Source organism: Phyllobates terribilis, unplaced genomic scaffold (assembly GCF_046119375.1).
Source record: "Phyllobates terribilis strain yellow unplaced genomic scaffold, ASM4611937v1 Scaffold_3__8_contigs__length_932513732, whole genome shotgun sequence".
NCBI lineage: Eukaryota > Metazoa > Chordata > Amphibia > Anura > Dendrobatidae > Phyllobates > Phyllobates terribilis.
In genome coordinates this window covers 152,825,172-153,401,887 of record NW_027362763.1, presented here as the reverse complement: position 1 = coordinate 153,401,887, position 576,716 = coordinate 152,825,172, and positions in this window count along the sequence as shown.

Below are 576,716 nucleotides of genomic sequence, written 5' to 3'. Positions count from 1 at the left end.
GGGCCGAGCTCACCGTGATACTCGGGTGCTTGACCCGAGCAACGAGCCCAATGTTAGTCTATGGGAGAGCCGAGCATTTTTGCGGCGGCACCCCCGGCAGTCTGTAGAAAGCCTAAAAAGTGCCCAAAACTATAGTGACAGTGTTCAAATGACATGTTGACAGTATGGGGATCGCCCCAGGAAGCATTTCTGACCCCCAGGTCACTGCTGTCAACAACGTGGTCAGAGGTATTAAGCCACTTTCACTGGCTCACAATAAAACATTCAAAAACGAAACTGAAACTGTTTTCCTGTGAAATATGTTAAGGAACATCCTTTCCAGTTTAAAGACTTGTGTATAAGGTAAAATAAATAACCAAAAGCAAAAATACTCCTCCACACTTTGGGCTATGTTCACAAGTAGCATTTTTTATGCATTTTTGTACTTTTGTATTGCTTTCAACCGTGACAAATGCATTCACCGGGAAATGTCATTTTAACATTTTACAACCTTATCTGGTGTTTTTGGGGAAAAAATACCAAAAGGTTAATAAGATGGGTATTTGTACAGTCTGACTGAGGAAAAAAAAAATAAGAGGATTTAGATGAAAAATAAAGGATTTTTCTTGGCTCCTGAGACCTGGGGCTAAGTCTAGCAATTTGAGCAGCAGCAGCACACAGGACTGTAATGCAGTGTTTGTTGGTATAACCACTGTGTCTCCTATACAGCCTGCCTGCCTGCCTGATATCTGTGATGGATATTAGTCCTCAGAAGGAATGTTTGTTTGATTTTGCAGGCTTTAGAGACCCTTCACTACCTGTTTCGCAGTATAAATCTCTCCTTAGCTCAGTAGCACTCTCCCTACACTGTCTGATCCGGAGCGACTGTGTCCAAGATGGCGGTGCCCGGTTTTAAATACTCGAGGTGACGCTGTGCGGCCAGCCGATCACTGTAATGCCCACGACCAACGTGGATGCGGCATTACAGTGACTGGCTGGCAATCCCTGCATGTTCATTGGCTCTGTAAAGAGCGCCAAACATGCAGGGCAGAGACCCGAGCTCCCGCCCGAGTAACCCGAAAATGCTCGGTGCTCGCCGAACATCCTGAGTAATGAGATGCTCGGGCGAGTATCGAGTAGTGTCGAGCATGCTCGCTCAACACTAGTGCCCTTTCAGGTTTAATAAGGACTGCCCCAGGAAAGGAAGACCAAGAGTCACCTTTGCTTCTGAGGATAAGTTTATCCGCGTCACCAGCCTCAGAAATTGCAGGTTAACAGCAGCTCAGAATAGAGACCAGGTCAATGCCACACAGCGTTCTAGCAGCAGACACATCTCTTCAACAACTGTTAAGAGGAGACTTTGTGCAGCAGGCCTTCATGGTAAAATATCTGCTAGGAAACCACTGCAAAGGACAGGCAACAAGCAGAAGAGACTTGTTTGGGCTAAAGAACGCAAGGAATGGACATTAGACCAGTGGAAGTCTGTGCTTTGGTCTGATGAGTCCAAATTTGAGATCTTTGGTTCCAACCAATGTGTCTTTGTGTGACGCAGAAAAGGTGAACGGATGGACTCTACATGCCTGGTTCCCACTGTGAAGCATGGAGGAGGAGGTGTGATGGTGTGGGGGTGCTTTGCTGGTGACACTGTTGGGGATTTATTCAAAATTGAAGGCATACTGAACCAGCATGGCTACCACAGCATCTTGCAGCGGCATGCTATTCCATCCGGTTTGCGTTTAGTTGGACCATCATTAATTTTTCAACAGGACAATGACCCAAAACACACCTCCAGGCTGTGTAAGGGCTATTTGACCAAGAAGGAGAGTGATGGGGTGCTACGCCAGATGACCTGGCCTCCACAGTCACCAGACCTGAACCCAATCGAGATGGTTTGGGGTGAACTGGACCGCAGAGTGAAGGAAAAAGGGCCAACAAGTGCTAAGCATCTCTGGGAACTCCTTCAAGATGGTTGGAAGACCATTTCTGGTGACTACCTCTGGAAGCTCATCAAGGGAATGCCAAGAGTGTGCAAAGCAGTCATCGAAGCAAAAGGTGGCTACTTTGAAGAACCTAGAATATAAGACATATTTTCAGTTGTTTCACACTTTTTGTTAAGTATATAATTCCACATGTGTTAATTCATAGTTTTGATGCCTTCAGTGTGAATGTATAATTTTCATAGTCATGAAAATACAGAAAAATCTTTAAATGAGAAGGTGTATCCAAACTTTTGGTCTGTACTGTATATATAAAACATTTCATTATATATATAGTGGCATTTATTTTACATTTATTACAGCATAATATAAAGAATTATAACACAAACAATTCATTCACAATTATTATACAATAATATGAAGGCATTAAGGTCGCACAGCAGTTACATCGTCAGCCACATGGATTCTAAAACTGGTAAACGGCTTTTTTTAGGCCATTGCCTGCATAATCACATCCCAACCCTGGGGCACATTTCAGCTGGTTAAAGCATGACTCTGCGTTGTGTTACGTACCAAGTCCATCATGCTAGACCCTGGAATTACAGACCCTTTGAAAATAAATTCACCTTTATTGTTCCATGATGTAATATTTTTGTTCTGTAACAATCTGTCTAACAAAAATTTAGCATTCTTTTTATTTCGTGGATTTACATGGCTCACAATTTCACTGACAGCCCCACTTTTATCGAAGTCTGAATTTGACAATTGTTGGTGATCAGTTTTCAGGAGTGCTAACGAGATTTAGCATTGATTGCTCTTTGGCATTGTGTCTAGCATGGACCAAATATCTTTGTAGTATTTCACTATAAGTTTTAATTTTCCATCATCTGGTATGTCCCGGCGTTGTAAAATCTCGCTAATCTCGCCATCAAGACGTTGGATAACACTCTGGCGTATATTGTCTGTATTAGGGGGTCTTAGTTTGATTAGGTCCTGTTTAGGGATCAGATACATTTTCTCTGTATGTTCCATTATTTGCCCGCTAGTAGGTGCTTCTTTTTCTTTATGGAGTGAGATTTATCACTGAGAGCTCTTATAGCTTTACGCCACTTCTTTAGTATATTTTTTTGACGTTCTTTCAGGGGTATTCGGCCTTTTAAGATGTTTAAAGCAATCTCCCCTATGGCTGTGATTAAATCGCTGCTCGCACTGCGTAAAATAGATTTTCTGACAGTAGGAGTTGCCTTCACCAGCGTTTTTAAGACCGCCCATTTACGACGTATTCTCTCAGACATCTTTACAACACTGTGTATACAGCGTAGAATGCCCGGTTTAGTGTGAAATTCTCTTTTTAGACGTATTTTTCTTTTGAACATACACAGCGGGCAATGCTGGTGGAAACAACCCCGTCCTTAAGCGCAGATCCTCAGGGGTATTAGCTCTTAAATCTGACAGCAAATACCCATAAGGCGTCCGCGTGGCATCCTCAAAAGCCTCTAAGAAGCGCGTCTTTCCGGGGTACATCTAACGGCTAGTGTCACAATTTGTAATTTATCTCGTAGATTATTAAAAAGCACCATGTACTTTGTGTCCAAATTTATCGTCCTGCTTTTCTTACCTTGACAAAATATGTTTTGTACCAGGTAGAAAATGCTGAGATTTCTGTGGTGAACATACTTGGTAAATGCTTTTTCTATCTTGCAGTTATCTCTAGCACTCTCCATGAGATCATCAACAATAGTCAAATTAACCTTTCTCACAATGCCGGGCTGTTGTACGACAATACTTTTCTGTATTTCAGAACCTGAATTACGTGGGTGGTCCAGAACCAGATCTTTTAGACTGTTAAAATGAATAGACTGTGTGTTTGGCGCTACTTTCAGACTGCCAATACAGCTAATGCTAAAACCGTGTTCATATTGTTCCATGATTGCCACTACTACGGTATCAAAATAGGAAAGGTTTTATTGGTGCGTCTTACTTTTGTGAAAGCTACAATTCGGTGTTTCATCACAAGAACAATCATGCTTGCCAGTATTTTTTGTAAAGCCTGTCAAAGAGAGAATTGTGTGGAGGGCACTGGCGAGCAAGAACCCTGCTGCCTAATTTGCCGGGTGTATTTTCGCTCGAGCGAGTGCTTAGATTATCACACACAATTATCTGTAGAAGACCCGGCATTCTGTCGGCTTAAAATATTTTGTGATGACTGCAACCGTTTTGTCTTCAGAAATAGTGAGACTGAGCATAAATGTAATGGTTTACGGTGCCCTGTATGCCATGGTCATATAAATAAATTTGATGACCATCTTTGCTACATGAGGCAGTATGTACCAAAGGTAGAGTCAGATCGCTATTAGTGTTGAGCGAGTATGTACTGTCCGAGTATGCTCAGGCCGAGCTCCGAGTATTTACAGCTGCTCGGTGATATGGTTGAATCGCTCCCGTGTGCATGATTTGCGACTGTGTGACAGCTTTATTACTTGTAAGGAATGTGTAAGAAATAGACATTCCTCACATGTAATAAAACTGTCAAACAGTTGCAAATCATGCACACGGAGAGATTCAACCATATCACCGAGCAGCTGTAACTACTCGGAGCTCGGCCCAAGCATACTCGGCGAAAGGGTTAACAGAACATACTCGCTTAACACTAATCGCTATATCTTTTACGACTTTGAATGCATGCAGGAAATGGGCACACACATATCGAATTACATTTATGCCACAACGCTATATGGCCACCCATTCTGGGAGTTTGAAGGTAATACTTGCACGCATGACTTTGTACAGTTCTTTACAGGTGGGAAATTTTCAGGCTATACCTTCATAGCCCACAATGCAGGGCGCTAAGATTCTTATTTTATTGTTAAGGAGCTGATTTTTGAAAAGCTGCGGGTGAAGTTGGTAACCCAAGGTGGCCGTCTCTTGTGTGTGACGCTGACCGATTTAAATAGGAGATTCAAAGACTCTCTAAATTTCATCCCCATGAAGCTTAGTAAGTTACCGCAGGCTATGAGTTTTTCAGGCGCCAAAGGTCAATTTCCACACATTTTTAACACCATAGAAAACCAAAACTATGTAGGCCCCCTACCTAATGTAAAATATTATGGGGTTTCTCGTTTGACGAGAAAGCAGAGTTCATGGAGTGGTATGAGAGCCAGAAACATGCAATTTTTGACTTCTTATTGCCAGCAAGATGTTGAGATTTTGAGGCGTTCCTGCGAGATCTATAGAGAGCGTATTATGGATATGACACAGAAAAATGTTAAAATATTCTGTAAGCGCCAAAAGCAAACTACAGCAGTGTCCAAATGTGTTGATCCTTTTCAGCTCATCACCCTGGCCTCTGTATGTATGACAATGTACCGGTTTAAATTTCTTCCAAAAAAGACCATCGCCATTTTACCCGGTGATAATTATCACAAGACAAAAAAGCGCTACTCATCACCCGCTATACAGTGGCTCATGTATGTAGCACACTCCGAGAACATTGTCATTCAGCATGCTTTGAGAGGTGGCGAAAACAAGTTGGGAAATATTTTCTAGACGGGTATGCCTATGTTAACAAACAACACGTAGCATTTGAATTTCAGGGGTGTTTTTACCACAGCTGCCCCGTGTGTTATAATGAAAATGACACAAATAAGGTAACAAATACATCCTATGGCCAGTTATATTATGCGTTTTTAGCTAAAAAGCGTTACTTACAGTGCTGCGGGTACACAGTAAGAGTGATGAGGGAGCATGACTGGAATGAAATGGTTGAAAAAGATTCTAACCTTCAAACATTTCTTCTCCAAATGGAATTCCCCAACACCTTTAGACCCATGAGATGCTCTTTAGGGCGGCCGAACAAACGCCATTAAACTCTATCACCGCTTGGAGGATGGAGAGACATTGCATTACTACGATTTCACCAGTCTGTATCCCTTTGTAAACAAAACTAAAACATACCCTGTAGGCCACCCAGATATCATCTATGACAATTTCAGCTTCATTAAAAAATACTTTGGTATTGCTAAAGTCAAGGTCTACCCGCCAAGAGATTTGTTTTTCCCTGTGCTGCCTGTAAAACTCAACAAAAAATTAATGTTTCTCCTTTGCTACACATGCGCTGTAAGTTCACAGACCAAGGTTTGTGCTCATAGTGATGAAGAACGCGCCCTGACCAGTACATGGTGCACTATAGAGCTTGAGATGGTTGTAGAAAAGGGGTACAGGATTGCCCACATCTATGAAATATGGCATTTTCCTAACACAACTGATGATCTGTTTGCTTCCTACATTAAATTACATCTTCGTGATAAGCAGGAGGGTTCGGGTTATCCCAGCTGGTGCACTGATGAAGTCAAGAAAAAGCAGTACATTGACGCCTTTCTTGAAAAAGAAGATGTACAATTACGGCCTGAAAATATAGGTGTGAATCCGGCTAAGAGATTGATCTCTAAACTTTTCTAAATTCTTTATGGGGAAAGTTTGGTCAGCTATCTAATTTATCATGTAGCAGAATTGTTAGTGACCCCGATGAGCTTTTTAAGTATGAGTTTCTACCTTACCATGACATTTCAATGTTACATTTCATTGATGATGAAACTGCAACCATTAACTGGAAATATGCAAAAGGCCATCACACCGTCAACAAAAACACAAACATTTTTATAGCGTGTTTTACAGCTGCGTATGCCCGGCTAGAGCTCTATTCTCTGCTGGACCGGCTGCAGGAGGAGTGTCTTTATCACGACACAATTCAGTTATTTTTGTGCAGAGGGATGGTGCGTGGAACCCGACTTTAGGTGATTACCTGGGGGAACTGACCAGTGAGATACCCGATGACACTCACATCACAGAATTTGTATCTGCGGGTCCCAAAACTTACGGGTACAAACTCAACATTGGTAAAACTGTCTTAAAAGTTAAGGGTATAACACTAAATGTTGGTAACACACAGTCTATTAATGTGAACAGTCTAAAAGATCTGGTTCTGGACTACCCACGTAATTCAGGTTCTGAAACACAGAAAAGTATTGTCGTACAACAGCCCGGCATTGTGAGAAATAAAAAGTACTGGGACATTGAAACAAGACCACTGCGCAAAACACAAAAGTGCGTTTACACAAAGCGGCGGCTATTAGACGGGTTTATCATCCTGCCATATGGCTATTAGGAGCGCTGTGATGGATCTGCGGCTACAACACCCATTCTCCTGTATTCTGGCCGGCCCGTCTAATTCTGGGAAAAGTTATTCTGCAAAGCAGCTGTTACATAATATTGATACGCATTTTTCTCACAAACCCGATAATATTGTTTGGTTTTATTTGTGCTGGCAAAAACTATATGATGAAATCTCTCCCTCTTTCCCCAACATCAGATTTTTGGAGGGTCTGCCGCATACGTTTGTAGCACCCCGAGGGTTCGGTTGCTACAGAGGTATTGCATCTCACCCAGATGTGCGATATCTCACTTCCGGGTAAGGATGGAGTGTGGCTCAGGACCCTAACACCCACATGCACTACACCACATTTCCGGGGGACAGCTCGACGGTGCTCCCATTAGTTATGCAGGCACGAGTGAGCATGTCCCTGGCTGGAGTGGGGGGAGGGAACACCTAGAGAAGGGAACCCGGTAGTGTGTGCTTAGGGGAAGCAGATCCTGGGTGCACTTTGTACAGGAGTATAAGAGGGAGGGGCACGATCTTAAGAGAGTTCAGAGTGGAGAGAGGAGAAGCCAGTGAGCAGAGCTGCTTTATGGGCTCTGCTCCACAGGCAAGGGGAAGCCAGAGAGCAGAGCTGCTTTATAAGCTCTGCTCCACAGGCAGGCCCTGTGAGGAGGCCTGAGTCTGGAGGAGGAAAGAAAGAGGAAGAGAAGCAGACTGGGCTCCAAGAAGGACAGAGGGGACCCCAGGGGTGTGGACTGGCTGGTAGCCACCACACGCCCGCCGCTACCCGAGTAGGGGGGTCAGGTCAAGAAGAAGGGAACCGGATCCCAAATTAGTGGAGGAGAGAAACTACCCTCAACTAAGAACCGGAGGCTGCGACATTACATGTGGAGCAGCCCCTCGCCACACCCGCTAGAAAGGCACCACATAGGACCTGGGAAACGCAGGCCAACGTTTGCCCACCAAGAAGGTCCGAGGCAGCTGGACATAAGCGTGGTCACTAGTGGGGTTGAAGACCAGAAACAGGGGACAAAAAGGGGGTCCTGCAAAGCACTCCAGAAAGACCTGGGAGTTAACCGAGCCCCTCACCTGGTGAGCACAGCGCGACACGGGCGGCCACCTCTGCAGCGGTGGCCTGGAGCAGTAACCGAGTAACCGTGAGTAAAGACCCTGAACTGCACCATCAGGACTCCGAGTTGTCTTTGCTGCGCTCGTGCACCACCATCACCCCCATCATCCGCACAAGCTGCCCTGAGGCCATACCCCTCCCGTTGGGGGTTATACCATCCCTGCTGCGCACATACCACCGGCCTCAGCGGACTGTTCTGCAGCGGCGGCCTTGTGACCGCAAATAAACGGGTGGCGTAGTCGACACACTCAAATAACATCTATCAAGACTGCCACACACTGAGTTTGACTCCCTGGGCACGGACCGGGTCCCCGCCACTCGGAGACTACAACCCTCATCTGATCCGGTTCCGGGTAAGCCCCCGTGCGCGAGACGCTGCGCGACAGAGCAGGCCCAGGGGCGCGTCAACTTTTGGCGTAGTCGGCAGGATTTCGTGCCCGCAACCACCGGGTACTGCGTGCCTGAACAAGAGACTTTCAAACTCACCTGTGGTGAAGATTCCCGCCATCCGACGCCATCTTCAGCCTTCTTCCCGCCATCCGTGAAGATTCCCGCCATCCGGCGCCATCTTCGGCCTTCTTCCCGCCATCTGTGGAGTTTTCCCGCCATTGGACGCCATCTTGAGGACGCCGCGCGGGAAGAAGAGGGGCGTGGACTCCGAAAGCGCGCGAGAACTGAAGCCCTGCCTCACGTCCGGACGTCGCGTCAGGTCCTGGAAGGAGCCCAGCAGACGCTGACGTCACAGGAGCGCGACGGAAGGTCCTCAACCCTACGATCCACTGCGGAGCCGCGGCCTACGGAAAAGGATCATCGCCGGGTAGGCCACGGTCCGCCAGGGGGGAAGAGGACACCAGGAACGGACAGCAAAATGGCGGACCGGCAGCAGACTAAGCTGCCCAGCATCGGCAGCGCCCCAGCCGTCGCGGGCCCCGACCAGCACCAGGAGAAGACGCGTGACGCAGGAGCGGTCGCGGGAGCAGGTAAGAGGAGTCTCCCTGTCCCGGACGCTGCCAGCGTCAGCCTGCTCCCGGGCCCCCTGGTGGAGCCGCTGACCCCGGGCGCTGTAGTCACCGATCTGCTCCAGCCCCCGCAACAAGCCCTGCGGCCGAGCCCTCCAGCCCTGGGCACTGTCACCACCAGCCCGCGCCCAGGCCCAAAGTCGCACCCTCTGACCCTGGGCGTCATAAACGGCGACCCTCTCCACGCCCGGTCGCAGGGCCTGAACTCCCCAGGTGCAAAAGGACTGTACGCCCTCCACGTTCATCGGCTAACTGAGGAGGAGCTGCAGTACTACCAGTACGAGGAAAGCCAAGAGGACCCGGACGGGTCTGAAGACTACCCTCAGGAGGGAGCACAGAGAGGATACCGCTACTGAAGGGAAGTAGCATGAACAAAGAACTGTATATAGTTGCCCGATAGGGTGCTTAAGCTGCTAATTGGAGTGTGGTCCCCGTTGGGACAGAAAGAGAACTATTTCCCTTATCCCCTACCTGGCTGGGGACTGAGAACAGCCACCCCTACCTGGCCGAGGACTGAGAGCGGCCAACTCTTGTATATAGTTGCACTCCTTTAAGTGCCCCATATTGGTTTTATAACAAGCCTAAACTACCTCAGAAAAGTTTAAGAGAGAGCCGTTCCCATAAAGGGAAACTGAATGTTGATACCTGTTGTACTTGTTGTTTATGAAAAATTTGCATGTTCTAATGTATAACCTGTCTTTTGCTCAGTTCCAGCCCGCGGACGTGCTGGGTTTTGCCAGGGGGGAATGTAGCACCCCGAGGGTTCGGTTGCTACAGAGGTATTGCATCTCACCCAGATGTGCGATATCTCACTTCCGGGTAAGGATGGAGTGTGGCTCAGGACCCTAACACCCACATGCACTACACCACATTTCCGGGGGACAGCTCGACGGTGCTCCCATTAGTTATGCAGGCACGAGTGAGCATGTCCCTGGCTGGAGTGGGGGGAGGGAACACCTAGAGAAGGGAACCCGGTAGTGTGTGCTTAGGGGAAGCAGATCCTGGGTGCACTTTGTACAGGAGTATAAGAGGGAGGGGCACGATCTTAAGAGAGTTCAGAGTGGAGAGAGGAGAAGCCAGTGAGCAGAGCTGCTTTATGGGCTCTGCTCCACAGGCAAGGGGAAGCCAGAGAGCAGAGCTGCTTTATGGGCTCTGCTCCACAGGCAGGCCCTGTGAGGAGGCCTGAGTCTGGAGGAGGAAAGAAAGAGGAAGAGAAGCAGACTGGGCTCCAAGAAGGACAGAGGGGACCCCAGGGGTGTGGACTGGCTGGTAGCCACCACACGCCCGCCGCTACCCGAGTAGGGGGGTCAGGTCAAGAAGAAGGGAACCGGATCCCAAATTAGTGGAGGAGAGAAACTACCCTCAACTAAGAACCGGAGGCTGCGACATTACATGTGGAGCAGCCCCTCGCCACACCCGCTAGAAAGGCACCACATAGGACCTGGGAAACGCAGGCCAACGTTTGCCCACCAAGAAGGTCCGAGGCAGCTGGACATAAGCGTGGTCACTAGTGGGGTTGAAGACCAGAAACAGGGGACATAAAGGGGGTCCTGCAAAGCACTCCAGAAAGACCTGGGAGTTAACCGAGCCCCTCACCTGGTGAGCACAGCGCGACACGGGCGGCCACCTCTGCAGCGGTGGCCTGGAGCAGTAACCGAGTAACCATGAGTAAAGACCCTGAACTGCACCATCAGGACTCCGAGTTGTCTTTGCTGCGCTCGTGCACCACCATCACCCCCATCATCCGCACAAGCTGCCCTGAGGCCATACCCCTCCCGTTGGGGGTTATACCATCCCTGCTGCGCACATACCACCGGCCTCAGCGGACTGTTCTGCAGCGGCGGCCTTGTGACCGCAAATAAACGGGTGGCGTAGTCGACACACTCAAATAACATCTATCAAGACTGCCACACACTGAGTTTGACTCCCTGGGCACGGACCGGGTCCCCGCCACTCGGAGACTACAACCCTCATCTGATCCGGTTCCGGGTAAGCCCCCGTGCGCGAGACGCTGCGCGACAGAGCAGGCCCAGGGGCGCGTCACGTTCGTAGATGATGATTTATTCCCGCCTGACAAGGTTAATTTGACTATTGTTGATGATCTCATGGAGAGTGCTAGTGATAACTGCGAGATAGAAAAGCATTTACCAGGTATGTTCACCACAGAAATCTCAGCATTTTCTACCTGGTACAAAACATATTTTGTCAAGGTAAGAAAAGCAGGACGATAAATTTGAACACAAAGTACATGGTGCTTTTTAATAATCCACGAGATAAATTACAAATTGTGACACTAGCCCCGTGAGATGTACCCCGGAAAGACGCGCTTCTTCTTAGAGACTTTTGAGGATGCCACGCGGACGCCTTATGGGTATTTGCTGTTATATTTAAGAGCTAAAACCTCTGAGGATCTGCGCTTAAGGACGGGGTTGTTGCCACCAGCATGTGTATGTTCAAAAGAAAAATACGTCTAAAAAGTGAATTTCACACTAAACCGGGCATTCTACGCTGTATACACAGTGTTGTAAAGATGTCTGAGAGAATACGTCGCAACTGGGCGGTCTTAAAAACGCTGGTGAAGGCAACTACTACTGTCAGAAAATCTATTTTACGCAGTGCGAGCAGCGATTTAATCACGGCCATAGGGGAGATTGATTTAAACATCTTAAAAGGCCGAATACCCCTGAAAGAACGTCAAAAAAATATACTAAAGAAGTGGCGTAAAGCTATAAGAGCTCTCAGTGATAAATCTCACTCCATAAAGAAAAAGAAGCGCCTACTAGCGGGCAAATAATGGAACATACAGAGAAAATGTATCTGATCCCTAAACAGGACCTAATCAAACTAAGACCCCCTAACACAGACAATATACGCCAGAGTGTTATCCAACGTCTTGATGGCGAGATTAGCGAGATTTTACAACGCTGGGACATACCAGATGATGTGAAAATTAAAACTTATAGTGAAATCCTACAAAGATATTTGGTCCATACTAGACACAATGCCAAAGAGCAATCAATGCTAAATCTCGTTAGCACTCCTGAAATTGATCACCAACAATTGTCAAATTCATACCAGATAAAAGCGGGGCTGTCAGTGAAATTATGAGCCATGTAAATCCACGATATAAAAAGAATGCTGAATTTTTGTTAAACAGGTTGTTACAGAACAAAAATATTACATCATGGAACGATAAAGGTGAATTTATTTTCAAAGGGTCTGTAATTCCGGGGTCTATCATGCTGGACTTGATACGTAACACAACGCAGAGTCATGCTTTAACCAGCAGAAATGTGCCCCGGGGTTGGGATGTGATTATGCAGGCAATGGCCTAAAAAAAGCCGTTTACCATTTTTAGAATCCATGTGGCTGACGATGTAACTGCTGTGTGACCTTAATGCTTTCATATTATTGTATAATAATTGTTTGTGTTGTAATTCTTTATATTATGCTGTAATAAATGTAAAATAAATGCCACTATATATATTATGAATAGTGATGAGCTAATGCGCTCGCCACTACTCGGTACTCGCCCGAGTATCATGGTGCTCAACAAGCTCGGCGAGTATTTCCGGGTTGCTCGGGCGGGAACTCGTGTCCCCTTCCTGCATGTTTGGCACTCTTTAGAGAGCCAATGAACATGCAGGGATTGCCTGCATGCACTGTAATGCTGTAGCCATGTTGGTTGTGGGCATTACAGTGATTGGTTGGCCGCACAGCGTCATCAGGTATATATCAGACCTGGCGCTGCCATGCTCGTCACAGTCACTCCGGATCAGACAGTGTAGGGAGAGCTGCTGCTGCGCCAGGGAGAGATTTACTTGTGTATTAGGTAGTATAGGGAGAAAAAACGTACATTACACGTATCAATCTTAACAAACAGTCCTTTTGAGGATGAACTAATCCATCTGCAGAGATATCAGGCAGGCAGTGTATATAGGCAGGCAGGCAGTGTATATAGGCAGGCAGGCAGGGTATATAGCAGACTGCAGTGCACATAGCACAAGAGGCTCCATTCCAATTCTGCCTTCTGCTGCTGTTAGATATTTCTGGAAATAGGCCCAGGTCTCAGGGGCCAGGAATAATTTTTTTTGCATCTTAATCCTCATTATTTGCTTAAAAATCAATCCAGAGAACACGGTTTTTCTGCGCCATTTGCTTGTTGGCACTGCAGAATACAGCCAGGTCCTTTCCATATTACAGCGCTGGAAATCCAGCTATTTAAAACTGTGTTTTCTCCGTCACACGGATCACATATACGTTGCCTTAAAATACTGCCATCTCTGGCCTACATTAATTTTTTTTTTCAGTGTGTCAGCAAAGTTATTGACACTGGTTTGCTGTTCAAAACAGTTACCTACAGGACAGGTATTTAAAACTGTGTTTTCTCCGTCACACGGATCACATGTACATTTTCACAAAAACTGCCATTTCTGGCCTCCATTAAAAATTTTTTTCAGTGTCTCAGTGAAGCAATTCACAGCAGTTTGCTGTTCAAACTGCTTACCTACAGGCCAGGTATTTAAAACTGTGTTTTCTCTGTCAAACGGCTCACATATAAGTTCGCTCCAAACTCAGTCATTTGTAGTGAGCGTGGAAGATACTGTCCTCCATTTAAAATGGGCAAGGCACGTGGCAAGGGACGGGGAACTGGACGTGATGGTAATGGTGCATGCAGAGGCCGAGGACAAGGCCGTGGGCAAGCCGAAATTGTGCCAAAACAAACTCCCACATCTTCTCGCCTGACCTTCCTGTCCCAATTTCTAGGGGACCGCAGCACACCACTATTGAACCCAGAGCAGTGTCAAAAGGTTGTTGGTTGGATAGCGGATAATGCTTCCAGTCACTTATCCACCACCACCACCACCACCCTGTCTTACACATGGTCAAGTCTCAGTAGCTGTGAGTTTGGACCGCATATTCCTCACCCTGATGCTCCTTCCTCCCACCATGCCGAGTATCCAGAGACAACTGATCCCACACTTGGACACTCTGAAGAGCTGTTCACTTTTCCATTTAAAGATTCGGGCCTCTCGCCCGGTCCACTTGAAGCGGGGCAAGAGGAGATCGCGTGTAACAATGCCCAAATATATGAGCAGCCACGGTCACACGAAGGCGATGGTGGGAACGTGTCAAGAGAGGTGGACGATAATGAGACACAAGACACAATTGCTATAAAGTCAGGAAGTCAGGAGGAGGACCAGGGTGCGGAAGTGGAAGACGAGGTGGTGGATGATATAGTAACTGACCGAACCTGGCAGGAGGACATGCAGAGCGAGGACAGCAGCACACAGGGAGAGGGATGCAGAGCACCCCAACAGGCAGGAATAAGCAGTGTGGTGGCCACAGACAGAAGGCAGGCAACCGTTCCCCGTAACACTAACATGAAGGAAGTTGCCAGTACAACTGTTAGGTCTTCCCGAGTCTGGTTGTTTTTTAAAGACTCTGCCGATAACCCCAAAAAGGCCATTTGCACCACCTGCCAGGCCAGCATTAGCAGGGGTGGCCAAACGACCAGCCATACCACCACCTGCATGATCAGGCACATGGCAGCAAAGCACCCGACTTTGTGGGATGAACCCCATGGTCCAGGAATAGTGTCTGCGGGTGGCATCATTGCTTCTTCCGCTGTTGTGCATGCAAGCCAATCCCCTGTCCATTGTGCATGCAAAGATGCGTCCTGCTCTGCACCTGTCGTTCGTTGCACACGCTCAAGTAGCAGCATCAGGAAGCACGTCTTTGTCCTTGTCCCAGCGCAGCATTCAGTTGTCCATACCCCAGTCCTTGGAACGCAAGCGCAAATATGCAGCCAACGCCCCACAGGCCACAATACTAAATTCTCACATTTCACGACTGCTTGCGCTCAAAATGTTGCCTTTTAGGCTCGTGGAGACGGAAGCATTCCGCAACCTGATGTCGGCGGCCATCCCTCGGTACTCGGTCCTCAGCCGCCACTATTTCTCCCGGTGTGCCATCCCCGCATTACACAAGCAGGTGTCCCAAAACATTAGCCGTGCTCTCAACAATGCAGTTACCGGTAAAGTCCACTTAACCACGGACACGTGGACAATTGCTTGTGGGCAGGGACGGTACATCTCACTGACGGCACACTGGGTTAACATAGTGGAAGCTGGGACCCAGTCAGACCTTGGGACAGAACACGTTCTCCTGAAGCCAAGGATTGCGGGCCCTAGGTCAATCAGGGTTGCCCCCACTGTCTACAGCTCCTGCACCTCATTCTCCTCAGCCTTCTCCTCCTCTTCAGCCTCCATCTCCGAAATGACCACATCAGTCACAAGCTGCAAGCACTGCAGCACTGACTCGGCCAAGCGGCAACAGGCTGTGCTGAAGCTAATATGCTTAGCTGAAAAACTGCACAATGCTGAAGAGTTGTGGACAGCTCTGAAAGAGCAGGCAGATCTGTGGATCACACCGCTGAACCTACAGCCAGGCATGGTCGTGTGTGACAATGGCCGGAACCTGGTGGTGGCTCTAAGGCGAGGCGAGCTCACACACGTACCATGCCTAGCCCATGTGCTTAACCTCGTGGTACAGCGGTTTCTCAAATCCTACCCAGAGCTGCCGGATCTGCATGTTAAAGTACGCCGCCTGCTCACAATCAAAGAGGATGCATTGCAAGCGGAGCACGAAGAGATGGAGCTAGGGACCATACAGGGAGATTACACACAGCCAAGCCTCAACTCATCCCAACGTGGATTGGGAGACAATGAGGAAGAGGAGGAGGAGGAGGAAAGACAGGAGCTAGTTTCATGCACTATAGACGGTACGACCTGCATAACTTTCATACCGTCTGTTCAGCGTGGATGGCCAGAGGACAGAGAGGAGGAGGAGGAGGAGGAGAGCATGGTCAGTCATCCTCTTGGTGAGGGCACGGAAGTCTTGCCTGTTAGTAGTCTGGCACGCATGGCCGAGTTTATGTTACACTGCCTTTCCCATGACCCACGCGTTCTCAAAATTTTGGGTGACAGTCATTACTGGTTGGTTACACTTCTAGGCCCATACTACAAGGAGAACTTTATATCTCTTATTCCTGAGGCGGACAGGTCTACAAAAATGGGGCTGTACCAGAAGGCCCTTGTTGCGGGACTATTAAAAAAATTCCCATCTGAAAATGCTGGTGGCAGAGGGCACACTTTGTTGGACAACCAAGGAGTACAGGCGAGAGAGACACAACTTCAATCCAGCAGAGGCAGGGGAACACTGTCAAAGTTCTGGGAGAGTTTTCTCAGACCCTCCCATCACATAGGCCCTGAGGCGTGGAGTACTCTCACAAGGAGTGCAAGGTTTGGGAAGATGCTGAGGGAGTCCCTTACCGTACCAACGTCCTCCGTGATTCCGCTGTGCCTTATAACTATTGGGTATCCAAGCTGGATACGTGGAATGAACTGGCTCTCTATGCCTTGGAGGTCCTGGCCTGCCCTGCCGCCAGCGTTTTATCAGAGCGGGTTGTTAGTGCCGCTGGTGGAATTATAACTGATAAGCGCATCCGCCTGTCAACTGAAAATGCTGACAGGCTGACTCTTATAAAAATGAACAAGGGCTGGATTGGGCCAGACTTCTCAATACCACCGAATGATAGCAGCGTAACATAATCTCCAATCCAGTGTCTTCTTGGGAGGTGTATCCCCATGCACCTTTTCACACCCACACATGGGTATAAGCTTCCTGATTTTGTCTATTTACACTTGTCCTCCTCCTTCTCCTCATCCTCCACCACCATATCACCAGGGTGACCGTGGTCCGTGATGCAACACCCACCTAATTTTTTTAAACGGTGTTTATGATGCCCGTAAACAATTTTTTTTATACAGTATGTTCATGTATACCCCCCAGGGGTAAATGTTTGTCAGCCCATATACTTAGTGCATGGGCATTACAAGTATAGGAGGCCCGCTCCTTTCTAATGGGAACATTTTTTTATGAGGCCCTCCTCTATGTCTCTTCCAAGGGGCACTGAAGTGCCTCCAAATTTTTGGCAGCCCTTGCATTCTCTGCATAGGCTAACACTATGGGAGATTCTCTCCTTTCTAATGGGAATTTGTCATTACTGTGGCTCTGCTCTGTGTGTCTTTAAATTCTTAGTGGAGTTTTTCCTAAAATTGTCAGCCGTTGGACTCACTGCATAACCTATAACTGTATAGCAGACCCTCTCCTTTCTAATGGGAACATGTCGTACCTTGTTACTGTGGCCCTGCTCCGTGTGTCTTTAAATTTTTAGTGGGGTTTTTCTTAAAATTGTCAGCCCTTGGACTCACTGAATATCCTATAACTGTATAGCAGACCCTCTCCTTTCTAATGGGACCATGTCGTACCTTGTTACTGTGGCCCTGCTCTATGTGTCTTTAAATTCTTAGTAGGGTTTTTCCCAAATTTTGGCAGCCCTTGCTGTCACAGCATGGGCATTACCACTCTAGGAGACCCGCTCCTTTATAATGGGAACATTTTTTTTTACAGAGACCCTCCTCTAAGTCCCTTCAAAGGGGTATTGGGTTGCGTCCAAATTTTTGGCAGCCCTTGCTGTCACTGGATACGCAATAACAGTATAGGAGACCCACTTGTTAATAATGGGAACAACAAAGCATAGCCGGCTGATGGCTCTCTAATAATAGCTAGGGCCGACTGCTGGCCTTTTAAGAATAGTAAAGGCGGTCTGATGTCCCTATAAAAATAGTCTTTATGACTTTCAGAGTCCCTCCATCATAAATAAAACAGGATGTGTCTGATGATGTGTCACACACCACATTGCCAGATAAGGTTGTAAAATGTTAAAATGTCATTTCCCGGTGAATGCATTTGTCTTTAAAAAAAAAAACGTAGAAAAAAACAAAACAATAGGATCTTTCTTTAGTATAAAAAACAGCCACCAATTTAACAACAATGTAATCACATTGTTCAGCTCATGCACCTCCTCCTCCATCTCCAAAATGACAACATCAGTTACAAGCTGACAGCACGGCAGCACTGCCTTGGCCAAGCGACAACAGGCTGTGCTGAAGATAACATGCTTAATGCTTAATTGACAAACCACCCAGCGCTGCAGAGTTGTTGAAAGCTGTTACACAGCAGCATGATCTGTGGCTCTCACGGCTGAACATACAGCCAGGCATGGTCGTGTGTGACAATGGGCAGAACCTGGTGATGGAGAAATGACAGCCGGGGTACATACGGTTTCCCTCTATGCCAGTCCTTTCACCGAGCTAAAGAATATGGCGGTGAAATTCAACTCCCACTGAGAAGCTGTTTTAGATTGAAAAACATTGTGCCCACCAGAGGATTTGATTCTGAGGGCTAACCTTTCTCCCTCGCTCAAGAGCCCCATAGCTGCTGCAAAGTTAGCGCTATCATGAACTCTCCTGAGGTAGAAGCCAAGGCACACCAGAGGATTCTCTGGTGGTACCGTCCAACCCTGCCAAGAAGCAGTCCTGGCTAAGAAAAGTGTGTGGAAAGGTTCCCGGACACTCTATGGCTGCTTTTTTACTGAGGAGGATACACACGCAAACACGGGGAGAACATACAAAGTCCTTACAGATGTTGTCCTTGCTGGGATTTGAACGCAGGATCCCAGTGCTGCAAGTCTTCAGTGCTAACCACTGATCCAATGTTCTGCCGTTCACCCTCTAATATCTAACAGGCTGGAGAAACTTGCACCTACTGCCACTCTATCTTCAGCTCCTTTGTGAGAAAATGTATTTGGGCAGCCACTCAGTCTACCAAATAAAATTCCTGAGAAGGAAATTCTGGATGGCTTTGCTACTGGTACTGGGGGCAGTGCTAATACCATGGCGTTGTACCATAGTTTGCTGGAAATATTCCAGGCTGGTAGGAGGCAAGCAAATTCCCACAGAAAAGTACCAGCAGTAATGTTCAGGGACCCGCTCTTGTAGAAGACGGGGACAACACCGGGAGAAATTGTGGCGGCTGGGGACCGAGTATGGACACGAGGCATGATGCATGTGGTTGTGAAAAGCTTCCACCTCCACAAGCATAAAAGGCCACATTTCAAGTGACAGCAGCTTTACAGGACTTCCTGTGAGAAATGACATGCAGGATAGATAGGGTTTCCCTCTATGCCAGTCCTTTCACCGAGCTAAATACAACTCTCAGCAAAAATAGTTGTGGACTGGCTCCGTACCATCCCTGGCCACATTCACCTGTCCATGTGTTTGTGGTTAGGCGGTCCTTCCCAGTAAGTGCACTGGGGAGGGCACGGGTAATGTTATGGTACCCGTGCTTGTGGAAGGCGGAGGCGATACCGGAAAATATAGTGTCGGCTGGTGATCGAGTATGGACACCCGGCCGCTGCCGGCATGAGGTTGTGAAAAGCTTTCGCCTCCACGAGCTTAAGATGCCATATTTCAAGAGCAAGCAGCTGCCCAGAAATCTGGCAGTTTAGTATTGCCACCTGTGGGTGGATGGCTGGCTGCATACTTACACTTGCATTCCAAGTAACAGAAAACTAAGCAGATGGTGGCCTCTATCATCATCATGGCCTCACCTCGGCACTATGAACTTGTGTCACCCAGGGGGAATATAGGGGACTCGTTACCCGGGCCTTTTACCTTGTTTAGGAGGTCACGGCATTCAGCTCCCGGGCCCGTACTCTGGGTCTCTCTTTAAAAGGGGATTTTAGTGTACAGTTTGTCTCGTGACGCCACCTGTGGTTTCCGGTAATGGTTACCGGTGCTGCTGCAGACCTCCGGGGGGTGATGGGATGGCAGCTGGGATGTTTCTGCTCCCCACAGGTGGAGTGGGCCCCCGGGGCAGTGTAGGTGCAAATGGTGGTGATGCTGGGGCTTGCAGTGCACGAGAGATGGCGCAGCAGGAGTAACTGACAGAGACAGGGGATTCACTTCAGTACCTTTACTGGTGCGGATGTCAGGTACGGTCCAGGGTACTCGGTAGGAAGGGTGGACTTCAGGACTTCTCCCCAGTGAGTGGGTATAAGGCCTCCTTGTCCGTGTCTCCCTCTCTCTAAGCTCCTGGCCAGTCTGCAACTGGGCCTAGCTTCTGTGTCGTGCTGTTCCTTCACTTGTCGCTTGGTGGTAGGACCTTTTTCTGGCAACCACTATCCCTGGACGCTGGGGCCTTCGTGGTTCCTAGTCCTGTCAAGGGTTTAGCTTCAGGTCGACCAGGGACTTGTAGTCCTCCTGGTATGCCGGTGATCCCTACTGGGTATAAAGGACCCTGTAGGCGCGGACCCGGTGCTCCGGTTCACGTCTTCGGGTGAGTCTATGATGCTCCTCTGCCCCCTCAACTCCTTTCTCTTCTCCTCTTTGCCTCTGGCCACACTCGGGGCCCTCAATACAGCAGCAGACGTGCTGCGTCTTCACTGCTCTCAGTGGCAGCACACTCTCTGACTAAACTGACTGCCTAACTCCACCCTCCAGTATATATGTCCCTATCCCGGCTCACTCTGGTGGTATGAGGTGGAAGGGTGGAGGTGTTTGTTTGTAATGAGGGCCTCTTGTGGAGAAGTCCGTCCATGCACCCTTTTGGGTCCTGTGGTACCTGTGAACAGCAGGGTGCCACATTCCCCCTAGTACAATTCAGTACTCCTGTACTGAAGCATTTTGTAACAGGTTACAACAATAACAATAATAATTCTATTAACAATAACAACAATTAAGTTACAGTATGTCCCGTAGCCAGGTGTCCATTTCACAGAAGATGGTATAACATGAGTAACATGAGGGACCCACCTGAAATCCCTCAACGTAGGCCCTGGGCGTGGCTACAGGGCATAAGTGATCCAGCTGCTGGACCACGTCTTCGGCCACGCCAAACGGGTTTTTGTTCAGTGGTCAAATAAGGGGGCACTTTTGATGAGTGCAACTATTTACAGCGACAGTTTTTGGCTGCTCACAGTCCTAAGCCTACAAGTCTCTGTACTTTGACGGGTAACTACAGGCACACATTAATTTCAGTTTACACAATAAACAATAGGCAATACCCAACTGGGTAACTATTTATAATGTAGGCACTTTGTGCTTATTCCCTAAACCTGGCAGGGATTTGTCCTTGTGTGCTGCGTGTGGACCTTCGTAGCACTGGGGTTATACTGGTGTCTGTGCATGCACTCTCTGCTAACCTATCAGGTGTATGTGCTGGTAGATTATAGAACTGCCTCAATCTCTCTAAGGGACTGGCAAGTTCACTGATTACTGGGCCTTCAGGCTCTGCCTCAACGGGTGATCCTCCTCTGACTGGGGACTCTTCCTGTTCCTGAGCAGGTTCTTCTAGAGCGCTCACAGGTTCTTCTTGTGGTTGATAGAAGTGTATTACTGGTATAATAACTGCTCCATCAAGTTGAGGCCAGTCTGCAGGGAAATCTCCTAGAACTGTGTGAAGCACATCTTCCTTGGGTTCTTCCGGTGCTATAAAAGGTACTTCTTCCTCCGTTGTCTTCAGTAGAACTGGGCACACTTTCAAGTGGTCTCTTGAGACTGTTGCGGTTGTCTTACCTCCTTCCTTACTAATCAGGCAGGTTTTACTGTTTTCAAATCTGGAGTTTAGCACAGTGTAGGGCTCTCTTTCCCACTGGTCATCGAGCTTGTGACCTCTTCTTTTCCGCTTCAGCACTATCTCTCCAAGCGCCAAGGGTACTGCTGGTGCATGTTTATTGTACTGCTCTTCCTGTCTTTCCCTCACTTCGTTTAGACTGTCTTCGACACAGGCCTGTACCTTCCTGTACTGCTCTTGCCGACTTGTGTCCCAATCTTCAGTGGACGTATCTGCAGCAGGTTCTACCACTCCGAGTTCCAGGTCCATGGGCAATTTTCCAGGACTTGCTCTTATGAGGTACACTGGGGTACAATTTCTAGAACTCACGGGTATGTCGTTATACAGGTCCACTAGGTCAGGTAGCTTTTCTGGCCACTGGTTTCTTTCTTCCAAGGGTAGGGTTTTCAACAGGTCTATAACGATGTTGTTCATTTTCTCGCACATACCGTTGTCTGCGGATGATATGGCGTAGTCCGGATCTTCTTGCATCCATACAGGTGGCAGAATTCCTTGAATAACTCAGCTTCGAAAGCAGGGCCTTGATCTGTGAGCACCTTTTCTGGATATCCATGGGGTCTGCAGAAGTAGGCTTGGAACGTTCTTGCTGCAGTTTCTGCTGTCAGGTCCTTGACAGGGGCTACCACCAGGACCCGGGAATAGTGATCCACCATGGTCAGGGCATAGGAGTAACCTGATCAGCTGGGTGACAGTTTGACGTGATCCAGAGTGACAATCTCCAGGGGTTGGGTTGTTTTAATGGACTGCAAGGGTGGTTTCTGGCTGCCATAGTCTTTCCTTCTGAGGCTACAGGGTCCACAATTCCGGCACCACCTTTCTATGGAACTCCGCTTTCCAACCCAATAGAACCGGTCCTTCAGCAGGGTTTCCAGCTTCTTCCGGCAAAAGTGACCTGCTTGGTCGTGGTAGGCCTCTAACACCATCTGGATATCTGTCCTAGGTACAACAATCTGCCACACCATTTCATGGGTCTTGGGGTTGACATACCTTCTGCACAGCTTCTCTCTGTAGATGAACAGCCAGCTTCTCTCATTCCATAGGTGCTTGGCTTGTGGGGGAGCATCCTTCTCCAGGTGAGAACCTTCTTGGGTTATCAGTCTTTTGATGAGGCTGACAACCGGGTCACTGTCCTGGGTCTCCTTCCAGCAGTGATGAGGTAGAAGGTTTGGCGTCCTACCATGACATCTTCTGGAGGCGTGCTGCTCGTGGACCATTCCATTTCTGTGGAAAGCAGGTAGTTCAATTTCTTCGAGATCATCCACTTCATCCTCGGTGTCCAACTGGTGGGGCATTCTTGACAAGGCATCAGCATTGGTATTCATGTGACCCGCCCGGTACTTGATTGTGAACTGATAATTCTACAGTCTGGCCACCCAATGCTGTTCCAGGGCTCCCAACCTGGCTGTCTCCAGGTGTGTCAAGGGATTATTGTCAGTAAAGGCTGTGAATTTAGTTGAGGCTAGGTAATGCTTGAATCTTTCAGTGATAGCCCAGACCAAGGCCAGGAACTCCAGCTTGAAGGAACTGTAATTCTCCGGGTTCCTCTCAGTAGGGCGAAGCTTCCGACTGGCATAAGCAATTACCCTTTCTCTTCCATTTTGCTTCTGGGACAACACAGCTCCCAGTCCCTCGTTGCTGGCATCGGTATACAAGAGGAAAGGCTGGCTGTAGTCAAGGTAAGCCAGGATTTCTTCACCAGTTAGAACTTCCTTCATTTCTGCAAAGGATTCAGCCTGTTCCTTACCCCACTGGAATGGGGGATTTTTACCTCTCTTGGACTGTCCTACAAGAGATCTTGTAAAGGTGCTGCCTTTTTGGTGTAATCCTTTATGAACCTCCTGTAGTACCTGACCAGTCCCAGAAACTGACGTACTTCCTTGATGTTTCTCGGTTCAGGCCACTTCTGGATGGCAGTGACCTTCTCCGGGTCTGGTGCTACTCCCTCTGAGCTGACCACGTGTCCCAGGTACTGAACCTTCTGCTTGAGCAGGTGGCACTTAGAAGGTTTTAATTTCATCCCATACCGGGACAATGCTTCAAATACCTCCGCCAGGTGCTTCAGATGGTCTTCATACGTCCTCGAGTACACGATAACGTCATCCAGGTACAGCAGCACTGTCTCAAAGTTCCGGTGTCCTAAGCAACATTCCATCAACCTCTGGAACGTCCCGGGGGCATTGCAGAGCCCAAATGGCATACTGTTGAACTCGCATAATCCTATCGGGGTGGTGAAGGCTGTATTCTCCCGGTCTTCCTCAGCAACAGCGACTTGCCAGTACCCGCTAGTGAGATCCAATGTAGAGAAGTAAGTGGCAGATTTTAGTGCAGCCAGGGATTCCTCTATATGGGGCAAAGGGTATGCATCTTTATGTGTTATTCAATTAATTTGTCTATAATCTACACACATCCTCATGCTACCGTCCTTCTTTCTGACCAGGACCAGGGGAGCTGCCCAGGGGCTACCGCTATCCCTTACTACCCCTGCCTTTTTTATATCATGCAACATTTCTTTGGCTTTTTGGTAATGTGCTGGTGGTACGGGTCTGTAACGCTCTTTAATGAGTGAATGGTTACCGGTGGGTATGTGGTGTTGTACCCCTTTATCCCTTCCAAAATCAAGTGGGTGTTTACTAAACACTTGTTCATATTCCCCAACCACTCTGTAAACACCGTGTTTCTGATGGACAGCGGTGGCGTCAGTCCCAACATGGAGCTGTTGACACCAATCCTCCAGCTGTGCTTCGGAGTCATTGTCCTCCACTGTATCTGATGGGGTCAAGGATTCCACTGTGTGTATGGCATCATTATTCACAGTATACAATCTGGCAACAGTGGCGTATCTTGGCAATTTAACTTCCTTCTCCCCACAATTTAGGAGACGTACAGGTACCCTTCCATTGCGTACATCAACTACCCCTCTAGCAGTTAGTAGTGCGGGTCTGTGCTCTGAGCTAATGGGCTCCAATACTGCCTGTTAGTTCTGTCCCTTGAGACCTATTGCTGCCCTACATCAAATCAGCATTTCACTCATTGGGGGAATCACAATGGGTATCGGGTCTGTCACCCATACATTACCAATCTCACCACCTGTTAGCTTTACCTATTGCTGGTACACCAGGGCTCGAATTTCTTTCTGGAGCACCTTCCTCTGCCCTGGTTTGGTGGTGTCATCAATCTGTTGGAGTAAAAATAACACTTCTCCCAAACAGCGGGTGGAGTTCATGTATGGACCAGTACCTTTTGTAGAGGACATCAGGTATGATGGTTACATGTGAGCCGGTATCCAGTAATGCAGGTGTTGCTATGCCGTCCAGCATGATGGACAGGAAAGGCCTTCCTCCTACAAAACGGTGGTACCAGCTTGATGGGCCTGGTTGGTCTACTCCTGGGTGTCGGCCCTCGGCCCCAGGGTTTGTCTGTTTAAAGGACAGTTCCCCGCGGTGTGGCCTGCCTTGTGGCAACGGTAGCAGATGAAGTCTCCTGGAGAGCGACGTTGGTCGTTGGTCCTTCCAATGGGGTGGCGCTGTGCTCCTCCTTCTCCTCATCCAGGGGACATCCTCAGGACTGTCGGCGAGTAGGATCCTTCCTTCCGGCTCAGGCTCCGTCCGTAGCTGCAGGGTGCTCAGGACAGTGGTCAGGGTTTTACTTAGCTGATGCACTTCAGAGCGCAGGCTGTCCAGCTCGCTAGGGGGCACTGTTTGCATCTTTGCTTCAGCCGTTAATGAAGGAACAGTGGGTGCTGCGCGCACTGGGGTGGCCCCACCCTGGTAACGCTGGATATCCGTATCTGATGGTTCCAGGGGCTGCAGACCCTTAATAGCCATGTCCTTCAGGGTATCAAAGGTGGCATTTGGATGATCTAAGGCCTACCACTGTACGGTTCTGCTCTCCTCCTGGGATCTCAACCCCCGGATGAACTGTTCTGTCAGCATTTTGTCCTCACCATGTATGCTGGCTGGACTAACCTGTTTCAGGGCCCGCAGGGCTTCCTGTAAGTGCCAGGCATAGCCCCGGAAACTGTCCTCAGGTTTCTGGGTACAGTGGTAGAACCTCATCCGGAGATCTGTCTCAGTGCGGTTTTCAAACACAGTTTGCAGTCTCTTAAAGATAATGGATACTGATTCCTGGTCTGCGGCTGGCCAGGTTTCAACTTCCCGCTCTGCGGAACCAGTCAGTTGTCCCAGCACAACAGCGGCTCTCTGTTTACCAGCCATTGAATACATGTCCGATACACCGCATATTTTCCTTTTGAATCCAGACAGGGTGTCTGGTTTGTCGTCATACTGGGGAAGCCATTTTGCTCCAGGGATATAGGGCAGGGCCATGGGTATCAACGGAGTCGTGACCCCTGCTGGTGGGGCGGCCGCTCCGGCCTGAGCAGCGCCGGGCGCAAGTTGAGCATCAGGAGCGTTAACCGGTGCTCCGGCGTTTTGCTGGTCATCGGCCATGGTTGCACCCCCCTAGTGAACCGTAGCCTACCTCCTTTACTTTTGATCTGGAAGGCCGCAGCTCCGCAGGCGACGGTCTCCTTCCAGAACCTGACGCTTCCTGGTGCTGCGTCAGAGCGTGAGGCGGGGCTTAAGCTTTGTGCGCTTCCTATGGTCACGATTCTTTAGTTCCCGCGGTTACGTGCCTCTTCTTCCCGCGCCGCAGCGCGGTAATGGCGGCGATGTTCACCAGAGTTAAAACACAGTTCAATTACGGCACACAGTACCCGGTGGAAACGGGCACGAAATCCTGTTCGTGACGCCAGGAAAGAGAGCTGTGTCACCCAGGGGGAGTATAGGGGACTCGGTACCTGGGCCTTTTACCTTGTTTAGGAGGTCACGGCAGTCGGCTCCCGGGCCCGTACTCTGGGTCTCTCTTTAAAAAGGGGTTTTAGTGTAAAGTTTGTCTCGTGACGCCACCTGTGGTTTCTGTTAATGGTTACCGGCGCTGCTGCAGACCTCCGGGGGGTGATGGGACGGCAGCTGGGATGTTTCTGCTCCCCACAGGCCGAGCGAGCCCCCGGGGCTGTGTAGGGGCTTGCAGTGCAGGAGAGATGGCGCAGCAGGAGTAACTGACAGAGACAGGGGATTCACTTCAGTACCTTTACTGGTGCGGATGTCAGGTACGGTCCAAGGTACTCGGTAGGAACGGTGCACTTCAATACTTCTCCCCAGTGAGCGGGTATAAGGCCTCCTGGTCCGTGTCTCCCTCTCTCTAAGCTCCTGGCCAGCCTGCAACAGGGCCTAGCTTCTGTGTCGTGCTGTTCCTTCGCCTGTCGCTTGGTAGTAGGACCTTTTTCTGGCAACCACTATCCCTGGACGCCGGGGCCTTCATGGTTCCTAGTCCTGTCAAGGGTTTAGCTTCAGGTCAACCAGGGACTTGTAGTCCTCCTGGTATGCCGGTGAACCCTGCTGGGTATAAAGGACCCTGTAGGCGAGTACCGAGCATTAACAAGCACGTTCGCTCATCACTAACTCTAACCTTTTCAGGTGAACTTTTGAATGCACATGTCCAACTGTTCAATGTTTCAGGACTTTTTGCACAACTTGCTATTCTCTAACATGGAGCTTATTGGTAAAATTCACAACAGGTGTTTGATTCATGAATCGGCCAACATATTTTGGGGGTTCAATTAGGATTGGTATTTAAATTGTCCTCCTCATCGTGCTGTTCACATTTTGACATTATGAGACCAAGACAACACCTAACAATTGATCAACAGTACCTTGCCATTGCGAGGCTTCAAGCAGGATGTTCACAGTGGCCACTGAGCTTAGAGCATCAAAGAGTGTCATCAGCAGGTTGCAACAGAGATACAGAAAGACTGAAAGAGTTACAGAAAGGCAGAGAAGTGGAAGTCCGTTGGCCACATCCCACATTGATGACTGTTTCATTGTGTACAATGCTCTTCGGAACCGAATGATGAATGCCACACAACACATTTAAAGAAGGTGAGAGGCACCTAAGTGTCACGTTAGACTCTCGAAACTGTTTACATCAGTGTGATCTGCGAGCTAGATGACCTGCAAGTGTACCTGACCACACTATCAAGTGCCAGTGAGCATTTATGATGGACATGAAACCAGTGGGCCTAAGTGCTGTTCACTAATGAAAGTCGATTCACGCTGAGCTGAATACTTTGTGAATGTTACAGTGAGAAGCCCCTGCGGACACAGACAGCTTGGGGCCCCTGTGCAAGAAATATGTTTGGACCTCCCTCCTTTTATGGCGACCAAGCTGACCAGGAACCGGAGCCGCCAGCAGACTTCGGTGTCCTCACGATCACGCATGACGTCATTGCCCCCAGTCATGGGCATGCCGAGGTCAGCAGCTGGCCGTAAATTGGAGTGCAGGGAGCGGGTGGATCCCCTGCACTGCACTATATTTCAGCTGAATGCGCGTCCGAGTATACACATATAGCTGAAATATTCGCTGGTGTCAGTGGGCCACCCTCCACCTCGATACAGCTGCACTGGTAATTTGTCTGCCCCCAGGAAACCTCCTTAAGTGATATTTACATTTACACATACTGTCTACAGCAGGGGTCCTCAAAGTATGGCCCGAGGATTTTTATCCGGCCCGCCGGGCTGTGGGCGGAGGAGAGCGGCGTTAGCGCCCGCTCCCTCCCGCTTGCTCAGGGTCCAGGCAGCCGGATACTTACCTCTCCACGTGCCTCTGCTGATCCGCTGTCTTCCTGCTGTGCGCTCCCTGTGACGTCTCAGGTAAGAGGGTGCGGTGACGTCTTTCCACCGCGCCCTCCCCTGAGCCGTCACAGGCAGCGCAGAGCGGGAAGACGCCAGCGACGCTGGAGTCCAGACCCGAGCAGCGGCAGCAGGTGAGAATTGAGGTGAGTATTTTATTATTTTTTTTAAATGTATGGAGGCATGGGGCATAATATTAGGGGTGACATCCTGCATGGGGCAAAATATGGGGGGTGACATCCTGCATGGGGCATTAAATGGGGGAAGTGACATGCTGCATGGGGCATTATAAAGAGAGGGGAGTGATATCCTGCATGGTGCATTATAACGACAGGGGAGTGATATCCTGGTGGGGCATTATATGGGGGGGTGACATCCTGAATGGGGCATTATATGGGGGGGTGACATGCTGCATGGGGCATTATATGGGGGGTGACATCCAGCATGGGGCATTATAAAGACAGGGGAGTGATATCCTGCATGGGGCAACAGCCTGCCTATTGAGGACCTATGCTGCCTATTGGGGACATTTACCTGCCTATTGGGGACATTTACCTGCCTATTGGGGATCTATGCTGCCTATTGGGGACATTTACCTGCCCATTGAGGACCTATGCTGCCTATTGGGGACATTTACCTGCCTATTGGGGACCTATGCTGCCTATTGGGGACATGTACCTGCCCTTTGAGGACCTATGCTGCCTATTGAGGACCTATGCTGCCTATTGGGGACCTTTACCTGCCTATTGAGGACCTATGCTGCCTATTGGGGACATTTACCTGCCTATTGGGAACATTTACCTGCCTATTGGGGACCTATGCTGCCTATTGAAATACCGGTTGATTTAACTTTACTTGTTCTTCATTTTAAATATTGTATTTGTTCTTGTATTGTTTTTTACTTCATAATATGTGCAGTGTGCAGAGGAATTTGTTCATAGTTTTTTTTAAAAATTATATTCTGGCCCTCCAATGGTCTGAGGGACAGTGAACGGGCCCCTGTTTAAAAAGTTAGAGGACTCCTGGTCTACAGATATATATACACATAGATAGCTACTGTACACTCAGATACTACCATATATACAGTATATTGTACTGTGGTTATCTTTGGGTGAATACACACATACTATACATACACAGATAATCTCAGTACATCAGTGCACAGAGATACATATAAACACTACATAGGTACATACAGTACACATACTTACATATGATGTCCCTCTGGGAGGTGCATTCTCCCATCTTCGGCAGCTCCTTCCCGTTGGTCTTCTGTCCTCCATCAGCACTACTGGCCAGATCTCCAGCTGTCAGCCAGTCCTGTCTTCTCAATACCTCCATGCAGTTAGTAAATCTGACACTAGCCTCCTGAGAAGTTCTGAGCTGCCTGACCCATAGTACCATCGGCCATCACATCAACCTCCTCTCCCTCCTGCAGCCACTTACCACCCCCTGTACTAAGTGGGATTTATTGGGGAACTGAGCCACTCAGGCAGCATTCACACTGCAGCTACTGCTTGTGAATGGGCCAGTGCAGCAGTTGTCCAATAAAGCCCCCTCAGGAGGGCATGGGGGATTAATGTAATAGCTCATGAGAATATTGATCAGGCAGATCAGTTATAAGAACTGCTCAGAAGGAAGGAAAGTTATCAGGTGTACTGACTGCTTGGAGGCTGTTCAGAGCTGCAGTCAGAGGCAGTGAAGAAGCAGGAGACAGGATTGGCTGAGAACAGCAGCCATACTTACCAGGCCTGCTTCCTCCTGCCTGTGCCTGAATGCTAATAGGCCGGGCGAGTCCATGGGTGTCCAGGAATCTCGAGCTCCTGCAGCATAGAACCAGCAGCACCAACTAAGAGGAGAGAAAAGGGCCCATTCTGACATATTTTGCGGAGTGCAGGCCCCTGTGTGACCGGAAATGAATCAGGTACGGGCCTCTTCCTCTCCTCTTAGTGGAGATGTTGCCGCTGGCTCTATGTGACAACCAGACATTGCAGCAGCTGATCGGGCCCCCTCTCCTTTGGGGCCCCTGTACGCTTCTACTTAAATGCCCTACTTTCATGATAAAATATCACTGTAGCGTGAACTTTTTACATTTTACATAAATTTCGCCCGAAAATCAAATATCCCTAACTTTTTGTGAGTAATGTATATTTAACACTGTGTATCTATAATTACTCCATCACAAGTACTGATCTACTGGATTTATCCTGACTTGATTAACTGTTAATGTCTTAAATCTTCTTGAGGATAATAGGTCAACGACATGCTCTGTTGATTGGTTTTTAAGTATTGACTGGTTCTGGTTGGTGGTGGTCTGAGTTGGATAGGCCCTACTAGGGGACACCAGGGCCAGCCATCGTTGAGCGGGGGCGCTATTTGCAAACTTAGAGTGGACGAAACGCATTGTGACCTAATACGCACTATTACTGTACTGGAGGAACGTTATACTCCAATGCACTTTAATACTGGATTATATTTAAAGACAAAATACCACTAGAGTATATTAAGACCTGGTAAACCTGGACACAAATCTTATTGGGGCATATAAGGACGCCCTTTATCTCTGCCTGGGTTTATAATTGTGATATTGTAATCCAGCAAGTAGTTAGAGGAGTTATACAGAGGCAGGCAGACTCCTTATTTCAGTAGATATCTTATTGGGAGACCTTTCTATAATGCAGTAATGCTGGTGCTGTACAGAGGATGGAGGATTCATATATCCAGGCAGATCAGGGGGAGAGAGAGAAATAGACACAATATATTCATCCTCCCACAGACAACCTGGACTTGATAGTTGCAACTTTGTCTCCACCCATGGAAGATTTCCACTGACACCATGAATCCTCACAGAGGCTGTGTGCCCACGATGCGCTTTTTAAGCGTTTCCGCAGCAGCAAAAATGCCGCAGAAAAACTTAAAAAATGCATGGTAGAAGGCCTGCCATGTCCCCAATGATAATCCACATGTGCTGTGCACATGCTGCGGAAATTTATCATTGCGGAAAAAAATGCAGCACTACCAATTGTTTTGTGGAAGCGCTGTGTTTTCGCCGCCATTGACTTGCATTGGAACGCATGGATTACGCATTACTGTATATGTAGATGCGCATTCCATGCGTTCTAATGTGCGGATGACACCCAGGTCTAGAGGAGAGGAGAATCTCCTCCGGACCCGGGTACCATAGAACCTGTGAAAAACAGAATAAAATAAAAAATAAATGTTATATTTACCTTCTGACGGCCCCCGCTCTCCTTGTCTTCGCTTGCCGGCAGCTCGCGATGGACTGGAGGACCTGCGCTGACGCCATAGTCATGTGACGGGTCACGCGACGCTGACGTCAGCAGGTCGTTCAGTGTACCGCGATCTGCCGTCAAGGGAGAACGGAGGGAAGCAAGACACCGGGGGCCACCGGAAGGTAAGTATATATTTATTTTTAAATTTTTAAACATTCTTTACGGTCACACTATATAAATCCACGCTGTTTGCATAGATTTATATAGTGTGACCAAGCTGACAAGCACTTTCCAAGTGATGCTAAAATCGCTTGGAAAGTGCTTGTCAACCCGCATTCGGAAATGCATGTGAAGAACGCTTCACATCCGCATGTCCCTGGCAGGAAAAACGCATGTACAATCCGCATGTACAATCCGCATGTACAATCCACATGTATAATCCGCATGTACAATCCGCATGTACAATCTGCATGTACAATCCACATGTACAATCCACATGTATAATCCGCATGTACAATCCGCATGTACAATCCACATGTATAATCCGCATGTACAATCCGCATGTACAATCCGCATGTACAATCCACATGTACAATCCGCATGTACAATCCGCATGTACAATCCACATGTAGAATCCGCATGTACAATCCGCATGTACAATCCGCATGTACAATCCACATGTACAATCCACATGTATAATCCGCATGTACAATCCGCATGTACAATCCACATGTATAATCCGCATGTACAATCCGCATGTACAATCCGCATGTACAATCCACATGTACAATCCGCATGTACAATCCGCATGTACAATCCACATGTAGAATCCGCATGTACAATCCGCATGTACAGTCCGCATGTACAATCCGCATGTACAATCCGCATGTACAATCCGCATGTACAGTCCGCATGTACAATCCGCATGTACAATCCACATGTACAATCCACATGTATAATCCGCATGTACAATCTGCATGTACAATCCGCATGTACAATCCACATGTACAATCCACATTTACAATCCGCATGTACAATCCACATGTAGAATCCGCATGTACAATCCGCATGTACAATCCACATGTAGAATCCGCATGTACAATCCACATGTACAATCTGCATGTACAATCCGCATGTACAATCCGCATGTACAATCCACATGTACAATCCACATGTAGAATCCGCATGTACAATCCTCATGTACAATCTGCATGTACAATCCGCATGTACAATCCGCATGTACAATCCGCATGTACAATCCACATGTAGAATCCACATGTACAATCCACATGTACAATCCGCATGTACAATCCGCATGTACAATCCGCATGTACAGTCCGCATGTACAATCCGCATGTACAATCCGCATGTACAATCCGCATGTACAATCCACATGTACAATCCACATGTACAATCCACATGTACAATCCACATGTACAATCCGCATGTACAATCCACATGTACAATCCGCATGCGTTTTTTCTGCCAGGGGAGATGCAGAAACGCTCAGAAAAAAATCCGGAGTATTTCTGCATCGTGGGCACATAGCCTTACAGTGTAATTGTGAGCTGTAATATTCTGCTCATAGATAAGGATGGGACTGATATAATAATATACAGAGCGGCACAATAAGTGGTATATACAGCCAGCAGTAATATCACTAGCCGTGTATAATATCCACACTGCACCTATGACGTAGTATTGGTATCATTGCCATATATTATTATCCAGCAGACAGTATGGCACTATGGGTGATTAATAGCTGGATAGACTTTCACATAGCACGGTGGAATTGAATAAAAACTATTTTAATATTGTAAATAAAAGTTATATTTTATCTTAATAGTTCACCTAATTCAGTGATATATTTTAATATTTCTGAGTTTAATAAGTCTTCTTTCGGTGATAACTATTTCTTGGACACTTACACAAAGCATTAATATTTTCTAGACGGTAATTCTACTATCTAGATAGCACAAAGGAGGCATTATTACTATGTAAGGGGCACAGTGGTGGGCATAAGTATGTGGGGCAGTAACAGGAGCACTGCTATCATACCACACAGCAGGTGCAGTATAGTAACACATACGCATCAGCGGCTCAGCATTGTGGTATCAGCAGGGTGAGGAGATTGTGCAGGTCATTAATAGATGGGGACGGTGCTGGAAATTTGAGAAGTCAAATAGTTCTTTGTAGACAAGTCATGTCTGGAAGAAGCTGTCATATCGGTCTGGGCCAGATGGAAAAGATGGGAACAGTGAATCTATATATACTTATATACCCTATACACAATCTATAACTGTAGTGTAATCTTTTAATGTATTCCGCAGGCCTGTTATCTACCACTATATGGTCACCATGTGGCAGTAATATTGCTTTGGTTTTTGTAGAGATTTATTTTCAGTAACAGCCGGTCATCTGCTGAGATTCCCCTATACACACAGTTAGGGTGTGCAACCGTAGTTGCAACAAGGTTACCTAGTTAGGACCCATTCAGATGTGTCACCTCCCCTATGCTGAACCCTTGGCTTCACCTCTGGTGGGGTGTGACTGCTGGGACCCCCATAATCTGCAGCACAGAATCCAGCTTGTGCTTGTGCATAGAACTGAAATTGAGATCCACTAAGGAAAAAGCATCTGAGTCCTTCTTCTGAGTTCTTCTGGTGGATTCCGCATGGATCCCTAATAAAAAGCACTCAATAAAAATTTAAATGATCGCATGTGTTCAATGTAAAAACAATTTGCTTGTCATACTGTATGTTTGAGTCTTTTTCAACATTTTCTTTCCACTTTCGGCTTTAAAATTTATGAAATGGATAATGGAAGTGACTTGTTCATTCTGCTGGTGGCTTCTGTTTAGAAGACCCTCACTACTTTATACATAGTTAACAAAAAAAGATGCCAACTGCAAAAATTACAAATAAAGATTACTGAGGAAAAACACCGTCTACATTTTCCTGAAACATCTTCCTATAGAAAAACCTCAGTGGGCATGCTGGTGTCTATAAAGTAATATGTGCACGCACCCTTAGGAATAACAGAACCTCTGGTCATCTCCTCCACTCTTGGCCGGGGGTTTAGAGGATTACTGGGAGATATAGAACCAATCTTCACCTGTTTGGTGTCCAACCCATCAGACATTTATGACAAGTATGATATTGATATGCCACTAATGGCACTATTATTCAATTAGATTCAAAAGGACATTATTCAATTTTATATTTTGATTTATAGATAATTTTTAATTAAGCATTGATGGAAAGGATGAAGAGATGTTCATGGAGAGGCCTTCAGCTTTTGAAAATGTTTCTTGAAGGCCACAGGTAGATGTACAAGTCCTTCCATACAGGTACAGCATTGATGGAGGATGTGCTGCACGTTCTTCAGGGAGCTAGATGTTGGGGTTTTCTGTCCTTGAGATGTCTATAGTGCCCTGTTTACAGCAGGCAAAAATGTAGCTTTCTCCGACAGCGCGAGCAGCCCGGGACAATCCACGCCGGCAGGATGATATCATCCGGCGGAAGAGAGAACCTATGAGAAAAGATGTAAAACTGATGTAAGTAATGGAAGTCCATATTACAGGATACTACTGTGGTGTCACTGTGGGAGGACGGGAGAGGAATCTTCTCCATACAGAGGTACGGGATCAGTGTCAGTCATCATACATGTGACAATCCCACCACTGACAGATAACATCTGCTCCACATGAATCCTTCTCACTGACATCATACAACATGGAGCGTATTGTCACACTTACCTCGCCTACGTTCCCCCTCTTCTACTTTCTCAGTTTTGTCTTGTTTTCTCAGCTTTAGAAAAAATGTTCTTCTCTTCTGAACAGGAGATTCTAATGAAAAAGTCAGAAACAGATGTTGATTATAAACTTCTAAAAGATTAGCTTTGTGTCTATATAGAGTTATGTAAACTGACTAATATGCACATTACACTTTTGCATTATAGTCTATAATAGGATTTCCTATAAATCTGTACATACCTGACACTGAGGACGAGGACGATGATGACTCGCTGGTTTTAGCAGGAAAACACTGATTGTCATCATCAGTTTTGGAAGAAGAAATCTCTCTCTGCCTGATTAGAAGAAGAAAGACAAGTCAATTACAAGGAAAAACAATAGAAAAATGGAAAAGCAGCTGTCTGTAAGGCCAATTAGGACACCATGAAGGGGGCATCCTGCTCAGGACCCCATTCTACCAGCAAGAATGGAGTCTAACTAGTAATATTGGCCGAAGTGAACTGGAAATGAATAGTGGGTCACATTGATCAGTTGTTACTGCAGTGTTATCACAATCCAGATCCGCAGAGATCAGCAATCATGGGGTGGTGGATGCTGGATTTAGATTTATGTTACTTGTGTCTTTTATTTGGATGTGACATATATCAGAACTGAATCTCATAATAATGATAATAATCTACTTACATGTCTGAGCGTTTTTTGCTGTTCTCTGGGGAACACTCTGAAGATGACATAGGCTTCTCTTCATTGTTCATTATCCCGGTATTGGTGGGATATAGCTAAAATGAACGGAGAAATATAAAATAGATTTATTTTTAAACTTTTTTCTAATTATAGGTTTTAGGCCATATGCACACATTGAGTATTGGTGAGTTTTTTATCTCAGTATATGTAAGCCAAAACCAGGAGTGGGTGAAAAATACAGAAGTGGTGACGTGTTTCTAATAAACTTTTCCTCTCCCTGTCCCACTTAATATTTTGGCTTACAAATACTGAGGTAAAAAACTCATCAAACACTCATTGTGTGCACATGGCCTTATACATTTTATTCGTGACATACTTACTTTAGAAAATCTTTCAGAAGATGATACAAAATTCTGGACTTCTGTCCAGTCATTGTCCCCACTTGTGTCGCCCTCATCTGAATCAGTATGTTTGTATGTTCTAGAGCGAGCTGCAAAATACAATTATTATCAGAGATAATTAGTATAAGACCAGTCACGAGGTTATGACTAATTGTCACATAAAATGAATGACAAGACACACAGCAGTTTCCTGTAGATGATGTCTCATTTTACTTACTGGTAAAGTAGCGAGTGTCCTCATCTGACTTTAGATCAGGAACAAACAGGGGCTTCTGACTTAGAATGTTGTCAAAGTCTAAGTAACGCAGAAATTGATGAAATTTGACCTCATTTGCTCCTTCTGGAAATGGAAGACAAGAAAGAAAGTGATACAGTAATTGTCAGAGAAATTGCTCCACATCTATATAGTTTATGCTAATCTAAACTGAAGATGTACTGAACGTAGGTATAGAGGTCATAGAGGTGTAATAAGTCAAAAATAATACTATTATAATATTACCTGTCCCAAGTCTATGTGTTGGATTTTTTCTCAGCAGCTCAGTTATGATGCCCCGAGCATCGCGGGGAGGAGAGTATTTATCATATGTCCAAGTTATATCATCTGTTATATAAAAAACAAATATTAGAAGAAATAGAACCTCTTTATTTTCAGAAACATCAGTTTCCTTAACAAAGCTGGGAACTAAACCACAGAATCAAGCAAACCAAATAACTGTGAGATCACATAGCATTCAGATGATTTTACTTACCCCTGAGGATACTGTGATAAATCTCCCTTTTGGAAGCTCCATTAAATGGTGTAAATCCATAAAGAAATTCATATAGGATGATCCCTATTGACCACCAGTCAACAGGTCTTCCATATCCTTTCATTAAGATGACTTCTGGAGCTACGTATATAGGGGTGCCAACAGCCTGGAAACCAACAGAACAATGAGATGATGATCAATAAATATAATTGTTACAAATGATATCATAGAAAACATTTTCTAGATGAGAAATTATCAGAGAAGGAGAAAGAGGTGAGATTTGTGAAGTACAAGATCCTGTAAGTAAAGCTGACCTCACTATCAAGGAACTCGCTGGTGATGTCCTCAAATGGAGCCTGGTAGATGTCTGATGTTGGTCTCATGAGGCCGAGTTTGGAAAGCCCAAAATCAGTAACTTTAATATGTCCTGTTGATGTTATCAGGAGGCTGTGAAAAAAAGATGGTGTCAGCCCCAAGTAATAACTCATAACTATGTAATAAACTCAAACTTTCTTCCCCTATATTATATTACAGGGGTCACTTACTTCTCAGGCTTAAGGTCTCTGTGCACCACACCATAGTTGTGCAGGTATTCAACAGCAAGAATTGTTTCCGCAATGTACATACGGGCCAGGGGGACAGGTAAAGCACCCCTGTACTTTAAAAGCTTGCCACAGTCTCCTCCTACAGGAGAAAGCAGATATGACAGGTGAGGGTGTGTTACAATGTAAATTACACATCATGAGGGTGAATATATATAAGGTGCTAGGATTAAGCCGATGTGGGCTGGATATAGATACAATGAATGTGTCCTACCTGGTACATACTCCATAACCATACAGAGATGAAGCTTAGTAGGAAAGGAGCAGAACATGGAGGCCACAAAGGGACAATCAGCAAAGATTGAGATGTCCCTTTCCAGAAAGGCCCGTTCCAGTTCCTCTGGGTCTTTCAGATTCTGCTTGTCCATTTTCTTCATAGCGCATACTTGTTTTGTGTCTTTATGGCGCACTAAGTGGACGGCTCTGAAGTGGAGGAAAATCCAAGATTTATTATGAATTCTTACTAACAATAAGTCTATAGACCTCATCAAGTGATCTCCTGTACTAATGGTCAATACTAGATGTGCGTCCGTCACTAGAAATCCATGTCTAGAATTACATAAAATAACGTCCCATAAATGATCACCAATGGGGGATCCTCATCCACGTCACATCCTACCTGACCTGAATAGTGACTGATGTGGACAGTGATGTGGACTCATATAATTTGTCTATGGGAACATTACATGGGCAGGTCACAGAGACATAGGCATTGTCATAAGGAGCCCTGGGAAATAAATATTACAGCAAAATAAAGCTCACCCAAAAGATCCAAAGCTGATCAGTTTGATCAGTTTATAGTCGTTCTTACAAGGAAGTCTCAAAGGGTTTAATGATCCAATCAAGGCCTTAAAAGGAAAAAGAAATGACAATAAGACATTGAATCTGCAGGAGAATAAAAGCCCCAGATGCAGGAAGGTCTCACTTCTATATGGTGTCCTCACTGATTACACTGCAGCAGAAGTAGAGGATGTGATACAAGCCGGACCCTCCACAGACACTATTATTTTATAGGGGGATATCCCCTATACACATATATCGTTGTACTGGAGGGGAGGATAAGGGACATCACCCAGAGGGGGCAGAATAATAATAATGCTATCATCACACACAATAGGTCTGATCTACATGAAGAACCGCGCTATCCCATTATCATATGGGATATAATATGGGATGTGTAACTCACACCCGTCATCTGATAATCTACAGACGTCCCTCTGATACTTACACTGGCAGATTCCTGGATGATCTCTGGTGTCTCACATATTCCACCATCAGAATCTTCCTGCTCAGTTATTCCTAAAATAATGATAAAATAATGAAGAGACGTCAAGTATTAGTCTATATCAGCACTTACTATATAACACATCCATGTAATAAAGGAAATGACGAGACCCCTGTACATGGAATAATACTGGGTATATGGATATTCTACACACTGTATATAATTATGGCATATCTATATATACTGTACTATAAATGTGATCCAGTCACAACAATGACATGAGAAGAGCCCAGAGGAGAGGAGCAGAATTACATGAGCCCCTCCATTATAGTCTATAGGGGGCTCATGAGCCATCAGCGGCCTCAAACAGAGGATGAAGAGTAAATCTGCATATTCTCTGCCGTTCTCTATAACTTGATATTAGAATGTAGAATATTAGATGATCGGCTTACCTTCCATCAGATCAGGGTTTAGCCCCGGCTGACAGGTATCAGGTTCAGCAATATTTAGGTTTTGCCCCTGTCCGGAGTCGCCTTCTGATGTTTCCTGATGGATATAATATATACAAGTAATATAACAGACGGACTATACGCAGGCGTTCCCTCCAGTAAACCCACATTCATATATAAGGGACTTGTATCTACCACTGTTCTCTAATATCTTCTATCAGAACTGGAGCATTTACCGGAAGGAAGATTGTGATGATCGAGCGAGACAGAGGTGGAAATACAAACTCTGCACCGCTGAGTACAGACTGCCATCACAGGTGATGGAGCCGCAGAGACAGGCGGCCATAAAATGTTCTGTGTCTGCCTGGAGCGGACAGGGAGGCCTCTAATATCACACATCTGACCTTCTACTATGTGACGGTAATCTGGAGAAGATCAGACAACAAGGACATGAGATATAGAAGATTGTGGATCCTTACCAGACGCTCCAGTGAGTAGGTCGGATACTCTAGTACAAGCAAGACATTTTGGGCCAGTTGTTTAATAAAGGCCAATTCTCCACTATGGGATTTTTCTTCGGCCTATAGAAATGAGAATAAAAAAGAAAGGAAAATCTTGAGAGAACGTGCAGAATGGAGGAGGCCATTTATATCACCTAACATGTTATTCCTGCCATCTGTACAGCAAATACTAGTAAGTATCTGCACAGCAACTAATGTAGCCTGTACACCCTATTACAGCTCCCCGGGTATTCTTATCTGGGTATTTGGTAAAGGTTAAACTTAAACTTGTATTCCATTAATATTGTCTATTATTATTATTTTTCTATGATTTGTGCAGATTGTCTGCTACTTACCTGCTGTACTAATGTCCAGATGTTCTGCTCTAAATGCTCAAGATATTCTGAGCTTATTCGACCTTGGTGGTATTTGGTCAGGCAATCTCTCACTTGCTCCATAACCAGCCGGTAAGTGAAGCTGAGGACGCCATCGGGTAGTGGTAGCACAAAGTCAGGGTCATAGGTGGTAAGAATGCCCTGGAGTAGTGCTAACACCTGAAGTCTGTCTGGAGGAATTCCAGACATTTCAACAATCCAAAATAAATCCAAGCGCAGTCAATATGTGAATAGCTATGCAGCTGATCACTGACAACAATGACACCAGGGTATCAAAGTGACGATGGGAGTGTAAACACTTGTGTAAGTTCTGATGTTTAATTGTGATGTCATAATGATGTCAGAATGGAATCTTGTGTTCTTACCTTAAAGGGGCATATGACCTTATAAGGAAATTGCCTAGCTTCCCTTAAGAAGGCAACAATATAGGCTGAGCATCAGTAACATGCAGATATGGAGGAGAGAGGCATGGGTGCTGCAAGTTTTTATCCGAAGTTCAGGACAATTACCTCTCTCAGCTGGTAGATGAAACAACCAGGAGAGGTAATCTGCTGGATCTGGTGCTGTCAGATAGATCAGATACAATTTCAGATATACAGGTCAGGAATAGTGTTGAGCGAGCATGTTCTATTAACCCTTTTGCTGAGTACGCTCGGGTCGAGCTCCGAGTATTTATAGCTGCTCGGTGATATGGTTGAATTGCTCCCGTGTGCATGATTTGCGACTGTTTGACAGTTTTATTACATGTGAGGAATGTCTATTTCTTACACATTCCTCGCATGTAATAAAACACGTCATGGTAATTTGGGATATCGAACATAAATAGGGCATGTTTAAGGATATACTACTAGAATCCTGTAGAAAACTTATACCCTCTGGTAATAAAATGTCCAGGAATAAAAATAAACCATTATGGATAAAAAAGACAGTTCAAAGTGTAATAAGACAAAAACAAAGGGCATTCAAAATCTTGAAGGCCGAGAATACAGAAATAGCATTTCAGGAGTATGAAGATTTCAACAAGAAATGTAAGAAAGAAATCAAGCTAGAAAAGTTATCTACTGAAACACAATCGCCCCAAAATTCATAAATATATTAATGCCAAAAGGAAAAAAACGGACCATACAAAAGACGATAATAACAAGATAATTGAGCTCAGTAATTGACAGACGGCTGAATCTCATATTCTTAGACTCTCTTGTAATGGGGTTGATGCCACAAGATTGGAGGATAGCTGAAGTGGTACCGATATTTAGCAAAGGTAAGAAGGTGGATCCAGGTAACTACCGTCCAGTATGTCTGACATCGGTAGTGTGCAAAGTTTTTGAGGGCATCATAAGAAGTGGCCTGCAGAAATATGTTGCAGAGAATAATACATGGTGGGCCATTTCTATGGATACACCTAAATTAAATGGGAATGGTTTGTGATATCAACTTCTTGTTTGTGGCACATTAGTATATGGGAGGAAGAAAACTTTTTCAGATGGGTGGTGACCATATCTTCAAAGTATAGACAATTGCCTTCAGATGACCCCAAAGATAAAAGTCAGGGGGTCAGATCGGGAGACCTTGGTGGCCATTCAACTGGCCCACGACGACCAATCCACTTTCCAGGAAACTGTTTAAGTAGGAATGCTCGGACCTGACACCCATAATGTGGTGGTGCACCATCTTGTTGGAAAAACTCAGGGAACGTGCAGTTTTCAGTACATAAAGAGGGCGACACATCATCTTGTAGCAAATTCAGATATCCAGTGGCATTGAGGTTTCCATTGATGAAGAATGGCCCCACTATCTTTGTACCTTAAGTGGTCATAAACTTGTAAAAAACTCATGAAAGAATAAAGTTACGTTAAAACCAAGCACACCATTGTTTTTCTTATGCAATTCTCAATAAGTTTGATCTGTCACATGACCCTCTTCCCATTGAAAAAAATAAAATTGGATCCAAAATGGCAGACTTGAAAATGGCCGCCATGGTCACCACCCATCTTGAAAAGATTTCCCCCTCCCATATACTAATGTGCCACAAACAGGAAGTTGATATCAACAACCATTCCATATAAATGGCCCACCCTGTATAATAACTCACAACCAGCATGGATTCATGAAAGATACATTGTGTCTAACTAACATGTTGGGTTTCTATGAGGAGGTAAGTGCAAATCTGGATGTTGATAATGCGGCTGATGTGATTTATCTGGACTTTGCAAAGGCATTTGATACTGTACCACATAACAGCCTTATACTGAAGCTACAGAAGCAAGGAATTGCGGGAAACTATATGCAGATGGGTAAGGAACTGGTTAAGGCCACGTGCACACACTGAGTATTTGTTGAGTTTTTTACCTCAGTATTTGTAAGCCAAAACCAGGAGTGGGTGATAAATATAAAAGTGGTGACGTGTTTCTATGATACTTTTCATTTCATTGTTCCACTTTTGATTTTGGCTTACAAATACTGAGGTTAAAAATATACCAAATACTCAATGTGTGCACGTGGCCTAAAAGACAGGAAACGAAGAGTCTTTGTAAATGGTACTTTTTCTAAATGGGACATAGTCAGCAAGGTGGACCGCAGGGATCTGTCCTAGGACCGATTCTTTTTAATTTTTTGATTAATGACCTTGGAGATGGGATTGAGAGTAAAGTGTCAGTTTTTGCTGACAACACCAAACTATGTAGGATATTAAAAACTGATCTTGACATTACGATATTGCAGAATGATCTTGATAAGATGACTGAATGGGCAAACACTTGGCAAATGAGGTTTAATGTAAATAAATGTAGAGTAATGCACCTAGAACGGAGTAATCCTATTGCTGCATACACATTAAATGGGAGTATACTCAGGACTACAGAACAGGAGAAGGACTTGGGTGTTCTGGTTACAAGTAAGCTGAGCAGCAGTACTCAAGGTCAAGCAGCAGCCGCAAAAGCAAACTAGATTTTATGGTATTTAAAAAGAGAGAAAAAATCCTGCGATACCAATGTTTTGTTACCCCTTTATAAATCACTGGTGAGGCCACATCTAGAATATGGGATCCAGATTTTTACTCTATATTTTAAAAATAATATTCAGAAGTTAGAGTCATTTCAAAGGTGGAGAATTAGATTGTTAAACGGGATGGAAGGCCTCTCATATGATGAGAGGTTGGAAAAGTTGGGCTTGTTTAACTTAGAAAAAAGACGTCTCAGAGGAGATATCATTTATATGCAGAAATCCATGTGTGGTCAGTACAGGGGACTAGCACATGACTTATTGCTTCTAGAACCCATACTAAGGACCAGGGGGCACTCATTACAGGTGGAAGAAAGGCGATTCTGGCAGCTAAACAGGAAAGGGTTCTTTACAGTCAGAGCAGTCAGACTGTGAAATGCCGACCACAAGAAGTAGTAATGGTCGACACTATAACAGCTTTTATACAAGGGCTGGATGACTTCCTCAGCAGAAATGACATTGTGGGATATAGATAATTTAGTGACAGAGAATGTAAATTGGTGGAGAAAGGCAGAACTTGATGAATACGAGTCTTTTTTTAACCTATGTAACTATGTACCGTGAGAACAGGGTTAGACTGGGACTGCATCTAGCCCTGGCATATGAAGCACAGACCCATGCTGCTCTACCGCACCCACTTCCAAAGATGGGGATCTCTATTACAAATATGACCCTGCCGACCATTGGAGAAAACCAAAATGTTCTATTCCCAATAGCATATACTAGGATGGGGGAGCATATATCATGATGGGGGCACATATGCCAGGATGGGGGAGTATATATCAGTAACTGCGTTGTTGAGGGCACGGCTAATGTTCTGGGACATGTGCTTGTGTAATGCGGGAATGGGACACCAGAAGAAATAGTGGTGGCTGGGGACGAAGTACCGAGGGATGGCCGCTGCCAGAAAGCTTCCATCTCCATGAGCCTAAAAGGCAACATTTTGAGAGAAAGCATTCACAAAATGTGAGAGTTTAATGGTGTGGCCAGTGGGGCGTTGGTTGCATATTTGCGCTTGCATTCCAAGGACTGGGGTAGGGACAACTGAACGCTGCGCTGAAACGTGGTTGCTGATGGTGCTAGTTGCGAGTGTGCAATGACAGGTGCAGGGTGGGCGGCATCTTCGCATTCGCAATGGACAGGGGATTGGCTTGCACACACAACAGAGGAACAAGCAGTGATGTCACCCGCAGACACTATTTCTGGACCCTGGGATTTGGCCCACCTAGTCGGTTGCTTTGCTGTCATGTGCCTGAGCATGCTGGTGGTGGTCAGGCTGCTAGTTTTGCTACCCCTGCTGATACTGGCCTGGCAGATGTTGCAAATGGCCTTTTTGGGGTATCTAAACAGTCTATTAAAAAACAACCAGACTCGGAAAGACCTAACAGTTGTACTGGCAACTTCCTTCGTGTTGGTGTTCCGGGGAACGGTTGCCTGCCTTGTGTCTGTGGCCACCACATAGCTTGTTCCTGCCTGTTGTGGTGCTATGCCTCCCTCCCCCTGTGTGCTGCTCTCCTCGCTCTGCATGTCACCTTGCCTGGTTGGGTCAGTGACTTCATCGCTCACCACCTCGTCTTCCACTACCGCACCCTGGTCCTCCTCTTGACTTTCTGGCAATTGTGTCTCATCATCATCCACCTCTTGTGACAGTAATTGCACTTTCCCACCGACGCCTTTGTGTGACCGTGGCTGCTCAAATATTTGAGCATCGCTACATGCGATCTCCTCCTGCCCCGCTTGAAGCTAGCAGGGCAAGAGGCCCGAATCTATAAATGGAAAAGTGAACAGCTCTTCGCAGTATCCAAGTGTGGGATCAGTTGTCTCCAGGCACGGTGGGAGGAAGAGGGATCAGGGTGAGGAATATGCGGTCCAGACTCACGGCTACTGATATTTGACCGTGTGGGAGAAAGGGTGGTGGTGGCAAATTGACTGGAAGCATTATCGACTATCCAACCAACAACCTTTTAACACTGATCTGGGTTCAATAGTGGTGTGCTGTGGTCCCCTAGTTATTGGGACAGGAATGTCAGGAGTAGTATAGAATTCATATAATCCATCAAACTAAATCTGACAGGTGCCCCGCCCCTATCAAAGTGTATCAAACTGACTAAACCCTCCCCTTTTTTGCAGAGCGTGACCCCGTCCCTATGCCCTAATGAAATTCATAGTGTTATATTAGTGTATCAATTAAAATTGATAGGGTGCATTATCAAATCATTTAATTTTGATTCATTGATTTGATAATGTTACTATCAATTAATTGCCCGATTATTATTAACATGTTGTTGTACTGCACAATAAATTTGATTTGATAGTGACATATTATGTATGACATTATCAAATTTGGTGTGTTACTATCACAATTAATTGATCCATATTATACGGTGATGTGATTCACAATATTATATGGCAGTGTGATTCTCCAATTTTACATTCAAATGAAATTGGTCGGGCATATTATATATATGGCCAAGTTATAACTACTCCCAAGTATTAAAAGTATGCACTTTATACAGTTTGTGAAAAAAATGAAAGACGCTTTATAAGTTTTAATGATTTTATTAAAAAATAGAATGTATCAGACACATCACATTTCAGCCAAATTACAGAGGGATATAAGGCATTACAATAACATGAGGTAGCAAGTGTTCATAATATACAGTACAGACCTAAAGTTTGGACACACCTCATTTAAAGATTTTTCTGTCTTTTCATGACTTTGAAAACTGTACATTCACACTGAAGGCATCAAAACTATGAATTAACACATGTGGAATTATATACTTAACAAAAAAGTGTGAAACAACTGAAAATATGTCTTATATTCTACGTGCTTCAAAGTAGCCACCTTTTCCTTTGATGACTGCTTTGCACACTCTTGGCATTCTCTTGATGAGCTTCAAGAGGTAGTCAGCGGAAATGGTTTTCACTTCACAAGTGTGCCCTGTAGTGTTGAGCGAGCACTAAAATTCTCGGGTGCTCGAAGCTCGGGCCGAGCTCACCGTGATACTCGGGTGCTTGACCCGAGCAACGAGCCCATTGTTAGTCTATGGGAGAGCCGAGCATTTTTGCGGCGGCACCCCCGGCAGTCTGTAGAAAGCCTAAAAAGTGCCCAAAACTGTAGTGACAGTGTTCAAATGACATGGGGACAGTATGGGGATCGCCCCAGGAAGCATTTCTGACCCCCAGGTCACTGCTGTCAACAACGTGGTCCGAGGTATTAAGCCACTTTCACTGGCTCACAATAAAACGTTCAAAAACGAAACTGAAACTGTTTTCCTGTGAAATATGTTAAGGAACATCCTTTCCAGGGTAAAGACTTGTGTATAAGGTAAAATAAATAACCAAAAGCAAAAATACTCCTCCACACTTTGGGCTATGTTCACAAGTAGCATTTTTTATGCGTTTTTGTACTTTTGTATTGCTTTGAACCGTGACAAATGCATTCACCGGGAAATGTCATTTTAACATTTTACAACCTTATCTGGTGTTTTTTGGGAAAAAATACCAAAAGGTTAATAAGACGGGTATTTGTACAGTCTGACTGAGGAAAAAAAAAATAAGAGGATTTTGATGAAAAATAAAGGATTTTTCTTGGCTCCTGAGACCTGGGGCTAAGTCTAGCAATTTGAGCAGCAGCAGCACACAGGACTGTAATGCAGTGTTTGTTGGTATAACCACTGTGTCTCCTATACAGCCTGCCTGCCTGCCTGATATCTGTGATGGATATTAGTCCTCAGAAGGACTGTTTGTTTGATTTTGCAGGCTTTAGAGACCCTACACTACCTGTTTCGCAGTATAAATCTCTCCTTAGCTCAGTAGCACTCTCCCTACACTGTCTGATCCGGAGCGACTGTGTCCAAGATGGCGGTGCCCGGTTTTAAATACTCGAGGTGACGCTGTGCGGCCAGCCGATCACTGTAATGCCCACGACCAACGTGGCTGCGGCATTACAGTGACTGGCTGGCAATCCCTGCATGTTCATTGGCTCTGTAAAGAGCGCCAAACATGCAGGGCGGAGACCCGAGCTCCCGCCCGAGTAACCCGAAAATGCTCGGTGCTCGCCGAACATCCTGAGTAATGAGATGCTCGGGCGAGTACCGAGTAGTGTCGAGCATGCTCGCTCAACACTAGTGCCCTTTCAGGTTTAATAAGTGGGATTTCTTGCCTTATAAATGGGGTTGGGACCATCAGTTGTGTTGTGCAGAAGTCAGGTGGATACACAGCTGATAGTCCTACTGAATAGACTGTTAGAATTTGTATCATGGCAAGAAAAAAGCAGCTAAGTAAAGAAAAACGAGTGGCCATCATTACTTTAAGAAATGAAGGTCAATCAGTCTGAAAAAATGGGAAAACTTTGAAAGTGTCCCCAAGTGCAGTTGCAAAAACCATCAAGCGCTACAAAGAAACTGACTCACATGAGGACCGCCCCAGGAAAGGAAGACCAAGAGTGACCTTTGCTTCTGAGGATAAGTTTATCCGCGTCACCAGCCTCAGAAATTGCAGGTTAACAGCAGCTCAGAATAGAGACCAGGTCAATGCCACACAGAGTTCTAGCAGCAGACACATCTCTTCAACAACTGTTAAGAGGAGACTTTGTGCAGCAGGGCTTCATGGTAAAATATCTGCTAGGAAACCACTGCTAAGGACAGGCAACAAGCAGAAGAGACTTGTTTGGGCTAAAGAACACAAGGAATGGACATTAGACCAGTGGAAGTCTGTGCTTTGGTCTGATGAGTCCAAATTTGAGATCTTTGGTTCCAACCAACGTGTCTTTGTGTGACGCAGAAAAGGTGAACGGATGGACTCTACATGCCTGGTTCCCACTGTGAAGCATGGAGGAGGAGGTGTGATGGTGTGGGGGTGCTTTTCTGGTGACACTGTTGGGGATTTATTCAAAATTGAAGGCATACTGAACCAGCATGGCTACCACAGCATCTTGCAGTGGCATGCTATTCCATCCAATTTGCGTTTAGTTGGACCATCATTAATTTTTCAACAGGACAATGACCCCAAACACACCTCCAGGCTGTGTAAGGGCTATTTGACCAAGAGGGAGAGTGATGGGGTGCTACACCAGATGACCTGGCCTCCACAGTCACCAGACCTGAACCCAATCGAGATGGTTTGGGGTGAACTGGACCGCAGAGTGAAGGAAAAAGGGCCAACAAGTGCTAAGCATCTCTGGGAACTCCTTCAAGATGGTTGGAAGACCATTTCTGGTGACTACCTCTGGAAGCTCATCAAGAGAATGCCAAGAGTGTGCAAAGCAGTCATCGAAGCAAAAGGTGGCTACTTTGAAGAACCTAGAATATAGGACATATTTTCAGTTGTTTCACACTTTTTTGTTAAGTATATAATTCCACATGTGTTAATTCATAGTTTTGATGCCTTCAGTGTGAATGTATAATTTTCATAGTCATGAAAATACAGAAAAATCTTTAAATGAGAAGGTGTGTCCAAACTTTTGGTCTGTACTGTATATATAAAACATTTCATAATATATATTGTGGCATTTATTTTACATTTATTACAGCATAATATAAAGAATTATAACACAAACAATTCATTCACAATTATTATACAATAATATGAAGGCATTAAGGTCGCACAGCAGTTACATCGTCAGCCACATGGATTCTAAAAATGGTAAACGCCTTTTTTTAGGCAGCAGTGTCTCCCGCGTGACACCTAATGATGAGGTCTATAAAGATTGGCTTTTGCAGAGCGACGGTGAAAGGTCTCCTGATGTAGATGATTCTGCAGGAGCATTGATTGATATTTTCAAGCCATCTAAAATCCCACTAGTAGCGGGGTTACCTACAACAGTGGTCGGTACATTTGACTCGGCCATTGCCTGCATAAACACATCCCAACCCCGGGGCATATTTCTGCTGGTTAAAGCATGACTCTGCGTTGTGTTACGTACCAAGTCCAGCATGCTAGACCCTGGAATTACAGACCCTTTGAAAATAAATTCACCTTTATTGTTCCATGATGTAATATTTTTGTTCTGTAACAATCTGTCTTACAAAAATTCAGCATTCTTTTTATATCGTGGATTTACATGGCTCATAATTTCACTGACAGCCCCACTTTTATCTGGTATGAATTTGACAATTGTTGGTGATCAATTTCAGGAGTGCTAACGAGATTTGGCGATGATAGCTCTTTGGCATTGTGTCTAGTATGGACCAAATATCTTTGTAGGATTTCACTATAAGTTTTAATTTTCACATCATCTGGTATGTCCCGGCGTTGTAAAATCTCGCTAATCTCGCCATCAAGACGTTGGATAACACTCTGGCGTATATTGTCTGTGTTAGGGGGTCTTAGTTTGATTAGGTCCTGTTTAGGGATCAGATACATTTTCTCTGTATGTTCCATTATTTGCCCGCTAGTAGGCGCTTCTTTTTCTTTATGGAGTGAGATTTATCACTGAGAGCTCTTATAGCTTTACGCCACTTCTTTAGTATATTTTTTTGACGTTCTTTCAGGGGTATTCGGCCTTTTAAGATGTTTAAAGCAATCTCCCCTATGGCCGTGATTAAATCGCTGCTCGCACTGCGTAAAATAGATTTTCTGACAGTAGGAGTTGCCTTCACCAGCGTTTTTAAGACCGCCCAGTTACGACGTATTCTCTCAGACATCTTTACAACACTGTGTATACAGCGTAGAATGCCCGGTTTAGTGTGAAATTCTCTTTTTAGACGTATTTTTCTTTTGAACATACACAGCGGGCAATGCTGGTGGAAACAACCCCGTCCTTAAGCGCAGATCCTCAGGGGTATTAGCTCTTAAATCTAACAGCAAGTACCCATAAGGCGTCCGTGTGGCATCCTCAAAAGCCTCTAAGAAGAAGCGCGTCTTTCCGGGTACATCTGACGGCTAGTGTCACAATTTGTAATTTATCTCGTGGATTATTAAAAAGCACCATGTACTTTGTGTCCAAATTTATCGTCCTGCTTTTCTTACCTTGACAAAATATGTTTTGTACCAGGTAGAAAATGCTGAGATTTCTGGGGTGAACATACTTGGTAAATGCTTTTTCTATCTTGCAGTTATCACTAGCACTCTCCATGAGATCATCAACAATAGTCAAATTAACCTTTCTCACAATGCCGGGCTGTTGTACGACAATACTTTTCTGTGTTTCAGAACCTGAATTACGTGGGTAGTCCAGAACCAGATCTTTTAGACTGTTAAAATGAATAGACTGTGTGTTTGGCGCTACTTTCAGACTGCCAATACAGCTAATGCTAAAACCGTGTTCATATTGTTCCATGATTGCCACTACTACGGTATCAAAAATAGGAAAGGTTTTATTGGTGAGTCTTACTTTTGTGAAAGCTACAATTCGGTGTTTCATCACAAGAACAATCATGCTTGCCAGTATTTTTTGTAAAGCCTGTCAAAGAGAGAATTGTGTGGAGGGCACTGGCGAGCAAGAACCCTGCTGCCTAATTTGCCGGGTGTATTTTCGCTCGAGCGAGTGCTTAGATTATCACACACAATTAGCTGTAGAAGACCCGGCATTCTGTCGGCTTAATATATTTTGTGATGACTGCAACCATTTTGTCTTCAGAAATAGTGAGACTGAGCATAAATGTAATGGTTTACGGTGCCCTGTATGCCATGGTCATATAAATAAATTTGATGACCATCTTTGCTACATGAGGCAGTATGTACGAAAGGTAGAGTCAGATCGCTATTAGTGTTGAGCGAGTATGTACTGTCCGAGTATGCTCAGGCCAAGCTCCGAGTATTTACAGCTGCTCGGTGTTATGTTTGATTCGCTCCCGTGTGCATGATTTGCGACTGTGTGACAGCTTTATTACATGTAAGGAATGTGTAAGAAATATACATTCCTCACATGTAATAAAACTGTCAAACAGTTGCAAATCATGCACACGGAGAGATTCAACCATATCACCGAGCAGCTGTAACTACTCGGAGCTTGGCCCGAGCATACTCGGCGAAAGGGTTAACAGAACATACTCGCTTATCACTAATCGCTATATCTTTTACGACTTTGAATGCATGCAGGAAATGGGCACACACATATCGAATTACATTTATGCCACAATGCTGTATGGCCACCCATACTGGGAGTTTGAAGGTGATACTTGCACGCATGACTTTGTACAGTTCTTTACAAGTGGGAAATTTTCAGGCTATACGTTCATAGCCCACAATGCAGGGCGCTAAGATTCTTATTTTATTGTTAAGGAGCTGATTTTTGAAAAGCTGCGGGTGAAGTTGGTAACCCAAGGTGGCCGTCTCTTGTGTGTGACGCTGACCGATTTAAATATGAGATTCAAAGACTCTCTAAATTTCATCCCCATGAAGCTTAGTAAATTACCGCAGGCTATGAGTTTTTCAGGCGCCAAAGGTCAATTTCCACACATTTTTAACACCATAGAAAACCAAAACTATGTAGGCCCCCTACCTAAAGTAAAATATTATGGGGTTTCTCGTTTGACGAGAAAGCAGAGTTCATGGAGTGGTATGAGAGCCAGAAACATGCAATTTTTGACTTCTTATTGCCAGCAAGATGTTGAGATTTTGAGGCGTTCCTGCGAGATCTATAGAGAGCGTATTATGGATATGACACAGAAAAATGTTAAAACATTCTGTAAGCGCCAAAAGCAAACTACAGCAGTGTCCAAATATGTTGATCCTTTTCAGCTCATCACCCTGGCCTCTGTATGTATGACAATGTACCGGTTTAAATTTCTTCCAAAAAAGACCATCGCCATTTTACCCGGTGATAATTATCACAAGACAAAAAAGCGCTACTCATCACCCGCTATACAGTGGCTCATGTATGTAGCACACTCCGAGAACATTGTCATTCAGCATGCTTTGAGAGGTGGCGAAAACAAGTTGGGAAATATTTTCTAGACGGGTACGCCTATGTTAACAAACAACAAGTAGCATTTGAATTTCAGGGGTGTTTTTACCACAGCTGCCCCGTGTGTTATAATGAAAATGACACAAATAAGGTAACAAATACATCCTATGGCCAGTTATATTATGCGTTTTTAGCTAAAAAGCGTTACTTACAGTGCTGCGGGTACACAGTAAGAGTGATGAGGGAGCATGACTGGAATGAAATGGTTGAAAAAGATTCTAACCTTCAAACATTTCTTCTCCAAATGGAATTCCACAACACCTGTAGACCCATGAGATGCTCTTTATGGCGGCCGAACAAACGCCATTAAACTCTATCACCACTTGGAGGATGGAGAGACATTGCATTACTACGATTTCACCAGTCTGTATCCCTTTGTAAACAAAACTAAAACATACCCTGTAGGCCACCCAGATATCATCTATGACAATTTCAGCTTCATTAAAAAATACTTTGGTATTGCTAAAGTCAAGGTCTACCCGCCAAGACATTTGTTTTCCCCTGTGCTGCCTGTAAAACTCAACAAAAAATTAATGTTTCCCCTTTGCTACACATGCGCTGTAAGTTCACAGACCGAGGTTTGTGCTCATAGTGATGAAGAACTCGCCCTGACCGGTACATGGTGCACTATATAGCTTGAGATGGTTGTAGAAAAGGGGTACAGGATTGCCCACATCTATGAAACATGGCATTTTCCTAACACAACTGATGATCTGTTTGTTTCCTACATTAAATTACATCTTCGTGATAAGCAGGAGGCTTCGGGTTATTCCAGCTGGTGCACTGATGAAGTCAAGAAAAAGCAGTACATTGACGCCTTTCTTGAAAAAGAAGGTGTACAATTACGGCCTGAAAATATAGGTGTGAATCCGGCTAAGAGACAGATCTCTAAACTTTTCTTAAATTCTTTATGGGGAAAGTTTGGTCAGCGATCTAATTTATCATGTAGCAGAATTGTTAGTGACCCCGATGAGCTTTTTAAGTATGTGTTTCTACCTTACTACAACATTTCAATGTTACATTTCATTGATGATGAAACTGCAACCATTAACTGCAAATATGTAAAAGGCCATCACACCGTCAACAAAAACACAAACATTTTTATAGCGTGTTTTACAACCGCGTATGCCCGGCTAGAGCTCTATTCTCTGCTGGACCGGCTGCAGGAGGGGTGTCTTTATCACGACACAATTCAGTTATTTTTGTGCAGAAGGGATGGTGCGTAGAACCCGACTTTAGGTAATTACCTGTGGGAACTGACCAGTGAGATACCCGATGACACTCACATCACAGAATTTGTATCTGCGGGTCCCAAAACTTACGGGTACAAACTCAACATTGGTAAAACTGTCTTAAAAGTTAAGGGTATAACACTAAATGTTGGTAACACACAGTCTATTAATGTTAACAGTCTAAAAGTTCTGGTTCTGGACTACCCACGTAATTCAGGTTCTGAAACACAGAAAAGTATTGTCGTACAACAGCCCGGCATTGTGACAAATAAAAAGTACTGGGACATTGAAACAAGACCACTGCGCAAAACACAAAAGTGCGTTTACACAAAGCGGCGGCTATTAGACGGGTTTATCATCCTGCCATATGGCTATTAGGAGCGCTGTGATGGATCCGCGGCTACAACACCTATTCTCCTGTATTCTGGCGGGCCCGTCTAATTCTGGGAAAAGTTATTTTGTAAAGCAGCTGTTACATAATATTGATACGCATTTTTCTCACAAACCCGATAATATTTTTGGTTTTATTCGTGCTGGCAAAAACTATATGATGAAATCTCTCTCTCTTTCCCCAACATCAGGTTTGTGGAGGGTCTGCCGCATACGTTCGTAGATGATGATTTATTCCCGCCTGACAAGGTTAATTTGACTATTGTTGCTGATCTCATGGAGAGTGCTAGTGATAACTGAGAGATAGAAAAAGCATTTACCAAGTATGTTCACCACAGAAATCTCAGCATTTTCTACCTGGTACAAAACATATTTTGTCAAGGTAAGAAAAGCAGGACGATAAATTTGAACACAAAGTACATGGTGCTTTTTAATAATCCACGAGATAAATTACAAATTGTGACACTAGCCCCGTGAGATGTACCCCGGAAAGACGCGCTTCTTCTTAGAGGCTTTTGAGGATGCCACGCGGACGCCTTATGGGTATTTGCTGTCAGATTTAAGAGCTAATACCCCTGAGGATCTGCGCTTAAGGACGGGGTTGTTTCCACCAGCATTGCCCGCTGTGTATGTTCAAAAGAAAAATACGTCTAAAAAGTGAATTTCACACTAAACCGGGCATTCTACGCTGTATACACAGTGTTGTAAAGATGTCTGAGAGAATACGTCGTAACTGGGCGGTCTTAAAAACGCTGGTGAAGGCAACTCCTACTGTCAGAAAATCTATTTTACGCAGTGCGAGCAGCGATTTAATCACGGCCATAGGGGAGATTGCTTTAAACATCTTAAAAGGCCGAATACCCCTGAAAGAACGTCAAAAAAATATACTAAAGAAGTGGCGTAAAGCTATAAGAGCTCTCGGTGATAAATCTCACTCCATAAAGAAAAAGAAGCGCCTACTAGCGGGCAAATAATGGAACATACAGAGAAAATGTATCTGATCCCTAAACAGGACCTAATCAAACTAAGACCCCCTAACACAGACAATATACGCCAGAGTGTTATCCAACGTCTTGATGGCGAGATTAGCGAGATTTTACAACGCCGGGACATACCAGATGATGTGAAAATTAAAACTTATAGTGAAATCCTACAAAGATATTTGGTCCATACTAGACACAATGCCAAAGAGCTATCATCGCCAAATCTCGTTAGCACTCCTGAAATTGATCACCAACAATTGTCAAATTCAGACCAGATAAAAGTGGGGCTGTCAGTGAAATTATGAGCCATGTAAATCCACGATATAAAAAGAATGCTGAATTTTTGTTAAACAGGTTGTTACAGAACAAAAATATTACATCATGGAACGATAAAGGTGAAGTTATTTTCAAAGGGTCTGTAATTCCGGGGTCTATCATGCTGGACTTGGTACGTAACACAACGCAGAGTCATGCTTTAACCAGCAGAAATGTGCCCCGGGGTTGGGATGTGTTTATGCAGGCAATGGCCTTAAAAAAGCCGTTTACCATTTTTAGAATCCATGTGGCTGACGATGTAACTGCTGTGTGACCTTAATGCTTTCATATTATTGTATAATAATTGTTTGTGTTGTAATTGTTTATATTATGCTGTAATAAATGTAAAATAAATGCCACTATATATATTATGAATAGTGATGAGCTAACGCGCTCGCCACTACTCGGTACTCGCCCGAGCATCATGGTGCTCAACAAGCTCGGCGCTCGGCGAGTATTTCCGGGTTGCTCGGGCGGGAACTCGGGTCCCCTCCCTGCATGTTTGGCACTCTTTAGAGAGCCAATGAACATGCAGGGATTGCCTGCCATGCACTGTAATGCCATAGCCATGTTGGTTGTGGGCATTACAGTGATTGGTTGGCCGCACAGCGTCATCAGGTATATATCAGACCTGGCGCCACCATGCTCGTCACAGTCACTCCGTATCAGATAGTGTAGGGAGAGCTGCTGCTGCGTCAGGGAGAGATTTGCTTGTGTATTAGGTAGTGTAGGGAGAAAAAACGTAAATTACACATATCCATCTTAACAAACAGTCATTTTGAGGATGAACTAATCCATCTGCAGAGATATCAGGCAGGCAGTGTATATAGGCTGGCAGGCAGGGTATATAGCAGACTGTAGTGCACATAGAACAAGAGGCTCCATTCCAATTCTGCCTTCTGCTGCTGTTAGATATTTCTGGAAATAGGCCCAGGTCTCAGGGGCCAGGAATAATTTTTTTTGCATCTTAATCCTCATTATTTGCTTAAAAAGCAATCCAGAGAACACGGTTTTTCTGCGCCATTTGCTTGTTGGCACTGCAGAATACAGCCAGGTCCTTTCCATATTACAGCACTAGAAATCCAGCTATTTAAAACTGTGTTTTCTCCATCACACGGATCACATATACGTTGCCTTAAAATACTGCCATCTCTGGCCTACATTAATTTTTTTTTTCAGTGTGTCAGCAAAATTTTTGACACTGGTTTGCTGTTCAAAACAGTTACCTACAGGACAGGTATTTAAAACTGTGTTTTCTCCGTCACACGGATCACATATACGTTTTCACAAAAACTGCCATTTCTGGCCTCCATTAAAAAAAAATTTCAGTGTGTCAGTGAAGCAATTCACAGCAGTTTGCTGTTCAAACTACTTACCTACAGGCCAGGTATTTAAAACTGTGTTTTCTCTGTCAAACGGCTCACATATAAGTTCGCTCCAAACTCAGTCATTTGTAGTGAGCGTGGAAGATACTGTCCTCCATTTAAAATGGGCAAGGCACGTGGCAAGGGACGGGGAACTGGACGTGATGGTAATGGTGCATGCAGAGGCCGAAGACAAGGCCGTGGGCAAGCCGAAATTGTGCCACAACAAACACCCACATCTTCTCGCCTGACCTTCCTGTCCCAGAGCAGTGTCAAAAGGTTGTTGGTTGGATAGCGGATAATGCTTCCAGTCACTTAACCACCACCACCACCACCACCCTGTCTTCCACATGGTCAAGTCTCAGTAGCTGTGAGTTTGGACCGCATATTCCTCACCCTGATCCTCCTTCCTCCCACCATGCCGAGTACCCAGAGACAACTGATCCCACACTTGGACACTCTGAAGAGCTGTTCATTTTTCCATTTAAAGATTCGGGCCTCTCGCCCGGTCCACTTGAAGCGGGGCAAGAGGAGATCGCGTGTAGCAATGCCCAAATATATGAGCAGCCACGGTCACATGAAGGCGACGGTGGGAACGTGTCAAGAGAGGTGGACGATAATGAGACACAAGACACAATTGCTATAAAGTCAGGAGGAGGACAAGGGTGCGGAAGTGGAAGACGAGGTGGTGGATGATATAGTAACTGACCCAACCTGGCAGGAGGACATGCAGAGCGAGGACAGCAGCACACAGGGGGAGAGATGCAGAGCACCCCAACAGGCAGGAAGAAGCAGTGTGGTGGCCACAGACAGAAGGCAGGCAACCTTTCCCCGTAACACCAACATGAAGGAAGTTGCCAGTACAACTGTTAGGTCTTCCCGAGTCTGGTTGTTTTTTAAAGACTCTGCCGATAACCCCAAAAAGGCCATTTTCACCACCTGCCAGGCCAGCATTAGCAGGGGTGGCCAAACGACCAGCCTTACCACCACCAGCATGATCAGGCACATGGCAGCAAAGCACCCGACTTTGTGGGATGAACCCCAGGGTCCAGGAATAGTGTCTGCGGGTGGCACCATTGCTTCTTCCGCTGTTGTGCATGCAAGCCAATCCCCTGTCCATTGTGCATGCAAAGATGCCTCCTGCTCTGCACCTGTCGTTCGTTGCACACGCTCAAGTAGCAGCGTCAGGAAGCATGTCTTTGTCCTTGTCCCAGCGCAGCATTCAGTTGTCCATACCCCAGTCCTTGGAACGCAAGCGCAAATATGCAGCCAACGCCCCACAGGCCACAATACTAAATTCTCACATTTCACGACTGCTTGCGCTCAAAATGTTGCCTTTTAAGCTCGTGGAGATGGAAGCATTCTGCAACCTGATGTCGGCGGCCATCCCTCAGTACTCGGTCCCCAGCCGCCACTATTTCTCCCGGTGTGCCATCCCCGCATTACACAAGCAGGTGTCCCAAAACATTAGCCGTGCTCTCAACAATGCAGTTACCGGTAAAGTCCACTTAACCACGGACACGTGGACAAGTGCTTGTGGGCAGGGGCAGTACATCTCACTGACGGCACACTGGGTTAACATAGTGGAAGCTGGGACCCAGTCAGACCTTGGGACAGAACACGTCCTCCTGAAGCCAAGAATTGCGGGCCCTAGGTCAATCAGGGTTGCCCCCACGGTCTACAGCTCCTGCACCTCATCCTCCTCAGCCTTCTCCTCCTCTTCAGCATCCATCTCCGAAATGACCACATCAGTCACAAGCTGCAAGCACTGCAGCACTGACTCGGCCAAGCGGCAACAGGCTGTGCTGAAGCTAATATGCTTAGCTGAAAAACTGCACGATGCTGAAGAGTTGTGGACAGCTCTGAAAGAGCAGGCAGATCTGTGGCTCACACCACTGAACCTACAGCCAGGATGGTCGTGTGTGACAATGGCCGGAACCTGGTGGTGGCTCTAAGGCAAGGCGAGCTCACACACGTACCATGCCTGGCCCATGTGCTTAACCTCGTGGTACAGCAGTTTCTCAAATCCTACCCAGAGCTGCCGGATCTGCTTGTTAAAGTGCGCCGCCTGCTCACAATCAAAGAGGATGCATTGCAAGCGTAGCACGATGAGATCATAGAATCATAGAATCATAGAATGGTAGAGTTGGAAGGGACCTCCTGGGTCATCTGGTCCAACCCCCTGCTCAAAGCAGGATTCACTAAATCATCTCAGGCAGATGTCTGTCCAGCCTCTGTTTGAAGACGTCCATTGAAGGGAAACTCACCACCTCTCGTGGCAGCCTGTTCCACTCATTAATCACCCTAACTGTCAAAAAGTTTTTTCTAATATCTAATCTGTGTCTCCTCCCATTTAGTTTCATCCCATTGCTTCTAGTCTTTCCTTGTGCAAATGAGAATAAAGATGATCCTTCTACAATGTGACAGCCCTTGACATATTTGTAGACCGCTTTTAAGTCTCCTCTCAGTCTTCTTTTTTGCAAGCTAAACATTCCCAAATCCTGCAACCGTTCCTCATAGGACATGGTTTGCAGACCAGTCAACATTCTGGTCGCTCTTCTCTGAACTTGCTCCAGTTTGTCTATGTCTTTTTTAAAATGTGGTGCCCAAAACTGTACACAGTATTCCAGATGAGGTCTGACCAAAGAGGAGTAAAGACCGATAATGACTTCACGTGATCTAGACTGTATGCTTCTGTTAATACATCCCAGAATTGTATTTGCCTTTTTTGCTGCTGCATCACACTGTTGACTCATGTTCAGTCTATGATCTATTAGTATACCTAAGTCTTTTTCACATGTACTGCTGCTTAGATCTATTCCTTCAATTCTGTATATGCTTTTTTCATTTCTATTGCTCAGATGTAGTACTTTGCATTTTTCCCTGTTAAAAACCATTCTGTTGGTTGCTGCCCACTGCTCCAGTTTATTTAGGTCTTTTTGAATCCTCTCTCTCTCTTCTCTAGTATTAGCTATCCCTCCTAGCTTTGTGTCATCAGCAAATTTAATCAGTTTACCCTCAATTCCTTCATCTAAATCATTGATAAAGATGTTGAACAATACAGGTCCCAGGACAGAGCCCTGTGGTACCCCACTTGAGACATTCATCCAGCTGGATGTGAAGCCATTTACAACCACCCTTTGAGTCCGATCACTAAGCCAGTTATGAATCCACCTAACAGTTGCCTGGTCCATTGCATACTTGGTCATTTTTTCAATAAGGATGGTGTGAGATACTTTGTCAAATGCTTTGCTGAAGTCAAGATATACTATATCTACAGCATTTCCCTGATCCACCCAGTCAGTGATTCTGTCATAATAGGAAATTAAGTTAGTCTGACATGACTTGTTAGTTACAAACCCATGCTGACTCTGGTTAATCACTTCATTCTTATCCATGTACTTACATACATGTTGTTTAATAATTTGTTCAAAGATCTTTCCTGGTATAGAAGTTAGACTCACCGGCCTATAGTTCCCTGGGTCCACCTTCTTCCCCTTTTTGAAGATAGGAACAACATTTGCTCTTCTCCAGTCTTCTGGGACTTCTCCTGTTTTCCAAGAATTTTCAAAGATTATGGAGAGTGGTTCTAAAATTTCTTCTACGATCTCCTTCAGTACTCTGGGGTGAAGCAAGGGACCATGCAGGGTGATTACACACAGCCAAGCCTCAACTCATCCCAACGTGGATTGGGTGACAATGAGGAAGAGGAGGAGGAGGAGGAAAGACAGGAGCTAGTTTCATGCACTATAGACGGTACGACCTGCACAACTTTCATACCGTCTGTTCAGCGTGGATGGCCAGAGGACAGAGAGGAGGAGGAGGAGGAGAGCACGGTCAGTCATCCTCTTGGTGAGGACACGGAATTCTTGCCTGTTAGTAGTCTGGCACGCATGGCCGAGTTTATGTTACACTGCCTTTCCCATGACCCACGCGTTCTCAAAATTTTGGGTGACAGTCATTACTGGTTGGTTACACTTCTAGGCCCACGCTACAAGGAGAACTTTATATCTCTTATTCCTGAGGCGGACAGGTCTACAAAAATGGGGCTGTACCAGAAGGCCCTTGTTGCGGAACTATTAAAAAAATTCCCATCTGAAAACGCTGGCGGCAGAGGGCACACTTTGTTGGACAACCAAGGAGTACAGGCGAGAGAGACACAACTTCAATCCAGCAGAGGCAGGGGAACACTGTCAAAGTTCTGGGAGAGTTTTCTCAGACCCTCCCATCACACAGGCCCTGAGGCGTGGAGTACTCTCACAAGGAGTGCAAAGTTTGGGAAGATGCTGAGGGAGTCCCTTACCGTACCAACGTCCTCCGTGATTCCGCTGTGCCCTATAACTATTGGGTATCCAAGCTGGATACGTGGAATGAACTGGCTCTCTATGCCTTTGAGGTCCTGGCCTGCCCTGCCGCCAGCGTTTTATCAGAGTGGGTTTTTAGTGCCGCTGGTGGAATTATAACTGATAAGCGCATCCGCCTGTCAACTGAAAATGCTGACAGGCTGACTCTTATAAAAATGAACAAGGGCTGGATTGGGCCAGACTTCTCAACACCACCGAATGATAGCAGCGTAACATAAACTCCAATCCAGTGTCTTCTTAGGAGGTGTATTCCCATGCACCTTTTCACACCCACACATGGGTATAAGTTTCCTGATTTTGTCTATTTACACTTGTCCTCCTCCTTCTCCTCATCCTCCACCACCATATCACCAGGGTGACCGTGGTCCGTGAGGCAACACCAACCTAATTTTTTTAAACGGTGTTTATAATGCCCGTAAACAATTTTTTTTATACAGTATGTTCATGTATACCCCCCAGGGGTAAGTGTTTGTCAGCCCATACACTTAGTGCATAGGCATTACAAGTATAGGAGGCCCGCTCCTTTCTAATGGGAACATTTTTTTATGAGGCCCTCCTCTATGTCTCTTCCAAGGGGCACTGAAGTGCGTCCAAATTTTTGACAGCCCTTGCATTCTCTGCATAGGCTAACACTATGGGAGATTCTCTCCTTTCTAATGGGAATTTGTCGTTACTGTGGCTCTGCTTTGTGTGTCTTTAAATTCTTAGTGGGGTTTTTCCTAAAATTGGTCAGCCGTTGGACTCACTGCATACCCTATAACTGTATAGCAGACCCTCTCCTTTCTAATGGGAATTTGTCGTTACTGTGGCCCTGCTCTGTGTGTCTTTAAATTCTTAGTGGGGTTTTTCCTAAAATTGGTCAGCCGTTGGACTCACTGCATACCCTATAACTGTATAGCAGACTCTCTCCTTTCTAATGGGAACATGTCGTACCTTGTTACTGTGGTCCTGCTCTATGTGTCTTTAAATTCTTAGAGGAGTTTTTCCTAAAATTGTCAGCCGTTGTACTCACTGCATAACCTATAACTGTATAGCAGACCCTCTCCTTTCTAATGGGAACATGTCGTACCTTGTTACTCTGGCCCTGCTCCGTGTGTCTTTAAATTTTTAGTGGGGTTTTTCCTAAAATTGTCAGCCGTTGGACTCACTGCATATCCTATAACTGTATAGCAGACCCTCTCCTTTCTAATGGGAACATGTCGTACCTTGTTACTGTGGCCCTGCTCTATGTGTCTTTAAATTCTTAGTGGGGTTTTTCCCAAATTTTGGCAGCCCTTGCTGTCACAGCATGGGCATTACCACTATAGGAGACCCGCTCCTTTATAATGGGAACTTTTTTTTTTTTTACTGAGACCCTCCTCTAAGTCCCTTCAAAGGGGTATTGCGTTGCGTCCAAATTTTTGGCAGCCCTTGCAGTCACTGGATATGCAATAACAGTATAGGAGACCCACTTGTTAATAATGGGAACAACAAAGCATAGCCGGTTGATGGCTCTCTCTAACAATAGCTACGGCCGACTGCTGTCCTTTTAAGAATAGTAAGGGCCGTCTGATGTCCCTATAAAAATAGGCTTTATGACTTTCAGAGTCCCTCCATCATAAATAAAACAGGATGTGTCTGATGATGTGTCACACACCACATTGCCAGATAAGGTTGTAAAATGTTAAAATGTCATTTCCCGGTGAAAAAACGTAGAAAAAAACAAAACAATAGGATCTTTCTTTAGTATAAAAAACAGCGTCACCAATTTAATAACAATGTAATCACATTGTTCAGCTCATGCACCTCCTCCTCCATCTCCAAAATGACCACATCAGTTACAAGCTGACAGCACGGCAGCACTGCCTTGGCCAAGCGACAACAGGCTGTGCTGAAGATAACATGCTTAATGCTTAATTGACAAACCGCCCAGCGCTGCAGAGTTGTTGAAAGTTGTTACACAGCAGCCTGATCTGTGGCTCTCACGGCTGAACATACAGCCAGGCATGGTCTTGTGTGACAATGGGCGGAACCTGGTGATGGAGAAATGACTGCCGGGGTAGATACGGTTTCCCTCTATGCCAGTCCTTTCACCGAGCTAAAGAATATGGCTGTGGTGAAATTCAACTCCCACTGAGAAGCTGTTTTAGATTGAAAAACATTGTGCCCACCAGAGGATTTGATTCTGAGGGCTAACCTTTCTCCCCCACTCAATAGCCCCATAGCAGCTGCAAAGTTAGCGCTGTCATGAACTCTCCTGAGGTAGAAGCCAACGCACACCAGAGGATTCTCTGGTGGTACCGTCCAACCCTGCCAAGAAGCAGTCCTGGCTAAGAAAAGTGTGTGGAAAGGTTCCCGGACACTCTATGGCTGCTTTTTTACTGAGGAGGATACACACGCAAACACGGGGAGAACATACAAAGTCCTTGCAGATGTTGTCCTTGCTGGGATTTGAACGCAGGATCCCAGTGCTGCAAGTCTTCAGTGCTAACCACTGATCCAATGTTCTGCCGTTCACCCTCTAATATCTAACAGGCTGGAGAAACTTGCACCTACTGCCACTCTATCTTCAGCTCCTTTGTGAGAAAATGTATTTGGGCAGCCACTCAGTCTACCAAATAAAATTCCTGAGAAGGAAATTCTGGATGGCTTCGCTACTGGTACTGGGGGCAGTGCTAATACCATGGCGTCGTACCATAGTTTGCTGGAAATATTCCAGGCTGGTAGGAGGCAAGCAAATTCCCACAGAAAAGTACCAGCAGTAATGTTCAGGGACCCGCTCTTGTAGAAGACGGGGACAACACCGGGAGAAATTGTGGCGGCTGGGGACCGAGTATGGACACGAGGCATGATGCATGTGGTTGTGAAAAGCTTCCACCTCCACGAGCATAAAAGGCCACATTTCAAGTGAAAGCAGCTTTCCAGGACTTCCTGTGAGAAATGACATGCAGGGTAGATAGGGTTTCCCTCTATGCCAGTCCTTTCACCGAGCTAAATACAACTCTCAGCAAAAAAAGTTGTGGACTGGCTCCGTACCGTCCCTGGCCACATTCACCTGTCCATGTGTTTGTGGTTAGGTGGTCCTTCCCAGTAAGTGCACTGGGGAGGGCACGGGTAATGTTGTGGTACCCGTGCTTCTGGAAGGCGGAGGCGATACCGGAAAATATAGTGGCGGCTGGTGACCGAGTATGGACACCCGGCTACTGCCGGCATGAAGTTGTGAAAAGCTTCCGCCTCCACGAGCTTAAAATGCCATATTTCAAGTGCAAGTAGCTGCCCAGAAATCAGGCAGTTTAGTATTGCCGCCTGTGGGTGGATGGCTGGCTGCATACTTACACTTGCATTCCAAGTAACAGAAAACTAAGCAGATGGTGGCCTCTATCATCATCATGGCCTCACCTCGGCACTATGAACTTTTGTCACCCAGGGGGAATATAGGGGACTCGGTACCCGGGCCTTTTACCTTGTTTAGGAGGTCACGGCAGTCAGCTACCGGGCCCGTACTCTGGGTCTCTCTTTAAAAAGGGGTTTTAGTGTACAGTTTGTCTCGTGATGCCACCTGTGGTTTCCGGTAATGGTTACCGGCGCTGCTGCAGACCTCCGGGGGGTGATGGGATGGCAGCTGGGATGTTTCTGCTCCCCACAGGCGGAGTGGGCCCCCGGGGCAGCGTAGGTGCAAATGGTGGTGATGCTGGGGCTTGCAGTGCACGAGAGATGGCGCAGCAGGAGTAACTGACAGAGACAGGGGATTCACTTCAGTACCTTTACTGGTGCGGATGTCAGGTACTCTCCAGGGTACTCGATAGGAAGGGTGGACTTCAGGACTTCTCCCCAGTGAGTGGGTATAAGGCCTCCTTGTCCAAGTCTCCCTCTCTCTAAGCTCCTGGCCAGTCTGCAACTGGGCCTAGCTTCTGTGTCGTGCTGTTCCTTCACCTGTCGCTTGGTAGTAGGTCCTTTTTCTGGCAACAACTATCCCTGGACGCTGGGGCCTTCGTGGTTCCTAGTCCTGTCAAGGGTTTAGCTTCAGGTCGACCAGGGACTTGTAGTCCTCCTGGTATGCCGGTGATCCCTACTGGGTATAAAGGACCCTGTAGGCGCGGACCCGGTACTCCGGTTGGTGTCTTGGGGTGAGCCTATGATGCTCCTCTGCCCCCTCAACTCCTTTCTCATCTCCTCTTTGCCTCCGGCCACACTCGGGGCCCTCAATACAGCAGCAGACGTGCTGCGTCTTCACTGCTCTCAGTGGCAGCACACTCTCTGACTAAACTGACTGCCTAAATCCACCCTCCAGTATATATATCCCTATCCCGGCTCCCTCTGGTGGTATGAGGTGGAAGGATGGAGGTGTTTGTTTGTAATGAGGGCCTCTTGTAGAGAAGTCCGTCCATGCACCCTTTTGGGTCCTGTGGTACCTGTGAACAGCAGGGTGCCACATTCCCCCCTAGTACAATTCAGTACTCCTGTACTGAAGCATTTTATAACAGGTTACAACAATAACAATAATAATTATAATAACAATAACAATTAAGTTACAGTATGTCCCGTAACCAGGTGTCCATTTCACCGAAGATGGTATAACATGAGTAACATGAGGGACCCACCTGAAAACCCTCAACGTAGGCCCTGGGCGTGGCTACAGGGCATAAGTGATCCAGCTGCTGGACCACGTCTTTGGTTTTTGTTCAGTGGTCAAATAAGGGGGCACTTTTGATGAGTGCAACTATTTACAGGGACAGTTTTTGGCTGCTCACAGTCCTCAGCCTACAAGTCTCTGTACTCTGACGGGTAACTACAGGCACACATTAATTTCAGTTTACACAATAAACAATAGGCAATACCCAACTGGGTAACTATTTATAATGTAGGCACTTTGTGCTTATTCCCTAAACCTGGCAGGGATTTGTCCTTGTGTGCTGCGTGTGGACCTTCATAGCACTGGGGTGTTACTAGTGTCTGTGCATGCACTCTCTGCTAACCTATCAGGTGTACGTGCTGGTAGATTATAGAACTGCCTCAATCTCTCTCCCACATTGATGACGGTTTCATTGTGAACATTGCTCTTTGGAACCGAATGATGAATGCCACACAACACATTTAAAGAAGGTGAGAGGCACCTAAGTGTCACGTTAGACTCTCAAAACTGTTTACATCAGTGTGATCTGCTTGCTAGATGACCTGCAAGTGTACCTGACCACACTATCAAGTGCCAGTGAGCATTTATAATGGACGTGAGACCAGTGGGCCTCAGTGCTGTTCACTGATGAAAGTCTATTCACGCTGAGCTTATATGATTGCTGCCAACAATGTTGGAGACGTCAAGGAGAGCGCTCTGCATCAGCCAATACAGTCAAGTCAATACAGAACTGCTGAATACTTTGTGAATGTTACAGTGAGAAGCCCCTGCGGACACAGACAGCTTGGGGCCCCTGTGCAAGAAATATGTTTGGGCCTCCCTCCTTTTATGGCGACCCAGCTGACTAGGAACCGGAGCCGCCAGCTGACTTCGGTGTTCCCACGATCACGCATGACGTCATTGTCCCCAGTCATGGGCATGCCGAGGTCAGCAGCTGGCCGTAAATTGGAGTGCAGGGAGCGGGTGGATCCCCTGCACTGCATTATATTTCAGCTGAATGCGCGTCCGAGTATACACATATAGCTGAAATATTCGCTGGTGTCAGTGGGCCACCCTCCACCTCGATACAGCTGCACTGGTAATTTGTCTTCCCCCAGGAAACCTCCTTAAGTGATATTTACCTTTACGCATACTGTCTACAGCAGGGGTCCTCAAACTATGGCCCGAGGATTTTTATCCGGCCCGCCGGGCTGTGGGCGGAGGAGAGCGGCGTCAGCGCCCGCTCCCTCCCGCTTGCTCAGGGTCCAGGCAGCCGGATACTTACCTCTCCCCATGCCTCTGCAGATCCGCTGTCTTCCTGCTGTGCGCTCCCTGTGACTTCTCAGGTCAGAGGGTGCGGTGACGTCTTTCCACCGCGCCCTCCCCTGAGCCGTCACAGGCAGCACAGAGCAGGAAGACGCCGGCGATGCTGGAGTCCAGACCCGAGCAGCAGCAGCAGGTGAGAAGTGAGGTGAGTATTTATTTATTTATTTTTTAAATGTATGGAGGCATGGGGCATAATATTAGGGGTGACATCCTGCATGGGGCATAATATGGGGGGTGACATCCTGCATGGGGCATTATATGGGGGGAGTGACATGCTGCATGGGGCATTATAAAGAGAGGGGAGTGATATCCTGCATGGTGCATTATAACGACAGGGGAGTGATATCCTGGTGGGGCATTATATGGGGGGGGTGACATCCTGAATGGGGCATTATATGGGGGGGTGACATGCTGCATGGGGCATTATATGGGGGGTGACATCCAGCATGGGGCATTATATGGGGAGTGACATCCTGAATGGGGCATTATAAAGACAGGGGAGTGATATCCTGCATGGGGCATTATATTGGGGGGTGACATCCTGCATGGGGCATTATATGGGGGGTGACATCCTGCATGGGGCATTATATGGGGGGGTGACATCCTGCATGGGGCATTATAAAGACAGGGGAGTGATATCTTGCATGGGACATTATATGGTGGGAGAAAGGGACATCCTGCATGGGGCATTATATGGAGGGTGACATCCTGCATGGGGCATTATAAGGGGGGAACAGCCTGCATGGGGCATTATAAGGGGGAAACAGCCTGCTTATTGAGGACCTATGCTGCCTATTGGGGACATTAACCTGCCCATTGAGGACCTATACTGCCTATTGGGGACATTTACCTGCCTATTGGGGACATTTACCTGCCTATTGGGGATCTATGCTGCCTATTGGGGACATTTACCTGCCCATTGAGGACCTATGCTGCCTATTGGGGACATTTACCTGCCTATTGGGGACCTATGCTGCCTATTGGGGACATTTACCTGCCTATTGGGGACATATGCTGCCTATTGGGGACATTTACCTGCCCATTGAGGACCTATGCTGCCTATTGAGGACATTTACCTGACTATTGGGGACCTATGCTGCCTATTGGGGACATTTACCTGCCTATTGAGGACCTATGCTGCCTATTGGGGACCTTTACCTGCCTATTGAGGACCTATGCTGCCTATTGGGGACATTTGCCTGCCTATTGGGGACATTTACCTGCCTATTGGGGACCTATGCTGCCTATTAAAATACCGGTTGATTTAACTTTACTTGTTCTTCATTTTAAATATTGTATTTGTTCTTGTATTGTTTTTTACTTCATAATATGTGCAGTGTGCATAGGAATTTGTTCATAGTTTTTTAAAAAAAATTATATTCCGGCCCTCCAATGGTCTGAGGGACAGTGAACTGGCCCCGTGTTTAAAAAGTTTGAGGACTCCTGGTCTACAGATATATATACACATAGATAGCTACTGTACACTCAGATACTAACATATATACAGTATATTGTACTGTGGTTATCTTTGGGTGAATACACACATACTGTACATCAGGGGCGGAACTACCGCCCGTGCAGCCGGTTCATTGAACGGGGGCCCCGAGGGAGAGGGGGCCCCTCCAGCCTTCAGCAGGGCCGCCATCAGGGCATGACTGCCCTGACTCCAGTATGGGGCCCGGCCGGTAGGGGCCCCCTCGGGGGCCCCCCTCTTGTGCGTCTCTCTCCTCATGGGGCCCCCGGCCCCATGCTATGCGCCGGGTCCGGGACATTTCAGCGCTGAGCTGCGCTGCTGCGGCAGCGCCTTTATGATTCCCCTGACTTCCGGTCATGTGACCGCGCCGTCGCATGGCCGGAAGTCAGGAGAACCTGCTGTCAGCGATTTGGACGAGCGCCAGGATTCTGCAGGGATCGCATGGGGGTAAGTATAACAAGTTTTATTTTTTTTAAAATACAATTAACTAGGAGTGGAGAGATGGGAGATGCACATGTGTGTGTGTGTGTGTGGGGGGGGGGGGGGGGGAGATGGGAGATGCACATGTGTGTGTGTGGGGGGGAGATGGGAGATGCACATGTGTGTGTGTGGGGGGGGGATGGGAGATGCACATGTGTGTGGGGGGGAGATGGGAGATGCACATGTGTGTGGGGGGGAGATGGGAGATGCACATGTGTGTGTGGGGGGAGATGGGAGATGCACATGTGTGGGGGGGGAGATGGGAGATGCACATGTGTGGGGGGGGAGATGGGAGATGCACATGTGTGGGGGGGGATGGGAGATGCACATGTGGTGGGGGGGGAGATGCACATGTGTGGGGGGGAGATGGGAGATGCACATGTGTGGGGGGGAGATGGGAGATGCACATGTGTGGGGGGGGGATGGGAGATGCACATGTGTGGAGGGGGATGGGAGATGCACATGTGGTGGGGGGGAGATGGGAGATGCACATGTGTGGGGGGGGAGATGGGAGATGCACATGTGGGGGGGGTGAGAGAGGTGCACATGTGGTGGAGGGGGATGAGAGAGGGGCACATGTGGTGGAGGGGGATAAGAGAGGGGCACATGTGGGGGAGGGGGATGAGAGAGGGGCACATGTGGGGGAGGGGGACGAGAGGGGCACATGTGGGGGAGGGGGATGAGAGAGGGGCACATGTGGGGGAGGGGGTGAGAGATGTGCACATGGGGGGGTTTGAGAGCTGCACATGGGGGAATTGGGAGTAGGGGGATAATGAGCTGCACATAACGAATGTGGGGTGGGGGAGAGTAAATGATAAATGATGATGGGGTGGGGAGAGCACGGACATGATATAATGAATTGGGGCAGGGGGTGCATGTAAATATTGAATGCGGGGAGCAGGAAGTATAGAGTAGGGGGCGTTGCGGATGCAGGAGTATGTCTGGTAACAAATTGGCGGAAAGAGTAGAGGTTCTAATTAAATTATATATTAAGTGCCTATTTACAATTAATGGGGGCACCGTGGTGGATTACAATTTATATTTGGAATGGTAGGTTGCATAATAACTAACCATATATTGATGGTGGATGCACGTCTGTATTCAGCTGCGTAATGTAGAAGTTGGGGAATGTGCTCTAGATAACTGTGTTATTTTATGCAGAGACGAGTCCTGGCTGGAAGACGTGATGGCGGTCTGTGCTGGATGAAGGAGAAAAGCGAAGATGAAGGACTTCACCTAGAGACGTCACCGGTGAGTCAGTCTATTACATGTACACTGTGTATAATGTCACTGGTGATCACTGTATTACCTGTACACTGACACTATATACAGAGCTCCTGTGTATAATGTCACTGGTGATCACTGTATTACCTGTACACTGACACTATATACAGAGCTCCTGTGTATAATTTCACTGGTGATCACTGTATTACCTGTACACTGACACTATATACAGAGCTCCTGTGTATAATGTCACTGGTGATCCCTGTATTACCTGTACACTGACACTATATACAGTGCTCCTGTGTATAATGTCACTGATGATCACTGTATTACCTGTACACTATATACAGAGCTCCTGTGTATAATGTCACTGGTGATCACTGTATTACCTGTACACTGACACTATATACAGAGCTCCTGTGTATAATTTCACTGGTGATCACTAGATTACCTGGACACTTACGTTATACATACCATGTATAGAGCTCCCGTGTATAATGACACTTATGGTAATATTAGTAATGTGGTGGTAATATTAGTAATGTAGTGGTAATATGTGGTCTGGTCATGGTGTGGCAGTTTTTCTCCCTTCTGTGTGGTATTATTCGGTCACTAAGTTGTGGTAATATGTGGTCTGGTCATGGTGTGGCGGTATTCCCTGTATGTGGTATTATTGGTCATTTAAAAAAAAAATGTATATGACACATTCCCTTAAAGAAAACTAAATAAAAATATATCTAAAAAGAGTATTGGATATTTTAAGAAAATTTTAATAGGTTAGAGTAGGGACCGCCCAGAAGAGTCTACCTTATCGTGGTGGCGGCTTTAAAAATCTTTTGGCCAAAACAAAAGCTGATGGCTATGTATGTGGCGCCGTCACATGGCCGAACGTCAGGAGAACCTGGTGGCAGCGACGTGGACGAGCGCCAGGATTCTGCAGGGATTGCATGGGGGTAAGTATAACAAATTTTATTTTTTTTAAATACAATTAATTAACTAGGAGTGGGGGGAATCAAAGATGAGAGATGAGAGATGCACATAGGGGGGTGAGAGATGCACATGGGGGGGATGAGAGATGCACATGGGGGGATGAGAGATGCACATGGGGGGGATGAGAGATGCACGGGGGGTGAGAGCTGCACATGGGTGGGATGAGAGCTGCACATGGGGGGGTGAGAGATGCACATGGGGGGTTATGTTTACATAACTTTGTTGCCTTATGAAGGGCAGGGGGGGCCCCCCAAAATTTCTTGCACAGGGGCCCACTACAGTCTGTGTCCGCCCCTGCTGTACATACACAGATAATCTCAGTACATCAGTGCACAGAGATATATATAAACACTACATAGGTACATACAGTACACATACTTACATATGATGTCCCTCTGGCAGGTGCATTTGACGCGCCCCCTGGGCCAGTGTTGTTTGGGGGATACCCGGAGCCGGATCAGATGGGGGTTGTAGTCTCCGAGTGGCGGTGACCCGGTCCGTGCCCAGGGTGTCAAGCTCAGTGTGTGGCAGTCCTTATAGATGTTACTAGATGTTCTTTTATGTCGACTACGCCACCCGTTGATTTGCGGTCAATACGGCCGCCGCTGCAGCAGGGTCCGCTGAGGCTGGTGGTGCTTGTGCAGCTCTGGTAGTATAACCCCCAACGGGAGGGGTATAGCCTCAGGGGGTCAGGTGTAGAGGATGGTGGTAGTGGTGGTGCAGTGTGGATGTTAAGAAGACTCCGAGCCGGGCTGTGCAGTTCAGGGTTTTTACTTACTGCTGTTCTTGTGGTCACTCTGGCCTTAAGTGACCGCCCGAGCCGTGCTGCGTCCACCAGGTCTTGGACTCGGCCAACCCCCAGGTGATTCTGGAGCGTGGTCCTGAGCTCCCTTTCTGACTTGTCCTTCTCTCTGGCCTTCCTCACCAGGGATCCACCTAAGTCCGGCTCCCTCGGGCCTCTTGTTGGTAAACCCTTGTCTCTGGGTTCCCTGACCCTATTCTTGGTTTGCCTTCCGGGTGGATTTAGTGGTTGGTCGTGGCAGATCCTGCCCACGACCTCCGGTCTCTGGCTAAGGTGTGCTGTAGCCTCCACCAGCTTGGGATCCGGTACCCTGTTGCCAACTCTTCACCCTCTGATCTAATTTTGGGTTCTTGGAGTTCCCTCTTCTCCCCCTTCTGGGTCCTTCTTTCTCCTCTCTCTCTGCTTCTCAGGCTCTCTCAGACTGACCAAACCTCTACAAAAGACTGACGTCTCACAGACTGACCCTGATCTAAGATGGTTCCCACCTTATATACTCCCTCTATGTGTGAGCTCAGGTGACCAGCACCCAATGAGCTCCTAGCTTTACCCAGGCTGCTCCCCCTATCTGCCCCTACACTACTGGGATGTTCCACCCCCCTCCCACTCCAGCCAGGAACAGACACTGTCGTACCTGCACATTTCTCTAGTGGGAGTACCATCGGTCTGTCCCTCGGAAATGGGATGTGTGTAGTGCATGCAGCTTACTGAGCTCAGTTCCACACTCCATCCTCACCCGGGAGTGGAATACCACACCTCTGGCTTGAGGTGTAATACCCCTGTAGCAGCCGAATCCTCAGGGTGCTACATTCTCCCCTGGTAAATCACAGCACGTCCTCGGGCTGTAAGATACAAAAACATCCAAAACATACAATTTTTTTTTTTCATAAACATCAACATATAAAACATCATATATATTATCAGCTATCAAACTTATCATATAAAACTTTTCTTAAATAACATTCTTGTTCCTCCGGCCACGGTGCAACTTGTGACCGGGTAAAGTGCGACAGTCTCTCTTGGAAGAAAACAGTTTCCTATAAAACCGGTAGGGGGCGCCTTAAGAAGCGCAACTATATACAAGGGAATATGGCCGCTCTCAGTCTTCGGCCAGGTATTAGGGAGGATTGACCGCTCTCAGTCCTCGGTCAGTGGGAATAGGGACACACGGGATTCAGTTCAATTGGCTGGTCCCAACGGGGACTATATTTTAACCAGAACAGTTCTTATACCCTGACGGGTAACTATGTACAGTCTCTCTCTACCGTACTTCAACGACGGCGTCCTCCTGCTCCTTCTTTAGATTCTTCAGACCCGTCCGGGTCCTCTTGCTCCTCCTCACACCGCAGCTCCTCCTCCGTCAGGCGATGCACATGGAGGGCGTAGGGTCCTTTGGCACACTTGTGCCGGGTGAAGCTGACCTCGTCCCCTACGTACAGGTAATGACCTCTGTGTCCCTCCGGCAGATGGCTTTCTACGTCTCTGCGGGTTACAAAGACGTCGCCGGGGGTCTGATGGTCTCTGATAAAGCCCCATCCGTGCTGCATATTGAATTTTATCACAGTCCCGGTGGCACGGGGACCATGAGCTGCACGGGGTTTCCTCCTGGTCCGGCTCTTCTGCTCCGCGCTCCTTATCTGCATTTGCTGTTCCCGGACCCGCCTCTCTCTCCGCTCCCTCTCGAAGACCTCGAGCTGCTGCCGGCAGCACTCTGCACGCTCCGCTGCGGCCGCCCGAGTCTCCTGAGTGAACCCCATGAGGTCTTCTCCGGTGGAGTCCCACTCGAACTGGATCTCCTCCAGTGGGGGCGAGGTCCTCCTTACGGGCTTCGGAGCCGGAATCAGGGGCTCGCACATGGGCCTTGCTCTCTGGAGTTCCAGCTGAATATACTCCTGGGGCCATACAAAGGGCTGCCCATCCGGGCACGTATGCTGGGCAAATAGATTTTCACCCAGGTGCGGCACTCTAGATGTTGAGGGCGCGTTGATGGTAGCGGCGCCCGGGTCGACCAGGCCTTGCGATCAGGCTTGGGGCACCCTAAAGGCAAAGGGCACCGTAAGAACGGCGGCGCCCTGGGTTACTCGGCCCTGCGACCAGGCCGGTGGCTCCGTGGAGGTAGGGGGCGCTGTTGGTATTGCGGCGCCCGGAGGTACTAGGCCTTGCGACCAGGCCGATGGTATTTCCTGCTTTGCCGCGCTCAGGGTCGAGGCGTGTGACGTCACAGGGGTCGCGGCCGCGGCTTCTGCTTGAGGCCTAGTCTGGCACGGTGACGATGCAGCGACGGGCACGGCAGGGGGAATTTCGGGCTCTGCGACGGGGAGCTGGGGCAGGTACACGGTTTCTCGGCTCGGGGTAGAGACGTCCCCTTTACCTGCCTCCGTCCGTTCAGCTCCCTTCTCGGCGCCGTCTCCTGCCTTCATTCCTCCTGCGCCATCCTCAAAGGCGGTCTGTCTCCTCGTCTCGGGCGGCGTGCTCCGCTGACGGGTTCCGGTCTGCTGGGCCATCTCTCGGCTCCACTCCGCCAACGTCTCCCGCTGCACCCGGGCCATCCTCCGTGCGAGGCCCTCCAGCGCGGTCTGTGCACACTCCCGGTCTCGGGGGAGCTGTGCCAGGATCTCCACTAAGCCTAGTGGGGTTGTTGCTTGCAGCAGGCTCCTGACCACTGGGTCGGTGCTGCCTGTCTCTCCCTCCATCTCCGGGTACGCTCTCTCTGGACTCTCCTCCAGACGTCTTGTCTCCGGGTGCGCTCTCTCCAGACTCCTCCAGGCTGCACCCATCTTCGTTCTCTTGTTCTGTCTCCGCCCACATTGAGGGTGGTCCCGGGGCAACTTCAGTTCCAGGGGCAGTTCTTTCACGCTGATGGACACTTACAGCATCACAGTCTCTGTTGGTGGGCGCGGTTTCCGCTTTTGGCGCCATTCTTCGACCTGGCCCACGATGGGAGGTGGCCTTTTGCCACCCTCTGGCACGCCCATAATGGCGTCCGCTCCCCCAAGGCGGGAAATCCTTGGAAATGGCGGGAATCGTCTCCCAGTGGCGGGAAACTCCATGGATGGCGGGAAAAAGCTGCAAATGGCGGACAACCGGCGGGAAACGACCTGTGATGGGGTCCGTTGGCGGGGACCCTCCGGAACCGGCGGGAGACTTCTTTTTGAGGTAACGGTGAACTTTTCTTCAGGCACGCAGTACCCGGTTGTTGCGGGCACGTTATCCTGCCGACTACGCCAAAGTTGACGCGCCCCCTGGGCCAGTGTTGTTTGGGGGATACCCGGAGCCGGATCACATGGGGGTTGTAGTCTCCGAGTGGCGGTGACCCGGTCCGTGCCCAGGGTGTCAAGCTCAGTGTGTGGCAGTCCTTATAGATGTTACTAGATGTTCTTTTATGTCGACTACGCCACCCGTTGATTTGCGGTCAATACGGCCGCCACTGCAGCAGGGTCCGCTGAGGCTGGTGGTGCTTGTGCAGCTCTGGTAGTATAACCCCCAACGGGAGGGGTATAGCCTCAGGGGGTCAGGTGTAGAGGATGGTGGTAGTGGTGGTGCAGTGTGGATGTTAAGAAGACTCCGAGCCGGGCTGTGCAGTTCAGGGTTTTTACTTACTGCTGTTCTTGTGGTCACTCTGGCCTTAAGTGACCGCCCGAGCCGTGCTGCGTCCACCAGGTCTTGGACTCGGCCAACCCCCAGGTGATTCTGGAGCGTGGTCCTGAGCTCCCTTTCTGACTTGTCCTTCTCTCTGGCCTTCCCCACCAGGGATCCACCTAAGTCCGGCTCCCTCGGGCCTCTTGTTGGTAAACCCTTGTCTCTGGGTTCCCTGACCCTATTCTTGGTTTGCCTTCCGGGTGGATTTAGTGGGTGGTCGTGGCAGATCCTGCCCACGACCTCCGGTCTCTGGCTAAGGTGTGCTGTAGCCTCCACCAGCTTGGGATCCGGTACCCTGTTGCCAACTCTTCACCCTCTGATCTAATTTTGGGTTCTTGGAGTTCCCTCTTCTCCTCCTTCTGGGTCCTTCTTTCTCCTCTCTCTCTGCTTCTCAGGCTCTCTCAGACTGACCAAACCTCTACAAAAGACTGACGTCTCACAGACTGACCCTGATCTAAGATGGTTCCCACCTTATATACTCCCTCTATGTGTGAGCTCAGGTGACCAGCACTCAATGAGCTCCTAGCTTTACCCAGGCTGCTCCCCCTATCTGCCCCTACACTACTGGGATGTTCCACCCCCCTCCCACTCCAGCCAGGAACAGACACTGTCGTACCTGCACATTTCTCTAGTGGGAGTACCATCGGTCTGTCCCTCGGAAATGGGATGTGTGTAGTGCATGCAGCTTACTGAGCTCAGTTCCACACTCCATCCTCACCCGGGAGTGGAATACCACACCTCTGGCTTGAGGTGTAATACCCCTGTAGCAGCCGAATCCTCAGGGTGCTACACATTCTCCCATCTTCGGCAGCTCCTTCCCGTTGGTCTTCTGTCCTCCATCAGCACTACTGGCCAGATCTCCAGCTGTCAGCCAGTCCTGTCTTCTCAATACATCCATGCAGTTAGTAAATCTGACACTAGCCTCCTGAGAAGTTCTGAGCTGCCTGACCCATAGTACCATCGGCCATCACATCAACCTCCTCTCCCTTCTGCAGCCACTTACCACCCCCTGTACTAAGTGGGATTTATTGGGGAACTGAGCCACTCAGGCAGCATTCACACTGTAGCTACTGCTTGTGAATGGGCCAGTGCAGCAGTTTTCCAATAAAGCCCCCTCAGGAGGGCAGGGGAGATTAATGTAATGGCTCATGAGAACATTGATCAGGCAGATCAGTTATAAGAACTGCTCACAAGGAAGGAGAGTTATCAGGTGTACTGACTGCTTGGAGGCTGTTCAGAGCTGCAGTCAGAGGCAGTGAAGAAGCAGGAGACAGGATTGGCTGAGAACAGCAGCCATACTTACCAGGCCTGCTTCCTCCTGCCTGTGCCTGAATGCTAATAGGCCGGGCGAGTCCATGGGTGTCCAGGAATCTCGAGCTCCTGCAGCATAGAACCAGCAGCACCAACTAAGAGGAGAGAAAAGGGCCCATTCTGACATATTTTGCGGAGTGCAGGCCCCTGTGTGACCGGAAATGAATCAGGTACGGGCCTCTTCCTCTCCTCTTAGTGGAGATGTTGCCGCTGGCTCTATGTGAGAACCAGACATTGCAGCAGCTGATCGGGCCCCCTCTCCTTTGGGGCCCCTGTACGCTTCTACTTAAATGCCCTAATTTCATGATAAAATATCACTGTAGCGTGAACTTTTTACATTTTACATAAATTTTGGCCGAAAATCAAATATCCCTAACTTTTTGTGAGTAATGTATATTTAACACTGTGTATCTATAATTACTCCATCACAAGTACTGATCTACTGGATTTATCCTGACTTGATTAACTGTTAATGTCTTAAATCTTCTTGAGGATAATAGGTCAACGACATGCTCTGTTGATTGGTTTTTAAGTATTGACTGGTTCTGGTTGGTGGTGGTCTGAGTTGGATAGGCCCTACTAGGGGACACCAGGGCCAGCCATCGTTGAGCGGGGGCGCTATTTGCAAACTTAGAGTGGACGAAACGCATTGTGACCTAATACGCACTATTACTGTACTGGAGGAACGTTATACTCCAATGCACTTTAATACTGGGTTATATTTAAAGGCAAAATACCACTAGAGTATATTAAGACCTGGTAAACCTGGACACAAATCTTATTGGGGCATATAAGGACGCCCTTTATCTCTGCCTGGGTTTATAATTGTGATATTGTAATCCAGCAAGTAGTTAGAGGAGTTATACAGAGGCAGGCAGACTCCTTATTTCAGTAGATATCTTATTGGGAGACCTTTCTATAATGCAGTAATGCTGCTGCTGTACAGAGGATGGAGGATTCATATATCCAGGCAGATCAGGGGAAGAGAGAAATATAGACACAATATATTCATCCTCCCTCAGGCTGGGTGCCCACGTAGCGTTTTTCAAGCATTTATGCTGTGGATTTTCCATGGTCCCCAAGGGGATTCCGCATGTTCTATGCACATGCTGCGGATTTTTCCGCAGCGTTTATGCTGCATACAAAAATCCGCAGCATGTCATTTAATTTTGCGGAAGCGCAGCGGAATGGCCGCCATTGACTTGCATTGAGACGCATATAATGCGCGTCTGTACATTTGACAAGCGGACTCTATATGCGTTTCAATGTGCGGATGGTACCCAAGTCTGGAGGAGAGGAGACTCTCATCCAGACCTGGGTACCATTGTACCTGTAAAAAAAAGAATAAAATAATAAATAAAGTTTATACTCACCTTTCCGAAGGCTTCTCTGCATGCCGGCATCACTGAAGGACCTTCGGTGACGTCACAGTCATGTGACCGCAGGCCCTTCACCGCTCTGTCTCGCGATATGCCGGCAGCCGGGAACCAGACAGGAACGAGCGCTGCAGCCACGCCGGGGCATCGGGTGTGAGTATAGCTTTATTTTATTTTATTTTTACGGTTCACACTGTTTATATCCATGCTGTTTGCATGGATTTATACAGTGTGACCTAGTTGTCAAGCACTTTCCAAGTGATGCTATCGCCTGGAAAGCGCTTGTCAATCTGCATGCGGAAACGCATGTGAATCCGCATGTGGATCCGCATGTATTCTGCAGGAAAAACACATACACAATCTGCATGCGTTTTTTCTGCCAGGGAGATGCAGAAATGCTGCAGAAATTTTCTGCTTCATTTCTGCATCGTGGGCACATAGCCTTAGACAACCTGGGCTTGATAGTTGCAACTTTGTCTCCACCCATGGGAGATTTACACTGACACCATGAATCCTCACAGAGGCTGTGTGCCCACGATGCGATTTTAAGCGTTTCCGCAGCAGCAAAAACGCCGCAGAAACGCTTAAAAAACGCATGGTAGAAGGCCTGCCATGTCCCCCAATGATAATCCGCATGTGCTGTGCACATGCTGCGGAAATTTCCGCTGCGGATTATCATTGCGGAAAAAAACGCAGCACTACCAATTATTTTGTGGAAGCGCTGTGTTTTCGCCGCCATTGACTTGCATTGGAACGCATGGATTACGCATCGCTGCATATGTAGATGCGCATTCCATGTGTTCCAATGTGCGGATGGTACCCAGGTCTAGAGGAGAGGAGACTCTCCTCCGGACCCGGGTACCATAGAAACTGAGAAAAAAAGAATAAAATAAAAAATAAATGTTATATATACCTTCTGACGGCCCACGCTCTCCTTGTCTTCGCTTGCCGGTAGCTCGCGATGGACTGGAAGACCTGCGCTGACGTCATAGTCATGTGACGGGTCATGCGACGCTGACGTGGGCAGGTCCTTCAGTCTACCACGTTCTGCCGGGAAGGGAGAACGGAGGGAAGCAAGACACCGGGGGCCACCGGAAGGTAAGTATATATTTGTTTTTTTATTTTTAAACATTCTTTACGGTCACACTATATAAATCCACGCTGTTTGCATCAATTTATATAGTGTGACCAAGTTGACAAGCACTTTCCAAATGATGCTAAAATCGCTTGTTAACCTGCATGCGGAAATGCAAGTGAAGAACGCTTCACATCCGCATGTCCCTGGCAGGAAAACGCATGTACAATCCGCATGTACAATCCGCATGCGTTTTTTCTGCCAGGGGAGATGCAGAAACGCTCAGAAAAAAATCCGGAGTATTTCTGCATCGTGGGCACATAGCCTTACAGTGTAATTGTGAGCTGTAATATTCTGCTCATAGATAAGGATGGGACTGATATAATAAAATACAGAGCGGCACAATAAGTGGTATATACAGCCAGCAGTAATATCACTAGCCGTGTATAATATCCACACTGCACCTATGACGTAGTATTGGTATCATTGCCATATATTATTATCCAACAGACAGTATGGCACTATGGGTGATTAATAGCTGGATAGACTTTCTTATAGCACGGTGGAATTGAATAAAAACTATTTTAATATTGTAAAAAAAAGTTATATTTTATCTTAATAGTTCACCTAATTCAGTGATATATTTTAATATTTCTGAGTTTAATAAGTCTTCTTATATACCCTATACACAATCTATAACTGTAGTGTAATCTTTTAATGTATTCCGCAGGCCTATTATCTACCACTATATGGTCACCATGTGGCAGTAATATTGCTTTGGTTTTTGTAGAGATTTATTTTCAGTAACAGCCGGTCATCTGCTGAGATTCCCCTATACACACAGTTAGGGTGTGCAACCGTAGTTGCAACAAGGTTACCTAGTTAGGACCCATTCAGATGTGTCACCTCCCCTATGCTGAACCCTTGGCTTCACCTCTGGTGGGGTGTGACTCCTGGGACCCCCATAATCTACAGCACAGAATCCAGCTTGTTCTTGTGCATAGAACTGAAATTGAGATCCACTAAGGAAAAAGCATCTGAGTCCTTCTTCTGAGTTCTTCTTCTGGTGGATTCCGCATGGATCCCTCATAAAAAGCACTCAATAAAAATTTAAATGATCGCATGTGTTCAATGTAAAAACAATTTGCTTGTCATACTGTATGTTTGAGTCTTTTTCAACATTTTCTTTCCACTTTCGGCTTTAAAATTTATGAAATGGATAATGGAAGTGACTTGTTCATTCTGCTGGTGGCTTCTGTTTAGAAGACCCTCACTACTTTATACATAGTTAACAAAAAAAGATGCCAACTGCAAAAATTACAAATAAAGATTACTGAGGAAAAACACCGTCTACATTTTCCTGAAACATCTTCATATAGAAAAAACTCAGTGGGCATGCTGGTGTCTATAAAGTGCTATGTGAACGCACCCTTAGGAATAACAGAACCTCTGGTCATCTCCTCCACTCTTGGCCGGGGATTTAGAGGATTACTGGGAGATATAGAACCAATCTTCACCTGTTTGGTGTCCAACCCATCAGACATTTATGACAAGTATGATATTGATATGCCACTAATGGCACTATTATTCAATTAGATTCAAAAGGACATTATTCAATTTTATATTTTGATTTATAGATATTTTTTAATTAAGCATTGATGGAAAGGATGAAGAGATGTTCATGGAGAGGCCTTCAGCTTTTGAAGATGTTTCTTGAAGGCCACAGGTAGATGTACAAGTCCTTCCATACAGGTACAGCATTGATGGAGGATGTGCTGCACGTTCTTCAGGGAGCTAGATGTCGGGGTTTTCTGTCCTTGAGATGTCTATGGTGCCCTGTTGACAGCATGCAAAAATGTAGCTTTCTCTGACAGCGCGAGCAGCCCTAGACAATCCACGCCGGCAGGATGATATCATCCGGCGGAAGAGAGAACCTATGAGAAAAGATGTAAAACTGATGTAAGTAATGGAAGTCCATATTACAGGATACTACTGTGGTGTCACTGTGGGAGGACGGGAGGGGAATCTTCTCCATACAGAGGTACGGGATCAGTGTCAGTCATCATACATGTGACAATCCCACCACTGACAGATAACATCTGCTCCACATGAATCCTTCTCACTGACATCATACAACATGGAGCTTATTGTCACACTTACCTCGCCTACGTTCCCCCTCTTCTACTTTCTCAGTTTTGTCTTGTTTTCTCAGATTCAGAAAACATTTTCTTCTCTTCTGAACAGGAGATTCTAATGAAAAAGTCAGAAACAGATGTTGATCATAAACTTCTAAAAGATTAGCTTTGTGTCTATATAGAGTTATGTAAACTGACTAATATGCACATTACACTTTTGCATTATAGTCTATAATAGGATTTCCTATAAATCTGTACATACCTGACGCTGAGGACGAGGATGAGGATGACTCGCTGGTTTTAGCAGGAAAACACTGATTGTCATCATCAGTTTTGGAAGAAGAAATCTCTCTCTGCCTGATTAGAAGAAGAAAGACAAGTAAATTACAAGGAAAAACAATAGAAAAATGGAAGAGCAGCTGTCTGTAAGGCCAATTAGGACACCATGAAGGGGGCACCCTGCTCAGGACCCCATTCTACCAGCAAGAATGGAGTCTAACTAGTAATATTGGCCGTAGTGAACTGGAAATGAATAGTGGATCACATTGATCAGTTGTTACTGCAGTGTTATCACAAGCCAGATCCACAGAGATGAGCAATCATGGGGTGGTGGATGCTGGATTTAGATTTATGTTACTTGTGTCTTTTATTTGGATCTGACATATATCAGAACTGAATCTCATAATAATGATAATAATAATCTACTTACATGTCTGAGCGTTTTTTGCTGTTCTCTGGGGAACACTCTGAAGATGACATAGGCTTCTCTTCATTGTTCATTATCCCGGTATTGGTGGGATATAGCTAAAATGAACGGAGAAATATAAAATAGATTTATTTTTAAACTTTTTTCTAATTATAGGTTTTAGGCCATATGCACACATTGAGTATTGGTGAGTTTTTTATCTCAGTATATGTAAGCCAAAACCAGGAGTGGGTGAAAAATACAGAAGTGGTGACGTGTTTCTAATAAACTTTTCCTCTCCCTGTCCCACTTAATATTTTGGCTTACAAATACTGAGGTAAAAAACTCATCAAACACTCATTGTGTGCACATGGCCTTATACATTTTATTCGTGACATACTTACTTTAGAAAATCTTTCAGAAGATGATACAAAATTCTGGACTTCTGTCCAGTCATTGTCCCCACTTGTGTCGCCCTCATCTGAATCAGTATGTTTGTATGTTCTAGAGCGAGCTGCAAAATACAATTATTATCAGAGATAATTAGTATAAGACCAGTCACGAGGTTATGACTAATTGTCACATAAAATGAATGACAAGACACACAGCAGTTTCCTGTAGATGATGTCTCATTTTACTTACTGGTAAAGTAGCGAGTGTCCTCATCTGACTTTAGATCAGGAACAAACAGAGGCTTCTGACTTAGAATGTTGTCAAAGTCTAAGTAACGCAGAAATTGATGAAATTTAACCTCATTTGCTCCTTCTGGAAATGGAAGACAAGAAAGAAAGTGATACAGTAATTGTCAGAGAAATTGCTCCACATCTATATAGTTTATGTTAATCTAAACTGAAGATGTAACGGAAATGTACTGAACGTAGGTATAGAGGTCATAGAGGTGTAATAAGTCAAAAATAATACTATTATAATATTACCTGTCCCAAGTCTATGTGTTGGATTTTTTCTCAGCAGCTCAGTTATGATGCCCTGAGCATCGCGGGGAGGAGAGTATTTATCATATGTCCAAGTTATATCATCTGTTATATAAAAAACAAATATTAGAAGAAATAGAACCTCTTTATTTTCAGAAACATCAGTTTCCTTAACAAAGCTGGGAACAAAACCACAGAATCAAGCAAACCAAATAACTGTGAGATCACATAGCATTCAGATGATTTTACTTACCCCTGAGGATACTGTGATAAATCTCCCTTTTGGAAGCTCCATTAAATGGTGTAAATCCATAAAGAAATTCATATAGGATGATCCCTATTGACCACCAGTCAACAGGTCTTCCATATCCTTTCATTAAGATGACTTCTGGAGCTACGTATATAGGGGTGCCAACAGCCTGGAAACCAACAGAACAATGAGATGATGATCAATAAATATAATTGCGACAAACGACATCATAGAAAACATTTTCTAGATGAGAAATTATCAGAGAAGGAGAAACAGGTGAGATTTGTGAAGTACAAGATCCTGTAAGTAAAGCTGACCTCACTATCAAGGAACTCGCTGGTGATGTCCTCAAATGGAGCCTGGTAGATGTCTGATGTTGGTCTCATGAGGCCGAGTTTGGAAAGCCCAAAATCAGTGACTTTAATATGTCCTGTTGATGTTATCAGGAGGCTGTGAAAAAAAGATGGTGTCAGCCCCAAGTAATAACTCATAGACTATGTAATAAACTCAAACTTTCTTCCCCTATATTATATTACAGGGGTCACTTACTTCTCAGGCTTAAGGTCTCTGTGCACCACACCATAGTTGTGCAGGTATTCAACAGCAAGAATTGTTTCCGCAATGTACATACGGGCCAGGGGGACAGGTAAAGCACCCCTGTACTTTAAAAGCTTGCCACAGTCTCCTCCTACAGGAGAAAGCAGATATGACAGGTGAGGGTGTGTTACAATGTAAATGACACATCATGAGGGTGAATATATATAAGGTGCTAGGATTAAGCCGATGTGGGCTGGATATAGATACAATGAATGTGTCCTACCTGGTACATACTCCATAACCATACAGAGATGAAGCTTAGTAGGAAAGGAGCAGAACATGGAGGCCACAAAGGGACAATCAGCAAAGATTGAGATGTCCCTTTCCAGAAAGGCCCGTTCCAGTTCCTCTGGGTCTTTCAGATTCTGCTTGTCCATTTTCTTCATAGCGCATACTTGTTTTGTGTCTTTATGGCGCACTAAGTGGACGGCTCTGAAGTGGAGGAAAATCCAAGATTTATTATGAATTCTTACTAACAATAAGTCTATAGACCTCATCAAGTGATCTCCTGTACTAATGGTCAATACTAGATGTGCGTCCGTCACTAGAAATCCATGTCTAGAATTACATAAAATAACGCCCCATAAATGATCACCAATGGGGGATCCTCATCCACGTCACATCCTACCTGACCTGAATAGTGACAGATGTGGACAGTGATGTGGACTCATATAATTTGTCTATGGGAATATTACATGGGCAGGTCACAGAGACATAGGCATTGTCATAAGGAGCCCTGGGAAATAAATATTACAGCAAAATAAAGCTCACCCAAAAGATCCAAAGCTGATCAGTTTGATCAGTTTATAGTCGTTCTTACAAGGAAGTCTCAAAGGGTTTAATGATCCAATCAAGGCCTTAAAAGGAAAAAGAAATGACAATAAGACATTGAATCTGCAAGAGAATGAAAGCCCCAGATGCAGGAAGGTCTCACTTCTATATGGTGTCCTCACTGATTACACTGCAGCAGAAGTAGAGGATGTGATACAAGCCGGACCCTCCACAGACACTATTATTTTATAGGGGGATATCCCCCATACACATATATCGTTGTACTGGAGGGGAGGATAAGGTACATCACCCAGAGGGGGCAGAATAATAATAATGCTATCATCACATACAATAGGTCTGATCTACATGAAGAACCGCGCTATCCCATTATCATATGGGGTATAATATGGGATGTGTAACTCACACCCGTCATCTGATAATCTACAGACGTCCCTCTGATACTTACACTGGCAGATTCCTGGATGATCTCTGGTGTCTCACATATTCCACCATCAGAATCTTCCTGCTCAGTTATTCCTGAAATAATGATAAAATAATGAAGAGACGTCATGTATTAGTCTATATCAGCACTTACTATATAACACATCCATGTAATAAAGGAAATGACGAGACCCCTGTACATGGAATAATACTGGGTATATGGATATTCTACACACTGTATATAATTATGGCATATCTATATATACTGTACTATAAATGTGATCCAGTCACAACAATGACATGAGAAAAGCCCAGAGGAGAGGAGCAGAATTACATGAGCCCCTCCATTATAGTCTATAGGGGGCTCATGAGCCATCAGCGGCCTCAAACAGAGGATGAAGAGTAAATCTCCATATTCTCTGCCGTTCTCTATAACTTGATATTAGAATGTAGAATATTAGATGATCGGCTTACCTTCCATCAGGTCAGGGTTTAGCCCCGGCTGACAGGTATCAGGTTCAGCAATATTTAGGTTTTGCCCCTCTTCGGAGTCGCCTTCTGATGTTTCCTGATGGATATAATATATACAAGTAATATAACAGATGGACTATACGCAGGCGCTCCCTCCAGTAAACCCACATTCATATATAAGGGACTTGTATCTACCACTGTTCTCTAACATCTTCTATCAGAACTGGAGCATTTACCGGAAGGAAGATTGTGATGATCGAGCGAGACAGAGGTGGAAATACAAACTCTGCACCGCTGAGTACAGACTGCCATCACAGGTGATGGAGCCGCAGAGACAGGCGGCCATAAAATGTTCTGTGTCTGCCTGGAGTGGACAGGGAGGCCTCTAATATCACACATCTGACCTTCTTCTATATGACGGTAATCTGGAGAAGATCAGACAACAAGGACATGAGATATAGTAGATGGTGGATCCTTACCAGACGCTCCAGTGAGTAGGTCGGATACTCCAGTACAAGCAGGACATTTTGGGCCAGTTGTTTAATAAAGGCCAATTCTCCACTGTGGGATTTTTCTTCGGCCTATAGAAATGAGAACAACAAAGAAAGGAAAATCTTGAGAGAACGTGCAGAATGGAGGAGGCCATTTATGTCACCAAATATGTTACTCCTGCCATATGTACAGCAAATACTAGTAAGTATCTGCACAGCAACTAATGTAGCCTGTACACCCTATTACAGCTCCCGGGTATTCTTATCTGGGTATTTGGTACAGGTTAAACTTAAACTTGTATTCCATTAATATTGTCTATTATTATTATTTTTCTATGATTTTTGCAGATTGTCTGCTACTTACCTGCTGTACTAATGTCCAGATGTTCTGCTGTAAATGCTCAAGATATTCTGAGCTTATTCGACCTTGGTGGTATTTGGTCAGGCAATCTCTCACTTGCTCCATAACCAGCCGGTAAGTGAAGCTGAGGACGCCATCGGGTAGTGGTAGCACAAAGTCAGGGTCATAGGTGGTAAGAATGCCCTGGAGTAGTGCTAACACCTGAAGTCTGTCTGGAGGAATTCCAGACATTTGAACAATCCAAAATAAATCCAAGCGCAGTCAATATGTGAATAGCTATGCAGCTGATCACTGACAACAATGACACCAGGGTATCAAAGTGACGATGGGAGTGTAAACACTTGTGTAAGTTCTGATGTTTAATTGTGATGTCATAATGATGTTAGAATGGAATCTTGTGTTCTTACCTTAAAGGGGCATATGACCTTATAAGGAAATTGCCTAGCTTCCCTTAAGAAGGCAACAATATAGGCTGAGCATCAGTAACATGCAGATATGGAGGAGAGAGGCATGGGTGCTGCAAGTTTTTATCCGAAGTTCAGGACAATTACCTCTCTCAGCTGGTAGATGAAACAACCAGGAGAGGTAATCTGCTGGATCTGGTGCTGTCAGATAGATCAGATACAATTTCAGATATACAGGTCAGGAATAGTGTTGAGCGAGCATGTTCTATTAACCCTTTCGCTGAGTACGCTCGGGTCGAGCTCCGAGTATTTATAGCTGCTCGGTGATATGGTTGAATTGCTCCCGTGTGCATGATTTGCAACTGTTTGACAGTTTTATTACATGTGAGGAATGTCTATTTCTTACACATTCCTCGCATGTAATAAAACACGTCATGGTAATTTGGGATATCGAACATAAATAGGGCATGTTTAAGGATATACTACTAGAATCCTGTAGAAAACTTATACCCTCTGGTAATAAAATGTCCAGGAATAAAAATAAACCATTATGGATAAAAAAAGACAGTTGAAAGTGTAATAAGACAAAAACAAAGGGCATTCAAAATCTTGAAGGCCGAGAATACAGAAATAGCATTTCAGGAGTATGAAGATTTCAACAAGAAATGTAAAAAAGAAATCAAGCTAGAAAAGTTATCTACTGAAACACAATCGCCCCAAAATTCATAAATATATTAATGCCAAAAGGAAAAAAACGGACCATACAAAAGACGATAATAACAAGATAATTGAGCTCAGTAATTGACAGACGGCTGAATCTCATATTCTTAGACTCTCTTGTAATGGGGTTGATGCCACAAGATTGGAGGATAGCTGAAGTGGTACCGATATTTAGCAAAGGTAAGAAGGTGGATCCAGGTAACTACCGTCCAGTATGTCTGACATCGGTAGTGTGCAAAGTTTTTGAGGGCATCATAAGAAGTGGCCTGCAGAAATATATTGCAGATAATAATACATGGTGGGCCATTTCTATGGATACACCTAAATTAAATGGGAATGGTTTGTGATATCAACTTCTTGTTTGTGGCACATTAGTATATGGGAGGAAGAAAACTTTTCCAGATGGGTGGTAACCATATCTTCACAGTATAGACAATTGCCTTCAGATGACCCCAAAGATAAAAGTCAGGGGGTCAGATCGGGAGACCTTGGTGGCCATTCAACTGGCCCACGACGACCAATCCACTTTCCAGGAAACTGTTTAAGTAGGACTGCTCGGACCTGACACCCATAATGTGGTGGTACACCATCTTGTTGGAAAAACTCAGGGAACGTGCCGTCTTCAGTGCATAAAGAGGGCGACACATCATCTTGTAGCAAATTCAGATATCCAGTGGCATTGAGGTTTCCATTGATGAAGAATGGCCCCACTATCTTTGTACCTTAAGTGGTCATAAACTGGGAAAAAACTAATGAAAGAATAAAGTTACGTTAAAACCAAGCACACCATTGTTTTTCTTATGCAATTCTCAATAAGTTTGATCTGTCACATGACCCTCTTCCCATTGAAAAAAATAAAATTGGATCCAAAATGGCAGACTTGAAAATGGCCGCCATGGTCACCACCCATCTTGAAAAGATTTCCCCCTCCCATATACTAATGTGCCACAAACAGGAAGTTGATATCACCAACCATTCCATATAAATGGCCCACCCTGTATAATAACTCACAACCAGCATGGATTCATGAAAGATAAACTGTGTCTAACTAACATGTTGGGTTTCTATGAGGAGGTAAGTGCAAATCTGGATGTTGATAATGCGGCTGATGTGATTTATCTGGACTTTGCAAAGGCATTTGATACTGTACCACATAACAGCCTTATACTGAAGCTACAGAAGCAAGGAATTGCGGGAAACTATATGCAGATGGGTAAGGAACTGGTTAAGGCCACGTGCACACACTGAGAATTTGTTGAGTTTTTTACCTCAGTATTTTTAAGCCAAAACCAGGAGTGGGTGATAAATATAAAAGTGGTGACGTGTTTCTATGATACTTTTCATCTCATTGTTCCACTTTTGATTTTGGCTTACAAATACTGAGGTTAAAAATATACCAAATACTCAACGTGTGCACGTGGCCTAAAAGACAGGAAACGAAGAGTCTTTGTAAATGGTACTTTTTCTAAATGGGACATAGCAAGGTGGACCGCAGGGATCTGTCCTAGGACCGATTCTTTTTAATTTTTTGATTAATGACCTTGGAGATGGGATTGAGAGTAAAGTGTCAGTTTTTGCTGACAACACCAAACTATGTAGGATATTAAAAACTGATCTTGACATTACGATATTGCAGAATGATCTTGATAAGATGACTGAATGGGCAAACACTTGGCAAATGAGGTTTAATGTAAATAAATGTAGAGTAATGCACCTAGAACGGAGTAATCCTATTGCTGCATACACATTAAATGGGAGTATACTCGGGACTACAGAACAGGAGAAGGACTTGGGTGTTCTGGTTACAAGTAAGCTGAGCAGCAGTACTCAAGGTCAAGCAGCAGCCGCAAAAGCAAACTAGATTTTATGGTATTTAAAAAGAGAGAAAAAATCCTGCGATACCAATGTTTTGTTACCCCTTTATAAATCACTGGTGAGGCCACATCTAGAATATGGGATCCAGATTTTTACTCTATATTTTAAAAATAATATTCAGAAGTTAGAGTCATTTCAAAGGTGGAGAATTAGATTGTTAAACGGGATGGAAGGCCTCTCATATGATGAGAGGTTGGAAAAGTTGGGCTTGTTTAACTTAGAAAAAAGACGTCTCAGAGCAGATATCATTTATATGCATAAATCCATGTGTGGTCAGTAGAGGGGGCTAGCACATGACTTATTGCTTCTAGAACCCATACTAAGGACCAGGGGGCACTCATTACAGGTGGAAGAAAGGCGATTCTGGCGGCTAAACAGGAAAGGGTTCTTTACAGTCAGAGCAGTCAGACTGTGGAATGCCGACCACAAGAAGTAGTAATGGTCGACACTATAACAGCTTTTATACAAGGGCTGGATGACTTCCTCAGCAGAAATGACATTGTGGAATATAGATAATTTAGTGACAAAGAATGTAAATTGGTGGAGAAAGGCAGAACTTGATGAATACGAGTCTTTTTTTAACCTATGTAACTATGTAATAATAAGAAATTCTGATTTTGGTGATAAAAGAAGCATTTTTACCGTGAGAACAGGGTTAGACTGGGACTGCATCTAGCCCTGGCATATGAAGCACAGACCCATGCTGCTCTCCCACACCCACTTCCAAAGATGGGGATCTCTATTACAAATATGACCCTGCCGACCATTGGAGAAAACCAAAATTTTCTATTCCCAATAGCATATACTAGGATGGGGGAGCATATATCATGATGGGGGCGCATATGCCAGGATGGGGGAGTATATATCAGTAACTGCGTTGTTGAGGGCACGGCTAATGTTCTGGGACATGTGCTTGTGTAATGCGGGAATGGGACACCAGGAGAAATAGTGGTGGCTGGGGACGAAGTACCGAGGGATGGCCGCTGCCAGAAAGCTTCCATCTCCATGAGCCTAAAAGGCAACATTTTGAGAGAAAGCATTCACAAAATGTGAGAGTTTAGTGGTGTGGCCAGTGGGGCGTTGGTTGCATATTTGCGCTTGCATTTCAAGGACTTGGGTAGGGACAACTGAACGCTGCGCTGGGACGTGGTTGCTGATGGTGCTAGTTGCGAGTGTGCAATGACAGGTGCAGGGTGGGCGGCATCTTCGCATTCGCAATGGACAGGGGATTGGCTTGCACACACAACAGAGGAACAAGCAGTGATGTCACCCGCAGACACTATTTCTGGACCCTGGGATTTGGCCCACCTAGTCGGTTGCTTTGCTGTCATGTGCCTGAGCATGCTGGTGGTGGTCAGGCTGCTAGTTTTGCTACCCCTGCTGATACTGGCCTGGCAGATGTTGCAAATGGCCTTTTTGGGGTATTTAAACAGTCTATTAAAAAACAACCAGACTCGGAAAGACCTAACAGTTGTACTGGCAACTTCCTTCGTGTTGGTGTTCCGGGGAACGGTTGCCTGCCTTGTGTCTGTGGCCACCACATAGCTTGTTCCTGCCTGTTGTGGTACTACGCCTGCCTCCCCCTGTGTGCTGCTCTCCTCGCTCTGCATGTCACCTTGCCTGGTTGGGTCAGTGACTTCATCGCTCACCACTTCGTCTTCCACTACCGCACCCTGGTCCTCCTCTTGACTTTCTGGCAATTGTGTCTCATCATCATCCACCTCTTGTGACAGTAATTGCACTTTCCCACCGACGCCTTTGTGTGACCGTGGCTGCTCAAATATTTGAGCATCGCTACATGCGATCTCCTCCTGCCCCGCTTGAAGCTAGCAGGGCAAGAGGCCCGAATCTATAAATGGAAAAGTGAACAGCTCTTCGCAGTATCCAAGTGTGGGATCAGTTGTCTCCAGGCACGGTGGGAGGAAGAGGGATCAGGGTGAGGAATATGCGGTCCAGACTCACGGCTACTGATATTTGACCGTGCGGGAGAAAGGGTGGTGGTGGCAAATTGACTGGAAGCATTATAGACTATCCAACCAACAACCTTTTAACACTGATCTGGTTTCAATAGTGGTATGCTGTGGTCCCCTAGTTATTGGGACAGGAATGTCAGGAGTAGTATAGAATTCATATAATCCATCAAACTAAATCTGACAGGTGACCCGCCCCTATCAAAGTGTATCAAACTGACTAACCCCTCCCCTTTTTTGCAGAGCGTGACCCCGTCCCTATGCCCTAATGAAATTCATAGTGTTATATTAGTGTATCAATTAAAATTGATAGGGTGCATTATCAAATCATTTAATTTTGATTCATTGATTTGATAATGATACTATCAATTAATTGCCCGATTATTATTAACATGTTGTTGTACTGCACAATGAATTTGATTTGATAGTGACATATTATGTATGACACTATCAAATTTGGTGTGTTACTATCACAATTAATTGATCCATATTATACGGTGATGTGATTCACAATATGATATGGCAGTGTGATTCTCCAATTTTACATTCAAATGAAATTGGTCGGGCATATTATATATATGGCCAAGTTATAACTACTCCCAAGTATTAAAAGTATGCACTTTATACAGTTTGTGAAAAAAATGAAAGACGCTTTATAAGTTTTAATGATTTTATTAAAAAATAGAATGTATCAGACACATCAGATTTCAGCCAAATTACAGAGGGATATAAGGCATTACAATAACATGAGGTAGCAAGTGTTCATAATATACAGTACAGACCAAAAGTTTGGACACACCTCATTTAAAGATTTTTCTGTCTTTTCATGACTTTGAAAACTGTACATTCACACTGAAGGCATCAAAACTATGAATTAACACATGTGGAATTATATACTTAACAAAAAAGTGTGAAACAACTGAAAATATGTCTTATATTCTAGGTGCTTCAAAGTAGCCACCTTTTGCTTTGATGACTGCTTTGCATGCTCTTGGCATTCTCTTGATGAGCTTCAAGAGGTAGTCACCGGAAATGGTTTTCACTTCACAAGTGTGCCCTGTAGTGTTGAGCGAGCACTAAAATTCTCGGGTGCTCGAAGCTCGGGCCGAGCTCACCGTGATACTCGGGTGCTTGACCCGAGCAACGAGCCCAATGTTAGTCTATGGGAGAGCCGAGCATTTTTGCGGCGGCACCCCCGGCAGTCTGTAGAAAGCCTAAAAACTGCCCAAAACTATAGTGACAGTGTTCAAATGACATGGGGACAGTATGGAGATCGCCCCCCAGGTCACTGCTATCAACAACGTGGTCAGAGGTATTAAGCCACTTTTACGGGCTCACAATAAAACGTTCAAAAACGAAACTGAAACTGTTTTCCTGTGAAATATGTTAAGGAACATCCTTTCCAGGGTAAAGACTTGTGTATAAGGTAAAATAAATAACCAAAAGCAAAAATACTCCTCCACATTTTGGGCTATGTTCACAAGTAGCATTTTTTATGCATTTTTGTACTTTTGTATTGCTTTCAACCGTGACAAATGCATTCACTGGGAAATGTCATTTTAACATTTTACAACCTTATCTGGTGTTTTTGGGGAAAAAATACCAAAATGTTAATAAGATGGGTATTTGTATAGTCTGACTGAGGGAAAAAAAAAAAAGAGGATTTAGATGAAAAATAAAGGATTTTTCTTGTCTCCTGAGACCGGGGGCTAAGTCTAGCAATTTGAGCAGCAGCAGCACACAGGACTGTAATGCAGTGTTAGTTGGTATAACCACTGTGTCTCCTATACAGCCTGCCTGCCTGCCTGATATCTGTGATGGATATTAGTTCTCAGAAGGAATGTTTGTTTGATTTTGCAGGCTTTAGAGACCCTACACTACCTGTTTCGCAGTATAAATCTCTCCTTAGCTCAGTAGCACTCTCCCTACACTGTCTGATCCGGAGCGACTGTGTCCAAGATTGCGGTGCCCGGTTTTAAATACTCGAGGTGACGCTGTGCGGCCAGCCGATCACTGTAATGCTCACGACCAACGTGGCTGCGGCATTACAGTGACTGGCTGGCAATCCCTGCATGTTCATTGGCTCTGTAAAGAGCGCCAAACATGCAGGGCGGAGACCCGAGCTCCCGCCCGAGTAACCCGAAAATGCTCGGTGCTCGCCGAACATCCTGAGTAATGAGATGCTCGGGCGAGTACCGAGTAGTGTCGAGCATGCTCGCTCAACACTAGTGCCCTTTCAGGTTTAATAAGTGGGATTTCTTGCCTTATAAATGGGGTTGGGACCATCAGTTGTGTTGTGCAGAAGTCAGGTGGATACACAGCTGATATTCCTACTGAATAGACTGTTGGAATTTGTATCACGGCAAGAAAAAAGCAGCTAAGTAAAGAAAAACGAGTGGCCATCATTACTTTAAGAAATGAAGGTCAATCAGTCTGAAAAAATGGGAAAACTTTGAAAGTGTCCCCAAGTGCAGTTGCAAAAACTATCAAGCGCTACAAAGAAACTGACTCACATGAGGACCGCCCCAGGAAAGGAAGACCAAGAGTCACCTTTGCTTCTGAGGATAAGTTTATCCGCGTCACCAGCCTCAGAAATTGCAGGTTAACAGCAGCTCAGAATAGAGACCAGGTCAATGCCACACAGAGTTCTAGCAGCAGACACATTTCTTCAACAACTATTAAGAGGAGACTTTGTGCAGCAGGCCTTCATGGTAAAATATCTGCTAGGAAACCACTGCTAAGGACAGGCAACAAGCAGAAGAGACTTGTTTGGGCTAAAGAACACAAGGAATGGACATTAGACCAGTGGAAGTCTGTGCTTTGGTCTGATGAGTCCAAATTTGAGATCTTTGGTTCCAACCAACGTGTCTTTGTGTGACGCAGAAAAGGTGAACGGATGGACTCTACATGCCTGGTTCCCACTGTGAAGCATGGAGGAGGAGGTGTGATGGTGTGGGGGTGCTTTGCTGGTGACACTGTTGGGGATTTATTCAAAATTGAAGGCATACTGAACCAGCATGGCTACCACAGCATCTTGCAGCGGCATGCTATTCCATCCGGTTTGCGTTTAGTTGGACCATCATTAATTTTTCAACAGGACAATAACCCCAAACACACCTCCAGGCTGTGTAAGGGCTATTTGACCAAGAAGGAGAGTGATGGGGTGCTACGCCTGGCCTCCACAGTCACCAGACCTGAACCCAATCGAGATGGTTTGGGGTGAACTGGACCGTAGAGTGAAGGAAAAAGGGCCAACAAGTGCTAAGCATCTCTGGGAACTCCTTCAAGATGGTTGGAAGACCATTTCTGGTGACTACCTCTGGAAGCTCATCAAGAGAATGCCAAGAGTGTGCAAAGCAGTCATCGAAGCAAAAGGTGGCTACTTTGAAGAACCTAGAATATAAGACATATTTTCAGTTGTTTCACACTTTTTTGTTAAGTATATAATTCCACATGTGTTAATTCATAGTTTTGATGCCTTCAGTGTGAATGTATAATTTTCATAGTCATGAAAATACAGAAAAATCTTTAAATGAGAAGGTGTGTCCAAACTTTTGGTCTGTACTGTATATATAAAACATTTCATAATATATATAGTGGCATTTATTTTACATTTATTACAGCATAATATAAAGAATTATAACACAAACAATTCATTCACAATTATTATACAATAATATGAAGGCATTAAGGTCACACAGCAGTTACATCGTCAGCCACATGGATTCTAAAAATGGTAAACGCCTTTTTTTAGGCAGCAGTGTCTCCCGCGTGACACCTAATGATGAGGCCTATAAAGATTGGCTTTTGCAGAGCGACGGTGAAAGGTCTCCTGATGTAGATGATTCTGCAGGAGCATTGATTGATATTTTCAAGCCATCTAAAATCCCTCTAGTAGCGGGGTTACCTACAACAGTGGTCGGTACATTTGACTCGGCCATTGCCTGCATAAACACATCCCAACCCCGGGGCATATTTCTGCTGGTTAAAGCATGACTCTGCGTTGTGTTACGTACCAAGTCCAGCATGCTAGACCCTGGAATTACAGACCCTTTGAAAATAAATTCACCTTTATTGTTCCATGATGTAATATTTTTGTTCTGTAACAATCTGTCTAACAAAAATTCAGCATTCTTTTTATTTCGTGGATTTACATGGCTCACAATTTCACTGACAGCCCCACTTTTATCGAAGTCTGACTTTGACAATTGTTGGTGATCAGTTTTCAGGAGTGCTAACGAGATTTAGCATTGATTGCTCTTTGGCATTGTGTCTAGTATGGACCAAATATCTTTGTAGTATTTCACTATAAGTTTTAATTTTCCATCATCTGGTATGTCCCAGCGTTGTAAAATCTCGCTAATCTCGCCATCAAGACGTTGGATAACACTCTGGCGTATATTGTCTGTGTTAGGGGGTCTTAGTTTGATTAGGTCCTGTTTAGGGATCAGATACATTTTCTCTGTATGTTCCATTATTTGCCCGCTAGTAGGTTCTTCTTTTTCTTTATGGAGTGAGATTTATCACCGACAGCTCTTATAGCTTTACGCCACTTCTTTAGTATATTTTTTTGACGTTCTTTCAGGGGTATTCGGCCTTTTAAGATGTTTAAAGCAATCTCCCCTATGGCTGTGATTAAATCGCTGCTCGCACTGCGTAAAATAGATTTTCTGACAGTAGGAGTTGCCTTCATCAGCGTTTTTAAGACCGCCCAGTTACGACGTATTCTCTCAGACATCTTTACAACACTGTGTATACAGCGTAGAATGCCCGGTTTAGTGTGAAATTCTCTTTTTAGACGTATTTTTCTTTTGAACATACACAGCGGGCAATGCTGGTGGAAACAACCCCGTCCTTAAGCGCAGATCCTCAGGGGTATTAGCTCTTAAATCTAACAGCAAATACCCATAAGGCGTCCGCGTGGCATCCTCAAAAGCCTCTAAGAAGAAGCGCGTCTTTCCGGGGTACATCTGACGGCTAGTGTCACAATTTGTAATTTATCTCGTGGATTATTAAAAAGCACCATGTACTTTGTGTCCAAATTTATCGTCCTGCTTTTCTTACCTTGACAAAATATGTTTTGTACCAGGTAGAAAATGCTGAGATTTCTGGGGTGAACATACTTGGTAAATGCTTTTTCTATCTTGCAGTTATCACTAGCACTCTCCATGAGATCATCAACAATAGTCAAATTAACCTTTCTCACAATGCCGGGCTGTTGTACGACAATACTTTTCTGTGTTTCAGATCCTGAATTACGTGGGTGGTCCAGAACCAGATCTTTTAGACTGTTAAAATGAATAGACTGTGTGTTTGGCGCTACTTTCAGACTGCCAATACAGCTAATGCTAAAACCGTGTTCATATTGTTCCATGATTGCCACTACTACGGTATCAAAAATAGGAAAGGTTTTATTGGTGCGTCTTACTTTTGTGAAAGCTACAATTCGGTGTTTCATCACAAGAACAATCATGCTTGCCAGTATTTTTTGTAAAGCCTGTCAAAGAGAGAATTGTGTGGAGGGCACTGGCGAGCAAGAACCCTGCTGCCTAATTTGCCGGGTGTATTTTCGCTCGAGCGAGTGCTTAGATTATCACACACAATTATCTGTAGAAGACCCGGCATTCTGTCGGCTTAATATATTTTGTGATGACTGCAACCATTTTGTCTTCAGAAATAGTGAGACTGAGCATAAATGTAATGGTTTACGGTGCCCTATATGCCATGGTCATATAAATAAATTTGATGACCATCTTTGCTACATGAGGCAGTATGTACCAAAGGTAGAGTCAAATCGTTATTAGTGTTGAGCGAGTATGTACTGTCCGAGTATGCTCAGGCCGAGCTCCGAGTATTTATAGCTGCTCGGTAATATGTTTGAATCGCTCCCGTGTGCATGATTTGCGACTGTGTGACAGCTTTATTACTTGTAAGGAATGTGTAAGAAATAGACATTCTTCACATGTAATAAAACTGTCAAACAGTTGCAAATCATGCACACGGAGAGATTCAACCATATCACCGAGCAGCTGTAACTACTCGGAGCTTGGCCCGAGCATACTCGGCGAAAGGGTTAACAGAACATACTCGCTTAACACTAATCGCTATATCTTTTACGACTTTGAATGCATGCAGGAAATGGGCACACACATATCGAATTACATTTATGCCACAACGCTATATGGCCACCCATTCTGGGAGTTTGAAGGTAATACTTGCACGCATGACTTTGTACAGTTCTTTACAGGTGGGAAATTTTCAGGCTATACGTTCATAGCCCACAATGCAGGGCGCTAAGATTCTTATTTTATTCTTAAGGAGCTGATTTTTGAAAAGCTGCGGGTGAAGTTGGTAACCCAAGGTGGCCGTCTCTTGTGTGTGACGCTGACCGATTTAAATATGAGATTCAAAGACTCTCTAAATTTCATCCCCATGAAGCTTAGTAAATTACCGCAGGCTATGGGTTTTTCAGGCGCCAAAGGTCAATTTCCACACTTTTTTAACACCATAGAAAACCAAAACTATGTAGACCCCCTACCTAATGTAAAATATTATGGGGTTTCTCGTTTGACGAGAAAGCAGAGTTCATGGAGTGGTATGAGAGCCAGAAACATGCAATTTTTGACTTCTTATTGCCAGCAAGATGTTGAGATTTTGAGGCGTTCCTGCGAGATCTGTAGAGAGCGTATTATGGATATGACACAGAAAAATGTTAAAACATTCTGTAAGCGCCAAAAGCAAACTACAGCAGTGTCCAAATGTGTTGATCCTTTTCAGCTCATCACCCTGGCCTCTGTATGTATGACAATGTACCGGTTTAAATTTCTTCCAAAAAAGACCATCGCCATTTTACCCGGTGATAATTATCACAAGACAAAAAAGCGCTACTCATCACCCGCTATACAGTGGCTCATGTATGTAGCACACTCCGAGAACATTGTCATTCAGCATGCTTTGAGAGGTGGCGAAAACAAGTTGGGAAATATTTTCTAGACGGGTACGCCTATGTTAACAAACAACAACTAGCATTTGAATTTCAGGGGTGTTTTTACCACAGCTGCCCCGTGTGTTATAATGAAAATGACACAAATAAGGTAACAAATACATCCTATGGCCAGTTATATTTTGCGTTTTTAGCTGAAAAGCGTTACTTACAGTGCTGCGGGTACACAGTAAGAGTGATGAGGGAGCATGACTGGAATGAAATGGTTGAAAAAGATTCTAACCTTCAAACATTTCTTCTCCAAATGGAATTCCCAACACCTTTAGACCCACAAGATGCTCTTTAGGGCGGCCGAACAAACGCCATTAAACTCTATCACCACTTGGAGGATGGAGAGACATTGCATTACTACGATTTCACCAGTCTGTATCCCTTTGTAAACAAAACTAAAACATACCCTGTAGGCCACCCAGATATCATCTATGACAATTTCAGCTTCATTAAAAAATACTTTGGTATTGCTAAAGTCAAGGTCTATCCGCCAAGAGATTTGTTTTTCACTGTGCTGCCTGTAAAACTCAACAAAAAATTAATGTTTCCCCTTTGCTACACATGTGCTGTAAGTTCACAGACCGAGGTTTGTGCTCATAGTGATGAAGAACGCGCCCTGACCAGTACATGGTGCACTATATAGCTTGAGATGGTTGTAGAAAAGGGGTGCAGGATTTCCCACATCTATGAAATATGGCATTTTCCTAACACAACTGATGATCTGTTTACTTCCTACATTAAATTACATCTTCGTGATAAGCAGGAGGCTTCGGGTTATTCCAGCTGGTGCACTGATGAAGTCAAGAAAAAGCAGTACATTGACGCCTTTCTTGAAAAAGAAGGTGTACAATTATGGCCTGAAAATATAGGTGTGAATCCGGCTAAGAGACAGATCTCTAAACTTTTCTTAAATTCTTTATGGGGAAAGTTTGGTCAGCGATCTAATTTATCATGTAGCAGAATTGTTAGTGACCCCGATGAGCTTTTTAAGTATGAGTTTCTACCTTACTACAACATTTCAAAGTTACATTTCATTGATGATGAAACTGCAACCATTAACTGGAAATATGTAAAAGGCCATCACACGGTCAACAAAAACACAAACATTTTTATAGCGTGTTTTACAACCGCATATGCCCGGCAAGAGCTCTATTCTCTGCTGGACCGGCTGCAGGAGGGGTGTCTTTATCATGACACAATTCAGTTATTTTTGTGCAGAGGGATGATGCGTAGAACCCGACTTTAGGTGATTACCTGTGGGAACTGACCAGTGAGATACCCGATGACACTCACATCACAGAATTTGTATCTGCGGGTCCCAAAAACTTACGGGTACAAACTCAACATTGGTAAAACTGTCTTAAAAGTTAAGGGTATAACACTAAATGTTGGTAACACACAGTCTATTAATGTTAACAGTCTAAAAGATCTGGTTCTGGACTACCCACGTAATTCAGGTCCTGAAACACAGAAAAGTATTGTCGTACAACAGCCCGGCATTGTGAGAAATAAAAAGTACTGGGACATTGAAACAAGACCGCTGCGCAAAACACAAAAGTGCGTTTACTCAAAGCGGCGGCTATTAGACGGGTTTATCATCCTGCCGTATGGCTATTAGGAGCGCTGTGATGGATTGTTGATGATCTCATGGAGAGTGCTAGTGATAACTGCGAGATAGTAAAGCATTTACCAAGTATGTTCACCACAGAAATCTCAGCATTTTCTACCTGGTACAAAACATATTTTGTCAAGGTAAGAAAAGCAGGACGATAAATTTGGACACAAAGTACATGGTGCTTTTTAATAATCCACGAGACAAATTACAAATTGTGACACTAGCCGTCAGATGTACCCCGGAAAGACGCGCTTCTTAGAGGCTTTTGAGGATGCCACGCGGACGCCTTATGGGTATTTGCTGTTAGATTTAAGAGCTAAAACCCGTGAGTATCCGCGCTTAAGGACGGGGTTGTTTCCACCAGCATGTGTATGTTCAAAAGAAAAATACGTCTAAAAAGTGAATTTCACACTAAACCGGGCATTCTACGCTGTATACACAGTGTTGTAAAGATGTCTGAGAGAATACGTCGTAACTGGGCGGTCTTAAAAACGCTGGTGAAGGCAACTCCTACTGTCAGAAAATCTATTTTACGCAGTGCGAGCCATAGGGGAAATTCCTTTAAACATCTTAAAAGGCCGAATACCCCTGAAAGAACGTCAAAAAAATATACTAAAGAAGTGGCGTAAAGCTATAAGAGCTCTCGGTGATAAATCTCACTCCATAAAGAAAAAGAAGCACCTACTAGCGGGCAAATAATGGAACATACAGAGAAAATGTATCTGATCCCTAAACAGGACCTAATCAAACTAAGACCCCCTAATACAGACAATATACGCCAGAGTGTTATCCAACGTCTTGATGGCGAGATTAGCGAGATTTTACAACGCCGGGACATACCAGATGATGTGAAAATTAAAACTTATAGTGAAATCCTACAAAGATATTTGGTCCATACTAGACACAATGCCAAAGAGCAATCAATGCTAAATCTCGTTAGCACTCCTGAAATTGATCACCAACAATTGTCAAATTCAGACCCAGATAAAAGTGGGGCTGTCAGTGAAATTATGAGCCATGTAAATCCACGATATAAAAAGAATGCTGAATTTTTGTTAAACAGATTGTTACAGAACAAAAATATTACATCATGGAACGATAAAGGTGAATTTATTTTCAAAGGGTCTGTAATTCCAGGGTCTAGCATGCTGGACTTGGTACGTAACACAACGCAGAGTCATGCTTTAACCAGCTGAAATGTGCCCCGGGGTTGGGATGTGATTATGCAGGCAATGGCCTAAAAAAAGCCGTTTACCAGTTTTAGAATCCATGTGGCTGACGATGTAACTGCTGTGTGACCTTAACCCTCCGTCACATACAATATCGGTTCTAACGAGTTCACATACAATGTGACTGTCAGGCGCAGGCTAGAAAAATACCTATAATATCTAATGTTAGCAATTTCAGTGCTCTAAAAGTGATCAGTGACCTTCATAGGGATGTAATAAAAGAGACTACACATAATCAGGTGCAAAAAAACCCCATTTACTTAACATAAAACTAATAACTCTGAAATACAAACATTTCAAAACTCCCGCCAAATAGTCCCCAGTTCGACTCTGTCAAAAAACTCTACAAAGAAAATTTATGGAAACAAACTTAATTTTAAGGTACCTTAAGTACTATTAAACACATATTCAATCAGAATTAGATCCTGAAGTTTCCCCAGAAAAATTACACTTGCAGAGCAAAGAGCAAGAATTACACATCATTTTTGCATGTGTCAGGCAGATTGCATTATGCCATTTGTGACATTCATAATTAGAAAGCCTTCTGATTCCGCTTTCCGTGGTGCAGGTGGTGCATCTCCTTCTTTTGGGAGGTGGTGCAGGTGGTGAATTTTCACTATCATCTTCTGGGCGGAATCTTTTGAGCTGAACTGGAAGGCGAGAGGGGATACCGATTATTTTCATACTTCTCCTGCGTAGCTCCCAAAGCACTAGTTCATGGGCCAATTTTTTCAGATAGAATCGTCTACGGAGTGGTTCAAGCTTGTTTTCAAGGTAAATGACTTGTGAATTTATACCACCCAAATTCAACATAGCAAAAAATATGACCATTGGCCAGCGTTTGGTGTTTCTGCTGACGTTGAAAGTTGAGCACATCTGATCAGCTGTATCAACACCCCCTTTGGTTGCATTATAAAATGTAATTATCTCCGGGTTTTTTTGTGCCTCAGTCCCAGGATCGATGGCATCATCATCATGAAGTGTTGATAGAAGAAGTACAATTTATTTTGCTTGTGGTACATAGGAAACCAAAACCTTTCCATTATGGAATGCAAACATACTGCTGTACTGTTGTCTCCCTTTCACACTTACAAACTGTGTAGGCAATTCTTTTTTAGTTTTTCTTACAGTTCCGACATATGAAAGCTTCTGCATTTTCAGATAATCAATCAGATCACAATTTGAAAACCAATTGTCAGCTGTTATATTGCGACCCGATCCAAATAAGGGCTCAGCCAGTCTTTTTACAACATCAGTGGGTTTGTTGCTGACACAGTAAGGACCTTCTGGTTGTTTTCCTGCATAAACTTCCAGGTTGTAAGTGTAGGTCTTACTGGCATCAACAAGGGCATACATTTTTATTCCATATTTGTTAGGCTTTGATGGAATATATTGACGAAAGGCACATTTACCACGAAAACCAGGGCAATAGCTTTTTTTACAGTTTTCAACAAATTTTTGGAATATATCACGAATTGGAGCAAGTCGGTCATGTGTTTTACGTTCGGTTCGGGTAGTTCTGTCGTCAAACCGAAGGCAACGAATTAGAAGCTTGAATCTGTTTATGGACATAACAAGGCCAAATTTTTCAACTCCATCCCCATCTTTACTCCAAAGTTCCTCCAAACTTTGTCTATTTGCCCTATAAGCTCCTGCAAGGTATAATAATCCAAAAAAAGCACGCAGTTCTATTTCATCTGTGGCCTTGATGGTTCTGTTGCTGATGAACTTGTCCTTTATAATGTCTATATATTGGTTGGTATATGTGACAATAGAGTCCAGAATGTCCTCTGTGAATAAACTATTCCAGCATTCAACTGCAGTTTTTGCATTACTTGCAGTTCCTATAACTGCAGGAAGGTGAGTAATAATGTTTTGAGGTTCCCTATGTTTTTTCTGTAGTGGCTTCTTGTTCCATTGTTTTTTTTTATCTTTTCCCATATAATAAGATTCTACATCTTCATCCTCATCACTGTCACCTTTTTACTCTGTTTCAGAATCCACTTCACATACTTCCACCTCATCATGAGAATCAATCTCACTTTCCTCTCCTAAATCCTCATTCAGTGTGGGGTCTGCATCATCAAACAGCATGTTTGTTACTTCCTCAACATCAAGGTTTTTTGATAAATTGTACATTTTCCTCTCCATTTCAGCAGATAATCTGAAGCAAGAGAAGGAATATGTGTTAGGGAACTACTGTATATGCCTGAGCAGCACACTTTCTTTTTTAATCTGCCTTATTTCTATGAAATATCCTCACACTTTGTGCTATACATTCATAAAACAAGCTAAATAAACAATTGTGATGAATAAAAACATAAAATACCAACCTTATTGAGTGTGACGTGTTCACATACAATGAGCCTGAGAGATTAGCGCAGTTATATCTGTCCTCCTGAAGCTCTGCAATCCAACTGTGGTATGAGGTTTCACAGAGCTGCTAGAGACAGGAGACTACCTGGAGGGAGGGGATTTCCTCACAATCTGGTGAGGAAGGAGAAATGAAAGTAAAAGAGATGTGCCTGTCAGGCCTATTGTATGTGACGGAGGGTTAATGCTTTCATATTATTGTATAATAATTGTTTGTGTTGTAATTGTTTATATTATGCTGTAATAAATGTAAAATAAATGCCGCCATATATATTATGAATAGTGATGAGCTAACGCGCTGGCCACTACTTGGTACTCGCCCGAGCATCATGGTGCTCAACAAGCTCGGCGAGTATTTCCGGGTTGCTCGGGCGGGAACTCGGGTCCCCTCCGTGCATGTTTGGCACTCTTTAGAGAGCCAATGAACATGCAGGGATTGCCTGCCATGCACTGTAATGTCGTAACCATGTTGGTTGTGGGCATTACAGTGATTGGTTGGCTGCACAGCGTCATCAGGTATATATCAGACCTGGCGCCGCAATGCTCGTCACAGTCACTCCGGATCAGACAGTGTAGGGAGAGCTGCTGCTGCATCAGGGAGAGATTTGCTTGTGTATTAGGTAGTGTAGGGAGAAAAAACGTACATTACACATATCCATCTTAACAAACAGTCCTTTTGAGTATGAACTATTCCATCTGCAGAGATATCAGGCAGGCAGTGTATATAGGCAGGCAGGCAGGGTATATAACAGACTGCAGTGCACATAGCACAAGAGGCTCCATTCTAATTCTGCCTTCTGCTGCTGTTAGATATTTCTGGAAATAGGCTCAGGTCTCAGGGGCCAGGAATAATTTTTTTTGCATCTTAATCCTCATTATTTGCTTAAAAAGCAATACAGAGAACACGGTTTTTCTGCGCCATTTGCTTGTTGGCACTGCAGAATACAGCCAGGTCCTTTCCATATTACAGCACTAGAAATCCAGCTATTTAAAACTGTGTTTTCTCGGTCACACGGATCACATATACGTTGCCTTAAAATACTGCCATCTCTGGCCTACATTAATTTTTTTTTCAGTGAGTCAGCAAAGTTTTTGACACTGGTTTGCTGTTCAAAACAGTTACCTACAGGACAGGTATTTAAAACTGTGTTTACTCCGTCACACAGATCACATATACGTTTTCACAAAAGCTGCCATTTCTGGCCTCCATTAAAAAAAATTTTCAGTGTGTCAGTGAAGCAATTCACAGCAGTATGCTGTTCAAACTACTTACCTACAGGCCAGGTATTTAAAACTGTGTTTTCTCTGTCAAACGGCTCACATATAAGTTAGCTCCAAACTCAGTCATTTGTAGTGAGCGTGGAAGATACTGTCCTCCATTTAAAATGGGCAAGGCACGTGGCAAGGGACGGGGAACTGGACGTGATGGTAATGGTGCATGCAGAGGCCGAGAACAAGGCCGTGGCCAAGCCGAAATTGTGCCACAACAAACACCTACATCTTCCCGCCTAACCTTCCTGTCCCAGAGCAGTGTCAAAAGGTTGTTGGTTGGATAGCGGATAATGCTTCCAGTCACTTATCCACCACCACCACCACCCTGTCTTCCACATGGTCAAGTCTCAGTAGCTGTGAGTTTGGACTGCATATTCCTCACCCTGATCCTCCTTCCTCCCACCATGCCGAGTACCCAGAGACAACTGATCCCACACTTGGACACTCTGAAGAGCTGTTCACTTTTCCATTTAAAGATTCGGGCCTCTCGCCCGGTCCACTTGAAGCGGGGCAAGAGGAGATCGCGTGTAGCAATGCCCAAATATATGAGCAGCCACGGTCACACGAAGGTGATGGTGGGAATGTGTCAAGAGAGGTGGACGATGATGAGACACAAGACACAATTGCTATAAAGTCAGGAGGAAGACCAGGGTGCGGAAGTGGAAGACGAGGTGGTGGATGATATAGTAACTGACCCAATCTGGCAGGAGGACATGCAGAGCGAGGACAGCAGCACACAGGGGGAGGGATGCAGAGCACCCCAACAGGCAGGAAGAAGCAGTGTGGTGGCCACAGACAGAAGGCAGCCAACCGTTCCCCATAACACCAACATGAAGGAAGTTGCCACTACAACTGTTAGGTCTTCCCGAGTCTGGTTATTTTTTAAAGACTCTGCCGATAACCCCAAAAAGGCCATTTGCACCACCTGCCAGGCCAGCATTAGCAGGGGTGGCCAAACGACCAGCCTTACCACCACCATCATGATCAGGCACATGGCAGCAAAGCACCCGACTTTGTGGGATGAACCCCAGGGTCCAGGAATAGTGTCTGCGGGTGGCAGCATTGCTTCTTCCGCTGTTGTGCATGCAAGCCAATCCCCTGTCGACATGCAAAGATGCCTCCTGCTCTGCACCTGTCGTTCGTTGCACACGCTCAAGTAGCAGCATCAGGAAGCACGTCTTTGTCCTTGTCCCAGTGCAGCATTCAGTTGTCCATACCCCAGTCCTTGGAATGCAAGCGCAAATATGCAGCCAACGCCCCACAGGCCGCAATACTAAATTCTCACATTTCACGACTGCTTGCGCTCAAAATTTTGCCTTTTAGGCTCAAGGAGACGGAAGCATTCCGCAACCTGATGTCGGCGCCATCCCTCGGTACTCGGTCCCCAGCCGCCACTATTTCACCCGGTGTGCCATCCCCGCATTACACAAGCAGGTGTACCAAAACATTAGCCGTGCTCTCAACAATGCAGTTACCGGTAAAGTCCACTTAACCACGGACACGTGGACAAGTGCTTGTGGGCAGGGACGGTACATCTCACTGACGGCACACTGGGTTAACATAGTGGAAGCTGGGACCCAGTCAGACCTTGGGACAGAACACGTCCTCCTGAAGCCAAGGATTGCGGGCCCTAGGTCAATCAGGGTTGCCCCCACGGTCTACAGCTCGTACACCTCATCCTCCTCAGCCTTCTCCTCCTCTTCAGCCTCCATCTCCGAAATGACCACATCAGTCACAAGCTGCAAGCACTGCAGCACTGACTCGGCCAAGCAGCAACAGGCTGTGCTGAAGCTAATATGCTTAGCTGAAAAACTGCACGATGCTGAAGCGTTGTCGACAGCTCTGAAAGAGCAGGTAGATCTGTGGCTCACACCGCTGAACCTACAGCCAGGCATGGTCGTGTGTGACAATGGCTGGAACCTGGTGGTGGCTCTAAGGCGAGGCGAGCTCACACACGTACCATGCCTGGCCCAAGTGCTTAACCTCGTGGTACAGCGGTTTCTCAAATCCTACCCAGAGTTGCCGGATCTGCTTGTTAAAGTACGACGCCTGCTCACAATCAAAGAGGATGCATTGCAAGCGGAGCACGATGAGATGGAGGAAGGGACCATACAGGGTGATTACACACAGCCAAGCCTCAACTCATCCCAACATGGATTGGGTGACAATGAAGAAGAGGAGGAGGAGGAGGAAAGACAGGAGCTAGTTTCATGCACTATAGACGGTACGACCTGCACAACTTTCATACCGTCTGTTCAGCGTGGATGGCCAGACAGGAGGAGGAGGAGGAGGAGAGCATGGTCAGTCATCCTCTTGGTGAGGACACGGAAGTCTTGCCTGTTAGTAGTCTGGCACGCATGGCCGAGTTTTTGTTACACTCCCTTTCCCATGACCCAAGCGTTCTCAAAATTTTGGGTGACAGTCATTACTGGTTGTTTACACTTCTAGGCCCATACTACAAGGAGAACTTTATATCTCTTATTCCTGAGGCGGACAGGTCTAAAAAAATGGGGCTGTACCAGAAGGCCCTTATTGCGGAACTATTAAAAAAATTCCCATCTGGAAACGCTGACGGCAGAGGGCACACTTTGTTGGACAACCAAGGAGTACAGGCGAGAGGGACACAACTTCAATCCAGCAGAGGCAGGGGAACACTGTCAAAGTTCTGGGAGAGTTTTCTCAGACCCTCCCATCACACAGGCCCTGAGGCGTGGAGTACTCTCACAAGGAGTGCAAAGTTTAGGAAGATGCTGAGGGAGTCCCTTACCGTACCAACATCCTCCGTGATTTCGCTGTGCCTTATAACTATTGGGTATCCAAGCTGGATACGTGGAATGAACTGGCTCTCTATGCCTTGGAGGTCCTGGCCTGCCCTGCCGCCAGCGTTTTATCAGAGCGGGTTTTTAGTGCCGCTGGTGGAATTATAACTGATAAGCGCATCCGCCTGTCAACTGAAAATGCTGACAGGCTGACTCTTATAAAAATGAACAAGGGCTGGATTGGGCCAGACTTCTCAACACCACCGAATGATAGCAGCATAACACAAACTCCAATCCAGTGTCTTCTTGGGAGGTGTATTTGACGCGCCCCCTGGGACATATTCCTTTTTGAGGGGAATACCCGGCACCGGATCAGATGGGGGGTTGTAGTCTCCGAGCGGCTGTGACCCGGCCCGTGCCCAGGGCGTCAAGCTCAGTGTTATGTGGCAGTCCTACAGATGTTATTAAGAGTTCTTTTGTGTCGACTACGCCACCCGTTGTGATGCGGTCACTGTGGCCGCCGCTGCAGCAGGGTCCGCTGAGGCTGATGGTGGGTGCGCAGCTTGGTGGGATAACCCCCAACGGGAGGGGTATAGCCTCAGGGGGGACAGGTGCAGAGGATGGGGGTTGTGGTGGTGCAGTGCAGACGGCAATGAAGACAGAGTCGGGTTGTGCAGTTAAGGGTGTTTACTTACTGCAGATGTTGTACTGGTCACTCCAGCTTCGAGTGACCACCCGAGCCGTGCTGCGTCCACCAGGTCCTGGATCCAGCCAACCCCCAAACAAGTCCGGAGCGTGGCCCTGAGCTCTCCTTCTGTCCCGTTCTCTGGCCGTCCCCACCAGTGATCCACCTAGGTCCAGCTCCCTCGGGCCTTCTGTTGGGACACCCTTGGCCTTGGGTTCCCTGACCCTTCATGTGGTGTGCCTTCGGGGTGGATGTGATGGGTGGCCGTGGCAGATGCTGCCCACGGCCTCCGGTCTCTGGCTAGGGTGTGTTTTCTGCCCCCGCCAGTTTGGGATCCGGTACCCTGTGCCGACTCTTCACCCGGGGATTTAATTTGGGTTCTTGGAGTCCTCTTTTCTGTTTCCCCCTCTGGGTCTCTCTTCTCCTCTCTCACTCTGGGTCTCTCTTCTCCTCTGCTTGCTGACTTGTTCTCTGCATCTGACCCTGTTCTTTGATGGTGCCCACCTTATATACACCCTCTATGTGTGAGCTCAGGTGACCAGCACCCAATGAGCTCCTATCTTTACCCAGGCTGCTCCCCCTATCTGCCCCTACACTACTTGGGATGTACCACCCCCCTTCCACTCCAGCCAGGAACAGACTCGGTCGTACCTGCACATTTCTAAGTGGGAGTACCGTTGGTCTGTTCCCCGGAAATGGGATGTGTGTAGTGCATGCAGCCTACCGAGCTCAGTTCCACACTCCTTCCTTACCCGGGAGTGGAATATCACACCTCTGGGTTGAGGTGCAATACCCCTGTAGCAGCCGAATCCTCAGGGTGCTACATTCCCCCCTGGTAAATCACAGCACGTCCTCGGGCTGTAAGACATAAATAACACCAAAAACATACATTTTTTTTTTTTTTTTTTCATAAACATATAAAACAACATATATTAGCAAATAAAACATTCTCGTCGCCTCTGGCTCCTCCTCCGGTCACTGTGCAACGTGTGACCGGGTAAAGTGCGACAGTCTTTCTAGAAAACATGGTTTTCCTATAAAACCAGTAGGGGGCGCTTTAGGAAGCGCAACTATATACAGGGGAAGTTGGCCGCTCTCAGTCCTCGGCCAGGTAAAGGGAAGGGAATGGCTGCTCACAGTCCTCAGCCTGGTATGGATTACGGAATAACGGGTAAAAAGTTCACTCATGCTGGTCCCAACGGGGACTATATATATGTAGCAACAGTTTCTTTGGTACCCGGTCGGGTAACTATTTACATCTACTGCTCTGCCGCACTCAACGGCGTCTTCCTCCTGCTCTTTGCTTGTAGCTGGTTGTAACTTCAGACCCGTCCGGGTCCTCTTGCTCCTCCTCCTCGCACCGCAGCTCCTCCTCCGTCAGGCGGTGTACGTGGAGGGCATAAGGTCCTTTGGCACACTTGTGCCGGGTAAAGGTGACCTCGTCTCCGATGTAGAGGTCACGACCTCTGTGCCCCTCCGGCAGATGGGACTCCACGTCTCTGCGCGTGACAAAGACGTCGCCGGGGGTGTTGTTGTCTCGGATGAAGCCCCACCCATGCTGCTGGTTGAACTTGATCACTGTCCCGATGGTGCGGGGACAATGCGCTGCACGGGGGTCCCTCCTGGTCCGGCTCTTCTGCTCGGCGCTCCTTATTTGGGCCTGTTGTTCCCGGACCCCCCTCTCTCTCCGCTCCCTCGCAAACTCTTCGAGCTGCTGTCGGCAACACTCAGCACGCTCCGCTGCAGCTGCCCTGGTTTCCTGAGTGAACCCCATCAGGTCTTCTCCGGTGGGGTCCCACTCAAACTGTGCTTCCGCTAGCGGGGGCGAGATCCGTGCCACGGGCTTCGGAGCCGGAATCAGGGGTTCATCCAGGGGTCTTAGTCTCTGCTGCCGTTCCAGCTCATGGTATTCTTCGGGCCAGATGAAGGGCCGCCCGTCCGGCCATGTGAGCTGGCTGAACAAGTCCTCCCCCAGGTGTGGCACCCTTGGTTTTACGGGTGCGGGCGCGGTGGTGGTGGCGCCCGGGTTGCCCAGGCCTTGCGGCCAGGCCTGGGGCACCTGGAAGGTGAAGGGCACCGTTAGGACGGCGGCGCCCTGGGCTACCTGGCCTTGCGGCCAGGCCGGAGGCTCCGCGGAGGTAGGGGGCGCTGTTGGTGATGCGGCGCCCGGGGGTACTAGGCCTTGCGACCAGGCTGGTGGTATTTCCTGCTTTGTCACGCTCCGGGTCGAGGCGCGTGACGTCACAGGGGTCGCTGCGGCGGCTTCCGGTCGGGGCCTAGTCCATAGCGGTGACATGGCGGCTACGGGCACAGCAGGGGGACTTTCGGGCTCTGCGACGGGGAGCTGGGGCAGGTGGGCGGTTTCCCGGCTTGCGGTATAGGCGTCCCCTTTACCTGCCTCCATGCGTTCGGCTCCCTTCTCGGCGCCGTCTTCAGCCTTTGGTCCTCCCGCGCCATCCTCAGAGGCGGTCTGCTTCCTCTTCCAGGGTAGCGTGCTCCGTTGACTGGTCTCAGCTTGCTGGGCCATCTCCCGGCTCCATTCCGCCAATATCTCGCGCTGTACCCGGGCCATCCTCCGTGCGAGGCCCTACAGGGCAGTCTGTGCACACTCCCGGTCTCGGGGGAGCTGTGCTAGGACCTCCACTAGGCCTAGTGGGGTCGTGGTGTCTAGCAGGCTCCTGACCAACGGGTCGGTGCTGCTCTGCTCTTCTTCCAGCAGGCTGCTGGCCAGCGGGCCGGTGCTGCTCTGCTCTCCTTCCTCGGTCTCTAGCAGACTCCTGGCCAGCGGGCCGGTGCTGTTCTGCTTTCTCTCCATATCCGGGTAAGCTCCTCCGCTACTCCTCGTTAGACTTCTTGCCTCCGGGTGCGCTCGCTCCAGACTGCTCCAGGCGGCACCCATCTTCGTTCTTTTCTTTCGTCTCCTCCCACTTCGAGGGTGGTCCCGGGGCAACTCGGTGACTGTCAGCTCCAGGGGTAGTTCTTTCACGCTGACAGACACCTCCAGCATCACAGTCTCTGTTGGTGGGGGCGGTTTCCACTTTTGGCGCCATTTTCTGTCCTGGCCCACGATGGGAGGCGGCCTCTTGCCCTCCTTTGGCACGCCCATAATGGCGTCCGCTGCTCTTCCAAGGCGGGAAATCTGCGGATTTGGCGGGAAGCGTCGCCCAGTGGCGGGAAACTCTGCAGATGGCGGGAACAAGCTGGAAATGGCGGACAATCGGCGGGAAACGACCTGTGATGGGGTCCGATGGCGTGGACCCTCCGGAACCGGCGGGAGACTTCTTTCTGAGGTAAACTTGCACTTTTCTTCAGGCACGCAGTACCCGGTTGTTGCGGGCACGTAATCCTGCCGACTACGCCAAAGTTGACGCGCCCCCTGGGACATATTCCTTTTTGAGGGGAATACCCGGCACCGGATCAGATGGGGGGTTGTAGTCTCCGAGCGGCTGTGACCCGGCCCGTGCCCAGGGCGTCAAGCTCAGTGTTATGTGGCAGTCCTACAGATGTTATTAAGAGTTCTTTTGTGTCGACTACGCCACCCGTTGTGATGCGGTCACTGTGGCCGCCGCTGCAGCAGGGTCCGCTGAGGCTGATGGTGGGTGCGCAGCTTGGTGGGATAACCCCCAACGGGAGGGGTATAGCCTCAGGGGGGACAGGTGCAGAGGATGGGGGTTGTGGTGGTGCAGTGCAGACGGCAATGAAGACAGAGTCGGGTTGTGCAGTTAAGGGTGTTTACTTACTGCAGATGTTGTACTGGTCACTCCAGCTTCGAGTGACCACCCGAGCCGTGCTGCGTCCACCAGGTCCTGGATCCAGCCAACCCCCAAACAAGTCCGGAGCGTGGCCCTGAGCTCTCCTTCTGTCCCGTTCTCTGGCCGTCCCCACCAGTGATCCACCTAGGTCCAGCTCCCTCGGGCCTTCTGTTGGGACACCCTTGGCCTTGGGTTCCCTGACCCTTCATGTGGTGTGCCTTCGGGGTGGATGTGATGGGTGGCCGTGGCAGATGCTGCCCACGGCCTCCGGTCTCTGGCTAGGGTGTGTTTTCTGCCCCCGCCAGTTTGGGATCCGGTACCCTGTGCCGACTCTTCACCCGGGGATTTAATTTGGGTTCTTGGAGTCCTCTTTTCTGTTTCCCCCTCTGGGTCTCTCTTCTCCTCTCTCACTCTGGGTCTCTCTTCTCCTCTGCTTGCTGACTTGTTCTCTGCATCTGACCCTGTTCTTTGATGGTGCCCACCTTATATACACCCTCTATGTGTGAGCTCAGGTGACCAGCACCCAATGAGCTCCTATCTTTACCCAGGCTGCTCCCCCTATCTGCCCCTACACTACTTGGGATGTACCACCCCCCTTCCACTCCAGCCAGGAACAGACTCGGTCGTACCTGCACATTTCTAAGTGGGAGTACCGTTGGTCTGTTCCCCGGAAATGGGATGTGTGTAGTGCATGCAGCCTACCGAGCTCAGTTCCACACTCCTTCCTTACCCGGGAGTGGAATATCACACCTCTGGGTTGAGGTGCAATACCCCTGTAGCAGCCGAATCCTCAGGGTGCTACATATTCCCATGCACCTTTTCATACCCACACATGGGTATAAGCTTCCTGATTTTGTCTATTTACACTTGTCCTCCTCCTTCTCCTCATCCTCCACCACCATATCACCAGGGTGACCATGGTCCGTGATGCAACACCCACGTAATTTTTTTAAACGGTTTTTATGATGCCCGTAAACAATTTTTTTTATACAGTTTGTTCATGTATACCGCCCAGGGGTAAATGTTTGTCAGCCCATACACTTAGTGCATAGGCATTACAAGTATAGGAGGCCCTCTCCTTTCTAATGGGAACATTTTTTAATGAGGCCCTCCTCTATGTCTCTTCCAAGGGGCACTGAAGTGCCTCCAAATTTTTGGCAGCCCTTGCATTCTCTGCATAGGCTAACACTATGGGAGATTCTCTCCTTTCTAATGGGAATTTGTCGTTACTGTGGCTCTGCTCTGTGTGTCTTTAAATTCTTAGTGGGGTTTTTCCTAAAATTGGTCAGCCGTTGGACTCACTGCATACCCTATAACTGTATAGCAGACCCTCTCCTTTCTAATGGGAACATGTCGTACCTTGTTACTGTGGCCATGCTCCGTGTGTCTTTAAATTTTTAGTGGGGTTTTTCCTAAAATTGTCAGCCGTTGGACTCACTGCATATCCTATAACTGTATAGCAGACCCTCTCCTTTCTAATGGGAACATGTCGTACCTTGTTACTGTGGCTCTGCTCTGTGTGTCTTTAAATTCTTAGTGGAGTTTTTCCTAAAATTGTCAGCCTTTGGACTCACTGCATAACCTATAACTGTATAGCAGACCCTCTCCTTTCTAATGGGAACATGTCGTACCTTGTTACTGTGGCCATGCTCCGTGTGTCTTTAAATTTTTAGTGGGGTTTTTCCTAAAATTGGCCAGCTGTTGGACTCACTGCATATCCTATAACTGTATAGCAGCCCCTCTCCTTTCCAATGGGAACATGTCGTACCTTGTTACTGTGGCCCTGCTCTATGTGTCTTTAAATTCTTAGTGGGGTTTTTCCCAAATTTTGGCAGCCCTTGCTGTCACAGCATGGGCATTACCACTATAGGAGGCCCGCTCCTTTATAATGGGAACATTTTTTTTTACTGAGACCCTCCTCTAAGTCCCTTCAAAGGGGTATTGGGTTGCGTCCAAATATTGTGAACATGCTCCTATTTCTTGCATGTGTACCATCTTAGACCTCAGTTCACATTGCTTGGTTTTTTGTCTTGTTTGTATTCTGTGCAAATTAAGGGTGTGGCATCCCCTTTGTTGAGCTGATTAGTATATATGTAGCTTACCACGGGCCTAGGTGGTCTGAAGTTGGGACCCGGTCCTATTTGTCTACCCTTTTATATGCATTACTTCAACTTTGATATACAGTAAGGTTTTTAATATAGACAGTGTAGTTACCGTCCCAATTTAGGGTCACCATGTCGCTGGTAGGACGGCTTGTATACTTTTTTTGATCAAAAATAGTTCACTAAGTACCCTATATTTAATATGCAACTTTGCTTTACATTTATATATAATGATGGTAGGGTATGAGATATATTTTTTGTCTTTTGTAGGTTTTGCTTCGTTTTGCTAGTGTGAACATATAGCAGACCCTCTCCTTTCTAATGGGAACATGTCGTACCTTGTTACTGTGGCCCTGCTCTATGTGTCTTTAAATTCTTAGTGGGGTTTTTCCCAAATTTTGGCACCCCTTGCTGTCACAGCATGGGCATTACCACTATAGGAGACCCGCTCATTTATAATGGGAACATTTTTTTTTACTGAGACCCTCCTCTAAGTCCCTTCAAAGGGGTATTGTGTTGCGTCCAAATTTTTGGCAGCCCTTGCAGTCACTGGATACGCAATAACAGTATAGGAGACCCACTTGTTAATAATGGGAACAACAAAGCATAGCCGTTGATGGCTCTCTCTAACAATAGCTACGGCCGACTGCTGGCCTTTTAAGAATAATAAGGGCCGTCTGATGTCCCTATAAAAATAGGCTTTATGACTTTCAGAGTCCCTCCATCATAAATAAAACAGGATGTGTCTGATGATGTGTCACACACCACATTGCCAGATAAGGTTGTAAAATGTTAAAATGTCATTTCCCGGTGAATGCATTTGTCTTTAAAAAAAACGTAGAAAAAAACAAAACAATAGGATCTTTCTGTAACATACCTGGCGGCGTCCTTGCATAGTGGTCCATCTCCCACTGTGCAAGAGCGCGCACTTGATCTCCTGTCCAGAATGTCTCTCTGGCTTCCCTCCATGCTGTCTGTTTGTGTCTGTTTCTGCTGCTTAAGGGCGGCGCCCGATCACTTCCTGCTTTTGTACCTGCTGTGGGTCACACCCCTTGTGCGTCCTCAGCCTATTGCTGTCTGTCACCTGGTATATAGCTCAGCTGCGCCCATCTATCCCTGCCTGAGCATAGTGTTTCATTCAGTGTGTGCTTGCACTCTGAAGGTGCCAGGTCCCGTTCTGTGTTCTCTTGTCTGCCTATCCTGGAGGCTGTATTTCCAGGCCTGTCTGAACACGCTCCTAGCCTGTTCCTCCTGCCTTCTAGGGGCCGATTACCTAGACCTGTTCCTGTATCTTGTCTGACCTGTCTGAACACGCTCCTAGCCTGTTCCTCTCGCCTCCTAGGGGCTGATTACCTAGACCCGCTCCTGTATCTTGTCTGTCCTGTCTGAACACGCTCCTTGCCTGTTCGTCCTGCCTCTCTGGGGGCCGTATTCCCAGACCCGCTCCTGTATTCCGCTGCAGTGTCGGTCTCCTCCGTACACTCAGTTCCAGTCTGAACTCTCTCCTATCCTTTACCTGTTTTGCCTCTATGTCTGTTCCCTTCCTTTTTCTGCAGAGTCTGAACTCGTACCTCACTCCTGCTTGTTGTCTCTGTACTCCCGTTTGTGAGTTTGTGGTCCACTCGCTACTTCACTGGAAGTACCCTGTGGGTGTCTGGCTCTGCCTTTCCCTTCCTGTCTGTTTCGTGTGAACAGAGCCCAGTTCCCCCTACTCAGCCTAGCCTGCTCTGACTCCTTTGCTCACTGCTCCGGCAGTCCTGTCCTGCCCTGCTTCTGCCCACTGCTCCGGCAGTCCTGTCCTGCCCTGCTTCTGCCCGCTGCTCCGGCAGTCCTGTCCTGCCCTGCTTCTGCCCGCTGCTCCGGCAGTCCTGTCCTGCCCTGCTTCTGCCCGCTGCTCCGGCAGTCCTGTCCTGCCCTGCTTCTGCCCGCTGCTCCGGCAGTCCTGTCCTGCCCTGCTTCTGCCCGCTGCTCCGGCAGTCCTGTCCTGCCCTGCTTCTGCCCGCTGCTCCGGCAGTCCTGTCCTGCCCTGCTTCTGCCCGCTGCTCCGGCAGTCCTGTCCTGCCCTGCTTCTGCCCGCTGCTCCGGCAGCCCCGTCCTGCTCTGTTCTTGCCCACCGCTTCGGGCGTTCCCTCTCTGCTGTGGTTGTCTACCGCATCTGCGGTTCTGTGACCCAGTCTGTACTGGGTCTTAACCTTTCTGTGCTCCAGCCCGTCCTTTCGGCCAGTACCTTCCTGCCTGCATACTCGCCTGTATCCACCCATCTGCATACCTGCCGTGTTTGCTTATATCCACCAGTCTGTGCCAGCCTAACCTGCCTGTTCCTGAGTCCCAGTGTGTACTGGGTCCTATCCCGCCTGTGTTCCTACCTGCTAGTGCCTCCCTGTCTGCACTCTAGCTGTGCTTGCCTGTACCCCTCTACCTGTATTGTTCCTGAGTCCCAGTGTGTACTGGGTCCTATCCCGCCTGTGTTCCTACCTGCTAGTGCCTCCCTGTCTGCACTCTAGCTGCGCTTGCCTTTACCCGCCTGCCTGCATACCAGTCGTGCCTGCCTATACCCTCCAGTCTGTGCGCCAGCCTAACCAGCCTGATCCAGTAATCCCTGTGTGGGTCAACCCCCGTGTCCGGAGTTTCACCTGGAGTAGCACCTGGTCCCTCTGCCCGGTTTCTCCCTGGTGCACTGGCGTCGTATGCCGTCGTGCCATCTTGGTCGGATCGGCCAGATACTTAGTCACGCCCCTCCAGGCACTCTCCGGTTCATGGTCCAGTGGAATCACTACAATCACACGCACACGCCGCTCAGCCCGGGCGTGTGCATAACACTTTCTTTAGTATAAAAAAACAGCGTCACCAATTTAACAACAATGTAATCACATTGTTCAGCTCATGCACCTCCTCCTCCATCTCCAAAATGACCACATCAGTTACAAGCTGACAGCACGGCAGCACTGCCTTGGCCAAGTGACAACAGGCTGTGCTGAAGATAACATGCTTAATGCTTAATTGACAAACCAAACCACCCAGCGCTGCAGAGTTGTTGAAAGCTGTTACACAGCAGCCTGATCTGTGGCTCTCACAGCTGATCATACAGCCAGGCATGGTCATGTGTGACAATGGGCGGAACCTGGTGATGGCAAAATGACAGCCGGGGTAGATACGGTTTCCCTCTATGCTAGGCCTTTCACCGAGCTAAAGAATATGGCTGTGGTGAAATTTAACTCCCACTGAGAAGCTGTTTTAGATTGAAAAACATTGTGCCCCGCAGAGGATTTGATTCTGAGGGCTAACCTTTCTCCCCCGCTCAAGAGCCCCATAGCAGCTGCAAAGTTATAGCTATCATGAACTCTCCTGAGGTAGAAGCCAAGGCACACCAGAGGATTCTCTGGTGGTACCGTCCAACCCTGCCAAGAAGCAGTCCTGGCTAAGAAAAGTGTGTGGAAAGGTTCCCGGACACTCTATGGCTGCTTTTTTACTGAGGAGGATACACACGCAAACACAGGGAGAACATACAAAGTCGTTGCAGACGTTGTCCTTGCTGGGATTTGAACGCAGGATCCCAGTGCTGCAAGTCTTCAGTGCTAACCACTGATCCAATGTTCTGCCGTTCACCCTCTAATATCTAACAGGCTGGAGAAACTTGTACCTACTGCCACTCTATCTTCAGCTCCTTTGTGAGAAAATGTATTTGGGCAGCCACTCAGTCTACCAAATAAAATTCCTGAGAAGGAAATTCTGGATGGCTTCGCTACTGGTACTGGGGGCAGTGCTAATACCATGGCTTCGTACCATAGATTGCTGGAAATATTACAGGCTGGTAGGAGGCAAGCAAATTCCCACAGAAAAGTACCAGCAGTAATGTTCAGGGACCCACTCTTGTAGAAGACGGGGACAACACCGGGATAAATTGTGACGGCTGGGGACCGAGTATGGACACGAGGCATGATGCATGTGGTTGTGAAAAGCTTCCGCCTCCACGAGCATAAAAGGCCACATTTCAAGTGAAAGCAGCTTTACAGGACTTCCTGTGAGAAATGACATGCAGGGTAGATAGGGTTTCCCTCTATGCCAGTCCTTTCACCGAGCTAAATACAACTCTCAGCAAAAAAAGTTGTGGACTGGCTCCGTACCGTCCCTGGCCACATTCACCTGTCCATGTGTTTGTGGTTAGGCGGTCCTTCCCAGTAAGTGCACTGGGGAGGGCACGGGTAATGTTGTGGTACCCGTGCTTGTGGAAGGCGGAGACGATACCGGAAAATATAGTGGCGGCTGGTGACCGAGTATGGACACCCGGCCGCTGCCGGCATGAGGTTGTGAAAAGCTTCCGCCTCCACGAGCTTAAGATGCCATATTTCAAGAGCAAGCAGCTGCCCAGAAATCTGGCAGTTTAGTATTGCCGCCTGTGGGTGGATGGCTGGCTGCATACTTACACTTGCATTCCAAGTAACAGAAAACTAAGCAGATGGTGGCCTAGATCATCATCATGGCCTCACCTCGGCACTATGAACTTGTGTCACCCAGGGGGAATACAGGGGACTCGGTACCCGGGCCTTTTACCTTGATTAGGAGGTCATGGCAGTCAGCTCCCGGGCCCGTACTCTGGGTCTCTCTTTAAAAAGGGGTTTTAGTGTACAGTTTGTCTCGTGACGCCACCTGTGGTTTCCGGTAATGGTTACCGGCGCTGCTGCAGACCTCCGGGGGGTGATGGGATGGCAGCTGGGATGTTTCTGCTCCCCACAGGCGGAGTGGACCCCCGGGGCAGTGTAGGTGCAAATGGTGGTGATGCTGGGGCTTGCAGTGCACGAGAGATGGCGCAGCAAGAGTAACTGACAGAGACAGGAGATTCACTTCAGTACCTTTACGGGTGCGGATGTCAGGTACGGTCCAGGGTACTCGGTAGGAAGGGTGGACTTCAGGACTTCTCCCCAGTGAGTGGGTATAAGGCCTCCTTGTCCGTGTCTCCCTCTCTCTAAGCTCCTGGCCAGTCTGCAGCTGGGCCTAGCTTCTGTGTCGTGCTGTTCCTTCACCTGTCGCTTGGTAGTAGGACCTTTTTCTGGCAACCAGTATCCCTGGATGCTGGGGCCTTCGTGGTTCCTAGTCCTGTCAAGGATTTAGCTTCAGGTCGACCAGGGACTTGTAGTCCTCCTGGTATGCTGGTGATCCCTACTGGGTATAAAGGACCCTGTAGGCGCGGACCCGGTGCTCCGGTTCGTGTCTTGGGATGAGCCTATGATGCTCCTCTGCCCCCTCAACTCCTTTCTCCTCTCCTCTTTGCCTCCGGCCACACTCGGGCCCTCAATACAGCAGCAGACGTGCTGCGTATTCACTGCTCTCAGTGGCAGCACACTCTCTGACTAAACTGACTGCCTAACTCCACCCTCCAGTATATATATCCCTATCCCGGCTCCCTCTGGTGGTATGAGGTGGAAGGGTGGAGGTGTTTGTTTGTAATGAGGGCCTCTTGTGGAGAAGTCCGCCCATGCACCCTTTTGGGTCCTGTGGTACCTGTGAACAGCAGGGTGCCACATTCCCCCCTAGTACAATTCAGTACTCCTGTACTGAAGCATTTTGTAACAGGTTACAACAATAACAATAATAATTCTAATAACATTAACAACAATTAAGTTACAGTATGTTCCGTAACCAGGTGTCCATTTCACCGAAGATGGTATAACATGAGTAACATGAGGGACCCACCTGAAATCCCTCAACGTAGGCCCTGGGCGTGGCTACAGGGCATAAGTGATCCAGCTGCTGGACCACGTCTTCGGCCACGCCAAACGGGTTTTTGTTCAGTGGTCAAATAAGTGGGCACTTTTGATGAGTGCAACTATTTACAGGGACAGTTTTTGGCTGCTCACAGTCCTAAGCCTACAAGTCTCTGTACTTTGACGGGTAACTACAGGCACACATTAATTTCAGTTTACACAATAAACAATAGGCAATACCCAACTGGGTAACTATTTATAATGTAGGCACTTTGTGCTTATTCCCTAAACCTGGCAGGGATTTGTCCTTGTGTGCTGCGTGTGGACCTTCGTAGCACTGGGGTTATACTAGTGTCTGTGCATGCACTCTCTGCTAACCTATCAGGTGTACGTGCTGGTAGATTATAGAACTGCCTCAATCTCTCTAAGGGACTGGCAAGTTCACTGATTACTGGGCCTTCAGGCTCTGCCTCAACGGGTGATCCTCCTCTGACTGGGGACTCTTTCTGTTCCTGAGCAGGTTCTTCTAGAGCGCTCACAGGTTCTTCTTGTGGTTGATAGAAGTGTATTACTGGTATAATAACTGCTCCATCAAGTTGAGGCCAGTCTGCAGGGAAATCTCCTAGAGCTGTGTGAAGCACATCTTCCTTGGGTTCTTCCGGTGCTATAAAAGGTACTTCTTCCTCCGTTGTCTTCAGTAGAACTGGGCACACTTTCAAGTGGTCTCTTGAGACTGATGCGGTTGTCTTACCTCCTTCCTTACTAATCAGGCAGGTTTTACTGTTGTCAAATCTGGAGTTTAGCACAGTGTAGGGCTCTCTTTCCCACTGGTCATCGAGCTTGTGACCTCTTCTTTTCCGCTTCAGCACTATCTCTCCAAGCGCCAAGGGTACTGCTGGTGCATGTTTATTGTACTGCTCTTCCTGTCTTTCCCTCACCTTGTTTAGACTGTCTTCGACACAGGCCTGTACCTTCCTGTACTGCTCTTGCCGACTTGTGTCCCAATCTTGAGTGGACGTATCTGCAGCAGGTTCTACCACTCCGAGTTCCAGGTCCATGGGCAATTTTCCAGGACTTGCTCTTATGAGGTACACTGGGGTACAATTTGTAGAACTCACGGGTATGTCGTTATACAGGTCCACTAGGTCAGGTAGCTTTTCTGGCCACTGGTTTCTTTCTTCCAAGGGTAGGGTTTTCAACAGGTCTATAACGATGTTGTTCATTTTCTCGCACATACCGTTGTCTGCGGATGATATGGCGTAGTCCGGATCTTCTTGCATCCATACAGGTGGCAGAATTCCTTGAATAACTCAGCTTCGAAAGCAGGGCCTTGATCTGTGAGCACCTTTTCTGGATATCCATGGGGTCTGCAGAAGTAGGCTTGGAACGTTCTTGCTGCAGTTTCTGCTGTCAGGTCCTTGACAGGGGCTACCACCAGGAACCGGGAATAGTGATCCACCATGGTCAGGTTATAGGAGTAACCTGATCAGCTGGGTGACAGTTTGACGTGATCCAGAGTGACAATCTCCAGGGGTTGGGTTGTTTTAATGGACTGCAAGGGTGGTTTCTGGCTGCCATAGTCTTTCCTTCTGAGGCTACAGGGTCGACAATTCCGGCACCACCTTTCTATGTAACTCCGCATTCCAACCCAATAGAACCGGTCCTTCAGCAGGGTTTCCAGCTTCTTCCGGCCAAAGTGACCTGCTTGATCGTGGTAGGCCTCTAACACCATCTGGATATCTGTCCTAGGTACAACAATCTGCCACACCATTTCATGGGTCTTGGGGTTGACATACCTTCTGCACAGCTTCTCTCTGTAGATGAACAGCCAGCTTCTCTCATTCCATAGGTGCTTGGCTTGTGGGGGAGCATCCTTCTCCAGGTGAGAACCTTCTTGGGTTATCAGTCTTTTGATGAGGCTGACAACCGGGTCACTGTCCTGGGTCTCCTTCCAGCTGTGATGAGGTAGAGGGTTTGGCGCCCTACCATGACATCTTCTGGAGGCGTGCTGCTCGTGGACCATTCCATTTCTGTGGAAAGCAGGTAGTTCAATTTCTTCGAGATCATCCACATCATCCTCGGTGTCCAACTGGTGGGGCATTCCTGACAAGGCATCAGCATTGGTATTCATGTGACCCGCCCGGTACTTGATTGTGAACTGATAATTTGACAGTCTGGCCACCCAACGCTGTTCCAGGGCTCCCAACCTGGCTGTCTCCAGGTGTGTCAAGGGATTATTGTCAGTAAAGGCTGTGAATTTAGTTGAGGCTAGGTAATGCTTGAATCTTTCAGTGATAGCCCAGACCAAGGCGAGGAACTCCAGCTTGAAGGAACTGTAATTCTCCGGGTTCCTCTCAGTAGGGCGAAGCTACCGACTGGCATAAGCAATTACCCTTTCTCTTCCATTTTGCTTCTGGGACAACACAGCTCCCAGTCCCTCGTTGCTGGTGTCAGTATACAACAGGAAAGGCTGGCTGTAGTCAGGGTAAGCCAGGATTTCTTCACCAATTAGGACTTCCTTCATTTCTGCAAAGGATTCAGCCTGTTCCTTACCCCACTGGAATGGGGGATTTTTACCTCTCTTGGACTGTCCTACAAGGAGATCTTGTAAAGGTGCTGCCTTTTTGGTGTAATCCTTTATGAACCTCCTGTAGTACCCGACCAGTCCCAGAAACTGACGTACTTCCTTGATGTTTCTCGGTTCAGGCCACTTCTGGATGGCAGTGACCTTCTCCGGGTCTGGTGCTACTTCCTCTGAGCTGACCACGTGTCCCAGGTACTGAACCTTCTGCTTGAGCAGGTGGCACTTAGAAGGTTTTAATTTCATCCCATACCGGGACAATGCTTCAAATACCTCCGCCAGGTGCTTCAGATGGTCTTCATACGTCCTCGAGTACACGATAACGTCATCCAGGTACAGCAGCACTGTCTCAAAGTTCCGGTGTCCTAAGCAACATTCCATCAACCTCTGGAACGTCCCGGGGGCATTGCAGAGCCCAAATGGCATACTGTTGAACTCGCATAATCCCATCGGGGTGGTGAAGGCTGTATTCTCCCGGTCTTCCTCAGCAACAGCGACTTGCCAGTACCCGCTAGTGAGATCCAATGTAAATAAGTAAGTGGCAGATTTTAGTGCAGCCAGGGATTCCTCTATACGGGGCAAAGGGTATGCATCTTTATGTGTTATTCAATTAATTTGTCTATAATCCTCCTTAATGGGTGAATGGTTACCGGTGGGTATGTGGTGTTGTACCCCTTTATCCCTTCCAAAATCAAGTGGGTGTTTACTAAACACTTGTTCATATTCCCCAACCACTCTGTAAACACCGTGTTTCTGATGGACAGCGGTGGCGTCAGTCCCAACATGGAGCTGTTGACACCAATCCTCCAGCTGAGCTTCGGAGTCACTGTCCTCCACTGTATCTGGTGGGGTCAAGGATTCCACTGTGTGTATGGCATCATTATTCACAGTATACAATCTGGCAACAGTGGCGTATCTTGGCAATTTAACTTCCTTCTCCCCACAATTTAGGAGACGTACAGGTACCCTTCCATTGCGTACATCAACTACCCCTCTAGCAGATAGTAGTGTAGGTCTGTGCTCTGAGCTAATGGGCTCCAATACCGCCAGGTAGTTCTGTCCCTTGAGACCTATTGCTGCCCTACATCAAATCAGCATTTCACTCATTGGGGGAATCACAATGGGTATCGGGTCTGTCACCCATACATTACCAATCTCACCACCTGTTAGCTTTACCTATTGCTGGTACAGCAGGGCTCGAATTTCTTTCTGGAGCACCTTCCTCTGCCCTGGTTTGGTGGTGTCAGCAATCTGTTGGAGTAAAAACAACACTTCTCCCAAACAGTTACCAACAATATTTGTACCAAGTATCATATACGGATTGGTATCACCAGGGTTAGATTCTATGACAATTAGTCCTTCGGCTTTTAGTTCCACTCTCCCCACCTGCACTGTCATGTCCTTAACCCCTACTAGGTTAAGAGGAAGGCCATTAGAGGCATACACAGAGAGGTTCGGGGCTGGCGGGTGGAGTTCATGTATGGACCAGTACCTTTTGTAGAGGACATCAGGTATGATGGTTACATGTGAGCCGGTGTCCAGTAATGCATGTGTTGCTATGCCGTCCAGCATGATGGACAGGAAAGGCCTTCCACCTACAAACCGGTGGTACCAGCTTGATGGGCCTGGTTGGTCTACTCCTGGGTGTCGGCCCTCGGCCCCAGGGTTTGTCTGTTTAAAGGACAGTTCCCCGCGGTGTGGCCTGCCTTGTGGCAACGGTAGCAGATGAAGTCTCCTGGAGGGCGACGTTGGTCCTTCCAATGGGGTGGCGTTGTCCTCCAACGGGGTGGTACTGTCCTCCTCCTTCTCCTCATCCAGGGGACATCCTCAGGACTGTCGGCGAGTAGGATCCTTCCTTCCGGCTCAGGCTCCGTCCGTAGCTGCAGGGTGCTCAGGACAGTGGTCAGGGTTTTACTTAGCTGATGCACTTCAGAGCGCAGGCTGTCCAGCTCGCTAGGGGGCACTGTTTGCATCTTTGTTTCAGCCGTTAATGAAGGAGCAGTGGGTGCTGCGGGCACTGGGGTGGCCCCACCCTGGTAACGCTGGATATCCGTATCTGATGGTTCCAGGGGCTGCAGACCCTTAATAGCCATATCCTTCAGGGTATCAAAGGTGGCATTTGGATGATCTAAGGCCCACCACTGTACGGTTCTGCTCTCCTCCTGGGATCTCAACCCCCGGATGAACTGTTCTGTCAGCAATTTGTCCTCACCATGTATGCTGGCTGGACTAACCTGTTTCAGGGCCCGCAGGGCTTCCTGTAAGTGCCAGGCATATCCCTGGAAACTGTCCTCAGGTTTCTGGGTACAGTAGTAGAACCTCATCCGGAGATCTGTCTCAGTGCGGTTTTCAAACACAGTTTGCAGTCTCTTAAAGATAATGGATACTGATTCCTGGTCTGCGGCTGGCCAGGTTTCAACTTCCCGCTCTGCGGAACCAGTCAGTTGTCCCAGCACAACAGCGGCTCTCTGTTTACCAGTCATTAAATACATGTCCAATGCACCGCATATTTTCCTTTTGAATCCAGACAGGGTGTCTGGTTTGTCGTCATACTGGGGAAGACATTTTGCTCCAGGGACATAGGGCAGGGTCATGGGTATCAAAGGAGTCGCGACCCCTGCTGGTGGGGCGGCCGCTCCGGCCAGAGCAGCGCCGGGCGCAAGTTGAGCATCAGGAGCGTTAGCCGGTGCTCCGGCGTTTTGCTGGTCATCGGCCATGGTTGCACCCCCCTAGTGAACCGTAGCCTACCTCCTTTACTTTTGATCTGGAAGGCCGCAGCTCCGCAGGCGACGGTCTCCTTCCAGAACCTGACGCTTCCTGGTGCTGCGTCAGAGCGTGAGGCGGGGCTTAAGCTTCGTGCGCTTCCTATGGTCACGATTCTTTAGTTCCCGCGGTTACGTCCCTCTTCTTCCCGCGCCGCAGCGCGGTAATGGCAGCGATGTTCACCAGAGTTAAAACACAGTTCAATTACGGCACACAGTACCCGGTGGCAACGGGCACGAAATCCTGTTCGTGACGCCAGGAAAGAGAGCTGTGTCACCCAGGGGGAGTATAGGGGACTCGGTACCTTGTTTAGGAGGTCACGGCAGTCGGCTCCCGGGCCCGTACTCTAGGTCTCTCTTTAAAAAGCTCCTGGCCAGCCTGCAAAAGGGCCTAGCTTCTGTGTCGTGCTGTTCCTTCACCTGTCGCTTGGTAGTAGGACCTTTTTCTGGCAACCACTATCCCTGGACACCGGGGCCTTCGTGGTTCCTAGTCCTGTCAAGGGTTTAGCTTCAGGTCAACCAGGGACTTGTAGTCCTCCTGGTATGCCGGTGAACCCTACTGGGTATAAAGGACCCTGTAGGCGAGTACCGAGCATTAACAAGCACATTCGCTCATCACTAACTCTAACCTTTTCAGGTGAACTTAATGAGACCTTCTCTAAACTTTTGAATGCACATGTCCAACTGTTCAATGTTTCAGGACTTTTTGCACAACTTGCTATTCTCTAACATGGAGCTTATTGGTAAAATTCACAACAGGTGTTTGATTCATGAATCGGCCAACATATTTTGGGGGTTCAATTAGGATTGGTATTTAAATTGTCCTCCTCATCGTGCTGTTCACATTTTGACATTATGAGACCAAGACAACACCTAACAATTGATCAACAGTACCTTGCCATTGCGAGGCTTCAAGCAGGATGTTCACAGTGGCCACTGAGCTTAGAGCATCAAAGAGTGTCATCAGCAGGTTGCAACAGAGATACAGAAAGACTGAAAGAGTTACAGAAAGGCAGAGAAGTGGACGTCCTTTGGCCACATCTCACATTGATGACTGTTTCATTGTGAACAATGCTCTTCGGAACCGAATGATGAATGCCACACAACACATTTAAAGAAGGTGAGAGGCACCTAAGTGTCACGTTAGACTCTCGAAACTGTTTACATCAGTGTGATCTGCGTGCTAGATGACCTGCAAGTGTACCTGACCACACTATCAAGTGCCAGTGAGCATTTATGCTGGACGTGAAACCAGTGGGCCTCAGTGCTGTTCACTGATGAAAGTCGATTCACGCTGAGCTGAATACTTTGTGAATGTTACAGTGAGAAGCCCCTGCGGACACAGACAGCTTGGGGCCCCTGTGCAAGAAATATGTTTGGGCCTCCCTCCTTTTATGGCGACCAAGCTGACCAGGAAACGGAGCCGCCAGCAGACTTCGGTGTCCCCACGATCACGCATGACGTCATTGCCCTCAGTCATGGGCATGCCGAGGTCAGCAGCTGGCCGTAAATTGGAGTGCAGGGAGCGGGTGGATCCCCTGCACTGCACTATATTTCAGCTGAATGCGCGTCCGAGAATACACATATAGCTGAAATATTCGCTGGTGTCAGTGGGCCACCCTCCACCTCGATACAGCTGCACTGGTAATTTGTCTGCCCCCAGGAAACCTCCTTAAGTGATATTTACCTTTACACATACTGTCTACAGCAGGGGTCCTCAAACTATGGCCCGAGGATTTTTATCCGGCCCGCCGGGCTGTGGGCGGAGGGGAGCGGCGTTAGCGCCCGCTCCCTCCCACTTGCTCAAGGTCCAGGCAGCCGGATACTTACCTCTCCCCGTGCCTCTGCAGATCCGCTGTCTTCCTGCTGTGTGCTCCCTGTGACGTCTTTCCACCGCGCCCTCCCCTGAGCCGTCACAGGCAGCGCAGAGCGGGAAGACGCCGGCGACGCTGGAGTCCAGACCCGAGCAGCGGCAGCAGGTGAGAAGTGAGGTGAGTATTTTATTTTTTTTTTAAAATGTATGGAGGCATGGGGCATAATATTAGGGGTGACATCCTGCATGGGGCATAATATGGGGGGTGACATCCTGCATGGGGCATTAAATGGGGGGAGTGACATGCTGCATGGGGCATTATAAAGAGAGGGGAGTGATATCCTGCATGGTGCATTATAACGACAGGGGAGTGATATCCTGGTGGGGCATTATATGGGGGGGTGACATCCTGAATGGGGCATTATATGGGGGGGTGACATGCTGCATGGGGCATTATATGGGGGGTGACATCCAGCATGGGGCATTATATGGGGAGTGACATCCTGAATGGGGCATTATAAAGACAGGGGAGTGATATCCTGCATGGGGCATTATATTGGGGGGTGACATCCTGCATGGGGCATTATATGGGGGGGTGACATCCTGCATGGGGCATTATATGGGGGGGTGACATCCTGCATGGGGCATTATAAAGACAGGGGAGTGATATCTTGCATGGGGCATTATATGGTGGGAGAAAGGGACATCCTGCATGGGGCATTATATGGAGGGTGACATCCTGCATGGGGCATTATAAGGGGTGAACAGCCTGCATGGGGCATTATAAGGGGGAAACAGACTGCCTATTGAGGACCTATGCTGCCTATTGGGGACATTAACCTGCCCATTGAGGACCTATACTGCCTATTGGGGACATTTACCTGCCTATTGGGGACATTTACCTGCCTATTGGGGATCTATGCTGCCTATTGGGGACATTTACCTGCCCATTGAGGACCTATGCTGCCTATTGGGGACATTTACCTGCCTATTGGGGACCTATGCGCCTATTGGGGACATTTACCTGCCCATTGAGGACCTATGCTGCCTATTGAGGACATTTACCTGACTATTGGGGACCTATGCTGCCTATTGGGGACATTTACCTGCCTATTGAGGAACTATGCTGCCTATTGGGGACCTTTACCTGCCTATTGAGGACCTATGCTGCCTATTGGGGACCTTTACCTGCCTATTGAGGACCTATGCTGCCTATTGGGGACATTTACCTGACTATTGGGGACCTATGCTGCCTATTGGGGACATTTACCTGCCTATTGAGGACCTATGCTGCCTATTGGGGACCTTTACCTGCCTATTGAGGACCTATGCTGCCTATTGGGGACCTTTAGCTGCCTATTGAGGACCTATGCTGCCTATTGGGGACATTTACCTGACTATTGGGGACCTATGCTGCCTATTGGGGACATTTACCTGCCTATTGAGGACCTATGCTGCCTATTGGGGACCTTTACCTGCCTATTGAGGACCTATGTTGCCTATTGGGGACCTTTACCTGCCTATTGAGGACCTATGTTGCCTATTGGGGACATTTACCTGCCTATTGGGGACATTTACCTGCCTATTGGGGACCTATGCTGCCTATTGAAATACCGGTTGATTTAACTTTACTTGTTCTTCATTTTAAATATTGTATTTGTTCTTGTATTGTTTTTTACTTCATAATATGTGCAGTGTGCATAGGAATTTGTTCATAGTTTTTTAAAAAAATTATATTCCGGCCCTCCAATGGTCTGAGGGACAGTGAACGGGCCCCTGTTTAAAAAGTTAGAGGACCTCTGGTCTAAAGATATATATACACATAGATAACTACTGTACACTCAGATACTACCATATATACAGTATATTGTACTGTGGTTATCTTTGGGTGAATACACACATACTGTACATACACAGATAATCTCAGTACATCAGTGCACAAAGATACATATAAACACTACATAGGTACATACAGTACACATACTTACATATGATGTCCCTCTGGCAGGTGCATTCTCCCATCTTCGGCAGCTCCTTCCCGTTGGTCTTCTGTCCTCCATCAGCACTACTGGCCAGATCTCCAGCTGTCAGCCAGTCCTGTCTTCTCAATACATCCATGCAGTTAGTAAATCTGACACTAGCCTCCTGAGAAGTTCTGAGCAACTGACCCATAGTACCATCGGCCATCACATCAACCTCCTCTCCCTCCTGCAGCCACTTACCACCCCCTGTACTAAGTGGGATTTATTGGGGAACTGAGCCACTCAGGCAGCATTCACACTGCAGCTACTGCTTGTGAATGGGCCAGTGCAGCAGTTGTCCAATAAAGCCCCCTCAGGAGGGCATGGGGGATTAATGTAATAGCTCATGAGAACATTGATCAGGCAGTTCAGTTGTAAGAACTGCTCAGAAGGAAGGAGAGTTATCAGGTGTACTGACTGCTTGGAGGCTGTTCAGAGCTGCAGTCAGAGGCAGTGAAGAAACAGGAGACAGGATTGGCTGAGAACAGCAGCCATACTTACCAGGCCTGCTTCCTCCTGCCTGTGCCTGAATGCTAATAGGCCGGGCGAGTCCATGGGTGTCCAGGAATCTCGAGCACCTGCAGCATAGAACCAGCAGCACCAACTAAGAGGAGAGAAAAGGGCCCATTCTGACATATTTTGCGGAGTGCAGGCCCCTGTGTGACCGGAAATGAATCAGGTACGGGCCTCTTCCTCTCCTCTTAGTGGAGATGTTGCCGCTGGCTCTATGTGACAACCAGACATTGCAGCAGCTGATCGGGCCCCCTCTCCTTTGGGGCCCCTGTACGCTTCTACTTAAATGCCCTACTTTCATGATAAAATATCACTGTAGCGTGAACTTTTTACATTTTACATAAATTTCGCCCGAAAATCAAATATCCCTAACTTTTTGTGAGTAATGTATATTTAACACTGTGTATCTATAATTACTCCATCACAAGTACTGATCTACTGGATTTATCCTGACTTGATTAACTGTTAATGTCTTAAATCTTCTTGAGGATAATAGGTCAACGACATGCTCTGTTGATTGGTTTTTAAGTATTGACTGGTTCTGGTTGGTGGTGGTCTGAGTTGGATAGGCCCTACTAGGGGACACCAGGGCCAGCCATCGTTGAGCGGGGGCGCTATTTGCAAACTTAGAGTGGACGAAACGCATTGTGACCTAATACGCACTATTACTGTACTGGAGGAACGTTATACTCCAATGCACTTTAATACTGGGTTATATTTAAAGGCAAAATACCACTAGAGGATATTAAGACCTGGTAAACCTGGACACAAATCTTATTGGGGCATATAAGGATGCCCTTTATCTCTGCCTGGGTTTATAATTGTGATATTGTAATCCAGCAAGTAGTTAGAGGAGTTATACAGAGGCAGGCAGACTCCTTATTTCAGTAGATATCTTATTGGGAGACCTTTCTATAATGCAGTAATGCTGGTGCTGTACAGAGGATGGAGGATTCATATATCCAGGCAGATCAGGGGGAGAGAGAGAAATAGACACAATATATTCATCCTCCCTCAGACAACCTGGACTTGATAGTTGCAACTTTGTCTCCACCCATGGGAGATTTACACTGACACCATGAATCCTCACAGAGGCTGTGTGCCCACGATGCGTTTTTTAAGCGTTTCCGCAGCAGCAAAAATGCCGCAGAAAAACTTAAAAAATGCATGGTAGAAGGCCTGCCATGTCCCCAATGATAATCCACATGTGCTGTGCACATGCTGCGGAAATTTATCATTGCGGAAAAAAATGCAGCACTACCAATTGTTTTGTGGAAGCGCTGTGTTTTCGCCGCCATTGACTTGCATTGGAACGCATGGATTACGCATTACTGTATATGTAGATGCGCATTCCATGCGTTCTAATGTGCGGATGATACCCAGGTCTAGAGGAGAGGAGAATCTCCTCCGGACCCGGGTACCATAGAACCTGTGAAAAACAGAATAAAATAAAAAATAAATGTTATATTTACCTTCTGACGGCCCCCGCTCTCCTTGTCTTCGCTTGCCGGCAGCTCGCGATGGACTGGAGGACCTGCGCTGACGCCATAGTCATGTGACGGGTCACGCGACGCTGACGTCAGCAGGTCCTTCAGTGTACCGCGATCTGCCGGCAAGGGAGAACGGAGGGAAGCAAGACACCGGGGGCCACCGGAAGGTAAGTATATATTTATTTTTAAATTTTTAAACATTCTTTACGGTCACACTATATAAATCCACGCTGTTTGCATAGATTTATATAGTGTGACCAAGCTGACAAGCACTTTCCAAGTGATGCTAAAATCGCTTGGAAAACGCTTGTCAACCCGCATTCGGAAATGCATGTGAAGAACGATTCACATCCGAATGTCCCTGGCAGGAAAAACGCATGTACAATCCGCATGTACAATCCGCATGTACAATCCACATGTACAATCCACATGTATAATCCGCATGTACAATCCACATGTACAATCCGCATGTACAATCTGCATGTACAATCTGCATGTACAATCTGCATGTACAATCCACATGTACAATCTGCATGTACAATCCGCATGTACAATCCACATGTACAATCCACATGTATAATCCGCATGTACAATCCACATGTACAATCCGCATGTACAATCTGCATGTGACGCGCCCCCTGGGACATATTCCTTTTTGAGGGGAATACCCGGCACCGGATCAGATGGGGGGTTGTAGTCTCCGAGCGGCTGTGACCCGGCCCGTGCCCAGGGCGTCAAGCTCAGTGTTATGTGGCAGTCCTACAGATGTTATTAAGAGTTCTTTTGTGTCGACTACGCCACCCGTTGTGATGCGGTCACTGTGGCCGCCGCTGCAGTAGGGTCCGCTGAGGCTGATGGTGGGTGCGCAGCTTGGTGGGATAACCCCCAACGGGAGGGGTATAGCCTCAGGGGGGACAGGTGCAGAGGATGGGGGTTGTGGTGGTGCAGTGCAGACGGCAATGAAGACAGAGTCGGGTTGTGCAGTTAAGGGTGTTTACTTACTGCAGATGTTGTACTGGTCACTCCAGCTTCGAGTGACCACCCGAGCCGTGCTGCGTCCACCAGGTCCTGGATCCAGCCAACCCCCAAACAAGTCCGGAGCGTGGCCCTGAGCTCTCCTTCTGTCCCGTTCTCTGGCCGTCCCCACCAGTGATCCACCTAGGTCCAGCTCCCTCGGGCCTTCTGTTGGGACACCCTTGGCCTTGGGTTCCCTGACCCTTCATGTGGTGTGCCTTCGGGGTGGATGTGATGGGTGACCGTGACAAACGCTGCCCACGGTCTCCGGTCTCTGGCTGGGGTGTGTTTTGCCCCCCCACCAGCTTGGGTTCCGGTACCCTGTGCCGACTCTTCACCCGGGGATTTAAGTTGGGATCTTGGAGTCCTTTTCTGCTGTTTCCCCCTCTGGGTCTCTCTCTCTCTTCTCCTCTCTCACTCTGGGTCTCTCTTCTCCTCTGCTTGCTGACTTGTTCTCTGCATCTGACCCTGTTCTTAGTTGGTGCCCACCTTATATACACCCTCTATGTGTGAGCTCAGGTGACCAGCACCCAATGAGCTCCTAACTTTACCCAGGCTGCTCCCCCTATCTGCCCCTACACTACTTGGGATGTACCACCCCCCTCCCACTCCAGCCAGGAACAGACTCGGTCGTACCTGCACATTTCTAAGTGGGAGTACCGTCGGCCTGTTCCTCGGAAATGGGATGTATGTAGTGCATGCAGCCTACCGAGCTCAGTTCCACACTCCATCCTTACCCGGGAGTGGAATATCACACCTCTGGGTTGAGGTGCAATACCCCTGTAGCAGCCAAATCCTCAGGGTGCTACATTCCCCCCTGGTAAATCACAGCACGTCCTCGGGCTGTAAGACATAAACAACACCAAAACATACAAATTTTTGCATAAACATATAAAACATATAAAACATTATATATATAAAACTTTCTCGTCGCCTCTGGCTCCTCCTCCGGTCACTGTGCAACGTGTGACCGGGTAAAGTGCGACAGTCTTTCTGGAAAACTGGTTTTCCTATAAAACCGGTAGGGGACGCTTTAGGAAGCGCAACTATGTACAAGGGTATGGCCGCTCTCAGTCCTCGGCCAGTTAAGGAGGGAAAGGGAATGGCTGCTCACAGTCCTCAGCCTGTGGGATTAAGGGTAAACGGGTAAACAGTTCACTAAGCTGGTCCCAACGGGGACTATATTTGCAGTAACAGTTTCTTTATACCCCGATCGGGTAACTATCTACATCTACTGCTCTGCCGCACTCAACGGCGTCTTCCTCCTGCTCTTTGCTTGTAGCTGGTTGTAACTTCAGACCCGTCCGGGTCCTCTTGCTCCTCCTCCTCGCACCGCAACTCCTCCTCCGTCAGGCGGTGTACGTGGAGGGCGTAAGGTCCTTTGGCACACTTGTGCCGGGTGAAGGTGACCTCGTCTCCGATGTAGAGGTCACGACCTCTGTGCCCCTCCGGCAGATGGGACTCCACGTCTCTGCGCGTGACAAAGACGTCGCCGGGGGTGTTGTTGTCTCGGATGAAGCCCCACCCATGCTGCTGGTTGAACTTGATCACTGTCCCGATGGTGCGGGGACAATGCGCTGCACGGGGGTCCCTCCTGGTCCGGCTCTTCTGTTCGGCACTCCGTACTTGGGCCTGCTGTTCCCGGACCCGCCTCTCTCTCCGCTCCCTCGCAAACTCTTCGAGCTGCTGTCGGCAACACTCAGCACGCTCCGCTGCAGCTGCCCTGGTTTCCTGAGTGAACCCCATTAGGTCTTCTCCGGTGGGGTCCCACTCAAATTGGGCCTCTTCAAGCGGGGGCGAGATCCGTGCCACGGGCCTCGGAGCCGGAATCAGGGGCTCACACAAGGGCCCTAGTCTCTGCTGCCGTTCCAGCTCATGGAATTCTTCGGGCCAGATGAAGGGCCGCCCGTCCGGCCATGTGAGCTGGCTGAACAAGTCCTCCCCCAGGTGTGGCACCCTTGGTTTTACGGGCGCGGGCGCGGTGGTGGTGGCGCCCGGGTTGCCCAGGCCTTGCGGCCAGGCCTGGGGCACCTGGAAGGTGAAGGGCACCGTTAGGACGGCGGCGCCCTGGGCTACCTGGCCTTGCGGCCAGGCCGGAGGCTCTGCGGAGGTAGGGGGCGCTGTTGGTGATGCTGCGCCCGGGGGTACTAGGCCTTGCGACCAGGCTGGTGGTATTTCCTGCTTTGTCACGCTCCGGGTCGAGGCGCGTGACGTCACAGGGGTCGCTGCGGCGGCTTCCGGTCGGGGCCTAGTCCATAGCGGTGACATGGCGGCTACGGGCACAGCAGGGGGACTTTCGGGCTCTGCGACGGGGAGCTGGGGCAGGTGGGCGGTTTCCCGGCTTGGGGTATAGGCGTCCCCTTTACCTGCCTCCATGCGTTCGGCTCCCTTCTCGGCGCCGTCTCCGGCCTTTGGTCCTCCCGCGCCATCCTCAGAGGCGGTCTGTTTCCTCTTCCAGGGTAGCGTGCTCCGTTGACTGGTCTCAGCTTGCTGGGCCATCTCTCGGCTCCACTCCGCCAATGTCTCTCGCTGTACCCGGGCCATCCTCCGTGCGAGGCCCTCCAGAGCGGTCTGTGCACACTCCCGGTCTCGGGGGAGCTGTGCTAGGACCTCCACTAGGCCTAGTGGGGTCGTGGTGTCTAGCAGGCTCCTGACCAACGGGTCGGTGCTGCTCTGCTCTCCTTCCTCGGTCTCTAGCAGACTCCTGGCCAGCGGGCCGGTGCTGTTCTGCTTTCTCTCCATCTCCGGGCAAGCTCCTCCGCCACTCCTCTCCAGGCTTCTTGCCTCCGGGTGCGCTCGCTCCAGACTCCTCGTTAGACTTCTTGTCTCCGGGTGCGCTCGCTCCAGACTGCTCCAGGCGGCACCCATCTTCGTTCTTTTCTTTCGTCTCCTCCCACTTCGAGGGCGGTCCCGGGGCAACTCGGTGACTGTCAGCTCCAGGGGTAGTTCTTTCACGCTGACAGACACCTCCAGCATCACAGTCTCTGTTGATGGGGGCGGTTTCCACTTTTGGCGCCATTTTCTGTCCTGGCCCACGATGGGAGGCGGCCTCTTGCCCTCCTTTGGCACGCCCATAATGGCGTCCGCTGCTCTTCCAAGGCGGGAAATCTGCGGATTTGGCGGGAAGCGTCGCCCAGTGGCGGGAAACTCTGCAGATGGCGGGAACAAGCTGGAAATGGCGGACAACCGGCGGGAATCGACCTGTGATGGAGTCCGATGGCGGGGACCCTCCGGAACCGGCAGGAGACTTCTTTTTGAGGTAAACTTGCACTTTTCTTCAGGCACGCAGTACCCGGTTGTTGCGGGCACGTAATCCTGCCGACTACGCCAAAGTTGACGCGCCCCCTGGGACATATTCCTTTTTGAGGGGAATACCCGGCACCGGATCAGATGGGGGGTTGTAGTCTCCGAGCGGCTGTGACCCGGCCCGTGCCCAGGGCGTCAAGCTCAGTGTTATGTGGCAGTCCTACAGATGTTATTAAGAGTTCTTTTGTGTCGACTACGCCACCCGTTGTGATGCGGTCACTGTGGCCGCCGCTGCAGCAGGGTCCGCTGAGGCTGATGGTGGGTGCGCAGCTTGGTGGGATAACCCCCAACGGGAGGGGTATAGCCTCAGGGGGGACAGGTGCAGAGGATGGGGGTTGTGGTGGTGCAGTGCAGACGGCAATGAAGACAGAGTCGGGTTGTGCAGTTAAGGGTGTTTACTTACTGCAGATGTTGTACTGGTCACTCCAGCTTCGAGTGACCACCCGAGCCGTGCTGCGTCCACCAGGTCCTGGATCCAGCCAACCCCCAAACAAGTCCGGAGCGTGGCCCTGAGCTCTCCTTCTGTCCCGTTCTCTGGCCGTCCCCACCAGTGATCCACCTAGGTCCAGCTCCCTCGGGCCTTCTGTTGGGACACCCTTGGCCTTGGGTTCCCTGACCCTTCATGTGGTGTGCCTTCGGGGTGGATGTGATGGGTGACCGTGACAAACGCTGCCCACGGTCTCCGGTCTCTGGCTGGGGTGTGTTTTGCCCCCCCACCAGCTTGGGTTCCGGTACCCTGTGCCGACTCTTCACCCGGGGATTTAAGTTGGGATCTTGGAGTCCTTTTCTGCTGTTTCCCCCTCTGGGTCTCTCTCTCTCTTCTCCTCTCTCACTCTGGGTCTCTCTTCTCCTCTGCTTGCTGACTTGTTCTCTGCATCTGACCCTGTTCTTAGTTGGTGCCCACCTTATATACACCCTCTATGTGTGAGCTCAGGTGACCAGCACCCAATGAGCTCCTAACTTTACCCAGGCTGCTCCCCCTATCTGCCCCTACACTACTTGGGATGTACCACCCCCCTCCCACTCCAGCAAGGAACAGACTCGGTCGTACCTGCACATTTCTAAGTGGGAGTACCGTCGGCCTGTTCCTCGGAAATGGGATGTATGTAGTGCATGCAGCCTACCGAGCTCAGTTCCACACTCCATCCTTACCCGGGAGTGGAATATCACACCTCTGGGTTGAGGTGCAATACCCCTGTAGCAGCCAAATCCTCAGGGTGCTACACATGTACAATCCACATGTACAATCTGCATGTACAATCCGCATGTACAATCCACATGTACAATCCACATGTATAATCCGCATGTACAATCCACATGTACAATCCACATGTACAATCTGCATGTACAATCTGCATGTGACGCGCCCCCTGGGCCAGTGTTGTTTGGGGGATACCCGGAGCCGGATCAGATGGGGGTTGTAGTCTCCGAGTGGCGGTGACCCGGTCCGTGCCCAGGGTGTCAGGCTCAGTGTGTGGCAGTCCTACAGATGTTATTAGAGTTCTTTGTGTCGACTACGCCACCCGTTGATTTGCGGTCAAAAGGCCGCCGCTGCAGCAGGGTCCGCTGAGGCTGTTGGTATGTGTGCAGCTTTGGTAGTATAACCCCCAACGGGAGGGGTATAGCCTCAGGGGGTCAGCCGTGGAGGATGGTGGTTGTGAAGGTGCAGCAAGGAGACTCAGAGGCATAAAATGCAGTTCCAGGGTTTTTCCTTACTGGTGTTGCTCGGGTCACTGTGTACAGCAGTGACCACCCAAGCCGTGCTGCGTCCACCAGGTCCTGGACTCGGTCAACTCCCAGGCAACTCCGGAGTGTGGTCCTGAGCTCCTTTCTGTCTCTCCCTTCTTCTGGCCGTTCCCACCAGGGATCCACCTAAGTCCGGCTCCCTCGGGCCTCTTGTTGGTCAAGCCTCCTCTGGGCTCCCTGACCCTATTCTTGGTCTGCCTTCCGGGTGGATTTAGTGGGTGATCGTGGCAGATCCTGCCCACGACCTCCGGTTCCTGGCTAAGGTGTGCTGTAGCCTCTGCCAGCTTGGGATCCGGTACCCTGTTGCCGACCCTTCACCCTATTAGCTCTCTTATGGGTTCTTGGGGTCCCCTCTGCGCCTCTGGGTCTCTCTCTCTTCTCCTCTGCTCTGCTTCTCAGGTTACACTCTGACAGACTGACTGACTGACTGACGTCTCACAGACTGACGTCTCACAGACTGACCCTGATCTAAGATGGTGCCCACCTTATATACTCCCTCTATGTGTGAGCTCAGGTGACCAGCACCCAATGAGCTCCTAGCTTTACCCAGGCTGCTCCCCCTATCTGCCCCTACACTACTGGGATGTTCCACCCCCCTCCCACTCCAGCCAGGAACAGACACTGTCGTACCTGCACATTTCTCTAGTGGGAGTACCATCGGTCTGTTCCTCGGAAATGGGATGTGTGTAGTGCATGCAGCCTACTAGCTCAGTTCCACACTCTATCCTTACCCGGGAGTGGAATATCACACCTCTGGGTTGAGGTGCAATACCCCTGTAGCAGCCGAATCCTCAGGGTGCTACACATGTACAATCCACATGTACAATCTGCATGTACAATCCGCATGTACAATCCACATGTACAATCCACATGTATAATCCGCATGTACAATCCACATGTACAATCCGCATGTACAATCTGCATGTACAATCTGCATGTACAATCCGCATGTACAATCCGCATGTACAATCCACATGTACAATCCGCATGTACAATCTGCATGTACAATCCGCATGTACAATCTGCATGTACAATCTGCATGTACAATCTGCATGTACAATCCACATGTACAATCCGCATGTACAATCCGCATGTACAATCCACATGTACAATTCGCATGTACAATCTGCATTTACAATCCACATGTACAATCCGCATGTACAATCCGCATGTACAATCCGCATGTACAATCTGCATGTACAATCTGCATGTACAGTCCGCATGTACAATCCGCATTTACAATCCGCATGTACAATCCGCATGTACAATCCGCATGTACAATCCACATGTACAATCCGCATGTACAATCCGCATGTACAATCCGCATGTACAATCCGCATGTACAATCCACATGTACAATCCACATGTACAATCCGCATGTACAATCTGCATGTACAATCCGCATGTACAATCCGCATGTACAATCCACATGTACAATCCGCATGTACAATCCGCATGTACAATCCGCATGCATTTTTTCTGCCAGGGGAGATGCAGAAACGCTCAGAAAAAAATCCTGAGCATTTCTGCATCGTGGGCACATAGCCTTACAGTGTAATTGTGAGCTGTAATATTCTGCTCATAGATAAGGATGGGACTGATATAATAATATACAGAGCGGCACAATAAGTGGTATATACAGCCAGCAGTAATATCACTAGCCGTGTATAATATCCACACTGCACCTATGACGTAGTATTGGTATCATTGCCATATATTATTATCCAGCAGACAGTATGGCACTATGGGTGATTAATAGCTGGATAGACTTTCACATAGCACGGTGGAATTGAATAAAAACTATTTTAATATTGTAAATAAAAGTTATATTTTATCTTAATAGTTCACCTAATTCAGTGATATATTTTAATATTTCTGAGTTTAATAAGTCTTCTTTCAGTGATAACTATTTCTTGGACACTTACACAAAGCATTAATATTTTCTAGACGGTAATTCTACTATCTAGATAGCAGAAAGGAGGCATTATTACTATGTAAGGGGCACAGTGGTGGGCATAAGTATGTGGGGCAGTAACAGGAGCACTGCTATCATACCACACAGCAGGTGCAGTATAGTAACACATACGCATCAGCGGCTCAGCATTGTGGTATCAGCAGGGTGAGGAGATTGTGCAGGTCATTAATAGATGGGGACGGTGCTGGAAATTTGAGAAGTCAAATAGTTCTTTGTAGACAAGTCATGTCTGGAAGAAGCTGTCATATCGGTCTGGGCCAGATGGAAAAGATGGGAACAGTGAATCTATATATACTTATATACCCTATACACAATCTATAACTGTAGTGTAATCTTTTAATGTATTCCGCAGGCCTGTTATCTACCACTATATGGTCACCATGTGGCAGTAATATTGCTTTGTTTTTTTGTAGAGATTTATTTTCAGTAACAGCCGGTCATCTGCTGAGATTCCCCTATACACACAGTTAGGGTGTGCAACCGTAGTTGCAACAAGGTTACCTAGTTAGGACCCATTCAGATGTGTCACCTCCCCTATGCTGAACCCTTGGCTTCACCTCTGGTGGGGTGTGACTGCTGGGACCCCCATAATCTACAGCACAGAATCCAGCTTGTGCTTGTGCATACAACTGAAATTGAGATCCACTAAGGAAAAAGCATCTGAGTTCTTCTTCTGAGTTCTTCTTCTGGTGGATTCCGCATGGATCCCTAATAAAAAGCACTCAATAAAAATTTAAATGATCGCATGTGTTCAATGTAAAAACAATTTGCTTGTCATACTGTATGTTTGAGTCTTTTTCAACATTTTCTTTCCACTTTCGGCTTTAAAATTTATGAAATGGATAATGGAAGTGACTTGTTCATTCTGCTGGTGGCTTCTGTTTAGAAGACCCTCACTACTTTATACATAGTTAACAAAAAAAGATGCCAACTGCAAAAATTACAAATAAAGATTACTGAGGAAAAACACCGTCTACATTTTCCTGAAACATCTTCCTATAGAAAAAACTCAGTGGACATGCTGGTGTCTATAAAGTAATATGTGCACGCACCCTTAGGAATAACAGAACCTCTGGTCATCTCCTCCACTCTTGGCCGGGGGTTAAGAGGATTACTGGGAGATATAGAACCAATCTTCATCTGTTTGGTGTCCAACCCATCAGACATTTATAACAAGTATGATATTGATATGCCACTAATGGCACTATTATTCAATTAGATTCAAAAGGACATTACTCAATTTTATATTTTGATTTATAGATAATTTTTAATTAAGCATTGATGGAAAGGATGAAGAGATGTTCATGGAGAGGCCTTCAGCTTTTGAAGATGTTTCTTGAAGGCCACAGGTAGATGTACAAGTCCTTCCATACAGGTACAGCATTGATGGAGGATGTGCTGCACGTTCTTCAGGGAGCTAGATGTCGGGGTTTTCTGTCCTTGAGATGTCTATAGTGCCCTGTTGACAGCATGCAAAAATGTAGCTTTCTCTGACAGCGCGAGCAGCCCTGGACAATCCACGCCGGCAGGATGATATCATCCGGCGGAAGAGAGAACCTATGAGAAAAGATGTAAAACTGATGTAAGTAATGGAAGTCCATATTACAGGATACTACTGTGGTGTCACTGTGGGAGGACGGGAGGGGAATCTTCTCCATACAGAGGTACGGGATCAGTGTCAGTCATCATGCATGTGACAATCCCACCACTGACAGATAACATCTGCTCCACATGAATCCTTCTCGCTGACATCATACAACATGGAGCGTATTGTCACACTTACGTCGCCTACGTTCCCCCTCTTCTACTTTCTCAGTTTTGTCTTGTTTTCTCAGCTTTAGAAAAAATGTTCTTCTCTTCTGAACAGGAGATTCTAATGAAAAAGTCAGAAACAGATGTTGATTATAAACTTCTAAAAGATTAGCTTTGTGTCTATATAGAGTTATGTAAACTGACTAATATGCACATTACACTTTTGCATTATAGTCTATAATAGGATGTCCTATAAACCTGTACATACCTGACACTGAGGACGAGGATGACTCGCTGGTTTTAGCAGGAAAACACTGATTGTCATCATCAGTTTTGGAAGAAGAAATCTCTCTCTGCCTGATTAGAAGAAGAAAGACAAGTCAATTACAAGGAAAAACAATAGAAAAATGGAAAAGCAGCTGTCTGTAAGGCCAATTAGGACACCATGAAGGGGGCATCCTGCTCAGGACCCCATTCTACCAGCAAGAATGGAGTCTAACTAGTAATATTGGCCAAAGTGAACTGGAAATGAATAGTGGGTCACATTGATCAGTTGTTACTGCAGTGTTATCACAAGCCAGATCCACTGAGATCAGCAATCATGGGGTGGTGGATGCTGGATTTAGATTTATGTTACTTGTGTCTTGTATTTGGATCTGACATATATCAGAACTGAATCTCATAATAATGATAATAATCTACTTACATGTCTGAGCGTTTTTTGCTGTTCTCTGGGGAACACTCTGAAGATGACATAGGCTTCTCTTCATTGTTCATTATCCCGGTATTGGTGGGATATAGCTAAAATGAATGGAGAAATATAAAATAGATTTATTTTTAAACTTTTTCTAATTATAGGTTTTAGGCCATATGCACACATTGAGTATTGGTGAGTTTTTTATCTCAGTATATGTAAGCCAAAACCAGGAGTGGGTGAAAAATACAGAAGTGGTGACGTGTTTCTAATAAACTTTTCCTCTCCCTGTCCCACTTAATATTTTGGCTTACAAATACTGAGGTAAAAAACTCATCAAACACTCATTGTGTGCACATGGCCTTATACATTTTATTCGTGACATACTTACTTTAGAAAATCTTTCAGAAGATGATACAAAATTCTGGACTTCTGTCCAGTCATTGTCCCCACTTGTGTCGCCCTTATCTGAATCAGTATGTTTGTATGTTCTAGAGCGAGCTGCAAAATACAATTATTATCAGAGATAATTAGTATAAGACCAGTCACGAGGTTATGACTAATTGTCACATAAAATGAATGACAAGACACACAGCAGTTTCCTGTAGATGATGTCTCATTTTACTTACTGGTAAAGTAGCGAGTGTCCTCATCTGACTTTAGATCAGGAACAAACAGGGGCTTCTGACTTAGAATGTTGTCAAAGTCTAAGTAACGCAGAAATTGATGAAATTTGACCTCATTTGCTCCTTCTGGAAATGGAAGACAAGAAAGAAAGTGATACAGTAATTGTCAGAGAAATTGCTCCACATCTATATAGTTTATGCTAATCTAAACTGAAGATGTAACGGAAATGTACTGAACGTAGGTATAGAGGTCATAGAGGTGTAATAAGTCAAAAATAATACTATTATAATATTACCTGTCCCAAGTCTATGTGTTGGATTTTTTCTCAGCAGCTCAGTTATGATGCCCCGAGCATCGCGGGGAGGAGAGTATTTATCATATGTCCAAGTTATATCATCTGTTATATAAAAAACAAATATTAGAAGAAATATAACCTCTTTATTTTCAGAAACATCAGTTTCCATAACAAAGCTGGGAACTAAACCACAGAATCAAGCAAACCAAATAACTGTGAGATCACATAGCATTCAGATGATTTTACTTACCCCTGAGGATACTGTGATAAATCTCCCTTTTGGAAGCTCCATTAAATGGTGTAAATCCATAAAGAAATTCATATAGGATGATCCCTATTGACCACCAGTCAACAGGTCTTCCATATCCTTTCATTAAGATGACTTCTGGAGCTACGTATATAGGGGTGCCAACAGCCTGGAAACCAACAGAACAATGAGATGATGATCAATAAATATAATTGCGACAAATGACATCATCGAAAACATTTTCTAGATGAGAAATTATCAGAGAAGGAGAAAGAGGTGAGATTTGTGAAGTAGAAGATCCTGTAAGTAAAGCTGACCTCACTATCAAGGAACTCGCTGGTGATGTCCTCAAATGGAGCCTGGTAGATGTCTGATGTTGGTCTCATGAGGCCGAGTTTGGAAAGCCCAAAATCAGTGACTTTAATATGTCCTGTTGATGTTATCAGGAGGCTGTGAAAAAAAGATGGTGTCAGCCCCAAGTAATAACTCATAGACTATGTAATAAACTCAAACTTTCTTCCCCTATATTATATTACAGGGGTCACTTACTTCTCAGGCTTAAGGTCTCTGTGCACCACACCATAGCTGTGCAGGTATTCAACAGCAAGAATTGTTTCCACAATGTACATACGGGCCAGGGGGACAGGTAAAGCACCCCTGTACTTCAAAAGCTTGCCACAGTCTCCTCCTACAGGAGAAAGCAGATATGACAGGTGAGGGTGTGTTACAATGTAAATTACACATCATGAGGGTGAATATATATAAGGTGCTAGGATTAAGCCGATGTGGGCTGGATATAGATACAATGAATGTGTCCTACCTGGTACATACTCCATAACCATACAGAGATGAAGCTTAGTAGGAAAGGAGCAGAACATGGAGGCCACAAAGGGACAATCAGCAAAGATTGAGATGTCCCTTTCCAGAAAGGCTCGTTCCAGTTCCTCTGGGTCTTTCAGGTTCTGCTTGTCCATTTTCTTCATAGCGCATACTTGATTTGTGTCTTTATGGCGCACTAAGTGGACGGCTCTGAAGTGGAGGAAAATCCAAGATTTATTATGAATTCTTACTAACAATGAGTCTATAGACCTCATCAAGTGATCTCCTGTACTAATGGTCAATACTAGATGTGCTCCGTCACTAGAAATCCATGTCTAGAATTACATAAAATAACGTCCCATAAATGATCACCAATGGGGGATCCTCATCCACGTCACATCCTACCTGACCTGAATAGTGACTGATGTGGACAGTGATGTGGACTCATATAATTTGTCTATGGGAACATTACATGGGCAGGTCACAGAGACATAGGCATTGTCATAAGGAGCCCTGGGAAATAAATATTATAGCAAAATAAATCTCACCCAAAAGATCCAAAGCTGATCAGTTTGATCAGTTTATAGTCGTTCTTACAAGGAAGTCTCAAAGGGTTTAATGATCCAATCAAGGCCTTAAAAGGAAAAAGAAATGACAATAAGACATTGAATCTGCAGGAGAATAAAAGCCCCAGATGCAGGAAGGTCTCACTTCTATATGGTGGCCTCACTGATTACACTGCAGCAGAAGTAGAGGATGTGATACAAGCCGGACCCTCCACAGACACTATTATTTTATAGGGGGATATCCCCCATACATATATATCGTTGTACTGGAGGGGAGGATAAGGTACATCACCCGGAGGGGGCAGAATAATAATAATGCTATCATCACATACAATAGGTCTGATCTACATGAAGAACCGCTCTATCCCATTATCATATGGGATATAATATGGGATGTGTAACTCACACCCGTCATCTGATAATCTACAGACGTCCCTCTGATACTTACACTGGCAGATTCCTGGATGATCTCTGGTGTCTCACATATTCCACCATCAGAATCTTCCTGCTCAGTTATTCCTGAAATAATGATAAAATAATGAAGAGACGTCATGTATTAGTCTATATCAGCACTTACTATATAACACATCCATGTAATAAAGGAAATGACGAGACCCCTGTACATGGAATAATACTGGGTATATGGATATTCTACACACTGTATATAATTATGGCATATCTATATATACTGTACTATAAATGTGATCCAGTCACAACAATGACATGAGAAGAGCCCAGAGGAGAGGAGCAGAATTACATGAGCCCCTCCATTATAGTCTATAGGGGGCTCATGAGCCATCAGCGGCCTCAAACAGAGGATGAAGAGTAAATCTCCATATTCTCTGCCGTTCTCTATAACTTGATATTAGAATGTAGAATATTAGATGATCGGCTTACCTTCCATCAGATCAGGGTTTAGCCCCGGCTGACAGGTATCAGGTTCAGCATTATTTAGGTTTTGCCCCTCTTCGGAGTCGCCTTCTGATGTTTCCTGATGGATATAATATATACAAGTAATATAACAGACGGACTATACGCAGGCGCTCCCTCCAGTAAACCCACATTCATATATAAGGGACTTGTATCTACCACTGTTCTCTAACATCTTCTATCAGAACTGGAGCATTTACCGGAAGGAAGATTGTGATGATCGAGCGAGACAGAGGTGGAAATACAAACTCTGCACCGCTGAGTACAGACTGCCATCACAGGTGATGGAGCCGCAGAGACAGGCGGCCATAAAATGTCCTGTGTCTGCCTGGAGCGGACAGGGAGGCCTCTAACATCACACATCTGACCTTCTGCTATATGACGGTAATCTGGAGAAGATCAGACAACAAGGACATGAGATATAGAAGATGGTGGATCCTTACCAGACGCTCCAGTACAAGCAGGACATTTTGGGCCAGTTGTTTAATAAAGGCCAATTCTCCACTGTGGGATTTTTCTTCGGCCTATAGAAATGAGAACAACAAAGAAAGGAAAATCTTGAGAGAACGTGCAGAATGGAGGAGGCCATTTATATCACCAAATATGTTACTCCTGCCATCTGTACAGCAAATACTAGTAAGTATCTGCACAGCAACTAATGTAGCCTGTACACCCTATTACAGCTCCCCGGGTATTCTTATCTGGGTATTTGGTACAGGTTAAACTTAAACTTGTATTCCATTAATATTGTCTATTATTATTATTTTTCTATGATTTGTGCAGATTGTCTGCTACTTACCTGCTGTACTAATGTCCAGATGTTCTGCTGTAAATGCTCAAGATATTCTGAGCTTATTCGACCTTGGTGGTATTTGGTCAGGCAATCTCTCACTTGCTCCATAACCAGCCGGTAAGTGAAGCTGAGGACGCCATCGGGTAGTGGTAGCACAAAGTCACAGTCATAGGTGGTAAGAATGCCCTGGAGTAGTGCTAACACCTGAAGTCTGTCTGGAGGAATTCCAGACATTTCAACAATCCAAAATAAATCCAAGCGCAGTCAATATGTGAATAGCTATGCAGCTGATCACTGACAACAATGACACCAGGGTATCAAAGTGACGATGGGAGTGTAAACACTTGTGTAAGTTCTGATGTTTAATTGTGATGTCATAATGATGTCAGAATGGAATCTTGTGTTCTTACCTTAAAGGGGCATATGACCTTATAAGGAAATTGCCTAGCTTCCCTTAAGAAGGCAGCAATATAGGCTGAGCATCAGTAACACGCAGATATGGAGGAGAGAGGCATGGGTGCTGCAAGTTTTTATCCGAAGTTCAAGACAATTACCTCTCTCAGCTGGTAGATGAACCAACCAGGAGAGGTAATCTGCTGGATCTGGTGCTGTCAGATAGATCAGATACAATTTCAGATATACAGGTCAGGAATAGTGCTGAGCGAGCATGTTCTATTAACCCTTTCGCTGAGTACGCTCGGGTCGAGCTCCGAGTATTTATAGCTGCTCGGTGATATGGTTGAATCGCTCCCGTGTGCATGATTTGCAGCTGTTTGACAGTTTTATTACATGTGAGGAATGTCTATTTCTTACACATTCCTCGCATGTAATTTAACATGTCATGGTAATTTGGGATATCGAACATAAATAGGGCATGTTTAAGGATATACTACTAGAATCCTGTAGAAAACTTATACCCTCTGGTAATAAAATGTCCAGTAATAAAAATAAACCATTATGGATAAAAAAGACAGTTCAAAGTGTAATAAGACAAAAACAAAGGGCATTCAAAATCTTGAAGGCCGAGAATACAGAAATAGCATTTCAGGAGTATGAAGATTTCAACAAGAAATGTAAAAAAGAAATCAAGCTAGAAAAGTTATCTACTGAAACACAATCGCCCCAAAATTCATAAATATATTAATGCCAAAAGGAAAAAAACGGACGGTACAAAAGACGATAATAACAAGATAATTGAGCTCAGTAATTGACAGACGGCTGAATCTCATATTCTTAGACTCTCTTGTAATGGGGTTGATGCCACAAGATTGGAGGATAGCTGACGTGGTACCGATATTTAGCAAAGGTAAGAAGGTGGATCCAGGTAACTACCGTCCAGTATGTCTGACATCGGTAGTGTGCAAAGTTTTTGAGGGCATCATAAGAAGTGGCCTGCAGAAATATGTTGCAGAGAATAATACATGGTGGGCCATTTCTATGGATACACCTAAATTAAATGGGAATGGTTTGTGATATCAACTTCTTGTTTGTGGCACATTAGTATATGGGAGGAAGAAAACTTTTCCAGATGGGTGGTGACCATATCTTCACAGTATAGACAATTGCCTTCAGATGACCCCAAAGATAAAAGTCAGGGGGTCAGATCGGGAGACCTTGGTGGCCATTCAACTGGCCCACGACGACCAATCCACTTTCCAGGAAACTGTTTAAGTAGGAATGCTCGGACCTGACACCCATAATGTGGTGGTGCACCATCTTGTTGGAAAAACTCAGGGAACGTGCAGTCTTCAGTACATAAAGAGGGCGACACATCATCTTGTAGCAAATTCAGATATCCAGTGGCATTGAGGTTTCCATTGATGAAGAATGGCCCCACTATCTTTGTACCTTAAGTGGTTATAAACTTGTAAAAAACTCATGAAAGAATAAAGTTACGTTAAAACCAAGCACATCATTGTTTTTCTTATGCAATTCTCAATAAGTTTGATCTGTCACATGACCCTCTTCCCATTGAAAAAAATAAAATTGGATAGAAAATGGCAGACTTGAAAATGGCCGCCATGGTCACCACCCATCTTGAAAAGATTTCCCCTCCCATATACTAATGTGCCACAAACAGGAAGTTGATATCACCAACCATTCCATATAAATGGCCCACCCTGTATAATAACTCACAACCAGCATGAATTCATGAAAGATAAATTGTGTCTAATTGGGTTTCTAATGTGGAGATAAGTGCAAATCTGGATGTTGATAATGCGGCTGATGTGATTTATCTGGACTTTGCAAAGGCATTTGATACTGTACCACATAACAGCCTTATACTGAAGCTACAGAAGCAAGGAATTGCGGGAAACTATATGCAGATGGGTAAGGAACTGGTTAAGGCCACGTGCACACACTGAGAATTTGATGAGTTTTTTACCTCAGTATTTGTAAGCCAAAACCAGGAGTGGGTGATAAATATAAAAGTGGTGACGTGTTTCTATGATACTTTTCATCTCATTGTTCCACTTTTGATTTTGGCTTACAAATACTGAGGTTAAAAATATACCAAATACTCAACGTGTGCACGTGGCCTAAAAGACAGGAAACGAAGAGTCTTTGTAAATGGTACTTTTTCTAAATGGGACATAGTCAGCAAGGTGGACCGCAGGGATCTGTCCTAGGACCGATTCTTTTTATTTTTTGATTAGTGACCTTGGAGATGGGATTGAGAGTAAAGTGTCAGTTTTTGCTGACAACACCAAACTATGTAGGATATTAAAAACTGATCTTGACATTACGATATTGCAGAATGATCTTGATAAGATGACTGAATGGGCAAACACTTGGCAAATGAGGTTTAATGTAAATAAATGTAGAGTAATGCACCTAGAACGGAGTAATCCTAATGCTGCATGTACAATAAATGGGAGTATACTCAGGACTACAGAACAGAAGGACTTGGGTGTTCTGGTTACAAGTAAGCTGAGCAGCAGTACTCAAGGTCAAGCAGCAGCCGCAAAAGCAAACTAGATTTTATGGTATTTAAAAAGAGAGAAAAAATCCTGCGATACCAATGTTTTGTTACCCCTTTATAAATCACTGGTGAGGCCACATCTAGAATATGGGATCCAGATTTTTACTCTATATTTTAAAAATAATATTTAGAAGTTAGAGTCATTTCAAAGGTGGAGAATTAGATTGTTAAACGGGATGGAAGGCCTCTCATATGTTGAGAGGTTGGAAAAGTTGGGCTTGTTTAACTTAGAAAAAAGACGTCTCAGAGGAGATATCATTTATATGCAGAAATCCATGTGTGGTCAGTACAGGGGACTAGCACATGACTTATTGCTTCTAGAACCCATACTAAGGACCAGGGGGCACTCATTACAGGTGGAAGAAAGGCGATTCTGGCGGCTAAACAGGAAAGGGTTCTTTACAGTCAGAGCAGTCAGACTGTGGAATGCCGACCACAAGAAGTAGTAATGGTCGACACTATAACAGCTTTTATACAAGGGCTGGATGACTTCTTCAGCAGAAATGGCATTGTGGGATATAGATAATTTAGTGACAAAGAATGTAAATTGGTGGAGAAAGGCAGAACTTGATGAATACGAGTCTTTTTTTAACCTATGTAACTATGTAATAATAAGAAATTCTGATTTTGGTGATGAAAGAAGCATTTTTACCGTGAGAACAGGGTTAGACTGGGACTGCATCTAGCCCTGGCATATGAAGCACAGACCCATGCTGCTCTCCCACACCCACTTCCAAAGATGGGGATCTCTATTACAAATATGACCCTGCCGACCATTGGAGAAAACCAAAATTTTCTATTCCCAATAGCATATACTATGATGGGGGAGCATATATCATGATGGGGGCGCATATGCCAGGATGGGGGAGTATATATCAGTAACTGCGTTGTTGAGGGCACGGCTAATGTTCTGGGACATGTGCTTGTGTAATGCGGGAATGGGACACCAGAAGAAATAGTGGTGGCTGGGGACGAAGTACCGAGGGATGGCCGCTGCCAGAAAGCTTCCATCTCCATGAGCCTAAAAGGCAACATTTTGAGAGAAAGCATTCACAAAATGTGAGAGTTTAATGGTGTGGCCAGTGGGGCGTTGGTTGCATATTTGCGCTTGCATTCCAAGGACTGGGGTAGGGACAACTGAACGCTGCGCTGGGACGTGGTTGCTGATGGTGCTAGTTGCGAGTGTGCAATGACAGGTGCAGGGTGGGCGGCATCTTCGCATTCGCAATGGACAGGGGATTGGCTTGCACACACAACAGAGGAACAAGCAGTGATGTCACCCGCAGACACTATTTCTGGACCCTGGGATTTGGCCCACCTAGTCGGTTGCTTTGCTGTCATGTGCCTGAGCATGCTGGTGGTGGTCAGGCTGCTAGTTTTGCTACCCCTGCTGATACTGGCCTGGCAGATGTTGCAAATGGCCTTTTTGGGGTATCTAAACAGTCTATTAAAAAACAACCAGAATCGGAAAGACCTAACAGTTGTACTGGCAACTTCCTTCGTGTTGGTGTTCCGGGGAACGGTTGCCTGCCTTGTGTCTGTGGCCACCACATAGCTTGTTCCTGCCTGTTGTGGTGCTACGCCTCCCTCCCCCTGTGTGCTGCTCTCCTCGCTCTGCATGTCACCTTGCCTGGTTGGGTCAGTGACTTCATCGCTCACCACCTCGTCTTCCACTACCGCACCCTGGTCCTCCTCTTGACTTTCTGGCAATTGTGTCTCATCATCATCCACCTCTTGTGACAGTAATTGCACTTTCCCACCGACGCCTTTGTGTGACCGTGGCTGCTCAAATATTTGAGCATCGCTACATGCAATCTCCTCCTGCCCCGCTTGAAGCTAGCAGTGCAAGAGGCCCGAATCTATAAATGGAAAAGTGAACAGCTCTTGACAGTATCCAAATGTGGGATCAGTTGTCTCCAGGCACGGTGGGAGGAAGAGGGATCAGGGTGAGGAATATGCGGTCCAGACTCACGGCTACTGATATTTGACCGTGTGGTAGAAAGGGTGGTGGTGGCAAATTGACTGGAAGCATTATCGACTATCCAACCAACAACCTTTTAACACTGATCTGGGTTCAATAGTGGTGTGCTGTGGTCCCCTAGTTATTGGGACAGGAATGTCAGGAGTAGTATAGAATTCATATAATCCATCAAACTAAATCTGACAGGTGCCCCGCCCCTATCAAAGTGTATCAAACTGTCTAACCCCTCCCCTTTTTTGCAGAGCGTGACCCTGTCCCTATGCCCTAATGAAATTCATAGTGTTATATTAGTGTATCAATTAAAATTGATAGGGTGCATTATCAAATCATTTAATTTTGATTCATTGATTTGATAATGTTACTATCAATTAATTGCCCGATTATTATTAACATGTTGTTGTACTGCACAATAAATTTGATTTGATAGTGACATATTATGTATGACACTATCAAATTTGGTGTGTTACTATCAATCACAATTAATTGATCCATATTATACGGTGATGTGATTCACAATATGATATGGCAGTGTGATTCTCCAATTTTACATTCAAATGAAATTGGTCGGGCATATTATATATATGGCCAAGTTATAACTACTCCCAAGTATTAAAAGTATGCACTTTATACAGTTTGTGAAAAAAATGAAAGACGCTTTATAAGTTTTAATGATTTTATTAAAAAATAGAATGTATCAGACACATCACATTTCAGCCAAATTACAGAGGGATATAAGGCATTACAATAACATGAGGTAGCAAGTGTTCATAATATACAGTACAGACCAAAAGTTTGGACACACCTCATTTAAAGATTTTTCTGTCTTTTCATGACTTTGAAAACTGTACATTCACACTGAAGGCATCAAAACTATGAATTAACACATGTGGAATTATATACTTAACAAAAAAGTGTGAAACAACTGAAAATATGTCTTATATTCTAGGTGCTTCAAAGTAGCCACCTTTTGCTTTGATGACTGCTTTGCATGCTCTTGGCATTCTCTTGATGAGCTTCAAGAGGTAGTCACCGGAAATGGTTTTCACTTCACAAGTGTGCCCTGTAGTGTTGAGCGAGCACTAAAATTCTCGGGTGCTCGAAGCTCGGGCCGAGCTCACCGTGATACTCGGGTGCTTGACCCGAGCAACGAGCCCAATGTTAGTCTATGGGAGAGCCGAGCATTTTTGCGGCGGCACCCCCGGCAGTCTGTAGAAAGCCTAAAAAGTGCCCAAAACTATAGTGACAGTGTTCAAATGACATGGGGACAGTATGGGGATCGCCCCAGGAAGCATTTCTGACCCCCAGGACACTGCTGTCAACAACGTGGTCAGAGGTATTAAGCCACTTTCACTGGCTCACAATAAAACATTCAAAAACGAAACTGAAACTGTTTTCCTGTGAAATATGTTAAGGAACATCCTTTCCAGGGTAAAGACTTGTGTATAAGGTAAAATAAATAACCAAAAGCAAAAGTACTCCTCCACACTTTGGGCTATGTTCACAAGTAGCATTTTTTATGCATTTTTGTACTTTTGTATTGCTTTCAACCGTGACAAATGCATTCACCGGGAAATGTCATTTTAACATTTTACAACCTTATCTGGTGTTTTTGGGGAAAAAATACCAAAAGGTTAATAAGACGGGTATTTGTACAGTCTGACTGAGGAAAAAAAAAATAAGAGGATTTAGATGAAAAATAAAGGATTTTTCTTGGCTCCTGAGACCTGGGGCTAAGTCTAGCAATTTGAGCAGCAGCAGCACACAGGACTGTAATGCAGTGTTTGTTGGTATAACCACTGTGTCTCCTATACAGCCTGCCTGCCTGCCTGATATCTGTGATGGATATTAGTCCTCAGAAGGAATGTTTGTTTGATTTTGCAGGCTTTAGAGACCCTACACTACCTGTTTCGCAGTATAAATCTCTCCTTAGCTCAGTAGCACTCTCCCTACACTGTCTGATCCGGAGCGAATGTGTCCAAGATGGCGGTGCCCGGTTTTAAATATTCGAGGTGACGCTGTGCGGCCAGCCGATCACTGTAATGCCCACGACCAACGTGGCTGCGGCATTACAGTGACTGGCTGGCAATCCCTGCATGTTCATTGGCTCTGTAAAGAGCGCCAAACATGCAGGGCGGAGACCCGAGCTCCCGCCCGAGTAACCCGAAAATGCTCGGTGCTCGCCGAACATCCTGAGTAATGAGATGCTTGGGCGAGTATCGAGTAGTGTCGAGCATGCTCGCTCAACACTAGTGCCCTTTCAGGTTTAATAAGGACTGCCCCAGGAAAGGAAGACCAAGAGTCACCTTTGCTTCTGAGGATAAGTTTATCCGCGTCACCAGCCTCAGAAATTGCAGGTTAACAGCAGCTCAGAATAGAGACCAGGTCAATGCCACACAGCGTTCTAGCAGCAGACACATCTCTTCAACAACTGTTAAGAGGAGACTTTGTGCAGCAGGCCTTCATGGTAAAATATCTGCTAGGAAACCACTGCTAAGGACAGGCAACAAGCAGAAGAGACTTGTTTGGGCTAAAGAGCGCAAGGAATGGACATTAGACCAGTGGAAGTCTGTGCTTTGGTCTGATGAGTCCAAATTTGAGATCTTTGGTTCCAACCAACGTGTCTTTGTGTGACGCAGAAAAGGTGAACGGATGGACTCTACATGCCTGGTTCCCACTGTGAAGCATGGAGGAGGAGGTGTGATGGTGTGGGGGTGCTTTGCTGGTGACACTGTTGGGGATTTATTCAAAATTGAAGGCATACTGAACCAGCATGGCTACCACAGCATCTTGCAGCGGCATGCTATTCCATCCGGATTGCGTTTATTTGGACCATCATTAATTTTTCAACAGGACAATGACCCCAAACACACCTCCAGGCTGTGTAAGGGCTATTTGACCAAGAAGGAGAGTGATGGGGTGCTACGCCAGATGACCTGGCCTCCACAGTAACCAGACCTGAACCCAATCGAGATGGTTTGGGGTGAACTGGACCGCAGAGTGAAGGAAAAAGGGCCAACAAGTGCTAAGCATCTCTGGGAACTCCTTCAAGATGGTTGGAAGACCATTTCTGGTGACTACCTCTGGAAGCTCATCAAGGGAATGCCAAGAGTGTGCAAAGCAGTCATCGAAGCAAAAGGTGGCTACTTTGAAGAACCTAGAATATAAGACATATTTTCAGTTGTTTCACACTTTTTTGTTAAGTATATAATTCCACATGTGTTAATTCATAGTTTTGATGCCTTCAGTGTGAATGTATAATTTTCATAGTCATGAAAATACAGAAAAATCTTTAAATGAGAAGGTGTATCCAAACTTTTGGTCTGTACTGTATATATAAAACATTTCATTATATATATAGTGGCATTTATTTTACATTTATTACAGCATAATATAAAGAATTATAACACAAACAATTCATTCACAATTATTATGCAATAATATGAAGGCATTAAGGTCGCACAGCAGTTACATCGTCAGCCACATGGATTCTAAAACTGGTAAACGGCTTTTTTTCGGCCATTGCCTGCATAATCACATCCCAACCCCGGGGCACATTTCAGCTGGTTAAAGCATGACTCTGCGTTGTGTTACGTACCAAGTCCAGCATGCTAGACCCTGGAATTACAGACCCTTTGAAAATAAATTCACCTTTATTGTTCCATGATGTAATATTTTTGTTCTGTAACAATCTGTCTAACAAAAATTTAGCATTCTTTTTATTTCGTGGATTTACATGGCTCACAATTTCACTGACAGCCCCACTTTTATCGAAGTCTGAATTTGACAATTGTTGGTGATCAGTTTTCAGGAGTGCTAACGAGATTTAGCATTGATAGCTCTTTGGCATTGTGTCTAGTATGGACCAAATATCTTTGTAGTATTTCACTATAAGTTTTAATTTTCCATCATCTGGTATGTCCCGGCGTTGTAAAATCTCGCTAATCTCGCCATCAAGACGTTGGATAACACTCTGGCGTATATTGTCTGTATTAGGGGGTCTTAGTTTGATTAGTTCCTGTTTAGGGATCAGATACATTTTCTCTGTATGTTCCATTATTTGCCCGCTAGTAGGCGCTTCTTTTTCTTTATGGAGTGAGATTTATCACCGACAGCTCTTATAGCTTTACGCCACTTCTTTAGTATATTTTTTTGACGTTCTTTCAGGGGTATTCGGCCTTTTAAGATGTTTAAAGCAATCTCCCCTATGGCTGTGATTAAATCGCTGCTCGCACTGCGTAAAATAGATTTTCTGACAGTAGGAGTTGCCTTCACCAGCGTTTTTAAGACCGCCCAGTTACGACGTATTCTCTCAGACATCTTTACAACACTGTGTATACAGCGTAGAATGCCCGGTTTAGTGTGAAATTCTCTTTTTAGACGTATTTTTCTTTTGAACATACACAGCGGGCAATGCTGGTGGAAACAACCCCGTCCTTAAGCGTAGATCCTCAGGGGTATTAGCTCTTAAATCTGACAGCAAATACCCATAAGGCGTCCGCGTGGCATCCTCAAAAGCCTCTAAGAAGCGCGTCTTTCCGGGGTACATCTGACGGCTAGTGTCACAATTTGTAATTTATCTCGTGGATTATTAAAAAGCACCATGTACTTTGTGTCCAAATTTATCGTCCTGCTTTTCTTACCTTGACAAAATATGTTTTGTACCAGGTAGAAAATGCTGAGATTTCTGTGGTGAATATACTTGGTAAATGCTTTTTCTATCTTGCAGTTATCTCTAGCACTCTCCATGAGATCATCAACAATAGTCAAATTAACCTTTCTCACAATGCCGGGCTGTTGTACGACAATACTTTTCTGTGTTTCAGAACCTGAATTACGTGGGTAGTCCAGAACCAGATCTTTTAGACTGTTAAAATGAATAGACTGTGCGTTTGGCGCTACTTTCAGACTGCCAATACAGCTAATGCTAAAACCGTGTTCATATTGTTCCATGATAGCCACTACTACGGTATCAAAAATAGGAAAGGTTTTATTGGTGCGTCTTACTTTTGTGAAAGCTACAATTCGGTGTTTCATCACAAGAACAATCATGCTTGCCAGTATTTTTTGTAAAGCCTGTCAAAGAGAGAATTGTGTGGAGGGCACTGGCGAGCAAGAACCCTGCTGCCTAATTTGCCGGGTGTATTTTCGCTCGAGCGAGTGCTTAGTAGTGTTGAGCCACCCCCGTAGTGTTCGAGTTCGGTTCGGTTCGTCGAACACCCGTGTGTTCGCCGAACTGTTCGTCGAACTGTTCGTCGAACACCTTCGAACACCGTTAAAACCAATGGCAGGCAAACAAAAACACATAGAAACACATAGAAAACACCTTCAAAGGTGTCCAAAAGCTAACAAACTGCTCAGAAGACACAACTAACACATGGAAAAGTGACAAGTACATATAGTCATGCGAAAAGAAAAGAGGTGGAGGAGTAAAAGGAGGGGGAGACACAGATATAGGCATGTCATGCCCTTCTAAAATCCAAAAAGTGAGAAGCCGAGACGGCCAGTCCGCTCCTGCCCGTGCCACCTCCGTGTCGCCGGGTTTGTGCCAGAGCCGCGGTGAACCCTGACGGCCAGCCCCCCTCTCCCAATACTGGTGCCTGTCCGCTGGTGGGTCGAGAGAGCCCCCCTGTGGTGGAGGCAGCTCTAAGCTTTTTAATTTAAATTGTCCCTCTAATTTGAATGAATACACTTTAAATCCATTTACAAGGATCTATTGGAGGGCAAGTCTCATGCCAGCAGCCGCGTAATTCCAGCTCCAGTAGCGTCCACTAAAGCTGCTGCAGTTAAAAAGCTTTTATAAGGATCGAGCTCGGCTGTCCACCGCAAGGCATCCTAGTGCCAGTCCCAGCCCCTATGCCTTGGGGTGCCTCCTGATGCTCTTCACTAAGTATCCCGTGGTCCCGAAGCATTTCCTTTGAAAAAATTAAGTGTCCAAACTACAGGTGGTGTAGCTTGCTTAACAGCCGGGATAATCCGCTGACTAGCAGACACTGCTACTAGGCACAAAGTATTTCCTGGGCTAGATGCAGTTAAAAATTTGTAAGTAGATACTCTCGTTGGATGCTGAGAAAGCATTCCATAGAGTCTCCTGGCACGCCATATATGATTCTCTTAAAAAGCTTGGGGTAGGGGTCTAGGGGACCCTTTTATAGCCAAAATCACGGCCCTGTATCACAATACGTCACCTAGGCTGAAGATAAATGGAACTGTAGCACCGAGGGCTCGGTTGCTACAGACGTATTGCACCTCACCCAGAGGTGTGATATCTCACTCTCAGATAAGGATGGAGTGTGGATCAGGACCCGACACCTGCATGCATTACACCACATTGCCGTGGGGCAGGGCGACCAATATGCCCCTGAGATGGGCACGACAGTCCCTGTCCCTGGCTGGAGTGGGGGGAGGGAACACTGAGGAAGGGGAACCCTGCAGTGCAGGAGCAGGGAGGAAGCAGTTCCTGGGTGCATTGAGAAGGGAGTATAAAAGGTGGGCACCATCTTAGTTCAGTGCAGAGAAGTCTGAGCAGAAGTGGCAGGGAGCAGGGGCTCTGCATGAGCTCTGCTCCGGAGGCGGGCCTAGTAACAGAGGCCCAGGCCTGCAAGAGGGAGAAGGAAGGAAGAGGAGCGGAGAAGGCTCCAGGAACGAGGAATGAAGGGATCCCAGGGGTGCGGACGGGCGAGTCGCCACCGCACGCCCGAATCCACCTGCGTGGAGGGGTCAGGCCAAAGGGGGAGACCGGTCCCCGAACTAGTGGAGGCAGGAAACGACCCTCAGCTAGAAACCGGAGGCTCTGACATTTTATGTGGCGCAGCCCCTTGCTCCACCCGCTAGGAAGGCACCACATAGGGTCAGGGAAACTGGCGCCAAGTTTACCAAGAGGAGGCCCGAGGCAGCCGGACAGAAGTGTTGGTAAGAAAGGCCAGACAAAGGACACACAAACGGGGTCCTGTGAAGCACTCCAAAGTTATCTGGGAGTTGTCTGAGCCCCTCACCTGGTGAGCACAGTACGACGTGGGCAGCCGTTACCTGCAGACGTGGTCTGGATAGTAAGAACTGTGAGTAAAGGCCCTGAACTGCATCACTGACTCCGTGTCGTTACTGCTGCTGCCCTGCACCATCACCCCCATCCTCCGCATACACTGCCCTGAGGCTATACTCCTCCCGTGGGGAGTTATGCTACGCTCTGCTGCACCCACAACACCAGCCTTAGCGGTCTGCCCTGTAGCGGCGGTTCACTCTGACCGCAATCCACGGGTGGCGTAGTCGGACATTTAAACATCAAAACCACATAAATAGTTCCGCCACTGGTTTGACCGCCCTGAGCCACGGAACTGGATCGCCGCCACGAAGACTACAACCACCAGCATCCACCAAAAAGGGTCCGGCTCCGGGTGTCCCAAGGCCCAGGGGGTGCGTCAGAACATTTTCATCACCTTTCACAATCACCAATGGGACAAGGCAGGGATGTCCTCTGTCCCCTCTCTTATACATCCTAGTGACGGAGCACCTGCTCTCATCAATTCGCCATAACCCCAATATTAGGTGGATTGAGGTGGGAGGCACCGAGTACAAGTGCTCTCTATTTGCTGATGATGTCCTAGTATATATCACTCAATCACATATATCCATCCCTGCTGTTATGGCTGAAATAGATCACTTTGTTACATGGTAAAATTTTAAAATCAATGCAGCGAAGTCTGAGGCCCTCGATGTCTCCCTCCCTAAATCCATATAGGATTCCATCCAGTCCAACTTTCCCTTTGCCTGGCCCTCACAGGGTATCAAATACTTAGGAATTCCTATTCATAGAGACCTCTCCCATCTATGTTATCTTAATTTTGGGCCCTTTATTGAACAATTCCATACAGACCACGGTTGGCAAGTTAGAACTGTAAGATTCACTACGTGAACCACTGGTGTTTTGTGGAAAAGCACATGTACACCGCGTTCCAAATTATTATGCAAAAAGTGTTTAGGAGTGATAAGGGAAGAATTTGTTTGTTTGTCAGTTAAACTCATTGATGGTGATGTGTGTCAGGGCTCTTTATATCACTGTAAGCAATTGCAGACACCTGTGCTAATTAGTTTGGCAGGTGTGTCCAATGAAAGGCAAGACTACTTAAGAAGGCTCTCTCACATTATTAAGCAGCCTACATTTTCTGCCAAAATGGGAAAGAAAAAGGATGTGTCGGCTGCTGAGAAGCAACAAATTGTGGAGTGTTTAGGTCAAGGCATGACTACAATCAACATTGTGCGATGATCAGGATGAAGTGTCTTGGCAATCAAGAAGTATGTAGCTGATTCAAAGTACACACGTGTGCGTGCTGATAAGGGCAAATTCAGGACTCTTTCCTACAGGCAATTACGTCAGGTTGAAACAGCAGCGGCAAAAAAGCCTTGTCATAGCAGCAGACAAGTTTTTGAAGCTGCTTGTGCCTCCAACGTCCCCCGAACAACAAGATGCAGGGTCCTTCAGAGGTTTGCAGCTGTGCATATGCCATCCTGTCGACCTCCTCTATCCACTTCACACAAGCAGAAACGGCTCCAGTGGGCCAAACATTACATGAAGACTGATTTCAAAACTGTTTTGTTCACGGATGAGTGCCGTGCAGCGCTCGATGGTCCAGATGAATGGAGTGGAGGATGGCTGGTTGATGGACACCCCACGCAAACACGGCTACAGCGCCAACAAGGAGGAGGTGGAGTAATGTTTTGGGCTGGAATCATGGGGAGAGAGATTGTCGGCCCCTTTAGGATCCCTGAAGGTGCTAAAGATGAACTCCATAATGTATGTGGATTTTCTCAAACAGCACTTCCTGCCATGGTTCAAGAAGAAGAACCGTGTATTTCACAGCAAGATCATTTTTCTGCATGATAATGCACCATCTCATGCTGCACATAAAACATCTGCATCTCTGGCTGATATGGGCATAAAAGGGGACAAACTTATGGTGTGACCCCCATGCTCCCCTGACCTCTACCCCATTCAGAACCTTTGGAGCATCATTAAAAGGAGTGTCTATGATGGCGGGAGGCAGTTCACATCTAAGCAACAGCTCTGGGAGGGTATTCTGTCCTCATGCAAAACAATTGAAGCAGAAACCATCCAAAACCTGACAAATTCAATGGACGAGAGAGTTCAGAAGCTCCTTTCGAACAAGGGGTCCTATGTGAAAATGTAACATCACCTAGAATAAAGTTTTGAGTTGAAAACTGTTTGATTTCAGTTTCTAACAACCTGCTAATACTTATAATTTCAAAAATGACCATTTTTTTGGTCTTTATTAAAATGAAAAGGTTGATCGAAAAGTTTGGGGGATCTAAGAGTGTGGCAACCCAGTAGTCATGATTACTTCGAATTCTGACAATATGAGGGTCATGCTGCAGGTAGTGCAGCAAGAAGGCACTTATGTGTCTTGCGCATCTCGGAGCCCCAAAATTATTTTCCGGGCTAGATGCAGCTAAAAATTATTTTTAATTTTAAATCTGGTGAAGCTTATTATAGATGGCCTAATAGGATCAGTGCTGCACACTGCTACAAAGCCCAAATTATTTTCCAGTCAAGATACAGATAAACATGATTAGTAATTTGAAAGCTTAAAACGGTTGGTAGGGTGATTTTAACCAATCATCAAGCTTTTACTCTCCCCAGGATGACACAGGGGTAGAAAAGTCGTTTCGGATCCATGATTTGTTCATCTTTATGAACGTGAGTCTGTCTACATTATCAGTGGAGAGCCGCGTGCGCTTATCTGTCAGCACACCACCAGCAGCGCTGAACACACGTTCAGACAGAACGCTGGCTGCGGGGCATGACAAGATCTCCAAGGCGTAAGTGGCTAGCTCCGGCCATTTATCCAGATTGGAAGCCCAAAAAGAGCAAGGGTCCAGTGACACAGTCGTGGCTTCAATGTTTACTTGGAGATACTCCTGTACCATCGTCTCTAGGCGTTGACTATGTGTCAGACTTCTTGTCTCCTGTGGCCTTGCAAAGGATGGGCTAAAAAAGTGGTGAAATGATTCCGCAAAATTGATGTTACCAGCAGATACTGTGGTTCTGTTACGGTTTGAGTGCTGAACACTTGACGGTCCCACGGTTGGCAAGTTGGAACTGTGAGATTCACTACGTGCACCACTGGTATTTTGTGGAAAAGCACATGTAAGATTCTGCAACAGTCTCTGCTGATACTCCTGCATGCGTCCATCCCTTTCTATGGCAGGAATAATTTCTGCAAATTTACTTTTGTACCGGGGATCTAACAGTGTGGCAACCCAGTAGTCAGGATTATTTCTAATTCTCACAATTCGAGGGTCATGTTGCAGGTAGTGCAGCAAGAAGGCACTCATGTGTGTTGCGCATCCAGGAGCACCAAGTCCCTGCTGTGTTGGTGGCGAGGTAACAATCATGCTTCCTTCCTCTGTCCTCTCCCCCCAACCTCGCACAACAGAAATGTGATCAAGGTCTCCCTCATCTGATGAGTCTTCCATCAGTTCGTCCTCCACTTCTTCCTGGGCTCCTGCACCTTCCTCACTAGTTTGGCTGCTACCATGCGCCCTGGTAAAACCATCTCCCCCACCCTCACATGCCTGCCGCCTTGGTGCTGCCGACCGTCTGGACCTTGCAGATGTTAGCCCTTCCGCATACAACTCCTCCTCCTCTACTTCCTCCACCTCCTCTTGTGCCACCACCTGACTCCGAATTCTGTTTAACATGTGCTCCAGCATGTAAATCACCGGAATAGTCATGCTGATAATGGCATCGTCAGCACTAAACATCTTCGTCGCCATTTCAAAACTGTGCAGAAGGGTGCATAGGTTCCTGATCTGAGACCACTCCTCCAGCGTGATTTGCCCCACCTCTGAATCTCGTTGGCCCAGGCTATACGTCAGAACGTATTGCACCAGGGCTTGTCGGTGCTGCCACAGTCGCTGCAACATGTGCAGAGTTGAATTCCACCGGGTAGGCACATCGCATTTTAGCCGGTGAAGTGGCAGGCCCAACGACTTCTGTAGAGATGTAAGTCGCTGAGCTGCGGGATGCGAACGGCGGAAGTGAGCACACAGCGACCGTGCCCTCTGCAGAAGGCCATCTAGTCTGGGATAGTGGGCTAAAAATTGCTGGACAACCAGGTTCAACACGTGAGCCATACAAGGCACGTGTGTGACATTGCCCCGGCGAAGGGCCGCACCCAGGTTTGCAGCATTGTCGCACACGGCCTTCCCTGGTTTCAGGTCCAGTGGAGACAACCATTCATGAAATTGGTTCTCCAGAGCTGACCACAACTCCTCAGCTGTGTGACTCACATTTCCCAGACATTTCAATGTAAAAACCGCCTGATGACGTTGAGCCCTACTGCCAGCATAGTAAGGAGGTGTGCAGGATCCCTTCTGCGCAGTTAGAAAGCTTGTGGCATGACCAGACAGGCTTTGGGTGCAGGTGGAAGACCGAGAGGAGGTTGAGGAGGCAGAAGCAGTGGAGGAACTTTGACATAAAGAGGATTGACGCACAACTCGTGGGGACGGCAAGACATGGACAGCAGCCCCTTGTCCTGCTGTCACCATAGTTACCCAGTGCCCAGTCAGCGACATGTAACGCCCCTGTCCATGCCTACTCGTCCAAGTGTCTGTGGTGAAATGCACCCTGTCACACACAGAGTTTCTCAAAGAAGCGGTGATGTTGTGTGCGACATGCTGGTGGAGCGCAGGCACACCTTTCTTTGAGAAGTAGTGCCGACTGGGCATCTGGTACTGGGGCACTGCGATGGACATAAGGTCTCGAAAATCCTCTGTGTCCACCAGGCGGAAAGGCAGCATTTCTGTAGCAAAGAGCTTGCAGATGGTGAAATTCAACCTCTTAGCTTTCTCATGGCTAGGAGGAAATGGTCTTTTACTTGTCCACATCTGAGGGACCGAGGGCTGGCTATTGTGCTTAGACGGGGTTGATAAGGGTGTCCCCGGCAAACTGCCGGTCTGTGAGGAAGATGCAGGCGGACATGTTAGGTTGCCTTGATCCAAAGGTGGTGCTATCGATGTCGGACAGCGCTCAACACCAGCTGGTGTTACCACCTCCAAAGAAAATGATGACCTGCCAATCACGCTGGCTGTTGCGGGTAAAGAGGTGGCAGGTCTGCGCCCCAAAACAGGTGTGACTGCTGTCCCCCCAGTCACAGAGGATGAAGAGGCCGCGGATGCACAAGATATGGCAGACGGTGATTGGCCCGGCCGGCTAGGCCGCATTGTAGCACACTGAGCTTCCCACTGCAACTTATGCTTCATGTCCATGTGCCGGTTCATGCATGAAGTACTCAAACTATGTATTTTTTGGCCTCTACTTAGCTTTTGCTGACAAATGTTACAGATAACACGAGTTGGGTCATCTTTATCGATCTGAAAAAATGCCCAGGCTATGCAAGGCTTAGCACCCATGCGACCTGAAGAGCCACCACGACTTGTGGTGAGAGGCAGAGTTGTGTTTGAGGATGCAGTTGTTGACGTGCTTCCAGTACTACGTCTCTGTCCAGGAAGGCGCAACCTGACCTCGTCGTCACTAGCATCTTCCTCCACCTCCTCTGCTGACCTCATCTCTTGGCTGACTGTGGGTTGACAGTAAGTGGGATCTCCGACCTCATCATCATCACCCTGTGCGTTATCACACCCGTCGTCCTCAGAGCCAACCTGTTCCTGCCCTGACAAAAAACTAAAGTTGTCGCTCCAATCAGGTATTTGAGTCTTATCATCGTCTTCCTCATTGTCTCCACCAACAGGAGTTACAGTTTGGGAATGAGGGTCTACATTATGGTCAGAACCTTCTGCGTCTGGTCCTGGATCCGACTCATAAAGATTCTGGGCATCAGTGCAGATCATTTCCTCGTCTGGATTCACAGAAGCGCTGGAGTCGACCTCTGATTCCCAGGCTATAGTATGAGTAAACAGCTCTGCAGACTCAACCATCTGTTCTACCTCATACTCAGACGGGCAGCTGGAGATTTGGGAGCTGTGAGGAAGCAAGTGCGATTTGGGTGACACCTTTGAGGACTGGAGTATTTGTGATGTTGAAGTTGATGTGGAGGAGAGCCCACTTAAAGGAGCACTTGATATCCGTTGAAGCACCTGCTGTTTTTGTGCCTCATCTGGAATTTGTAGCGATTGGCGTGGCCGTAAGAAAGGGATCTTATCACATTGTCCGCTAAAAGAAGTAGACATTTTAGTTTGGCTGGAAGATGGTCTTTCTTCTGCACCTACCCCACGGACACAACCTTTTTTCCCCTTCCCAACACGCCTATTCCCCTTTCCACCAGCAGCAGGCCTTTTTCCACTCATTTTGGTGGTTAACTAATTCACAACTCACAGAGCTGAGTGGCCAAACTGTGGTATTAGGCCAAAACTATTGGCTGGGCTAGATGCAGAAAAAAATTATTTTTAATTTGCAACCTGATGGAGGTCTGTATAGATGGACTAATAGAACAAGTCCCACACGCTGCTAGAAGCCCAAATATTTTTTCAGAGATAAATGAAGAAAAAAATTATTTTTAATTTGCAACCTGATGGAGGTCAGTATAGATGGACTAATAGACCAAGTCCCACACACTGCTAGAAGCCCAAATATTTTTTCAGAGCTAGATGCAGAAAAAAATTATTTTTAATTTGCAACCTGATGGAGGTCAGTATAGATGGACTAATAGACCAAGTCCCACACACTGCTAGAAACCCAAATATTTTTTCAGAGCTAGATGCAGAAAAAAATTATTTTTAATTTGCAACCTGATGGAGGTCAGTATAGATGGACTAATAGACCAAGTCCCACACACCGCTAGAAGCCCAAATATTTTTTCAGAGCTAGATGCAGAAAAAAATTATTTTTAATTTGCAACCTGATGGAGGTCAGTATAGATGGACTAATAGACCAAGTCCCACACACTGCTAGAAGCCCAAATATTTTTTCAGAGCTACATGCAGAAAAAAATTATTTTTAATTTGCAACCTGATGGAGGTCAGTATAGATGGACTAATAGAACAAGTCCCACACGCTGCTAGAAGCCCAAATATTTTTTCAGAGATAAATGAAGAAAAAAATTATTTTTAATTTGCAACCTGATGGAGGTCAGTATAGATGGACTAATAGACCAAGTCCCACACACTGCTAGAAGCCCAAATATTTTTTCAGAGCTAGATGCAGAAAAAAATTATTTTTAATTTGCAACCTGATGGAGGTCAGTATAGATGGACTAATAGACCAAGTCCCACACACTGCTAGAAGCCCAAATATTTTTTCAGAGCTAGATGCAGAAAAAAATTATTTTTAATTTGCAACCTGATGGAGGTCAGTATAGATGGACTAATAGAACAAGTCCCACACGCTGCTAGAAGCCCAAATATTTTTTCAGAGATAAATGAAGAAAAAAATTATTTTTAATTTGCAACCTGATGGAGGTCAGTATAGATGGACTAATAGACCAAGTCCCACACACTGCTAGAAGCCCAAATATTTTTTCAGCGCTAGATGCAGAAAAAAATTATTTTTAATTTGCAACCTGATGGAGGTCAGTATAGATGGACTAATAGACCAAGTCCCACACACTGCTAGAAGCCCAAATATTTTTTCAGAGCTAGATGCAGAAAAAAAATATTTTTAATTTGCAACCTGATGGAGGTCAGTATAGATGGACTAATAGACCAAGTCCCACACACCGCTAGAAGCCCAAATATTTTTTCAGAGCTAGATGCAGAAAAAAATTATATTCAGTTTGCAACCTGATGGAGGTCAGTATAGATGGACTAATAGAATGATGCTATGCCCAAAAGATTTTACTTCACTAGGTGCAGTAAAAAAATTGGTATTCTATACACAGGTGGTATATCTTGCAACACAGATAGGCTACTCCACTGACTAACACACTCTGCAATAGGCCAAAAAGGATTAGCTTTGCTAGATTCAGCCAAATACTGTGAAAAAAACTTGCACAGCACTGGCACAGACCTGCCTGGCAAAAACTGATAGGAACTGATGTAACCTAGTCCTGAAAAGGACTCCAATTACAATTAGTCTTTACTCCCACAATCTATCTATTTAAGAGCACAGACCTGCCTGATAAAAGTCGTAGGAAATGCTGTAACCTAGTCCTTAAAAGGACTGCAATCACAACTATTCCCTACTCCCAAGCTATCTGTATATTTGTGCGAAAACTGGCTTGAAATTAACAAGGTATAGCGCACACAGCAACAGCGGTGCCGTCTAACACGCAGCTGCAGCAGTGAGAAAATGGTGGCGACGGGGAAAATGGCTTGGTCTTATAGGGCAAGGACATGTGACATACACTGCCAATCACACATGCCCTTGCTTGTGTGAAAAAAAGCACTTCGCTCCGTGTGTGCGCTGCTGATAGGCTGACAGATTGCACCTCCCCACTGCAAATGCGGGAAAGAGAAAAAAAAATGGAGATCTTCATTGTTCCTGCAGAGATCCATCCCCTGCCCCTCCCCCCGCCCCGCTGTACACTCAAAGTGCGTATTAACATTAATTTTCATCATTACTGAGAAAAAATCCAGTTATGATTTTGGTGCACGAACAGTTATCGAACATAACCTCGAACAGCCGAATTTTTCTCAAATTGTTCGTGTTCGCCGACCGGCTCGAACACCGCCCAAAACAGCTCGAATTTGAGATTGGCGAACAGTTCGAGTAGAACAACGCTCATCTCTAGTGCTTAGATTATCACACACAATTATCTGTAGAAGACCCGGCATTCTGTCGGCTTAAAATATTTTGTGATGACTGCAACCGTTTTGTCTTCAGAAATAGTGAGACTGAGCATAAATGTAATGGTTTACGGTGCCCTATATGCCATGGTCATATAAATAAATTTGATGACCATCTTTGCTACATGAGGCAGTATGTACCAAAGGTAGAGTCAGATCGCTATTAGTGTTGAGCGAGTATGTACTGTCCGAGTATGCTCAGTCCGAGCTCTGAGTATTTATAGCTGCTCGGTGATATGGTTGAATCGCTCCCGTGTGCATGATTTGCGACTGTGTGACAGCTTTATTACTTGTAAGGAATGTGTAAGAAATAGACATTCCTCACATGTAATAAAACTGTCAAACAGTTGCAAATCATGCACACGGAGAGATTCAACCATATCACCGAGCAGCTGTAACTACTCGGAGCTCGGCCCAAGCATACTCGGCGAAAGGGTTAACAGAACATACTCGCTTAACACTAATCGCTATATCTTTTACGACTTTGAATGCATGCAGGAAATGGGCACACACATATCGAATTACATTTATGCCACAACGCTATATGGCCACCCATTCTGGGAGTTTGAAGGTAATACTTGCACGCATGACTTTGTACAGTTCTTTACAGGTGGGAAATTTTCAGGCTATACCTTCATAGCCCACAATGCAGGGCGCTAAGATTCTTATTTTATTGTTAAGGAGCTGATTTTTGAAAAGCTGCGGGTGAAGTTGGTAACCCAAGGTGGCCGTCTCTTGTGTGTGACGCTGACCGATTTAAATAGGAGATTCAAAGACTCTCTAAATTTCATCCCCATGAAGCTTAGTAAGTTACCACAGGCTATGAGTTTTTCAGGCGCCAAAGGTCAATTTCCACACATTTTTAACACCATAGAAAACCAAAACTATGTAGGCCCCCTACCTAATGTAAAATATTATGGGGTTTCTCGTTTGACGAGAAAGCAGAGTTCATGGAGTGGTATGAGAGCCAGAAACATGCAATTTTTGACTTCTTATTGCCAGCAAGATGTTGAGATTTTGAGGCGTTCCTGCGAGATCTATAGAGAGCGTATTATGGATATGACACAGAAAAATGTTAAAACATTCTGTAAGCGCCAAAAGCAAACTACAGCAGTGTCCAAATGTGTTGATCCTTTTCAGCTCATCACCCTGGCCTCTGTATGTATGACAATGTACCGGTTTAAATTTCTTCCAAAAAAGACCATCGCCATTTTACCCGGTGATAATTATCACAAGACAAAAAAGCGCTACTCATCACCCGCTATACAGTGGCTCATGTATGTAGCACACTCCGAGAACATTGTCATTCAGCATGCTTTGAGAGGTGGCGAAAACAAGTTGGGAAATATTTTCTAGACGGGTACGCCTATGTTAACAAACAACAACTAGCATTTGAATTTCAGGGGTGTTTTTACCACAGCTGCCCCGTGTGTTATAATGAAAATGACACAAATAAGGTAACAAATACATCATATGGCCAGTTATATTTTGCGTTTTTAGCTAAAAAGCGTTACTTACAGTGCTGCGGGTACACAGTAAGAGTGATGAGGGAGCATGACTGGAATGAAATGGTTGAAAAAGATTCTAACCTTCAAACATTTCTTCTCCAAATGGAATTCCCCAACACCTTTAGACCCACAAGATGCTCTTTAGGGCGGCCGAACAAGCGCCATTAAACTCTATCACCACTTGGAGGATGGAGAGACATTGCATTACTACGATTTCACCAGTCTGTATCCCTTTGTAAACAAAACTAAAACATACCCTGTAGGCCACCCAGATATCATCTATGACAATTTCAGCTTCATTAAAAAATACTTTGGTATTGCTAAAGTCAAGGTCTACCCGCCAAGAGATTTGTTTTTCCCTGTGCTGCCTGTAAAACTCAACAAAAAATTAATGTTTCTCCTTTGCTACACATGCGCTGTAAGTTCACAGACCGAGGTTTGTGCTCATAGTGATGAAGAACGCGCCCTGACCAGTACATGGTGCACTATAGAGCTTGAGATGGTTGTAGAAAAGGGGTACAGGATTGCCCACATCTATGAAATATGGCATTTTCCTAACACAACTGATGATCTGTTTGCTCCCTACATTAAATTACATCTTCGTGATAAGCAGGAGGCTTCGGGTTATTCCAGCTGGTGCACTGATGAAGTCAAGAAAAAGCAGTACATTGACGCCTTTCTTGAAAAAGAAGATGTACAATTACGGCCTGAAAATATAGGTGTGAATCCGGCTAAGAGATTGATCTCTAAACTTTTCTAAATTCTTTATGGGGAAAGTTTGGTCAGCTATCTAATTTATCATGTAGCAGAATTGTTAGTGACCCCGATGAGCTTTTTAAGTATGAGTTTCTACCTTACCATGACATTTCAATGTTACATTTCATTGATGATGAAACTGCAACCATTAGCTGGAAATATGCAAAAGGCCATCACACCGTCAACAAAAACACAAACATTTTTATAGCGTGTTTTACAACCGCGTATGCCCGGCTAGAGCTCTATTCTCTGCTGGACCGGCTGCAGGAGGGGTGTCTTTATCACGACACAATTCAGTTATTTTTGTGCAGAGGGATGGTGCGTGGAACCCGACTTTAGGTGATTACCTGGGGGAACTGACCAGTGAGATACCCGATGACACTCACATCACAGAATTTGTATCTGCGGGTCCCAAAACGTACGGGTACAAACTCAACATTGGTAAAACTGTCTTAAAAGTTAAGGGTATAACACTAAATGTTGGTAACACACAGTCTATTAATGTGAACAGTCTAAAATATCTGGTTCTGGACTAGCCACGTAATTCAGGTTCTGAAACACAGAAAAGTATTGTCATACAACAGCCCGGCATTGTGAGAAATAAAAAGTACTGGGACATTGAAACAAGACCGCTGCACAAAACACAAAAGTGCGTTTACACAAAGCGGCGGCTATTAGACGGGTTTATCATCCTGCCATATGGCTATTAGGAGCTCTGTGATGGATCTGCGGCTACAACACCCATTCTCCTGTATTCTGGCTGGCCCGTCAAATTCTGGGAAAAGTTATTCTGCAAATCAGCTGTTACATAATATTGATACGCATTTTTCTCACAAACCCGATAATATTTTTGGTTTTATTCGTGCTGGCAAAAACTATATGATGAAATCTCTCCCTCTTTCCCCAACATCAGATTTGTGGAGGGTCTGCCGCATACGTTCGTAGATGATGATTTATTCCCGCCTGACAAGGTTAATTTGACTATTGTTGATGATCTCATGGAGAGTGCTAGTGATAACTGAGAGATAGAAAAAGCATTTACCAAGTATGTTCACCACAGAAATCTCAGCATTTTCTACCTGGTACAAAACATATTTTGTCAAGGTAAGAAAAGCAGGACGATAAATTTGGACACAAAGTACATGGTGCTTTTTAATAATCCACGAGACAAATTACAAATTGTGACACTAGCCGTCAGATGTAATCCGGAAAGACGCGCTTCTTCTTAGAGGCTTTTGAGGATGCCACGCGGACGCCTTATGGGTATTTGCTGTCAGATTTAAGAGCTAATACCCCTGAGGATCTGCGCTTAAGGACGGGGTTGTTGCCACCAGCATTGCCCGCTGTGTATGTTCAAAAGAAAAATACGTCTAAAAAGTGAATTTCACACTAAACCGGGCATTCTACGCTGTATACACAGTGTTGTAAAGATGTCTGAGAGAATACGTCGCAACTGGGCGGTCTTAAAAACGCTGGTGAAGGCAACTCCTACTGTCAGAAAATCTATTTTATGCAGTGCGAGCAGCGATTTAATCACGGCCATAGGGGAGATTGATTTAAACATCTTAAAAGGCCGAATACCCCTGAAAGAACGTCAAAAAAATATACTAAAGAAGTGGCGTAAAGCTATAAGAGCTCTCAGTGATAAATCTCACTCCATAAAGAAAAAGAAGCGCCTACTAGCGGGCAAATAATGGAACATACAGAGAAAATGTATCTGATCCCTAAACAGGACCTAATCAAACTAAGACCCCCTAATACAGACAATATACGCCAGAGTGTTATCCAACATCTTGATGGCGAGATTAGCGAGATTTTACAACGCTGGGACATACCAGATGATGTGAAAATTAAAACTTATAGTGAAATCCTACAAAGATATTTGGTCCATACTAGACACAATGCCAAAGAGCTATCAACGCTAAATCTCGTTAGCACTCCTGAAATTGATCACCAACAATTGTCAAATTCAGACCCAGATAAAAGTGGGGCTGTCAGTGAAATTATGAGCCATGTAAATCCACGATATAAAAAGAATGCTGAATTTTTGTTAGACAGATTGTTACAGAACAAAAATATTACATCATGGAACGATAAAGGTGAATTTATTTTCAAAGGGTCTGTAATTCCGGGGTCTATCATGCTGGACTTGATACGTAACACAACGCAGAGTCATGCTTTAACCAGCTGAAATGTGCCCCGGGGTTGGGATGTGATTATGCAGGCAATGGCCTAAAAAAAGCCGTTTACCATTTTTAGAATCCATGTGGCTGACGATGTAACTGCTGTGTGACCTTAATGCTTTCATATTATTGTATAATAATTGTTTGTGTTGTAATTCTTTATATTATGCTGTAATAAATGTAAAATAAATGCCACTATATATATTATGAATAGTGATGAGCTAACGCGCTCGCCACTACTCGGTACTCGCCCGAGTATCATGGTGCTCAACAAGCTCGGCGCTCGGCGAGTATTTCCGGGTTGCTCGGGCGGGATCTCGTGTCCCCTTCCTGCAAGTTTGGCACTCTTTAGAGAGCCAATGAACATGCAGGGATTGCCTGCCATGCACTGTAATGCTGTAGCCATGTTGGTTGTGGGCATTACAGTGATTGGTTGGCCGCACAGCGTCATCAGGTATATATCAGACCTGGCGCTGCCATGCTCGTCACAGTCACTCCGGATCAGACAGTGTAGGGAGAGCTGCTGCTGCGCCAGGGAGAGATTTACTTGTGTATTAGGTAGTATAGGGAGAAAAAACGTACATTACACGTATCAATCTAAACAAACAGTCCTTTTGAGGATGAACTAATCCATCTGCAGAGATATCAGGCAGGCAGTGTATATAGGCAGGCAGGCAGTGTATATAGGCAGGCAGTGTATATAGCAGACTGCAGTGCACATAGCACAAGAGGCTCCATTCCAATTCTGCCTTCTGCTGCTGTTAGATATTTCTGGAAATAGGCCCAGGTCTCAGGGGCCAGGAATAATTTTTTTTGCATCTTAATCCTCATTATTTGCTTAAAAGTCAATCCAGAGAACACGGTTTTTCTGCGCCATTTGCTTGTTGGCACTGCAGAATACAGCCAGGTCCTTTCCATATTACAGCGCTGGAAATCCAGCTATTTAAAACTGTGTTTTCTCCGTCACACGGATCACATATACGTTGCCTTAAAATACTGCCATCTCTGGACTACATTAATTTTTTTTTTCAGTGTGTCAGCAAAGTTATTGACACTGGTTTGTTGTTCAAAACAGTTACCTACAGGACAGTTATTTAAAACTGTGTTTTCTCCGTAACACGGATCACATGTACATTTTCACAAAAACTGCCATTTCTGGCCTCCATTAAAAATTTTTTTCAGTGTCTCAGTGAAGCAATTCACAGCAGTTTGCTGTTCAAACTACTTACCTACAGGCCAGGTATTTAAAACTGTGTTTTCTCTGTCAAACGGCTCACATATAAGTTCGCTCCAAACTCAGTCATTTGTAGTGAGCGTGGAAGATACTGTCCTCCATTTAAAATGGGCAAGGCACGTGGCAAGGGACGGGGAACTGGACGTGATGGTAATGGTGCATGCAGAGGCCGAGGACAAGGCCGTGGGCAAGCCGAAATTGTGCCAAAACAAACTCCCACATCTTCTCGCCTGACCTTCCTGTCCCAATTTCTAGGGGACCGCAGCACACCACTATTGAACCCAGAGCAGAGTCAAAAGGTTATTAGTTGGATAGCGGATAATGCTTCCAGTCACTTATCCACCACCACCACCACCCTGTCTTACACATGGTCAAGTCTCAGTAGCTGTGAGTTTGGACCGCATATTCCTCACCCTGATGCTCCTTCCTCCCACCATGCCGAGTACCCAGAGACAACTGATCCCACACTTGGACACTCTGAAGAGCTGTTCACTTTTCCATTTAAAGATTCGGGCCTCTCGCCCGGTCCACTTGAAGCGGGGCAAGAGGAGATCGCGTGTAACAATGCCCAAATATATGAGCAGCCACGGTCACACGAAGGCGATGGTGGGAACGTGTCAAGAGAGGTGGACGATAATGAGACACAAGACACAATTGCTATAAAGTCAGGAAGTCAGGAGGAGGACCAGGGTGCGGAAGTGGAAGACGAGGTGGTGGATGATATAGTAACTGACCGAACCTGGCAGGAGGACATGCAGAGCGAGGACAGCAGCACACAGGGAGAGGGATGCAGAGCACCCCAACAGGCAGGAATAAGCAGTGTGGTGGCCACAGACAGAAGGCAGGCAACCGTTCCCCGTAACACTAACATGAAGGAAGTTGCCAGTACAACTGTTAGGTCTTCCCGAGTCTGGTTGTTTTTTAAAGACTCTGCCGATAACCCCAAAAAGGCCATTTGCACCACCTGCCAGGCCAGCATTAGCAGGGGTGGCCAAACGACCAGCCATACCACCACCTGCATGATCAGGCACATGGCAGCAAAGCACCCGACTTTGGGATGAACCCCATGGTCCAGGAATAGTGTCTGCGGGTGGCATCATTGCTTCTTCCGCTGTTGTGCATGCAAGCCAATCCCCTGTCCATTGTGCATGCAAAGATGCGTCCTGCTCTGCACCTGTCGTTCGTTGCACACGCTCAAGTAGCAGCATCAGGAAGCACGTCTTTGTCCTTGTCCCAGCGCAGCATTCAGTTGTCCATACCCCAGTCCTTGGAACGCAAGCGCAAATATGCAGCCAACGCCCCACAGGCCACAATACTAAATTCTCACATTTCACGACTGCTTGCGCTCAAAATGTTGCATTTTAGGCTCGTGGAGACGGAAGCATTCCGCAACCTGATGTCGGCGGCCATCCCTCGGTACTCGGTCCTCAGCCGCCACTATTTCTCCCGGTGTGCCATCCCCGCATTACACAAGCAGGTGTCCCAAAACATTAGCCGTGCTCTCAACAATGCAGTTACCGGTAAAGTCCACTTAACCACGGACACGTGGACAATTGCTTGTGGGCAGGGACGGTACATCTCACTGACGGCACACTGGGTTAACATAGTGGAAGCTGGGACCCAGTCAGACCTTGGGACAGAACACGTCCTCCTGAAGCCAAGGATTGCGGGCCCTAGGTCAATCAGGGTTGCCCCCACTGTCTACAGCTCCTGCACCTCATTCTCCTCAGCCTTCTCCTCCTCTTCAGCCTCCATCTCCGAAATGACCACATCAGTCACAAGCTGCAAGCACTGCAGCACTGACTCGGCCAAGCGGCAACAGGCTGTGCTGAAGCTAATATGCTTAGCTGAAAAACTGCACAATGCTGAAGAGTTGTGGACAGCTCTGAAAGAGCAGGCAGATCTGTGGATCACACCGCTGAACCTACAGCCAGGCATGGTCGTGTGTGACAATGGCCGGAACCTGGTGGTGGCTCTAAGGCGAGGCGAGCTCACACACGTACCATGCCTAGCCCATGTGCTTAACCTCGTGGTACAGCGGTTTCTCAAATCCTACCCAGAGCTGCCGGATCTGCATGTTAAAGTACGCCGCCTGCTCACAATCAAAGAGGATGCATTGCAAGCGGAGCACGAAGAGATGGAGCTAGGGACCATACAGGGAGATTGCACACAGCCAAGCCTCAACTCATCCCAACGTGGATTGGGAGACAATGAGGAAGAGGAGGAGGAGGAGGAAAGACAGGAGCTAGTTTCATGCACTATAGACGGTACGACCTGCATAACTTTCATACCGTCTGTTCAGCGTGGATGGCCAGAGGACAGAGAGGAGGAGGAGGAGGAGGAGAGCATGGTCAGTCATCCTCTTGGTGAGGGCACGGAAGTCTTGCCTGTTAGTAGTCTGGCACGCATGGCCGAGTTTATGTTACACTGCCTTTCCCATGACCCACGCGTTCTTAAAATTTTGGGTGACAGTCATTACTGGTTGGTTACACTTCTAGGCCCACGCTACAAGGAGAACTTTATATCTCTTATTCCTGAGGCGGACAGGTCTACAAAAATGGGGCTGTACCAGAAGGCCCTTGTTGCGGAACTATTAAAAAAATTCCCATCTGAAAATGCTGGCGGCAGAGGGCACACTTTGTTGGACAACCAAGGAGTACAGGCGAGAGAGACACAACTTCAATCCAGCAGAGGCAGGGGAACACTGTCAAAGTTCTGGGAGAGTTTTCTCAGACCCTCCCATCACATAGGCCCTGAGGCGTGGAGTACTCTCACAAGGAGTGCAAGGTTTGGGAAGATGCTGAGGGAGTCCCTTACCGTACCAACGTCCTCCGTGATTCCGCTGTGCCTTATAACTATTGGGTATCCAAGCTGGATACGTGGAATGAACTGGCTCTCTATGCCTTGGAGGTCCTGGCCTGCCCTGCCGCCAGCGTTTTATCAGAGCGGGTTTTTAGTGCCGCTGGTGGAATTATAACTGATAAGCGCATCCGCCTGTCAACTAAAAATGCTGACACGCTGACTCTTATAAAAATGAACAAGGGCTGGATTGGGCCAGACTTCTCAATACCACCAAATGATAGCAGCGTAACATAATCTCCAATCCAGTGTCTTCTTGGGAGGTGTATTCCCATGCACCTTTTCACACCCACACATGGGTATAAGCTTCCTGATTTTGTCTATTTACACTTGTCCTCCTCCTTCTCCTCATCCTCCACCACCATATCACCAGGGTGACCGTGGTCCGTGATGCAACACCCACCTAATTTTTTTAAACGGTGTTTATGATGCCCGTAAACAATTTTTTTTATACAGTATGTTCATGTATACCCCCCAGGGGTAAATGTTTGTCAGCCCATATACTTAGTGCATGGGCATTACAAGTATAGGAGGCCCGCTCCTTTCTAATGGGAACATTTTTTTATGAGGCCCTCCTCTATGTCTCTTCCAAGGGGCACTGAAGTGCCTCCAAATTTTTGGCAGCCCTTGCATTCTCTGCATAGGCTAACACTATGGGAGATTCTCTCCTTTCTAATGGGAATTTGTCATTACTGTGGCTCTGCTCTGTGTGTCTTTAAATTCTTAGTGGGGTTTTTCCTAAAATTGGTCAGCCGTTGGACTAACTGCATACCCTATAACTGTATAGCAGACCCTCTCCTTTCTAATGGGAACATGTCATACCTTGTTACTGTGGTCCTGCTCTGTGTGTCTTTAAATTCTTAGTGGAGTTTTTCCTAAAATTGTCAGCCGTTGGACTCACTGCATAACCTATAACTGTATAGCAGACCCTCTCCTTTCTAATGGGAACATGTCGTACCTTGTTACTGTGGCCCTGCTCCGTGTGTCTTTAAATTTTTAGTGGGGTTTTTCTTAAAATTGTCAGCCGTTGGACTCACTGAATATCCTATAACTGTATAGCAGACCCTCTCCTTTCTAATGGGACCATGTCGTACCTTGTTACTGTGGCCCTGCTCTATGTGTCTTTAAATTCTTAGTAGGGTTTTTCCCAAATTTTGGCAGCCCTTGCTGTCACAGCATGGGCATTACCACTCTAGGAGACCCGCTCCTTTATAATGGGAACATTTTTTTTTACAGAGACCCTCCTCTAAGTCCCTTCAAAGGGGTTATGGGTTGCGTCCAAATTTTTGGCAGCCCTTGCTGTCACTGGATACGCAATAACAGTATAGGAGACCCACTTGTTAATAATGGGAACAACAAAGCATAGCCGGCTGATTGCTCTCTAATAATAGCTAGGACCGACTGCTGGCCTTTTAAGAATAGTAAAGGCGGTCTGATGTCCCTATAAAAATAGGCTTTATGACTTTCAGAGTCCCTCCATCATAAATAAAACAGGATGTGTCTGATGATGTGTCACACACCACATTGCCAGATAAGGTTGTAAAATGTTAAAATGTCATTTCCCGGTGAATGCATTTGTCTTTAAAAAAAACGTAGAAAAAAACAAAACAATAGGATCTTTCTTTAGTATAAAAAACAGCCACCAATTTAACAACAATGTAATCACATTGTTCAGCTCATGCACCTCCTCCTCCATCTCCAAAATGACGACATCAGTTACAAGCTGACAGCACGGCAGCACTGCCTTGGCCAAGCGACAACAGGCTGTGCTGAAGATAACATGCTTAATGCTTAATTGACAAACCACCCAGCGCTGCAGAGTTGTTGAAAGCTGTTACACAGCAGCCTGATCTGTGGCTCTCACGGCTGAACATACAGCCAGGCATGGTCGTGTGTGACAATGGGCGGAACCTGGTGATGGAGAAATGACAGCCGGGGTACATACGGTTTCCCTCTATGCCAGTCCTTTCACCGAGCTAAAGAATATGGCGGTGAAATTCAACTCCCACTGAGAAGCTGTTTTAGATTGAAAAACATTGTGCCCACCAGAGGATTTGATTCTGAGGGCTAACCTTTCTCCCTCGCTCAAGAGCCCCATAGCTGCTGCAAAGTTAGCGCTATCATGAACTCTCCTGAGGTAGAAGCCAAGGCACACCAGAGGATTCTCTGGTGGTACCGTCCAACCCTGCCAAGAAGCAGTCCTGGCTAAGAAAAGTGTGTGGAAAGGTTCCCGGACACTCTATGGCTGCTTTTTTACTGAGGAGGATACACACGCAAACACGGGGAGAACATACAAAGTCCTTACAGATGTTGTCCTTGCTGGGATTTGAACGCAGGATCCCAGTGCTGCAAGTCTTCAGTGCTAACCACTGATCCAATGTTCTGCCGTTCACCCTCTAATATCTAACAGGCTGGAGAAACTTGCACCTACTGCCACTCTATCTTCAGCTCCTTTGTGAGAAAATGTATTTGGGCAGCCACTCAGTCTACCAAATAAAATTCCTGAGAAGGAAATTCTGGATGGCTTCGCTACTGGTACTGGGGGCAGTGCTAATACCATGGCGTTGTACCATAGTTTGCTGGAAATATTCCAGGCTGGTAGGAGGCAAGCAAATTCCCACAGAAAAGTACCAGCAGTAATGTTCAGGGACCCGCTCATGTAGAAGACGGGGACAACACCGGGAGAAATTGTGGCGGCTGGGGACCGAGTATGGACACGAGGCATGATGCATGTGGTTGTGAAAAGCTTCCACCTCCACAAGCATAAAAGGCCACATTTCAAGTGACAGCAGCTTTACAGGACTTCCTGTGAGAAATGACATGCAGGGTAGATAGGGTTTCCCTCTATGCCAGTCCTTTCACCGAGCTAAATACAACTCTCAGCAAAAAAAGTTGTGGACTGGCTCCGTACCATCCCTGGCCACATTCACCTGTCCATGTGTTTGTGGTTAGGCGGTCCTTCCCAGTAAGTGCACTGGGGAGGGCACGGGTAATGTTATGGTACCCGTGCTTGTGGAAGGCGGAGGCGATACCGGAAAATATAGTGGCGGCTGGTGATCGAGTATGGACACCCGGCCGCTGCCGGCATGAGGTTGTGAAAAGCTTCCGCCTCCACGAGCTTAAAAGGCCATATTTCAAGAGCAAGCAGCTGCCCAGAAATCTGGCAGTTTAGTATTGCCACCTGTGGGTGGATGGCTGGCTGCATACTTACACTTGCATTCCAAGTAACAGAAAACTAAGCAGATGGTGGCCTCTATCATCATCATGGCCTCACCTCGGCACTATGAACTTGTGTCACCCAGGGGGAATATAGGGGACTCGTTACCCGGGCCTTTTACCTTGTTTAGGAGGTCACGGCAGTCAGCTCCCGGGCCCGTACTCTGGGTCTCTCTTTAAAAAGGGATTTTAGTGTACAGTTTGTATCGTGACGCCACCTGTGGTTTCCGGTAATGGTTACCGGCGCTGCTGCAGACCTCCGGGGGGTGATGGGATGGCAGCTGGGATGTTTCTGCTCCCCACAGGTGGAGTGGGCCAACGGGGCAGTGTAGGTGCAAATGGTGGTGATGCTGGGGCTTGCAGTGCACGAGAGATGGCGCAGCAGGAGTAACTGACAGAGACAGGGGATTCACTTCAGTACCTTTACTGGTGCGGATGTCAGGTACGGTCCAGGGTACTCGGTAGGAAGGGTGGACTTCAGGACTTCTCCCCAGTGAGTGGGTATAAGGCCTCCTTGTCCGTGTCTCCCTCTCTCTAAGCTCCTGGCCAGTCTGCAACTGGGCCTAGCTTCTGTGTCGTGCTGTTCCTTCACTTGTCGCTTGGTGGTAGGACCTTTTTCTGGCAACCACTATCCCTGGACGCTGGGGCCTTCGTGGTTCCTAGTCCTGTCAAGGGTTTAGCTTCAGGTCGACCAGGGACTTGTAGTCCTCCTGGTATGCCGGTGATCCCTACTGGGTATAAAGGACCCTGTAGGCGCGGACCCGGTGCTCCGGTTCACGTCTTGGGGTGAGTCTATGATGCTCCTCTGCCCCCTCAACTCCTTTCTCTTCTCCTCTTTGCCTCTGGCCACACTCGGGGCCCTCAATACAGCAGCAGACGTGCTGCGTCTTCACTGCTCTCAGTGGCAGCACACTCTCTGACTAAACTGACTGCCTAACTCCACCCTCCAGTATATATATCCCTATCCCGGCTCACTCTGGTGGTATGAGGTGGAAGGGTGGAGGTGTTTGTTTGTAATGAGGGCCTCTTGTGGAGAAGTCCGTCCATGCACCCTTTTGGGTCCTGTGGTACCTGTGAACAGCAGGGTGCCACATTCCCCCCTAGTACAATTCAGTACTCCTGTACTGAAGCATTTTGTAACAGGTTACAACAATAACAATAATAATTCTATTAACAATAACAACAATTAAGTTACAGTATGTCCCGTAGCCAGGAGTCCATTTCACAGAAGATGGTATAACATGAGTAACATGAGGGACCCACCTGAAATCCCTCAACGTAGGCCCTGGGCGTGGCTACAGGGCATAAGTGATCCAGCTGCTGGACCACGTCTTCGGCCACGCCAAACGGGTTTTTGTTCAGTGGTCAAATAAGGGGGCACTTTTGATGAGTGCAACTATTTACAGCGACAGTTTTTGGCTGCTCACAGTCCTAAGCCTACAAGTCTCTGTACTTTGACGGGTAACTACAGGCACACATTAATTTCAGTTTACACAATAAACAATAGGCAATACCCAACTGGGTAACTATTTATAATGTAGGCACTTTGTGCTTATTCCCTAAACCTGGCAGGGATTTGTCCTTGTGTGCTGCGTGTGGACCTTCGTAGCACTGGGGTTATACTGGTGTCTGTGCATGCACTCTCTGCTAACCTATCAGGTGTATGTGCTGGTAGATTATAGAACTGCCTCAATCTCTCTAAGGGACTGGCAAGTTCACTGATTACTGGGCCTTCAGGCTCTGCCTCAACGGGTGATCCTCCTCTGACTGGGGACTCTTCCTGTTCCTGAGCAGGTTCTTCTAGAGCGCTCACAGGTTCTTCTTGTGGTTGATAGAAGTGTATTACTGGTATAATAACTGCTCCATCAAGTTGAGGCCAGTCTGCAGGGAAATCTCCTAGAACTGTGTGAAGCACATCTTCCTTGGGTTCTTCCGGTGCTATAAAAGGTACTTCTTCCTCCGTTGTCTTCAGTAGAACTGGGCACACTTTCAAGTGGTCTCTTGAGACTGTTGCGGTTGTCTTACCTCCTTCCTTACTAATCAGGCAGGTTTTACTGTTGTCAAATCTGGAGTTTAGCACAGTGTAGGGCTCTCTTTCCCACTGGTCATCGAGCTTGTGACCTCTTCTTTTCCGCTTCAGCACTATCTCTCCAAGCGCCAAGGGTTCTGCTGGTGCATGTTTATTGTACTGCTCTTCCTGTCTTTCCCTCACTTTGTTTAGACTGTCTTCGACACAGGCCTGTACCTTCCTGTACTGCTCTTGCCGACTTGTGTCCCAATCTTCAGTGGACGTATCTGCAGCAGGTTCTACCACTCCGAGTTCCAGGTCCATGGGCAATTTTCCAGGACTTGCTCTTATGAGGTACACTGGGGTACAATTTCTAGAACTCACGGGTATGTCGTTATACAGGTCCACTAGGTCAGGTAGCTTTTCTGGCCACTGGTTTCTTTCTTCCAAGGGTAGGGTTTTCAACAGGTCTATAACGATGTTGTTCATTTTCTCGCACATACCGTTGTCTGCGGATGATATGGCGTAGTCCAGATCTTCTTGCATCCATACAGGTGGCAGAATTCCTTGAATAACTCAGCTTCGAAAGCAGGGCCTTGATCTGTGAGCACCTTTTCTGGATATCCATGGGGTCTGCAGAAGGAGGCTTGGAACGTTCTTGCTGCAGTTTCTGCTGTCAGGTCCTTGACAGGGGCTACCACCAGGACCCGGGAATAGTGATCCACCATGGTCAGGGCATAGGAGTAACCTGATCAGCTGGGTGACAGTTTGACGTGATCCAGAGTGACAATCTCCAGGGGTTGGGTTGTTTTAATGGACTGCAAGGGTGGTTTCTGGCTGCCATAGTCTTTCCTTCTGAGGCTACAGGGTCCACAATTCCGGCACCACCTTTCTATGGAACTCCGCTTTCCAACCCAATAGAACCGGTCCTTCAGCAGGGTTTCCAGCTTCTTCCGGCAAAAGTGACCTGCTTGGTCGTGGTAGGCCTCTAACACCATCTGGATATCTGTCCTAGGTACAACAATCTGCCACACCATTTCATGGGTCTTGGGGTTGACATACCTTCTGCACAGCTTCTCTCTGTAGATGAACAGCCAGCTTCTCTCATTCCATAGGTGCTTGGCTTGTGGGGGAGCATCCTTCTCCAGGTGAGAACCTTCTTGGGTTATCAGTCTTTTGATGAGGCTGACAACCGGGTCACTGTCCTGGGTCTCCTTCCAGCAGTGATGAGGTAGAGGGTTTGGCGTCCTACCATGACATCTTCTGGAGGCGTGCTGCTCGTGGACCATTCCATTTCTGTGGAAAGCAGGTAGTTCAATTTCTTCGAGATCATCCTCTTCATCCTCGGTGTCCAACTGGTGGGGCATTCTTGACAAGGCATCAGCATTGGTATTCATGTGACCCGCCCGGTACTTGATTGTGAACTGATAATTCTACAGTCTGGCCACCCAACGCTGTTCCAGGGCTCCCAACCTGGCTGTCTCCAGGTGTGTCAAGGGATTATTGTCAGTAAAGGCTGTGAATTTAGTTGAGGCTAGGTAATGCTTGAATCTTTCAGTGATAGCCCAGACCAAGGCCAGGAACTCCAGCTTGAAGGAACTGTAATTCTCCGGGTTCCTCTCAGTAGGGCGAAGCTTCCGACTGGCATAAGCAATTACCCTTTCTCTTCCATTTTGCTTCTGGGACAACACAGCTCCCAGTCCCTCGTTGCTGGCATCGGTATACAAGAGGAAAGGCTGGCTGTAGTCAGGGTAAGCCAGGATTTCTTCACCAGTTAGAACTTCCTTCATTTCTGCAAAGGATTCAGCCTGTTCCTTACCCCACTGGAATGGGGGATTTTTACCTCTCTTGGACTGTCCTACAAGGAGATCTTGTAAAGGTGCTGCCTTTTTGGTGGAATCCTTTATGAACCTCCTGTAGTACCTGACCAGTCCCAGAAACTGACGTACTTCCTTGATGTTTCTCGGTTCAGGCCACTTCTGGATGGCAGTGACCTTCTCCGGGTCTGGTGCTACTCCCTCTGAGCTGACCACGTGTCCCAGGTACTGAACCTTCTGCTTGAGCAGGTGGCACTTAGAAGGTTTTAATTTCATCCCATACCGGGACAATGCTTCAAATACCTCCGCCAGGTGCTTCAGATGGTCTTCATACGTCCTCGAGTACACGATAACGTCATCCAGGTACAGCAGCACTGTCTCAAAGTTCCGGTGTCCTAAGCAACATTCCATCAACCTCTGGAACGTCCCGGGGGCATTGCAGAGCCCAAATGGCATACTGTTGAACTCGCATAATCCCATCGGGGTGGTGAAGGCTGTATTCTCCCGGTCTTCCTCAGCAACAGCGACTTGCCAGTACCCGCTAGTGAGATCCAATGTAGAGAAGTAAGTGGCAGATTTTAGTGCAGCCAGGGATTCCTCTATACGGGGCAAAGGGTATGCATCTTTATGTGTTATTCAATTAATTTGTCTATAATCTACACACATCCTCATGCTACCGTCCTTCTTTCTGACCAGGACCAGGGGAGCTGCCCAGGGGCTACCGCTATCCCTTACTACCCCTGCCTTTTTTATATCATGCAACATTTCTTTGGCTTTTTGGTAATGTGCTGGTGGTTCGGGTCTGTAACACTCTTTAATGGGTGAATGGTTACCGGTGGGTATGTGGTGTTGTACCCCTTTATCCCTTCCAAAATCAAGTGGGTGTTTACTAAACACTTGTTCATATTCCCCAACCACTCTGTAAACACCGTGTTTCTGATGGACAGCGGTGGCGTCAGTCCCAACATGGAGCTGTTGACACCAATCCTCCAGCTGTGCTTCGGAGTCATTGTCCTCCACTGTATCTGATGGGGTCAAGGATTCCACTGTGTGTATGGCATCATTATTCACAGTATACAATCTGGCAACAGTGGCGTATCTTGGCAATTTAACTTCCTTCTCCCCACAATTTAGGAGACGTACAGGTACCCTTCCATTGCGTACATCAACTACCCCTCTAGCAGTTAGTAGTGCGTGTCTGTGCTCTGAGGTAATGGGCTCCAATACTGCCTGGTAGCTCTGTCCCTTGAGACCTATTGCTGCCCTACATCAAATCAGCATTTCACTCATTGGGGGAATCACAATGGGTATCGGGTCTGTCACCCATACATTACCAATCTCACCACCTGTTAGCTTTACCTATTGCTGGTACAGCAGGGCTCGAATTTCTTTCTGGAGCACCTTCCTCTGCCCTGGTTTGGTGGTGTCAGCAATCTGTTGGAGTAAAAACAACACTTCTCCCAAACAGTTACCAACAATATTTGTACCAAGTATCATATATACGGATTGGTATCACCAGGGTTAGATTCTATGACAATTAGTCCTTCGGCTTTTAGTTCCACTCTCCCCACCTGCACTGTCATGTCCTTAACCCCTACTAGGTTAAGAGGAAGGCCATTAGAGGCATACACAGAGAGGTTCGGGGCTGGCGGGTGGAGTTCATGTATGGACCAGTACCTTTTGTAGAGGACATCAGGTATGATGGTTACATGTGAGCCGGTGTCCAGTAATGCAGGTGTTGCTATGCCGTCCAGCATGATGGACAGGAAAGGCCTTCCACCTACAAACCGGTGGTACCAGCTTGATGGGCCGGGTTGGTCTACTCCTGGGTGTCGGCCCTCGGCCCCAGGGTTTGTCTGTTTAAAGGACAGTTCCCCGCGGTGTGGCCTGCCTTGTGGCAACGGTAGCAGATGAAGTCTCCTGGAGGGCGACGTTGGTCCTTCCAATGGGGTGGCGTTGTCCTCCAACGGGGTGGCACTGTCCTCCTCCTTCTCCTCATCCAGGGGACATCCTCAGGACTGTCAGCGAGTAGGATCCTTCCTTCCGGCTCAGGCTCCGTCCGTAGCTGCAGGGTGCTCAGGACAGTGGTCAGGGTTTTACTTAGCTGATGCACTTCAGAGCGCAGGCTGTCCAGCTCGCTAGGGGGCACTGTTTGCATCTTTGTTTCAGCCGTTAATGAAGGAGCAGTGGGTGCTGCGGGCACTGAGGTGGCCCCACCCTGGTAACGCTGGATATCCGTATCTGATGGTTCCAGGGGCTGCAGACCCTTAATAGCCATATCCTTCAGGGTATCAAAGGTGGCATTTGGATGATCTAAGGCCCACCACTGTACGGTTCTGCTCTCCTCCTTGGATCTCAACCCCCGGATGAACTGTTCTGTCAGCATTTTGTCCTCACCATGTATGCTGGCTTGACTAACCTGTTTCAGGGCCCGCAGGGCTTCCTGTAAGTGCCAGGCATAGCCCCGGAAACTGTCCTCAGGTTTCTGGGTACAGTAGTAGAACCTCATCCGGAGATCTGTCTCAGTGCGGTTTTCAAACACAGTTTGCAGTCTCTTAAAGATAATGGATACTGATTCCTGGTCTGCGGCTGGCCAGGTTTCAACTTCCCGCTCTGCGGAACCAGTCAGTTGTCCCAGCACAACAGCGGCTCTCTGTTTACCAGTCATTGAATACATGTCCAATACACCGCATATTTTCCTTTTGAATCCAGACAGGGTGTCTGGTTTGTCGTCATACTGGGGAAGCCATTTTGCTCCAGGGACATAGGGCAGGGCCATGGGTATCAAAGGAGTCGCGACCCCTGCTGGTGGGGCGGCCGCTCCGGCCTGAGCAGTGCCGGGCGCAAGTTGAGCATCAGGAGCGTTAGCCGGTGCTCCGGCGTTTTGCTGGTCATCGGCCATGGTTGCACCCCCCTAGTGAACCGTAGCCTACCTCCTTTACTTTTGATCTGGAAGGCCGCAGCTCCGCAGGCGACGGTCTCCTTCCAGAACCTGACGCTTCCTGGTGTTGCGTCAGAGCGTGAGGCGGGGCTTAAGCTTCGTGCGCTTCCTATGGTCAAGATTCTTTAGTTCCCGCGGTTACGTCCCTCTTCTTCCCGCGCCGCAGCGCGGTAATGGCGGCGATGTTCACCAGAGTTAAAACACAGTTCAATTACGGCACACAGTACCCGGTGGCAACGGGCACGAAATCCTGTTCGTGACGCCAGGAAAGAGAGCTGTGTCACCCAGGGGGAGTATAGGGGACTCGGTACCTTGTTTAGGAGGTCACGGCAGTCGGCTCCTGGGCCCGTACTCTAGGTCTCTCTTTAAAAAGCTCCTGGCCAGCCTGCAACAGGGCCTAGCTTCTGTGTCGTGCTGTTCCTTCACCTGTCGCTTGGTAGTAGGACCTTTTTCTGGCAACGACTATCCCTGGACACCGGGGCCTTCGTGGTTCCTAGTCCTGTCAAGGGTTTAGCTTCAGGTCAACCAGGGACTTGTAGTCCTCCTGGTATGCCGGTGAACCCTACTGGGTATAAAGGACCCTGTAGGCGAGTACCGAGCATTAACAAGCACATTCGCTCATCACTAACTCTAACCTTTTCAGGTGAACTTAATGAGACCTTCTCTAAACTTTTGAATGCACATGTCCAACTGTTCAATGTTTCAGGACTTTTTGCACAACTTGCTATTCTCTAACATGGAGCTTATTGGTAAAATTCACAACAGGTGTTTGATTCATGAATCGGCCAACATATTTTGGGGGTTCAATTAGGATCGGTATTTAAATTGTCCTCTTCATCGTGCTGTTCACATTTTGACATTATGAGACCAAGACAACACCTAACAATTGATCAACAGTACCTTGCCATTGCGAGGCTTCAAGCAGGATGTTCACAGTGGCCACTGAGCTTAGAGCATCAAAGAGTGTCATCAGCAGGTTGCAACAGAGATACAGAAAGACTGAAAGAGTTACAGAAAGGCAGAGAAGTGGACGTCCTTTGGCCACATCTCACATTGATGACTGTTTCATTGTGAACAATGCTCTTCGGAACCGAATGATGAGTGCCACACAACACATTTAAAGAAGGTCAGAGGCACCTAAGTGTCACGTTAGACTCTCGAAACTGTTTACATCAGTGTGATCTGCGTGCTAGATGACCTGCAAGTGTACCTGACCACACTATCAAGTGCCAGTGAGCATTTATGCTGGACGTGAAACCAGTGGGCCTCAGTGCTGTTCACTGATGAAAGTCGATTCACGCTGAGCTGAATACTTTGTGAATGTTACAGTGAGAAGCCCCTGCGGACACAGACAGCTTGGGGCCCCTGTGCAAGAAATATGTTTGGGCCTCCCTCCTTTTATGGCGACCAAGCTGACCAGGAACCGGAACCGCCAGCAGACTTCGGTGTCCCCACGATCACGCATGACGTCATTGCCCCCAGTCATGGGCATGCCGAGGTCAGCAGCTGGCCGTAAATTGGAGTGCAGGGAGCGGGTGGATCCCCTGCACTGCACTATATTTCAGCTGAATGCGCGTCCGAGAATACACATATAGCTGAAATATTCGCTGGTGTCAGTGGGCCACCCTCCACCTCGATACAGCTGCACTGGTAATTTGTCTGCCCCCAGGAAACCTCGTTAAGTGATATTTACCTTTACACATACTGTCTACAGCAGGGGTCCTCAAACTATGGCCCGAAGATTTTTATCCGGCCCGCCGGGCTGTGGGCGGAGGGGAGCGGCGTTAGCGCCCGCTCCCTCCCACTTGCTCAGGGTCCAGGCAGCCGGATACTTACCTCTCCCCGTGCCTCTGCAGATCCGCTGTCTTCCTGCTGTGTGCTCCCTGTGACGTCTCAGGTCAGAGGGTGCGGTGACGTCTTTCCACCGCGCCCTCCCCTGAGCCGTCACAGGCAGCGCAGAGCGGGAAGACGCCGGCGACGCTGGAGTCCAGACCCGAGTAGCGGCAGCAGGTGAGAAGTGAGGTGAGTATTTTTTTTTTTTTTTTAAATGTATGGAGGCATGGGGCATAATATTAGGGGTGACATCCTGCATGGGGCATAATATGGGGGGTGACATCCTGCATGGGGCATTAAATGGGGGGAGTGACATGCTGCATGGGGCATTATAAAGAGAGGGGAGTGATATCCTGCATGGTGCATTATAACGACAGGGGAGTGATATCCTGGTGGGGCATTATATGGGGGGGTGACATCCTGAATGGGGCATTATATGGGGGGGTGACATGCTGCATGGGGCATTATATGGGGGGTGACATCCAGCATGGGGCATTATATGGGGAGTGACATCCTGAATGGGGCATTATAAAGGCAGGGGAGTGATATCCTGCATGGGGCATTATATTGGGGGGTGACATCCTGCATGGGGCATTATATGGGGGGTGACATCCTGCATGGGGCATTATATGGGGGGGTGACATCCTGCATGGGGCATTATAAAGACAGGGGAGTGATATCTTGCATGGGGCATTATATGGTGGGAGAAAGGGACATCCTGCATGGGGCATTATATGGAGGGTGACATCCTGCATGGGGCATTATAAGGGGTGAACAGCCTGCATGGGGCATTATAAGGGGGAAACAGCCTGCCTATTGAGGACCTATGCTGCCTATTGGGGACATTAACCTGCCCATTGAGGACCTATACTGCCTATTGGGGACATTTACCTGCCTATTGGGGACATTTACCTGCCTATTGGGGATCTATGCTGCCTATTGGGGACATTTACCTGCCCATTGAGGACCTATGCTGCCTATTGAGGACATTTACCTGACTATTGGGGACCTATGCTGCCTTTGGGGACATTTACCTGCCTATTGAGGACCTATGCTGCCTATTGGGGACCTTTACCTGCCTATTGAGGACCTATGTTGCCTATTGGGGACCTTTACCTGCCTATTGAGGACCTATGTTGCCTATTGGGGACATTTACCTGCCTATTGGGGACATTTACCTGCCTATTGGGGACCTATGCTGCCTATTGAAATACCGGTTGATTTAACTTTACTTGTTCTTCATTTTAAATATTGTATTTGTTCTTGTATTGTTTTTTACTTCATAATATGTGCAGTGTGCATAGGAATTTGTTCATAGTTTTTTAAAAAAATTATATTCCGGCCCTCCAATGGTCTGAGGGACAGTGAACGGGCCCCTGTTTAAAAAGTTAGAGGACCTCTGGTCTAAAGATATATATACACATAGATAGCTACTGTACACTCAGATACTACCATATATACAGTATATTGTACTGTGGTTATCTTTGGGTGAATACACACATACTGTACATACACAGATAATCTCAGTACATCAGTGCACAGAGATACATATAAACACTACACAGGTACATACAGTACACATACTTACATAAGATGTCCCTCTGGCAGGTGCATTCTCCCATCTTCGGCAGCTCCTTCCCGTTGGTCTTCTGTCCTCCATCAGCACTACTGGCCAGATCTCCAGCTGTCAGCCAGTCCTGTCTTCTCAATACATCCATGCAGTTAGTAAATCTGACACTAGCCTCCTGAGAAGTTCTGAGCAGCCTGACCCATAGTACCATCGGCCATCACATCAACCTCCTCTCCCTCCTGCAGCCACTTACCACCCCCTGTACTAAGTGGGATTTATTGGGGAACTGAGCCACTCAGGCAGCATTCACACTGCAGCTACTGCTTGTGAATGGGCCAGTGCAGCAGTTTTCCAATAAAGCCCCCTCAGGAGGGCAGGGGGGATTAATGTAATAGCTCATGAGAACATTGATCAGGCAGATCAGTTATAAGAACTGCTCACAAGGAAGGAGAGTTATCAGGTGTACTGACTGCTTGGAGGCTGTTCAGAGCTGCAGTCAGAGGCAGTGAAGAAACAGGAGACAGGATTGGCTGAGAACAGCAGCCATACTTACCAGGCCTGCTTCCTCCTGCCTGTGCCTGAATGCTAATAGGCCAGGCGAGTCCATGGGGCGTGTCCAGGAATCTCGAGCTCCTGCAGCATAGAACCAGCAGCACCAACTAAGAGGAGAGAAAAGGGCCCATTCTGACATATTTTGCGGAGTGCAGGCCCCTGTGTGACCGGAAATGAATCAGGTACGGGCCTCTTCCTCTCCTCTTAGTGGAGATGTTGCCGCTGGCTCTATGTGACAACCAGACATTGCAGCAGCTGATCGGGCCCCCTCTCCTTTGGGGCCCCTGTACGCTTCTACTTAAATGCCCTACTTTCATGATAAAATATCACTGTAGCGTGAACTTTTTACATTTTACATAAATTTCGCCCGAAAATCAAATATCCCTAACTTTTTGTGAGTAATGTATATTTAACACTGTGTATCTATAATTACCCCATCACAAGTACTGATCTACTGGATTTATCCTGACTTGATTAACTGTTAATGTCTTAAATCTTCTTGAGGATAATAGGTCAACGACATGCTCTGTTGATTGGTTTTTAAGTATTGACTGGTTCTGGTTGGTGGTGGTCTGAGTTGGATAGGCCCTACTAGGGGACACCAGGGCCAGCCATCGTTGAGCGGGGGCGCTATTTGCAAACTTAGAGTGGACGAAACGCATTGTGACCTAATACGCACTATTACTGTACTGGAGGAACGTTATACTCCAATGCACTTTAATACTGGATTATATTTAAAGACAAAATACCACTAGAGGATATTAAGACCTGGTAAACCTGGACACAAATCTTATTGGGGCATATAAGGACGCCCTTTATCTCTGCCTGGGTTTATAATTGTGATATTGTAATCCAGCAAGTAGTTAGAGGAGTTATACAGAGGCAGGCAGACTCCTTATTTCAGTAGATATCTTATTGGGAGACCTTTCTATAATGCAGTAATGCTGGTGCTGTACAGAGGATGGAGGATTCATATATCCAGGCAGATCAGGGGGAGAGAGAGAAATAGACACAATATATTCATCCTCCCTCAGACAACCTGGACTTGATAGTTGCAACTTTGTCTCCACCCATGGGAGATTTACACTGACACCATGAATCCTCACAGAGGCTGTGTGCCCACGATGTGTTTTTTAAGCGTTTCCTCAGTGGCAAAAATGCCGCAGAAAAACTTAAAAAATGCATGGTAGAAGGCCTGCCATGTCCCCAATGATAATCCACATGTGCTGTGCACATGCTGCGGAAATTTATCATTGCGGAAAAAAATGCAGCACTACCAATTGTTTTGTGGAAGCGCTGTGTTTTCGCCGCCATTGACTTGCATTGGAAAGCATGGATTACGCATTACTGTATATGTAGATGCGCATTCCATGCGTTCTAATGTGCGGATGACACCCAGGTCTAGAGGAGAGGAGAATCTCCTCCGGACCCGGGTACCATAGAACCTGTGAAAAACAGAATAAAATAAAAAATAAATGTTATATTTACCTTCTGACGGCGCCCGCTCTCCTTGTCTTCGCTTGCCGGCAGCTCGCGATGGACTGGAGGACCTGCGCTGACGCCATAGTCATGTGACGGGTCACGCGACGCTGACGTCAGCAGGTCCTTCAGTGTACCGCGATCTGCCGGCAAGGGAGAACGGAGGGAAGCAAGACACCGGGGGCCACCGGAAGGTAAGTATATATTTATTTTTAAATTTTTAAACATTCTTTACGGTCACACTATATAAATCCACGCTGTTTGCATAGATTTATATAGTGTGACCAAGCTGACAAGCACTTTCCAAGTGATGCTAAAATCGCTTGGAAAACGCTTGTCAACCCGCATTCGGAAATGCATGTGAAGAACGCTTCACATCCGAATGTCCCTGGCAGGAAAAACGCATGTACAATCCGCATGTACAATCCGCATGTACAATCCACATGTATAATCCGCATGTACAATCCACATGTACAATCTGCATGTACAATCCGCATGTATAATCCACATGTGCAATCCACATGTATAATCCGCATGTACAATCCGCATGTATAATCCGCATGTACAATCCGCATGTACAATCTGCATGTACAATCCGCATGTATAATCCACATGTGCAATCCACATGTATAATCCGCATGTACAATCCGCATGTATAATCCGCATGTACAATCCACATGTACAATCTGCATGTACAATCCGCATGTATAATCCACATGTACAATCTGCATGTACAATCCGCATGTACAATCCACATGTATAATCCGCATGTACAATCCGCATGTACAATCTGCATGTACAATCCGCATGTATAATCCACATGTGCAATCCACATGTATAATCCGCATGTACAATCCACATGTACAATCCGCATGTACAATCTGCATGTACAATCCGCATGTATAATCCACATGTACAATCCGCATGTACAATCTGCATGTACAATCCACATGTATAATCCGCATGTACAATCCACATGTACAATCCGCATGTACAATCTGCATGTACAATCTGCATGTACAATCCGCATGTACAATCCGCATGTATAATCCGCATGTACAATCCACATGTACAATCTGCATGTACAATCCGCATGTACAATCCGCATGTACAATCCACATGTACAATCTGCATGTACAATCCGCATGTACAATCCACATGTACAATCCGCATGTACAATCCGCATGTACAATCCACATGTAGAATCCGCATGTACAATCCACATGTACAATCTGCATGTACAATCCGCATGTACAATCCACATTTACAATCCGCATGTACAATCCACATGTAGAATCCGCATGTACAATCCGCATGTACAATCCACATGTAGAATCCGCATGTACAATCCACATGTACAATCTGCATGTACAATCCGCATGTACAATCCACATGTACAATCCACATGTAGAATCCGCATGTACAATCCACATGTACAATCTGCATGTACAATCCGCATGTACAATCCGCATGTACAATCCACATGTACAATCCACATGTAGAATCCGCATGTACAATCCACATGTACAATCTGCATGTACAACCCGCATGTACAATCCACATGTAGAATCCGCATGTACAATCCACATGTACAATCTGCATGTACAATCCGCATGTACAATCCGCATGTACAATCCACATGTACAATCCGCATGTACAATCCGCATGCGTTTTTTCTGCCAGGGGAGATGCAGAAACGCTCAGAAAAAAATCCGGAGTATTTCTGCATCGTGGGCACATAGCCTTACAGTGTAATTGTGAGCTGTAATATTCTGCTCATAGATAAGGATGGGACTGATATAATAATATACAGAGCGGCACAATAAGTGGTATATACAGCCAGCAGTAATATCACCAGCCGTGTATAATATCCACACTGCACCTATGACGTAGTATTGGTATCATTGCCATATATTATTATCCAGCAGACAGTATGGCACTATGGGTGATTAATAGCTGGATAGACTTTCACATAGCACGGTGGAATTGAATAAAAACTATTTTAATATTGTAAATAAAAGTTATATTTTATCTTAATAGTTCACCTAATTCAGTGATATATTTTAATATTTCTGAGTTTAATAAGTCTTCTTTCAGTGATAACTATTTCTTGGACACTTACACAAAGCATTAATATTTTCTAGACGGTAATTCTACTATCTAGATAGCAGAAAGGAGGCATTATTACTATGTAAGGGGCACAGTGGTGGGCATAAGTATGTGGGGCAGTAACAGGAGCACTGCTATCATACCACACAGCAGGTGCAGTATAGTAACACATACGCATCAGCGGCTCAGCATTGTGGTATCAGCAGGGTGAGGAGATTGTGCAGGTCATTAATAGATGGGGACGGTGCTGGAAATTTGAGAAGTCAAATAGATCTTTGTAGACAAGTCATGTCTGGAAGAAGCTGTCATATCGGTCTGGGCCAGATGGAAAAGATGGGAAAAGTGAATCTATATATACTTATATACCCTATACACAATCTATAACTGTAGTGTAATCTTTTAATGTATTCCGCAGGCCTGTTATCTACCACTATATGGTCACCATGTGGCAGTAATATTGCTTTGGTTTTTGTAGAGATTTATTTTCAGTAACAGCCGGTCATCTGCTGAGATTCCCCTATACACACAGTTAGGGTGTGCAACCGTAGTTGCAACAAGGTTACCTAGTTAGGACCCATTCAGATGTGTCACCTCCCCTATGCTGAACCCTTGGCTACACCTCTGGTGGGGTGTGACTGCTGGGACCCCCATAATCTACAGCACAGAATCCAGCTTGTTCTTGTGCATAGAACTGAAATAGAGATCCACTAAGGAAAAAGCATCTGAGTTCTTCTTCTGAGTTCTTCTTCTGGTGGATTCCGCATGGATCCCTAATAAAAAGCACTCAATAAAAATTTAAATGATCGCATGTGTTCAATGTAAAAACAATTTGCTGTGTATACTGTATGTTTGAGTCTTTTTCAACATTTTCTTTCCACTTTTGGCTTTAAAATTTATGAAATGGATAATGGAAGTGATTTGTTCATTCTGCTGGTGGCTTTTGTTTAGAAGACCCTCACTACTTTATACATAGTTAACAAAAAAAGATGCCAACTGCAAAAATTACAAATAAAGATTACTGAGGAAAAACACCGTCTACATTTTCCTGAAACATCTTCCTATAGAAAAACCTCAGTGGGCATGCTTGTGTCTATAAAGTAATATGTGCACGCACCCTTAGGAATAACAGAACCTCTGGTCATCTCCTCCACTCTTGGCCGGGGGTTTAGAGGATTACTGGGAGATATAGAACCAATCTTCACCTGTTTGGTGTCCAACCCATCAGACATTTATGACAAGTATGATATTGATATGCCACTAATGGCACTATTATTCAATTATATTCAAAAGGACATTATTCAATTTTATATTTTGATTTATAGATATTTTTTAATTAAGCATTGATGGAAAGGATGAAGAGATGTTCATGGAGAGGCCTTCAGCTTTTGAAGATGTATCTTGAAGGCCACAGGTAGATGTACAAGTCCTTCCATACAGGTACAGCATTGATGGAGGATGTGCTGCACGTTCTTCAGGGAGCTAGATGTCGGGGTTTTCTGTCCTTGAGATGTCTATAGTGCCCTGTTTACAGCAGGCAAAAATGTAGCTTTCTCTGACAGCGCGAGCAGCCCGGCACAATCCACGCCGGCAGGATGATATCATCCGGCGGAAGAGAGAACCTATGAGAAAAGATGTAAAACTGATGTAAGTAATGGAAGTCCATATGACAGGATACTACTGTGGTGTCACTGTGGGAGGACGGGAGGGGAATCTTCTCCATACAGAGGTACGGGATCAGTGTCAGTCATCATACATGTGACAATCCCACCACTGACAGATAACATCTGCTCCACATGAATCCTTCTCACTGACATCATACAACATGGAGCTTATTGTCACACTTACCTCGCCTACGTTCCCCCTCTTCTACTTTCTCAGTTTTGTCTTGTTTTCTCAGCTTTAGAAAAAATGTTCTTCTCTTCTGAACAGGAGATTCTAATGAAAAAGTCAGAAACAGATGTTGATTATAAACTTCTAAAAGATTAGCTTTGTGTCTATATAGAGTTATGTAAACTGACTAATATGCACATTACACTTTTGCATTATAGGCTATAATAGGATTTCCTATAAATCTGTACATACCTGACACTGAGGACGAGGATGAGGATGACTCGCTGGTTTTAGCAGGAAAACACTGATTGTCATCATCAGTTTTGGAAGAAGAAATCTCTCTCTGCCTGATTAGAAGAAGAAAGACAAGTCAATTACAAGGAAAAACAATAGAAAAATGGAAAAGCAGCTGTCTGTAAGGCCAATTAGGACTCCATGAAGGGGGCACCCTGCTCAGGACCCCATTCTACCAGCAAGAATGGAGTCTAACTAGTAATATTGGCCAAAGTGAACTGGAAATGAATAGTGGGTCACATTGATCAGTTGTTACTGCAGTGTTATCACAAGCCAGATCCGCAGAGATCAGCAATCATGGGGCGGTGGATGCTGGATTTAGATTTATGTTACTTGTGTCTTTTATTTGGATCTGATATATATCAGAACTGAATCTCATAATAATGATAATAATCTACTTACATGTCTGAGCGTTTTTTGCTGTTCTCTGGGGAACACTCTGAAGATGACATAGGCTTCTCTTCATTGTTCATTATCCCGGTATTGGTGGGATATAGCTAAAATGAATGGAGAAATATAAAATAGATTTATTTTTAAACTTTTTTCTAATTATAGGTTTTAGGCCATATGCACACATTGAGTATTGGTGAGTTTTTTATCTCAGTATATGTAAGCCAAAACCAGGAGTGGGTGAAAAATACAGAAGTGGTGACGTGTTTCTAATAAACTTTTCCTCTCCCTGTCCCACTTAATATTTTGGCTTACAAATACTGAGGTAAAAAACTCATCAAACACTCATTGTGTGCACATGGCCTTATACATTTTATTCGTGACATACTTACTTTAGAAAATCTTTCAGAAGATGATACAAAATTCTGGACTTCTGTCCAGTCATTGTCCCCACTTGTGTCGCCCTCATCTGAATCAGTATGTTTGTATGTTCTAGAGCGAGCTGCAAAATACAATTATTATCAGAGATAATTAGTATAAGACCAGTCACGAGGTTATGACTAATTGTCACATAAAATGAATGACAAGACACACAGCAGTTTCCTGTAGATGATGTCTCATTTTACTTACTGGTAAAGTAGCGAGTGTCCTCATCTGACTTTAGATTAGGAACAAACAGGGGCTTCTGACTTAGAATGTTGTCAAAGTCTAAGTAACGCAGAAATTGATGAAATTTGACCTCATTTGCTCCTTCTGGAAATGGAAGACAAGAAAGAAAGTGATACAGTAATTGTCAGAGAAATTGCTCCACATCTATATAGTTTATGCTAATCTAAACTGAAGATGTAACGGAAATGTACTGAAGGTAGGTATAGAGGTCATAGAGGTGTAATAAGTCAAAAATAATACTATTATAATATTACCTGTCCCAAGTCTATGTGTTGGATTTTTTCTCAGCAGCTCAGTTATGATGCCCCGAGCATCGCGGGGAGGAGAGTATTTATCATATGTCCAAGTTATATCATCTGTTATATAAAAAACAAATATTAGAAGAAATAGAACCTCTTTATTTTCAGAAACATCAGTTTCCTTAACAAAGCTGGGAACTAACCCACAGAATCAAGCAAACCAAATAACTGTGAGATCACATAGCATTCAGATGATTTTACTTACCCCTGAGGATACTGTGATAAATCTCCCGTTTGGAAGCTCCATTAAATGGTGTAAATCCATAAAGAAATTCATATAGGATGATCCCTATTGACCACCAGTCAACAGGTCTTCCATATCCTTTCATTAAGATGACTTCTGGAGCTACGTATATAGGGGTGCCAACAGCCTGGAAACCAACAGAACAATGAGATGATGATCAATAAATATAATTGCGACAAACGACATCATAGAAAACATTTTCTAGATGAGAAATTATCAGAGAAGGAGAAAGAGGTGAGATTTGTGAAGTAGAAGATCCTGTAAGTAAAGCTGACCTCACTATCAAGGAACTCGCTGGTGATGTGCTCAAATGGAGCCTGGTAGATGTCTGATGTTGGTCTCATGAGGCCGAGTTTGGAAAGCCCAAAATCAGTAACTTTAATATGTCCTGTTGATGCTATCAGGAGGCTGTGAAAAAAAGATGGTGTCAGCCCCAAGTAATAACTCATAGACTATGTAATAAACTCAAACTTTCTTCCCCTATATTATATTACAGGGGTCACTTACTTCTCAGGCTTAAGGTCTCTGTGCACCACACCATAGTTGTGCAGGTATTCAACAGCAAGAATTGTTTCCGCAATATACATACGGGCCAGGGGGACAGGTAAAGCACCCCTGTACTTCAAAAGCTTGCCACAGTCTCCTCCTACAGGAGAAAGCAGATATGACAGGTGATGTTGTGTTACAATGTAAATTACACATCATGAGGGTGAATATATATAAGGTGCTAGGATTAAGCCGATGTGGGCTGGATATAGATACAATGAATGTGTCCTACCTGGTACATACTCCATAACCATACAGAGATGAAGCTTAGTAGGAAAGGAGCAGAACATGGAGGCCACAAAGGGACAATCAGCAAAGATTGAGATGTCTCTTTCCAGAAAGGCCCGTTCCAGTTCCTCTGGGTCTTTCAGATTCTGCTTGTCCATTTTCTTCATAGCGCATACTTGTTTTGTGTCTTTATGGCGCACTAAGTGGACGGCTCTGAAGTGGAGGAAAATCCAAGATTTATTATGAATTCTTACTAACAATGAGTCTATAGACCTCATCAAGTGATCTCCTGTACTAATGCTCAATACTAGATGTGCGTCCGTCACTAGAAATCAATGTCTAGAATTACATAAAATAACGCCCCATAAATGATCACCAATGGGGGATCCTCATCCACGTTACATCCTACCTGACCTGAATAGTGACAGATGTGGACAGTGATGTGGACTCATATAATTTGTCTATGGGAACATTACATGGGCAGGTCACAGAGACATAGGCATTGTTATAAGGAGCCCTGGGAAATAAATATTACAGCAAAATAAAGCTCACCCAAAAGATCCAAAGCTGATCAGTTTGATCAGTTTATAGTCGTTCTTACAAGGAAGTCTCAAAGGGTTTAATGATCCAATCAAGGCCTTAAAAGGAAAAAGAAATGACAATAAGACATTGAATCTGCAGGAGAATAAAAGCCCCAGATGCAGGAAGGTCTCACTTCTATATGGTGTCCTCACTGATTACACTGCAGCAGAAGTAGAGGATGTGATACAAGCCGGACCCTCCACAGACACTATTATTTTATAGGGGGATATCCCCCATACACATATATCATTGTACTGGAGGGGAGGATAAGGTACATCACCCAGAGGGGGCAGAATAATAATAATGCTATCATCACATACAATAGGTCTGATCTACATGAAGAACCGCGCTATCCCATTATCATATGGGATATAATATGGGATGTGTAACTCACACCCGTCATCTGATAATCTACAGACGTCCCTCTGATACTTACACTGGCAGATTCCTGGATGATCTCTGGTGTCTCACATATTCCACCATCAGAATCTTCCTGCTCAGTTATTCCTGAAATAATGATAAAATAATGAAGAGACGTCATGTATTACTCTATATCAGCACTTACTATATAACACATCCATGTAATAAAGGAAATGACAAGACCCCTGTACATGGAATAATACTGGGTATATGGATATTCTACACACTGTATATAATTATGGCATATCTATATATACTGTACTATAAATGTGATCCAGTCACAACAATGACATGAGAAGAGCCCAGAGGAGAGGAGCAGAATTACATGAGCCCCTCCATTATAGTCTATAGGGGGCTCATGAGCCATCAGCGGCCTCAAACCGAGGATGAAGAGTAAATCTCCATATTCTCTGCCGTTCTCTATAACTTGATATTAGAATGTAGAATATTAGATGATCGGCTTACCTTCCATCAGATCAGGGTTTAGCCCCGGCTGACAGGTATCAGGTTCAGCAATATTTAGGTTTTGCCCCTCTTCGGAGTCGCCTTCTGATGTTTCCTGATGGATATAATATATACAAATAATATAACAGACGGACTATACGCAGACGCTCGCTCCAGTAAACCCACATTCATATATAAGGGACTTGAATCTACCACTGTTCTCTAATATCTTCTATCAGAACTGGAGCATTTACCGGAAGGAAGATTGTGATGATCGAGCGAGACAGAGGTGGAAATACAAACTCTGCACCGCTGAGTACAAACTGCCATCACAGGTGATGGAGCCGCAGAGACAGGCGGCCATAAAATGTCCTGTGTCTGCCTGGAGCGGACAGGAAGGCCTCTAACATCACACATCTGACCTTCTGCTACATGACGGTAATCTGGAGAAGATCAGACAACAAGGACATGAGATATAGAAGATGGTGGATCCTTACCAGACGCTCCAGTGAGTAGGTCGGATACTCCAGTACAAGCAGGACATTTTGGGCCAGTTGTTTAATAAAGGCCAATTCTCCACTGTGGGATTTTTCTTCGGCCTATAGAAATGAGAACAACAAAGAAAGGAAAATCTTGAGAGAACGTGCAGAATGGAGGAGGCCATTTATATCACCAAACATGTTATTCCTGCCATCTGTACAGCAAATACTAGTAAGTATCTGCACAGCAACTAATGTAGCCTGAACACCCTATTACAGCTCCCCGGGTATTCTTATCTGGGTATTTGGTAAAGGTTAAACTTAAACTTGTATTCCATTAATATCGTCTATTATTATTATTTTTCTATGATTTGTGCAGATTGTCTGCTACTTACCTGCTGTACTAATGTCCAGATGTTCTGCTGTAAATGCTCAAGATATTCTGAGCTTATTCGACCTTGGTGGTATTTGGTCAGGCAATCTCTCACTTGCTCCATAACCAGCCGGTAAGTGAAGCTGAGGACGCCATCGGGTAGTGGTAGCACAAAGTCAGGGTCATAGGTGGTAAGAATGCCCTGGAGTAGTGCTAACACCTGAAGTCTGTCTGGAGGAATTCCAGACATTTCAACAATCCAAAATAAATTCAAGCGCAGTCAATATGTGAATAGCTATGCAGCTGATCACTGACAACAATGACACCAGGGTATCAAAGTGACGATGGGAGTGTAAACACTTGTGTAAGTTCTGATGTTTAATTGTGATGTCATAATGATGTCAGAATGGAATCTTGTGTTCTTACCTTAAAGGGGCATATGACCTTATAAGGAAATTGCCTAGCTTCCCTTAAGAAGGCAACAATATAGGCTGAGCATCAGTAACATGCAGATATGGAGGAGAGAGCCATGGGTGCTGCAAGTTTTTATCCGAAGTTCAGGACAATTACCTCTCTCAGCTGGTAGATGAACCAACCAGGAGAGGTAATCTGCTGGATCTGGTGCTGTCAGATAGATCAGATACAATTTCAGATATACAGGTCAGGAATAGTGTTGAGCGAGCATGTTCTATTAACCCCTTCGCTGAGTACGCTCGGGTCGAGCTCCGAGTATTTATAGCTGCTCGGTGATATGGTTGAATCGCTCCCGTGTGCATGATTTGCAACTGTTTGACAGTTTTATTACATGTGAGGAATGTCTATTTCTTACACATTCCTCGCATGTAATAAAACACGTCATGGTAATTTGGGATATCGAACATAAATAGGGCATGTTTAAGGATATACTACTAGAATCCTGTAGAAAACTTATACCCTCTGGTAATAAAATGTCCAGGAATAAAAATAAACCATTATGGATAAAAAAGACAGTTCAAAGTGTAATAAGACAAAAACAAAGGGCATTCAAAATCTTGAAGGCCGAGAATACAGAAATAGCATTTCAGGAGTATGAAGATTTCAACAACAAATGTAAAAAAGAAATCAAGCTAGAAAAGTTATCTACTGAAACACAATCGCCCCAAAATTCATAAATATATTAATGCCAAAAGGAAAAAAACGGACCATACAAAAGACGATAATAACAAGATAATTGAGCTCAGTAATTGACAGACGGCTGAATCTCATATTCTTAGACTCTCTTGTAATGGGGTTGATGCCACAAGATTGGAGGATAGCTGACGTGGTTCCGATATTTAGCAAAGGTAAGAAGGTGGATCCAGGTAACTACCGTCCAGTATGTCTGATATCGGTAGTGTGCAAAGTTTTTCAGGGCATCATAAGAAGTGGCCTGCAGAAATATATTGCAGATAATAATACATGGTGGGCCATTTCTATGGATACACCTAAATTTAATGGGAATGGTTTGTGATATCAACTTCTTGTTTGTGGCACATTAGTATATGGGAGGAAGAAAACTTTTCCAGATGGGTGGTGACCATATCTTCACAGTATAGACAATTGCCTTCAGATGACCCCAAAGATAAAAGTCAGGGGGTCAGATCGGGAGACCTTGGTGGCCATTCAACTGGCCCACGACGACCAATCCACTTTCCAGGAACTGTTTAAGTAGGAATGCTCGGACCTGACACCCATAATGTGGTGGTGCACCATCTTGTTGGAAAAACTCAGGGAACGTGCCGTCTTCAGTGCATAAAGAGGGCAACAGATCATCTTGCAGCAAATTCAGATATCCAGTGGCATTGAGGTTTCCATTGATGAAGAATGGCCCCACTATCTTTGTACCTTAAGTGGTCATAAACTGGTAAAAAAATCATGAAAGAATAAAGTTACGTTAAAACCAAGCACACCATTGTTTTTCTTATGCAATTCTCAATAAGTTTGATCTGTCACATGACCCTCTTCCCATTGAAAAAAATAAAATTGGATCCAGACTTGAAAATGGCCGCCATGGTCACCACCCATCTTGAAAAGATTTCCCCCTCCCATATACTAATGTGCCACAAACTGGAAGTTGATATCACCAACCATTCCATATAAATGGCCCACCCTGTATAATAACTCACAACCAGCATGGATTCATGAAAGATAAATTGTGTCTAACTAACATGTTGGGTTTCTATGAGGAGGTAAGTGCAAATCTGGATGCTGATAATGCGGCTGATGTGATTTATCTGGACTTTGCAAAGGCATTTGATACTGTACCACATAACAGCCTTATACTGAAGCTACAGAAGCAAGGAATTGCGGGAAATATATGCAGATGGGTAAGGAACTGGTTAAGGCCACGTGCACACACTGAGTATTTGTTGAGTTTTTTACCTCAGTATTTGTAAGCCAAAACCAGGAGTGGGTGATAAATATAAAAGTGGTGACGTGTTTCTATGATACTTTTCATCTCATTGTTCCACTTTTGATTTTGGCTTACAAATACTGAGGTTAAAAATATACCAAATACTCAACGTGTGCACGTGGCCTAAAAGACAGGAAACGAAGAGTCTTTGTAAATGGTACTTTTTCTAAATGGGACATAGTCAGCAAGGTGGACCGCAGGGATCTGTCCTAGGACCGATTCTTTTTAATTTTTTGATTAATGACCTTGGAGATGGGATTGAGAGTAAAGTGTCAGTTTTTTGCTGACAACACCAAACTATGTAGGATATTAAAAACTGATCTTGACATTACGATATTGCAGAATGATCTTGATAAGATGACTGAATGGGCAAACACTTGGCAAATGAGGTTTAATGTAAATAAATGTAGAGTAATGCACCTAGAACGGAGTAATCCTAATGCTGCATGTACAATAAATGGGAGTATACTCAGGACTACAGAACAGGAGAAGGACTTGGGTGTTCTGGTTACAAGTAAGCTGAGCAGCAGTACTCAAGGTCAAGCAGCAGCCACAAAAGCAAGCTAGATTTTATGGTATTTAAAAAGAGAGAAAAAATCCTGCGATACCAATGTTTTGTTACCCCTTTATAAATCACTGGTGAGGCCACATCTAGAATATGGGATCCAGATTTTTACTCTATATTTTAAAAATAATATTCTGAAGTTAGAGTCATTTCAAAGGTGGAGAATTAGATTGTTAAACGGGATGGAAGGCCTCTCATATGATGAGAGGTTGGAAAAGTTGGGCTTGTTTAACTTAGAAAAAAGACGCCTCAGAGGAGATATCATTTATATGCATAAATCCATGTGTGGTCAGTAGAGGGGGCTAGCACATGACTTATTGCTTCTAGAACCCATACTAAGGACCAGGGGGCACTCATTACAGGTGGAAGAAAGGCGATTCTGGCGGCTAAACAGGAAAGGGTTCTTTACAGTCAGAGCAGTCAGACTGTGGAATGCCGACCACAAGAAGTAGTAATGGTCGACACTATAACAGCTTTTATACAAGGGCTGGATGACTTCCTCAGCAGAAATGACATTGTGGAATATAGATAATTTAGTGACAAAGAATGTAAATTGGTGGAGAAAGGCAGAACTTGATGAATACGAGTCTTTTTTTAACCTATGTAACTATGTAATAATAAGAAATTCTGATTTTGGTGATAAAAGAAGCATTTTTACCGTGAGAACAGGGTTAGACTGGGACTGCATCTAGCCCTGGCATATGAAGCACAGACCCATGCTGCTCTCCCACACCCACTTCCAAAGATGGGGATCTCTATTACAAATATGACCCTGCCGACCATTGGAGAAAACCAAAATTTTCTATTCCCAATAGCATATACTAGGATGGGGGAGCATATATCATGATGGGGGCGCATATGCCAGGATGGGGGAGTATATATCAGTAACTGCGTTGTTGAGGGCACGGCTAATGTTCTGGGACATGTGCTTGTGTAATGCGGGAATGGGACACCAGAAGAAATAGTGGTGGCTGGGGACGAAGTACCGAGGGATGGCCGCTGCCAGAAAGCTTCCATCTCCATGAGCCTAAAAGGCAACATTTTGAGAGAAAGCATTCACAAAATGTGAGAGTTTAGTGGTGTGGCCAGTGGGGCGTTGGTTGCATATTTGCACTTGCATTCCAAGGACTGGGGTAGGGACAACTGAACGCTGCGCTGGGACGTGGTTGCTGATGGTGCTAGTTGCGAGTGTGCAATGACAGGTGCAGGGTGGGCGGCATCTTCGCATTCGCAATGGACAGGGGATTGGCTTGCACACACAACAGAGGAACAAGCAGTGATGTCACCCGCAGACACTATTTCTGGACCCTGGGATTTGGCCCACCTAGTCGGTTGCTTTGCTGTCATGTGCCTGAGCATGCTGGTGGTGGTCAGGCTGCTAGTTTTGCTACCCCTGCTGATACTGGCCTGGCAGATGTTGCAAATGGCCTTTTTGGGGTATCTAAACAGTCTATTAAAAAACAACCAGAATCGGAAAGACCTAACAGTTGTACTGGCAACTTCCTTCGTGTTGGTGTTTCGGGGAACGGTTGCCTGCCTTGTGTCTGTGGCCACCACATAGCTTGTTCCTGCCTGTTGTGGTGCTACGCCTCCCTCCCCCTGTGTGCTGCTCTCCTCGCTCTGCATGTCACCTTGCCTGGTTGGGTCAGTGACTTCATCGCTCACCACCTCGTCTTCCACTACCACACCCTGGTCCTCCTCTTGACTTTCTGGCAATTGTGTCTCATCATCATCCACCTCTTGTGACAGTAATTGCACTTTCCCACCGACGCCTTTGTGTGACCGTGGCTGCTCAAATATTTGAGCATCGCTACATGCGATCTCCTCCTGCCCCGCTTGAAGCTAGCAGTGCAAGAGGCCCGAATCTATAAATGGAAAAGTGAACAGCTCTTGACAGTATCCAAGTGTGGGATCAGTTGTCTCCAGGCATGGTGGGAGGAAGAGGGATCAGGGTGAGGAATATGCGGTCCAGACTCACGGCTACTGATATTTGACCATGTGGGACAAAGGGTGGTGGTGGCAAATTGACTGGAAGCATTATCGACTATCCAACCAACAACCTTTTAACACTGATCTGGGTTCAATAGTGGTGTGCTGTGGTCCCCTAGTTATTGGGACAGGAATGTCAGGAGTAGTATAGAATTCATATAATCCATCAAACTAAATCTGACAGGTGCCCCGCCCCTATCAAAGTGTATCAAACTGTCTAACCCCTCCCCTTTTTTGCAGAGCGTGACCCCGTCCCTATGCCCTAATGAAATTCATAGTGTTATATTAGTGTATCAATTAAAATTGATAGGGTGCATTATCAAATCATTTAATTTTGATTCATTGATTTGATAATGTTACTATCAATTAATTGCCCGATTATTATTAACATGTTGTTGTACTGCACAATAAATTTGATTTGATAGTGGCATATTATGTATGACAGTATCAAATTTGGTGTGTTACTATCACAATTAATTGATCCATATTATACGGTGATGTGATTCACAATATGATATGGCAGTGTGATTCTCCAATTTTACATTCAAATGAAATTGGTCGGGCATATTATATATATGGCCAAGTTATAACTACTCCCAAGTATTAAAAGTATGCACTTTATACAGTTTGTGAAAAAAATGAAAGACGCTTTATAAGTTTTAATGATTTTATTAAAAAATAGAATGTATCAGACATATCACATTTCAGCCAAATTACAGAGGGATATAAGGCATTACAATAACATGAGGTAGCAAGTGTTCATAATATACAGTACAGACCAAAAGTTTGGACACACCTCATTTAAAGATTTTTCTGTCTTTTCATGACTTTGAAAACTGTACATTCACACTGAAGGCATCAAAACTATGAATTAACACATGTGGAATTATATACTTAACAAAAAAGTGTGAAACAACTGAAAATATGTCTTATATTCTAGGTTCTTCAAAGTAGCCACCTTTTGCTTTGATGACTGCTTTGCATGCTCTTGGCATTCTCTTGATGAGCTTCAAGAGGTAGTCACCGGAAATGGTTTTCACTTCACAAGTGTGCCCTGTAGTGTTGAGCGAGCACTAAAATTCTCGGGTGCTCGAAGCTCGGGCCGAGCTCACCGTGATACTCGGGTGCTTGACCCGAGCAACGAGCCCAATGTTAGTCTATGGGAGAGCCGAGCATTTTTGCGGCGGCACCCCCGGCAGTCTGTAGAAAGCCTAAAAAGTGCCCAAAACTATAGTGACAGTGTTCAAATGACATGTTGACAGTATGGGGATCGCCCCAGGAAGCATTTCTGACCCCCAGGTCACTGCTGTCAACAACGTGGTCAGAGGTATTAAGCCACTTTCACTGGCTCACAATAAAACATTCAAAAACGAAACTGAAACTGTTTTCCTGTGAAATATGTTAAGGAACATCCTTTCCAGTTTAAAGACTTGTGTATAAGGTAAAATAAATAACCAAAAGCAAAAATACTCCTCCACACTTTGGGCTATGTTCACAAGTAGCATTTTTTATGCATTTTTGTACTTTTGTATTGCTTTCAACCGTGACAAATGCATTCACCGGGAAATGTCATTTTAACATTTTACAACCTTATCTGGTGTTTTTGGGGAAAAAATACCAAAAGGTTAATAAGATGGGTATTTGTACAGTCTGACTGAGGAAAAAAAAAATAAGAGGATTTAGATGAAAAATAAAGGATTTTTCTTGGCTCCTGAGACCTGGGGCTAAGTCTAGCAATTTGAGCAGCAGCAGCACACAGGACTGTAATGCAGTGTTTGTTGGTATAACCACTGTGTCTCCTATACAGCCTGCCTGCCTGCCTGATATCTGTGATGGATATTAGTCCTCAGAAGGAATGTTTGTTTGATTTTGCAGGCTTTAGAGACCCTTCACTACCTGTTTCGCAGTATAAATCTCTCCTTAGCTCAGTAGCACTCTCCCTACACTGTCTGATCCGGAGCGACTGTGTCCAAGATGGCGGTGCCCGGTTTTAAATACTCGAGGTGACGCTGTGCGGCCAGCCGATCACTGTAATGCCCACGACCAACGTGGATGCGGCATTACAGTGACTGGCTGGCAATCCCTGCATGTTCATTGGCTCTGTAAAGAGCGCCAAACATGCAGGGCAGAGACCCGAGCTCCCGCCCGAGTAACCCGAAAATGCTCGGTGCTCGCCAAACATCCTGAGTAATGAGATGCTCGGGCGAGTATCGAGTAGTGTCGAGCATGCTCGCTCAACACTAGTGCCCTTTCAGGTTTAATAAGGACTGCCCCAGGAAAGGAAGACCAAGAGTCACCTTTGCTTCTGAGGATAAGTTTATCCGCGTCACCAGCCTCAGAAATTGCAGGTTAACAGCAGCTCAGAATAGAGACCAGGTCAATGCCACACAGCGTTCTAGCAGCAGACACATCTCTTCAACAACTGTTAAGAGGAGACTTTGTGCAGCAGGCCTTCATGGTAAAATATCTGCTAGGAAACCACTGCAAAGGACAGGCAACAAGCAGAAGAGACTTGTTTGGGCTAAAGAACGCAAGGAATGGACATTAGACCAGTGGAAGTCTGTGCTTTGGTCTGATGAGTCCAAATTTGAGATCTTTGGTTCCAACCAATGTGTCTTTGTGTGACGCAGAAAAGGTGAACGGATGGACTCTACATGCCTGGTTCCCACTGTGAAGCATGGAGGAGGAGGTGTGATGGTGTGGGGGTGCTTTGCTGGTGACACTGTTGGGGATTTATTCAAAATTGAAGGCATACTGAACCAGCATGGCTACCACAGCATCTTGCAGCGGCATGCTATTCCATCCGGTTTGCGTTTAGTTGGACCATCATTAATTTTTCAACAGGACAATGACCCCAAACACACCTCCAGGCTGTGTAAGGGCTATTTGACCAAGAAGGAGAGTGATGGGGTGCTACGCCAGATGACCTGGCCTCCACAGTCACCAGACCTGAACCCAATCGAGATGGTTTGGGGTGAACTGGACCGCAGAGTGAAGGAAAAAGGGCCAACAAGTGCTAAGCATCTCTGGGAACTCCTTCAAGATGGTTGGAAGACCATTTCTGGTGACTACCTCTGGAAGCTCATCAAGGGAATGCCAAGAGTGTGCAAAGCAGTCATCGAAGCAAAAGGTGGCTACTTTGAAGAACCTAGAATATAAGACATATTTTCAGTTGTTTCACACTTTTTGTTAAGTATATAATTCCACATGTGTTAATTCATAGTTTTGATGCCTTCAGTGTGAATGTTTAATTTTCATAGTCATGAAAATACAGAAAAATCTTTAAATGAGAAGGTGTATCCAAACTTTTGGTCTGTACTGTATATATAAAACATTTCATTATATATATAGTGGCATTTATTTTACATTTATTACAGCATAATATAAAGAATTATAACACAAACAATTCATTCACAATTATTATACAATAATATGAAGGCATTAAGGTCGCACAGCAGTTACATCGTCAGCCACATGGATTCTAAAACTGGTAAACGGCTTTTTTTAGGCCATTGCCTGCATAATCACATCCCAACCCTGGGGCACATTTCAGCTGGTTAAAGCATGACTCTGCGTTGTGTTACGTACCAAGTCCATCATGCTAGACCCTGGAATTACAGACCCTTTGAAAATAAATTCACCTTTATTGTTCCATGATGTAATATTTTTGTTCTGTAACAATCTGTCTAACAAAAATTTAGCATTCTTTTTATTTCGTGGATTTACATGGCTCACAATTTCACTGACAGCCCCACTTTTATCGAAGTCTGAATTTGACAATTGTTGGTGATCAGTTTTCAGGAGTGCTAACGAGATTTAGCATTGATTGCTCTTTGGCATTGTGTCTAGCATGGACCAAATATCTTTGTAGTATTTCACTATAAGTTTTAATTTTCCATCATCTGGTATGTCCCGGCGTTGTAAAATCTCGCTAATCTCGCCATCAAGACGTTGGATAACACTCTGGCGTATATTGTCTGTATTAGGGGGTCTTAGTTTGATTAGGTCCTGTTTAGGGATCAGATACATTTTCTCTGTATGTTCCATTATTTGCCCGCTAGTAGGTGCTTCTTTTTCTTTATGGAGTGAGATTTATCACTGAGAGCTCTTATAGCTTTACGCCACTTCTTTAGTATATTTTTTTGACGTTCTTTCAGGGGTATTCGGCCTTTTAAGATGTTTAAAGCAATCTCCCCTATGGCTGTGATTAAATCGCTGCTCGCACTGCGTAAAATAGATTTTCTGACAGTAGGAGTTGCCTTCACCAGCGTTTTTAAGACCGCCCATTTACGACGTATTCTCTCAGACATCTTTACAACACTGTGTATACAGCGTAGAATGCCCGGTTTAGTGTGAAATTCTCTTTTTAGACGTATTTTTCTTTTGAACATACACAGCGGGCAATGCTGGTGGAAACAACCCCGTCCTTAAGCGCAGATCCTCAGGGGTATTAGCTCTTAAATCTGACAGCAAATACCCATAAGGCGTCCGCGTGGCATCCTCAAAAGCCTCTAAGAAGCGCGTCTTTCCGGGGTACATCTAACGGCTAGTGTCACAATTTGTAATTTATCTCGTAGATTATTAAAAAGCACCATGTACTTTGTGTCCAAATTTATCGTCCTGCTTTTCTTACCTTGACAAAATATGTTTTGTACCAGGTAGAAAATGCTGAGATTTCTGTGGTGAACATACTTGGTAAATGCTTTTTCTATCTTGCAGTTATCTCTAGCACTCTCCATGAGATCATCAACAATAGTCAAATTAACCTTTCTCACAATGCCGGGCTGTTGTACGACAATACTTTTCTGTATTTCAGAACCTGAATTACGTGGGTAGTCCAGAACCAGATCTTTTAGACTGTTAAAATGAATAGACTGTGTGTTTGGCGCTACTTTCAGACTGCCAATACAGCTAATGCTAAAACCGTGTTCATATTGTTCCATGATTGCCACTACTACGGTATCAAAATAGGAAAGGTTTTATTGGTGCGTCTTACTTTTGTGAAAGCTACAATTCGGTGTTTCATCACAAGAACAATCATGCTTGCCAGTATTTTTTGTAAAGCCTGTCAAAGAGAGAATTGTGTGGAGGGCACTGGCGAGCAAGAACCCTGCTGCCTAATTTGCCGGGTGTATTTTCGCTCGAGCGAGTGCTTAGATTATCACACACAATTATCTGTAGAAGACCCGGCATTCTGTCGGCTTAAAATATTTTGTGATGACTGCAACCGTTTTGTCTTCAGAAATAGTGAGACTGAGCATAAATGTAATGGTTTACGGTGCCCTGTATGCCATGGTCATATAAATAAATTTGATGACCATCTTTGCTACATGAGGCAGTATGTACCAAAGGTAGAGTCAGATCGCTATTAGTGTTGAGCGAGTATGTACTGTCCGAGTATGCTCAGGCCGAGCTCCGAGTATTTACAGCTGCTCGGTGATATGGTTGAATCGCTCCCGTGTGCATGATTTGCGACTGTGTGACAGCTTTATTACTTGTAAGGAATGTGTAAGAAATAGACATTCCTCACATGTAATAAAACTGTCAAACAGTTGCAAATCATGCACACGGAGAGATTCAACCATATCACCGAGCAGCTGTAACTACTCGGAGCTCGGCCCAAGCATACTCGGCGAAAGGGTTAACAGAACATACTCGCTTAACACTAATCGCTATATCTTTTACGACTTTGAATGCATGCAGGAAATGGGCACACACATATCGAATTACATTTATGCCACAACGCTATATGGCCACCCATTCTGGGAGTTTGAAGGTAATACTTGCACGCATGACTTTGTACAGTTCTTTACAGGTGGGAAATTTTCAGGCTATACCTTCATAGCCCACAATGCAGGGCGCTAAGATTCTTATTTTATTGTTAAGGAGCTGATTTTTGAAAAGCTGCGGGTGAAGTTGGTAACCCAAGGTGGCCGTCTCTTGTGTGTGACGCTGACCGATTTAAATAGGAGATTCAAAGACTCTCTAAATTTCATCCCCATGAAGCTTAGTAAGTTACCGCAGGCTATGAGTTTTTCAGGCGCCAAAGGTCAATTTCCACACATTTTTAACACCATAGAAAACCAAAACTATGTAGGCCCCCTACCTAATGTAAAATATTATGGGGTTTCTCGTTTGACGAGAAAGCAGAGTTCATGGAGTGGTATGAGAGCCAGAAACATGCAATTTTTGACTTCTTATTGCCAGCAAGATGTTGAGATTTTGAGGCGTTCCTGCGAGATCTATAGAGAGCGTATTATGGATATGACACAGAAAAATGTTAAAATATTCTGTAAGCGCCAAAAGCAAACTACAGCAGTGTCCAAATGTGTTGATCCTTTTCAGCTCATCACCCTGGCCTCTGTATGTATGACAATGTACCGGTTTAAATTTCTTCCAAAAAAGACCATCGCCATTTTACCCGGTGATAATTATCACAAGACAAAAAAGCGCTACTCATCACCCGCTATACAGTGGCTCATGTATGTAGCACACTCCGAGAACATTGTCATTCAGCATGCTTTGAGAGGTGGCGAAAACAAGTTGGGAAATATTTTCTAGACGGGTACGCCTATGTTAACAAACAACACGTAGCATTTGAATTTCAGGGGTGTTTTTACCACAGCTGCCCCGTGTGTTATAATGAAAATGACACAAATAAGGTAACAAATACATCCTATGGCCAGTTATATTATGCGTTTTTAGCTAAAAAGCGTTACTTACAGTGCTGCGGGTACACAGTAAGAGTGATGAGGGAGCATGACTGGAATGAAATGGTTGAAAAAGATTCTAACCTTCAAACATTTCTTCTCCAAATGGAATTCCCCAACACCTTTAGACCCATGAGATGCTCTTTAGGGCGGCCGAACAAACGCCATTAAACTCTATCACCGCTTGGAGGATGGAGAGACATTGCATTACTACGATTTCACCAGTCTGTATCCCTTTGTAAACAAAACTAAAACATACCCTGTAGGCCACCCAGATATCATCTATGACAATTTCAGCTTCATTAAAAAATACTTTGGTATTGCTAAAGTCAAGGTCTACCCGCCAAGAGATTTGTTTTTCCCTGTGCTGCCTGTAAAACTCAACAAAAAATTAATGTTTCTCCTTTGCTACACATGCGCTGTAAGTTCACAGACCAAGGTTTGTGCTCATAGTGATGAAGAACGCGCCCTGACCAGTACATGGTGCACTATAGAGCTTGAGATGGTTGTAGAAAAGGGGTACAGGATTGCCCACATCTATGAAATATGGCATTTTCCTAACACAACTGATGATCTGTTTGCTTCCTACATTAAATTACATCTTCGTGATAAGCAGGAGGGTTCGGGTTATCCCAGCTGGTGCACTGATGAAGTCAAGAAAAAGCAGTACATTGACGCCTTTCTTGAAAAAGAAGATGTACAATTACGGCCTGAAAATATAGGTGTGAATCCGGCTAAGAGATTGATCTCTAAACTTTTCTAAATTCTTTATGGGGAAAGTTTGGTCAGCTATCTAATTTATCATGTAGCAGAATTGTTAGTGACCCCGATGAGCTTTTTAAGTATGAGTTTCTACCTTACCATGACATTTCAATGTTACATTTCATTGATGATGAAACTGCAACCATTAACTGGAAATATGCAAAAGGCCATCACACCGTCAACAAAAACACAAACATTTTTATAGCGTGTTTTACAGCTGCGTATGCCCGGCTAGAGCTCTATTCTCTGCTGGACCGGCTGCAGGAGGAGTGTCTTTATCACGACACAATTCAGTTATTTTTGTGCAGAGGGATGGTGCGTGGAACCCGACTTTAGGTGATTACCTGGGGGAACTGACCAGTGAGATACCCGATGACACTCACATCACAGAATTTGTATCTGCGGGTCCCAAAACTTACGGGTACAAACTCAACATTGGTAAAACTGTCTTAAAAGTTAAGGGTATAACACTAAATGTTGGTAACACACAGTCTATTAATGTGAACAGTCTAAAAGATCTGGTTCTGGACTACCCACGTAATTCAGGTTCTGAAACACAGAAAAGTATTGTCGTACAACAGCCCGGCATTGTGAGAAATAAAAAGTACTGGGACATTGAAACAAGACCACTGCGCAAAACACAAAAGTGCGTTTACACAAAGCGGCGGCTATTAGACGGGTTTATCATCCTGCCATATGGCTATTAGGAGCGCTGTGATGGATCTGCGGCTACAACACCCATTCTCCTGTATTCTGGCCGGCCCGTCTAATTCTGGGAAAAGTTATTCTGCAAAGCAGCTGTTACATAATATTGATACGCATTTTTCTCACAAACCCGATAATATTGTTTGGTTTTATTTGTGCTGGCAAAAACTATATGATGAAATCTCTCCCTCTTTCCCCAACATCAGATTTTTGGAGGGTCTGCCGCATACGTTTGTAGCACCCCGAGGGTTCGGTTGCTACAGAGGTATTGCATCTCACCCAGATGTGCGATATCTCACTTCCGGGTAAGGATGGAGTGTGGCTCAGGACCCTAACACCCACATGCACTACACCACATTTCCGGGGGACAGCTCGACGGTGCTCCCATTAGTTATGCAGGCACGAGTGAGCATGTCCCTGGCTGGAGTGGGGGGAGGGAACACCTAGAGAAGGGAACCCGGTAGTGTGTGCTTAGGGGAAGCAGATCCTGGGTGCACTTTGTACAGGAGTATAAGAGGGAGGGGCACGATCTTAAGAGAGTTCAGAGTGGAGAGAGGAGAAGCCAGTGAGCAGAGCTGCTTTATGGGCTCTGCTCCACAGGCAAGGGGAAGCCAGAGAGCAGAGCTGCTTTATAAGCTCTGCTCCACAGGCAGGCCCTGTGAGGAGGCCTGAGTCTGGAGGAGGAAAGAAAGAGGAAGAGAAGCAGACTGGGCTCCAAGAAGGACAGAGGGGACCCCAGGGGTGTGGACTGGCTGGTAGCCACCACACGCCCGCCGCTACCCGAGTAGGGGGGTCAGGTCAAGAAGAAGGGAACCGGATCCCAAATTAGTGGAGGAGAGAAACTACCCTCAACTAAGAACCGGAGGCTGCGACATTACATGTGGAGCAGCCCCTCGCCACACCCGCTAGAAAGGCACCACATAGGACCTGGGAAACGCAGGCCAACGTTTGCCCACCAAGAAGGTCCGAGGCAGCTGGACATAAGCGTGGTCACTAGTGGGGTTGAAGACCAGAAACAGGGGACAAAAAGGGGGTCCTGCAAAGCACTCCAGAAAGACCTGGGAGTTAACCGAGCCCCTCACCTGGTGAGCACAGCGCGACACGGGCGGCCACCTCTGCAGCGGTGGCCTGGAGCAGTAACCGAGTAACCGTGAGTAAAGACCCTGAACTGCACCATCAGGACTCCGAGTTGTCTTTGCTGCGCTCGTGCACCACCATCACCCCCATCATCCGCACAAGCTGCCCTGAGGCCATACCCCTCCCGTTGGGGGTTATACCATCCCTGCTGCGCACATACCACCGGCCTCAGCGGACTGTTCTGCAGCGGCGGCCTTGTGACCGCAAATAAACGGGTGGCGTAGTCGACACACTCAAATAACATCTATCAAGACTGCCACACACTGAGTTTGACTCCCTGGGCACGGACCGGGTCCCCGCCACTCGGAGACTACAACCCTCATCTGATCCGGTTCCGGGTAAGCCCCCGTGCGCGAGACGCTGCGCGACAGAGCAGGCCCAGGGGCGCGTCAACTTTTGGCGTAGTCGGCAGGATTTCGTGCCCGCAACCACCGGGTACTGCGTGCCTGAACAAGAGACTTTCAAACTCACCTGTGGTGAAGATTCCCGCCATCCGACGCCATCTTCAGCCTTCTTCCCGCCATCCGTGAAGATTCCCGCCATCCGGCGCCATCTTCGGCCTTCTTCCCGCCATCTGTGGAGTTTTCCCGCCATTGGACGCCATCTTGAGGACGCCGCGCGGGAAGAAGAGGGGCGTGGACTCCGAAAGCGCGCGAGAACTGAAGCCCTGCCTCACGTCCGGACGTCGCGTCAGGTCCTGGAAGGAGCCCAGCAGACGCTGACGTCACAGGAGCGCGACGGAAGGTCCTCAACCCTACGATCCACTGCGGAGCCGCGGCCTACGGAAAAGGATCATCGCCGGGTAGGCCACGGTCCGCCAGGGGGGAAGAGGACACCAGGAACGGACAGCAAAATGGCGGACCGGCAGCAGACTAAGCTGCCCAGCATCGGCAGCGCCCCAGCCGTCGCGGGCCCCGACCAGCACCAGGAGAAGACGCGTGACGCAGGAGCGGTCGCGGGAGCAGGTAAGAGGAGTCTCCCTGTCCCGGACGCTGCCAGCGTCAGCCTGCTCCCGGGCCCCCTGGTGGAGCCGCTGACCCCGGGCGCTGTAGTCACCGATCTGCTCCAGCCCCCGCAACAAGCCCTGCGGCCGAGCCCTCCAGCCCTGGGCACTGTCACCACCAGCCCGCGCCCAGGCCCAAAGTCGCACCCTCTGACCCTGGGCGTCATAAACGGCGACCCTCTCCACGCCCGGTCGCAGGGCCTGAACTCCCCAGGTGCAAAAGGACTGTACGCCCTCCACGTTCATCGGCTAACTGAGGAGGAGCTGCAGTACTACCAGTACGAGGAAAGCCAAGAGGACCCGGACGGGTCTGAAGACTACCCTCAGGAGGGAGCACAGAGAGGATACCGCTACTGAAGGGAAGTAGCATGAACAAAGAACTGTATATAGTTGCCCGATAGGGTGCTTAAGCTGCTAATTGGAGTGTGGTCCCCGTTGGGACAGAAAGAGAACTGTTTCCCTTATCCCCTACCTGGCTGGGGACTGAGAACAGCCACCCCTACCTGGCCGAGGACTGAGAGCGGCCAACTCTTGTATATAGTTGCACTCCTTTAAGTGCCCCATATTGGTTTTATAACAAGCCTAAACTACCTCAGAAAAGTTTAAGAGAGAGCCGTTCCCATAAAGGGAAACTGAATGTTGATACCTGTTGTACTTGTTGTTTATGAAAAATTTGCATGTTCTAATGTATAACCTGTCTTTTGCTCAGTTCCAGCCCGTGGACGTGCTGGGTTTTGCCAGGGGGGAATGTAGCACCCCGAGGGTTCGGTTGCTACAGAGGTATTGCATCTCACCCAGATGTGCGATATCTCACTTCCGGGTAAGGATGGAGTGTGGCTCAGGACCCTAACACCCACATGCACTACACCACATTTCCGGGGGACAGCTCGACGGTGCTCCCATTAGTTATGCAGGCACGAGTGAGCATGTCCCTGGCTGGAGTGGGGGGAGGGAACACCTAGAGAAGGGAACCCGGTAGTGTGTGCTTAGGGGAAGCAGATCCTGGGTGCACTTTGTACAGGAGTATAAGAGGGAGGGGCACGATCTTAAGAGAGTTCAGAGTGGAGAGAGGAGAAGCCAGTGAGCAGAGCTGCTTTATGGGCTCTGCTCCACAGGCAAGGGGAAGCCAGAGAGCAGAGCTGCTTTATGGGCTCTGCTCCACAGGCAGGCCCTGTGAGGAGGCCTGAGTCTGGAGGAGGAAAGAAAGAGGAAGAGAAGCAGACTGGGCTCCAAGAAGGACAGAGGGGACCCCAGGGGTGTGGACTGGCTGGTAGCCACCACACGCCCGCCGCTACCCGAGTAGGGGGGTCAGGTCAAGAAGAAGGGAACCGGATCCCAAATTAGTGGAGGAGAGAAACTACCCTCAACTAAGAACCGGAGGCTGCGACATTACATGTGGAGCAGCCCCTCGCCACACCCGCTAGAAAGGCACCACATAGGACCTGGGAAACGCAGGCCAACGTTTGCCCACCAAGAAGGTCCGAGGCAGCTGGACATAAGCGTGGTCACTAGTGGGGTTGAAGACCAGAAACAGGGGACATAAAGGGGGTCCTGCAAAGCACTCCAGAAAGACCTGGGAGTTAACCGAGCCCCTCACCTGGTGAGCACAGCGCGACACGGGCGGCCACCTCTGCAGCGGTGGCCTGGAGCAGTAACCGAGTAACCATGAGTAAAGACCCTGAACTGCACCATCAGGACTCCGAGTTGTCTTTGCTGCGCTCGTGCACCACCATCACCCCCATCATCCGCACAAGCTGCCCTGAGGCCATACCCCTCCCGTTGGGGGTTATACCATCCCTGCTGCGCACATACCACCGGCCTCAGCGGACTGTTCTGCAGCGGCGGCCTTGTGACCGCAAATAAACGGGTGGCGTAGTCGACACACTCAAATAACATCTATCAAGACTGCCACACACTGAGTTTGACTCCCTGGGCACGGACCGGGTCCCCGCCACTCGGAGACTACAACCCTCATCTGATCCGGTTCCGGGTAAGCCCCCGTGCGCGAGACGCTGCGCGACAGAGCAGGCCCAGGGGCGCGTCACGTTCGTAGATGATGATTTATTCCCGCCTGACAAGGTTAATTTGACTATTGTTGATGATCTCATGGAGAGTGCTAGTGATAACTGCGAGATAGAAAAGCATTTACCAGGTATGTTCACCACAGAAATCTCAGCATTTTCTACCTGGTACAAAACATATTTTGTCAAGGTAAGAAAAGCAGGACGATAAATTTGAACACAAAGTACATGGTGCTTTTTAATAATCCACGAGATAAATTACAAATTGTGACACTAGCCCCGTGAGATGTACCCCGGAAAGACGCGCTTCTTCTTAGAGGCTTTTGAGGATGCCACGCGGACGCCTTATGTGTATTTGCTGTTATATTTAAGAGCTAAAACCTCTGAGGATCTGCGCTTAAGGACGGGGTTGTTGCCACCAGCATGTGTATGTTCAAAAGAAAAATACGTCTAAAAAGTGAATTTCACACTAAACCGGGCATTCTACGCTGTATACACAGTGTTGTAAAGATGTCTGAGAGAATACGTCGCAACTGGGCGGTCTTAAAAACGCTGGTGAAGGCAACTACTACTGTCAGAGAATCTATTTTACGCAGTGCGAGCAGCGATTTAATCACGGCCATAGGGGAGATTGATTTAAACATCTTAAAAGGCCGAATACCCCTGAAAGAACGTCAAAAAAATATACTAAAGAAGTGGCGTAAAGCTATAAGAGCTCTCAGTGATAAATCTCACTCCATAAAGAAAAAGAAGCGCCTACTAGCGGGCAAATAATGGAACATACAGAGAAAATGTATCTGATCCCTAAACAGGACCTAATCAAACTAAGACCCCCTAACACAGACAATATACGCCAGAGTGTTATCCAACGTCTTGATGGCGAGATTAGCGAGATTTTACAACGCTGGGACATACCAGATGATGTGAAAATTAAAACTTATAGTGAAATCCTACAAAGATATTTGGTCCATACTAGACACAATGCCAAAGAGCAATCAATGCTAAATCTCGTTAGCACTCCTGAAATTGATCACCAACAATTGTCAAATTCATACCAGATAAAAGCGGGGCTGTCAGTGAAATTATGAGCCATGTAAATCCACGATATAAAAAGAATGCTGAATTTTTGTTAAACAGGTTGTTACAGAACAAAAATATTACATCATGGAACGATAAAGGTGAATTTATTTTCAAAGGGTCTGTAATTCCGGGGTCTATCATGCTGGACTTGATACGTAACACAACGCAGAGTCATGCTTTAACCAGCAGAAATGTGCCCCGGGGTTGGGATGTGATTATGCAGGCAATGGCCTAAAAAAAGCCGTTTACCATTTTTAGAATCCATGTGGCTGACGATGTAACTGCTGTGTGACCTTAATGCTTTCATATTATTGTATAATAATTGTTTGTGTTGTAATTCTTTATATTATGCTGTAATAAATGTAAAATAAATGCCACTATATATATTATGAATAGTGATGAGCTAATGCGCTCGCCACTACTCGGTACTCGCCCGAGTATCATGGTGCTCAACAAGCTCGGCGCTCGGCGAGTATTTCCGGGTTGCTCGGGCGGGAACTCGTGTCCCCTTCCTGCATGTTTGGCACTCTTTAGAGAGCCAATGAACATGCAGGGATTGCCTGCATGCACTGTAATGCTGTAGCCATGTTGGTTGTGGGCATTACAGTGATTGGTTGGCCGCACAGCGTCATCAGGTATATATCAGACCTGGCGCTGCCATGCTCGTCACAGTCACTCCGGATCAGACAGTGTAGGGAGAGCTGCTGCTGCGCCAGGGAGAGATTTACTTGTGTATTAGGTAGTATAGGGAGAAAAAACGTACATTACACGTATCAATCTTAACAAACAGTCCTTTTGAGGATGAACTAATCCATCTGCAGAGATATCAGGCAGGCAGTGTATATAGGCAGGCAGGCAGTGTATATAGGCAGGCAGGCAGGGTATATAGCAGACTGCAGTGCACATAGCACAAGAGGCTCCATTCCAATTCTGCCTTCTGCTGCTGTTAGATATTTCTGGAAATAGGCCCAGGTCTCAGGGGCCAGGAATAATTTTTTTTGCATCTTAATCCTCATTATTTGCTTAAAAATCAATCCAGAGAACACGGTTTTTCTGCGCCATTTGCTTGTTGGCACTGCAGAATACAGCCAGGTCCTTTCCATATTACAGCGCTGGAAATCCAGCTATTTAAAACTGTGTTTTCTCCGTCACACGGATCACATATACGTTGCCTTAAAATACTGCCATCTCTGGCCTACATTAATTTTTTTTTTCAGTGTGTCAGCAAAGTTATTGACACTGGTTTGCTGTTCAAAACAGTTACCTACAGGACAGGTATTTAAAACTGTGTTTTCTCCGTCACACGGATCACATGTACATTTTCACAAAAACTGCCATTTCTGGCCTCCATTAAAAAATTTTTTCAGTGTCTCAGTGAAGCAATTCACAGCAGTTTGCTGTTCAAACTGCTTACCTACAGGCCAGGTATTTAAAACTGTGTTTTCTCTGTCAAACGGCTCACATATAAGTTCTCTCCAAACTCAGTCATTTGTAGTGAGCGTGGAAGATACTGTCCTCCATTTAAAATGGGCAAGGCACGTGGCAAGGGACGGGGAACTGGACGTGATGGTAATGGTGCATGCAGAGGCCGAGGACAAGGCCGTGGGCAAGCCGAAATTGTGCCAAAACAAACTCCCACATCTTCTCGCCTGACCTTCCTGTCCCAATTTCTAGGGGACCGCAGCACACCACTATTGAACCCAGAGCAGTGTCAAAAGGTTGTTGGTTGGATAGCGGATAATGCTTCCAGTCACTTATCCACCACCACCACCACCACCCTGTCTTACACATGGTCAAGTCTCAGTAGCTGTGAGTTTGGACCGCATATTCCTCACCCTGATGCTCCTTCCTCCCACCATGCCGAGTATCCAGAGACAACTGATCCCACACTTGGACACTCTGAAGAGCTGTTCACTTTTCCATTTAAAGATTCGGGCCTCTCGCCCGGTCCACTTGAAGCGGGGCAAGAGGAGATCGCGTGTAACAATGCCCAAATATATGAGCAGCCACGGTCACACGAAGGCGATGGTGGGAACGTGTCAAGAGAGGTGGACGATAATGAGACACAAGACACAATTGCTATAAAGTCAGGAAGTCAGGAGGAGGACCAGGGTGCGGAAGTGGAAGACGAGGTGGTGGATGATATAGTAACTGACCGAACCTGGCAGGAGGACATGCAGAGCGAGGACAGCAGCACACAGGGAGAGGGATGCAGAGCACCCCAACAGGCAGGAATAAGCAGTGTGGTGGCCACAGACAGAAGGCAGGCAACCGTTCCCCGTAACACTAACATGAAGGAAGTTGCCAGTACAACTGTTAGGTCTTCCCGAGTCTGGTTGTTTTTTAAAGACTCTGCCGATAACCCCAAAAAGGCCATTTGCACCACCTGCCAGGCCAGCATTAGCAGGGGTGGCCAAACGACCAGCCATACCACCACCTGCATGATCAGGCACATGGCAGCAAAGCACCCGACTTTGTGGGATGAACCCCATGGTCCAGGAATAGTGTCTGCGGGTGGCATCATTGCTTCTTCCGCTGTTGTGCATGCAAGCCAATCCCCTGTCCATTGTGCATGCAAAGATGCGTCCTGCTCTGCACCTGTCGTTCGTTGCACACGCTCAAGTAGCAGCATCAGGAAGCACGTCTTTGTCCTTGTCCCAGCGCAGCATTCAGTTGTCCATACCCCAGTCCTTGGAACGCAAGCGCAAATATGCAGCCAACGCCCCACAGGCCACAATACTAAATTCTCACATTTCACGACTGCTTGCGCTCAAAATGTTGCCTTTTAGGCTCGTGGAGACGGAAGCATTCCGCAACCTGATGTCGGCGGCCATCCCTCGGTACTCGGTCCTCAGCCGCCACTATTTCTCCCGGTGTGCCATCCCCGCATTACACAAGCAGGTGTCCCAAAACATTAGCCGTGCTCTCAACAATGCAGTTACCGGTAAAGTCCACTTAACCACGGACACGTGGACAATTGCTTGTGGGCAGGGACGGTACATCTCACTGACGGCACACTGGGTTAACATAGTGGAAGCTGGGACCCAGTCAGACCTTGGGACAGAACACGTTCTCCTGAAGCCAAGGATTGCGGGCCCTAGGTCAATCAGGGTTGCCCCCACTGTCTACAGCTCCTGCACCTCATTCTCCTCAGCCTTCTCCTCCTCTTCAGCCTCCATCTCCGAAATGACCACATCAGTCACAAGCTGCAAGCACTGCAGCACTGACTCGGCCAAGCGGCAACAGGCTGTGCTGAAGCTAATATGCTTAGCTGAAAAACTGCACAATGCTGAAGAGTTGTGGACAGCTCTGAAAGAGCAGGCAGATCTGTGGATCACACCGCTGAACCTACAGCCAGGCATGGTCGTGTGTGACAATGGCCGGAACCTGGTGGTGGCTCTAAGGCGAGGCGAGCTCACACACGTACCATGCCTAGCCCATGTGCTTAACCTCGTGGTACAGCGGTTTCTCAAATCCTACCCAGAGCTGCCGGATCTGCATGTTAAAGTACGCCGCCTGCTCACAATCAAAGAGGATGCATTGCAAGCGGAGCACGAAGAGATGGAGCTAGGGACCATACAGGGAGATTACACACAGCCAAGCCTCAACTCATCCCAACGTGGATTGGGAGACAATGAGGAAGAGGAGGAGGAGGAGGAAAGACAGGAGCTAGTTTCATGCACTATAGACGGTACGACCTGCATAACTTTCATACCGTCTGTTCAGCGTGGATGGCCAGAGGACAGAGAGGAGGAGGAGGAGGAGAGCATGGTCAGTCATCCTCTTGGTGAGGGCACGGAAGTCTTGCCTGTTAGTAGTCTGGCACGCATGGCCGAGTTTATGTTACACTGCCTTTCCCATGACCCACGCGTTCTCAAAATTTTGGGTGACAGTCATTACTGGTTGGTTACACTTCTAGGCCCATACTACAAGGAGAACTTTATATCTCTTATTCCTGAGGCGGACAGGTCTACAAAAATGGGGCTGTACCAGAAGGCCCTTGTTGCGGGACTATTAAAAAAATTCCCATCTGAAAATGCTGGTGGCAGAGGGCACACTTTGTTGGACAACCAAGGAGTACAGGCGAGAGAGACACAACTTCAATCCAGCAGAGGCAGGGGAACACTGTCAAAGTTCTGGGAGAGTTTTCTCAGACCCTCCCATCACATAGGCCCTGAGGCGTGGAGTACTCTCACAAGGAGTGCAAGGTTTGGGAAGATGCTGAGGGAGTCCCTTACCGTACCAACGTCCTCCGTGATTCCGCTGTGCCTTATAACTATTGGGTATCCAAGCTGGATACGTGGAATGAACTGGCTCTCTATGCCTTGGAGGTCCTGGCCTGCCCTGCCGCCAGCGTTTTATCAGAGCGGGTTGTTAGTGCCGCTGGTGGAATTATAACTGATAAGCGCATCCGCCTGTCAACTGAAAATGCTGACAGGCTGACTCTTATAAAAATGAACAAGGGCTGGATTGGGCCAGACTTCTCAATACCACCGAATGATAGCAGCGTAACATAATCTCCAATCCAGTGTCTTCTTGGGAGGTGTATTCCCATGCACCTTTTCACACCCACACATGGGTATAAGCTTCCTGATTTTGTCTATTTACACTTGTCCTCCTCCTTCTCCTCATCCTCCACCACCATATCACCAGGGTGACCGTGGTCCGTGATGCAACACCCACCTAATTTTTTTAAACGGTGTTTATGATGCCCGTAAACAATTTTTTTTATACAGTATGTTCATGTATACCCCCCAGGGGTAAATGTTTGTCAGCCCATATACTTAGTGCATGGGCATTACAAGTATAGGAGGCCCGCTCCTTTCTAATGGGAACATTTTTTTATGAGGCCCTCCTCTATGTCTCTTCCAAGGGGCACTGAAGTGCCTCCAAATTTTTGGCAGCCCTTGCATTCTCTGCATAGGCTAACACTATGGGAGATTCTCTCCTTTCTAATGGGAATTTGTCATTACTGTGGCTCTGCTCTGTGTGTCTTTAAATTCTTAGTGGAGTTTTTCCTAAAATTGTCAGCCGTTGGACTCACTGCATAACCTATAACTGTATAGCAGACCCTCTCCTTTCTAATGGGAACATGTCGTACCTTGTTACTGTGGCCCTGCTCCGTGTGTCTTTAAATTTTTAGTGGGGTTTTTCTTAAAATTGTCAGCCCTTGGACTCACTGAATATCCTATAACTGTATAGCAGACCCTCTCCTTTCTAATGGGACCATGTCGTACCTTGTTACTGTGGCCCTGCTCTATGTGTCTTTAAATTCTTAGTAGGGTTTTTCCCAAATTTTGGCAGCCCTTGCTGTCACAGCATGGGCATTACCACTCTAGGAGACCCGCTCCTTTATAATGGGAACATTTTTTTTTACAGAGACCCTCCTCTAAGTCCCTTCAAAGGGGTATTGGGTTGCGTCCAAATTTTTGGCAGCCCTTGCTGTCACTGGATACGCAATAACAGTATAGGAGACCCACTTGTTAATAATGGGAACAACAAAGCATAGCCGGCTGATGGCTCTCTAATAATAGCTAGGGCCGACTGCTGGCCTTTTAAGAATAGTAAAGGCGGTCTGATGTCCCTATAAAAATAGTCTTTATGACTTTCAGAGTCCCTCCATCATAAATAAAACAGGATGTGTCTGATGATGTGTCACACACCACATTGCCAGATAAGGTTGTAAAATGTTAAAATGTCATTTCCCGGTGAATGCATTTGTCTTTAAAAAAAAAAACGTAGAAAAAAACAAAACAATAGGATCTTTCTTTAGTATAAAAAACAGCCACCAATTTAACAACAATGTAATCACATTGTTCAGCTCATGCACCTCCTCCTCCATCTCCAAAATGACGACATCAGTTACAAGCTGACAGCACGGCAGCACTGCCTTGGCCAAGCGACAACAGGCTGTGCTGAAGATAACATGCTTAATGCTTAATTGACAAACCACCCAGCGCTGCAGAGTTGTTGAAAGCTGTTACACAGCAGCATGATCTGTGGCTCTCACGGCTGAACATACAGCCAGGCATGGTCGTGTGTGACAATGGGCAGAACCTGGTGATGGAGAAATGACAGCCGGGGTACATACGGTTTCCCTCTATGCCAGTCCTTTCACCGAGCTAAAGAATATGGCGGTGAAATTCAACTCCCACTGAGAAGCTGTTTTAGATTGAAAAACATTGTGCCCACCAGAGGATTTGATTCTGAGGGCTAACCTTTCTCCCTCGCTCAAGAGCCCCATAGCTGCTGCAAAGTTAGCGCTATCATGAACTCTCCTGAGGTAGAAGCCAAGGCACACCAGAGGATTCTCTGGTGGTACCGTCCAACCCTGCCAAGAAGCAGTCCTGGCTAAGAAAAGTGTGTGGAAAGGTTCCCGGACACTCTATGGCTGCTTTTTTACTGAGGAGGATACACACGCAAACACGGGGAGAACATACAAAGTCCTTACAGATGTTGTCCTTGCTGGGATTTGAACGCAGGATCCCAGTGCTGCAAGTCTTCAGTGCTAACCACTGATCCAATGTTCTGCCGTTCACCCTCTAATATCTAACAGGCTGGAGAAACTTGCACCTACTGCCACTCTATCTTCAGCTCCTTTGTGAGAAAATGTATTTGGGCAGCCACTCAGTCTACCAAATAAAATTCCTGAGAAGGAAATTCTGGATGGCTTTGCTACTGGTACTGGGGGCAGTGCTAATACCATGGCGTTGTACCATAGTTTGCTGGAAATATTCCAGGCTGGTAGGAGGCAAGCAAATTCCCACAGAAAAGTACCAGCAGTAATGTTCAGGGACCCGCTCTTGTAGAAGACGGGGACAACACCGGGAGAAATTGTGGCGGCTGGGGACCGAGTATGGACACGAGGCATGATGCATGTGGTTGTGAAAAGCTTCCACCTCCACAAGCATAAAAGGCCACATTTCAAGTGACAGCAGCTTTACAGGACTTCCTGTGAGAAATGACATGCAGGATAGATAGGGTTTCCCTCTATGCCAGTCCTTTCACCGAGCTAAATACAACTCTCAGCAAAAATAGTTGTGGACTGGCTCCGTACCATCCCTGGCCACATTCACCTGTCCATGTGTTTGTGGTTAGGCGGTCCTTCCCAGTAAGTGCACTGGGGAGGGCACGGGTAATGTTATGGTACCCGTGCTTGTGGAAGGCGGAGGCGATACCGGAAAATATAGTGTCGGCTGGTGATCGAGTATGGACACCCGGCCGCTGCCGGCATGAGGTTGTGAAAAGCTTTCGCCTCCACGAGCTTAAGATGCCATATTTCAAGAGCAAGCAGCTGCCCAGAAATCTGGCAGTTTAGTATTGCCACCTGTGGGTGGATGGCTGGCTGCATACTTACACTTGCATTCCAAGTAACAGAAAACTAAGCAGATGGTGGCCTCTATCATCATCATGGCCTCACCTCGGCACTATGAACTTGTGTCACCCAGGGGGAATATAGGGGACTCGTTACCCGGGCCTTTTACCTTGTTTAGGAGGTCACGGCATTCAGCTCCCGGGCCCGTACTCTGGGTCTCTCTTTAAAAGGGGATTTTAGTGTACAGTTTGTCTCGTGACGCCACCTGTGGTTTCCGGTAATGGTTACCGGTGCTGCTGCAGACCTCCGGGGGGTGATGGGATGGCAGCTGGGATGTTTCTGCTCCCCACAGGTGGAGTGGGCCCCCGGGGCAGTGTAGGTGCAAATGGTGGTGATGCTGGGGCTTGCAGTGCACGAGAGATGGCGCAGCAGGAGTAACTGACAGAGACAGGGGATTCACTTCAGTACCTTTACTGGTGCGGATGTCAGGTACGGTCCAGGGTACTCGGTAGGAAGGGTGGACTTCAGGACTTCTCCCCAGTGAGTGGGTATAAGGCCTCCTTGTCCGTGTCTCCCTCTCTCTAAGCTCCTGGCCAGTCTGCAACTGGGCCTAGCTTCTGTGTCGTGCTGTTCCTTCACTTGTCGCTTGGTGGTAGGACCTTTTTCTGGCAACCACTATCCCTGGACGCTGGGGCCTTCGTGGTTCCTAGTCCTGTCAAGGGTTTAGCTTCAGGTCGACCAGGGACTTGTAGTCCTCCTGGTATGCCGGTGATCCCTACTGGGTATAAAGGACCCTGTAGGCGCGGACCCGGTGCTCCGGTTCACGTCTTCGGGTGAGTCTATGATGCTCCTCTGCCCCCTCAACTCCTTTCTCTTCTCCTCTTTGCCTCTGGCCACACTCGGGGCCCTCAATACAGCAGCAGACGTGCTGCGTCTTCACTGCTCTCAGTGGCAGCACACTCTCTGACTAAACTGACTGCCTAACTCCACCCTCCAGTATATATGTCCCTATCCCGGCTCACTCTGGTGGTATGAGGTGGAAGGGTGGAGGTGTTTGTTTGTAATGAGGGCCTCTTGTGGAGAAGTCCGTCCATGCACCCTTTTGGGTCCTGTGGTACCTGTGAACAGCAGGGTGCCACATTCCCCCTAGTACAATTCAGTACTCCTGTACTGAAGCATTTTGTAACAGGTTACAACAATAACAATAATAATTCTATTAACAATAACAACAATTAAGTTACAGTATGTCCCGTAGCCAGGTGTCCATTTCACAGAAGATGGTATAACATGAGTAACATGAGGGACCCACCTGAAATCCCTCAACGTAGGCCCTGGGCGTGGCTACAGGGCATAAGTGATCCAGCTGCTGGACCACGTCTTCGGCCACGCCAAACGGGTTTTTGTTCAGTGGTCAAATAAGGGGGCACTTTTGATGAGTGCAACTATTTACAGCGACAGTTTTTGGCTGCTCACAGTCCTAAGCCTACAAGTCTCTGTACTTTGACGGGTAACTACAGGCACACATTAATTTCAGTTTACACAATAAACAATAGGCAATACCCAACTGGGTAACTATTTATAATGTAGGCACTTTGTGCTTATTCCCTAAACCTGGCAGGGATTTGTCCTTGTGTGCTGCGTGTGGACCTTCGTAGCACTGGGGTTATACTGGTGTCTGTGCATGCACTCTCTGCTAACCTATCAGGTGTATGTGCTGGTAGATTATAGAACTGCCTCAATCTCTCTAAGGGACTGGCAAGTTCACTGATTACTGGGCCTTCAGGCTCTGCCTCAACGGGTGATCCTCCTCTGACTGGGGACTCTTCCTGTTCCTGAGCAGGTTCTTCTAGAGCGCTCACAGGTTCTTCTTGTGGTTGATAGAAGTGTATTACTGGTATAATAACTGCTCCATCAAGTTGAGGCCAGTCTGCAGGGAAATCTCCTAGAACTGTGTGAAGCACATCTTCCTTGGGTTCTTCCGGTGCTATAAAAGGTACTTCTTCCTCCGTTGTCCTCAGTAGAACTGGGCACACTTTCAAGTGGTCTCTTGAGACTGTTGCGGTTGTCTTACCTCCTTCCTTACTAATCAGGCAGGTTTTACTGTTTTCAAATCTGGAGTTTAGCACAGTGTAGGGCTCTCTTTCCCACTGGTCATCGAGCTTGTGACCTCTTCTTTTCCGCTTCAGCACTATCTCTCCAAGCGCCAAGGGTACTGCTGGTGCATGTTTATTGTACTGCTCTTCCTGTCTTTCCCTCACTTCGTTTAGACTGTCTTCGACACAGGCCTGTACCTTCCTGTACTGCTCTTGCCGACTTGTGTCCCAATCTTCAGTGGACGTATCTGCAGCAGGTTCTACCACTCCGAGTTCCAGGTCCATGGGCAATTTTCCAGGACTTGCTCTTATGAGGTACACTGGGGTACAATTTCTAGAACTCACGGGTATGTCGTTATACAGGTCCACTAGGTCAGGTAGCTTTTCTGGCCACTGGTTTCTTTCTTCCAAGGGTAGGGTTTTCAACAGGTCTATAACGATGTTGTTCATTTTCTCGCACATACCGTTGTCTGCGGATGATATGGCGTAGTCCGGATCTTCTTGCATCCATACAGGTGGCAGAATTCCTTGAATAACTCAGCTTCGAAAGCAGGGCCTTGATCTGTGAGCACCTTTTCTGGATATCCATGGGGTCTGCAGAAGTAGGCTTGGAACGTTCTTGCTGCAGTTTCTGCTGTCAGGTCCTTGACAGGGGCTACCACCAGGACCCGGGAATAGTGATCCACCATGGTCAGGGCATAGGAGTAACCTGATCAGCTGGGTGACAGTTTGACGTGATCCAGAGTGACAATCTCCAGGGGTTGGGTTGTTTTAATGGACTGCAAGGGTGGTTTCTGGCTGCCATAGTCTTTCCTTCTGAGGCTACAGGGTCCACAATTCCGGCACCACCTTTCTATGGAACTCCGCTTTCCAACCCAATAGAACCGGTCCTTCAGCAGGGTTTCCAGCTTCTTCCGGCAAAAGTGACCTGCTTGGTCGTGGTAGGCCTCTAACACCATCTGGATATCTGTCCTAGGTACAACAATCTGCCACACCATTTCATGGGTCTTGGGGTTGACATACCTTCTGCACAGCTTCTCTCTGTAGATGAACAGCCAGCTTCTCTCATTCCATAGGTGCTTGGCTTGTGGGGGAGCATCCTTCTCCAGGTGAGAACCTTCTTGGGTTATCAGTCTTTTGATGAGGCTGACAACCGGGTCACTGTCCTGGGTCTCCTTCCAGCAGTGATGAGGTAGAAGGTTTGGCGTCCTACCATGACATCTTCTGGAGGCGTGCTGCTCGTGGACCATTCCATTTCTGTGGAAAGCAGGTAGTTCAATTTCTTCGAGATCATCCACTTCATCCTCGGTGTCCAACTGGTGGGGCATTCTTGACAAGGCATCAGCATTGGTATTCATGTGACCCGCCCGGTACTTGATTGTGAACTGATAATTCTACAGTCTGGCCACCCAATGCTGTTCCAGGGCTCCCAACCTGGCTGTCTCCAGGTGTGTCAAGGGATTATTGTCAGTAAAGGCTGTGAATTTAGTTGAGGCTAGGTAATGCTTGAATCTTTCAGTGATAGCCCAGACCAAGGCCAGGAACTCCAGCTTGAAGGAACTGTAATTCTCCGGGTTCCTCTCAGTAGGGCGAAGCTTCCGACTGGCATAAGCAATTACCCTTTCTCTTCCATTTTGCTTCTGGGACAACACAGCTCCCAGTCCCTCGTTGCTGGCATCGGTATACAAGAGGAAAGGCTGGCTGTAGTCAAGGTAAGCCAGGATTTCTTCACCAGTTAGAACTTCCTTCATTTCTGCAAAGGATTCAGCCTGTTCCTTACCCCACTGGAATGGGGGATTTTTACCTCTCTTGGACTGTCCTACAAGAGATCTTGTAAAGGTGCTGCCTTTTTGGTGTAATCCTTTATGAACCTCCTGTAGTACCTGACCAGTCCCAGAAACTGACGTACTTCCTTGATGTTTCTCGGTTCAGGCCACTTCTGGATGGCAGTGACCTTCTCCGGGTCTGGTGCTACTCCCTCTGAGCTGACCACGTGTCCCAGGTACTGAACCTTCTGCTTGAGCAGGTGGCACTTAGAAGGTTTTAATTTCATCCCATACCGGGACAATGCTTCAAATACCTCCGCCAGGTGCTTCAGATGGTCTTCATACGTCCTCGAGTACACGATAACGTCATCCAGGTACAGCAGCACTGTCTCAAAGTTCCGGTGTCCTAAGCAACATTCCATCAACCTCTGGAACGTCCCGGGGGCATTGCAGAGCCCAAATGGCATACTGTTGAACTCGCATAATCCTATCGGGGTGGTGAAGGCTGTATTCTCCCGGTCTTCCTCAGCAACAGCGACTTGCCAGTACCCGCTAGTGAGATCCAATGTAGAGAAGTAAGTGGCAGATTTTAGTGCAGCCAGGGATTCCTCTATATGGGGCAAAGGGTATGCATCTTTATGTGTTATTCAATTAATTTGTCTATAATCTACACACATCCTCATGCTACCGTCCTTCTTTCTGACCAGGACCAGGGGAGCTGCCCAGGGGCTACCGCTATCCCTTACTACCCCTGCCTTTTTTATATCATGCAACATTTCTTTGGCTTTTTGGTAATGTGCTGGTGGTACGGGTCTGTAACGCTCTTTAATGAGTGAATGGTTACCGGTGGGTATGTGGTGTTGTACCCCTTTATCCCTTCCAAAATCAAGTGGGTGTTTACTAAACACTTGTTCATATTCCCCAACCACTCTGTAAACACCGTGTTTCTGATGGACAGCGGTGGCGTCAGTCCCAACATGGAGCTGTTGACACCAATCCTCCAGCTGTGCTTCGGAGTCATTGTCCTCCACTGTATCTGATGGGGTCAAGGATTCCACTGTGTGTATGGCATCATTATTCACAGTATACAATCTGGCAACAGTGGCGTATCTTGGCAATTTAACTTCCTTCTCCCCACAATTTAGGAGACGTACAGGTACCCTTCCATTGCGTACATCAACTACCCCTCTAGCAGTTAGTAGTGCGGGTCTGTGCTCTGAGCTAATGGGCTCCAATACTGCCTGTTAGTTCTGTCCCTTGAGACCTATTGCTGCCCTACATCAAATCAGCATTTCACTCATTGGGGGAATCACAATGGGTATCGGGTCTGTCACCCATACATTACCAATCTCACCACCTGTTAGCTTTACCTATTGCTGGTACACCAGGGCTCGAATTTCTTTCTGGAGCACCTTCCTCTGCCCTGGTTTGGTGGTGTCAGCAATCTGTTGGAGTAAAAATAACACTTCTCCCAAACAGCGGGTGGAGTTCATGTATGGACCAGTACCTTTTGTAGAGGACATCAGGTATGATGGTTACATGTGAGCCGGTATCCAGTAATGCAGGTGTTGCTATGCCGTCCAGCATGATGGACAGGAAAGGCCTTCCTCCTACAAAACGGTGGTACCAGCTTGATGGGCCTGGTTGGTCTACTCCTGGGTGTCGGCCCTCGGCCCCAGGGTTTGTCTGTTTAAAGGACAGTTCCCCGCGGTGTGGCCTGCCTTGTGGCAACGGTAGCAGATGAAGTCTCCTGGAGAGCGACGTTGGTCGTTGGTCCTTCCAATGGGGTGGCGCTGTGCTCCTCCTTCTCCTCATCCAGGGGACATCCTCAGGACTGTCGGCGAGTAGGATCCTTCCTTCCGGCTCAGGCTCCGTCCGTAGCTGCAGGGTGCTCAGGACAGTGGTCAGGGTTTTACTTAGCTGATGCACTTCAGAGCGCAGGCTGTCCAGCTCGCTAGGGGGCACTGTTTGCATCTTTGCTTCAGCCGTTAATGAAGGAACAGTGGGTGCTGCGCGCACTGGGGTGGCCCCACCCTGGTAACGCTGGATATCCGTATCTGATGGTTCCAGGGGCTGCAGACCCTTAATAGCCATGTCCTTCAGGGTATCAAAGGTGGCATTTGGATGATCTAAGGCCTACCACTGTACGGTTCTGCTCTCCTCCTGGGATCTCAACCCCCGGATGAACTGTTCTGTCAGCATTTTGTCCTCACCATGTATGCTGGCTGGACTAACCTGTTTCAGGGCCCGCAGGGCTTCCTGTAAGTGCCAGGCATAGCCCCGGAAACTGTCCTCAGGTTTCTGGGTACAGTGGTAGAACCTCATCCGGAGATCTGTCTCAGTGCGGTTTTCAAACACAGTTTGCAGTCTCTTAAAGATAATGGATACTGATTCCTGGTCTGCGGCTGGCCAGGTTTCAACTTCCCGCTCTGCGGAACCAGTCAGTTGTCCCAGCACAACAGCGGCTCTCTGTTTACCAGCCATTGAATACATGTCCGATACACCGCATATTTTCCTTTTGAATCCAGACAGGGTGTCTGGTTTGTCGTCATACTGGGGAAGCCATTTTGCTCCAGGGATATAGGGCAGGGCCATGGGTATCAACGGAGTCGTGACCCCTGCTGGTGGGGCGGCCGCTCCGGCCTGAGCAGCGCCGGGCGCAAGTTGAGCATCAGGAGCGTTAACCGGTGCTCCGGCGTTTTGCTGGTCATCGGCCATGGTTGCACCCCCCTAGTGAACCGTAGCCTACCTCCTTTACTTTTGATCTGGAAGGCCGCAGCTCCGCAGGCGACGGTCTCCTTCCAGAACCTGACGCTTCCTGGTGCTGCGTCAGAGCGTGAGGCGGGGCTTAAGCTTTGTGCGCTTCCTATGGTCACGATTCTTTAGTTCCCGCGGTTACGTGCCTCTTCTTCCCGCGCCGCAGCGCGGTAATGGCGGCGATGTTCACCAGAGTTAAAACACAGTTCAATTACGGCACACAGTACCCGGTGGAAACGGGCACGAAATCCTGTTCGTGACGCCAGGAAAGAGAGCTGTGTCACCCAGGGGGAGTATAGGGGACTCGGTACCTGGGCCTTTTACCTTGTTTAGGAGGTCACGGCAGTCGGCTCCCGGGCCCGTACTCTGGGTCTCTCTTTAAAAAGGGGTTTTAGTGTAAAGTTTGTCTCGTGACGCCACCTGTGGTTTCTGTTAATGGTTACCGGCGCTGCTGCAGACCTCCGGGGGGTGATGGGACGGCAGCTGGGATGTTTCTGCTCCCCACAGGCCGAGCGAGCCCCCGGGGCTGTGTAGGGGCTTGCAGTGCAGGAGAGATGGCGCAGCAGGAGTAACTGACAGAGACAGGGGATTCACTTCAGTACCTTTACTGGTGCGGATGTCAGGTACGGTCCAAGGTACTCGGTAGGAACGGTGCACTTCAATACTTCTCCCCAGTGAGCGGGTATAAGGCCTCCTGGTCCGTGTCTCCCTCTCTCTAAGCTCCTGGCCAGCCTGCAACAGGGCCTAGCTTCTGTGTCGTGCTGTTCCTTCGCCTGTCGCTTGGTAGTAGGACCTTTTTCTGGCAACCACTATCCCTGGACGCCGGGGCCTTCATGGTTCCTAGTCCTGTCAAGGGTTTAGCTTCAGGTCAACCAGGGACTTGTAGTCCTCCTGGTATGCCGGTGAACCCTGCTGGGTATAAAGGACCCTGTAGGCGAGTACCGAGCATTAACAAGCACGTTCGCTCATCACTAACTCTAACCTTTTCAGGTGAACTTTTGAATGCACATGTCCAACTGTTCAATGTTTCAGGACTTTTTGCACAACTTGCTATTCTCTAACATGGAGCTTATTGGTAAAATTCACAACAGGTGTTTGATTCATGAATCGGCCAACATATTTTGGGGGTTCAATTAGGATTGGTATTTAAATTGTCCTCCTCATCGTGCTGTTCACATTTTGACATTATGAGACCAAGACAACACCTAACAATTGATCAACAGTACCTTGCCATTGCGAGGCTTCAAGCAGGATGTTCACAGTGGCCACTGAGCTTAGAGCATCAAAGAGTGTCATCAGCAGGTTGCAACAGAGATACAGAAAGACTGAGAGAGTTACAGAAAGGCAGAGAAGTGGAAGTCCGTTGGCCACATCCCACATTGATGACTGTTTCATTGTGTACAATGCTCTTCGGAACCGAATGATGAATGCCACACAACACATTTAAAGAAGGTGAGAGGCACCTAAGTGTCACGTTAGACTCTCGAAACTGTTTACATCAGTGTGATCTGCGAGCTAGATGACCTGCAAGTGTACCTGACCACACTATCAAGTGCCAGTGAGCATTTATGATGGACATGAAACCAGTGGGCCTAAGTGCTGTTCACTAATGAAAGTCGATTCACGCTGAGCTGAATACTTTGTGAATGTTACAGTGAGAAGCCCCTGCGGACACAGACAGCTTGGAGCCCCTGTGCAAGAAATATGTTTGGACCTCCCTCCTTTTATGGCGACCAAGCTGACCAGGAACCGGAGCCGCCAGCAGACTTCGGTGTCCTCACGATCACGCATGACGTCATTGCCCCCAGTCATGGGCATGCCGAGGTCAGCAGCTGGCCGTAAATTGGAGTGCAGGGAGCGGGTGGATCCCCTGCACTGCACTATATTTCAGCTGAATGCGCGTCCGAGTATACACATATAGCTGAAATATTCGCTGGTGTCAGTGGGCCACCCTCCACCTCGATACAGCTGCACTGGTAATTTGTCTGCCCCCAGGAAACCTCCTTAAGTGATATTTACCTTTACACATACTGTCTACAGCAGGGGTCCTCAAAGTATGGCCCGAGGAATTTTATCCGGCCCGCCGGGCTGTGGGCGGAGGAGAGCGGCGTTAGCGCCCGCTCCCTCCCGCTTGCTCAGGGTCCAGGCAGCCGGATACTTACCTCTCCACGTGCCTCTGCTGATCCGCTGTCTTCCTGCTGTGCGCTCCCTGTGACGTCTCAGGTAAGAGGGTGCGGTGACGTCTTTCCACCGCGCCCTCCCCTGAGCCGTCACAGGCAGCGCAGAGCGGGAAGACGCCAGCGACGCTGGAGTCCAGACCCAAGCAGCGGCAGCAGGTGAGAATTGAGGTGAGTATTTTATTATTTTTTTTAAATGTATGGAGGCATGGGGCATAATATTAGGGGTGACATCCTGCATGGGGCATAATATGGGGGGTGACATCCTGCATGGGGCATTAAATGGGGGAAGTGACATGCTGCATGGGGCATTATAAAGAGAGGGGAGTGATATCCTGCATGGTGCATTATAACGACAGGGGAGTGATATCCTGGTGGGGCATTATATGGGGGGGTGACATCCTGAATGGGGCATTATATGGGGGGGTGACATGCTGCATGGGGCATTATATGGGGGGTGACATCCAGCATGGGGCATTATAAAGACAGGGGAGTGATATCCTGCATGGGGCAACAGCCTGCCTATTGAGGACCTATGCTGCCTATTGGGGACATTTACCTGCCTATTGGGGACATTTACCTGCCTATTGGGGATCTATGCTGCCTATTGGGGACATTTACCTGCCCATTGAGGACCTATGCTGCCTATTGGGGACATTTACCTGCCTATTGGGGACCTATGCTGCCTATTGGGGACATGTACCTGCCCTTTGAGGACCTATGCTGCCTATTGAGGACCTATGCTGCCTATTGGGGACCTTTACCTGCCTATTGAGGACCTATGCTGCCTATTGGGGACATTTACCTGCCTATTGGGAACATTTACCTGCCTATTGGGGACCTATGCTGCCTATTGAAATACCGGTTGATTTAACTTTACTTGTTCTTCATTTTAAATATTGTATTTGTTCTTGTATTGTTTTTTACTTCATAATATGTGCAGTGTGCAGAGGAATTTGTTCATAGTTTTTTTTAAAAATTATATTCTGGCCCTCCAATGGTCTGAGGGACAGTGAACGGGCCCCTGTTTAAAAAGTTAGAGGACTCCTGGTCTACAGATATATATACACATAGATAGCTACTGTACACTCAGATACTACCATATATACAGTATATTGTACTGTGGTTATCTTTGGGTGAATACACACATACTATACATACACAGATAATCTCAGTACATCAGTGCACAGAGATACATATAAACACTACATAGGTACATACAGTACACATACTTACATATGATGTCCCTCTGGCAGGTGCATTCTCCCATCTTCGGCAGCTCCTTCCCGTTGGTCTTCTGTCCTCCATCAGCACTACTGGCCAGATCTCCAGCTGTCAGCCAGTCCTGTCTTCTCAATACCTCCATGCAGTTAGTAAATCTGACACTAGCCTCCTGAGAAGTTCTGAGCTGCCTGACCCATAGTACCATCGGCCATCACATCAACCTCCTCTCCCTCCTGCAGCCACTTACCACCCCCTGTACTAAGTGGGATTTATTGGGGAACTGAGCCACTCAGGCAGCATTCACACTGCAGCTACTGCTTGTGAATGGGCCAGTGCAGCAGTTGTCCAATAAAGCCCCCTCAGGAGGGCATGGGGGATTAATGTAATAGCTCATGAGAATATTGATCAGGCAGATCAGTTATAAGAACTGCTCAGAAGGAAGGAAAGTTATCAGCTGTACTGACTGCTTGGAGGCTGTTCAGAGCTGCAGTCAGAGGCAGTGAAGAAGCAGGAGACAGGATTGGCTGAGAACAGCAGCCATACTTACCAGGCCTGCTTCCTCCTGCCTGTGCCTGAATGCTAATAGGCCGGGCGAGTCCATGGGTGTCCAGGAATCTCGAGCTCCTGCAGCATAGAACCAGCAGCACCAACTAAGAGGAGAGAAAAGGGCCCATTCTGACATATTTTGCGGAGTGCAGGCCCCTGTGTGACCGGAAATGAATCAGGTACGGGCCTCTTCCTCTCCTCTTAGTGGAGATGTTGCCGCTGGCTCTATGTGAGAACCAGACATTACAGCAGCTGATCGGGCCCCCTCTCCTTTGGGGCCCCTGTACGCTTCTACTTAAATGCCCTACTTTCATGATAAAATATCACTGTAGCGTGAACTTTTTACATTTTACATAAATTTCGCCCGAAAATCAAATATCCCTAACTTTTTGTGAGTAATGTATATTTAACACTGTGTATCTATAATTACTCCATCACAAGTACTGATCTACTGGATTTATCCTGACTTGATTAACTGTTAATGTCTTAAATCTTCTTGAGGATAATAGGTCAACGACATGCTCTGTTGATTGGTTTTTAAGTATTGACTGGTTCTGGTTGGTGGTGGTCTGAGTTGGATAGGCCCTACTAGGGGACACCAGGGCCAGCCATCGTTGAGCGGGGGCGCTATTTGCAAACTTAGAGTGGACGAAACGCATTGTGACCTAATACGCACTATTACTGTACTGGAGGAACGTTATACTCCAATGCACTTTAATACTGGATTATATTTAAAGACAAAATACCACTAGAGTATATTAAGACCTGGTAAACCTGGACACAAATCTTATTGGGGCATATAAGGACGCCCTTTATCTCTGCCTGGGTTTATAATTGTGATATTGTAATCCAGCAAGTAGTTAGAGGAGTTATACAGAGGCAGGCAGACTCCTTATTTCAGTAGATATCTTATTGGGAGACCTTTCTATAATGCAGTAATGCTGGTGCTGTACAGAGGATGGAGGATTCATATATCCAGGCAGATCAGGGGGAGAGAGAGAAATAGACACAATATATTCATCCTCCCACAGACAACCTGGACTTGATAGTTGCAACTTTGTCTCCACCCATGGAAGATTTCCACTGACACCATGAATCCTCACAGAGGCTGTGTGCCCACGATGCGCTTTTTAAGCGTTTCCGCAGCAGCAAAAATGCCGCAGAAAAACTTAAAAAATGCATGGAAGAAGGCCTGCCATGTCCCCAATGATAATCCACATGTGCTGTGCACATGCTGCGGAAATTTATCATTGCCGAAAAAAATGCAGCACTACCAATTGTTTTGTGGAAGCGCTGTGTTTTCGCCGCCATTGACTTGCATTGGAACGCATGGATTACGCATTACTGTATATGTAGATGCGCATTCCATGCGTTCTAATGTGAGGATGACACCCAGGTCTAGAGGAGAGGAGAATCTCCTCCGGACCCGGGTACCATAGAACCTGTGAAAAACAGAATAAAATAAAAAATAAATGTTATATTTACCTTCTGACGGCCCCCGCTCTCCTTGTCTTCGCTTGCCGGCAGCTCGCGATGGACTGGAGGACCTGCGCTGACGCCATAGTCATGTGACGGGTCACGCGACGCTGACGTCAGCAGGTCGTTCAGTGTACCGCGATCTGCCGGCAAGGGAGAACGGAGGGAAGCAAGACACCGGGGGCCACCGGAAGGTAAGTATATATTTATTTTTAAATTTTTAAACATTCTTTACGGTCACACTATATAAATCCACGCTGTTTGCATAGATTTATATAGTGTGACCAAGCTGACAAGCACTTTCCAAGTGATGCTAAAATCGCTTGGAAAGTGCTTGTCAACCCGCATTCGGAAATGCATGTGAAGAACGCTTCACATCCGCATGTCCCTGGCAGGAAAAACGCATGTACAATCCGCATGTACAATCCGCATGTACAATCCACATGTATAATCCGCATGTACAATCCGCATGTACAATCTGCATGTACAATCCACATGTACAATCCACATGTATAATCCGCATGTACAATCCGCATGTACAATCCACATGTATAATCCGCATGTACAATCCGCATGTACAATCCGCATGTACAATCCACATGTACAATCCGCATGTACAATCCGCATGTACAATCCACATGTAGAATCCGCATGTACAATCCGCATGTACAATCCGCATGTACAATCCACATGTACAATCCACATGTATAATCCGCATGTACAATCCACATGTATAATCCGCATGTACAATCCGCATGTACAATCCGCATGTACAATCCACATGTACAATCCGCATGTACAATCCGCATGTACAATCCACATGTAGAATCCGCATGTACAATCCGCATGTACAGTCCGCATGTACAATCCGCATGTACAATCCGCATGTACAATCCGCATGTACAGTCCGCATGTACAATCCGCATGTACAATCCACATGTACAATCCACATGTATAATCCGCATGTACAATCTGCATGTACAATCCGCATGTACAATCCACATGTACAATCCACATTTACAATCCGCATGTACAATCCACATGTAGAATCCGCATGTACAATCCGCATGTACAATCCACATGTAGAATCCGCATGTACAATCCACATGTACAATCTGCATGTACAATCCGCATGTACAATCCGCATGTACAATCCACATGTACAATCCACATGTAGAATCCGCATGTACAATCCTCATGTACAATCTGCATGTACAATCCGCATGTACAATCCGCATGTACAATCCGCATGTACAATCCACATGTAGAATCCGCATGTACAATCCACATGTACAATCCGCATGTACAATCCGCATGTACAATCCGCATGTACAATCCGCATGTACAGTCCGCATGTACAATCTGCATTTACAATCCACATGTACAATCCGCATGTACAATCCGCATGTACAATCCGCATGTACAATCCGCATGTACAATCTGCATGTACAGTCCGCATGTACAATCCGCATTTACAATCCGCATGTACAATCCGCATGTACAATCCGCATGTACAATCCACATGTACAATCCGCATGTACAATCCGCATGTACAATCCGCATGTACAATCCGCATGTACAATCCGCATGTACAATCCACATGTACAATCCACATGTACAATCCGCATGTACAATCTGCATGTACAATCCGCATGTACAATCCGCATGTACAATCCACATGTACAATCCGCATGTACAATCCGCATGTACAATCCGCATGCATTTTTTCTGCCAGGGGAGATGCAGAAACGCTCAGAAAAAAATCCTGAGCATTTCTGCATCGTGGGCACATAGCCTTACAGTGTAATTGTGAGCTGTAATATTCTGCTCATAGATAAGGATGGGACTGATATAATAATATACAGAGCGGCACAATAAGTGGTATATACAGCCAGCAGTAATATCACTAGCCGTGTATAATATCCACACTGCACCTATGACGTAGTATTGGTATCATTGCCATATATTATTATCCAGCAGACAGTATGGCACTATGGGTGATTAATAGCTGGATAGACTTTCACATAGCACGGTGGAATTGAATAAAAACTATTTTAATATTGTAAATAAAAGTTATATTTTATCTTAATAGTTCACCTAATTCAGTGATATATTTTAATATTTCTGAGTTTAATAAGTCTTCTTTCAGTGATAACTATTTCTTGGACACTTACACAAAGCATTAATATTTTCTAGACGGTAATTCTACTATCTAGATAGCAGAAAGGAGGCATTATTACTATGTAAGGGGCACAGTGGTGGGCATAAGTATGTGGGGCAGTAACAGGAGCACTGCTATCATACCACACAGCAGGTGCAGTATAGTAACACATACGCATCAGCGGCTCAGCATTGTGGTATCAGCAGGGTGAGGAGATTGTGCAGGTCATTAATAGATGGGGACGGTGCTGGAAATTTGAGAAGTCAAATAGTTCTTTGTAGACAAGTCATGTCTGGAAGAAGCTGTCATATCGGTCTGGGCCAGATGGAAAAGATGGGAACAGTGAATCTATATATACTTATATACCCTATACACAATCTATAACTGTAGTGTAATCTTTTAATGTATTCCGCAGGCCTGTTATCTACCACTATATGGTCACCATGTGGCAGTAATATTGCTTTGGTTTTTGTAGAGATTTATTTTCAGTAACAGCCGGTCATCTGCTGAGATTCCCCTATACACACAGTTAGGGTGTGCAACCGTAGTTGCAACAAGGTTACCTAGTTAGGACCCATTCAGATGTGTCACCTCCCCTATGCTGAACCCTTGGCTTCACCTCTGGTGGGGTGTGACTGCTGGGACCCCCATAATCTGCAGCACAGAATCCAGCTTGTGCTTGTGCATAGAACTGAAATTGAGATCCACTAAGGAAAAAGCATCTGAGTCCTTCTTCTGAGTTCTTCTGGTGGATTCCGCATGGATCCCTAATAAAAAGCACTCAATAAAAATTTAAATGATCGCATGTGTTCATTGTAAAAACAATTTGCTTGTCATACTGTATGTTTGAGTCTTTTTCAACATTTTCTTTCCACTTTCGGCTTTAAAATTTATGAAATGGATAATGGAAGTGACTTGTTCATTCTGCTGGTGGCTTCTGTTTAGAAGACCCTCACTACTTTATACATAGTTAACAAAAAAAGATGCCAACTGCAAAAATTACAAATAAAGATTACTGAGGAAAAACACCGTCTACATTTTCCTGAAACATCTTCCTATAGAAAAACCTCAGTGGGCATGCTGGTGTCTATAAAGTAATATGTGCACGCACCCTTAGGAATAACAGAACCTCTGGTCATCTCCTCCACTCTTGGCCGGGGGTTTAGAGGATTACTGGGAGATATAGAACCAATCTTCACCTGTTTGGTGTCCAACCCATCAGACATTTATGACAAGTATGATATTGATATGCCACTAATGGCACTATTATTCAATTAGATTCAAAAGGACATTATTCAATTTTATATTTTGATTTATAGATAATTTTTAATTAAGCATTGATGGAAAGGATGAAGAGATGTTCATGGAGAGGCCTTCAGCTTTTGAAAATGTTTCTTGAAGGCCACAGGTAGATGTACAAGTCCTTCCATACAGGTACAGCATTGATGGAGGATGTGCTGCACGTTCTTCAGGGAGCTAGATGTTGGGGTTTTCTGTCCTTGAGATGTCTATAGTGCCCTGTTTACAGCAGGCAAAAATGTAGCTTTCTCCGACAGCGCGAGCAGCCCGGGACAATCCACGCCGGCAGGATGATATCATCCGGCGGAAGAGAGAACCTATGAGAAAAGATGTAAAACTGATGTAAGTAATGGAAGTCCATATTACAGGATACTACTGTGGTGTCACTGTGGGAGGACGGGAGAGGAATCTTCTCCATACAGAGGTACGGGATCAGTGTCAGTCATCATACATGTGACAATCCCACCACTGACAGATAACATCTGCTCCACATGAATCCTTCTCACTGACATCATACAACATGGAGCGTATTGTCACACTTACCTCGCCTACGTTCCCCCTCTTCTACTTTCTCAGTTTTGTCTTGTTTTCTCAGCTTTAGAAAAAATGTTCTTCTCTTCTGAACAGGAGATTCTAATGAAAAAGTCAGAAACAGATGTTGATTATAAACTTCTAAAAGATTAGCTTTGTGTCTATATAGAGTTATGTAAACTGACTAATATGCACATTACACTTTTGCATTATAGTCTATAATAGGATTTCCTATAAATCTGTACATACCTGACACTGAGGACGAGGATGACTCGCTGGTTTTAGCAGGAAAACACTGATTGTCATCATCAGTTTTGGAAGAAGAAATCTCTCTCTGCCTGATTAGAAGAAGAAAGACAAGTCAATTACAAGGAAAAACAATAGACAAATGGAAAAGCAGCTGTCTGTAAGGCCAATTAGGACACCATGAAGGGGGCATCCTGCTCAGGACCCCATTCTACCAGCAAGAATGGAGTCTAACTAGTAATATTGGCCGAAGTGAACTGGAAATGAATAGTGGGTCACATTGATCAGTTGTTACTGCAGTGTTATCACAATCCAGATCCGCAGAGATCAGCAATCATGGGGTGGTGGATGCTGGATTTAGATTTATGTTACTCGTGTCTTTTATTTGGATCTGACATATATCAGAACTGAATCTCATAATAATGATAATAATCTACTTACATGTCTGAGCGTTTTTTGCTGTTCTCTGGGGAACACTCTGAAGATGACATAGGCTTCTCTTCATTGTTCATTATCCCGGTATTGGTGGGATATAGCTAAAATGAACGGAGAAATATAAAATAGATTTATTTTTAAACTTTTTTCTAATTATAGGTTTTAGGCCATATGCACACATTGAGTATTGGTGAGTTTTTTATCTCAGTATATGTAAGCCAAAACCAGGAGTGGGTGAAAAATACAGAAGTGGTGACGTGTTTCTAATAAACTTTTCCTCTCCCTGTCCCACTTAATATTTTGGCTTACAAATACTGAGGTAAAAAACTCATCAAACACTCATTGTGTGCACATGGCCTTATACATTTTATTCGTGACATACTTACTTTAGAAAATCTTTCAGAAGATGATACAAAATTCTGGACTTCTGTCCAGTCATTGTCCCCACTTGTGTCGCCCTCATCTGAATCAGTATGTTTGTATGTTCTAGAGCGAGCTGCAAAATACAATTATTATCAGAGATAATTAGTATAAGACCAGTCACGAGGTTATGACTAATTGTCACATAAAATGAATGACAAGACACACAGCAGTTTCCTGTAGATGATGTCTCATTTTACTTACTGGTAAAGTAGCGAGTGTCCTCATCTGACTTTAGATCAGGAACAAACAGGGGCTTCTGACTTAGAATGTTGTCAAAGTCTAAGTAACGCAGAAATTGATGAAATTTGACCTCATTTGCTCCTTCTGGAAATGGAAGACAAGAAAGAAAGTGATACAGTAATTGTCAGAGAAATTGCTCCACATCTATATAGTTTATGCTAATCTAAACTGAAGATGTACTGAACGTAGGTATAGAGGTCATAGAGGTGTAATAAGTCAAAAATAATACTATTATAATATTACCTGTCCCAAGTCTATGTGTTGGATTTTTTCTCAGCAGCTCAGTTATGATGCCCCGAGCATCGCGGGGAGGAGAGTATTTATCATATGTCCAAGTTATATCATCTGTTATATAAAAAACAAATATTAGAAGAAATAGAACCTCTTTATTTTCAGAAACATCAGTTTCCTTAACAAAGCTGGGAACTAAACCACAGAATCAAGCAAACCAAATAACTGTGAGATCACATAGCATTCAGATGATTTTACTTACCCCTGAGGATACTGTGATAAATCTCCCTTTTGGAAGCTCCATTAAATGGTGTAAATCCATAAAGAAATTCATATAGGATGATCCCTATTGACCACCAGTCAACAGGTCTTCCATATCCTTTCATTAAGATGACTTCTGGAGCTACGTATATAGGGGTGCCAACAGCCTGGAAACCAACAGAACAATGAGATGATGATCAATAAATATAATTGTTACAAATGATATCATAGAAAACATTTTCTAGATGAGAAATTATCAGAGAAGGAGAAAGAGGTGAGATTTGTGAAGTACAAGATCCTGTAAGTAAAGCTGACCTCACTATCAAGGAACTCGCTGGTGATGTCCTCAAATGGAGCCTGGTAGATGTCTGATGTTGGTCTCATGAGGCCGAGTTTGGAAAGCCCAAAATCAGTAACTTTAATATGTCCTGTTGATGTTATCAGGAGGCTGTGAAAAAAAGATGGTGTCAGCCCCAAGTAATAACTCATAACTATGTAATAAACTCAAACTTTCTTCCCCTATATTATATTACAGGGGTCACTTACTTCTCAGGCTTAAGGTCTCTGTGCACCACACCATAGTTGTGCAGGTATTCAACAGCAAGAATTGTTTCCGCAATGTACATACGGGCCAGGGGGACAGGTAAAGCACCCCTGTACTTTAAAAGCTTGCCACAGTCTCCTCCTACAGGAGAAAGCAGATATGACAGGTGAGGGTGTGTTACAATGTAAATTACACATCATGAGGGTGAATATATATAAGTGCTAGGATTAAGCCGATGTGGGCTGGATATAGATACAATGAATGTGTCCTACCTGGTACATACTCCATAACCATACAGAGATGAAGCTTAGTAGGAAAGGAGCAGAACATGGAGGCCACAAAGGGACAATCAGCAAAGATTGAGATGTCCCTTTCCAGAAAGGCCCGTTCCAGTTCCTCTGGGTCTTTCAGATTCTGCTTGTCCATTTTCTTCATAGCGCATACTTGTTTTGTGTCTTTATGGCGCACTAAGTGGACGGCTCTGAAGTGGAGGAAAATCCAAGATTTATTATGAATTCTTACTAACAATAAGTCTATAGACCTCATCAAGTGATCTCCTGTACTAATGGTCAATACTAGATGTGCGTCCGTCACTAGAAATCCATGTCTAGAATTACATAAAATAACGTCCCATAAATGATCACCAATGGGGGATCCTCATCCACGTCACATCCTACCTGACCTGAATAGTGACTGATGTGGACAGTGATGTGGACTCATATAATTTGTCTATGGGAACATTACATGGGCAGGTCACAGAGACATAGGCATTGTCATAAGGAGCCCTGGGAAATAAATATTACAGCAAAATAAAGCTCACCCAAAAGATCCAAAGCTGATCAGTTTGATCAGTTTATAGTCGTTCTTACAAGGAAGTCTCAAAGGGTTTAATGATCCAATCAAGGCCTTAAAAGGAAAAAGAAATGACAATAAGACATTGAATCTGCAGGAGAATAAAAGCCCCAGATGCAGGAAGGTCTCACTTCTATATGGTGTCCTCACTGATTACACTGCAGCAGAAGTAGAGGATGTGATACAAGCCGGACCCTCCACAGACACTATTATTTTATAGGGGGATATCCCCTATACACATATATCGTTGTACTGGAGGGGAGGATAAGGGACATCACCCAGAGGGGGCAGAATAATAATAATGCTATCATCACACACAATAGGTCTGATCTACATGAAGAACCGCGCTATCCCATTATCATATGGGATATAATATGGGATGTGTAACTCACACCCGTCATCTGATAATCTACAGACGTCCCTCTGATACTTACACTGGCAGATTCCTGGATGATCTCTGGTGTCTCACATATTCCACCATCAGAATCTTCCTGCTCAGTTATTCCTAAAATAATGATAAAATAATGAAGAGACGTCAAGTATTAGTCTATATCAGCACTTACTATATAACACATCCATGTAATAAAGGAAATGACGAGACCCCTGTACATGGAATAATACTGGGTATATGGATATTCTACACACTGTATATAATTATGGCATATCTATATATACTGTACTATAAATGTGATCCAGTCACAACAATGACATGAGAAGAGCCCAGAGGAGAGGAGCAGAATTACATGAGCCCCTCCATTATAGTCTATAGGGGGCTCATGAGCCATCAGCGGCCTCAAACAGAGGATGAAGAGTAAATCTGCATATTCTCTGCCGTTCTCTATAACTTGATATTAGAATGTAGAATATTAGATGATCGGCTTACCTTCCATCAGATCAGGGTTTAGCCCCGGCTGACAGGTATCAGGTTCAGCAATATTTAGGTTTTGCCCCTGTCCGGAGTCGCCTTCTGATGTTTCCTGATGGATATAATATATACAAGTAATATAACAGACGGACTATACGCAGGCGTTCCCTCCAGTAAACCCACATTCATATATAAGGGACTTGTATCTACCACTGTTCTCTAATATCTTCTATCAGAACTGGAGCATTTACCGGAAGGAAGATTGTGATGATCGAGCGAGACAGAGGTGGAAATACAAACTCTGCACCGCTGAGTACAGACTGCCATCACAGGTGATGGAGCCGCAGAGACAGGCGGCCATAAAATGTTCTGTGTCTGCCTGGAGCGGACAGGGAGGCCTCTAATATCACACATCTGACCTTCTACTATGTGACGGTAATCTGGAGAAGATCAGACAACAAGGACATGAGATATAGAAGATTGTGGATCCTTACCAGACGCTCCAGTGAGTAGGTCGGATACTCTAGTACAAGCAAGACATTTTGGGCCAGTTGTTTAATAAAGGCCAATTCTCCACTATGGGATTTTTCTTCGGCCTATAGAAATGAGAATAAAAAAGAAAGGAAAATCTTGAGAGAACGTGCAGAATGGAGGAGGCCATTTATATCACCTAACATGTTATTCCTGCCATCTGTACAGCAAATACTAGTAAGTATCTGCACAGCAACTAATGTAGCCTGTACACCCTATTACAGCTCCCCGGGTATTCTTATCTGGGTATTTGGTAAAGGTTAAACTTAAACTTGTATTCCATTAATATTGTCTATTATTATTATTTTTCTATGATTTGTGCAGATTGTCTGCTACTTACCTGCTGTACTAATGTCCAGATGTTCTGCTCTAAATGCTCAAGATATTCTGAGCTTATTCGACCTTGGTGGTATTTGGTCAGGCAATCTCTCACTTGCTCCATAACCAGCCGGTAAGTGAAGCTGAGGACGCCATCGGGTAGTGGTAGCACAAAGTCAGGGTCATAGGTGGTAAGAATGCCCTGGAGTAGTGCTAACACCTGAAGTCTGTCTGGAGGAATTCCAGACATTTCAACAATCCAAAATAAATCCAAGCGCAGTCAATATGTGAATAGCTATGCAGCTGATCACTGACAACAATGACACCAGGGTATCAAAGTGACGATGGGAGTGTAAACACTTGTGTAAGTTCTGATGTTTAATTGTGATGTCATAATGATGTCAGAATGGAATCTTGTGTTCTTACCTTAAAGGGGCATATGACCTTATAAGGAAATTGCCTAGCTTCCCTTAAGAAGGCAACAATATAGGCTGAGCATCAGTAACATGCAGATATGGAGGAGAGAGGCATGGGTGCTGCAAGTTTTTATCCGAAGTTCAGGACAATTACCTCTCTCAGCTGGTAGATGAAACAACCAGGAGAGGTAATCTGCTGGATCTGGTGCTGTCAGATAGATCAGATACAATTTCAGATATACAGGTCAGGAATAGTGTTGAGCGAGCATGTTCTATTAACCCTTTTGCTGAGTACGCTGGGGTCGAGCTCCGAGTATTTATAGCTGCTCGGTGCTATGGTTGAATCGCTCCCGTGTGCATGATTTGCGACTGTTTGACAGTTTTATTACATGTGAGGAATGTCTATTTCTTACACATTCCTCGCATGTAATAAAACACGTCATGGTAATTTGGGATATCGAACATAAATAGGGCATGTTTAAGGATATACTACTAGAATCCTGTAGAAAACTTATACCCTCTGGTAATAAAATGTCCAGGAATAAAAATAAACCATTATGGATAAAAAAGACAGTTCAAAGTGTAATAAGACAAAAACAAAGGGCATTCAAAATCTTGAAGGCCGAGAATACAGAAATAGCATTTCAGGAGTATGAAGATTTCAACAAGAAATGTAAGAAAGAAATCAAGCTAGAAAAGTTATCTACTGAAACACAATCGCCCCAAAATTCATAAATATATTAATGCCAAAAGGAAAAAAACGGACCATACAAAAGACGATAATAACAAGATAATTGAGCTCAGTAATTGACAGACGGCTGAATCTCATATTCTTAGACTCTCTTGTAATGGGGTTGATGCCACAAGATTGGAGGATAGCTGAAGTGGTACCGATATTTAGCAAAGGTAAGAAGGTGGATCCAGGTAACTACCGTCCAGTATGTCTGACATCGGTAGTGTGCAAAGTTTTTGAGGGCATCATAAGAAGTGGCCTGCAGAAATATGTTGCAGAGAATAATACATGGTGGGCCATTTCTATGGATACACCTAAATTAAATGGGAATGGTTTGTGATATCAACTTCTTGTTTGTGGCACATTAGTATATGGGAGGAAGAAAACTTTTTCAGATGGGTGGTGACCATATCTTCAAAGTATAGACAATTGCCTTCAGATGACCCCAAAGATAAAAGTCAGGGGGTCAGATCGGGAGACCTTGGTGGCCATTCAACTGGCCCACGACGACCAATCCACTTTCCAGGAAACTGTTTAAGTAGGAATGCTCGGACCTGACACCCATAATGTGGTGGTGCACCATCTTGTTGGAAAAACTCAGGGAACGTGCAGTTTTCAGTACATAAAGAGGGCGACACATCATCTTGTAGCAAATTCAGATATCCAGTGGCATTGAGGTTTCCATTGATGAAGAATGGCCCCACTATCTTTGTACCTTAAGTGGTCATAAACTTGTAAAAAACTCATGAAAGAATAAAGTTACGTTAAAACCAAGCACACCATTGTTTTTCTTATGCAATTCTCAATAAGTTTGATCTGTCACATGACCCTCTTCCCATTGAAAAAAATAAAATTGGATCCAAAATGGCAGACTTGAAAATGGCCGCCATGGTCACCACCCATCTTGAAAAGATTTCCCCCTCCCATATACTAATGTGCCACAAACAGGAAGTTGATATCAACAACCATTCCATATAAATGGCCCACCCTGTATAATAACTCACAACCAGCATGGATTCATGAAAGATAAATTGTGTCTAACTAACATGTTGGGTTTCTATGAGGAGGTAAGTGCAAATCTGGATGTTGATAATGCGGCTGATGTGATTTATCTGGACTTTGCAAAGGCATTTGATACTGTACCACATAACAGCCTTATACTGAAGCTACAGAAGCAAGGAATTGCGGGAAACTATATGCAGATGGGTAAGGAACTGGTTAAGGCCACGTGCACACACTGAGTATTTGTTGAGTTTTTTACCTCAGTATTTGTAAGCCAAAACCAGGAGTGGGTGATAAATATAAAAGTGGTGACGTGTTTCTATGATACTTTTCATTTCATTGTTCCACTTTTGATTTTGGCTTACAAATACTGAGGTTAAAAATATACCAAATACTCAATGTGTGCACGTGGCCTAAAAGACAGGAAACGAAGAGTCTTTGTAAATGGTACTTTTTCTAAATGGGACATAGTCAGCAAGGTGGACCGCAGGGATCTGTCCTAGGACCGATTCTTTTTAATTTTTTGATTAATGACCTTGGAGATGGGATTGAGAGTAAAGTGTCAGTTTTTGCTGACAACACCAAACTATGTAGGATATTAAAAACTGATCTTGACATTACGATATTGCAGAATGATCTTGATAAGATGACTGAATGGGCAAACACTTGGCAAATGAGGTTTAATGTAAATAAATGTAGAGTAATGCACCTAGAACGGAGTAATCCTATTGCTGCATACACATTAAATGGGAGTATACTCAGGACTACAGAACAGGAGAAGGACTTGGGTGTTCTGGTTACAAGTAAGCTGAGCAGCAGTACTCAAAGTCAAGCAGCAGCCGCAAAAGCAAACTAGATTTTATGGTATTTAAAAAGAGAGAAAAAATCCTGCGATACCAATGTTTTGTTACCCCTTTATAAATCACTGGTGAGGCCACATCTAGAATATGGGATCCAGATTTTTACTCTATATTTTAAAAATAATATTCAGAAGTTAGAGTCATTTCAAAGGTGGAGAATTAGATTGTTAAACGGGATGGAAGGCCTCTCATATGATGAGAGGTTGGAAAAGTTGGGCTTGTTTAACTTAGAAAAAAGACGTCTCAGAGGAGATATCATTTATATGCAGAAATCCATGTGTGGTCAGTACAGGGGACTAGCACATGACTTATTGCTTCTAGAACCCATACTAAGGACCAGGGGGCACTCATTACAGGTGGAAGAAAGGCGATTCTGGCAGCTAAACAGGAAAGGGTTCTTTACAGTCAGAGCAGTCAGACTGTGAAATGCCGACCACAAGAAGTAGTAATGGTCGACACTATAACAGCTTTTATACAAGGGCTGGATGACTTCCTCAGCAGAAATGACATTGTGGGATATAGATAATTTAGTGACAGAGAATGTAAATTGGTGGAGAAAGGCAGAACTTGATGAATACGAGTCTTTTTTTAACCTATGTAACTATGTACCGTGAGAACAGGGTTAGACTGGGACTGCATCTAGCCCTGGCATATGAAGCACAGACCCATGCTGCTCTACCGCACCCACTTCCAAAGATGGGGATCTCTATTACAAATATGACCCTGCCGACCATTGGAGAAAACCAAAATGTTCTATTCCCAATAGCATATACTAGGATGGGGGAGCATATATCATGATGGGGGCACATATGCCAGGATGGGGGAGTATATATCAGTAACTGCGTTGTTGAGGGCACGGCTAATGTTCTGGGACATGTGCTTGTGTAATGCGGGAATGGGACACCAGAAGAAATAGTGGTGGCTGGGGACGAAGTACCGAGGGATGGCCGCTGCCAGAAAGCTTCCATCTCCATGAGCCTAAAAGGCAACATTTTGAGAGAAAGCATTCACAAAATGTGAGAGTTTAATGGTGTGGCCAGTGGGGCGTTGGTTGCATATTTGCGCTTGCATTCCAAGGACTGGGGTAGGGACAACTGAACGCTGCGCTGAAACGTGGTTGCTGATGGTGCTAGTTGCGAGTGTGCAATGACAGGTGCAGGGTGGGCGGCATCTTCGCATTCGCAATGGACAGGGGATTGGCTTGCACACACAACAGAGGAACAAGCAGTGATGTCACCCGCAGACACTATTTCTGGACCCTGGGATTTGGCCCACCTAGTCGGTTGCTTTGCTGTCATGTGCCTGAGCATGCTGGTGGTGGTCAGGCTGCTAGTTTTGCTACCCCTGCTGATACTGGCCTGGCAGATGTTGCAAATGGCCTTTTTGGGGTATCTAAACAGTCTATTAAAAAACAACCAGACTCGGAAAGACCTAACAGTTGTACTGGCAACTTCCTTCGTGTTGGTGTTCCGGGGAACGGTTGCCTGCCTTGTGTCTGTGGCCACCACATAGCTTGTTCCTGCCTGTTGTGGTGCTATGCCTCCCTCCCCCTGTGTGCTGCTCTCCTCGCTCTGCATGTCACCTTGCCTGGTTGGGTCAGTGACTTCATCGCTCACCACCTCGTCTTCCACTACCGCACCCTGGTCCTCCTCTTGACTTTCTGGCAATTGTGTCTCATCATCATCCACCTCTTGTGACAGTAATTGCACTTTCCCACCGACGCCTTTGTGTGACCGTGGCTGCTCAAATATTTGAGCATCGCTACATGCGATCTCCTCCTGCCCCGCTTGAAGCTAGCAGGGCAAGAGGCCCGAATCTATAAATGGAAAAGTGAACAGCTCTTCGCAGTATCCAAGTGTGGGATCAGTTGTCTCCAGGCACGGTGGGAGGAAGAGGGATCAGGGTGAGGAATATGCGGTCCAGACTCACGGCTACTGATATTTGACCGTGTGGGAGAAAGGGTGGTGGTGGCAAATTGACTGGAAGCATTATCGACTATCCAACCAACAACCTTTTAACACTGATCTGGGTTCAATAGTGGTGTGCTGTGGTCCCCTAGTTATTGGGACAGGAATGTCAGGAGTAGTATAGAATTCATATAATCCATCAAACTAAATCTGACAGGTGCCCCGCCCCTATCAAAGTGTATCAAACTGACTAAACCCTCCCCTTTTTTGCAGAGCGTGACCCCGTCCCTATGCCCTAATGAAATTCATAGTGTTATATTAGTGTATCAATTAAAATTGATAGGGTGCATTATCAAATCATTTAATTTTGATTCATTGATTTGATAATGTTACTATCAATTAATTGCCCGATTATTATTAACATGTTGTTGTACTGCACAATAAATTTGATTTGATAGTGACATATTATGTATGACATTATCAAATTTGGTGTGTTACTATCACAATTAATTGATCCATATTATACGGTGATGTGATTCACAATATTATATGGCAGTGTGATTCTCCAATTTTACATTCAAATGAAATTGGTCGGGCATATTATATATATGGCCAAGTTATAACTACTCCCAAGTATTAAAAGTATGCACTTTATACAGTTTGTGAAAAAAATGAAAGACGCTTTATAAGTTTTAATGATTTTATTAAAAAATAGAATGTATCAGACACATCACATTTCAGCCAAATTACAGAGGGATATAAGGCATTACAATAACATGAGGTAGCAAGTGTTCATAATATACAGTACAGACCTAAAGTTTGGACACACCTCATTTAAAGATTTTTCTGTCTTTTCATGACTTTGAAAACTGTACATTCACACTGAAGGCATCAAAACTATGAATTAACACATGTGGAATTATATACTTAACAAAAAAGTGTGAAACAACTGAAAATATGTCTTATATTCTACGTGCTTCAAAGTAGCCACCTTTTCCTTTGATGACTGCTTTGCACACTCTTGGCATTCTCTTGATGAGCTTCAAGAGGTAGTCAGCGGAAATGGTTTTCACTTCACAAGTGTGCCCTGTAGTGTTGAGCGAGCACTAAAATTCTCGGGTGCTCGAAGCTCGGGCCGAGCTCACCGTGATACTCGGGTGCTTGACCCGAGCAACGAGCCCATTGTTAGTCTATGGGAGAGCCGAGCATTTTTGCGGCGGCACCCCCGGCAGTCTGTAGAAAGCCTAAAAAGTGCCCAAAACTGTAGTGACAGTGTTCAAATGACATGGGGACAGTATGGGGATCGCCCCAGGAAGCATTTCTGACCCCCAGGTCACTGCTGTCAACAACGTGGTCCGAGGTATTAAGCCACTTTCACTGGCTCACAATAAAACGTTCAAAAACGAAACTGAAACTGTTTTCCTGTGAAATATGTTAAGGAACATCCTTTCCAGGGTAAAGACTTGTGTATAAGGTAAAATAAATAACCAAAAGCAAAAATACTCCTCCACACTTTGGGCTATGTTCACAAGTAGCATTTTTTATGCGTTTTTGTACTTTTGTATTGCTTTGAACCGTGACAAATGCATTCACCGGGAAATGTCATTTTAACATTTTACAACCTTATCTGGTGTTTTTTGGGAAAAAATACCAAAAGGTTAATAAGACGGGTATTTGTACAGTCTGACTGAGGAAAAAAAAAATAAGAGGATTTTGATGAAAAATAAAGGATTTTTCTTGGCTCCTGAGACCTGGGGCTAAGTCTAGCAATTTGAGCAGCAGCAGCACACAGGACTGTAATGCAGTGTTTGTTGGTATAACCACTGTGTCTCCTATACAGCCTGCCTGCCTGCCTGATATCTGTGATGGATATTAGTCCTCAGAAGGACTGTTTGTTTGATTTTGCAGGCTTTAGAGACCCTACACTACCTGTTTCGCAGTATAAATCTCTCCTTAGCTCAGTAGCACTCTCCCTACACTGTCTGATCCGGAGCGACTGTGTCCAAGATGGCGGTGCCCGGTTTTAAATACTCGAGGTGACGCTGTGCGGCCAGCCGATCACTGTAATGCCCACGACCAACGTGGCTGCGGCATTACAGTGACTGGCTGGCAATCCCTGCATGTTCATTGGCTCTGTAAAGAGCGCCAAACATGCAGGGCGGAGACCCGAGCTCCCGCCCGAGTAACCCGAAAATGCTCGGTGCTCGCCGAACATCCTGAGTAATGAGATGCTCGGGCGAGTACCGAGTAGTGTCGAGCATGCTCGCTCAACACTAGTGCCCTTTCAGGTTTAATAAGTGGGATTTCTTGCCTTATAAATGGGGTTGGGACCATCAGTTGTGTTGTGCAGAAGTCAGGTGGATACACAGCTGATAGTCCTACTGAATAGACTGTTAGAATTTGTATCATGGCAAGAAAAAAGCAGCTAAGTAAAGAAAAACGAGTGGCCATCATTACTTTAAGAAATGAAGGTCAATCAGTCTGAAAAAATGGGAAAACTTTGAAAGTGTCCCCAAGTGCAGTTGCAAAAACCATCAAGCGCTACAAAGAAACTGACTCACATGAGGACCGCCCCAGGAAAGGAAGACCAAGAGTGACCTTTGCTTCTGAGGATAAGTTTATCCGCGTCACCAGCCTCAGAAATTGCAGGTTAACAGCAGCTCAGAATAGAGACCAGGTCAATGCCACACAGAGTTCTAGCAGCAGACACATCTCTTCAACAACTGTTAAGAGGAGACTTTGTGCAGCAGGGCTTCATGGTAAAATATCTGCTAGGAAACCACTGCTAAGGACAGGCAACAAGCAGAAGAGACTTGTTTGGGCTAAAGAACACAAGGAATGGACATTAGACCAGTGGAAGTCTGTGCTTTGGTCTGATGAGTCCAAATTTGAGATCTTTGGTTCCAACCAACGTGTCTTTGTGTGACGCAGAAAAGGTGAACGGATGGACTCTACATGCCTGGTTCCCACTGTGAAGCATGGAGGAGGAGGTGTGATGGTGTGGGGGTGCTTTTCTGGTGACACTGTTGGGGATTTATTCAAAATTGAAGGCATACTGAACCAGCATGGCTACCACAGCATCTTGCAGTGGCATGCTATTCCATCCAATTTGCGTTTAGTTGGACCATCATTAATTTTTCAACAGGACAATGACCCCAAACACACCTCCAGGCTGTGTAAGGGCTATTTGACCAAGAGGGAGAGTGATGGGGTGCTACACCAGATGACCTGGCCTCCACAGTCACCAGACCTGAACCCAATCGAGATGGTTTGGGGTGAACTGGACCGCAGAGTGAAGGAAAAAGGGCCAACAAGTGCTAAGCATCTCTGGGAACTCCTTCAAGATGGTTGGAAGACCATTTCTGGTGACTACCTCTGGAAGCTCATCAAGAGAATGCCAAGAGTGTGCAAAGCAGTCATCGAAGCAAAAGGTGGCTACTTTGAAGAACCTAGAATATAGGACATATTTTCAGTTGTTTCACACTTTTTTGTTAAGTATATAATTCCACATGTGTTAATTCATAGTTTTGATGCCTTCAGTGTGAATGTATAATTTTCATAGTCATGAAAATACAGAAAAATCTTTAAATGAGAAGGTGTGTCCAAACTTTTGGTCTGTACTGTATATATAAAACATTTCATAATATATATTGTGGCATTTATTTTACATTTATTACAGCATAATATAAAGAATTATAACACAAACAATTCATTCACAATTATTATACAATAATATGAAGGCATTAAGGTCGCACAGCAGTTACATCGTCAGCCACATGGATTCTAAAAATGGTAAACGCCTTTTTTTAGGCAGCAGTGTCTCCCGCGTGACACCTAATGATGAGGTCTATAAAGATTGGCTTTTGCAGAGCGACGGTGAAAGGTCTCCTGATGTAGATGATTCTGCAGGAGCATTGATTGATATTTTCAAGCCATCTAAAATCCCACTAGTAGCGGGGTTACCTACAACAGTGGTCGGTACATTTGACTCGGCCATTGCCTGCATAAACACATCCCAACCCCGGGGCATATTTCTGCTGGTTAAAGCATGACTCTGCGTTGTGTTACGTACCAAGTCCAGCATGCTAGACCCTGGAATTACAGACCCTTTGAAAATAAATTCACCTTTATTGTTCCATGATGTAATATTTTTGTTCTGTAACAATCTGTCTTACAAAAATTCAGCATTCTTTTTATATCGTGGATTTACATGGCTCATAATTTCACTGACAGCCCCACTTTTATCTGGTATGAATTTGACAATTGTTGGTGATCAATTTCAGGAGTGCTAACGAGATTTGGCGATGATAGCTCTTTGGCATTGTGTCTAGTATGGACCAAATATCTTTGTAGGATTTCACTATAAGTTTTAATTTTCACATCATCTGGTATGTCCCGGCGTTGTAAAATCTCGCTAATCTCGCCATCAAGACGTTGGATAACACTCTGGCGTATATTGTCTGTGTTAGGGGGTCTTAGTTTGATTAGGTCCTGTTTAGGGATCAGATACATTTTCTCTGTATGTTCCATTATTTGCCCGCTAGTAGGCGCTTCTTTTTCTTTATGGAGTGAGATTTATCACTGAGAGCTCTTATAGCTTTACGCCACTTCTTTAGTATATTTTTTTGACGTTCTTTCAGGGGTATTCGGCCTTTTAAGATGTTTAAAGCAATCTCCCCTATGGCCGTGATTAAATCGCTGCTCGCACTGCGTAAAATAGATTTTCTGACAGTAGGAGTTGCCTTCACCAGCGTTTTTAAGACCGCCCAGTTACGACGTATTCTCTCAGACATCTTTACAACACTGTGTATACAGCGTAGAATGCCCGGTTTAGTGTGAAATTCTCTTTTTAGACGTATTTTTCTTTTGAACATACACAGCGGGCAATGCTGGTGGAAACAACCCCGTCCTTAAGCGCAGATCCTCAGGGGTATTAGCTCTTAAATCTAACAGCAAGTACCCATAAGGCGTCCGTGTGGCATCCTCAAAAGCCTCTAAGAAGAAGCGCGTCTTTCCGGGTACATCTGACGGCTAGTGTCACAATTTGTAATTTATCTCGTGGATTATTAAAAAGCACCATGTACTTTGTGTCCAAATTTATCGTCCTGCTTTTCTTACCTTGACAAAATATGTTTTGTACCAGGTAGAAAATGCTGAGATTTCTGGGGTGAACATACTTGGTAAATGCTTTTTCTATCTTGCAGTTATCACTAGCACTCTCCATGAGATCATCAACAATAGTCAAATTAACCTTTCTCACAATGCCGGGCTGTTGTACGACAATACTTTTCTGTGTTTCAGAACCTGAATTACGTGGGTAGTCCAGAACCAGATCTTTTAGACTGTTAAAATGAATAGACTGTGTGTTTGGCGCTACTTTCAGACTGCCAATACAGCTAATGCTAAAACCGTGTTCATATTGTTCCATGATTGCCACTACTACGGTATCAAAAATAGGAAAGGTTTTATTGGTGAGTCTTACTTTTGTGAAAGCTACAATTCGGTGTTTCATCACAAGAACAATCATGCTTGCCAGTATTTTTTGTAAAGCCTGTCAAAGAGAGAATTGTGTGGAGGGCACTGGCGAGCAAGAACCCTGCTGCCTAATTTGCCGGGTGTATTTTCGCTCGAGCGAGTGCTTAGATTATCACACACAATTAGCTGTAGAAGACCCGGCATTCTGTCGGCTTAATATATTTTGTGATGACTGCAACCATTTTGTCTTCAGAAATAGTGAGACTGAGCATAAATGTAATGGTTTACGGTGCCCTGTATGCCATGGTCATATAAATAAATTTGATGACCATCTTTGCTACATGAGGCAGTATGTACGAAAGGTAGAGTCAGATCGCTATTAGTGTTGAGCGAGTATGTACTGTCCGAGTATGCTCAGGCCAAGCTCCGAGTATTTACAGCTGCTCGGTGTTATGTTTGATTCGCTCCCGTGTGCATGATTTGCGACTGTGTGACAGCTTTATTACATGTAAGGAATGTGTAAGAAATATACATTCCTCACATGTAATAAAACTGTCAAACAGTTGCAAATCATGCACACGGAGAGATTCAACCATATCACCGAGCAGCTGTAACTACTCGGAGCTTGGCCCGAGCATACTCGGCGAAAGGGTTAACAGAACATACTCGCTTATCACTAATCGCTATATCTTTTACGACTTTGAATGCATGCAGGAAATGGGCACACACATATCGAATTACATTTATGCCACAATGCTGTATGGCCACCCATACTGGGAGTTTGAAGGTGATACTTGCACGCATGACTTTGTACAGTTCTTTACAAGTGGGAAATTTTCAGGCTATACGTTCATAGCCCACAATGCAGGGCGCTAAGATTCTTATTTTATTGTTAAGGAGCTGATTTTTGAAAAGCTGCGGGTGAAGTTGGTAACCCAAGGTGGCCGTCTCTTGTGTGTGACGCTGACCGATTTAAATATGAGATTCAAAGACTCTCTAAATTTCATCCCCATGAAGCTTAGTAAATTACCGCAGGCTATGAGTTTTTCAGGCGCCAAAGGTCAATTTCCACACATTTTTAACACCATAGAAAACCAAAACTATGTAGGCCCCCTACCTAAAGTAAAATATTATGGGGTTTCTCGTTTGACGAGAAAGCAGAGTTCATGGAGTGGTATGAGAGCCAGAAACATGCAATTTTTGACTTCTTATTGCCAGCAAGATGTTGAGATTTTGAGGCGTTCCTGCGAGATCTATAGAGAGCGTATTATGGATATGACACAGAAAAATGTTAAAACATTCTGTAAGCGCCAAAAGCAAACTACAGCAGTGTCCAAATATGTTGATCCTTTTCAGCTCATCACCCTGGCCTCTGTATGTATGACAATGTACCGGTTTAAATTTCTTCCAAAAAAGACCATCGCCATTTTACCCGGTGATAATTATCACAAGACAAAAAAGCGCTACTCATCACCCGCTATACAGTGGCTCATGTATGTAGCACACTCCGAGAACATTGTCATTCAGCATGCTTTGAGAGGTGGCGAAAACAAGTTGGGAAATATTTTCTAGACGGGTACGCCTATGTTAACAAACAACAAGTAGCATTTGAATTTCAGGGGTGTTTTTACCACAGCTGCCCCGTGTGTTATAATGAAAATGACACAAATAAGGTAACAAATACATCCTATGGCCAGTTATATTATGCGTTTTTAGCTAAAAAGCGTTACTTACAGTGCTGCGGGTACACAGTAAGAGTGATGAGGGAGCATGACTGGAATGAAATGGTTGAAAAAGATTCTAACCTTCAAACATTTCTTCTCCAAATGGAATTCCACAACACCTGTAGACCCATGAGATGCTCTTTATGGCGGCCGAACAAACGCCATTAAACTCTATCACCACTTGGAGGATGGAGAGACATTGCATTACTACGATTTCACCAGTCTGTATCCCTTTGTAAACAAAACTAAAACATACCCTGTAGGCCACCCAGATATCATCTATGACAATTTCAGCTTCATTAAAAAATACTTTGGTATTGCTAAAGTCAAGGTCTACCCGCCAAGACATTTGTTTTCCCCTGTGCTGCCTGTAAAACTCAACAAAAAATTAATGTTTCCCCTTTGCTACACATGCGCTGTAAGTTCACAGACCGAGGTTTGTGCTCATAGTGATGAAGAACTCGCCCTGACCGGTACATGGTGCACTATATAGCTTGAGATGGTTGTAGAAAAGGGGTACAGGATTGCCCACATCTATGAAACATGGCATTTTCCTAACACAACTGATGATCTGTTTGTTTCCTACATTAAATTACATCTTCGTGATAAGCAGGAGGCTTCGGGTTATTCCAGCTGGTGCACTGATGAAGTCAAGAAAAAGCAGTACATTGACGCCTTTCTTGAAAAAGAAGGTGTACAATTACGGCCTGAAAATATAGGTGTGAATCCGGCTAAGAGACAGATCTCTAAACTTTTCTTAAATTCTTTATGGGGAAAGTTTGGTCAGCGATCTAATTTATCATGTAGCAGAATTGTTAGTGACCCCGATGAGCTTTTTAAGTATGTGTTTCTACCTTACTACAACATTTCAATGTTACATTTCATTGATGATGAAACTGCAACCATTAACTGCAAATATGTAAAAGGCCATCACACCGTCAACAAAAACACAAACATTTTTATAGCGTGTTTTACAACCGCGTATGCCCGGCTAGAGCTCTATTCTCTGCTGGACCGGCTGCAGGAGGGGTGTCTTTATCACGACACAATTCAGTTATTTTTGTGCAGAAGGGATGGTGCGTAGAACCCGACTTTAGGTAATTACCTGTGGGAACTGACCAGTGAGATACCCGATGACACTCACATCACAGAATTTGTATCTGCGGGTCCCAAAACTTACGGGTACAAACTCAACATTGGTAAAACTGTCTTAAAAGTTAAGGGTATAACACTAAATGTTGGTAACACACAGTCTATTAATGTTAACAGTCTAAAAGTTCTGGTTCTGGACTACCCACGTAATTCAGGTTCTGAAACACAGAAAAGTATTGTCGTACAACAGCCCGGCATTGTGACAAATAAAAAGTACTGGGACATTGAAACAAGACCACTGCGCAAAACACAAAAGTGCGTTTACACAAAGCGGCGGCTATTAGACGGGTTTATCATCCTGCCATATGGCTATTAGGAGCGCTGTGATGGATCCGCGGCTACAACACCTATTCTCCTGTATTCTGGCGGGCCCGTCTAATTCTGGGAAAAGTTATTTTGTAAAGCAGCTGTTACATAATATTGATACGCATTTTTCTCACAAACCCGATAATATTTTTGGTTTTATTCGTGCTGGCAAAAACTATATGATGAAATCTCTCTCTCTTTCCCCAACATCAGGTTTGTGGAGGGTCTGCCGCATACGTTCGTAGATGATGATTTATTCCCGCCTGACAAGGTTAATTTGACTATTGTTGCTGATCTCATGGAGAGTGCTAGTGATAACTGAGAGATAGAAAAAGCATTTACCAAGTATGTTCACCACAGAAATCTCAGCATTTTCTACCTGGTACAAAACATATTTTGTCAAGGTAAGAAAAGCAGGACGATAAATTTGAACACAAAGTACATGGTGCTTTTTAATAATCCACGAGATAAATTACAAATTGTGACACTAGCCCCGTGAGATGTACCCCGGAAAGACGCGCTTCTTCTTAGAGGCTTTTGAGGATGCCACGCGGACGCCTTATGGGTATTTGCTGTCAGATTTAAGAGCTAATACCCCTGAGGATCTGCGCTTAAGGACGGGGTTGTTTCCACCAGCATTGCCCGCTGTGTATGTTCAAAAGAAAAATACGTCTAAAAAGTGAATTTCACACTAAACCGGGCATTCTACGCTGTATACACAGTGTTGTAAAGATGTCTGAGAGAATACGTCGTAACTGGGCGGTCTTAAAAACGCTGGTGAAGGCAACTCCTACTGTCAGAAAATCTATTTTACGCAGTGCGAGCAGCGATTTAATCACGGCCATAGGGGAGATTGCTTTAAACATCTTAAAAGGCCGAATACCCCTGAAAGAACGTCAAAAAAATATACTAAAGAAGTGGCGTAAAGCTATAAGAGCTCTCGGTGATAAATCTCACTCCATAAAGAAAAAGAAGCGCCTACTAGCGGGCAAATAATGGAACATACAGAGAAAATGTATCTGATCCCTAAACAGGACCTAATCAAACTAAGACCCCCTAACACAGACAATATACGCCAGAGTGTTATCCAACGTCTTGATGGCGAGATTAGCGAGATTTTACAACGCCGGGACATACCAGATGATGTGAAAATTAAAACTTATAGTGAAATCCTACAAAGATATTTGGTCCATACTAGACACAATGCCAAAGAGCTATCATCGCCAAATCTCGTTAGCACTCCTGAAATTGATCACCAACAATTGTCAAATTCAGACCAGATAAAAGTGGGGCTGTCAGTGAAATTATGAGCCATGTAAATCCACGATATAAAAAGAATGCTGAATTTTTGTTAAACAGGTTGTTACAGAACAAAAATATTACATCATGGAACGATAAAGGTGAAGTTATTTTCAAAGGGTCTGTAATTCCGGGGTCTATCATGCTGGACTTGGTACGTAACACAACGCAGAGTCATGCTTTAACCAGCAGAAATGTGCCCCGGGGTTGGGATGTGTTTATGCAGGCAATGGCCTTAAAAAAGCCGTTTACCATTTTTAGAATCCATGTGGCTGACGATGTAACTGCTGTGTGACCTTAATGCTTTCATATTATTGTATAATAATTGTTTGTGTTGTAATTGTTTATATTATGCTGTAATAAATGTAAAATAAATGCCACTATATATATTATGAATAGTGATGAGCTAACGCGCTCGCCACTACTCGGTACTCGCCCGAGCATCATGGTGCTCAACAAGCTCGGCGCTCGGCGAGTATTTCCGGGTTGCTCGGGCGGGAACTCGGGTCCCCTCCCTGCATGTTTGGCACTCTTTAGAGAGCCAATGAACATGCAGGGATTGCCTGCCATGCACTGTAATGCCATAGCCATGTTGGTTGTGGGCATTACAGTGATTGGTTGGCCGCACAGCGTCATCAGGTATATATCAGACCTGGCGCCACCATGCTCGTCACAGTCACTCCGTATCAGATAGTGTAGGGAGAGCTGCTGCTGCGTCAGGGAGAGATTTGCTTGTGTATTAGGTAGTGTAGGGAGAAAAAACGTAAATTACACATATCCATCTTAACAAACAGTCATTTTGAGGATGAACTAATCCATCTGCAGAGATATCAGGCAGGCAGTGTATATAGGCTGGCAGGCAGGGTATATAGCAGACTGTAGTGCACATAGAACAAGAGGCTCCATTCCAATTCTGCCTTCTGCTGCTGTTAGATATTTCTGGAAATAGGCCCAGGTCTCAGGGGCCAGGAATAATTTTTTTTGCATCTTAATCCTCATTATTTGCTTAAAAAGCAATCCAGAGAACACGGTTTTTCTGCGCCATTTGCTTGTTGGCACTGCAGAATACAGCCAGGTCCTTTCCATATTACAGCACTAGAAATCCAGCTATTTAAAACTGTGTTTTCTCCATCACACGGATCACATATACGTTGCCTTAAAATACTGCCATCTCTGGCCTACATTAATTTTTTTTTTCAGTGTGTCAGCAAAATTTTTGACACTGGTTTGCTGTTCAAAACAGTTACCTACAGGACAGGTATTTAAAACTGTGTTTTCTCCGTCACACGGATCACATATACGTTTTCACAAAAACTGCCATTTCTGGCCTCCATTAAAAAAAAATTTCAGTGTGTCAGTGAAGCAATTCACAGCAGTTTGCTGTTCAAACTACTTACCTACAGGCCAGGTATTTAAAACTGTGTTTTCTCTGTCAAACGGCTCACATATAAGTTCGCTCCAAACTCAGTCATTTGTAGTGAGCGTGGAAGATACTGTCCTCCATTTAAAATGGGCAAGGCACGTGGCAAGGGACGGGGAACTGGACGTGATGGTAATGGTGCATGCAGAGGCCGAAGACAAGGCCGTGGGCAAGCCGAAATTGTGCCACAACAAACACCCACATCTTCTCGCCTGACCTTCCTGTCCCAGAGCAGTGTCAAAAGGTTGTTGGTTGGATAGCGGATAATGCTTCCAGTCACTTAACCACCACCACCACCACCACCCTGTCTTCCACATGGTCAAGTCTCAGTAGCTGTGAGTTTGGACCGCATATTCCTCACCCTGATCCTCCTTCCTCCCACCATGCCGAGTACCCAGAGACAACTGATCCCACACTTGGACACTCTGAAGAGCTGTTCATTTTTCCATTTAAAGATTCGGGCCTCTCGCCCGGTCCACTTGAAGCGGGGCAAGAGGAGATCGCGTGTAGCAATGCCCAAATATATGAGCAGCCACGGTCACATGAAGGCGACGGTGGGAACGTGTCAAGAGAGGTGGACGATAATGAGACACAAGACACAATTGCTATAAAGTCAGGAGGAGGACAAGGGTGCGGAAGTGGAAGACGAGGTGGTGGATGATATAGTAACTGACCCAACCTGGCAGGAGGACATGCAGAGCGAGGACAGCAGCACACAGGGGGAGAGATGCAGAGCACCCCAACAGGCAGGAAGAAGCAGTGTGGTGGCCACAGACAGAAGGCAGGCAACCTTTCCCCGTAACACCAACATGAAGGAAGTTGCCAGTACAACTGTTAGGTCTTCCCGAGTCTGGTTGTTTTTTAAAGACTCTGCCGATAACCCCAAAAAGGCCATTTTCACCACCTGCCAGGCCAGCATTAGCAGGGGTGGCCAAACGACCAGCCTTACCACCACCAGCATGATCAGGCACATGGCAGCAAAGCACCCGACTTTGTGGGATGAACCCCAGGGTCCAGGAATAGTGTCTGCGGGTGGCACCATTGCTTCTTCCGCTGTTGTGCATGCAAGCCAATCCCCTGTCCATTGTGCATGCAAAGATGCCTCCTGCTCTGCACCTGTCGTTCGTTGCACACGCTCAAGTAGCAGCGTCAGGAAGCATGTCTTTGTCCTTGTCCCAGCGCAGCATTCAGTTGTCCATACCCCAGTCCTTGGAACGCAAGCGCAAATATGCAGCCAACGCCCCACAGGCCACAATACTAAATTCTCACATTTCACGACTGCTTGCGCTCAAAATGTTGCCTTTTAAGCTCGTGGAGATGGAAGCATTCTGCAACCTGATGTCGGCGGCCATCCCTCAGTACTCGGTCCCCAGCCGCCACTATTTCTCCCGGTGTGCCATCCCCGCATTACACAAGCAGGTGTCCCAAAACATTAGCCGTGCTCTCAACAATGCAGTTACCGGTAAAGTCCACTTAACCACGGACACGTGGACAAGTGCTTGTGGGCAGGGGCAGTACATCTCACTGACGGCACACTGGGTTAACATAGTGGAAGCTGGGACCCAGTCAGACCTTGGGACAGAACACGTCCTCCTGAAGCCAAGAATTGCGGGCCCTAGGTCAATCAGGGTTGCCCCCACGGTCTACAGCTCCTGCACCTCATCCTCCTCAGCCTTCTCCTCCTCTTCAGCATCCATCTCCGAAATGACCACATCAGTCACAAGCTGCAAGCACTGCAGCACTGACTCGGCCAAGCGGCAACAGGCTGTGCTGAAGCTAATATGCTTAGCTGAAAAACTGCACGATGCTGAAGAGTTGTGGACAGCTCTGAAAGAGCAGGCAGATCTGTGGCTCACACCACTGAACCTACAGCCAGGATGGTCGTGTGTGACAATGGCCGGAACCTGGTGGTGGCTCTAAGGCAAGGCGAGCTCACACACGTACCATGCCTGGCCCATGTGCTTAACCTCGTGGTACAGCAGTTTCTCAAATCCTACCCAGAGCTGCCGGATCTGCTTGTTAAAGTGCGCCGCCTGCTCACAATCAAAGAGGATGCATTGCAAGCGTAGCACGATGAGATCATAGAATCATAGAATCATAGAATGGTAGAGTTGGAAGGGACCTCCTGGGTCATCTGGTCCAACCCCCTGCTCAAAGCAGGATTCACTAAATCATCTCAGGCAGATGTCTGTCCAGCCTCTGTTTGAAGACGTCCATTGAAGGGAAACTCACCACCTCTCGTGGCAGCCTGTTCCACTCATTAATCACCCTAACTGTCAAAAAGTTTTTTCTAATATCTAATCTGTGTCTCCTCCCATTTAGTTTCATCCCATTGCTTCTAGTCTTTCCTTGTGCAAATGAGAATAAAGATGATCCTTCTACAATGTGACAGCCCTTGACATATTTGTAGACCGCTTTTAAGTCTCCTCTCAGTCTTCTTTTTTGCAAGCTAAACATTCCCAAATCCTGCAACCGTTCCTCATAGGACATGGTTTGCAGACCAGTCAACATTCTGGTCGCTCTTCTCTGAACTTGCTCCAGTTTGTCTATGTCTTTTTTAAAATGTGGTGCCCAAAACTGTACACAGTATTCCAGATGAGGTCTGACCAAAGAGGAGTAAAGACCGATAATGACTTCACGTGATCTAGACTGTATGCTTCTGTTAATACATCCCAGAATTGTATTTGCCTTTTTTGCTGCTGCATCACACTGTTGACTCATGTTCAGTCTATGATCTATTAGTATACCTAAGTCTTTTTCACATGTACTGCTGCTTAGATCTATTCCTTCAATTCTGTATATGCTTTTTTCATTTCTATTGCTCAGATGTAGTACTTTGCATTTTTCCCTGTTAAAAACCATTCTGTTGGTTGCTGCCCACTGCTCCAGTTTATTTAGGTCTTTTTGAATCCTCTCTCTCTCTTCTCTAGTATTAGCTATCCCTCCTAGCTTTGTGTCATCAGCAAATTTAATCAGTTTACCCTCAATTCCTTCATCTAAATCATTGATAAAGATGTTGAACAATACAGGTCCCAGGACAGAGCCCTGTGGTACCCCACTTGAGACATTCATCCAGCTGGATGTGAAGCCATTTACAACCACCCTTTGAGTCCGATCACTAAGCCAGTTATGAATCCACCTAACAGTTGCCTGGTCCATTGCATACTTGGTCATTTTTTCAATAAGGATGGTGTGAGATACTTTGTCAAATGCTTTGCTGAAGTCAAGATATACTATATCTACAGCATTTCCCTGATCCACCCAGTCAGTGATTCTGTCATAATAGGAAATTAAGTTAGTCTGACATGACTTGTTAGTTACAAACCCATGCTGACTCTGGTTAATCACTTCATTCTTATCCATGTACTTACATACATGTTGTTTAATAATTTGTTCAAAGATCTTTCCTGGTATAGAAGTTAGACTCACCAGCCTATAGTTCCCTGGGTCCACCTTCTTCCCCTTTTTGAAGATAGGAACAACATTTGCTCTTCTCCAGTCTTCTGGGACTTCTCCTGTTTTCCAAGAATTTTCAAAGATTATGGAGAGTGGTTCTAAAATTTCTTCTACGATCTCCTTCAGTACTCTGGGGTGAAGCAAGGGACCATGCAGGGTGATTACACACAGCCAAGCCTCAACTCATCCCAACGTGGATTGGGTGACAATGAGGAAGAGGAGGAGGAGGAGGAAAGACAGGAGCTAGTTTCATGCACTATAGACGGTACGACCTGCACAACTTTCATACCGTCTGTTCAGCGTGGATGGCCAGAGGACAGAGAGGAGGAGGAGGAGGAGAGCACGGTCAGTCATCCTCTTGGTGAGGACACGGAATTCTTGCCTGTTAGTAGTCTGGCACGCATGGCCGAGTTTATGTTACACTGCCTTTCCCATGACCCACGCGTTCTCAAAATTTTGGGTGACAGTCATTACTGGTTGGTTACACTTCTAGGCCCACGCTACAAGGAGAACTTTATATCTCTTATTCCTGAGGCGGACAGGTCTACAAAAATGGGGCTGTACCAGAAGGCCCTTGTTGCGGAACTATTAAAAAAATTCCCATCTGAAAACGCTGGCGGCAGAGGGCACACTTTGTTGGACAACCAAGGAGTACAGGCGAGAGAGACACAACTTCAATCCAGCAGAGGCAGGGGAACACTGTCAAAGTTCTGGGAGAGTTTTCTCAGACCCTCCCATCACACAGGCCCTGAGGCGTGGAGTACTCTCACAAGGAGTGCAAAGTTTGGGAAGATGCTGAGGGAGTCCCTTACCGTACCAACGTCCTCCGTGATTCCGCTGTGCCCTATAACTATTGGGTATCCAAGCTGGATACGTGGAATGAACTGGCTCTCTATGCCTTTGAGGTCCTGGCCTGCCCTGCCGCCAGCGTTTTATCAGAGTGGGTTTTTAGTGCCGCTGGTGGAATTATAACTGATAAGCGCATCCGCCTGTCAACTGAAAATGCTGACAGGCTGACTCTTATAAAAATGAACAAGGGCTGGATTGGGCCAGACTTCTCAACACCACCGAATGATAGCAGCGTAACATAAACTCCAATCCAGTGTCTTCTTAGGAGGTGTATTCCCATGCACCTTTTCACACCCACACATGGGTATAAGTTTCCTGATTTTGTCTATTTACACTTGTCCTCCTCCTTCTCCTCATCCTCCACCACCATATCACCAGGGTGACCGTGGTCCGTGAGGCAACACCAACCTAATTTTTTTAAACGGTGTTTATAATGCCCGTAAACAATTTTTTTTATACAGTATGTTCATGTATACCCCCCAGGGGTAAGTGTTTGTCAGCCCATACACTTAGTGCATAGGCATTACAAGTATAGGAGGCCCGCTCCTTTCTAATGGGAACATTTTTTTATGAGGCCCTCCTCTATGTCTCTTCCAAGGGGCACTGAAGTGCGTCCAAATTTTTGACAGCCCTTGCATTCTCTGCATAGGCTAACACTATGGGAGATTCTCTCCTTTCTAATGGGAATTTGTCGTTACTGTGGCTCTGCTTTGTGTGTCTTTAAATTCTTAGTGGGGTTTTTCCTAAAATTGGTCAGCCGTTGGACTCACTGCATACCCTATAACTGTATAGCAGACCCTCTCCTTTCTAATGGGAATTTGTCGTTACTGTGGCCCTGCTCTGTGTGTCTTTAAATTCTTAGTGGGGTTTTTCCTAAAATTGGTCAGCCGTTGGACTCACTGCATACCCTATAACTGTATAGCAGACTCTCTCCTTTCTAATGGGAACATGTCGTACCTTGTTACTGTGGTCCTGCTCTATGTGTCTTTAAATTCTTAGAGGAGTTTTTCCTAAAATTGTCAGCCGTTGTACTCACTGCATAACCTATAACTGTATAGCAGACCCTCTCCTTTCTAATGGGAACATGTCGTACCTTGTTACTCTGGCCCTGCTCCGTGTGTCTTTAAATTTTTAGTGGGGTTTTTCCTAAAATTGTCAGCCGTTGGACTCACTGCATATCCTATAACTGTATAGCAGACCCTCTCCTTTCTAATGGGAACATGTCGTACCTTGTTACTGTGGCCCTGCTCTATGTGTCTTTAAATTCTTAGTGGGGTTTTTCCCAAATTTTGGCAGCCCTTGCTGTCACAGCATGGGCATTACCACTATAGGAGACCCGCTCCTTTATAATGGGAACTTTTTTTTTTTTTACTGAGACCCTCCTCTAAGTCCCTTCAAAGGGGTATTGCGTTGCGTCCAAATTTTTGGCAGCCCTTGCAGTCACTGGATATGCAATAACAGTATAGGAGACCCACTTGTTAATAATGGGAACAACAAAGCATAGCCGGTTGATGGCTCTCTCTAACAATAGCTACGGCCGACTGCTGTCCTTTTAAGAATAGTAAGGGCCGTCTGATGTCCCTATAAAAATAGGCTTTATGACTTTCAGAGTCCCTCCATCATAAATAAAACAGGATGTGTCTGATGATGTGTCACACACCACATTGCCAGATAAGGTTGTAAAATGTTAAAATGTCATTTCCCGGTGAAAAAACGTAGAAAAAAACAAAACAATAGGATCTTTCTTTAGTATAAAAAACAGCGTCACCAATTTAATAACAATGTAATCACATTGTTCAGCTCATGCACCTCCTCCTCCATCTCCAAAATGACCACATCAGTTACAAGCTGACAGCACGGCAGCACTGCCTTGGCCAAGCGACAACAGGCTGTGCTGAAGATAACATGCTTAATGCTTAATTGACAAACCGCCCAGCGCTGCAGAGTTGTTGAAAGTTGTTACACAGCAGCCTGATCTGTGGCTCTCACGGCTGAACATACAGCCAGGCATGGTCTTGTGTGACAATGGGCGGAACCTGGTGATGGAGAAATGACTGCCGGGGTAGATACGGTTTCCCTCTATGCCAGTCCTTTCACCGAGCTAAAGAATATGGCTGTGGTGAAATTCAACTCCCACTGAGAAGCTGTTTTAGATTGAAAAACATTGTGCCCACCAGAGGATTTGATTCTGAGGGCTAACCTTTCTCCCCCACTCAATAGCCCCATAGCAGCTGCAAAGTTAGCGCTGTCATGAACTCTCCTGAGGTAGAAGCCAACGCACACCAGAGGATTCTCTGGTGGTACCGTCCAACCCTGCCAAGAAGCAGTCCTGGCTAAGAAAAGTGTGTGGAAAGGTTCCCGGACACTCTATGGCTGCTTTTTTACTGAGGAGGATACACACGCAAACACGGGGAGAACATACAAAGTCCTTGCAGATGTTGTCCTTGCTGGGATTTGAACGCAGGATCCCAGTGCTGCAAGTCTTCAGTGCTAACCACTGATCCAATGTTCTGCCGTTCACCCTCTAATATCTAACAGGCTGGAGAAACTTGCACCTACTGCCACTCTATCTTCAGCTCCTTTGTGAGAAAATGTATTTGGGCAGCCACTCAGTCTACCAAATAAAATTCCTGAGAAGGAAATTCTGGATGGCTTCGCTACTGGTACTGGGGGCAGTGCTAATACCATGGCGTCGTACCATAGTTTGCTGGAAATATTCCAGGCTGGTAGGAGGCAAGCAAATTCCCACAGAAAAGTACCAGCAGTAATGTTCAGGGACCCGCTCTTGTAGAAGACGGGGACAACACCGGGAGAAATTGTGGCGGCTGGGGACCGAGTATGGACACGAGGCATGATGCATGTGGTTGTGAAAAGCTTCCACCTCCACGAGCATAAAAGGCCACATTTCAAGTGAAAGCAGCTTTCCAGGACTTCCTGTGAGAAATGACATGCAGGGTAGATAGGGTTTCCCTCTATGCCAGTCCTTTCACCGAGCTAAATACAACTCTCAGCAAAAAAAGTTGTGGACTGGCTCCGTACCGTCCCTGGCCACATTCACCTGTCCATGTGTTTGTGGTTAGGTGGTCCTTCCCAGTAAGTGCACTGGGGAGGGCACGGGTAATGTTGTGGTACCCGTGCTTCTGGAAGGCGGAGGCGATACCGGAAAATATAGTGGCGGCTGGTGACCGAGTATGGACACCCGGCTACTGCCGGCATGAAGTTGTGAAAAGCTTCCGCCTCCACGAGCTTAAAATGCCATATTTCAAGTGCAAGTAGCTGCCCAGAAATCAGGCAGTTTAGTATTGCCGCCTGTGGGTGGATGGCTGGCTGCATACTTACACTTGCATTCCAAGTAACAGAAAACTAAGCAGATGGTGGCCTCTATCATCATCATGGCCTCACCTCGGCACTATGAACTTTTGTCACCCAGGGGGAATATAGGGGACTCGGTACCCGGGCCTTTTACCTTGTTTAGGAGGTCACGGCAGTCAGCTACCGGGCCCGTACTCTGGGTCTCTCTTTAAAAAGGGGTTTTAGTGTACAGTTTGTCTCGTGATGCCACCTGTGGTTTCCGGTAATGGTTACCGGCGCTGCTGCAGACCTCCGGGGGGTGATGGGATGGCAGCTGGGATGTTTCTGCTCCCCACAGGCGGAGTGGGCCCCCGGGGCAGCGTAGGTGCAAATGGTGGTGATGCTGGGGCTTGCAGTGCACGAGAGATGGCGCAGCAGGAGTAACTGACAGAGACAGGGGATTCACTTCAGTACCTTTACTGGTGCGGATGTCAGGTACTCTCCAGGGTACTCGATAGGAAGGGTGGACTTCAGGACTTCTCCCCAGTGAGTGGGTATAAGGCCTCCTTGTCCAAGTCTCCCTCTCTCTAAGCTCCTGGCCAGTCTGCAACTGGGCCTAGCTTCTGTGTCGTGCTGTTCCTTCACCTGTCGCTTGGTAGTAGGTCCTTTTTCTGGCAACAACTATCCCTGGACGCTGGGGCCTTCGTGGTTCCTAGTCCTGTCAAGGGTTTAGCTTCAGGTCGACCAGGGACTTGTAGTCCTCCTGGTATGCCGGTGATCCCTACTGGGTATAAAGGACCCTGTAGGCGCGGACCCGGTACTCCGGTTGGTGTCTTGGGGTGAGCCTATGATGCTCCTCTGCCCCCTCAACTCCTTTCTCATCTCCTCTTTGCCTCCGGCCACACTCGGGGCCCTCAATACAGCAGCAGACGTGCTGCGTCTTCACTGCTCTCAGTGGCAGCACACTCTCTGACTAAACTGACTGCCTAAATCCACCCTCCAGTATATATATCCCTATCCCGGCTCCCTCTGGTGGTATGAGGTGGAAGGATGGAGGTGTTTGTTTGTAATGAGGGCCTCTTGTAGAGAAGTCCGTCCATGCACCCTTTTGGGTCCTGTGGTACCTGTGAACAGCAGGGTGCCACATTCCCCCCTAGTACAATTCAGTACTCCTGTACTGAAGCATTTTATAACAGGTTACAACAATAACAATAATAATTATAATAACAATAACAATTAAGTTACAGTATGTCCCGTAACCAGGTGTCCATTTCACCGAAGATGGTATAACATGAGTAACATGAGGGACCCACCTGAAAACCCTCAACGTAGGCCCTGGGCGTGGCTACAGGGCATAAGTGATCCAGCTGCTGGACCACGTCTTTGGTTTTTGTTCAGTGGTCAAATAAGGGGGCACTTTTGATGAGTGCAACTATTTACAGGGACAGTTTTTGGCTGCTCACAGTCCTCAGCCTACAAGTCTCTGTACTCTGACGGGTAACTACAGGCACACATTAATTTCAGTTTACACAATAAACAATAGGCAATACCCAACTGGGTAACTATTTATAATGTAGGCACTTTGTGCTTATTCCCTAAACCTGGCAGGGATTTGTCCTTGTGTGCTGCGTGTGGACCTTCATAGCACTGGGGTGTTACTAGTGTCTGTGCATGCACTCTCTGCTAACCTATCAGGTGTACGTGCTGGTAGATTATAGAACTGCCTCAATCTCTCTCCCACATTGATGACGGTTTCATTGTGAACATTGCTCTTTGGAACCGAATGATGAATGCCACACAACACATTTAAAGAAGGTGAGAGGCACCTAAGTGTCACGTTAGACTCTCAAAACTGTTTACATCAGTGTGATCTGCTTGCTAGATGACCTGCAAGTGTACCTGACCACACTATCAAGTGCCAGTGAGCATTTATAATGGACGTGAGACCAGTGGGCCTCAGTGCTGTTCACTGATGAAAGTCTATTCACGCTGAGCTTATATGATTGCTGCCAACAATGTTGGAGACGTCAAGGAGAGCGCTCTGCATCAGCCAATACAGTCAAGTCAATACAGAACTGCTGAATACTTTGTGAATGTTACAGTGAGAAGCCCCTGCGGACACAGACAGCTTGGGGCCCCTGTGCAAGAAATATGTTTGGGCCTCCCTCCTTTTATGGCGACCCAGCTGACTAGGAACCGGAGCCGCCAGCTGACTTCGGTGTTCCCACGATCACGCATGACGTCATTGTCCCCAGTCATGGGCATGCCGAGGTCAGCAGCTGGCCGTAAATTGGAGTGCAGGGAGCGGGTGGATCCCCTGCACTGCATTATATTTCAGCTGAATGCGCGTCCGAGTATACACATATAGCTGAAATATTCGCTGGTGTCAGTGGGCCACCCTCCACCTCGATACAGCTGCACTGGTAATTTGTCTTCCCCCAGGAAACCTCCTTAAGTGATATTTACCTTTACGCATACTGTCTACAGCAGGGGTCCTCAAACTATGGCCCGAGGATTTTTATCCGGCCCGCCGGGCTGTGGGCGGAGGAGAGCGGCGTCAGCGCCCGCTCCCTCCCGCTTGCTCAGGGTCCAGGCAGCCGGATACTTACCTCTCCCCATGCCTCTGCAGATCCGCTGTCTTCCTGCTGTGCGCTCCCTGTGACTTCTCAGGTCAGAGGGTGCGGTGACGTCTTTCCACCGCGCCCTCCCCTGAGCCGTCACAGGCAGCACAGAGCAGGAAGACGCCGGCGATGCTGGAGTCCAGACCCGAGCAGCAGCAGCAGGTGAGAAGTGAGGTGAGTATTTATTTATTTATTTTTTAAATGTATGGAGGCATGGGGCATAATATTAGGGGTGACATCCTGCATGGGGCATAATATGGGGGGTGACATCCTGCATGGGGCATTATATGGGGGGAGTGACATGCTGCATGGGGCATTATAAAGAGAGGGGAGTGATATCCTGCATGGTGCATTATAACGACAGGGGAGTGATATCCTGGTGGGGCATTATATGGGGGGGGTGACATCCTGAATGGGGCATTATATGGGGGGGTGACATGCTGCATGGGGCATTATATGGGGGGTGACATCCAGCATGGGGCATTATATGGGGAGTGACATCCTGAATGGGGCATTATAAAGACAGGGGAGTGATATCCTGCATGGGGCATTATATTGGGGGGTGACATCCTGCATGGGGCATTATATGGGGGGTGACATCCTGCATGGGGCATTATATGGGGGGGTGACATCCTGCATGGGGCATTATAAAGACAGGGGAGTGATATCTTGCATGGGACATTATATGGTGGGAGAAAGGGACATCCTGCATGGGGCATTATATGGAGGGTGACATCCTGCATGGGGCATTATAAGGGGGGAACAGCCTGCATGGGGCATTATAAGGGGGAAACAGCCTGCTTATTGAGGACCTATGCTGCCTATTGGGGACATTAACCTGCCCATTGAGGACCTATACTGCCTATTGGGGACATTTACCTGCCTATTGGGGACATTTACCTGCCTATTGGGGATCTATGCTGCCTATTGGGGACATTTACCTGCCCATTGAGGACCTATGCTGCCTATTGGGGACATTTACCTGCCTATTGGGGACCTATGCTGCCTATTGGGGACATTTACCTGCCTATTGGGGACATATGCTGCCTATTGGGGACATTTACCTGCCCATTGAGGACCTATGCTGCCTATTGAGGACATTTACCTGACTATTGGGGACCTATGCTGCCTATTGGGGACATTTACCTGCCTATTGAGGACCTATGCTGCCTATTGGGGACCTTTACCTGCCTATTGAGGACCTATGCTGCCTATTGGGGACATTTGCCTGCCTATTGGGGACATTTACCTGCCTATTGGGGACCTATGCTGCCTATTAAAATACCGGTTGATTTAACTTTACTTGTTCTTCATTTTAAATATTGTATTTGTTCTTGTATTGTTTTTTACTTCATAATATGTGCAGTGTGCATAGGAATTTGTTCATAGTTTTTTAAAAAAAATTATATTCCGGCCCTCCAATGGTCTGAGGGACAGTGAACTGGCCCCGTGTTTAAAAAGTTTGAGGACTCCTGGTCTACAGATATATATACACATAGATAGCTACTGTACACTCAGATACTAACATATATACAGTATATTGTACTGTGGTTATCTTTGGGTGAATACACACATACTGTACATCAGGGGCGGAACTACCGCCCGTGCAGCCGGTTCATTGAACGGGGGCCCCGAGGGAGAGGGGGCCCCTCCAGCCTTCAGCAGGGCCGCCATCAGGGCATGACTGCCCTGACTCCAGTATGGGGCCCGGCCGGTAGGGGCCCCCTCGGGGGCCCCCCTCTTGTGCGTCTCTCTCCTCATGGGGCCCCCGGCCCCATGCTATGCGCCGGGTCCGGGACATTTCAGCGCTGAGCTGCGCTGCTGCGGCAGCGCCTTTATGATTCCCCTGACTTCCGGTCATGTGACCGCGCCGTCGCATGGCCGGAAGTCAGGAGAACCTGCTGTCAGCGATTTGGACGAGCGCCAGGATTCTGCAGGGATCGCATGGGGGTAAGTATAACAAGTTTTATTTTTTTTAAAATACAATTAACTAGGAGTGGAGAGATGGGAGATGCACATGTGTGTGTGTGTGTGTGTGGGGGGGGGGGGGGGAGATGGGAGATGCACATGTGTGTGTGTGGGGGGGAGATGGGAGATGCACATGTGTGTGTGTGGGGGGGGGATGGGAGATGCACATGTGTGTGGGGGGGAGATGGGAGATGCACATGTGTGTGGGGGGGAGATGGGAGATGCACATGTGTGTGTGGGGGGAGATGGGAGATGCACATGTGTGGGGGGGGAGATGGGAGATGCACATGTGTGGGGGGGGAGATGGGAGATGCACATGTGTGGGGGGGGATGGGAGATGCACATGTGGTGGGGGGGGAGATGCACATGTGTGGGGGGGAGATGGGAGATGCACATGTGTGGGGGGGAGATGGGAGATGCACATGTGTGGGGGGGGGATGGGAGATGCACATGTGTGGAGGGGGATGGGAGATGCACATGTGGTGGGGGGGAGATGGGAGATGCACATGTGTGGGGGGGGAGATGGGAGATGCACATGTGGGGGGGGTGAGAGAGGTGCACATGTGGTGGAGGGGGATGAGAGAGGGGCACATGTGGTGGAGGGGGATAAGAGAGGGGCACATGTGGGGGAGGGGGATGAGAGAGGGGCACATGTGGGGGAGGGGGACGAGAGGGGCACATGTGGGGGAGGGGGATGAGAGAGGGGCACATGTGGGGGAGGGGGTGAGAGATGTGCACATGGGGGGGTTTGAGAGCTGCACATGGGGGAATTGGGAGTAGGGGGATAATGAGCTGCACATAACGAATGTGGGGTGGGGGAGAGTAAATGATAAATGATGATGGGGTGGGGAGAGCACGGACATGATATAATGAATTGGGGCAGGGGGTGCATGTAAATATTGAATGCGGGGAGCAGGAAGTATAGAGTAGGGGGCGTTGCGGATGCAGGAGTATGTCTGGTAACAAATTGGCGGAAAGAGTAGAGGTTCTAATTAAATTATATATTAAGTGCCTATTTACAATTAATGGGGGCACCGTGGTGGATTACAATTTATATTTGGAATGGTAGGTTGCATAATAACTAACCATATATTGATGGTGGATGCACGTCTGTATTCAGCTGCGTAATGTAGAAGTTGGGGAATGTGCTCTAGATAACTGTGTTATTTTATGCAGAGACGAGTCCTGGCTGGAAGACGTGATGGCGGTCTGTGCTGGATGAAGGAGAAAAGCGAAGATGAAGGACTTCACCTAGAGACGTCACCGGTGAGTCAGTCTATTACATGTACACTGTGTATAATGTCACTGGTGATCACTGTATTACCTGTACACTGACACTATATACAGAGCTCCTGTGTATAATGTCACTGGTGATCACTGTATTACCTGTACACTGACACTATATACAGAGCTCCTGTGTATAATTTCACTGGTGATCACTGTATTACCTGTACACTGACACTATATACAGAGCTCCTGTGTATAATGTCACTGGTGATCCCTGTATTACCTGTACACTGACACTATATACAGTGCTCCTGTGTATAATGTCACTGATGATCACTGTATTACCTGTACACTATATACAGAGCTCCTGTGTATAATGTCACTGGTGATCACTGTATTACCTGTACACTGACACTATATACAGAGCTCCTGTGTATAATTTCACTGGTGATCACTAGATTACCTGGACACTTACGTTATACATACCATGTATAGAGCTCCCGTGTATAATGACACTTATGGTAATATTAGTAATGTGGTGGTAATATTAGTAATGTAGTGGTAATATGTGGTCTGGTCATGGTGTGGCAGTTTTTCTCCCTTCTGTGTGGTATTATTCGGTCACTAAGTTGTGGTAATATGTGGTCTGGTCATGGTGTGGCGGTATTCCCTGTATGTGGTATTATTGGTCATTTAAAAAAAAAATGTATATGACACATTCCCTTAAAGAAAACTAAATAAAAATATATCTAAAAAGAGTATTGGATATTTTAAGAAAATTTTAATAGGTTAGAGTAGGGACCGCCCAGAAGAGTCTACCTTATCGTGGTGGCGGCTTTAAAAATCTTTTGGCCAAAACAAAAGCTGATGGCTATGTATGTGGCGCCGTCACATGGCCGAACGTCAGGAGAACCTGGTGGCAGCGACGTGGACGAGCGCCAGGATTCTGCAGGGATTGCATGGGGGTAAGTATAACAAATTTTATTTTTTTTAAATACAATTAATTAACTAGGAGTGGGGGGAATCAAAGATGAGAGATGAGAGATGCACATAGGGGGGTGAGAGATGCACATGGGGGGGATGAGAGATGCACATGGGGGGATGAGAGATGCACATGGGGGGGATGAGAGATGCACGGGGGGTGAGAGCTGCACATGGGTGGGATGAGAGCTGCACATGGGGGGGTGAGAGATGCACATGGGGGGTTATGTTTACATAACTTTGTTGCCTTATGAAGGGCAGGGGGGGCCCCCCAAAATTTCTTGCACAGGGGCCCACTACAGTCTGTGTCCGCCCCTGCTGTACATACACAGATAATCTCAGTACATCAGTGCACAGAGATATATATAAACACTACATAGGTACATACAGTACACATACTTACATATGATGTCCCTCTGGCAGGTGCATTTGACGCGCCCCCTGGGCCAGTGTTGTTTGGGGGATACCCGGAGCCGGATCAGATGGGGGTTGTAGTCTCCGAGTGGCGGTGACCCGGTCCGTGCCCAGGGTGTCAAGCTCAGTGTGTGGCAGTCCTTATAGATGTTACTAGATGTTCTTTTATGTCGACTACGCCACCCGTTGATTTGCGGTCAATACGGCCGCCGCTGCAGCAGGGTCCGCTGAGGCTGGTGGTGCTTGTGCAGCTCTGGTAGTATAACCCCCAACGGGAGGGGTATAGCCTCAGGGGGTCAGGTGTAGAGGATGGTGGTAGTGGTGGTGCAGTGTGGATGTTAAGAAGACTCCGAGCCGGGCTGTGCAGTTCAGGGTTTTTACTTACTGCTGTTCTTGTGGTCACTCTGGCCTTAAGTGACCGCCCGAGCCGTGCTGCGTCCACCAGGTCTTGGACTCGGCCAACCCCCAGGTGATTCTGGAGCGTGGTCCTGAGCTCCCTTTCTGACTTGTCCTTCTCTCTGGCCTTCCTCACCAGGGATCCACCTAAGTCCGGCTCCCTCGGGCCTCTTGTTGGTAAACCCTTGTCTCTGGGTTCCCTGACCCTATTCTTGGTTTGCCTTCCGGGTGGATTTAGTGGTTGGTCGTGGCAGATCCTGCCCACGACCTCCGGTCTCTGGCTAAGGTGTGCTGTAGCCTCCACCAGCTTGGGATCCGGTACCCTGTTGCCAACTCTTCACCCTCTGATCTAATTTTGGGTTCTTGGAGTTCCCTCTTCTCCCCCTTCTGGGTCCTTCTTTCTCCTCTCTCTCTGCTTCTCAGGCTCTCTCAGACTGACCAAACCTCTACAAAAGACTGACGTCTCACAGACTGACCCTGATCTAAGATGGTTCCCACCTTATATACTCCCTCTATGTGTGAGCTCAGGTGACCAGCACCCAATGAGCTCCTAGCTTTACCCAGGCTGCTCCCCCTATCTGCCCCTACACTACTGGGATGTTCCACCCCCCTCCCACTCCAGCCAGGAACAGACACTGTCGTACCTGCACATTTCTCTAGTGGGAGTACCATCGGTCTGTCCCTCGGAAATGGGATGTGTGTAGTGCATGCAGCTTACTGAGCTCAGTTCCACACTCCATCCTCACCCGGGAGTGGAATACCACACCTCTGGCTTGAGGTGTAATACCCCTGTAGCAGCCGAATCCTCAGGGTGCTACATTCTCCCCTGGTAAATCACAGCACGTCCTCGGGCTGTAAGATACAAAAACATCCAAAACATACAATTTTTTTTTTTCATAAACATCAACATATAAAACATCATATATATTATCAGCTATCAAACTTATCATATAAAACTTTTCTTAAATAACATTCTTGTTCCTCCGGCCACGGTGCAACTTGTGACCGGGTAAAGTGCGACAGTCTCTCTTGGAAGAAAACAGTTTCCTATAAAACCGGTAGGGGGCGCCTTAAGAAGCGCAACTATATACAAGGGAATATGGCCGCTCTCAGTCTTCGGCCAGGTATTAGGGAGGATTGACCGCTCTCAGTCCTCGGTCAGTGGGAATAGGGACACACGGGATTCAGTTCAATTGGCTGGTCCCAACGGGGACTATATTTTAACCAGAACAGTTCTTATACCCTGACGGGTAACTATGTACAGTCTCTCTCTACCGTACTTCAACGACGGCGTCCTCCTGCTCCTTCTTTAGATTCTTCAGACCCGTCCGGGTCCTCTTGCTCCTCCTCACACCGCAGCTCCTCCTCCGTCAGGCGATGCACATGGAGGGCGTAGGGTCCTTTGGCACACTTGTGCCGGGTGAAGCTGACCTCGTCCCCTACGTACAGGTAATGACCTCTGTGTCCCTCCGGCAGATGGCTTTCTACGTCTCTGCGGGTTACAAAGACGTCGCCGGGGGTCTGATGGTCTCTGATAAAGCCCCATCCGTGCTGCATATTGAATTTTATCACAGTCCCGGTGGCACGGGGACCATGAGCTGCACGGGGTTTCCTCCTGGTCCGGCTCTTCTGCTCCGCGCTCCTTATCTGCATTTGCTGTTCCCGGACCCGCCTCTCTCTCCGCTCCCTCTCGAAGACCTCGAGCTGCTGCCGGCAGCACTCTGCACGCTCCGCTGCGGCCGCCCGAGTCTCCTGAGTGAACCCCATGAGGTCTTCTCCGGTGGAGTCCCACTCGAACTGGATCTCCTCCAGTGGGGGCGAGGTCCTCCTTACGGGCTTCGGAGCCGGAATCAGGGGCTCGCACATGGGCCTTGCTCTCTGGAGTTCCAGCTGAATATACTCCTGGGGCCATACAAAGGGCTGCCCATCCGGGCACGTATGCTGGGCAAATAGATTTTCACCCAGGTGCGGCACTCTAGATGTTGAGGGCGCGTTGATGGTAGCGGCGCCCGGGTCGACCAGGCCTTGCGATCAGGCTTGGGGCACCCTAAAGGCAAAGGGCACCGTAAGAACGGCGGCGCCCTGGGTTACTCGGCCCTGCGACCAGGCCGGTGGCTCCGTGGAGGTAGGGGGCGCTGTTGGTATTGCGGCGCCCGGAGGTACTAGGCCTTGCGACCAGGCCGATGGTATTTCCTGCTTTGCCGCGCTCAGGGTCGAGGCGTGTGACGTCACAGGGGTCGCGGCCGCGGCTTCTGCTTGAGGCCTAGTCTGGCACGGTGACGATGCAGCGACGGGCACGGCAGGGGGAATTTCGGGCTCTGCGACGGGGAGCTGGGGCAGGTACACGGTTTCTCGGCTCGGGGTAGAGACGTCCCCTTTACCTGCCTCCGTCCGTTCAGCTCCCTTCTCGGCGCCGTCTCCTGCCTTCATTCCTCCTGCGCCATCCTCAAAGGCGGTCTGTCTCCTCGTCTCGGGCGGCGTGCTCCGCTGACGGGTTCCGGTCTGCTGGGCCATCTCTCGGCTCCACTCCGCCAACGTCTCCCGCTGCACCCGGGCCATCCTCCGTGCGAGGCCCTCCAGCGCGGTCTGTGCACACTCCCGGTCTCGGGGGAGCTGTGCCAGGATCTCCACTAAGCCTAGTGGGGTTGTTGCTTGCAGCAGGCTCCTGACCACTGGGTCGGTGCTGCCTGTCTCTCCCTCCATCTCCGGGTACGCTCTCTCTGGACTCTCCTCCAGACGTCTTGTCTCCGGGTGCGCTCTCTCCAGACTCCTCCAGGCTGCACCCATCTTCGTTCTCTTGTTCTGTCTCCGCCCACATTGAGGGTGGTCCCGGGGCAACTTCAGTTCCAGGGGCAGTTCTTTCACGCTGATGGACACTTACAGCATCACAGTCTCTGTTGGTGGGCGCGGTTTCCGCTTTTGGCGCCATTCTTCGACCTGGCCCACGATGGGAGGTGGCCTTTTGCCACCCTCTGGCACGCCCATAATGGCGTCCGCTCCCCCAAGGCGGGAAATCCTTGGAAATGGCGGGAATCGTCTCCCAGTGGCGGGAAACTCCATGGATGGCGGGAAAAAGCTGCAAATGGCGGACAACCGGCGGGAAACGACCTGTGATGGGGTCCGTTGGCGGGGACCCTCCGGAACCGGCGGGAGACTTCTTTTTGAGGTAACGGTGAACTTTTCTTCAGGCACGCAGTACCCGGTTGTTGCGGGCACGTTATCCTGCCGACTACGCCAAAGTTGACGCGCCCCCTGGGCCAGTGTTGTTTGGGGGATACCCGGAGCCGGATCACATGGGGGTTGTAGTCTCCGAGTGGCGGTGACCCGGTCCGTGCCCAGGGTGTCAAGCTCAGTGTGTGGCAGTCCTTATAGATGTTACTAGATGTTCTTTTATGTCGACTACGCCACCCGTTGATTTGCGGTCAATACGGCCGCCACTGCAGCAGGGTCCGCTGAGGCTGGTGGTGCTTGTGCAGCTCTGGTAGTATAACCCCCAACGGGAGGGGTATAGCCTCAGGGGGTCAGGTGTAGAGGATGGTGGTAGTGGTGGTGCAGTGTGGATGTTAAGAAGACTCCGAGCCGGGCTGTGCAGTTCAGGGTTTTTACTTACTGCTGTTCTTGTGGTCACTCTGGCCTTAAGTGACCGCCCGAGCCGTGCTGCGTCCACCAGGTCTTGGACTCGGCCAACCCCCAGGTGATTCTGGAGCGTGGTCCTGAGCTCCCTTTCTGACTTGTCCTTCTCTCTGGCCTTCCCCACCAGGGATCCACCTAAGTCCGGCTCCCTCGGGCCTCTTGTTGGTAAACCCTTGTCTCTGGGTTCCCTGACCCTATTCTTGGTTTGCCTTCCGGGTGGATTTAGTGGGTGGTCGTGGCAGATCCTGCCCACGACCTCCGGTCTCTGGCTAAGGTGTGCTGTAGCCTCCACCAGCTTGGGATCCGGTACCCTGTTGCCAACTCTTCACCCTCTGATCTAATTTTGGGTTCTTGGAGTTCCCTCTTCTCCTCCTTCTGGGTCCTTCTTTCTCCTCTCTCTCTGCTTCTCAGGCTCTCTCAGACTGACCAAACCTCTACAAAAGACTGACGTCTCACAGACTGACCCTGATCTAAGATGGTTCCCACCTTATATACTCCCTCTATGTGTGAGCTCAGGTGACCAGCACTCAATGAGCTCCTAGCTTTACCCAGGCTGCTCCCCCTATCTGCCCCTACACTACTGGGATGTTCCACCCCCCTCCCACTCCAGCCAGGAACAGACACTGTCGTACCTGCACATTTCTCTAGTGGGAGTACCATCGGTCTGTCCCTCGGAAATGGGATGTGTGTAGTGCATGCAGCTTACTGAGCTCAGTTCCACACTCCATCCTCACCCGGGAGTGGAATACCACACCTCTGGCTTGAGGTGTAATACCCCTGTAGCAGCCGAATCCTCAGGGTGCTACACATTCTCCCATCTTCGGCAGCTCCTTCCCGTTGGTCTTCTGTCCTCCATCAGCACTACTGGCCAGATCTCCAGCTGTCAGCCAGTCCTGTCTTCTCAATACATCCATGCAGTTAGTAAATCTGACACTAGCCTCCTGAGAAGTTCTGAGCTGCCTGACCCATAGTACCATCGGCCATCACATCAACCTCCTCTCCCTTCTGCAGCCACTTACCACCCCCTGTACTAAGTGGGATTTATTGGGGAACTGAGCCACTCAGGCAGCATTCACACTGTAGCTACTGCTTGTGAATGGGCCAGTGCAGCAGTTTTCCAATAAAGCCCCCTCAGGAGGGCAGGGGAGATTAATGTAATGGCTCATGAGAACATTGATCAGGCAGATCAGTTATAAGAACTGCTCACAAGGAAGGAGAGTTATCAGGTGTACTGACTGCTTGGAGGCTGTTCAGAGCTGCAGTCAGAGGCAGTGAAGAAGCAGGAGACAGGATTGGCTGAGAACAGCAGCCATACTTACCAGGCCTGCTTCCTCCTGCCTGTGCCTGAATGCTAATAGGCCGGGCGAGTCCATGGGTGTCCAGGAATCTCGAGCTCCTGCAGCATAGAACCAGCAGCACCAACTAAGAGGAGAGAAAAGGGCCCATTCTGACATATTTTGCGGAGTGCAGGCCCCTGTGTGACCGGAAATGAATCAGGTACGGGCCTCTTCCTCTCCTCTTAGTGGAGATGTTGCCGCTGGCTCTTTGTGAGAACCAGACATTGCAGCAGCTGATCGGGCCCCCTCTCCTTTGGGGCCCCTGTACGCTTCTACTTAAATGCCCTAATTTCATGATAAAATATCACTGTAGCGTGAACTTTTTACATTTTACATAAATTTTGGCCGAAAATCAAATATCCCTAACTTTTTGTGAGTAATGTATATTTAACACTGTGTATCTATAATTACTCCATCACAAGTACTGATCTACTGGATTTATCCTGACTTGATTAACTGTTAATGTCTTAAATCTTCTTGAGGATAATAGGTCAACGACATGCTCTGTTGATTGGTTTTTAAGTATTGACTGGTTCTGGTTGGTGGTGGTCTGAGTTGGATAGGCCCTACTAGGGGACACCAGGGCCAGCCATCGTTGAGCGGGGGCGCTATTTGCAAACTTAGAGTGGACGAAACGCATTGTGACCTAATACGCACTATTACTGTACTGGAGGAACGTTATACTCCAATGCACTTTAATACTGGGTTATATTTAAAGGCAAAATACCACTAGAGTATATTAAGACCTGGTAAACCTGGACACAAATCTTATTGGGGCATATAAGGACGCCCTTTATCTCTGCCTGGGTTTATAATTGTGATATTGTAATCCAGCAAGTAGTTAGAGGAGTTATACAGAGGCAGGCAGACTCCTTATTTCAGTAGATATCTTATTGGGAGACCTTTCTATAATGCAGTAATGCTGCTGCTGTACAGAGGATGGAGGATTCATATATCCAGGCAGATCAGGGGAAGAGAGAAATATAGACACAATATATTCATCCTCCCTCAGGCTGGGTGCCCACGTAGCGTTTTTCAAGCATTTATGCTGTGGATTTTCCATGGTCCCCAAGGGGATTCCGCATGTTCTATGCACATGCTGCGGATTTTTCCGCAGCGTTTATGCTGCATACAAAAATCCGCAGCATGTCATTTAATTTTGCGGAAGCGCAGCGGAATGGCCGCCATTGACTTGCATTGAGACGCATATAATGCGCGTCTGTACATTTGACAAGCGGACTCTATATGCGTTTCAATGTGCGGATGGTACCCAAGTCTGGAGGAGAGGAGACTCTCATCCAGACCTGGGTACCATTGTACCTGTAAAAAAAAGAATAAAATAATAAATAAAGTTTATACTCACCTTTCCGAAGGCTTCTCTGCATGCCGGCATCACTGAAGGACCTTCGGTGACGTCACAGTCATGTGACCGCAGGCCCTTCACCGCTCTGTCTCGCGATATGCCGGCAGCCGGGAACCAGACAGGAACGAGCGCTGCAGCCACGCCGGGGCATCGGGTGTGAGTATAGCTTTATTTTATTTTATTTTTACGGTTCACACTGTTTATATCCATGCTGTTTGCATGGATTTATACAGTGTGACCTAGTTGTCAAGCACTTTCCAAGTGATGCTATCGCCTGGAAAGCGCTTGTCAATCTGCATGCGGAAACGCATGTGAATCCGCATGTGGATCCGCATGTATTCTGCAGGAAAAACACATACACAATCTGCATGCGTTTTTTCTGCCAGGGAGATGCAGAAATGCTGCAGAAATTTTCTGCTTCATTTCTGCATCGTGGGCACATAGCCTTAGACAACCTGGGCTTGATAGTTGCAACTTTGTCTCCACCCATGGGAGATTTACACTGACACCATGAATCCTCACAGAGGCTGTGTGCCCACGATGCGATTTTAAGCGTTTCCGCAGCAGCAAAAACGCCGCAGAAACGCTTAAAAAACGCATGGTAGAAGGCCTGCCATGTCCCCCAATGATAATCCGCATGTGCTGTGCACATGCTGCGGAAATTTCCGCTGCGGATTATCATTGCGGAAAAAAACGCAGCACTACCAATTATTTTGTGGAAGCGCTGTGTTTTCGCCGCCATTGACTTGCATTGGAACGCATGGATTACGCATCGCTGCATATGTAGATGCGCATTCCATGTGTTCCAATGTGCGGATGGTACCCAGGTCTAGAGGAGAGGAGACTCTCCTCCGGACCCGGGTACCATAGAAACTGAGAAAAAAAGAATAAAATAAAAAATAAATGTTATATATACCTTCTGACGGCCCACGCTCTCCTTGTCTTCGCTTGCCGGTAGCTCGCGATGGACTGGAAGACCTGCGCTGACGTCATAGTCATGTGACGGGTCATGCGACGCTGACGTGGGCAGGTCCTTCAGTCTACCACGTTCTGCCGGGAAGGGAGAACGGAGGGAAGCAAGACACCGGGGGCCACCGGAAGGTAAGTATATATTTGTTTTTTTATTTTTAAACATTCTTTACGGTCACACTATATAAATCCACGCTGTTTGCATCAATTTATATAGTGTGACCAAGTTGACAAGCACTTTCCAAATGATGCTAAAATCGCTTGTTAACCTGCATGCGGAAATGCAAGTGAAGAACGCTTCACATCCGCATGTCCCTGGCAGGAAAACGCATGTACAATCCGCATGTACAATCCGCATGCGTTTTTTCTGCCAGGGGAGATGCAGAAACGCTCAGAAAAAAATCCGGAGTATTTCTGCATCGTGGGCACATAGCCTTACAGTGTAATTGTGAGCTGTAATATTCTGCTCATAGATAAGGATGGGACTGATATAATAAAATACAGAGCGGCACAATAAGTGGTATATACAGCCAGCAGTAATATCACTAGCCGTGTATAATATCCACACTGCACCTATGACGTAGTATTGGTATCATTGCCATATATTATTATCCAACAGACAGTATGGCACTATGGGTGATTAATAGCTGGATAGACTTTCTTATAGCACGGTGGAATTGAATAAAAACTATTTTAATATTGTAAAAAAAAGTTATATTTTATCTTAATAGTTCACCTAATTCAGTGATATATTTTAATATTTCTGAGTTTAATAAGTCTTCTTATATACCCTATACACAATCTATAACTGTAGTGTAATCTTTTAATGTATTCCGCAGGCCTATTATCTACCACTATATGGTCACCATGTGGCAGTAATATTGCTTTGGTTTTTGTAGAGATTTATTTTCAGTAACAGCCGGTCATCTGCTGAGATTCCCCTATACACACAGTTAGGGTGTGCAACCGTAGTTGCAACAAGGTTACCTAGTTAGGACCCATTCAGATGTGTCACCTCCCCTATGCTGAACCCTTGGCTTCACCTCTGGTGGGGTGTGACTCCTGGGACCCCCATAATCTACAGCACAGAATCCAGCTTGTTCTTGTGCATAGAACTGAAATTGAGATCCACTAAGGAAAAAGCATCTGAGTCCTTCTTCTGAGTTCTTCTTCTGGTGGATTCCGCATGGATCCCTCATAAAAAGCACTCAATAAAAATTTAAATGATCGCATGTGTTCAATGTAAAAACAATTTGCTTGTCATACTGTATGTTTGAGTCTTTTTCAACATTTTCTTTCCACTTTCGGCTTTAAAATTTATGAAATGGATAATGGAAGTGACTTGTTCATTCTGCTGGTGGCTTCTGTTTAGAAGACCCTCACTACTTTATACATAGTTAACAAAAAAAGATGCCAACTGCAAAAATTACAAATAAAGATTACTGAGGAAAAACACCGTCTACATTTTCCTGAAACATCTTCATATAGAAAAAACTCAGTGGGCATGCTGGTGTCTATAAAGTGCTATGTGAACGCACCCTTAGGAATAACAGAACCTCTGGTCATCTCCTCCACTCTTGGCCGGGGATTTAGAGGATTACTGGGAGATATAGAACCAATCTTCACCTGTTTGGTGTCCAACCCATCAGACATTTATGACAAGTATGATATTGATATGCCACTAATGGCACTATTATTCAATTAGATTCAAAAGGACATTATTCAATTTTATATTTTGATTTATAGATATTTTTTAATTAAGCATTGATGGAAAGGATGAAGAGATGTTCATGGAGAGGCCTTCAGCTTTTGAAGATGTTTCTTGAAGGCCACAGGTAGATGTACAAGTCCTTCCATACAGGTACAGCATTGATGGAGGATGTGCTGCACGTTCTTCAGGGAGCTAGATGTCGGGGTTTTCTGTCCTTGAGATGTCTATGGTGCCCTGTTGACAGCATGCAAAAATGTAGCTTTCTCTGACAGCGCGAGCAGCCCTAGACAATCCACGCCGGCAGGATGATATCATCCGGCGGAAGAGAGAACCTATGAGAAAAGATGTAAAACTGATGTAAGTAATGGAAGTCCATATTACAGGATACTACTGTGGTGTCACTGTGGGAGGACGGGAGGGGAATCTTCTCCATACAGAGGTACGGGATCAGTGTCAGTCATCATACATGTGACAATCCCACCACTGACAGATAACATCTGCTCCACATGAATCCTTCTCACTGACATCATACAACATGGAGCTTATTGTCACACTTACCTCGCCTACGTTCCCCCTCTTCTACTTTCTCAGTTTTGTCTTGTTTTCTCAGATTCAGAAAACATTTTCTTCTCTTCTGAACAGGAGATTCTAATGAAAAAGTCAGAAACAGATGTTGATCATAAACTTCTAAAAGATTAGCTTTGTGTCTATATAGAGTTATGTAAACTGACTAATATGCACATTACACTTTTGCATTATAGTCTATAATAGGATTTCCTATAAATCTGTACATACCTGACGCTGAGGACGAGGATGAGGATGACTCGCTGGTTTTAGCAGGAAAACACTGATTGTCATCATCAGTTTTGGAAGAAGAAATCTCTCTCTGCCTGATTAGAAGAAGAAAGACAAGTAAATTACAAGGAAAAACAATAGAAAAATGGAAGAGCAGCTGTCTGTAAGGCCAATTAGGACACCATGAAGGGGGCACCCTGCTCAGGACCCCATTCTACCAGCAAGAATGGAGTCTAACTAGTAATATTGGCCGTAGTGAACTGGAAATGAATAGTGGATCACATTGATCAGTTGTTACTGCAGTGTTATCACAAGCCAGATCCACAGAGATGAGCAATCATGGGGTGGTGGATGCTGGATTTAGATTTATGTTACTTGTGTCTTTTATTTGGATGTGACATATATCAGAACTGAATCTCATAATAATGATAATAATAATCTACTTACATGTCTGAGCGTTTTTTGCTGTTCTCTGGGGAACACTCTGAAGATGACATAGGCTTCTCTTCATTGTTCATTATCCCGGTATTGGTGGGATATAGCTAAAATGAACGGAGAAATATAAAATAGATTTATTTTTAAACTTTTTTCTAATTATAGGTTTTAGGCCATATGCACACATTGAGTATTGGTGAGTTTTTTATCTCAGTATATGTAAGCCAAAACCAGGAGTGGGTGAAAAATACAGAAGTGGTGACGTGTTTCTAATAAACTTTTCCTCTCCCTGTCCCACTTAATATTTTGGCTTACAAATACTGAGGTAAAAAACTCATCAAACACTCATTGTGTGCACATGGCCTTATACATTTTATTCGTGACATACTTACTTTAGAAAATCTTTCAGAAGATGATACAAAATTCTGGACTTCTGTCCAGTCATTGTCCCCACTTGTGTCGCCCTCATCTGAATCAGTATGTTTGTATGTTCTAGAGCGAGCTGCAAAATACAATTATTATCAGAGATAATTAGTATAAGACCAGTCACGAGGTTATGACTAATTGTCACATAAAATGAATGACAAGACACACAGCAGTTTCCTGTAGATGATGTCTCATTTTACTTACTGGTAAAGTAGCGAGTGTCCTCATCTGACTTTAGATCAGGAACAAACAGAGGCTTCTGACTTAGAATGTTGTCAAAGTCTAAGTAACGCAGAAATTGATGAAATTTAACCTCATTTGCTCCTTCTGGAAATGGAAGACAAGAAAGAAAGTGATACAGTAATTGTCAGAGAAATTGCTCCACATCTATATAGTTTATGTTAATCTAAACTGAAGATGTAACGGAAATGTACTGAACGTAGGTATAGAGGTCATAGAGGTGTAATAAGTCAAAAATAATACTATTATAATATTACCTGTCCCAAGTCTATGTGTTGGATTTTTTCTCAGCAGCTCAGTTATGATGCCCTGAGCATCGCGGGGAGGAGAGTATTTATCATATGTCCAAGTTATATCATCTGTTATATAAAAAACAAATATTAGAAGAAATAGAACCTCTTTATTTTCAGAAACATCAGTTTCCTTAACAAAGCTGGGAACAAAACCACAGAATCAAGCAAACCAAATAACTGTGAGATCACATAGCATTCAGATGATTTTACTTACCCCTGAGGATACTGTGATAAATCTCCCTTTTGGAAGCTCCATTAAATGGTGTAAATCCATAAAGAAATTCATATAGGATGATCCCTATTGACCACCAGTCAACAGGTCTTCCATATCCTTTCATTAAGATGACTTCTGGAGCTACGTATATAGGGGTGCCAACAGCCTGGAAACCAACAGAACAATGAGATGATGATCAATAAATATAATTGCGACAAACGACATCATAGAAAACATTTTCTAGATGAGAAATTATCAGAGAAGGAGAAACAGGTGAGATTTGTGAAGTACAAGATCCTGTAAGTAAAGCTGACCTCACTATCAAGGAACTCGCTGGTGATGTCCTCAAATGGAGCCTGGTAGATGTCTGATGTTGGTCTCATGAGGCCGAGTTTGGAAAGCCCAAAATCAGTGACTTTAATATGTCCTGTTGATGTTATCAGGAGGCTGTGAAAAAAAGATGGTGTCAGCCCCAAGTAATAACTCATAGACTATGTAATAAACTCAAACTTTCTTCCCCTATATTATATTACAGGGGTCACTTACTTCTCAGGCTTAAGGTCTCTGTGCACCACACCATAGTTGTGCAGGTATTCAACAGCAAGAATTGTTTCCGCAATGTACATACGGGCCAGGGGGACAGGTAAAGCACCCCTGTACTTTAAAAGCTTGCCACAGTCTCCTCCTACAGGAGAAAGCAGATATGACAGGTGAGGGTGTGTTACAATGTAAATGACACATCATGAGGGTGAATATATATAAGGTGCTAGGATTAAGCCGATGTGGGCTGGATATAGATACAATGAATGTGTCCTACCTGGTACATACTCCATAACCATACAGAGATGAAGCTTAGTAGGAAAGGAGCAGAACATGGAGGCCACAAAGGGACAATCAGCAAAGATTGAGATGTCCCTTTCCAGAAAGGCCCGTTCCAGTTCCTCTGGGTCTTTCAGATTCTGCTTGTCCATTTTCTTCATAGCGCATACTTGTTTTGTGTCTTTATGGCGCACTAAGTGGACGGCTCTGAAGTGGAGGAAAATCCAAGATTTATTATGAATTCTTACTAACAATGAGTCTATAGACCTCATCAAGTGATCTCCTGTACTAATGGTCAATACTAGATGTGCGTCCGTCACTAGAAATCCATGTCTAGAATTACATAAAATAACGCCCCATAAATGATCACCAATGGGGGATCCTCATCCACGTCACATCCTACCTGACCTGAATAGTGACAGATGTGGACAGTGATGTGGACTCATATAATTTGTCTATGGGAATATTACATGGGCAGGTCACAGAGACATAGGCATTGTCATAAGGAGCCCTGGGAAATAAATATTACAGCAAAATAAAGCTCACCCAAAAGATCCAAAGCTGATCAGTTTGATCAGTTTATAGTCGTTCTTACAAGGAAGTCTCAAAGGGTTTAATGATCCAATCAAGGCCTTAAAAGGAAAAAGAAATGACAATAAGACATTGAATCTGCAAGAGAATGAAAGCCCCAGATGCAGGAAGGTCTCACTTCTATATGGTGTCCTCACTGATTACACTGCAGCAGAAGTAGAGGATGTGATACAAGCCGGACCCTCCACAGACACTATTATTTTATAGGGGGATATCCCCCATACACATATATCGTTGTACTGGAGGGGAGGATAAGGTACATCACCCAGAGGGGGCAGAATAATAATAATGCTATCATCACATACAATAGGTCTGATCTACATGAAGAACCGCGCTATCCCATTATCATATGGGGTATAATATGGGATGTGTAACTCACACCCGTCATCTGATAATCTACAGACGTCCCTCTGATACTTACACTGGCAGATTCCTGGATGATCTCTGGTGTCTCACATATTCCACCATCAGAATCTTCCTGCTCAGTTATTCCTGAAATAATGATAAAATAATGAAGAGACGTCATGTATTAGTCTATATCAGCACTTACTATATAACACATCCATGTAATAAAGGAAATGACGAGACCCCTGTACATGGAATAATACTGGGTATATGGATATTCTACACACTGTATATAATTATGGCATATCTATATATACTGTACTATAAATGTGATCCAGTCACAACAATGACATGAGAAAAGCCCAGAGGAGAGGAGCAGAATTACATGAGCCCCTCCATTATAGTCTATAGGGGGCTCATGAGCCATCAGCGGCCTCAAACAGAGGATGAAGAGTAAATCTCCATATTCTCTGCCGTTCTCTATAACTTGATATTAGAATGTAGAATATTAGATGATCGGCTTACCTTCCATCAGGTCAGGGTTTAGCCCCGGCTGACAGGTATCAGGTTCAGCAATATTTAGGTTTTGCCCCTCTTCGGAGTCGCCTTCTGATGTTTCCTGATGGATATAATATATACAAGTAATATAACAGATGGACTATACGCAGGCGCTCCCTCCAGTAAACCCACATTCATATATAAGGGACTTGTATCTACCACTGTTCTCTAACATCTTCTATCAGAACTGGAGCATTTACCGGAAGGAAGATTGTGATGATCGAGCGAGACAGAGGTGGAAATACAAACTCTGCACCGCTGAGTACAGACTGCCATCACAGGTGATGGAGCCGCAGAGACAGGCGGCCATAAAATGTTCTGTGTCTGCCTGGAGTGGACAGGGAGGCCTCTAATATCACACATCTGACCTTCTTCTATATGACGGTAATCTGGAGAAGATCAGACAACAAGGACATGAGATATAGTAGATGGTGGATCCTTACCAGACGCTCCAGTGAGTAGGTCGGATACTCCAGTACAAGCAGGACATTTTGGGCCAGTTGTTTAATAAAGGCCAATTCTCCACTGTGGGATTTTTCTTCGGCCTATAGAAATGAGAACAACAAAGAAAGGAAAATCTTGAGAGAACGTGCAGAATGGAGGAGGCCATTTATATCACCAAATATGTTACTCCTGCCATATGTACAGCAAATACTAGTAAGTATCTGCACAGCAACTAATGTAGCCTGTACACCCTATTACAGCTCCCGGGTATTCTTATCTGGGTATTTGGTACAGGTTAAACTTAAACTTGTATTCCATTAATATTGTCTATTATTATTATTTTTCTATGATTTTTGCAGATTGTCTGCTACTTACCTGCTGTACTAATGTCCAGATGTTCTGCTGTAAATGCTCAAGATATTCTGAGCTTATTCGACCTTGGTGGTATTTGGTCAGGCAATCTCTCACTTGCTCCATAACCAGCCGGTAAGTGAAGCTGAGGACGCCATCGGGTAGTGGTAGCACAAAGTCAGGGTCATAGGTGGTAAGAATGCCCTGGAGTAGTGCTAACACCTGAAGTCTGTCTGGAGGAATTCCAGACATTTGAACAATCCAAAATAAATCCAAGCGCAGTCAATATGTGAATAGCTATGCAGCTGATCACTGACAACAATGACACCAGGGTATCAAAGTGACGATGGGAGTGTAAACACTTGTGTAAGTTCTGATGTTTAATTGTGATGTCATAATGATGTTAGAATGGAATCTTGTGTTCTTACCTTAAAGGGGCATATGACCTTATAAGGAAATTGCCTAGCTTCCCTTAAGAAGGCAACAATATAGGCTGAGCATCAGTAACATGCAGATATGGAGGAGAGAGGCATGGGTGCTGCAAGTTTTTATCCGAAGTTCAGGACAATTACCTCTCTCAGCTGGTAGATGAAACAACCAGGAGAGGTAATCTGCTGGATCTGGTGCTGTCAGATAGATCAGATACAATTTCAGATATACAGGTCAGGAATAGTGTTGAGCGAGCATGTTCTATTAACCCTTTCGCTGAGTACGCTCGGGTCGAGCTCCGAGTATTTATAGCTGCTCGGTGATATGGTTGAATTGCTCCCGTGTGCATGATTTGCAACTGTTTGACAGTTTTATTACATGTGAGGAATGTCTATTTCTTACACATTCCTCGCATGTAATAAAACACGTCATGGTAATTTGGGATATCGAACATAAATAGGGCATGTTTAAGGATATACTACTAGAATCCTGTAGAAAACTTATACCCTCTGGTAATAAAATGTCCAGGAATAAAAATAAACCATTATGGATAAAAAAAGACAGTTGAAAGTGTAATAAGACAAAAACAAAGGGCATTCAAAATCTTGAAGGCCGAGAATACAGAAATAGCATTTCAGGAGTATGAAGATTTCAACAAGAAATGTAAAAAAGAAATCAAGCTAGAAAAGTTATCTACTGAAACACAATCGCCCCAAAATTCATAAATATATTAATGCCAAAAGGAAAAAAACGGACCATACAAAAGACGATAATAACAAGATAATTGAGCTCAGTAATTGACAGACGGCTGAATCTCATATTCTTAGACTCTCTTGTAATGGGGTTGATGCCACAAGATTGGAGGATAGCTGAAGTGGTACCGATATTTAGCAAAGGTAAGAAGGTGGATCCAGGTAACTACCGTCCAGTATGTCTGACATCGGTAGTGTGCAAAGTTTTTGAGGGCATCATAAGAAGTGGCCTGCAGAAATATATTGCAGATAATAATACATGGTGGGCCATTTCTATGGATACACCTAAATTAAATGGGAATGGTTTGTGATATCAACTTCTTGTTTGTGGCACATTAGTATATGGGAGGAAGAAAACTTTTCCAGATGGGTGGTAACCATATCTTCACAGTATAGACAATTGCCTTCAGATGACCCCAAAGATAAAAGTCAGGGGGTCAGATCGGGAGACCTTGGTGGCCATTCAACTGGCCCACGACGACCAATCCACTTTCCAGGAAACTGTTTAAGTAGGACTGCTCGGACCTGACACCCATAATGTGGTGGTACACCATCTTGTTGGAAAAACTCAGGGAACGTGCCGTCTTCAGTGCATAAAGAGGGCGACACATCATCTTGTAGCAAATTCAGATATCCAGTGGCATTAAGGTTTCCATTGATGAAGAATGGCCCCACTATCTTTGTACCTTAAGTGGTCATAAACTGGGAAAAAACTAATGAAAGAATAAAGTTACGTTAAAACCAAGCACACCATTGTTTTTCTTATGCAATTCTCAATAAGTTTGATCTGTCACATGACCCTCTTCCCATTGAAAAAAATAAAATTGGATCCAAAATGGCAGACTTGAAAATGGCCGCCATGGTCACCACCCATCTTGAAAAGATTTCCCCCTCCCATATACTAATGTGCCACAAACAGGAAGTTGATATCACCAACCATTCCATATAAATGGCCCACCCTGTATAATAACTCACAACCAGCATGGATTCATGAAAGATACATTGTGTCTAACTAACATGTTGGGTTTCTATGAGGAGGTAAGTGCAAATCTGGATGTTGATAATGCGGCTGATGTGATTTATCTGGACTTTGCAAAGGCATTTGATACTGTACCACATAACAGCCTTATACTGAAGCTACAGAAGCAAGGAATTGCGGGAAACTATATGCAGATGGGTAAGGAACTGGTTAAGGCCACGTGCACACACTGAGAATTTGTTGAGTTTTTTACCTCAGTATTTTTAAGCCAAAACCAGGAGTGGGTGATAAATATAAAAGTGGTGACGTGTTTCTATGATACTTTTCATCTCATTGTTCCACTTTTGATTTTGGCTTACAAATACTGAGGTTAAAAATATACCAAATACTCAACGTGTGCACGTGGCCTAAAAGACAGGAAACGAAGAGTCTTTGTAAATGGTACTTTTTCTAAATGGGACATAGCAAGGTGGACCGCAGGGATCTGTCCTAGGACCGATTCTTTTTAATTTTTTGATTAATGACCTTGGAGATGGGATTGAGAGTAAAGTGTCAGTTTTTGCTGACAACACCAAACTATGTAGGATATTAAAAACTGATCTTGACATTACGATATTGCAGAATGATCTTGATAAGATGACTGAATGGGCAAACACTTGGCAAATGAGGTTTAATGTAAATAAATGTAGAGTAATGCACCTAGAACGGAGTAATCCTATTGCTGCATACACATTAAATGGGAGTATACTCGGGACTACAGAACAGGAGAAGGACTTGGGTGTTCTGGTTACAAGTAAGCTGAGCAGCAGTACTCAAGGTCAAGCAGCAGCCGCAAAAGCAAACTAGATTTTATGGTATTTAAAAAGAGAGAAAAAATCCTGCGATACCAATGTTTTGTTACCCCTTTATAAATCACTGGTGAGGCCACATCTAGAATATGGGATCCAGATTTTTACTCTATATTTTAAAAATAATATTCAGAAGTTAGAGTCATTTCAAAGGTGGAGAATTAGATTGTTAAACGGGATGGAAGGCCTCTCATATGATGAGAGGTTGGAAAAGTTGGGCTTGTTTAACTTAGAAAAAAGACGTCTCAGAGCAGATATCATTTATATGCATAAATCCATGTGTGGTCAGTAGAGGGGGCTAGCACATGACTTATTGCTTCTAGAACCCATACTAAGGACCAGGGGGCACTCATTACAGGTGGAAGAAAGGCGATTCTGGCGGCTAAACAGGAAAGGGTTCTTTACAGTCAGAGCAGTCAGACTGTGGAATGCCGACCACAAGAAGTAGTAATGGTCGACACTATAACAGCTTTTATACAAGGGCTGGATGACTTCCTCAGCAGAAATGACATTGTGGAATATAGATAATTTAGTGACAAAGAATGTAAATTGGTGGAGAAAGGCAGAACTTGATGAATACGAGTCTTTTTTTAACCTATGTAACTATGTAATAATAAGAAATTCTGATTTTGGTGATAAAAGAAGCATTTTTACCGTGAGAACAGGGTTAGACTGGGACTGCATCTAGCCCTGGCATATGAAGCACAGACCCATGCTGCTCTCCCACACCCACTTCCAAAGATGGGGATCTCTATTACAAATATGACCCTGCCGACCATTGGAGAAAACCAAAATTTTCTATTCCCAATAGCATATACTAGGATGGGGGAGCATATATCATGATGGGGGCGCATATGCCAGGATGGGGGAGTATATATCAGTAACTGCGTTGTTGAGGGCACGGCTAATGTTCTGGGACATGTGCTTGTGTAATGCGGGAATGGGACACCAGGAGAAATAGTGGTGGCTGGGGACGAAGTACCGAGGGATGGCCGCTGCCAGAAAGCTTCCATCTCCATGAGCCTAAAAGGCAACATTTTGAGAGAAAGCATTCACAAAATGTGAGAGTTTAGTGGTGTGGCCAGTGGGGCGTTGGTTGCATATTTGCGCTTGCATTTCAAGGACTTGGGTAGGGACAACTGAACGCTGCGCTGGGACGTGGTTGCTGATGGTGCTAGTTGCGAGTGTGCAATGACAGGTGCAGGGTGGGCGGCATCTTCGCATTCGCAATGGACAGGGGATTGGCTTGCACACACAACAGAGGAACAAGCAGTGATGTCACCCGCAGACACTATTTCTGGACCCTGGGATTTGGCCCACCTAGTCGGTTGCTTTGCTGTCATGTGCCTGAGCATGCTGGTGGTGGTCAGGCTGCTAGTTTTGCTACCCCTGCTGATACTGGCCTGGCAGATGTTGCAAATGGCCTTTTTGGGGTATTTAAACAGTCTATTAAAAAACAACCAGACTCGGAAAGACCTAACAGTTGTACTGGCAACTTCCTTCGTGTTGGTGTTCCGGGGAACGGTTGCCTGCCTTGTGTCTGTGGCCACCACATAGCTTGTTCCTGCCTGTTGTGGTACTACGCCTGCCTCCCCCTGTGTGCTGCTCTCCTCGCTCTGCATGTCACCTTGCCTGGTTGGGTCAGTGACTTCATCGCTCACCACTTCGTCTTCCACTACCGCACCCTGGTCCTCCTCTTGACTTTCTGGCAATTGTGTCTCATCATCATCCACCTCTTGTGACAGTAATTGCACTTTCCCACCGACGCCTTTGTGTGACCGTGGCTGCTCAAATATTTGAGCATCGCTACATGCGATCTCCTCCTGCCCCGCTTGAAGCTAGCAGGGCAAGAGGCCCGAATCTATAAATGGAAAAGTGAACAGCTCTTCGCAGTATCCAAGTGTGGGATCAGTTGTCTCCAGGCACGGTGGGAGGAAGAGGGATCAGGGTGAGGAATATGCGGTCCAGACTCACGGCTACTGATATTTGACCGTGCGGGAGAAAGGGTGGTGGTGGCAAATTGACTGGAAGCATTATAGACTATCCAACCAACAACCTTTTAACACTGATCTGGTTTCAATAGTGGTATGCTGTGGTCCCCTAGTTATTGGGACAGGAATGTCAGGAGTAGTATAGAATTCATATAATCCATCAAACTAAATCTGACAGGTGACCCGCCCCTATCAAAGTGTATCAAACTGACTAACCCCTCCCCTTTTTTGCAGAGCGTGACCCCGTCCCTATGCCCTAATGAAATTCATAGTGTTATATTAGTGTATCAATTAAAATTGATAGGGTGCATTATCAAATCATTTAATGTTGATTCATTGATTTGATAATGATACTATCAATTAATTGCCCGATTATTATTAACATGTTGTTGTACTGCACAATGAATTTGATTTGATAGTGACATATTATGTATGACACTATCAAATTTGGTGTGTTACTATCACAATTAATTGATCCATATTATACGGTGATGTGATTCACAATATGATATGGCAGTGTGATTCTCCAATTTTACATTCAAATGAAATTGGTCGGGCATATTATATATATGGCCAAGTTATAACTACTCCCAAGTATTAAAAGTATGCACTTTATACAGTTTGTGAAAAAAATGAAAGACGCTTTATAAGTTTTAATGATTTTATTAAAAAATAGAATGTATCAGACACATCAGATTTCAGCCAAATTACAGAGGGATATAAGGCATTACAATAACATGAGGTAGCAAGTGTTCATAATATACAGTACAGACCAAAAGTTTGGACACACCTCATTTAAAGATTTTTCTGTCTTTTCATGACTTTGAAAACTGTACATTCACACTGAAGGCATCAAAACTATGAATTAACACATGTGGAATTATATACTTAACAAAAAAGTGTGAAACAACTGAAAATATGTCTTATATTCTAGGTGCTTCAAAGTAGCCACCTTTTGCTTTGATGACTGCTTTGCATGCTCTTGGCATTCTCTTGATGAGCTTCAAGAGGTAGTCACCGGAAATGGTTTTCACTTCACAAGTGTGCCCTGTAGTGTTGAGCGAGCACTAAAATTCTCGGGTGCTCGAAGCTCGGGCCGAGCTCACCGTGATACTCGGGTGCTTGACCCGAGCAACGAGCCCAATGTTAGTCTATGGGAGAGCCGAGCATTTTTGCGGCGGCACCCCCGGCAGTCTGTAGAAAGCCTAAAAACTGCCCAAAACTATAGTGACAGTGTTCAAATGACATGGGGACAGTATGGAGATCGCCCCCCAGGTCACTGCTATCAACAACGTGGTCAGAGGTATTAAGCCACTTTTACGGGCTCACAATAAAACGTTCAAAAACGAAACTGAAACTGTTTTCCTGTGAAATATGTTAAGGAACATCCTTTCCAGGGTAAAGACTTGTGTATAAGGTAAAATAAATAACCAAAAGCAAAAATACTCCTCCACATTTTGGGCTATGTTCACAAGTAGCATTTTTTATGCATTTTTGTACTTTTGTATTGCTTTCAACCGTGACAAATGCATTCACTGGGAAATGTCATTTTAACATTTTACAACCTTATCTGGTGTTTTTGGGGAAAAAATACCAAAATGTTAATAAGATGGGTATTTGTATAGTCTGACTGAGGGAAAAAAAAAAAAGAGGATTTAGATGAAAAATAAAGGATTTTTCTTGTCTCCTGAGACCGGGGGCTAAGTCTAGCAATTTGAGCAGCAGCAGCACACAGGACTGTAATGCAGTGTTAGTTGGTATAACCACTGTGTCTCCTATACAGCCTGCCTGCCTGCCTGATATCTGTGATGGATATTAGTTCTCAGAAGGAATGTTTGTTTGATTTTGCAGGCTTTAGAGACCCTACACTACCTGTTTCGCAGTATAAATCTCTCCTTAGCTCAGTAGCACTCTCCCTACACTGTCTGATCCGGAGCGACTGTGTCCAAGATTGCGGTGCCCGGTTTTAAATACTCGAGGTGACGCTGTGCGGCCAGCCGATCACTGTAATGCTCACGACCAACGTGGCTGCGGCATTACAGTGACTGGCTGGCAATCCCTGCATGTTCATTGGCTCTGTAAAGAGCGCCAAACATGCAGGGCGGAGACCCGAGCTCCCGCCCGAGTAACCCGAAAATGCTCGGTGCTCGCCGAACATCCTGAGTAATGAGATGCTCGGGCGAGTACCGAGTAGTGTCGAGCATGCTCGCTCAACACTAGTGCCCTTTCAGGTTTAATAAGTGGGATTTCTTGCCTTATAAATGGGGTTGGGACCATCAGTTGTGTTGTGCAGAAGTCAGGTGGATACACAGCTGATATTCCTACTGAATAGACTGTTGGAATTTGTATCACGGCAAGAAAAAAGCAGCTAAGTAAAGAAAAACGAGTGGCCATCATTACTTTAAGAAATGAAGGTCAATCAGTCTGAAAAAATGGGAAAACTTTGAAAGTGTCCCCAAGTGCAGTTGCAAAAACTATCAAGCGCTACAAAGAAACTGACTCACATGAGGACCGCCCCAGGAAAGGAAGACCAAGAGTCACCTTTGCTTCTGAGGATAAGTTTATCCGCGTCACCAGCCTCAGAAATTGCAGGTTAACAGCAGCTCAGAATAGAGACCAGGTCAATGCCACACAGAGTTCTAGCAGCAGACACATTTCTTCAACAACTATTAAGAGGAGACTTTGTGCAGCAGGCCTTCATGGTAAAATATCTGCTAGGAAACCACTGCTAAGGACAGGCAACAAGCAGAAGAGACTTGTTTGGGCTAAAGAACACAAGGAATGGACATTAGACCAGTGGAAGTCTGTGCTTTGGTCTGATGAGTCCAAATTTGAGATCTTTGGTTCCAACCAACGTGTCTTTGTGTGACGCAGAAAAGGTGAACGGATGGACTCTACATGCCTGGTTCCCACTGTGAAGCATGGAGGAGGAGGTGTGATGGTGTGGGGGTGCTTTGCTGGTGACACTGTTGGGGATTTATTCAAAATTGAAGGCATACTGAACCAGCATGGCTACCACAGCATCTTGCAGCGGCATGCTATTCCATCCGGTTTGCGTTTAGTTGGACCATCATTAATTTTTCAACAGGACAATAACCCCAAACACACCTCCAGGCTGTGTAAGGGCTATTTGACCAAGAAGGAGAGTGATGGGGTGCTACGCCTGGCCTCCACAGTCACCAGACCTGAACCCAATCGAGATGGTTTGGGGTGAACTGGACCGTAGAGTGAAGGAAAAAGGGCCAACAAGTGCTAAGCATCTCTGGGAACTCCTTCAAGATGGTTGGAAGACCATTTCTGGTGACTACCTCTGGAAGCTCATCAAGAGAATGCCAAGAGTGTGCAAAGCAGTCATCGAAGCAAAAGGTGGCTACTTTGAAGAACCTAGAATATAAGACATATTTTCAGTTGTTTCACACTTTTTTGTTAAGTATATAATTCCACATGTGTTAATTCATAGTTTTGATGCCTTCAGTGTGAATGTATAATTTTCATAGTCATGAAAATACAGAAAAATCTTTAAATGAGAAGGTGTGTCCAAACTTTTGGTCTGTACTGTATATATAAAACATTTCATAATATATATAGTGGCATTTATTTTACATTTATTACAGCATAATATAAAGAATTATAACACAAACAATTCATTCACAATTATTATACAATAATATGAAGGCATTAAGGTCACACAGCAGTTACATCGTCAGCCACATGGATTCTAAAAATGGTAAACGCCTTTTTTTAGGCAGCAGTGTCTCCCGCGTGACACCTAATGATGAGGCCTATAAAGATTGGCTTTTGCAGAGCGACGGTGAAAGGTCTCCTGATGTAGATGATTCTGCAGGAGCATTGATTGATATTTTCAAGCCATCTAAAATCCCTCTAGTAGCGGGGTTACCTACAACAGTGGTCGGTACATTTGACTCGGCCATTGCCTGCATAAACACATCCCAACCCCGGGGCATATTTCTGCTGGTTAAAGCATGACTCTGCGTTGTGTTACGTACCAAGTCCAGCATGCTAGACCCTGGAATTACAGACCCTTTGAAAATAAATTCACCTTTATTGTTCCATGATGTAATATTTTTGTTCTGTAACAATCTGTCTAACAAAAATTCAGCATTCTTTTTATTTCGTGGATTTACATGGCTCACAATTTCACTGACAGCCCCACTTTTATCGAAGTCTGACTTTGACAATTGTTGGTGATCAGTTTTCAGGAGTGCTAACGAGATTTAGCATTGATTGCTCTTTGGCATTGTGTCTAGTATGGACCAAATATCTTTGTAGTATTTCACTATAAGTTTTAATTTTCCATCATCTGGTATGTCCCAGCGTTGTAAAATCTCGCTAATCTCGCCATCAAGACGTTGGATAACACTCTGGCGTATATTGTCTGTGTTAGGGGGTCTTAGTTTGATTAGGTCCTGTTTAGGGATCAGATACATTTTCTCTGTATGTTCCATTATTTGCCCGCTAGTAGGTTCTTCTTTTTCTTTATGGAGTGAGATTTATCACCGACAGCTCTTATAGCTTTACGCCACTTCTTTAGTATATTTTTTTGACGTTCTTTCAGGGGTATTCGGCCTTTTAAGATGTTTAAAGCAATCTCCCCTATGGCTGTGATTAAATCGCTGCTCGCACTGCGTAAAATAGATTTTCTGACAGTAGGAGTTGCCTTCATCAGCGTTTTTAAGACCGCCCAGTTACGACGTATTCTCTCAGACATCTTTACAACACTGTGTATACAGCGTAGAATGCCCGGTTTAGTGTGAAATTCTCTTTTTAGACGTATTTTTCTTTTGAACATACACAGCGGGCAATGCTGGTGGAAACAACCCCGTCCTTAAGCGCAGATCCTCAGGGGTATTAGCTCTTAAATCTAACAGCAAATACCCATAAGGCGTCCGCGTGGCATCCTCAAAAGCCTCTAAGAAGAAGCGCGTCTTTCCGGGGTACATCTGACGGCTAGTGTCACAATTTGTAATTTATCTCGTGGATTATTAAAAAGCACCATGTACTTTGTGTCCAAATTTATCGTCCTGCTTTTCTTACCTTGACAAAATATGTTTTGTACCAGGTAGAAAATGCTGAGATTTCTGGGGTGAACATACTTGGTAAATGCTTTTTCTATCTTGCAGTTATCACTAGCACTCTCCATGAGATCATCAACAATAGTCAAATTAACCTTTCTCACAATGCCGGGCTGTTGTACGACAATACTTTTCTGTGTTTCAGAACCTGAATTACGTGGGTAGTCCAGAACCAGATCTTTTAGACTGTTAAAATGAATAGACTGTGTGTTTGGCGCTACTTTCAGACTGCCAATACAGCTAATGCTAAAACCGTGTTCATATTGTTCCATGATTGCCACTACTACGGTATCAAAAATAGGAAAGGTTTTATTGGTGCGTCTTACTTTTGTGAAAGCTACAATTCGGTGTTTCATCACAAGAACAATCATGCTTGCCAGTATTTTTTGTAAAGCCTGTCAAAGAGAGAATTGTGTGGAGGGCACTGGCGAGCAAGAACCCTGCTGCCTAATTTGCCGGGTGTATTTTCGCTCGAGCGAGTGCTTAGATTATCACACACAATTATCTGTAGAAGACCCGGCATTCTGTCGGCTTAATATATTTTGTGATGACTGCAACCATTTTGTCTTCAGAAATAGTGAGACTGAGCATAAATGTAATGGTTTACGGTGCCCTATATGCCATGGTCATATAAATAAATTTGATGACCATCTTTGCTACATGAGGCAGTATGTACCAAAGGTAGAGTCAAATCGTTATTAGTGTTGAGCGAGTATGTACTGTCCGAGTATGCTCAGGCCGAGCTCCGAGTATTTATAGCTGCTCGGTAATATGTTTGAATCGCTCCCGTGTGCATGATTTGCGACTGTGTGACAGCTTTATTACTTGTAAGGAATGTGTAAGAAATAGACATTCTTCACATGTAATAAAACTGTCAAACAGTTGCAAATCATGCACACGGAGAGATTCAACCATATCACCGAGCAGCTGTAACTACTCGGAGCTTGGCCCGAGCATACTCGGCGAAAGGGTTAACAGAACATACTCGCTTAACACTAATCGCTATATCTTTTACGACTTTGAATGCATGCAGGAAATGGGCACACACATATCGAATTACATTTATGCCACAACGCTATATGGCCACCCATTCTGGGAGTTTGAAGGTAATACTTGCACGCATGACTTTGTACAGTTCTTTACAGGTGGGAAATTTTCAGGCTATACGTTCATAGCCCACAATGCAGGGCGCTAAGATTCTTATTTTATTCTTAAGGAGCTGATTTTTGAAAAGCTGCGGGTGAAGTTGGTAACCCAAGGTGGCCGTCTCTTGTGTGTGACGCTGACCGATTTAAATATGAGATTCAAAGACTCTCTAAATTTCATCCCCATGAAGCTTAGTAAATTACCGCAGGCTATGGGTTTTTCAGGCGCCAAAGGTCAATTTCCACACTTTTTTAACACCATAGAAAACCAAAACTATGTAGACCCCCTACCTAATGTAAAATATTATGGGGTTTCTCGTTTGACGAGAAAGCAGAGTTCATGGAGTGGTATGAGAGCCAGAAACATGCAATTTTTGACTTCTTATTGCCAGCAAGATGTTGAGATTTTGAGGCGTTCCTGCGAGATCTGTAGAGAGCGTATTATGGATATGACACAGAAAAATGTTAAAACATTCTGTAAGCGCCAAAAGCAAACTACAGCAGTGTCCAAATGTGTTGATCCTTTTCAGCTCATCACCCTGGCCTCTGTATGTATGACAATGTACCGGTTTAAATTTCTTCCAAAAAAGACCATCGCCATTTTACCCGGTGATAATTATCACAAGACAAAAAAGCGCTACTCATCACCCGCTATACAGTGGCTCATGTATGTAGCACACTCCGAGAACATTGTCATTCAGCATGCTTTGAGAGGTGGCGAAAACAAGTTGGGAAATATTTTCTAGACGGGTACGCCTATGTTAACAAACAACACGTAGCATTTGAATTTCAGGGGTGTTTTTACCACAGCTGCCCCGTGTGTTATAATGAAAATGACACAAATAAGGTAACAAATACATCCTATGGCCAGTTATATTTTGCGTTTTTAGCTGAAAAGCGTTACTTACAGTGCTGCGGGTACACAGTAAGAGTGATGAGGGAGCATGACTGGAATGAAATGGTTGAAAAAGATTCTAACCTTCAAACATTTCTTCTCCAAATGGAATTCCCAACACCTTTAGACCCACAAGATGCTCTTTAGGGCGGCCGAACAAACGCCATTAAACTCTATCACCACTTGGAGGATGGAGAGACATTGCATTACTACGATTTCACCAGTCTGTATCCCTTTGTAAACAAAACTAAAACATACCCTGTAGGCCACCCAGATATCATCTATGACAATTTCAGCTTCATTAAAAAATACTTTGGTATTGCTAAAGTCAAGGTCTATCCGCCAAGAGATTTGTTTTTCACTGTGCTGCCTGTAAAACTCAACAAAAAATTAATGTTTCCCCTTTGCTACACATGTGCTGTAAGTTCACAGACCGAGGTTTGTGCTCATAGTGATGAAGAACGCGCCCTGACCAGTACATGGTGCACTATATAGCTTGAGATGGTTGTAGAAAAGGGGTGCAGGATTTCCCACATCTATGAAATATGGCATTTTCCTAACACAACTGATGATCTGTTTACTTCCTACATTAAATTACATCTTCGTGATAAGCAGGAGGCTTCGGGTTATTCCAGCTGGTGCACTGATGAAGTCAAGAAAAAGCAGTACATTGACGCCTTTCTTGAAAAAGAAGGTGTACAATTATGGCCTGAAAATATAGGTGTGAATCCGGCTAAGAGACAGATCTCTAAACTTTTCTTAAATTCTTTATGGGGAAAGTTTGGTCAGCGATCTAATTTATCATGTAGCAGAATTGTTAGTGACCCCGATGAGCTTTTTAAGTATGAGTTTCTACCTTACTACAACATTTCAAAGTTACATTTCATTGATGATGAAACTGCAACCATTAACTGGAAATATGTAAAAGGCCATCACACGGTCAACAAAAACACAAACATTTTTATAGCGTGTTTTACAACCGCATATGCCCGGCAAGAGCTCTATTCTCTGCTGGACCGGCTGCAGGAGGGGTGTCTTTATCATGACACAATTCAGTTATTTTTGTGCAGAGGGATGATGCGTAGAACCCGACTTTAGGTGATTACCTGTGGGAACTGACCAGTGAGATACCCGATGACACTCACATCACAGAATTTGTATCTGCGGGTCCCAAAAACTTACGGGTACAAACTCAACATTGGTAAAACTGTCTTAAAAGTTAAGGGTATAACACTAAATGTTGGTAACACACAGTCTATTAATGTTAACAGTCTAAAAGATCTGGTTCTGGACTACCCACGTAATTCAGGTCCTGAAACACAGAAAAGTATTGTCGTACAACAGCCCGGCATTGTGAGAAATAAAAAGTACTGGGACATTGAAACAAGACCGCTGCGCAAAACACAAAAGTGCGTTTACTCAAAGCGGCGGCTATTAGACGGGTTTATCATCCTGCCGTATGGCTATTAGGAGCGCTGTGATGGATTGTTGATGATCTCATGGAGAGTGCTAGTGATAACTGCGAGATAGTAAAGCATTTACCAAGTATGTTCACCACAGAAATCTCAGCATTTTCTACCTGGTACAAAACATATTTTGTCAAGGTAAGAAAAGCAGGACGATAAATTTGGACACAAAGTACATGGTGCTTTTTAATAATCCACGAGACAAATTACAAATTGTGACACTAGCCGTCAGATGTACCCCGGAAAGACGCGCTTCTTAGAGGCTTTTGAGGATGCCACGCGGACGCCTTATGGGTATTTGCTGTTAGATTTAAGAGCTAAAACCCGTGAGTATCCGCGCTTAAGGACGGGGTTGTTTCCACCAGCATGTGTATGTTCAAAAGAAAAATACGTCTAAAAAGTGAATTTCACACTAAACCGGGCATTCTACGCTGTATACACAGTGTTGTAAAGATGTCTGAGAGAATACGTCGTAACTGGGCGGTCTTAAAAACGCTGGTGAAGGCAACTCCTACTGTCAGAAAATCTATTTTACGCAGTGCGAGCCATAGGGGAAATTCCTTTAAACATCTTAAAAGGCCGAATACCCCTGAAAGAACGTCAAAAAAATATACTAAAGAAGTGGCGTAAAGCTATAAGAGCTCTCGGTGATAAATCTCACTCCATAAAGAAAAAGAAGCACCTACTAGCGGGCAAATAATGGAACATACAGAGAAAATGTATCTGATCCCTAAACAGGACCTAATCAAACTAAGACCCCCTAATACAGACAATATACGCCAGAGTGTTATCCAACGTCTTGATGGCGAGATTAGCGAGATTTTACAACGCCGGGACATACCAGATGATGTGAAAATTAAAACTTATAGTGAAATCCTACAAAGATATTTGGTCCATACTAGACACAATGCCAAAGAGCAATCAATGCTAAATCTCGTTAGCACTCCTGAAATTGATCACCAACAATTGTCAAATTCAGACCCAGATAAAAGTGGGGCTGTCAGTGAAATTATGAGCCATGTAAATCCACGATATAAAAAGAATGCTGAATTTTTGTTAAACAGATTGTTACAGAACAAAAATATTACATCATGGAACGATAAAGGTGAATTTATTTTCAAAGGGTCTGTAATTCCAGGGTCTAGCATGCTGGACTTGGTACGTAACACAACGCAGAGTCATGCTTTAACCAGCTGAAATGTGCCCCGGGGTTGGGATGTGATTATGCAGGCAATGGCCTAAAAAAAGCCGTTTACCAGTTTTAGAATCCATGTGGCTGACGATGTAACTGCTGTGTGACCTTAACCCTCCGTCACATACAATATCGGTTCTAACGAGTTCACATACAATGTGACTGTCAGGCGCAGGCTAGAAAAATACCTATAATATCTAATGTTAGCAATTTCAGTGCTCTAAAAGTGATCAGTGACCTTCATAGGGATGTAATAAAAGAGACTACACATAATCAGGTGCAAAAAAACCCCATTTACTTAACATAAAACTAATAACTCTGAAATACAAACATTTCAAAACTCCCGCCAAATAGTCCCCAGTTCGACTCTGTCAAAAAACTCTACAAAGAAAATTTATGGAAACAAACTTAATTTTAAGGTACCTTAAGTACTATTAAACACATATTCAATCAGAATTAGATCCTGAAGTTTCCCCAGAAAAATTACACTTGCAGAGCAAAGAGCAAGAATTACACATCATTTTTGCATGTGTCAGGCAGATTGCATTATGCCATTTGTGACATTCATAATTAGAAAGCCTTCTGATTCCGCTTTCCGTGGTGCAGGTGGTGCATCTCCTTCTTTTGGGAGGTGGTGCAGGTGGTGAATTTTCACTATCATCTTCTGGGCGGAATCTTTTGAGCTGAACTGGAAGGCGAGAGGGGATACCGATTATTTTCATACTTCTCCTGCGTAGCTCCCAAAGCACTAGTTCATGGGCCAATTTTTTCAGATAGAATCGTCTACGGAGTGGTTCAAGCTTGTTTTCAAGGTAAATGACTTGTGAATTTATACCACCCAAATTCAACATAGCAAAAAATATGACCATTGGCCAGCGTTTGGTGTTTCTGCTGACGTTGAAAGTTGAGCACATCTGATCAGCTGTATCAACACCCCCTTTGGTTGCATTATAAAATGTAATTATCTCCGGGTTTTTTTGTGCCTCAGTCCCAGGATCGATGGCATCATCATCATGAAGTGTTGATAGAAGAAGTACAATTTATTTTGCTTGTGGTACATAGGAAACCAAAACCTTTCCATTATGGAATGCAAACATACTGCTGTACTGTTGTCTCCCTTTCACACTTACAAACTGTGTAGGCAATTCTTTTTTAGTTTTTCTTACAGTTCCGACATATGAAAGCTTCTGCATTTTCAGATAATCAATCAGATCACAATTTGAAAACCAATTGTCAGCTGTTATATTGCGACCCGATCCAAATAAGGGCTCAGCCAGTCTTTTTACAACATCAGTGGGTTTGTTGCTGACACAGTAAGGACCTTCTGGTTGTTTTCCTGCATAAACTTCCAGGTTGTAAGTGTAGGTCTTACTGGCATCAACAAGGGCATACATTTTTATTCCATATTTGTTAGGCTTTGATGGAATATATTGACGAAAGGCACATTTACCACGAAAACCAGGGCAATAGCTTTTTTTACAGTTTTCAACAAATTTTTGGAATATATCACGAATTGGAGCAAGTCGGTCATGTGTTTTACGTTCGGTTCGGGTAGTTCTGTCGTCAAACCGAAGGCAACGAATTAGAAGCTTGAATCTGTTTATGGACATAACAAGGCCAAATTTTTCAACTCCATCCCCATCTTTACTCCAAAGTTCCTCCAAACTTTGTCTATTTGCCCTATAAGCTCCTGCAAGGTATAATAATCCAAAAAAAGCACGCAGTTCTATTTCATCTGTGGCCTTGATGGTTCTGTTGCTGATGAACTTGTCCTTTATAATGTCTATATATTGGTTGGTATATGTGACAATAGAGTCCAGAATGTCCTCTGTGAATAAACTATTCCAGCATTCAACTGCAGTTTTTGCATTACTTGCAGTTCCTATAACTGCAGGAAGGTGAGTAATAATGTTTTGAGGTTCCCTATGTTTTTTCTGTAGTGGCTTCTTGTTCCATTGTTTTTTTTTATCTTTTCCCATATAATAAGATTCTACATCTTCATCCTCATCACTGTCACCTTTTTACTCTGTTTCAGAATCCACTTCACATACTTCCACCTCATCATGAGAATCAATCTCACTTTCCTCTCCTAAATCCTCATTCAGTGTGGGGTCTGCATCATCAAACAGCATGTTTGTTACTTCCTCAACATCAAGGTTTTTTGATAAATTGTACATTTTCCTCTCCATTTCAGCAGATAATCTGAAGCAAGAGAAGGAATATGTGTTAGGGAACTACTGTATATGCCTGAGCAGCACACTTTCTTTTTTAATCTGCCTTATTTCTATGAAATATCCTCACACTTTGTGCTATACATTCATAAAACAAGCTAAATAAACAATTGTGATGAATAAAAACATAAAATACCAACCTTATTGAGTGTGACGTGTTCACATACAATGAGCCTGAGAGATTAGCGCAGTTATATCTGTCCTCCTGAAGCTCTGCAATCCAACTGTGGTATGAGGTTTCACAGAGCTGCTAGAGACAGGAGACTACCTGGAGGGAGGGGATTTCCTCACAATCTGGTGAGGAAGGAGAAATGAAAGTAAAAGAGATGTGCCTGTCAGGCCTATTGTATGTGACGGAGGGTTAATGCTTTCATATTATTGTATAATAATTGTTTGTGTTGTAATTGTTTATATTATGCTGTAATAAATGTAAAATAAATGCCGCCATATATATTATGAATAGTGATGAGCTAACGCGCTGGCCACTACTTGGTACTCGCCCGAGCATCATGGTGCTCAACAAGCTCGGCGAGTATTTCCGGGTTGCTCGGGCGGGAACTCGGGTCCCCTCCGTGCATGTTTGGCACTCTTTAGAGAGCCAATGAACATGCAGGGATTGCCTGCCATGCACTGTAATGTCGTAACCATGTTGGTTGTGGGCATTACAGTGATTGGTTGGCTGCACAGCGTCATCAGGTATATATCAGACCTGGCGCCGCAATGCTCGTCACAGTCACTCCGGATCAGACAGTGTAGGGAGAGCTGCTGCTGCATCAGGGAGAGATTTGCTTGTGTATTAGGTAGTGTAGGGAGAAAAAACGTACATTACACATATCCATCTTAACAAACAGTCCTTTTGAGTATGAACTATTCCATCTGCAGAGATATCAGGCAGGCAGTGTATATAGGCAGGCAGGCAGGGTATATAACAGACTGCAGTGCACATAGCACAAGAGGCTCCATTCTAATTCTGCCTTCTGCTGCTGTTAGATATTTCTGGAAATAGGCTCAGGTCTCAGGGGCCAGGAATAATTTTTTTTGCATCTTAATCCTCATTATTTGCTTAAAAAGCAATACAGAGAACACGGTTTTTCTGCGCCATTTGCTTGTTGGCACTGCAGAATACAGCCAGGTCCTTTCCATATTACAGCACTAGAAATCCAGCTATTTAAAACTGTGTTTTCTCGGTCACACGGATCACATATACGTTGCCTTAAAATACTGCCATCTCTGGCCTACATTAATTTTTTTTTCAGTGAGTCAGCAAAGTTTTTGACACTGGTTTGCTGTTCAAAACAGTTACCTACAGGACAGGTATTTAAAACTGTGTTTACTCCGTCACACAGATCACATATACGTTTTCACAAAAGCTGCCATTTCTGGCCTCCATTAAAAAAAATTTTCAGTGTGTCAGTGAAGCAATTCACAGCAGTATGCTGTTCAAACTACTTACCTACAGGCCAGGTATTTAAAACTGTGTTTTCTCTGTCAAACGGCTCACATATAAGTTAGCTCCAAACTCAGTCATTTGTAGTGAGCGTGGAAGATACTGTCCTCCATTTAAAATGGGCAAGGCACGTGGCAAGGGACGGGGAACTGGACGTGATGGTAATGGTGCATGCAGAGGCCGAGAACAAGGCCGTGGCCAAGCCGAAATTGTGCCACAACAAACACCTACATCTTCCCGCCTAACCTTCCTGTCCCAGAGCAGTGTCAAAAGGTTGTTGGTTGGATAGCGGATAATGCTTCCAGTCACTTATCCACCACCACCACCACCCTGTCTTCCACATGGTCAAGTCTCAGTAGCTGTGAGTTTGGACTGCATATTCCTCACCCTGATCCTCCTTCCTCCCACCATGCCGAGTACCCAGAGACAACTGATCCCACACTTGGACACTCTGAAGAGCTGTTCACTTTTCCATTTAAAGATTCGGGCCTCTCGCCCGGTCCACTTGAAGCGGGGCAAGAGGAGATCGCGTGTAGCAATGCCCAAATATATGAGCAGCCACGGTCACACGAAGGTGATGGTGGGAATGTGTCAAGAGAGGTGGACGATGATGAGACACAAGACACAATTGCTATAAAGTCAGGAGGAAGACCAGGGTGCGGAAGTGGAAGACGAGGTGGTGGATGATATAGTAACTGACCCAATCTGGCAGGAGGACATGCAGAGCGAGGACAGCAGCACACAGGGGGAGGGATGCAGAGCACCCCAACAGGCAGGAAGAAGCAGTGTGGTGGCCACAGACAGAAGGCAGCCAACCGTTCCCCATAACACCAACATGAAGGAAGTTGCCACTACAACTGTTAGGTCTTCCCGAGTCTGGTTATTTTTTAAAGACTCTGCCGATAACCCCAAAAAGGCCATTTGCACCACCTGCCAGGCCAGCATTAGCAGGGGTGGCCAAACGACCAGCCTTACCACCACCATCATGATCAGGCACATGGCAGCAAAGCACCCGACTTTGTGGGATGAACCCCAGGGTCCAGGAATAGTGTCTGCGGGTGGCAGCATTGCTTCTTCCGCTGTTGTGCATGCAAGCCAATCCCCTGTCGACATGCAAAGATGCCTCCTGCTCTGCACCTGTCGTTCGTTGCACACGCTCAAGTAGCAGCATCAGGAAGCACGTCTTTGTCCTTGTCCCAGTGCAGCATTCAGTTGTCCATACCCCAGTCCTTGGAATGCAAGCGCAAATATGCAGCCAACGCCCCACAGGCCGCAATACTAAATTCTCACATTTCACGACTGCTTGCGCTCAAAATTTTGCCTTTTAGGCTCAAGGAGACGGAAGCATTCCGCAACCTGATGTCGGCGCCATCCCTCGGTACTCGGTCCCCAGCCGCCACTATTTCACCCGGTGTGCCATCCCCGCATTACACAAGCAGGTGTACCAAAACATTAGCCGTGCTCTCAACAATGCAGTTACCGGTAAAGTCCACTTAACCACGGACACGTGGACAAGTGCTTGTGGGCAGGGACGGTACATCTCACTGACGGCACACTGGGTTAACATAGTGGAAGCTGGGACCCAGTCAGACCTTGGGACAGAACACGTCCTCCTGAAGCCAAGGATTGCGGGCCCTAGGTCAATCAGGGTTGCCCCCACGGTCTACAGCTCGTACACCTCATCCTCCTCAGCCTTCTCCTCCTCTTCAGCCTCCATCTCCGAAATGACCACATCAGTCACAAGCTGCAAGCACTGCAGCACTGACTCGGCCAAGCAGCAACAGGCTGTGCTGAAGCTAATATGCTTAGCTGAAAAACTGCACGATGCTGAAGCGTTGTCGACAGCTCTGAAAGAGCAGGTAGATCTGTGGCTCACACCGCTGAACCTACAGCCAGGCATGGTCGTGTGTGACAATGGCTGGAACCTGGTGGTGGCTCTAAGGCGAGGCGAGCTCACACACGTACCATGCCTGGCCCAAGTGCTTAACCTCGTGGTACAGCGGTTTCTCAAATCCTACCCAGAGTTGCCGGATCTGCTTGTTAAAGTACGACGCCTGCTCACAATCAAAGAGGATGCATTGCAAGCGGAGCACGATGAGATGGAGGAAGGGACCATACAGGGTGATTACACACAGCCAAGCCTCAACTCATCCCAACATGGATTGGGTGACAATGAAGAAGAGGAGGAGGAGGAGGAAAGACAGGAGCTAGTTTCATGCACTATAGACGGTACGACCTGCACAACTTTCATACCGTCTGTTCAGCGTGGATGGCCAGACAGGAGGAGGAGGAGGAGGAGAGCATGGTCAGTCATCCTCTTGGTGAGGACACGGAAGTCTTGCCTGTTAGTAGTCTGGCACGCATGGCCGAGTTTTTGTTACACTCCCTTTCCCATGACCCAAGCGTTCTCAAAATTTTGGGTGACAGTCATTACTGGTTGTTTACACTTCTAGGCCCATACTACAAGGAGAACTTTATATCTCTTATTCCTGAGGCGGACAGGTCTAAAAAAATGGGGCTGTACCAGAAGGCCCTTATTGCGGAACTATTAAAAAAATTCCCATCTGGAAACGCTGACGGCAGAGGGCACACTTTGTTGGACAACCAAGGAGTACAGGCGAGAGGGACACAACTTCAATCCAGCAGAGGCAGGGGAACACTGTCAAAGTTCTGGGAGAGTTTTCTCAGACCCTCCCATCACACAGGCCCTGAGGCGTGGAGTACTCTCACAAGGAGTGCAAAGTTTAGGAAGATGCTGAGGGAGTCCCTTACCGTACCAACATCCTCCGTGATTTCGCTGTGCCTTATAACTATTGGGTATCCAAGCTGGATACGTGGAATGAACTGGCTCTCTATGCCTTGGAGGTCCTGGCCTGCCCTGCCGCCAGCGTTTTATCAGAGCGGGTTTTTAGTGCCGCTGGTGGAATTATAACTGATAAGCGCATCCGCCTGTCAACTGAAAATGCTGACAGGCTGACTCTTATAAAAATGAACAAGGGCTGGATTGGGCCAGACTTCTCAACACCACCGAATGATAGCAGCATAACACAAACTCCAATCCAGTGTCTTCTTGGGAGGTGTATTTGACGCGCCCCCTGGGACATATTCCTTTTTGAGGGGAATACCCGGCACCGGATCAGATGGGGGGTTGTAGTCTCCGAGCGGCTGTGACCCGGCCCGTGCCCAGGGCGTCAAGCTCAGTGTTATGTGGCAGTCCTACAGATGTTATTAAGAGTTCTTTTGTGTCGACTACGCCACCCGTTGTGATGCGGTCACTGTGGCCGCCGCTGCAGCAGGGTCCGCTGAGGCTGATGGTGGGTGCGCAGCTTGGTGGGATAACCCCCAACGGGAGGGGTATAGCCTCAGGGGGGACAGGTGCAGAGGATGGGGGTTGTGGTGGTGCAGTGCAGACGGCAATGAAGACAGAGTCGGGTTGTGCAGTTAAGGGTGTTTACTTACTGCAGATGTTGTACTGGTCACTCCAGCTTCGAGTGACCACCCGAGCCGTGCTGCGTCCACCAGGTCCTGGATCCAGCCAACCCCCAAACAAGTCCGGAGCGTGGCCCTGAGCTCTCCTTCTGTCCCGTTCTCTGGCCGTCCCCACCAGTGATCCACCTAGGTCCAGCTCCCTCGGGCCTTCTGTTGGGACACCCTTGGCCTTGGGTTCCCTGACCCTTCATGTGGTGTGCCTTCGGGGTGGATGTGATGGGTGGCCGTGGCAGATGCTGCCCACGGCCTCCGGTCTCTGGCTAGGGTGTGTTTTCTGCCCCCGCCAGTTTGGGATCCGGTACCCTGTGCCGACTCTTCACCCGGGGATTTAATTTGGGTTCTTGGAGTCCTCTTTTCTGTTTCCCCCTCTGGGTCTCTCTTCTCCTCTCTCACTCTGGGTCTCTCTTCTCCTCTGCTTGCTGACTTGTTCTCTGCATCTGACCCTGTTCTTTGATGGTGCCCACCTTATATACACCCTCTATGTGTGAGCTCAGGTGACCAGCACCCAATGAGCTCCTATCTTTACCCAGGCTGCTCCCCCTATCTGCCCCTACACTACTTGGGATGTACCACCCCCCTTCCACTCCAGCCAGGAACAGACTCGGTCGTACCTGCACATTTCTAAGTGGGAGTACCGTTGGTCTGTTCCCCGGAAATGGGATGTGTGTAGTGCATGCAGCCTACCGAGCTCAGTTCCACACTCCTTCCTTACCCGGGAGTGGAATATCACACCTCTGGGTTGAGGTGCAATACCCCTGTAGCAGCCGAATCCTCAGGGTGCTACATTCCCCCCTGGTAAATCACAGCACGTCCTCGGGCTGTAAGACATAAATAACACCAAAAACATACATTTTTTTTTTTTTTTTTTCATAAACATATAAAACAACATATATTAGCAAATAAAACATTCTCGTCGCCTCTGGCTCCTCCTCCGGTCACTGTGCAACGTGTGACCGGGTAAAGTGCGACAGTCTTTCTAGAAAACATGGTTTTCCTATAAAACCAGTAGGGGGCGCTTTAGGAAGCGCAACTATATACAGGGGAAGTTGGCCGCTCTCAGTCCTCGGCCAGGTAAAGGGAAGGGAATGGCTGCTCACAGTCCTCAGCCTGGTATGGATTACGGAATAACGGGTAAAAAGTTCACTCATGCTGGTCCCAACGGGGACTATATATATGTAGCAACAGTTTCTTTGGTACCCGGTCGGGTAACTATTTACATCTACTGCTCTGCCGCACTCAACGGCGTCTTCCTCCTGCTCTTTGCTTGTAGCTGGTTGTAACTTCAGACCCGTCCGGGTCCTCTTGCTCCTCCTCCTCGCACCGCAGCTCCTCCTCCGTCAGGCGGTGTACGTGGAGGGCATAAGGTCCTTTGGCACACTTGTGCCGGGTAAAGGTGACCTCGTCTCCGATGTAGAGGTCACGACCTCTGTGCCCCTCCGGCAGATGGGACTCCACGTCTCTGCGCGTGACAAAGACGTCGCCGGGGGTGTTGTTGTCTCGGATGAAGCCCCACCCATGCTGCTGGTTGAACTTGATCACTGTCCCGATGGTGCGGGGACAATGCGCTGCACGGGGGTCCCTCCTGGTCCGGCTCTTCTGCTCGGCGCTCCTTATTTGGGCCTGTTGTTCCCGGACCCCCCTCTCTCTCCGCTCCCTCGCAAACTCTTCGAGCTGCTGTCGGCAACACTCAGCACGCTCCGCTGCAGCTGCCCTGGTTTCCTGAGTGAACCCCATCAGGTCTTCTCCGGTGGGGTCCCACTCAAACTGTGCTTCCGCTAGCGGGGGCGAGATCCGTGCCACGGGCTTCGGAGCCGGAATCAGGGGTTCATCCAGGGGTCTTAGTCTCTGCTGCCGTTCCAGCTCATGGTATTCTTCGGGCCAGATGAAGGGCCGCCCGTCCGGCCATGTGAGCTGGCTGAACAAGTCCTCCCCCAGGTGTGGCACCCTTGGTTTTACGGGTGCGGGCGCGGTGGTGGTGGCGCCCGGGTTGCCCAGGCCTTGCGGCCAGGCCTGGGGCACCTGGAAGGTGAAGGGCACCGTTAGGACGGCGGCGCCCTGGGCTACCTGGCCTTGCGGCCAGGCCGGAGGCTCCGCGGAGGTAGGGGGCGCTGTTGGTGATGCGGCGCCCGGGGGTACTAGGCCTTGCGACCAGGCTGGTGGTATTTCCTGCTTTGTCACGCTCCGGGTCGAGGCGCGTGACGTCACAGGGGTCGCTGCGGCGGCTTCCGGTCGGGGCCTAGTCCATAGCGGTGACATGGCGGCTACGGGCACAGCAGGGGGACTTTCGGGCTCTGCGACGGGGAGCTGGGGCAGGTGGGCGGTTTCCCGGCTTGCGGTATAGGCGTCCCCTTTACCTGCCTCCATGCGTTCGGCTCCCTTCTCGGCGCCGTCTTCAGCCTTTGGTCCTCCCGCGCCATCCTCAGAGGCGGTCTGCTTCCTCTTCCAGGGTAGCGTGCTCCGTTGACTGGTCTCAGCTTGCTGGGCCATCTCCCGGCTCCATTCCGCCAATATCTCGCGCTGTACCCGGGCCATCCTCCGTGCGAGGCCCTACAGGGCAGTCTGTGCACACTCCCGGTCTCGGGGGAGCTGTGCTAGGACCTCCACTAGGCCTAGTGGGGTCGTGGTGTCTAGCAGGCTCCTGACCAACGGGTCGGTGCTGCTCTGCTCTTCTTCCAGCAGGCTGCTGGCCAGCGGGCCGGTGCTGCTCTGCTCTCCTTCCTCGGTCTCTAGCAGACTCCTGGCCAGCGGGCCGGTGCTGTTCTGCTTTCTCTCCATATCCGGGTAAGCTCCTCCGCTACTCCTCGTTAGACTTCTTGCCTCCGGGTGCGCTCGCTCCAGACTGCTCCAGGCGGCACCCATCTTCGTTCTTTTCTTTCGTCTCCTCCCACTTCGAGGGTGGTCCCGGGGCAACTCGGTGACTGTCAGCTCCAGGGGTAGTTCTTTCACGCTGACAGACACCTCCAGCATCACAGTCTCTGTTGGTGGGGGCGGTTTCCACTTTTGGCGCCATTTTCTGTCCTGGCCCACGATGGGAGGCGGCCTCTTGCCCTCCTTTGGCACGCCCATAATGGCGTCCGCTGCTCTTCCAAGGCGGGAAATCTGCGGATTTGGCGGGAAGCGTCGCCCAGTGGCGGGAAACTCTGCAGATGGCGGGAACAAGCTGGAAATGGCGGACAATCGGCGGGAAACGACCTGTGATGGGGTCCGATGGCGTGGACCCTCCGGAACCGGCGGGAGACTTCTTTCTGAGGTAAACTTGCACTTTTCTTCAGGCACGCAGTACCCGGTTGTTGCGGGCACGTAATCCTGCCGACTACGCCAAAGTTGACGCGCCCCCTGGGACATATTCCTTTTTGAGGGGAATACCCGGCACCGGATCAGATGGGGGGTTGTAGTCTCCGAGCGGCTGTGACCCGGCCCGTGCCCAGGGCGTCAAGCTCAGTGTTATGTGGCAGTCCTACAGATGTTATTAAGAGTTCTTTTGTGTCGACTACGCCACCCGTTGTGATGCGGTCACTGTGGCCGCCGCTGCAGCAGGGTCCGCTGAGGCTGATGGTGGGTGCGCAGCTTGGTGGGATAACCCCCAACGGGAGGGGTATAGCCTCAGGGGGGACAGGTGCAGAGGATGGGGGTTGTGGTGGTGCAGTGCAGACGGCAATGAAGACAGAGTCGGGTTGTGCAGTTAAGGGTGTTTACTTACTGCAGATGTTGTACTGGTCACTCCAGCTTCGAGTGACCACCCGAGCCGTGCTGCGTCCACCAGGTCCTGGATCCAGCCAACCCCCAAACAAGTCCGGAGCGTGGCCCTGAGCTCTCCTTCTGTCCCGTTCTCTGGCCGTCCCCACCAGTGATCCACCTAGGTCCAGCTCCCTCGGGCCTTCTGTTGGGACACCCTTGGCCTTGGGTTCCCTGACCCTTCATGTGGTGTGCCTTCGGGGTGGATGTGATGGGTGGCCGTGGCAGATGCTGCCCACGGCCTCCGGTCTCTGGCTAGGGTGTGTTTTCTGCCCCCGCCAGTTTGGGATCCGGTACCCTGTGCCGACTCTTCACCCGGGGATTTAATTTGGGTTCTTGGAGTCCTCTTTTCTGTTTCCCCCTCTGGGTCTCTCTTCTCCTCTCTCACTCTGGGTCTCTCTTCTCCTCTGCTTGCTGACTTGTTCTCTGCATCTGACCCTGTTCTTTGATGGTGCCCACCTTATATACACCCTCTATGTGTGAGCTCAGGTGACCAGCACCCAATGAGCTCCTATCTTTACCCAGGCTGCTCCCCCTATCTGCCCCTACACTACTTGGGATGTACCACCCCCCTTCCACTCCAGCCAGGAACAGACTCGGTCGTACCTGCACATTTCTAAGTGGGAGTACCGTTGGTCTGTTCCCCGGAAATGGGATGTGTGTAGTGCATGCAGCCTACCGAGCTCAGTTCCACACTCCTTCCTTACCCGGGAGTGGAATATCACACCTCTGGGTTGAGGTGCAATACCCCTGTAGCAGCCGAATCCTCAGGGTGCTACATATTCCCATGCACCTTTTCATACCCACACATGGGTATAAGCTTCCTGATTTTGTCTATTTACACTTGTCCTCCTCCTTCTCCTCATCCTCCACCACCATATCACCAGGGTGACCATGGTCCGTGATGCAACACCCACGTAATTTTTTTAAACGGTTTTTATGATGCCCGTAAACAATTTTTTTTATACAGTTTGTTCATGTATACCGCCCAGGGGTAAATGTTTGTCAGCCCATACACTTAGTGCATAGGCATTACAAGTATAGGAGGCCCTCTCCTTTCTAATGGGAACATTTTTTAATGAGGCCCTCCTCTATGTCTCTTCCAAGGGGCACTGAAGTGCCTCCAAATTTTTGGCAGCCCTTGCATTCTCTGCATAGGCTAACACTATGGGAGATTCTCTCCTTTCTAATGGGAATTTGTCGTTACTGTGGCTCTGCTCTGTGTGTCTTTAAATTCTTAGTGGGGTTTTTCCTAAAATTGGTCAGCCGTTGGACTCACTGCATACCCTATAACTGTATAGCAGACCCTCTCCTTTCTAATGGGAACATGTCGTACCTTGTTACTGTGGCCATGCTCCGTGTGTCTTTAAATTTTTAGTGGGGTTTTTCCTAAAATTGTCAGCCGTTGGACTCACTGCATATCCTATAACTGTATAGCAGACCCTCTCCTTTCTAATGGGAACATGTCGTACCTTGTTACTGTGGCTCTGCTCTGTGTGTCTTTAAATTCTTAGTGGAGTTTTTCCTAAAATTGTCAGCCTTTGGACTCACTGCATAACCTATAACTGTATAGCAGACCCTCTCCTTTCTAATGGGAACATGTCGTACCTTGTTACTGTGGCCATGCTCCGTGTGTCTTTAAATTTTTAGTGGGGTTTTTCCTAAAATTGGCCAGCTGTTGGACTCACTGCATATCCTATAACTGTATAGCAGCCCCTCTCCTTTCCAATGGGAACATGTCGTACCTTGTTACTGTGGCCCTGCTCTATGTGTCTTTAAATTCTTAGTGGGGTTTTTCCCAAATTTTGGCAGCCCTTGCTGTCACAGCATGGGCATTACCACTATAGGAGGCCCGCTCCTTTATAATGGGAACATTTTTTTTTACTGAGACCCTCCTCTAAGTCCCTTCAAAGGGGTATTGGGTTGCGTCCAAATATTGTGAACATGCTCCTATTTCTTGCATGTGTACCATCTTAGACCTCAGTTCACATTGCTTGGTTTTTTGTCTTGTTTGTATTCTGTGCAAATTAAGGGTGTGGCATCCCCTTTGTTGAGCTGATTAGTATATATGTAGCTTACCACGGGCCTAGGTGGTCTGAAGTTGGGACCCGGTCCTATTTGTCTACCCTTTTATATGCATTACTTCAACTTTGATATACAGTAAGGTTTTTAATATAGACAGTGTAGTTACCGTCCCAATTTAGGGTCACCATGTCGCTGGTAGGACGGCTTGTATACTTTTTTTGATCAAAAATAGTTCACTAAGTACCCTATATTTAATATGCAACTTTGCTTTACATTTATATATAATGATGGTAGGGTATGAGATATATTTTTTGTCTTTTGTAGGTTTTGCTTCGTTTTGCTAGTGTGAACATATAGCAGACCCTCTCCTTTCTAATGGGAACATGTCGTACCTTGTTACTGTGGCCCTGCTCTATGTGTCTTTAAATTCTTAGTGGGGTTTTTCCCAAATTTTGGCACCCCTTGCTGTCACAGCATGGGCATTACCACTATAGGAGACCCGCTCATTTATAATGGGAACATTTTTTTTTACTGAGACCCTCCTCTAAGTCCCTTCAAAGGGGTATTGTGTTGCGTCCAAATTTTTGGCAGCCCTTGCAGTCACTGGATACGCAATAACAGTATAGGAGACCCACTTGTTAATAATGGGAACAACAAAGCATAGCCGTTGATGGCTCTCTCTAACAATAGCTACGGCCGACTGCTGGCCTTTTAAGAATAATAAGGGCCGTCTGATGTCCCTATAAAAATAGGCTTTATGACTTTCAGAGTCCCTCCATCATAAATAAAACAGGATGTGTCTGATGATGTGTCACACACCACATTGCCAGATAAGGTTGTAAAATGTTAAAATGTCATTTCCCGGTGAATGCATTTGTCTTTAAAAAAAACGTAGAAAAAAACAAAACAATAGGATCTTTCTGTAACATACCTGGCGGCGTCCTTGCATAGTGGTCCATCTCCCACTGTGCAAGAGCGCGCACTTGATCTCCTGTCCAGAATGTCTCTCTGGCTTCCCTCCATGCTGTCTGTTTGTGTCTGTTTCTGCTGCTTAAGGGCGGCGCCCGATCACTTCCTGCTTTTGTACCTGCTGTGGGTCACACCCCTTGTGCGTCCTCAGCCTATTGCTGTCTGTCACCTGGTATATAGCTCAGCTGCGCCCATCTATCCCTGCCTGAGCATAGTGTTTCATTCAGTGTGTGCTTGCACTCTGAAGGTGCCAGGTCCCGTTCTGTGTTCTCTTGTCTGCCTATCCTGGAGGCTGTATTTCCAGGCCTGTCTGAACACGCTCCTAGCCTGTTCCTCCTGCCTTCTAGGGGCCGATTACCTAGACCTGTTCCTGTATCTTGTCTGACCTGTCTGAACACGCTCCTAGCCTGTTCCTCTCGCCTCCTAGGGGCTGATTACCTAGACCCGCTCCTGTATCTTGTCTGTCCTGTCTGAACACGCTCCTTGCCTGTTCGTCCTGCCTCTCTGGGGGCCGTATTCCCAGACCCGCTCCTGTATTCCGCTGCAGTGTCGGTCTCCTCCGTACACTCAGTTCCAGTCTGAACTCTCTCCTATCCTTTACCTGTTTTGCCTCTATGTCTGTTCCCTTCCTTTTTCTGCAGAGTCTGAACTCGTACCTCACTCCTGCTTGTTGTCTCTGTACTCCCGTTTGTGAGTTTGTGGTCCACTCGCTACTTCACTGGAAGTACCCTGTGGGTGTCTGGCTCTGCCTTTCCCTTCCTGTCTGTTTCGTGTGAACAGAGCCCAGTTCCCCCTACTCAGCCTAGCCTGCTCTGACTCCTTTGCTCACTGCTCCGGCAGTCCTGTCCTGCCCTGCTTCTGCCCACTGCTCCGGCAGTCCTGTCCTGCCCTGCTTCTGCCCGCTGCTCCGGCAGTCCTGTCCTGCCCTGCTTCTGCCCGCTGCTCCGGCAGTCCTGTCCTGCCCTGCTTCTGCCCGCTGCTCCGGCAGTCCTGTCCTGCCCTGCTTCTGCCCGCTGCTCCGGCAGTCCTGTCCTGCCCTGCTTCTGCCCGCTGCTCCGGCAGTCCTGTCCTGCCCTGCTTCTGCCCGCTGCTCCGGCAGTCCTGTCCTGCCCTGCTTCTGCCCGCTGCTCCGGCAGTCCTGTCCTGCCCTGCTTCTGCCCGCTGCTCCGGCAGCCCCGTCCTGCTCTGTTCTTGCCCACCGCTTCGGGCGTTCCCTCTCTGCTGTGGTTGTCTACCGCATCTGCGGTTCTGTGACCCAGTCTGTACTGGGTCTTAACCTTTCTGTGCTCCAGCCCGTCCTTTCGGCCAGTACCTTCCTGCCTGCATACTCGCCTGTATCCACCCATCTGCATACCTGCCGTGTTTGCTTATATCCACCAGTCTGTGCCAGCCTAACCTGCCTGTTCCTGAGTCCCAGTGTGTACTGGGTCCTATCCCGCCTGTGTTCCTACCTGCTAGTGCCTCCCTGTCTGCACTCTAGCTGTGCTTGCCTGTACCCCTCTACCTGTATTGTTCCTGAGTCCCAGTGTGTACTGGGTCCTATCCCGCCTGTGTTCCTACCTGCTAGTGCCTCCCTGTCTGCACTCTAGCTGCGCTTGCCTTTACCCGCCTGCCTGCATACCAGTCGTGCCTGCCTATACCCTCCAGTCTGTGCGCCAGCCTAACCAGCCTGATCCAGTAATCCCTGTGTGGGTCAACCCCCGTGTCCGGAGTTTCACCTGGAGTAGCACCTGGTCCCTCTGCCCGGTTTCTCCCTGGTGCACTGGCGTCGTATGCCGTCGTGCCATCTTGGTCGGATCGGCCAGATACTTAGTCACGCCCCTCCAGGCACTCTCCGGTTCATGGTCCAGTGGAATCACTACAATCACACGCACACGCCGCTCAGCCCGGGCGTGTGCATAACACTTTCTTTAGTATAAAAAAACAGCGTCACCAATTTAACAACAATGTAATCACATTGTTCAGCTCATGCACCTCCTCCTCCATCTCCAAAATGACCACATCAGTTACAAGCTGACAGCACGGCAGCACTGCCTTGGCCAAGTGACAACAGGCTGTGCTGAAGATAACATGCTTAATGCTTAATTGACAAACCAAACCACCCAGCGCTGCAGAGTTGTTGAAAGCTGTTACACAGCAGCCTGATCTGTGGCTCTCACAGCTGATCATACAGCCAGGCATGGTCATGTGTGACAATGGGCGGAACCTGGTGATGGCAAAATGACAGCCGGGGTAGATACGGTTTCCCTCTATGCTAGGCCTTTCACCGAGCTAAAGAATATGGCTGTGGTGAAATTTAACTCCCACTGAGAAGCTGTTTTAGATTGAAAAACATTGTGCCCCGCAGAGGATTTGATTCTGAGGGCTAACCTTTCTCCCCCGCTCAAGAGCCCCATAGCAGCTGCAAAGTTATAGCTATCATGAACTCTCCTGAGGTAGAAGCCAAGGCACACCAGAGGATTCTCTGGTGGTACCGTCCAACCCTGCCAAGAAGCAGTCCTGGCTAAGAAAAGTGTGTGGAAAGGTTCCCGGACACTCTATGGCTGCTTTTTTACTGAGGAGGATACACACGCAAACACAGGGAGAACATACAAAGTCGTTGCAGACGTTGTCCTTGCTGGGATTTGAACGCAGGATCCCAGTGCTGCAAGTCTTCAGTGCTAACCACTGATCCAATGTTCTGCCGTTCACCCTCTAATATCTAACAGGCTGGAGAAACTTGTACCTACTGCCACTCTATCTTCAGCTCCTTTGTGAGAAAATGTATTTGGGCAGCCACTCAGTCTACCAAATAAAATTCCTGAGAAGGAAATTCTGGATGGCTTCGCTACTGGTACTGGGGGCAGTGCTAATACCATGGCTTCGTACCATAGATTGCTGGAAATATTACAGGCTGGTAGGAGGCAAGCAAATTCCCACAGAAAAGTACCAGCAGTAATGTTCAGGGACCCACTCTTGTAGAAGACGGGGACAACACCGGGATAAATTGTGACGGCTGGGGACCGAGTATGGACACGAGGCATGATGCATGTGGTTGTGAAAAGCTTCCGCCTCCACGAGCATAAAAGGCCACATTTCAAGTGAAAGCAGCTTTACAGGACTTCCTGTGAGAAATGACATGCAGGGTAGATAGGGTTTCCCTCTATGCCAGTCCTTTCACCGAGCTAAATACAACTCTCAGCAAAAAAAGTTGTGGACTGGCTCCGTACCGTCCCTGGCCACATTCACCTGTCCATGTGTTTGTGGTTAGGCGGTCCTTCCCAGTAAGTGCACTGGGGAGGGCACGGGTAATGTTGTGGTACCCGTGCTTGTGGAAGGCGGAGACGATACCGGAAAATATAGTGGCGGCTGGTGACCGAGTATGGACACCCGGCCGCTGCCGGCATGAGGTTGTGAAAAGCTTCCGCCTCCACGAGCTTAAGATGCCATATTTCAAGAGCAAGCAGCTGCCCAGAAATCTGGCAGTTTAGTATTGCCGCCTGTGGGTGGATGGCTGGCTGCATACTTACACTTGCATTCCAAGTAACAGAAAACTAAGCAGATGGTGGCCTAGATCATCATCATGGCCTCACCTCGGCACTATGAACTTGTGTCACCCAGGGGGAATACAGGGGACTCGGTACCCGGGCCTTTTACCTTGATTAGGAGGTCATGGCAGTCAGCTCCCGGGCCCGTACTCTGGGTCTCTCTTTAAAAAGGGGTTTTAGTGTACAGTTTGTCTCGTGACGCCACCTGTGGTTTCCGGTAATGGTTACCGGCGCTGCTGCAGACCTCCGGGGGGTGATGGGATGGCAGCTGGGATGTTTCTGCTCCCCACAGGCGGAGTGGACCCCCGGGGCAGTGTAGGTGCAAATGGTGGTGATGCTGGGGCTTGCAGTGCACGAGAGATGGCGCAGCAAGAGTAACTGACAGAGACAGGAGATTCACTTCAGTACCTTTACGGGTGCGGATGTCAGGTACGGTCCAGGGTACTCGGTAGGAAGGGTGGACTTCAGGACTTCTCCCCAGTGAGTGGGTATAAGGCCTCCTTGTCCGTGTCTCCCTCTCTCTAAGCTCCTGGCCAGTCTGCAGCTGGGCCTAGCTTCTGTGTCGTGCTGTTCCTTCACCTGTCGCTTGGTAGTAGGACCTTTTTCTGGCAACCAGTATCCCTGGATGCTGGGGCCTTCGTGGTTCCTAGTCCTGTCAAGGATTTAGCTTCAGGTCGACCAGGGACTTGTAGTCCTCCTGGTATGCTGGTGATCCCTACTGGGTATAAAGGACCCTGTAGGCGCGGACCCGGTGCTCCGGTTCGTGTCTTGGGATGAGCCTATGATGCTCCTCTGCCCCCTCAACTCCTTTCTCCTCTCCTCTTTGCCTCCGGCCACACTCGGGCCCTCAATACAGCAGCAGACGTGCTGCGTATTCACTGCTCTCAGTGGCAGCACACTCTCTGACTAAACTGACTGCCTAACTCCACCCTCCAGTATATATATCCCTATCCCGGCTCCCTCTGGTGGTATGAGGTGGAAGGGTGGAGGTGTTTGTTTGTAATGAGGGCCTCTTGTGGAGAAGTCCGCCCATGCACCCTTTTGGGTCCTGTGGTACCTGTGAACAGCAGGGTGCCACATTCCCCCCTAGTACAATTCAGTACTCCTGTACTGAAGCATTTTGTAACAGGTTACAACAATAACAATAATAATTCTAATAACATTAACAACAATTAAGTTACAGTATGTTCCGTAACCAGGTGTCCATTTCACCGAAGATGGTATAACATGAGTAACATGAGGGACCCACCTGAAATCCCTCAACGTAGGCCCTGGGCGTGGCTACAGGGCATAAGTGATCCAGCTGCTGGACCACGTCTTCGGCCACGCCAAACGGGTTTTTGTTCAGTGGTCAAATAAGTGGGCACTTTTGATGAGTGCAACTATTTACAGGGACAGTTTTTGGCTGCTCACAGTCCTAAGCCTACAAGTCTCTGTACTTTGACGGGTAACTACAGGCACACATTAATTTCAGTTTACACAATAAACAATAGGCAATACCCAACTGGGTAACTATTTATAATGTAGGCACTTTGTGCTTATTCCCTAAACCTGGCAGGGATTTGTCCTTGTGTGCTGCGTGTGGACCTTCGTAGCACTGGGGTTATACTAGTGTCTGTGCATGCACTCTCTGCTAACCTATCAGGTGTACGTGCTGGTAGATTATAGAACTGCCTCAATCTCTCTAAGGGACTGGCAAGTTCACTGATTACTGGGCCTTCAGGCTCTGCCTCAACGGGTGATCCTCCTCTGACTGGGGACTCTTTCTGTTCCTGAGCAGGTTCTTCTAGAGCGCTCACAGGTTCTTCTTGTGGTTGATAGAAGTGTATTACTGGTATAATAACTGCTCCATCAAGTTGAGGCCAGTCTGCAGGGAAATCTCCTAGAGCTGTGTGAAGCACATCTTCCTTGGGTTCTTCCGGTGCTATAAAAGGTACTTCTTCCTCCGTTGTCTTCAGTAGAACTGGGCACACTTTCAAGTGGTCTCTTGAGACTGATGCGGTTGTCTTACCTCCTTCCTTACTAATCAGGCAGGTTTTACTGTTGTCAAATCTGGAGTTTAGCACAGTGTAGGGCTCTCTTTCCCACTGGTCATCGAGCTTGTGACCTCTTCTTTTCCGCTTCAGCACTATCTCTCCAAGCGCCAAGGGTACTGCTGGTGCATGTTTATTGTACTGCTCTTCCTGTCTTTCCCTCACCTTGTTTAGACTGTCTTCGACACAGGCCTGTACCTTCCTGTACTGCTCTTGCCGACTTGTGTCCCAATCTTGAGTGGACGTATCTGCAGCAGGTTCTACCACTCCGAGTTCCAGGTCCATGGGCAATTTTCCAGGACTTGCTCTTATGAGGTACACTGGGGTACAATTTGTAGAACTCACGGGTATGTCGTTATACAGGTCCACTAGGTCAGGTAGCTTTTCTGGCCACTGGTTTCTTTCTTCCAAGGGTAGGGTTTTCAACAGGTCTATAACGATGTTGTTCATTTTCTCGCACATACCGTTGTCTGCGGATGATATGGCGTAGTCCGGATCTTCTTGCATCCATACAGGTGGCAGAATTCCTTGAATAACTCAGCTTCGAAAGCAGGGCCTTGATCTGTGAGCACCTTTTCTGGATATCCATGGGGTCTGCAGAAGTAGGCTTGGAACGTTCTTGCTGCAGTTTCTGCTGTCAGGTCCTTGACAGGGGCTACCACCAGGAACCGGGAATAGTGATCCACCATGGTCAGGTTATAGGAGTAACCTGATCAGCTGGGTGACAGTTTGACGTGATCCAGAGTGACAATCTCCAGGGGTTGGGTTGTTTTAATGGACTGCAAGGGTGGTTTCTGGCTGCCATAGTCTTTCCTTCTGAGGCTACAGGGTCGACAATTCCGGCACCACCTTTCTATGTAACTCCGCATTCCAACCCAATAGAACCGGTCCTTCAGCAGGGTTTCCAGCTTCTTCCGGCCAAAGTGACCTGCTTGATCGTGGTAGGCCTCTAACACCATCTGGATATCTGTCCTAGGTACAACAATCTGCCACACCATTTCATGGGTCTTGGGGTTGACATACCTTCTGCACAGCTTCTCTCTGTAGATGAACAGCCAGCTTCTCTCATTCCATAGGTGCTTGGCTTGTGGGGGAGCATCCTTCTCCAGGTGAGAACCTTCTTGGGTTATCAGTCTTTTGATGAGGCTGACAACCGGGTCACTGTCCTGGGTCTCCTTCCAGCTGTGATGAGGTAGAGGGTTTGGCGCCCTACCATGACATCTTCTGGAGGCGTGCTGCTCGTGGACCATTCCATTTCTGTGGAAAGCAGGTAGTTCAATTTCTTCGAGATCATCCACATCATCCTCGGTGTCCAACTGGTGGGGCATTCCTGACAAGGCATCAGCATTGGTATTCATGTGACCCGCCCGGTACTTGATTGTGAACTGATAATTTGACAGTCTGGCCACCCAACGCTGTTCCAGGGCTCCCAACCTGGCTGTCTCCAGGTGTGTCAAGGGATTATTGTCAGTAAAGGCTGTGAATTTAGTTGAGGCTAGGTAATGCTTGAATCTTTCAGTGATAGCCCAGACCAAGGCGAGGAACTCCAGCTTGAAGGAACTGTAATTCTCCGGGTTCCTCTCAGTAGGGCGAAGCTACCGACTGGCATAAGCAATTACCCTTTCTCTTCCATTTTGCTTCTGGGACAACACAGCTCCCAGTCCCTCGTTGCTGGTGTCAGTATACAACAGGAAAGGCTGGCTGTAGTCAGGGTAAGCCAGGATTTCTTCACCAATTAGGACTTCCTTCATTTCTGCAAAGGATTCAGCCTGTTCCTTACCCCACTGGAATGGGGGATTTTTACCTCTCTTGGACTGTCCTACAAGGAGATCTTGTAAAGGTGCTGCCTTTTTGGTGTAATCCTTTATGAACCTCCTGTAGTACCCGACCAGTCCCAGAAACTGACGTACTTCCTTGATGTTTCTCGGTTCAGGCCACTTCTGGATGGCAGTGACCTTCTCCGGGTCTGGTGCTACTTCCTCTGAGCTGACCACGTGTCCCAGGTACTGAACCTTCTGCTTGAGCAGGTGGCACTTAGAAGGTTTTAATTTCATCCCATACCGGGACAATGCTTCAAATACCTCCGCCAGGTGCTTCAGATGGTCTTCATACGTCCTCGAGTACACGATAACGTCATCCAGGTACAGCAGCACTGTCTCAAAGTTCCGGTGTCCTAAGCAACATTCCATCAACCTCTGGAACGTCCCGGGGGCATTGCAGAGCCCAAATGGCATACTGTTGAACTCGCATAATCCCATCGGGGTGGTGAAGGCTGTATTCTCCCGGTCTTCCTCAGCAACAGCGACTTGCCAGTACCCGCTAGTGAGATCCAATGTAAATAAGTAAGTGGCAGATTTTAGTGCAGCCAGGGATTCCTCTATACGGGGCAAAGGGTATGCATCTTTATGTGTTATTCAATTAATTTGTCTATAATCCTCCTTAATGGGTGAATGGTTACCGGTGGGTATGTGGTGTTGTACCCCTTTATCCCTTCCAAAATCAAGTGGGTGTTTACTAAACACTTGTTCATATTCCCCAACCACTCTGTAAACACCGTGTTTCTGATGGACAGCGGTGGCGTCAGTCCCAACATGGAGCTGTTGACACCAATCCTCCAGCTGAGCTTCGGAGTCACTGTCCTCCACTGTATCTGGTGGGGTCAAGGATTCCACTGTGTGTATGGCATCATTATTCACAGTATACAATCTGGCAACAGTGGCGTATCTTGGCAATTTAACTTCCTTCTCCCCACAATTTAGGAGACGTACAGGTACCCTTCCATTGCGTACATCAACTACCCCTCTAGCAGATAGTAGTGTAGGTCTGTGCTCTGAGCTAATGGGCTCCAATACCGCCAGGTAGTTCTGTCCCTTGAGACCTATTGCTGCCCTACATCAAATCAGCATTTCACTCATTGGGGGAATCACAATGGGTATCGGGTCTGTCACCCATACATTACCAATCTCACCACCTGTTAGCTTTACCTATTGCTGGTACAGCAGGGCTCGAATTTCTTTCTGGAGCACCTTCCTCTGCCCTGGTTTGGTGGTGTCAGCAATCTGTTGGAGTAAAAACAACACTTCTCCCAAACAGTTACCAACAATATTTGTACCAAGTATCATATACGGATTGGTATCACCAGGGTTAGATTCTATGACAATTAGTCCTTCGGCTTTTAGTTCCACTCTCCCCACCTGCACTGTCATGTCCTTAACCCCTACTAGGTTAAGAGGAAGGCCATTAGAGGCATACACAGAGAGGTTCGGGGCTGGCGGGTGGAGTTCATGTATGGACCAGTACCTTTTGTAGAGGACATCAGGTATGATGGTTACATGTGAGCCGGTGTCCAGTAATGCATGTGTTGCTATGCCGTCCAGCATGATGGACAGGAAAGGCCTTCCACCTACAAACCGGTGGTACCAGCTTGATGGGCCTGGTTGGTCTACTCCTGGGTGTCGGCCCTCGGCCCCAGGGTTTGTCTGTTTAAAGGACAGTTCCCCGCGGTGTGGCCTGCCTTGTGGCAACGGTAGCAGATGAAGTCTCCTGGAGGGCGACGTTGGTCCTTCCAATGGGGTGGCGTTGTCCTCCAACGGGGTGGTACTGTCCTCCTCCTTCTCCTCATCCAGGGGACATCCTCAGGACTGTCGGCGAGTAGGATCCTTCCTTCCGGCTCAGGCTCCGTCCGTAGCTGCAGGGTGCTCAGGACAGTGGTCAGGGTTTTACTTAGCTGATGCACTTCAGAGCGCAGGCTGTCCAGCTCGCTAGGGGGCACTGTTTGCATCTTTGTTTCAGCCGTTAATGAAGGAGCAGTGGGTGCTGCGGGCACTGGGGTGGCCCCACCCTGGTAACGCTGGATATCCGTATCTGATGGTTCCAGGGGCTGCAGACCCTTAATAGCCATATCCTTCAGGGTATCAAAGGTGGCATTTGGATGATCTAAGGCCCACCACTGTACGGTTCTGCTCTCCTCCTGGGATCTCAACCCCCGGATGAACTGTTCTGTCAGCAATTTGTCCTCACCATGTATGCTGGCTGGACTAACCTGTTTCAGGGCCCGCAGGGCTTCCTGTAAGTGCCAGGCATATCCCTGGAAACTGTCCTCAGGTTTCTGGGTACAGTAGTAGAACCTCATCCGGAGATCTGTCTCAGTGCGGTTTTCAAACACAGTTTGCAGTCTCTTAAAGATAATGGATACTGATTCCTGGTCTGCGGCTGGCCAGGTTTCAACTTCCCGCTCTGCGGAACCAGTCAGTTGTCCCAGCACAACAGCGGCTCTCTGTTTACCAGTCATTAAATACATGTCCAATGCACCGCATATTTTCCTTTTGAATCCAGACAGGGTGTCTGGTTTGTCGTCATACTGGGGAAGACATTTTGCTCCAGGGACATAGGGCAGGGTCATGGGTATCAAAGGAGTCGCGACCCCTGCTGGTGGGGCGGCCGCTCCGGCCAGAGCAGCGCCGGGCGCAAGTTGAGCATCAGGAGCGTTAGCCGGTGCTCCGGCGTTTTGCTGGTCATCGGCCATGGTTGCACCCCCCTAGTGAACCGTAGCCTACCTCCTTTACTTTTGATCTGGAAGGCCGCAGCTCCGCAGGCGACGGTCTCCTTCCAGAACCTGACGCTTCCTGGTGCTGCGTCAGAGCGTGAGGCGGGGCTTAAGCTTCGTGCGCTTCCTATGGTCACGATTCTTTAGTTCCCGCGGTTACGTCCCTCTTCTTCCCGCGCCGCAGCGCGGTAATGGCAGCGATGTTCACCAGAGTTAAAACACAGTTCAATTACGGCACACAGTACCCGGTGGCAACGGGCACGAAATCCTGTTCGTGACGCCAGGAAAGAGAGCTGTGTCACCCAGGGGGAGTATAGGGGACTCGGTACCTTGTTTAGGAGGTCACGGCAGTCGGCTCCCGGGCCCGTACTCTAGGTCTCTCTTTAAAAAGCTCCTGGCCAGCCTGCAAAAGGGCCTAGCTTCTGTGTCGTGCTGTTCCTTCACCTGTCGCTTGGTAGTAGGACCTTTTTCTGGCAACCACTATCCCTGGACACCGGGGCCTTCGTGGTTCCTAGTCCTGTCAAGGGTTTAGCTTCAGGTCAACCAGGGACTTGTAGTCCTCCTGGTATGCCGGTGAACCCTACTGGGTATAAAGGACCCTGTAGGCGAGTACCGAGCATTAACAAGCACATTCGCTCATCACTAACTCTAACCTTTTCAGGTGAACTTAATGAGACCTTCTCTAAACTTTTGAATGCACATGTCCAACTGTTCAATGTTTCAGGACTTTTTGCACAACTTGCTATTCTCTAACATGGAGCTTATTGGTAAAATTCACAACAGGTGTTTGATTCATGAATCGGCCAACATATTTTGGGGGTTCAATTAGGATTGGTATTTAAATTGTCCTCCTCATCGTGCTGTTCACATTTTGACATTATGAGACCAAGACAACACCTAACAATTGATCAACAGTACCTTGCCATTGCGAGGCTTCAAGCAGGATGTTCACAGTGGCCACTGAGCTTAGAGCATCAAAGAGTGTCATCAGCAGGTTGCAACAGAGATACAGAAAGACTGAAAGAGTTACAGAAAGGCAGAGAAGTGGACGTCCTTTGGCCACTTCTCACATTGATGACTGTTTCATTGTGAACAATGCTCTTCGGAACCGAATGATGAATGCCACACAACACATTTAAAGAAGGTGAGAGGCACCTAAGTGTCACGTTAGACTCTCGAAACTGTTTACATCAGTGTGATCTGCGTGCTAGATGACCTGCAAGTGTACCTGACCACACTATCAAGTGCCAGTGAGCATTTATGCTGGACGTGAAACCAGTGGGCCTCAGTGCTGTTCACTGATGAAAGTCGATTCACGCTGAGCTGAATACTTTGTGAATGTTACAGTGAGAAGCCCCTGCGGACACAGACAGCTTGGGGCCCCTGTGCAAGAAATATGTTTGGGCCTCCCTCCTTTTATGGCGACCAAGCTGACCAGGAAACGGAGCCGCCAGCAGACTTCGGTGTCCCCACGATCACGCATGACGTCATTGCCCTCAGTCATGGGCATGCCGAGGTCAGCAGCTGGCCGTAAATTGGAGTGCAGGGAGCGGGTGGATCCCCTGCACTGCACTATATTTCAGCTGAATGCGCGTCCGAGAATACACATATAGCTGAAATATTCGCTGGTGTCAGTGGGCCACCCTCCACCTCGATACAGCTGCACTGGTAATTTGTCTGCCCCCAGGAAACCTCCTTAAGTGATATTTACCTTTACACATACTGTCTACAGCAGGGGTCCTCAAACTATGGCCCGAGGATTTTTATCCGGCCCGCCGGGCTGTGGGCGGAGGGGAGCGGCGTTAGCGCCCGCTCCCTCCCACTTGCTCAAGGTCCAGGCAGCCGGATACTTACCTCTCCCCGTGCCTCTGCAGATCCGCTGTCTTCCTGCTGTGTGCTCCCTGTGACGTCTTTCCACCGCGCCCTCCCCTGAGCCGTCACAGGCAGCGCAGAGCGGGAAGACGCCGGCGACGCTGGAGTCCAGACCCGAGCAGCGGCAGCAGGTGAGAAGTGAGGTGAGTATTTTATTTTTTTTTTAAAATGTATGGAGGCATGGGGCATAATATTAGGGGTGACATCCTGCATGGGGCATAATATGGGGGGTGACATCCTGCATGGGGCATTAAATGGGGGGAGTGACATGCTGCATGGGGCATTATAAAGAGAGGGGAGTGATATCCTGCATGGTGCATTATAACGACAGGGGAGTGATATCCTGGTGGGGCATTATATGGGGGGGTGACATCCTGAATGGGGCATTATATGGGGGGGTGACATGCTGCATGGGGCATTATATGGGGGGTGACATCCAGCATGGGGCATTATATGGGGAGTGACATCCTGAATGGGGCATTATAAAGACAGGGGAGTGATATCCTGCATGGGGCATTATATTGGGGGGTGACATCCTGCATGGGGCATTATATGGGGGGTGACATCCTGCATGGGGCATTATATGGGGGGGTGACATCCTGCATGGGGCATTATAAAGACAGGGGAGTGATATCTTGCATGGGGCATTATATGGTGGGAGAAAGGGACATCCTGCATGGGGCATTATATGGAGGGTGACATCCTGCATGGGGCATTATAAGGGGTGAACAGCCTGCATGGGGCATTATAAGGGGGAAACAGACTGCCTATTGAGGACCTATGCTGCCTATTGGGGACATTAACCTGCCCATTGAGGACCTATACTGCCTATTGGGGACATTTACCTGCCTATTGGGGACATTTACCTGCCTATTGGGGATCTATGCTGCCTATTGGGGACATTTACCTGCCCATTGAGGACCTATGCTGCCTATTGGGGACATTTACCTGCCTATTGGGGACCTATGCGCCTATTGGGGACATTTACCTGCCCATTGAGGACCTATGCTGCCTATTGAGGACATTTACCTGACTATTGGGGACCTATGCTGCCTATTGGGGACATTTACCTGCCTATTGAGGAACTATGCTGCCTATTGGGGACCTTTACCTGCCTATTGAGGACCTATGCTGCCTATTGGGGACCTTTACCTGCCTATTGAGGACCTATGCTGCCTATTGGGGACATTTACCTGACTATTGGGGACCTATGCTGCCTATTGGGGACATTTACCTGCCTATTGAGGACCTATGCTGCCTATTGGGGACCTTTACCTGCCTATTGAGGACCTATGCTGCCTATTGGGGACCTTTAGCTGCCTATTGAGGACCTATGCTGCCTATTGGGGACATTTACCTGACTATTGGGGACCTATGCTGCCTATTGGGGACATTTACCTGCCTATTGAGGACCTATGCTGCCTATTGGGGACCTTTACCTGCCTATTGAGGACCTATGTTGCCTATTGGGGACCTTTACCTGCCTATTGAGGACCTATGTTGCCTATTGGGGACATTTACCTGCCTATTGGGGACATTTACCTGCCTATTGGGGACCTATGCTGCCTATTGAAATACCGGTTGATTTAACTTTACTTGTTCTTCATTTTAAATATTGTATTTGTTCTTGTATTGTTTTTTACTTCATAATATGTGCAGTGTGCATAGGAATTTGTTCATAGTTTTTTAAAAAAATTATATTCCGGCCCTCCAATGGTCTGAGGGACAGTGAACGGGCCCCTGTTTAAAAAGTTAGAGGACCTCTGGTCTAAAGATATATATACACATAGATAACTACTGTACACTCAGATACTACCATATATACAGTATATTGTACTGTGGTTATCTTTGGGTGAATACACACATACTGTACATACACAGATAATCTCAGTACATCAGTGCACAAAGATACATATAAACACTACATAGGTACATACAGTACACATACTTACATATGATGTCCCTCTGGCAGGTGCATTCTCCCATCTTCGGCAGCTCCTTCCCGTTGGTCTTCTGTCCTCCATCAGCACTACTGGCCAGATCTCCAGCTGTCAGCCAGTCCTGTCTTCTCAATACATCCATGCAGTTAGTAAATCTGACACTAGCCTCCTGAGAAGTTCTGAGCAACTGACCCATAGTACCATCGGCCATCACATCAACCTCCTCTCCCTCCTGCAGCCACTTACCACCCCCTGTACTAAGTGGGATTTATTGGGGAACTGAGCCACTCAGGCAGCATTCACACTGCAGCTACTGCTTGTGAATGGGCCAGTGCAGCAGTTGTCCAATAAAGCCCCCTCAGGAGGGCATGGGGGATTAATGTAATAGCTCATGAGAACATTGATCAGGCAGTTCAGTTGTAAGAACTGCTCAGAAGGAAGGAGAGTTATCAGGTGTACTGACTGCTTGGAGGCTGTTCAGAGCTGCAGTCAGAGGCAGTGAAGAAACAGGAGACAGGATTGGCTGAGAACAGCAGCCATACTTACCAGGCCTGCTTCCTCCTGCCTGTGCCTGAATGCTAATAGGCCGGGCGAGTCCATGGGTGTCCAGGAATCTCGAGCACCTGCAGCATAGAACCAGCAGCACCAACTAAGAGGAGAGAAAAGGGCCCATTCTGACATATTTTGCGGAGTGCAGGCCCCTGTGTGACCGGAAATGAATCAGGTACGGGCCTCTTCCTCTCCTCTTAGTGGAGATGTTGCCGCTGGCTCTATGTGACAACCAGACATTGCAGCAGCTGATCGGGCCCCCTCTCCTTTGGGGCCCCTGTACGCTTCTACTTAAATGCCCTACTTTCATGATAAAATATCACTGTAGCGTGAACTTTTTACATTTTACATAAATTTCGCCCGAAAATCAAATATCCCTAACTTTTTGTGAGTAATGTATATTTAACACTGTGTATCTATAATTACTCCATCACAAGTACTGATCTACTGGATTTATCCTGACTTGATTAACTGTTAATGTCTTAAATCTTCTTGAGGATAATAGGTCAACGACATGCTCTGTTGATTGGTTTTTAAGTATTGACTGGTTCTGGTTGGTGGTGGTCTGAGTTGGATAGGCCCTACTAGGGGACACCAGGGCCAGCCATCGTTGAGCGGGGGCGCTATTTGCAAACTTAGAGTGGACGAAACGCATTGTGACCTAATACGCACTATTACTGTACTGGAGGAACGTTATACTCCAATGCACTTTAATACTGGGTTATATTTAAAGGCAAAATACCACTAGAGGATATTAAGACCTGGTAAACCTGGACACAAATCTTATTGGGGCATATAAGGATGCCCTTTATCTCTGCCTGGGTTTATAATTGTGATATTGTAATCCAGCAAGTAGTTAGAGGAGTTATACAGAGGCAGGCAGACTCCTTATTTCAGTAGATATCTTATTGGGAGACCTTTCTATAATGCAGTAATGCTGGTGCTGTACAGAGGATGGAGGATTCATATATCCAGGCAGATCAGGGGGAGAGAGAGAAATAGACACAATATATTCATCCTCCCTCAGACAACCTGGACTTGATAGTTGCAACTTTGTCTCCACCCATGGGAGATTTACACTGACACCATGAATCCTCACAGAGGCTGTGTGCCCACGATGCGTTTTTTAAGCGTTTCCGCAGCAGCAAAAATGCCGCAGAAAAACTTAAAAAATGCATGGTAGAAGGCCTGCCATGTCCCCAATGATAATCCACATGTGCTGTGCACATGCTGCGGAAATTTATCATTGCGGAAAAAAATGCAGCACTACCAATTGTTTTGTGGAAGCGCTGTGTTTTCGCCGCCATTGACTTGCATTGGAACGCATGGATTACGCATTACTGTATATGTAGATGCGCATTCCATGCGTTCTAATGTGCGGATGATACCCAGGTCTAGAGGAGAGGAGAATCTCCTCCGGACCCGGGTACCATAGAACCTGTGAAAAACAGAATAAAATAAAAAATAAATGTTATATTTACCTTCTGACGGCCCCCGCTCTCCTTGTCTTCGCTTGCCGGCAGCTCGCGATGGACTGGAGGACCTGCGCTGACGCCATAGTCATGTGACGGGTCACGCGACGCTGACGTCAGCAGGTCCTTCAGTGTACCGCGATCTGCCGGCAAGGGAGAACGGAGGGAAGCAAGACACCGGGGGCCACCGGAAGGTAAGTATATATTTATTTTTAAATTTTTAAACATTCTTTACGGTCACACTATATAAATCCACGCTGTTTGCATAGATTTATATAGTGTGACCAAGCTGACAAGCACTTTCCAAGTGATGCTAAAATCGCTTGGAAAACGCTTGTCAACCCGCATTCGGAAATGCATGTGAAGAACGATTCACATCCGAATGTCCCTGGCAGGAAAAACGCATGTACAATCCGCATGTACAATCCGCATGTACAATCCACATGTACAATCCACATGTATAATCCGCATGTACAATCCACATGTACAATCCGCATGTACAATCTGCATGTACAATCTGCATGTACAATCTGCATGTACAATCCACATGTACAATCTGCATGTACAATCCGCATGTACAATCCACATGTACAATCCACATGTATAATCCGCATGTACAATCCACATGTACAATCCGCATGTACAATCTGCATGTGACGCGCCCCCTGGGACATATTCCTTTTTGAGGGGAATACCCGGCACCGGATCAGATGGGGGGTTGTAGTCTCCGAGCGGCTGTGACCCGGCCCGTGCCCAGGGCGTCAAGCTCAGTGTTATGTGGCAGTCCTACAGATGTTATTAAGAGTTCTTTTGTGTCGACTACGCCACCCGTTGTGATGCGGTCACTGTGGCCGCCGCTGCAGCAGGGTCCGCTGAGGCTGATGGTGGGTGCGCAGCTTGGTGGGATAACCCCCAACGGGAGGGGTATAGCCTCAGGGGGGACAGGTGCAGAGGATGGGGGTTGTGGTGGTGCAGTGCAGACGGCAATGAAGACAGAGTCGGGTTGTGCAGTTAAGGGTGTTTACTTACTGCAGATGTTGTACTGGTCACTCCAGCTTCGAGTGACCACCCGAGCCGTGCTGCGTCCACCAGGTCCTGGATCCAGCCAACCCCCAAACAAGTCCGGAGCGTGGCCCTGAGCTCTCCTTCTGTCCCGTTCTCTGGCCGTCCCCACCAGTGATCCACCTAGGTCCAGCTCCCTCGGGCCTTCTGTTGGGACACCCTTGGCCTTGGGTTCCCTGACCCTTCATGTGGTGTGCCTTCGGGGTGGATGTGATGGGTGACCGTGACAAACGCTGCCCACGGTCTCCGGTCTCTGGCTGGGGTGTGTTTTGCCCCCCCACCAGCTTGGGTTCCGGTACCCTGTGCCGACTCTTCACCCGGGGATTTAAGTTGGGATCTTGGAGTCCTTTTCTGCTGTTTCCCCCTCTGGGTCTCTCTCTCTCTTCTCCTCTCTCACTCTGGGTCTCTCTTCTCCTCTGCTTGCTGACTTGTTCTCTGCATCTGACCCTGTTCTTAGTTGGTGCCCACCTTATATACACCCTCTATGTGTGAGCTCAGGTGACCAGCACCCAATGAGCTCCTAACTTTACCCAGGCTGCTCCCCCTATCTGCCCCTACACTACTTGGGATGTACCACCCCCCTCCCACTCCAGCCAGGAACAGACTCGGTCGTACCTGCACATTTCTAAGTGGGAGTACCGTCGGCCTGTTCCTCGGAAATGGGATGTATGTAGTGCATGCAGCCTACCGAGCTCAGTTCCACACTCCATCCTTACCCGGGAGTGGAATATCACACCTCTGGGTTGAGGTGCAATACCCCTGTAGCAGCCAAATCCTCAGGGTGCTACATTCCCCCCTGGTAAATCACAGCACGTCCTCGGGCTGTAAGACATAAACAACACCAAAACATACAAATTTTTGCATAAACATATAAAACATATAAAACATTATATATATAAAACTTTCTCGTCGCCTCTGGCTCCTCCTCCGGTCACTGTGCAACGTGTGACCGGGTAAAGTGCGACAGTCTTTCTGGAAAACTGGTTTTCCTATAAAACCGGTAGGGGACGCTTTAGGAAGCGCAACTATGTACAAGGGTATGGCCGCTCTCAGTCCTCGGCCAGTTAAGGAGGGAAAGGGAATGGCTGCTCACAGTCCTCAGCCTGTGGGATTAAGGGTAAACGGGTAAACAGTTCACTAAGCTGGTCCCAACGGGGACTATATTTGCAGTAACAGTTTCTTTATACCCCGATCGGGTAACTATCTACATCTACTGCTCTGCCGCACTCAACGGCGTCTTCCTCCTGCTCTTTGCTTGTAGCTGGTTGTAACTTCAGACCCGTCCGGGTCCTCTTGCTCCTCCTCCTCGCACCGCAACTCCTCCTCCGTCAGGCGGTGTACGTGGAGGGCGTAAGGTCCTTTGGCACACTTGTGCCGGGTGAAGGTGACCTCGTCTCCGATGTAGAGGTCACGACCTCTGTGCCCCTCCGGCAGATGGGACTCCACGTCTCTGCGCGTGACAAAGACGTCGCCGGGGGTGTTGTTGTCTCGGATGAAGCCCCACCCATGCTGCTGGTTGAACTTGATCACTGTCCCGATGGTGCGGGGACAATGCGCTGCACGGGGGTCCCTCCTGGTCCGGCTCTTCTGTTCGGCACTCCGTACTTGGGCCTGCTGTTCCCGGACCCGCCTCTCTCTCCGCTCCCTCGCAAACTCTTCGAGCTGCTGTCGGCAACACTCAGCACGCTCCGCTGCAGCTGCCCTGGTTTCCTGAGTGAACCCCATTAGGTCTTCTCCGGTGGGGTCCCACTCAAATTGGGCCTCTTCAAGCGGGGGCGAGATCCGTGCCACGGGCCTCGGAGCCGGAATCAGGGGCTCACACAAGGGCCCTAGTCTCTGCTGCCGTTCCAGCTCATGGAATTCTTCGGGCCAGATGAAGGGCCGCCCGTCCGGCCATGTGAGCTGGCTGAACAAGTCCTCCCCCAGGTGTGGCACCCTTGGTTTTACGGGCGCGGGCGCGGTGGTGGTGGCGCCCGGGTTGCCCAGGCCTTGCGGCCAGGCCTGGGGCACCTGGAAGGTGAAGGGCACCGTTAGGACGGCGGCGCCCTGGGCTACCTGGCCTTGCGGCCAGGCCGGAGGCTCTGCGGAGGTAGGGGGCGCTGTTGGTGATGCTGCGCCCGGGGGTACTAGGCCTTGCGACCAGGCTGGTGGTATTTCCTGCTTTGTCACGCTCCGGGTCGAGGCGCGTGACGTCACAGGGGTCGCTGCGGCGGCTTCCGGTCGGGGCCTAGTCCATAGCGGTGACATGGCGGCTACGGGCACAGCAGGGGGACTTTCGGGCTCTGCGACGGGGAGCTGGGGCAGGTGGGCGGTTTCCCGGCTTGGGGTATAGGCGTCCCCTTTACCTGCCTCCATGCGTTCGGCTCCCTTCTCGGCGCCGTCTCCGGCCTTTGGTCCTCCCGCGCCATCCTCAGAGGCGGTCTGTTTCCTCTTCCAGGGTAGCGTGCTCCGTTGACTGGTCTCAGCTTGCTGGGCCATCTCTCGGCTCCACTCCGCCAATGTCTCTCGCTGTACCCGGGCCATCCTCCGTGCGAGGCCCTCCAGAGCGGTCTGTGCACACTCCCGGTCTCGGGGGAGCTGTGCTAGGACCTCCACTAGGCCTAGTGGGGTCGTGGTGTCTAGCAGGCTCCTGACCAACGGGTCGGTGCTGCTCTGCTCTCCTTCCTCGGTCTCTAGCAGACTCCTGGCCAGCGGGCCGGTGCTGTTCTGCTTTCTCTCCATCTCCGGGCAAGCTCCTCCGCCACTCCTCTCCAGGCTTCTTGCCTCCGGGTGCGCTCGCTCCAGACTCCTCGTTAGACTTCTTGTCTCCGGGTGCGCTCGCTCCAGACTGCTCCAGGCGGCACCCATCTTCGTTCTTTTCTTTCGTCTCCTCCCACTTCGAGGGCGGTCCCGGGGCAACTCGGTGACTGTCAGCTCCAGGGGTAGTTCTTTCACGCTGACAGACACCTCCAGCATCACAGTCTCTGTTGATGGGGGCGGTTTCCACTTTTGGCGCCATTTTCTGTCCTGGCCCACGATGGGAGGCGGCCTCTTGCCCTCCTTTGGCACGCCCATAATGGCGTCCGCTGCTCTTCCAAGGCGGGAAATCTGCGGATTTGGCGGGAAGCGTCGCCCAGTGGCGGGAAACTCTGCAGATGGCGGGAACAAGCTGGAAATGGCGGACAACCGGCGGGAATCGACCTGTGATGGAGTCCGATGGCGGGGACCCTCCGGAACCGGCAGGAGACTTCTTTTTGAGGTAAACTTGCACTTTTCTTCAGGCACGCAGTACCCGGTTGTTGCGGGCACGTAATCCTGCCGACTACGCCAAAGTTGACGCGCCCCCTGGGACATATTCCTTTTTGAGGGGAATACCCGGCACCGGATCAGATGGGGGGTTGTAGTCTCCGAGCGGCTGTGACCCGGCCCGTGCCCAGGGCGTCAAGCTCAGTGTTATGTGGCAGTCCTACAGATGTTATTAAGAGTTCTTTTGTGTCGACTACGCCACCCGTTGTGATGCGGTCACTGTGGCCGCCGCTGCAGCAGGGTCCGCTGAGGCTGATGGTGGGTGCGCAGCTTGGTGGGATAACCCCCAACGGGAGGGGTATAGCCTCAGGGGGGACAGGTGCAGAGGATGGGGGTTGTGGTGGTGCAGTGCAGACGGCAATGAAGACAGAGTCGGGTTGTGCAGTTAAGGGTGTTTACTTACTGCAGATGTTGTACTGGTCACTCCAGCTTCGAGTGACCACCCGAGCCGTGCTGCGTCCACCAGGTCCTGGATCCAGCCAACCCCCAAACAAGTCCGGAGCGTGGCCCTGAGCTCTCCTTCTGTCCCGTTCTCTGGCCGTCCCCACCAGTGATCCACCTAGGTCCAGCTCCCTCGGGCCTTCTGTTGGGACACCCTTGGCCTTGGGTTCCCTGACCCTTCATGTGGTGTGCCTTCGGGGTGGATGTGATGGGTGACCGTGACAAACGCTGCCCACGGTCTCCGGTCTCTGGCTGGGGTGTGTTTTGCCCCCCCACCAGCTTGGGTTCCGGTACCCTGTGCCGACTCTTCACCCGGGGATTTAAGTTGGGATCTTGGAGTCCTTTTCTGCTGTTTCCCCCTCTGGGTCTCTCTCTCTCTTCTCCTCTCTCACTCTGGGTCTCTCTTCTCCTCTGCTTGCTGACTTGTTCTCTGCATCTGACCCTGTTCTTAGTTGGTGCCCACCTTATATACACCCTCTATGTGTGAGCTCAGGTGACCAGCACCCAATGAGCTCCTAACTTTACCCAGGCTGCTCCCCCTATCTGCCCCTACACTACTTGGGATGTACCACCCCCCTCCCACTCCAGCAAGGAACAGACTCGGTCGTACCTGCACATTTCTAAGTGGGAGTACCGTCGGCCTGTTCCTCGGAAATGGGATGTATGTAGTGCATGCAGCCTACCGAGCTCAGTTCCACACTCCATCCTTACCCGGGAGTGGAATATCACACCTCTGGGTTGAGGTGCAATACCCCTGTAGCAGCCAAATCCTCAGGGTGCTACACATGTACAATCCACATGTACAATCTGCATGTACAATCCGCATGTACAATCCACATGTACAATCCACATGTATAATCCGCATGTACAATCCACATGTACAATCCACATGTACAATCTGCATGTACAATCTGCATGTGACGCGCCCCCTGGGCCAGTGTTGTTTGGGGGATACCCGGAGCCGGATCAGATGGGGGTTGTAGTCTCCGAGTGGCGGTGACCCGGTCCGTGCCCAGGGTGTCAGGCTCAGTGTGTGGCAGTCCTACAGATGTTATTAGAGTTCTTTGTGTCGACTACGCCACCCGTTGATTTGCGGTCAAAAGGCCGCCGCTGCAGCAGGGTCCGCTGAGGCTGTTGGTATGTGTGCAGCTTTGGTAGTATAACCCCCAACGGGAGGGGTATAGCCTCAGGGGGTCAGCCGTGGAGGATGGTGGTTGTGAAGGTGCAGCAAGGAGACTCAGAGGCATAAAATGCAGTTCCAGGGTTTTTCCTTACTGGTGTTGCTCGGGTCACTGTGTACAGCAGTGACCACCCAAGCCGTGCTGCGTCCACCAGGTCCTGGACTCGGTCAACTCCCAGGCAACTCCGGAGTGTGGTCCTGAGCTCCTTTCTGTCTCTCCCTTCTTCTGGCCGTTCCCACCAGGGATCCACCTAAGTCCGGCTCCCTCGGGCCTCTTGTTGGTCAAGCCTCCTCTGGGCTCCCTGACCCTATTCTTGGTCTGCCTTCCGGGTGGATTTAGTGGGTGATCGTGGCAGATCCTGCCCACGACCTCCGGTTCCTGGCTAAGGTGTGCTGTAGCCTCTGCCAGCTTGGGATCCGGTACCCTGTTGCCGACCCTTCACCCTATTAGCTCTCTTATGGGTTCTTGGGGTCCCCTCTGCGCCTCTGGGTCTCTCTCTCTTCTCCTCTGCTCTGCTTCTCAGGTTACACTCTGACAGACTGACTGACTGACTGACGTCTCACAGACTGACGTCTCACAGACTGACCCTGATCTAAGATGGTGCCCACCTTATATACTCCCTCTATGTGTGAGCTCAGGTGACCAGCACCCAATGAGCTCCTAGCTTTACCCAGGCTGCTCCCCCTATCTGCCCCTACACTACTGGGATGTTCCACCCCCCTCCCACTCCAGCCAGGAACAGACACTGTCGTACCTGCACATTTCTCTAGTGGGAGTACCATCGGTCTGTTCCTCGGAAATGGGATGTGTGTAGTGCATGCAGCCTACTAGCTCAGTTCCACACTCTATCCTTACCCGGGAGTGGAATATCACACCTCTGGGTTGAGGTGCAATACCCCTGTAGCAGCCGAATCCTCAGGGTGCTACACATGTACAATCCACATGTACAATCTGCATGTACAATCCGCATGTACAATCCACATGTACAATCCACATGTATAATCCGCATGTACAATCCACATGTACAATCCGCATGTACAATCTGCATGTACAATCTGCATGTACAATCCGCATGTACAATCCGCATGTACAATCCACATGTACAATCCGCATGTACAATCTGCATGTACAATCCGCATGTACAATCTGCATGTACAATCTGCATGTACAATCTGCATGTACAATCCACATGTACAATCCGCATGTACAATCCGCATGTACAATCCACATGTACAATTCGCATGTACAATCTGCATTTACAATCCACATGTACAATCCGCATGTACAATCCGCATGTACAATCCGCATGTACAATCTGCATGTACAATCTGCATGTACAGTCCGCATGTACAATCCGCATTTACAATCCGCATGTACAATCCGCATGTACAATCCGCATGTACAATCCACATGTACAATCCGCATGTACAATCCGCATGTACAATCCGCATGTACAATCCGCATGTACAATCCACATGTACAATCCACATGTACAATCCGCATGTACAATCTGCATGTACAATCCGCATGTACAATCCGCATGTACAATCCACATGTACAATCCGCATGTACAATCCGCATGTACAATCCGCATGCATTTTTTCTGCCAGGGGAGATGCAGAAACGCTCAGAAAAAAATCCTGAGCATTTCTGCATCGTGGGCACATAGCCTTACAGTGTAATTGTGAGCTGTAATATTCTGCTCATAGATAAGGATGGGACTGATATAATAATATACAGAGCGGCACAATAAGTGGTATATACAGCCAGCAGTAATATCACTAGCCGTGTATAATATCCACACTGCACCTATGACGTAGTATTGGTATCATTGCCATATATTATTATCCAGCAGACAGTATGGCACTATGGGTGATTAATAGCTGGATAGACTTTCACATAGCACGGTGGAATTGAATAAAAACTATTTTAATATTGTAAATAAAAGTTATATTTTATCTTAATAGTTCACCTAATTCAGTGATATATTTTAATATTTCTGAGTTTAATAAGTCTTCTTTCAGTGATAACTATTTCTTGGACACTTACACAAAGCATTAATATTTTCTAGACGGTAATTCTACTATCTAGATAGCAGAAAGGAGGCATTATTACTATGTAAGGGGCACAGTGGTGGGCATAAGTATGTGGGGCAGTAACAGGAGCACTGCTATCATACCACACAGCAGGTGCAGTATAGTAACACATACGCATCAGCGGCTCAGCATTGTGGTATCAGCAGGGTGAGGAGATTGTGCAGGTCATTAATAGATGGGGACGGTGCTGGAAATTTGAGAAGTCAAATAGTTCTTTGTAGACAAGTCATGTCTGGAAGAAGCTGTCATATCGGTCTGGGCCAGATGGAAAAGATGGGAACAGTGAATCTATATATACTTATATACCCTATACACAATCTATAACTGTAGTGTAATCTTTTAATGTATTCCGCAGGCCTGTTATCTACCACTATATGGTCACCATGTGGCAGTAATATTGCTTTGTTTTTTTGTAGAGATTTATTTTCAGTAACAGCCGGTCATCTGCTGAGATTCCCCTATACACACAGTTAGGGTGTGCAACCGTAGTTGCAACAAGGTTACCTAGTTAGGACCCATTCAGATGTGTCACCTCCCCTATGCTGAACCCTTGGCTTCACCTCTGGTGGGGTGTGACTGCTGGGACCCCCATAATCTACAGCACAGAATCCAGCTTGTGCTTGTGCATACAACTGAAATTGAGATCCACTAAGGAAAAAGCATCTGAGTTCTTCTTCTGAGTTCTTCTTCTGGTGGATTCCGCATGGATCCCTAATAAAAAGCACTCAATAAAAATTTAAATGATCGCATGTGTTCAATGTAAAAACAATTTGCTTGTCATACTGTATGTTTGAGTCTTTTTCAACATTTTCTTTCCACTTTCGGCTTTAAAATTTATGAAATGGATAATGGAAGTGACTTGTTCATTCTGCTGGTGGCTTCTGTTTAGAAGACCCTCACTACTTTATACATAGTTAACAAAAAAAGATGCCAACTGCAAAAATTACAAATAAAGATTACTGAGGAAAAACACCGTCTACATTTTCCTGAAACATCTTCCTATAGAAAAAACTCAGTGGACATGCTGGTGTCTATAAAGTAATATGTGCACGCACCCTTAGGAATAACAGAACCTCTGGTCATCTCCTCCACTCTTGGCCGGGGGTTAAGAGGATTACTGGGAGATATAGAACCAATCTTCACCTGTTTGGTGTCCAACCCATCAGACATTTATAACAAGTATGATATTGATATGCCACTAATGGCACTATTATTCAATTAGATTCAAAAGGACATTACTCAATTTTATATTTTGATTTATAGATAATTTTTAATTAAGCATTGATGGAAAGGATGAAGAGATGTTCATGGAGAGGCCTTCAGCTTTTGAAGATGTTTCTTGAAGGCCACAGGTAGATGTACAAGTCCTTCCATACAGGTACAGCATTGATGGAGGATGTGCTGCACGTTCTTCAGGGAGCTAGATGTCGGGGTTTTCTGTCCTTGAGATGTCTATAGTGCCCTGTTGACAGCATGCAAAAATGTAGCTTTCTCTGACAGCGCGAGCAGCCCTGGACAATCCACGCCGGCAGGATGATATCATCCGGCGGAAGAGAGAACCTATGAGAAAAGATGTAAAACTGATGTAAGTAATGGAAGTCCATATTACAGGATACTACTGTGGTGTCACTGTGGGAGGACGGGAGGGGAATCTTCTCCATACAGAGGTACGGGATCAGTGTCAGTCATCATGCATGTGACAATCCCACCACTGACAGATAACATCTGCTCCACATGAATCCTTCTCGCTGACATCATACAACATGGAGCGTATTGTCACACTTACGTCGCCTACGTTCCCCCTCTTCTACTTTCTCAGTTTTGTCTTGTTTTCTCAGCTTTAGAAAAAATGTTCTTCTCTTCTGAACAGGAGATTCTAATGAAAAAGTCAGAAACAGATGTTGATTATAAACTTCTAAAAGATTAGCTTTGTGTCTATATAGAGTTATGTAAACTGACTAATATGCACATTACACTTTTGCATTATAGTCTATAATAGGATGTCCTATAAACCTGTACATACCTGACACTGAGGACGAGGATGAGGATGACTCGCTGGTTTTAGCAGGAAAACACTGATTGTCATCATCAGTTTTGGAAGAAGAAATCTCTCTCTGCCTGATTAGAAGAAGAAAGACAAGTCAATTACAAGGAAAAACAATAGAAAAATGGAAAAGCAGCTGTCTGTAAGGCCAATTAGGACACCATGAAGGGGGCATCCTGCTCAGGACCCCATTCTACCAGCAAGAATGGAGTCTAACTAGTAATATTGGCCAAAGTGAACTGGAAATGAATAGTGGGTCACATTGATCAGTTGTTACTGCAGTGTTATCACAAGCCAGATCCACTGAGATCAGCAATCATGGGGTGGTGGATGCTGGATTTAGATTTATGTTACTTGTGTCTTGTATTTGGATCTGACATATATCAGAACTGAATCTCATAATAATGATAATAATCTACTTACATGTCTGAGCGTTTTTTGCTGTTCTCTGGGGAACACTCTGAAGATGACATAGGCTTCTCTTCATTGTTCATTATCCCGGTATTGGTGGGATATAGCTAAAATGAATGGAGAAATATAAAATAGATTTATTTTTAAACTTTTTCTAATTATAGGTTTTAGGCCATATGCACACATTGAGTATTGGTGAGTTTTTTATCTCAGTATATGTAAGCCAAAACCAGGAGTGGGTGAAAAATACAGAAGTGGTGACGTGTTTCTAATAAACTTTTCCTCTCCCTGTCCCACTTAATATTTTGGCTTACAAATACTGAGGTAAAAAACTCATCAAACACTCATTGTGTGCACATGGCCTTATACATTTTATTCGTGACATACTTACTTTAGAAAATCTTTCAGAAGATGATACAAAATTCTGGACTTCTGTCCAGTCATTGTCCCCACTTGTGTCGCCCTTATCTGAATCAGTATGTTTGTATGTTCTAGAGCGAGCTGCAAAATACAATTATTATCAGAGATAATTAGTATAAGACCAGTCACGAGGTTATGACTAATTGTCACATAAAATGAATGACAAGACACACAGCAGTTTCCTGTAGATGATGTCTCATTTTACTTACTGGTAAAGTAGCGAGTGTCCTCATCTGACTTTAGATCAGGAACAAACAGGGGCTTCTGACTTAGAATGTTGTCAAAGTCTAAGTAACGCAGAAATTGATGAAATTTGACCTCATTTGCTCCTTCTGGAAATGGAAGACAAGAAAGAAAGTGATACAGTAATTGTCAGAGAAATTGCTCCACATCTATATAGTTTATGCTAATCTAAACTGAAGATGTAACGGAAATGTACTGAACGTAGGTATAGAGGTCATAGAGGTGTAATAAGTCAAAAATAATACTATTATAATATTACCTGTCCCAAGTCTATGTGTTGGATTTTTTCTCAGCAGCTCAGTTATGATGCCCCGAGCATCGCGGGGAGGAGAGTATTTATCATATGTCCAAGTTATATCATCTGTTATATAAAAAACAAATATTAGAAGAAATATAACCTCTTTATTTTCAGAAACATCAGTTTCCATAACAAAGCTGGGAACTAAACCACAGAATCAAGCAAACCAAATAACTGTGAGATCACATAGCATTCAGATGATTTTACTTACCCCTGAGGATACTGTGATAAATCTCCCTTTTGGAAGCTCCATTAAATGGTGTAAATCCATAAAGAAATTCATATAGGATGATCCCTATTGACCACCAGTCAACAGGTCTTCCATATCCTTTCATTAAGATGACTTCTGGAGCTACGTATATAGGGGTGCCAACAGCCTGGAAACCAACAGAACAATGAGATGATGATCAATAAATATAATTGCGACAAATGACATCATCGAAAACATTTTCTAGATGAGAAATTATCAGAGAAGGAGAAAGAGGTGAGATTTGTGAAGTAGAAGATCCTGTAAGTAAAGCTGACCTCACTATCAAGGAACTCGCTGGTGATGTCCTCAAATGGAGCCTGGTAGATGTCTGATGTTGGTCTCATGAGGCCGAGTTTGGAAAGCCCAAAATCAGTGACTTTAATATGTCCTGTTGATGTTATCAGGAGGCTGTGAAAAAAAGATGGTGTCAGCCCCAAGTAATAACTCATAGACTATGTAATAAACTCAAACTTTCTTCCCCTATATTATATTACAGGGGTCACTTACTTCTCAGGCTTAAGGTCTCTGTGCACCACACCATAGCTGTGCAGGTATTCAACAGCAAGAATTGTTTCCACAATGTACATACGGGCCAGGGGGACAGGTAAAGCACCCCTGTACTTCAAAAGCTTGCCACAGTCTCCTCCTACAGGAGAAAGCAGATATGACAGGTGAGGGTGTGTTACAATGTAAATTACACATCATGAGGGTGAATATATATAAGGTGCTAGGATTAAGCCGATGTGGGCTGGATATAGATACAATGAATGTGTCCTACCTGGTACATACTCCATAACCATACAGAGATGAAGCTTAGTAGGAAAGGAGCAGAACATGGAGGCCACAAAGGGACAATCAGCAAAGATTGAGATGTCCCTTTCCAGAAAGGCTCGTTCCAGTTCCTCTGGGTCTTTCAGGTTCTGCTTGTCCATTTTCTTCATAGCGCATACTTGATTTGTGTCTTTATGGCGCACTAAGTGGACGGCTCTGAAGTGGAGGAAAATCCAAGATTTATTATGAATTCTTACTAACAATGAGTCTATAGACCTCATCAAGTGATCTCCTGTACTAATGGTCAATACTAGATGTGCTCCGTCACTAGAAATCCATGTCTAGAATTACATAAAATAACGTCCCATAAATGATCACCAATGGGGGATCCTCATCCACGTCACATCCTACCTGACCTGAATAGTGACTGATGTGGACAGTGATGTGGACTCATATAATTTGTCTATGGGAACATTACATGGGCAGGTCACAGAGACATAGGCATTGTCATAAGGAGCCCTGGGAAATAAATATTATAGCAAAATAAATCTCACCCAAAAGATCCAAAGCTGATCAGTTTGATCAGTTTATAGTCGTTCTTACAAGGAAGTCTCAAAGGGTTTAATGATCCAATCAAGGCCTTAAAAGGAAAAAGAAATGACAATAAGACATTGAATCTGCAGGAGAATAAAAGCCCCAGATGCAGGAAGGTCTCACTTCTATATGGTGGCCTCACTGATTACACTGCAGCAGAAGTAGAGGATGTGATACAAGCCGGACCCTCCACAGACACTATTATTTTATAGGGGGATATCCCCCATACATATATATCGTTGTACTGGAGGGGAGGATAAGGTACATCACCCGGAGGGGGCAGAATAATAATAATGCTATCATCACATACAATAGGTCTGATCTACATGAAGAACCGCTCTATCCCATTATCATATGGGATATAATATGGGATGTGTAACTCACACCCGTCATCTGATAATCTACAGACGTCCCTCTGATACTTACACTGGCAGATTCCTGGATGATCTCTGGTGTCTCACATATTCCACCATCAGAATCTTCCTGCTCAGTTATTCCTGAAATAATGATAAAATAATGAAGAGACGTCATGTATTAGTCTATATCAGCACTTACTATATAACACATCCATGTAATAAAGGAAATGACGAGACCCCTGTACATGGAATAATACTGGGTATATGGATATTCTACACACTGTATATAATTATGGCATATCTATATATACTGTACTATAAATGTGATCCAGTCACAACAATGACATGAGAAGAGCCCAGAGGAGAGGAGCAGAATTACATGAGCCCCTCCATTATAGTCTATAGGGGGCTCATGAGCCATCAGCGGCCTCAAACAGAGGATGAAGAGTAAATCTCCATATTCTCTGCCGTTCTCTATAACTTGATATTAGAATGTAGAATATTAGATGATCGGCTTACCTTCCATCAGATCAGGGTTTAGCCCCGGCTGACAGGTATCAGGTTCAGCATTATTTAGGTTTTGCCCCTCTTCGGAGTCGCCTTCTGATGTTTCCTGATGGATATAATATATACAAGTAATATAACAGACGGACTATACGCAGGCGCTCCCTCCAGTAAACCCACATTCATATATAAGGGACTTGTATCTACCACTGTTCTCTAACATCTTCTATCAGAACTGGAGCATTTACCGGAAGGAAGATTGTGATGATCGAGCGAGACAGAGGTGGAAATACAAACTCTGCACCGCTGAGTACAGACTGCCATCACAGGTGATGGAGCCGCAGAGACAGGCGGCCATAAAATGTCCTGTGTCTGCCTGGAGCGGACAGGGAGGCCTCTAACATCACACATCTGACCTTCTGCTATATGACGGTAATCTGGAGAAGATCAGACAACAAGGACATGAGATATAGAAGATGGTGGATCCTTACCAGACGCTCCAGTACAAGCAGGACATTTTGGGCCAGTTGTTTAATAAAGGCCAATTCTCCACTGTGGGATTTTTCTTCGGCCTATAGAAATGAGAACAACAAAGAAAGGAAAATCTTGAGAGAACGTGCAGAATGGAGGAGGCCATTTATATCACCAAATATGTTACTCCTGCCATCTGTACAGCAAATACTAGTAAGTATCTGCACAGCAACTAATGTAGCCTGTACACCCTATTACAGCTCCCCGGGTATTCTTATCTGGGTATTTGGTACAGGTTAAACTTAAACTTGTATTCCATTAATATTGTCTATTATTATTATTTTTCTATGATTTGTGCAGATTGTCTGCTACTTACCTGCTGTACTAATGTCCAGATGTTCTGCTGTAAATGCTCAAGATATTCTGAGCTTATTCGACCTTGGTGGTATTTGGTCAGGCAATCTCTCACTTGCTCCATAACCAGCCGGTAAGTGAAGCTGAGGACGCCATCGGGTAGTGGTAGCACAAAGTCACAGTCATAGGTGGTAAGAATGCCCTGGAGTAGTGCTAACACCTGAAGTCTGTCTGGAGGAATTCCAGACATTTCAACAATCCAAAATAAATCCAAGCGCAGTCAATATGTGAATAGCTATGCAGCTGATCACTGACAACAATGACACCAGGGTATCAAAGTGACGATGGGAGTGTAAACACTTGTGTAAGTTCTGATGTTTAATTGTGATGTCATAATGATGTCAGAATGGAATCTTGTGTTCTTACCTTAAAGGGGCATATGACCTTATAAGGAAATTGCCTAGCTTCCCTTAAGAAGGCAGCAATATAGGCTGAGCATCAGTAACACGCAGATATGGAGGAGAGAGGCATGGGTGCTGCAAGTTTTTATCCGAAGTTCAAGACAATTACCTCTCTCAGCTGGTAGATGAACCAACCAGGAGAGGTAATCTGCTGGATCTGGTGCTGTCAGATAGATCAGATACAATTTCAGATATACAGGTCAGGAATAGTGCTGAGCGAGCATGTTCTATTAACCCTTTCGCTGAGTACGCTCGGGTCGAGCTCCGAGTATTTATAGCTGCTCGGTGATATGGTTGAATCGCTCCCGTGTGCATGATTTGCAGCTGTTTGACAGTTTTATTACATGTGAGGAATGTCTATTTCTTACACATTCCTCGCATGTAATTTAACATGTCATGGTAATTTGGGATATCGAACATAAATAGGGCATGTTTAAGGATATACTACTAGAATCCTGTAGAAAACTTATACCCTCTGGTAATAAAATGTCCAGTAATAAAAATAAACCATTATGGATAAAAAAGACAGTTCAAAGTGTAATAAGACAAAAACAAAGGGCATTCAAAATCTTGAAGGCCGAGAATACAGAAATAGCATTTCAGGAGTATGAAGATTTCAACAAGAAATGTAAAAAAGAAATCAAGCTAGAAAAGTTATCTACTGAAACACAATCGCCCCAAAATTCATAAATATATTAATGCCAAAAGGAAAAAAACGGACGGTACAAAAGACGATAATAACAAGATAATTGAGCTCAGTAATTGACAGACGGCTGAATCTCATATTCTTAGACTCTCTTGTAATGGGGTTGATGCCACAAGATTGGAGGATAGCTGACGTGGTACCGATATTTAGCAAAGGTAAGAAGGTGGATCCAGGTAACTACCGTCCAGTAAGTCTGACATCGGTAGTGTGCAAAGTTTTTGAGGGCATCATAAGAAGTGGCCTGCAGAAATATATTGCAGATAATAATACATGGTGGGCCATTTCTATGGATACACCTAAATTAAATGGGAATGGTTTGTGATATCAACTTCTTGTTTGTGGCACATTAGTATATGGGAGGAAGAAAACTTTTCCAGATGGGTGGTGACCATATCTTCACAGTATAGACAATTGCCTTCAGATGACCCCAAAGATAAAAGTCAGGGGGTCAGATCGGGAGACCTTGGTGGCCATTCAACTGGCCCACGACGACCAATCCACTTTCCAGGAAACTGTTTAAGTAGGAATGCTCGGACCTGACACCCATAATGTGGTGGTGCACCATCTTGTTGGAAAAACTCAGGGAACGTGCAGTCTTCAGTACATAAAGAGGGCGACACATCATCTTGTAGCAAATTCAGATATCCAGTGGCATTGAGGTTTCCATTGATGAAGAATGGCCCCACTATCTTTGTACCTTAAGTGGTTATAAACTTGTAAAAAACTCATGAAAGAATAAAGTTACGTTAAAACCAAGCACATCATTGTTTTTCTTATGCAATTCTCAATAAGTTTGATCTGTCACATGACCCTCTTCCCATTGAAAAAAATAAAATTGGATAGAAAATGGCAGACTTGAAAATGGCCGCCATGGTCACCACCCATCTTGAAAAGATTTCCCCTCCCATATACTAATGTGCCACAAACAGGAAGTTGATATCACCAACCATTCCATATAAATGGCCCACCCTGTATAATAACTCACAACCAGCATGAATTCATGAAAGATAAATTGTGTCTAATTGGGTTTCTAATGTGGAGATAAGTGCAAATCTGGATGTTGATAATGCGGCTGATGTGATTTATCTGGACTTTGCAAAGGCATTTGATACTGTACCACATAACAGCCTTATACTGAAGCTACAGAAGCAAGGAATTGCGGGAAACTATATGCAGATGGGTAAGGAACTGGTTAAGGCCACGTGCACACACTGAGAATTTGATGAGTTTTTTACCTCAGTATTTGTAAGCCAAAACCAGGAGTGGGTGATAAATATAAAAGTGGTGACGTGTTTCTATGATACTTTTCATCTCATTGTTCCACTTTTGATTTTGGCTTACAAATACTGAGGTTAAAAATATACCAAATACTCAACGTGTGCACGTGGCCTAAAAGACAGGAAACGAAGAGTCTTTGTAAATGGTACTTTTTCTAAATGGGACATAGTCAGCAAGGTGGACCGCAGGGATCTGTCCTAGGACCGATTCTTTTTATTTTTTGATTAGTGACCTTGGAGATGGGATTGAGAGTAAAGTGTCAGTTTTTGCTGACAACACCAAACTATGTAGGATATTAAAAACTGATCTTGACATTACGATATTGCAGAATGATCTTGATAAGATGACTGAATGGGCAAACACTTGGCAAATGAGGTTTAATGTAAATAAATGTAGAGTAATGCACCTAGAACGGAGTAATCCTAATGCTGCATGTACAATAAATGGGAGTATACTCAGGACTACAGAACAGAAGGACTTGGGTGTTCTGGTTACAAGTAAGCTGAGCAGCAGTACTCAAGGTCAAGCAGCAGCCGCAAAAGCAAACTAGATTTTATGGTATTTAAAAAGAGAGAAAAAATCCTGCGATACCAATGTTTTGTTACCCCTTTATAAATCACTGGTGAGGCCACATCTAGAATATGGGATCCAGATTTTTACTCTATATTTTAAAAATAATATTTAGAAGTTAGAGTCATTTCAAAGGTGGAGAATTAGATTGTTAAACGGGATGGAAGGCCTCTCATATGTTGAGAGGTTGGAAAAGTTGGGCTTGTTTAACTTAGAAAAAAGACGTCTCAGAGGAGATATCATTTATATGCAGAAATCCATGTGTGGTCAGTACAGGGGACTAGCACATGACTTATTGCTTCTAGAACCCATACTAAGGACCAGGGGGCACTCATTACAGGTGGAAGAAAGGCGATTCTGGCGGCTAAACAGGAAAGGGTTCTTTACAGTCAGAGCAGTCAGACTGTGGAATGCCGACCACAAGAAGTAGTAATGGTCGACACTATAACAGCTTTTATACAAGGGCTGGATGACTTCTTCAGCAGAAATGGCATTGTGGGATATAGATAATTTAGTGACAAAGAATGTAAATTGGTGGAGAAAGGCAGAACTTGATGAATACGAGTCTTTTTTTAACCTATGTAACTATGTAATAATAAGAAATTCTGATTTTGGTGATGAAAGAAGCATTTTTACCGTGAGAACAGGGTTAGACTGGGACTGCATCTAGCCCTGGCATATGAAGCACAGACCCATGCTGCTCTCCCACACCCACTTCCAAAGATGGGGATCTCTATTACAAATATGACCCTGCCGACCATTGGAGAAAACCAAAATTTTCTATTCCCAATAGCATATACTATGATGGGGGAGCATATATCATGATGGGGGCGCATATGCCAGGATGGGGGAGTATATATCAGTAACTGCGTTGTTGAGGGCACGGCTAATGTTCTGGGACATGTGCTTGTGTAATGCGGGAATGGGACACCAGAAGAAATAGTGGTGGCTGGGGACGAAGTACCGAGGGATGGCCGCTGCCAGAAAGCTTCCATCTCCATGAGCCTAAAAGGCAACATTTTGAGAGAAAGCATTCACAAAATGTGAGAGTTTAATGGTGTGGCCAGTGGGGCGTTGGTTGCATATTTGCGCTTGCATTCCAAGGACTGGGGTAGGGACAACTGAACGCTGCGCTGGGACGTGGTTGCTGATGGTGCTAGTTGCGAGTGTGCAATGACAGGTGCAGGGTGGGCGGCATCTTCGCATTCGCAATGGACAGGGGATTGGCTTGCACACACAACAGAGGAACAAGCAGTGATGTCACCCGCAGACACTATTTCTGGACCCTGGGATTTGGCCCACCTAGTCGGTTGCTTTGCTGTCATGTGCCTGAGCATGCTGGTGGTGGTCAGGCTGCTAGTTTTGCTACCCCTGCTGATACTGGCCTGGCAGATGTTGCAAATGGCCTTTTTGGGGTATCTAAACAGTCTATTAAAAAACAACCAGAATCGGAAAGACCTAACAGTTGTACTGGCAACTTCCTTCGTGTTGGTGTTCCGGGGAACGGTTGCCTGCCTTGTGTCTGTGGCCACCACATAGCTTGTTCCTGCCTGTTGTGGTGCTACGCCTCCCTCCCCCTGTGTGCTGCTCTCCTCGCTCTGCATGTCACCTTGCCTGGTTGGGTCAGTGACTTCATCGCTCACCACCTCGTCTTCCACTACCGCACCCTGGTCCTCCTCTTGACTTTCTGGCAATTGTGTCTCATCATCATCCACCTCTTGTGACAGTAATTGCACTTTCCCACCGACGCCTTTGTGTGACCGTGGCTGCTCAAATATTTGAGCATCGCTACATGCAATCTCCTCCTGCCCCGCTTGAAGCTAGCAGTGCAAGAGGCCCGAATCTATAAATGGAAAAGTGAACAGCTCTTGACAGTATCCAAATGTGGGATCAGTTGTCTCCAGGCACGGTGGGAGGAAGAGGGATCAGGGTGAGGAATATGCGGTCCAGACTCACGGCTACTGATATTTGACCGTGTGGTAGAAAGGGTGGTGGTGGCAAATTGACTGGAAGCATTATCGACTATCCAACCAACAACCTTTTAACACTGATCTGGGTTCAATAGTGGTGTGCTGTGGTCCCCTAGTTATTGGGACAGGAATGTCAGGAGTAGTATAGAATTCATATAATCCATCAAACTAAATCTGACAGGTGCCCCGCCCCTATCAAAGTGTATCAAACTGTCTAACCCCTCCCCTTTTTTGCAGAGCGTGACCCTGTCCCTATGCCCTAATGAAATTCATAGTGTTATATTAGTGTATCAATTAAAATTGATAGGGTGCATTATCAAATCATTTAATTTTGATTCATTGATTTGATAATGTTACTATCAATTAATTGCCCGATTATTATTAACATGTTGTTGTACTGCACAATAAATTTGATTTGATAGTGACATATTATGTATGACACTATCAAATTTGGTGTGTTACTATCAATCACAATTAATTGATCCATATTATACGGTGATGTGATTCACAATATGATATGGCAGTGTGATTCTCCAATTTTACATTCAAATGAAATTGGTCGGGCATATTATATATATGGCCGAGTTATAACTACTCCCAAGTATTAAAAGTATGCACTTTATACAGTTTGTGAAAAAAATGAAAGACGCTTTATAAGTTTTAATGATTTTATTAAAAAATAGAATGTATCAGACACATCACATTTCAGCCAAATTACAGAGGGATATAAGGCATTACAATAACATGAGGTAGCAAGTGTTCATAATATACAGTACAGACCAAAAGTTTGGACACACCTCATTTAAAGATTTTTCTGTCTTTTCATGACTTTGAAAACTGTACATTCACACTGAAGGCATCAAAACTATGAATTAACACATGTGGAATTATATACTTAACAAAAAAGTGTGAAACAACTGAAAATATGTCTTATATTCTAGGTGCTTCAAAGTAGCCACCTTTTGCTTTGATGACTGCTTTGCATGCTCTTGGCATTCTCTTGATGAGCTTCAAGAGGTAGTCACCGGAAATGGTTTTCACTTCACAAGTGTGCCCTGTAGTGTTGAGCGAGCACTAAAATTCTCGGGTGCTCGAAGCTCGGGCCGAGCTCACCGTGATACTCGGGTGCTTGACCCGAGCAACGAGCCCAATGTTAGTCTATGGGAGAGCCGAGCATTTTTGCGGCGGCACCCCCGGCAGTCTGTAGAAAGCCTAAAAAGTGCCCAAAACTATAGTGACAGTGTTCAAATGACATGGGGACAGTATGGGGATCGCCCCAGGAAGCATTTCTGACCCCCAGGACACTGCTGTCAACAACGTGGTCAGAGGTATTAAGCCACTTTCACTGGCTCACAATAAAACATTCAAAAACGAAACTGAAACTGTTTTCCTGTGAAATATGTTAAGGAACATCCTTTCCAGGGTAAAGACTTGTGTATAAGGTAAAATAAATAACCAAAAGCAAAAGTACTCCTCCACACTTTGGGCTATGTTCACAAGTAGCATTTTTTATGCATTTTTGTACTTTTGTATTGCTTTCAACCGTGACAAATGCATTCACCGGGAAATGTCATTTTAACATTTTACAACCTTATCTGGTGTTTTTGGGGAAAAAATACCAAAAGGTTAATAAGACGGGTATTTGTACAGTCTGACTGAGGAAAAAAAAAATAAGAGGATTTAGATGAAAAATAAAGGATTTTTCTTGGCTCCTGAGACCTGGGGCTAAGTCTAGCAATTTGAGCAGCAGCAGCACACAGGACTGTAATGCAGTGTTTGTTGGTATAACCACTGTGTCTCCTATACAGCCTGCCTGCCTGCCTGATATCTGTGATGGATATTAGTCCTCAGAAGGAATGTTTGTTTGATTTTGCAGGCTTTAGAGACCCTACACTACCTGTTTCGCAGTATAAATCTCTCCTTAGCTCAGTAGCACTCTCCCTACACTGTCTGATCCGGAGCGAATGTGTCCAAGATGGCGGTGCCCGGTTTTAAATATTCGAGGTGACGCTGTGCGGCCAGCCGATCACTGTAATGCCCACGACCAACGTGGCTGCGGCATTACAGTGACTGGCTGGCAATCCCTGCATGTTCATTGGCTCTGTAAAGAGCGCCAAACATGCAGGGCGGAGACCCGAGCTCCCGCCCGAGTAACCCGAAAATGCTCGGTGCTCGCCGAACATCCTGAGTAATGAGATGCTTGGGCGAGTATCGAGTAGTGTCGAGCATGCTCGCTCAACACTAGTGCCCTTTCAGGTTTAATAAGGACTGCCCCAGGAAAGGAAGACCAAGAGTCACCTTTGCTTCTGAGGATAAGTTTATCCGCGTCACCAGCCTCAGAAATTGCAGGTTAACAGCAGCTCAGAATAGAGACCAGGTCAATGCCACACAGCGTTCTAGCAGCAGACACATCTCTTCAACAACTGTTAAGAGGAGACTTTGTGCAGCAGGCCTTCATGGTAAAATATCTGCTAGGAAACCACTGCTAAGGACAGGCAACAAGCAGAAGAGACTTGTTTGGGCTAAAGAGCGCAAGGAATGGACATTAGACCAGTGGAAGTCTGTGCTTTGGTCTGATGAGTCCAAATTTGAGATCTTTGGTTCCAACCAACGTGTCTTTGTGTGACGCAGAAAAGGTGAACGGATGGACTCTACATGCCTGGTTCCCACTGTGAAGCATGGAGGAGGAGGTGTGATGGTGTGGGGGTGCTTTGCTGGTGACACTGTTGGGGATTTATTCAAAATTGAAGGCATACTGAACCAGCATGGCTACCACAGCATCTTGCAGCGGCATGCTATTCCATCCGGATTGCGTTTATTTGGACCATCATTAATTTTTCAACAGGACAATGACCCCAAACACACCTCCAGGCTGTGTAAGGGCTATTTGACCAAGAAGGAGAGTGATGGGGTGCTACGCCAGATGACCTGGCCTCCACAGTAACCAGACCTGAACCCAATCGAGATGGTTTGGGGTGAACTGGACCGCAGAGTGAAGGAAAAAGGGCCAACAAGTGCTAAGCATCTCTGGGAACTCCTTCAAGATGGTTGGAAGACCATTTCTGGTGACTACCTCTGGAAGCTCATCAAGGGAATGCCAAGAGTGTGCAAAGCAGTCATCGAAGCAAAAGGTGGCTACTTTGAAGAACCTAGAATATAAGACATATTTTCAGTTGTTTCACACTTTTTTGTTAAGTATATAATTCCACATGTGTTAATTCATAGTTTTGATGCCTTCAGTGTGAATGTATAATTTTCATAGTCATGAAAATACAGAAAAATCTTTAAATGAGAAGGTGTATCCAAACTTTTGGTCTGTACTGTATATATAAAACATTTCATTATATATATAGTGGCATTTATTTTACATTTATTACAGCATAATATAAAGAATTATAACACAAACAATTCATTCACAATTATTATGCAATAATATGAAGGCATTAAGGTCGCACAGCAGTTACATCGTCAGCCACATGGATTCTAAAACTGGTAAACGGCTTTTTTTCGGCCATTGCCTGCATAATCACATCCCAACCCCGGGGCACATTTCAGCTGGTTAAAGCATGACTCTGCGTTGTGTTACGTACCAAGTCCAGCATGCTAGACCCTGGAATTACAGACCCTTTGAAAATAAATTCACCTTTATTGTTCCATGATGTAATATTTTTGTTCTGTAACAATCTGTCTAACAAAAATTTAGCATTCTTTTTATTTCGTGGATTTACATGGCTCACAATTTCACTGACAGCCCCACTTTTATCGAAGTCTGAATTTGACAATTGTTGGTGATCAGTTTTCAGGAGTGCTAACGAGATTTAGCATTGATAGCTCTTTGGCATTGTGTCTAGTATGGACCAAATATCTTTGTAGTATTTCACTATAAGTTTTAATTTTCCATCATCTGGTATGTCCCGGCGTTGTAAAATCTCGCTAATCTCGCCATCAAGACGTTGGATAACACTCTGGCGTATATTGTCTGTATTAGGGGGTCTTAGTTTGATTAGTTCCTGTTTAGGGATCAGATACATTTTCTCTGTATGTTCCATTATTTGCCCGCTAGTAGGCGCTTCTTTTTCTTTATGGAGTGAGATTTATCACCGACAGCTCTTATAGCTTTACGCCACTTCTTTAGTATATTTTTTTGACGTTCTTTCAGGGGTATTCGGCCTTTTAAGATGTTTAAAGCAATCTCCCCTATGGCTGTGATTAAATCGCTGCTCGCACTGCGTAAAATAGATTTTCTGACAGTAGGAGTTGCCTTCACCAGCGTTTTTAAGACCGCCCAGTTACGACGTATTCTCTCAGACATCTTTACAACACTGTGTATACAGCGTAGAATGCCCGGTTTAGTGTGAAATTCTCTTTTTAGACGTATTTTTCTTTTGAACATACACAGCGGGCAATGCTGGTGGAAACAACCCCGTCCTTAAGCGTAGATCCTCAGGGGTATTAGCTCTTAAATCTGACAGCAAATACCCATAAGGCGTCCGCGTGGCATCCTCAAAAGCCTCTAAGAAGCGCGTCTTTCCGGGGTACATCTGACGGCTAGTGTCACAATTTGTAATTTATCTCGTGGATTATTAAAAAGCACCATGTACTTTGTGTCCAAATTTATCGTCCTGCTTTTCTTACCTTGACAAAATATGTTTTGTACCAGGTAGAAAATGCTGAGATTTCTGTGGTGAATATACTTGGTAAATGCTTTTTCTATCTTGCAGTTATCTCTAGCACTCTCCATGAGATCATCAACAATAGTCAAATTAACCTTTCTCACAATGCCGGGCTGTTGTACGACAATACTTTTCTGTGTTTCAGAACCTGAATTACGTGGGTAGTCCAGAACCAGATCTTTTAGACTGTTAAAATGAATAGACTGTGCGTTTGGCGCTACTTTCAGACTGCCAATACAGCTAATGCTAAAACCGTGTTCATATTGTTCCATGATAGCCACTACTACGGTATCAAAAATAGGAAAGGTTTTATTGGTGCGTCTTACTTTTGTGAAAGCTACAATTCGGTGTTTCATCACAAGAACAATCATGCTTGCCAGTATTTTTTGTAAAGCCTGTCAAAGAGAGAATTGTGTGGAGGGCACTGGCGAGCAAGAACCCTGCTGCCTAATTTGCCGGGTGTATTTTCGCTCGAGCGAGTGCTTAGTAGTGTTGAGCCACCCCCGTAGTGTTCGAGTTCGGTTCGGTTCGTCGAACACCCGTGTGTTCGCCGAACTGTTCGTCGAACTGTTCGTCGAACACCTTCGAACACCGTTAAAACCAATGGCAGGCAAACAAAAACACATAGAAACACATAGAAAACACCTTCAAAGGTGTCCAAAAGCTAACAAACTGCTCAGAAGACACAACTAACACATGGAAAAGTGACAAGTACATATAGTCATGCGAAAAGAAAAGAGGTGGAGGAGTAAAAGGAGGGGGAGACACAGATATAGGCATGTCATGCCCTTCTAAAATCCAAAAAGTGAGAAGCCGAGACGGCCAGTCCGCTCCTGCCCGTGCCACCTCCGTGTCGCCGGGTTTGTGCCAGAGCCGCGGTGAACCCTGACGGCCAGCCCCCCTCTCCCAATACTGGTGCCTGTCCGCTGGTGGGTCGAGAGAGCCCCCCTGTGGTGGAGGCAGCTCTAAGCTTTTTAATTTAAATTGTCCCTCTAATTTGAATGAATACACTTTAAATCCATTTACAAGGATCTATTGGAGGGCAAGTCTCATGCCAGCAGCCGCGTAATTCCAGCTCCAGTAGCGTCCACTAAAGCTGCTGCAGTTAAAAAGCTTTTATAAGGATCGAGCTCGGCTGTCCACCGCAAGGCATCCTAGTGCCAGTCCCAGCCCCTATGCCTTGGGGTGCCTCCTGATGCTCTTCACTAAGTATCCCGTGGTCCCGAAGCATTTCCTTTGAAAAAATTAAGTGTCCAAACTACAGGTGGTGTAGCTTGCTTAACAGCCGGGATAATCCGCTGACTAGCAGACACTGCTACTAGGCACAAAGTATTTCCTGGGCTAGATGCAGTTAAAAATTTGTAAGTAGATACTCTCGTTGGATGCTGAGAAAGCATTCCATAGAGTCTCCTGGCACGCCATATATGATTCTCTTAAAAAGCTTGGGGTAGGGGTCTAGGGGACCCTTTTATAGCCAAAATCACGGCCCTGTATCACAATACGTCACCTAGGCTGAAGATAAATGGAACTGTAGCACCGAGGGCTCGGTTGCTACAGACGTATTGCACCTCACCCAGAGGTGTGATATCTCACTCTCAGATAAGGATGGAGTGTGGATCAGGACCCGACACCTGCATGCATTACACCACATTGCCGTGGGGCAGGGCGACCAATATGCCCCTGAGATGGGCACGACAGTCCCTGTCCCTGGCTGGAGTGGGGGGAGGGAACACTGAGGAAGGGGAACCCTGCAGTGCAGGAGCAGGGAGGAAGCAGTTCCTGGGTGCATTGAGAAGGGAGTATAAAAGGTGGGCACCATCTTAGTTCAGTGCAGAGAAGTCTGAGCAGAAGTGGCAGGGAGCAGGGGCTCTGCATGAGCTCTGCTCCGGAGGCGGGCCTAGTAACAGAGGCCCAGGCCTGCAAGAGGGAGAAGGAAGGAAGAGGAGCGGAGAAGGCTCCAGGAACGAGGAATGAAGGGATCCCAGGGGTGCGGACGGGCGAGTCGCCACCGCACGCCCGAATCCACCTGCGTGGAGGGGTCAGGCCAAAGGGGGAGACCGGTCCCCGAACTAGTGGAGGCAGGAAACGACCCTCAGCTAGAAACCGGAGGCTCTGACATTTTATGTGGCGCAGCCCCTTGCTCCACCCGCTAGGAAGGCACCACATAGGGTCAGGGAAACTGGCGCCAAGTTTACCAAGAGGAGGCCCGAGGCAGCCGGACAGAAGTGTTGGTAAGAAAGGCCAGACAAAGGACACACAAACGGGGTCCTGTGAAGCACTCCAAAGTTATCTGGGAGTTGTCTGAGCCCCTCACCTGGTGAGCACAGTACGACGTGGGCAGCCGTTACCTGCAGACGTGGTCTGGATAGTAAGAACTGTGAGTAAAGGCCCTGAACTGCATCACTGACTCCGTGTCGTTACTGCTGCTGCCCTGCACCATCACCCCCATCCTCCGCATACACTGCCCTGAGGCTATACTCCTCCCGTGGGGAGTTATGCTACGCTCTGCTGCACCCACAACACCAGCCTTAGCGGTCTGCCCTGTAGCGGCGGTTCACTCTGACCGCAATCCACGGGTGGCGTAGTCGGACATTTAAACATCAAAACCACATAAATAGTTCCGCCACTGGTTTGACCGCCCTGAGCCACGGAACTGGATCGCCGCCACGAAGACTACAACCACCAGCATCCACCAAAAAGGGTCCGGCTCCGGGTGTCCCAAGGCCCAGGGGGTGCGTCAGAACATTTTCATCACCTTTCACAATCACCAATGGGACAAGGCAGGGATGTCCTCTGTCCCCTCTCTTATACATCCTAGTGACGGAGCACCTGCTCTCATCAATTCGCCATAACCCAAATATTAGGTGGATTGAGGTGGGAGGCACCGAGTACAAGTGCTCTCTATTTGCTGATGATGTCCTAGTATATATCACTCAATCACATATATCCATCCCTGCTGTTATGGCTGAAATAGATCACTTTGTTACATGGTAAAATTTTAAAATCAATGCAGCGAAGTCTGAGGCCCTCGATGTCTCCCTCCCTAAATCCATATAGGATTCCATCCAGTCCAACTTTCCCTTTGCCTGGCCCTCACAGGGTATCAAATACTTAGGAATTCCTATTCATAGAGACCTCTCCCATCTATGTTATCTTAATTTTGGGCCCTTTATTGAACAATTCCATACAGACCACGGTTGGCAAGTTAGAACTGTAAGATTCACTACGTGAACCACTGGTGTTTTGTGGAAAAGCACATGTACACCGCGTTCCAAATTATTATGCAAAAAGTGTTTAGGAGTGATAAGGGAAGAATTTGTTTGTTTGTCAGTTAAACTCATTGATGGTGATGTGTGTCAGGGCTCTTTATATCACTGTAAGCAATTGCAGACACCTGTGCTAATTAGTTTGGCAGGTGTGTCCAATGAAAGGCAAGACTACTTAAGAAGGCTCTCTCACATTATTAAGCAGCCTACATTTTCTGCCAAAATGGGAAAGAAAAAGGATGTGTCGGCTGCTGAGAAGCAACAAATTGTGGAGTGTTTAGGTCAAGGCATGACTACAATCAACATTGTGCGATGATCAGGATGAAGTGTCTTGGCAATCAAGAAGTATGTAGCTGATTCAAAGTACACACGTGTGCGTGCTGATAAGGGCAAATTCAGGACTCTTTCCTACAGGCAATTACGTCAGGTTGAAACAGCAGCGGCAAAAAAGCCTTGTCATAGCAGCAGACAAGTTTTTGAAGCTGCTTGTGCCTCCAACGTCCCCCGAACAACAAGATGCAGGGTCCTTCAGAGGTTTGCAGCTGTGCATATGCCATCCTGTCGACCTCCTCTATCCACTTCACACAAGCAGAAACGGCTCCAGTGGGCCAAACATTACATGAAGACTGATTTCAAAACTGTTTTGTTCACGGATGAGTGCCGTGCAGCGCTCGATGGTCCAGATGAATGGAGTGGAGGATGGCTGGTTGATGGACACCCCACGCAAACACGGCTACAGCGCCAACAAGGAGGAGGTGGAGTAATGTTTTGGGCTGGAATCATGGGGAGAGAGATTGTCGGCCCCTTTAGGATCCCTGAAGGTGCTAAAGATGAACTCCATAATGTATGTGGATTTTCTCAAACAGCACTTCCTGCCATGGTTCAAGAAGAAGAACCGTGTATTTCACAGCAAGATCATTTTTCTGCATGATAATGCACCATCTCATGCTGCACATAAAACATCTGCATCTCTGGCTGATATGGGCATAAAAGGGGACAAACTTATGGTGTGACCCCCATGCTCCCCTGACCTCTACCCCATTCAGAACCTTTGGAGCATCATTAAAAGGAGTGTCTATGATGGCGGGAGGCAGTTCACATCTAAGCAACAGCTCTGGGAGGGTATTCTGTCCTCATGCAAAACAATTGAAGCAGAAACCATCCAAAACCTGACAAATTCAATGGACGAGAGAGTTCAGAAGCTCCTTTCGAACAAGGGGTCCTATGTGAAAATGTAACATCACCTAGAATAAAGTTTTGAGTTGAAAACTGTTTGATTTCAGTTTCTAACAACCTGCTAATACTTATAATTTCAAAAATGACCATTTTTTTGGTCTTTATTAAAATGAAAAGGTTGATCGAAAAGTTTGGGGGATCTAAGAGTGTGGCAACCCAGTAGTCATGATTACTTCGAATTCTGACAATATGAGGGTCATGCTGCAGGTAGTGCAGCAAGAAGGCACTTATGTGTCTTGCGCATCTCGGAGCCCCAAAATTATTTTCCGGGCTAGATGCAGCTAAAAATTATTTTTAATTTTAAATCTGGTGAAGCTTATTATAGATGGCCTAATAGGATCAGTGCTGCACACTGCTACAAAGCCCAAATTATTTTCCAGTCAAGATACAGATAAACATGATTAGTAATTTGAAAGCTTAAAACGGTTGGTAGGGTGATTTTAACCAATCATCAAGCTTTTACTCTCCCCAGGATGACACAGGGGTAGAAAAGTCGTTTCGGATCCATGATTTGTTCATCTTTATGAACGTGAGTCTGTCTACATTATCAGTGGAGAGCCGCGTGCGCTTATCTGTCAGCACACCACCAGCAGCGCTGAACACACGTTCAGACAGAACGCTGGCTGCGGGGCATGACAAGATCTCCAAGGCGTAAGTGGCTAGCTCCGGCCATTTATCCAGATTGGAAGCCCAAAAAGAGCAAGGGTCCAGTGACACAGTCGTGGCTTCAATGTTTACTTGGAGATACTCCTGTACCATCGTCTCTAGGCGTTGACTATGTGTCAGACTTCTTGTCTCCTGTGGCCTTGCAAAGGATGGGCTAAAAAAGTGGTGAAATGATTCCGCAAAATTGATGTTACCAGCAGATACTGTGGTTCTGTTACGGTTTGAGTGCTGAACACTTGACGGTCCCACGGTTGGCAAGTTGGAACTGTGAGATTCACTACGTGCACCACTGGTATTTTGTGGAAAAGCACATGTAAGATTCTGCAACAGTCTCTGCTGATACTCCTGCATGCGTCCATCCCTTTCTATGGCAGGAATAATTTCTGCAAATTTACTTTTGTACCGGGGATCTAACAGTGTGGCAACCCAGTAGTCAGGATTATTTCTAATTCTCACAATTCGAGGGTCATGTTGCAGGTAGTGCAGCAAGAAGGCACTCATGTGTGTTGCGCATCCAGGAGCACCAAGTCCCTGCTGTGTTGGTGGCGAGGTAACAATCATGCTTCCTTCCTCTGTCCTCTCCCCCCAACCTCGCACAACAGAAATGTGATCAAGGTCTCCCTCATCTGATGAGTCTTCCATCAGTTCGTCCTCCACTTCTTCCTGGGCTCCTGCACCTTCCTCACTAGTTTGGCTGCTACCATGCGCCCTGGTAAAACCATCTCCCCCACCCTCACATGCCTGCCGCCTTGGTGCTGCCGACCGTCTGGACCTTGCAGATGTTAGCCCTTCCGCATACAACTCCTCCTCCTCTACTTCCTCCACCTCCTCTTGTGCCACCACCTGACTCCGAATTCTGTTTAACATGTGCTCCAGCATGTAAATCACCGGAATAGTCATGCTGATAATGGCATCGTCAGCACTAAACATCTTCGTCGCCATTTCAAAACTGTGCAGAAGGGTGCATAGGTTCCTGATCTGAGACCACTCCTCCAGCGTGATTTGCCCCACCTCTGAATCTCGTTGGCCCAGGCTATACGTCAGAACGTATTGCACCAGGGCTTGTCGGTGCTGCCACAGTCGCTGCAACATGTGCAGAGTTGAATTCCACCGGGTAGGCACATCGCATTTTAGCCGGTGAAGTGGCAGGCCCAACGACTTCTGTAGAGATGTAAGTCGCTGAGCTGCGGGATGCGAACGGCGGAAGTGAGCACACAGCGACCGTGCCCTCTGCAGAAGGCCATCTAGTCTGGGATAGTGGGCTAAAAATTGCTGGACAACCAGGTTCAACACGTGAGCCATACAAGGCACGTGTGTGACATTGCCCCGGCGAAGGGCCGCACCCAGGTTTGCAGCATTGTCGCACACGGCCTTCCCTGGTTTCAGGTCCAGTGGAGACAACCATTCATGAAATTGGTTCTCCAGAGCTGACCACAACTCCTCAGCTGTGTGACTCACATTTCCCAGACATTTCAATGTAAAAACCGCCTGATGACGTTGAGCCCTACTGCCAGCATAGTAAGGAGGTGTGCAGGATCCCTTCTGCGCAGTTAGAAAGCTTGTGGCATGACCAGACAGGCTTTGGGTGCAGGTGGAAGACCGAGAGGAGGTTGAGGAGGCAGAAGCAGTGGAGGAACTTTGACATAAAGAGGATTGACGCACAACTCGTGGGGACGGCAAGACATGGACAGCAGCCCCTTGTCCTGCTGTCACCATAGTTACCCAGTGCCCAGTCAGCGACATGTAACGCCCCTGTCCATGCCTACTCGTCCAAGTGTCTGTGGTGAAATGCACCCTGTCACACACAGAGTTTCTCAAAGAAGCGGTGATGTTGTGTGCGACATGCTGGTGGAGCGCAGGCACACCTTTCTTTGAGAAGTAGTGCCGACTGGGCATCTGGTACTGGGGCACTGCGATGGACATAAGGTCTCGAAAATCCTCTGTGTCCACCAGGCGGAAAGGCAGCATTTCTGTAGCAAAGAGCTTGCAGATGGTGAAATTCAACCTCTTAGCTTTCTCATGGCTAGGAGGAAATGGTCTTTTACTTGTCCACATCTGAGGGACCGAGGGCTGGCTATTGTGCTTAGACGGGGTTGATAAGGGTGTCCCCGGCAAACTGCCGGTCTGTGAGGAAGATGCAGGCGGACATGTTAGGTTGCCTTGATCCAAAGGTGGTGCTATCGATGTCGGACAGCGCTCAACACCAGCTGGTGTTACCACCTCCAAAGAAAATGATGACCTGCCAATCACGCTGGCTGTTGCGGGTAAAGAGGTGGCAGGTCTGCGCCCCAAAACAGGTGTGACTGCTGTCCCCCCAGTCACAGAGGATGAAGAGGCCGCGGATGCACAAGATATGGCAGACGGTGATTGGCCCGGCCGGCTAGGCCGCATTGTAGCACACTGAGCTTCCCACTGCAACTTATGCTTCATGTCCATGTGCCGGTTCATGCATGAAGTACTCAAACTATGTATTTTTTGGCCTCTACTTAGCTTTTGCTGACAAATGTTACAGATAACACGAGTTGGGTCATCTTTATCGATCTGAAAAAATGCCCAGGCTATGCAAGGCTTAGCACCCATGCGACCTGAAGAGCCACCACGACTTGTGGTGAGAGGCAGAGTTGTGTTTGAGGATGCAGTTGTTGACGTGCTTCCAGTACTACGTCTCTGTCCAGGAAGGCGCAACCTGACCTCGTCGTCACTAGCATCTTCCTCCACCTCCTCTGCTGACCTCATCTCTTGGCTGACTGTGGGTTGACAGTAAGTGGGATCTCCGACCTCATCATCATCACCCTGTGCGTTATCACACCCGTCGTCCTCAGAGCCAACCTGTTCCTGCCCTGACAAAAAACTAAAGTTGTCGCTCCAATCAGGTATTTGAGTCTTATCATCGTCTTCCTCATTGTCTCCACCAACAGGAGTTACAGTTTGGGAATGAGGGTCTACATTATGGTCAGAACCTTCTGCGTCTGGTCCTGGATCCGACTCATAAAGATTCTGGGCATCAGTGCAGATCATTTCCTCGTCTGGATTCACAGAAGCGCTGGAGTCGACCTCTGATTCCCAGGCTATAGTATGAGTAAACAGCTCTGCAGACTCAACCATCTGTTCTACCTCATACTCAGACGGGCAGCTGGAGATTTGGGAGCTGTGAGGAAGCAAGTGCGATTTGGGTGACACCTTTGAGGACTGGAGTATTTGTGATGTTGAAGTTGATGTGGAGGAGAGCCCACTTAAAGGAGCACTTGATATCCGTTGAAGCACCTGCTGTTTTTGTGCCTCATCTGGAATTTGTAGCGATTGGCGTGGCCGTAAGAAAGGGATCTTATCACATTGTCCGCTAAAAGAAGTAGACATTTTAGTTTGGCTGGAAGATGGTCTTTCTTCTGCACCTACCCCACGGACACAACCTTTTTTCCCCTTCCCAACACGCCTATTCCCCTTTCCACCAGCAGCAGGCCTTTTTCCACTCATTTTGGTGGTTAACTAATTCACAACTCACAGAGCTGAGTGGCCAAACTGTGGTATTAGGCCAAAACTATTGGCTGGGCTAGATGCAGAAAAAAATTATTTTTAATTTGCAACCTGATGGAGGTCTGTATAGATGGACTAATAGAACAAGTCCCACACGCTGCTAGAAGCCCAAATATTTTTTCAGAGATAAATGAAGAAAAAAATTATTTTTAATTTGCAACCTGATGGAGGTCAGTATAGATGGACTAATAGACCAAGTCCCACACACTGCTAGAAGCCCAAATATTTTTTCAGAGCTAGATGCAGAAAAAAATTATTTTTAATTTGCAACCTGATGGAGGTCAGTATAGATGGACTAATAGACCAAGTCCCACACACTGCTAGAAACCCAAATATTTTTTCAGAGCTAGATGCAGAAAAAAATTATTTTTAATTTGCAACCTGATGGAGGTCAGTATAGATGGACTAATAGACCAAGTCCCACACACCGCTAGAAGCCCAAATATTTTTTCAGAGCTAGATGCAGAAAAAAATTATTTTTAATTTGCAACCTGATGGAGGTCAGTATAGATGGACTAATAGACCAAGTCCCACACACTGCTAGAAGCCCAAATATTTTTTCAGAGCTACATGCAGAAAAAAATTATTTTTAATTTGCAACCTGATGGAGGTCAGTATAGATGGACTAATAGAACAAGTCCCACACGCTGCTAGAAGCCCAAATATTTTTTCAGAGATAAATGAAGAAAAAAATTATTTTTAATTTGCAACCTGATGGAGGTCAGTATAGATGGACTAATAGACCAAGTCCCACACACTGCTAGAAGCCCAAATATTTTTTCAGAGCTAGATGCAGAAAAAAATTATTTTTAATTTGCAACCTGATGGAGGTCAGTATAGATGGACTAATAGACCAAGTCCCACACACTGCTAGAAGCCCAAATATTTTTTCAGAGCTAGATGCAGAAAAAAATTATTTTTAATTTGCAACCTGATGGAGGTCAGTATAGATGGACTAATAGAACAAGTCCCACACGCTGCTAGAAGCCCAAATATTTTTTCAGAGATAAATGAAGAAAAAAATTATTTTTAATTTGCAACCTGATGGAGGTCAGTATAGATGGACTAATAGACCAAGTCCCACACACTGCTAGAAGCCCAAATATTTTTTCAGCGCTAGATGCAGAAAAAAATTATTTTTAATTTGCAACCTGATGGAGGTCAGTATAGATGGACTAATAGACCAAGTCCCACACACTGCTAGAAGCCCAAATATTTTTTCAGAGCTAGATGCAGAAAAAAAATATTTTTAATTTGCAACCTGATGGAGGTCAGTATAGATGGACTAATAGACCAAGTCCCACACACCGCTAGAAGCCCAAATATTTTTTCAGAGCTAGATGCAGAAAAAAATTATATTCAGTTTGCAACCTGATGGAGGTCAGTATAGATGGACTAATAGAATGATGCTATGCCCAAAAGATTTTACTTCACTAGGTGCAGTAAAAAAATTGGTATTCTATACACAGGTGGTATATCTTGCAACACAGATAGGCTACTCCACTGACTAACACACTCTGCAATAGGCCAAAAAGGATTAGCTTTGCTAGATTCAGCCAAATACTGTGAAAAAAACTTGCACAGCACTGGCACAGACCTGCCTGGCAAAAACTGATAGGAACTGATGTAACCTAGTCCTGAAAAGGACTCCAATTACAATTAGTCTTTACTCCCACAATCTATCTATTTAAGAGCACAGACCTGCCTGATAAAAGTCGTAGGAAATGCTGTAACCTAGTCCTTAAAAGGACTGCAATCACAACTATTCCCTACTCCCAAGCTATCTGTATATTTGTGCGAAAACTGGCTTGAAATTAACAAGGTATAGCGCACACAGCAACAGCGGTGCCGTCTAACACGCAGCTGCAGCAGTGAGAAAATGGTGGCGACGGGGAAAATGGCTTGGTCTTATAGGGCAAGGACATGTGACATACACTGCCAATCACACATGCCCTTGCTTGTGTGAAAAAAAGCACTTCGCTCCGTGTGTGCGCTGCTGATAGGCTGACAGATTGCACCTCCCCACTGCAAATGCGGGAAAGAGAAAAAAAAATGGAGATCTTCATTGTTCCTGCAGAGATCCATCCCCTGCCCCTCCCCCCGCCCCGCTGTACACTCAAAGTGCATATTAACATTAATTTTCATCATTACTGAGAAAAAATCCAGTTATGATTTTGGTGCACGAACAGTTATCGAACATAACCTCGAACAGCCGAATTTTTCTCAAATTGTTCGTGTTCGCCGACCGGCTCGAACACCGCCCAAAACAGCTCGAATTTGAGATTGGCGAACAGTTCGAGTAGAACAACGCTCATCTCTAGTGCTTAGATTATCACACACAATTATCTGTAGAAGACCCGGCATTCTGTCGGCTTAAAATATTTTGTGATGACTGCAACCGTTTTGTCTTCAGAAATAGTGAGACTGAGCATAAATGTAATGGTTTACGGTGCCCTGTATGCCATGGTCATATAAATAAATTTGATGACCATCTTTGCTACATGAGGCAGTATGTACCAAAGGTAGAGTCAGATCGCTATTAGTGTTGAGCGAGTCTGTACTGTCCGAGTATGCTCAGTCCGAGCTCTGAGTATTTATAGCTGCTCGGTGATATGGTTGAATCGCTCCCGTGTGCATGATTTGCGACTGTGTGACAGCTTTATTACTTGTAAGGAATGTGTAAGAAATAGACATTCCTCACATGTAATAAAACTGTCAAACAGTTGCAAATCATGCACACGGAGAGATTCAACCATATCACCGAGCAGCTGTAACTACTCGGAGCTCGGCCCAAGCATACTCGGCGAAAGGGTTAACAGAACATACTCGCTTAACACTAATCGCTATATCTTTTACGACTTTGAATGCATGCAGGAAATGGGCACACACATATCGAATTACATTTATGCCACAACGCTATATGGCCACCCATTCTGGGAGTTTGAAGGTAATACTTGCACGCATGACTTTGTACAGTTCTTTACAGGTGGGAAATTTTCAGGCTATACCTTCATAGCCCACAATGCAGGGCGCTAAGATTCTTATTTTATTGTTAAGGAGCTGATTTTTGAAAAGCTGCGGGTGAAGTTGGTAACCCAAGGTGGCCGTCTCTTGTGTGTGACGCTGACCGATTTAAATAGGAGATTCAAAGACTCTCTAAATTTCATCCCCATGAAGCTTAGTAAGTTACCACAGGCTATGAGTTTTTCAGGCGCCAAAGGTCAATTTCCACACATTTTTAACACCATAGAAAACCAAAACTATGTAGGCCCCCTACCTAATGTAAAATATTATGGGGTTTCTCGTTTGACGAGAAAGCAGAGTTCATGGAGTGGTATGAGAGCCAGAAACATGCAATTTTTGACTTCTTATTGCCAGCAAGATGTTGAGATTTTGAGGCGTTCCTGCGAGATCTATAGAGAGCGTATTATGGATATGACACAGAAAAATGTTAAAACATTCTGTAAGCGCCAAAAGCAAACTACAGCAGTGTCCAAATATGTTGATCCTTTTCAGCTCATCACCCTGGCCTCTGTATGTATGACAATGTACCGGTTTAAATTTCTTCCAAAAAAGACCATCGCCATTTTACCCGGTGATAATTATCACAAGACAAAAAAGCGCTACTCATCACCCGCTATACAGTGGCTCATGTATGTAGCACACTCCGAGAACATTGTCATTCAGCATGCTTTGAGAGGTGGCGAAAACAAGTTGGGAAATATTTTCTAGACGGGTACGCCTATGTTAACAAACAACAACTAGCATTTGAATTTCAGGGGTGTTTTTACCACAGCTGCCCCGTGTGTTATAATGAAAATGACACAAATAAGGTAACAAATACATCATATGGCCAGTTATATTTTGCGTTTTTAGCTAAAAAGCGTTACTTACAGTGCTGCGGGTACACAGTAAGAGTGATGAGGGAGCATGACTGGAATGAAATGGTTGAAAAAGATTCTAACCTTCAAACATTTCTTCTCCAAATGGAATTCCCCAACACCTTTAGACCCACAAGATGCTCTTTAGGGCGGCCGAACAAGCGCCATTAAACTCTATCACCACTTGGAGGATGGAGAGACATTGCATTACTACGATTTCACCAGTCTGTATCCCTTTGTAAACAAAACTAAAACATACCCTGTAGGCCACCCAGATATCATCTATGACAATTTCAGCTTCATTAAAAAATACTTTGGTATTGCTAAAGTCAAGGTCTACCCGCCAAGAGATTTGTTTTTCCCTGTGCTGCCTGTAAAACTCAACAAAAAATTAATGTTTCTCCTTTGCTACACATGCGCTGTAAGTTCACAGACCGAGGTTTGTGCTCATAGTGATGAAGAACGCGCCCTGACCAGTACATGGTGCACTATAGAGCTTGAGATGGTTGTAGAAAAGGGGTACAGGATTGCCCACATCTATGAAATATGGCATTTTCCTAACACAACTGATGATCTGTTTGCTCCCTACATTAAATTACATCTTCGTGATAAGCAGGAGGCTTCGGGTTATTCCAGCTGGTGCACTGATGAAGTCAAGAAAAAGCAGTACATTGACGCCTTTCTTGAAAAAGAAGATGTACAATTACGGCCTGAAAATATAGGTGTGAATCCGGCTAAGAGATTGATCTCTAAACTTTTCTAAATTCTTTATGGGGAAAGTTTGGTCAGCTATCTAATTTATCATGTAGCAGAATTGTTAGTGACCCCGATGAGCTTTTTAAGTATGAGTTTCTACCTTACCATGACATTTCAATGTTACATTTCATTGATGATGAAACTGCAACCATTAGCTGGAAATATGCAAAAGGCCATCACACCGTCAACAAAAACACAAACATTTTTATAGCGTGTTTTACAACCGCGTATGCCCGGCTAGAGCTCTATTCTCTGCTGGACCGGCTGCAGGAGGGGTGTCTTTATCACGACACAATTCAGTTATTTTTGTGCAGAGGGATGGTGCGTGGAACCCGACTTTAGGTGATTACCTGGGGGAACTGACCAGTGAGATACCCGATGACACTCACATCACAGAATTTGTATCTGCGGGTCCCAAAACGTACGGGTACAAACTCAACATTGGTAAAACTGTCTTAAAAGTTAAGGGTATAACACTAAATGTTGGTAACACACAGTCTATTAATGTGAACAGTCTAAAATATCTGGTTCTGGACTAGCCACGTAATTCAGGTTCTGAAACACAGAAAAGTATTGTCATACAACAGCCCGGCATTGTGAGAAATAAAAAGTACTGGGACATTGAAACAAGACCGCTGCACAAAACACAAAAGTGCGTTTACACAAAGCGGCGGCTATTAGACGGGTTTATCATCCTGCCATATGGCTATTAGGAGCTCTGTGATGGATCTGCGGCTACAACACCCATTCTCCTGTATTCTGGCTGGCCCGTCAAATTCTGGGAAAAGTTATTCTGCAAATCAGCTGTTACATAATATTGATACGCATTTTTCTCACAAACCCGATAATATTTTTGGTTTTATTCGTGCTGGCAAAAACTATATGATGAAATCTCTCCCTCTTTCCCCAACATCAGATTTGTGGAGGGTCTGCCGCATACGTTCGTAGATGATGATTTATTCCCGCCTGACAAGGTTAATTTGACTATTGTTGATGATCTCATGGAGAGTGCTAGTGATAACTGAGAGATAGAAAAAGCATTTACCAAGTATGTTCACCACAGAAATCTCAGCATTTTCTACCTGGTACAAAACATATTTTGTCAAGGTAAGAAAAGCAGGACGATAAATTTGGACACAAAGTACATGGTGCTTTTTAATAATCCACGAGACAAATTACAAATTGTGACACTAGCCGTCAGATGTAATCCGGAAAGACGCGCTTCTTCTTAGAGGCTTTTGAGGATGCCACGCGGACGCCTTATGGGTATTTGCTGTCAGATTTAAGAGCTAATACCCCTGAGGATCTGCGCTTAAGGACGGGGTTGTTGCCACCAGCATTGCCCGCTGTGTATGTTCAAAAGAAAAATACGTCTAAAAAGTGAATTTCACACTAAACCGGGCATTCTACGCTGTATACACAGTGTTGTAAAGATGTCTGAGAGAATACGTCGCAACTGGGCGGTCTTAAAAACGCTGGTGAAGGCAACTCCTACTGTCAGAAAATCTATTTTATGCAGTGCGAGCAGCGATTTAATCACGGCCATAGGGGAGATTGATTTAAACATCTTAAAAGGCCGAATACCCCTGAAAGAACGTCAAAAAAATATACTAAAGAAGTGGCGTAAAGCTATAAGAGCTCTCAGTGATAAATCTCACTCCATAAAGAAAAAGAAGCGCCTACTAGCGGGCAAATAATGGAACATACAGAGAAAATGTATCTGATCCCTAAACAGGACCTAATCAAACTAAGACCCCCTAATACAGACAATATACGCCAGAGTGTTATCCAACATCTTGATGGCGAGATTAGCGAGATTTTACAACGCTGGGACATACCAGATGATGTGAAAATTAAAACTTATAGTGAAATCCTACAAAGATATTTGGTCCATACTAGACACAATGCCAAAGAGCTATCAACGCTAAATCTCGTTAGCACTCCTGAAATTGATCACCAACAATTGTCAAATTCAGACCCAGATAAAAGTGGGGCTGTCAGTGAAATTATGAGCCATGTAAATCCACGATATAAAAAGAATGCTGAATTTTTGTTAGACAGATTGTTACAGAACAAAAATATTACATCATGGAACGATAAAGGTGAATTTATTTTCAAAGGGTCTGTAATTCCGGGGTCTATCATGCTGGACTTGATACGTAACACAACGCAGAGTCATGCTTTAACCAGCTGAAATGTGCCCCGGGGTTGGGATGTGATTATGCAGGCAATGGCCTAAAAAAAGCCGTTTACCATTTTTAGAATCCATGTGGCTGACGATGTAACTGCTGTGTGACCTTAATGCTTTCATATTATTGTATAATAATTGTTTGTGTTGTAATTCTTTATATTATGCTGTAATAAATGTAAAATAAATGCCACTATATATATTATGAATAGTGATGAGCTAACGCGCTCGCCACTACTCGGTACTCGCCCGAGTATCATGGTGCTCAACAAGCTCGGCGCTCGGCGAGTATTTCCGGGTTGCTCGGGCGGGATCTCGTGTCCCCTTCCTGCAAGTTTGGCACTCTTTAGAGAGCCAATGAACATGCAGGGATTGCCTGCCATGCACTGTAATGCTGTAGCCATGTTGGTTGTGGGCATTACAGTGATTGGTTGGCCGCACAGCGTCATCAGGTATATATCAGACCTGGCGCTGCCATGCTCGTCACAGTCACTCCGGATCAGACAGTGTAGGGAGAGCTGCTGCTGCGCCAGGGAGAGATTTACTTGTGTATTAGGTAGTATAGGGAGAAAAAACGTACATTACACGTATCAATCTAAACAAACAGTCCTTTTGAGGATGAACTAATCCATCTGCAGAGATATCAGGCAGGCAGTGTATATAGGCAGGCAGGCAGTGTATATAGGCAGGCAGTGTATATAGCAGACTGCAGTGCACATAGCACAAGAGGCTCCATTCCAATTCTGCCTTCTGCTGCTGTTAGATATTTCTGGAAATAGGCCCAGGTCTCAGGGGCCAGGAATAATTTTTTTTGCATCTTAATCCTCATTATTTGCTTAAAAGTCAATCCAGAGAACACGGTTTTTCTGCGCCATTTGCTTGTTGGCACTGCAGAATACAGCCAGGTCCTTTCCATATTACAGCGCTGGAAATCCAGCTATTTAAAACTGTGTTTTCTCCGTCACACGGATCACATATACGTTGCCTTAAAATACTGCCATCTCTGGACTACATTAATTTTTTTTTTCAGTGTGTCAGCAAAGTTATTGACACTGGTTTGTTGTTCAAAACAGTTACCTACAGGACAGTTATTTAAAACTGTGTTTTCTCCGTAACACGGATCACATGTACATTTTCACAAAAACTGCCATTTCTGGCCTCCATTAAAAATTTTTTTCAGTGTCTCAGTGAAGCAATTCACAGCAGTTTGCTGTTCAAACTACTTACCTACAGGCCAGGTATTTAAAACTGTGTTTTCTCTGTCAAACGGCTCACATATAAGTTCGCTCCAAACTCAGTCATTTGTAGTGAGCGTGGAAGATACTGTCCTCCATTTAAAATGGGCAAGGCACGTGGCAAGGGACGGGGAACTGGACGTGATGGTAATGGTGCATGCAGAGGCCGAGGACAAGGCCGTGGGCAAGCCGAAATTGTGCCAAAACAAACTCCCACATCTTCTCGCCTGACCTTCCTGTCCCAATTTCTAGGGGACCGCAGCACACCACTATTGAACCCAGAGCAGAGTCAAAAGGTTATTAGTTGGATAGCGGATAATGCTTCCAGTCACTTATCCACCACCACCACCACCCTGTCTTACACATGGTCAAGTCTCAGTAGCTGTGAGTTTGGACCGCATATTCCTCACCCTGATGCTCCTTCCTCCCACCATGCCGAGTACCCAGAGACAACTGATCCCACACTTGGACACTCTGAAGAGCTGTTCACTTTTCCATTTAAAGATTCGGGCCTCTCGCCCGGTCCACTTGAAGCGGGGCAAGAGGAGATCGCGTGTAACAATGCCCAAATATATGAGCAGCCACGGTCACACGAAGGCGATGGTGGGAACGTGTCAAGAGAGGTGGACGATAATGAGACACAAGACACAATTGCTATAAAGTCAGGAAGTCAGGAGGAGGACCAGGGTGCGGAAGTGGAAGACGAGGTGGTGGATGATATAGTAACTGACCGAACCTGGCAGGAGGACATGCAGAGCGAGGACAGCAGCACACAGGGAGAGGGATGCAGAGCACCCCAACAGGCAGGAATAAGCAGTGTGGTGGCCACAGACAGAAGGCAGGCAACCGTTCCCCGTAACACTAACATGAAGGAAGTTGCCAGTACAACTGTTAGGTCTTCCCGAGTCTGGTTGTTTTTTAAAGACTCTGCCGATAACCCCAAAAAGGCCATTTGCACCACCTGCCAGGCCAGCATTAGCAGGGGTGGCCAAACGACCAGCCATACCACCACCTGCATGATCAGGCACATGGCAGCAAAGCACCCGACTTTGGGATGAACCCCATGGTCCAGGAATAGTGTCTGCGGGTGGCATCATTGCTTCTTCCGCTGTTGTGCATGCAAGCCAATCCCCTGTCCATTGTGCATGCAAAGATGCGTCCTGCTCTGCACCTGTCGTTCGTTGCACACGCTCAAGTAGCAGCATCAGGAAGCACGTCTTTGTCCTTGTCCCAGCGCAGCATTCAGTTGTCCATACCCCAGTCCTTGGAACGCAAGCGCAAATATGCAGCCAACGCCCCACAGGCCACAATACTAAATTCTCACATTTCACGACTGCTTGCGCTCAAAATGTTGCATTTTAGGCTCGTGGAGACGGAAGCATTCCGCAACCTGATGTCGGCGGCCATCCCTCGGTACTCGGTCCTCAGCCGCCACTATTTCTCCCGGTGTGCCATCCCCGCATTACACAAGCAGGTGTCCCAAAACATTAGCCGTGCTCTCAACAATGCAGTTACCGGTAAAGTCCACTTAACCACGGACACGTGGACAATTGCTTGTGGGCAGGGACGGTACATCTCACTGACGGCACACTGGGTTAACATAGTGGAAGCTGGGACCCAGTCAGACCTTGGGACAGAACACGTCCTCCTGAAGCCAAGGATTGCGGGCCCTAGGTCAATCAGGGTTGCCCCCACTGTCTACAGCTCCTGCACCTCATTCTCCTCAGCCTTCTCCTCCTCTTCAGCCTCCATCTCCGAAATGACCACATCAGTCACAAGCTGCAAGCACTGCAGCACTGACTCGGCCAAGCGGCAACAGGCTGTGCTGAAGCTAATATGCTTAGCTGAAAAACTGCACAATGCTGAAGAGTTGTGGACAGCTCTGAAAGAGCAGGCAGATCTGTGGATCACACCGCTGAACCTACAGCCAGGCATGGTCGTGTGTGACAATGGCCGGAACCTGGTGGTGGCTCTAAGGCGAGGCGAGCTCACACACGTACCATGCCTAGCCCATGTGCTTAACCTCGTGGTACAGCGGTTTCTCAAATCCTACCCAGAGCTGCCGGATCTGCATGTTAAAGTACGCCGCCTGCTCACAATCAAAGAGGATGCATTGCAAGCGGAGCACGAAGAGATGGAGCTAGGGACCATACAGGGAGATTGCACACAGCCAAGCCTCAACTCATCCCAACGTGGATTGGGAGACAATGAGGAAGAGGAGGAGGAGGAGGAAAGACAGGAGCTAGTTTCATGCACTATAGACGGTACGACCTGCATAACTTTCATACCGTCTGTTCAGCGTGGATGGCCAGAGGACAGAGAGGAGGAGGAGGAGGAGGAGAGCATGGTCAGTCATCCTCTTGGTGAGGGCACGGAAGTCTTGCCTGTTAGTAGTCTGGCACGCATGGCCGAGTTTATGTTACACTGCCTTTCCCATGACCCACGCGTTCTTAAAATTTTGGGTGACAGTCATTACTGGTTGGTTACACTTCTAGGCCCACGCTACAAGGAGAACTTTATATCTCTTATTCCTGAGGCGGACAGGTCTACAAAAATGGGGCTGTACCAGAAGGCCCTTGTTGCGGAACTATTAAAAAAATTCCCATCTGAAAATGCTGGCGGCAGAGGGCACACTTTGTTGGACAACCAAGGAGTACAGGCGAGAGAGACACAACTTCAATCCAGCAGAGGCAGGGGAACACTGTCAAAGTTCTGGGAGAGTTTTCTCAGACCCTCCCATCACATAGGCCCTGAGGCGTGGAGTACTCTCACAAGGAGTGCAAGGTTTGGGAAGATGCTGAGGGAGTCCCTTACCGTACCAACGTCCTCCGTGATTCCGCTGTGCCTTATAACTATTGGGTATCCAAGCTGGATACGTGGAATGAACTGGCTCTCTATGCCTTGGAGGTCCTGGCCTGCCCTGCCGCCAGCGTTTTATCAGAGCGGGTTTTTAGTGCCGCTGGTGGAATTATAACTGATAAGCGCATCCGCCTGTCAACTAAAAATGCTGACACGCTGACTCTTATAAAAATGAACAAGGGCTGGATTGGGCCAGACTTCTCAATACCACCAAATGATAGCAGCGTAACATAATCTCCAATCCAGTGTCTTCTTGGGAGGTGTATTCCCATGCACCTTTTCACACCCACACATGGGTATAAGCTTCCTGATTTTGTCTATTTACACTTGTCCTCCTCCTTCTCCTCATCCTCCACCACCATATCACCAGGGTGACCGTGGTCCGTGATGCAACACCCACCTAATTTTTTTAAACGGTGTTTATGATGCCCGTAAACAATTTTTTTTATACAGTATGTTCATGTATACCCCCCAGGGGTAAATGTTTGTCAGCCCATATACTTAGTGCATGGGCATTACAAGTATAGGAGGCCCGCTCCTTTCTAATGGGAACATTTTTTTATGAGGCCCTCCTCTATGTCTCTTCCAAGGGGCACTGAAGTGCCTCCAAATTTTTGGCAGCCCTTGCATTCTCTGCATAGGCTAACACTATGGGAGATTCTCTCCTTTCTAATGGGAATTTGTCATTACTGTGGCTCTGCTCTGTGTGTCTTTAAATTCTTAGTGGGGTTTTTCCTAAAATTGGTCAGCCGTTGGACTCACTGCATACCCTATAACTGTATAGCAGACCCTCTCCTTTCTAATGGGAACATGTCATACCTTGTTACTGTGGTCCTGCTCTGTGTGTCTTTAAATTCTTAGTGGAGTTTTTCCTAAAATTGTCAGCCGTTGGACTCACTGCATAACCTATAACTGTATAGCAGACCCTCTCCTTTCTAATGGGAACATGTCGTACCTTGTTACTGTGGCCCTGCTCCGTGTGTCTTTAAATTTTTAGTGGGGTTTTTCTTAAAATTGTCAGCCGTTGGACTCACTGAATATCCTATAACTGTATAGCAGACCCTCTCCTTTCTAATGGGACCATGTCGTACCTTGTTACTGTGGCCCTGCTCTATGTGTCTTTAAATTCTTAGTAGGGTTTTTCCCAAATTTTGGCAGCCCTTGCTGTCACAGCATGGGCATTACCACTCTAGGAGACCCGCTCCTTTATAATGGGAACATTTTTTTTTACAGAGACCCTCCTCTAAGTCCCTTCAAAGGGGTATTGGGTTGCGTCCAAATTTTTGGCAGCCCTTGCTGTCACTGGATACGCAATAACAGTATAGGAGACCCACTTGTTAATAATGGGAACAACAAAGCATAGCCGGCTGATTGCTCTCTAATAATAGCTAGGACCGACTGCTGGCCTTTTAAGAATAGTAAAGGCGGTCTGATGTCCCTATAAAAATAGGCTTTATGACTTTCAGAGTCCCTCCATCATAAATAAAACAGGATGTGTCTGATGATGTGTCACACACCACATTGCCAGATAAGGTTGTAAAATGTTAAAATGTCATTTCCCGGTGAATGCATTTGTCTTTAAAAAAAACGTAGAAAAAAACAAAACAATAGGATCTTTCTTTAGTATAAAAAACAGCCACCAATTTAACAACAATGTAATCACATTGTTCAGCTCATGCACCTCCTCCTCCATCTCCAAAATGACGACATCAGTTACAAGCTGACAGCACGGCAGCACTGCCTTGGCCAAGCGACAACAGGCTGTGCTGAAGATAACATGCTTAATGCTTAATTGACAAACCACCCAGCGCTGCAGAGTTGTTGAAAGCTGTTACACAGCAGCCTGATCTGTGGCTCTCACGGCTGAACATACAGCCAGGCATGGTCGTGTGTGACAATGGGCGGAACCTGGTGATGGAGAAATGACAGCCGGGGTACATACGGTTTCCCTCTATGCCAGTCCTTTCACCGAGCTAAAGAATATGGCGGTGAAATTCAACTCCCACTGAGAAGCTGTTTTAGATTGAAAAACATTGTGCCCACCAGAGGATTTGATTCTGAGGGCTAACCTTTCTCCCTCGCTCAAGAGCCCCATAGCTGCTGCAAAGTTAGCGCTATCATGAACTCTCCTGAGGTAGAAGCCAAGGCACACCAGAGGATTCTCTGGTGGTACCGTCCAACCCTGCCAAGAAGCAGTCCTGGCTAAGAAAAGTGTGTGGAAAGGTTCCCGGACACTCTATGGCTGCTTTTTTACTGAGGAGGATACACACGCAAACACGGGGAGAACATACAAAGTCCTTACAGATGTTGTCCTTGCTGGGATTTGAACGCAGGATCCCAGTGCTGCAAGTCTTCAGTGCTAACCACTGATCCAATGTTCTGCCGTTCACCCTCTAATATCTAACAGGCTGGAGAAACTTGCACCTACTGCCACTCTATCTTCAGCTCCTTTGTGAGAAAATGTATTTGGGCAGCCACTCAGTCTACCAAATAAAATTCCTGAGAAGGAAATTCTGGATGGCTTCGCTACTGGTACTGGGGGCAGTGCTAATACCATGGCGTTGTACCATAGTTTGCTGGAAATATTCCAGGCTGGTAGGAGGCAAGCAAATTCCCACAGAAAAGTACCAGCAGTAATGTTCAGGGACCCGCTCATGTAGAAGACGGGGACAACACCGGGAGAAATTGTGGCGGCTGGGGACCGAGTATGGACACGAGGCATGATGCATGTGGTTGTGAAAAGCTTCCACCTCCACAAGCATAAAAGGCCACATTTCAAGTGACAGCAGCTTTACAGGACTTCCTGTGAGAAATGACATGCAGGGTAGATAGGGTTTCCCTCTATGCCAGTCCTTTCACCGAGCTAAATACAACTCTCAGCAAAAAAAGTTGTGGACTGGCTCCGTACCATCCCTGGCCACATTCACCTGTCCATGTGTTTGTGGTTAGGCGGTCCTTCCCAGTAAGTGCACTGGGGAGGGCACGGGTAATGTTATGGTACCCGTGCTTGTGGAAGGCGGAGGCGATACCGGAAAATATAGTGGCGGCTGGTGATCGAGTATGGACACCCGGCCGCTGCCGGCATGAGGTTGTGAAAAGCTTCCGCCTCCACGAGCTTAAAAGGCCATATTTCAAGAGCAAGCAGCTGCCCAGAAATCTGGCAGTTTAGTATTGCCACCTGTGGGTGGATGGCTGGCTGCATACTTACACTTGCATTCCAAGTAACAGAAAACTAAGCAGATGGTGGCCTCTATCATCATCATGGCCTCACCTCGGCACTATGAACTTGTGTCACCCAGGGGGAATATAGGGGACTCGTTACCCGGGCCTTTTACCTTGTTTAGGAGGTCACGGCAGTCAGCTCCCGGGCCCGTACTCTGGGTCTCTCTTTAAAAAGGGATTTTAGTGTACAGTTTGTATCGTGACGCCACCTGTGGTTTCCGGTAATGGTTACCGGCGCTGCTGCAGACCTCCGGGGGGTGATGGGATGGCAGCTGGGATGTTTCTGCTCCCCACAGGTGGAGTGGGCCAACGGGGCAGTGTAGGTGCAAATGGTGGTGATGCTGGGGCTTGCAGTGCACGAGAGATGGCGCAGCAGGAGTAACTGACAGAGACAGGGGATTCACTTCAGTACCTTTACTGGTGCGGATGTCAGGTACGGTCCAGGGTACTCGGTAGGAAGGGTGGACTTCAGGACTTCTCCCCAGTGAGTGGGTATAAGGCCTCCTTGTCCGTGTCTCCCTCTCTCTAAGCTCCTGGCCAGTCTGCAACTGGGCCTAGCTTCTGTGTCGTGCTGTTCCTTCACTTGTCGCTTGGTGGTAGGACCTTTTTCTGGCAACCACTATCCCTGGACGCTGGGGCCTTCGTGGTTCCTAGTCCTGTCAAGGGTTTAGCTTCAGGTCGACCAGGGACTTGTAGTCCTCCTGGTATGCCGGTGATCCCTACTGGGTATAAAGGACCCTGTAGGCGCGGACCCGGTGCTCCGGTTCACGTCTTGGGGTGAGTCTATGATGCTCCTCTGCCCCCTCAACTCCTTTCTCTTCTCCTCTTTGCCTCTGGCCACACTCGGGGCCCTCAATACAGCAGCAGACGTGCTGCGTCTTCACTGCTCTCAGTGGCAGCACACTCTCTGACTAAACTGACTGCCTAACTCCACCCTCCAGTATATATATCCCTATCCCGGCTCACTCTGGTGGTATGAGGTGGAAGGGTGGAGGTGTTTGTTTGTAATGAGGGCCTCTTGTGGAGAAGTCCGTCCATGCACCCTTTTGGGTCCTGTGGTACCTGTGAACAGCAGGGTGCCACATTCCCCCCTAGTACAATTCAGTACTCCTGTACTGAAGCATTTTGTAACAGGTTACAACAATAACAATAATAATTCTATTAACAATAACAACAATTAAGTTACAGTATGTCCCGTAGCCAGGAGTCCATTTCACAGAAGATGGTATAACATGAGTAACATGAGGGACCCACCTGAAATCCCTCAACGTAGGCCCTGGGCGTGGCTACAGGGCATAAGTGATCCAGCTGCTGGACCACGTCTTCGGCCACGCCAAACGGGTTTTTGTTCAGTGGTCAAATAAGGGGGCACTTTTGATGAGTGCAACTATTTACAGCGACAGTTTTTGGCTGCTCACAGTCCTAAGCCTACAAGTCTCTGTACTTTGACGGGTAACTACAGGCACACATTAATTTCAGTTTACACAATAAACAATAGGCAATACCCAACTGGGTAACTATTTATAATGTAGGCACTTTGTGCTTATTCCCTAAACCTGGCAGGGATTTGTCCTTGTGTGCTGCGTGTGGACCTTCGTAGCACTGGGGTTATACTGGTGTCTGTGCATGCACTCTCTGCTAACCTATCAGGTGTATGTGCTGGTAGATTATAGAACTGCCTCAATCTCTCTAAGGGACTGGCAAGTTCACTGATTACTGGGCCTTCAGGCTCTGCCTCAACGGGTGATCCTCCTCTGACTGGGGACTCTTCCTGTTCCTGAGCAGGTTCTTCTAGAGCGCTCACAGGTTCTTCTTGTGGTTGATAGAAGTGTATTACTGGTATAATAACTGCTCCATCAAGTTGAGGCCAGTCTGCAGGGAAATCTCCTAGAACTGTGTGAAGCACATCTTCCTTGGGTTCTTCCGGTGCTATAAAAGGTACTTCTTCCTCCGTTGTCTTCAGTAGAACTGGGCACACTTTCAAGTGGTCTCTTGAGACTGTTGCGGTTGTCTTACCTCCTTCCTTACTAATCAGGCAGGTTTTACTGTTGTCAAATCTGGAGTTTAGCACAGTGTAGGGCTCTCTTTCCCACTGGTCATCGAGCTTGTGACCTCTTCTTTTCCGCTTCAGCACTATCTCTCCAAGCGCCAAGGGTTCTGCTGGTGCATGTTTATTGTACTGCTCTTCCTGTCTTTCCCTCACTTTGTTTAGACTGTCTTCGACACAGGCCTGTACCTTCCTGTACTGCTCTTGCCGACTTGTGTCCCAATCTTCAGTGGACGTATCTGCAGCAGGTTCTACCACTCCGAGTTCCAGGTCCATGGGCAATTTTCCAGGACTTGCTCTTATGAGGTACACTGGGGTACAATTTCTAGAACTCACGGGTATGTCGTTATACAGGTCCACTAGGTCAGGTAGCTTTTCTGGCCACTGGTTTCTTTCTTCCAAGGGTAGGGTTTTCAACAGGTCTATAACGATGTTGTTCATTTTCTCGCACATACCGTTGTCTGCGGATGATATGGCGTAGTCCAGATCTTCTTGCATCCATACAGGTGGCAGAATTCCTTGAATAACTCAGCTTCGAAAGCAGGGCCTTGATCTGTGAGCACCTTTTCTGGATATCCATGGGGTCTGCAGAAGGAGGCTTGGAACGTTCTTGCTGCAGTTTCTGCTGTCAGGTCCTTGACAGGGGCTACCACCAGGACCCGGGAATAGTGATCCACCATGGTCAGGGCATAGGAGTAACCTGATCAGCTGGGTGACAGTTTGACGTGATCCAGAGTGACAATCTCCAGGGGTTGGGTTGTTTTAATGGACTGCAAGGGTGGTTTCTGGCTGCCATAGTCTTTCCTTCTGAGGCTACAGGGTCCACAATTCCGGCACCACCTTTCTATGGAACTCCGCTTTCCAACCCAATAGAACCGGTCCTTCAGCAGGGTTTCCAGCTTCTTCCGGCAAAAGTGACCTGCTTGGTCGTGGTAGGCCTCTAACACCATCTGGATATCTGTCCTAGGTACAACAATCTGCCACACCATTTCATGGGTCTTGGGGTTGACATACCTTCTGCACAGCTTCTCTCTGTAGATGAACAGCCAGCTTCTCTCATTCCATAGGTGCTTGGCTTGTGGGGGAGCATCCTTCTCCAGGTGAGAACCTTCTTGGGTTATCAGTCTTTTGATGAGGCTGACAACCGGGTCACTGTCCTGGGTCTCCTTCCAGCAGTGATGAGGTAGAGGGTTTGGCGTCCTACCATGACATCTTCTGGAGGCGTGCTGCTCGTGGACCATTCCATTTCTGTGGAAAGCAGGTAGTTCAATTTCTTCGAGATCATCCTCTTCATCCTCGGTGTCCAACTGGTGGGGCATTCTTGACAAGGCATCAGCATTGGTATTCATGTGACCCGCCCGGTACTTGATTGTGAACTGATAATTCTACAGTCTGGCCACCCAACGCTGTTCCAGGGCTCCCAACCTGGCTGTCTCCAGGTGTGTCAAGGGATTATTGTCAGTAAAGGCTGTGAATTTAGTTGAGGCTAGGTAATGCTTGAATCTTTCAGTGATAGCCCAGACCAAGGCCAGGAACTCCAGCTTGAAGGAACTGTAATTCTCCGGGTTCCTCTCAGTAGGGCGAAGCTTCCGACTGGCATAAGCAATTACCCTTTCTCTTCCATTTTGCTTCTGGGACAACACAGCTCCCAGTCCCTCGTTGCTGGCATCGGTATACAAGAGGAAAGGCTGGCTGTAGTCAGGGAAAGCCAGGATTTCTTCACCAGTTAGAACTTCCTTCATTTCTGCAAAGGATTCAGCCTGTTCCTTACCCCACTGGAATGGGGGATTTTTACCTCTCTTGGACTGTCCTACAAGGAGATCTTGTAAAGGTGCTGCCTTTTTGGTGGAATCCTTTATGAACCTCCTGTAGTACCTGACCAGTCCCAGAAACTGACGTACTTCCTTGATGTTTCTCGGTTCAGGCCACTTCTGGATGGCAGTGACCTTCTCCGGGTCTGGTGCTACTCCCTCTGAGCTGACCACGTGTCCCAGGTACTGAACCTTCTGCTTGAGCAGGTGGCACTTAGAAGGTTTTAATTTCATCCCATACCGGGACAATGCTTCAAATACCTCCGCCAGGTGCTTCAGATGGTCTTCATACGTCCTCGAGTACACGATAACGTCATCCAGGTACAGCAGCACTGTCTCAAAGTTCCGGTGTCCTAAGCAACATTCCATCAACCTCTGGAACGTCCCGGGGGCATTGCAGAGCCCAAATGGCATACTGTTGAACTCGCATAATCCCATCGGGGTGGTGAAGGCTGTATTCTCCCGGTCTTCCTCAGCAACAGCGACTTGCCAGTACCCGCTAGTGAGATCCAATGTAGAGAAGTAAGTGGCAGATTTTAGTGCAGCCAGGGATTCCTCTATACGGGGCAAAGGGTATGCATCTTTATGTGTTATTCAATTAATTTGTCTATAATCTACACACATCCTCATGCTACCGTCCTTCTTTCTGACCAGGACCAGGGGAGCTGCCCAGGGGCTACCGCTATCCCTTACTACCCCTGCCTTTTTTATATCATGCAACATTTCTTTGGCTTTTTGGTAATGTGCTGGTGGTTCGGGTCTGTAACACTCTTTAATGGGTGAATGGTTACCGGTGGGTATGTGGTGTTGTACCCCTTTATCCCTTCCAAAATCAAGTGGGTGTTTACTAAACACTTGTTCATATTCCCCAACCACTCTGTAAACACCGTGTTTCTGATGGACAGCGGTGGCGTCAGTCCCAACATGGAGCTGTTGACACCAATCCTCCAGCTGTGCTTCGGAGTCATTGTCCTCCACTGTATCTGATGGGGTCAAGGATTCCACTGTGTGTATGGCATCATTATTCACAGTATACAATCTGGCAACAGTGGCGTATCTTGGCAATTTAACTTCCTTCTCCCCACAATTTAGGAGACGTACAGGTACCCTTCCATTGCGTACATCAACTACCCCTCTAGCAGTTAGTAGTGCGTGTCTGTGCTCTGAGGTAATGGGCTCCAATACTGCCTGGTAGCTCTGTCCCTTGAGACCTATTGCTGCCCTACATCAAATCAGCATTTCACTCATTGGGGGAATCACAATGGGTATCGGGTCTGTCACCCATACATTACCAATCTCACCACCTGTTAGCTTTACCTATTGCTGGTACAGCAGGGCTCGAATTTCTTTCTGGAGCACCTTCCTCTGCCCTGGTTTGGTGGTGTCAGCAATCTGTTGGAGTAAAAACAACACTTCTCCCAAACAGTTACCAACAATATTTGTACCAAGTATCATATATACGGATTGGTATCACCAGGGTTAGATTCTATGACAATTAGTCCTTCGGCTTTTAGTTCCACTCTCCCCACCTGCACTGTCATGTCCTTAACCCCTACTAGGTTAAGAGGAAGGCCATTAGAGGCATACACAGAGAGGTTCGGGGCTGGCGGGTGGAGTTCATGTATGGACCAGTACCTTTTGTAGAGGACATCAGGTATGATGGTTACATGTGAGCCGGTGTCCAGTAATGCAGGTGTTGCTATGCCGTCCAGCATGATGGACAGGAAAGGCCTTCCACCTACAAACCGGTGGTACCAGCTTGATGGGCCGGGTTGGTCTACTCCTGGGTGTCGGCCCTCGGCCCCAGGGTTTGTCTGTTTAAAGGACAGTTCCCCGCGGTGTGGCCTGCCTTGTGGCAACGGTAGCAGATGAAGTCTCCTGGAGGGCGACGTTGGTCCTTCCAATGGGGTGGCGTTGTCCTCCAACGGGGTGGCACTGTCCTCCTCCTTCTCCTCATCCAGGGGACATCCTCAGGACTGTCAGCGAGTAGGATCCTTCCTTCCGGCTCAGGCTCCGTCCGTAGCTGCAGGGTGCTCAGGACAGTGGTCAGGGTTTTACTTAGCTGATGCACTTCAGAGCGCAGGCTGTCCAGCTCGCTAGGGGGCACTGTTTGCATCTTTGTTTCAGCCGTTAATGAAGGAGCAGTGGGTGCTGCGGGCACTGAGGTGGCCCCACCCTGGTAACGCTGGATATCCGTATCTGATGGTTCCAGGGGCTGCAGACCCTTAATAGCCATATCCTTCAGGGTATCAAAGGTGGCATTTGGATGATCTAAGGCCCACCACTGTACGGTTCTGCTCTCCTCCTGGGATCTCAACCCCCGGATGAACTGTTCTGTCAGCATTTTGTCCTCACCATGTATGCTGGCTTGACTAACCTGTTTCAGGGCCCGCAGGGCTTCCTGTAAGTGCCAGGCATAGCCCCGGAAACTGTCCTCAGGTTTCTGGGTACAGTAGTAGAACCTCATCCGGAGATCTGTCTCAGTGCGGTTTTCAAACACAGTTTGCAGTCTCTTAAAGATAATGGATACTGATTCCTGGTCTGCGGCTGGCCAGGTTTCAACTTCCCGCTCTGCGGAACCAGTCAGTTGTCCCAGCACAACAGCGGCTCTCTGTTTACCAGTCATTGAATACATGTCCAATACACCGCATATTTTCCTTTTGAATCCAGACAGGGTGTCTGGTTTGTCGTCATACTGGGGAAGCCATTTTGCTCCAGGGACATAGGGCAGGGCCATGGGTATCAAAGGAGTCGCGACCCCTGCTGGTGGGGCGGCCGCTCCGGCCTGAGCAGTGCCGGGCGCAAGTTGAGCATCAGGAGCGTTAGCCGGTGCTCCGGCGTTTTGCTGGTCATCGGCCATGGTTGCACCCCCCTAGTGAACCGTAGCCTACCTCCTTTACTTTTGATCTGGAAGGCCGCAGCTCCGCAGGCGACGGTCTCCTTCCAGAACCTGACGCTTCCTGGTGTTGCGTCAGAGCGTGAGGCGGGGCTTAAGCTTCGTGCGCTTCCTATGGTCAAGATTCTTTAGTTCCCGCGGTTACGTCCCTCTTCTTCCCGCGCCGCAGCGCGGTAATGGCGGCGATGTTCACCAGAGTTAAAACACAGTTCAATTACGGCACACAGTACCCGGTGGCAACGGGCACGAAATCCTGTTCGTGACGCCAGGAAAGAGAGCTGTGTCACCCAGGGGGAGTATAGGGGACTCGGTACCTTGTTTAGGAGGTCACGGCAGTCGGCTCCTGGGCCCGTACTCTAGGTCTCTCTTTAAAAAGCTCCTGGCCAGCCTGCAACAGGGCCTAGCTTCTGTGTCGTGCTGTTCCTTCACCTGTCGCTTGGTAGTAGGACCTTTTTCTGGCAACGACTATCCCTGGACACCGGGGCCTTCGTGGTTCCTAGTCCTGTCAAGGGTTTAGCTTCAGGTCAACCAGGGACTTGTAGTCCTCCTGGTATGCCGGTGAACCCTACTGGGTATAAAGGACCCTGTAGGCGAGTACCGAGCATTAACAAGCACATTCGCTCATCACTAACTCTAACCTTTTCAGGTGAACTTAATGAGACCTTCTCTAAACTTTTGAATGCACATGTCCAACTGTTCAATGTTTCAGGACTTTTTGCACAACTTGCTATTCTCTAACATGGAGCTTATTGGTAAAATTCACAACAGGTGTTTGATTCATGAATCGGCCAACATATTTTGGGGGTTCAATTAGGATCGGTATTTAAATTGTCCTCTTCATCGTGCTGTTCACATTTTGACATTATGAGACCAAGACAACACCTAACAATTGATCAACAGTACCTTGCCATTGCGAGGCTTCAAGCAGGATGTTCACAGTGGCCACTGAGCTTAGAGCATCAAAGAGTGTCATCAGCAGGTTGCAACAGAGATACAGAAAGACTGAAAGAGTTACAGAAAGGCAGAGAAGTGGACGTCCTTTGGCCACATCTCACATTGATGACTGTTTCATTGTGAACAATGCTCTTCGGAACCGAATGATGAGTGCCACACAACACATTTAAAGAAGGTCAGAGGCACCTAAGTGTCACGTTAGACTCTCGAAACTGTTTACATCAGTGTGATCTGCGTGCTAGATGACCTGCAAGTGTACCTGACCACACTATCAAGTGCCAGTGAGCATTTATGCTGGACGTGAAACCAGTGGGCCTCAGTGCTGTTCACTGATGAAAGTCGATTCACGCTGAGCTGAATACTTTGTGAATGTTACAGTGAGAAGCCCCTGCGGACACAGACAGCTTGGGGCCCCTGTGCAAGAAATATGTTTGGGCCTCCCTCCTTTTATGGCGACCAAGCTGACCAGGAACCGGAACCGCCAGCAGACTTCGGTGTCCCCACGATCACGCATGACGTCATTGCCCCCAGTCATGGGCATGCCGAGGTCAGCAGCTGGCCGTAAATTGGAGTGCAGGGAGCGGGTGGATCCCCTGCACTGCACTATATTTCAGCTGAATGCGCGTCCGAGAATACACATATAGCTGAAATATTCGCTGGTGTCAGTGGGCCACCCTCCACCTCGATACAGCTGCACTGGTAATTTGTCTGCCCCCAGGAAACCTCCTTAAGTGATATTTACCTTTACACATACTGTCTACAGCAGGGGTCCTCAAACTATGGCCCGAAGATTTTTATCCGGCCCGCCGGGCTGTGGGCGGAGGGGAGCGGCGTTAGCGCCCGCTCCCTCCCACTTGCTCAGGGTCCAGGCAGCCGGATACTTACCTCTCCCCGTGCCTCTGCAGATCCGCTGTCTTCCTGCTGTGTGCTCCCTGTGACGTCTCAGGTCAGAGGGTGCGGTGACGTCTTTCCACCGCGCCCTCCCCTGAGCCGTCACAGGCAGCGCAGAGCGGGAAGACGCCGGCGACGCTGGAGTCCAGACCCGAGTAGCGGCAGCAGGTGAGAAGTGAGGTGAGTATTTTTTTTTTTTTTTTAAATGTATGGAGGCATGGGGCATAATATTAGGGGTGACATCCTGCATGGGGCATAATATGGGGGGTGACATCCTGCATGGGGCATTAAATGGGGGGAGTGACATGCTGCATGGGGCATTATAAAGAGAGGGGAGTGATATCCTGCATGGTGCATTATAACGACAGGGGAGTGATATCCTGGTGGGGCATTATATGGGGGGGTGACATCCTGAATGGGGCATTATATGGGGGGGTGACATGCTGCATGGGGCATTATATGGGGGGTGACATCCAGCATGGGGCATTATATGGGGAGTGACATCCTGAATGGGGCATTATAAAGGCAGGGGAGTGATATCCTGCATGGGGCATTATATTGGGGGGTGACATCCTGCATGGGGCATTATATGGGGGGTGACATCCTGCATGGGGCATTATATGGGGGGGTGACATCCTGCATGGGGCATTATAAAGACAGGGGAGTGATATCTTGCATGGGGCATTATATGGTGGGAGAAAGGGACATCCTGCATGGGGCATTATATGGAGGGTGACATCCTGCATGGGGCATTATAAGGGGTGAACAGCCTGCATGGGGCATTATAAGGGGGAAACAGCCTGCCTATTGAGGACCTATGCTGCCTATTGGGGACATTAACCTGCCCATTGAGGACCTATACTGCCTATTGGGGACATTTACCTGCCTATTGGGGACATTTTCCTGCCTATTGGGGATCTATGCTGCCTATTGGGGACATTTACCTGCCCATTGAGGACCTATGCTGCCTATTGAGGACATTTACCTGACTATTGGGGACCTATGCTGCCTTTGGGGACATTTACCTGCCTATTGAGGACCTATGCTGCCTATTGGGGACCTTTACCTGCCTATTGAGGACCTATGTTGCCTATTGGGGACCTTTACCTGCCTATTGAGGACCTATGTTGCCTATTGGGGACATTTACCTGCCTATTGGGGACATTTACCTGCCTATTGGGGACCTATGCTGCCTATTGAAATACCGGTTGATTTAACTTTACTTGTTCTTCATTTTAAATATTGTATTTGTTCTTGTATTGTTTTTTACTTCATAATATGTGCAGTGTGCATAGGAATTTGTTCATAGTTTTTTAAAAAAATTATATTCCGGCCCTCCAATGGTCTGAGGGACAGTGAACGGGCCCCTGTTTAAAAAGTTAGAGGACCTCTGGTCTAAAGATATATATACACATAGATAGCTACTGTACACTCAGATACTACCATATATACAGTATATTGTACTGTGGTTATCTTTGGGTGAATACACACATACTGTACATACACAGATAATCTCAGTACATCAGTGCACAGAGATACATATAAACACTACACAGGTACATACAGTACACATACTTACATAAGATGTCCCTCTGGCAGGTGCATTCTCCCATCTTCGGCAGCTCCTTCCCGTTGGTCTTCTGTCCTCCATCAGCACTACTGGCCAGATCTCCAGCTGTCAGCCAGTCCTGTCTTCTCAATACATCCATGCAGTTAGTAAATCTGACACTAGCCTCCTGAGAAGTTCTGAGCAGCCTGACCCATAGTACCATCGGCCATCACATCAACCTCCTCTCCCTCCTGCAGCCACTTACCACCCCCTGTACTAAGTGGGATTTATTGGGGAACTGAGCCACTCAGGCAGCATTCACACTGCAGCTACTGCTTGTGAATGGGCCAGTGCAGCAGTTTTCCAATAAAGCCCCCTCAGGAGGGCAGGGGGGATTAATGTAATAGCTCATGAGAACATTGATCAGGCAGATCAGTTATAAGAACTGCTCACAAGGAAGGAGAGTTATCAGGTGTACTGACTGCTTGGAGGCTGTTCAGAGCTGCAGTCAGAGGCAGTGAAGAAACAGGAGACAGGATTGGCTGAGAACAGCAGCCATACTTACCAGGCCTGCTTCCTCCTGCCTGTGCCTGAATGCTAATAGGCCAGGCGAGTCCATGGGGCGTGTCCAGGAATCTCGAGCTCCTGCAGCATAGAACCAGCAGCACCAACTAAGAGGAGAGAAAAGGGCCCATTCTGACATATTTTGCGGAGTGCAGGCCCCTGTGTGACCGGAAATGAATCAGGTACGGGCCTCTTCCTCTCCTCTTAGTGGAGATGTTGCCGCTGGCTCTATGTGACAACCAGACATTGCAGCAGCTGATCGGGCCCCCTCTCCTTTGGGGCCCCTGTACGCTTCTACTTAAATGCCCTACTTTCATGATAAAATATCACTGTAGCGTGAACTTTTTACATTTTACATAAATTTCGCCCGAAAATCAAATATCCCTAACTTTTTGTGAGTAATGTATATTTAACACTGTGTATCTATAATTACCCCATCACAAGTACTGATCTACTGGATTTATCCTGACTTGATTAACTGTTAATGTCTTAAATCTTCTTGAGGATAATAGGTCAACGACATGCTCTGTTGATTGGTTTTTAAGTATTGACTGGTTCTGGTTGGTGGTGGTCTGAGTTGGATAGGCCCTACTAGGGGACACCAGGGCCAGCCATCGTTGAGCGGGGGCGCTATTTGCAAACTTAGAGTGGACGAAACGCATTGTGACCTAATACGCACTATTACTGTACTGGAGGAACGTTATACTCCAATGCACTTTAATACTGGATTATATTTAAAGACAAAATACCACTAGAGGATATTAAGACCTGGTAAACCTGGACACAAATCTTATTGGGGCATATAAGGACGCCCTTTATCTCTGCCTGGGTTTATAATTGTGATATTGTAATCCAGCAAGTAGTTAGAGGAGTTATACAGAGGCAGGCAGACTCCTTATTTCAGTAGATATCTTATTGGGAGACCTTTCTATAATGCAGTAATGCTGGTGCTGTACAGAGGATGGAGGATTCATATATCCAGGCAGATCAGGGGGAGAGAGAGAAATAGACACAATATATTCATCCTCCCTCAGACAACCTGGACTTGATAGTTGCAACTTTGTCTCCACCCATGGGAGATTTACACTGACACCATGAATCCTCACAGAGGCTGTGTGCCCACGATGTGTTTTTTAAGCGTTTCCTCAGTGGCAAAAATGCCGCAGAAAAACTTAAAAAATGCATGGTAGAAGGCCTGCCATGTCCCCAATGATAATCCACATGTGCTGTGCACATGCTGCGGAAATTTATCATTGCGGAAAAAAATGCAGCACTACCAATTGTTTTGTGGAAGCGCTGTGTTTTCGCCGCCATTGACTTGCATTGGAAAGCATGGATTACGCATTACTGTATATGTAGATGCGCATTCCATGCGTTCTAATGTGCGGATGACACCCAGGTCTAGAGGAGAGGAGAATCTCCTCCGGACCCGGGTACCATAGAACCTGTGAAAAACAGAATAAAATAAAAAATAAATGTTATATTTACCTTCTGACGGCGCCCGCTCTCCTTGTCTTCGCTTGCCGGCAGCTCGCGATGGACTGGAGGACCTGCGCTGACGCCATAGTCATGTGACGGGTCACGCGACGCTGACGTCAGCAGGTCCTTCAGTGTACCGCGATCTGCCGGCAAGGGAGAACGGAGGGAAGCAAGACACCGGGGGCCACCGGAAGGTAAGTATATATTTATTTTTAAATTTTTAAACATTCTTTACGGTCACACTATATAAATCCACGCTGTTTGCATAGATTTATATAGTGTGACCAAGCTGACAAGCACTTTCCAAGTGATGCTAAAATCGCTTGGAAAACGCTTGTCAACCCGCATTCGGAAATGCATGTGAAGAACGCTTCACATCCGAATGTCCCTGGCAGGAAAAACGCATGTACAATCCGCATGTACAATCCACATGTATAATCCGCATGTACAATCCACATGTACAATCTGCATGTACAATCCGCATGTATAATCCACATGTGCAATCCACATGTATAATCCGCATGTACAATCCGCATGTATAATCCGCATGTACAATCCGCATGTACAATCTGCATGTACAATCCGCATGTATAATCCACATGTGCAATCCACATGTATAATCCGCATGTACAATCCGCATGTATAATCCGCATGTACAATCCACATGTACAATCTGCATGTACAATCCGCATGTATAATCCACATGTACAATCTGCATGTACAATCCGCATGTACAATCCACATGTATAATCCGCATGTACAATCCGCATGTACAATCTGCATGTACAATCCGCATGTATAATCCACATGTGCAATCCACATGTATAATCCGCATGTACAATCCACATGTACAATCCGCATGTACAATCTGCATGTACAATCCGCATGTATAATCCACATGTACAATCCGCATGTACAATCTGCATGTACAATCCACATGTATAATCCGCATGTACAATCCACATGTACAATCCGCATGTACAATCTGCATGTACAATCTGCATGTACAATCCGCATGTACAATCCGCATGTATAATCCGCATGTACAATCCACATGTACAATCTGCATGTACAATCCGCATGTACAATCCGCATGTACAATCCACATGTACAATCTGCATGTACAATCCGCATGTACAATCCACATGTACAATCCGCATGTACAATCCGCATGTACAATCCACATGTAGAATCCGCATGTACAATCCACATGTACAATCTGCATGTACAATCCGCATGTACAATCCACATTTACAATCCGCATGTACAATCCACATGTAGAATCCGCATGTACAATCCGCATGTACAATCCACATGTAGAATCCGCATGTACAATCCACATGTACAATCTGCATGTACAATCCGCATGTACAATCCACATGTACAATCCACATGTAGAATCCGCATGTACAATCCACATGTACAATCTGCATGTACAATCCGCATGTACAATCCGCATGTACAATCCACATGTACAATCCACATGTAGAATCCGCATGTACAATCCACATGTACAATCTGCATGTACAACCCGCATGTACAATCCACATGTAGAATCCGCATGTACAATCCACATGTACAATCTGCATGTACAATCCGCATGTACAATCCGCATGTACAATCCACATGTACAATCCGCATGTACAATCCGCATGCGTTTTTTCTGCCAGGGGAGATGCAGAAACGCTCAGAAAAAAATCCGGAGTATTTCTGCATCGTGGGCACATAGCCTTACAGTGTAATTGTGAGCTGTAATATTCTGCTCATAGATAAGGATGGGACTGATATAATAATATACAGAGCGGCACAATAAGTGGTATATACAGCCAGCAGTAATATCACCAGCCGTGTATAATATCCACACTGCACCTATGACGTAGTATTGGTATCATTGCCATATATTATTATCCAGCAGACAGTATGGCACTATGGGTGATTAATAGCTGGATAGACTTTCACATAGCACGGTGGAATTGAATAAAAACTATTTTAATATTGTAAATAAAAGTTATATTTTATCTTAATAGTTCACCTAATTCAGTGATATATTTTAATATTTCTGAGTTTAATAAGTCTTCTTTCAGTGATAACTATTTCTTGGACACTTACACAAAGCATTAATATTTTCTAGACGGTAATTCTACTATCTAGATAGCAGAAAGGAGGCATTATTACTATGTAAGGGGCACAGTGGTGGGCATAAGTATGTGGGGCAGTAACAGGAGCACTGCTATCATACCACACAGCAGGTGCAGTATAGTAACACATACGCATCAGCGGCTCAGCATTGTGGTATCAGCAGGGTGAGGAGATTGTGCAGGTCATTAATAGATGGGGACGGTGCTGGAAATTTGAGAAGTCAAATAGATCTTTGTAGACAAGTCATGTCTGGAAGAAGCTGTCATATCGGTCTGGGCCAGATGGAAAAGATGGGAAAAGTGAATCTATATATACTTATATACCCTATACACAATCTATAACTGTAGTGTAATCTTTTAATGTATTCCGCAGGCCTGTTATCTACCACTATATGGTCACCATGTGGCAGTAATATTGCTTTGGTTTTTGTAGAGATTTATTTTCAGTAACAGCCGGTCATCTGCTGAGATTCCCCTATACACACAGTTAGGGTGTGCAACCGTAGTTGCAACAAGGTTACCTAGTTAGGACCCATTCAGATGTGTCACCTCCCCTATGCTGAACCCTTGGCTACACCTCTGGTGGGGTGTGACTGCTGGGACCCCCATAATCTACAGCACAGAATCCAGCTTGTTCTTGTGCATAGAACTGAAATAGAGATCCACTAAGGAAAAAGCATCTGAGTTCTTCTTCTGAGTTCTTCTTCTGGTGGATTCCGCATGGATCCCTAATAAAAAGCACTCAATAAAAATTTAAATGATCGCATGTGTTCAATGTAAAAACAATTTGCTGTGTATACTGTATGTTTGAGTCTTTTTCAACATTTTCTTTCCACTTTTGGCTTTAAAATTTATGAAATGGATAATGGAAGTGATTTGTTCATTCTGCTGGTGGCTTTTGTTTAGAAGACCCTCACTACTTTATACATAGTTAACAAAAAAAGATGCCAACTGCAAAAATTACAAATAAAGATTACTGAGGAAAAACACCGTCTACATTTTCCTGAAACATCTTCCTATAGAAAAACCTCAGTGGGCATGCTGGTGTCTATAAAGTAATATGTGCACGCACCCTTAGGAATAACAGAACCTCTGGTCATCTCCTCCACTCTTGGCCGGGGGTTTAGAGGATTACTGGGAGATATAGAACCAATCTTCACCTGTTTGGTGTCCAACCCATCAGACATTTATGACAAGTATGATATTGATATGCCACTAATGGCACTATTATTCAATTATATTCAAAAGGACATTATTCAATTTTATATTTTGATTTATAGATATTTTTTAATTAAGCATTGATGGAAAGGATGAAGAGATGTTCATGGAGAGGCCTTCAGCTTTTGAAGATGTATCTTGAAGGCCACAGGTAGATGTACAAGTCCTTCCATACAGGTACAGCATTGATGGAGGATGTGCTGCACGTTCTTCAGGGAGCTAGATGTCGGGGTTTTCTGTCCTTGAGATGTCTATAGTGCCCTGTTTACAGCAGGCAAAAATGTAGCTTTCTCTGACAGCGCGAGCAGCCCGGCACAATCCACGCCGGCAGGATGATATCATCCGGCGGAAGAGAGAACCTATGAGAAAAGATGTAAAACTGATGTAAGTAATGGAAGTCCATATGACAGGATACTACTGTGGTGTCACTGTGGGAGGACGGGAGGGGAATCTTCTCCATACAGAGGTACGGGATCAGTGTCAGTCATCATACATGTGACAATCCCACCACTGACAGATAACATCTGCTCCACATGAATCCTTCTCACTGACATCATACAACATGGAGCTTATTGTCACACTTACCTCGCCTACGTTCCCCCTCTTCTACTTTCTCAGTTTTGTCTTGTTTTCTCAGCTTTAGAAAAAATGTTCTTCTCTTCTGAACAGGAGATTCTAATGAAAAAGTCAGAAACAGATGTTGATTATAAACTTCTAAAAGATTAGCTTTGTGTCTATATAGAGTTATGTAAACTGACTAATATGCACATTACACTTTTGCATTATAGGCTATAATAGGATTTCCTATAAATCTGTACATACCTGACACTGAGGACGAGGATGAGGATGACTCGCTGGTTTTAGCAGGAAAACACTGATTGTCATCATCAGTTTTGGAAGAAGAAATCTCTCTCTGCCTGATTAGAAGAAGAAAGACAAGTCAATTACAAGGAAAAACAATAGAAAAATGGAAAAGCAGCTGTCTGTAAGGCCAATTAGGACTCCATGAAGGGGGCACCCTGCTCAGGACCCCATTCTACCAGCAAGAATGGAGTCTAACTAGTAATATTGGCCAAAGTGAACTGGAAATGAATAGTGGGTCACATTGATCAGTTGTTACTGCAGTGTTATCACAAGCCAGATCCGCAGAGATCAGCAATCATGGGGCGGTGGATGCTGGATTTAGATTTATGTTACTTGTGTCTTTTATTTGGATCTGACATATATCAGAACTGAATCTCATAATAATGATAATAATCTACTTACATGTCTGAGCGTTTTTTGCTGTTCTCTGGGGAACACTCTGAAGATGACATAGGCTTCTCTTCATTGTTCATTATCCCGGTATTGGTGGGATATAGCTAAAATGAATGGAGAAATATAAAATAGATTTATTTTTAAACTTTTTTCTAATTATAGGTTTTAGGCCATATGCACACATTGAGTATTGGTGAGTTTTTTATCTCAGTATATGTAAGCCAAAACCAGGAGTGGGTGAAAAATACAGAAGTGGTGACGTGTTTCTAATAAACTTTTCCTCTCCCTGTCCCACTTAATATTTTGGCTTACAAATACTGAGGTAAAAAACTCATCAAACACTCATTGTGTGCACATGGCCTTATACATTTTATTCGTGACATACTTACTTTAGAAAATCTTTCAGAAGATGATACAAAATTCTGGACTTCTGTCCAGTCATTGTCCCCACTTGTGTCGCCCTCATCTGAATCAGTATGTTTGTATGTTCTAGAGCGAGCTGCAAAATACAATTATTATCAGAGATAATTAGTATAAGACCAGTCACGAGGTTATGACTAATTGTCACATAAAATGAATGACAAGACACACAGCAGTTTCCTGTAGATGATGTCTCATTTTACTTACTGGTAAAGTAGCGAGTGTCCTCATCTGACTTTAGATTAGGAACAAACAGGGGCTTCTGACTTAGAATGTTGTCAAAGTCTAAGTAACGCAGAAATTGATGAAATTTGACCTCATTTGCTCCTTCTGGAAATGGAAGACAAGAAAGAAAGTGATACAGTAATTGTCAGAGAAATTGCTCCACATCTATATAGTTTATGCTAATCTAAACTGAAGATGTAACGGAAATGTACTGAAGGTAGGTATAGAGGTCATAGAGGTGTAATAAGTCAAAAATAATACTATTATAATATTACCTGTCCCAAGTCTATGTGTTGGATTTTTTCTCAGCAGCTCAGTTATGATGCCCCGAGCATCGCGGGGAGGAGAGTATTTATCATATGTCCAAGTTATATCATCTGTTATATAAAAAACAAATATTAGAAGAAATAGAACCTCTTTATTTTCAGAAACATCAGTTTCCTTAACAAAGCTGGGAACTAACCCACAGAATCAAGCAAACCAAATAACTGTGAGATCACATAGCATTCAGATGATTTTACTTACCCCTGAGGATACTGTGATAAATCTCCCGTTTGGAAGCTCCATTAAATGGTGTAAATCCATAAAGAAATTCATATAGGATGATCCCTATTGACCACCAGTCAACAGGTCTTCCATATCCTTTCATTAAGATGACTTCTGGAGCTACGTATATAGGGGTGCCAACAGCCTGGAAACCAACAGAACAATGAGATGATGATCAATAAATATAATTGCGACAAACGACATCATAGAAAACATTTTCTAGATGAGAAATTATCAGAGAAGGAGAAAGAGGTGAGATTTGTGAAGTAGAAGATCCTGTAAGTAAAGCTGACCTCACTATCAAGGAACTCGCTGGTGATGTGCTCAAATGGAGCCTGGTAGATGTCTGATGTTGGTCTCATGAGGCCGAGTTTGGAAAGCCCAAAATCAGTAACTTTAATATGTCCTGTTGATGCTATCAGGAGGCTGTGAAAAAAAGATGGTGTCAGCCCCAAGTAATAACTCATAGACTATGTAATAAACTCAAACTTTCTTCCCCTATATTATATTACAGGGGTCACTTACTTCTCAGGCTTAAGGTCTCTGTGCACCACACCATAGTTGTGCAGGTATTCAACAGCAAGAATTGTTTCCGCAATATACATACGGGCCAGGGGGACAGGTAAAGCACCCCTGTACTTCAAAAGCTTGCCACAGTCTCCTCCTACAGGAGAAAGCAGATATGACAGGTGATGTTGTGTTACAATGTAAATTACACATCATGAGGGTGAATATATATAAGGTGCTAGGATTAAGCCGATGTGGGCTGGATATAGATACAATGAATGTGTCCTACCTGGTACATACTCCATAACCATACAGAGATGAAGCTTAGTAGGAAAGGAGCAGAACATGGAGGCCACAAAGGGACAATCAGCAAAGATTGAGATGTCTCTTTCCAGAAAGGCCCGTTCCAGTTCCTCTGGGTCTTTCAGATTCTGCTTGTCCATTTTCTTCATAGCGCATACTTGTTTTGTGTCTTTATGGCGCACTAAGTGGACGGCTCTGAAGTGGAGGAAAATCCAAGATTTATTATGAATTCTTACTAACAATGAGTCTATAGACCTCATCAAGTGATCTCCTGTACTAATGCTCAATACTAGATGTGCGTCCGTCACTAGAAATCAATGTCTAGAATTACATAAAATAACGCCCCATAAATGATCACCAATGGGGGATCCTCATCCACGTTACATCCTACCTGACCTGAATAGTGACAGATGTGGACAGTGATGTGGACTCATATAATTTGTCTATGGGAACATTACATGGGCAGGTCACAGAGACATAGGCATTGTTATAAGGAGCCCTGGGAAATAAATATTACAGCAAAATAAAGCTCACCCAAAAGATCCAAAGCTGATCAGTTTGATCAGTTTATAGTCGTTCTTACAAGGAAGTCTCAAAGGGTTTAATGATCCAATCAAGGCCTTAAAAGGAAAAAGAAATGACAATAAGACATTGAATCTGCAGGAGAATAAAAGCCCCAGATGCAGGAAGGTCTCACTTCTATATGGTGTCCTCACTGATTACACTGCAGCAGAAGTAGAGGATGTGATACAAGCCGGACCCTCCACAGACACTATTATTTTATAGGGGGATATCCCCCATACACATATATCATTGTACTGGAGGGGAGGATAAGGTACATCACCCAGAGGGGGCAGAATAATAATAATGCTATCATCACATACAATAGGTCTGATCTACATGAAGAACCGCGCTATCCCATTATCATATGGGATATAATATGGGATGTGTAACTCACACCCGTCATCTGATAATCTACAGACGTCCCTCTGATACTTACACTGGCAGATTCCTGGATGATCTCTGGTGTCTCACATATTCCACCATCAGAATCTTCCTGCTCAGTTATTCCTGAAATAATGATAAAATAATGAAGAGACGTCATGTATTACTCTATATCAGCACTTACTATATAACACATCCATGTAATAAAGGAAATGACAAGACCCCTGTACATGGAATAATACTGGGTATATGGATATTCTACACACTGTATATAATTATGGCATATCTATATATACTGTACTATAAATGTGATCCAGTCACAACAATGACATGAGAAGAGCCCAGAGGAGAGGAGCAGAATTACATGAGCCCCTCCATTATAGTCTATAGGGGGCTCATGAGCCATCAGCGGCCTCAAACCGAGGATGAAGAGTAAATCTCCATATTCTCTGCCGTTCTCTATAACTTGATATTAGAATGTAGAATATTAGATGATCGGCTTACCTTCCATCAGATCAGGGTTTAGCCCCGGCTGACAGGTATCAGGTTCAGCAATATTTAGGTTTTGCCCCTCTTCGGAGTCGCCTTCTGATGTTTCCTGATGGATATAATATATACAAATAATATAACAGACGGACTATACGCAGACGCTCGCTCCAGTAAACCCACATTCATATATAAGGGACTTGAATCTACCACTGTTCTCTAATATCTTCTATCAGAACTGGAGCATTTACCGGAAGGAAGATTGTGATGATCGAGCGAGACAGAGGTGGAAATACAAACTCTGCACCGCTGAGTACAAACTGCCATCACAGGTGATGGAGCCGCAGAGACAGGCGGCCATAAAATGTCCTGTGTCTGCCTGGAGCGGACAGGAAGGCCTCTAACATCACACATCTGACCTTCTGCTACATGACGGTAATCTGGAGAAGATCAGACAACAAGGACATGAGATATAGAAGATGGTGGATCCTTACCAGACGCTCCAGTGAGTAGGTCGGATACTCCAGTACAAGCAGGACATTTTGGGCCAGTTGTTTAATAAAGGCCAATTCTCCACTGTGGGATTTTTCTTCGGCCTATAGAAATGAGAACAACAAAGAAAGGAAAATCTTGAGAGAACGTGCAGAATGGAGGAGGCCATTTATATCACCAAACATGTTATTCCTGCCATCTGTACAGCAAATACTAGTAAGTATCTGCACAGCAACTAATGTAGCCTGAACACCCTATTACAGCTCCCCGGGTATTCTTATCTGGGTATTTGGTAAAGGTTAAACTTAAACTTGTATTCCATTAATATCGTCTATTATTATTATTTTTCTATGATTTGTGCAGATTGTCTGCTACTTACCTGCTGTACTAATGTCCAGATGTTCTGCTGTAAATGCTCAAGATATTCTGAGCTTATTCGACCTTGGTGGTATTTGGTCAGGCAATCTCTCACTTGCTCCATAACCAGCCGGTAAGTGAAGCTGAGGACGCCATCGGGTAGTGGTAGCACAAAGTCAGGGTCATAGGTGGTAAGAATGCCCTGGAGTAGTGCTAACACCTGAAGTCTGTCTGGAGGAATTCCAGACATTTCAACAATCCAAAATAAATTCAAGCGCAGTCAATATGTGAATAGCTATGCAGCTGATCACTGACAACAATGACACCAGGGTATCAAAGTGACGATGGGAGTGTAAACACTTGTGTAAGTTCTGATGTTTAATTGTGATGTCATAATGATGTCAGAATGGAATCTTGTGTTCTTACCTTAAAGGGGCATATGACCTTATAAGGAAATTGCCTAGCTTCCCTTAAGAAGGCAACAATATAGGCTGAGCATCAGTAACATGCAGATATGGAGGAGAGAGCCATGGGTGCTGCAAGTTTTTATCCGAAGTTCAGGACAATTACCTCTCTCAGCTGGTAGATGAACCAACCAGGAGAGGTAATCTGCTGGATCTGGTGCTGTCAGATAGATCAGATACAATTTCAGATATACAGGTCAGGAATAGTGTTGAGCGAGCATGTTCTATTAACCCCTTCGCTGAGTACGCTCGGGTCGAGCTCCGAGTATTTATAGCTGCTCGGTGATATGGTTGAATCGCTCCCGTGTGCATGATTTGCAACTGTTTGACAGTTTTATTACATGTGAGGAATGTCTATTTCTTACACATTCCTCGCATGTAATAAAACACGTCATGGTAATTTGGGATATCGAACATAAATAGGGCATGTTTAAGGATATACTACTAGAATCCTGTAGAAAACTTATACCCTCTGGTAATAAAATGTCCAGGAATAAAAATAAACCATTATGGATAAAAAAGACAGTTCAAAGTGTAATAAGACAAAAACAAAGGGCATTCAAAATCTTGAAGGCCGAGAATACAGAAATAGCATTTCAGGAGTATGAAGATTTCAACAACAAATGTAAAAAAGAAATCAAGCTAGAAAAGTTATCTACTGAAACACAATCGCCCCAAAATTCATAAATATATTAATGCCAAAAGGAAAAAAACGGACCATACAAAAGACGATAATAACAAGATAATTGAGCTCAGTAATTGACAGACGGCTGAATCTCATATTCTTAGACTCTCTTGTAATGGGGTTGATGCCACAAGATTGGAGGATAGCTGACGTGGTTCCGATATTTAGCAAAGGTAAGAAGGTGGATCCAGGTAACTACCGTCCAGTATGTCTGATATCGGTAGTGTGCAAAGTTTTTCAGGGCATCATAAGAAGTGGCCTGCAGAAATATATTGCAGATAATAATACATGGTGGGCCATTTCTATGGATACACCTAAATTTAATGGGAATGGTTTGTGATATCAACTTCTTGTTTGTGGCACATTAGTATATGGGAGGAAGAAAACTTTTCCAGATGGGTGGTGACCATATCTTCACAGTATAGACAATTGCCTTCAGATGACCCCAAAGATAAAAGTCAGGGGGTCAGATCGGGAGACCTTGGTGGCCATTCAACTGGCCCACGACGACCAATCCACTTTCCAGGAACTGTTTAAGTAGGAATGCTCGGACCTGACACCCATAATGTGGTGGTGCACCATCTTGTTGGAAAAACTCAGGGAACGTGCCGTCTTCAGTGCATAAAGAGGGCAACAGATCATCTTGCAGCAAATTCAGATATCCAGTGGCATTGAGGTTTCCATTGATGAAGAATGGCCCCACTATCTTTGTACCTTAAGTGGTCATAAACTGGTAAAAAAATCATGAAAGAATAAAGTTACGTTAAAACCAAGCACACCATTGTTTTTCTTATGCAATTCTCAATAAGTTTGATCTGTCACATGACCCTCTTCCCATTGAAAAAAATAAAATTGGATCCAGACTTGAAAATGGCCGCCATGGTCACCACCCATCTTGAAAAGATTTCCCCCTCCCATATACTAATGTGCCACAAACTGGAAGTTGATATCACCAACCATTCCATATAAATGGCCCACCCTGTATAATAACTCACAACCAGCATGGATTCATGAAAGATAAATTGTGTCTAACTAACATGTTGGGTTTCTATGAGGAGGTAAGTGCAAATCTGGATGCTGATAATGCGGCTGATGTGATTTATCTGGACTTTGCAAAGGCATTTGATACTGTACCACATAACAGCCTTATACTGAAGCTACAGAAGCAAGGAATTGCGGGAAATATATGCAGATGGGTAAGGAACTGGTTAAGGCCACGTGCACACACTGAGTATTTGTTGAGTTTTTTACCTCAGTATTTGTAAGCCAAAACCAGGAGTGGGTGATAAATATAAAAGTGGTGACGTGTTTCTATGATACTTTTCATCTCATTGTTCCACTTTTGATTTTGGCTTACAAATACTGAGGTTAAAAATATACCAAATACTCAACGTGTGCACGTGGCCTAAAAGACAGGAAACGAAGAGTCTTTGTAAATGGTACTTTTTCTAAATGGGACATAGTCAGCAAGGTGGACCGCAGGGATCTGTCCTAGGACCGATTCTTTTTAATTTTTTGATTAATGACCTTGGAGATGGGATTGAGAGTAAAGTGTCAGTTTTTTGCTGACAACACCAAACTATGTAGGATATTAAAAACTGATCTTGACATTACGATATTGCAGAATGATCTTGATAAGATGACTGAATGGGCAAACACTTGGCAAATGAGGTTTAATGTAAATAAATGTAGAGTAATGCACCTAGAACGGAGTAATCCTAATGCTGCATGTACAATAAATGGGAGTATACTCAGGACTACAGAACAGGAGAAGGACTTGGGTGTTCTGGTTACAAGTAAGCTGAGCAGCAGTACTCAAGGTCAAGCAGCAGCCACAAAAGCAAGCTAGATTTTATGGTATTTAAAAAGAGAGAAAAAATCCTGCGATACCAATGTTTTGTTACCCCTTTATAAATCACTGGTGAGGCCACATCTAGAATATGGGATCCAGATTTTTACTCTATATTTTAAAAATAATATTCTGAAGTTAGAGTCATTTCAAAGGTGGAGAATTAGATTGTTAAACGGGATGGAAGGCCTCTCATATGATGAGAGGTTGGAAAAGTTGGGCTTGTTTAACTTAGAAAAAAGACGCCTCAGAGGAGATATCATTTATATGCATAAATCCATGTGTGGTCAGTAGAGGGGGCTAGCACATGACTTATTGCTTCTAGAACCCATACTAAGGACCAGGGGGCACTCATTACAGGTGGAAGAAAGGCGATTCTGGCGGCTAAACAGGAAAGGGTTCTTTACAGTCAGAGCAGTCAGACTGTGGAATGCCGACCACAAGAAGTAGTAATGGTCGACACTATAACAGCTTTTATACAAGGGCTGGATGACTTCCTCAGCAGAAATGACATTGTGGAATATAGATAATTTAGTGACAAAGAATGTAAATTGGTGGAGAAAGGCAGAACTTGATGAATACGAGTCTTTTTTTAACCTATGTAACTATGTAATAATAAGAAATTCTGATTTTGGTGATAAAAGAAGCATTTTTACCGTGAGAACAGGGTTAGACTGGGACTGCATCTAGCCCTGGCATATGAAGCACAGACCCATGCTGCTCTCCCACACCCACTTCCAAAGATGGGGATCTCTATTACAAATATGACCCTGCCGACCATTGGAGAAAACCAAAATTTTCTATTCCCAATAGCATATACTAGGATGGGGGAGCATATATCATGATGGGGGCGCATATGCCAGGATGGGGGAGTATATATCAGTAACTGCGTTGTTGAGGGCACGGCTAATGTTCTGGGACATGTGCTTGTGTAATGCGGGAATGGGACACCAGAAGAAATAGTGGTGGCTGGGGACGAAGTACCGAGGGATGGCCGCTGCCAGAAAGCTTCCATCTCCATGAGCCTAAAAGGCAACATTTTGAGAGAAAGCATTCACAAAATGTGAGAGTTTAGTGGTGTGGCCAGTGGGGCGTTGGTTGCATATTTGCACTTGCATTCCAAGGACTGGGGTAGGGACAACTGAACGCTGCGCTGGGACGTGGTTGCTGATGGTGCTAGTTGCGAGTGTGCAATGACAGGTGCAGGGTGGGCGGCATCTTCGCATTCGCAATGGACAGGGGATTGGCTTGCACACACAACAGAGGAACAAGCAGTGATGTCACCCGCAGACACTATTTCTGGACCCTGGGATTTGGCCCACCTAGTCGGTTGCTTTGCTGTCATGTGCCTGAGCATGCTGGTGGTGGTCAGGCTGCTAGTTTTGCTACCCCTGCTGATACTGGCCTGGCAGATGTTGCAAATGGCCTTTTTGGGGTATCTAAACAGTCTATTAAAAAACAACCAGAATCGGAAAGACCTAACAGTTGTACTGGCAACTTCCTTCGTGTTGGTGTTTCGGGGAACGGTTGCCTGCCTTGTGTCTGTGGCCACCACATAGCTTGTTCCTGCCTGTTGTGGTGCTACGCCTCCCTCCCCCTGTGTGCTGCTCTCCTCGCTCTGCATGTCACCTTGCCTGGTTGGGTCAGTGACTTCATCGCTCACCACCTCGTCTTCCACTACCACACCCTGGTCCTCCTCTTGACTTTCTGGCAATTGTGTCTCATCATCATCCACCTCTTGTGACAGTAATTGCACTTTCCCACCGACGCCTTTGTGTGACCGTGGCTGCTCAAATATTTGAGCATCGCTACATGCGATCTCCTCCTGCCCCGCTTGAAGCTAGCAGTGCAAGAGGCCCGAATCTATAAATGGAAAAGTGAACAGCTCTTGACAGTATCCAAGTGTGGGATCAGTTGTCTCCAGGCATGGTGGGAGGAAGAGGGATCAGGGTGAGGAATATGCGGTCCAGACTCACGGCTACTGATATTTGACCATGTGGGACAAAGGGTGGTGGTGGCAAATTGACTGGAAGCATTATCGACTATCCAACCAACAACCTTTTAACACTGATCTGGGTTCAATAGTGGTGTGCTGTGGTCCCCTAGTTATTGGGACAGGAATGTCAGGAGTAGTATAGAATTCATATAATCCATCAAACTAAATCTGACAGGTGCCCCGCCCCTATCAAAGTGTATCAAACTGTCTAACCCCTCCCCTTTTTTGCAGAGCGTGACCCCGTCCCTATGCCCTAATGAAATTCATAGTGTTATATTAGTGTATCAATTAAAATTGATAGGGTGCATTATCAAATCATTTAATTTTGATTCATTGATTTGATAATGTTACTATCAATTAATTGCCCGATTATTATTAACATGTTGTTGTACTGCACAATAAATTTGATTTGATAGTGGCATATTATGTATGACAGTATCAAATTTGGTGTGTTACTATCACAATTAATTGATCCATATTATACGGTGATGTGATTCACAATATGATATGGCAGTGTGATTCTCCAATTTTACATTCAAATGAAATTGGTCGGGCATATTATATATATGGCCAAGTTATAACTACTCCCAAGTATTAAAAGTATGCACTTTATACAGTTTGTGAAAAAAATGAAAGACGCTTTATAAGTTTTAATGATTTTATTAAAAAATAGAATGTATCAGACATATCACATTTCAGCCAAATTACAGAGGGATATAAGGCATTACAATAACATGAGGTAGCAAGTGTTCATAATATACAGTACAGACCAAAAGTTTGGACACACCTCATTTAAAGATTTTTCTGTCTTTTCATGACTTTGAAAACTGTACATTCACACTGAAGGCATCAAAACTATGAATTAACACATGTGGAATTATATACTTAACAAAAAAGTGTGAAACAACTGAAAATATGTCTTATATTCTAGGTTCTTCAAAGTAGCCACCTTTTGCTTTGATGACTGCTTTGCATGCTCTTGGCATTCTCTTGATGAGCTTCAAGAGGTAGTCACCGGAAATGGTTTTCACTTCACAAGTGTGCCCTGTAGTGTTGAGCGAGCACTAAAATTCTCGGGTGCTCGAAGCTCGGGCCGAGCTCACCGTGATACTCGGGTGCTTGACCCGAGCAACGAGCCCAATGTTAGTCTATGGGAGAGCCGAGCATTTTTGCGGCGGCACCCCCGGCAGTCTGTAGAAAGCCTAAAAAGTGCCCAAAACTATAGTGACAGTGTTCAAATGACATGTTGACAGTATGGGGATCGCCCCAGGAAGCATTTCTGACCCCCAGGTCACTGCTGTCAACAACGTGGTCAGAGGTATTAAGCCACTTTCACTGGCTCACAATAAAACATTCAAAAACGAAACTGAAACTGTTTTCCTGTGAAATATGTTAAGGAACATCCTTTCCAGTTTAAAGACTTGTGTATAAGGTAAAATAAATAACCAAAAGCAAAAATACTCCTCCACACTTTGGGCTATGTTCACAAGTAGCATTTTTTATGCATTTTTGTACTTTTGTATTGCTTTCAACCGTGACAAATGCATTCACCGGGAAATGTCATTTTAACATTTTACAACCTTATCTGGTGTTTTTGGGGAAAAAATACCAAAAGGTTAATAAGATGGGTATTTGTACAGTCTGACTGAGGAAAAAAAAAATAAGAGGATTTAGATGAAAAATAAAGGATTTTTCTTGGCTCCTGAGACCTGGGGCTAAGTCTAGCAATTTGAGCAGCAGCAGCACACAGGACTGTAATGCAGTGTTTGTTGGTATAACCACTGTGTCTCCTATACAGCCTGCCTGCCTGCCTGATATCTGTGATGGATATTAGTCCTCAGAAGGAATGTTTGTTTGATTTTGCAGGCTTTAGAGACCCTTCACTACCTGTTTCGCAGTATAAATCTCTCCTTAGCTCAGTAGCACTCTCCCTACACTGTCTGATCCGGAGCGACTGTGTCCAAGATGGCGGTGCCCGGTTTTAAATACTCGAGGTGACGCTGTGCGGCCAGCCGATCACTGTAATGCCCACGACCAACGTGGATGCGGCATTACAGTGACTGGCTGGCAATCCCTGCATGTTCATTGGCTCTGTAAAGAGCGCCAAACATGCAGGGCAGAGACCCGAGCTCCCGCCCGAGTAACCCGAAAATGCTCGGTGCTCGCCGAACATCCTGAGTAATGAGATGCTCGGGCGAGTATCGAGTAGTGTCGAGCATGCTCGCTCAACACTAGTGCCCTTTCAGGTTTAATAAGGACTGCCCCAGGAAAGGAAGACCAAGAGTCACCTTTGCTTCTGAGGATAAGTTTATCCGCGTCACCAGCCTCAGAAATTGCAGGTTAACAGCAGCTCAGAATAGAGACCAGGTCAATGCCACACAGCGTTCTAGCAGCAGACACATCTCTTCAACAACTGTTAAGAGGAGACTTTGTGCAGCAGGCCTTCATGGTAAAATATCTGCTAGGAAACCACTGCAAAGGACAGGCAACAAGCAGAAGAGACTTGTTTGGGCTAAAGAACGCAAGGAATGGACATTAGACCAGTGGAAGTCTGTGCTTTGGTCTGATGAGTCCAAATTTGAGATCTTTGGTTCCAACCAATGTGTCTTTGTGTGACGCAGAAAAGGTGAACGGATGGACTCTACATGCCTGGTTCCCACTGTGAAGCATGGAGGAGGAGGTGTGATGGTGTGGGGGTGCTTTGCTGGTGACACTGTTGGGGATTTATTCAAAATTGAAGGCATACTGAACCAGCATGGCTACCACAGCATCTTGCAGCGGCATGCTATTCCATCCGGTTTGCGTTTAGTTGGACCATCATTAATTTTTCAACAGGACAATGACCCCAAACACACCTCCAGGCTGTGTAAGGGCTATTTGACCAAGAAGGAGAGTGATGGGGTGCTACGCCAGATGACCTGGCCTCCACAGTCACCAGACCTGAACCCAATCGAGATGGTTTGGGGTGAACTGGACCGCAGAGTGAAGGAAAAAGGGCCAACAAGTGCTAAGCATCTCTGGGAACTCCTTCAAGATGGTTGGAAGACCATTTCTGGTGACTACCTCTGGAAGCTCATCAAGGGAATGCCAAGAGTGTGCAAAGCAGTCATCGAAGCAAAAGGTGGCTACTTTGAAGAACCTAGAATATAAGACATATTTTCAGTTGTTTCACACTTTTTGTTAAGTATATAATTCCACATGTGTTAATTCATAGTTTTGATGCCTTCAGTGTGAATGTTTAATTTTCATAGTCATGAAAATACAGAAAAATCTTTAAATGAGAAGGTGTATCCAAACTTTTGGTCTGTACTGTATATATAAAACATTTCATTATATATATAGTGGCATTTATTTTACATTTATTACAGCATAATATAAAGAATTATAACACAAACAATTCATTCACAATTATTATACAATAATATGAAGGCATTAAGGTCGCACAGCAGTTACATCGTCAGCCACATGGATTCTAAAACTGGTAAACGGCTTTTTTTAGGCCATTGCCTGCATAATCACATCCCAACCCTGGGGCACATTTCAGCTGGTTAAAGCATGACTCTGCGTTGTGTTACGTACCAAGTCCATCATGCTAGACCCTGGAATTACAGACCCTTTGAAAATAAATTCACCTTTATTGTTCCATGATGTAATATTTTTGTTCTGTAACAATCTGTCTAACAAAAATTTAGCATTCTTTTTATTTCGTGGATTTACATGGCTCACAATTTCACTGACAGCCCCACTTTTATCGAAGTCTGAATTTGACAATTGTTGGTGATCAGTTTTCAGGAGTGCTAACGAGATTTAGCATTGATTGCTCTTTGGCATTGTGTCTAGCATGGACCAAATATCTTTGTAGTATTTCACTATAAGTTTTAATTTTCCATCATCTGGTATGTCCCGGCGTTGTAAAATCTCGCTAATCTCGCCATCAAGACGTTGGATAACACTCTGGCGTATATTGTCTGTATTAGGGGGTCTTAGTTTGATTAGGTCCTGTTTAGGGATCAGATACATTTTCTCTGTATGTTCCATTATTTGCCCGCTAGTAGGTGCTTCTTTTTCTTTATGGAGTGAGATTTATCACTGAGAGCTCTTATAGCTTTACGCCACTTCTTTAGTATATTTTTTTGACGTTCTTTCAGGGGTATTCGGCCTTTTAAGATGTTTAAAGCAATCTCCCCTATGGCTGTGATTAAATCGCTGCTCGCACTGCGTAAAATAGATTTTCTGACAGTAGGAGTTGCCTTCACCAGCGTTTTTAAGACCGCCCATTTACGACGTATTCTCTCAGACATCTTTACAACACTGTGTATACAGCGTAGAATGCCCGGTTTAGTGTGAAATTCTCTTTTTAGACGTATTTTTCTTTTGAACATACACAGCGGGCAATGCTGGTGGAAACAACCCCGTCCTTAAGCGCAGATCCTCAGGGGTATTAGCTCTTAAATCTGACAGCAAATACCCATAAGGCGTCCGCGTGGCATCCTCAAAAGCCTCTAAGAAGCGCGTCTTTCCGGGGTACATCTAACGGCTAGTGTCACAATTTGTAATTTATCTCGTAGATTATTAAAAAGCACCATGTACTTTGTGTCCAAATTTATCGTCCTGCTTTTCTTACCTTGACAAAATATGTTTTGTACCAGGTAGAAAATGCTGAGATTTCTGTGGTGAACATACTTGGTAAATGCTTTTTCTATCTTGCAGTTATCTCTAGCACTCTCCATGAGATCATCAACAATAGTCAAATTAACCTTTCTCACAATGCCGGGCTGTTGTACGACAATACTTTTCTGTATTTCAGAACCTGAATTACGTGGGTAGTCCAGAACCAGATCTTTTAGACTGTTAAAATGAATAGACTGTGTGTTTGGCGCTACTTTCAGACTGCCAATACAGCTAATGCTAAAACCGTGTTCATATTGTTCCATGATTGCCACTACTACGGTATCAAAATAGGAAAGGTTTTATTGGTGCGTCTTACTTTTGTGAAAGCTACAATTCGGTGTTTCATCACAAGAACAATCATGCTTGCCAGTATTTTTTGTAAAGCCTGTCAAAGAGAGAATTGTGTGGAGGGCACTGGCGAGCAAGAACCCTGCTGCCTAATTTGCCGGGTGTATTTTCGCTCGAGCGAGTGCTTAGATTATCACACACAATTATCTGTAGAAGACCCGGCATTCTGTCGGCTTAAAATATTTTGTGATGACTGCAACCGTTTTGTCTTCAGAAATAGTGAGACTGAGCATAAATGTAATGGTTTACGGTGCCCTGTATGCCATGGTCATATAAATAAATTTGATGACCATCTTTGCTACATGAGGCAGTATGTACCAAAGGTAGAGTCAGATCGCTATTAGTGTTGAGCGAGTATGTACTGTCCGAGTATGCTCAGGCCGAGCTCCGAGTATTTACAGCTGCTCGGTGATATGGTTGAATCGCTCCCGTGTGCATGATTTGCGACTGTGTGACAGCTTTATTACTTGTAAGGAATGTGTAAGAAATAGACATTCCTCACATGTAATAAAACTGTCAAACAGTTGCAAATCATGCACACGGAGAGATTCAACCATATCACCGAGCAGCTGTAACTACTCGGAGCTCGGCCCAAGCATACTCGGCGAAAGGGTTAACAGAACATACTCGCTTAACACTAATCGCTATATCTTTTACGACTTTGAATGCATGCAGGAAATGGGCACACACATATCGAATTACATTTATGCCACAACGCTATATGGCCACCCATTCTGGGAGTTTGAAGGTAATACTTGCACGCATGACTTTGTACAGTTCTTTACAGGTGGGAAATTTTCAGGCTATACCTTCATAGCCCACAATGCAGGGCGCTAAGATTCTTATTTTATTGTTAAGGAGCTGATTTTTGAAAAGCTGCGGGTGAAGTTGGTAACCCAAGGTGGCCGTCTCTTGTGTGTGACGCTGACCGATTTAAATAGGAGATTCAAAGACTCTCTAAATTTCATCCCCATGAAGCTTAGTAAGTTACCGCAGGCTATGAGTTTTTCAGGCGCCAAAGGTCAATTTCCACACATTTTTAACACCATAGAAAACCAAAACTATGTAGGCCCCCTACCTAATGTAAAATATTATGGGGTTTCTCGTTTGACGAGAAAGCAGAGTTCATGGAGTGGTATGAGAGCCAGAAACATGCAATTTTTGACTTCTTATTGCCAGCAAGATGTTGAGATTTTGAGGCGTTCCTGCGAGATCTATAGAGAGCGTATTATGGATATGACACAGAAAAATGTTAAAATATTCTGTAAGCGCCAAAAGCAAACTACAGCAGTGTCCAAATGTGTTGATCCTTTTCAGCTCATCACCCTGGCCTCTGTATGTATGACAATGTACCGGTTTAAATTTCTTCCAAAAAAGACCATCGCCATTTTACCCGGTGATAATTATCACAAGACAAAAAAGCGCTACTCATCACCCGCTATACAGTGGCTCATGTATGTAGCACACTCCGAGAACATTGTCATTCAGCATGCTTTGAGAGGTGGCGAAAACAAGTTGGGAAATATTTTCTAGACGGGTACGCCTATGTTAACAAACAACACGTAGCATTTGAATTTCAGGGGTGTTTTTACCACAGCTGCCCCGTGTGTTATAATGAAAATGACACAAATAAGGTAACAAATACATCCTATGGCCAGTTATATTATGCGTTTTTAGCTAAAAAGCGTTACTTACAGTGCTGCGGGTACACAGTAAGAGTGATGAGGGAGCATGACTGGAATGAAATGGTTGAAAAAGATTCTAACCTTCAAACATTTCTTCTCCAAATGGAATTCCCCAACACCTTTAGACCCATGAGATGCTCTTTAGGGCGGCCGAACAAACGCCATTAAACTCTATCACCGCTTGGAGGATGGAGAGACATTGCATTACTACGATTTCACCAGTCTGTATCCCTTTGTAAACAAAACTAAAACATACCCTGTAGGCCACCCAGATATCATCTATGACAATTTCAGCTTCATTAAAAAATACTTTGGTATTGCTAAAGTCAAGGTCTACCCGCCAAGAGATTTGTTTTTCCCTGTGCTGCCTGTAAAACTCAACAAAAAATTAATGTTTCTCCTTTGCTACACATGCGCTGTAAGTTCACAGACCGAGGTTTGTGCTCATAGTGATGAAGAACGCGCCCTGACCAGTACATGGTGCACTATAGAGCTTGAGATGGTTGTAGAAAAGGGGTACAGGATTGCCCACACCTATGAAATATGGCATTTTCCTAACACAACTGATGATCTGTTTGCTTCCTACATTAAATTACATCTTCGTGATAAGCAGGAGGGTTCGGGTTATCCCAGCTGGTGCACTGATGAAGTCAAGAAAAAGCAGTACATTGACGCCTTTCTTGAAAAAGAAGATGTACAATTACGGCCTGAAAATATAGGTGTGAATCCGGCTAAGAGATTGATCTCTAAACTTTTCTAAATTCTTTATGGGGAAAGTTTGGTCAGCTATCTAATTTATCATGTAGCAGAATTGTTAGTGACCCCGATGAGCTTTTTAAGTATGAGTTTCTACCTTACCATGACATTTCAATGTTACATTTCATTGATGATGAAACTGCAACCATTAACTGGAAATATGCAAAAGGCCATCACACCGTCAACAAAAACACAAACATTTTTATAGCGTGTTTTACAGCTGCGTATGCCCGGCTAGAGCTCTATTCTCTGCTGGACCGGCTGCAGGAGGAGTGTCTTTATCACGACACAATTCAGTTATTTTTGTGCAGAGGGATGGTGCGTGGAACCCGACTTTAGGTGATTACCTGGGGGAACTGACCAGTGAGATACCCGATGACACTCACATCACAGAATTTGTATCTGCGGGTCCCAAAACTTACGGGTACAAACTCAACATTGGTAAAACTGTCTTAAAAGTTAAGGGTATAACACTAAATGTTGGTAACACACAGTCTATTAATGTGAACAGTCTAAAAGATCTGGTTCTGGACTACCCACGTAATTCAGGTTCTGAAACACAGAAAAGTATTGTCGTACAACAGCCCGGCATTGTGAGAAATAAAAAGTACTGGGACATTGAAACAAGACCACTGCGCAAAACACAAAAGTGCGTTTACACAAAGCGGCGGCTATTAGACGGGTTTATCATCCTGCCATATGGCTATTAGGAGCGCTGTGATGGATCTGCGGCTACAACACCCATTCTCCTGTATTCTGGCCGGCCCGTCTAATTCTGGGAAAAGTTATTCTGCAAAGCAGCTGTTACATAATATTGATACGCATTTTTCTCACAAACCCGATAATATTGTTTGGTTTTATTTGTGCTGGCAAAAACTATATGATGAAATCTCTCCCTCTTTCCCCAACATCAGATTTTTGGAGGGTCTGCCGCATACGTTTGTAGCACCCCGAGGGTTCGGTTGCTACAGAGGTATTGCATCTCACCCAGATGTGCGATATCTCACTTCCGGGTAAGGATGGAGTGTGGCTCAGGACCCTAACACCCACATGCACTACACCACATTTCCGGGGGACAGCTCGACGGTGCTCCCATTAGTTATGCAGGCACGAGTGAGCATGTCCCTGGCTGGAGTGGGGGGAGGGAACACCTAGAGAAGGGAACCCGGTAGTGTGTGCTTAGGGGAAGCAGATCCTGGGTGCACTTTGTACAGGAGTATAAGAGGGAGGGGCACGATCTTAAGAGAGTTCAGAGTGGAGAGAGGAGAAGCCAGTGAGCAGAGCTGCTTTATGGGCTCTGCTCCACAGGCAAGGGGAAGCCAGAGAGCAGAGCTGCTTTATAAGCTCTGCTCCACAGGCAGGCCCTGTGAGGAGGCCTGAGTCTGGAGGAGGAAAGAAAGAGGAAGAGAAGCAGACTGGGCTCCAAGAAGGACAGAGGGGACCCCAGGGGTGTGGACTGGCTGGTAGCCACCACACGCCCGCCGCTACCCGAGTAGGGGGGTCAGGTCAAGAAGAAGGGAACCGGATCCCAAATTAGTGGAGGAGAGAAACTACCCTCAACTAAGAACCGGAGGCTGCGACATTACATGTGGAGCAGCCCCTCGCCACACCCGCTAGAAAGGCACCACATAGGACCTGGGAAACGCAGGCCAACGTTTGCCCACCAAGAAGGTCCGAGGCAGCTGGACATAAGCGTGGTCACTAGTGGGGTTGAAGACCAGAAACAGGGGACAAAAAGGGGGTCCTGCAAAGCACTCCAGAAAGACCTGGGAGTTAACCGAGCCCCTCACCTGGTGAGCACAGCGCGACACGGGCGGCCACCTCTGCAGCGGTGGCCTGGAGCAGTAACCGAGTAACCGTGAGTAAAGACCCTGAACTGCACCATCAGGACTCCGAGTTGTCTTTGCTGCGCTCGTGCACCACCATCACCCCCATCATCCGCACAAGCTGCCCTGAGGCCATACCCCTCCCGTTGGGGGTTATACCATCCCTGCTGCGCACATACCACCGGCCTCAGCGGACTGTTCTGCAGCGGCGGCCTTGTGACCGCAAATAAACGGGTGGCGTAGTCGACACACTCAAATAACATCTATCAAGACTGCCACACACTGAGTTTGACTCCCTGGGCACGGACCGGGTCCCCGCCACTCGGAGACTACAACCCTCATCTGATCCGGTTCCGGGTAAGCCCCCGTGCGCGAGACGCTGCGCGACAGAGCAGGCCCAGGGGCGCGTCAACTTTTGGCGTAGTCGGCAGGATTTCGTGCCCGCAACCACCGGGTACTGCGTGCCTGAACAAGAGACTTTCAAACTCACCTGTGGTGAAGATTCCCGCCATCCGACGCCATCTTCAGCCTTCTTCCCGCCATCCGTGAAGATTCCCGCCATCCGGCGCCATCTTCGGCCTTCTTCCCGCCATCTGTGGAGTTTTCCCGCCATTGGACGCCATCTTGAGGACGCCGCGCGGGAAGAAGAGGGGCGTGGACTCCGAAAGCGCGCGAGAACTGAAGCCCTGCCTCACGTCCGGACGTCGCGTCAGGTCCTGGAAGGAGCCCAGCAGACGCTGACGTCACAGGAGCGCGACGGAAGGTCCTCAACCCTACGATCCACTGCGGAGCCGCGGCCTACGGAAAAGGATCATCGCCGGGTAGGCCACGGTCCGCCAGGGGGGAAGAGGACACCAGGAACGGACAGCAAAATGGCGGACCGGCAGCAGACTAAGCTGCCCAGCATCGGCAGCGCCCCAGCCGTCGCGGGCCCCGACCAGCACCAGGAGAAGACGCGTGACGCAGGAGCGGTCGCGGGAGCAGGTAAGAGGAGTCTCCCTGTCCCGGACGCTGCCAGCGTCAGCCTGCTCCCGGGCCCCCTGGTGGAGCCGCTGACCCCGGGCGCTGTAGTCACCGATCTGCTCCAGCCCCCGCAACAAGCCCTGCGGCCGAGCCCTCCAGCCCTGGGCACTGTCACCACCAGCCCGCGCCCAGGCCCAAAGTCGCACCCTCTGACCCTGGGCGTCATAAACGGCGACCCTCTCCACGCCCGGTCGCAGGGCCTGAACTCCCCAGGTGCAAAAGGACTGTACGCCCTCCACGTTCATCGGCTAACTGAGGAGGAGCTGCAGTACTACCAGTACGAGGAAAGCCAAGAGGACCCGGACGGGTCTGAAGACTACCCTCAGGAGGGAGCACAGAGAGGATACCGCTACTGAAGGGAAGTAGCATGAACAAAGAACTGTATATAGTTGCCCGATAGGGTGCTTAAGCTGCTAATTGGAGTGTGGTCCCCGTTGGGACAGAAAGAGAACTGTTTCCCTTATCCCCTACCTGGCTGGGGACTGAGAACAGCCACCCCTACCTGGCCGAGGACTGAGAGCGGCCAACTCTTGTATATAGTTGCACTCCTTTAAGTGCCCCATATTGGTTTTATAACAAGCCTAAACTACCTCAGAAAAGTTTAAGAGAGAGCCGTTCCCATAAAGGGAAACTGAATGTTGATACCTGTTGTACTTGTTGTTTATGAAAAATTTGCATGTTCTAATGTATAACCTGTCTTTTGCTCAGTTCCAGCCCGTGGACGTGCTGGGTTTTGCCAGGGGGGAATGTAGCACCCCGAGGGTTCGGTTGCTACAGAGGTATTGCATCTCACCCAGATGTGCGATATCTCACTTCCGGGTAAGGATGGAGTGTGGCTCAGGACCCTAACACCCACATGCACTACACCACATTTCCGGGGGACAGCTCGACGGTGCTCCCATTAGTTATGCAGGCACGAGTGAGCATGTCCCTGGCTGGAGTGGGGGGAGGGAACACCTAGAGAAGGGAACCCGGTAGTGTGTGCTTAGGGGAAGCAGATCCTGGGTGCACTTTGTACAGGAGTATAAGAGGGAGGGGCACGATCTTAAGAGAGTTCAGAGTGGAGAGAGGAGAAGCCAGTGAGCAGAGCTGCTTTATGGGCTCCGCTCCACAGGCAAGGGGAAGCCAGAGAGCAGAGCTGCTTTATGGGCTCTGCTCCACAGGCAGGCCCTGTGAGGAGGCCTGAGTCTGGAGGAGGAAAGAAAGAGGAAGAGAAGCAGACTGGGCTCCAAGAAGGACAGAGGGGACCCCAGGGGTGTGGACTGGCTGGTAGCCACCACACGCCCGCCGCTACCCGAGTAGGGGGGTCAGGTCAAGAAGAAGGGAACCGGATCCCAAATTAGTGGAGGAGAGAAACTACCCTCAACTAAGAACCGGAGGCTGCGACATTACATGTGGAGCAGCCCCTCGCCACACCCGCTAGAAAGGCACCACATAGGACCTGGGAAACGCAGGCCAACGTTTGCCCACCAAGAAGGTCCGAGGCAGCTGGACATAAGCGTGGTCACTAGTGGGGTTGAAGACCAGAAACAGGGGACATAAAGGGGGTCCTGCAAAGCACTCCAGAAAGACCTGGGAGTTAACCGAGCCCCTCACCTGGTGAGCACAGCGCGACACGGGCGGCCACCTCTGCAGCGGTGGCCTGGAGCAGTAACCGAGTAACCATGAGTAAAGACCCTGAACTGCACCATCAGGACTCCGAGTTGTCTTTGCTGCGCTCGTGCACCACCATCACCCCCATCATCCGCACAAGCTGCCCTGAGGCCATACCCCTCCCGTTGGGGGTTATACCATCCCTGCTGCGCACATACCACCGGCCTCAGCGGACTGTTCTGCAGCGGCGGCCTTGTGACCGCAAATAAACGGGTGGCGTAGTCGACACACTCAAATAACATCTATCAAGACTGCCACACACTGAGTTTGACTCCCTGGGCACGGACCGGGTCCCCGCCACTCGGAGACTACAACCCTCATCTGATCCGGTTCCGGGTAAGCCCCCGTGCGCGAGACGCTGCGCGACAGAGCAGGCCCAGGGGCGCGTCACGTTCGTAGATGATGATTTATTCCCGCCTGACAAGGTTAATTTGACTATTGTTGATGATCTCATGGAGAGTGCTAGTGATAACTGCGAGATAGAAAAGCATTTACCAGGTATGTTCACCACAGAAATCTCAGCATTTTCTACCTGGTACAAAACATATTTTGTCAAGGTAAGAAAAGCAGGACGATAAATTTGAACACAAAGTACATGGTGCTTTTTAATAATCCACGAGATAAATTACAAATTGTGACACTAGCCCCGTGAGATGTACCCCGGAAAGACGCGCTTCTTCTTAGAGGCTTTTGAGGATGCCACGCGGACGCCTTATGTGTATTTGCTGTTATATTTAAGAGCTAAAACCTCTGAGGATCTGCGCTTAAGGACGGGGTTGTTGCCACCAGCATGTGTATGTTCAAAAGAAAAATACGTCTAAAAAGTGAATTTCACACTAAACCGGGCATTCTACGCTGTATACACAGTGTTGTAAAGATGTCTGAGAGAATACGTCGCAACTGGGCGGTCTTAAAAACGCTGGTGAAGGCAACTACTACTGTCAGAGAATCTATTTTACGCAGTGCGAGCAGCGATTTAATCACGGCCATAGGGGAGATTGATTTAAACATCTTAAAAGGCCGAATACCCCTGAAAGAACGTCAAAAAAATATACTAAAGAAGTGGCGTAAAGCTATAAGAGCTCTCAGTGATAAATCTCACTCCATAAAGAAAAAGAAGCGCCTACTAGCGGGCAAATAATGGAACATACAGAGAAAATGTATCTGATCCCTAAACAGGACCTAATCAAACTAAGACCCCCTAACACAGACAATATACGCCAGAGTGTTATCCAACGTCTTGATGGCGAGATTAGCGAGATTTTACAACGCTGGGACATACCAGATGATGTGAAAATTAAAACTTATAGTGAAATCCTACAAAGATATTTGGTCCATACTAGACACAATGCCAAAGAGCAATCAATGCTAAATCTCGTTAGCACTCCTGAAATTGATCACCAACAATTGTCAAATTCATACCAGATAAAAGCGGGGCTGTCAGTGAAATTATGAGCCATGTAAATCCACGATATAAAAAGAATGCTGAATTTTTGTTAAACAGGTTGTTACAGAACAAAAATATTACATCATGGAACGATAAAGGTGAATTTATTTTCAAAGGGTCTGTAATTCCGGGGTCTATCATGCTGGACTTGATACGTAACACAACGCAGAGTCATGCTTTAACCAGCAGAAATGTGCCCCGGGGTTGGGATGTGATTATGCAGGCAATGGCCTAAAAAAAGCCGTTTACCATTTTTAGAATCCATGTGGCTGACGATGTAACTGCTGTGTGACCTTAATGCTTTCATATTATTGTATAATAATTGTTTGTGTTGTAATTCTTTATATTATGCTGTAATAAATGTAAAATAAATGCCACTATATATATTATGAATAGTGATGAGCTAATGCGCTCGCCACTACTCGGTACTCGCCCGAGTATCATGGTGCTCAACAAGCTCGGCGCTCGGCGAGTATTTCCGGGTTGCTCGGGCGGGAACTCGTGTCCCCTTCCTGCATGTTTGGCACTCTTTAGAGAGCCAATGAACATGCAGGGATTGCCTGCATGCACTGTAATGCTGTAGCCATGTTGGTTGTGGGCATTACAGTGATTGGTTGGCCGCACAGCGTCATCAGGTATATATCAGACCTGGCGCTGCCATGCTCGTCACAGTCACTCCGGATCAGACAGTGTAGGGAGAGCTGCTGCTGCGCCAGGGAGAGATTTACTTGTGTATTAGGTAGTATAGGGAGAAAAAACGTACATTACACGTATCAATCTTAACAAACAGTCCTTTTGAGGATGAACTAATCCATCTGCAGAGATATCAGGCAGGCAGTGTATATAGGCAGGCAGGCAGTGTATATAGGCAGGCAGGCAGGGTATATAGCAGACTGCAGTGCACATAGCACAAGAGGCTCCATTCCAATTCTGCCTTCTGCTGCTGTTAGATATTTCTGGAAATAGGCCCAGGTCTCAGGGGCCAGGAATAATTTTTTTTGCATCTTAATCCTCATTATTTGCTTAAAAATCAATCCAGAGAACACGGTTTTTCTGCGCCATTTGCTTGTTGGCACTGCAGAATACAGCCAGGTCCTTTCCATATTACAGCGCTGGAAATCCAGCTATTTAAAACTGTGTTTTCTCCGTCACACGGATCACATATACGTTGCCTTAAAATACTGCCATCTCTGGCCTACATTAATTTTTTTTTTCAGTGTGTCAGCAAAGTTATTGACACTGGTTTGCTGTTCAAAACAGTTACCTACAGGACAGGTATTTAAAACTGTGTTTTCTCCGTCACACGGATCACATGTACATTTTCACAAAAACTGCCATTTCTGGCCTCCATTAAAAAATTTTTTCAGTGTCTCAGTGAAGCAATTCACAGCAGTTTGCTGTTCAAACTGCTTACCTACAGGCCAGGTATTTAAAACTGTGTTTTCTCTGTCAAACGGCTCACATATAAGTTCTCTCCAAACTCAGTCATTTGTAGTGAGCGTGGAAGATACTGTCCTCCATTTAAAATGGGCAAGGCACGTGGCAAGGGACGGGGAACTGGACGTGATGGTAATGGTGCATGCAGAGGCCGAGGACAAGGCCGTGGGCAAGCCGAAATTGTGCCAAAACAAACTCCCACATCTTCTCGCCTGACCTTCCTGTCCCAATTTCTAGGGGACCGCAGCACACCACTATTGAACCCAGAGCAGTGTCAAAAGGTTGTTGGTTGGATAGCGGATAATGCTTCCAGTCACTTATCCACCACCACCACCACCACCCTGTCTTACACATGGTCAAGTCTCAGTAGCTGTGAGTTTGGACCGCATATTCCTCACCCTGATGCTCCTTCCTCCCACCATGCCGAGTATCCAGAGACAACTGATCCCACACTTGGACACTCTGAAGAGCTGTTCACTTTTCCATTTAAAGATTCGGGCCTCTCGCCCGGTCCACTTGAAGCGGGGCAAGAGGAGATCGCGTGTAACAATGCCCAAATATATGAGCAGCCACGGTCACACGAAGGCGATGGTGGGAACGTGTCAAGAGAGGTGGACGATAATGAGACACAAGACACAATTGCTATAAAGTCAGGAAGTCAGGAGGAGGACCAGGGTGCGGAAGTGGAAGACGAGGTGGTGGATGATATAGTAACTGACCGAACCTGGCAGGAGGACATGCAGAGCGAGGACAGCAGCACACAGGGAGAGGGATGCAGAGCACCCCAACAGGCAGGAATAAGCAGTGTGGTGGCCACAGACAGAAGGCAGGCAACCGTTCCCCGTAACACTAACATGAAGGAAGTTGCCAGTACAACTGTTAGGTCTTCCCGAGTCTGGTTGTTTTTTAAAGACTCTGCCGATAACCCCAAAAAGGCCATTTGCACCACCTGCCAGGCCAGCATTAGCAGGGGTGGCCAAACGACCAGCCATACCACCACCTGCATGATCAGGCACATGGCAGCAAAGCACCCGACTTTGTGGGATGAACCCCATGGTCCAGGAATAGTGTCTGCGGGTGGCATCATTGCTTCTTCCGCTGTTGTGCATGCAAGCCAATCCCCTGTCCATTGTGCATGCAAAGATGCGTCCTGCTCTGCACCTGTCGTTCGTTGCACACGCTCAAGTAGCAGCATCAGGAAGCACGTCTTTGTCCTTGTCCCAGCGCAGCATTCAGTTGTCCATACCCCAGTCCTTGGAACGCAAGCGCAAATATGCAGCCAACGCCCCACAGGCCACAATACTAAATTCTCACATTTCACGACTGCTTGCGCTCAAAATGTTGCCTTTTAGGCTCGTGGAGACGGAAGCATTCCGCAACCTGATGTCGGCGGCCATCCCTCGGTACTCGGTCCTCAGCCGCCACTATTTCTCCCGGTGTGCCATCCCCGCATTACACAAGCAGGTGTCCCAAAACATTAGCCGTGCTCTCAACAATGCAGTTACCGGTAAAGTCCACTTAACCACGGACACGTGGACAATTGCTTGTGGGCAGGGACGGTACATCTCACTGACGGCACACTGGGTTAACATAGTGGAAGCTGGGACCCAGTCAGACCTTGGGACAGAACACGTTCTCCTGAAGCCAAGGATTGCGGGCCCTAGGTCAATCAGGGTTGCCCCCACTGTCTACAGCTCCTGCACCTCATTCTCCTCAGCCTTCTCCTCCTCTTCAGCCTCCATCTCCGAAATGACCACATCAGTCACAAGCTGCAAGCACTGCAGCACTGACTCGGCCAAGCGGCAACAGGCTGTGCTGAAGCTAATATGCTTAGCTGAAAAACTGCACAATGCTGAAGAGTTGTGGACAGCTCTGAAAGAGCAGGCAGATCTGTGGATCACACCGCTGAACCTACAGCCAGGCATGGTCGTGTGTGACAATGGCCGGAACCTGGTGGTGGCTCTAAGGCGAGGCGAGCTCACACACGTACCATGCCTAGCCCATGTGCTTAACCTCGTGGTACAGTGGTTTCTCAAATCCTACCCAGAGCTGCCGGATCTGCATGTTAAAGTACGCCGCCTGCTCACAATCAAAGAGGATGCATTGCAAGCGGAGCACGAAGAGATGGAGCTAGGGACCATACAGGGAGATTACACACAGCCAAGCCTCAACTCATCCCAACGTGGATTGGGAGACAATGAGGAAGAGGAGGAGGAGGAGGAAAGACAGGAGCTAGTTTCATGCACTATAGACGGTACGACCTGCATAACTTTCATACCGTCTGTTCAGCGTGGATGGCCAGAGGACAGAGAGGAGGAGGAGGAGGAGAGCATGGTCAGTCATCCTCTTGGTGAGGGCACGGAAGTCTTGCCTGTTAGTAGTCTGGCACGCATGGCCGAGTTTATGTTACACTGCCTTTCCCATGACCCACGCGTTCTCAAAATTTTGGGTGACAGTCATTACTGGTTGGTTACACTTCTAGGCCCATACTACAAGGAGAACTTTATATCTCTTATTCCTGAGGCGGACAGGTCTACAAAAATGGGGCTGTACCAGAAGGCCCTTGTTGCGGGACTATTAAAAAAATTCCCATCTGAAAATGCTGGTGGCAGAGGGCACACTTTGTTGGACAACCAAGGAGTACAGGCGAGAGAGACACAACTTCAATCCAGCAGAGGCAGGGGAACACTGTCAAAGTTCTGGGAGAGTTTTCTCAGACCCTCCCATCACATAGGCCCTGAGGCGTGGAGTACTCTCACAAGGAGTGCAAGGTTTGGGAAGATGCTGAGGGAGTCCCTTACCGTACCAACGTCCTCCGTGATTCCGCTGTGCCTTATAACTATTGGGTATCCAAGCTGGATACGTGGAATGAACTGGCTCTCTATGCCTTGGAGGTCCTGGCCTGCCCTGCCGCCAGCGTTTTATCAGAGCGGGTTGTTAGTGCCGCTGGTGGAATTATAACTGATAAGCGCATCCGCCTGTCAACTGAAAATGCTGACAGGCTGACTCTTATAAAAATGAACAAGGGCTGGATTGGGCCAGACTTCTCAATACCACCGAATGATAGCAGCGTAACATAATCTCCAATCCAGTGTCTTCTTGGGAGGTGTATTCCCATGCACCTTTTCACACCCACACATGGGTATAAGCTTCCTGATTTTGTCTATTTACACTTGTCCTCCTCCTTCTCCTCATCCTCCACCACCATATCACCAGGGTGACCGTGGTCCGTGATGCAACACCCACCTAATTTTTTTAAACGGTGTTTATGATGCCCGTAAACAATTTTTTTTATACAGTATGTTCATGTATACCCCCCAGGGGTAAATGTTTGTCAGCCCATATACTTAGTGCATGGGCATTACAAGTATAGGAGGCCCGCTCCTTTCTAATGGGAACATTTTTTTATGAGGCCCTCCTCTATGTCTCTTCCAAGGGGCACTGAAGTGCCTCCAAATTTTTGGCAGCCCTTGCATTCTCTGCATAGGCTAACACTATGGGAGATTCTCTCCTTTCTAATGGGAATTTGTCATTACTGTGGCTCTGCTCTGTGTGTCTTTAAATTCTTAGTGGAGTTTTTCCTAAAATTGTCAGCCGTTGGACTCACTGCATAACCTATAACTGTATAGCAGACCCTCTCCTTTCTAATGGGAACATGTCGTACCTTGTTACTGTGGCCCTGCTCCGTGTGTCTTTAAATTTTTAGTGGGGTTTTTCTTAAAATTGTCAGCCCTTGGACTCACTGAATATCCTATAACTGTATAGCAGACCCTCTCCTTTCTAATGGGACCATGTCGTACCTTGTTACTGTGGCCCTGCTCTATGTGTCTTTAAATTCTTAGTAGGGTTTTTCCCAAATTTTGGCAGCCCTTGCTGTCACAGCATGGGCATTACCACTCTAGGAGACCCGCTCCTTTATAATGGGAACATTTTTTTTTACAGAGACCCTCCTCTAAGTCCCTTCAAAGGGGTATTGGGTTGCGTCCAAATTTTTGGCAGCCCTTGCTGTCACTGGATACGCAATAACAGTATAGGAGACCCACTTGTTAATAATGGGAACAACAAAGCATAGCCGGCTGATGGCTCTCTAATAATAGCTAGGGCCGACTGCTGGCCTTTTAAGAATAGTAAAGGCGGTCTGATGTCCCTATAAAAATAGTCTTTATGACTTTCAGAGTCCCTCCATCATAAATAAAACAGGATGTGTCTGATGATGTGTCACACACCACATTGCCAGATAAGGTTGTAAAATGTTAAAATGTCATTTCCCGGTGAATGCATTTGTCTTTAAAAAAAAAAACGTAGAAAAAAACAAAACAATAGGATCTTTCTTTAGTATAAAAAACAGCCACCAATTTAACAACAATGTAATCACATTGTTCAGCTCATGCACCTCCTCCTCCATCTCCAAAATGACGACATCAGTTACAAGCTGACAGCACGGCAGCACTGCCTTGGCCAAGCGACAACAGGCTGTGCTGAAGATAACATGCTTAATGCTTAATTGACAAACCACCCAGCGCTGCAGAGTTGTTGAAAGCTGTTACACAGCAGCATGATCTGTGGCTCTCACGGCTGAACATACAGCCAGGCATGGTCGTGTGTGACAATGGGCAGAACCTGGTGATGGAGAAATGACAGCCGGGGTACATACGGTTTCCCTCTATGCCAGTCCTTTCACCGAGCTAAAGAATATGGCGGTGAAATTCAACTCCCACTGAGAAGCTGTTTTAGATTGAAAAACATTGTGCCCACCAGAGGATTTGATTCTGAGGGCTAACCTTTCTCCCTCGCTCAAGAGCCCCATAGCTGCTGCAAAGTTAGCGCTATCATGAACTCTCCTGAGGTAGAAGCCAAGGCACACCAGAGGATTCTCTGGTGGTACCGTCCAACCCTGCCAAGAAGCAGTCCTGGCTAAGAAAAGTGTGTGGAAAGGTTCCCGGACACTCTATGGCTGCTTTTTTACTGAGGAGGATACACACGCAAACACGGGGAGAACATACAAAGTCCTTACAGATGTTGTCCTTGCTGGGATTTGAACGCAGGATCCCAGTGCTGCAAGTCTTCAGTGCTAACCACTGATCCAATGTTCTGCCGTTCACCCTCTAATATCTAACAGGCTGGAGAAACTTGCACCTACTGCCACTCTATCTTCAGCTCCTTTGTGAGAAAATGTATTTGGGCAGCCACTCAGTCTACCAAATAAAATTCCTGAGAAGGAAATTCTGGATGGCTTTGCTACTGGTACTGGGGGCAGTGCTAATACCATGGCGTTGTACCATAGTTTGCTGGAAATATTCCAGGCTGGTAGGAGGCAAGCAAATTCCCACAGAAAAGTACCAGCAGTAATGTTCAGGGACCCGCTCTTGTAGAAGACGGGGACAACACCGGGAGAAATTGTGGCGGCTGGGGACCGAGTATGGACACGAGGCATGATGCATGTGGTTGTGAAAAGCTTCCACCTCCACAAGCATAAAAGGCCACATTTCAAGTGACAGCAGCTTTACAGGACTTCCTGTGAGAAATGACATGCAGGATAGATAGGGTTTCCCTCTATGCCAGTCCTTTCACCGAGCTAAATACAACTCTCAGCAAAAATAGTTGTGGACTGGCTCCGTACCATCCCTGGCCACATTCACCTGTCCATGTGTTTGTGGTTAGGCGGTCCTTCCCAGTAAGTGCACTGGGGAGGGCACGGGTAATGTTATGGTACCCGTGCTTGTGGAAGGCGGAGGCGATACCGGAAAATATAGTGTCGGCTGGTGATCGAGTATGGACACCCGGCCGCTGCCGGCATGAGGTTGTGAAAAGCTTTCGCCTCCACGAGCTTAAGATGCCATATTTCAAGAGCAAGCAGCTGCCCAGAAATCTGGCAGTTTAGTATTGCCACCTGTGGGTGGATGGCTGGCTGCATACTTACACTTGCATTCCAAGTAACAGAAAACTAAGCAGATGGTGGCCTCTATCATCATCATGGCCTCACCTCGGCACTATGAACTTGTGTCACCCAGGGGGAATATAGGGGACTCGTTACCCGGGCCTTTTACCTTGTTTAGGAGGTCACGGCATTCAGCTCCCGGGCCCGTACTCTGGGTCTCTCTTTAAAAGGGGATTTTAGTGTACAGTTTGTCTCGTGACGCCACCTGTGGTTTCCGGTAATGGTTACCGGTGCTGCTGCAGACCTCCGGGGGGTGATGGGATGGCAGCTGGGATGTTTCTGCTCCCCACAGGTGGAGTGGGCCCCCGGGGCAGTGTAGGTGCAAATGGTGGTGATGCTGGGGCTTGCAGTGCACGAGAGATGGCGCAGCAGGAGTAACTGACAGAGACAGGGGATTCACTTCAGTACCTTTACTGGTGCGGATGTCAGGTACGGTCCAGGGTACTCGGTAGGAAGGGTGGACTTCAGGACTTCTCCCCAGTGAGTGGGTATAAGGCCTCCTTGTCCGTGTCTCCCTCTCTCTAAGCTCCTGGCCAGTCTGCAACTGGGCCTAGCTTCTGTGTCGTGCTGTTCCTTCACTTGTCGCTTGGTGGTAGGACCTTTTTCTGGCAACCACTATCCCTGGACGCTGGGGCCTTCGTGGTTCCTAGTCCTGTCAAGGGTTTAGCTTCAGGTCGACCAGGGACTTGTAGTCCTCCTGGTATGCCGGTGATCCCTACTGGGTATAAAGGACCCTGTAGGCGCGGACCCGGTGCTCCGGTTCACGTCTTCGGGTGAGTCTATGATGCTCCTCTGCCCCCTCAACTCCTTTCTCTTCTCCTCTTTGCCTCTGGCCACACTCGGGGCCCTCAATACAGCAGCAGACGTGCTGCGTCTTCACTGCTCTCAGTGGCAGCACACTCTCTGACTAAACTGACTGCCTAACTCCACCCTCCAGTATATATGTCCCTATCCCGGCTCACTCTGGTGGTATGAGGTGGAAGGGTGGAGGTGTTTGTTTGTAATGAGGGCCTCTTGTGGAGAAGTCCGTCCATGCACCCTTTTGGGTCCTGTGGTACCTGTGAACAGCAGGGTGCCACATTCCCCCTAGTACAATTCAGTACTCCTGTACTGAAGCATTTTGTAACAGGTTACAACAATAACAATAATAATTCTATTAACAATAACAACAATTAAGTTACAGTATGTCCCGTAGCCAGGTGTCCATTTCACAGAAGATGGTATAACATGAGTAACATGAGGGACCCACCTGAAATCCCTCAACGTAGGCCCTGGGCGTGGCTACAGGGCATAAGTGATCCAGCTGCTGGACCACGTCTTCGGCCACGCCAAACGGGTTTTTGTTCAGTGGTCAAATAAGGGGGCACTTTTGATGAGTGCAACTATTTACAGCGACAGTTTTTGGCTGCTCACAGTCCTAAGCCTACAAGTCTCTGTACTTTGACGGGTAACTACAGGCACACATTAATTTCAGTTTACACAATAAACAATAGGCAATACCCAACTGGGTAACTATTTATAATGTAGGCACTTTGTGCTTATTCCCTAAACCTGGCAGGGATTTGTCCTTGTGTGCTGCGTGTGGACCTTCGTAGCACTGGGGTTATACTGGTGTCTGTGCATGCACTCTCTGCTAACCTATCAGGTGTATGTGCTGGTAGATTATAGAACTGCCTCAATCTCTCTAAGGGACTGGCAAGTTCACTGATTACTGGGCCTTCAGGCTCTGCCTCAACGGGTGATCCTCCTCTGACTGGGGACTCTTCCTGTTCCTGAGCAGGTTCTTCTAGAGCGCTCACAGGTTCTTCTTGTGGTTGATAGAAGTGTATTACTGGTATAATAACTGCTCCATCAAGTTGAGGCCAGTCTGCAGGGAAATCTCCTAGAACTGTGTGAAGCACATCTTCCTTGGGTTCTTCCGGTGCTATAAAAGGTACTTCTTCCTCCGTTGTCCTCAGTAGAACTGGGCACACTTTCAAGTGGTCTCTTGAGACTGTTGCGGTTGTCTTACCTCCTTCCTTACTAATCAGGCAGGTTTTACTGTTTTCAAATCTGGAGTTTAGCACAGTGTAGGGCTCTCTTTCCCACTGGTCATCGAGCTTGTGACCTCTTCTTTTCCGCTTCAGCACTATCTCTCCAAGCGCCAAGGGTACTGCTGGTGCATGTTTATTGTACTGCTCTTCCTGTCTTTCCCTCACTTCGTTTAGACTGTCTTCGACACAGGCCTGTACCTTCCTGTACTGCTCTTGCCGACTTGTGTCCCAATCTTCAGTGGACGTATCTGCAGCAGGTTCTACCACTCCGAGTTCCAGGTCCATGGGCAATTTTCCAGGACTTGCTCTTATGAGGTACACTGGGGTACAATTTCTAGAACTCACGGGTATGTCGTTATACAGGTCCACTAGGTCAGGTAGCTTTTCTGGCCACTGGTTTCTTTCTTCCAAGGGTAGGGTTTTCAACAGGTCTATAACGATGTTGTTCATTTTCTCGCACATACCGTTGTCTGCGGATGATATGGCGTAGTCCGGATCTTCTTGCATCCATACAGGTGGCAGAATTCCTTGAATAACTCAGCTTCGAAAGCAGGGCCTTGATCTGTGAGCACCTTTTCTGGATATCCATGGGGTCTGCAGAAGTAGGCTTGGAACGTTCTTGCTGCAGTTTCTGCTGTCAGGTCCTTGACAGGGGCTACCACCAGGACCCGGGAATAGTGATCCACCATGGTCAGGGCATAGGAGTAACCTGATCAGCTGGGTGACAGTTTGACGTGATCCAGAGTGACAATCTCCAGGGGTTGGGTTGTTTTAATGGACTGCAAGGGTGGTTTCTGGCTGCCATAGTCTTTCCTTCTGAGGCTACAGGGTCCACAATTCCGGCACCACCTTTCTATGGAACTCCGCTTTCCAACCCAATAGAACCGGTCCTTCAGCAGGGTTTCCAGCTTCTTCCGGCAAAAGTGACCTGCTTGGTCGTGGTAGGCCTCTAACACCATCTGGATATCTGTCCTAGGTACAACAATCTGCCACACCATTTCATGGGTCTTGGGGTTGACATACCTTCTGCACAGCTTCTCTCTGTAGATGAACAGCCAGCTTCTCTCATTCCATAGGTGCTTGGCTTGTGGGGGAGCATCCTTCTCCAGGTGAGAACCTTCTTGGGTTATCAGTCTTTTGATGAGGCTGACAACCGGGTCACTGTCCTGGGTCTCCTTCCAGCAGTGATGAGGTAGAAGGTTTGGCGTCCTACCATGACATCTTCTGGAGGCGTGCTGCTCGTGGACCATTCCATTTCTGTGGAAAGCAGGTAGTTCAATTTCTTCGAGATCATCCACTTCATCCTCGGTGTCCAACTGGTGGGGCATTCTTGACAAGGCATCAGCATTGGTATTCATGTGACCCGCCCGGTACTTGATTGTGAACTGATAATTCTACAGTCTGGCCACCCAATGCTGTTCCAGGGCTCCCAACCTGGCTGTCTCCAGGTGTGTCAAGGGATTATTGTCAGTAAAGGCTGTGAATTTAGTTGAGGCTAGGTAATGCTTGAATCTTTCAGTGATAGCCCAGACCAAGGCCAGGAACTCCAGCTTGAAGGAACTGTAATTCTCCGGGTTCCTCTCAGTAGGGCGAAGCTTCCGACTGGCATAAGCAATTACCCTTTCTCTTCCATTTTGCTTCTGGGACAACACAGCTCCCAGTCCCTCGTTGCTGGCATCGGTATACAAGAGGAAAGGCTGGCTGTAGTCAAGGTAAGCCAGGATTTCTTCACCAGTTAGAACTTCCTTCATTTCTGCAAAGGATTCAGCCTGTTCCTTACCCCACTGGAATGGGGGATTTTTACCTCTCTTGGACTGTCCTACAAGAGATCTTGTAAAGGTGCTGCCTTTTTGGTGTAATCCTTTATGAACCTCCTGTAGTACCTGACCAGTCCCAGAAACTGACGTACTTCCTTGATGTTTCTCGGTTCAGGCCACTTCTGGATGGCAGTGACCTTCTCCGGGTCTGGTGCTACTCCCTCTGAGCTGACCACGTGTCCCAGGTACTGAACCTTCTGCTTGAGCAGGTGGCACTTAGAAGGTTTTAATTTCATCCCATACCGGGACAATGCTTCAAATACCTCCGCCAGGTGCTTCAGATGGTCTTCATACGTCCTCGAGTACACGATAACGTCATCCAGGTACAGCAGCACTGTCTCAAAGTTCCGGTGTCCTAAGCAACATTCCATCAACCTCTGGAACGTCCCGGGGGCATTGCAGAGCCCAAATGGCATACTGTTGAACTCGCATAATCCTATCGGGGTGGTGAAGGCTGTATTCTCCCGGTCTTCCTCAGCAACAGCGACTTGCCAGTACCCGCTAGTGAGATCCAATGTAGAGAAGTAAGTGGCAGATTTTAGTGCAGCCAGGGATTCCTCTATATGGGGCAAAGGGTATGCATCTTTATGTGTTATTCAATTAATTTGTCTATAATCTACACACATCCTCATGCTACCGTCCTTCTTTCTGACCAGGACCAGGGGAGCTGCCCAGGGGCTACCGCTATCCCTTACTACCCCTGCCTTTTTTATATCATGCAACATTTCTTTGGCTTTTTGGTAATGTGCTGGTGGTACGGGTCTGTAACGCTCTTTAATGAGTGAATGGTTACCGGTGGGTATGTGGTGTTGTACCCCTTTATCCCTTCCAAAATCAAGTGGGTGTTTACTAAACACTTGTTCATATTCCCCAACCACTCTGTAAACACCGTGTTTCTGATGGACAGCGGTGGCGTCAGTCCCAACATGGAGCTGTTGACACCAATCCTCCAGCTGTGCTTCGGAGTCATTGTCCTCCACTGTATCTGATGGGGTCAAGGATTCCACTGTGTGTATGGCATCATTATTCACAGTATACAATCTGGCAACAGTGGCGTATCTTGGCAATTTAACTTCCTTCTCCCCACAATTTAGGAGACGTACAGGTACCCTTCCATTGCGTACATCAACTACCCCTCTAGCAGTTAGTAGTGCGGGTCTGTGCTCTGAGCTAATGGGCTCCAATACTGCCTGTTAGTTCTGTCCCTTGAGACCTATTGCTGCCCTACATCAAATCAGCATTTCACTCATTGGGGGAATCACAATGGGTATCGGGTCTGTCACCCATACATTACCAATCTCACCACCTGTTAGCTTTACCTATTGCTGGTACACCAGGGCTCGAATTTCTTTCTGGAGCACCTTCCTCTGCCCTGGTTTGGTGGTGTCAGCAATCTGTTGGAGTAAAAATAACACTTCTCCCAAACAGCGGGTGGAGTTCATGTATGGACCAGTACCTTTTGTAGAGGACATCAGGTATGATGGTTACATGTGAGCCGGTATCCAGTAATGCAGGTGTTGCTATGCCGTCCAGCATGATGGACAGGAAAGGCCTTCCTCCTACAAAACGGTGGTACCAGCTTGATGGGCCTGGTTGGTCTACTCCTGGGTGTCGGCCCTCGGCCCCAGGGTTTGTCTGTTTAAAGGACAGTTCCCCGCGGTGTGGCCTGCCTTGTGGCAACGGTAGCAGATGAAGTCTCCTGGAGAGCGACGTTGGTCGTTGGTCCTTCCAATGGGGTGGCGCTGTGCTCCTCCTTCTCCTCATCCAGGGGACATCCTCAGGACTGTCGGCGAGTAGGATCCTTCCTTCCGGCTCAGGCTCCGTCCGTAGCTGCAGGGTGCTCAGGACAGTGGTCAGGGTTTTACTTAGCTGATGCACTTCAGAGCGCAGGCTGTCCAGCTCGCTAGGGGGCACTGTTTGCATCTTTGCTTCAGCCGTTAATGAAGGAACAGTGGGTGCTGCGCGCACTGGGGTGGCCCCACCCTGGTAACGCTGGATATCCGTATCTGATGGTTCCAGGGGCTGCAGACCCTTAATAGCCATGTCCTTCAGGGTATCAAAGGTGGCATTTGGATGATCTAAGGCCTACCACTGTACGGTTCTGCTCTCCTCCTGGGATCTCAACCCCCGGATGAACTGTTCTGTCAGCATTTTGTCCTCACCATGTATGCTGGCTGGACTAACCTGTTTCAGGGCCCGCAGGGCTTCCTGTAAGTGCCAGGCATAGCCCCGGAAACTGTCCTCAGGTTTCTGGGTACAGTGGTAGAACCTCATCCGGAGATCTGTCTCAGTGCGGTTTTCAAACACAGTTTGCAGTCTCTTAAAGATAATGGATACTGATTCCTGGTCTGCGGCTGGCCAGGTTTCAACTTCCCGCTCTGCGGAACCAGTCAGTTGTCCCAGCACAACAGCGGCTCTCTGTTTACCAGCCATTGAATACATGTCCGATACACCGCATATTTTCCTTTTGAATCCAGACAGGGTGTCTGGTTTGTCGTCATACTGGGGAAGCCATTTTGCTCCAGGGATATAGGGCAGGGCCATGGGTATCAACGGAGTCGTGACCCCTGCTGGTGGGGCGGCCGCTCCGGCCTGAGCAGCGCCGGGCGCAAGTTGAGCATCAGGAGCGTTAACCGGTGCTCCGGCGTTTTGCTGGTCATCGGCCATGGTTGCACCCCCCTAGTGAACCGTAGCCTACCTCCTTTACTTTTGATCTGGAAGGCCGCAGCTCCGCAGGCGACGGTCTCCTTCCAGAACCTGACGCTTCCTGGTGCTGCGTCAGAGCGTGAGGCGGGGCTTAAGCTTTGTGCGCTTCCTATGGTCACGATTCTTTAGTTCCCGCGGTTACGTGCCTCTTCTTCCCGCGCCGCAGCGCGGTAATGGCGGCGATGTTCACCAGAGTTAAAACACAGTTCAATTACGGCACACAGTACCCGGTGGAAACGGGCACGAAATCCTGTTCGTGACGCCAGGAAAGAGAGCTGTGTCACCCAGGGGGAGTATAGGGGACTCGGTACCTGGGCCTTTTACCTTGTTTAGGAGGTCACGGCAGTCGGCTCCCGGGCCCGTACTCTGGGTCTCTCTTTAAAAAGGGGTTTTAGTGTAAAGTTTGTCTCGTGACGCCACCTGTGGTTTCTGTTAATGGTTACCGGCGCTGCTGCAGACCTCCGGGGGGTGATGGGACGGCAGCTGGGATGTTTCTGCTCCCCACAGGCCGAGCGAGCCCCCGGGGCTGTGTAGGGGCTTGCAGTGCAGGAGAGATGGCGCAGCAGGAGTAACTGACAGAGACAGGGGATTCACTTCAGTACCTTTACTGGTGCGGATGTCAGGTACGGTCCAAGGTACTCGGTAGGAACGGTGCACTTCAATACTTCTCCCCAGTGAGCGGGTATAAGGCCTCCTGGTCCGTGTCTCCCTCTCTCTAAGCTCCTGGCCAGCCTGCAACAGGGCCTAGCTTCTGTGTCGTGCTGTTCCTTCGCCTGTCGCTTGGTAGTAGGACCTTTTTCTGGCAACCACTATCCCTGGACGCCGGGGCCTTCATGGTTCCTAGTCCTGTCAAGGGTTTAGCTTCAGGTCAACCAGGGACTTGTAGTCCTCCTGGTATGCCGGTGAACCCTGCTGGGTATAAAGGACCCTGTAGGCGAGTACCGAGCATTAACAAGCACGTTCGCTCATCACTAACTCTAACCTTTTCAGGTGAACTTTTGAATGCACATGTCCAACTGTTCAATGTTTCAGGACTTTTTGCACAACTTGCTATTCTCTAACATGGAGCTTATTGGTAAAATTCACAACAGGTGTTTGATTCATGAATCGGCCAACATATTTTGGGGGTTCAATTAGGATTGGTATTTAAATTGTCCTCCTCATCGTGCTGTTCACATTTTGACATTATGAGACCAAGACAACACCTAACAATTGATCAACAGTACCTTGCCATTGCGAGGCTTCAAGCAGGATGTTCACAGTGGCCACTGAGCTTAGAGCATCAAAGAGTGTCATCAGCAGGTTGCAACAGAGATACAGAAAGACTGAGAGAGTTACAGAAAGGCAGAGAAGTGGAAGTCCGTTGGCCACATCCCACATTGATGACTGTTTCATTGTGTACAATGCTCTTCGGAACCGAATGATGAATGCCACACAACACATTTAAAGAAGGTGAGAGGCACCTAAGTGTCACGTTAGACTCTCGAAACTGTTTACATCAGTGTGATCTGCGAGCTAGATGACCTGCAAGTGTACCTGACCACACTATCAAGTGCCAGTGAGCATTTATGATGGACATGAAACCAGTGGGCCTAAGTGCTGTTCACTAATGAAAGTCGATTCACGCTGAGCTGAATACTTTGTGAATGTTACAGTGAGAAGCCCCTGCGGACACAGACAGCTTGGAGCCCCTGTGCAAGAAATATGTTTGGACCTCCCTCCTTTTATGGCGACCAAGCTGACCAGGAACCGGAGCCGCCAGCAGACTTCGGTGTCCTCACGATCACGCATGACGTCATTGCCCCCAGTCATGGGCATGCCGAGGTCAGCAGCTGGCCGTAAATTGGAGTGCAGGGAGCGGGTGGATCCCCTGCACTGCACTATATTTCAGCTGAATGCGCGTCCGAGTATACACATATAGCTGAAATATTCGCTGGTGTCAGTGGGCCACCCTCCACCTCGATACAGCTGCACTGGTAATTTGTCTGCCCCCAGGAAACCTCCTTAAGTGATATTTACCTTTACACATACTGTCTACAGCAGGGGTCCTCAAAGTATGGCCCGAGGAATTTTATCCGGCCCGCCGGGCTGTGGGCGGAGGAGAGCGGCGTTAGCGCCCGCTCCCTCCCGCTTGCTCAGGGTCCAGGCAGCCGGATACTTACCTCTCCACGTGCCTCTGCTGATCCGCTGTCTTCCTGCTGTGCGCTCCCTGTGACGTCTCAGGTAAGAGGGTGCGGTGACGTCTTTCCACCGCGCCCTCCCCTGAGCCGTCACAGGCAGCGCAGAGCGGGAAGACGCCAGCGACGCTGGAGTCCAGACCCAAGCAGCGGCAGCAGGTGAGAATTGAGGTGAGTATTTTATTATTTTTTTTAAATGTATGGAGGCATGGGGCATAATATTAGGGGTGACATCCTGCATGGGGCATAATATGGGGGGTGACATCCTGCATGGGGCATTAAATGGGGGAAGTGACATGCTGCATGGGGCATTATAAAGAGAGGGGAGTGATATCCTGCATGGTGCATTATAACGACAGGGGAGTGATATCCTGGTGGGGCATTATATGGGGGGGTGACATCCTGAATGGGGCATTATATGGGGGGGTGACATGCTGCATGGGGCATTATATGGGGGGTGACATCCAGCATGGGGCATTATAAAGACAGGGGAGTGATATCCTGCATGGGGCAACAGCCTGCCTATTGAGGACCTATGCTGCCTATTGGGGACATTTACCTGCCTATTGGGGACATTTACCTGCCTATTGGGGATCTATGCTGCCTATTGGGGACATTTACCTGCCCATTGAGGACCTATGCTGCCTATTGGGGACATTTACCTGCCTATTGGGGACCTATGCTGCCTATTGGGGACATGTACCTGCCCTTTGAGGACCTATGCTGCCTATTGAGGACCTATGCTGCCTATTGGGGACCTTTACCTGCCTATTGAGGACCTATGCTGCCTATTGGGGACATTTACCTGCCTATTGGGAACATTTACCTGCCTATTGGGGACCTATGCTGCCTATTGAAATACCGGTTGATTTAACTTTACTTGTTCTTCATTTTAAATATTGTATTTGTTCTTGTATTGTTTTTTACTTCATAATATGTGCAGTGTGCAGAGGAATTTGTTCATAGTTTTTTTTAAAAATTATATTCTGGCCCTCCAATGGTCTGAGGGACAGTGAACGGGCCCCTGTTTAAAAAGTTAGAGGACTCCTGGTCTACAGATATATATACACATAGATAGCTACTGTACACTCAGATACTACCATATATACAGTATATTGTACTGTGGTTATCTTTGGGTGAATACACACATACTATACATACACAGATAATCTCAGTACATCAGTGCACAGAGATACATATAAACACTACATAGGTACATACAGTACACATACTTACATATGATGTCCCTCTGGCAGGTGCATTCTCCCATCTTCGGCAGCTACTTCCCGTTGGTCTTCTCTCCTCCATCAGCACTACTGGCCAGATCTCCAGCTGTCAGCCAGTCCTGTCTTCTCAATACCTCCATGCAGTTAGTAAATCTGACACTAGCCTCCTGAGAAGTTCTGAGCTGCCTGACCCATAGTACCATCGGCCATCACATCAACCTCCTCTCCCTCCTGCAGCCACTTACCACCCCCTGTACTAAGTGGGATTTATTGGGGAACTGAGCCACTCAGGCAGCATTCACACTGCAGCTACTGCTTGTGAATGGGCCAGTGCAGCAGTTGTCCAATAAAGCCCCCTCAGGAGGGCATGGGGGATTAATGTAATAGCTCATGAGAATATTGATCAGGCAGATCAGTTATAAGAACTGCTCAGAAGGAAGGAAAGTTATCAGGTGTACTGACTGCTTGGAGGCTGTTCAGAGCTGCAGTCAGAGGCAGTGAAGAAGCAGGAGACAGGATTGGCTGAGAACAGCAGCCATACTTACCAGGCCTGCTTCCTCCTGCCTGTGCCTGAATGCTAATAGGCCGGGCGAGTCCATGGGTGTCCAGGAATCTCGAGCTCCTGCAGCATAGAACCAGCAGCACCAACTAAGAGGAGAGAAAAGGGCCCATTCTGACATATTTTGCGGAGTGCAGGCCCCTGTGTGACCGGAAATGAATCAGGTACGGGCCTCTTCCTCTCCTCTTAGTGGAGATGTTGCCGCTGGCTCTATGTGAGAACCAGACATTGCAGCAGCTGATCGGGCCCCCTCTCCTTTGGGGCCCCTGTACGCTTCTACTTAAATGCCCTACTTTCATGATAAAATATCACTGTAGCGTGAACTTTTTACATTTTACATAAATTTCGCCCGAAAATCAAATATCCCTAACTTTTTGTGAGTAATGTATATTTAACACTGTGTATCTATAATTACTCCATCACAAGTACTGATCTACTGGATTTATCCTGACTTGATTAACTGTTAATGTCTTAAATCTTCTTGAGGATAATAGGTCAACGACATGCTCTGTTGATTGGTTTTTAAGTATTGACTGGTTCTGGTTGGTGGTGGTCTGAGTTGGATAGGCCCTACTAGGGGACACCAGGGCCAGCCATCGTTGAGCGGGGGCGCTATTTGCAAACTTAGAGTGGACGAAACGCATTGTGACCTAATACGCACTATTACTGTACTGGAGGAACGTTATACTCCAATGCACTTTAATACTGGATTATATTTAAAGACAAAATACCACTAGAGTATATTAAGACCTGGTAAACCTGGACACAAATCTTATTGGGGCATATAAGGACGCCCTTTATCTCTGCCTGGGTTTATAATTGTGATATTGTAATCCAGCAAGTAGTTAGAGGAGTTATACAGAGGCAGGCAGACTCCTTATTTCAGTAGATATCTTATTGGGAGACCTTTCTATAATGCAGTAATGCTGGTGCTGTACAGAGGATGGAGGATTCATATATCCAGGCAGATCAGGGGGAGAGAGAGAAATAGACACAATATATTCATCCTCCCACAGACAACCTGGACTTGATAGTTGCAACTTTGTCTCCACCCATGGAAGATTTCCACTGACACCATGAATCCTCACAGAGGCTGTGTGCCCACGATGCGCTTTTTAAGCGTTTCCGCAGCAGCAAAAATGCCGCAGAAAAACTTAAAAAATGCATGGAAGAAGGCCTGCCATGTCCCCAATGATAATCCACATGTGCTGTGCACATGCTGCGGAAATTTATCATTGCGGAAAAAAATGCAGCACTACCAATTGTTTTGTGGAAGCGCTGTGTTTTCGCCGCCATTGACTTGCATTGGAACGCATGGATTACGCATTACTGTATATGTAGATGCGCATTCCATGCGTTCTAATGTGAGGATGACACCCAGGTCTAGAGGAGAGGAGAATCTCCTCCGGACCCGGGTACCATAGAACCTGTGAAAAACAGAATAAAATAAAAAATAAATGTTATATTTACCTTCTGACGGCCCCCGCTCTCCTTGTCTTCGCTTGCCGGCAGCTCGCGATGGACTGGAGGACCTGCGCTGACGCCATAGTCATGTGACGGGTCACGCGACGCTGACGTCAGCAGGTCGTTCAGTGTACCGCGATCTGCCGGCAAGGGAGAACGGAGGGAAGCAAGACACCGGGGGCCACCGGAAGGTAAGTATATATTTATTTTTAAATTTTTAAACATTCTTTACGGTCACACTATATAAATCCACGCTGTTTGCATAGATTTATATAGTGTGACCAAGCTGACAAGCACTTTCCAAGTGATGCTAAAATCGCTTGGAAAGTGCTTGTCAACCCGCATTCGGAAATGCATGTGAAGAACGCTTCACATCCGCATGTCCCTGGCAGGAAAAACGCATGTACAATCCGCATGTACAATCCGCATGTACAATCCACATGTATAATCCGCATGTACAATCCGCATGTACAATCTGCATGTACAATCCACATGTACAATCCACATGTATAATCCGCATGTACAATCCGCATGTACAATCCACATGTATAATCCGCATGTACAATCCGCATGTACAATCCGCATGTACAATCCACATGTACAATCCGCATGTACAATCCGCATGTACAATCCACATGTAGAATCCGCATGTACAATCCGCATGTACAATCCGCATGTACAATCCACATGTACAATCCACATGTATAATCCGCATGTACAATCCACATGTATAATCCGCATGTACAATCCGCATGTACAATCCGCATGTACAATCCACATGTACAATCCGCATGTACAATCCGCATGTACAATCCACATGTAGAATCCGCATGTACAATCCGCATGTACAGTCCGCATGTACAATCCGCATGTACAATCCGCATGTACAATCCGCATGTACAGTCCGCATGTACAATCCGCATGTACAATCCACATGTACAATCCACATGTATAATCCGCATGTACAATCTGCATGTACAATCCGCATGTACAATCCACATGTACAATCCACATTTACAATCCGCATGTACAATCCACATGTAGAATCCGCATGTACAATCCGCATGTACAATCCACATGTAGAATCCGCATGTACAATCCACATGTACAATCTGCATGTACAATCCGCATGTACAATCCGCATGTACAATCCACATGTACAATCCACATGTAGAATCCGCATGTACAATCCTCATGTACAATCTGCATGTACAATCCGCATGTACAATCCGCATGTACAATCCGCATGTACAATCCACATGTAGAATCCGCATGTACAATCCACATGTACAATCCGCATGTACAATCCGCATGTACAATCCGCATGTACAATCCGCATGTACAGTCCGCATGTACAATCTGCATTTACAATCCACATGTACAATCCGCATGTACAATCCGCATGTACAATCCGCATGTACAATCTGCATGTACAATCTGCATGTACAGTCCGCATGTACAATCCGCATTTACAATCCGCATGTACAATCCGCATGTACAATCCGCATGTACAATCCACATGTACAATCCGCATGTACAATCCGCATGTACAATCCGCATGTACAATCCGCATGTACAATCCGCATGTACAATCCACATGTACAATCCACATGTACAATCCGCATGTACAATCTGCATGTACAATCCGCATGTACAATCCGCATGTACAATCCACATGTACAATCCGCATGTACAATCCGCATGTACAATCCGCATGCATTTTTTCTGCCAGGGGAGATGCAGAAACGCTCAGAAAAAAATCCTGAGCATTTCTGCATCGTGGGCACATAGCCTTACAGTGTAATTGTGAGCTGTAATATTCTGCTCATAGATAAGGATGGGACTGATATAATAATATACAGAGCGGCACAATAAGTGGTATATACAGCCAGCAGTAATATCACTAGCCGTGTATAATATCCACACTGCACCTATGACGTAGTATTGGTATCATTGCCATATATTATTATCCAGCAGACAGTATGGCACTATGGGTGATTAATAGCTGGATAGACTTTCACATAGCACGGTGGAATTGAATAAAAACTATTTTAATATTGTAAATAAAAGTTATATTTTATCTTAATAGTTCACCTAATTCAGTGATATATTTTAATATTTCTGAGTTTAATAAGTCTTCTTTCAGTGATAACTATTTCTTGGACACTTACACAAAGCATTAATATTTTCTAGACGGTAATTCTACTATCTAGATAGCAGAAAGGAGGCATTATTACTATGTAAGGGGCACAGTGGTGGGCATAAGTATGTGGGGCAGTAACAGGAGCACTGCTATCATACCACACAGCAGGTGCAGTATAGTAACACATACGCATCAGCGGCTCAGCATTGTGGTATCAGCAGGGTGAGGAGATTGTGCAGGTCATTAATAGATGGGGACGGTGCTGGAAATTTGAGAAGTCAAATAGTTCTTTGTAGACAAGTCATGTCTGGAAGAAGCTGTCATATCGGTCTGGGCCAGATGGAAAAGATGGGAACAGTGAATCTATATATACTTATATACCCTATACACAATCTATAACTGTAGTGTAATCTTTTAATGTATTCCGCAGGCCTGTTATCTACCACTATATGGTCACCATGTGGCAGTAATATTGCTTTGGTTTTTGTAGAGATTTATTTTCAGTAACAGCCGGTCATCTGCTGAGATTCCCCTATACACACAGTTAGGGTGTGCAACCGTAGTTGCAACAAGGTTACCTAGTTAGGACCCATTCAGATGTGTCACCTCCCCTATGCTGAACCCTTGGCTTCACCTCTGGTGGGGTGTGACTGCTGGGACCCCCATAATCTGCAGCACAGAATCCAGCTTGTGCTTGTGCATAGAACTGAAATTGAGATCCACTAAGGAAAAAGCATCTGAGTCCTTCTTCTGAGTTCTTCTGGTGGATTCCGCATGGATCCCTAATAAAAAGCACTCAATAAAAATTTAAATGATCGCATGTGTTCATTGTAAAAACAATTTGCTTGTCATACTGTATGTTTGAGTCTTTTTCAACATTTTCTTTCCACTTTCGGCTTTAAAATTTATGAAATGGATAATGGAAGTGACTTGTTCATTCTGCTGGTGGCTTCTGTTTAGAAGACCCTCACTACTTTATACATAGTTAACAAAAAAAGATGCCAACTGCAAAAATTACAAATAAAGATTACTGAGGAAAAACACCGTCTACATTTTCCTGAAACATCTTCCTATAGAAAAACCTCAGTGGGCATGCTGGTGTCTATAAAGTAATATGTGCACGCACCCTTAGGAATAACAGAACCTCTGGTCATCTCCTCCACTCTTGGCCGGGGGTTTAGAGGATTACTGGGAGATATAGAACCAATCTTCACCTGTTTGGTGTCCAACCCATCAGACATTTATGACAAGTATGATATTGATATGCCACTAATGGCACTATTATTCAATTAGATTCAAAAGGACATTATTCAATTTTATATTTTGATTTATAGATAATTTTTAATTAAGCATTGATGGAAAGGATGAAGAGATGTTCATGGAGAGGCCTTCAGCTTTTGAAAATGTTTCTTGAAGGCCACAGGTAGATGTACAAGTCCTTCCATACAGGTACAGCATTGATGGAGGATGTGCTGCACGTTCTTCAGGGAGCTAGATGTTGGGGTTTTCTGTCCTTGAGATGTCTATAGTGCCCTGTTTACAGCAGGCAAAAATGTAGCTTTCTCCGACAGCGCGAGCAGCCCGGGACAATCCACGCCGGCAGGATGATATCATCCGGCGGAAGAGAGAACCTATGAGAAAAGATGTAAAACTGATGTAAGTAATGGAAGTCCATATTACAGGATACTACTGTGGTGTCACTGTGGGAGGACGGGAGAGGAATCTTCTCCATACAGAGGTACGGGATCAGTGTCAGTCATCATACATGTGACAATCCCACCACTGACAGATAACATCTGCTCCACATGAATCCTTCTCACTGACATCATACAACATGGAGCGTATTGTCACACTTACCTCGCCTACGTTCCCCCTCTTCTACTTTCTCAGTTTTGTCTTGTTTTCTCAGCTTTAGAAAAAATGTTCTTCTCTTCTGAACAGGAGATTCTAATGAAAAAGTCAGAAACAGATGTTGATTATAAACTTCTAAAAGATTAGCTTTGTGTCTATATAGAGTTATGTAAACTGACTAATATGCACATTACACTTTTGCATTATAGTCTATAATAGGATTTCCTATAAATCTGTACATACCTGACACTGAGGACGAGGATGACTCGCTGGTTTTAGCAGGAAAACACTGATTGTCATCATCAGTTTTGGAAGAAGAAATCTCTCTCTGCCTGATTAGAAGAAGAAAGACAAGTCAATTACAAGGAAAAACAATAGACAAATGGAAAAGCAGCTGTCTGTAAGGCCAATTAGGACACCATGAAGGGGGCATCCTGCTCAGGACCCCATTCTACCAGCAAGAATGGAGTCTAACTAGTAATATTGGCCGAAGTGAACTGGAAATGAATAGTGGGTCACATTGATCAGTTGTTACTGCAGTGTTATCACAATCCAGATCCGCAGAGATCAGCAATCATGGGGTGGTGGATGCTGGATTTAGATTTATGTTACTCGTGTCTTTTATTTGGATGTGACATATATCAGAACTGAATCTCATAATAATGATAATAATCTACTTACATGTCTGAGCGTTTTTTGCTGTTCTCTGGGGAACACTCTGAAGATGACATAGGCTTCTCTTCATTGTTCATTATCCCGGTATTGGTGGGATATAGCTAAAATGAACGGAGAAATATAAAATAGATTTATTTTTAAACTTTTTTCTAATTATAGGTTTTAGGCCATATGCACACATTGAGTATTGGTGAGTTTTTTATCTCAGTATATGTAAGCCAAAACCAGGAGTGGGTGAAAAATACAGAAGTGGTGACGTGTTTCTAATAAACTTTTCCTCTCCCTGTCCCACTTAATATTTTGGCTTACAAATACTGAGGTAAAAAACTCATCAAACACTCATTGTGTGCACATGGCCTTATACATTTTATTCGTGACATACTTACTTTAGAAAATCTTTCAGAAGATGATACAAAATTCTGGACTTCTGTCCAGTCATTGTCCCCACTTGTGTCGCCCTCATCTGAATCAGTATGTTTGTATGTTCTAGAGCGAGCTGCAAAATACAATTATTATCAGAGATAATTAGTATAAGACCAGTCACGAGGTTATGACTAATTGTCACATAAAATGAATGACAAGACACACAGCAGTTTCCTGTAGATGATGTCTCATTTTACTTACTGGTAAAGTAGCGAGTGTCCTCATCTGACTTTAGATCAGGAACAAACAGGGGCTTCTGACTTAGAATGTTGTCAAAGTCTAAGTAACGCAGAAATTGATGAAATTTGACCTCATTTGCTCCTTCTGGAAATGGAAGACAAGAAAGAAAGTGATACAGTAATTGTCAGAGAAATTGCTCCACATCTATATAGTTTATGCTAATCTAAACTGAAGATGTACTGAACGTAGGTATAGAGGTCATAGAGGTGTAATAAGTCAAAAATAATACTATTATAATATTACCTGTCCCAAGTCTATGTGTTGGATTTTTTCTCAGCAGCTCAGTTATGATGCCCCGAGCATCGCGGGGAGGAGAGTATTTATCATATGTCCAAGTTATATCATCTGTTATATAAAAAACAAATATTAGAAGAAATAGAACCTCTTTATTTTCAGAAACATCAGTTTCCTTAACAAAGCTGGGAACTAAACCACAGAATCAAGCAAACCAAATAACTGTGAGATCACATAGCATTCAGATGATTTTACTTACCCCTGAGGATACTGTGATAAATCTCCCTTTTGGAAGCTCCATTAAATGGTGTAAATCCATAAAGAAATTCATATAGGATGATCCCTATTGACCACCAGTCAACAGGTCTTCCATATCCTTTCATTAAGATGACTTCTGGAGCTACGTATATAGGGGTGCCAACAGCCTGGAAACCAACAGAACAATGAGATGATGATCAATAAATATAATTGTTACAAATGATATCATAGAAAACATTTTCTAGATGAGAAATTATCAGAGAAGGAGAAAGAGGTGAGATTTGTGAAGTACAAGATCCTGTAAGTAAAGCTGACCTCACTATCAAGGAACTCGCTGGTGATGTCCTCAAATGGAGCCTGGTAGATGTCTGATGTTGGTCTCATGAGGCCGAGTTTGGAAAGCCCAAAATCAGTAACTTTAATATGTCCTGTTGATGTTATCAGGAGGCTGTGAAAAAAAGATGGTGTCAGCCCCAAGTAATAACTCATAGACTATGTAATAAACTCAAACTTTCTTCCCCTATATTATATTACAGGGGTCACTTACTTCTCAGGCTTAAGGTCTCTGTGCACCACACCATAGTTGTGCAGGTATTCAACAGCAAGAATTGTTTCCGCAATGTACATACGGGCCAGGGGGACAGGTAAAGCACCCCTGTACTTTAAAAGCTTGCCACAGTCTCCTCCTACAGGAGAAAGCAGATATGACAGGTGAGGGTGTGTTACAATGTAAATTACACATCATGAGGGTGAATATACATAAGTGCTAGGATTAAGCCGATGTGGGCTGGATATAGATACAATGAATGTGTCCTACCTGGTACATACTCCATAACCATACAGAGATGAAGCTTAGTAGGAAAGGAGCAGAACATGGAGGCCACAAAGGGACAATCAGCAAAGATTGAGATGTCCCTTTCCAGAAAGGCCCGTTCCAGTTCCTCTGGGTCTTTCAGATTCTGCTTGTCCATTTTCTTCATAGCGCATACTTGTTTTGTGTCTTTATGGCGCACTAAGTGGACGGCTCTGAAGTGGAGGAAAATCCAAGATTTATTATGAATTCTTACTAACAATAAGTCTATAGACCTCATCAAGTGATCTCCTGTACTAATGGTCAATACTAGATGTGCGTCCGTCACTAGAAATCCATGTCTAGAATTACATAAAATAACGTCCCATAAATGATCACCAATGGGGGATCCTCATCCACGTCACATCCTACCTGACCTGAATAGTGACTGATGTGGACAGTGATGTGGACTCATATAATTTGTCTATGGGAACATTACATGGGCAGGTCACAGAGACATAGGCATTGTCATAAGGAGCCCTGGGAAATAAATATTACAGCAAAATAAAGCTCACCCAAAAGATCCAAAGCTGATCAGTTTGATCAGTTTATAGTCGTTCTTACAAGGAAGTCTCAAAGGGTTTAATGATCCAATCAAGGCCTTAAAAGGAAAAAGAAATGACAATAAGACATTGAATCTGCAGGAGAATAAAAGCCCCAGATGCAGGAAGGTCTCACTTCTATATGGTGTCCTCACTGATTACACTGCAGCAGAAGTAGAGGATGTGATACAAGCCGGACCCTCCACAGACACTATTATTTTATAGGGGGATATCCCCTATACACATATATCGTTGTACTGGAGGGGAGTATAAGGGACATCACCCAGAGGGGGCAGAATAATAATAATGCTATCATCACACACAATAGGTCTGATCTACATGAAGAACCGCGCTATCCCATTATCATATGGGATATAATATGGGATGTGTAACTCACACCCGTCATCTGATAATCTACAGACGTCCCTCTGATACTTACACTGGCAGATTCCTGGATGATCTCTGGTGTCTCACATATTCCACCATCAGAATCTTCCTGCTCAGTTATTCCTAAAATAATGATAAAATAATGAAGAGACGTCAAGTATTAGTCTATATCAGCACTTACTATATAACACATCCATGTAATAAAGGAAATGACGAGACCCCTGTACATGGAATAATACTGGGTATATGGATATTCTACACACTGTATATAATTATGGCATATCTATATATACTGTACTATAAATGTGATCCAGTCACAACAATGACATGAGAAGAGCCCAGAGGAGAGGAGCAGAATTACATGAGCCCCTCCATTATAGTCTATAGGGGGCTCATGAGCCATCAGCGGCCTCAAACAGAGGATGAAGAGTAAATCTGCATATTCTCTGCCGTTCTCTATAACTTGATATTAGAATGTAGAATATTAGATGATCGGCTTACCTTCCATCAGATCAGGGTTTAGCCCCGGCTGACAGGTATCAGGTTCAGCAATATTTAGGTTTTGCCCCTGTCCGGAGTCGCCTTCTGATGTTTCCTGATGGATATAATATATACAAGTAATATAACAGACGGACTATACGCAGGCGTTCCCTCCAGTAAACCCACATTCATATATAAGGGACTTGTATCTACCACTGTTCTCTAATATCTTCTATCAGAACTGGAGCATTTACCGGAAGGAAGATTGTGATGATCGAGCGAGACAGAGGTGGAAATACAAACTCTGCACCGCTGAGTACAGACTGCCATCACAGGTGATGGAGCCGCAGAGACAGGCGGCCATAAAATGTTCTGTGTCTGCCTGGAGCGGACAGGGAGGCCTCTAATATCACACATCTGACCTTCTACTATGTGACGGTAATCTGGAGAAGATCAGACAACAAGGACATGAGATATAGAAGATTGTGGATCCTTACCAGACGCTCCAGTGAGTAGGTCGGATACTCTAGTACAAGCAAGACATTTTGGGCCAGTTGTTTAATAAAGGCCAATTCTCCACTATGGGATTTTTCTTCGGCCTATAGAAATGAGAATAAAAAAGAAAGGAAAATCTTGAGAGAACGTGCAGAATGGAGGAGGCCATTTATATCACCTAACATGTTATTCCTGCCATCTGTACAGCAAATACTAGTAAGTATCTGCACAGCAACTAATGTAGCCTGTACACCCTATTACAGCTCCCCGGGTATTCTTATCTGGGTATTTGGTAAAGGTTAAACTTAAACTTGTATTCCATTAATATTGTCTATTATTATTATTTTTCTATGATTTGTGCAGATTGTCTGCTACTTACCTGCTGTACTAATGTCCAGATGTTCTGCTCTAAATGCTCAAGATATTCTGAGCTTATTCGACCTTGGTGGTATTTGGTCAGGCAATCTCTCACTTGCTCCATAACCAGCCGGTAAGTGAAGCTGAGGACGCCATCGGGTAGTGGTAGCACAAAGTCAGGGTCATAGGTGGTAAGAATGCCCTGGAGTAGTGCTAACACCTGAAGTCTGTCTGGAGGAATTCCAGACATTTCAACAATCCAAAATAAATCCAAGCGCAGTCAATATGTGAATAGCTATGCAGCTGATCACTGACAACAATGACACCAGGGTATCAAAGTGACGATGGGAGTGTAAACACTTGTGTAAGTTCTGATGTTTAATTGTGATGTCATAATGATGTCAGAATGGAATCTTGTGTTCTTACCTTAAAGGGGCATATGACCTTATAAGGAAATTGCCTAGCTTCCCTTAAGAAGGCAACAATATAGGCTGAGCATCAGTAACATGCAGATATGGAGGAGAGAGGCATGGGTGCTGCAAGTTTTTATCCGAAGTTCAGGACAATTACCTCTCTCAGCTGGTAGATGAAACAACCAGGAGAGGTAATCTGCTGGATCTGGTGCTGTCAGATAGATCAGATACAATTTCAGATATACAGGTCAGGAATAGTGTTGAGCGAGCATGTTCTATTAACCCTTTTGCTGAGTACGCTCGGGTCGAGCTCCGAGTATTTATAGCTGCTCGGTGATATGGTTGAATTGCTCCCGTGTGCATGATTTGCGACTGTTTGACAGTTTTATTACATGTGAGGAATGTCTATTTCTTACACATTCCTCGCATGTAATAAAACACGTCATGGTAATTTGGGATATCGAACATAAATAGGGCATGTTTAAGGATATACTACTAGAATCCTGTAGAAAACTTATACCCTCTGGTAATAAAATGTCCAGGAATAAAAATAAACCATTATGGATAAAAAAGACAGTTCAAAGTGTAATAAGACAAAAACAAAGGGCATTCAAAATCTTGAAGGCCGAGAATACAGAAATAGCATTTCAGGAGTATGAAGATTTCAACAAGAAATGTAAGAAAGAAATCAAGCTAGAAAAGTTATCTACTGAAACACAATCGCCCCAAAATTCATAAATATATTAATGCCAAAAGGAAAAAAACGGACCATACAAAAGACGATAATAACAAGATAATTGAGCTCAGTAATTGACAGACGGCTGAATCTCATATTCTTAGACTCTCTTGTAATGGGGTTGATGCCACAAGATTGGAGGATAGCTGAAGTGGTACCGATATTTAGCAAAGGTAAGAAGGTGGATCCAGGTAACTACCGTCCAGTATGTCTGACATCGGTAGTGTGCAAAGTTTTTGAGGGCATCATAAGAAGTGGCCTGCAGAAATATGTTGCAGAGAATAATACATGGTGGGCCATTTCTATGGATACACCTAAATTAAATGGGAATGGTTTGTGATATCAACTTCTTGTTTGTGGCACATTAGTATATGGGAGGAAGAAAACTTTTTCAGATGGGTGGTGACCATATCTTCAAAGTATAGACAATTGCCTTCAGATGACCCCAAAGATAAAAGTCAGGGGGTCAGATCGGGAGACCTTGGTGGCCATTCAACTGGCCCACGACGACCAATCCACTTTCCAGGAAACTGTTTAAGTAGGAATGCTCGGACCTGACACCCATAATGTGGTGGTGCACCATCTTGTTGGAAAAACTCAGGGAACGTGCAGTTTTCAGTACATAAAGAGGGCGACACATCATCTTGTAGCAAATTCAGATATCCAGTGGCATTGAGGTTTCCATTGATGAAGAATGGCCCCACTATCTTTGTACCTTAAGTGGTCATAAACTTGTAAAAAACTCATGAAAGAATAAAGTTACGTTAAAACCAAGCACACCATTGTTTTTCTTATGCAATTCTCAATAAGTTTGATCTGTCACATGACCCTCTTCCCATTGAAAAAAATAAAATTGGATCCAAAATGGCAGACTTGAAAATGGCCGCCATGGTCACCACCCATCTTGAAAAGATTTCCCCCTCCCATATACTAATGTGCCACAAACAGGAAGTTGATATCAACAACCATTCCATATAAATGGCCCACCCTGTATAATAACTCACAACCAGCATGGATTCATGAAAGATAAATTGTGTCTAACTAACATGTTGGGTTTCTATGAGGAGGTAAGTGCAAATCTGGATGTTGATAATGCGGCTGATGTGATTTATCTGGACTTTGCAAAGGCATTTGATACTGTACCACATAACAGCCTTATACTGAAGCTACAGAAGCAAGGAATTGCGGGAAACTATATGCAGATGGGTAAGGAACTGGTTAAGGCCACGTGCACACACTGAGTATTTGTTGAGTTTTTTACCTCAGTATTTGTAAGCCAAAACCAGGAGTGGGTGATAAATATAAAAGTGGTGACGTGTTTCTATGATACTTTTCATTTCATTGTTCCACTTTTGATTTTGACTTACAAATACTGAGGTTAAAAATATACCAAATACTCAATGTGTGCACGTGGCCTAAAAGACAGGAAACGAAGAGTCTTTGTAAATGGTACTTTTTCTAAATGGGACATAGTCAGCAAGGTGGACCGCAGGGATCTGTCCTAGGACCGATTCTTTTTAATTTTTTGATTAATGACCTTGGAGATGGGATTGAGAGTAAAGTGTCAGTTTTTGCTGACAACACCAAACTATGTAGGATATTAAAAACTGATCTTGACATTACGATATTGCAGAATGATCTTGATAAGATGACTGAATGGGCAAACACTTGGCAAATGAGGTTTAATGTAAATAAATGTAGAGTAATGCACCTAGAACGGAGTAATCCTATTGCTGCATACACATTAAATGGGAGTATACTCAGGACTACAGAACAGGAGAAGGACTTGGGTGTTCTGGTTACAAGTAAGCTGAGCAGCAGTACTCAAAGTCAAGCAGCAGCCGCAAAAGCAAACTAGATTTTATGGTATTTAAAAAGAGAGAAAAAATCCTGCGATACCAATGTTTTGTTACCCCTTTATAAATCACTGGTGAGGCCACATCTAGAATATGGGATCCAGATTTTTACTCTATATTTTAAAAATAATATTCAGAAGTTAGAGTCATTTCAAAGGTGGAGAATTAGATTGTTAAACGGGATGGAAGGCCTCTCATATGATGAGAGGTTGGAAAAGTTGGGCTTGTTTAACTTAGAAAAAAGACGTCTCAGAGGAGATATCATTTATATGCAGAAATCCATGTGTGGTCAGTACAGGGGACTAGCACATGACTTATTGCTTCTAGAACCCATACTAAGGACCAGGGGGCACTCATTACAGGTGGAAGAAAGGCGATTCTGGCAGCTAAACAGGAAAGGGTTCTTTACAGTCAGAGCAGTCAGACTGTGGAATGCCGACCACAAGAAGTAGTAATGGTCGACACTATAACAGCTTTTATACAAGGGCTGGATGACTTCCTCAGCAGAAATGACATTGTGGGATATAGATAATTTAGTGACAGAGAATGTAAATTGGTGGAGAAAGGCAGAACTTGATGAATACGAGTCTTTTTTTAACCTATGTAACTATGTACCGTGAGAACAGGGTTAGACTGGGACTGCATCTAGCCCTGGCATATGAAGCACAGACCCATGCTGCTCTACCGCACCCACTTCCAAAGATGGGGATCTCTATTACAAATATGACCCTGCCGACCATTGGAGAAAACCAAAATGTTCTATTCCCAATAGCATATACTAGGATGGGGGAGCATATATCATGATGGGGGCACATATGCCAGGATGGGGGAGTATATATCAGTAACTGCGTTGTTGAGGGCACGGCTAATGTTCTGGGACACGTGCTTGTGTAATGCGGGAATGGGACACCAGAAGAAATAGTGGTGGCTGGGGACGAAGTACCGAGGGATGGCCGCTGCCAGAAAGCTTCCATCTCCATGAGCCTAAAAGGCAACATTTTGAGAGAAAGCATTCACAAAATGTGAGAGTTTAATGGTGTGGCCAGTGGGGCGTTGGTTGCATATTTGCGCTTGCATTCCAAGGACTGGGGTAGGGACAACTGAACGCTGCGCTGAAACGTGGTTGCTGATGGTGCTAGTTGCGAGTGTGCAATGACAGGTGCAGGGTGGGCGGCATCTTCGCATTCGCAATGGACAGGGGATTGGCTTGCACACACAACAGAGGAACAAGCAGTGATGTCACCCGCAGACACTATTTCTGGACCCTGGGATTTGGCCCACCTAGTCGGTTGCTTTGCTGTCATGTGCCTGAGCATGCTGGTGGTGGTCAGGCTGCTAGTTTTGCTACCCCTGCTGATACTGGCCTGGCAGATGTTGCAAATGGCCTTTTTGGGGTATCTAAACAGTCTATTAAAAAACAACCAGACTCGGAAAGACCTAACAGTTGTACTGGCAACTTCCTTCGTGTTGGTGTTCCGAGGAACGGTTGCCTGCCTTGTGTCTGTGGCCACCACATAGCTTGTTCCTGCCTGTTGTGGTGCTATGCCTCCCTCCCCCTGTGTGCTGCTCTCCTCGCTCTGCATGTCACCTTGCCTGGTTGGGTCAGTGACTTCATCGCTCACCACCTCGTCTTCCACTACCGCACCCTGGTCCTCCTCTTGACTTTCTGGCAATTGTGTCTCATCATCATCCACCTCTTGTGACAGTAATTGCACTTTCCCACCGACGCCTTTGTGTGACCGTGGCTGCTCAAATATTTGAGCATCGCTACATGCGATCTCCTCCTGCCCCGCTTGAAGCTAGCAGGGCAAGAGGCCCGAATCTATAAATGGAAAAGTGAACAGCTCTTCGCAGTATCCAAGTGTGGGATCAGTTGTCTCCAGGCACGGTGGGAGGAAGAGGGATCAGGGTGAGGAATATGCGGTCCAGACTCACGGCTACTGATATTTGACCGTGTGGGAGAAAGGGTGGTGGTGGCAAATTGACTGGAAGCATTATCGACTATCCAACCAACAACCTTTTAACACTGATCTGGGTTCAATAGTGGTGTGCTGTGGTCCCCTAGTTATTGGGACAGGAATGTCAGGAGTAGTATAGAATTCATATAATCCATCAAACTAAATCTGACAGGTGCCCCGCCCCTATCAAAGTGTATCAAACTGACTAAACCCTCCCCTTTTTTGCAGAGCGTGACCCCGTCCCTATGCCCTAATGAAATTCATAGTGTTATATTAGTGTATCAATTAAAATTGATAGGGTGCATTATCAAATCATTTAATTTTGATTCATTGATTTGATAATGTTACTATCAATTAATTGCCCGATTATTATTAACATGTTGTTGTACTGCACAATAAATTTGATTTGATAGTGACATATTATGTATGACATTATCAAATTTGGTGTGTTACTATCACAATTAATTGATCCATATTATACGGTGATGTGATTCACAATATTATATGGCAGTGTGATTCTCCAATTTTACATTCAAATGAAATTGGTCGGGCATATTATATATATGGCCAAGTTATAACTACTCCCAAGTATTAAAAGTATGCACTTTATACAGTTTGTGAAAAAAATGAAAGACGCTTTATAAGTTTTAATGATTTTATTAAAAAATAGAATGTATCAGACACATCACATTTCAGCCAAATTACAGAGGGATATAAGGCATTACAATAACATGAGGTAGCAAGTGTTCATAATATACAGTACAGACCTAAAGTTTGGACACACCTCATTTAAAGATTTTTCTGTCTTTTCATGACTTTGAAAACTGTACATTCACACTGAAGGCATCAAAACTATGAATTAACACATGTGGAATTATATACTTAACAAAAAAGTGTGAAACAACTGAAAATATGTCTTATATTCTACGTGCTTCAAAGTAGCCACCTTTTCCTTTGATGACTGCTTTGCATGCTCTTGGCATTCTCTTGATGAGCTTCAAGAGGTAGTCAGCGGAAATGGTTTTCACTTCACAAGTGTGCCCTGTAGTGTTGAGCGAGCACTAAAATTCTCGGGTGCTCGAAGCTCGGGCCGAGCTCACCGTGATACTCGGGTGCTTGACCCGAGCAACGAGCCCATTGTTAGTCTATGGGAGAGCCGAGCATTTTTGCGGCGGCACCCCCGGCAGTCTGTAGAAAGCCTAAAAAGTGCCCAAAACTGTAGTGACAGTGTTCAAATGACATGGGGACAGTATGGGGATCGCCCCAGGAAGCATTTCTGACCCCCAGGTCACTGCTGTCAACAACGTGGTCCGAGGTATTAAGCCACTTTCACTGGCTCACAATAAAACGTTCAAAAACGAAACTGAAACTGTTTTCCTGTGAAATATGTTAAGGAACATCCTTTCCAGGGTAAAGACTTGTGTATAAGGTAAAATAAATAACCAAAAGCAAAAATACTCCTCCACACTTTGGGCTATGTTCACAAGTAGCATTTTTTATGCATTTTTGTACTTTTGTATTGCTTTGAACCGTGACAAATGCATTCACCGGGAAATGTCATTTTAACATTTTACAACCTTATCTGGTGTTTTTTGGGAAAAAATACCAAAAGGTTAATAAGACGGGTATTTGTACAGTCTGACTGAGGAAAAAAAAAATAAGAGGATTTTGATGAAAAATAAAGGATTTTTCTTGGCTCCTGAGACCTGGGGCTAAGTCTAGCAATTTGAGCAGCAGCAGCACACAGGACTGTAATGCAGTGTTTGTTGGTATAACCACTGTGTCTCCTATACAGCCTGCCTGCCTGCCTGATATCTGTGATGGATATTAGTCCTCAGAAGGACTGTTTGTTTGATTTTGCAGGCTTTAGAGACCCTACACTACCTGTTTCGCAGTATAAATCTCTCCTTAGCTCAGTAGCACTCTCCCTACACTGTCTGATCCGGAGCGACTGTGTCCAAGATGGCGGTGCCTGGTTTTAAATACTCGAGGTGACGCTGTGCGGCCAGCCGATCACTGTAATGCCCACGACCAACGTGGCTGCGGCATTACAGTGACTGGCTGGCAATCCCTGCATGTTCATTGGCTCTGTAAAGAGCGCCAAACATGCAGGGCGGAGACCCGAGCTCCCGCCCGAGTAACCCGAAAATGCTCGGTGCTCGCCGAACATCCTGAGTAATGAGATGCTCGGGCGAGTACCGAGTAGTGTCGAGCATGCTCGCTCAACACTAGTGCCCTTTCAGGTTTAATAAGTGGGATTTCTTGCCTTATAAATGGGGTTGGGACCATCAGTTGTGTTGTGCAGAAGTCAGGTGGATACACAGCTGATAGTCCTACTGAATAGACTGTTAGAATTTGTATCATGGCAAGAAAAAAGCAGCTAAGTAAAGAAAAACGAGTGGCCATCATTACTTTAAGAAATGAAGGTCAATCAGTCTGAAAAAATGGGAAAACTTTGAAAGTGTCCCCAAGTGCAGTTGCAAAAACCATCAAGCGCTACAAAGAAACTGACTCACATGAGGACCGCCCCAGGAAAGGAAGACCAAGAGTGACCTTTGCTTCTGAGGATAAGTTTATCCGCGTCACCAGCCTCAGAAATTGCAGGTTAACAGCAGCTCAGAATAGAGACCAGGTCAATGCCACACAGAGTTCTAGCAGCAGACACATCTCTTCAACAACTGTTAAGAGGAGACTTTGTGCAGCAGGGCTTCATGGTAAAATATCTGCTAGGAAACCACTGCTAAGGACAGGCAACAAGCAGAAGAGACTTGTTTGGGCTAAAGAACACAAGGAATGGACATTAGACCAGTGGAAGTCTGTGCTTTGGTCTGATGAGTCCAAATTTGAGATCTTTGGTTCCAACCAACGTGTCTTTGTGTGACGCAGAAAAGGTGAACGGATGGACTCTACATGCCTGGTTCCCACTGTGAAGCATGGAGGAGGAGGTGTGATGGTGTGGGGGTGCTTTTCTGGTGACACTGTTGGGGATTTATTCAAAATTGAAGGCATACTGAACCAGCATGGCTACCACAGCATCTTGCAGCGGCATGCTATTCCATCCAATTTGCGTTTAGTTGGACCATCATTAATTTTTCAACAGGACAATGACCCCAAACACACCTCCAGGCTGTGTAAGGGCTATTTGACCAAGAGGGAGAGTGATGGGGTGCTACACCAGATGACCTGGCCTCCACAGTCACCAGACCTGAACCCAATCGAGATGGTTTGGGGTGAACTGGACCGCAGAGTGAAGGAAAAAGGGCCAACAAGTGCTAAGCATCTCTGGGAACTCCTTCAAGATGGTTGGAAGACCATTTCTGGTGACTACCTCTGGAAGCTCATCAAGAGAATGCCAAGAGTGTGCAAAGCAGTCATCGAAGCAAAAGGTGGCTACTTTGAAGAACCTAGAATATAGGACATATTTTCAGTTGTTTCACACTTTTTTGTTAAGTATATAATTCCACATGTGTTAATTCATAGTTTTGATGCCTTCAGTGTGAATGTATAATTTTCATAGTCATGAAAATACAGAAAAATCTTTAAATGAGAAGGTGTGTCCAAACTTTTGGTCTGTACTGTATATATAAAACATTTCATAATATATATTGTGGCATTTATTTTACATTTATTACAGCATAATATAAAGAATTATAACACAAACAATTCATTCACAATTATTATACAATAATATGAAGGCATTAAGGTCGCACAGCAGTTACATCGTCAGCCACATGGATTCTAAAAATGGTAAACGCCTTTTTTTAGGCAGCAGTGTCTCCCGCGTGACACCTAATGATGAGGTCTATAAAGATTGGCTTTTGCAGAGCGACGGTGAAAGGTCTCCTGATGTAGATGATTCTGCAGGAGCATTGATTGATATTTTCAAGCCATCTAAAATCCCACTAGTAGCGGGGTTACCTACAACAGTGGTCGGTACATTTGACTCGGCCATTGCCTGCATAAACACATCCCAACCCCGGGGCATATTTCTGCTGGTTAAAGCATGACTCTGCGTTGTGTTACGTACCAAGTCCAGCATGCTAGACCCTGGAATTACAGACCCTTTGAAAATAAATTCACCTTTATTGTTCCATGATGTAATATTTTTGTTCTGTAACAATCTGTCTTACAAAAATTCAGCATTCTTTTTATATCGTGGATTTACATGGCTCATAATTTCACTGACAGCCCCACTTTTATCTGGTATGAATTTGACAATTGTTGGTGATCAATTTCAGGAGTGCTAACGAGATTTGGCGATGATAGCTCTTTGGCATTGTGTCTAGTATGGACCAAATATCTTTGTAGGATTTCACTATAAGTTTTAATTTTCACATCATCTGGTATGTCCCGGCGTTGTAAAATCTCGCTAATCTCGCCATCAAGACGTTGGATAACACTCTGGCGTATATTGTCTGTGTTAGGGGGTCTTAGTTTGATTAGGTCCTGTTTAGGGATCAGATACATTTTCTCTGTATGTTCCATTATTTGCCCGCTAGTAGGCGCTTCTTTTTCTTTATGGAGTGAGATTTATCACTGAGAGCTCTTATAGCTTTACGCCACTTGTTTAGTATATTTTTTTGACGTTCTTTCAGGGGTATTCGGCCTTTTAAGATGTTTAAAGCAATCTCCCCTATGGCCGTGATTAAATCGCTGCTCGCACTGCGTAAAATAGATTTTCTGACAGTAGGAGTTGCCTTCACCAGCGTTTTTAAGACCGCCCAGTTACGACGTATTCTCTCAGACATCTTTACAACACTGTGTATACAGCGTAGAATGCCCGGTTTAGTGTGAAATTCTCTTTTTAGACGTATTTTTCTTTTGAACATACACAGCGGGCAATGCTGGTGGAAACAACCCCGTCCTTAAGCGCAGATCCTCAGGGGTATTAGCTCTTAAATCTAACAGCAAGTACCCATAAGGCGTCCGTGTGGCATCCTCAAAAGCCTCTAAGAAGAAGCGCGTCTTTCCGGGTACATCTGACGGCTAGTGTCACAATTTGTAATTTATCTCGTGGATTATTAAAAAGCACCATGTACTTTGTGTCCAAATTTATCGTCCTGCTTTTCTTACCTTGACAAAATATGTTTTGTACCAGGTAGAAAATGCTGAGATTTCTGGGGTGAACATACTTGGTAAATGCTTTTTCTATCTTGCAGTTATCACTAGCACTCTCCATGAGATCATCAACAATAGTCAAATTAACCTTTCTCACAATGCCGGGCTGTTGTACGACAATACTTTTCTGTGTTTCAGAACCTGAATTACGTGGGTGGTCCAGAACCAGATCTTTTAGACTGTTAAAATGAATAGACTGTGTGTTTGGCGCTACTTTCAGACTGCCAATACAGCTAATGCTAAAACCGTGTTCATATTGTTCCATGATTGCCACTACTACGGTATCAAAAATAGGAAAGGTTTTATTGGTGAGTCTTACTTTTGTGAAAGCTACAATTCGGTGTTTCATCACAAGAACAATCATGCTTGCCAGTATTTTTTGTAAAGCCTGTCAAAGAGAGAATTGTGTGGAGGGCACTGGCGAGCAAGAACCCTGCTGCCTAATTTGCCGGGTGTATTTTCGCTCGAGCGAGTGCTTAGATTATCACACACAATTAGCTGTAGAAGACCCGGCATTCTGTCGGCTTAAAATATTTTGTGATGACTGCAACCATTTTGTCTTCAGAAATAGTGAGACTGAGCATAAATGTAATGGTTTACGGTGCCCTGTATGCCATGGTCATATAAATAAATTTGATGACCATCTTTGCTACATGAGGCAGTATGTACGAAAGGTAGAGTCAGATCGCTATTAGTGTTGAGCGAGTATGTACTGTCCGAGTATGCTCAGGCCAAGCTCCGAGTATTTACAGCTGCTCGGTGTTATGTTTGATTCGCTCCCGTGTGCATGATTTGCGACTGTGTGACAGCTTTATTACATGTAAGGAATGTGTAAGAAATATACATTCCTCACATGTAATAAAACTGTCAAACAGTTGCAAATCATGCACACGGAGAGATTCAACCATATCACCGAGCAGCTGTAACTACTCGGAGCTTGGCCCGAGCATACTCGGCGAAAGGGTTAACAGAACATACTCGCTTATCACTAATCGCTATATCTTTTACGACTTTGAATGCATGCAGGAAATGGGCACACACATATCGAATTACATTTATGCCACAATGCTGTATGGCCACCCATACTGGGAGTTTGAAGGTGATACTTGCACGCATGACTTTGTACAGTTCTTTACAAGTGGGAAATTTTCAGGCTATACGTTCATAGCCCACAATGCAGGGCGCTAAGATTCTTATTTTATTGTTAAGGAGCTGATTTTTGAAAAGCTGCGGGTGAAGTTGGTAACCCAAGGTGGCCGTCTCTTGTGTGTGACGCTGACCGATTTAAATATGAGATTCAAAGACTCTCTAAATTTCATCCCCATGAAGCTTAGTAAATTACCGCAGGCTATGAGTTTTTCAGGCGCCAAAGGTCAATTTCCACACATTTTTAACACCATAGAAAACCAAAACTATGTAGGCCCCCTACCTAAAGTAAAATATTATGGGGTTTCTCGTTTGACGAGAAAGCAGAGTTCATGGAGTGGTATGAGAGCCAGAAACATGCAATTTTTGACTTCTTATTGCCAGCAAGATGTTGAGATTTTGAGGCGTTCCTGCGAGATCTATAGAGAGCGTATTATGGATATGACACAGAAAAATGTTAAAACATTCTGTAAGCGCCAAAAGCAAACTACAGCAGTGTCCAAATATGTTGATCCTTTTCAGCTCATCACCCTGGCCTCTGTATGTATGACAATGTACCGGTTTAAATTTCTTCCAAAAAAGACCATCGCCATTTTACCCGGTGATAATTATCACAAGACAAAAAAGCGCTACTCATCACCCGCTATACAGTGGCTCATGTATGTAGCACACTCCGAGAACATTGTCATTCAGCATGCTTTGAGAGGTGGCGAAAACAAGTTGGGAAATATTTTCTAGACGGGTACGCCTATGTTAACAAACAACAACTAGCATTTGAATTTCAGGGGTGTTTTTACCACAGCTGCCCCGTGTGTTATAATGAAAATGACACAAATAAGGTAACAAATACATCCTATGGCCAGTTATATTATGCGTTTTTAGCTAAAAAGCGTTACTTACAGTGCTGCGGGTACACAGTAAGAGTGATGAGGGAGCATGACTGGAATGAAATGGTTGAAAAAGATTCTAACCTTCAAACATTTCTTCTCCAAATGGAATTCCCCAACACCTGTAGACCCATGAGATGCTCTTTATGGCGGCCGAACAAACGCCATTAAACTCTATCACCACTTGGAGGATGGAGAGACATTGCATTACTACGATTTCACCAGTCTGTATCCCTTTGTAAACAAAACTAAAACATACCCTGTAGGCCACCCAGATATCATCTATGACAATTTCAGCTTCATTAAAAAATACTTTGGTATTGCTAAAGTCAAGGTCTACCCGCCAAGACATTTGTTTTTCCCTGTGCTGCCTGTAAAACTCAACAAAAAATTAATGTTTCCCCTTTGCTACACATGCGCTGTAAGTTCACAGACCGAGGTTTGTGCTCATAGTGATGAAGAACTCGCCCTGACCGGTACATGGTGCACTATATAGCTTGAGATGGTTGTAGAAAAGGGGTACAGGATTGCCCACATCTATGAAACATGGCATTTTCCTAACACAACTGATGATCTGTTTGTTTCCTACATTAAATTACATCTTCGTGATAAGCAGGAGGCTTCGGGTTATTCCAGCTGGTGCACTGATGAAGTCAAGAAAAAGCAGTACATTGACGCCTTTCTTGAAAAAGAAGGTGTACAATTACGGCCTGAAAATATAGGTGTGAATCCGGCTAAGAGACAGATCTCTAAACTTTTCTTAAATTCTTTATGGGGAAAGTTTGGTCAGCGATCTAATTTATCATGTAGCAGAATTGTTAGTGACCCCGATGAGCTTTTTAAGTATGTGTTTCTACCTTACTACAACATTTCAATGTTACATTTCATTGATGATGAAACTGCAACCATTAACTGGAAATATGTAAAAGGCCATCACACCGTCAACAAAAACACAAACATTTTTATAGCGTGTTTTACAACCGCGTATGCCCGGCTAGAGCTCTATTCTCTGCTGGACCGGCTGCAGGAGGGGTGTCTTTATCACGACACAGATTCTGTTATTTTTGTGCAGAGGGATGGTGCGTAGAACCCGACTTTAGGTAATTACCTGTGGGAACTGACCAGTGAGATACCCGATGACACTCACATCACAGAATTTGTATCTGCGGGTCCCAAAACTTACGGGTACAAACTCAACATTGGTAAAACTGTCTTAAAAGTTAAGGGTATAACACTAAATGTTGGTAACACACAGTCTATTAATGTTAACAGTCTAAAAGTTCTGGTTCCGGACTACCCACGTAATTCAGGTTCTGAAACACAGAAAAGTATTGTCGTACAACAGCCCGGCATTGTGACAAATAAAAAGTACTGGGACATTGAAACAAGACCACTGCGCAAAACACAAAAGTGCGTTTACACAAAGCGGCGGCTATTAGACGGGTTTATCATCCTGCCATATGGCTATTAGGAGCGCTGTGATGGATCCGCGGCTACAACACCTATTCTCCTGTATTCTGGCGGGCCCGTCTAATTCTGGGAAAAGTTATTTTGTAAAGCAGCTGTTACATAATATTGATACGCATTTTTCTCACAAACCCGATAATATTTTTGGTTTTATTCGTGCTGGCAAAAACTATATGATGAAATCTCTCTCTCTTTCCCCAACATCAGATTTGTGGAGGGTCTGCCGCATACGTTCGTAGATGATGATTTATTCCCGCCTGACAAGGTTAATTTGACTATTGTTGCTGATCTCATGGAGAGTGCTAGTGATAACTGAGAGATAGAAAAAGCATTTACCAAGTATGTTCACCACAGAAATCTCAGCATTTTCTACCTGGTACAAAACATATTTTGTCAAGGTAAGAAAAGCAGGACGATAAATTTGAACACAAAGTACATGGTGCTTTTTAATAATCCACGAGATAAATTACAAATTGTGACACTAGCCCCGTGAGATGTACCCCGGAAAGACGCGCTTCTTCTTAGAGGCTTTTGAGGATGCCACGCGGACGCCTTAATGGTATTTGCTGTCAGATTTAAGAGCTAATACCCCTGAGGATCTGCGCTTAAGGACGGGGTTGTTTCCACCAGCATTGCCCGCTGTGTATGTTCAAAAGAAAAATACGTCTAAAAAGTGAATTTCACACTAAACCGGGCATTCTACGCTGTATACACAGTGTTGTAAAGATGTCTGAGAGAATACGTCGTAACTGGGCGGTCTTAAAAACGCTGGTGAAGGCAACTCCTACTGTCAGAAAATCTATTTTACGCAGTGCGAGCAGCGATTTAATCACGGCCATAGGGGAGATTGCTTTAAACATCTTAAAAGGCCGAATACCCCTGAAAGAACGTCAAAAAAATATACTAAAGAAGTGGCGTAAAGCTATAAGAGCTCTCGGTGATAAATCTCACTCCATAAAGAAAAAGAAGCACCTACTAGCGGGCAAATAATGGAACATACAGAGAAAATGTATCTGATCCCTAAACAGGACCTAATCAAACTAAGACCCCCTAACACAGACAATATACGCCAGAGTGTTATCCAACGTCTTGATGGCGAGATTAGCGAGATTTTACAACGCCGGGACATACCAGATGATGTGAAAATTAAAACTTATAGTGAAATCCTACAAAGATATTTGGTCCATACTAGACACAATGCCAAAGAGCTATCATCGCCAAATCTCGTTAGCACTCCTGAAATTGATCACCAACAATTGTCAAATTCAGACCAGATAAAAGTGGGGCTGTCAGTGAAATTATGAGCCATGTAAATCCACGATATAAAAAGAATGCTGAATTTTTGTTAAACAGGTTGTTACAGAACAAAAATATTACATCATGGAACGATAAAGGTGAAGTTATTTTCAAAGGGTCTGTAATTCCAGGGTCTTAGCATGCTGGACTTGGTACGTAACACAACGCAGAGTCATGCTTTAACCAGCAGAAATGTGCCCCGGGGTTGGGATGTGTTTATGCAGGCAATGGCCTTAAAAAAGCCGTTTACCATTTTTAGAATCCATGTGGCTGACGATGTAACTGCTGTGTGACCTTAATGCTTTCATATTATTGTATAATAATTGTTTGTGTTGTAATTGTTTATATTATGCTGTAATAAATGTAAAATAAATGCCACTATATATATTATGAATAGTGATGAGCTAACGCGCTCGCCACTACTCGGTACTCGCCCGAGCATCATGGTGCTCAACAAGCTCGGCGAGTATTTCCGGGTTGCTCGGGCGGGAACTCGGGTCCCCTCCCTGCATGTTTGGCACTCTTTAGAGAGCCAATGAACATGCAGGGATTGCCTGCCATGCACTGTAATGCCATAGCCATGTTGGTTGTGGGCATTACAGTGATTGGTTGGCCGCACAGCGTCATCAGGTATATATCAGACCTGGCGCCACCATGCTCGTCACAGTCACTCCGGATCAGATAGTGTAGGGAGAGCTGCTGCTGCGTCAGGGAGAGATTTGCTTGTGTATTAGGTAGTGTAGGGAGAAAAAACGTAAATTACACATATCCATCTTAACAAACAGTAATTTTGAGGATGAACTAATCCATCTGCAGAGATATCAGGCAGGCAGTGTATATAGGCTGGCAGGCAGGGTATATAGCAGACTGTAGTGCACATAGAACAAGAGGCTCCATTCCAATTCTGCCTTCTGCTGCTGTTAGATATTTCTGGAAATAGGCCCAGGTCTCAGGGGCCAGGAATAATTTTTTTTGCATCTTAATCCTCATTATTTGCTTAAAAAGCAATCCAGAGAACACGGTTTTTCTGCGCCATTTGCTTGTTGGCACTGCAGAATACAGCCAGGTCCTTTCCATATTACAGCACTAGAAATCCAGCTATTTAAAACTGTGTTTTCTCCATCACACGGATCACATATACGTTGCCTTAAAATACTGCCATCTCTGGCCTACATTAATTTTTTTTTTCAGTGTGGCAGCAAAATTTTTGACACTGGTTTGCTGTTCAAAACAGTTACCTACAGGACAGGTATTTAAAACTGTGTTTTCTCCGTCACACGGATCACATATACGTTTTCACAAAAACTGCCATTTCTGGCCTCCATTAAAAAAAAATTTCAGTGTGTCAGTGAAGCAATTCACAGCAGTTTGCTGTTCAAACTACTTACCTACAGGCCAGGTATTTAAAACTGTGTTTTCTCTGTCAAACGGCTCACATATAAGTTCGCTCCAAACTCAGTCATTTGTAGTGAGCGTGGAAGATACTGTCCTCCATTTAAAATGGGCAAGGCACGTGGCAAGGGACGGGGAACTGGACGTGATGGTAATGGTGCATGCAGAGGCCGAAGACAAGGCCGTGGGCAAGCCGAAATTGTGCCACAACAAACACCCACATCTTCTCGCCTGACCTTCCTGTCCCAGAGCAGTGTCAAAAGGTTGTTGGTTGGATAGCGGATAATGCTTCCAGTCACTTAACCACCACCACCACCACCACCCTGTCTTCCACATGGTCAAGTCTCAGTAGCTGTGAGTTTGGACCGCATATTCCTCACCCTGATCCTCCTTCCTCCCACCATGCCGAGTACCCAGAGACAACTGATCCCACACTTGGACACTCTGAAGAGCTGTTCATTTTTCCATTTAAAGATTCGGGCCTCTCGCCCGGTCCACTTGAAGCGGGGCAAGAGGAGATCGCGTGTAGCAATGCCCAAATATATGAGCAGCCACGGTCACATGAAGGCGACGGTGGGAACGTGTCAAGAGAGGTGGACGATAATGAGACACAAGACACAATTGCTATAAAGTCAGGAGGAGGACAAGGGTGCGGAAGTGGAAGACGAGGTGGTGGATGATATAGTAACTGACCCAACCTGGCAGGAGGACATGCAGAGCGAGGACAGCAGCACACAGGGGGAGAGATGCAGAGCACCCCAACAGGCAGGAAGAAGCAGTGTGGTGGCCACAGACAGAAGGCAGGCAACCTTTCCCCGTAACACCAACATGAAGGAAGTTGCCAGTACAACTGTTAGGTCTTCCCGAGTCTGGTTGTTTTTTAAAGACTCTGCCGATAACCCCAAAAAGGCCATTTTCACCACCTGCCAGGCCAGCATTAGCAGGGGTGGCCAAACGACCAGCCTTACCACCACCAGCATGATCAGGCACATGGCAGCAAAGCACCCGACTTTGTGGGATGAACCCCAGGGTCCAGGAATAGTGTCTGCGGGTGGCACCATTGCTTCTTCCGCTGTTGTGCATGCAAGCCAATCCCCTGTCCATTGTGCATGCAAAGATGCCTCCTGCTCTGCACCTGTCGTTCGTTGCACACGCTCAAGTAGCAGCGTCAGGAAGCATGTCTTTGTCCTTGTCCCAGCGCAGCATTCAGTTGTCCATACCCCAGTCCTTGGAACGCAAGCGCAAATATGCAGCCAACGCCCCACAGGCCACAATACTAAATTCTCACATTTCACGACTGCTTGCGCTCAAAATGTTGCCTTTTAAGCTCGTGGAGATGGAAGCATTCTGCAACCTGATGTCGGCGGCCATCCCTCAGTACTCGGTCCCCAGCCGCCACTATTTCTCCCGGTGTGCCATCCCCGCATTACACAAGCAGGTGTCCCAAAACATTAGCCGTGCTCTCAACAATGCAGTTACCGGTAAAGTCCACTTAACCACGGACACGTGGACAAGTGCTTGTGGGCAGGGGCAGTACATCTCACTGACGGCACACTGGGTTAACATAGTGGAAGCTGGGACCCAGTCAGACCTTGGGACAGAACACGTCCTCCTGAAGCCAAGAATTGCGGGCCCTAGGTCAATCAGGGTTGCCCCCACGGTCTACAGCTCCTGCACCTCATCCTCCTCAGCCTTCTCCTCCTCTTCAGCATCCATCTCCGAAATGACCACATCAGTCACAAGCTGCAAGCACTGCAGCACTGACTCGGCCAAGCGGCAACAGGCTGTGCTGAAGCTAATATGCTTAGCTGAAAAACTGCACGATGCTGAAGAGTTGTGGACAGCTCTGAAAGAGCAGGCAGATCTGTGGCTCACACCACTGAACCTACAGCCAGGATGGTCGTGTGTGACAATGGCCGGAACCTGGTGGTGGCTCTAAGGCAAGGCGAGCTCACACACGTACCATGCCTGGCCCATGTGCTTAACCTCGTGGTACAGCAGTTTCTCAAATCCTACCCAGAGCTGCCGGATCTGCTTGTTAAAGTGCGCCGCCTGCTCACAATCAAAGAGGATGCATTGCAAGCGTAGCACGATGAGATCATAGAATCATAGAATCATAGAATGGTAGAGTTGGAAGGGACCTCCTGGGTCATCTGGTCCAACCCCCTGCTCAAAGCAGGATTCACTAAATCATCTCAGGCAGATGTCTGTCCAGCCTCTGTTTGAAGACGTCCATTGAAGGGAAACTCACCACCTCTCGTGGCAGCCTGTTCCACTCATTAATCACCCTAACTGTCAAAAAGTTTTTTCTAATATCTAATCTGTGTCTCCTCCCATTTAGTTTCATCCCATTGCTTCTAGTCTTTCCTTGTGCAAATGAGAATAAAGATGATCCTTCTACAATGTGACAGCCCTTGACATATTTGTAGACCGCTTTTAAGTCTCCTCTCAGTCTTCTTTTTTGCAAGCTAAACATTCCCAAATCCTGCAACCGTTCCTCATAGGACATGGTTTGCAGACCAGTCAACATTCTGGTCGCTCTTCTCTGAACTTGCTCCAGTTTGTCTATGTCTTTTTTAAAATGTGGTGCCCAAAACTGTACACAGTATTCCAGATGAGGTCTGACCAAAGAGGAGTAAAGACCGATAATGACTTCACGTGATCTAGACTGTATGCTTCTGTTAATACATCCCAGAATTGTATTTGCCTTTTTTGCTGCTGCATCACACTGTTGACTCATGTTCAGTCTATGATCTATTAGTATACCTAAGTCTTTTTCACATGTACTGCTGCTTAGATCTATTCCTTCAATTCTGTATATGCTTTTTTCATTTCTATTGCTCAGATGTAGTACTTTGCATTTTTCCCTGTTAAAAACCATTCTGTTGGTTGCTGCCCACTGCTCCAGTTTATTTAGGTCTTTTTGAATCCTCTCTCTCTCTTCTCTAGTATTAGCTATCCCTACTAGCTTTGTGTCATCAGCAAATTTAATCAGTTTACCCTCAATTCCTTCATCTAAATCATTGATAAAGATGTTGAACAATACAGGTCCCAGGACAGAGCCCTGTGGTACCCCACTTGAGACATTCATCCAGCTGGATGTGAAGCCATTTACAACCACCCTTTGAGTCCGATCACTAAGCCAGTTATGAATCCACCTAACAGTTGCCTGGTCCATTGCATACTTGGTCATTTTTTCAATAAGGATGGTGTGAGATACTTTGTCAAATGCTTTGCTGAAGTCAAGATATACTATATCTACAGCATTTCCCTGATCCACCCAGTCAGTGATTCTGTCATAATAGGAAATTAAGTTAGTCTGACATGACTTGTTAGTTACAAACCCATGCTGACTCTGGTTAATCACTTCATTCTTATCCATGTACTTACATACATGTTGTTTAATAATTTGTTCAAAGATCTTTCCTGGTATAGAAGTTAGACTCACCGGCCTATAGTTCCCTGGGTCCACCTTCTTCCCCTTTTTGAAGATAGGAACAACATTTGCTCTTCTCCAGTCTTCTGGGACTTCTCCTGTTTTCCAAGAATTTTCAAAGATTATGGAGAGTGGTTCTAAAATTTCTTCTACGATCTCCTTCAGTACTCTGGGGTGAAGCAAGGGACCATGCAGGGTGATTACACACAGCCAAGCCTCAACTCATCCCAACGTGGATTGGGTGACAATGAGGAAGAGGAGGAGGAGGAGGAAAGACAGGAGCTAGTTTCATGCACTATAGACGGTACGACCTGCACAACTTTCATACCGTCTGTTCAGCGTGGATGGCCAGAGGACAGAGAGGAGGAGGAGGAGGAGAGCACGGTCAGTCATCCTCTTGGTGAGGACACGGAAGTCTTGCCTGTTAGTAGTCTGGCACGCATGGCCGAGTTTATGTTACACTGCCTTTCCCATGACCCACGCGTTCTCAAAATTTTGGGTGACAGTCATTACTGGTTGGTTACACTTCTAGGCCCACGCTACAAGGAGAACTTTATATCTCTTATTCCTGAGGCGGACAGGTCTACAAAAATGGGGCTGTACCAGAAGGCCCTTGTTGCGGAACTATTAAAAAAATTCCCATCTGAAAACGCTGGCGGCAGAGGGCACACTTTGTTGGACAACCAAGGAGTACAGGCGAGAGAGACACAACTTCAATCCAGCAGAGGCAGGGGAACACTGTCAAAGTTCTGGGAGAGTTTTCTCAGACCCTCCCATCACACAGGCCCTGAGGCGTGGAGTACTCTCACAAGGAGTGCAAAGTTTGGGAAGATGCTGAGGGAGTCCCTTACCGTACCAACGTCCTCCGTGATTCCGCTGTGCCCTATAACTATTGGGTATCCAAGCTGGATACGTGGAATGAACTGGCTCTCTATGCCTTTGAGGTCCTGGCCTGCCCTGCCGCCAGCGTTTTATCAGAGTGGGTTTTTAGTGCCGCTGGTGGAATTATAACTGATAAGCGCATCCGCCTGTCAACTGAAAATGCTGACAGGCTGACTCTTATAAAAATGAACAAGGGCTGGATTGGGCCAGACTTCTCAACACCACCGAATGATAGCAGCGTAACATAAACTCCAATCCAGTGTCTTCTTAGGAGGTGTATTCCCATGCACCTTTTCACACCCACACATGGGTATAAGTTTCCTGATTTTGTCTATTTACACTTGTCCTCCTCCTTCTCCTCATCCTCCACCACCATATCACCAGGGTGACCGTGGTCCGTGAGGCAACACCAACCTAATTTTTTTAAACGGTGTTTATAATGCCCGTAAACAATTTTTTTTATACAGTATGTTCATGTATACCCCCCAGGGGTAAGTGTTTGTCAGCCCATACACTTAGTGCATAGGCATTACAAGTATAGGAGGCCCGCTCCTTTCTAATGGGAACATTTTTTTATGAGGCCCTCCTCTATGTCTCTTCCAAGGGGCACTGAAGTGCGTCCAAATTTTTGACAGCCCTTGCATTCTCTGCATAGGCTAACACTATGGGAGATTCTCTCCTTTCTAATGGGAATTTGTCGTTACTGTGGCTCTGCTTTGTGTGTCTTTAAATTCTTAGTGGGGTTTTTCCTAAAATTGGTCAGCCGTTGGACTCACTGCATACCCTATAACTGTATAGCAGACCCTCTCCTTTCTAATGGGAATTTGTCGTTACTGTGGCCCTGCTCTGTGTGTCTTTAAATTCTTAGTGGGGTTTTTCCTAAAATTGGTCAGCCGTTGGACTCACTGCATACCCTATAACTGTATAGCAGACTCTCTCCTTTCTAATGGGAACATGTCGTACCTTGTTACTGTGGTCCTGCTCTATGTGTCTTTAAATTCTTAGAGGAGTTTTTCCTAAAATTGTCAGCCGTTGTACTCACTGCATAACCTATAACTGTATAGCAGACCCTCTCCTTTCTAATGGGAACATGTCGTACCTTGTTACTCTGGCCCTGCTCCGTGTGTCTTTAAATTTTTAGTGGGGTTTTTCCTAAAATTGTCAGCCGTTGGACTCACTGCATATCCTATAACTGTATAGCAGACCCTCTCCTTTCTAATGGGAACATGTCGTACCTTGTTACTGTGGCCCTGCTCTATGTGTCTTTAAATTCTTAGTGGGGTTTTTCCCAAATTTTGGCAGCCCTTGCTGTCACAGCATGGGCATTACCACTATAGGAGACCCGCTCCTTTATAATGGGAACTTTTTTTTTTTTTACTGAGACCCTCCTCTAAGTCCCTTCAAAGGGGTATTGCGTTGCGTCCAAATTTTTGGCAGCCCTTGCAGTCACTGGATATGCAATAACAGTATAGGAGACCCACTTGTTAATAATGGGAACAACAAAGCATAGCCGGTTGATGGCTCTCTCTAACAATAGCTACGGCCGACTGCTGTCCTTTTAAGAATAGTAAGGGCCGTCTGATGTCCCTATAAAAATAGGCTTTATGACTTTCAGAGTCCCTCCATCATAAATAAAACAGGATGTGTCTGATGATGTGTCACACACCACATTGCCAGATAAGGTTGTAAAATGTTAAAATGTCATTTCCCGGTGAAAAAACGTAGAAAAAAACAAAACAATAGGATCTTTCTTTAGTATAAAAAACAGCGTCACCAATTTAATAACAATGTAATCACATTGTTCAGCTCATGCACCTCCTCCTCCATCTCCAAAATGACCACATCAGTTACAAGCTGACAGCACGGCAGCACTGCCTTGGCCAAGCGACAACAGGCTGTGCTGAAGATAACATGCTTAATGCTTAATTGACAAACCGCCCAGCGCTGCAGAGTTGTTGAAAGTTGTTACACAGCAGCCTGATCTGTGGCTCTCACGGCTGAACATACAGCCAGGCATGGTCTTGTGTGACAATGGGCGGAACCTGGTGATGGAGAAATGACAGCCGGGGTAGATACGGTTTCCCTCTATGCCAGTCCTTTCACCGAGCTAAAGAATATGGCTGTGGTGAAATTCAACTCCCACTGAGAAGCTGTTTTAGATTGAAAAACATTGTGCCCACCAGAGGATTTGATTCTGAGGGCTAACCTTTCTCCCCCACTCAATAGCCCCATAGCAGCTGCAAAGTTAGCGCTGTCATGAACTCTCCTGAGGTAGAAGCCAACGCACACCAGAGGATTCTCTGGTGGTACCGTCCAACCCTGCCAAGAAGCAGTCCTGGCTAAGAAAAGTGTGTGGAAAGGTTCCCGGACACTCTATGGCTGCTTTTTTACTGAGGAGGATACACACGCAAACACGGGGAGAACATACAAAGTCCTTGCAGATGTTGTCCTTGCTGGGATTTGAACGCAGGATCCCAGTGCTGCAAGTCTTCAGTGCTAACCACTGATCCAATGTTCTGCCGTTCACCCTCTAATATCTAACAGGCTGGAGAAACTTGCACCTACTGCCACTCTATCTTCAGCTCCTTTGTGAGAAAATGTATTTGGGCAGCCACTCAGTCTACCAAATAAAATTCCTGAGAAGGAAATTCTGGATGGCTTCGCTACTGGTACTGGGGGCAGTGCTAATACCATGGCGTCGTACCATAGTTTGCTGGAAATATTCCAGGCTGGTAGGAGGCAAGCAAATTCCCACAGAAAAGTACCAGCAGTAATGTTCAGGGACCCGCTCTTGTAGAAGACGGGGACAACACCGGGAGAAATTGTGGCGGCTGGGGACCGAGTATGGACACGAGGCATGATGCATGTGGTTGTGAAAAGCTTCCACCTCCACGAGCATAAAAGGCCACATTTCAAGTGAAAGCAGCTTTCCAGGACTTCCTGTGAGAAATGACATGCAGGGTAGATAGGGTTTCCCTCTATGCCAGTCCTTTCACCGAGCTAAATACAACTCTCAGCAAAAAAAGTTGTGGACTGGCTCCGTACCGTCCCTGGCCACATTCACCTGTCCATGTGTTTGTGGTTAGGTGGTCCTTCCCAGTAAGTGCACTGGGGAGGGCACGGGTAATGTTGTGGTACCCGTGCTTGTGGAAGGCAGAGGCGATACCGGAAAATATAGTGGCGGCTGGTGACCGAGTATGGACACCCGGCTACTGCCGGCATGAAGTTGTGAAAAGCTTCCGCCTCCACGAGCTTAAAATGCCATATTTCAAGTGCAAGTAGCTGCCCAGAAATCAGGCAGTTTAGTATTGCCGCCTGTGGGTGGATGGCTGGCTGCATACTTACACTTGCATTCCAAGTAACAGAAAACTAAGCAGATGGTGGCCTCTATCATCATCATGGCCTCACCTCGGCACTATGAACTTTTGTCACCCAGGGGGAATATAGGGGACTCGGTACCCGGGCCTTTTACCTTGTTTAGGAGGTCACGGCAGTCAGCTACCGGGCCCGTACTCTGGGTCTCTCTTTAAAAAGGGGTTTTAGTGTACAGTTTGTCTCGTGATGCCACCTGTGGTTTCCGGTAATGGTTACCGGCGCTGCTGCAGACCTCCGGGGGGTGATGGGATGGCAGCTGGGATGTTTCTGCTCCCCACAGGCGGAGTGGGCCCCCGGGGCAGCGTAGGTGCAAATGGTGGTGATGCTGGGGCTTGCAGTGCACGAGAGATGGCGCAGCAGGAGTAACTGACAGAGACAGGGGATTCACTTCAGTACCTTTACTGGTGCGGATGTCAGGTACTCTCCAGGGTACTCGATAGGAAGGGTGGACTTCAGGACTTCTCCCCAGTGAGTGGGTATAAGGCCTCCTTGTCCAAGTCTCCCTCTCTCTAAGCTCCTGGCCAGTCTGCAACTGGGCCTAGCTTCTGTGTCGTGCTGTTCCTTCACCTGTCGCTTGGTAGTAGGTCCTTTTTCTGGCAACAACTATCCCTGGACGCTGGGGCCTTCGTGGTTCCTAGTCCTGTCAAGGGTTTAGCTTCAGGTCGACCAGGGACTTGTAGTCCTCCTGGTATGCCGGTGATCCCTACTGGGTATAAAGGACCCTGTAGGCGCGGACCCGGTACTCCGGTTGGTGTCTTGGGGTGAGCCTATGATGCTCCTCTGCCCCCTCAACTCCTTTCTCATCTCCTCTTTGCCTCCGGCCACACTCGGGGCCCTCAATACAGCAGCAGACGTGCTGCGTCTTCACTGCTCTCAGTGGCAGCACACTCTCTGACTAAACTGACTGCCTAAATCCACCCTCCAGTATATATATCCCTATCCCGGCTCCCTCTGGTGGTATGAGGTGGAAGGATGGAGGTGTTTGTTTGTAATGAGGGCCTCTTGTAGAGAAGTCCGTCCATGCACCCTTTTGGGTCCTGTGGTACCTGTGAACAGCAGGGTGCCACATTCCCCCCTAGTACAATTCAGTACTCCTGTACTGAAGCATTTTATAACAGGTTACAACAATAACAATAATAATTATAATAACAATAACAATTAAGTTACAGTATGTCCCGTAACCAGGTGTCCATTTCACCGAAGATGGTATAACATGAGTAACATGAGGGACCCACCTGAAAACCCTCAACGTAGGCCCTGGGCGTGGCTACAGGGCATAAGTGATCCAGCTGCTGGACCACGTCTTTGGTTTTTGTTCAGTGGTCAAATAAGGGGGCACTTTTGATGAGTGCAACTATTTACAGGGACAGTTTTTGGCTGCTCACAGTCCTCAGCCTACAAGTCTCTGTACTCTGACGGGTAACTACAGGCACACATTAATTTCAGTTTACACAATAAACAATAGGCAATACCCAACTGGGTAACTATTTATAATGTAGGCACTTTGTGCTTATTCCCTAAACCTGGCAGGGATTTGTCCTTGTGTGCTGCGTGTGGACCTTCATAGCACTGGGGTGTTACTAGTGTCTGTGCATGCACTCTCTGCTAACCTATCAGGTGTACGTGCTGGTAGATTATAGAACTGCCTCAATCTCTCTCCCACATTGATGACGGTTTCATTGTGAACATTGCTCTTTGGAACCGAATGATGAATGCCACACAACACATTTAAAGAAGGTGAGAGGCACCTAAGTGTCACGTTAGACTCTCAAAACTGTTTACATCAGTGTGATCTGCTTGCTAGATGACCTGCAAGTGTACCTGACCACACTATCAAGTGCCAGTGAGCATTTATAATGGACGTGAGACCAGTGGGCCTCAGTGCTGTTCACTGATGAAAGTCTATTCACGCTGAGCTTATATGATTGCTGCCAACAATGTTGGAGACGTCAAGGAGAGCGCTCTGCATCAGCCAATACAGTCAAGTCAATACAGAACTGCTGAATACTTTGTGAATGTTACAGTGAGAAGCCCCTGCGGACACAGACAGCTTGGGGCCCCTGTGCAAGAAATATGTTTGGGCCTCCCTCCTTTTATGGCGACCCAGCTGACTAGGAACCGGAGCCGCCAGCTGACTTCGGTGTTCCCACGATCACGCATGACGTCATTGTCCCCAGTCATGGGCATGCCGAGGTCAGCAGCTGGCCGTAAATTGGAGTGCAGGGAGCGGGTGGATCCCCTGCACTGCATTATATTTCAGCTGAATGCGCGTCCGAGTATACACATATAGCTGAAATATTCGCTGGTGTCAGTGGGCCACCCTCCACCTCGATACAGCTGCACTGGTAATTTGTCTTCCCCCAGGAAACCTCCTTAAGTGATATTTACCTTTACGCATACTGTCTACAGCAGGGGTCCTCAAACTATGGCCCGAGGATTTTTATCCGGCCCGCCGGGCTGTGGGCGGAGGAGAGCGGCGTCAGCGCCCGCTCCCTCCCGCTTGCTCAGGGTCCAGGCAGCCGGATACTTACCTCTCCCCGTGCCTCTGCAGATCCGCTGTCTTCCTGCTGTGCGCTCCCTGTGACTTCTCAGGTCAGAGGGTGCGGTGACGTCTTTCCACCGCGCCCTCCCCTGAGCCGTCACAGGCAGCACAGAGCAGGAAGACGCCGGCGATGCTGGAGTCCAGACCCGAGCAGCAGCAGCAGGTGAGAAGTGAGGTGAGTATTTATTTATTTATTTTTTAAATGTATGGAGGCATGGGGCATAATATTAGGGGTGACATCCTGCATGGGGCATAATATGGGGGGTGACATCCTGCATGGGGCATAATATGGGGGGTGACATCCTGCATGGGGCATTATATGGGGGGAGTGACATGCTGCATGGGGCATTATAAAGAGAGGGGAGTGATATCCTGCATGGTGCATTATAACGACAGGGGAGTGATATCCTGGTGGGGCATTATATGGGGGGGTGACATCCTGAATGGGGCATTATATGGGGGGGTGACATGCTGCATGGGGCATTATATGGGGGGTGACATCCAGCATGGGGCATTATATGGGGAGTGACATCCTGAATGGGGCATTATAAAGACAGGGGAGTGATATCCTGCATGGGGCATTATATTGGGGGGTGACATCCTGCATGGGGCATTATATGGGGGGTGACATCCTGCATGGGGCATTATATGGGGGGGTGACATCCTGCATGGGGCATTATAAAGACAGGGGAGTGATATCTTGCATGGGACATTATATGGTGGGAGAAAGGGACATCCTGCATGGGGCATTATATGGAGGGTGACATCCTGCATGGGGCATTATAAGGGGGGAACAGCCTGCATGGGGCATTATAAGGGGGAAACAGCCTGCTTATTGAGGACCTATGCTGCCTATTGGGGACATTAACCTGCCCATTGAGGACCTATACTGCCTATTGGGGACATTTACCTGCCTATTGGGGACATTTACCTGCCTATTGGGGATCTATGCTGCCTATTGGGGACATTTACCTGCCCATTGAGGACCTATGCTGCCTATTGGGGACATTTACCTGCCTATTGGGGACCTATGCTGCCTATTGGGGACATTTACCTGCCTATTGGGGACATATGCTGCCTATTGGGGACATTTACCTGCCCATTGAGGACCTATGCTGCCTATTGAGGACATTTACCTGACTATTGGGGACCTATGCTGCCTATTGGGGACATTTACCTGCCTATTGAGGACCTATGCTGCCTATTGGGGACCTTTACCTGCCTATTGAGGACCTATGCTGCCTATTGGGGACATTTGCCTGCCTATTGGGGACATTTACCTGCCTATTGGGGACCTATGCTGCCTATTAAAATACCGGTTGATTTAACTTTACTTGTTCTTCATTTTAAATATTGTATTTGTTCTTGTATTGTTTTTTACTTCATAATATGTGCAGTGTGCATAGGAATTTGTTCATAGTTTTTTAAAAAAAATTATATTCCGGCCCTCCAATGGTCTGAGGGACAGTGAACTGGCCCCGTGTTTAAAAAGTTTGAGGACTCCTGGTCTACAGATATATATACACATAGATAGCTACTGTACACTCAGATACTAACATATATACAGTATATTGTACTGTGGTTATCTTTGGGTGAATACACACATACTGTACATCAGGGGCGGAACTACCGCCCGTGCAGCCGGTTCATTGAACGGGGGCCCCGAGGGAGAGGGGGCCCCTCCAGCCTTCAGCAGGGCCGCCATCAGGGCATGACTGCCCTGACTCCAGTATGGGGCCCGGCCGGTAGGGGCCCCCTCGGGGGCCCCCCTCTTGTGCGTCTCTCTCCTCATGGGGCCCCCGGCCCCATGCTATGCGCCGGGTCCGGGACATTTCAGCGCTGAGCTGCGCTGCTGCGGCAGCGCCTTTATGATTCCCCTGACTTCCGGTCATGTGACCGCGCCGTCGCATGGCCGGAAGTCAGGAGAACCTGCTGTCAGCGATTTGGACGAGCGCCAGGATTCTGCAGGGATCGCATGGGGGTAAGTATAACAAGTTTTATTTTTTTTAAAATACAATTAACTAGGAGTGGAGAGATGGGAGATGCACATGTGTGTGTGTGTGTGTGTGGGGGGGGGGGGGAGATGGGAGATGCACATGTGTGTGTGTGGGGGGGAGATGGGAGATGCACATGTGTGTGTGTGGGGGGGGGATGGGAGATGCACATGTGTGTGGGGGGGAGATGGGAGATGCACATGTGTGTGGGGGGGAGATGGGAGATGCACATGTGTGTGTGGGGGGAGATGGGAGATGCACATGTGTGGGGGGGGAGATGGGAGATGCACATGTGTGGGGGGGGAGATGGGAGATGCACATGTGTGGGGGGGGATGGGAGATGCACATGTGGTGGGGGGGGAGATGCACATGTGTGGGGGGGAGATGGGAGATGCACATGTGTGGGGGGGGAGATGGGAGATGCACATGTGTGGGGGGGGATGGGAGATGCACATGTGTGGAGGGGGATGGGAGATGCACATGTGGTGGGGGGGAGATGGGAGATGCACATGTGTGGGGGGGGAGATGGGAGATGCACATGTGGGGGGGGGTGAGAGAGGTGCACATGTGGTGGAGGGGGATGAGAGAGGGGCACATGTGGTGGAGGGGGATAAGAGAGGGGCACATGTGGGGGAGGGGGATGAGAGAGGGGCACATGTGGGGGAGGGGGACGAGAGGGGCACATGTGGGGGAGGGGGATGAGAGAGGGGCACATGTGGGGGAGGGGGTGAGAGATGTGCACATGGGGGGGTTTGAGAGCTGCACATGGGGGAATTGGGAGTAGGGGGATAATGAGCTGCACATAACGAATGTGGGGTGGGGGAGAGTAAATGATAAATGATGATGGGGTGGGGAGAGCACGGACATGATATAATGAATTGGGGCAGGGGGTGCATGTAAATATTGAATGCGGGGAGCAGGAAGTATAGAGTAGGGGGCGTTGCGGATGCAGGAGTATGTCTGGTAACAAATTGGCGGAAAGAGTAGAGGTTCTAATTAAATTATATATTAAGTGCCTATTTACAATTAATGGGGGCACCGTGGTGGATTACAATTTATATTTGGAATGGTAGGTTGCATAATAACTAACCATATATTGATGGTGGATGCACGTCTGTATTCAGCTGCGTAATGTAGAAGTTGGGGAATGTGCTCTAGATAACTGTGTTATTTTATGCAGAGACGAGTCCTGGCTGGAAGACGTGATGGCGGTCTGTGCTGGATGAAGGAGAAAAGCGAAGATGAAGGACTTCACCTAGAGACGTCACCGGTGAGTCAGTCTATTACATGTACACTGTGTATAATGTCACTGGTGATCACTGTATTACCTGTACACTGACACTATATACAGAGCTCCTGTGTATAATGTCACTGGTGATCACTGTATTACCTGTACACTGACACTATATACAGAGCTCCTGTGTATAATTTCACTGGTGATCACTGTATTACCTGTACACTGACACTATATACAGAGCTCCTGTGTATAATGTCACTGGTGATCCCTGTATTACCTGTACACTGACACTATATACAGTGCTCCTGTGTATAATGTCACTGATGATCACTGTATTACCTGTACACTATATACAGAGCTCCTGTGTATAATGTCACTGGTGATCACTGTATTACCTGTACACTGACACTATATACAGAGCTCCTGTGTATAATTTCACTGGTGATCACTAGATTACCTGGACACTTACGTTATACATACCATGTATAGAGCTCCCGTGTATAATGACACTTATGGTAATATTAGTAATGTGGTGGTAATATTAGTAATGTAGTGGTAATATGTGGTCTGGTCATGGTGTGGCAGTTTTTCTCCCTTCTGTGTGGTATTATTCGGTCACTAAGTTGTGGTAATATGTGGTCTGGTCATGGTGTGGCGGTATTCCCTGTATGTGGTATTATTGGTCATTTAAAAAAAAAATGTATATGACACATTCCCTTAAAGAAAACTAAATAAAAATATATCTAAAAAGAGTATTGGATATTTTAAGAAAATTTTAATAGGTTAGAGTAGGGACCGCCCAGAAGAGTCTACCTTATCGTGGTGGCGGCTTTAAAAATCTTTTGGCCAAAACAAAAGCTGATGGCTATGTATGTGGCGCCGTCACATGGCCGAACGTCAGGAGAACCTGGTGGCAGCGACGTGGACGAGCGCCAGGATTCTGCAGGGATTGCATGGGGGTAAGTATAACAAATTTTATTTTTTTTAAATACAATTAATTAACTAGGAGTGGGGGGAATCAAAGATGAGAGATGAGAGATGCACATAGGGGGGTGAGAGATGCACATGGGGGGGATGAGAGATGCACATGGGGGGATGAGAGATGCACATGGGGGGGATGAGAGATGCACGGGGGGTGAGAGCTGCACATGGGTGGGATGAGAGCTGCACATGGGGGGGTGAGAGATGCACATGGGGGGTTATGTTTACATAACTTTGTTGCCTTATGAAGGGCAGGGGGGGCCCCCCAAAATTTCTTGCACAGGGGCCCACTACAGTCTGTGTCCGCCCCTGCTGTACATACACAGATAATCTCAGTACATCAGTGCACAGAGATATATATAAACACTACATAGGTACATACAGTACACATACTTACATATGATGTCCCTCTGGCAGGTGCATTTGACGCGCCCCCTGGGCCAGTGTTGTTTGGGGGATACCCGGAGCCGGATCAGATGGGGGTTGTAGTCTCCGAGTGGCGGTGACCCGGTCCGTGCCCAGGGTGTCAAGCTCAGTGTGTGGCAGTCCTTATAGATGTTACTAGATGTTCTTTTATGTCGACTACGCCACCCGTTGATTTGCGGTCAATACGGCCGCCGCTGCAGCAGGGTCCGCTGAGGCTGGTGGTGCTTGTGCAGCTCTGGTAGTATAACCCCCAACGGGAGGGGTATAGCCTCAGGGGGTCAGGTGTAGAGGATGGTGGTAGTGGTGGTGCAGTGTGGATGTTAAGAAGACTCCGAGCCGGGCTGTGCAGTTCAGGGTTTTTACTTACTGCTGTTCTTGTGGTCACTCTGGCCTTAAGTGACCGCCCGAGCCGTGCTGCGTCCACCAGGTCTTGGACTCGGCCAACCCCCAGGTGATTCTGGAGCGTGGTCCTGAGCTCCCTTTCTGACTTGTCCTTCTCTCTGGCCTTCCTCACCAGGGATCCACCTAAGTCCGGCTCCCTCGGGCCTCTTGTTGGTAAACCCTTGTCTCTGGGTTCCCTGACCCTATTCTTGGTTTGCCTTCCGGGTGGATTTAGTGGTTGGTCGTGGCAGATCCTGCCCACGACCTCCGGTCTCTGGCTAAGGTGTGCTGTAGCCTCCACCAGCTTGGGATCCGGTACCCTGTTGCCAACTCTTCACCCTCTGATCTAATTTTGGGTTCTTGGAGTTCCCTCTTCTCCCCCTTCTGGGTCCTTCTTTCTCCTCTCTCTCTGCTTCTCAGGCTCTCTCAGACTGACCAAACCTCTACAAAAGACTGACGTCTCACAGACTGACCCTGATCTAAGATGGTTCCCACCTTATATACTCCCTCTATGTGTGAGCTCAGGTGACCAGCACCCAATGAGCTCCTAGCTTTACCCAGGCTGCTCCCCCTATCTGCCCCTACACTACTGGGATGTTCCACCCCCCTCCCACTCCAGCCAGGAACAGACACTGTCGTACCTGCACATTTCTCTAGTGGGAGTACCATCGGTCTGTCCCTCGGAAATGGGATGTGTGTAGTGCATGCAGCTTACTGAGCTCAGTTCCACACTCCATCCTCACCCGGGAGTGGAATACCACACCTCTGGCTTGAGGTGTAATACCCCTGTAGCAGCCGAATCCTCAGGGTGCTACATTCTCCCCTGGTAAATCACAGCACGTCCTCGGGCTGTAAGATACAAAAACATCCAAAACATACAATTTTTTTTTTTCATAAACATCAACATATAAAACATCATATATATTATCAGCTATCAAACTTATCATATAAAACTTTTCTTAAATAACATTCTTGTTCCTCCGGCCACGGTGCAACTTGTGACCGGGTAAAGTGCGACAGTCTCTCTTGGAAGAAAACAGTTTCCTATAAAACCGGTAGGGGGCGCCTTAAGAAGCGCAACTATATACAAGGGAATATGGCCGCTCTCAGTCTTCGGCCAGGTATTAGGGAGGATTGACCGCTCTCAGTCCTCGGTCAGTGGGAATAGGGACACACGGGATTCAGTTCAATTGGCTGGTCCCAACGGGGACTATATTTTAACCAGAACAGTTCTTATACCCTGACGGGTAACTATGTACAGTCTCTCTCTACCGTACTTCAACGACGGCGTCCTCCTGCTCCTTCTTTAGATTCTTCAGACCCGTCCGGGTCCTCTTGCTCCTCCTCACACCGCAGCTCCTCCTCCGTCAGGCGATGCACATGGAGGGCGTAGGGTCCTTTGGCACACTTGTGCCGGGTGAAGCTGACCTCGTCCCCTACGTACAGGTAATGACCTCTGTGTCCCTCCGGCAGATGGCTTTCTACGTCTCTGCGGGTTACAAAGACGTCGCCGGGGGTCTGATGGTCTCTGATAAAGCCCCATCCGTGCTGCATATTGAATTTTATCACAGTCCCGGTGGCACGGGGACCATGAGCTGCACGGGGTTTCCTCCTGGTCCGGCTCTTCTGCTCCGCGCTCCTTATCTGCATTTGCTGTTCCCGGACCCGCCTCTCTCTCCGCTCCCTCTCGAAGACCTCGAGCTGCTGCCGGCAGCACTCTGCACGCTCCGCTGCGGCCGCCCGAGTCTCCTGAGTGAACCCCATGAGGTCTTCTCCGGTGGAGTCCCACTCGAACTGGATCTCCTCCAGTGGGGGCGAGGTCCTCCTTACGGGCTTCGGAGCCGGAATCAGGGGCTCGCACATGGGCCTTGCTCTCTGGAGTTCCAGCTGAATATACTCCTGGGGCCATACAAAGGGCTGCCCATCCGGGCACGTATGCTGGGCAAATAGATTTTCACCCAGGTGCGGCACTCTAGATGTTGAGGGCGCGTTGATGGTAGCGGCGCCCGGGTCGACCAGGCCTTGCGACCAGGCTTGGGGCACCCTAAAGGCAAAGGGCACCGTAAGAACGGCGGCGCCCTGGGTTACTCGGCCCTGCGACCAGGCCGGTGGCTCCGTGGAGGTAGGGGGCGCTGTTGGTATTGCGGCGCCCGGAGGTACTAGGCCTTGCGACCAGGCCGATGGTATTTCCTGCTTTGCCGCGCTCAGGGTCGAGGCGTGTGACGTCACAGGGGTCGCGGCCGCGGCTTCTGCTTGAGGCCTAGTCTGGCACGGTGACGATGCAGCGACGGGCACGGCAGGGGGAATTTCGGGCTCTGCGACGGGGAGCTGGGGCAGGTACACGGTTTCTCGGCTCGGGGTAGAGACGTCCCCTTTACCTGCCTCCGTCCGTTCAGCTCCCTTCTCGGCGCCGTCTCCTGCCTTCATTCCTCCTGCGCCATCCTCAAAGGCGGTCTGTCTCCTCGTCTCGGGCGGCGTGCTCCGCTGACGGGTTCCGGTCTGCTGGGCCATCTCTCGGCTCCACTCCGCCAACGTCTCCCGCTGCACCCGGGCATTCCTCCGTGCGAGGCCCTCCAGCGCGGTCTGTGCACACTCCCGGTCTCGGGGGAGCTGTGCCAGGATCTCCACTAAGCCTAGTGGGGTTGTTGCTTGCAGCAGGCTCCTGACCACTGGGTCGGTGCTGCCTGTCTCTCCCTCCATCTCCGGGTACGCTCTCTCTGGACTCTCCTCCAGACGTCTTGTCTCCGGGTGCGCTCTCTCCAGACTCCTCCAGGCTGCACCCATCTTCGTTCTCTTGTTCTGTCTCCGCCCACATTGAGGGTGGTCCCGGGGCAACTTCAGTTCCAGGGGCAGTTCTTTCACGCTGATGGACACTTACAGCATCACAGTCTCTGTTGGTGGGCGCGGTTTCCGCTTTTGGCGCCATTCTTCGACCTGGCCCACGATGGGAGGTGGCCTTTTGCCACCCTCTGGCACGCCCATAATGGCGTCCGCTCCCCCAAGGCGGGAAATCCTTGGAAATGGCGGGAATCGTCTCCCAGTGGCGGGAAACTCCATGGATGGCGGGAAAAAGCTGCAAATGGCGGACAACCGGCGGGAAACGACCTGTGATGGGGTCCGTTGGCGGGGACCCTCCGGAACCGGCGGGAGACTTCTTTTTGAGGTAACGGTGAACTTTTCTTCAGGCACGCAGTACCCGGTTGTTGCGGGCACGTTATCCTGCCGACTACGCCAAAGTTGACGCGCCCCCTGGGCCAGTGTTGTTTGGGGGATACCCGGAGCCGGATCACATGGGGGTTGTAGTCTCCGAGTGGCGGTGACCCGGTCCGTGCCCAGGGTGTCAAGCTCAGTGTGTGGCAGTCCTTATAGATGTTACTAGATGTTCTTTTATGTCGACTACGCCACCCGTTGATTTGCGGTCAATACGGCCGCCGCTGCAGCAGGGTCCGCTGAGGCTGGTGGTGCTTGTGCAGCTCTGGTAGTATAACCCCCAACGGGAGGGGTATAGCCTCAGGGGGTCAGGTGTAGAGGATGGTGGTAGTGGTGGTGCAGTGTGGATGTTAAGAAGACTCCGAGCCGGGCTGTGCAGTTCAGGGTTTTTACTTACTGCTGTTCTTGTGGTCACTCTGGCCTTAAGTGACCGCCCGAGCCGTGCTGCGTCCACCAGGTCTTGGACTCGGCCAACCCCCAGGTGATTCTGGAGCGTGGTCCTGAGCTCCCTTTCTGACTTGTCCTTCTCTCTGGCCTTCCCCACCAGGGATCCACCTAAGTCCGGCTCCCTCGGGCCTCTTGTTGGTAAACCCTTGTCTCTGGGTTCCCTGACCCTATTCTTGGTTTGCCTTCCGGGTGGATTTAGTGGGTGGTCGTGGCAGATCCTGCCCACGACCTCCGGTCTCTGGCTAAGGTGTGCTGTAGCCTCCACCAGCTTGGGATCCGGTACCCTGTTGCCAACTCTTCACCCTCTGATCTAATTTTGGGTTCTTGGAGTTCCCTCTTCTCCTCCTTCTGGGTCCTTCTTTCTCCTCTCTCTCTGCTTCTCAGGCTCTCTCAGACTGACCAAACCTCTACAAAAGACTGACGTCTCACAGACTGACCCTGATCTAAGATGGTTCCCACCTTATATACTCCCTCTATGTGTGAGCTCAGGTGACCAGCACTCAATGAGCTCCTAGCTTTACCCAGGCTGCTCCCCCTATCTGCCCCTACACTACTGGGATGTTCCACCCCCCTCCCACTCCAGCCAGGAACAGACACTGTCGTACCTGCACATTTCTCTAGTGGGAGTACCATCGGTCTGTCCCTCGGAAATGGGATGTGTGTAGTGCATGCAGCTTACTGAGCTCAGTTCCACACTCCATCCTCACCCGGGAGTGGAATACCACACCTCTGGCTTGAGGTGTAATACCCCTGTAGCAGCCGAATCCTCAGGGTGCTACACATTCTCCCATCTTCGGCAGCTCCTTCCCGTTGGTCTTCTGTCCTCCATCAGCACTACTGGCCAGATCTCCAGCTGTCAGCCAGTCCTGTCTTCTCAATACATCCATGCAGTTAGTAAATCTGACACTAGCCTCCTGAGAAGTTCTGAGCTGCCTGACCCATAGTACCATCGGCCATCACATCAACCTCCTCTCCCTTCTGCAGCCACTTACCACCCCCTGTACTAAGTGGGATTTATTGGGGAACTGAGCCACTCAGGCAGCATTCACACTGTAGCTACTGCTTGTGAATGGGCCAGTGCAGCAGTTTTCCAATAAAGCCCCCTCAGGAGGGCAGGGGAGATTAATGTAATGGCTCATGAGAACATTGATCAGGCAGATCAGTTATAAGAACTGCTCACAAGGAAGGAGAGTTATCAGGTGTACTGACTGCTTGGAGGCTGTTCAGAGCTGCAGTCAGAGGCAGTGAAGAAGCAGGAGACAGGATTGGCTGAGAACAGCAGCCATACTTACCAGGCCTGCTTCCTCCTGCCTGTGCCTGAATGCTAATAGGCCGGGCGAGTCCATGGGTGTCCAGGAATCTCGAGCTCCTGCAGCATAGAACCAGCAGCACCAACTAAGAGGAGAGAAAAGGGCCCATTCTGACATATTTTGCGGAGTGCAGGCCCCTGTGTGACCGGAAATGAATCAGGTACGGGCCTCTTCCTCTCCTCTTAGTGGAGATGTTGCCGCTGGCTCTATGTGAGAACCAGACATTGCAGCAGCTGATCGGGCCCCCTCTCCTTTGGGGCCCCTGTACGCTTCTACTTAAATGCCCTAATTTCATGATAAAATATCACTGTAGCGTGAACTTTTTACATTTTACATAAATTTTGCCCGAAAATCAAATATCCCTAACTTTTTGTGAGTAATGTATATTTAACACTGTGTATCTATAATTACTCCATCACAAGTACTGATCTACTGGATTTATCCTGACTTGATTAACTGTTAATGTCTTAAATCTTCTTGAGGATAATAGGTCAACGACATGCTCTGTTGATTGGTTTTTAAGTATTGACTGGTTCTGGTTGGTGGTGGTCTGAGTTGGATAGGCCCTACTAGGGGACACCAGGGCCAGCCATCGTTGAGCGGGAGCGCTATTTGCAAACTTAGAGTGGACGAAACGCATTGTGACCTAATACGCACTATTACTGTACTGGAGGAACGTTATACTCCAATGCACTTTAATACTGGGTTATATTTAAAGGCAAAATACCACTAGAGTATATTAAGACCTGGTAAACCTGGACACAAATCTTATTGGGGCATATAAGGACGCCCTTTATCTCTGCCTGGGTTTATAATTGTGATATTGTAATCCAGCAAGTAGTTAGAGGAGTTATACAGAGGCAGGCAGACTCCTTATTTCAGTAGATATCTTATTGGGAGACCTTTCTATAATGCAGTAATGCTGCTGCTGTACAGAGGATGGAGGATTCATATATCCAGGCAGATCAGGGGGAGAGAGAGAAATAGACACAATATATTCATCCTCCCTCAGGCTGGGTGCCCACGTAGCGTTTTTCAAGCATTTATGCTGTGGATTTTCCATGGTCCCCAAGGGGATTCCGCATGTTCTATGCACATGCTGCGGATTTTTCCGCAGCGTTTATGCTGCATACAAAAATCCGCAGCATGTCATTTAATTTTGCGGAAGCGCAGCGGAATGGCCGCCATTGACTTGCATTGAGACGCATATAATGCGCGTCTGTACATTTGACAAGCGGACTCTATATGCGTTTCAATGTGCGGATGGTACCCAAGTCTGGAGGAGAGGAGACTCTCATCCAGACCTGGGTACCATTGTACCTGTAAAAAAAAGAATAAAATAATAAATAAAGTTTATACTCACCTTTCCGAAGGCTTCTCTGCATGCCGGCATCACTGAAGGACCTTCGGTGACGTCACAGTCATGTGACCGCAGGCCCTTCACCGCTCTGTCTCGCGATATGCCGGCAGCCGGGAACCAGACAGGAACGAGCGCTGCAGCCACGCCGGGGCATCGGGTGTGAGTATAGCTTTATTTTATTTTATTTTTACGGTTCACACTGTTTATATCCATGCTGTTTGCATGGATTTATACAGTGTGACCTAGTTGTCAAGCACTTTCCAAGTGATGCTATCGCCTGGAAAGCGCTTGTCAATCTGCATGCGGAAACGCATGTGAATCCGCATGTGGATCCGCATGTATTCTGCAGGAAAAACACATACACAATCTGCATGCGTTTTTTCTGCCAGGGAGATGCAGAAATGCTGCAGAAATTTTCTGCTTCATTTCTGCATCGTGGGCACATAGCCTTAGACAACCTGGGCTTGATAGTTGCAACTTTGTCTCCACCCATGGGAGATTTACACTGACACCATGAATCCTCACAGAGGCTGTGTGCCCACGATGCGATTTTAAGCGTTTCCGCAGCAGCAAAAACGCCGCAGAAACGCTTAAAAAACGCATGGTAGAAGGCCTGCCATGTCCCCCAATGATAATCCGCATGTGCTGTGCACATGCTGCGGAAATTTCCGCTGCGGATTATCATTGCGGAAAAAAACGCAGCACTACCAATTATTTTGTGGAAGCGCTGTGTTTTCGCCGCCATTGACTTGCATTGGAACGCATGGATTACGCATCGCTGCATATGTAGATGCGCATTCCATGTGTTCCAATGTGCGGATGGTACCCAGGTCTAGAGGAGAGGAGACTCTCCTCCGGACCCGGGTACCATAGAAACTGAGAAAAAAAGAATAAAATAAAAAATAAATGTTATATATACCTTCTGACGGCCCACGCTCTCCTTGTCTTCGCTTGCCGGTAGCTCGCGATGGACTGGAAGACCTGCGCTGACGTCATAGTCATGTGACGGGTCATGCGACGCTGACGTGGGCAGGTCCTTCAGTCTACCACGTTCTGCCGGGAAGGGAGAACGGAGGGAAGCAAGACACCGGGGGCCACCGGAAGGTAAGTATATATTTGTTTTTTTATTTTTAAACATTCTTTACGGTCACACTATATAAATCCATGCTGTTTGCATCAATTTATATAGTGTGACCAAGTTGACAAGCACTTTCCAAATGATGCTAAAATCGCTTGTTAACCTGCATGCGGAAATGCAAGTGAAGAACGCTTCACATCCGCATGTCCCTGGCAGGAAAACGCATGTACAATCCGCATGTACAATCCGCATGCGTTTTTTCTGCCAGGGGAGATGCAGAAACGCTCAGAAAAAAATCCGGAGTATTTCTGCATCGTGGGCACATAGCCTTACAGTGTAATTGTGAGCTGTAATATTCTGCTCATAGATAAGGATGGGACTGATATAATAAAATACAGAGCGGCACAATAAGTGGTATATACAGCCAGCAGTAATATCACTAGCCGTGTATAATATCCACACTGCACCTATGACGTAGTATTGGTATCATTGCCATATATTATTATCCAACAGACAGTATGGCACTATGGGTGATTAATAGCTGGATAGACTTTCTTATAGCACGGTGGAATTGAATAAAAACTATTTTAATATTGTAAAAAAAAGTTATATTTTATCTTAATAGTTCACCTAATTCAGTGATATATTTTAATATTTCTGAGTTTAATAAGTCTTCTTATATACCCTATACACAATCTATAACTGTAGTGTAATCTTTTAATGTATTCCGCAGGCCTATTATCTACCACTATATGGTCACCATGTGGCAGTAATATTGCTTTGGTTTTTGTAGAGATTTATTTTCAGTAACAGCCGGTCATCTGCTGAGATTCCCCTATACACACAGTTAGGGTGTGCAACCGTAGTTGCAACAAGGTTACCTAGTTAGGACCCATTCAGATGTGTCACCTCCCCTATGCTGAACCCTTGGCTTCACCTCTGGTGGGGTGTGACTCCTGGGACCCCCATAATCTACAGCACAGAATCCAGCTTGTTCTTGTGCATAGAACTGAAATTGAGATCCACTAAGGAAAAAGCATCTGAGTCCTTCTTCTGAGTTCTTCTTCTGGTGGATTCCGCATGGATCCCTCATAAAAAGCACTCAATAAAAATTTAAATGATCGCATGTGTTCAATGTAAAAACAATTTGCTGTCCATACTGTATGTTTGAGTCTTTTTCAACATTTTCTTTCCACTTTCGGCTTTAAAATTTATGAAATGGATAATGGAAGTGACTTGTTCATTCTGCTGGTGGCTTCTGTTTAGAAGACCCTCACTACTTTATACATAGTTAACAAAAAAAGATGCCAACTGCAAAAATTACAAATAAAGATTACTGAGGAAAAACACCGTCTACATTTTCCTGAAACATCTTCATATAGAAAAAACTCAGTGGGCATGCTGGTGTCTATAAAGTGCTATGTGAACGCACCCTTAGGAATAACAGAACCTCTGGTCATCTCCTCCACTCTTGGCCGGGGATTTAGAGGATTACTGGGAGATATAGAACCAATCTTCACCTGTTTGGTGTCCAACCCATCAGACATTTATGACAAGTATGATATTGATATGCCACTAATGGCACTATTATTCAATTAGATTCAAAAGGACATTATTCAATTTTATATTTTGATTTATAGATATTTTTTAATTAAGCATTGATGGAAAGGATGAAGAGATGTTCATGGAGAGGCCTTCAGCTTTTGAAGATGTTTCTTGAAGGCCACAGGTAGATGTACAAGTCCTTCCATACAGGTACAGCATTGATGGAGGATGTGCTGCACGTTCTTCAGGGAGCTAGATGTCGGGGTTTTCTGTCCTTGAGATGTCTATGGTGCCCTGTTGACAGCATGCAAAAATGTAGCTTTCTCTGACAGCGCGAGCAGCCCTAGACAATCCACGCCGGCAGGATGATATCATCCGGCGGAAGAGAGAACCTATGAGAAAAGATGTAAAACTGATGTAAGTAATGGAAGTCCATATTACAGGATACTACTGTGGTGTCACTGTGGGAGGACGGGAGGGGAATCTTCTCCATACAGAGGTACGGGATCAGTGTCAGTCATCATACATGTGACAATCCCACCACTGACAGATAACATCTGCTCCACATGAATCCTTCTCGCTGACATCATACAACATGGAGCTTATTGTCACACTTACCTCGCCTACGTTCCCCCTCTTCTACTTTCTCAGTTTTGTCTTGTTTTCTCAGATTCAGAAAACATTTTCTTCTCTTCTGAACAGGAGATTCTAATGAAAAAGTCAGAAACAGATGTTGATCATAAACTTCTAAAAGATTAGCTTTGTGTCTATATAGAGTTATGTAAACTGACTAATATGCACATTACACTTTTGCATTATAGTCTATAATAGGATTTCCTATAAATCTGTACATACCTGACGCTGAGGACGAGGATGAGGATGACTCGCTGGTTTTAGCAGGAAAACACTGATTGTCATCATCAGTTTTGGAAGAAGAAATCTCTCTCTGCCTGATTAGAAGAAGAAAGACAAGTAAATTACAAGGAAAAACAATAGAAAAATGGAAGAGCAGCTGTCTGTAAGGCCAATTAGGACACCATGAAGGGGGCACCCTGCTCAGGACCCCATTCTACCAGCAAGAATGGAGTCTAACTAGTAATATTGGCCGTAGTGAACTGGAAATGAATAGTGGATCACAATGATCAGTTGTTACTGCAGTGTTATCACAAGCCAGATCCACAGAGATGAGCAATCATGGGGTGGTGGATGCTGGATTTAGATTTATGTTACTTGTGTCTTTTATTTGGATCTGACATATATCAGAACTGAATCTCATAATAATGATAATAATAATCTACTTACATGTCTGAGCGTTTTTTGCTGTTCTCTGGGGAACACTCTGAAGATGACATAGGCTTCTCTTCATTGTTCATTATCCCGGTATTGGTGGGATATAGCTAAAATGAACGGAGAAATATAAAATAGATTTATTTTTAAACTTTTTTCTAATTATAGGTTTTAGGCCATATGCACACATTGAGTATTGGTGAGTTTTTTATCTCAGTATATGTAAGCCAAAACCAGGAGTGGGTGAAAAATACAGAAGTGGTGACGTGTTTCTAATAAACTTTTCCTCTCCCTGTCCCACTTAATATTTTGGCTTACAAATACTGAGGTAAAAAACTCATCAAACACTCATTGTGTGCACATGGCCTTATACATTTTATTCGTGACATACTTACTTTAGAAAATCTTTCAGAAGATGATACAAAATTCTGGACTTCTGTCCAGTCATTGTCCCCACTTGTGTCGCCCTCATCTGAATCAGTATGTTTGTATGTTCTAGAGCGAGCTGCAAAATACAATTATTATCAGAGATAATTAGTATAAGACCAGTCACGAGGTTATGACTAATTGTCACATAAAATGAATGACAAGACACACAGCAGTTTCCTGTAGATGATGTCTCATTTTACTTACTGGTAAAGTAGCGAGTGTCCTCATCTGACTTTAGATCAGGAACAAACAGAGGCTTCTGACTTAGAATGTTGTCAAAGTCTAAGTAACGCAGAAATTGATGAAATTTAACCTCATTTGCTCCTTCTGGAAATGGAAGACAAGAAAGAAAGTGATACAGTAATTGTCAGAGAAATTGCTCCACATCTATATAGTTTATGTTAATCTAAACTGAAGATGTAACGGAAATGTACTGAACGTAGGTATAGAGGTCATAGAGGTGTAATAAGTCAAAAATAATACTATTATAATATTACCTGTCCCAAGTCTATGTGTTGGATTTTTTCTCAGCAGCTCAGTTATGATGCCCTGAGCATCGCGGGGAGGAGAGTATTTATCATATGTCCAAGTTATATCATCTGTTATATAAAAAACAAATATTAGAAGAAATAGAACCTCTTTATTTTCAGAAACATCAGTTTCCTTAACAAAGCTGGGAACTAACCCACAGAATCAAGCAAACCAAATAACTGTGAGATCACATAGCATTCAGATGATTTTACTTACCCCTGAGGATACTGTGATAAATCTCCCTTTTGGAAGCTCCATTAAATGGTGTAAATCCATAAAGAAATTCATATAGGATGATCCCTATTGACCACCAGTCAACAGGTCTTCCATATCCTTTCATTAAGATGACTTCTGGAGCTACGTATATAGGGGTGCCAACAGCCTGGAAACCAACAGAACAATGAGATGATGATCAATAAATATAATTGCGACAAACGACATCATAGAAAACATTTTCTAGATGAGAAATTATCAGAGAAGGAGAAACAGGTGAGATTTGTGAAGTACAAGATCCTGTAAGTAAAGCTGACCTCACTATCAAGGAACTCGCTGGTGATGTCCTCAAATGGAGCCTGGTAGATGTCTGATGTTGGTCTCATGAGGCCGAGTTTGGAAAGCCCAAAATCAGTGACTTTAATATGTCCTGTTGATGTTATCAGGAGGCTGTGAAAAAAAGATGGTGTCAGCCCCAAGTAATAACTCATAGACTATGTAATAAACTCAAACTTTCTTCCCCTATATTATATTACAGGGGTCACTTACTTCTCAGGCTTAAGGTCTCTGTGCACCACACCATAGTTGTGCAGGTATTCAACAGCAAGAATTGTTTCCGCAATGTACATACGGGCCAGGGGGACAGGTAAAGCACCCCTGTACTTTAAAAGCTTGCCACAGTCTCCTCCTACAGGAGAAAGCAGATATGACAGGTGAGGGTGTGTTACAATGTAAATGACACATCATGAGGGTGAATATATATAAGGTGCTAGGATTAAGCCGATGTGGGCTGGATATAGATACAATGAATGTGTCCTACCTGGTACATACTCCATAACCATACAGAGATGAAGCTTAGTAGGAAAGGAGCAGAACATGGAGGCCACAAAGGGACAATCAGCAAAGATTGAGATGTCCCTTTCCAGAAAGGCCCGTTCCAGTTCCTCTGGGTCTTTCAGATTCTGCTTGTCCATTTTCTTCATAGCGCATACTTGTTTTGTGTCTTTATGGCGCACTAAGTGGACGGCTCTGAAGTGGAGGAAAATCCAAGATTTATTATGAATTCTTACTAACAATGAGTCTATAGACCTCATCAAGTGATCTCCTGTACTAATGGTCAATACTAGATGTGCGTCCGTCACTAGAAATCCATGTCTAGAATTACATAAAATAACGCCCCATAAATGATCACCAATGGGGGATCCTCATCCACGTCACATCCTACCTGACCTGAATAGTGACAGATGTGGACAGTGATGTGGACTCATATAATTTGTCTATGGGAACATTACATGGGCAGGTCACAGAGACATAGGCATTGTCATAAGGAGCCCTGGGAAATAAATATTACAGCAAAATAAAGCTCACCCAAAAGATCCAAAGCTGATCAGTTTGATCAGTTTATAGTCGTTCTTACAAGGAAGTCTCAAAGGGTTTAATGATCCAATCAAGGCCTTAAAAGGAAAAAGAAATGACAATAGGACATTGAATCTGCAGGAGAATAAAAGCCCCAGATGCAGGAAGGTCTCACTTCTATATGGTGTCCTCACTGATTACACTGCAGCAGAAGTAGAGGATGTGATACAAGCCGGACCCTCCACAGACACTATTATTTTATAGGGGGATATCCCCCATACACATATATCGTTGTACTGGAGGGGAGGATAAGGTACATCACCCAGAGGGGGCAGAATAATAATAATGCTATCATCACACACAATAGGTCTGATCTACATGAAGAACCGCGCTATCCCATTATCATATGGGATATAATATGGGATGTGTAACTCACACCCGTCATCTGATAATCTACAGACGTCCTTCTGATACTTACACTGGCAGATTCCTGGATGATCTCTGGTGTCTCACATATTCCACCATCAGAATCTTCCTGCTCAGTTATTCCTAAAATAATGATAAAATAATGAAGAGACGTCAAGTATTAGTCTATATCAGCACTTACTATATAACACATCCATGTAATAAAGGAAATGACGAGACCCCTGTACATGGAATAATACTGGGTATATGGATATTCTACACACTGTATATAATTATGGCATATCTATATATACTGTACTATAAATGTGATCCAGTGACAACAATGACATGAGAAGAGCCCAGAGGAGAGGAGCAGAATTACATGAGCCCCTCCATTATAGTCTATAGGGGGCTCATGAGCCATCAGCGGCCTCAAACAGAGGATGAAGAGTAAATCTCCATATTCTCTGCCGTTCTCTATAACTTGATATTAGAATGTAGAATATTAGATGATCGGCTTACCTTCCATCAGATCAGGGTTTAGCCCCGGCTGACAGGTATCAGGTTCAGCAATATTTAGGTTTTGCCCCTCTTCGGAGTCGCCTTCTGATGTTACCTGATGGATATAATATATACAAGTAATATAACAGACGGACTATATGCAGGCGCTCCCTCCAGTAAACCCACATTCATATATAAGGGACTTGTATCTACCACTGTTCTCTAATATCTTCTATCAGAACTGGAGCATTTACCGGAAGGAAGATTGTGATGATCGAGCGAGACAGAGGTGGAAATACAAACTCTGCACCGCTGAGTACAGACTGCCATCACAGGTGATGGAGCCGCAGAGACAGGCGGCCATAAAATGTCCTGTGTCTGCCTGGAGCGGACAGGGAGGCCTCTAACATCACACATCTGACCTTCTGCTATATGACGGTAATCTGGAGAAGATCAGACAACAAGGACATGAGATATAGAAGATGGTGGATCCTTACCAGACGCTCCAGTGAGTAGGCCGGATACTCCAGTACAAGCAGGACATTTTGGGCCAGTTGTTTAATAAAGGCTAATTCTCCACTGTGGGATTTTTCTTCGGCCTATAGAAATGAGAATAAAAAAGAAAGGAAAATCTTGAGAGAATGTGCAGAATGGAGGAGGCCATTTATATCACCAAACCTGTTACTCCTGCCATCTGTACAGCAAATACTAGTAAGTATCTGCACAGCAACTAATGTAGCCTGTACACCCTATTACAGCTCCCCGGGTATTCTTATCTGGGTATTTGGTACAGGTTAAACTTAAACTTGTATTCCATTAATATTGTCTATTATTATTATTTTTCTATGATTTGTGCAGATTGTCTGCTACTTACCTGCTGTACTAATGTCCAGATGTTCTGCTGTAAATGCTCAAGATATTCTGAGCTTATTCGACCTTGATGGTATTTGGTCAGGCAATCTCTCACTTGCTCCATAACCAGCCGGTAAGTGAAGCTGAGGACGCCATCGGGTAGTGGTAGCACAAAGTCAGGGTCATAGGTGGTAAGAATGCCCTGGAGTAGTGCTAACACCTGAAGTCTGTCTGGAGGAATTCCAGACATTTCAACAATCCAAAACAAATCCAAGCGCAGTTAATATGTGAATAGGTATGCAGCTGATCACTGACAACAATGACACCAGGGTATCAAAGTGACGATGGGAGTGTAAACACTTGTGTAAGTTCTGATGTTTAATTGTGATGTCATAATGATGTCAGAATGGAATCTTGTGTTCTTACCTTAAAGGGGCATATGACCTTATAAGGAAATTGCCTAGCTTCCCTTAAGAAGGCAACAATATAGGCTGAGCATCAGTAACATGCAGATATGGAGGAGAGAGGCATGGGTGCTGCAAGTTTTTATCCGAAGTTCAGGACAATTACCTCTCTCAGCTGGTAGATGAACCAACCAGGAGAGGTAATCTGCTGGATCTGGTGCTGTCAGATAGATCAGAAACAATTTCAGATATACAGGTCAGGAATAGTGTTGAGCGAACATGTTCTATTAACCCTTTCGCTGAGTACGCTCGGGTCGAGCTCCGAGTATTTATAGCTGCTCGGTGATATGGTTGAATTGCTCCCATGTGCATGATTTGCAACTGTTTGACAGTTTTATTACATGTGAGGAATGTCTATTTCTTACACATTCCTCGCATGTAATAAAACACGTCATGGTAATTTGGGATATCGAACATAAATAGGGCATGTTTAAGGATATACTACTAGAATCCTGTAGAAAACTTATACCCTCTGGTAATAAAATGTCCAGGAATAAAAATAAACCATTATGGATAAAAAAGACAGTTGAAAGTGTAATAAGACAAAAACAAAAGGCATTCAAAATCTTGAAGGCCGAAAATACAGAAATAGCATTTCAGGAGTATGAAGATTTCAACAAGAAATGTAAAAAAGAAATCAAACTAGAAAAGTTATCTACTGAAACACAATCGCCCCAAAATTCATAAATATATTAATGCCAAAAGGAAAAAAACGGACCATACAAAAGACGATAATAACAAGATAATTGAGCTCAGTAATTGACAGACGGCTGAATCTCATATTCTTAGACTCTCTTGTAATGGGGTTGATGCCACAAGATTGGAGGATAGCTGACGTGGTACCGATATTTAGCAAAGGTAAGAAGGTGGATCCAGGTAACTACCGTCCAGTATGTCTGACATCGGTAGTGTGCAAAGTTTTTGAGGGCATCATAAGAAGTGGCCTGCAGAAATATATTGCAGATAATAATACATGGTGGGCCATTTCTATGGATACACCTAAATTAAATGGGAATGGTTGGTGATATAAACTTCTTGTTTGTGGCACATTAGTATATGGGAGGAAGAAAACTTTTCCAGATGGGTGGTGACCATATCTTCACAGTATAGACAATTGCCTTCAGATGACCCCAAAGATAAAAGTCAGGGGGTCAGATCGGGAGACCTTGGTGGCCATTCAACTGGCCCACTACGACCAATCCACTTTCTAGGAAACTCTTTAAGTAGGAATGCTCGGACCTGACACCCATAATGTGGTGGTGCACCATCTTGTTGGAAAAACTCAGGGAACGTGCCGTCTTCAGTGCATAAAGAGGGCAACACATCATCTTGTAGCAAATTCAGATATCCAGTGGCATTGAGGTTTCCATTGATGAAGAATGGCCCCACTATCTTTGTACCTTAAGTGGTCATAAACTGGTAAAAAACTCATGAAAGAATAAAGTTACGTTAAAACCAAGCACACCATTGTTTTTCTTATGCAATTCTCAATAAGTTTGATCTGTCACATGACCCTCTTCCCATTGAAAAAAATAAAATTGGATCCAAAATGGCAGACTTGAAAATGGCCGCCATGGTCACCACCCATCTTGAAAAGATTTCCCCCTCCCATATACTAATGTGCCACAAACAGGAAGTTGATATCACCAACCATTCCATATAAATGGCCCACCCTGTATAATAACTCACAACCAGCATGGATTCATGAAAGATACATTGTGTCTAACTAACATGTTGGGTTTCTATGAGGAGGTAAGTGCAAACCTGGATGCTGATAATGCGGCTGATGTGATTTATCTGGACTTTGCAAAGGCATTTGATACTGTACCACATAACAGCCTTATACTGAAGCTACAGAAGCAAGGAATTGCGGGAAATATATGCAGATGGGTAAGGAACTGGTTAAGGCCACGTGCACACACTGAGTATTTGTTGAGTTTTTTACCTCAGTATTTGTAAGCCAAAACCACGAGTGGGTGATAAATATAAAAGTGGTGACGTGTTTCTATGATACTTTTCATTTCATTGTTCCACTTTTGATTTTGACTTACAAATACTGAGGTTAAAAATATACCAAATACTCAACGTGTGCACGTGGCCTAAAAGACAGGAAACGAAGAGTCTTTGTAAATGGTACTTTTTCTAAATGGGACATAGTCAGCAAGGTGGACCGCAGGGATCTGTCCTAGGACCGATTCTTTTTAATTTTTTGATTAATGACCTTGGAGATGGGATTGAGAGTAAAGTGTCAGTTTTTGCTGACAACACCAAACTATGTAGGATATTAAAAACTGATCTTGACATTACGATATTGCAGAATGATCTTGATAAGATGACTGAATGGGCAAACACTTGGCAAATGAGGTTTAATGTAGAAAAATGTAGAGTGATGCAAATGCACCTAGAACGGAGTAATCCTATTGCTGCATGTACAATAAATGGGAGTATACTCAGGACTACAGAACAGGAGAAGGACTTGGGTGTTCTGGTTACAAGTAAGCTGGGCAGCAGTACTCAAGGTCAAGCAGCAGCTGCAAAAGGCAAAAGCAAACTAGATTTTATGGTATATAAAAAGAGAGAAAAAATCCTGCGATACCAACGTTTTGTTACCCCTTTATAAATCACTGGTGAGGCCACATCTAGAATATGGGATCCAGATTTTTACTCTATATATTAAAAACAATATTCAGAAGTTAGAGTCATTTCAAAGGTGGAGAATTAGATTGTTAAAAAGGATGGAAGGCCTCTCATATGATGATAGGTTGGAAAAGTTGGGCTTGTTTAACTTAGAAAAAAGACGTCTCAGAGGAGATATCATTTATATGCATAAATCCATGTGTGGTCAGTACAGGGGACTAGCACATGACTTATTGCTTCTAGAACCCATACTAAGCACCAGGGGGCACTCATTACAGGTGGAAGAAAGGCGATTCTGGCGGCTAAACAGGAAAGGGTTCTTTACAGTCAGAGCAGTCAGACTGTGGAATGTCGACCACAAGAAGTAGTAATGGTCGACACTATAACAGCTTTTATACAAGGGCTGGATGACTTCTTCAGCAGAAATGGCATTGTGGGATATAGATAATTTAGTGACAAAGAATGTAAATTGGTGGAGAAAGGCAGAACTTGATGAATACGAGTCTTTTTTTAACCTATGTAACTATGTAATAATAAGAAATTCTGATTTTGGTGTTAAAAGAAGCATTTTTACCGTGAGAACAGGGTTAGACTGGGACTGCATCTAGCCCTGGCATATGAAGCACAGACCCATGCTGCTCTCCCACACCCACTTCCAAAGATGGGGATCTCTATTACAAATATGACCCTGCCGACCATTGGAGAAAACCAAAATGTTCTATTACCAATACCAACTTATGAGGGTATCCACTTAGGTCTCTTTATATTATGAATAATTATAATAATAGCACCCCCTGGGTCTCCTAATAGAGCCCCCATGGGTCTCCCTGTAATAACAATAGTACCTCCTTATAATAATAATACTGCCCCTCTGAGTCTGTTTATGGGTCTCTATATGGGCATAGGGGTTATAGAAAGTTAAATAAACTGATACCTTAATATCTGTGATCTGATGTCTTACGCTAAAGAAATCCAAATTTTTCTTAATATGTAAATGAGGCGTTAAGATCTATGGGCCGTACATACATCTCCCTGAAAATCTGCCTACAAAACCTATTTTCAATAGACGGATTCTTTTTAATACTGTGGCCTGGACCTCCTTATAATAATGGTGCCCCTTATGGGCCGCCTTATAATAATAATATTATAAGCGACTACCTGTGTCTTTTTTATTATATTACAAATAATAGTGCCTCCTGGGCCTAATAATAATAATAATAATAATAATAAATGATACCACATTGTTTAAAAGTGTCACTGAATGCAGCCGGCAGGTCTGAGCTCCTAATGAACACTACCATCACCGGCCCTGCTGTGTTATTACTGGCTCTATTCCCTTCAAGCCTCAGCAGCAGAATGCCTGTTTCTCCTCTTACCTCTTCCTTTCACCTTCTGTTAATAGTCCAGCCTGTTTGTATTATAGCCTCTTGTTAATCCCCCTTACACCCTTGTTTGTAATGGTTGACCCCATCTATAATATAACCAGGGATGTGTCCTTCTGTCCGAAGCCTCTATAGACTGAGTATGTGCAATGCGCCTGTGCAGTCTGTCCGGCCCAGACAGAAAAACACATCCACATCCCAGACAGGGATGAGGAGTATATGGCGCTGAACGCATACTGTGATCTCCGGTGCCATAAGCACATACCAGCCGGGGAAAAGTGTGCTGTTTCTGTTTGGGCTGGGGGCCAGAGGCCGGGGAGGAGCGTGGCGTCAGAATCGGCGCCTGCACATAGAGTGATATCCGGCGCCTTTTTAGTAAAATAACCCAGCTGATGCGCTGCAGGGGAGCGATGGAAAGGTGAGTAAGAATCTTTTTTGAATTTCATTTATGGGTAGATGGGGGAGCATATGGCAGGATGGGGGACCAGGATGGGGGAGCACATAACTGGATGGGGGACCAGGATGGAGGCGCAAATTCCAGGATGAGGGAGCATATACTAGGGTGGGGGAGCATATATCATGATGGGGGCGCATATAACAGTATGGGGGAGTACATATCAGTAACTGCGCTGTTGAGGGCACGGCTAATGACGCGCCCCCTGGGCCGTGGGGCACTCGGCAGCCGGGCCTATGGATGCCGGTATGGGGGATATCACGGTGGCTGGCCCGGTCCGTGATCCAGGGCGGTGAGTAAAAAGGGGGAATTATTATATGGGATTTGGAAAGTTCGTGATGCCACCTGTGGAATGCGGCAAAAGGGTGCCGCCGCTGCAGAGCAGTCCTCTGGAGCTGGTGTTGCAGCAGCAGGGATGATGTGGCTCTCCACAGATAGAGCTGGCTCCAGGGCAGTGTAAGCAGTGTAGGTTGCGCTGGGCGTTGTAGTGCAGGGAGGGAAAGATGGCACAGATGAAAGAATAGACGGAGGCAGAACGGTGCAGTCATCCGAGTTTTTACTCACAGTTCTTATGACAGTTTCACTGGTGCACTGTACAGTTGTTGGCCTCCCACGTCGCGCTGCGCTCACCAGGCAGGGGTTCAGCACTTCCTCAGGCAGATTAGGAGTACCTGACAGAACCCCATTTTCTTGTGTTCCTCACTAGACCTACTTCACGCTGGGTCTTTCTCCCTCCTGCCCTGCTCTTCCCACTCTCAATCCCGCTCGGGTGCTCTGAAGTCCCTCCTGTGCGTCGGAGTTCCCACACCTGATTGACCCTCACGGGGATTAGAATGAGGCTTCGGCAACTGACCATATAAGCCAGAAGCCTCCGGTTTTCTCAGCCGAGACCTGGAGTAACACGGCTGGACCAGGGGCCGGTCCCCTTCTTGCGGACTGCGATCCCTCTGTCTTCTGACATATGCGGGGCATACGGGTGCCGTCCTGCACTTGCCGTACCCCCTAGGATCCCTTCTTAGAACGGAGCCTACTCCTCTGCTCCCCACCTGGGCTTCTAGGACTGGGCCCTACTTGTGGAGCAGAGCTCCTAAAGAGACTCTGCTCCCTGGCTGTTCTCCAGTGACTAGCCTGCCACCCTAAGATGCTTCCCTTTTTATACCTACTACTATAGTGCTCCCTTAAACTACTTCCTCCACCCACACCCACTACTTGTTCCCCCTACCTCTGGGTTCCCCCCACTCCAACCAGGGTCAGGGCTCGGCAGAAAAACACATTGCATCTTGCCCCTCCAGCCGGCCTGGAGCAGTGTAGTGTTGGATGCAGGTGTTTGGGGTTCCGGGCAGCACTCCCTCCTTACCTGAGAGAAGGAGACACCACACCTCTGGGTGAGGTGCAGTACCTCTGTGGCGACTGAATCCTCAGGGGCGCCACAGCTAATGTTCTGGGACACGTGCTTGTGTAATGCGGGGATGGCACACTGGGAGAAATAGTGGTGGCTGGGGACAAAGCACCAAGGGACGGCCGCTGCCAGAAAGCTTCCGTCTCCATGAGCCTTAAAGGCAACATTTTGAAAGAAAGAATTCGCAAAATGTGAGAGTTTAGTGGTGTGGCCAGTGGGGCGTTGGTTGCATATTTGCGCTTGCATTCCAAGGACTGGGGTAGGGACAACTGAACGCTGCGCTGGTACGTGGTTGCTGATGGTGGTAGTTGCTAGTGTGCAATGACAGGTGCAGGGTGGGCAGCATTTTCTCATTCGCAATGGACAGGGGATTGGCTTTCACACACAACAGAGGAACAAGAAGTGATGTCACCCGCAGACACTATTTCTTGACCCTGGGATTTGGCCCACCTGGTCGGGTGCTTTGCTGTCATGTGCCTGAGCATGCTGGTGGTGGTCAGGCTGCTAGTTTTGCTACCCCTGCTGATACTGGCCTGGCAGATGTTGCAAATGGCCTTTTTGGGGTATCTAAACAGTCTTTTAAAAAACAACCAGACTCGGGAAGACCTAACAGTTGTACTGGCAACTTCCTTCGTGTTGGTGTTCCGGGGAACGGTTGCCTGCCTTGTGTCTGTGGCCACCACATAGCTTGTTCCTGCCTGTTGTGGTGCTACGCCTCCCTCCCCCTGTGTGCTGCTCTCCTCGCTCTGCATGTCACCTTGCCTGGCTGGGTCAGTGACTTCATTGCTCACCACCTCGTCTTCCACTACCGCACTCTGGTCCTCCTCTTGACTTTCTGGCAATTGTGTCTCATCATCAGCCACCTCTTGTGACAGTAATTGCACTTTCCCACCGACGCCTTTGTGTGACCGTGGCTGCTCAAATATTTGAGGATCGCTACATGCGATCTCCTCCTGCCCCGCTTGAAGCTAGCAGGGCAAGAGGCCCGAATCTATAAATGGAAAAGTGAACAGCTCTTCGCAGTATCCAAGTGTGGGATCAGTTGTCTCCAGGCACTCGGCATGGTGGGAGGAAGAGGGATCAGGGTGAGGAATATGCGGTCCAGACTCACGGCTACTGATATTTGACCGTGTGGGAGAAAGGGTGGTGGTGGTGGTGGCAAATTGACTGGAAGCATTATCTGCTATCCAACCAACAACCTTTTAACACTGATGTGGGTTCAATAGTGGTGTGCTGTGGTCCCCTAGTTATTGGGACTGGAAGGTCGGGAGAAGAATAGAATTCATATAATCCATCAAACTCAATCTGACAGGTGCCCCGCCCCTATCATAGTGTATCAAACTGTCTAACCCCTCCCCTTTTTGCAGAGCGTGTCCCCGTCCCTATGCCCCAATGAAATTGATAGTGTTATATTAGTGTATCAATTAAAATTGATAGGGTGCATTATCAAATCATTTAATTTTGATTAATTGATTTGATAATGTTACTATCAATTAATTGCCCGATTATTATTAACATGTTGTTGTACTGCACAATGAATTTGATTTGATAGTGGCATATTATGTATGACACTATCAAATTTGGTGTGTTACTATCACAATTAATTGATCCATATTATACGGTGATGTGATTCACAATATTATATGGCAGTGTGATTCTCCAATTTTACATTCAAATGAAATTGGTCGGGCATATTATATATATGGCCAAGTTATAACTACTCCCAAGTATTAAAAGTATGCACTTTATACAGTTTGTAAAAAAAATGAAAGACGCTTTATAAGTTTTAGTGATTTTATTAAACAAATAGAATGTATCAGACACATCACATTTCAGCCAAATTACAGAGGGATATAAGGCATTACAATAACATGAGGTAGCAAGTGTGCATAATATACAGTACAGACCAAAAGTTTGGACACACCTCATTTAAAGATTTTTCTGTCTTTTCATGACTTTGAAAACTGTACATTCACACTGAAGGCATCAAAACTATGAATTAACACATGTGGAATTATATACTTAACAAAAAAGTGTGAAACAACTGAAAATATGTCTTATATTCTAGGTGCTTCAAAGTAGCCACCTTTTGCTTTGATGACTGCTTTGCATGCTCTTGGCATTCTCTTGATGAGCTTCAAGAGGTAGTCACCGGAAATGGTTTTCACTTCACAGGTGTGCCCTGTAGTGTTGAGCGAGCACTAAAATGCTCGGGTGCTCGAAGCTCGGGTCGATCTCACCGTGATACTCGGGTGCTCGACCCGAGCAACGAGCCCAATGTTAGTCTATGGGAGACCCGAGCATTTTTGCGGCGGCACCCCCGGCAGTCTGTAGAAAGCCTAAAAAGTGCCCAAAACGATAGTGACAGTGTTCAAATGACATGGGGACAGCATGGGGATCGCCCCAGGAAACATTTCTGACCCCCAGGTCACTGCTGTCAACAACGTGGTCAGAGGTATTAAGCCACTTTTGCGGGCTCACAATAAAACGTTCAAAAACGAAACTGAAACGGTTTTCCTGTGAAATATGTTAAAGCTGCGTGCCCACGTAGTGTTTTTCATGCGTATATGCTGCGGAATTTCCACAGCGTGAACGCATGTGAAACGCTAGGTAATCCGCTCCCCATGGTCCCAAAGGGGATTCCGCAAGTCCTATGCACATGCTGCGGATATTTCCGCAGCGTTTATGCTGCGCTCAAAAATCCGCAGCATGTCCGTTAATTTTGCGTTTCCGCAAGCGGAATTGCCTTGTGCAATGCATTAAAAAATGCAAGGCAATTCTGCATGTGGAAAACGAGCGATAAACGCACGAAAAACGCGCAATAATTGCGTGCGGAATTCCGCATGCTTTTTCCGGGGAGAGGACTTGCAGAAATGAAGCAGAAATTTTCTGCTTCATTTCTGCAACGTGGCCACATAGCCTAAGGAACTTCCTTTCCAGGGTAAAGACTTGTGTATAAGGTAAAATAAATAACCAAAAACAAAAATACTCTTCCACACCTTGGGCTATATTTACAAGTAGGATTTTTCATGCGTTTTTGCACTTTTGTATTGGTTTCACCCGTGACAAATGCATTCACCGGGAAATGTAATTTTAACATTTTACAACCTTATCTGGCCATGTGCTGTGTGACACATGCATACAGTGCTGAAAAGACATGGGAACAGCATGGGGAGGACCCCTGGAAGCATCTCTGACTCCCAGGTCACTTCCTAAAAGTGTGCCCATCAGAAGTGATCCTTGCCGCATCAGAAGATGCAGACTTGCAACTATCCCCATGCAAGTCCTTGTCCCAGGGCAGTGTTCAATTGTACCTCCCCCATTCCTTGCAATGCAAGCTCAAATAAGCAGCCAACCACCCACCCACCCGCAGGCTGCAATACCATACTGCTAGCTTTCACTTGAACTGGGGCCTTTAAGTTTGGAGGAGGCTGAAGCTGGCCACTACTTCATGGTGCTTCGGCAGCGAGGTATCCATATTCAGTCCCCAGCCGCCCGGCGGCCGGGTGTCCATGCTCGGTCCCCAGCCGCCCTGCGGCCGGGTGTCCACACACGGTCCCCAGCCGCCTGGGGGCGGCCGGGTGTCCATGACCGGTCCCCAGCCGCCCCTATTTCTCCTGTCACCTTCCCACACACTTTTCTTAGCCTGTCCTGCTTTAGGGCTGCATTGGACGAGCCCACCAGAGAACCAGACTCCTCCGGTGGGCCCTGGCTACTCCATTAGGGGAGTTGAGAGTGGCAAGGTGAGGAGCATGATGATGATGATAGAAGTTAGCATCTGCTTTGTTTTCTTTTAATGCAAGCGTAAGTGTGCAGCCTGCCACCCACCCACCCCCAGGCTGCAATTCCATACTGCTAGCTTGCACTTGAAATGGGGCCTTTTAGTTTGGAGGAGGCCGAAGCTGGCCACTACCTCATGGCTGCTTCGGCGGCTTGGTTTCCATACTTGGTCCCCAGCCGCCCCGTGGCCGGGTCTCCACACAAGGTTCCCAGCCACCTGGGGGCGGCCGGGTGTCCATAAACGGTACCCAGCCGCCCCTATTTCTCCTGTCACCTTCCCACACACTTTTCTTAGCCTGGCCTACTTTAGGGCAGCATTGGACGAGCCCTCCAGAGAACAAGACTCCTCCGGAGGTCCCTGGCTTCTCCATCAGGGGAGTTGAGAGTGCCAAGGTGAGGAGCGTGATGATGATGATAGAAGTTAGCATCTGCTTTGTTTTCTTGGAATGCAAGCGCATGTATGTAGTAGCGGCTAGGCCTGAGGTGGTCAGTGTTTTAGCGCATATCCTACCTCCTCCGAGGATTGCTGGATGTTTTCCTGATACTATCCCAATTCTATGACTCCCGTTAAAACAAAGCTTCAGGTGATAAATGATGAATGAGGTGGTGGCAAAGGAGAAAGAGCAGGAGGAATAGGGACCATTCACATCAATATCAGGCCAGTCAAACACACATGTCTTGTAGGATATGTTTCTGTACCAAAAGGAGCGGTTCGGCTACACAGTTATAGGGCATACAGTGAGTGCAATGCCTACCAAAAATTTAGAGGCACTCCAATGCCCCTTGGAAGTGACATGGAGGTCAGAGGGCCTTAACTAAACCATTTTTTCCATTTATAGCAACTGGGTCTCCTGTGCACTGTTGGCCTAAGCAGTGAATGGAAGGCTTTCCAAAAATTATGAGGAACTGCAATGCCCCTTGAAACAGACGTGGATTACAGCGTACTAAAATCCTTCTACCGATTATTGGGGAGTGGGTCTCCCTTAGTGTTCGCATATGCATTGAAAAGCAAAAGCTGACTAAAATTAGGAGGAAATGCAATGCCCATTGGAAGAGTCGTGAGGTCGCAGTAGCTTAACAAGATGGTTTTAATGCCCCTTGGAATAGTGGTGGAGGTCGCAGTAGCTTAACAAGACGGTTTTAATGCCCCTTGGAAAAGTGATGGAGATCACAGTAGCTTATCAAGATGGTTTGAATGCCCCTTGGAAAAGTGGTGGAGGTCGCAGTAGCTTAACAAGACGGTTTTAATGCCCTTTACAAGAGCCATACAGTACAGCATCTTAAAAACATTATTCCCATTATTGGGGAGTGGGTCTCCCATAGTCTTTGCTTATGCCTTCCAAGCAAAAGCTGCCAAAAATTAGGACGGAGGAACTTGCAATGCCCCTTACAAGAGCCATACAGTACAGCATATTACAAACATTATTCCCATTATTGGGGAGTGGGTCTCCCATTGTCTTTGCTTATGCCTTCCAACCAAAAGCTGCCAAAAATTAGGAGGAAATGCAATGCCCATTCGAAGAGTCGTGGAGGTTAGAGTTAATTAAAAACAACATTTCAATGCCCCTTGGAAGAGCTGTGGAGTTCAGAGTGGTTTAACAAGACGCTTTTAATGCCCCTAGGAAGAGACATGGAGGTCCCAGTAGCTTAACAAGACGGTTTTAATGCCCCTCGGATGAGACGTGGAGGTCGCAGTAGCTTAACAAGACAGTTTTAATGCCCCTTGGAAAAGTGGTGTAGGTTACAGTAGCTTAACAAGACGGTTTTAATGCCCCTCGGAAGAGACGTGGAGGTCGCAGTAGCTTAACAAGACGGTTTTAATGCCCCTTACAAGAGCCATGCAGGACAGCATCTTAAAAATATTATTCCCATTAGTGGGGAGTGGGTCTCCCACAGTCTTTGCTTATGCCTTCCAAGCAAAAGCTGACAAAAATAAGGACGGATGAACTTTCAATAATGGCAACTCGGACCACGGACACCCTGGTGGTATAGTGGTGGTGGAGGCTGAGGATAAGGAAAAGATCATAAAACAGCCGAAATGAGGAAGCATTAACCCATGTGTGGGTGTGAAGCCGTGCATGTGAATACACCTCCCGAAATAACACAGTGGATTTGACTTTATGTTATTCTGCTGTCATTTGGTGGTGATGAGAAGTCTGGCCCAATCCAGCCCTTGTTCATTTTGATAAGAGTCAGCTTGTCAGCATTGTCAGTTAACAGGCGAGTGCGCTTATCAGCTATAATTCCCCCAGCGGCCCTAAAAACATGCTCCGATAACACGCTAACGGCAGGGCAGGCCAGGACCTCCAAGGCGTACAGAGCAAGTTCATTCCAAGTGTCCAGCTTGGATACCCAATAATTAAAAGGCGCAGAGGAATCACGGAGGACGCTGGTACAGTCGGCAAGGTACTCCCTCAACATCTTTTGAAACTTTCCACTCCTTGTGAGAGTTCCCCGCGCCTCAGGGTCTGTCCGAAGGGAGGGTCTGAGAAAACTGTCCCAGAACGTTCACAGTGTTCCCCAGCCTCTGCTGGATTGGAGTTGCATCTCTCTCGCATGTACGCCTTGGTTGGGAAACGAACTGTGACCTCTGACGCTAGCGTGTTCAGATGGGAATTTTTCTAACAGTTCTGCAACAAGGGCCTTCTGGTACTGCCCCATTTTTGTAGACCTCTCCACCTCAGGAATAAGAGAGTGAAAGTTCTACTAGTAGCGGGGCTCTAAAAGTGTCACCAACCAGTAATGACTGTCACCCAACATTTTGACAACGCGGCGGTCACGGTTAAGGCAGCGTAACATAAAGTCAGTTATGCGTGCCAGACTGGTAACGGGCAAGACTTCCGTGTCCTCACCAAGATGACGACTGACCATGCTCTCCTCCTCCTCCTCCTCTTCCCCCCTGTCCTCAGGCCACCCACGCTGAACCGACGTTATGACAGTTGTACAGGTACTACCGTCTACAGCGCATGATACAATCTCCTGTTCTTCCTCCTCCTCCTCCTCCTCTTCTCCCTCATTGTCCCCCAATGCACGTTGGGATGAGATGATGCTGGGCTGTGTGTAATCGACCGCTACGGCTTCTTGATCCATCTCATCATACTCTGGCTGCAATGCCTCCTCTATAATTCTCTACAGAGAGCGTTGCAAAAGACAGGCAAGTGGGATGCTGATGCTAATGATGGCGTCATCGCCACTTACCATCTTGGTGGACTCCTCAAAGTTTGTCAGGATGGTACATATGCCAGACATCCAGGTCCACTCCTGTGGTCTTATGTGTGGAGTCTGAACTGAATACCGATGGCCTTGTTGATGCTGGTACTCCACAACTGCTCTCTTCTGCTCACAAATCCTTTGCAACATGTGGAGGGTAGAGTTCCAACGTGTGGGGACATCACACACCAGTCGGTGTGCCGGAAGCTACAAACGCTGCTGCAACACAGCAAGGGCGGAGGAAGCTGTAGCCGACTTGTGAAAATGAGCTGACAGGCGGCGTACTTTGACGAGCAGATCTGGCAACTCGGGGTATGATTTAAGAAACCGCTGAGGTTAAGCACATGAGCCAGGCATGGTAAGTGTGTGATCTCGCCTCACCTCAGAGCCACCACCAGGTTACGGCCATTGTCACACACGATCATGCCTGGATGTAGGTTCAGCGGTCTCAGCCACAGATCTGCCTGCTCTTTCACACCTGTCTACAACTCACAAGCAGTGTGAGGTTTACCACCTAAGCTTATGAGTTTCAGCACAGCCTGTTGCCGCTTGGCTGAGGCAGTACTGCAGTGCTTCCAGCTTGTAACTGATGTGGTGATATCTGAGATGGAGGTTGAACATGAGGAGGAGGAGGAGGATGATGCACAGGAGCTGTACACTGTGGGGACAACTCTGACTGACATAGGGCCCGCAATCATCGGTGTGGGGAGGGTGTGTTACTTCCCAAGGTCCGACTGGGTCCTGGCTTCCACTATGTTTACCCAGTGTGCTGTCAGGGAGATGTACCGTCCCTGGCCACAAGCACTTGTCCACGTGTCCGTTGTCAGGTGGACTCTCCCAGTAACTGTGTTGTTGAGGGCACGGCAGATGTTCTCGGACACGTGCTTGTGTAGTGCCGGGATGGCACAGCAGGCAAAATAGTATCGGCTGGGGACCGAGTACGGAGGGACGGCCACCGCCATAAGGTTGTGGAAGGATTCCGTCTCCACCAGCCTAAAGGGCACCATTTCCAACGCAAGCAGTCGTGAAATGTGAGAATTTAGGACTGTGGCCTGTAGGGCGTTGGCTGTGAATTTGCGCTTTCATTCAAAGGTCTGGGATATGGACAATTGAACGCTGCAGTGGGACGTGGACATGGACGTTGATGCTGTTTCTTGAGAAACTGCTACAACAAGTGAAGACTGAGAGGATGGGGCATCTTTGCATGCAGTATGGACAGGGGAATGCCTTGCACGTAGAACAGGGGGTTCTCTTACACGCACAACAGCGGAAGTAGCAGTGGTGACACCCGCTGATACTGGTCGTGGACCCTGGGGTTCGCCCCACAAAGTCAGGTGCTTTGCTGACATGTGCCTGATCATGCTGGTGGTGGTCAGGCTGGTAGTTTTGTCACCGCTGCTGATGCTGGCATGGAAGGTGGTACAAATGGCCTTTTTGGGGTTATCAGCAGAGTCTTTAAAAAAATTCCAGACTCTTGAAGACCTACCGGTTGTACTGGCAATGTCCCTCGTATTGGTGTTACGGGGAACGGTTGCCCGCCTTCTGTTTGCGGCCACCACACAGCTTCTTCCTGCCTATTGGGGTACTCTGCCTCCCGCCCACTGTGTGCTGCTGGCCTCGCTCTGTGTGTCCTCCTGCCATGTTGGGTCAGTTACTAGATCATCCACCACCTCCTCCTCTTCCATTTCCGCACCACTGTCCTCCTCCTCACTTCATGGCAATTGTGTCTCGTCATCCTCCAGATCTTGCGACAAAAAGCCAGCATCGCCTTCCTGTGGCCGTGACTGTTCAAATATTTGGCCATCGCTACATGGGATCTCCTTTTCCACCACTTCAAGCGGAGCAGGCGAGGGTCCCAAATATGGAAATGGACCAGTGAACAGCTCTTCAGAGTGTCCAACTGTGGGATCAGTTGCTGTCTGACGACACTCGGCAGTGTGGGAGGAAGGAGCATCAGGGTGAGGAGGAGTATGCGGTCGAGACTCACGGCTACTAAGACTTGACCGTGTGGAAGACAGACCGGTGGTGGTGATGACCAGATGACTGGAAGTATTATCTGCTATCCAATTAATAACATGTTCACACTGATCAGTTCGCAATAGTGGTGTTGTTGTGTGCTTCCCTAGTAATTTGGTCAAGAACTGGGAGCGAGAAGATGTGGCTGTTGGTTGTGGCACATTTTCACATTTGCCACGGTCCCGTCCTCTGCACGCACCATCACCAGAACGTCCAGTCCCACAGTTCTAGTTCTCTGGCCTACACCAAAATCTTTTGAACAGATATATTTGTGTCTGAACAGTGAGCAAGACACTGAAACTGTTTTTTTTATGTAAAAAAGGCAAAAAGGTGGATTACATCCAGATTTGAATCGTGGAAGAGGAAAACCACAGTTCTAGTTCTCTGGCCTACCCCAGAATCATTTAAACAGATATATTTGTGTCTGAACAGTCAGCGAGACGCTCAAACTGTTTTTTTTTATGGAAAAAAGGCAAAAAGGTGGATTACACCCAGATTTGAATAGTCAAAAAGGAAAACCACAGTTCTAATGGGGGGTGACATCCTGCATGGGGCATTATAAAGAGAGGGGGTGACATCCTGCATGGGGCATTATTTTGGGGGGTAACATCCTGCATGGTGCATTATAAAGAGGAGGGGAGACATCCTGCATGGGGCATTATAAAGAGGGGGGGTGACATTCTGCATGGGCATTATAAAGAGGGGTGACATCCTGCATGGGGCATTATAAAGAGGAGGGTGTGACATCCTGCATGGGGCATTATAAAGAGGGGGGGTGACATCCGGCATGGGGCATTTTAAAGAGGAGGGGTGACATCTTGCATGGGGCATTATAAAGAGGGGGCGGTGATATCCTGCATGGGGCATTATAAAGATGAGTTGTGACATCCTGCATGGGGCATTATAAAGAGGGGGGTGACATCCTGCATGGAGCATTATAAAGAGGGGGGCTGACATCCTGCATGGTGCATTATAAAGAGGAGGGGTGACATCCTGCATGGGGCATTATAAAGTGTGGGAGTGACATCCTGCACGGGGCATTATAAAAAAGAGGGGTGACATCCTGCATGGGGCATTATAAAGAGGGGGGTGACATCCTGCATGGGGCATTATAAAGAGGGGGGTGACATCCTGCATGGGGCATTATAAAGAGGGGGGTGACATCCTGCATGGGGCATTATAAAGAGGAGGGGTGACGTCCTGCATGGGGCATTTTAAGGGGGGAACAGCCTGCATGGGGCATTATGTGGGGGGAACAGCCTGCATGGAGCATTATATGGGGGCCAGTATCCTGTGTGGAGCGATTCACCGGTTTCTGAGCTATTGTGGAATTTACAATAGATATCGGTCATGTAATGTAAGAAGTGAAATCTTTGCATTGTACTATATATATATATATATATATATATATATATATATATATATATATATGTATATATATATATATTTCTCTGCGGTATCTGTGCATCATGAATCCTGGTATGTATTAAAGGGGCCCACTGAGACTCTTTCGCCCAGGGCCCACAAAAATCTGGAGCCGGCCCTACCCCTGAGACCTGGGGCTAAGTCTAGCAATTTGAGCAGCAGCAGCACACAGGACTGTAATGCAGTGTTTTTTGGTATAACCACTGCGTCTCCTATACAGCCTCCCTGCCTGCCTGATATCTGGGATGGATATTAGTCCTCAGAAGAACTGTTTGTTTTATTTTTCAGGCTTTAGAGACCCTACACTACCTATTTCGCAGTATAAATCTCTCCCTAGCTCAGCAGCACTCTCCCTACACTGTCTGATCCGGAGCGACTGTGTCCAAGATGGCGGCGCCCGGTTTTAAATACTCAAGGTGATGCTGTGCGGCCAGCCAATCACTGTAATGCCCACAACCAACATGGTTGCGGCATTACAGTTGACGCGCCCCCTGCGCCGAGTGTGCGCTTGCGTGGGATACCCAGAGCCGGGTCTCTGGGGGTTGTAGTCTCCGTGGCGGCGACCCGGTCCCGTGGCTCAGGGTGGTCAAACCAGTGGCTGTCTTTATAGGGTTTTTGTGGTTTAATATCCGACTACGCCACCCGTGGATTGCGGTCAGGGTGTACCGCAGCTGCGAGGCAGTCCGCTGAGGCTGGTGTGGTGTGCGCAGCTAAAGATGGGATAACTCCCCACGGGAAGAGTATGGCCTCAGGGCAGGGAATGTGGATGATGGGAGTGATGGTGCGCGGGCGTCCCAGTACTAGTATTGCTTCCAGAAGTAGTCTCTTCAGCCAGGACGAGCAATATATCTGCTTCCAGTCCCTGGCACTCAGCTCCTGCTCCTACAGAGCTCCTAGCTGTCTCTTGCCCTCTGTCTGGAACTTCACTCCAGGCTCTGACTCACTAATCCCGCCCCAGACCCAGTTTATAAGGGCAGATTCCTCCCCTCCCAGGTCTGGGCAGGAGGTGTTGCATGTTTAAGGGCTCCTGACCAGGAAACCTCCCACCTGCTCTCAGACGTAATATTTCTATTACTGTGGTAACCAGACCCCTGGGGTGCCACATTTTTCCCTAGTAAATTTTAGTACTCCGGGACTAAACACATTTCTAAGAAAACACAAATACAGGGTATAAACAATAATACAACAACATATGTACAAGAAGCTTTAGTCTTTAGAGGTCACGGCGTGTCCACAACCGGATGTCCATGTCACCCAACAAGGTGAAGTCTTGGAATGGAGTAGGGGACCTGTCCAAAGCAAACCCCAAACGTTGGCCCTGGGCGTGGCTGCAAGGCTGAGACTAGCTACTTTGGGCCACAAGGAGGCCACGCCAGACAGGATTTTCTCTTCCGCGGCCATCTTCGCAAGAGGCACCAAGGTGCAACTATCTACAATGTAGTTCCGGTTACTCAGCGTCCATAACCTGTCAGTCCAAATAAACCTGCAGGGTAACTAGAGAAACATAATCAATGAACAGGCAACAAAACATAAACCTTTTTCAGCATTTACGTATGTATAGGTAAATTTACATTATAGTTTAGTTTAGATTCTCCAGCGAGCGGGCATCTGTCCTCTAGTGCTCCTGGTGGACCAAAGTAACCCACTATCTGGTTCTGCACTACAGGGTGTAGAAGGTGTTGCGGGTAGGTTTGGCAGCTTTCTGCGTACTCTTTGGCTTACTAGGGGCACGGCAGGCTCACTACTAGCAGAGGGTTGATTCTCCTGGGCCGCTGGTATGGATTCTTCTGCCTCTTGGGCTGGCTGCTCTTCTGACACTACCTGTTCTTCTGTAGGCCCTGGAGGGGCTGGCTGGAGAAAGGTGAGGACGGGTACCACGACTGCGTTGTTGATTTGAGTCCAGGACCGGGGAAAGTCTCTGAGTACGTTACTGATCATTTCTTCCCTTTCCTCTGCGGGTTGAGGGTTCTCTTGATCTTCGTCAGGGCTTTGCAGCTGCTCGGGACACTTTTTCAGGTGGTCTCTGGAGACAATGGCTGTGGTCTCTCCTCCATCCTTACTGATTACACAGACTTTTGGGTTCTCATGACTTGAAGGCAGTACTGTGTACGGGTCCTTCTCCCACTGGTCGTACAACTTGTGGAGCCGCCTTTTTCTCTTCAAGACCCGCTCTCCAGGTATCAGGGGAACAGCGGGAGCATGCTGGTTATAAGTCTTCTCTTGCCTTTCTCTTGCTTGAGACAGACTTCGCTCGACGCTCTCCTGTACTTTCCGATACTGCTGATGCAGTTCTGTATCCCAGTCTGCCTCTGGCGAGGTGTCCTCAGGTGTCAGGACTCCCATATCCAGGTCAATAGGCAGCTTACCAGGTCTTACTCTCATTAGGTAAGCCGGGGTACAGTTGGTGGAACCTACGGGGATGTGATTATACAAGTCCACCAGATCAGGCAGTTTTTCAGGCCACAGACTGCGTTCTTCCAGGGGCAATGTTTTTAGCAAGTCTATCACCACCTGGTTCATTTTCTCACATAGTCCGTTTTCTGAGGGTGATAGGGCGTTGTTCTTATCTTCCTGCAGCCATACAGATTGCAGAACTCTTGGAAGACCTCCGCTTCAAAGGCTGGCCCTTGGTCCATCAGCAATTGCTCCGGATACCCGTGTGGACGGCAGAAGTGCTGTTGGAAGGCTCTAGCTGCTGTTTGAGCCGTTAAGTCCTTGACAGGGACCACCACCAATAACCGGGAGTAGTGATCTACGATGGTGAGGGCGTAGACATACCCAGATTTGCTTGGAGCCAGTTTCACATGGTCCAGAGCTACCAGTTCCAGTGGCTGCCTGGTGATGATGGGCTGCAGGGGAGTCTTCTGGCTGGCACAGTCTCTTCTTCTTAGGCTGCACGGGCCACAGTCTCTGCACCACCTCTCGATGGCTCCTCTCATGCCTACCCAGTAGAACCGTCCACGCAACAGGAACTCCAGCTTCTTCCATCCGAAGTGTCCTGCTCCATCATGGTATGCCTCCAGAACCATAGCCGCGTCTCGTCTTGGGACCACTACCTGCCAGGTCAGCTCATGTGTTCTAGAGTTGACCATTCTCCGGCACAGCTTCTCCTTGTAAAGAAACAGTCTACTTTTCTCCTTCCACAGTTGCTTGGTCTCCTCCGGAGCGTCTGGGTCAAGACAGGCATCAGCCTGTGTCAGCATTTCCTTCACCAGATGGACTGCGGGATCACTGTCTTGTGTCTCCACCCAGCTGTAGTGGGGTAAGGGATTGAACGTGGCAGAGCGCCTGTCCCTTACACGGTGGGAATACAGGGTAATCCCATGATGATGGAAAGCAGGGAGTTCGACCTCTTCCAGTTCTTCTGGATCTTCCCCTACGTCCGGTAGGTTTGGCATTCTGGACAGGGCATCCGCGTTGGAATTTGAGCCTCCCGCCCGGTATTTGATGGTGAATTCATAGTTGGACAGGCGGGCCATCCATCTCTGCTCCAGGGCACCAAGTCTTGCAGTGTCCAGGTGTGTCAACGGGTTGTTATCCGTGTACACGGTGAACTTGGAAGAGGCAAGGTAATGCTTGAAATGATCGGTCACTGCCCACACCACTGCCAGGAACTCTAGCTTGAATGAGCTATAATTCTCAGGGTTCCTCTCCGTGGGCCGTAGTTTTCGGCTGGTGTAAGCAATTACCCGTTCTTTCCCCTGCTGGATCTGGGACAGTACGTCTCCTAGCCCGATGTTGCTCGCGTCCGTGTGGAGGATAAAGGGCTGGCTGTAGTCAGGGTACGCCAGGATTTTATCCCCCGTGAGGGCCATCTTCAGCTGGTGGAAGGACTCCTCTTCCAGCTTTTCCCACCTGAAGGGCGGCTTCTGGTTTTTGGCCTTCCTGGATTGACCTATTAGGAGGTTCTGCATAGGAGCTGCCATTTTGGTGAAACCGGGAATGAATCTTCGGTAGTAGCCTACCAACCCGAGAAACTGCCGCACTTCCTTTACGCTGGAGGGTCTTGGCCAGTCTTTAATCACGGTGATTTTATCGGGTCGGGAGCCACTCCGTCAGCACTCACCACGTGTCCCAGGTACTGCACCTTTGGTTTCAGCAGGTGACACTTGGAGGGTTTCACCTTTAGGCCGTAGCTTGCCAGGGCGTCAAACACTTCTGCCAGGTGTTTCAGATGGTCCTCGTAGGTCTTGGAATAAATGATGACGTCGTCCAGGTATAACAGGACCGTCTCGAAATTCCGGTGTCCCAGACAGCATTCCATCAACCGCTGGAAGGTTCCTGGTGCGTTGCAGAGCCCGAACGGCATACAGTTGAATTCGCTGAGACCCATCGGGGTGGTGAATGCAGTCTTCTCCTTGTCTGCCTCTGCTACAGGAACCTGCCAGTACCCGCTAGTAAGATCCAAAGTGGAGAAGAAGTTAGCAGATTTTAATGCAGCTAAAGATTCTTCTATTCTAGGTAACGGGTACGCATCTTTGTGTGTGATACGGTTGACCTTTCTGTAGTCCACGCACATTATCATTGTGTTGTCCTTCTTTTTCACTAGAACTAGTGGAGCTGCCCAGGGGCTAAAGCTGTCCCTGATTACCCCAGCCTCCTTCATGTCCCGCAACATCCCCTTTGCATGCTGATAGTGTGCAGGGGGTAAAGGTCGGTATCTTTCCTTTATGGGTGGATGGTCTCCTGTGGGGATGTGATGTTCTACCCCTTTTACTCGCCCGAAGTCTAGCGGGTGTTTACTAAAGACTCTTTCGTACTCCTGAACCACCCGGTAGACTCCTTGATTTTGGTGTGAGGGAGTGGAGTCAGTACCCAAATGCAGTTGCTGACACCAGTCCTTCATTTGTTTCTTAGAGCCGTTACCTTCCTCTGGTTGAGATGGAGGCAAGGGTTCTACGGCCTTTACAGAATTTTTGTTTATGGTGAACAATTTGGCTAGCATGGCATACCGGGGCAGGTGTTCATCCCTGCATGTTCATTGGCTCTCTAAAGAGCACCAAACATGCAGGGCGTGGACCCGAGCTCCCGCCCGTGCATCCCGGGAATACTCGCCGAGCATCTCGAGCAGTGAGATGCTTGGGCAAGTACCGAGCATTGACGAGCACGCTCGCTCATCACTAACTCTAACCTTTTCAGGTGAACTTAATGTGACATTCTCTAAACTTTTGAATGCACATGTCCAACTGTTCAATGTTTCAGGACTTTTTGCACAACTTGCTATTCTCTAACATGGAGCTTATTGGAAAAATTCACAACAGGTGTTTGATTCATGAATCGGCCAATATATTTTGGGGGTTCAATTAGGATTGGTATTTAAACTGTCCTCCTCATCGTGCTGTTCACATTTTGACATTATGAGACCAAGACAACACCTAACAATTGATCAACAGTACCTTTAATCAGGATGTTCACAGTGGCCACTGAGCTTAGAGCGTCACAGAGTGTCATCAGCAGGTTGCAACAGAGATACAGAGAGACTGAAAGAGTTACAGAAAGGTAGAGAAGTGGACGTCCTTTGGCCACGTCCCACATTGATGACGGTTTCATTGTGAACATTGCTCTTCGGAACCGAATGATGAATGCCACACAACACATTTAAAGGTGAGAGGCACCCAAGTGTCACGTCAGACTCTCAAAACTGTTAACATCAGTGTGATCTGCGTGCTAGATGACCTGCAAGTGTACCTGACCACACTATCAAGTGCCAGTGAGTATTTATACTGGATGTGAGACCAGTGGGCCTCAGTGCTGTTCACTGATGAAAGTCGATTCACGCTGAGCTTATATGATTGCTGCCAACAATGTTGGAGATGTCAAGGAGAGTGCTCTGCATCAGCCACTGTTGTCACCAGACAAGTTGTGATGGTGGTGGTGTTACAGTGTGGGCAGGTGAGTCTAGTCAATACAGAACTGCTGAATACTTTGTGAATGTTACAGTGAGAAGCCCCTGCGGACACAGACAGCTTGGGGCCCCTGTGCAAGAAATGTGTTTGGGCCTCCCTCCTTTTATGGCGACCAAGCTGACCAGGTAACGGAGCCGCCAGCTGACTTCGGTGTCCCCACGATCATGCATGACGTCATTGCCCCCAGGAAACCTCCTTAAGTGATATTTACTTTTACGCATACTGTCTACAGATATATATACACATAGATAACTACTGTACACTCAGATGCTAATATATATACAGTATATTGTACTGTGGTTATCTTTGTGTGAATACACACATACTGTACATACACAGATAATCACAGTACATCAGTGCACAGAGATACATATAAACACTACACAGGTACATACAGTACACATACTTACATATGATGTCCCTCTGGCAGGTGCATTCTCCCATCTTCGGCAGCTCCTTCCCATTGGTCTTCTGTCCTCCATGAGCACTACAGGCCAGATCTCCAGCTGTCAGCCAGACCTGTCTCCTCAATACCTCCATGCAGTTAGTAAATCTGACACTAGCCTCCTGAGAAGTTCTGAGCGGCCTGACCCATAGTACCATCGGCCATCACATCAACCTCCTCTCCCTCCAGCAGCCACTTACCACCCCCTGTACTAAGTGGGATTTATTGGGGAACTGAGCCACTCAGGCAGCATTCACACTGTAGCTACTGCTTGTGAATGGGCCAGTGCAGCAGTTTTCCAATAAAGCCCCCTCAGGAGGGCAGGGGGGATTAATGTGAAAGCGTGTCCAGGAATCTCGAGCTCCTGCAGCATAGAACCAGCAGCACCAACTAAGAGGAGAGAAAAGGGCCCATTCTGACATATTTTGCGGAGTGCAGGCCCCTGTGTGACCGGAAATGAATCAGGTACGGGCCTCTTCCTCTCCTCTTAGTGGAGATGTTGCCGCTGGCTCCATGTGAGGACCAGACATTGCAGCAGCTGATCGGGCCCCCTCTCCTTTGGGGCCCCTGTATGCTTCTACTTAAATGCCCTAATTTCATGATAAAATATCACTGTAGCGTGAACTTTTTACATTTTCCATAAATTTTGCCCGAAAATCAAATATCCTTAACTTTTTGTGAGTAATGTATATTTAACACTGTGTATCTATAATTACTCCATCACAAGTACTGATCTACTGGATTTATCCTGACTTGATTAACTGTTAATGTCTTAAATCTTCTTGAGGATAATAGGTCAACGACATGCTCTGTTAATTGGTTTCTAAGTATTGACTGGTTCTGGTTGGTGGTGGTCTGAGTTGGATAGGCCCTACTAGGGGACACCAGGGCCAGCCATCGTTGAGCGGAGGAGCTATTTGCAAACTTAGAGTGGACGAAACTAAGTGTGACCTAATACGCACTATTACTGTACTGGAGGAACGTTATACTCCAATGCACTTTAATACTGGGTTATGTTTAAAGGCAAAATACCACTAGAGGATATTAAGACCTGGCAAACCTGGGCACAAATCTTATTGGGGCATATAAGGACGCCCTTTATCTCTGCCTGGGTTTATAATTGTGATATTGTAATCCAGCAAGTAGTTAGAGGAGTTATACAGAGGCTGACAGACTCCTTATTTCAGTAGATATCTTATTGGGAGACCTTTCTATAATGAAGTAATGCTGCTGCTGTACAGAGGATGGAGGATTCATATATAGTGTTGAGCATTCCGATACTGAAATATCGGGTATCGGCCGATATTCGCGGTATCGGAATTCCAATACTTAATTCCGATACTTTTACAATAACGAATACTGGAATCGGAAGTTCCCATAATGCCTGCGCTCTGCAGTGTCTCTGAAGGATGACAAGCTGGATGGCAGCGCTCAGCTGCGATCCAGCCTGTCATCAGAATGCCATCCCAGCGTGAGAGAATTCTACTGATTGTTTAAAAGCCGGCGGGCGGTAAAAAGCCGCCGGCTTTTAAACAATCACACAGCCCCATACTGCTTCCCCGCAGCCTCCCACCCCGATCCTCCACTCCCCTCGCCACCTCCCATCCCGATCGTAAGTTAGGACCGGGCGGGGAGCACAGCACCAAGGAGCGGGGAGCGAAGGACCCGGGCGGGGAAGCCGGCAGTGAAAAGACTTTACGGCCGGCTTTCCCGTTCTGTGCTGCCCTTTCCCGCCGGTTATTTCAAATGAACAGCTGAGGTATCAGGTGATGCTGATCAGCTGTTCATTTGAAGTAGCCGCGGTGCCCTCAGAGTGTTCATGTGAGTTCATGCTTGACTGCATTGCATGAACTCACATGAACTTTCCCACGGCCGCACAGGTCAGCCTCACCTCCCAGACCATCAGACCGGTCATGATTGGTGTGTGTGCGGTGTCTGTGCGATGTCTGCGGGTGTGTGCGCGGTGTCTGTGCGATGTCTGCGAGTGTGTGCGGGTGTGCGCGGTGTCTGTGCGATGTCTGGGGGGTGTGTGTGTGCAGGGAGACTTAGGCCAATGTGACACTACTACTCCCATCGGCCTATGTCTGTCCCCCGTCCACTCATACCAGCAGGATCAGCTCGATGGGAGAAGTAGTTCCCATCAGCCTGATCCTGCTATTTAAATTGCCCTACTGTGTCCCCAATAAATTTTAAATACATTTCATTGGTGGCCAGTGGTTACCTACAATAAATTAGTTCATACATTACCTGTCCCCGCCGATCGCCACCTAAAATAAAGTAAAAAATAAAAAAATACACCTATACTCACCTAGACACCAAATTCCCCGAAGCCATTGATCTCCTGTAATAAAATCTAAAATAATAAACCACAACCTTTTCCTTACCCCTCTGTAGTAGTCCACAAGTGTCCCACGATGATCTCCAGTTTAGAGCAGCCACATAGAATGTGACCGCTCTGAACCGCTGCCGCCGCTAGAATGACGGGGCCGCAAAGCAGCCCCATCACTGCATAAGCGGGTTCGCCGGAGTTCAGGCAGCGCTGCTCCGGTTAGCTCCTTTACGGTCCTGCTGTATCGTGAGAAATTCCCACGGTACAGCAGTGCCGTAAAGGAGGTCTCCGGATCTGCGCTGCCTGAATGCACTCCGGTGACCTCAGTCAGGAGCTTACAGCAGCCATGCATGGGAGATCAGCGCAGGAACGTGGACAGGTAACTATTTTTTTTAGTAAACTAAGAATTAAATAAAATGGTGTGTTTTATTTCAAAAAATTATTTTTTTCTGGGTGTAGTGTGTTTTTTTCTTTTTAACACTTTGTAGATTAGTAATGGGGGTGTCTTATAGACGCCCATCATTACTAACCTGGGTTTCATGGCAGCTGGCGCTGACATGAACCCCAACCCTATTACCCCCTGCCACCGCACCAGGGCAGCATGGAAGAGCGAGGCTAAGTGCCAGAATTGGCGCATCCTATGGATGAGCCATTTCTGGGGCGGCTGACGGCTGGTGTTTCTAGCCTGGGAGGGGGCCGATATTAGTAGTCTGGGAAGCTCCGTGGGTATTACCCCCTTCCCAGGCTTCAAAAATCTGCCCCAGCCGTCGGCTTAACCTCCGCTAGAGACTAAAATTATGGGGGATCCCACGCCAATTTTTTTTTAAATAAATCCCTTATTTTAACACTAAATGACATTTGAGGAGTTAATAAAGATGCAGTCCCTAAATTATTATTTATTTTTTAATTAATTTTTCCCAAAAATTTTGACGTGGGCTTTGCCATATTTTTTGTATGCCAGCCAGGTACAGCATCCAGCTTCTATGAACGCGCCATTTTCCGGGGTGGCTGCGGACTGCAATTTGCAGCGGGGGTGGGGGTGCCCAGAAAGCTTGGGCCTCCCTGCGCTGCAGATTCCAGCCCCCAGCTGCCTAGTTGTACCTGGCTAGACACAAAAATAGGGAGAAGCCCCACGTAATTTTTTTTTAAATTATTTAATGAAATTCATGAAATAATAAAGAAAAAAAGGGCTTCCCTATATTGTTGAGTCCAACCAGGAACAAATAGGCAGCTGGTGGTTGGGGGCAGCCCGTTCCTGCCTGCTGTACCTGGCTGGACACAAATATAGGGCGAAGCCCCACGTCAATTTTTTTTTAATTATTTCAGGAAATTCATGAAATAATTAAAAAAAAATTGATGTGGGGCTTCGCCCTATATTTGTGTCCAGTCAGGTACAGCAGGCAGGAACGGGCTGCCCCCAACCACCAGCTGCCTATTTGTACCTGGCCGGACACAACAATATAGGGAAGGCTTTTTTTTCTTAATTATTTCATGAATTTCATGAAATAATTAAAAAAAAAAAGATACGTAGAGATTCGCCCTATTTTTGTGTCCAGCCAGGTACAACTAGGCAGCTGGGGGCTGGAATCTGCAGCGCAGGGAGACCCAAGCTTTCTGGGCCCCCCCCGCTGCAAATTGCAGTCCGCAGCCACCCCGGAAAATGGCGCGTTCATAGAAGCTGGATGCTGTACCTGGCTGGCATACAAAAATATGGCAAAGCCATCTTCTGGCGCTGTACCCAACTCATCCAGGACACTGGTGCGGTGGCTCACTGGGTAATAAAGGGGTTAGGGCCAGCTTGGCATTATCAGCTGACCCTAAGCCCGAAATTCATGGGGTCACGTCAATATTAGACATGACCACCATGAATTTCTAGTAAAGTATTTAAAAAAAAAAACACAACACCCAGAAAAAAGTCCTTTAATTGAAATAAACACCAATTCTTTATTGTTCTAAATTAAACCATACTTACCATCATGCCCATTCCAGCTGAAGCCAACAATCTCCTGCAATAAATGAAAAATAATAAACCAACCTCATCCTTACCTTTCCATGGTTCCCAGGACAGCTTCAGCTCTGCTACATCGAGATGACAGGCTGGACCGCAGCAGAACGCTGCCATCCAGCCTGTCATCCCGCAGACAATGAGAAGCGCAGGCATGCTTGCTCTCCTCAGTGTCAGGCTGTGACGGCATCCAGATGAGCCGAGTCTCTCACGGTCACCGCATGCGCAGGAGAATTCTCCCACGCTGTCAGTGACATGCATGAGGTGAGCTGAGTTCATTGTCGCCTCATCTGGATGCCGTCACAGCCAGACACTGAGGAGCGCAAGCATGCCTGCGCTTCTCAGTGTCTGCGGGATGACAGGCTGGATGGCAGCGTTCTGCTGCGGTCCAGCCTGTCATCTCGATGTAGCAGAGCTGAAGCTGTCCTGGGAACCATGGGAAGGTAAGGATGAGGTTGCTTTATTATTTTATTTTTATAGCAGGAGATCGTTGGCTTCAGCTGGAATGGGCGTGATGGTAAGTATGGTTTAATTTAGAACAATAAAGAATTGTGTGTTTATTTCAATTAAAGGACTTTATTCTGGGTGTTTGTGTTTTTTTTAACTTTGACTATGGGGTTAGTAATGGGGGTGTCTTATAGACGCCTCTCCATTACTAACCTGGGCTTGATGTCAGCTGGCATTATAAGCTGACATCAACCCCAACCCTATTACCCCCTGCCACCGCTACAGGGCAGTGGGAAGAGCGAGGCTAAGTGCCAGAATTGGCGCATCCGACGGATGCGCCATTTCTGGGGCGGCTGACGGCTGGTGTTTCTAGCCTGGGAGGGAGCCAATATTCATGGCACCCTTCCTGGGCTATTAATATCAGCCCCAGCTGTCTGCCTAGCCTTTGCTAGCTATTAAAATAGGGGGGACCCACGTCATTTTTATGGGGGGGGTCCCCCATTTTAATAGCTAGAAAAGGCTAGGTATTCAGCTGGGGGCTGATATTAGTAGCCTGGGAAGCTCCGTGGGTATTACCCCCTTCCCAGGCTTCAAACATCTGCCCCAGACGTCTGCTTAACCTCCGCTAGAGACTAAAATTACGGGGAACCCCACGCCAATTTTTTTTTTAATAAATCCTTTATTTTAACACTAAATGACAAGTACAGTAATCAACACTATCACTGTACTTCTTATATATGTGACTGACATGCTTCTATCTATCTAATCTATGTGTGATTCTCTATTCTTTCTATTCTAAATTGTCAGGTACAGATGCTGAATTGCCGGCCGACTTTTTTAAAGAGACGGTGCATGAAAACACTAATATTTTTTTTAATAAATCCTTTACGCTAAATAACAAGTACAGTAAGCAACACTGTCACTGTATTTCTTATATATGTGACTGACATGTTTCTATCTATCTAATCTATGTGTGAAGCTCTATTCTTTCTGTTATAAATTGTCGGGTACAGATGCTGAATTGCCGGCCGGCTTTTTTAAAGAGACGGTGCATGAAAACACTAATATTTATTTAAATAAATCCTTTACACTAAATGACAAGTACAGTAAGCAACACTGTCACTGTACTTCTTATATATGTGACTGACATGTTTCTATCTATCTAATCTATGTGTGAAGCTCTATTCTTTCTGTTATAAATTGTCGGGTACCGGTGTATGCCGCTGATGAATTGCCGGCTTTTCATGTTTCACTGTGAGCATTGTTCCCATCGATTTGGGCAACCACCTCCCCCAATACATTCTACATTATTGTTAGTTGTTTTACTTCATGTAGAATTAACCTGCAAGGAAAGAAAGGGTTTATTTTCATTCCGATATTTGTGTCCCATTGACTTGCATTGGTTTCCGGTATCGGAATCGGCGATATCCGATACTTTTTGGGTATCGGCCAGATCCAATCCGATCCGATATTTCCTGATATCGGAAGGTATCGCTCAACACTATTCATATATCCAGGCAGATCAGGGGGAGAGAGAGAAATAGACACAATATATTCATCCTCCCACAGACAACCTGGACTTGATAGTTGCAACTTTGTCTCCACCCATGGAAGATTTACACTGACACCATGAATCCTCACAGAGGCTGTGTGCCCACGATGCATTTTTTAAGCGTTTCCGCAGCAGCAAAAATGCCGCAGAAACGCTTAAAAAACGCATGGTAGACGGCCTGCCATGTCCCCAATCATAATCCGCCTGTGCTGTGCACATGCTGCGGAAATTTCCGCTGCGGATTATCATTGCGGAAAAAAACGCAGCACTACCAATTGTTTTGTGGAAGCGCTGTGTTTTCGCCGCCATTGACTTGCATTGGAAAGCATGGATTACGCATTACTGTATATGTAGATGCGCATTCCATGCGTTCTAATGTGCGGATGGTACCCGGGTCTAGAGGAGAGGAGAATCTCCTCCGGACCCGGGTACCATAGAACCTGTGAAAAACAGAATAAAATAAAAAATAAATGTTATATTTACCTTCTGACGGCCCCCGCTCTCCTTGTCTTCGCTTGCCGGCAGCTCGCGATGGACTGGGGGACCTGCGCTGATTATCATTGCTGAAAAACACGCAGCACTACCAATTATTTTGCGGAAGTGCTGCGTTTTCTCCGCTATTGACTTGCATTGGAAAGCATGGATTACGCTGTTTGCATAGATTTATATAGTGTGACCAAGTTGACAAGCACTTTCCAAGTGATGCTAAAATCGCTTGGAAAGCGCTTGTCAACCCGCATGCGGAAATGCATGTGAAGAACGCTTCACATCCGTATGTCCCTGGCAGGAAAAACGCATGTACAATCCGCATGTACAATCCACATGTACAATCCACATGTACAATCCGCATGTACAATCCGCATGTACAATCCACATGTACAATCCGCATGCGTTTTTTCTGCCAGGGGAGATGCAGAAACGCTCAGGAAAAAATCCGGAGTATTTCTGCATCGTGGGCACATAGCCTTACAGTGTAATTGTGAGCTGTAATATTCTGCTCATAGATAAGGATGGGACTGATATAATAATATACAGAGCGGCACAATAAGTGGTATATACAGCCAGCAGTAATATCACCAGCCGTGTATAATATCCACACTGCACCTATGACGTAGTATTGGTATCATTGCCATATATTATTATCCAGCAGACAGTATGGCACTATGGGTGATTAATAGCTGGATAGACTTTCACATAGCACGGTGGAATTGAATAAAAACTATTTTAATATTGTAAATAAAAGTTATATTTTATCTTAATAGTTCACCTAATTCAGTGATATATTTTAATATTTCTGAGTTTAATAAGTCTTCTTTTGGTGATAACTATTTCTTGGACACTTACACAAAGCATTAATATTTTCTAGACGGTAATTCTACTATCTAGATAGCACAAAGGAGGCATTATTACTATGTAAGGGGCACAGTGGTGGGCATAAGTATGTGGGGCAGTAACAGGAGCACTGCTATCATACCACACAGCAGGTGCAGTATAGTAACACATACGCATCAGCGGCTCAGCATTGTGGTATCAGCAGGGTGAGGAGATTGTGCAGGTCATTAATAGATGGGGACGGTGCTGGAAATTTGAGAAGTCAAATAGTTCTTTGTAGACAAGTCATGTCTGGAAGAGGCTGTCATATCGGTCTGGGCCAGATGGAAAAGATGGGAAAAGTGAATCTATATATACTTATATACCCTATACACAATCTATAACTGTAGTGTAATCTTTTAATGTATTCCGCAGGCCTGTGATCTACCACTATATGGTCACCATGTGGCAGTAATATTGCTTTGGTTTTTGTAGAGATTTATTTTCAGTAACAGCCAGTCATCTGCTGAGATTCCCCTATACACACAGTTAGGGTGTGCAACCGTAGTTGCAAAAAGGTTACCTAGTTAGGACCCATTCAGATGTGTCACCTCCCCTATGCTGAACCCTTGGCTACACCTCTGGTGGGGTGTGACTGCTGGGACCCCCATAATCTACAGCACAGAATCCAGCTTGTTCTTGTGCATAGAACTGAAATAGAGATCCACTAAGGAAAAAGCATCTGAGTCCTTCTTCTGAGTTCTTCTTCTGGTGGATTCCGCATGGATCCCTCATAAAAAGCACTCAATAAAAATGTAAATGTTCGCATGTGTTCAATGTAAAAACAATTTGCTGTGCATACTGTATGTTTGAGTCTTTTTCAACATTTTCTTTCCACTTTTGGCTTTAAAATTTATGAAGTGGATTATGGAAGTGACTTGTTCATTCTGCAGGTGGCTTCTGTTTAGAAGACCCTCACTACTTTATACATAGTTAACAAAAAAAGATGCCAACTGCAAAAATTACAAATAAAGATTACTGAGGAAAAACACCGTCTACATTTTCCTGAAACATCTTCCTATAGAAAAAACTCAGTGGGCATGCTTGTGTCTATAAAGTGCTATGTGCACGCACCCTTAGGAATAACAGAACCTCTGGTCATCTCCTCCAATCTTGGCCGGGGGTTTAGAGGATTACTGGGAGATATAGAACCAATCTTCACCTGTTTGGTGTCCAACCTATCAGACATTTATGACAAGTATGATATTGATATGCCACTAATGGCACTATTATTCAATTAGATTCAAAAGGACATTATTCAATTTTATATTTTGATTTATAGATATTTTTTAATTAAGCATTGATGGAAAGGATGAAGAGATGTTCATGGAGAGGCCTTCAGCTTTTGAAGATGTTTCTTGAAGGCCACAGGTAGATGTACAAGTCCTTCCATACAGGTACAGCATTGATGGAGGATGTGCTGCACGTTCTTCAGGGAGCTAGATATGGGGGTTTTCTGTCCTTGAGATGTTTATGGTGCCCTGTTGACAGCAGGCAAAAATATAGCTTTCTCTGACAGCGCGAGCAGCCCTGGACAATCCACGCCGGCAGGATGATATCATCCGGCGGAAGAGAGAACCTATGAGAAAAGATGTAAAACTGATGTAAGTAATGGAAGTCCATATTACAGGATACTACTGTGGTGTCACTGTGGGAGTACGGGAGAGGAATCTTCTCCATACAGAGGTACGGGATCAGTGTCAGCCATCATACATGTGACAATCCCACCACTGACAGATAACATCTGCTCCACATGAATCCTTCTCACTGACATCATACAACATGGAGCTTATTGTCACACTTACCTCGCCTACGTTCCCCCTCTTCTACTTTCTCAGTTTTGTCTTGTTTTCTCAGCTTTAGAAAAAATGTTCTTCTCTTCTGAACAGGAGATTCTAATGAAAAAGTCAAAAACAAATGTTGATTATAAACTTCTAAAAGATTAGCTTTGTGTCTATATAGAGTTATGTAAACTGATTAATATGCACAAAAAACTTTTACATTATAGACTATAATAGGATTTCCTATAAATCTGTACATACCTGACACTGAGGACGAGGATGAGGATGACTCGCTGGATTTAGCAGGAAAACACTGATTGTCATCATCAGTTTTGGATGAAGAAATCTCTCTCTGCCTGATTAGAAGAAGAAAGACAAGTAAATTACAAGGAAAAGCAATAGAAAAATGGAAGAACAGCTGTCTGTAAGGCCAATTAGGACACCATGATGGGGACACCCTGCTCAGGACCCCATTCTACCAGCAAGAATGGAGTCTAACTAGTAATATTGGCCGTAGTGATCTCGAAATGAATAGTGGGTCACATTGATCAGTTGTTACTGCAGTGTTATTGACGCGCCCCCTGGGACATATTCCTTTTTGAGGGGAATACCCGGCACCGGATCAGATGGGGGGTTGTAGTCTCCGAGCGGCTGAGACCCGGTCCCGTGCCCAGGGCGTCAAGCTATGTGTTATGTGGCAGTCCTTACTGATGTTATAAGAGTTCTTTTGTGTCGACTACGCCACCCGTTGTAATGCGGTCACTGTGGCCGCCGCTGCAGCAGGGTCCGCTGAGGCTGATGGTGGATGTGCAGCTTGGTGGGATAACCCCCAACGGGAGGGGTATAGCCTCAGAGGGGACAGGCGCAGAGGATGGGGGTTGTGGTGGTGCGGTGCAGCCGGCAATGAAGACAGACTCGGGTTGTGCAGTTAAGGGAGTTTACTTACTGCTGATGTTTCGGTCACTCCAGCTGTTAGTGACCACCCGAGCCGTGCTGCGTCCACCAGGTCCTGGATCCGGCCAACCCCCAAACAAGTCCGGAGCGTGGCCCTGAGCTCTCCCTCTGTCCTTTCTTCAGCCGTCCCCACCAGTGATCCACCTAGGTCCAGCTCCCTCGGGCCTTCTGTTGGGCAACCCTTGGCCTTAGGTTCCCTGACCCTCCATGTGGTATGCCTTCAGGGTGGATGTAGTGGGTGGCCGTGGCAAATGCTGCCCACAGCCTCCGGTCTCTGGCTAGGGATGTTTTTGCCCCCACCAGCTTGGGTTCCGGTACCCTTGTGCTGACTCCTCACCCGGTGCTCTAATTTGGGTTCTTGGGTCCCTTCAGTCTTCCCCCTCTGGGTCTTTCTCTTTCTTTCTCCTCTCTCTCTCTCCAGGGCTGCTGTTTCCTTCTCTCTCCTCTCCAACTGACTTGTTCTCAGCGTCTGACCCTGATCTAAGTTGGTGCCCTCCTTATATATCCCTCTATGTGTGAGCTCAGGTGACCAGCACCCAATGAGCTCCTATCACTACCCAGACTGCTCCCCCTATCTGCCCCTACACTACATGGGATCTACCACCCCCCTCCCACTCCAGCCAGGAACAGGCTCGGTTGTACCTGCACATTTCTAAGTGGGAGTACCGTCGGCCTGCTCCTCTGGAATGGGATGTATGTAGTGCATGCAGTCTATCTGAGCTCAGTTCCACACTCCATCCTTACCCGGGAGTGGAATATCACACCTCTGGGTTGAGGTGCAATACCCCTGTAGCAGCCGAATCCTCAGGGTGCTACATTATCACAATCTAGATCCACAGAGATCAGCAATCATGGGGTGGTGGATGCTGGATTTAGATTTATGTTACTTGGGTCTTGTATTTGGATCTGACATATATCAGAACTGAATCTCATAATAATGATAATAATAATCTACTCACATGTCTGAGCCTTTTTTGCTGTTCTCTGGGGAACACTCTGAAGATGACATAGGCTTTTCTTCATTGTTCATTATCCCGGTATTGGTGGGATATAGCTAAAATGAACGGAGAAATATAAAATAGATGTATTTTTAAACTTTTTTCTAATTATCGGTTTTAGGCCATATGCACACATTGAGTATTGGTGAGTTTTTTATCTCAGTATATGTAAGCCAAAACCAGGAGTGGGTGAAAAATACAGAAGTGGTGACGTGTTTCTATTATACTTTTCCTTTCCCTGTCCCACTTAATATTTTGGCTTACAAATACTGAGGTAAAAAACTCATCAAACACTCATTGTGTGCACATGGCCTTATACATTTTATTCGTGACATACTTACTTTAGAAAATCTTTCAGAAGATGATACAAAATTCTGGACTTCTGTCCAGTCATTGTCCCCACTTGTGTCGCCCTCATCTGAATCAGTATGTTTGTATGTTCTAGAGCGAGCTGCAAAATACAATTATTATCAGAGATAATTAGTATAAGACCAGTCACGAGGTTATGACTAATTGTCTTATAAAATGAAAGACAAGACACACGGCAGTTTCCTGTAGATGATGTCTCATTTTACTTACTGGTAAAGTAGCGAGTGTCCTCATCTGACTTTAGATCAGGAACAAACAGGGGCTTCTGACTTAGAATGTTGTCAAAGTCTAAGTAACGCAGAAATTGATGAAATTTGACCTCATTTGCTCCTTCTGGAAATGGAAGACAAGAAAGAAAGTGATACAGTAATTGTCAGAGAAATTGCTCCACATCTATATAGTTTATGCTAATCTAAACTGAAGATGTAACGGAAATGTACTGAACGTAGGTATAGAGGTCATAGAGGTGTAATAAGTCAAAAATAATACTATTATAATATTACCTGTCCCAAGTCTATGTGTTGGATTTTTTCTCAGCAGCTCAGTTATGATGCCCCGAGCATCGCGGGGAGGAGAGTATTTATCATATGTCCAAGTTATATCATCTGTTATACAAAAAACAAATATTAGAAGAAATAGAACCTCTTTATTTTCAGAAACATCAGTTTCCTTAACAAAACTGGGAACTAAACCTCAGAATCAAGCAAACCAAATAACTGTGAGATCACATAGCATTCAGATTATTTTACTTACCCCTGAGGATACTGTGATAAATCTCCCTTTTGGAAGCTCCATTAAATGGTGTAAATCCATAAAGAAATTCATATAGGATGATCCCTATTGACCACCAGTCAACAGTTCTTCCATATCCTTTCATTAAGATGACTTCTGGAGCTACGTATATAGGGGTGCCAACAGCCTGGAAACCAACAGAACAATGAGATGATGATCAATAAATATAATTGCGACAAACGACATCATAGAAAACATTTTCTAGATGAGAAATTATCAGAGAAGGAGAAACAGGTGAGATTTGTGAAGTACAAGATCCTGTAAGTAAAGCTGACCTCACTATCAAGGAACTCGCTGGTGATGTCCTCAAATGGAGCCTGGTAGATGTCTGATGTTGGTCTCATGAGGCCGAGTTTGGAAAGCCCAAAATCAGTGACTTTAATATGTCCTGTTGATGTTATCAGGAGGCTGTGAAAAAAAGATGGTGTCAGCCCCAAGTAATAACTCATAGACTATGTAATAAACTCGAACTTTCTTCCCCTATATTATATTACAGGGGTCACTTACTTCTCAGGCTTAAGGTCTCTGTGCACCACACCATAGTTGTGCAGGTATTCAACAGCAAGAATTGTTTCCGCAATGTACATACGGGCCAGGGGGACAGGTAAAGCACCCCTGTACTTTAAAAGCTTGCCACAGTCTCCTCCTACAGGAGAAAGCAGATATGACAGGTGAGGGTGTGTTACAATGTAAATTACACATCATGAGGGTGAATATATATAAGGTGCTAGGATTAAGCCAATGTGGGCTGGATATAGATACAATGAATGTGTCCTACCTGGTACATACTCCATAACCATACAGAGATGAAGCTTAGTAGGAAAGGAGCAGAACATGGAGGCCACAAAGGGACAATCAGCAAAGATTGAGATGTCCCTTTCCAGAAAGGCCCGTTCCAGTTCCTCTGGGTCTTTCAGGTTCTGCTTGTCCATTTTCTTCATAGCGCATACTTGTTTTGTGTCTTTATGGCGCACTAAGTGGACGGCTCTGAAGTGGAGGAAAATCCAAGATTTATTATGAATTCTTACTAACAATGAGTCTATAGACCTCATCAAGTTATCTCCTGTACTAATGGTCAATACTAGATGTGCGTCCGTCACTAGAAATCCATGTCTAGAATTACATAAAATAACGCCCCATAAATGATCACCAATGGGGGATCCTCATCCACGTCACATCCTACCTGACCTGAATAGTGACTGATGTGGACAGTGATGTGGACTCATATAATTTGTCTATGGGAACATTACATGGGCAGGTCACAGAGACATAGGCATTGTCTTAAGGAGCCCTGGGAAATAAATATTACAGCAAAATAAAGCTCACCCAAAAGATCCAAAGCTGATCAGTTTGATCAGTTTATAGTCGTTCTTACAAGGAAGTCTCAAAGGGTTTAATGATCCAATCAAGGCCTTAAAAGGAAAAAGAAATGACAATAAGACATTGAATCTGCAGGAGAATAAAAGCCCCAGATTCAGGAAGGTCTCACTTCTATATGGTGTCCTCACTGATTACACTGCAGCAGAAGTAGAGGATGTGATACAAGCCGGACCCTCCACAGACACTATTATTTGATAGGGGGATATCCTCCATACAGATATATCGTTGTACTGGAGGGGAGGATAAGGTACATCACCCAGAGGGGGCAGAATAATAATAATGCTATCATCACACACAATAGGTCTGATCTACATGAAGAACCGCGCTATCCCATTATCATATGGGATATAATATGGGATGTGTAACTCACACCCGTCATCTGATAATCTACAGACGTCCCTCTGATACTTACACTGGCAGATTCCTGGATGATCTCTGGTGTCTCACATATTCCACCATCAGAATCTTCCTGCTCAGTTATTCCTAAAATAATGATAAAATAATGAAGAGACGTCAAGTATTAGTCTATATCAGCACTTACTATATAACACATCCATGTAATAAAGGAAATGACGAGACCCCTGTACATGGAATAATACTGGGTATATGGATATTCTACACACTGTATATAATTATGGCATATCTATATATACTGTACTATAAATGTGATCCAGTCACAACAATGACATGAGAAGAGCCCAGAGGAGAGGAGCAGAATTACATGAGCCCCTCCATTATAGTCTATAGGGGGCTCATGAGCCATCAGCGGCCTCAAACAGAGGATGAAGAGTAAATCTCCATATTCTCTGGCGTTCTCTATAACTTGATATTAGAATGTAGAATATTAGATGATCGGCTTACCTTCCATCAGGTCAGGGTTTAGCCCCGGCTGACAGGTATCAGGTTCAGCAATATTTAGGTTTTGCCCCTCTTCGGAGTCGCCTTCTGATGTTTCCTGATGGATATAATATATACAAGTAATATAACAGATGGACTATACGCAGGCGCTCCCTCCAGTAAACCCACATTCATATATAAGGGACTTGTATCTACCACTGTTCTCTAATATCTTCTATCAGAACTGGAGCATTTACCGGAAGGAAGATTGTGATGATCGAGCGAGACAGAGGTGGAAATACAAACTCTGCACCGCTGAGTACAGACTGCCATCACAGGTGATGGAGCCGCAGAGACAGGCGGCCATAAAATGTCCTGTGTCTGCCTGGAGCGGACAGGGAGGCCTCTAACATCACACATCTGACCTTCTGCTATATGACGGTAATCTGGAGAAGATCAGACAACAAGGACATGAGATATAGAAGATGGTGGATCCTTACCAGACGCTCCAGTGAGTAGGCCGGATACTCCAGTACAAGCAGGACATTTTGGGCCAGTTGTTTAATAAAGGCTAATTCTCCACTGTGGGATTTTTCTTTGGCCTATAGAAATGAGAATAAAAAAGAAAGGAAAATCTTGAGAGAACGTGCAGAATGGAGGAGGCCATTTATAGCACCAAACCTGTTACTCCTGCCATCTGTACAGCAAATACTAGTAAGTATCTGCACAGCAACTAATGTAGCCTGTACACCCTATTACAGCTCCCGGGTATTCTTATCTGGGTATTTGGTACAGGTTAAACTTAAACTTGTATTCCATTAATATTGTCTATTATTGTTATTTTTCTATGATTTGTGCAGATTGTCTGCTACTTACCTGCTGTACTAATGTCCAGATGTTCTGCTGTAAATGCTCAAGATATTCTGAGCTTATTCGACCTTGGTGGTATTTGGTCAGGCAATCTCTCACTTGCTCCATAACCAGCCGGTAAGTGAAGCTGAGGACGCCATCGGGTAGTGGTAGCACAAAGTCAGGGTCATAGGTGGTAAGAATGCCCTGGAGTAGTGCTAACACCTGAAGTCTGTCTGGAGGAATTCCAGACATTTCAACATTCCAAAATAAATCCAAGCGCAGTCAATATATGAATAGCTATGCAGCTGATCACTGACAACAATGACACCAGGGTATCAAAGTGACGATGGGAGTGTAAACACTTGTGTAAGTTCTGATGTTTAATTGTGATGTCATAATGATGTCAGAATAGAATCTTGTGTTCTTACCTTAAAGGGGCATATGACCTTATAAGGAAATTGCCTAGCTTCCCTTAAGAAGGCAACAATATAGGCTGAGCATCAGTAACATGCAGATATGGAGGAGAGAGGCATGAGTGCTGCAAGTTTTTATCCGAAGTTCAGGACAATTACCTCTCTCAGCTAGTAGATGAACCAACCAGGAGAGGTAATCTGCTGGATCTGGTGCTGTCAGATAGATCAGATACAATTTCAGATATACAGGTCAGGAATAGTGTTGAGCGAGCATGTTCTATTAACCCTTTCGCTGAGTACGCTCGGGTCGAGCTCCGAGTATTTATAGCTGCTCGGTGATATGGTTGAATTGCTCCCGTGTGCATGATTTGCAACTGTTTGACAGTTTTATTACATGTGAGGAATGTCTATTTCTTACACATTCCTCGCATGTAATAAAACACGTCATGGTAATTTGGGATATCGAACATAAATAGGGCATGTTTAAGGATATACTACTAGAATCCTGTAGAAAACTTATACCCTCTGGTAATAAAATGTCCAGGAATAAAAATAAACCATTATGGATAAAAAAGACAGTTCAAAGTGTAATAAGACAAAAACAAAGGGCATTCAAAATCTTGAAGGCCGAGAATACAGAAATAGCATTTCGGGAGTATGAAGATTTCAACAAGAAATGTAAAAAAGAAATCAAGCTAGAAAAGTTATCTACTGAAACACAATCGCCCTAAAATTCATAAATATATTAATGCCAAAAGGAAAAAAACGGACCATACAAAAGACGATAATAACAAGATAATTGAGCTCAGTAATTGACAGACGGCTGAATCTCATATTCTTAGACTCTCTTGTAATGGGGTTGATGCCACAAGATTGGAGGATAGCTGAAGTGGTACCGATATTTAGCAAAGGTAAGAAGGTGGATCCAGGTAACTACCGTCCAGTATGTCTGACATCGGTAGTGTGCAAAGTTTTTGAGGGCATCATAAGAAGTGGCCTGCAGAAATATATTGCAGATAATAATACATGGTGGGCCATTTCTATGGATACACCTAAATTAAATGGGAATGGTTGGTGATATCAACTTCTTGTTTGTGGCACATTAGCATATGGGAGGAAGAAAACTTTTCCAGATGGGTGGTGAACATATCTTTACAGTATAGACAATTGCCTTCAGATGACCCCAAAGATAAAAGTCAGGGGGTCAGATCGGGAGACCTTGGTGGCCATTCAACTGGCCCACGACGACCAATCCACTTTCCAGGAAACTGTTTAAGAAGGAATGCTCGGACCTGACACCCATAATGTGGTGGTGCACCATCTTGTTGGAAAAACTCAGGGAACGTGCTGTCTTCAGTGCATAAAGAGGGCAACACATCATCTTGTAGCAAATTCAGAAATCCAGTGGCATTGAGGTTTCCATTGATGCAGAATGGCCCCACTATCTTTGTACCTTAAGTGTTCATAAACTTGTAAAAAACTCATGAAAGAATAAAGTTACGTTAAAACCAAGCACACCATTGTTTTTCTTATGCAATTCTCAATAAGTTTGATCTGTCACATGACCCTCTTCCCATTGAAAAAAATAAAATTGGATCCAAAATGGCAGACTTGAAAATGGCCGCCATGGTCACCACCCATCTTGAAAAGATTTCCCCCTCCAATATACTAATGTGCCACAAACAGGAAGTTGATATCACCAACCATTCGATATAAATGGCCCACCCTGTATAATAACTCACAACCAGCATGGATTCATGAAAGATACATTGTGTCTAACTAACATGTTGGGTTTCTATGAGGAGGTAAGTGCAAATCTGGATGTTGATAATGCAGCTGATGTGATTTTTCTGCACTTTGCAAAGGCATTTGATACTGTACCACATAATAGCCTTATACTGAAGCTACAGAAGCAAGGAATTGCGGGAAACTATATGCAGATGGGTAAGGAACTGGTTAAGGCCACGTGCACACACTGAGTATTTGTTGAGTTTTTTACCTCAGTATTTGTAAGCCAAAACCAGGAGTGGGTGATAAATATAAAAGTGGTGACGTGTTTCTATGATACTTTTCATCTCATTGTTCCACTTTTGATTTTGGCTTACAAATACTGAGGTTAAAAATATACCAAATACTCAATGTGTGCACGTGGCCTAAAAGACAGGAAACGAAGAGTCTTTGTAAATGGTCCTTTTTCTAAATGGGACATAGTCAGCAAGGTGGACCGCAGGGATCTGTCCTAGGACCGATTCTTTTTAATTTTTTGATTAATGACCTTGGAGATGGGATTGAGAGTAAAGTGTCAGTTTTTGCTGACAACACCAAACTATGTAGGATATTAAAAACTGATCTTGACATTACAATATTACAGAATGATCTTGATAAGATGACTGAATGGGCAAACACTTGGCAAATGAGATTTAATGTAAATAAATGTAGAGTAATGCACCTAGAACGGAGTAATCCTATTGCTGCATACACATTAAATGGGAGTATACTCAGGACTACAGAACAGGAGAAGGACTTGGGTGTTCTGGTTACAAGTAAGCTGAGCAGCAGTACTCAAGGTCAAGCAGCAGCCGCAAAAGCAAACTAGATTTTATGGTATTTAAAAAGAGAGAAAAAATCCTGCAATACCAACGTTTTGTTACCCCTTTATAAATCACTGGTGAGGCCACATCTAGAATATGGGATCCAGATTTTTACTCTATATTTAAAAAAAAATATTCAGAAGTTAGAGTCATTTCAAAGGTGGAGAATTAGATTGTTAAACGGGATGGAAGGCCTCTCATTTTATGAGAGGTTGGAAAAGTTGGGCTTGTTTAACTTAGAAAAAAGACGTCTCAGAGGAGATATCATTTATATGCATAAATCCATGTGTGGTCAGAACAGGGGACTAGCACATGACTTATTGCTTCTAGAACCCATACTAAGGACCAGGGGGCACTCATTACAGGTGGAAGAAATGTGATTCTGGTGGCTAAACAGGAAAGGGTTCTTTACAGTCAGAGCAGTCAGACTGTGGAATGTCGACCACAAGAAGTAGTAATGGTCGACACTATAACAGCTTTCATACAAGGGCTGGATGACTTCCTCAGCAGAAATGGCATTGTGGGATATAGATAATTTAGTGACAAAGAATGTAAATTGGTGGAGAAAGGCAGAACTTGATGAATACGAGTCTTTTTTTAACCTATGTAACTGTGTCACCCTGACCTGGATGCCACAAGTGTAATTAAAGCTGTGTCTGAGAGCAAGGGGGAGGTTCTCTGGTCATGGGAACATTAGCATGCAATGCCTCCTGTCTCAGGCCAGTAGGGGGAGCTGGCTGCCCCTATAAAAGCTGGTACTGGAGGCAGGGTTAGGGAGAACTGGAAAGCCTGTCTCAGCACTGAGACGTGTCCCAGAGTGGAGCAGGGACAGAAAGTTGATTGCACCTAAGAGGAAGTGTGGCAGGAGGAGAGCCACAAGCCAGAGACAAGAGGCGCAGTGAGCCTGTCTTGGCAGATAAAAGACTTTACTTTACCAGACTTTGGTGTCTGAGGCTGGGAGGATTCCACATCCCCCAGCAGAGAACCAGTCCGCAAGGGACTGTACATTCCTTGGCCGAAGAAGCCTGGAGGCCCTGCCACAACCGAAGGGACCAGTAAAGCCGTACAAGGCTGGGAGCAGAAAGGAACCCACGTCGCAGGCCATACAGGCGAGAATACACGGAAAGCTTGGAAACGTGGGCTGTTACCCTATAAAGAGGAGATAGCCAGAAGGAGCGCAGAAAGCACGGTAGGCCTACACCCTCACCCTGACCAGGGCCAATTTCCCCGTTGCTCTCAGACGTCCAGGTCCCCTCCTAGCTGGGACTGTTTGTGGGTCAATTTACCTGTTTTAGTAAAGACCCTGGACTGCAACCAGTTGTCTGTGTGCTCCTTGCTCCTCCAGCACTACCAGCACTGGGACTCTCACTACCATCACTCCCAACATCCACTATACTGCCCTGGGGCCGCACTCTTCCCGTGGGGAGTCACACTACCATAGCTGCACACCTCATCAGCCCCAGCGGTCTGCATGCAGCGGCGGTTCCTAATAACCGCAAATCCACGGGTGGCGTAGTCGGACATAATCATTAACACATAACGGACTACCACTGGCCTGACCACCCTGAGCCACGGAACCGGGTTGCCACTACTACCCCCATCGTTCCCCTATTGCCCGGATCCGAGTGCCCCACGGCCCAGGGGGCGAGTCAGCTTTGGCGTAGTCGGCAGGATTTCGTGCCCGCAACCACCGGGTACTGCGTGCCTGGAAAAGACTTTTGTAACTTACCTGTGGTGAAGTTTCCCGCTGTCCGGAGCCGATTCCCGCCATCAGACGCCATCTTGGACCATTTCCCGCCGTCTTCTGCCGTCTTCCCGCCATCCGCAGCTGTTTCCCGCCATCGGACGCCATCTTCAGGACGCCGCGCGGGAAGAAGAGGGGCGTGGACGTCAAAACCGCGCGAGATCCGAAGCTCCGCCCCACGCACCGATGCTGCGCAAGGTCCTGGAAGGGAGAGAGAGCGACGCTGACGTCATCAGGACGCGACGCCAGGTCCTCGTCCATAGCAGCAGCAGCGGAGCCGCGGCCTACAGAAGAGGATCGTCAGAAGGTAGGCCACGCTTAACTAGGGGGAAGGAAGATGTCGGACACAGAGGCGCCCACTACCACCAACGCAGCTGCATCAGCGGTGATGCCCTTTTCCCTGCCCTACATCCCTGGAGCGGCCTGGCTGCCCAAATACTCGGGGGAGCCCCATGCCCTAACTGACTTCAAGGAAAGGCTATACAGTTTGTTCCACGTTTACCCCCTGACAGAGGAACAGAAGGTCAGCATATTAACAGGGCAGTTAACTGGAGCAGCCCAAAGGGAGGTAAAATCATGGCCCACTGAGGAGAAAAGAACCGTGAAGGGTATTCTGGCCCGGCTGCGGGGTACCTTTGACACACATACCTCCGCTGAGATTAAAATGAGGTTCTATGGATGTAAGCAGCGGGCACAGGACAGCATCAGAGACTATGCCCTAAATCTGCAGGAAGCCTTGAGGGCTATTCAACAAACTGACCCTGGCAGTGTGCATGAAACGGATAAGCTGCTAACAGAACAATTCATAGAAGGTCTGCTGTCCAGCGCCCACAGGGCCCAGCTGCGCCTCATGTTCTTTCAGAACCCCGACCTGACCTTTGCCCAATTTAAGGACAGGGCCATAAGGGTGCTCCGTGAATCTGCAACCAGTGGCGCTATAAACCCCCGGCGCCCTGCTCTCACCTACCACCTGGAGGCGGCGCCCTCCTCTATGGACCCCGTGGGGGCTGATGCACAGGCCCTGAACCAAGCCCCGTCGAAAGACCTGCACCACCAAGTCCAGGAGCTGACCAGGAGCGTCGCGGCGTTGACCAGGACCGTCCAGGTGTTGCAAGTGGACCCGTCAAGACCCATCGAGCTGGCTTCAAGTCCGGAGGATGTCCCGTGGCGTCGACAGAGGAGGATCCCGTCGTTCCGAGGGAGGCCCACAGACCGCTACGCAGAGGATGGACAGCCCATTTGCCGTCGATGCAACCAGCCCGGACACATTTCCAGGTACTGTAATTTAAACGGGTCCAACCTGGGGCAGAGGGCCAACCCCCAGGCATAAGATCACCAGGCCCTTACAATTGGTGTAATAAGTACGTTGGGGGGCGCCCGGTTTTACCCGTGGTGCTGGACGGTATCCCCATGAGCGCCTTGCTGGATACTGGGTCGCAAGTAACCACTATCCCTTATGTACTTTTTAAGCAGTATTGGACTGATGCTGATATCACACGGTATCCAGACAATAACTTGAGCATCATCGCCAGTAATGGCTTACCCGTGCCGCAGATGGGGTTCAAGGAGATGACCATTAAAATTGGTAAAGTTGAACTGCCGGCACAGGGGGTGATTATTGTGGACATTGACCGTCGTGAAAGTCACCCTAAAATAACTGTGGGTGCTAACGTAATTGAAAATTGTCTTTCAGAGGTAATTGTAATTCTACAACAGGTGGCGGTGAATGCTAGTTCCAGCCAACAGAGAGTCCTCAACAAGGAGATAAAATCCCTGATGAGACGGCAGCAGGTAGAACTGTCTGGTGGTGAGATCGGTAGCGTAAGACTGAGTGACCCATTCCCCATTTCCATGCCTCCCAAAAGTGAAATGATGATCTGGTGTCGGACTGCAATCGGGTTGAGAGGTAGAGACTACCAAGCCATGATAGAACCCGTGTACTCAGACAGCAGGCCCACCATTTTGACAGCCCGGGGGGTGGTTGATGTCCGTCATGGGAGGGTGCCCGTCCGCATCCTCAACATTGGGGAGAGGGAAGTACACTTACCCAGGTACGCTACACTCGCCAAACTGTTTGTCGTCGAACACAAAGCTATCAGGGCCGTGGAACCCTTGCCTCCATCTCCTCAGGCGGAGGGTAATGGCTCCCAGAAACAAAAGGAGGACTGGTGCCAGAAACTCCATGTGGGTGCTGACTCCACTCCCCTGCACCAAAAACAAGGAGTCTACCGGGTGGTACAGGAGTACGAGAGAGTCTTTAGTAAGCACCCGCTAGACTTCGGCCGAGTAAAGGGGATAGAACACCACATCCCCACAGGGAGCCACCCACCGATAAAAGAAAGACACAGACCTGTACCCCCTGCACATTATCAGAATGCAAAGGGCATGCTAAGAGAGATGAAAGAAGCTGGGGTCATTAGAGACAGCTGTAGCCCCTGGGCAGCCCCCTTGGTTCTGGTGAAAAAGAAAGATGGCACCATGAGAATGTGCGTGGACTATAGACAAATCAACCGTATCACCCACAAAGACGCATATCCGCTGCCTAGAATAGAGGAGTCTTTAGCCGCACTAAAATCTGCTAACTTCTTTTCTACTTTGGACCTTACTAGCGGGTACTGGCAGGTTCCTGTGGCAGAGGCTGACAAGGAGAAGACCGCCTTCACCACCCCGATGGGACTGAGCGAATTCAGCTGCATGCCTTTTGGACTCTGCAACGCACCAGGGACCTTCCAGCGGCTGATGGAATGCTGTCTAGGGCACCGAAACTTCGAGACGGTTCTCCTTTACCTGGACGACGTGATCGTCTATTCGAAGACCTACGAGGACCATCTAAAGCACCTGGCCGAGGTGTTCGAAGCCCTGGCAGGCTATGGCCTGAAGGTGAAACCATCGAAGTGCCACCTGCTGAAACCAAAGGTCCAGTACCTAGGGCACGTGGTAAGCGCGGAAGGAGTGGCCCCCGACCCTGACAAGGTCACGGCAATCAAGAGCTGGCCAAGCCCCTCGAACATCAAAGAGGTGAGACAGTTTCTCGGGTTGGTAGGCTACTACCGAAGGTTCATCCCCGGGTTCACTAAGATGGCAGCTCCTATGCAGGACCTCCTGATTGGACAGTCTAAGTCCAGGAGTCAAAAGCCACCTTTCAAGTGGGATAAACCGGAAGAGGAGTCCTTCCGCCAGCTAAAGATGGCCCTCATGGGGGATGAGATCCTGGCCTACCCTGATTACGGCCAGCCTTTCATTCTCCACACAGATGCCAGTAATGTGGAACTGGGAGCCGTACTGTCCCAAAACCAACAGGGCAGAGAACGGGTGATCGCATACGCCAGCCGGAAGCTGAGGCCCACCGAGAGGAACCCGGAGAATTACAGCTCCTTCAAGCTAGAATTCTTGGCGGTGGTGTGGGCCGTGACGGAACGCTTCAAGCATTATCTGGCCTCCGCAAAGTTCACCGTGTACACGGACAAGAACCCGTTGACACACCTGGACAATGCTAGACTGGGTGCCCTGGAACAGCGGTGGATGGCCCGTCTCTCCAACTATGACTTCGTGATCAAGTACCGGGCAGGCAAAACCAACGCCAACGCGGACGCCCTATCAAGGATGCCTCACTTACCTGAAGGTGACAAAGACCCAGAAGAGCTGGAGGAGGTAGAACTCCCCGCGTTTCACCGGTATGGAGCCGCTCAACACTCTCACCGCGTGAAGGAGGAGGATCTAACAACTGTGATGATGAATCCCCTACCTCACCACAGCTGGGCCGAGACCCAAGATAGTGACCCTGCAGTCCGCCTGGTGAAAGATCTGCTGACCCGGGAAGACGCCCGCCTAGATCCAGATGCCCCAGAGGAAGCCAAGCAGCTATGGATGGAGAAGAGCAAGCTGTTCCTCTACGAAGGCAAGTTGTGCAGAAGGATTGTTAACCACCGGACGTACGAGCTGACCTGGCAAGTCGTGGTCCCAAGGCGAGATGCAGCTATGGTCCTGGGGGCTTACCATGACAGAGCGGGACACTTCGGTTGGAAGAAACTGGAGTTCCTACTAAGAGGAAGGTTCTTTTGGGTCGGCATGAGAGGAGCTGTAGAAAAGTGGTGCAGAGACTGTGGCCCTTGTCACCTAAGGAGGAAGGACCGCACCAGCCAGAAGACACCCTTGAGGCCCATCGTCACCACGCAGCCTCTTGAGCTGATAGCTCTAGACCACGTCAAGTTGGCTCCAAGCCGGTCAGGCTACATCTACGCCCTGACAATCGTGGACCACTATTCCTGTTTTCTAGTGGTGGTCCCGGTAAAGGACTTGACAGCCAAAACAGCGGCCAGAGCCTTCCAGCAATACTTCTGCCGTCCACACGGGTATCCGGAACAGGTCCTGACAGACCAGGGTCCAGCGTTCGAGGCTGAAATCTTCCAGGAGTTCTGCAACCTTTATGGCTGTAAGAAAATACGGACAACGCCTTACCACCCCCAAACCAACGGGATGTGTGAGAAGATGAACAATATAGTCATTGATCTCCTGAAGACGTTGCCCCTGGAGGAACGCAGCCTGTGGCCAGAAAAATTGCCGGACCTGGTAGACATGTACAACAACATCCCGGTGAACGCTACAAACTGCACCCCGGCTTACCTGATGCGAGTTAGACCAGGTAAGCTGCCCGTAGACCTGGAGATGGGAGTCCTAATACCTGAGGACACCTCCCCGGATGCGGACTGGGATACGGAAAGGCAACTGCAGTACAAGAAGGTACAGGAGAGTGTGGAGAAGAGCCTGGCCCAGGTGAGAGAGAAGCAAGAAAGACTCTTCAATCAACACGCCCCTGCTGGTCCCTTAGAACCTGGTGAGCAAGTCCTAAAGCGAAAAAGAAGGCTACATAAGTTGGACGACCAATGGGAAAGGGAACCCTACACCATACTGCAGTCTGATCACGACAACCCGAAGGTGTGCGTGATCACCAAGGACGGAGGAGAAACCACTAGCACCGTCTCCAGAGACCACCTCAAAAGGTGCCCCGAGCAGCTCCGTAGTGCAGAAGAGGATCAGAGTGACCTTGAACCCGCAGAGGACAAGGAAGAAATGATCAGCACCATTCTCGGAGAGTTCCCTCAGTCCTGGACTCGCATAAATGATGCCATAGTGGTACCCGTCCTGCATTTCCTGCAACCGGCACAGCAACAACCAACACCAGAGCCGGAAGGTGAAGAGGAGCAAGCGGTTCCAGAAGCAGAAAAGCCTGTTCCAGCAGCCCAGGAGAGTCAACCCTCTGCTGACATTGAGCCTGCCATGCCTGCGGTAAGCCAAAGGACCCGCAGACAGCTGCCTGCCCTACCTGTACACCCAGCTGGTAGCTGTACCCCTAACGCTAGTGGGGAAAGCCAGGTTGGTCCACCACCAGACAGTGGGCTACGTAGATCAACCAGGAGCACAAAGGGGCAGATACCCGCTCGCTGGAGAATATAGAGTGTACTAAGATTGTAAATAACCCTGTTGCAAAATGTTGAAATGTTTGCCAAGTTACCTGCGTGATTATTAATAGCGTGTTTCAGTTTCTTGCAGCTACCGTAAGGACTCAAAGGTTATGGACTTTTTATAACCGGGACCTTGTATGGACTGCGTTCGGAGCCTAATCAAGGAATGAACTAAAACTGTGAAGGACTTGGGGTAGGACAGACCCCCACCTGGTTAAGGCTCCCGTTGTTCTGGTGATATGGACACCCGGTCACAGGCCACACTGTGACATTAAGAACTCAATCTGTGCGTCGCTTGTATATTAATGTTTTCATATTGTCTTTGTTTATTGTTTAGTCCCGGAGTACTAAATTTCACTAGGGGGGAATGTGTCACCCTGACCTGGATGCCACAAGTGTAATTAAAGCTGTGTCTGAGAGCAAGGGGGAGGTTCTCTGGTCAGGGGAACATTAGCATGCAATGCCTCCTGTCTCAGGCCAGTAGGGGGAGCTGGCTGCCCCTATAAAAGCTGGTACTGGAAGCAGGGTTAGGGAGAACTGGAAAGCCTGTCTCAGCACTGAGACGTGTCCCAGAGTGGAGCAGGGACAGAAAGTTGATTGCACCTAAGAGGAAGTGTGGCAGGAGGAGAGCCACAAGCCAGAGACAAGAGGCGCAGTGAGCCTGTCTTGGCAGATAAAAGACTTTACTTTACCAGACTTTGGTGTCTGAGGCTGGGAGGATTCCACATCCCCCAGCAGAGAACCAGTCCGCAAGGGACTGTACATTCCTTGGCCTAAGAAGCCTGGAGGCCCTGCCACAACCGAAGGGACCAGTAAAGCCGTACAAGGCTGGGAGCAGAAAGGAACCCACGTCGCAGGCCATACAGGCGAGAATACACGGAAAGCTTGGAAACGTGGGCTGTTACCCTATAAAGAGGAGATAGCCAGAAGGAGCGCAGAAAGCACGGTAGGCCTACACCCTCACCCTGACCAGGGCCAATTTCCCCGTTGCTCTCAGACGTCCAGGTCCCCTCCTAGCTGGGACAGTTTGTGGGTCAATTTACCTGTTTTAGTAAAGACCCTGGACTGCAACCTGTTGTCTGTGTGCTCCTTGCTCCTCCAGCACTACCAGCACTGGGACTCTCACTACCATCACTCCCAACATCCACTATACTGCCCTGGGGCCGCACTCTTCCCGTGGGGAGTCACACTACCATAGCTGCACACCTCATCAGCCCCAGCGGTCTGCATGCAGCGGCGGTTCCTAATAACCGCAAATCCACGGGTGGCGTAGTCGGACATAATCATTAACACATAACGGACTACCACTGGCCTGACCACCCTGAGCCATGGAACCGGGTTGCCACTACTACCCCCATCGTTCCCCTATTGCCCGGATCCGAGTGCCCCACGGCCCAGGGGGCGAGTCAGCTTTGGCGTAGTCGGCAGGATTTCGTGCCCGCAACCACCGGGTACTGCGTGCCTGGAAAAGACTTTTGTAACTTACCTGTGGCGAAGATTCCCGCTGTCCGGAACCGATTCCCGCCATCAGACGCCATCTTGGACCGTTTCCCGCCGTCTTCTGCCGTCTTCCCGCCATCCGCAGCTGTTTCCCGCCATCGGACGCCATCTTCAGGACGCCGCGCGGGAAGAAGAGGGGCGTGGACGTCAAAACCGCGCGAGATCCGAAGCTCCGCCCCACGCACCGATGCTGCGCAAGGTCCTGGAAGGGAGAGAGAGCAACGCTGACGTCATCAGGACGCGACGCCAGGTCCTCGTCCATAGCAGCAGCAGCGGAGCCGCGGCCTACAGAAGAGGATCGTCGGAAGGTAGGCCACGCTTAACTAGGGGGAAGGAAGATGTCGGACACAGAGGCGCCCACTACCACCAACGCAGCTGCAGCAGCGGTGATGCCCTTTTCCCTGCCCTACATCCCTGGAGCGGCCTGGCTGCCCAAATACTCGGGGGAGCCCCATGCCCTAACTGACTTCAAGGAAAGGCTATACAGTTTGTTCCACGTTTACCCCCTGACAGAGGAACAGAAGGTCAGCATATTAACATGGCAGTTAACTGGAGCAGCCCAAAGGGAGGTAAAATCATGGCCCACTGAGGAGAAAAGAACCGTGAAGGGTATTCTGGCCCGGCTGCAGGGTACCTTTGACACACGTACCTCCGCTGAGATTAAAATGAGGTTCTATGGATGTAAGCAGCGGGCACAGGACAGCATCAGAGACTATGCCCTAAATCTGCAGGAAGCCTTGAGGGCTATTCAACAAACTGACCCTGGCAGTGTGCATGAAACGGATAAGCTGCTAACAGAACAATTCATAGAAGGTCTGCTGTCCAGCGCCCACAGGGCCCAGCTGCGCCTCATGTTCTTTCAGAACCCCGACCTGACCTTTGCCCAATTTAAGGACAGGGCCATAAGGGTGCTCCGTGAATCTGCAACCAGTGGCGCTATAAACCCCCGGCGCCCTGCTCTCACCTACCACCTGGAGGCGGCGCCCTCCTCTATGGACCCCGTGGGGGCTGATGCACAGGCCCTGAACCAAGCCCCGTCGAAAGACCTGCACCACCAAGTCCAGGAGCTGACCAGGAGCGTCGCGGCGTTGACCAGGACCGTCCAGGCGTTGCAAGTGGACCCGTCAAGACCCATCGAGCTGGCTTCAAGTCCGGAGGATGTCCCGTGGCGTCGACAGAGGAGGATCCCGTCGTTCCGAGGGAGGCCCACAGACCGCTACGCAGAGGATGGACAGCCCATTTGCCGTCGATGCAACCAGCCTGGACACATTTCCAGGTACTGTAATTTAAACGGGTCCAACCTGGGGCAGAGGGCCAACCCCCAGGCATAAGATCACCAGGCCCTTACAATTGGTGTAATAAGTACGTTGGGGGGCACCCGGTTTTACCCGTGGTGCTGGACGGTATCCCCATGAGCGCCTTGCTGGATACTGGGTCGCAAGTAACCACTATCCCTTATGTACTTTTTAAGCAGTATTGGACTGATGCTGATATCACACGGTATCCAGACAATAACTTGAGCATCATCGCCAGTAATGGCTTACCCGTGCCGCAGATGGGGTTCAAGGAGATGACCATTAAAATTGGTAAAGTTGAACTGCCGGCACAGGGGGTGATTATTGTGGACATTGACCGTCGTGAAAGTCACCCTAAAATAACTGTGGGTACTAACGTAATTGAAAATTGTCTTTCAGAGGTAATTGTAATTCTACAACAGGTGGCGGTGAATGCTAGTTCCAGCCAACAGAGAGTCCTCAACAAGGAGATAAAATCCCTGATGAGACGGCAGCAGGTAGAACTGTCTGGTGGTGAGATCGGTAGCGTAAGACTGAGTGACCCATTCCCCATTTCCATGCCTCCCAAAAGTGAAATGATGATCTGGTGTCGGACTGCAATCGGGTTGAGAGGTAGAGACTACCAAGCCATGGTAGAACCCGTGTACTCAGACAGCAGGCCCACCATTTTGACAGCCCGGGGGGTGGTTGATGTCCGTCATGGGAGGGTGCCCGTCCGCATCCTCAACATTGGGGAGAGGGAAGTACACTTACCCAGGTACGCTACACTCGCCAAACTGTTTGTCGTCGAACACAAAGCTATCAGGGCCGTGGAACCCTTGCCTCCATCTCCTCAGGCGGAGGGTAATGGCTCCCAGAAACAAAAGGAGGACTGGTGCCAGAAACTCCATGTGGGTGCTGACTCCACTCCCCTGCACCAAAAACAAGGAGTCTACCGGGTGGTACAGGAGTACGAGAGAGTCTTTAGTAAGCACCCGCTAGACTTCGGCCGAGAAAAGGGGATAGAACACCACATCCCCACAGGGAGCCACCCACCGATAAAAGAAAGACACAGACCTGTACCCCCTGCACATTATCAGAATGCAAAGGGCATGCTAAGAGAGATGAAAGAAGCTGGGGTCATTAGAGACAGCTGTAGCCCCTGGGCAGCCCCCTTGGTTCTGGTGAAAAAGAAAGACGGCACCATGAGAATGTGCGTGGACTATAGACAAATCAACCGTATCACCCACAAAGACGCATATCCGCTGCCTAGAATAGAGGAGTCTTTAGCCGCACTAAAATCTGCTAACTTCTTTTCTACTTTGGACCTTACTAGCGGGTACTGGCAGGTTCCTGTGGCAGAGGCTGACAAGGAGAAGACCGCCTTCACCACCCCGATGGGACTGAGCGAATTCAACTGCATGCCTTTTGGACTCTGCAACGCACCAGGGACCTTCCAGCGGCTGATGGAATGCTGTCTAGGGCACCGAAACTTCGAGACGGTTCTCCTTTACCTGGACGACGTGATCGTCTATTCGAAGACCTACGAGGACCATCTAAAGCACCTGGCCGAGGTGTTCGAAGCCCTGGCAGGCTATGGCCTGAAGGTGAAACCATCGAAGTGCCACCTGCTGAAACCAAAGGTCCAGTACCTAGGGCACGTGGTAAGCACGGAAGGAGTGGCCCCCGCCCCTGACAAGGTCATGGCAATCAAGAGCTGGCCAAGCCCCTCGAACATCAAAGAGGTGAGACAGTTTCTCGGGTTGGTAGGCTACTACCGAAGGTTCATCCCCGGGTTCACTAAGATGGCAGCTCCTATGCAGGACCTCCTGATCGGACAGTCTAAGTCCAGGAGTCAAAAGCCACCTTTCAAGTGGGATAAACCGGAAGAGGAGTCCTTCCGCCAGCTAAAGATGGCCCTCATGGGGGATGAGATCCTGGCCTACCCTGATTACGGCCAGCCTTTCATTCTCCACACAGATGCCAGTAATGTGGGACTGGGAGCCGTACTGTCCCAAAACCAACAGGGCAGAGAACGGGTGATCGCATACGCCAGCCGGAAGCTGAGGCCCACCGAGAGGAACCCTGAGAATTACAGCTCCTTCAAGCTAGAATTCTTGGCGGTGGTGTGGGCCGTGACGGAACGCTTCAAGCATTATCTGGCCTCCGCAAAGTTCACCGTGTACACGGACAACAACCCGTTGACACACCTGGACAATGCTAGACTGGGTGCCCTGGAACAGCGGTGGATGGCCCGTCTCTCCAACTATGACTTCGTGATCAAGTACCGGGCAGGCAAAACCAACGCCAACGCGGACGCCCTATCAAGGATGCCTCACTTACCTGAAGGTGACGAAGACCCAGAAGAGCTGGAGGAGGTAGAACTCCCCGCGTTTCACCGGTATGGAGCCGCTCAACACTCTCACCGCGTGAAGGAGGAGGATCTAACAACTGTGATGATGAATCCCCTACCTCACCACAGCTGGGCCGAGACCCAAGATAGTGACCCTGCAGTCCGCCTGGTGAAAGATCTGCTGACCCGGGAAGACGCCCGCCTAGATCCAGATGCCCCAGAGGAAGCCAAGCAGCTATGGATGGAGAAGAGCAAGCTGTTCCTCTATGAAGGCAAGTTGTGCAGAAGGATTGTTAACCACCGGACGCACGAGCTGACCTGGCAAGTCGTGGTCCCAAGGCGAGATGCAGCTATGGTCCTGGGGGCTTACCATGACAGAGCGGGACACTTCGGTTGGAAGAAACTGGAGTTCCTACTAAGAGGAAGGTTCTTTTGGGTCGGCATGAGAGGAGCTGTAGAAAAGTGGTGCAGAGACTGTGGCCCTTGTCACCTAAGGAGGAAGGACCGCACCAGCCAGAAGACACCCTTGAGGCCCATCGTCACCACGCAGCCTCTTGAGCTGGTAGCTCTAGACCACGTCAAGTTGGCTCCAAGCCGGTCAGGGTATTTGACCGTGTGGGAGAAAGGGTGGTGGTGGCAAATTGACTGGAAGCATTATCGACTATCCAACCAACAACCTTTTAACACTGATCTGGGCTCAATAGTGGTGTGCTGTGGTCCCCTAGTTATTGGGACAGGAATGTCAGGAGTAGTATAGAATTCATATAATCCATCAAACTAAATCTGACAGGTGCCCCGCCCCTATCAAAGTGTATCAAACTGTCTAACCCCTCCCCTTTTTTGCAGAGCGTGACCCCGTCCCTATGCCCTAATGAAATTCATAGTGTTATATTAGTGTATCAATTAAAATTGATAGGGTGCATTATCAAATCATTTAATTTTGATTCATTGATTTGATAATGTTACTATCAATTAATTGCCCGATTATTATTAACATGTTGTTGTACTGCACAATAAATTTGATTTGATAGTGACATATTATGTATGACAGTATCAAATTTGGTGTGTTACTATCACAATTAATTGATCCATATTATACGGTGATGTGATTCACACTATGATATGGCAGTGTGATTCTCCAATTTTACATTCAAATGAAATTGGTCGGGCATATTATATATATGGCCGAGTTATAGCTACTCCCAAGTATTAAAAGTATGCACTTTATACAGTTTGTGAAAAAAATGAAAGACGCTTTATAAGTTTTAATGATTTTATTAAAAAATAGAATGTATCAGACACATCACATTTCAGCCAAATTACAGAGGGATATAAGGCATTACAATAACATGAGGTAGCAAGTGTTCATAATATACAGTACAGACCAAAAGTTGGGACACACCTCATGTAAAGATTTTTCTGTCTTTTCATGACTTTGAAAACTGTACATTCACACTGAAGGCATCAAAACTATGAATTAACACATGTGGAATTATATACTTAACAAAAAAGTGTGAAACAACTGAAAATATGTCTTATATTCTAGGTGCTTCAAAGTAGCCACCTTTTGCTTTGATGACTGCTTTGCATGCTCTTGGCATTCTCTTGATGAGCTTCAAGAGGTAGTCACCGGAAATGGTTTTCACTTCACAAGTGTGCCCTGTAGTGTTGAGCGAGCACTAAAATTCTCGGGTGCTCGAAGCTCGGACCGAGCTCACCGTGATACTCGGGTGCTTGACCCGAGCAACGAGCCCAATGTTAGTCTATGGGAGAGCCGAGCATTTTTGCGGCGGCACCCCCGGCAGTTTGTAGAAAGCCTAAAAAGTGCCCAAAACTATAGTGACAGTGTTCAAATGACATGGGGACAGCATGGGGATTGCAACAGGAAGCATTTCTGACCCCCAGGTCACTGCTGTCAACAACGTGGTCAGAGGTATTAAGCAACTTTTACGGACTCACAATAAAACGTTCAAAAACGAAACTGAAACTGTTTTCCTGTGAAATATGTTAAGGAACATCCTTTCCAGGGTAAAGACTTGTGTATAAGGTAAAATAAATAACCAAAAGCAAAAATACTCCTCCACACTTTGGGCTATGTTCACAAGTAGCATTTTTTATGCATTTTTGCACTTTTGTATTGCTTTCAACCGTGACAAATGCATTCACCGGGAAATGTCATTTTAACATTTTACAACCTTATCTGGTGTTTTTGGTGAAAAAATGCCAAAAGGTTAATAAGACGGGTATTTGTACAGTTTGACTGAGGAAAAAAAAAAAAAGAGGATTTAGATGAAAAATAAACACTGTCTGATCCGGAGCGACTGTGTCCAAGATGGCAGTGCCCGGATTAAATACTCGAGGTGACGCTGTGCGGCCAGCCGATCACTGTAATGCCCACGACCAACGTGGCTGCGGCATTACAGTGACTGGCTGGCAATCCCTGCATGTTCATTGGCTCTGTAAAGAGCGCCAAACATGCAGGGCGGAGACCCGAGCTCCCGCCCGAGTAACCCGAAAATGCTCGGTGCTCGCCGAACATCCTGAGTAATGAGATGCTCGGGCGAGTACCGAGTAGTGTCGAGCATGCTCGCTCAATACTAGTGCCCTTTCAGGTTTAATAAGTGGGATTTCTTGCCTTATAAATGGGGTTGGGACCATCAGTTGTGTTGTGCAGAAGTCAGGTGGATACACAGCTGATAGTCCTACTGAACAGACTGTTAGAATTTGTATCATGGCAAGAAAAAAGCAGCTAAGTAAAGAAAAACGAGTGGCCATCATTACTTTAAGAAATGAAGGTCAATCAGTCTGAAAAAATGGGAAAACTTTGAAAGTGTCCCCAAGTGCAGTTGCAAAAACCATCAAGCGCTACAAAGAAACTGACTCACATGAGGACCGCCCCAGGAAAGGAAGACCAAGAGTCACCTTTGCTTCTGAGGATAAGTTTATCCGCGTCACCAGCCTCAGAAATTGCAGGTTAACAGCAGCTCAGAATAGAGACCAGGTCAATGCCACACAGAGTTCTAGCAGCAGACACATCTCTTCAACAACTGTTAAGAGGAGACTTTGTGCAGCAGGCCTTCATGGTAAAATATCTGCTAGGAAACCACTGCTAAGGACAGGCAACAAGCAGAAGAGACTTGTTTGGGCTAAAGAACACAAGGAATGGACATTAGACCAGTGGAAGTCTGTGCTTTGGTCTGATGAGTCCAAATTTGAGATCTTTGGTTCCAACCAACGTGTCTTTGTGTGACGCAGAAAAGGTGAACGGATGGACTCTACATGCCTGGTTCCCACTGTGAAGCATGGAGGAGGAGGCGTGATGGTGTGGGGGTGCTTTGCTGTTGACACTATTGGGGATTTATTCAAAATTGAAGGCATACTGAACCAGCATGGCTACCACAGCATCTTGCAGCGGCATGCTATTCCATCCGGTTTGCGTTTAGTTGGACCATCATTAATTTTTCAACAGGACAATGACCCCAAACACACCTCCAAGCTGTGTAAGGGCTATTTGACCAAGAAGGAGAGTGATGGGGTGCTACGCCAGATGACCTGGCCTCCACAGTCACCAGACCTGGAACCAATCGAGATGGTTTGGGGTGAACTGGACCGCAGAGTGAAGGAAAAAGGGACGACAAGTGCTAAGCATCTCTGGGAATTCCTTCAAGATGGTTGGAAGACCATTTCTGGTGACTACCTCTGGAAGCTCATCAAGAGAATGCCAAGAGTGTGCAAAGCAGTCATTGAAGCAAAAGGTGGCTACTTTGAAGAACCTAGAATATAAGACATATTTTCAGTTGTTTCACACTTTTTTGTTAAGTATATAATTCCACATGTGTTAATTCATAGTTTTGATGCCTTCAGTGTGAATGTATAATTTTCATAGTCATGAAAATACAGAAAAATCTTTAAATGAGAAGGTGTATCCAAACTTTTGGTCTGTACTGTATATATAAAACATTTCATAATATATATAGTGGCATTTATTTTACATTTATTACAGCATAATATAAAGAATTATAACACAAACAATTCATTCACAATTATTATACAATAATATGAAGGCATTAAGGTCGCACAGCAGTTACATCGTCAGCCACATGGATTCTAAAAATGGTAAACGCCTTTTTTTAGGCAGCAGTGTCTCTCGCGTGACACCTAATGATGAGGCCTATAAAGATTGGCTTTTGCAGAGCGACGGTGAAAGGTCTCCTGATGTAGATGATTCTGCAGGAGCATTGATTGATATTTTCAAGCCGTCTAAATCCCTCTAGTAGCGGGGTTACCTACAACAGTGGTCGGTACATTTGACTCGGCCATTGCCTGCATAAACACATCCCAACCCCGGGGCATATTTCTGCTGGTTAAAGCATGACTCTGCGTTGTGTTACGTACCAAGTCCAGCATGCTAGACCCTGGAATTACAGACCCTTTGAAAATAAATTCACCTTTATCGTTCCATGATGTAATATTTTTGTTCTGTAACAACCTGTTTAACAAAAATTCAGCATTCTTTTTATTTCGTGGATTTACATGGCTCACAATTTCACTGACAGCCCCACTTTTATTGAAGTCTGAATTTGACAGTTGTTGGTGATCAGTTTTCAGGAGTGCTAACGAGATTTAGCATTGATAGCTCTTTGGCATTGTGTCTAGTATGGACCAAATATCTTTGTAGGATTTCACCACCACCACCACCCTGTCTTCCACATGGTGAAGTCATAGTAGCTGTGAGTTTGGACCGCATATTCCTCACCCTGATCCTCCTTCCTCCCACCATGCCGAGTACCCAGAGACAACTGATCCCACACTTGGGCACTCTGAAGAGCTGTTCACTTTTCCATTTAAAGATTCGGGTCTCTCGCCCGGTCCACTTGAAGTGGGGCAAGAGGAGATCGCGTGTAACAATGCCCAAATATATGAGCAGCCACGGTCACACGAAGGCGACGGTGGGAACGTGTCAAGAGAGGTGGACGATAATGAGACACAAGACACAATTGCTATAAAGTCAGGAAGTCAGGAGGAGGACCAGGGTGCGGAAGTGGAAGACGAGGTGGTGGATGATATAGTAACTGACCGAACCTGGCAGGAGGACATGCAGAGCGAGGACAGCAGCACACAGGGAGAGGGATGCAGAGCACCCCAACAGGCAGGAATAAGCAGTGTTGTGGCCACAGACAGAAGGCAGGCAACCGTTCCCCGTAACACTAACATGAAGGAAGTTGCCAGTACAACTGTTAGGTCTTCCCGAGTCTGGTTGTTTTTTAAAGACTCTGCCGATAACCCCAAAAAAGCCTTTTGCACCACCTGCCAGGCCAGCATTAGCAGGGGTGGCCAAACGACCAGCCTTACCACCACCTGCATGATCAGGCACATGGCAGCAAAGCACCCGACTTTGTGGGATGAACCCCATGGTCCAGGAATAGTGTCTGCGGGTGGCACCATTGCTTCTTCCACTGTTGTGCATGCAAGCCAATCCCCTGTCCATTGTGCATGCAAAGATGCCTCCTGCTCTGCACCTGTCGTTCGTTGCACACGCTCAAGTAGCAGCATCAGGCAGCACGTCTTTGTCCTTGTACCAGCGCAGCATTCAGTTGTCCATACCCCAGTCCTTGGAACGCAAGCGCAAATATGCAGCCAACGCCCCACAGGCCACAATACTAAATTCTCACATTTCACGACTTCTTGCGCTCAAAATGTTGCCTTTTAGGCTCGTGGAGACGGAAGCATTCCGCAACCTGATGTCGGCGGCCATCCCTCGGTACTCGGTCCCCAGCCGCCACTATTTCTCCCGGTGTGCCATCCCCGCATTACACAAGCAGGTGTCCCAAAACATTAGCCGTGCTCTCAACAATGCAGTTACCGGTAAAGTCCACTTAACCACGGACACGTGGACAATTGCTTGTGGGCAGGGACGGTACATCTCACTGACGGCACACTGGGTTAACATAGTGGAAGCTGGGACCCAGTCAGACCTTGGGACAGAACACGTCCTCCTGAAGCCAAGGATTGCGGGCCCTAGGTCAATCAGGGTTGCCCCCACTGTCTACAGCTCCTGCACCTCATTCTCCTCAGCCTTCTCCTCCTCTTCAGCCTCCATCTCCGAAATGACCACATCAGTCACAAGCTGCAAGCACTGCAGCACTGACTCGGCCAAGCGGCAACAGGCTGTGCTGAAGCTAATATGCTTAGCTGAAAAACTGCACGATGCTGAAGAGTTGTGGACAGTTCTGAAAGAGCAGGCAGATCTGTGGATCACACCGCTGAACCTACAGCCAGGCATGGTCGTGTGTGACAATGGCCGGAACCTGGTGGTGGCTCTAAGGCGAGGCGAGCTCACACACATACCATGCCTAGCCCATGTGCTTAACCTCGTGGTACAGCGGTTTCTCAAATCCTACCCAGAGCTGCCGGATCTGCATGTTAAAGTACGCCGCCTGCTCACAATCAAAGAGGATGCATTGCAAGCGGATCACGAAGAGATGGAGCTACGGACCATACAGGGTGATTACACACAGCCAAGCCTCAACCTATCCCAACGTGGATTGGGTGACAATGAGGAGGAGGAAAGACAGGAGCTAGTTTCATGCACTATAGACGGTACAACCTGCACAACTTTCATACCGTCTGTTCAGCGTGGATGGCCAGAGGACAGAGAGGAGGAGGAGGAGGAGGAGAGCATGGTCAGTCATCCTCTTGGTGAGGGCACGGAAGTCTTGCCTGTTAGTAGTCTGGCACGCATGGCCGAGTTTATGTTACACTGCCTTTCCCATGACCCACGCGTTCTCAAAATTTTGGGTGACAGTCATTACTGGTTGGTTACACTTCTAGGCCCACGCTACAAGGAGAACTTTATATCTCTTATTCCTGAGGCGGACAGGTCTACAAAAATGGGGCTATACCAGAAGGCCCTTGTTGCGGAACTATTAAAAAAATTCCCATCTGAAAACGCTGGCGGCAGAGGGCACACTTTGTTGGACAACCAAGGAGTACAGGCGAGAGAGACACAACTTCAATCCAGCAGAGGCAGGGGAACACTGTCAAAGTTCTGGGAGAGTTTTCTCAGACCCTCCCATCACATAGGCCCTGAGGCGTGGAGTACTCTCACAAGGAGTGCAAGGTTTGGGAAGATGCTGAGGGAGTCCCTTACCGTACCAACGTCCTCCGTGATTCCGCTGTGCCTTATAACTATTGGGTATCCAAGCTGGATACGTGGAATGAACTGGCTCTCTATGCCTTGGAGGTCCTGGCCTGCCCTGCCGCCAGTGTTTTATCAGAGCGGGTTTTTAGTGCCGCTGGTGGAATTATAACTGATAAGCGCATACGCCTGTCAACTGAAAATGCTGACAGGCTGACTCTTATAAAAATGAACAAGGGCTGGATTGGGCCAGACTTCTCAATACCACCGAATGATAGCAGCGTAACATAATCTCCAATCCAGTGTCTTTTTGGGAGGTGTATTCCCATGCACCTTTTCACACCCACACATGGGTATAAGCTTCCTGATTTTGTCTATTTACACTTGTCCTCCTCCTTCTCCTCATCCTCCACCACCATATCACCAGGGTGACCGTGGTCCGTGATGCAACACCCACCTCACTTTTTTAAACGGTGTTTATGATGCCCGTAAACAATTTTTTTTATACAGTATGTTCATGTATACCCCCAGGGGAAAATGTTTGTCAGCCCATATACTTAGTGCATGGGCATTACAAGTATAGGAGGCCCGCTCCTTTCTAATGGGAACATTTTTTAATGAGGCCCTCCTCTATGTCTCTTCCAAGGGGCACTGAAGTGCCTCCAAATTTTTGGCAGCCCTTGCATTCTCTGCATAGGCTAACACTATGGGAGATTCTCTCCTTTCTAATGGGAATTTGTCATTACTGTGGCTCTGCTCTGTGTGTCTTTAAATTCTTAGTAGGGTTTTTCCTAAAATTGGTCAGCCGTTGGACTCACTGCATACCCTATAACTGTATAGCAGACTCTCTCCTTTCTAATGGGAACATGTCATACCATGTTACTGTGGTCCTGCTCTGTGTGTCTTTAAATTTTTAGTGGGGTTTTTCTTAAAATTGTCAGCCGTTGGACTCACTGCATATCCTATAACTGTATAGCAGACCCTCTCCTTTCTAATGGGACCATGTCGTACCTTGTTACTGTGGCCCTGCTCTATGTGTCTTTAAATTCTTAGTAGGGTTTTTCCCAAATTTTGGCAGCCCTTGCTGTCACAGCATGGGCATTACCACTATAGGAGACCCGCTCCTTTATAATGGGAACATTTTTTTTTACTGAGACCCTCCTCTAAGTCCCTTCAAAGGGGTATTGGGTTGCGTCCAAATTTTTGGCAGCCCTTGCAGTCACTGGATACGCAATAACAGTATAGGAGACCCACTTGTTAATAATGGGAACTACAAAGCATTGCCGACTGATGGCTCTCTAATTATAGCTAGGGCCGACTGCTGGCCTTTTAAGAATAGTAAGGGCGGTCTGATGTCCCTATAAAAATAGGCTTTATGACTTTCAGAGTCCCTCCATCATAAATAAAACAGGATGTGTCTGATGATGTGTCACACACCACATTGCCAGATAAGGTTGTAAAATGTTAAAATGTCATTTCCCGGTGAATGCATTTGTCTTTAAAAAAAACGTAGAAAAAAACAAAACAATAGGATCTTTCTTTAGTATAAAAAACAGCCACCAATTTAACAACAATGTAATCACATTGTTCAGCTCATGCACCTCCTCCTCCATCTCCAAAATGACCACATCAGTTACAAGCTGACAGCACGGCAGCACTGCCTTGGCCAAGCGACAACAGGCTGTGCTGAAGATAACATGCTTAATGCTTATTTGACAAACCACCCAGCGCTGCAGAGTTGTTGAAAGCTGTTACAGAGTAGCCTGATCTGTGGCTCTCACGGCTGAACATACAGCCAGGCATGGTCGTGTGTGACAATGGGCGGAACCTGGTGATGGAGAAATGACAGCCGGGGTACATACGGTTTCCCTCTATGCCAGTCCTTTAACCGAGCTAAAGAATATGGCGGTGAAATTCAACTCCCACTGAGAAGCTGTTTTAGATTGAAAAACATTGTGCCCACCAGAGGATTTGATTCTGAGGGCTAACCTTTCTCAATCGCTCAAGAGCCCCATAGCTGCTGCAAAGTTAGCGCTATCATGAACTCTCCTGAGGTAGAAGCCAAGGCACACCAGAGGATTCTCTGGTGGTACCGTCCAACCCTGCCAAGAAGCAGTCCTGGCTAAGAAAAGTGTGTGGAAAGGTTCCCGGACACTCTATGGCTGCTTTTTTACTGAGGAGGATACACACGCAAACACAGGGAGAACATACAAAGTCCTTGCAGATGTTGTCCTTGCTGGGATTTGAACGCAGGATCCCAGTGCTGCAAGTCTTCAGTGCTAACCACTGATCCAATGTTCTGCCGTTCACCCTCTAATATCTAACAGGCTGGAGAAACTTGCACGTACTGCCACTCTATCTTCAGCTCCTTTGTGAGAAAATGTACTTGGGCAGCCACTCAGTCTATCAAATAAAATTCCTGAGAAGGAAATTCTGGATGGCTTCGCTACTGGTACTGGGGGCAGTGCTAATACCATGGCGTTGTACCATAGTTTGCTGGAAATATTCCAGGCTGGTAGGAGGCAAGCAAATTCCCACAGAAAAGTACCAGCAGTAATGTTCAGGGACCCGCTCTTGTAGAAGACGGGGACAACACCGGGAGAAATTGTGACCGCTGGGGACCGAGTATGGACACGAGGCATGATGCATGTGGTTGTGAAAAGCTTCCACCTCCACAAGCATAAAAGGCCACATTTCAAGTGACAGCAGCTTTACAGGACTTCCTGTGAGAAATGACATGCAGGGTAGATAGGGTTTCCCTCTATGCCAGTCCTTTCACCGAGCTAAATACAACTCTCAGCAAAAAAAGTTGTGGACTGGCTCCGTACCGTCCCTGGCCACATTCACCTGTCCATGTGTTTGTGGTTAGGCGGTCCTTCCCAGTAAGTGCACTGGGGAGGGCACGGGTAATGTTGTGGTACCCGTGCATGTGGAAGGCGGAGGCGATACCGGAAAATATAGTGGCGGCTGGTGACCGAGTATGGACACCCGGCCGCTGGTGGCATGACGTTGTGAAAAGCTTCCGCCTCCACGAGCTTAAAAGGCCATATTTCAAGAGCAAGCAGCTGCCCAGAAATCTGGCAGTTTAGTATTGCCACCTGTGGGTGGATGGCTGGCTGCATACTTACACTTGCATTCCAAGTAACAGAAAACTAAGCAGATGGTGGCCTCTATCATCATCATGGCCTCACCTCGGCACTATGAACTTGTGTCACCCAGGGGGAATATAGGGGACTCGTTACCCGGGCCTTTTACCTTGTTTAGGAGGTCACGGCAGTCAGCTCCCGGGCCCGTACTCTGGGTCTCTCTTTAAAAAGGGATTTTAGTGTACAGTTTGTCTCGTGACGCCACCTGTGGTTTCTGGTAATGGTTACCGGCGCTGCTGCAGACCTCCGGGGGGTGATGGGATGGCAGCTGGTATGTTTCTGCTCCCCACAGGCGGAGTGGGCCCCCGGGGCAGTGTAGGTGCAAATGGTGGTGATGCTGGGGCTTGCAGTGCAGGAGAGATGGCGCAGCAGGAGTAACTGACAGAGACAGGGGATTCACTTCAGTACCTTTACTGGTGCGGATGTCAGGTACGGTCCAGGGTACTCGGTAGGAACGGTGCACTTCAATACTTCTCCCCAGTGAGCGGGTATAAGGCCTCCTGATCCGTGTCTCCCTCTCTCTAAGCTCCTGGCCAGCCTGCAACAGGGCCTAGCTTCTGTGTCGTGCTGTTCCTTCACCTGTCGCTTGGTAGTAGGACCTTTTTCTGGCAACCACTATCCCTGGATGCCGGGGCCTTCGTGGTTCCTAGTCCTGTCAAGGGTTTAGCTTCAGGTCAACCAGGGACTTGTAGTCCTCCTGGTATGCCGGTGAACCCTACTGGGTATAAAGGACCCTGTAGGCGAGTACCGAGCATTAACAAGCACGTTCGCTCATCACTAACTCTAACCTTTTCAGGTGAACTTAATGAGACCTTCTCTAAACTTTTGAATGCACATGTCCAACTGTTCAATGTTTCAGGACTTTTTGCACAACTTGCTATTCTCTAACATGGAGCTTATTGGTAAAATTCACAACAGGTATTTGATTCATGAATCGGCCAACATATTTTGGGGGTTCAATTAGGATTGGTATTTAAATTGTCCTCCTCATCGTGCTGTTCACATTTTGACATTATGAGACCAAGACAACACCTAACAATTGATCAACAGTACCTTGCCATTGCGAGGCTTCAAGCAGGATGTTCACAGTGGCCTTTGAGCTTAGAGCATCAAAGAGTGTCATCAGCAGGTTGCAACAGAGATACAGAAAGACTGAAAGAGTTACAGAAAGGCAGAGAAGTGGACGTCCTTTGGCCACATCCCACATTGATGACTGTTTCATTGTGAACAATGCTCTTCGGAACCGAATGATGAATGCCACACAACACATTTAAAGAAGGTGAGAGGCACCTAAGTGTCACGTTAGACTCTCGAAACTGTTTACATCAGTGTGGTCTGCGTGCTAGATGACCTGCAAGTGTACCTGACCACACTATCAAGTGCCAGTGAGCATTTATGTTGGACGTGAAACCTCAGTGGGCCTCAGTGCTGTTCACTAATGAAAGTCGATTCACGCTGAGCTTATATGATTGCTGCCAACAATGTTGGAGACGTCAAGGAGAGCGCTCTGCATCAGCCACTGTTGTCACCAGACAAGTGGTGGTGGTGGTGGTGTTACAGTGTGGGCAGGTGCGTCTAGTCAATACAGAACTGCTGAATACTTTGTGAATGTTACAGTGAGAAGCCCCTGCGGACACAGACAGGTTGGGGCCCCTGTGCAAGAAATGTGTTTGGTCCTCCCTCCTTTTATGGCGACCAAGCTGACCAGGTAACGGAGCCGCCAGCTGACTTCAGTGTCCCCACGATCACGCATGACGTCATTGCCCCCAGTCATTGGCATGCCGAGGTCAGCAGCTGGCCGTAAATTGGAGTGCAGGGAGCGGGTGGATCCCCTGCACTGCATTATATTTCAGCTGAATGCGCGTCCGAGTATACACATATAGCTGAAATATTCGCTGGTGTCAGTGGGCCACCCTTCACCTCGATACAGCTGCACTGGTAATTTGTCTGCCCCCAGGAAACCTCCTTAAGTGATATTTACCTTTACACATACTGTCTACAGCAGGGGTCCTCACACTATGGCCCGAGGATTTTTATCCGGCCCGCCAGGCTGTGGGCGGAGGAGAGCGGCGTTAGCGCCTGCTCTCTCCCGCTTGCTCAGGGTCCAGGCAGCCGGATACTTACCTCTCCCCGTGCCTCTGCAGATCCGCTGTCTTCCTGCTGTGCGCTCCCTGTGACGTCTCAGGTCAGAGGGTGCGGTGACGTCTTTCCACCGCGCCGTCCCCTGAGCCGTCACAGGCAGCGCAGAGCGGGAAGACGCCGGCGACGCTGGAGTCCAGACCCGAGCAGTGGCAGCAGGTGAGAAGTGAGATGAGTATTTTTTTTTTTTTTTTAAATGTATGGAGGCATGGGGCATAATATTAGGGGTGACATCCTGCATGGGGCATAATATGGGGGGTGACATCCTGCATGGAGCATTAAATGGGGGGAGTGACATGCTGCATGGGGCATTATAAAGAGAGGGGAATGATATCCTGCATGGTGCATTATAACGACAGGGGTGTGATATCCTGGAGGGGCATTATATGGGGGGGTGACATCCTGAATGGGGCATTATATGGGGGGGTAACATGCTGCATGGGACATTATATGGGGGGTGACATCCAGCATGGGGCATTATATGGGGAGTGACATCCTGAATGGGGCATTATAAAGACAGGGGAGTGATATCCTGCATGAGGCATTATATTGGGGGCTGACATCCTGCATGGGGCATTATATGGGGGGTGACATCCTGCATGGGGCATTATATGGGGGGTGACATCCTGCATGGGGCATTATAAAGACAGGGGAGTGATATTTTGCATGGGGCATTATATGGTGGGAGAAAGGGACATCCTGCATGGGGCATTATATGGAGGGTGACATCCTGCATGGGGCATTATAAGGGGGGAACAGCCTGCATGGGGCATTATAAGGGGGAAAGAGCCTGCCTATTGAGGACCTATGCTGCCTATTGGGGACATTAACCTGCCCATTGAGGACCTATACTGCCTATTGGGGACATTTACCTGCCTATTGGGGACATTCACCTGCCTATTGGGGATCTATGCTGCCTATTGGGGACATTTACCTGCCCATTGAGGACCTATGCTGCCTATTGGGGACATTTACCTGCCTATTGGGGACCTATGCTGCCTATTGGGGACATTTACCTGCCCATTGAGGACCTATGCTGCCTATTGAGGACATTTACCTGACTATTGGGGACCTATGCTGCCTATTGGGGACATTTACCTGCCTATTGAGGACCTATGCTGCCTATTGGGGACCTTTACCTGCCTATTGAGGACCTATGCTGCCTATTGGGGACATTTACCTGCCTATTGGAGACCTATGATGCCTATTGAAATACCGGTAGATTTAACTTTACTTGTTCTTCATTTTAAATATTGTATTTGTTCTTGTATTGTTTTTTACTTCATAATATGTGCAGTGTGCATAGGAATTTGTTCATAGTTTTTTTTAAAAATTATATTCCAGCCCTCCAATGGTCTGAGGGACAGTGAACGGGCCCCTGTTTAAAAAGTTAGAGGACCTCTGGTCTAAAGATATATATACACATAGATAGCTACTGTACACTCAGATACTAGCATATATACAGTATATTGTACTGTGGTTATCTTTGGGTGAATACACACATACTGTACATACACAGATAATCTCAGTACATCAGTGCACAGAGATACATATAAACACTACATAGGTACATACAGTACACATACTTACATAAGATGTCCCTCTGGCAGGTGCATTCTCCCATCTTCGGCAGCTCCTTCCCGTTGGTCTTCTGTCCTCCATCAGCACTACAGGCCAGATCTCCAGCTGTCAGCCAGTCCTGTCTTCTCAATACCTCCATGCAGTTAGTAAATCTGACACTAGCCTCCTGAGAAGTTCTGAGCTGCCTGACCCATAGTACCATCGGCCATCACATCAACCTCCTCTCCCTCCTGCAGCCACTTACCACCCCCTGTATTAAGTGGGATTTATTGGGGAACTGAGCCACTCAGGCAGCATTCACACTGTAGCTACTGCTTGTGAATGGGCCAGTGCAGCAGTTTTCCAATAAAGCCCCCTCAGGAGGGCAGGGGGGATTAATGAAATAGCTAATGAGAACATTGATCAGGCAGATCAGTTATAAGAACTGCTCACAAGGAAGGAGAGTTATCAGGTGTACTGACTGCTTGGAGGCTGTTCAGAGCTGCAGTCAGAGGCAGTGAAGAAGCAGGAGACAGGATTGGCTGAGAACAGGAGCCATACTTACCAGGCCTGCTTCCTCCTGCCTGTGCCTGAATGCTAATAGGCCAGGCGAGTCCATGGGTGTCCAGGAATCTCGAGCTCCTGCAGCATAGAACCAGCAGCACCAACTAAGAGGAGAGAAAAGGGCCCATTCTGACATATTTTGCGGAGTGCAGGCCCCTGTGTAACCGGAAATGAATCAGGTACGGGCCTCTTCCTCTCCTCTTAGTGGAGATGTTGCCGCTGGCTCTATGTGAGAACCAGACATTGCAGCAGCTGATCGGGCCCCCTCTCCTTTGGGGCCCCTGTACGCTTCTACTTAAATGCCCTACTTTCATGATAAAATATCACTGTAGCGTGAACTTTTTACATTTTACATAAATTTTGCCCGAAAATCAAATATCCCTAACTTTTTGTGAGTAATGTATATTTAACACTGTGTATCTATAATTACTCCATCACAAGTACTGATCTACTGGATTTATCCTGACTTGATTAACTGTTAATGTCTTAAATCTTCTTGAGGATAATAGGTCAACGACATGCTCTGTTGATTGGTTTTTAAGTATTGACTGGTTCTGGTTGGTGGTGGTCTGAGTTGGATAGGCCCTACTAGGGGACACCAGGGCCAGCCATCGTTGAGCGGGGGCGCTATTTGCAAACTTAGAGTGGACGAAACGCATTGTGACCTAATACGCACTATTACTGTACTGGAGGAACGTTATACTCCAATGCACTTTAATACTGGGTTATATTTAAAGGCAAAATACCACTAGAGTATATTAAGACCTGGTAAACCTGGACACAAATCTTATTGGGGCATATAAGGACGCCCTTTATCTCTGCCTGGGTTTATAATTGTGATATTGTAATCCAGCAAGTAGTTAGAGGAGTTATACAGAGGCAGGCAGACTCCTTATTTCAGTAGATATCTTATTGGGAGACCTTTCTATAATGCAGTAATGCTGGTGCTGTACAGAGGATGGAGGATTCATATATCCAGGCAGATCAGGGAGAGAGAAATAGACACAATATATTCATCCTCCCTCAGACAACCTGGACTTGATAGTTGCAACTTTGTCTCCACCCATGGAAGATTTCCACTGACACCATGAATCCTCACAGAGGCTGTGTGCCCACGATGCGTTTTTTAAGCGTTTCCTCAGTGGCAAAAATGCCGCAGAAAAACTTAAAAAATGCATGGTAGAAGGCCTGCCATGTCCCCCAATGATAATCCACATGTGCTGTGCACATGCTGCAGAAATTTATCATTGCCGAAAAAAATGCAGCACTACCAATTGTTTTGTGGAAGCGCTGTGTTTTCGCCGCCATTGACTTGCATTGGAAAGCATGGATTACGCATTACTGTATATGTAGATGCGCATTCCATGCGTTCTAATGTGCGGATGACACCCAGGTCTAGAGGAGAGGAGAATCTCCTCCGGACCCGGGTACCATAGAACCTGTGAAAAACAGAATAAAATAAAAAATAAATGTTATATTTACCTTCTGACGGCGCCCGCTCTCCTTGTCTTCGCTTGCCGGCAGCTCGCGATGGACTGGAGGACCTGCGCTGACGCCATAGTCATGTGACGGGTCACGCGACGCTGACGTCAGCAGGTCGTTCAGTGTACCGCGATCTGCCGGCAAGGGAGAACGGAGGGAAGCAAGACACCGGTCGCCACCGGAAGGTAAGTATATATTTATTTTTAAATTTTTAAACATTCTTTACGGTCACACTATATAAATCCATGCTCTTTGCATAGATTTATATAGTGTGACCAAGCTGACAAGCACTTTCCAAGTGATGCTAAAATCGCTTGGAAAACGCTTGTCAACCCGCATTCGGAAATGCATGTGAAGAACGCTTCACATCCGAATCACCCTGGCAGGAAAAATGCATGTACAATCCGCATGTACAATCCACATGTACAATCCACATGTACAATCCGCATGTACAATCCACATGTACAATCCACATGTACAATCCGCATGTACAATCCGCATGTACAATCCACATGTACAATCCACATGTACAATCCGCATGTACAATCCACATGTACAATCCGCATGTACAATCCACATGTACAATCCGCATGTACAATCCACATGTACAATCCGCATGTACAATCCACATGTACAATCCGCATGTACAATCCGCATGTACAATCCACATGTACAATCCACATGTACAATCCGCATGTACAATCCACATGTACAATCCACATGTACAATCCGCATGTACAATCCGCATGTACAATCCACATGTACAATCCACATGTACAATCCGCATGTACAATCCACATGTACAATCCGCATGTACAATCCACATGTACAATCCGCATGTACAATCCACATGTACAATCCGCATGTACAATCCACATGTACAATCCGCATGTACAATCCGCATGTACAATCCACATGTACAATCCACATGTACAATCCGCATGTACAATCCACATGTACAGTCCGCATGTACAATCCGCATGTACAATCCGCATGTACAATCCACATGTACAATCCGCATGTACAATCCGCATGTACAATCCGCATGTACAATCCGCATGCATTTTTTCTGCCAGGGGAGATGCAGAAACGCTCAGAAAAAAATCCGGAGCATTTCTGCATCGTGGGCACATAGCCTTACAGTGTAATTGTGAGCTGTAATATTCTGCTCATAGATAAGGATGGGACTGATATAATAATATACAGAGCGGCACAATAAGTGGTATATACAGCCAGCAGTAATATCACCAGCCGTGTATAATATCCACACTGCACCTATGACGTAGTATTGGTATCATTGCCATATATTATTATCCAGCAGACAGTATGGCACTATGGGTGATTAATAGCTGGATAGACTTTCACATAGCACGGTGGAATTGAATAAAAACTATTTTAATATTGTAAATAAAAGTTATATTTTATCTTAATAGTTCACCTAATTCAGTGATATATTTTAATATTTCTGAATTTAATAAGTCTTCTTTTGGTGATAACTATTTCTTGGACACTTACACAAAGCATTAATATTTTCTAGAGGGTAATTCTACTATCTAGATAGCAGAAAGGAGGCATTATTACTATGTAAGGGGCACAGTGGTGGGCATAAGTATGTGGGGCAGTAACAGGAGCACTGCTATCATACCACACAGCAGGTGCAGTATAGTAACACATACGCATCAGCGGCTCAGCATTGTGGTATCAGCAGGGTGAGGAGATTGTGCAGGTCATTAATAGATGGGGACGGTGCTGGAAATTTGAGAAGTCAAATAGTTCTTTGTAGACAAGTCATGTCTGGAAGAAGCTGTCATATCGGTCTGGGCCAGATGGAAAAGATGGGAAAAGTGAATCTATATATACTTATATACCCTATACACAATCTATAACTGTAGTGTAATCTTTTAATGTATTCCGCAGGCCTGTTATCTACCACTATATGGTCACCATGTGGCAGTAATATTGCTTTGGTTTTTGTAGAGATTTATTTTCAGTAACAGCCGGTCATCTGCTGAGATTCCCCTATACACACAGTTAGGGTGTGCAACCGTAGTTGCAACAAGGTTACCTAGTTAGGACCCATTCAGATGTGTCACCTCCCCTATGCTGAACCCTTGGCTTCACCTCTGGTGGGGTGTGACTGCTGGGACCCCCAGAATCTGCAGCACAGAATCCAACTTGTTCTTGTGCATAGAACTGAAATAGAGATCCACTAAGGAAAAAGCATCTGAGTTCTTCTTCTGAGTTCTTCTTCTGGTGGATTCCGCATGGATCCCTAATAAAAAGCACTCAATAAATATTTAAATGATCGCATGTGTTCAATGTAAAAACAATTTGCTTGTCATACTGTATGTTTGAGTCTTTTTCAACATTTTCTTTCCACTTTCGGCTTTAAAATTTATGAAATGGATAATGGAAGTGACTTGTTCATTCTGCTGGTGGCTTCTGTTTAGAAGACCCTCACTACTTTATACATAGTTAACAAAAAAAGATGCCAACTGCAAAAATTACAAATAAAGATTACTGAGGAAAAACACCGTCTACATTTTCCTGAAACATCTTCCTATAGAAAAAACTCAGTGGGCATGCTGGTGTCTATAAAGTGCTATGTGAACGCACCCTTAGGAATAACAGAACCTCTGGTCATCTCCTCCACTCTTGGCCGGGGGTTTAGAGGATTACTGGGAGATATAGAACCAATCTTCATCTGTTTGGTGTCCAACCCATCAGACATTTATGACAAGTATGATATTGATATGCCACTAATGGCACTATTATTCAATTAGATTCAAAAGGACATTATTCAATTTTATATTTTGATTTATAGATAATTTTTAATTAAGCATTGATGGAAAGGATGAAGAGATGTTCATGGAGAGGCCTTCAGCTTTTGAAGATGTTTCTTGAAGGCCACAGGTAGATGTACAAGTCCTTCCATACAGGTACAGCATTGATGGAGGATGTGCTGCACGTTCTTCAGGGAGCTAGATGTTGGGGTTTTCTGTCCTTGAGATGTCTATAGTGCCCTGTTTACAGCAGGCAAAAATGTAGCTTTCTCCGACAGCGCGAGCAGCCCGGGACAATCCACGCCGGCAGGATGATATCATCCGGCGGAAGAGAGAACCTATGAGAAAAGATGTAAAACTGATGTAAGTAATGGAAGTCCATATTACAGGATACTACTGTGGTGTCACTGTGGGAGGACGGGAGAGGAATCTTCTCCATACAGAGGTACGGGATCAGTGTCAGTCATCATACATGTGACAATCCCACCACTGACAGATAACATCTGCTCCACATGAATCCTTCTCGCTGACATCATACAACATGGAGCATATTGTCACACTTACCTCGCCTACGTTCCCCCTCTTCTACTTTCTCAGTTTTGTCTTGTTTTCTCAGCTTTAGAAAAAATGTTCTTCTCTTCTGAACAGGAGATTCTAATGAAAAAGTCAGAATCAGATGTTGATTATAAATTTCTAAAAGATTAGCTTTGTGTCTATATAGAGTTATGTAAACTGACTAATATGCACATTACACTTTTGCATTATAGGCTATAATAGGATGTCCTATAAACCTGTACATACCTGACACTGAGGACGAGGACGATGATGACTCGCTGGTTTTAGCAGGAAAACACTGATTGTCATCATCAGTTTTGGAAGAAGAAATCTCTCTCTGCCTGATTAGAAGAAGAAAGACAAGTCAATTACAAGCAAAAACAATAGAAAAATGGAAAAGCAGCTGTCTGTAAGGCCAATTAGGACACCATGAAGGGGGCACCCTGCTCAGGACCCCATTCTACCAGCAAGAATGGAGTCTAACTAGTAATATTGGCCGAAGTGAACTGGAAATGAATAGTGGGTCACATTGATCAGTTGTTACTGCAGTGTTATCACAATCCAGATCCGCAGAGATCAGCAATCATGGGGTGGTGGATGCTGGATTTAGATTTATGTTACTCGTGTCTTTTATTTGGATGTGACATATATCAGAACTGAATCTCATAATAATGATAATAATCTACTTACATGTCTGAGCCTTTTTTGCTGTTCTCTGGGGAACACTCTGAAGATGACATAGGCTTCTCTTCATTGTTCATTATCCCGGTATTGGTGGGATATAGCTAAAATGAACGGAGAAATATAAAATAGATTTATTTTTAAACTTTTTTCTAATTATAGGTTTTAGGCCATATGCACACATTGAGTATTGGTGATTTTTTTATCTCAGTATATGTAAGCCAAAACCAGGAGTGGGTGAAAAATACAGAAGTGGTGACGTGTTTCTAATAAACTTTTCCTCTCCCTGTCCCACTTAATATTTTGGCTTACAAATACTGAGGTAAAAAACTCATCAAACACTCATTGTGTGCACATGGCCTTATACATTTTATTCGTGACATACTTACTTTAGAAAATCTTTCAGAAGATGATACAAAATTCTGGACTTCTGTCCAGTCATTGTCCCCACTTGTGTCGCCCTCATCTGATTCAGTATGCTTGTATGTTCTAGAGCGAGCTGCAAAATACAATTATTATCAGAGATAATTAGTATAAGACCAGTCACGAGGTTATGACTAATTGTCACATAAAATGAATGACAAGACACACAGCAGTTTCCTGTAGATGATGTCTCATTTTACTTACTGGTAAAGTAGCGAGTGTCCTCATCTGACTTTAGATCAGGAACAAACAGGGGCTTCTGACTTAGAATGTTGTCAAAGTCTAAGTAACGCAGAAATTGATGAAATTTGACCTCATTTGCTCCTTCTGGAAATGGAAGACAAGAAAGAAAGTGATACAGTAATTGTCAGAGAAATTGCTCCACATCTATATAGTTTATGCTAATCTAAACTGAAGATGTACTGAACGTAGGTATAGAGGTCATAGAGGTGTAATAAGTCAAAAATAATACTATTATAATATTACCTGTCCCAAGTCTATGTGTTGGATTTTTTCTCAGCAGCTCAGTTATGATGCCCCGAGCATCGCGGGGAGGAGAGTATTTATCATATGTCCAAGTTATATCATCTGTTATATAAAAAACAAATATTAGAAGAAATAGAACCTCTTTATTTTCAGAAACATCAGTTTCCTTAACAAAGCTGGGAACTAAACCACAGAATCAAGCAAACCAAATAACTGTGAGATCACATAGCATTCAGATGATTTTACTTACCCCTGAGGATACTGTGATAAATCTCCCTTTTGGAAGCTCCATTAAATGGTGTAAATCCATAAAGAAATTCATATAGGATGATCCCTATTGACCACCAGTCAACAGGTCTTCCATATCCTTTCATTAAGATGACTTCTGGAGCTACGTATATAGGGGTGCCAACAGCCTGGAAACCAACAGAACAATGAGATGATGATCAATAAATATAATTGTTACAAATGATATCATAGAAAACATTTTCTAGATGAGAAATTATCAGAGAAGGAGAAAGAGGTGAGATTTGTGAAGTACAAGATCCTGTAAGTAAAGCTGACCTCACTATCAAGGAACTCGCTGGTGATGTCCTCAAATGGAGCCTGGTAGATGTCTGATGTTGGTCTCATGAGGCCGAGTTTGGAAAGCCCAAAATCAGTAACTTTAATATGTCCTGTTGATGTTATCAGGAGGCTGTGAAAAAAAGATGGTGTCAGCCCCAAGTAATAACTCATAGACTATGTAATAAACTCAAACTTTCTTCCCCTATATTATATTACAGGGGTCACTTACTTCTCAGGCTTCAGGTCTCTGTGCACCACACCATAGCTGTGCAGGTATTCAACAGCAAGAATTGTTTCCGCAATGTACATACGGGCCAGGGGGACAGGTAAAGCACCCCTGTACTTTAAAAGCTTGCCACAGTCTCCTCCTACAGGAGAAAGCAGATATGACAGGTGAGGGTGTGTTACAATGTAAATTACACATCATGAGGGTGAATATATATAAGTGCTAGGATTAAGCCGATGTGGGCTGGATATAGATACAATGAATGTGTCCTACCTGGTACATACTCCATAACCATACAGAGATGAAGCTTAGTAGGAAAGGAGCAGAACATGGAGGCCACAAAGGGACAATCAGCAAAGATTGAGATGTCCCTTTCCAGAAAGGCCCGTTCCAGTTCCTCTGGGTCTTTCAGATTCTGCTTGTCCATTTTCTTCATAGCGCATACTTGTTTTGTGTCTTTATGGCGCACTAAGTGGACGGCTCTGAAGTGGAGGAAAATCCAAGATTTATTATGAATTCTTACTAACAATAAGTCTATAGACCTCATCAAGTGATCTCCTGTACTAATGGTCAATACTAGATGTGCGTCCGTCACTAGAAATCCATGTCTAGAATTACATACAATAACGTCCCATAAATGATCACCAATGGGGGATCCTCATCCACGTCACATCCTACCTGACCTGAATAGTGACAGATGTGGACAGTGATGTGGACTCATATAATTTGTCTATGGGAACATTACATGGGCAGGTCACAGAGACATAGGCATTGTCATAAGGAGCCCTGGGAAATAAATATTACAGCAAAATAAAGCTCACCCAAAAGATCCAAAGCTGATCAGTTTGATCAGTTTATAGTCGTTCTTACAAGGAAGTCTCAAAGGGTTTAATGATCCAATCAAGGCTTTAAAAGGAAAAAGAAATGACAATAAGACATTGAATCTGCAGGAGAATAAAAGCCCCAGATGCAGGAAGGTCTCACTTCTATATGGTGTCCTCACTGATTACACTGCAGCAGAAGTAGAGGATGTGATACAAGCCGGACCCTCCACAGACACTATTATTTTATAGGGGGATATCCCCTATACACATGTATCGTTGTACTGGAGGGGAGGATAAGGGACATCACCCAGAGGGGGCAGAATAATAATAATGCTATCATCACACACAATAGGTCTGATCTACATGAAGAACCGCGCTATCCCATTATCATATGGGATATAATATGGGATGTGTAACTCACACCCGTCATCTGATGATCTACAGACGTCCCTCTGATACTTACACTGGCAGATTCCTGGATGATCTCTGGTGTCTCACATATTCCACCATCAGAATCTTCCTGCTCAGTTATTCCTAAAATAATGATAAAATAATGAAGAGACGTCAAGTATTAGTCTATATCAGCACTTACTATATAACACATCCATGTAATAAAGGAAATGACGAGACCCCTGTACATGGAATAATACTGGGTATATGGATATTCTACACACTGTATATAATTATGGCATATCTATATATACTGTACTATAAATGTGATCCAGTCACAACAATGACATGAGAAGAGCCCAGAGGAGAGGAGCAGAATTACATGAGCCCCTCCATTATAGTCTATAGGGGGCTCATGAGCCATCAGCGGCCTCAAACAGAGGATGAAGAGTAAATCTCCATATTCTCTGCCGTTCTCTATAACTTGATATTAGAATGTAGAATATTAGATGATCGGCTTACCTTCCATCAGATCAGGGTTTAGCCCCGGCTGACAGGTATCAGGTTCAGCAATATTTAGGTTTTGCCCCTGTCCGGAGTCGCCTTCTGATGTTTCCTGATGGATATAATATATACAAGTAATATAACAGACGGACTATACGCAGGCGTTCCCTCCAGTAAACCCACATTCATATATAAGGGACTTGTATCTACCACTGTTCTCTAATATCTTCTATCAGAACTGGAGCATTTACCGGAAGGAAGATTGTGATGATCGAGCGAGACAGAGGTGGAAATACAAACTCTGCACCGCTGAGTACAGACTGCCATCACAGGTGATGGAGCCGCAGAGACAGGCGGCCATAAAATGTTCTGTGTCTGCCTGGAGCGGACAGGGAGGCCTCTAACATCACACATCTGACCTTCTGCTATATGACGGTAATCTGGAGAAGATCAGACAACAAGGACATGAGATATAGAAGATTGTGGATCCTTACCAGACGCTCCAGTGAGTAGGTCGGATACTCTAGTACAAGCAAGACATTTTGGGCCAGTTGTTTAATAAAGGCCAATTCTCCACTATGGGATTTTTCTTCGGCCTATAGAAATGAGAATAAAAAAGAAAGGAAAATCTTGAGAGAACGTGCAGAATGGAGGAGGCCATTTATATCACCTAACATGTTATTCCTGCCATCTGTACAGCAAATACTAGTAAGTATCTGCACAGCAACTAATGTAGCCTGTACACCCTATTACAGCTCCCCGGGTATTCTTACCTGGGTATTTGGTACAGGTTAAACTTAAACTTGTATTCCATTAATATTGTCTATTATTATTATTTTTCTATGATTTGTGCAGATTGTCTGCTACTTACCTGCTGTACTAATGTCCAGATGTTCTGCTCTAAATGCTCAAGATATTCTGAGCTTATTCGACCTTGGTGGTATTTGGTCAGGCAATCTCTCACTTGCTCCATAACCAGCCGGTAAGTGAAGCTGAGGACGCCATCGGGTAGTGGTAGCACAAAGTCAGGGTCATAGGTGGTAAGAATGCCCTGGAGTAGTGCTAACACCTGAAGTCTATCTGGAGGAATTCCAGACATTTCAACAATCCAAAATAAATCCAAGCGCAGTCAATATGTGAATAGCTATGCAGCTGATCACTGACAACAATGACACCAGGGTATCAAAGTGAAGATGGGAGTGTAAACACTTGTGTAAGTTCTGATGTTTAATTGTGATGTCATAATGATGTCAGAATGGAATCTTGTGTTCTTACCT